This window comes from Notamacropus eugenii, chromosome 1, assembly GCF_028372415.1.
Source record: "Notamacropus eugenii isolate mMacEug1 chromosome 1, mMacEug1.pri_v2, whole genome shotgun sequence".
Lineage (NCBI taxonomy): Eukaryota > Metazoa > Chordata > Mammalia > Diprotodontia > Macropodidae > Notamacropus > Notamacropus eugenii.
This window is the reverse complement of record NC_092872.1, coordinates 350,169,107-350,745,822: the sequence shown is the minus strand read 5'-3', so window position 1 is coordinate 350,745,822 and position 576,716 is coordinate 350,169,107. Positions and strand designations below refer to the sequence as shown.

General features: G+C 38.7%; 3 protein-coding genes, 1 long non-coding RNA gene and 2 pseudogenes across 5 annotated transcripts; 3 read left to right on the top strand and 3 right to left on the bottom strand.

Annotated features, from left to right (window-relative positions):
• The first annotated feature begins 18,253 nt into the window (after positions 1 to 18,253).
• On the top strand, positions 18,254 to 180,950 carry TRAF3 (TNF receptor associated factor 3). Its single transcript, XM_072630161.1, has 12 exons — positions 18,254 to 18,370; positions 102,014 to 102,135; positions 135,411 to 135,669; positions 144,176 to 144,227; positions 147,739 to 147,843; positions 151,791 to 151,958; positions 156,709 to 156,789; positions 161,321 to 161,395; positions 163,424 to 163,516; positions 170,982 to 171,122; positions 177,551 to 177,725; positions 179,159 to 180,950. Exons 3-12 carry the CDS (start codon positions 135,428 to 135,430, stop codon positions 179,728 to 179,730), a joined length of 1,704 nt encoding a protein of 567 aa, XP_072486262.1. The 5' UTR covers positions 18,254 to 18,370; positions 102,014 to 102,135; positions 135,411 to 135,427; the 3' UTR covers positions 179,731 to 180,950.
• Positions 180,951 to 218,514: 37,564 nt separating this feature from the next.
• On the top strand, positions 218,515 to 311,004 carry AMN (amnion associated transmembrane protein). 2 transcript variants are annotated; one of them, XM_072630159.1, is made up of 12 exons: positions 218,515 to 218,631; positions 234,022 to 234,140; positions 235,523 to 235,567; positions 294,431 to 294,518; positions 295,834 to 296,054; positions 297,185 to 297,322; positions 298,338 to 298,446; positions 299,497 to 299,579; positions 300,995 to 301,202; positions 304,117 to 304,297; positions 309,079 to 309,211; positions 310,110 to 311,004. In XM_072630159.1, the coding sequence occupies exons 1-12, from the start codon at positions 218,583 to 218,585 to the stop codon at positions 310,194 to 310,196; spliced, it is 1,461 nt and encodes a 486-aa protein (XP_072486260.1). In that variant the 5' UTR covers positions 218,515 to 218,582; the 3' UTR covers positions 310,197 to 311,004. The 2 variants fall into 2 exon arrangements, with proteins under 2 accessions (XP_072486260.1, XP_072486261.1); XM_072630160.1 differs by lacking the exons at positions 218,515 to 218,631; positions 234,022 to 234,140; positions 235,523 to 235,567 and adding an exon at positions 292,653 to 292,727.
• A 3,980-nt stretch (positions 311,005 to 314,984) lies between these two features.
• On the bottom strand, positions 314,985 to 469,790 carry CDC42BPB (CDC42 binding protein kinase beta). Its single transcript, XM_072630158.1, has 37 exons — positions 469,273 to 469,790; positions 437,568 to 437,659; positions 416,482 to 416,565; positions 413,239 to 413,334; positions 399,271 to 399,419; positions 394,999 to 395,092; positions 390,588 to 390,788; positions 385,879 to 386,127; positions 381,493 to 381,572; positions 378,169 to 378,335; positions 377,929 to 378,048; positions 372,709 to 372,842; positions 370,538 to 370,780; positions 368,959 to 369,069; positions 367,336 to 367,580; positions 367,059 to 367,164; positions 366,570 to 366,694; positions 361,627 to 361,732; positions 359,830 to 359,978; positions 358,156 to 358,250; positions 357,992 to 358,071; positions 352,576 to 352,665; positions 352,099 to 352,176; positions 348,898 to 349,003; positions 348,240 to 348,376; positions 347,111 to 347,250; positions 344,801 to 344,882; positions 343,102 to 343,318; positions 340,343 to 340,405; positions 335,077 to 335,673; positions 322,344 to 322,441; positions 322,170 to 322,254; positions 321,827 to 321,944; positions 321,612 to 321,729; positions 319,218 to 319,323; positions 318,583 to 318,653; positions 314,985 to 316,675 (listed from the first exon to the last, which is right to left on the bottom strand). The coding sequence occupies exons 1-37, from the start codon at positions 469,445 to 469,447 to the stop codon at positions 316,544 to 316,546; spliced, it is 5,139 nt and encodes a 1,712-aa protein (XP_072486259.1). The 5' UTR covers positions 469,448 to 469,790; the 3' UTR covers positions 314,985 to 316,543.
• Positions 400,417 to 401,228, bottom strand: LOC140518219 (large ribosomal subunit protein uL18-like; annotated as a pseudogene).
• A 6,911-nt stretch (positions 469,791 to 476,701) lies between the features above and the next one.
• Positions 476,702 to 513,538, bottom strand: LOC140517584 (trafficking protein particle complex subunit 3 pseudogene; annotated as a pseudogene).
• Positions 513,539 to 563,457: 49,919 nt separating this feature from the next.
• Positions 563,458 to 571,885, top strand: LOC140518216 (uncharacterized). The gene is made up of 3 exons (XR_011971866.1): positions 563,458 to 563,592; positions 570,527 to 570,774; positions 570,936 to 571,885. It is a non-coding gene; the product is annotated as an uncharacterized lncRNA (long non-coding RNA).
• Positions 571,886 to 576,716: the final 4,831 nt, after the last annotated feature.

Genomic DNA, 576,716 nt, shown 5'->3' with positions numbered 1-576,716 from the left:
TAATGGAGAATGAAGAAAGTGGAGTAAAAAATTATATTCACAATAACCATAGCAGTAAAAATAACTGCCACACAAAATGCCAACAAATCTAAGGCCAAATACATACAACATTGGTACTAAGTTATTAAAGTTAAAGCACATATCCATCCTTACTGTTGGTAAATGGTAAAAGACTAAAGTGGAAAGTGGAAAAATGAATGAATGAATGGGAAATCATTTATTAAGCACTTCTTATGCACCAAATATTATGATAAACACAGGGAATAGAAAATATAATAAATAGAAAAAGTAAGATTATCTCTGCTTTCAAGGAGAGCACACTCTAATTGGGAAAGGAAGATAACACACATAAGAAAGTTCAACTGCAGGGCACATGGAAAGATCCAAAAATTCTAAAGGTACAGCGCCAAGTCAGATGGCAAGATCCTGGGATCCATAGGCTATATCAACAAGTCAAATGTCAGTGCCTTACCATTTGACCTGATTCAGCACTTCCAAAGGGTGTTGTCTGTTATAGGTGGTGACTCTGAGTTTATCTACGTGGTGTGAGTAGCCATGTCACTCTTCCTTCCTGCCTGCCCCATAAGGTCTGGTTGGTGTGTGGGGTGAGGGAAATGCAAAAGAGAAGGGCAAACCCCATGTACTATTACTCAGAATCATTCTACGAACTTGTTTCACCTAATTGTCTGCAGTTTGTAGTCTGTGGGAGACCTATATGGTTTTTTTGGATACATCCATTGGGCCAAAACAAAAATTAGCAAATCTAAGAAAATGAACAATGGAAAAAAATGAGTAAAAATAAAATGTGAAAGCAGAATCCTGTCAGAAAGCCCATATATGGAAAAATGCTTCTTCTAAAACCTTTTGGCCACTGAGGAAGGGCCTTGATACCTGATTGGTTAAACGTGTTCTTATAGGAAGAAATAATTTATCACTATGAGGATGCTGCTACATTTTATTCTTTTAGGATCTCAACTCCCTTCATCGCTCAGATTGCTTCTACTGTACTCATGAGGATTACCATGGTTTCTAATACATGGGACCTACAAACAGGGCCTCTGTATCCATGTTCATTTTTCTTGGCTACCAATATACATTAAACTCTTAGTTGATCAGGGTCATGACTTATCTCTATCTAGTGGTAAATAACTTGATGTTTGTGTAAACAACACAAACTTCTATCCTCCTCCGACCTTCTCTTGTCCTCATGGTCCCAAAATGCAGTCCTAAGACTATATATAGTTCACAGATTCTTACTAGTATGCTTCTCATTAGCAATCAGCCAAAACACATAATTAGTTCTTAGCAAAGGCATTTACAAAGATGGCATAGTAAGAATGGTAGCTACCATAAACCTGTCACACAATTTCCTACACATCTATGGAAAGAGAGAGCAAAAACTTAAGTACAGAGGTCTTAAGACACCCAAGAAGTGAAGACGTCTGACCAAAGGAACTCCAGTACTAGAGGACCTAGAAATCCTTCCTCTCTTGTATAATCATTATAAAGCTACATCTTCATAACAGCATTTCTGCTGGGTGGATTGATCAGCTGGACTCCCAGAATCTGCTTCTTTCTAAAACATGACTCTAAATTGCCAAGGCTAGTTCTCTCTCTTGTCTTTGTTTCCGTCTCTCTGTGTCTGTCTCTGTCTCTGTCTCTTTCTCTCTCTCTCTCTCCCACCTTCTCATCTGCCAAAGGCCTCAGTATTAGAAACTGCTTCTTCCCTTGAACAATTGCTTCTACAGGAGAATGTGTCTCTGCTCCCTGTTATACTTTGATGTCTCCTACTGGTAATGTAATTCTGTTTCAAAGCAAGCAAGGCCAATAGGTGGTGGGGGAGAAGGGGAGAGAGAACTTTCCTCTTCACTTATGAGTAATTCCCTCTTAGGGTATGTGTTGCTCCTCTGCTTCTGGCTCTAGACTTGGACTCACCTATCCTAAAACTCAGAAGCTCACTCATCTAGTGCTTTGAAAGTTCTGCAAAAGCAGGTCTAATGAGGTTGCTTCTTTTGATTCACCCAGAAAAGCAATGGAGGCATCCTTAAACTCCTGGGGAATAACCTCCTCTTGTCACATAACTTGGAAGATTTCTGTATGAGCATTGGACCCCTGCCTTATAAATTTCTGCTGGAATAGAATCAGCACCAGGCACTTTGCCGCAGGAGAGAAGCCTGATGGAATTCAAAGTCTTTTCTTCAGTTGGAAGTTAGCTAGAGAGAAACTGACTAGAGAGGGTCAATGGCTTCAGAACTGCTGGATGATGGTCTGTTGAGAACACTATGGAAATGTTCAGCTCATCTCTCCAAGATCATGTCTTAGTCACTCTAGTCACATATGGCTCCATCAGCCCTGAGTAGTTGAGATGCCTCAAAGGTCTTTCACCCATAAAGAGGTTTCAGGTGGACACCAAAGGTGGAAAGCAGCCCTGAAAAGGGCTTGTCAGCCCTCACTCTTATCAGAGGTACTAGTCTTCCCTGAAGAGCCATATTCCCCATTCCACTCCCCTAAAATTTGCAGTAATAGCCTACTTTAAGGCTAAGAACTCCAATTTGTAGTTTCAATAACAAACATCACTGTCAGAAAAGAACTTCTGGTAGGCATCAGTTTTCTCGCACAAAACTTCCCTCCGGCCATCTTGGCTAGTGTCTGGGGATAACACATAGAGGTTGCTAGCATTAATAAAAATCAGCTCCGGCGTATGTATTAAGTAACTTGCCAAGTCCTTGAAGATCTCCTTTACATTTCTCATCCTAGAAACCTTCAAATGTGCAATGGGATCCAGTATGGTTTGCTCCTGCAGTCCTTTCTGCGTCTAGCTCCTTTCAGTCTTATATCCATTAGTATGGTCTTGATGACCTCACTAACTTCAATAATTCTCCACAGTGACTTAATAGTTTTCCCCAAATCTTTGATCATAGCCACCTAGAAATATTTTTATTTTCTGATGATTCTTGTGCTTGTGACCAGATGACCATGACTTCTATTTTATTAGGGTCAGTATATTTACCTCCCTGTTGACACAACCTGAGTAGAATTGATTCTGATTTAATATCCCCAAGTCTTCCACAACCTCTCTCTCAAATGATTAAATCCAGATAAACCAACATCTAGTTCATATTCATGGGAGGGAGCATTGTGTAAAATCATCAATAAAATGTTAATAAGAATACTTGTAGTATTTACCTTGTGGGATTGTCATAAAGATCAAATGATATAATGTGTACAAAGTACTTTACCAGTCTCAAAGCTAAACAAATACAAGCAATGATGATTATGATGATGGCATCACTTACCACCTTATCTACTAAGGCTAAAAATCCATTAAGGCTAAAAAATATTAGGCCCATAGAAATCCCTTGGGGCGTGTGCTCAGATTGGTAAGATACCTGCTGACAGATAAAGGCTGCCTTCTCCTCTTTCTTTACCAGGGGTACCTCCTATACAGGTCCCAAACTTATAATCACTGACTACCCAAATAAAATCCAGGCATTCTGAACCTAGGATATGCCTTGTTCAATCTGCTTATAGAGCACCAGTACAGGAGTCAGGAGGACCTGAGTTCAAATCTCACTTCAGACACTTGACACTCACTAGCTGTGTGACCTTAGGCAAGTCACTTAACCCCAGTTGCCTCATTCTGGGCCATCTCCAGTCATCCTGATGAATATCTGGTCACTGGATTCAGATGGTTCTGGAGGAGAAGTGAGGCTGGTGACCTGCACAGCTCTCCTTCGCTCAAAACAAAGTCAAGTGCAAGTCATGTCATCATTTCTGTGATGGCATGGTCTCCTTCGGCAACAAAGGATGAAACACACACATACACACACACACACACACACACACACACACACACTCTTTAGTTCTCTTATTCAAGATTTAATAATCTTCAAACATCTTCATCTTCCTGGTCTTATTTTATATTAGTCATGAGGCCTACAGCCCATGATATTCTATGATGTTGCCACTGATTTCAGGTGAATCTCGAAAATCTCAAGGATCATAAGAGTCATCTTGAAAAGATCTTGGTCTTTAAAAATATTTTACTTTTCCTCCCAATTACACGTAAAGACAATTTTTAACATTCATTTAAAAATTTTTTGAGTTCCAAATTTACTGCCTCTCTCTCTCATTCCCCCCAAAAACCAGTAAGCAATTTATTATAGGTTATATATGTACAATTATGTAAAACATATTTCCATATTAGTTATGCTGTGAAGGAAAAAACAGACCAAAAGAAAAAAAACACACAAAATAAAGGAAAGTGAAAAATAGTATGCTTCAATCTGCACTCAGAATCCATCGATTTTTTATCTGGAAGTGAATAGCATTTTTCATCATAGATCCTTTGGAATTGTCTTGGATCGTTGTATTGATGAGAATAGCTAAGTCATTCACAGCTGATCACCATACAATATTGCTGCTACTGTGTATCATGTTTTCCTCATTCTGCTCACTTCACTTTGCATTAGTTATTGTAAGTTTTCACAGGTTTTTCTGAAATCAGCCTGCTCATCATTTATTATAGTACAACAGCATTCCATCACAATTGTACACCATTGTTGGACCATCCCATTGATGGACATCCCCTTCATTTCCAATTCTTGGCCACCACAAAAAGAGCTGCTATAAATATTTTTGTTTACATAGTTCCTATTCCTTTTTTAAAAATCTCTTTTGGGTAGAAACCTAGGGATGGTATTGCTGGATCAAAGGGCATGCATAGTTTTACTATACTTTGGAAAGAGTTCCAAATCGCTCTCCAGAATGGTTAGATCATTTCACAATTCCACCAACAGTGCATTACTATCCTATTTTACTATATTCCCTCAGATATTTATCCTTCCCCTTTTCTATTAATCTCATGGTGTGACATGGTATTTCAGAGTTGTTTTTATTTGCATTTCTCTGTAATCAATAGCGATTTAGAACATTTTTTTTGTGTGTGTGACTATAAAGGGCTTTGATTTCTTTGTCTGAAAAAAAATATGAACTGCCTGTTCATATCTTTTGATTATTTATCAGTTGGGGAATGACATATTCCTATAAATTTGACTCCATTGAGAAATAAGGCCTTTATCAGAAACACTATAAAAATTGTTTCCCAGCTCTCTGCTTTCTTTCTAATCTTTGTTGCATTGATTTTATTTGTGTAACCCCTTTTTAATTTAATATATTCACAATTCTCTATTTTACATCTAGTAATACTTTTTTTAAAAGTAAAACTATTGTTTTGTCATAAATTCTTCCCTTCTCCATAGATCTGACAGGTAAACTATTCCTTGCTCTCCTAATTGCTTATGCTGTTACCCTTTGTATTTAAATCACATACCCATTTTGACTTTATCTTGGTTATCCTGACCTTCTTGATGAATTTCTTGGTCAGAAGATCCTTCCATTTCTTATCCATAAGCATATCCTATGGGTTACAAAGGAATCCAATTATATTGAAATATATTTCATATGTTGTATTGAAACAGATATGTATAATTTTCAAAAGATTTTTTTTTAAAAGTTCAAAGATCTCCCCAGGTTAGGAACCTCTCCTCCTCCTTGAGGTTTCAGCTGGACAAATTTGATTTTCATTTGATCCCACTTCCCCATAACCATCCAAGCTCTGTCTTTCAGTACCAAACTTCCAGAAAGAATAATCTATATTAGCATCCTCCACATACTCAGTAAGCACCTAATTCTCAATACCTTGGAATTTTCATTTCTTGCTCACTGTAGTCAAGACAAAATCAAACTTGTCCAAACCTAACTCAGGGTAGAGCAGGGGATCTTAACCTCTAGGTCTGCAAACTGTTTTTTATTGAAGTTTTAAAATTTTATTATTTCTTTCTTTTTAGCATTCTTTTAAAATCTTGAGTTCCAAATTTTATCTCTCTCTCCTACCTTCTGCCACCCATTTGAGAACACAAGCAAAATCATATCAATTAATTACATAGGTGAAATCCTGCTAAGAAAATTTTCATATTAGCCATATCACAAGACAGGCCAAAAAAAAATTAAGTGAGAAATTATACTTCAGAGTTAAGCAATTTTTGCTGTAAAAGTGGAGAGCATTTTCCACCATGAATCATTTAGAATTATCTTGTATCACTGTATTGATCAGAGTAGCCAAGTCTTTTACAGTTGATCATCATTACAACATCACTGTTACTATACATAATGATCTCCCAGTTCTTCTCACTTTGCTTTGCATCAGTTCATATAGTTCTTGCCATGTTTTTTCTCCTGAACCCTTCCACCTCAATAATTTCTCATAGCCAATTGTCCTCCATCACAATCATATGTCACAACTTGTTCAGTCATTCCCCAACTAATGAGCATTGCCTCAATTTCCAGTTCTTTGCCATCATAAAAAGTTGCTATAAATATTTTTGTACATATAGGTCCTTCTCCTTTCTCTTTGATTTCTTTGGGGTATAGACCTAGTAGTGGTATTGCTGGGTCAAAGGTTGTGCACATTTTGATAGCCCTTTGGACATAGTTCCAAATTGTTCTTCAGAATGGTTGGACCAGTTCACAACTCCACCAACAGTTTATTAGTGTACCTATTTTTTCCTCATCCTATGAACTTGCTTTAAAAGACATTTTGATCATTGTAATTCTATATCATTGGTTTCCATTGCAACCCTATGTATTTTATTTTATGCATTTAAAAATACCACTCTGAGAACAGGTTTCACCAGACTGCCAAAGGGGTCTGTGACACACAAAAGGTTTTAAAAGATTGGGGTGGTTTTTTGAGGCAGATGAAAGCATTTATTAAATGTTAAAAGCAGTTTAAGATGCCAACAGTGATAAGGAGAAACAGTTAAGCATTTAAAACTTGACAGTCTAAAGTTTAAAAACCCAATATTAAAAATACTTAAACATCCTTTTTGCTGATTTGTTATGTGGCAGCTTTCTTGTATGGTCCTTTTGGAGACTGGAGGGCCTCTGGAAGATTACGCTCTACATCTGATTCTTCAGTTCTCATAGCTTTATTTATCACTCTTGGAAAAGAGTCTTTCTAGGGTGTCACTCTAGAAAATTCAGGGCATAATCTGAGGGTGCCATGTTTTTGTTTTGTTCTTTTCCAATAAGGTCAAACCCTTATTTTTAACAAATTAATTAATTAATAGTTTTCAACACTCACCTTTATAAGATTTTGAATTCTAAATTTCCCCCCTTCCTTCCTCCCCAAGAAAGCATACAATCTGATATAGGCTACCCATGTACAATCACATTAAACATTTTTTTCCATTAGTCATGTTGTGAAAGAAGAATCAGAACAAAAGGAAAATATCATGAGAAAGAAAAAACAAAAAACAACAAAAGAAAGAGAAAATAGTATGCTTTGATCTGCATTCAGACTCCATAGCTCTTTCTCTGGATGTGGATAGCATTTTCCAACATTAATATCTTGAAATTGTCTTAGATCCTTGCATTGCTGAGGAGAGCTAAGTCTAACAAAGTCAGTCATCACACAATGTTGCTGTTACTGTGTACAGTGTTCTCCTTGTTCTGCTCACTCCACTCATGATCAGTTCATGCAAGTCTCTCCAGGTTTTTCTAAAGTCCACCTGTTCACCATTTCTTATGGAACAATAGTATTCCTTTACATTCATATACCATAATTTGTTCAGCCATTCCCCAATTGATAGGTATCCCCTCAATTTCCAATTTTTGGCCACCACAAAAAGAGCTGCTATAAATATTTTTTGTACATATAGGTCCTTTCTTCATTTTTATGATCTCTTTGGATTGCAGAACCTAGTAATGGTATTCCTGGATCAAAGGGGATGCACAATTTTTCAGCCCTTTGGGAATAGTTCCAAATTGCTCTCAAAAATGGTTTGATCATTTTACAACTCCACCAATAAGGCATTAGTGTACCAATTTTTCCACATCTTCTCCAACATTTATCATTTTCCTGTTTTGTCATATTAGTTAATCTGATAAATGTAATGTGGTACCTCAATTGTTTTAATTTGCTTTTCTCTAATTAAGAGTGATTTAGAGCATTTCTTCATGTGACTATAGGTAGCTTTAATTTCTTCATCTAAAAACTGCCTGTTCATATACTTTGATCATTTATCAGTTGGAGGATGACTTGGATTCTTAACTCAGTTCTCTTTATATTTTAGAAATGAGACCTTTATCAGAGGCACTGGCTGTAAAAATCATTTCTCAGCTTCCTGCTTCCTTTATAATCTTGGTTGCATTGACTTTGTGCAAAAAGCTTTTAATTTATTGTAATCAAAATTATCCATTTTGCATTTCATAATGTCCTCTATCTCTGGTTCAGTCATAAATTCTTCCCCTCTCCATAGATCTGATAGGTTAACTATTCCTTGCTCTCCTAATTTGCTTATGGTTTCACCCTTCATATCTAAATCATATACCCATTTTGACCTTATCTTGGTATATGGTATAAGATGTTGGTCTATGCCTAGTTTCTGCCATACTATTTTCTAGTTTTCCCAACAGTTTTTGTCAAATAGTGAGTTCTTATCCCAGAAGTTAGAGTTTTGGTGTTTATCAAACAGTAGGTTACTATAGTCATTGACTACTATGTCTTGTATACCTAACTGCTGATCCATGAGGGTCCCATGTTGTTCCAACTTCTGTGTTCACCATCAACACTACACTCTGTAGACAATCTGGTATTGCGTCTAACTTGATGCCTGATGTGCTCTGCTGAGGTACTTTGAACTAGATGGAGGAGGGTTTAACAGAGGGAGAACTTTAGAAGATACTGAACTGGCAACTAGAGATTCTGAGGTGAAAGTTCTTGCCTCCCCCTGCCCCTTTCAAGTACATGATAGGGGCATATAATAACTGTATAAATAGGTATAATATATGGAAATAGAGGAAGGGCTCCCTAACAATGATGGGAATCAGGGAAAACAATGGAACATTTAGCACAAGACAAGGACTCCAAAAAGGTAGAAAAATCAGGAAGTAGTACATTCTAGACATGAGAGTGGCTTGAGAAAATGAGCAGAGGTAAAAGATGAAGTGGTTAGTTCAGGAAAGAGTCAAATCTTGTGGGAATATAGAGTTCATGGAAGGAAACAATATGAAATAAGTTTGGAAAAGTACTTCAGAGCAAGTTAGTGAAGGGCTTTTAAATGCCAGATTTAGGAGTTTGTGTTTTACCTTATGGGCAGTAGGGAGCCATTAAAGGATTTTGAGCAAGAGAGCAACAGTCAGGCCTATGCCTAAGGAAGATGATTTTGGAGAGGAAAGACTAGAACAGGAACAGCAATGAGGGCTTATTTTCGAAGTCTAAATGAGAAACAGGCAGTGCCTAACAAAATTTGAATAGTGCCTAGGTGCATGGAGAGTAGGAGATGGATGTGAGAGATTTTGTGGAGTTGGTGATTGATTGGACGTGTAGAGGGGAAGGAGAGAAAACAGCCCAGGATCACCCCAAAGTTACAAATGACTCTAGGAGAATAGCAGTGCTCTCAACAGAAATAGGCAGATTGAGCCCACAGAAAGGCTTAGGAATAAGAGAATGAGTTCTGGTTTTTTTGGTATAACTCATTGACATCCAGGAGAAGATATATACAGCATGTAGAGAGACGGAGACAGAGAGAGACAGACAGAGAAAGAGACAGAGAGACAGAGAGATTTGGAGCTATTTTCAGGGAGAGTATACTCGAACTCATGGGAGTAGAGAGCATTGAGGGAGACAAAGCAAGTAGAGAATGTGACCAGAAGGGGATCCAAGGGGAAGAGATTGAGCATGATACAGTACAGCAATAGGCAATGAGGAGGAGCTGACTGGCAGAAAGAGGAGCAGGAGAGATCACAGAAGCCAACGGAGGACAGAAGGTACAAGTGGAGGGGGTGGTGGTGATACAGGATTAAAATTTGTAGAGAGTAAAGGAGGAAAAAGATTGAGTAAAAGTTTTGACAGTAGAGATTATTGATAGCCTTAAAGAGAGCAGTGGGATTGAAGTGAGATTGTTTGTGTTTGTCCTTCATTGCCGAAGTAGACTATGCCATCAGAGAAATGATGACATGACTTGCACTTGACTTTGTTTTGAGCGAGGGAGAGCTGTGCAGGTCACCAGCCTCACTTCTCCTCCAGAGTCATCTGAATCCAGTGACCAGATATTCATCAAGATGACTGGAGATGACCCAGGATGAGGCAATTGGGGTTAAGTGACTTGCCCAAGGTCACACAGCTAGTGAGTGTCAAGTGTCTGAGGTGAGATCTGAATTCAGGTCCTCCTGACTCCTGCACTGGTGCTCTATCCACTGCACCACCTAGCTGCCCTGAAGTGAGATTACAAGGAAGAGAGAATTGAATGGGTGCTGATTATGTGGAAGCTAATAATGTAGATTATTCTTCCTGGGAGTTAGTCAGCAAAAGATATACCTAGGGTGGGGTGGAGGGAGAAGGGGTCAAGTGAAAAATTTTAAAGCATGTGACAGACTAAACATATTTTTAGGTTTCAGGGAAGGGGTCAATGGATAGGGAGAGAATAAGGAAGAAAAAGAGGGAGAAAGAACGGTAACCAGGGCAAGTTCCTACAGGAGAAACTTTAGAAAGATTGTCAAGGTTTGAACATGTAAGGGGGACCTGGAAAACTCTGAGCGTCCTATAATATAAGCATCCTGATATGTGTGGTCCTTCTTACTCAGAGTTCAGAGACTGTAGGAGTACCTCAGATTTTCATCAGATTTTCTTTGCTGAATGACTGGAAGAATTATTACTGAAGATCTTTTGACCCCTACAACAGGATAATTCATATCTTTAATTCTCTGTCAGTTATAAAGTCTGCTAAATCAGACCCAGGAGCAAATAAATAGTGAGATAAGAATTAATTTCTCAGGGTACTGGGGGTTCCTCTTGTCTCTGGCTCCAAAAGCCCATTTCCTAGCAACTAACCAGCGGACTTAGGCTTCTGGAAGACCAATGGCAAATTCTTCTCAAGTACTTCAAGTATGCACAAGCCCTTTTTTTGTGGGAGGAGGGCAGGGTGGGTACAGACAGAGCGTCCATACTACCTGGTCCCTTCAGCTGTACTTTTTCAGTACCCTTTCTGAAACAGATATCCTCAACCTTAAACCTGTGTCTCCTTGTTCCTCAAAGAAGAGTGACTGTGAATAATATTCCAACAGATGGTAGGATTGTCAGACTCCTTTGGTGAGGTTTATATGTTGTGTTGTGGCCTCTGTTTCAGTCTCAGTGGTCCATACCTTAGGATCCTGTGAGAACTCCTGAGATCATTTTGTGGCCTCTTTGTCCATATGCTCTCTCCCTGATCAATCTAATCAGTTCCCAGTAGCTGGAGGGCTGTTCTTACTGAAGTTATAGTTGTCACAATGGGTTCATCATATAGAGTCCTCCTGAATTACAATCAACAGCTTCTTTGCCTTGGATAACAGCTCTTTGCACTATGACTTTTCTACAAAGCTGGAGATGTCTGGGAGCTTAATGTAAATATCCTCTGAAATTTCAGGGCCATCAAATTATCTTTCCAACATTCACAAACATTTGAGAGGGTATTTCATCTTTAAGGTGGGTAGTTGGGTCAAAGGTTGGTTCCCCTAAAATTCTCTAACAATTGCTTATGTTTCTCTGCATCTGGTGCCTGATATGCTTACAGCATCTCTGTATGTCCCAACTACTGTGTGAAGGCTTTTTCTCTAGGTAAAGTTACACTTTCCTGATGAGAATAATTGTGATGGTACATAGTAGGTTGCTTTAGGCTTGACAACCTATCTAATGGTCTAGGTCCCTAACTTTGGTGACATCAGGTTGCTGGTTAAAGAGGAAGATGTTACACTATCCTCACATTTTTTTCAGTTTACACAGATGGAGCCTTTATTTTTATCAATCAGCAAACATTAATGATGGCTTAATTAATTATGGTTAATTATTAATTATTAGTAGTATAATAACAATTATTACTAATTAATTATGGTTAATTATTAATTAATAATGGTTGTAGACTCTCCATAGCCATGTTCTTCATATTTTCCACAGTCCATCCTTCCTCTATGAGGAAACTCATTCTGCTTGGAAAGTACTAGCCAGAAATTGAACTTCTGGCACCCAATCTTCAAGTACCCTCTTTTATAGATATATCCCCAGTAGAGGATACCTTCTTTGAGGGAAGGGATTATTTCATTTTCGTTTTTGTGTTTCCAGCACCTAGCATAGTGTCTTATACATAGTAGGCTCATCATTTGCATCACATTTCCTGACTATGGGTGTGTCCCCCATGCTTCTGTCCTGGGTTTCTTTTTTTCTCTTCCTATGCTCTCTTGGTAATTTAATGATTTCCCCTCTATTTCCATGCAGATGACTACCAAATCTATCTATCTATCTATCTATCTATCTATCTATCTATCTATCTATCTGTCTGTCTGTCTGTCTGTCTGTCTGTCTGTCTGTCTGTCTGTCTCTGTCTGTCCGTCTATCTATCTATTTATCTATCTATCTATCTATCTATCTATCTATCTATCTATCTATCTATCCTCTAATTCCACTTTCTCCCTTGAGTTTGTCCTGGATCACTAATGCACATTTCAAACAGGATGTCCTAGAGACATCTTAAGTTTAACATATCTAAAACTGAATTCATTATCTTTTTTCCTAAATTCTCCCTTCTTCTAAACTTCTCTATTTGTATTGAAGGTACCACCATCCTTCTAAGTGTGTCAGGTTTGTAATTTCAGAATTATTCTTGATACCTCACTCTCCCTCAATCTACAATTGATAAATCTTTCCATTTTTATCGTGACCCCTTCTCTTTATTCATACTACCTTAGTTCAGGCTTTCATCACCTCTCACCCAGATTACTGCAACAGCCTCCTGATTCGTCTCTCAGTCTCAAAACTCTCATGCCTCCAGTCCAGCCTACACACTTCTGCCAAAGTAATTTTCCTTATTGTTGTGTTGTTGTTGTGTTTGTCCTTCATTCTTGAAGACCATCATGACATCAAGATGATGATGTGACTTGCAATTGACTTTGAGTGAAGGAGGGCTGTGCAAGGTCACCAACCTCATTTTCTTCCCCTGAGCCATCTGGATTCAGTGGTCTGATATTCATCAGGATGACTGGAGATGACCCAGGATGTAATGTGAGACCCAGGCCCTTTCTGGTTAAGGTCTTATCTCATTCTCACTTTGAGTGAGATACACTCATTCAATGAATAGGCTTCTTTAAGTAGTTGCTTAAGGGATGGCCCTTTTAATAAAAAAAAAAAAATTAAACTGAGAGGAGGTGGGGACTTGTTGTCTGCAAGTCATGTTATCATCTTGATGTCATGATCCTCTTTGAGAAAGAAGGACAAATACAACCCGTGTATGAGTAGCAACCCTCCTCCTCCTCCTCCTCCATTCCACCCCTCAAAGCTGCCTTTTCTCCTCTGGGTTTACTGGTTACATCTTTTGCTCAAAGATCAAGCCTCAAACCCAATTCATTCTGGAGCTCATAGACTGAACAACAAGACTTTTCCTTAAGCGCATATTTGACTATGTGACTTCCCTAATCAACTAACCCCAGTGGTTTCTTATTACCTCTAGGATAAAATATAAATTCCTTTATTTAGCTTTGAAAGCTTTACACAACAAGACACCACACTGTCTTTCCACTTTCGATGGATGTTATTCTCCCTCCTGCCATCTGTGATCTAGCCAAACTGTTCTTCTGCCTGTTCCTCACACACAAAACTCCATTTCCCAATTCTGTGTCTTTGCATTGGTAACTCCCCATTCTTGGAATGTATTCCCTCCTTACTTCCACCTCCCAGAGTACCTATCTTCCTTTTAGAGGATAGCTTATGCACCACCTTCTGCAGGAATTCTTTTTGGATCTTCTCAATTACTAGTGCTCTCTCTCTCTCCAACTACTTTGTATTTGACTACTTTGTGTATATTCATATTTATTAATTTTATATTTATGCTGCACAGCATATACACATTTCAATATGTACTTATCTCTCAATCTGGAATGCATCATCATTGCAAGAAAGGATGGCTCTTTTTTTCTACTTGTGTCCCTAGCTCACAGTGCCTGGCACATAGTAGGCACAGAAAAAACATTTGTTTTATTGATTGATTTACTTGATTGATTGATAGCTTAATATTTTTTGAATTGAATTCCTTTATGGACCTGTGATCACTCCATAGTTTCTGGCAGTTCAGCCTAAGTAGCACTTACATTGTCCTCTCTCTGTCCTTTCTCTGGAATGCCTTTCCCAGTATTTAACTCCTAAAGAATCCAAACTAGTTGTAAGGACCTTTTGTGGTGCTTTTGTCCCACTCCACAGACACTTTCCTTTCTACCATAGGTAGCTACTGTGACACAGCTGATAAAAGACACAGATTCAAATCTTGCCTCAGATACTGTGTGACCTTGAGCAAACCACTTAATCTTTGTCTGCCTCAGTTTCCTCCTCTGTAAAATGGGATAATAATAGCACTTACCTGGCAAGCTTTTTTTTTGAGGATAAAATAAGATCATACTTCTAAAGTGCTTTGAAAAAAATGCTATATAAATGCCAGCCATTACTATTATTATTCCCCAAATTAAAATTGATCCATAGCTATCACTGTACATTAGCCTTCTAGAAAATGTGCAGACACAGTAGTCCTTTACCCCCATATGCACACAATAATGCACAATGGTACCATTTTCCTTAGGCTTATGTCTTTGTTGTTTGCTCACATGAGTGATGGCAGAACATCTGCCAAACTGGACAACCCCCCTCAAATGTAACCTGTATATCAGTGATGTTCTGCTTCTGACATGATTAGAGAGCTTCTCACAAAAATCTCTCTGGTTTGTGACCTTCTCCACTCATCACACACACACATACACATACACACACACACAGATAAAGGAAATCCTGGGAATATTAGTGTCTGGTTTATGATAGTATCTGATATTTCACTAAAAAAAAAAATCTGTCAAGTCCCCAATCAGAGAAAATCTGGTGACATCGTATCTGGCTTATTTTGCTCTTAGAAAAATAGGCCTCAGTAAGGTACTCAGCCTAATAAGTCATCTAATATAAGGAAGCTTGTATTTTGTACAACAAACATAATTGTTTCCAAAGATAGTCAAGAAAGCTCTCCCATCTTCCCCATGGACAGAACTTGGGAATACTAGAGTCTACCTTTCCTCTCACTTTCTTGGAACCCATACTGTCCACATGACTCACAGTGGTAAGGCCTAAAGATAAGGTCAGGTTATTTCTCAGTTCAGATGGTTCCCTTTAACACAAAAAGCTTGCTTGGATCAGCAAATCGCAACAGTGGTGCATGTTTGAGGCAGCTATCCAAGTACTTAAAGGTCTTTTCACATTTCTCATCCAACTGATCTCCAAAAGATGCCAAGAAGGTCTCGTCCAGGGTTTATTTTGGCCCTTCTGTTTATGGTTCTTCTCAGTCATACATATCTACGTGTGAAATCATTGAGAATCTTTGCAGCGATGACAGGGCTCTTCATAAATTTCTCACCATAGCCACTAAACCCCAGAAATGGCTTCACTTCCTGATAATTCTTCCACTATGGCCAGGTAATGAGAACTTCTGTCCTCTTAGGGTCAGTGTTCATTCTGAGTCCGTGGCCATGGTCTGTGCCTGCCAGGCTCCCTGTCAGGTCACTCTTCCTTGATATTCTGTCTTCCCTTGCCTCCCTCTCTCCCCCCTGTTTCTTTTCTCTGCTTTGCTTCTTTCTCCTCCCAGGATCTTTAGATGGGCTGGGGCTGTAGATACATAGTATCCTGCTTGCACTTGTTCTTCCTCATCGGTAGTCTGTAGGTGTACTCGCTTTCCCTCTGCATCTCTGTCTGGCTTCGTTCCTTGATGCACCCTGCTTCCCTACAGGATCCGCATGGATGTGCCGGCCTCTCTAGGTCTAGGTTCCCTTTTCCTCCTGGGAGCCCCTGTGTTCTCTCATCTAGAAGCAGTCCCCTTTTCACTCCTCACTGTCCCATGGACCGGGGAAGAGGGGCTCACCTGCATGTATACTACACCAGGGGTGGAGGTGGAAACCAAAACTAGAGACTGAAAATAGTCAGCAGCAACAACAGCCAGTAACCCATTTCTCATGAGTCAGCTTCTGGGACTTCTCCCCCCCTTCCCCTAGCTGCACAGCCAGGCAGAGGTTTTTGGTGCCTCTGCAGGCTCCTGCGAAGTGACAGCCTGGTTGGTTAGGTTCCACCTGCACCCCCACTCCCCATCCCAGCACCCCTCCCCCTTTCACTTTAGAGCAGAGTGATGTCATTCACTTCCCACTCTGTGGAAAAATCTCAGGCTGTGGAGCCCGCGAGCATGCCTTTTTGACCTGGGAAGGAAGGGGCAGAAGAGAGCACGCGTGCCCATTTCCAGCCCTACCGCCTTAGCCCGGGCTGGGCACCTCGATAAACGTATTTGTTGGATTGTAAATAAATGTTTGGATGGGAGAGGGATACAAAGGGCTGGGTCGGTGGGGCCCAGAGGCACAAGCGAGGGGTCACGGGCTGGGAGTGGGGCGGCGTGGGGCATTTTAAATCCGGCTGCGGAAGAAAGGGGCTGGACCGTGGCCGCGGGGCCGGGAGCGAGACGCGCCGGCGGCAGGCTTAATTCAGGGGCTGGCCCCTCCACGGGCCCCCCCACCGTGCCCTAGCCTGGCCCCGGGGCAGCCAAGGCCGGCCCAGCCGGGAGTCTAAATCCAGGACCGCCGGGGCAGTCCCCTCGCCGGGCCCGGCGCTTCCCGCCCCGCCGCCTGTTGCTAAGGGCCGGGCTGGCGCCAGGCGGGAGGCCTTAGCAACTGAGGCTGGCCCGGGCTCCGGGGACGCGGCGCGCGCGCGGGGGAAGGGGCGGGGGGCGGCCCCGACACATCGGCCCTCTTCTCATAGACATGAAAGAGAGGAAGGGGGTGTATGAACAGTGGAGAGTGTGTGTGTGAAGGGGACGCGGCCACATTACCCCCCTCGTGGACACAGGGCCCCTTTTCATAGACACGCAGGCTGAGTCTAGGAGGAAGGAAGGGGGCTTGCGCAGCGAAAAGTTGTGTGTGTGCGTGTGTGTGCGTGTGTGGACACAGGCCCTCTTTTCATACAACACACGACTGAGAGCGCCGAGGAAGGGGGCGCATGAAGTTCTGCGAAGGCTGTGTGTGTGTGTGTAATGTGTAGTATGTGTGGGAAGTGGGAAGCAGGAGCAGCCGAATTACTCGCCGTATGGTTCTTAGGCCCCGCTTCCATAGGCACAGACAGGGGAAGGGGGCTTCTGCAGAGAAAAAGGAGCAATTAACCCCTTCGTGGACATAGATTCGCTTCTCATGGACGTACCGTATGGCTGCGTCCGTGAACAAGGAAGGGGGTTTGAGACAAGAAAAAGTGACTCTGTGTGTGTGTGGGCGCGCGTACTTGTGTGCATGCATTTTACCCTTTCCTTTATTTACATAAAGCTGTGTCCGAGATGGTGGTAGTGAGAAGGAAAAAGGGCTGTGTTGTTTTACGTGCTGTTAAATGGCATTAACCTCCCCACCATTGCGGATCGCTGGGGAGGGCGAGCTTTCTCCCTTACAGACATACATCTGTCGGAAGGAGCGTGTGAAGAGAAAATGGAGGGTTATATGCACAGGACGAAGAGAGAGAAGGGTAATAGGTATAAAGAAGAAAAGAAATTGATGCGTGTGTGCTTAGATACTGCGGGGAGACAGACCACTCCCCCCTTCCGTGCCGACAGCAGCCGCTGCGGGGGCGGGGCCAGCGAGCATCAGGTGCAGTGGGCGGGGCCAGACGAGTAGGCGGAGCCGCGGCGCAGTGGGCGGGGCTTGGCTCGGGCTGTGACAGCCGCGGGTGCCGCCGCCTCCAGTGCAGGGCCAGAGCAAGGGGATTTCCAGCGCTGGGAGAGGAAGTGCGGTGTGTGTGTGTGAGTGAGTGAGTGAGTGAGTGAGTGAGCGAGTGAGTGAGTGAGTGAGTGTGTGTGTGTGTGTGAGTGTATGCATGTATGTATGTGTGTGTGTGTTTGTGTGAGGGATTACAGCACAGAAGGGACTTTCCAACCCCAGCGGCGGCGGCGGCGGCGGCGGCGGCGGCTCCAGCCCCAGCTCTTCCCCCCCTCCCCACCACCTCGCACCCCTCCCCCCAGCCCCTTCCCCCCCCCGCTCCCTCCTTTTCCTCCTCTCCACCGGGACAGAAGCCTCCTCCTCCTCTCCCCCCCCTCAACTTGGCCCTGCTGCTTCTCCCCCTCCCCCCTGTCCTTCCCCCACCCCTCCCACGCAGCCCAGCCCACCCGCCTGCGAGATGGGGCTGAAGGGGGAGGAGGAGGGCGCGGAAGGGGGAGCAGGACCCACTTGGCTCCCCTAAACGACCCGTGGCTTTGAGGAGCCCCGGCCGGTGCACATCAATCAGTCTTGGGTAAGGGGGAAAAGCGGGAGAGAGGGGAGGACGAGGGGGAGGGGGGACCCCGAGAAAGTGGAGGGGGGTTGGCTGGAGTGCTCTTCCACGTTGCCTTGCTCCGCTGAAGGGAGGGGGGTGGGCGTGTGGAGGGAGGGGGAGGCGGGGCAGCCACCTTTCCCTGGTGTGGTCGGGCACTTGCTTCTGCAGCTCTTTCAGACTCCCTCCCTCCCTCTCCTTCCCTCCTCCCCCTCCCCCAAGCTGTGCCCTTGCTGCTCTCTTCAGCTTCTCGCTTCGAGACCGTGGCTGCTCCTGATCCTTCTCAGACCCTCATCTCCTGCCTCGCTGCTGCCGCCGCTGCTGCCGCGCTGGCAGAGCCTGCTTCTGGAGGCTCGGGCTTCAGCCCCTCTTGCCCGCCCTGCCTGCCCTGCTGCTGCCCTGGCAGAGCTCGGGCTTCTCCGTGGGGCGACGTTACGGCCGCGGGCCCCCCGAGCGATCGGCATTTCCCTGGTGCCGGAGCTGCTGCTGCTGCAGGCGGGATGGATCAGTAAGTATGACCCTGGCCCAGGACTCCGCGGGCAGTTAGTTGTGTGCGTGTGTGTGTGCGTGTGTGTGTGCGTGTGTGTGTGTGTGTCTTGCCTTACTTTGCTGTTACATTGGGTAGAAACCTCTGTCCATCTCAGTATTTCCTAACGTAGCTGGAACCGAGCGGGTCATGGGGCTTTCAAAAACGCATCGACCACCTCTTCCTCTGCTCTTCTCTTCCTCCTGGAGACGAAAAACGCCTTCGTCTAAGTTTGAAAAACTTTTTAGGGGAGAGATGGTATTCCTTGGGAAATGTCTTGGGGTTAAGGCACTCTTTATGCCTGTTTTTCTCTTAAACCATTTGCTCTTAGCTCCTCAGAGGCAGGAGACTTACACTAAAGAATGCAGTCTAATGTGATCTGGATTTTCCCCTCATGGAAAATCCGCAGAATGTTTCGGTCTGGACGATTGCACCTGGTCAATACAGAGGGATTTTTTTTTTTTGTCATCAGCTTTCCAGAAAATGTGGATTCCAGGGCCTTATTGTATGTGATTTTCTTTTCTCTCTGTCTCTCTTTAAATCAGTGTTCTGTATACTGAGAGGGATAAAATTATGCAGCCCCGAAAAAGAGATCCTCCATTCAAAGCATTTAAATTCATGAATGTACTTACCCTGGTTGAGTTTAGGGTTTTTTTTAAGCCATTATTTTAAAGTTTATACTGAGTCATTCCTCTGCAGATGAACCTCTGACTGATTCATAATCAGAAAACTGCAGTGGCCTGTAAGGTAGAAAAGTACTGTAATACAGTTATAGATAGCTTGCAAAATTTTATCTTCAGTTGATATTAATGAAATCCCCCAAAGCAATGATGATCACAGTTATTCCTACTACTTCATTTCCAGCTCCATCTTGAGGTGCCAAGCTGTTGCTTACATATTAATGAAACTCATAGCCCCTTATGGGATGTCTAGTTGATGTTTAGACCTTTGGAAGAATTTGCACTGCTTAAAATTATCTCAAATTCGTTTTTTAAAAGGAGTACCAAATGACTGAGGACAGAGTCCCAAGGACATGCTTAGGAATCCAAGATAGCTTCAAATGATTAATGGTCAGCCAAAGGGGAAATTGTGTTGAAATGTTTACATTCACCTTAGAATGAATTTACAGCCAGAAATGGAGTGCGTTCTATTTTGGTAGGCATTATAAGAAAGCAGGATTTAGCACATTGTATGTTTTTCTTAATTTGCATTCACAGCATACAACTGAAGAGGAGCCATTATTTTTCAACATATGCTGTGAATACATATTAGGAGTAAAACCTTGGAAGAGGCTGATTTCTGTAATCTTGGTTTTGGCAATGATTTAATTGTTTTGTGGAGAAATGATTGTATGTACCCACATGCTATTTTAAAAATCCACTTATTTTGTACTTGGAATCTTTAAAAAATATTCTTATTTTAAAAGCCTTTATCAGGTATAGGGAGCAATTGATAAAATAGTATAAAGCCATTCTTGATTTAAATGAATGAAAAAAAACTTAAAGGAAAATACTTGCCTTGTCATGTTCTGCTTATAAAAATCTCCTTAAGAATTTAAATGTGAATTAAAATACACACCCAAAGCCTTGCCATTCCTAGACAAACAAAATAAACCAAACTCATGCCAAAACAGGAAAATTTTATGGCCAAATTGGAAACCCCTGAGAGTAGGGGCTTATTATGGAAATACTGACAGACTTTGAATTTTAGCATCACTAGTTAAAATCAAACCTTATCAGGGTTGTGGTTTACAATGTAAGGCATCTCACTGAAGAGTAATCTGTTCCAGCTGTCATATCCTATAATATAGGAAACCAGATAGCAGCCAGAAAGAATTCCAGCATAGTGATGGTGTTTTTTAAGCATACATAGGACATTTTTTCTGTGATAGGAAAGACCAATTTATTTTATTTGTATGTCTTCCAGTTCCCTAATAAGAGTCTTGATCAGGGAGAGGATTATAAAGACATTCCATGGAAATAGACAATAGCAGGGATCAATGGTTAGTTAATCCCACCAAAATAACCTTATTATTGTCCATGTCTTTAAATGACGGATTTTAACTGAGACAATTAAGGAACTGCAGCTTATTCTCTCAGCTTTCCTCCTTCCCTCCTCCACTCCCCGCCTTTCTCACAGACATAATTATAACACTATTTCATTACTGATACTGACCTCTATTTGTTAGACAGATTTCATAAATGGGAACATTATATTACAGATTTTTTTTGAATCCCTGTGAGAAATCTGAAATCACTCTTGTGAAAAAAATTTTGTAGTATGTATTGGGGTACTATTAGGACAGATATACTCATAAATTGAAATGTGAATAGGTATTAATCATTACTTTAAAGAAAGGCTTTTTTCTTTCAAACAGTATTTTTATATTAGAAAATTCTTTGAGAGATTGAACTGTTACTGTGTTGCAAGTCTGAGTTAGACCAAAGAAAGGAAATTGTGTTAAAGTTGTTCATCTCTATTTTCCCATCTTGATATAACAAGAACAGTATGTGATCCAGCCTATCAGATATTATGCAATAGGTGAAATTTTATTGCATTGGTCAGTTTAAGAACTATTATCTCAGAAGCAGTATTGTCATGCTTGAAGACTATGTCTTGTTTCTCTAGAAGCAAGATTGCTGTTGGTCCTTTAAAAAAAGTTTAATAATGTCTTTTGTTTTTGCATCAGTCATTTCCCAGTAAATCTCCTCCTCACATCACTGCTGTGAAATGATTTGTATAAAAAAAGAAAAAAAGTTAAATCAGCCAACAGTGATCAAGTCTTATCAGTGACAGGTGATAAATATATGCAACATTCTGTATCCTTAGTTGTCTTTCCCCAAACCCACCCCACCCCTTATCAAAAGGAGGGAGTTATGTTTCATAATCTGTACTATGGGACAAATGTTGGTCATTATAATTATTCAAAATTTGGCTTTGTTTTAGTGTTCTTTTCATTGATATTACTGTAGTCACAGTATACATTGTTCTGGCTTTGCTTTACGTCACTGTAGCGGTTCTCATGTGTCTTCTTATATTTTCACAAGTTCCTCATATTTATTGTTTATGACACAACTATTCCATTCTATTAAATTCATAGGCTACAATTTGTTCTTAATCAGTGGACACCCATTTTGTTTGCAGTTATTTGCTATGCAAAAAGTACTGTGACAGATATTCTGGTATATACAAGGCCTTTCTGTTCTTGACCTCTTTGGGGATATCTATGCAGTATTGGGATCTGTAGGTCACAAGGGTATTAGCAGTTTATTTTTTGGAGGCAGTTGGAGTTAAGTGACTTGCCTAGGGTCACATAGCTTGTGAGGTTAGATTTGAATTCAGGTCCTTCTGACTCTGGGCCGATACTTTAGCCACTTTGGCACCCAGCTGCCCCAGTATTAACAGTTTAGTGACTCTTCTAAGATTTCAAACCTAAAATGATTGACCTAAGTTACAACTCCTCCAACAATGGATTAGTTTGCCTGTTTTCTTACCACCTCCCCAAGATATTTTTGTATTTCATCATCTTTGCCAATCTGATATGAAGCAGAACCTAAGAATTGTTTTCATTTGCATTTCTCATATAGTATGAGTGATTTAGAGCATTTTTATATGTTTGTTGATAGTTTGCAAATCTTCTTTTAAAAGCTATTTTTTCATAACTTTGACCAGTTGTCTACTGAAGATTGGCTTTTGGTCTTACGTATTTATGTCCTGTGTGTTACGAATATCAGAGATGTTTAATTCAGAGATTTCCCCAATTCCAGTTTCTCTTCTTTATCTAGCTGCATTGATTTTGTTCATGCAAAAAAAAAAACCTTTAAATTTTATATAATATAAATTGTCTGCTTTGTCTTTTAGATAAAATAAGATTTAAAAAGGTAAAATGGACAGTATTTATGCATAAAATTTTTTGGTGGGGATCCAAGAATACCTTACATTTTTAAAATGTCTGTCTTATGGTGTTAAAATACTTTGGATCTGAATACAAAGAAACACTAGAAAGAAAATGTAAAATAGGATGAATTAAAGGAGAAGAAATAGAACTCACTGACAAAGATGATGCCTGAAAATGAAGCTACAGAAAAAAAAAGATTAAGCAAAGTAGAGATATAGTGGCAAGGAATTTGGAGGGTAGGGGTGAAACAGAAAGGCAGTATACAAACAGGAAGAAATTTAGTGTTGTCCTGATTCTTGTTAGTTTTGTTTAGATCTTTAATCACTGTAAGAACCTTCATCTTTGTGAACTCTTTCCAGCAGTGCAGATAAGCAAGCAACTCAACTAGTGTTAGGGTTGTTGGGGCACTGAGCTATTAAGTGACAGGCCTATGGTCACACATCTAGTTTGTCAGAGGTAGGATCTGAATGGACTGTGATCCTGGTCCTTTATTATTTATGGTATATGGCCTCTCCTTATAGAGTAGACAAAATAAGAAAACATTTTGTCTAAACAGAGGTTTGGATTCAAATTAGCTGGAAATATAATAGCAAACAAATAGAAAAGGAAGAAAAAACCCATACAAATATATTTGTGCTATTAAGGTATCTTTTAATTTATACAGTTGCTCAAAAAATACTTTTCTCATTGTTTAAAAAATACTTATTGAAAATCTATGTAATATATATTGTGTGGATGTGTGTGTGTGTGTGTGTGTGTGTGTTTGTGTGTGTGTGTTGGTGTTTGTGTGAGTGATGCATAGGAAATAGAAGATAGGATCATAAAAGATAAAATGCTTTTTCTGGAAAACTCCATTTCTCTATGCAGATGACCTGGTATGGGACAAAGAGGTGGTGCAATGTTACTATTGCAGATCAAATTTTATTACATTAAATTCCAAAGAATTGTCTTCCCTTTTTTTGGTGTAAATTTTCTGTTAATTGGGCCCTGGCCTCTGAAATGGACCTAGGTGAAGTTTGGGGAGGTCTCTCACAGAGTCTCTTTGTATCGTGACCCTACCTAGGGAAATCCTGGCCCAGTCAGTATCTCGGTCCTTTTGTTTTCCCAGAAAGGGCCCTTAGCTCCCCTTCAAGCACTCAGGTTAATGAGACATTGAATTTAGGACAGGTTTTACTTAACCCAACAAAAACACAAAAAATTTGTACCTGAGCCTCTTCTTATCCATCAGATAAACTCTTCTCCCTCTTTGCTCAGGCAAACCTCTCTTCTTGTGGATTTGAACTTCCCTTGGGCCCTATACAGTCCAAATGGTACCCATGAAAAGAACTGATTCCATTTGTTCTTCTTTGCATGTAGTCTTCCCTGCTATGCTGGTTTCTCTGGTACTTACAAGAGCAAAGTGGCTTTTGGATTTGCTCTTTTCCTTTGTGCCTTTTTTGATGCTTCGGCATTGTTATATGGTGCTGGCTTTCTAGTGAACGTGGTTTCTTGTAGGGGCTACAGGTATGTGCAGATCTCTTGCCAGTTTCTCTGTACAGTTCCATGTTTCCTCTTTGTATATGTGTGTCCTGGACAGCTCCTGTGAAAAACATTGAGAGTGCGTGGAATGAGAATGCAAGGCTTTCTATTGACCTGAACAAGGCAAATAGATGTGTCAGTTATATTGGTACTGAATGTTGCTTGAAATTATGATAGAGACATTCTTATACCACTTTGTTTACAAAGTGCATACACTATATTGGTAAACCTTTATAACAACCCTATGAGGTCAATAGTGCAAGTTGAAGAGAAAACTAAAGTTCAGAAGATTTTAATGACTTACCCAAAGTCACGCAGTAGGGGAAGGGAATAAGCCTTTATTAAGTACTTGTTATGTGCCAGGTGCTGTGCTAAGCAATTTACAGATATTATCTATTTCATCTTCACAGCAACTTGGGGGTAGGTGTTATTATTATCACCAGTTTAGAATTGAGGAAACTGAGGCAAAAAGATTAAAATGACTTGCCCAAGGTCACATAGCTAGTAAGTGTCTGAGGCAAGATCTGAGCTCAGGTCTCCATGCATAGCACTCTATTTATTGTACCCTCTCAGCTGCTTCAGTAGAGAGGCAGTATTTTTTTTTAACTATATTTTAATGCCCACTATGTATATTTGCCATAAGTGGAGCATTGTCTGAGTCTTGGAAACCTTTTTGTCATCCATGGACTCTTACCATAACACAGTGCTCTGCTATGTGGGATTTTACCTAAGGTCCCATTTTGGACTCAAGGTTTATTAGTGGAAGTGTGAAAAAGTCATCAAACATTCACTGATCCCCTAGTAATGTGCTAGGTTCTGTGGGAAGAATGGAAGAGGTCCTGACTTCTAGGAGTGACAGTAATATACAGACATGAAGAAACTAAAAGAAATAAAACATTGTATTCTGGAAAACTTGTTACCCTTGATCTTGGTCAAAAGGTTGAGAAACTATTCTCTAGAAAATTTTCTAGCAGTTCTATACAGATGACAGTACTTAAGTGTTTCAAGGGACTGTGTGGGTATTCCCTTCACTGATAAAGATTGCAGTCCCTCTATAACTAATTTTCAAAAGTTGCTAAGCCTGAAAAACTCTTCGTTCTGTGGCCAATTGGGTAACGAGCTCCTCCAAACTTAGCTATTTTGGTTCGCAGCCAACAGGCCTACTAGGCCCATGTTTAAAGCCTTTCCAGCATGGTAGGACCTGCCAGCGCTTGTACTATGCTGGCATAGCCTTTGAGAACCCAAGGACACCTCCCTGTCACATTGAGGCATCAGAGGCAGATGATGACATGAGACAGCATTTCATAAACTGCTGGACTATGTGGTATATACTATAAATGCAAAAGTAATTCAAAAAAGGAAAAGCTCATTGGGGGCTAGGATTATTCATGGAAGGATTCATGGATAAATTGAAACTCAAAGCAGGCTTTGATGCAAGTACAGAATTAGAATTATCAGTAGGGCAGAGAATCAGGGAGTAGCAGTAGAAGCAAATATTTTCACCTATATATGGTTCCTTGTTATGGGAACATGAAGAGTATATCATATTGTATATTTTGCCTTAATACCTATTTTTTTTTTATAAAATAGTATTTGACCTGTGAAGATATGTAATGCCAAGCTACTTTTTATGGTTAATTAATATGCTGCCTTATGGTTATGAAAGTGACAATAACAATAACAATGGAGATTTTTCTACTACATTTAAATGGAATGGTAGGTGTTTTTCATTCATTATCTCATTAGAAATACAGTCTAGTTGTGCCAGAAAATGAAGGTAGCATTTCAATCTGGCACTCCTACTTATTTATGACTTTGGCTTCATTAATTCCAACCACTTAAAACTACTTGATTATTGCTGACTCTTAAATATAAAAATTCAAGATGAATACATTTTCATACTGTTTTTAATTATTTTCAAAGATCTTGGTTTCATCAGTGTGGTACCTGATGGGGTTCATGACTTGGCCACATTTCACTAGTTACTGACAGTGAATATTGCCTGTTAACCAGCCGTCTTCAGATGTAGCTAGGAAATAAAGTCCTTTCTAATTTGTTAGAACTCTCAGAATTTTATTCAACCAGCATTGTATTAAACATCTTCTATGTAAGAGGCAACTGATAGTACAGTGGATAGAGTATCCAGCCTAGAGTCAAGAAGACCTTAGTTCAAATACTGCTTCAGATACTTCCTAGCTTTGTGACCCTGGGAAAGTCACTTCACTCTGTTTGCCTTTGTTTTCTCGTCTGAAGGAAATGGCAAACCATTTCAGTATCTTTGCCAAGAACACCCCAAATGGGGTCATAAAAAGGCAGACACGACTGAACAACATGATGTACAAGGCACTGAACTAGGCCTGTAACTTTTGAGAATGCAGTGTTGCTTTTATATTAGAAAGACTTTAGTGATATGTTTTAAAAAATTCTAGAGTTTATTCCATGCTAGCTTTTAGAGTTTTTTGGTTTTTATTGTTTAAGGGAATTACTGGATGATTACTTTCTCCATATATTAGTGGAAGTCGTAGTCGCACCTTCTCCTGGTGCTCAGCCTAATGGAAGGTATGAGATTCTTTATGCTCACCTAGTTTAAATACTGATTCCATGTCAGGAGGTAAATTGATTACAGTTATAATGTAGAAAAAAAGATAAATCAACTAAGATGATGAACTTAATGTGACCTGTAGAGCAATAGTAGTCTACAGGTAAGGGTTTCATCAATATACAAAAAATAATTCAGTGGAGATTTTTAGACATTAAATTTTTAAAATAAAAGGTTGTTATAGGTTAAAATGAAATTTTGCTGGAAGATCTAGTGTGAGGGTGTGAATGCAAGTTAAAAGAGTAGCCTGTAGGGGATGCTACTTTGGAACCCCTGTGAGTATATACTCATAAGCCCCAGTCCCCTTGCATTTTTCATTGTCGGTAGACACAATTAACTCATGGAGAAGAAATTTGCTAAGATGCCATAGTAATCTTGCTAACTAACATAGTAGCTAGGAAGTATTTCCCCCTAGAAACATACCCTGCTACAAACATACGTAGCCTTCATGGAAAGAGTAGGAGCACACACATAGAGAACATATAAGGCCACAGCTCATCACTCATGGTGCTTCAGGGCCTTCTCTTCATGGAGTCCTCATGGAGCTCCCTTGGGAGCTGGGTAAATTGCTCAGCTGAGTTTCTTGGGTCTGCTCATCTCAATAGCTGGCTGTCTTCTCTATTACCAGGGTGCTTCTTTCTTGAACATGCTTTCTCCCTTTATTGACTGCCTCCATGTCTGTGTCTGTGTGGAGTGTGTTTCTCCCTTGCACCTCAAACTTTCTAAAACTAACAAACTCTTGAACTGCTAGATGGAGTATCTTTCTCAGAGGTAGTTATTGCTATGACTATTTGGGGGGATAAGGAAGAGAGATAATTCTCCACCCCTCAGCCTTGATTCCCCCAGACTGAAGCTCTGCCCCATGATTATTTAAAATTCTGCTCTTCCAAGTGAGATAGAGCCTTTTTTAATTTCAGGGCATAGGGGCATCTTTACAGTTAATTTAATACCTTTCTAACTCTCATGATTGAATTCTAAAGGCTTTCTGGGCTGAGGGTTGATCAAAGTAAAGTACAAGTTAATAATTTTTCTTTGATGGGTGGTACTGCCTGCTGGGAGGGTCAGGAAAGGATTTAGGCAGAAAGTACATTTGAACTGACCTTTAAGGAAACTAGGTTTTCTAAGAGGCAGAGATGAAGAGGTAGTACCTTCTAGGTGTGGGGATAGAGGCATGGAGTGAGGTGGAGGGAGAAGTAGTAAGAAGACCAATTTAACTGGCTCTGGAGTGTGTGAAGGGGAATAATATATAATAAAGTTAGAAAGGTAGGTTGGAACCAGATTGTGATGGGCTTTAGATACTGGACAGAGGAGTTTATGTTTGATTCTAGAGGGAATCTAGAGCCATTAAATTGACATGGATTGACATAATCATACTGTAGGAAAAACACTTTGGCAGCTGTGTGGAGGGAGGATGGATTGGAGAAAGGAGAGACTTGAGGCAGAGAGACCCATTAGACTAGGCAGAAGTCCTGGTAAGAGGTGATGAGCAGAAAGGTGGCCATGTAAATAGAAAGAAAGGGAATGGATGAGAGAAATGTGCAAGTAGAGTCCAATAGAAGTCCAATAACATCTTATAGGTAGTAAGACAACTGGGACTCACTTCATGTTAAGTGACTTGCTTAAGGTCACATGGCAAATTAGTAGCAGAATTGGGGCTAAACTTAGGTCTTCTGATTTGGGGATCAGTTGTACCTCATTTTCAAATACAGTTTTCATTTATTCACTAGATTTACTAATTGTATAATAGTCCTCCATTCTACCTCGCCTCCCTGAGCCCCATTTTATTTGATAGTTATTTTGTACATCTTTAACTTTTTCATTTGGAATCTCTTGCTTTCCTTATATTTCAATTTGTTTTCCTAAATGTAATCAGCAACAACATTCCAGTCCTTTTACAAATTTAATTAACATGCATTCACCTCCCTATTGTGGGTGTTGCTCTGTCCATCTGTGTTCGTCCTTTTTTTGCGAAGAAGACCATGATGTCAGAGAAATTATGACATGACACGCACTTGACTTTGTTTTGAGTGAGGGAGGGCTGTGCAAGGTCACCAGCCTCACATTTCCTTCCTGAGCCATCTAGATCCATTGATCAGATATTCCTCAGGATGACTGGAGAAGGCCCAGGATGCAGTGGGTTTAATGAGTAAAAGAAAAAAATAAGTAAATCAAACTGGAAGGGAAAGAGCAACAGTTACTGTTGATAATCACTTTGAAGCCAGGAGGGTCCAGAAAAGAGACATTAAGTGGAGTTTGGGTGGGGACCTATTGTTGTGCAGTGTATGGGCTTCTGAGTACACTGGGTTTATACCAAACTAAACAACTTTTTTCTTCACCCTGATTTATGTTTGAACCAGTTGCCTAGGTATTTAGTCATGATGTTGCACTTCAGATTTTTAAATTATTTTGCAAACACTAATTTGTTAGTGGGGAGTAAATCCCTCAGGCCTGTTCACTGGGTAGAGAGAATTTTTGTGCCTTCATCTTTGCATTTCATTATAACTACTGAGTACTTAAGAGAATATGAGTTAATGAGGGGAAAAGCCCCTTTTCCAAATTAGCAGAGGAATAATGTTGGTTATTTTGGAAAAAGACTGAAAATGATCCTGGGAAAGTCTTTCAACATAGCATGGTCTTTGTTACTCTGTTAAACAATTGCTACATTCTTTTTTGTGCCAGTAGGTTGTTTTTTTCTTTTTGGGGGGCAGAGGATGAGGGTCTTCTTTCCCTCTACTAGTCTATAAGCTCCTTGAGTGCAAAGACTACAATAGCAGCTAGTACTTATATAGATAGGGCTTTAAGGTTTATAAAACACTTTGCAAATGTTATCTCATTTTATCCTCTAAGCAATCCTGAGAGGTAGATGATGATCTTCATTTTACAGATGAGGAAATTGAGGCAAAGGTTAAGTGACTTGCCCAGGGTCACATAGCTAGTAAGAGTCTGGGGCAGGATTTGAACTCTGGTCGTCCTGACTCCAGGCCCAATACTTTATCCCCTGCACCCAATAAACTCATCTTTATATCACCCAGCAGAGCCTAGTACAGTGCCTTCCTTGCACATGGCAATAATAACTCATTTCTTTAGTGCTCTGAAATTTACAAAGCACTTTCTTTATAGTAACTCTTTAATGTAGAGAGGGTAAGTATTATTCTGAGGGCAGCTAGGTAGCACAGTGGATAAAGTGTCAGGCCTGGAGCCAGCCTCACCTTCTGGAGTTCAAGTGTGGCCTCAGAAACTTACAAGCTGTGTGATCCTGGGCAAGTCACTTCACATTGTTGCCTCAGTTTCCTCATCTGTAATATGAGCTGGAGAAGGAAATGGCAAACCACTTCAGTATCTTTGCCAAGAAAACCCCTAAAGAATAAATAAATAATAATAAAGAATTGGAAACAATTCAACAACAACAAGAAGTATATTCCTATGTTCAGGTTAAGAAACAGCTTCAGAGAAATGGCACAGAGCTCTTAAATTTCAAAACTGAAATTTGAACCAAGATTTCTCCTGACTCCTCTTAAATCTCCCCTCTTCCAAGCTTTCCTATTTCTGTTACAGTCACCCCTCCTATTTTCCCAGTCACTCAGATAAATAACCTTCAAGTCATCTTAGACCCTTCTGTCTCTCTTGTTCCCCTCATATTTAGTCATATTGGATATTCTAGCTCTGCAGTATTTTTGGTTACCTCTTTACCCTTGTAACCATCATTTCAGTTCAGACTCTCATCACCCCTTATCTCTGATATTGTAATAGCTTCCTGATTGGTCTTCCTGTCCCTAGTCTCTATCCTTTCCAACAGATCTTCTGTGCAGCTGTCAAATAATCTTCCTAAGACACAGGTCTGGGCATGTGGCTCTTTATTGCCTTTGGGATGACATACCAGCTCCTCAGTATGGCATTTAAGGCTCTCTACAATCTGAGTCCAACCTACCTTTCCAATTTTATTTCAAATTATTCTCCTTTATCCTTCTGTGTTCTGGACAAAATGTATTTAGAGCTCTTGATGTTCCATTTCCTTGGAATGTACTTTTCCTTATTTGTGTCTTTCAGAAGGCTTATTCACCTACAAGTCTCAATTTGGATGCTACCTCTTCTAGAACCCTTTCCTTATCTCTATAGTTAGTGCTCTCCACCCTCTAATTACCTTGTATGTATGTATTTATCTGTTCACTTTACTCTACAGTATGCTCTTTGAGGAAGAAACTAATTTTTTACATTACTAAGGTCTAGATTTCGTAGTGTTTTGGGGCCATGTTAGTGAACCTTTGTACTTAAATGTTCATTTGAATTGAGCACAGAGTCATGTTAACTCTGGCTAAGTTCAGTGTGACTTGATGTATAAGCTTCAGTTTCCTATAACTGTAACCAAAAAGGGAGCTAAATGTATTGGAAGTAAAGATGAATGACAGCTCAGTATTCCCTAATTTTATGATTTACTAGGCAGCTGTAATATAATTTTTCCTAAAATAAGTCTTCATGCGTGAATTGAAGAAAAAAAAAGGTGGTTTTTTAGGCGATGAGAGATGCTTCAAGGAATATGGGGTAGCTTTGAAAACTGCACGTAAGCGGAAATGGAAGAATTGATTTAAATGAGTCTAATTGGGAAATTGTTCAGAACAAAGTTAAAAGTATTTAGAAATTAAAATTCTTGTATCTTTATAATAATTTACATTTGTATAGTTTTAGGGTTTGTAAAATGCTTTCTTCATAAAAATCCTGTGAGGGCATTTCATTTCAAAAAAGATTTTCTGTGTATAATTTACTTTATCTCAATTCAAATCCAAATTATAAATTCTTTCGCCTTGAATATTATCCCAAATATTAATACAACTTTGGGCAAGTCACTTAACCTTTCAGTGGCTCAGGTAACTCCAGTTCTCAAAATTGCAGGACAATTGCCAATTTGCTTTGATAGAAGGAATTTCCTCACTGGGAATTCCCTAAACCATTGAAGTCACATGTCTTGACTAGAAAAAATTCCTACAGCTTTAATTGATTGTATAGTGTACCTTATTTTTATCTCTTAATTCAGTGCTGCTTTTCTTAGACATTTTAGAAGCTCTTTCCATTAGTTTAACTCCCATCATTCTTTGATGTTGTAGAGGATTATTCTGATCGGGATTATTGTAATATGTAAATTAGGAGCATATGTAGGAGGAGGCAATATAGATTCCTTACCTGGGTCACCACAGCCAAGTGGACCTTGGAACTCCTTTTGTTCCCTAGTTGCTACTGGAGATTTCCCTCCTTTTCATCGTTCCCACTTCCATTCCCCTTGTCATTGTTAGCCCCACCATTGACTGGAATCTCAGCTTTTTTTTTTCCTAGCAATCCAAGTGCTTGTTGAGTTTGCATTGGTGTGTGTGTGTGTGTGTGTGTGTGTGTGTGTGTGTTGAATGAAGGGAAACAGGAGAAAGAAACTTATACAAGCTTTTTGATGTTGGATAAATCACTTCTCTAGGCTTTAATTTGTATATATATAAAATAAAGAGTATTGTACTACGTAATTCCAAAGGTGTCTTCTAGTTTTAATATACTTGGATTCTGTGATTCTAAGATAAACCTTCTCTAACGACTGTATTCATAATGCCCCATCCTCAGGTCTCATTTCTTTTCCTTATAACTATCCCTATTTCCCTCTTCCTTGAAGAAGCCAAGACACATAACTTAAGAGTTGGGAGGGTCACGATGCTTACTGTTTTGGGGATAGAGGGTAAATAAGAATTCTCTGTAATCTTCTGTTCTTTCTCCTGTGGAGATTTTGTCTTTGCCCTTGACTCCCAGATCTACATGTCTAGTTCTAATCTCAGTTCTGAGCTCTCCAGGGCTACATTCCCAGATGCTTGATAAATAGTTATACTTACCTCACAATCAGCATGTCCAAAATTGAATTACTCATTTTCCCTCCAAAACCTACATCTTTTCTCAACTTGCTCTGTTTCTCTATTGACCACTATCTTCCCAGTCACTCATATTCCAAAATGTGGAGTTACTGACTCTTCCCTCTTCCTTATCCTCCACAACTAGTCAGTTGCTAAATTTGGTCAATTCTTTTTCAGTAATATCTTTTACTTTCTTCCCTTCCTATCTACTCTCATGCTACCCTAACTCAGGACATCTTGCTAGAACTATTGTAATAGCTTCTTAACTGGTCTCCCAGTCTTCAATATCATTCCTCTCCGATCCACTCTTCTGGTAGTTGACAAAATCATCTTCCTGATGCACAGATCTGACATAATGACCCCATATTAAAAAACCTTAAATGGTTCTTTATTGCCTTTAGGATAAAATACAAATCCTACAAATACTCCCTCATTGGAGTGTAAGCACTTTAAGGACAAGGGCTATTTTCTTCTTCTTCTTCTTTCTTTTTTTCCTCCTCCTCCTTTTTCTTCTTCTTCATCCCAGCATAGAACATTTTAATCCCAGCACAGGATCTTGCCTTTACCTTGGTGGAGGTGGTTCTTAACTTTTTTGTGTTGTGACTCCCTTTGATAGTCTAGTAAAGCCTCTGCACCTCTTTTGAGAAAACTGTTTTGTTGTTGACCACATTCATGATTATAGGAAATTTAAAGTTTCAGTAAGAGGTTAGTGAAAAATAAAAATGTAATTTATTTTTCCCATCTAAAATGGGATGGGAACCCCCTGAAATCTAACCTTTCGGAGGTTAGAAACTCCTTTATTAGTGGATCTATGATATTATCAGTTGTTGAGATTCCTTCCATTAGTGCAGATTGCAACCCATCTAGGCCTTTTCATTGGTATTCTTGTTCATGTTCTTTTGTGAATCCAATACATCAGATACACCCAACATATAGTAAGCTCTCATCTAGGTCTTTTTAACTTTTGTGGAGCTAGTGGAATGTTTAGGTTGCCTATCTATTATCCTTTACTCTTGCCTCACAACCAATCCATCTATGTTTCTACACACATATTTTCTTGTTGGTATCCCTTATGTCAAAATGTGTACATTATTGAAAATATACTATTTTTTACTTGTACCCACTATGAATCTTTTCATCACTCTTTGGCTTACCTGCAACTTTGACAATATCTTCAAGAAAAACGTTTGTATTAAACAAGGTATGTCTTGTGTCAGGGAGCAGCTTGGGATCCTTTAAAGCACTATGCTTTTTCCCAAATGCAATTCATTCCATGTTTGTGGCCTTTGTTTTGTACCCAGTTCATTGTCCATTTGCAGTACCTGTCCCAGTATCAGTATGTACTGATAGACTGGCCCTTTGATTTTGTGTGGGGACAATAGATATTTTTATCCACTTAGCTTTTCCTATATGGATGGATGAGTTGATTTTGAATTATTTTGAATTATCATGGATGCCATTGAGAAGGAATTGTAATGCCATGGGGCTTGATGCAATTAGCATATCAGCTGCAGTGGGAGCATCTGGAGGACCTCACCATCTATCTGTCCTTTCTTCATTTGGACTCTGTGTTGCACTTCCTCCATGAGAGTAGTGAATGGGCGTTGCCTCACTTTAAGTCTTGGCCTAAAAGGCCAAGGTCTCCCATTGCATCCTGGGCCATCTCCAGTCATCCTTATGAATATCTGGTCACTGGACCCAGATGGCTCTGGAGGAGAAGTGAGGCTGGTGACCTACACAGCCCTCCCTCACTCAAAACAAAGTCAAGTGCAAGTCAAGTCATCATTTCTCTGAGGTCATGATCCTCTTCCAACCTGAAGGACGAACACAACAACAACAACAAATATCTTTGGCAACTTACATCTCATTTTGTGCTTCACTTAAGAATAACCGGAGGGTGGTGGGTCAGGGTTATTTTTGTGGTTGTAATTATCCAGGGATTTTGCCTGGTTTTAGCATTTGTATGAAAAGTTTTTTGTTGAAGGAGAGTCTTTAAGGCTGTACTTTGCTCTACTAAGTTAAATGCCTATTTGTAATCAACAAATAAGCATGACCAAGTTTTGCATTCTTTTCACCTTTTAGTTCGTTGTGTGACAGAAAATAATTTGTGAAAGTCTTCCTGTGTCTTCATATTTTCACTAACTTTGACATGTTTAGATAGTTTTCATGAAGTTAATGTAAGGATGAGAAAGTAGGCACATTGTCCTGTACGTACCCTCAATTGCCTTTCTGAGGGGAGATAATAATAATGTAATAGAGAGCTAGCTTCAGAGACAGGAAGACCTAGTAAGTCCTGTTTCACTCCCTGGGGAAGTTGCTCAACCTCTTAGGGCTTCCATGTGACACTAAAACTAAACCTTAGGGAAATTGCTACTCCGTGTTGATAGATGTTCTTCATACCACTGAAATCACAGGTCTAGGGAAAAAAATACTGTCTGTAATGTTTTCCATTCTTGTGATACTGTCTCTTAACTGAGATATTTTGTAAAACAATCCATCAACAATTTCAAGGTTGTGCCATCTACTTCCATAGTGATTAGAATGGAGCAGTGGAAAAGCATCAGAAGATGTTAAAAATAATGCTTTTAAAGCATCTATAAATATTAACCTAACTATAAGTATTATAAATGTTAGACCTTTGGCCAATGATGAAAGAATTAACATATTATTAGAAGAATTAAGCCAATTAATATTGCTGTTCTTTCTGTAAGTAAAGTCAGAATATATAAGGAAGTTAGACCTAAAAGGAAGAATGATTCATGAATTCTCTTTGAAAAGGCAAACAAAAAGAAGTTGTGCAGTTGATTTCATTTTGCACCCATGGACTGGAAAATGTTCTGTGGGATTTAGTCATCTTCTCTTTGAGTGCCCACGATGAGGATAAGGAAAAGGATCTCCATGAAGATAATTGAAGCTCATTTATAAGTCATCATTTTTAAAATTAAATTACTTTATTTGTTTTCAGCGTTCAACAATCACTTCCAAATGTCTTAGATTTTTTTCTCCTCCCTCCCCTTTATTCTCCCCTCCCTCCCCACTCCCTCCCTGAGATGATAAGCCATCATTTTTGTAGCTGGTAAAGAGGTAGAGAAATTTTACAAAGAACTCAGAATTCTAGTTAATATGTGTCATAGTATTAGGTCATTTTTAATATAAAAGTGGGCATATGGAATGATGTTGAGTTTTGAGGAGAAAAAAACTGGCCAAATGCCAAAAACCCAAAGTCAAAGACTATTCAGAAACCTTGTGCCTATATGACATGAACACTTTCTCTAGGAAGAGAGTACAAATCCACAAGTGTGAAATATCAGTTGTAGCCCATCAATCTTATATTTTGTAGACTTCCATTTTTAGCCCATCTTAGAGCTTCTAGATTCTGGTTTGGGGGTTAATGAGGTTAGAAAATTCAACTAGATCGTTTATACCTACAGTCTCTGTTTTTTATATGCTTGCTCATGTTGACATACAAAATCAGTTCAATGGCCTCTTTTGGTAATGACTGATATCACCAAATCAACACCATCTGTTCTGAAGACAGTTAATGCCTGCACCCTTGACCTTGAATCTGCTAATCACTTGTCTTTATCTGCAGACCTCACTGATACTCTGCTTGGACTCATTCACCAATGGTTCATATATTCTCACTCCCTCTGATTGTCCCAGTTCCAGCAGCCTATTCTGCCATTTCTATCTATCTTAACCCAATTGAAAAGTAAAAAAAAACATAAGAAAAATGTCCTCTAGTATGACTGGAGAGTTACAAATTTGGGTGCCCTCAACAGAAACAGGAAACTTTGGCAGAGCAGTGGTTTTAGGGGGATAGATGATGAATTCAGATTTGGGTATATTGAAATTCATTAGAATTTCTGGGTAGGGAAGTCCAGCAAGGCCTTGGAGATGTGGGAATAGTGTTCAGAAGGGCCATTAGGGATAAATACATAAGTTTGAAAGTCTTCTAAAAGAACATAATTGAACTCAGGGGAATAGATGAACTTTCTTAGGGAGAAAGTTTAGAGAAAGAAAAAGAGAAAGCCTATAGGTCAGAGCTTCGCAGGGCATTCATATTTGGTGAGGATGAGGGAGGGAGGGAGGGGATAGATAGAGGAACCATCAAAGGAGAAGGAAATGAGCAGTCTGACTGGTAGGTGAACCAGAAGAGGACAGTGTTACAGGAGACAGTATCCAGGAAGGAGGATGAAAAGATGAAATGGTATTAAGAGATGCAGTGAGATCAAGGAGGAGGAGGAACGAGAAAAGATTATTAATTTATGGAGGTAAGAGTTCTCAGGTAACCTTTGAGTGATCATTCTAAAATATATGTTAGTATCTCCTCAAATAATAATTTCACAATTTGCTTCCCTCATATACATGTCTACCTCCCAAATTGAAGTTTGATTTTTGAACCATTCATCATAGTAGTGGTCTCTTTACTAAATATTTATTTCCTTCGAATGCCAAGCTATGAGGTTCATAGGTCTTGTCTTTTTCTCACACTTACATTGTGGTTGTCTGAGACAACTTGGCTTCCAGCATGTTATGTCTAGGAATTTGTCAGTTTCAAAGAAAAAAAAGACTTATGACCCTGGATCTCTGTGGGTCACTCCATCCCAAGAGAACTGAATAAATTTTAACCATCATTATTGGAGGCCTCCCAGTATTATTTGATAGAATTCAGTGACTGAGAGTTGTGCTTGGAGAACTTTGGCTCCTTTAACATGTTCTTGAATTCTTGTCTTTTTGTTGGTTTGTTTCAGTTATCAATTTCAGTTTTTCTCAAATTGTACTACCATTATTACTCTGATAATTCTGCTCTTTGTATTTTTATGTTTTTTGCCCTTGGTTCCTTTTTGGTTTTCCTCATCTACCACATAGGGTTGTTGTTAAGGAAAGTGCTTTGTAAAGGCAAACCCAATGTAAATCTGTGGTTCCTTAATTTTTGATATGATTGGTTTTCTGCCTCAGATACCTGTGGTATTCCTGATTTTTAAATCAAATGAACAAATGTATAGATACCTAATCAATTTAAGGCCTTGTGGATATGTAAATATAGAAGATCTGCTTTCAGTCTTCATTGAACTTATATTGATTACCCACACCTAGAAACTTCATGATGTTGAGCAGGTCCCTTCAGTTTCCTCATTTATAAAATGGTTATAATAATACTTATTCTAGTTACTTTATAGGTGTTTTGTGGTATTGATACTGTATAAATTTTAAACTTTATAGGCAGCTGTTTTTAAAGAAACAAGACAAACCTGTTAAGTTTAAATGTACATGTATTCATGTATGTGATATATACATCATCTATCATCTATCTATCTGTCTATCTATCTATCTCTCTAACCCAAACATAGACTCAAAGGCAACATAAGAACCCAGGTTCTAACTTGAGAGAAAATAGATAGTATATACAGCTGCATACTGAGCTACTCAAATCAGTTGCTAAGTCTTAATTGTTTTTACCTCCACAACATCTTTCATGTAACCATCATCCACTCCTAGTTTAGGCTTTTAACCTTTGAAGTAACTTGCATCTGATTCTTAATTGGTCTTCCTGTTTCTAGTATGTCCCCTATACAGTTGTCATAATAATCTTCTTAAAGTATAGGTCTGACCTTTCCTCAAAAACTTTCACTTTCTGTTATTAAGTACACTCAGGATGGCCTGCTAGCACAGGTTCTTTGGTCTGCTTTGCTAAAGGAAAGCAGCTTCTCAGGGGTCAACAATCTTACTTTAATTAGAAAGAAGTAAGTACAAGCAAAGAAATTAGCACAGAGATTCAATAGACTGTTACTGTCTGAAAAAAATAATACAACCACCTGGGGCAGCTAGGTGGTGCAGTGGAAAGAGCACCAGTGCAGGAGTCAGGAGGACCTGAGTTCAAATCTCACCTCAGACACTTGACACTCACTAGATGTGTGACATTGGGCAAGTCACTTAACCCAATTGCCTCATCCTGGGTCATCTCCAGTCATCCTGATGAATATCTGGTCACTGGATTCAGATGGCTCTGGAGGAGAAGTGAAGCTGGTGACCTGCACAGCCCTCCATCACACACAACAAAGTCAAGTGCCAGTCATGTCATTATTTCTCTGATGGCATGGTCTTCTTCGGCAATGAAGGATGAATACAGACAGACTATCTATCTGTCATCTATCTATGTTAGAGAATTGGCCTTTGAGTGAGGAAGACCTGGGCTCAAGTACTGTCTCTGGTTATGTGACCATGGACAAGTCATTTAATATCTCAGAACCTTAGGCAACTCTGTAAGACTCTTTAAGTTATAACAATGAGTTGTTGATCTGCATTGGTAAAGACAGTTTACTCTTTAAGAGTTGCTAAAGCCTCACTAGTGAAATCACAATTCTGCACCAAAGATGCAATGTAAGTAGTAGCTTTTCAACTTTCAGCTTGTATTGTCATCAGATTTTCTTTAATGAACTCATGGTGTCAATTTTCTTTTCATCCTGTGAGACTCTTGTCTATGTCCTCCCATAAATTCTCCGTAAGAGTTCTAACCAATATGGTAGAGGCCTTCCTATAGGTCTTTTAACATTGTAGTTAAAGTTGTACCAGGGTAGCACTCAGATTGTATGTTAGCCCATGTTCTTGTGACATTACTGGTTTTCTTTTTCTGATCACAATGATCATTTTTATCATCTGGATCAGAGGTGTCACACATGGTCAGCTGGGGAACTAGATTAAATAGAACAGAATATAGATAATGTTAATTGCAGTTTTCTAAGTCAGCAGAGATCCTTATATACAATTTAATAACTTATTTCTATTTGAGTTTGGCAGCATGGATCTGGATCCTATATAATATATATACATATATACATATAGTACGTGTACGCACATATGAATTTTTTTAAAAAATTTATCTTTTACATCCCCCCTGCCCACTCCATTTAGAGTCATCCCTTAAAACAAAGATTTAAAAAAAAAAAAAAAAGAGGAAAAAACCAAAGTGATTAAGTAAAACTAACCAACACATTAGCAAAATCTGATGTTATGTGTAGTATTCTGTACCTATAGTCTCCCACTTCTACAAAGGAGAGAGAGAGTGGTACATTCTTCTGTCTCTTCTTTAGCACCAACCTTGCTCATTATAGTTACATAACCTTCAGTTTTGATTGTTTTATTGTTGTTCTTTCAATATACATTGTTGTAGTTGTTAACATATGTTGTTTTCCTGGTTTTGCTTACATTACTTTACATCATTTCCTGTCTTCTTGTCCTCTGTAATCTTGATTTTCATCATTTATTATCTATCATCGTTGTTCAGTAATATTCCATTACATTTAAGTACCCTAATTTGTTTCATCATTCAACAGTTAATGGCCATATATTTCGTTTCTAATTTTTTGCTACTACAGAAAGTGCTTCTATAAATATTTTGGCCTATATGAGACCTTTCTTTCTGTCATAGACCTCTTTAAGGTAAATGCCACAGCAGGATCTCTGGCTCAAAGAATACAGGCATTTTAATCACTTTCTCAGTGTAATGTCATACTGCTTTACACAACGTTTAGACCAGTTCACAATGCCACTAAAGGTGTGTACATCTTTACTGATTTTTCCACAACTCTTCCAGTATCAACAATTCCCACATTTTATCATTTTTCCTAATTTGTTGCATGTGAGGTGAAGTCTCAGAATTGTTTTGATTTTCATTTCTCTTATTATTAATGATTCCAAACAATGTTTCATATGGTTATTAACAGCCATAATAATTGTTAATAATTTGCAATTCATTGAGAGCTGTTTGTTCATATCTGTTGGGGAATGAATCTTGGCTTTAAGTATTTTAGTTCTCTATTTTTCTATCTGTCTGTCTGTCCATCTATCTATCTATCTACCTGTTCTTCCTGTCTTGGATACATATGTGTGTATCCCTTTTCAGAGATAATTAATTCAATTTTTTTTTTTTTTGGCTTTGGCTCCTTTTCTTATCCTAGTTGATTGATTTTGTACATGAAAAATCTTTTTAGTCAGAGAGTCAATTAACATTCATTAAGTGCTTTCTATGTTCCAGGCACTGTGCTAAGCAATGAGGATACAAAGAAAGGCAAAAGATTGTTCCTGTTCTTGAGGAGCTCAGACTGCAAACAACAATGTATAAACAAACTGTGTGTGGGATAAATAGGAAATAATCAACAGAGGGATGGCATTAACATTAAGTGGGATCAAGGAAAGGATTCCTGTAGAAGGTGGGATTTTAGCTGGGACTTGAAGGTTGCCAGGGAATCTAGGAGGCGGAGTTAAGAAGAGATAGCCAGCCATGGAGGATAGCCAGTGAAAATGCCAGACATTGGGAGATGGAGTATGTTTTCTAGAAAGTGTCACTGGATTAAAGAGTATGTGGTAGGGATAAGGTAAGTATAAGGTGTAAGAAACTAGAAAAGTTGTGGAACTGGGGATAGGTTATAAGAGACTTTGAATTCCAAGCAGAGGATTTTATGTTTGATCCTGAAGGTCATAAAGGAGCCATTGGAGTTACTGAGTACAGGGTGACATGCTGGGACTTGTGCTTTAAGAAAGCCACTTAAATGGCTGAATGGAGATAATTGGGAGTGGGGAGAGACTTGTGGCAGGGAGATCCACCAGCAAGCTGTTGCAGTAGTTCAGGCATGAGGGAATGATGGCCTGCACCAACATGGTGACAGTGTGAGAGGAGAGAAGGAGACATAAGAGAGAGATGTTGCAAAGGTAAAATTGACAGGCTTTGGCAACAATTTTGACTTTATGTAATCAGAATTATCCATTTTGTTTTTTGTGATTGCTTCTGTCCTTTTTGTTCTGCCCTCCAGCCATAGCTGTGAGACGTATCTAATCTGGGCCTTTTCTGATTTTTTCGTGCTGTAACCTTTAATGTTCAGGTTACATACTGAATGATATCTTTTATGCCATTCCGTGCACGCGCATCATCATTAGTAATGTGCTGCAGCACACAATGTCTCTCTGTTACCCTTTAGGGAACTCATAATTTTGGCTTTTCAGGGACTCTGTTATTCTCAGATTCATAGTTATCATTGCCAGAATATTGGTATTAAAAGGATGGTTTTTATTTTAAGGAGCATCTTGTGGATGTTGTAAGGGCTACACAATTTTTAGGGCTATAGATTTAGAGCTAGGAGGGTCCTCATGGCATCTAGTCTAATCCTTTTACTTTATATATGGGGAAACTGAGGTCCAGAGATGCTGACTAATTTCCCCAATATCACATAGTTAAAAAGTATCTGAGGTATGAGTGATTCTGAGGTCCTCTGACTGCAGATCCATAAATAGGAGTACCTCACCACCCATAGGAAATTTCATTTCTATTTGAATTCTTTATTGGACATATTCCCTGACAATGATGAACATCTTTGACCAGCACAAATCTTTATTTTATGGCTTGTTTGACTGATATCGATAATCAAAGTATCTCTGAACAAGTTTGTCTCTGTTTTTGCATCTAAAGAAAACTTGTATGATTTTTAACATATGCCTTGGAGACATGGCTAGATTTCACTTTACCAAATCAAATGCCATTTTATTGTCAACAGGAAATAATCACAGTGAAATTTTGTATGCTCTGCATGTTTCAATCAGTTGAGTAACTGTGAAGATGTGGTCTGATGCAGAATATAGTGTGTGAAAGCCTGCCTGTTCCCTTTTCATATTTTCTTCAAGGTTACCCTAAATATATATGTAGATCTTTATTGTAAAGATCTTCTAGATGTAGATCAGTAGTTATTGATGTCTTCATCGTAGTCTTTTTGGATAGTAATACCATTTATAATTATTTCCAATAGTTTGAAATCTTTCAGATTTTTTGAATTTTAGTATATTTTATTTTTTCCTAATTGCATATAAAAACAATTTTTAACCTTTGTTTTTCACAATTTTGAGTTCCAAATTTTCTCCCACCCTTCCTACCCCCTCCAATCATTGAGAAGGCAAGCAATTTGATAAAGGTTATATGTACAGTCATGTAATACATATTTCCATATTAGTCATATGAAGTCTTTCAGATTTCTTGAGAATCAGCCTTATCAAAACCTTGTCACCTCTAGAGTGGATTTCCTATATATGTATACTTGGTCTGGCCCAGCTGTTTTCCAGGCATCATATTCTTTAGTGCCATTTCTAATTCCTATTTAACTTTTGGGGACAATTTTGTTATAGTCTACATATGGCATTTGCACTGTCATAAGTAAGACTATGTGTAGATCTCTTTCAGTTTGATGTTTGTTGTCCTAGTTTCCTCTTTAAATGTGGGGATGGTCTGATTTGGGTTTCATGCCAAGCGTTCTGCAAACTCTTTTTTTCCTACTCTACTGCTTTTGTTCATTTATAAGGCAATATTACTCCTAATCTTCTACTTTCTTCCTCCATACATTTTAGTAAATGAGTTAGCATTCTAAATTGTTGTTGCCCTTGTCTTCCACCTCTCTCCCTTTGGTGAGGAGAGGAAATGTGTGCTGCCTGGGGCGGTTTTGGGGCTCTTTTGTTTTCCTTGTTAGGGTAATTGCTTTGTATTGGTTAAACTTCTGTAGGAAATTGTGCTAGTCAGTGTCACTGGTTTTTTTTTTTCCTTTAGCCAGTCCTCATTTAAAAAAAAATAGGTCAGGTTGAAGCTGTTGTGATTGTATGCCATATCATCTTCTCATAGCCTTTTTTCCCTTCTTCTGGTCTTTTCTGTAACAAGTGGATAGGTGGGTTAAATAGGCAGTTGATTCAGTCAGTCAGCATACATTTATTAAGCACCTGCTATCTGTCAGGCATCATAATAAGTGCTGAGGATCCCAAGAAAGATCAAAACAAAACAAAACAAAAAAAAAACTAGACCCCACTCTCAAGGAGCACACAATCTAATGGGGAAGACAACATGCAAATAATTATGTACAAATGATACTGATGTTGTTCAGTCATTTCAGTTGTGTCTGATTCTTTGTGACCCTATTTGGGGTTTTCTTGACAACAAGATATTGGAGTGGTTTGACATTTCTCTTTCTAGCTCATTTTACAGATGAGGAAACTGAAGCAAACAAGGTTATTTGATTTGCCCAGAGGCACATGCTAGTAAATAGCTGAGGCTAGATTTGAATTCAGGGAGATGAGTCTTCTTGACTCTAGGTCCAGGAATCTATCTACTATGCCACCTGGCTGCCCAGAAATGATACATCCAAGATAAGTTGAAGATAATCAACAGAAGGAAGGCACTAGCGTTAAAAAGGAGAATCAGGAAAGGCTTCTTGTAGAAGTTGGCATACTAGCTGGGACTTCAATGAGGCAGAGATGAGGAGAGAGAATTCCAGGCGAACAGTTCAGACCTGGAGTGTCGTGTTTGAGGAGTAGCAAGGAGGACAGTGTCCCTGGATCACAGAGTATATGGGGGGGACATGGGATAGTAGGACAGAAGGGAGTAAGATGTAAGAAAATTGAAGGGAGTAAGATATTAGAAAACTGGAAAGGTCACATTATGAAAGCCTTTGAATACGAAACAGATGCTTTTATATTGTTACTAGAGGTGGTAGGGAACTCTTGGAATTTATGGATTTGGAGGTGGTATAAGTAACTAGGCAGTGTCAATGTTTTTTCCTCCAGCCAGTCCTATTTTTTCAATAGGTCAGGTGGGAGCTGTTGTAATTGCACATCACATCATCTTCCCATAGCCTTTCTTCTGAGTTGTTGATGATTTTGATATTTTCTCTGACAAGATATTGGGTGACTGCATAGGCAACTGATTCAGAAATGAATTCCATACTGGAAGCCTATTGTTTCCTGTTCAGATACAGTTAATTTCATTTTTGTGATGTTCAGTGCTCACCATCTTGTTTGGTGCTCACTATTTGACTCTTCTTGTAGAAAGTGTTTACAAATATAGGCATAGGGCTTATATAAAATCTATAAAGCCTCTTAATCTAGAAACTTATTTTCCAACTTTTTAAAAAAACATTCTTTCCTGTGCACACCCGTTCATTGAAGTTTCTGAATGTTAAAAGTATATATTGATTTAGTTTGAAATATCTTATTAAGTTATTTGTAGAATTTCTCCACCCCCTACAAATTTTAGCACATAAGCTACAGTTGTATTTTTTATTTTTATTTTTATGGATATCTTAAGTTCTACAAGGTAAGATAGCCAAGAGTCCCATGAAATGATTATTTTTGTGGCTCTTGAGTTGGATTAAACCAACTCCTTTATTTGTCTCTTCAAGAACTTGTAAATCATTTTTCCATTTTGTTCTGCCTTCTTTATATCTTTTGGCATTGAAATATGTTAGAAAGAGTGCTGAACCTTGGAGACAGTTTGCTTAGGTTTGCTTTCCACCCCTGTCATCCTACCACCTGCATAGCCTGGTCAAATCACTTAACCTGTCCGAGCTCTCATTTCCTTATCTGTAAAATGGGATAATAATGACTGTAATGCCTACATTGCAGGAATATCCTTAAGGATCAAATGAGATAATGTGTGTAGAGCACTTTGCAAACCTTATGAGACACTATAAATAAATCACCCATTATTATTCATTTGCATTGAAATAGTCAATATTGGTAATAGTTTAATTCCTCAGTAGTATATTTGCTAATGGTCATTAAGATAGAGATCTTTCATTTAAATACCCACGGTGAATATTTATAGCTGGTTTAAAATATGTGTAACGTTTATATACTCTACCCCTTTTCTAACTTTTTACCTTTCATTATTATGGAAATGAAAGGAAGCCTCACAGGACTGAGGATCTTTCATTTTTCTTTGTTTTGTTAATTAGCACAGTCAAAAAATTCATCATCTACTGGCCCCTCTACAGATGATGAGTGCCTTCATATTGAGCTAGGGTATTCTTTGAATAGCAGGCCCAGCCTTTGACTGGGCTGTGATCAAAACCTTTCCAGCATGATCGAATCTGTCAGAGCTTGTACTGCATTGGCATAATCACTGTCCTACATGAGATTAATGCTAAATGAGTTCAAAGGAGAGAGAGAGAAATCACTTTGGGTTGGAATGTTAGGGAAGGATTTATGGAAGAGGTGGCAATTTGCAGTGCTTACAATCAGGAATTTTAGAGCTAGAAGGAAACCTTTGAGGTCATGTAGTTTAATCATTTTATTTTGCAGATGAGAAAACTGAGACTCAGAGAGGGAAATGACTTGCCCCAGGCACCTGGCAAGACTATTATATTTTGTAAAAGGAATGGTTTAAAAGTTTGAAGGAGTAACCTGTTAAAGCAAAATATACTCATAATGGGGAAGTGGAGACTTTTTATTTGCAACTTGGGTCATTTCTATAATTGCAAAGCATGTTTTATCTATTTAGAGATACCACCAGTCAATAAACAAACATCAGTTGGCACTTAGTTTGTGCCAGGTACTGTGTATTTTACATAATGAGGATACAAAGAAAAAGCAAAAATAGTTCTACCTCAAGGATCTTATGTTTTAATGGGAGAGACGTGAGATAGATAGAGAACAGACCAGGAAGCTTTAGAGGGGAAGGCCCTCACAGGTAGAGAGACTGGGAGAAGGCTTTTGCAGAAGGTGGTATTTGAGTTGAGTCTTTAAGGAAGTTAGGGAGTCTAAGGAGGGAGACCATTCCAGGCCTGGGAGATAGTCAGTGCAAGGAAACAAAAATGAGAAAGAGTCATGTGTTAGGAATAATGTATAGGCCATTATAGTTGGATTATTGGTTGAGTAGAGGGAAGTAATAGGTAAAAAGACTGGAAAGATAGGAAGTCTTAAAGAACTTTAAAGCCAAATGGTAGAGTTTATATCTGATTGTAGAAATAATAGGACATGACTAGAGTGGTACTATGGTATAATATGTCAGACCCATGCTTTAGAAGATAACTTTAGAAACTGTGGGGATGATGGATTGGAGATAGGGAGACTTTTGGCAGGGAGTACAATTAGAAGGCTATTGTACTATTCCAGGTGAAGGGTGATGACAGACTGAACTAAAGTGATGGCTGTGTGGATGGAGGGAAGGGACTATATGAGAAATTGTGGTAAAGTAGAAATGAGGATATTGATATAGTTTGATTTCTCTGGTTGTATGTCTGCTGGTTGGACAAAGATCTCACATTTAAATAGTTATAGTTAGTAATTATAGGTAACCAAAAATATGTGGTGCTGGTTGTTATTGGTATCACAAAGATACTGTCAGTGAGCCTGCAGAAGCTGAGCTTACATCTTAATTTATTGTTCGGTCATTTCAGTCATGTCTGACTCTTCATTTGAGGTTTTCTTGGCAAAGTTACTAGAATGGTTTGACATTTCCTTCTGTAGCTCATTTTACAGATGAGGAAACTGAAGCAAACAGTTAATTGTTTGCCCATGGTCACACAGCTAATAAGTGTCTGAACATTTGAACTTATGAAGAGGAGTCTTTCTGACTCCCCAGCACTCTCTCCACTGTACTATCTAGCTGTCCCAAAATATGTGGTACTGTGGCAAAAGTCCTAAGAGAGATTCTTTCCTTTTTCTGTGACTTTCTCCTTAGTTTAGAGAAGTCATGTAGAGAATTTTTGTTATTGTGTTGATTATTGTGCCAACTGCAGAAAAACTATAGAGTTGTACTTCCCCTTGCTATTCAGGGAAAATAGAGAAAACTGCTGCTATTTTTTTTTATTATGTGCATTCATTTAAGCACCCTGAGTATTCTAGTGCAGTTATTACTAATCAATAAAACATCAGGCATTAATTAAGCATCTATCATGTGCCAGACACTGTGCTAGGTGATAAAAAAAACAAAGATAAAAATGAAAGTCCTTGACCTCAAGAAGCTTATATACATAAGATATGTCTCTCAGCTTCAGTTTCCTTATTCATAAAATGGGGAATGATAATAATATCTGTGAGTTTCAAATGCTATGATGTATGTAAACACACTTTGCAGACTTTCAGCAAGTTGCTTAATCTTTGTCTGTCTGTTTCCTACTTTATCAAATGAAGATAATAGTAACACCTCCCTCACAAGTGGTAGTGAAGATAAATGAGATCACATTTGTAAAGAACTTTGCAAAACTTATGTATGTACAACGTATATATGTAGCTAGTGTTATTATTAAATGTCAGTTGACATTATTGTGGTATGTTACGATGTTCCTCTATGTAGGATCTATGGAAAGACATAGATAGGAATTGTATAGAATGAGAATGGTTGTAATCCTTACTAATGGGCCCAGATCATAGAAACATATCAAAATTTCAACATGATCATAGCATTTAGAGCTGTACAAGACCTTTGAGATCATCTAGTTCAAGTTCCTCTCTTTTATGATGAGAAAACTCAGAAATTGAGTTGCTTTATCACTGAGAGGGTACAACCAGAGAACTTGAAAGATACTAGGATTCTCTGTAATTAATTATTTTGTGTGTCTACCTGCTGCATGTGTGTTAACTTCAACACTTCAAAAGATTTAGGCTTCCATTAGATTAGGTACTCTTTCTACCTCTACAGATTACAGTCCTTCTATACCACCAAAGATTGCTTCATGGTTTTCTATGACCAAACAAATTAATCACTTATTGAGCTAATTTCTGGTGATGAAATTTGTTTTGAATACTTACTTGGTTAATAATCAGTCACACTCATAATAGATGAAGTGTGGTATAATAGAAAGAGCACTAGATTTGCAGTTAGGGACTGTGAATTTGACTACTGGCTGCCAGTAATGACCTTGTGCAAGTCACTTCATCTTTTTAGTTCCCTGATCTATAAAATGAGATTGGATTACGTCAGGGGTTCTTAAAACTTTTTGGTGTTGTAGATGCCTTTGGCAGTCTGGTGAAGGATGTGGACTTTTTCTCGGTATAATTGAAATAAAGATATAACTTTTTTTTGTCCAAGTTCCTGGACTCCTTTAAATGAATCCTAGGTTAAGGACTCTGAATTAGGTGATTTCTAAGGTCACTTTGAGCTTGGAAAGTGGATAATGATGATTTATTATAATTTGTAAAGTACCCATCCTGTGAGTTAGATACTTTCATTTTATAATTGTATTCCAGGAATTTAGGTTGGCTTGTGCCAGTGTACAGAGTTGGGGGAAGATGGCTTATCAAGTCAAGGGAATAGTTAGTAGGCCAAATGGTGAGAATGTAGAATGGGCAAATGGGAGTAATATAAAATAAGACTTAAAAAAGTGATTGAAGCTGGATTATGGATTGTCATAATCTTAAATGCCAGGCTAATAAGGAGTTTGTATTTTATCCTAGAGACAATTGGGAGACATTGAAGGCTTTTGAGCAGGGGAATGACATGATTGAATTTGTGCCTTAGGAAGATTATTTTGGCAACTATGTGGTGGATAGATTTGGAGAGGAGACTGAAATCTGGGAGACCAATTAGGAGGCCATTATAATCATCCAGGTGAGTGGTGGTAAAGGTCTAAACTAGGGTTCTGCTAATGTCAGTGGGGAGTGGGGATGGATTTGTGGAAAAAGAATTGACATTCCTTGGTGTATGTTGAATTCCCAGAATGATTATCCCAGGCTCTGTAAGTCCACATCCATTGAATAGCTCATGAGGCCCATTTTTTTTTTTTTTAATCAATGAGAGGAAACATTTAGTTCAAAGAAAGGCATATGATAAAATAAAATAATAAGATAATCTGTGATGAAAAATTCCTTCCATAAATATAGCATACCTTTTCCCACAATTATATACATATTACTAGTAATAATGAACATGAAAGGGACTGTGTATGAGGGCTCCAAATGTGGAAAATATGCATAGAAGGACATTTTGCACCTTTGATATGGCCAGGATCCATGATGTCTTGTGGTGATATCATCATATCACTCTCACTATGCTTATTCTTTGATGAACATAGTATATCTGCTGGGTGTAGTTCTCTAATAAGCACTTCTGGGCTCTTAGTGCTTCTTTGCTCATCTCTTTAAGGTTAGTCTCAATCTGCTAACTATGGCTAAAATCTCATGCTAACAGCCACTACACACAGCTAACAAAAGTTAGAGTGTTTCCAAGCTAAAGTCTTTCCTTTTTCACCCCTAGACTAGACTGGAAATCAAAACTTCCTGTCACAGATAATTATGTGTTTTGGCGTTAAGAAAGTTTAACACACTTCTTAGACTTCCTTTGGCTTAGCTTCAAATTACTTTGAGGTATAACAAAAGATAGTCTAAGGATACTATATAAGGGTAATACTATATAAGTATACTATATAAGGATATTTATCCACGTAGCCTAAAATCCTGTCTTTGTTATGCATATCTGTGTGTTGCAGTTTTGAATGCTTTGATGCTGTATTTATGGCTTATAAACAGTCTTGGTAAAGTTATGATATCATGTTAAAACATGTATTATCTTTGATATTTTCATTCAGAAGTCACTACAAGTTTTTCAAGTATGTTTTCCAACAGTCTGTTTTGTTTTCTTTCTTGCTTATCTTCTTTATTATGATATTCCTACAATTATACTATGGGGTTTTTTTTGCATTTTAACTTTTCCTCTAAGAACTTAGATACATGCCGTTTTGTACATAGATGTTTAATAGAGTATTGTTTCTTTGTGGTTTCTTATTGTGTTATCTGAAGTGATGATTATAACAGCTACTTTTTTTAATTGTCTGAAGCCTAGTAAATTTTGTTTGAATCTAATTCAATAAGTATTTCTTAAGTATCGGCTATGTACAGATAACTTTTAGGTGCTGTGGTGGCTATAAAAACAAACCAAAAAAACCAAATCTTTCTCTGAAGTTACATCAGCTTTCATTTTCATACAAGAAATGTATGTAATATAAATAAATAGAAAAAAGCACAAACTCAACAGTTACAACTTTAACTGTGAATGGAGCAAATTAAATAAGAAAAACAAAATTAATAAAATAATGAGGATAAAATCCAATAAAATAATACATACAAATCCCAACAATTTACTGTATATAAGAAACACAATTGTTGCCCTTCTTAATCCATTCACATTTAAGGTTATAATTATTGTTTGTTTTCCTTCATTTTTTTCTTCTTCCCTTGAGAAAGCATGGTCCTATAGACCTTCTCCCTTTCCTCCTGTTACCTTGTCTTAGCCCACATTCCTTGAATTGACTTGTAATATCATTCTCTCTTTCTTATATGTATTTTTACCCTACTTATTCTCTGCCAAGATGAGTAGAATTTACAAACTTGCTCTTCTCCTTCCCTCCCCACCATTTGATGCTTTTAATTTCAGCAATACTCAGTTGTGTAATCCCTTTTGTAAGAAGAATTAATTTGCTTCATCCTTTTTCATAATCCTTTCCTCTTCTAGGCTACTCTGGAGTCCATTTTTCTATTTATTTGTGTTGCATTTACTTCATATTCTTTTATCTTTCAATGCTCCTTACATAAAATAGAGCTTTTAGAAGGTAAATTTCTTCTAACCATCCAGTCTGTTAGTTTGATTGTGATTTTAGATGCTATACATCTTCTCCTTTCCTATTTCTTTTTAATTTTTTTCAAAAACATTTGTGTTATTCTTCTAAGGAGTCACTTTTAGAAATATTAATTTATGAATGAGACATTATAGCTGAAATCAATTTGCATTTTAGGAGGATTTATATCATGTGAAAATTTTTCTTTTCTTGTAATTTTTAAGTTTTACTTCAAGTGTTTTTAACATTTTATTTTGAGGTTGTGGGGCTGAGATAAACTTTCACTGCATCATCCTTCTGGAAGAGGACAGTGCTGTGGTTGAATTGGTTAAGTTTAGGGTCAAGACTGTGAGGGGAGGAAACTGGTGTCAGAGTAGGGGTTCTGACGTGGGAGCATAGTGAGGGGTATGGTTTGGAAAAAGAAGGTTTAAGAAGAGTGGGGTTAGAAAAGGAGATTGTGATCAGAGAGGAGAATTTCAAAGTTCAAAATCATGGAGGCAGAATTCCTTTGGGTATCTGAGATGATGTAGATTTATAAATCATAAAGAGTTCAGGAAGCTGATGAACTGGGACACTCAGGGTATTTGAAGAGACTTTATTGTTGTTCATCCTTCATTCTCAAACAGGACCAGTGACATCATATGAGGTCATGACTTGTATGTGAATTGGATTTAAGCTGTCAGCCTCACTCTCTCTTCCAGAGTCATCAGAGTCCAGTGGCATACAAAAGTCAGGAGGACTTATGATGGCCCAGAATGCAATGGATGACTTTGGCTGTTCTAAATGAAGTTCTTTCCCAGGTCTCAATTTGTCTGAGACAGTGCCCATTTAATAACTAAGGGCTGGGTAAGAATTGAGACAAGAGATGGCCTCGCTTACTATCACAAAAATAACAGAGAGGGAAAGACCCTCAGAATTTCTGGCCAGAACAGAAAGTAATTCCTATTTACACACACTCCAAGCCATCAAAACCTAAACTGTGAGCAACAGAGGCTTGGGCCATTTAGTGAAAGCCAGAGTGATGTGGTTTGTCTTAGTAGTCTTAGTCAAATAGCTCTGTTGGAATTACAGTGGATTTTTAAAAAGCCTGCTTTTTTCAGAGCTATATTTCAAGAAATCATAAATGAAAGATGCACGGGAAGAAAAAAATGATTCCGGTTTTTAAAAATAGAACAAATAAATAAATAAAATTGAGGAGGAAGAGGAAGTAGAAGAGAAAAAGAAGAAAAAAAGAAGAAGAGAAAGAAGAAAGAAACAACTAATTTTACTGATCGGGGGGGAGGGCATAGGGAGGAAAAAGACTTATGAGTCAGTGACCTCCACAACTTCTGTGATCTTGGCCAAATCACTTACCCTTCCATATCTGTAAAGTGATGGGAATCTACTAGAGGATTCCTATGGTCCCTATGGTCCCTGCCACCTTAGGTCCTATAATCTTTTGAATGAGGGTAACCTGCAGTTTGGAAGAGGACAGCAACAAAGATCTTGCCAAGGGTTATATCAAAACAAAAGGCATACTTCAAATGAGGAAAGTATGCTGATGATAGGGATATCTAGAAGTGTCAGTCAGTAAACATTTATCAAGCTCCTGTTATGTGCCAGGCACTGGGCTAAGCACTTGGGATGTAAAGAAAGCTAAAAGACAGTCCCTGCTGTTAAGGAGCTCTTGGTCCAATGGGAGAAATAACATGCAGACAACCATGAGCAAACAAGATATGTACAAGATAAATTGGAGAGAATCAGCAGAAAGGGAAAAGTTTCCTATGTAGAAAGTAGAATTTTAGCTAGACCTTAAAGGAAGCCAGGGGGTGCAGATGATGCTGAAGAGGATTCCATGTGGAGCATTAATAAATGCTAGTTGACTTGACTGGCTTGGACTTCGCAAAGAGATGAAGTGAAAAAAACTGAAACTTAAAAGAGTTTTGTTATTTAAAGGATGGGTGGTCTGAAATGGTGGCTCCTGTCATTTAAAGTTTGTATTGGTTCATTTTGTAGATAATGGCATACTTTTTTGATTGACACATAGTTAAAGCATCTTGATTAAAACCACTCCAGTAAGCTTTAAGATTCTACCCCTGGATCTCTTCTGTTGAAGTTGATTAAGGATTCATGACTTTCCCTTTGGTTTGGGGATTAGAATACAGATAAGCTTAGAACACTATCAAAATTATTGAAGTTGAAATCACAGTTTGTTTTTTCAGATTGATATTGGGCACTCTCTATATTGGGAGTTCTTAATCTTTCTTTGTGTCATAGACCCTTTCTCAGAGTATTGTTTTAAAGTACACAAAATAAAATGCATAAGATTATGAAGGAAATCAATTAAATTGAACTATAGTTACCATTTTTTAAAAAAAAGTTCACCCTAGGTTAAGAACTCCTGTTCTATAATATGAATTAATATGCTATAGATAAAGTTAAACTGATGAAAATTGGTTCTTCTTGCTGGAACACACTCTTCCATACTTGGAATATATACACTTAAAACCCTTAACAGTTAACACTTAAAAGTTCAAGATATCATGTGGGTCTACATCTATAGAAGCTTCGTTCATGAGCTTTGATCCAAAAGAGCATGACAGAGATAGCCCTAATAGCTGAAGACTTAAGCTGGCAAACATTCCCAGAGGGAGCAGTGCAATAGCATCACCTGAAAAAGGCCCTTTAACAGAGTCATGAGTTGCCCCTTGGCATTTACAACCTGGCTACCCAGGTTCCCTCTGTATCTATGACATATGTGTTCATTCTTCCTACTAATGATATGTGTATCTATGGGAAAATTTGCCCCAGGTTTATAGGAGAACTTTTTTATGGGCATTTTTCTTACTATGGCATTTCATTTAATGTCTTTGATATGAACTAATTCTGTCTTCTAGATATTTAAAGGAATATCAGAACGGGAACAAGTTAGATGTCAAGGGGTAACTCATGACTGTTATAAGGCTGCTGGTGTTTTCAGGGATGTCATTGCCCTGCCTCCTCTGGGAATGTTTGCCAAGAGTGATCTAGTGAAGGCTGTTCTCTTCCAACTTCTGGCTTTAGCTCAAGTCTTTGGCTATAGGGTTATCTCTGTTGCATTATTTTGGTTCAAAAGCAAAAGATTTTTTTTTTTAAAGAAAAAAGTTGTCAGAACTGGCAACAATGTAGATGCCCATTGATTGAACTACTGCTCAACAAATTGTGGTACCTGATTGTAATGGAATATTACTAGGCAATAAGAAGCAGTGAATATAAACATTTCAGAGAAGCATGGGAAGATTTATGTGAACTGATATAGACTGAAGTAGACAGAACCAGAGAAACCATATACATGACTTCAACTACATAAATGTGACCAAAAAGAACAAAGAAACCTCAAACTAAATGCAGTTAAATTGTAATGACAAAGTTTTTCCCTGAAAAAGAGAGGAAAAAATTCACTTCCCCCCTTTCTTTGCAGAGGTGAGGGATTATGGGTATGAGGCATGATGCAAACTTTCAAACTCAATTGAAAGTTTTGCTCAACATTCTTTTTTTTGCTTCTTTCAAGGAATAACTTGTTGAAGAGGGGAGGGAAAATGTATTTGGAAATGAAGGTGATGTAAAAACAAAAATATCAATTACAAGAATAGCCAAACTATTGCTCTAGCTATGTGCCAGCAAAAACCTTACTTATGGAAAAACGACCTTCTTGGCTTTTCTTCCCTTAACAAAATGAATTGCTTTGTTATCCTGGAGTCTTGGCTATGCAACATCTCATTTCATCAACAGGACCTTTCTTAGCCCTGAAACCCCCAGTTCTTTAGAGCAGCATAGGGATTCTCCTAGCTAAGCAACTCAGGCCCAGTTCTTCCTGATCACTGAATTTAGGATGACCTCACCCTATCACATGGTGAACATTGCTCACATCTTCTGATTTTAATTTCTGAAGCCAAGCTGTAAGCCATGAATAGGCTCTTTACCCAATAACTAGCAAACAGGTCTGGGCTTAGCTCTTCTCTTTTTTCCAGTCCTAAACCTCTTCTGTTCTTCCATATAAGTAAGTGAGTAAGGAAAAAAGCCTGGACAGAGCTAAACCCAGGAAATAAAATTATCCTCTCCCTGCCTAGCAACATTCTTAGCCTTTCATAGGCATTTATGGTCAGCCAAAGGAAATGAGGTTCTGGGCTTAGCTTTACATAAAAACACTGTTCTCACGGGCCTGGCAATAGAATATATGTTATTTGTTTGAAGACCAGCTTACATTCTTAGTTCAGAGATGTTCATTATCAGGTAATGGCATTTTTGGCTGCAGCACAAAAACTACAGCATAGAGAAGGGACTGTCTTTATTAGAGGAGGCAGTATTACACAGTTGAAATGCCACTGATCTATGAAATCATCTCCTCTGAGAATTGGGGTGGACTTTAACTCACCTTTGGTCTAGGTTGTCCCTGAAAAGTAATGAATATAATATCCCTGAGAAGAAATTCTCTAGCCTCTACTTGAAGATGTCAAATGATGGGGAGACTGTTACATCCTAAAGCAATTCATTCCACGTTTGCACAACTCTAATTGTTAGGAAGTTTTTCCTTCAATTGAGCTGAAAATTTCACTGCAGCTTCTACCTTTTGCTCCTGTGGCTACCTTTTCAGGACCCGAAGAGTAAGTGTAATCTCTCTTCCACATAATGAGTGGTAATGTGGTGTAGTGGAGAGAGTACTGATTTTGAAGTTTGAGGACCTAGCTTTGGATCCTGGCTCTGCTGCTTATTTTACTATACCTTGGGCAAGTCACTTCATTTCTTTGAGTGTTTTTTTTTTGTATGTTTCTTTTGTCTGGAAAATGTAGGTTGGGGGAGGAACTACGTTAGATGATCTTTAAAGCCCCTGATAACTCAAAATCCTATGATCTTGTGATCCTTTTAAATACTTGAGGACAGCTATCATGTCTCTACTAAGTCTTCTCTTCTAGGCAAAATATTCTCAGTTTCTTCAGCTTTATTGTCCCATATTGTAGTTTTGAATATTCTTAGCATTTTGACTGCCTTTTGCTAAACTCTTTCATGCTTGTCATTTTATCCCTTCTTAAATATGGAGCTCCAAATATGTTCTGACAAGGGCAAAGGACTGCAAAACAACCACTGTCACAAAATTCTGTGGACACTATATTTTCCGTTAATGTAACCTAAGATCATATTGACTTTTTTGGCCATCATGTCCCATTATTCAATCAGTTGTTCAATAAACATTTATTAAGTGCCTACTGTATGCCAGAGACTGTACTTAAGCACATTGTTGACTCATAAGATGTGAAGTAGTGCCTTGAATTTATGATATTTGCATGATTGTAAGTTGGACCCATTCATTTTGGAGATCTGTTCCTAATCATACTCATTAGAGTATCTTTTTACATTCTCCATTTTCTAGTAGGCATAATTTTTTTAGTTCTCTTTTTGGTACATTAATGATGACTATTACCAATTGTTATTTAGGCAAATGGCCAAATATTCCTGGGGAACGTGATTTCCTTTACATTTACAGCTTTTGAAGAGGAGAAAAACTGCTCACCTGTCCATTATTTCAAAAAGTATACTAGTAGATGATTCACAGTGACCCACCTACCTTCCCACAGAGTTGGGGTTTTTGCTTAGGGGATTTTTCAGTCAGTTATTTTTTCCTCATCTTTTGTATATTAAAAGGATGAAGGCAGTAGTGTTTGGGGGAACCAGTAACCATGCTTTCAGGGGAGTTGTATAGCCTTTGAGCTGGGTGCATTAGTTCAGTTCCACCTTGGTTTCCTGTAGTTGCAAGAGAGTCATACATGGATTTAATCAGCATACTTTGCCCTCTCATTTCTTTTTTGCTAAGAAAAAAAGTTAATCTTATAATACAATGTAATGTAGCAGCATTTAAGTGGCACAATATGTTAATGTATTAAGCACTAAGGAAGATACAAAGTTTAGATAATCTTGTATGCATGATGACTTGGAATTAAAATAATGTGATCCAGTATGTAAATTGGTTCTGGGGGAAAATAAAATATGGGACTCTTGGTCTGTTTGTAGTGTTTTATGGCAAGGATTTAAAATACACATGTACATGTAAAATAATATGTGTGTGTGTATACACACACACACACACACACACACACACACACGTCTGAGGACCAGCTTACATTCTTAGTTCAGAGTTTTCATTATCAGGTAATGGCATTTTTGACCGCAGCACAAAGATCATCTATTACAGAATAGAGAGGACATATATATTTCTTTGAGGAGTTTCTCAAATAAGTTAGGGATAACAATAACTAGCATTTATATGGCACTTTAAGGTTTTATTCTCACAATTGCCCTGGTAGGAAGATGTTATGATTAACCCCATTTTATGGATGGGGAAACTGAAACAGACAGGTTAGATGACTTGTCCAGACAAGGTTATATAACCAGGAAGTATCCGAACCAGAATTTGAACTTATGTCTTCCTGGCAATGGATCCAGTGCTCTGCACCACCTTGCTACCTTTAGACCTGTGATTTCATTTGTATAGGGAACTCATAGGTAAGGAAACTCCCTCGACTAATAGAGGTTGGCACTTTTTCTACAATTCTTAGTCTCAGAGAGTTGCACAGAGCACTGAGATCATAAACAAATTGCAACTTTTTCTAATGAAGGTCATGTCACTTTCCCACTGTCTCAAACAGATAAGAACTTTGACCTTTATAAAAACAGACTAGAAGTTTCACTGTTGTGGCGTCAGTAAGAGAAATCAGCCTTTTTCTCTATAAAGGTACTAATATTTGTAGTTGAAATGATTTTTGATCTGAAAGCCTAAATCACATGTGGGGAACCTGCAGCCTTAAAGTCACATGTGGCCCTCTAGGTCCTCAAGTGTGGCCCTTTGACTGAATCCAAACTTCACAGAACAAATCCCCTCGATGAAAGGATTTGTTCTGTAAAACTTGGACTCAGTCCAAAGGCCACATCCACGGATCTAGAAGGCTACAAATTGCTCACCCTGGCTTAAACCATTCCAATTAGAGGAACATAGCACTTTAGCATTCTCCAAAACTATTTAGGTCATCTTTCATTGCATTCATAGGTATTCAGCTATACCAAACTTTTAAAATTAAAATTAAACAAAATAAATAAATAAATGAAATGAAATTAAAATTAAATTTAAAATTAAAATTAAAATGACTTTATACAACTTAACTGTTAGACACTAATTTGACTTTTCTGGAGAGGCTCTCCTAGTGGAAATATCTAGTGGTCGCATATAGTTCCATTTGTAGCCACATTGTCTCATAGGAAACATATCCCTTCCCTCAAAAGAGTTACTTTTTTTGTTTTTCATGTGAATTAACTCAGAAGGTGGTATAGTATAATGGAAAGAGCATTGGATTGGGAGGACACCAGGACCACGCAGCCAGTACACCAGAGGGAGGGTTCAAATCCAGGTCTTCTGCTTTTGAAGCTGGCTCTCCAGCCACTGTGCCAGGTTGGCTCAGTTTCTCAAATAAAGGAAATTAAAGATGCTTAGCCTCTCCTGAAGTCCTCCTCTAGTGCTATATTGTTGTGTGGAGGTGACCTTTAGTTCTTGGGGACTATGAGAGCACAACATAAACTCCAGCTAGCAGAAAGGGCTTCAGGTATAGTTCTGGTGGCAAAATCTTTTATAGCCTCACCAAATTTGGAAATGTTCATCACCAGCAAGTTGGCTCTTAGGTTAAAAAATGCTGTTTTTCTGAGGAAATTATGGGTTTTTTCAAGTACATAAGAAAGATATATAGAAATCGAAGAGCTGGAAGCCAGAGGTTATCAAGGGTAACACTTTGATTTTTTTATGGGAGGAAACTGAGGCTTTGAATAATAAATGGCTCAGTCACAAGGCTAACTGTGAGAACTGGGACTCAAATTTATGGCTTCTGTTTGCAACCTGGTGCTGTTTTGACCATATCACACTAGGAACCTTTTACACTAGAGGATCACAGACAGTCTTCTGGGTTGTGGTGTTCAGAAGATTCATAAATATGAAATATCCTCGTATGACATTAAGCTGTCTTCATGACACATCAGTTGACTCATCAGGATTCTGCACTACAAAGGATGAATTATTTCTTACATACTTTAGAAAATAATGAAACAATTATTATTAGTTAATAGAAATCCAAATTGAGTAAACTATACATTTTTTCTCAGACTAGTTATCTTTCATTGCAGAGTAAGAACAGTGGTAATTACAACCCTCCATAACCTGCTCCTTTCATCTTTTCAATCTTATTCTCCTCTTCTACTCCCCCCCCCCCCCCCATACTTCCTACCATGTACTCTGTGATCCAGTTGACACTGGTCTCTTTGTTGTTCCTCAAACAAGACACTCCATCTCCAGACTCTGATCATTTTCACGGGCTGTTCCCCATCCCTAGAATGCTCTCCTTCTTCATCTTGGCCTTCTGACTTCCTTGGCTTCCTTCAAATCATGGTTAAAATCCCTTATTCTAAAGGAGGCCTCCCCGATTTCTCTTAATTCTAATGCCTTCTTTCTGTTGCTTATTTCTGATTTATCCTGTATATATCTTATTTGTTCATCGTTGTTTACTTGTTGCCTCCCCTGTTAAGGCTGAGCTCCTTGAGAGCAGGGTCTGTCTTTTAACCTTCTTGGTATCCTTAGTTGCTCTGCAGAGTGCTTGGCACGTAGTAGGCCCTTAATAAATGTTTGGTGACTGACTGAAATGCTTTAGAATGCAAAAGTAATAAATTCTAAGCAAATGAAGTTCAGCATACATTGATGATGTATGTGGTCATCATCATCATTATTCTTCTCCTCCTCCTCCTCATAATAATCAGCAAACAGTCCCCACTGAAGTTACCTTATGGTAGAAGGGACATCTTCCACATGACACCTCTTAATGAGGAATTAAGATAAGTTCCTAGAGACAGAAATATTCTTTCCAACTCAATGATTGAGTATTAACTGTTTAAACTTCCTGCTATGGAGCTACAGTCCTGGGGAAAGAAATAAAACCCCTTGTTCACATACAAGTAGACCTCGTAATAATAATAAATCCACATTTGTATAGCCTTTTATGGTTATTTCATCACAGCAGCCATATGAGGCAGGGAGTGCAGGTATTTTTATGTCTGTTTTACAGATGAGGAAATTGAGGGTTAGAGTGTTATAGATATCATGCTTTCAGGGCAGCAATATAGCTTGGTCTTGAACCAGGTCTCCCTCAAGTCCTATGCTCTTTCTGTTACTGTACCATCTCCCAAGTTAATTCACATATAAAGCAGAAAAGGTAGCAGTATTTTAAGGGAAGTTATATATTTCTTATGAGAAAATGTGGTTGTAAACGGAACTATGTATGACCACTAGTCATTTCCACTAGGAGAGCCTCTCCAGGGAAGTCAAATTAATGTCTAACTGTTCAATTATGTAAAATCATTTTAATTTTAAAAGTTTAAGTAGAACTGAATACCTATGAATTCAGTGAAGGAGGCCTAATAGTTTTGGAGAATGCTAACGTACTGTGTTCCTCTAATTGGAATGGGGTTAGGCTTTCAGATCAAACATCATTTCAACTATCAATATTAGTACCTTTATGGAGAAAAAGACTGATTTCTCTTACTGACACTATAACAACAGTGAAACTGATAGTCTGTTTTTGTAAAGGTCAGAGTTCTTATCACTTGAAAACATTATCAAGGTGGCAGGACCTTCCTTCATTAGAAAATGTCCTACTTGGCTCTTGATTCTGTCGGATTTGACCAAATAGTATGAAGCACATGTTGCATACTAATAGTTGGTTTTGTACCCCTAATAACAGATACCTTTAGAGAGAGATCTTTTGATCAACATTATTCTTAGGGATGCAGAAAAACACAGGGAGATCTGGTCCAGAGATAAAGCAATTTCAAATACAGAAAATGTTGAATTAGATGCTAGAAATTAGTATGACCAGGTCGTTATGGGACCTAGCATTTTCAGCATGGCATATAGTCTGTTTGGCACAATTATAAATGAAACTACAAAAAGTATACTTAATTTTTTCTTGTTGTGCTTATTTGCATTTCTGTAGTTACAGTAACTTGGAAGTCACTTCTTGCCCTAGACAGCATTGTTGGTGACAGTAGGAATCAATCTGGAGACTCCTTAGGTTTCTTATTTCTATCAAAGCTCAAGTACTGGTTTCCTTCAGTGGATGTGAATGAAAGCATGTGCTTCCAGAAAGGATTTTTTCCCTAGGCCTCATCTTTGCATTTATTTCACACTCTCATATATCATACTTACTTGTCTTTTCTCTCCACTCCTGTCCCAGTTGAGAGCTAGGTCTGGCTTATATTTGTCTTTCAGGAGCTGAGTGCAGGGCCTTGAACATAGTAGGTACCTAATAAATACTTGTTGAATTGAAATTATATTTGAGAGGTTCTGACCAGGGAAGGAAGGGGAGAGAGATTGTGGAGTTTACTGACTGCAAGAGTTTCTGTTTATCTTGAATACAGTCAAGGAAGTACCCTGGCCACATGTAGATGTTTAGAGATCTTTCTTAGTTCTTCCTCAGTATTAATTTCCATCCTCAGGAATGCAAACCCAGAAATATATTTCCTTCTTTCCCTTCTTTTCACTTCCTGTGGAGTTACTTATTAGAAGTTAAACAACTTGCATTTACATAGTACGATAGAGTTTTACAAAGTGTTTTACTAAGAGCTCCTGAACGTAGGTATTTCTAGGATAGTTATTCCTCATTTAAAATTTTAACTTTTTACTGATATCTTTTGTTTTTACATCACCCACATTTCTGGATATATTCCTCCTCTTTAGCTCATCCAGCAAGCTATCCCTTGTAACAAAGAATAAAAAAGAAAAAAAACTTTAGTAAAACTCACTAGCACATCAGCTGAATATGTGATAGTACATGCAGTGTTACAGACCCATAGTCCCCCCACTTTTGCAAAGAAGTATCCCCAATTTTTTCCATGAGATTTTTGTTTATTAAGCCTTTCCCAAGAAACCAGAAATGACCAAGTTTTCTAAAGTAGTGATGGTAAGATCCCAGTGAAAGTAAAGCCAGACCCTGGAATTTCCTGTTGTTAGGTGGTTGGTAGTCAAGGAATGGGGAGAGACTAGGAAAGGTTTTTGATCTCAGAAATGTTGGTACTTTCCAAGGTCTACCTTATATCTGGTAATCTCAGAATGTTCCACAAGCATTCCACATCTTTTCAAACCATTGTTAGATACATGTATTGTTATTACAGTTTTAAAAAGTTATAAAGTTATTAACTGACTTTCTTAAGGTCAGTAGTAGTTACTTGTTGATTAGAATTTAAATTTCTTCCCTGTTTGGAGGAGGTGGACTAATTAATGGGAAGAGCTTAATGAGAGAATATCAAAGTTCAGATTCTGGCTTTACCATCTACTTTTTCTCCAACCACAGTCATGTCATTTCTGGGTTTTAGTTCACTCGTCTGTAAAATGAGGATAATGTACAGCTCACTTTTTTGTGAGGAAAGTGCTGTATAAACCATAAAGCACCCTGTATGTGTTTTTCTTATTTACTCCTTCATTCTTTTTTTTTTCTTTTTCTGCTCTTTATATTTGATTATCTTCAAGGAAAAATAAATAACCATCAGGATCTTGTTATGTAACTTTAAAGGTGAAAATGAAATACTTTATTGAATTTTTTTTTGTTGAAAGTGCTGTTGTTGGTTTTTGTCTGAACTATCAATATTATTGGATTTCCTACTTATCCGCACATGGATTCTTAAAACTTTAAGCCAGATTCCTAATTTCCATCTGAGATCATCCCCATTCATTCACTGTATATTAATAATGATGTTCTATATTAGGTACTCTGCACAATAACAACATGTGGTCCTTATATCAAGGGAGAGAACAAATGCTATGTAATAATTATAATATAAAATAGAATATGAGTATATAAGAAATGTACAAATAAGGTGCCATGCCAATTCATTCTTAGTTAGAGAGGTGGGTAATCAGGGAATATTTCCTTGAATAGGTAGCACTTGAACTGGGTTGTAAAGGATTGATAGGATTTCAAAAACATGTTATTCAGGTGTGAAAAACTAGAATGCCGAGTATTCTCAGGATTTCTAACGCCATGCTGAACCCATATGGTTCATGTTTCTGGTTGGAAAGTTACTGCCTTTTGTGGAATACCCTGGTTTCTTCCATCCCTAATTAAACTTTTTAGAATAAGCTTGGTGGGGTTCAGTTCATTGTATGAAATAGAGACTATAGCGAGTGGGTTGAGGGTTGCCATGTCTGAATTGCAAGAGGAAGTGGCAACAGTGGGACACTATTTATTCCCTTCCTTTGTCTCTGGTAGTGGGTGGTGAAGGGAAGCAAGAAATGAGAGGCATGCTGTGGAGAGGGGGTATTTAGCAAGCCTTCTAAGACTCAGGGCCAACAATATCTACAAGAATTATCTCCTGTTTCTGATATTTTGTCTTTCTGTTCCCTTCCATGGCTATAGTTTATCAAAAGTAGATTATATTGTACATACTAGTACATAAGCTAAGAGGGCCTTAGTTGTTTGAGAATTGAATTGTGACATGAAAGACAACAACTCCCAATAGATTTAGTTGACTGCTTTGAGATTTTCCACCAATGCCTTATTGTAACATTGAGGTGACCCTAGGTTCTCCAGGGATATGTGCCAGTAGAATGTAAGTTTGGACAGCTCCTCTTAACCTGGCTTCATGGTCCAGAACTGTGATCTAAGAATAGATATTTTCTGTCTGTTAAGAGGAACTTAGTGCTAGAAGGTTGGCTACCAGGTTACTATTTTTTTTTTAAACCACAGCAACTGATGAAATCTCCTAAGGCAGGCAGTGATTTGGATGTATCTTGGTGAGGTAGGTAGTACTAGTATTCACATGAGTGAAATTTTGTGTCCCTGAAGTTTTTGAAATGTTTTAAGATTTTTACATTCTGTATAATTTTATCATTTTAAATTAATTTAAACTTGATTTGATTTTCAGATTTACATTCTCTGACTTATACCTAATAATAGCTAACATTTTTATAGTACTTACTGTGTGCCAGGCTGTATGCTAAGTACTATTCAATTATTATTTCAATTAATCTTCACAATAACTCTGGGAGGTAGGTGCTGTTATTATCCCCATTTTACAGATGAGGAAACTAAGGCAAAGAGAGGTTAAGTGACTTGCCCAGGGTCATACAGCTAAATAAGTGTCTGAGACTGGATTTGAACACAGGTCTTTCCAGCTCCAGGCTTGACACTCTATTGTGCCATCTAGCTACCCTTACCTTTTACTACTTCCCTTTACACCTTTCCCTTCTTCTCTTTTCTCCCTTCCTCTACCACTGAAAAAAAACCCCAAAACGAAACTCGTTATAAACATGTACAATCAAATAAAACAAATTCCTGCATTGACCATGTCTCCCCCCTCCCCCAAAACACACACACACGTATGTAGATATATGTGTGTGTGTATGTGTGTGTGTACATCTCAATCTGTTCCCTGAGTCCATCACCTTTTTTATCAGGAGGTATATGGCATGTTTCATCATGAATGAAAATCCTCTGCAATTGTGGTTTCTCATTGTATTGATCAGAATTCCTACATCTTTCAAAGTAATTTATCTTTTCAGTGTTGCTATTTTTATGTCAATTGTTCTCCTGGCTCTGCTCACTTCATTCTGCCTTAGTTATGCACAATTTTATTATAATGTGTTTTAGATGAAGATCCAAATGAAGATCCTCTACTATTCCACCAAATGTGTTTGTTTTGAGATGGCACAAAGATAAAACAACTAAACTGTTTTAAAATTTTCCATTCTATAGGAAAATCCATCTTTTATTACACAGCGATTGCCCAAATATTTGTGTCTTTGTGGAATTTAACATTTTTAAAAGGTTTGAGAAATATTGAGTTAGCACTGAAGATGTCACTACACATTATTTATGCCATTTTAAAAATTGTACTTTTCTCTGGTCTTTGATAGATTATGGAATTTCAGAGCTGGAAGTGATTTCAGTGAAGCATGAATCCCCTTTGCAACATGTCCCATAAAAATGGGTCATTCAGCCTTCACATAAAGACCCCTAATGATGGCAAACTCACTAGGGAGCTAGGTTGGTCTAGAATTAGGAATCCCTGAGTTCAAATCTAGCCTCAGATACTAGCAGTGTGATCCTAGGTAAGTCACTGAACCTTGTCTCTTTCAGTTTCCTCAACTATTAAAATGGGGATAATAATAGCGCCTTTCTTCTAGGTGCTGAGAGGATCAAGTGAGGTAGTACTTGTAAGTGTAGAGTATGTGGCACATAGGAGATGATTGTTCAGTCAGTGCCTGTGCCATTCTTCTCTGCCCCCACTGTCACCTCCAGAGGCTAGGCCTCTTCACTTTGTGATCATTCTGTCAAGCTTTTGAAGTCAAAATTTGTCTTTCTGCAGCTCCCATCAGTTGCTCCTACTTCTGTAGCCTGAGGCCAAAAAAAGAAGTCTCATCCTTCTTCCACATAATGGTTCCTTATATATTGTACAATATTGATCATATGCTTGCTAAGTCTTCTTTTCTCTGGGCAAACCATCCCTAGTTCCTCCAAACAATGGTATTTTAAAAAATATTTTTATCAAGTCTCTCTCTTTTTTTAATATCACCATCTTTTCCTTCAGTTCTTTCCCTAGCCCCTTCCAGAGAACCATCCCATAGGTATTATAGTTGATAAAGCACTGAGCCTGACTTTAGAAAGGCCTGAGGCCAAATTCAGCTTCAGACAACTTGCTAGCTGCTTGAACTTGGGTACGTTACTTAACCTCTGTATGCATCAGTTCCTTTAAATGTAAAATGGAAATGATAAGAGCACTTACCTCCCAGGGTTGTTGTGAGAATCAAATAGAATAATATTTGTAAAGCACTTAACATAGCACACGTGTAGATGCTTAATAAATGTTCCTTTCCTTTCTTCCATAAAACAAATATTTTTCCAAAGACAAAAAAGGAAAAAAAAAAGAGGATAACATCAGCTTTGAAAAAAGTTGGAAAATATGTGCAATGTGTACCACACTTGTGGACCTCTAACTTCTCCAAAGAAGTAGCATAGAGGTGCCTTCTCATAACTTTTTTTAATTAAATTTTTTTATTTTCAATCAACACAGACATGCCCTGTCTTCCTACCACCACACCATACCCCCCACATGAGAGTGAAAGAAAAAGAAAACCATTATTACAACCAGGTACTGACAGTTCTCACTTTACGTAAATTCACATTACACAAATTCCACTTTATGTAAAAATTCTGAAAGATCCACATTCCAAAAAACCTTTTATGTTAGCTTTTTTGTACAGTACTATGTTCTTCCTCTCTCTTTGCTCCCACTCCTCAATTTGGTATACTGTGGCCTCCCTGTTCCCTACTCTGCCCCAAAACAAAACCCCTCTAAGCCAAAGCAGAAGATGGGATATGTGGATAGGCCCCACCACCATTGATTGCTGTTGCCATAGGATGAGGGGCTTGGCTTGAGCCCTCCAAGAGAGGGGACATTTGCCCTATTCCACCCACCTGCCTCTGTGTCTGCCTCTGCCATGTCTGTTTTCCATCTATCTGTTCTTGGTATCATGTGTCTGTCCCAAGCCCCTGTGTGTCACCTGTCCTGTCTTGTCTATGCCTATGTCTGCCCCCCCATGTTCTTTCTTTCAGTTCTGACCATGCCCTTATGTGGCTGCCCTGGGCCCCTGCATTCTCCTCCCCTGCCCTTGCTTCTCTGTCCCCAGCCCCCATGTGTCTTCAAACTGTGTGCCAGCTCCCTTCCTTTACAGCCATGGTCCCCTTCCTGCTTCCTTACCTCCTTCCATTCCCCACACCCACAAGCATATTCACACTTTGTAAAAACCGTTGCTTTAACAGAGGTCTGCAGAACAGCCCACTTACATAAAGTGAGAACCATCTGTATACAGTTGTCAAGCAAACAAATTTTTGCATTGGCTGTGTCTAAAAGAAAAAAAGTGTACATACATATACCTCTTTTTATGTCTCATTCTGCATTCTGAGTCTTTCACCTCTCTATCAGGAAGTGGGTTGCATCTGTCATCGTTAGTCTTTTGAATTGTGTTTGGTAGTTACACTGATCAGAGTTTCTGTGTCTTTCAAAGTTGTTCATCTTAAAGATATTGTTGTCATTGTACAAACTGTTCTGGTTCTGTTCACTTCACTTTGTGTCAGTTCATACACATCTTTCCAGGTTTCTCTGAAACTATCCTTTTCAAAATTTCTTCTAGCACACTAGGATTCCATCACATTTATTTGCCATAACTTGTTTAGCCATTCCTTAGTTGATTGGCACCCCCTCAGATTCCTATTCTTTGCCACCTCAAAAAGAGCTCTTTAGCTAGTTTGTTTTGCTTAGAACCAATTTCCCCCTTAATCTGATCTCCCTCTAATTCCCTCTTTTGTTTTCTTCTCTTTCCCTGTTGAATGAAATGTATTTTTGTACCCAGCTCTGTGTGTGCATTGTTCCTTCCATTGACCAATTTAGATGAACATGAGTTACAACCTATAATAATAACAATAGTAACTGACATTTAATAGACTTTTGAAGTTTGGGACATTTTACACACATCTAATTTGTGCTTCACAACAGCCCTATTAGGTAAATGCTATAGATATGATTGTACTTGTTTTAAAACTACTCAACCAACTTGAGTGGTTCTCTATTGCCTCTAGAATAAAATATAAACTCCTCTAATTAGCTTTCAAACCCCTGTAGAACTTGGCCCCAGTCTTCCCAGCCTCATTAGATATCACCTCCCTTCCCCTGCCCACCAACTCTGTGATCTGGCCATTCGTCACTCACAACGTTGCATCTCTGGTCATCATGCCTTTGCCCTGGCCAACCTATATGCTTAGGAAGCACCCTTCCCATACCTTTACCTCATAGAGGCCTTCTCTTATTTTAAAATGCGGCTTACATATTACCTTCTACATAAATTCTTTCCTAAAACCCAAACTTCAAACTGTTAGTTCCCTCTCTCCCCGACTACCTTGCATTTAACTACTATTTGTGTATATGTGTGTGTGTATAAAACATACATATATGCATGTATAAGTATTAACTTTATATTTATGCTGTATATATCTTCGTATATACTTTTTGTTTCCCCCATTAGAATATAATTTTATTGCAAATATTGATTATTTCACTCTTTGTACTTGCACAGTACCTGGCATGTACTGGCAGGTGCCTAATAACTACATGTTGATCAACTGAATCATTGCATTCGCTTTCTTCATTTCCAGCGTAATCTCATTGACTCCTCAAATCCATTCACACTCCCTGGTCATTTTCACAGGGATTGTGTTATCTAATCCTGTACTTGTTCAATTAACTTTTTGGATATAAGCATAGTTCTTAACATTTTTTCCTATTAATAGTATTAGTGTACAAGATGAAATTTAAGTGTAGAATATGTGTAGGGATAATGTTAAGTTTTATTGAAGAGCTCAGTTTGTGTTTCTTTAACTTAATATTGTGTGTCTGGGTTTCATTTCAGTTAAACTTGGTAGGAGACATTTGGTGTCAGATTTAATGACTTTTGCTTGGCATCATTTCAAGCATGTTTTCAGTTCTCTGAATTCTTAAGAAATTATGTATCATCCAAAATACTTAGGGACATGGGCTGTTGCACAGAACTCAGTAATATAAATTGGTATCTGCAAATATTCAGTTGCTTTAAAATATGTTCTAGGAATTTGTAAATCAGATATGGTATTAGCAGAACCAGGTTATTAAAATCTGTGACTTCTGCAAATGCCTTACATATATTAACATTTGAAAAGAGAATTCTAATGTTTTGGGTTGAAATCAATTGAATTGTGAAAAATATCTTAATAAGTGCATTATATATACATGAAGTTTAAAATAAATTTGATTTTAAAAATAAGAATAGATTATGTACTTGTTAAGTAGAAAGCTTACACTTGCATTTTGTCATCCATTTTATATATATATATATATATATATATATATATATATATAGGTATATATATGTTATGTAAGCTGGTTATATAATAAATGTATAGCTTTATCATACAAATGGTTTAAAGCATTTTACAAAAGAATGAGTAATTTAAAAGCTATATACAGAAAAGCTTTGTGAAGGATTTTAATTATTTATAATGGCCTATCTGGGATTTTAAATAAAGTAAAGCTAATAGGAAAATTATGAATGGGAAAAATTCTTTAATAATTTCCATTGTCATTTATTTCATAGTAAAGCATAGTGGGATGCATCCTTTAATACTTTAGGTGATGTTGACACAATTTTTTGGGGGGGGGTACTTTTTCACCATGGTAGTCATCACAATAACCAAAATAATCTATTTCAGTTTTCACTGTCATTTGGGAAGATCTCTACAAAGTAACTAAATGCCATTTCAAAACCAGATTTTCAATTGCTTGGATTGTCAATGTTCATCTTTTCTTTATTCAGGAAAAGGTTCATTTGCCAACCTAAGTACTTTAAGTACAGTAGCTGAAAAGGAATTATATAAGCTAAACTGAAAATATGTGTACAAATGAAGTAGTTTCTTTTCTTGGTTTGGTGTCAGGTTAAAAGAAACACCTTCCTCTCTGTAATTCCTGGTAATTTAACAAGAACATGTTGAACTTTTTGTTCAGTATAAATTTTCCCATTATGTAAAACACCTTGCATTTAGTTGACTCATTGTAAACCGTCAATAGACATCATTTTCTTCCTTCAGAAAACAGAGATATAAACTGTTTTGATAGAGCTTTTAATCAGTTATAATGTTAGGAGGTTACTAAGTTGGTTATTAAAAAGTTTGGGTTCTTCCCCCCTGCCATTTGGATTGATTGAAACTTCCAGTTCAAAACTGCCAAAGGTGACAAAAGAGAGAAATAAGAAAATTGGAGGGACTCTGAGAAAATAGGCACATTAGTACACCACGAAGCTGTGATTTGGTTTAGCCATTCTGGAAAGCAGTTTGGAACTATGCCCCAAAAGTTAGTAAATTGTGCCATAACTTTTGTCCCAGCAATACCACTACTAGGCCTGTACCCCCAAAGAGATCAAAGAAAGTGGAAAAGAACCTCTATGTACAAAAATATTTCTAGCAGTTGTTTTTGTAGTAGCCAACTTAGAACTTAAGAGACTGTCTTCCTATTGGGAAATGGCTAAACACATTAAGAGATGTGAATGTAATGGAATTTTATTATATCATAAGAAATTATTAATAATAGTACAATAATAATAACAACAGCATTTGTGTATTGCTTTTAGTTTTGTAAAGTGCTTTTGACATAAGTTGTTATATTTTATTTTTATAACAACAGCAACAACTCTGGGAGGTAGGTACCATTATTTATCCCCATTATCCTTAGGATTACATAGCCAGTAAGTATGAGGCAAGATTCAAGTTCTTGTCTTGACTCCAAGCCCAGCTTGGATGTGCTATACCATGAGCTGATAAAAAAGACTATTTCAGAGGAAACTGGGAAGATCTCTGAACTGATGCAGAGTGAAGTGAGTAAAACTAAGAGAGTGATTTATACAGTGACAATAACATTGTATAGAAAAACAACTTTGAAAGAGATCAGAACTGTGATCAATGCAAAGACAAACCATGATCTAGAAGACTGAATATGAAACATACCACTCCCCTTCTGTCGAAGAGGTGATAAATTTCAAATGTAGAGAGACATTTTGGGATATGCCCACTATGGAAATTTGTTATCTTGGAGCATGTTTATGATGAGAGTTTGATTTTTTGTTTTGTTTAGGGTGAGGGGAGCAGTGAGAGGTATAGATTATAAATGCATGTAAAATAAATAAATTTTTAAATTAAAAGAAAAGAAAAAGGAAGTTTCCAGTTGAGATTGACAGGAGAATGAAGTGACCTCTGCTGTTGAATTTGTAGTTTTTCTTAATGATATTTTAGTTGGAATTTAGATTATATATTTTATGGGAAATCGTTCTGTATTTTAAAATTTTATATTCAATAAAGAGCTGCATTCTTATCTTTCTATCACCAAATGAGATAAAATTTGTAAAAAAACAAACAAACAAATTTGACTGCTTAGTCCAATGCCTAGGATATATTAGGTGATAGAACATGCTTATTATCTTCCCCTTCTTCTCCCTTCAGAACTTTTAACCTCAAGGTTTATTACAGTTGATACCTAGGACTTAGCACAGTTAGATTATTAAGTGCTTATTGTGTTCTAGCCACTGAAACCTTGGCTGGACATATTTGGTCTTCAGTAAATACTTTTATGATACAGTATAATTCAATTTTACTTGTTTGTTTCATGTTAGGAAAAACCAAACACAAGCAAAGCGACTGTATCACCTTAATAAGTCCCTTCACTTCTCTTGGCTCAAGTTTCTCTACCTGAAAAAACAGTGAATTAGATTAGATGGTTGCAAATTCTCTTCTTTCTGTCAAATACTATGATTTTCATGATATATGTGTATGTATGTGTGTATATATGTGTATATATGCACAAAGAATATACACATATATTTTGTTTTATATCACCTCTAGTTTCCACTGCATGCCTTCCTAAAGAAGCATTCCTTATAAAAAGGAAAACAGGGAAGAAAAATGTTCTGTAAATCTCACCAAAATTATCTGAAAGGTGTCCTACATAGTACTCCATACTCATGGCACCACATCTCTGCAAAGATACATGAGAAAGGGTTCATGTAATTTCTCGGAGCCCAGGCTTGTTCATTATAATTCTGTAGTATTCAGTTTTCTTGTTGTCCTTTTTCTGCTCTTCTTTCTGTTTAAATTGTTGTTGTTGTTGAGTCTATTGTTTTCCTGCTTCTGCCTACTTTGTATCAGTTCATTAAGTCTTTCCATGCTTCTCCGCATTCATCATATTCATCATTTCCTACAGCACAATAAGATTCCATTATATTCATGTATCACAATTTATTTAGCCATTTCTCTGGCTGATTAGCATCTTCTTTGTTTTCAGTTCTTTGCTAGCACAAAAGTGCTATTTCTCATATCACATATAAATATGTACATATATGTATATATGTGTGTATATCTTTGATCCCTTTGGGATGTGTGCTTAATAGTGGAATCACTTATTGACTTTTCTCACATTCACAGCTCCACTAACAGTGTTGTTGTGCTTGTCTTCCTCGAGCACCCCAGACATTGACTATTTTCATTTTTTGTCATCTTTTCCAACGAACATGAAGTGAAACCTCAGAGTTGTTTTAATTGTATATACATGCATATAATTATATATTTAATCATATCACATTTTTGAGCTAGAAGGGACCCTGGAGATCATGTAGTTGAACTCTGTTGTTTTACAGGGAAAAATATGGAGGTTTAGAGAGGGAAGTTACCTCACCATAGCCATACAGTTCATGTGTGCCCAGGTTCCTAGTTCTAATTGGATGTGATTGTCAATATAATAATGAGATCCCTCTCTAAGGAAATTGGTCACAAGAGCAAGAGCAGCAAAGGACTGAGGGATTTTGCTTCTAGAAACTATGGAGAAGAGGGAGAATTTTTCAGTGGCTTGCATAGAGTAGGCTTACACTGCCAAGTTAGTATGATATATGCTTAAAATGTAGACTGGTCTCCTTCCTACAAGAGAAGATAAAAGTTACTATTGCTTTAATCAGCTCCTCAGTGAATATAAAATGTCCCTGTAAAAGAAAATATGGAAGTCTTTAATATAAGAACAATAAAAATGGTGTAGATGGAAAACCTGACCTACTTTAGGAGTTTGGATGGTGGCAGAAGGTCAGTTAGTCAATTGCAAATCTAATCAAAAGAACCTCAAGCTGAACAGGAAGGTAGAGAAAAGGGAAAATTGCTTATGTATAGTTATCCACAGTAGCTACAGTGTAGAAAGAATAACAGTAGCCCAGCAATTCACAGTAGAAAAAATCCAAGCATTTGTTAAGGGCCTAGTTGCTAGGTACTGTGCTAGACACAGATGCAAAGACAAAAACATGGAAGTCTTTGCTCTAAAGGAATTTATATTCTACTGGGGGAGACCACATGTGCATGTATAAGTATATGGAGAACAAATATATGTAGGATAAATGCTAAGTGAAAGTTAATTAAATAGAAGCAAGTTACAGAATCTCAGTAGTATCAGGAAGGACATCTTGGAGAAGTTGGTACTTGAGAAATGTTAGGGACTGTGTGAGGCAGAATTGAGAAGGGAGAACATCCATGGAGGAGGAAACTAATGTTGTCACTACCTTATACTACAAACCACCTGGATATAAAAATATGTTTTTGAAACATTACAAGCATGGTATGGATACATGACGTAGTAATACTAGGAGACTTCATTTATCTGGACATCTGCTGAGATTCTCTTCTAAAAGGAAAGCAAAGAAAGTTTTCTTAACTTAAAATTTAATAATAATTTCATCTTTCAGAAGGTAGAGGAACCAACAAGCAGAACTTCTGTTCTGGATATGATTCTTACCAACAAAGAAGTCATGGAAATAATAGCAGTGTTGGAGGAAATTGACCATTCTTTCTTCAGATTTGTGATAGAAAAGTGGGAAGCATCCCGAATTTCAGGAGAGCACATTCTTACCTTTTTTTCCCCTTACTTGGATGTCCACTTTTCCTAGTCTCCTTTGCTCTTTCATCATCCACGTCATTCCTACTACTGTGGGTCTAACTCAAAGCTCTAACCTGGGCTCTCTTCTTTTTTCTTTCTATAGTCTTTCATTTGATATCATCATCAAGTCCCTTGCACTCAATTACCTCTTTGCAGATGTCTCCCAAATCTGTATATTCAGCCTTCTGAGCTTCCATTCTGCTTCATCTTATGCCTATTGGACAATTCAAATCACATGTCTCATATGCATCTCAAACTCGACATTTCCAAAACAGAGCTCACCTATTCCCCAAATATTCCCTTCTTTTGAATCTATATGTAGCTGTCAAAGCTACTCACCCAGGTTGAAAATCTCTGTCGTCCTTAGCTTCTCATTAGCATATTTAATCAGTTGCCAAATATTTTTTCCTATGTCCATAATATCTCAGTGACTTTTGGGAGTCAGATTCTAGGGTTACCGATGGTAATACCACCTGGATGGGCAGATCTGATATTGTATTTCTATGAATGATTAATATAATGGCACACTGCATCTTTGTAGGCTTAAGGAAGACAATGTATAAGTCAAATTGAACTCCTTGTATTCCTGATGTACCCCAACTATCACATGATGCAGTGCAAGCTTTGCATACCATGACTAACGTCTAGAAAAATACTGCATTTAGGTGAAATAAGACTGCAGGAAATATAGTTAATTCCATAAGAAAAACATTTATGTAGTTGGTAGCATAACCCAGCAAGCTGACTAAACTCAATGAATTACTAATTTGGAATATTATTTACCACCCAAATATTAAAATAGGGTTTTTATAATGCTGTAGTGGGGCTGGTTATAATGTATTGTAAAACTTGTTGATAACGTCTTTCTCCAAAACTTCATTCTGGCATGGAGGTGAACCTAGCAATAGACTGTGTTGTCCAAGGACCAGCCTTACTTAGTGTGTATAGTTACATAGCCAGAAGCTTAGTTCTAGGAATTTTTCAGTCATAGAAATCTACAAAGATTGTCTCTTAATTCATAAGAGGGATTGTGATCCGTATCTCACATTGTTGAAGCCTTAAATTTTTAAACTATTGTGAACTGATGTTATTAAAGGCAGCATTATGTGGGGTATAGCTGTGGATCATACTAGTGCATGTGTAATTGTTTTCAGCAGGACCTAATAGTTGCAAAATAATAAATTCTATGAAATCCATCCTTCAGCCAGCCTTTGTAATTTCTACAATTTAGAAATGTCAGCAAACTATTTGCAATGTTCTTTAAGCTCCTTTCCCCCTTATTTAATCTTTGTATTTTAAAAAGCAGTTTTCTATAACTTAATACTTGGCTCTTAAATGTGCCTGATTTCTGGGCTTTGTAGCCTTAAAAAAGACTGCAATGCAGTCATTGGTAAAGATCCCTATTAATATGGAAACTGTCTATGATAATTTTTTTCTCTCTCTTCACAATTGTTGACTGATGCGTGTCATTTGGAATGGGGATAAGGGTGATAATCTTCAAGACCCAGCTGTTTAGTTCTGGTCAGCTACAAGTAGTATGAATATGTCCTGCAGTAGATGTTTTAAAGTTTGTGGTGCATTGGGCTCCTTTAGAATTTGAAATTGAAGATGTCTTTTGCAGTTTGTGCATAATAACCTTGTTTTCATCTCTGTGTTCAGATGGTTGAAGATAAGAAGGTAAGGGACTTTTTATTATGCATAATTTTTAATATTTATGAAAGCCCCTAGATCTATCAAATGATATGGTATGTGGTAGATTTCTAATGAATTTTACATGAAAACTTACTTCTTCATGACAATTCTGAAGTGTAAAGAGATACTTTGTTTAATTTTGACCAATGTAATTTTTAAACATAGGTAGAGGGTAAAAGAATTTACTTTATTTAGAGAAGATATAGTTGGTCTTTAGAATTGGATATAAGGAAATAACATTTTTCATTTTATCACTTCAGAAAAGATACATTTTTATGAATCTGATAAGCAGTATTTTATTTCATTGCTCCATAAACCATATAATCAGTGCCAAAGTTAGATTTCCTTTGATTTTATTTTGCCTTCTAGTCTTGTGCTTTAAGCAGTGTAGTGGTATTTTCTCATTAGTGGGAGAGAATCTGACAGTAGTACCACATGCTGTTACTACTTGTTTATCTAAGTAAAAGGACAAAAGTCATTACTTGGATTTATTTTCTTCTGACTTACTGACAGAAACCTACAGTAAATATATTAAAGAGGGTAATTTATATGTATTTATGTCAAGAAATATAATGTTAAGGTTCCCATGGTAACTAACTGTATTTGGCAGAACTTGTCCATGTGCTCTAAACCTTCTGGCATTTTAAATGGAATTTTCCAGATGAAAGCCTACATTTGTGATTAGTAACAAATCCAGTTCCTTGTTTGAGACACATCTACATTGTCTATTTACTAGACATTGTCCATTCAGTTTGACTGTTCACAATGTTTATTTATCAGAGATTGTCCCTTTGGTTTGCCTGGTTCTGTCTACGTGTAAGTCATTTATAGAGAGGATGAGCTTAGGGGGTCATTTTCAAGCATTTGAGTCTGAGGAATCTTTCTGCATTGTGTTTTGTGTTCTGCAAGCCTTACTCATGGTGTAGTATTAGCATCATGGATCCCAGAGCTAGGAGGAACCATAGAAGTCAAATCCCTCATTTTACAGATAAGTAAACTGTGACCCAAAGAAATGAAATGATTTGCTTAGATAAGAAAGCTAGCAAGCATCAGTGACAGGTCTTGTTCTAACCTCCCTTGACACCTAGTTAGTTGTTCATTCTATTTGACCGTGTCTCCTCCCTACAATCTGATAGCTCCTTACCTTTCCAGCCTTATTAGCTCACATCTCTCTCTAACATACTTTTTATGTCCTATCCCTACTGTAGCACTTACCATCCATTTTATATATATCCTTCACCTCCCTTTCTCCATACCTTTATTCTTGCTGTTCCGAATGCTTTCAGTGCCCTTCCCACAACCTCCATCTGTTGGAACCCTACTCAACCTTTAAAGCCTAGCTCAAATGCCACCTTTCCTGACACCCTCTCTCTTACCTCCTAGGTTAATAATGACAATTCCTCCTGTACTTCACTTGCTATATTTACCCCTTTCTTACTATGAATTTTGGATTGGTTGTTTGTGTATTTCATATTTTCTTCTTAAACCATAAGATTAATAAATAAGGCTGTGACTTTTAAAATCTTTTCACATCCACAGTGCTGTGGAACCTAGCCTGCATTTCTTGTTTCAGGGATCTGTAGAAACACCCTGTAGGTGAATCTTGAGGTTCTTTGCAATTTGGAAATCATTGTGTCAAGGTGTTAGCATAATGAATGAAAAAGAGCCCCCTTTTCCCCCTGTTCAGTGGAAGGGTCGTGATAAAGAATATGCTTGTTACATCCCTGCTATATTCATAATGACCACATACACAGACCATATACACTAGCATTTATTAAGCTCCTACTCTGTGCCAGCTACTGTGCTAAGCACTAGTAATACAAGGAAATGTTTAAAAAAAAATGAATCCTTCCTCTTAAGAAGTTCACAGTCTAATGGGAGGGATGACATGCAAATAGTTATGTTCAAATAAGATAACATACAGGCCAAATTGGAAGCAGTCTCAGAGAGAGGGCCAAAGGCTTCTTGTAGAAGGTGGGACTTTAGCGGAGACTTGAAGGAAACCAGGAAATGGCACTGAGGAGGAAGGGCTTTCTAAGTATGTGTCACAACCAGAGAAAATACTTGGAGTCAGCAGGTAGTGTCTTGTGTGAAGAGTAGTAGGGAGGCCCGTGTCACAAGATCACAGAGTAGTACATGAAAGGGCATAAGGCATCAGAAGACTAGAAAGGTAAATAGGGTGTAGGTTAGCCCTTAAAAATCAAACAGTAAATTTTATATTTGTTCCTGGAGATAATAGGGAGCTAATGGATTTTATTGAATGGGAAAGGGAATGATATGTTCAGACCTGCATTTTAGGAAGATTAATTTGATAGTTGAGTAGAGAATGGATTGGAGTGGGGAGAGACTGTGGCAGGGAAATTACTCAGCAGGCTACTGCAACAGCCCAGATGTGAGGTGATGAAGGCCTGGATTAGGTTGTGGCAGGGTTAGAGGAAAGAAGGGCACATATACCAGAAATATTAAGAAAGCAGAACCAACAGAGGTTGATGTTGGTTGGATATGGGGAGAGTGAGAGGATAAGGATGACAGCTAGGTTGTGAACCTGAGCTACTGAGAGGAGAGTGGTACCTTCTGCAGTAATAGGGAAGTTAGGAAGAGGGGAAGATTAGGAGGGAAGAAGGAAAAAGGAAAAGAATTTTGTTGTTGAGTTGTTTCAGTCATGTCCAACTCTTAGTGACCCCATTTGGGCTTTTCCTGGCAAAGAATGGTTTGCCATTTCCTTGTCCAGTTCATTTTACAGGCGAAGAACTAAGGGAAATAGGGTTGAATGATTTGCTCAGGGTCACAATTTACAGATATCTCATTTGATTGCTGTAAGGAGGGTACAATTATTATTTATCTTCATTTTACATGAGGATAATAATAGGAAACTGAGACAAATAGAGGTTAAGTGACTTGCCCAGGGTCACATAGCTAGTAAGTATCTGAGGCCAGATTTGAGTCCAAGTCTTCCTGACTCCAGGCATATCTACTGCACCAGTTTAGTTTTGGACATAATTGAGTTTAAGATGTCTTCAGAACATCCAGTTCAAGTTATTTGATAAGCAGTTAGAGATGTGAGAATGGAGATCAGCAAAAAGGATAGAGCTGGACAAGTAGATCTGAGAGATCAGCTTCAAGATGTTAATTGAAATCATTGGGAACTGGTGAGATCCCTAAGTGAAATAGGATAGAGAGAGGGGGGAAGAGCTGAGACGGCATCCTTGACCATCCTGTCTAGTAATGGCTGTTTCTTTACTAATACAACTTAATACCCTGATTCTTGAAGGGAAGTTGGAATACTCTAGGTTATTTTTTAAAATTTATTTTTATTGATAGCTTTTGGTTTTTCTATTATAGTTTCTCATAGTATCCCTTCCCTTTCTACTTTCAGATTGTCATCCCTTGTAACAAATAGCAATTTTTTTAAAGACTAAAAAAAGAAAAAAGAAAAAGAAGCAGAAAAGATTAGTACAACCAATCAATACACTGAAAAGATCTGAAAATATATGCAGTAGGCAGCACTTGTGGGCCTCCAATATTCACAAAGGGTGTGTTAGGAGCATCCTCTTATATCTCTTCTTTCAGTTCATTCTTGCTCTTGAAAATGTAGCAGCATTCTCGATTGATTGATTGTGTGTGTTCTTTCCATTTACTTTGTGGTAGTCATTATGCTGCATCAGTTCACATAGTTCTTCCTATGCTTCTCTGTATTCATCACATTCATAATTTCTAGCAGCATAATACTATTCCATTACATTCATATATACCACCATTGGCATAGCCATTGGCCAGTCAGTGGTTATCTATTATATTTCTAATTCTTTGCTATCACAGAAAGTGCTGCTCTAAATGTTTTGAGGTATATAGAGGCTTTCTTCTTATCAGTGGCTTCCTTGGATGAAGTAATGGAATCTCGGGGTCAAAAGGGTATGGACATTTTGGTCACTTTGTTTACATAATTCAAATTACTTTCCAAAATGTTTGTATCAGTTCACAGCTCCACCCACAATATCTCACTGTTCCTGTCTTCCTGTAATCTCCCCAGCATTCACTATTGCCATTTTTTAGCATCTTTACCATTCTGTAGGATGTGAAGTGAAGCCTCAGAGATTTTTGGTTTTGTTTTTATTTGTGTTTCTCTTATTAGTGATTTAGAGTATTCTTTCTTGTGGTTATAAATACTTTGCAATTCTTTTAAAACTATTCATATCCTTTGATCATTTATCTATTGAGAATATTAGTCTTATGTTTATTTATTAATTGTTTGCTTGTCTTAGACACCAAACTCTTAGCAGAGTCAAAGTCAGTAAGCATTTATTAAGTGCCTGCTGTATGCCAGGGACTGTGCAAAGTGATGAGGATATAAAGAAAGTCATAAGACAGTTGCTGCCTTCAAAGAGCTCACAATCTAATGGGGAGAATCAACACATAAAAAGAAGCTGAAAAAGGTGAGGCAGTAAAGTATGTAGCCAGCCTAGGAAATGATCTGAGAAGATGTGAGTTAACAGAGTTGATTTCACTTCCCTTATTCTAGGTGCATTAACTTTGTGCAGAAGTTTTTCAGTTTTATGTAATAAGTTATTCATTTCATCTGTTGTAATTACTTCTATCCCTTGTTTGATTAAGAATATATCCCCTACTCATAGTTTTGAGAAGTATGTAATTGGTTTCTCTTTTAATTTTTTTGTTGTATGATTGTTAATATTAAATTGTGTCCATTTAGAATGTATTATGAAACATAGTGTAAGATATTAGCCTAAGCTTAATCTCTGCCAGACTAGTTTTCTTAGCAGGTATGTATTTGTGTGTGCGTGTGCGTGTGTGTGTGTGTGTGTGTATCTGTCTGTTTCTGTTTTTCTGTCTGTATTTATTCTTTTATTTATTTTTACCAAATGAGAAGATTTTTCCTAATCAATTTGTGTTCTTTGTTTAATAGAATACGTTACTGAATTCTATTGTTTAATTCTCCCTTGTTTAACCTGTTGAGTGGATATAGCTTTCTGGTTTTTAGCCCGTACCAGATAGTTTTTTTGACTTTTGCTTTATGATTTAGTTTGAGGTTTGGAAATGCTATTTGCTATTGAAAGAGCAAATTAAACTTTCATAGTATTTTATTATATTGGCATGACCCAGCCATGAGCACTTAATGTTTCTATTTAAGCTGTTCTTTATTTCTTTAAGGAACACTTTGTAGTTGAATCTTTAGAAGTCTTTTGTGTGCTTTGGTAGATTGACCTCCAGATGTCATATTGTGGTATCTGGAAGGGGATTTCCATTTCTATTATTATCTCTTGGATTTTGTTGTTATTATGTAGAAATGCTGTTAATTTTTGAGGGTTTATTTTGTAGCCTACAGCATTGATAGTTATTTTTTAACATTTATTTATAGTTTTTAATATTCACTTTCATAAGATTTTGAATTTTAAACTTTTTCACCATCTTTCTACTTCTCCCTTCCCAAGATGGTAGTACAATCTGATATAGGCTGTACATGTATGATCATATTTTTAATTTATTTATTTTTAGTTTTCAACATTTACTTCCACAAGATTTTGAGTTCTAAATTTTCTCCCCCTCCTTCTCTCCACCCTCCCTACAACACCATGCAATCTGATATAGGCTCTACATATAGATTCATACTAAACATATTTTCACATTAGTCATATTGTAAAGAAGAATTAGAACCAATAGGAGGAACCACATGAAAGATGAAACAAAACACACAGAAAAATAGAGAGCAAATAGTATGCTTCAATCTGCATTCAGACTCCTTAGTTCTTTTTCTGGATGTGGATAGCATTTTCCATCATGAGTCTTTTGAAGTTGTCTTAGAACCTTGCATTGCTGAGAAAGAGCTAAGTCTATCAAAGTTAGTCATTGCACAATATTGCTGTTACTGTGCATGTACTATCATATTAGACATATTTCCACATTAGTCATGTTGTAAAGAAGAATTAAAACAAAAGGGAAAAACCATGAGAAACACCTCCTCTCCCTCCCCCCAAATAGTGTATTTCGATCTGCATTCAGACTCCGTAGTTTTTTCTCTGGATGTGAATACCATTTTCCATCATAAGTCTTTTGGAATTATCTTAGATCATTGCATTGCTAAGAAGAGCTAAGTCTATCAAAGTTGCTCTTTGCACAATGTTGCTGTTACTCTGTACAATGTTTTCCTCCATCAGTTCATGCAGGTCTTTCCAGGTTTTTCTGAAGTCTAATGCTCATCCTTTTTTTATGGAATAATAATATTCTATTACATTTATGTACCACAGTTTGTTCAGCCATTCCCCAATTGATGAGTGTCTCCTCAGTTTCCAATTCTTGGCCACCACAGAAGGAGCTGCTATGAATATTTTTGTACATATGGGTCCTTTACCCTTTTTTATGATCAAAGGGTATACACAGTTTTATAGTCCTTTGGGCATAGTTTCAAACTGCTCTCCAAACATTGATGAAATTATTAGTTGTCCCAATTAGTATCTTTGCTAATTTACTGTGATTTTCCAAGCATGTCATCATATCATCAGCAGATGAGATAGTTTTTAATCTCCTCTTTACCTATCTCTATGCCTTTAATTTCTTTCTCTTGTCTTATTGCTGTTGCTAGCATTTCTAGAACTGTTTAAAATAATAGTAGGGAGAGTATAAATACTTGTTTATTAGAAAAGGTTCTAGTAATATATCCTCATCACATATGATGCTAGTTTTTGATTTTAAGTAGATGCTTTTTATAAGGTTAAAAATAGTTCCTCTTTGCCTATACTTTGCAGGGTCTGGGTTTGTTTTTTTAACATAAATTAATGTTGTACTTCATCAAAGACTTTCATTTCATTTTTCTAGATAATCATATGGCTTGGAATGTTTTGGTTTTTAATATGATTCATTATATTACTGTTTTCCTAATTTTGAACCTTCTTGCGCCCCCAGGATATAATCCAATCTGGTTATAATGAATGATTTCATGAATAAATTGCAGCAGTCTGTTTGACAAGATTTTGTTTAAGATTTTTGAATCAATATTAAGTAATTATACTGGAATATAGTTCTTCATTTTTTTTGTTTTTTATTTTTAATGTTCTACAATCACTACCATAAAACTTAGATTTTTCTCCCCCCCCCTTCCATTACCCCCTTCCCTCTCCAAGACAGCATGCAATTCTATACAGGATCTACACATGCATTCCTATTGAATACATTTTCACTATAGTCATGCTGTGTAGGCAAACTAAAATAAATGGGAGAAATCATGTAAGAAACCAAAACATAATACACACACACACACACACACACACACACACACACACATACACACAAAAATGATCTGCTACATTCTGCGATTAAATTCCATAGTTCTTTCTCTGAATGTGGAAGGCATTTTGGCTTAGAAGACCATTGGGAGTTTTTTTTTTTATGTCCTTGAATTTTTATGAAGATCCAAGTCTACCAGAAAAAACTCTCACACACTGTGGTCAATGCTGTGCACAAAGTTCTCCTGGTTCTGCTCCTTTCGCTCAGCATCAGATCATATAACTCCAGGCCTCTCTGAAATCTTCCTGTTCATCATTTCTTATAGCACAAGAGTATTCCAGTACATTCATATACCATAATTTATGCAGCCATTTCCCAATTGATGGGTATCCCCTTGATTTCCAGTTTGTGGCTGCTACAAGGAGTGCTGCTATAAATATTTTTATACATGTGGAGCCCTTTCCCATTTTTATGATCTCTTGGGGATACAGTCCTAGAAGCGATATCGCAGGGTCAAAGGGTATGCACATTTTTGTAGCCCTTTGGGCATAGTTCCAAACTGCTCTCCAGAATGGTTGGATGAGCTCACAGCTCCACCAACAATGAATTAGTGTTCCAACTCTCCCACATCCTCTCCAATATTTATCATTTTCCTGTTCTGTCATGTTTACCAATCTAATAGGTGTGATGTGGTACCTCAGAGTTATTTTGATTTGCATCTCTCTAGTCAAAAGTGATTTAGAGCATTTTTTCATATGATTATAGATATCTTTAATTTCTTCCTCTGAAAATTGCCTATTCATATCCTTTGACCATTTATCAATTGGGGAATGACTTGTACTGTTGTACATTTGACTCAGTTCTCTATGTATTCTAGAAGTGAGGACTTTATCCCCGAGATTAGCTGTAAAAATTCTTTCCCAATTTACTATATCCCTCTGAATTTTGGTTGCATTGGGTTTGGTTGTGCAAAAACTTTTCAGTTTAATGTAATCAAAATTATCTATCTTACACTTCATAATGCTTTCTGTCTCTTCTTTAGTCAAAAATTCTTCCCTTCTCCATAAATCTAATAAATACACTATTCCTTGCTCCTTCAGTTTGTCCATGGTATCAGTCTTTATACATTGATTGTGTACCCATTTGGACTTTATTCTTGTGTACAGTGTCAAGCATGGGTCTATGCCTAGTTTCTACCACACTGTTATCCAGTTTTCCGAGCAATTTTTGTCGAACAGTGAGTTCTTATCCCAGAAGCTGGGATCCTTGGGTTTATCAAACAGGAGGTTGCTGTGTTCCTTGCCTACTGTGTCTTGAGTACCTAGCCTATTCCACTTGTCTGCCCTTCTGTTTCTTAGCCAGTATCAAGTGGTTTTGATAATTGCTGCTTTATAATACAATTTGAAATCTTTTTTTTCTGGCTTAAGTGTTAGCACTATATTTGTCTCATAAAAAGGTTCTTATTGGTTCCTTTCTTTTTCTCAATTTATGAAAATAATTTATGATACTAATTATTCTTTAAAGGTTTACTAGAATTTCCATGTGAATTCATCAGGACCAGTAGTTGTTTGTTTGTTTGTTTTTTTTACCTTGGTAGTTCCTTTATGGCTAATTCTATTTTCTTTTCTGAGGTTTAATTATTTAAGATCTCTATTAGATGATGTCAGTTAAAGTATTTTATGTTTTTGAAAGTGTTCCTCTCTTTCTTGTGTTCTCAGTTTTGTTAGTATATAACTATATTATAACAGTTCTGATTTTTCTTTATATTTCCTCAGGTTTTGTGATTTTGCCTTGCTATTTTGTGGATTTGATTTTCTATCCTCTTCTTTTTAATAAGATTATCTAAAGATTTATCAATTTTATTAGTCTTTTCAAAGAACCAGCTTTTAGTTTTATTTATTATTCCTGTAGATTGTTTTTTTTTCACCATTACTCTCTAATTTTTAGTACCTTTTCTTTTGTGCATATTTTAGGTTTGTATTTGGTTGGCTTTCTTTTTTTTTTTTAAATGCATATTTAGTTCATGAATCCTCTTTATTATGCTTATAGATATAAGATTTTCCCAGCTTTAGCTACATTTCAGAAATTTTGGTATGTTGTGCTTCATTATTGGTTTTTTTCCACATAACTATTTAATATCCTATTATTCTAGTCATTATTTAGGATTTCAGTGTTAATTTTCCATTTGGGTCTGCCTTTGTTTGTGATCCCTAATAGATCACATTTTTATTGCATTATATGTAAAGTGTATATTTTCTATTTTGGCTTTTACATTTATTTGAAATGTCTCTGTGCCCTAATATATAGTCAATTTTTGTAAAAGTTTACTCTTAAGTCTTTTAGCTCCAGTTTCTCCAGCAGTTTGTTCAGTTCTATATTTTTACTTTTGTTAGACTTATCAAAAACTGAGAGAAACATTGAAATCTCTTGTCACTATTATTACTCTTTATATAGTCTTATACTTGGTTATGGGCAGCTAGATGGTATAGTGGATAGAGTATTGGGCTTGAAGTCAGAAAGACTCATCTTCATGAGTTCAAATCCAGTCTCTTTACTAGCTGTGTGATCCTGGACAAGTCACTTAACCCTAGTTCTCACCTGTAAAATTAGCTAGAAAAGGAAATGGCAAACCATTTCAGTGTCTTTGCCAAGAAAGCTCCAAGATGGGGTCGCACAGAGTGAGACATGACTGAACACAATAACACCAAAAAGCCCAGTTAATGTTTCTATTATGAAGTTAATGCTAAGGTATCCAAATATACACATGTATGTGTAAGGCCTATATATTAAGTATTTATTTTTGGTTATTTATCTGTGGTTCCTTTCAGTATCATGTAGTTACACCCTTTTTTATGTTTTGAAATATTTGTTTTTTGCTTTGTCTGAGAGCATAAATGCAACTTCTGTATAGTATTTTTTTTAGCCCTTCATTTTTATTCTATGTTTTTATTTTTTAAGCTTTTATTTTCTTATCTAATATGTTACTCTATTTGGTTTTATTGGATTGTTTAATCCATTCACATTTAAAGTTATGAGTTAGGTTTATATTTTCCTCCATTTATCTCTAATACTGTTGTGTTTTTCCAAGTTATGATTTTTCCCCTCTTCCACTATAAATACAGGGCTATGTCTTTTAAGTTATTTCAACTTAATCTTTTCAAAGACAACCTTCTTCCCAGCTGCTTTCTTTACTTTGCTTTCAAGACTCTTACCTGCCCCACCTCATCAATTTGTTAACCCTTTTCCTGGTTTTAGAGTTTTGCTTATGGTTCCTTTTTCTTTCTTGCTTTTATCTGATTATTTTATTTCTCTTCCCTCCTTTTTTCCCGTTAGTTGAAGAATCAAGTGCAATTCCCCTTTTTCTCTTCTCCTTTCCTTTTCTTTATTTTTTTCTAGAGAGGATTTCTTTTACTCTCTTCATTATTTTCCCTTTCTTTCTGTCTAGACTTCTATTCTTTGATTCATGACTTTTAAACTAGTTAGACCTTCTTTATTCTCTGATTTCCTCATGGAATCAAAGCTTTTGAGGCATCTTTTTTTGAATTCTGTCTTCTAAACAATTTCTGTTACTGCCATACAGAACTTGCTCCCTGGTCCTCTGTTTTCTGTTGTGCCTCACTTTAAAAAAATATCAATTCCTGCAGCAAACTGCTGCAGAAACTATATTGGGGCAAGGCAGAAGTCTTCCTGTGTCCCTGATTGTGCCATTTATTGACCTTTGCCTCTCCTTGGTCATTTTTTTCTCCATTTACCTCAAAACTGTCTTTGCTGGGTCCAGGCCTTCCCACTTTTCTGAGAGTCAGATTGCTGAAACTGGGGCTCAAATTTACATCTTTTGGTTCCAAGTCCAGTACTCTTTATATTATATCACACTGGCTTCCATTTCCATAGGTGACCAAGTAGAAATAGTTGCCTTTTGAATGTCAAAGAAAATATAAATCTTATTCTCCAAGTTAAAAGAATGTAATAGATTTAAATCAGAATGAATTAGATATGAAGAAATGGCAAAATAAGAGATTGTTGGCAGGTTGGTCTTTAGGGGGTGCCACTGAACACTTATGTAGATTGTGGCTTCATCTGGTCTTTCAGATGAAGCTGTATATTATTTATAACAATAAAAACTTGTTTACATAATGCTTTATAAAATATCTTTTTCATGATAACTCTGAGAGGCAGGTAATTCCTGAAACATCTATTAAGTGCTTACGCTATCTATACAAAGAAGGAACCCAAGGTAGGCCCTGCTTGAGTTTATATTCTACTGAAAGAATACAACGTGACCACAGACAAATAGCTATAATGTAATTTAAAGCGAGAGAGAGCACTAACATCTTCCTTCCTTCTCACTTCATGTCACTTAGAATCTTTCCTAAAATCTTTTACTTTGGTCTTATCTCTACTGAACATCTGGCCCTACCCCTTGCCAATGCACAACTGTCTTTGTCCCATTTCCTCCCATCTTCTCCAGAAGTTTATCAATCCTCTATCACCCTCACTACCTTCCTACCTCTTGGCTTCCTCCCTGTGACCTACAAACATACCCATAGTAAAAACATAAACAGTTCTTGATTTGACCATCCCCACTATCAGACAGTATCTCTTCAGCTAACCTCCTGGAGAAGGCCATCAACCCTAGGTGGATCCCTTCCTTTCACTCACTTCTAAACCCTCTGTAACCCTTTCAGTCTTATTCAACTGATACTGCCCTCTCCAAAATTGCTAATGATTAATCTTCACTCTTTTTTGTTCTCTCCTCAACCTTTGAAACTGTTAATCACCACATTCTCCTGGATACACTCTCTTCTCTAGGTTTTCATGATATTGTTCTCCCCTGTTTTAACTGCTTCTTGTCTCTCTCGCTTGTTGGATCTTCATCCATATCATGGCCACTAATTGTGGGTATCCCTTCAGCCTCTGTCTTGGGCTCTCTTTCTTCTTTATCTTGCTGCCTTGGAGATCTCACCAACTTCCATCAGTTCAATTATTGTCTTTATGAAGATGATTCCCAAGTATAAATCTCCAACACTGTTCTCAATTCCTGAATTACATTGCCATATCACCTGGCTTCAACATACTTTTTGTCTTTTGGATGTCTTATAGTCATCACACACTGAATGTGTTCAGAATAAAACTCACTGTCTTTCTCCGCAAACCTTCCTCTCCCCAAATTTCCTGTTGTTGTGGAGGTTATCACCATCCTTACTTACCCATGTTTATATCCTCAGTCATATTTGATTCCTCACTTGCTCTCACTCCATGTATCTAATCTGTTATCAAATCTTATTGTTTCTACCTTTACATCTTTTGTATACATTTCGTTCTCCTCATTCCCATGGCCACCATTAGAATATAAGATCCTTGAAGAGAGGAAAATTGTTTTTATCTTTCTGTGTATCCTCCATGTTTAGCACAGTGCCTGGCTCATAATAAGTGTTTACTATGTGCTGTTGATTGATTGATCAGGAAAGGAATTGGGACTTTATGAAATTGGGACATTTAGGCCTAGTCATAAAGATAAGAATTCCAAGAAGAGGTAAGAAGTTAATGTGTTCTAGGCATGGAGGAGAGGCTGTGATGGGTACTACTATGAAACATACAGAAAGCTAGGATGGTCTTAGATCATGGAGAGTTTTAGATGCTATGCTAAGAATTTATTTTTCTAGAAATAATAGGAGTCATGGAAGACTTTTGACCAAGACAGTGATATGGTCAGATTATTAGTAAGATTATTTTAGCAGCTGTGTGGAGAATTGTTCTAGTAGCTCAGGTGAGGCAGTGCTGATATGAATAACTGACATTTTATATAGTGCTTTTAATTTGCAAAGCAATTTATATATATTAACTTGTTTGAGCCTCACAACAATTCTGTGAGGTGAGTGCTAGAAGTATCCCCATTTTACAGTTGAGAAAATTAAGTTAGAGAGGGATCAAGTGACTTGCTCTTGGTTGTTTTTAAGTATCAGAGTGGAATTTGAATCTGAATCTTTCTAACTCCGTATCTGCTATTTTATACTGTCATTTGAGTGGAGAGAAGATGGATGTGAGAGATCTTATGGAGGTAGAATTAGCAAGACGTGGCAATGTGAATATTAATCCCCACTTTGCCAACAAAGAAACTGAGGCTCGGGGCAGGAAGGGACTTGCCTGCAGTCCAGGTCTTCTGACCCTAGTTCTAGCATTCTTTTCTACATAGTAAGCCAGTCAGTCCTAAGGTTACTTCCCAGTTGTGGGTTCTATCTATAGTAAGCATTTTGCTGGTGCTTCACATAGTATGTGCATGTCTAAAACAGATTTTCATATGGGGAAGGGGAAATCAATTTAATACTTTTCTATAAATAGTTTTCCAGGTTATTTAGCTTCTTCCTGTATCATTGAGTATCAGTATCCAAACACAATAAGAAAACATTCTTAGCTACTTTATTTTGTGCTTTGGTAACTTTATTTTAAAAATTATCTGTTATAGACTTTTTATTAAATCATTAGTTTGATTTCTTCAAATGTGTCATCAGTGGAATGTTTTACATTTAAAATATTGATTAGGATTTGGGATTTCCTTTGGTACCTTCACAGATTTGATGTTGCCTCTCAATTTAAATTTGCTGAGCGAATCTAACTGATTCATAACCAATTCAAGTGAAACCGTCATGCCAAATCAAAGGGCTTATTTGGAAGACCTTTTAACAGGAATTTCAGCATGATTCTATTAAAGCAAGAAATAGTGTGGAAGATTTTTGTTTAGGAGGATAACATGGTCAGAGAGCTCTTTGGCAGCTGTGTGAAGCATTGATTGGAGAAGAAATTGGAAATACAGAAATCCAATTACAGTAGTTCAGGAGAGGTCATAATGATAATAATCACTGCCATTTATAGTGCTTTAATGTTCACAAAATATTTTACATACATTATCTCTTTTTAGCTTCTCAATAACTATGAGTTATTTAGATCTATTTGTGAAAGTATTACTGGACCTCATAATCTCAGTAGTGGGAGGAGAAAATTTTATATGTAAATAATTAAATTTATGCCTGGGGGATTATTCAGCACTCTGGTTATGGATGGTTGGCTGTAATTTAAAAAATTAATATATATCAAGCCATTGAGGCAACAAGAAAACCTATTTGAAAGTTAATCTCATCACTACATTCTAGTTTCAAAACAGGGTTCCAACATGGTGATTTTTGTCTTTTCTGTTTTCAAATTCATTTGGGGATCACAGTTTTAAAATTTCATTCAATCTAATTCACCATATATGTATTACGTACATAGGCAGGGCCCTGGCAATACATACACATATAAACACACACACACATGCATATATATTTATATTGTATATACTTACACACACATATATTGTATGTATTTATATGAACATCTTTCTCTCTATCAGTCTCTCTCTCTCTGTCCATCTGTAGCTAAGAACTTGCTTTCCAGGAGTTTACTGTCTAATAATGAAAGGAAAGACAGGTTCTCAAATAACAAAGGAAGACCAAGCTTTGAAGAACTGGAGAAGTGAGAGATCTTTTTCATAAACATGCAAATTAATCTTAATGGACTACCAAATTTGAGGAGTTAGAAATTAAAAATTCAGGAAATCAAGTGAATTTTTAAATATCACATGGAAAAAATGTTGTTGCTTTTGGGCAATTTGGAGGCATGCATTTGTTCTTATTTAATTACTTTCACTGATAATAGTTTGAAATACATGCAGGTGCTGTTAAGTCTTTGATTTTCCCATTGCTAAAATAAAGAAAATGTTTTTGAAGTAACAGGAAAAAAACAAAAAAGGAGAGAAGTTATTACCAAATGATTCATTGACTTATGTAGCTATATAGGCAAGTCACTTAACCTCTTGGTGGCCTCAGTTTCCTCTTCTCTAAAATTTCTGAAAGAATTGGAATTAATCACCTATGAAGTCTCCTCTGACTTGGAAATTGGGAAACATTTCTAATATTTCAGTAGCAATTCGGATTGTATAGCATAAATTATTTTTAAAATAACCAAATTATAAGCTAATAATGTATAATTGTGAAAGAATAAAAAGAAACTTTCTCATTTTTACTTAAAACCATCGTATTTCAGACCTAGGAGGACCTTTAGAGGTCATCTAGCTCACATCTGTCATTTCGTTTTTTCTTTTTTAAAAAATCCTTATTGATGTACTTTGTTGGAACACATTAGTGATATGCCCCATTTCGCTAACATTGGGACTTTTAAGAGTTCGACAAAGCCGTTTACTATATTGATTTCAAATGACAACACATTCTACTTTTAGCTTTACCCTTTGTTAACAGAAAGGAGGGAGGTATATTTTAACTTTGATCATCTGGAACCAAAACTCATTTTTTACATTTGGCCTAAATCATGTTTTCTTTTAGTGTTGCCTTCATTTACATGAATCTCTGTATATGTAGTCTTGGTTCTACTTTCTTGGTCTTTATCAGTTCATGTAAATCTTGTGTTTCTCTGAATTTGTTAATTATTTCTTATGACATGGCCATTCACCAAACATTGGATTACAGATTTTTGCTATTTCAGAATATGCCACTATGAATATTTTGTCATGTGTGGAACTTTTCTTTCTGTCATTAATCTCCTTCAAGTATAAACCCAGTACTGGGTTTATTGGCTTGAGTAGCATAAACAGCTTCTCACAGTAGCATTTTTCACGTAATTCTAAATTTGTTATCCAGAAAGGTTGTACCAATTCATAGCTCTAATAATAGTGCCTCTAATGTTGACTGTTTCCGTCTTTTATCAACCTCTTTGGCATTTGATTGTGTTTAAAGTGGAACTTCTGCTATTTTCATTTACATTTCAGTCAGTTAATAAGCATTTAACTTTTTACTATGTGCTTGACACATATTCTGACATGGATAATACAATGAGAAAAAGTCTTCACGCTAAGTAGCTCACCTTTTAATTGCAGAGACAATATGCAAACAACTATGTATACGTACAATATTTACATATATTCATATAAAAGTGCAAATTAGGAGGTTATTCTGGAGAGAAGAAAGACATTAGCAGTAGAGAGGACTTGAAAGGTCTCTTGAAGAATTTGCTGGATTTGAGCAGAGTATTGAGAGAAGCTAGGGAAGCCAGGAGGATGGAGAGCATTTTAGGCATAGAGGTTGGCCACTGAAAAAACTTGGATTTGGGAGACCCAGAGTATTGAGGAAACAGCCAAAAGGCCAGTGAATATCAAAAGGACCAGTGTCACTGAATCATAAAATGTGTGAGAAGATTGGATAGGTAGGAATGGACCAGGTTGTGAAGGGCTTTTAAAAGAAAGCAGAGGATTTTATATTGATCCTGGAACTTATTAAGGAAGGGAAGGAAGGATGATGATATGATCAGACCTGTGCTTTAGTTGCTTTGGCAGCTGAGTGGAAGATAAACTGGTGTGTGGAGGGCTTTTGAGGCAGGGAGATCAACCCAGGAGTCTTTTGTTCAGGAGTGAAGTGATAGGACCCTGAACCAGGGTGGTGACAGTGTGAATGGAGAGAAGGAAAATGTATGAGAGACCGTAGAAGGTAGAAGTGATGAGATTTGCCAATGGATTGGACATATGAACCAAGTGGCAGGTGAGGATGAGAAGATGATACCTACATTGCAAGCCTGGGTGACTGAGAGGATGGTGGTGCCCTGTACAATAATAGTAAAGTTGGGAATATGGGAAGTTTTGGAGTGGGGGTGAGGGGAAAGAATGAATACCCATAGGACATTCAGTTGGAGATATCTAAGGAGCAGTTAATGATATGAAACTGGAGCTCAGGAGAGGGGCCAGAGCTCCATAGGGAATTCTCTGTCTGTCCTGTATATAGCTTCCTTTGTATGTATTTGTCTGCATATTGTCTCCTCCTTTAAATTGTAAGCTCTTTGAAGGAAGGGACTGTCTTTTGCCTTTTTTTGTATCTTCAATGCTTAGCACAGTGCCTGGCACATAGTTGGCACTTAGTAAATGTTTGCTGATTGATCGATCTGGGAATCATCTTTCTAAAGATGATAATTGAACTTATGAAAGTTGATCAGATCAACAAGGGAGCTAATAATGGAGAGGAAAAGGGTGGCCAGGATAGAGAACAGTGGGATACCCATAGTTAGTAGGCATGACCTGGATGAAAATCTAATGAAAGGAGCAGAACAGATGTAGAAAGAAAACCAGGAGAGAATCAGTGTCATGAAAACCTGGAGAGAAGAAAGTATCCAAGAGAAGATGGTGATCAACAATTTCAAAGGCTACAGAGAGGTCAAAAGGTATGAGGACTGAGAAAAAAGCCACTGGATTTGATAGCTAAGGTATCACTAGTGCTTTGGAGAAGGCAGTTCAAATTGAATGATGGAAGTTGGAAGTTTTATTACAGATAGTTTAGAATCAAGTCAAAGGAAAGGGAGTAGAGGTTAGCCATTTTAACAGTTTTCTCAAGGACTTACTGGTGATTTGCAGTTCTGTGACTTCAGATCCTATGCTCTTCAGGTTATGCTTGTTCAAATTGCCGTGGATATGCCTGAAATATTTTTCAACAATTTTCTAGAACTTGAATGATTTATTAACATTTTCATTGAAATGCTATAGTTAATTTTGTTTTGTCAATTTTAGGCCTCTCCCATATAAGATGTAATTTAAAATATAAAGTTTCTTCAGTAAGTCTAATACTGTTGCAAATTGAATTCTGTGAAGGAAAATAGCACCCTAAACTCCAAAGTGGAATGTTATTATAAACAAGGGGAAATTTAGTTTATAGTAACAGGGTGGGGCATGATAGATAATTTTTAAGATGCCTCTATAAATGCACAGATTTTTAAGGACAAAAAAATTATGTGCTCCATGCTCATAATATTTATTTGATAAATCAAGTTCCTTGTTTTATAGTAAAAGTTCCTATTCTCCTGTATCCCAGAGAGATCAGAAAAAAGATAAATGACCTACATGTACAAAAATATTTATAACAGCTCTTTTGTGGTGGCAAAGAATTGGAAATTGAGCAAATGCCCATCAATTGGGGAATGACTGAACAATTTGAAGAATTTGAATGTAATGGAATACTTACTGTGCTATAAGAAATAACGGACAGGAAGATTTCAGAAAAACCTGGAAAGACTTAAATGAATTGATGCTGAGTAAAGTCAACAGAGCCAAGAGAATATTGTATACAGTGACAGCAACATTGTGTGACTGTTACCTATGATAGACAGCTCTTCTCAGCAATACAATGATCCAAGATAATTCCAAGAGACCTATGATGGAAAATGCTAACCGCATCCTGAGAAAGAACTATGGAGTCTGAATGCATATCAAAGTATACTATTTTCACTTTTTTGTTGTTTTCTTTTTTTCTTTCTTGTGGTTTTTACCTTTTGCTCTGATTCTTCTTTCACAACATGACTAATGTGGAAATATGTTTAACATGATTCTACACGTATACCTATATCAGATTGCTTGCTGTCTTGAGGAGGGGGAAGGGGAAGGAGAGAGGAAAAAAAATTTGGAACTCAACATTTTTCAAAAATTAATGTTAAACTATATTTACATGTAATTGAAAAAAATACTGTTAATGGGGGAAAGTTCATATTCTCTGGTCAACAGTCATACAATGGGTGCAATTTGTTTGTATTTTTAAAATGCATTTTTTACTAATCATCTTTTCTTTTGACATACCCTAAATTTACTATTTTCCCTCCTCCTACCTCTTCTTGGTAGGGCTTTTCTATACAACAAATATATTTTAAAAATTTTTTTTAATTTAAGTTTTCAACATTCATTTCCACAAAATTTTTATTTCCAAATTTTCTCCCCATCTCTCCCCTCCCCCCACCCCAAAACTCCGAGTATTCTAATTACCCCTATCACCAATCAGCCCTCCCTTCTAACATCCTTCCTTTCCCTTATCCACATCTTCTCTTTTGTCCTGTAGGGCAAGATAAGTTTCTATACCCCATTACCTGTATTTCTTATTTCCCAGTTGTATGCAATAACAGTACTCAACAGTTGTTCCTAAAACTTTGAGTTCCATCTTCTCTTCCTTCCTCCCTCCCCACCCATCCCCATTGGGAAGGCAAACAATTCAATATAGGCCATGTATGTGTAGTTTTGCAAATGACTTCCATAATAGTCATGTTGTGCAATACTAACTATATTTCCCTCCATCCTATCCTGCCCCCCATTTCTTGTATTCTCTCTTTTGACCTTGTCCCTCCTCAAGAGTGTTGACTTCTAATTGCTCCCTCCTCCCATTACCCTCCCTTCCATCACCCCCCCCCACCCTGATTATCCCCCTCTTCCCCACTTTCCTGTATTGTAAGATAGGTTTTCATACCAAAATGAGTGTGCATTTTATTCCTTCCTTTAGTCAAATGTGATGAGAATAAACTTCATGTTTTCTCTCTCACCTTCCTCCTTTTTCCCTCCACTGAAAAGTCTTTTACTTGCCTCTTTTATGAGAGATAATTTGCCCCATTCCATTTCTCTCTTTCTCCTCCCAATATATTCCTCTCTCACCCCTTAATTTCATTTTTTTAGATATGATCCCATCCCATTCAACTCACCCTGTGCTCTCTATCTATCTCTCACTTAGTGTGTGTGTATGTGTGTGTGTGTGTGTGTATGTATGTATGTAATCCCACCAACTACTCGATACTGAAAAAAGTTTCAAGAGTTACAAATAATGTCTTTCCATGTAGGAATGTAAACAGTTCAACTTTAGTAAGTCCCTTATGATTTCTCTTTCCTGTTTACCTTTTCATGCTTCTCTTGATTCTTGTGTTTGAAAATCAAATTTTCTTTTCAGCTCTGATCTTTTCATCAAGAATGCTTCAAAATCCTCTATTTCATTGAAAGACCATTTTTTCCCCTGAAGTATTATATTCAGTTTTTCTGGGTAGGTGATTCTTGGTTTTAGTCCTAGTTCCTTTGACTTCTAGAATATCATATTCCACTCCCTTTGATCCCTTAATGTTGAAGCTGCTAAATCTTGTGTTATCCTGATTGTGTTTCTACAATACTCAAATTGTTTCTTTCTAGCTGCTTGCAATATTTTCTCCTTGACCTGGGAACTCTGGAATTTGGTTATAATGTTCCTAGGAGTTTCTCTTTTTGGATCTCTTTCAGGAGGTGATCCGTGGATTCTTTCAATATTTATTTTACCCCCTGGTTCTAGAATATCAGGGCAAGTTTTCTTGATAATTTCATGAAAGATGATGTCTAGGCTCTTTTTTTGGTCATGGCTTTCAGGTAGTCCCATGATTTTTAAATCGTTTCTCCTGGATCTGTTCTGCAGGTCAGCTGTTTTTCCAATGAGATATTTCACATTATCTTCCATTTTTTCATTCTTTTGGTTTTGTTTTGTGATTTCTTGGTTTCTCATAAAGTCATTAGCCTCCATCTGTTCCATTCTAACTTTTAAAAAACTATTTTCTTCAGTGAGCTTTTGAACTTCCTTTTCCATTTAGCTAATTCTGCTTTTTAAACCATTCTTCTCCTCATTGGCTTTTTGAACCTCTTGCCAATTGACTTAGCCTATTTTTAAAGGTGTTATTTTCTTCAGCATTTTTTGGGGTCTCCTTTAGCAAGTTGTTGACCCGCTTTTCATGATTTTTTTGCATCTCTCTCATTTCTCTTCCCAATTTTTCCTCCACCTCCCTTACTTGATTTTCAAAATCCTTTTTGAGTTCATCCATGACCTGAGACCACTGAATATTTATTTTGGATGTTTGAGATACAGAAGCCTTGACTTTTATTCTGTCCCTGATGGAAAGGATGGGAGAAGATATCTGTTCACCAAAAAAGTAACCTTCTATAGTCTTTTTTTCCCCCTTTTTTGGGCATTTTTCCAACCAGTTACTTGACTTTTGGGAACTTTGTCAAGAGCAGGGTATACTCTGGGGATCTATAAGATCTCAGTTTCTCCAAGGTGGCACAATCAAGCGTGTCCACCAGTCTGGGAGCAAGCAAAGATTTTTGTGCCCAGCATCTTAGGAGCGTTTTCTCTTCACAACCACCTGGTCTCCAGTTCAGCCAAGCCAGCACTGGGGCCTGAGATTCAGATAAGCTGCAGGGGCAGGGCCACCATTCAGTGTGAGATAAAGATCAGCTGCTGTAGGGCCTTTACCCAGGGCTGAAGTAAGAATCAGTTGCTCAGTGCCCCCAGGGGTTTTACGATCCAACAATGGATGCAGGCTGCTATAGGGGCTGCTGTGGGAACTGCTGCTGCCCACCTGGCCAGTGCCTGAGGCCAGAACTATGAGAAGGCCACTTTCCCTTCTTGGCCAGCTAAAAAAACCCTGTCACTGACCTTTGGCGCCTTTGGGTTGAGGGACCCACGAACCACTGCCACTGTGACTAGGGACTCCACACCTGCGGCCTGCTCTCCTCCCACAGACCTGCCAAGTGGCCAAGGCTGGGCTGGGCTGGGCTCCGCTCTACGTCTGATGCGACAGACGTTTCTGTTGGCCTTTCAAGTCACCCTGGGCTGGAAATCTCCTCCACTCCATTGCTCTTCACCTCTGCTGCTCTAGAATTTGTTGAGAGCTTTTCTTTCCAAGTAGTTTATAGGCTGTGTAGGAAGAGCTAGTATATGTATGTCTTTCTACTCCGCCATCTTGGCTCCACCCCCAACAAATACATTTTTAAGAGGGAGAAAGGGGGAAAAAACTGCAGAATTGATCAATACATTAAAAAAAATCTGGCAATGTATGCGGTGTTCCACTCTCATGGAACTCTTACCTTTGCAAAGGAATAGGGGGAGGTATTTCCTCAGACGCATTCTTTCCGTTCATGCTTGTTTTTTCTGATTTTGCAAATGGAGTTTTACTGTTTTGTGGTTGTTCTTTCCATCCGCATTGTTGTAATTATTGTGTATATTGTTTTCTTATTCTGCTTAGTTTACTGTGCCTCGGTTTATGTAAACTTCCCTTGCTTCTCTCTATTCTTCATATTTGTCATTTCTCGCATACGGTTATATTCCATTTAATTCATGGACTACAAATTGTTTAGCTATTCCCCAACTTTGTTTTTATTTTTTGCTAGCTCAAAAGTGATGCTATAAAGATTTTGATATATATGAGGATTTTCTTTTTATCAGTGGCCTCCTTGTGATATATACTTAGTTGTAGAATATCCAAGTCAAAGGTACGGACATTTTAGTTACTATTTACATAGTTCTAAATTGTTTTCATTGTCTATTTAGCAAAATGTAGTTTCCCTGATTATCTCTTTTAATTAAATATGTTTTTGCTTTTACTTTGTCTGATATTATTATTGCTGCCCCAGCTTTTTTTTTATAACTTTAGCTGAAGCATGATAGAGTCTCCTCAACCTCTCTATCTCTGTATCAAATGTATTTCTTATAAACACCGTCTTGTAGGATTCTGATTTTTAATCCACTCTGCTATCTGCTTCTTTTTTATGGGTGAATTCATCCCATTCACATTCACAGTTATGATTACTGTTTATTTCCCTCTACTTTTTTCGGTTTATCCTTCTCTTTCTTCCCCCTGTACCTCCTCCATCACCTTCTCCAATTTGCCCTCCTTTCTATCAGCCCTGCCCCTTGTTCTTCTTTCCTACTTCCCTGTAGAATAAGATAGATTTCTATACCTAAATGAGTGTGTATATTATTCCCTCTTTAAGCAAATTCTGAGGAGAGTAAGGTTCAAGCTGCCTGCCCCCCCATCTTCCCAGCAACTGTAAAAGTTCTTTCATGCCTCTGTTATGTGAGAGAATTTATCCCATTCTCTCTCTCCCTTCCTCCTTCTACCAGTGTATCCCTTTTTTTCTCACTCCTTAATTTTATTTTTTTGGATATCATCCCATCATAGTCCACTCACACCCATGCCCTCTATCTATATATATGCCTTCTACCTGTCCTAATAAAGAAAAAGTTCTTAGGAGTTCCAACTATCATTATCCCATGTAGGATGTAAATAGTTTAACCTCATTGAATCCCTTATGATTTCTCTTTCCTGTTTACCTTTATACGGTTCTCTTGAATCTTGTATTTGAAAGTCAGATTTTCTATTCAGCTCCGGTCTTTTCATCAGGAATGCTTGAAACTTCTCGATTTCATTAAATGTCCCTATTTCCTCCTGAAGGGTTGTACTCAGTTTTGATGGGTAGGTGATTCTTGGTTGTAATCCTAGCTCCTTTGCCCTCTGGCCTTCTGATCCTTTAATGTAGAAGCTGCTAAACCTTGTGCTATGCTGACTGTGGCTACATGATATTTAAATTGTTTCTTTCTGACGCTTATAATATTTTCTTCTTGACCTTGGAGCTCTGAAATTTGGCTATAATATTTCTGGGAGTTTTCATTTTGAATCTCTTTCAAGAAGTGATTGATGGACTCTTTCAATTTCTATTTTACCCTTTGGTTCTAGGCTAGTAGGACAATTTTCCTTAATAATTTCTTGAAATATGATGTCTAGGCTATTTTTTTAATCGTGGTTTTCAGGTAGTCCAATAATTCAAATTATCTCATCTCAATCTATTATCCAGGTCATTTGCTTTTATGATGAAATATTTCACATTTTCTTCTATTTTTCATTCTTTTGATTTTTTTGTTGTTTCTTGGTATCTCATAGAGTCATTAGTTTTTACTTGTCTAATTCTAATTTTTATTACATTTATTATTATACTTATTATTATTTTCTTCAGTGAGCTTTTGTACCTCCTTTTCCATTTGACCAATTCTACTTTTTAAGGAATTATTCTCTTCAGTGGATTTTTGTGTCTCTTTTAACATTTGACCTATTCTGTTTTTTAAGGTGTTATTTTCTTTAGTATTTTTTGTGCCTCCTTTATTAAGCTGTTGACTCTTTCTTGCATCACTTTCAGTTCTTTTCCCCGGTTTTCCTCTGTCTCTCTTATTTGATTTTTAAAATTCTTTTTGAACTTCTACAGCCTGAAACCAATTCACATTTTTCTTTGAGATTTTGCATATAGCTGCTTTTATCTCATTGTCTTCTTCTGAGTTTGTGTTTTTATCTTCCATGTCACCATACAACCTTCCTATGCTCAGGTCTTTTTTGAGGTTTGCTCGTTTTTCCAGCCTTTTTCTTGACTTTTAACTTGAAATCATAGTTGATCTCTGCTCCTGAGGTAGGGGGGGGTTGTCCTAAGCTTCAAGTTTTTAGTGCTGCTGTCTTCAGAGCTAGTTCTGGGGATCTGTAAGTTTTAATTCTTCCAAGGTAGTATCAAGTACCAAGGAGAGGTGTGGTCAGTGTTTCCTGGTCTGTGCTCTGATCTATGAGGACCACAACCACTTTTCTGCACCCTGGACCTGTGAACAGGATTCCTGTATTCCTGAGGCTGCACACTCTAATGTGCTAATGCTCCTCTCCCTCCTTACCCTGGGAATGTGACCCAGAACTGCATATAGGCAATGTGACAGAGTCCTTTACCCAGTGCCAACAAAGGGTCTCTTTTTATCTCCTGACCCCCTTACCTTCTGTGGTCTGAGACCTCCAGAAGGTACCACTGCAACTGATTTAGTTAGTTACTCCTAAGGCCTGCTTCTGGTTCTCTGGGGCCCAGCCTGCTTGGGACTGCCCTCCACTCTCACCATAGGAACAATACATTACATTTTTGCACAGCCTCTGTAACACTTACTATTCTCATCTTTTGTCATCTTTGCCAATTTTCTCTTCGTAGTGATTTAGAACATTTTTTCATGTGGTTGTTGCTGGATTACAATTTTTCTTTTGAGAACTGTTTATATTCTTTAACCACTTATCTGTATCTATTGGGAAATTATTTGTAGTTATTTTATTTATATGTTTGTGTGTGTGTGTGTGTTAGCTGTCTGTATATCTTGGATAATAAACCCATTTCTGAGAAATTTTGCACAAATGATTTTTTCTCATTTTATGATATATTATTCTAGATGCTTTAATTTTGTTCATGGGGACGTCTTTTCAATTTCATATAATCCATATTCTCAGTTTTATCTTTTGTAATTGCATCTATCTCCTTGTTTGGTTAAGAAAGTATTTCCTACCCCCTGCTGTGAAAGGTATATGATCTACTTCTCTGCTAATTTTTCATGGTATGAATTTTCATATTCAGATCATGTACCCATTTCAAGTTTGTTATCGAATATGGTATAAGATATTGATTTAAACCTAATTTTTTTCCAGACTGCTCTCTAGTTCTCCCCCTAGAGTTCTTATCAAATAGGGAGTCTTTCCTCAATAATTTATTTGGGGGGAGAGGAGTTATTGAGTTTCATTATTTCTGATTCTCCAGTGATTGCAGTTTCAAAGACAAAGAATTATAATTTTCAGACTTTGCCTAGATATGCACACATATCTTGTCCTGTCTTGGATATGTGCTGTTTATTCTTTTGTGGTGATAAGGGTGAGCTCATTATGCTTCCCAAGTGCTTTACTACCAACTTTATTATTAGTTGAGGTGGGAAGATGGGAGTACTTACAAAATGAGCTGGCTAATTTCAGTAGACTATGACCCTGCAAACTCAGGAAATGAAATTTCTTTGTTGATTTGCTTTTAATTGAACTAATGTGCTCAGAGAGCTAGATACCTACTTTTACCAATCAATAAATTGACTTGGTAGCAGTTATTGCAGCTGACTCTTTTTAAAATTATGAGACATAATATAAAAAGGTCATTTGTGCCCCAGCTGTAACCCTTGCATTTTGTAATGCAGTCTGGTTGTCTCTTAACAAACAAATAGGGCTGTTAATTGTGTATGATAACAAATACTTTTAGGATAACATTTCATGTGAAAATTAAGTTGGTTTCCCCTCATAAAATGAGAGGGTTGAGCTAGATGTTCTCTTGGGCACCTTTCTGCTCTCGGATTCATTCTCTTTTCTTGATCATTGTCAGGGAGTGGAATCATAGTATCACAGAGTTACAGTTGAAAGGAACTTTAAAGATCATCTAATTCTAGTAGGACTAATGTATACATGACCTGTCCAAGGTCACAGAGGGTAGTCAGTGGAAGAGCTGAGATTCAAGTGCAGTTCCGCTGCTATCACCAAATCTAGTTTCTTTCTGCTGTACTGCACTGTCTCATAGTATGGGAGTAAAAAGTGATTGGACTGAACACCAGAGGACCTGAGTTTGAATGGTGACTACTGCCTATTCCCTGTGTAACTTTTGAGCTGGTTACTTAGCTTCTTCATGTATCATTTTTCTTCATCTATAAAATGAGGGGCTTATATCATCTCCAAAATCCCTTCAGCTTAAGTCTAACTAACTGTTACGATACTGTGAAGGATTATGTGATTCTAGGTTTCCATTTATGAAAATTCATTTTATATGGTCTTAAAACTTTTCAGACAAGACACTAATACGAAATTTACTTGCTTTTTAGCTAAGGGACAACCTCGCACTGTTTGAAGAAAGATAAACTTGAAACTGCTTCACTGAAAACCTTTACTGAAGTCTTACTCCCTGTTCAGGCTTTGCTATCTCTTGCCTGCATATGACTTACAGGTATGTCAATAGGAAACTTTCAGTTACATCATATACTGATATTACTAATTTGCTTTACTTAGAAGTAAAAATGCAGTTATCTCAAAATTGTATTTTTTAATTTTCAGTTTCAGAAACTTCAAGAAGTTTTTGAGTGCTTACTATATATTATTTCTGTTTCTTTTTTTATTTTTAATTTTATATTCTTTTTATAGAGTTACAGCTGGAAGTAACTTTATAGGTCATCTAGATCTGCCCCTTCAGTTTACCAATGAGGAAACTGGGCCTGGAGATGTTAAGGGAATTAATTACAAAGGATCACCTAAGTCATAAGTGACTGAGTTGGGATTCTAATCCAGGACCTTTGGATTCAAATCCAGTTGTTGTTCCATTACATTACCTTTGGGAATGTTGTTTTGTTTAGATAGTATACACCAAAAATGCAATGATATTTCAAGTTCATCTTACTAAAGCCAGTAGTGGTTCCTTTTTTCCCTTCTCACCCATAACAAGATATGAATAGCCTTTGCATGTATCTTTCCTACAGGATCAGACCACTTATTGAAACAGGCAGAAAAATTACATGAAGATTAAGAAATGCTTTAGGAGCATACTGAGTCCTTTAGTTTACTGAAATGTTTGTTTCTTAATATAGTCCCTCCAAGAGTTTGAAAAGTAAAATTATCATTCTTTAGACATTCTAGTTAGCATTGCAGTATGCAGAACATTTCATTGCAATTTGGAAACACTGTTATAAACCCTAAGTCAGTACACATTTAATTTCTATTCTTGTTTGTTAAGAGGCACTTTGTACCTGAAATAAAGGATTTAAGTATCATATTTGAATATTTAGGTGAATGTATAATAGTTTTAAAATAATAAAATTATGCCTTTGAATCTAAAATCGGGTTATATGCAAAAAAATATATACTTGCATTTCACGTATTGGAAAAATTGCATGTGTAAAGAAAACAAATTTTTAAAAATCTTTAAACAGAAGGTTGTATACATTTAGTCATCAGGTTTTGCTTTTTGAATTGGAAGGGATCACTCACTTGCTACCTCTTCCTTGAAACATTCCCTGGTTGCCTTTGCCATGCTAGTAGCCATGATTTCTCTTTCCTGACATTTCTCAGACATTTCTCTCTGATCTCTCCTATAATTTAGTCATTTTCTAACTTTTATTGTATTATTTATGTACATTTCTATTTTACTTAGTCTCTGCCAGCAAAAAGCTAACAATGTATAATTTTTTTCCTCTCATTTTTGTGTCCTCTCCATCAAGGACAGTCTCATACACAAAACAGATATTTAATATATGCTTACCAAATTAAATTAAACTTTGGCATTTATAGATGAGGAAATTGAGGCCCAGAGATACTATATGAGTTTCCTAAGCTGCGCAGTTGAACCAGGACTAGAAACTAGGTCTGATAATATTTCAGTATTCTTTCTACTGCTATGATTACAAAGATTAATCCTGGAAATTACAGCATTTCTAACTTCATAAAATAAATTCTTTTAAAAATGGTATAAAGTAAAATTCTCCAGTTTTCCCATTTTGTTTTCATGAAACACTTTGAGGCAGCTCAGTGGATAGAGCACTTGACCTGAAGTCAGGAAGACCTGAATTCAAATTTGGCCTCAGACACTCACTTGCAGTATGGCCTTGAGAAAGTCACTCAATCTCTGTTTGCCTTAATCTACTGGAGAAGGAAATGGCAAACCACTTCAGCATCTTCACCAAGAAAACCCCATATGAGATTATGAAGAGTTGGACACAACTGAACAGCAGTAACAAATATTTTGGTGCCTCTGACATTTACTTGTCAGAGTGACCTTGTGTGACCTTGGGCTGATTCCTTAACCTTCTTTAGTCTCTTTCCTCCCCTGTGAATTGAAAGAGTTGAACTAGATGGCCTCTGGGTCCTTCTTGCAGCTCTAAATCTCTGATTTTGGGATCCTGTGAAGTACTGGGAAGAATCAGTAGTAGAGCAGAAAGCTCCCAGGGTGCTGTCCAGCTTCTGATAGGCAGGGGAATTCCCTGAATGAACCCAGACAGGTCGAGTAAACCTCCGTTACCTCTTCTGGACAGCGTCAGGGTTGAATTCAATAAACATTGATCGATGCCACGATCTTTGAAGTCTGTCTTTTAGAAAATAATGGTGGAGAGTGTTATTTTTTCAAGTACAGGTTAGCTTGGATGACCCCTGAAGTCCATATCACATCTGCTGTCATTGATTTGAACTTGCCTTTCCCTTCTAGGAAAGCCATAAGCTCACAGGTTTAGAGCCGGATGGGACCTTGGAGGCCATCCAATTCAACTCTCTCATTTTACGGGAAAGGCAAGGAAGCCCGGAGACATCAAATGATTTGTTCAGAGTCATACAGGAAGCAAGTGGCTGAGCCACAGCTTGACTCTGGGTACTCAGATGGCACATTCCTTACCTTTTCACTTTATCCCTCCAAGCTGTTTTCTTTCCTTCCTTCTTACCTAGATAAGTGAGTGTGCTATTTGATTATCAACTTCTTGTGAGCAAAAATTATGCTTATTCTTTCCTTCCTTCCTTCCTTCCTTCCTTCCTGCCTGCCTGCCTGCCTGCCCCTGCCTTCCTTCCTTCCTTCCTTCCTTCCTTCCTTCCTTCCTTCCTTCCTTCCTTCCTTCCTGCCTGCCTGCCTGCCTGCCTGCCTGCCTGCCTGCCTTCCTGCCTTCTTTCCTGCCTTCCTTCCTGCCTTCCTGCCTTCACATCATCTGATATAGTGTTATGCCCATAGAATGGGCTCAATCGATGTTACATAATAAGTAAAGACATGAATGAATGAAGTCTTTTTAATAGTCCTAAATTTATAAATCAAAAGCTTATTGGATATATTCTGAGCCACATGTCTGCTTTTGTTTTTCTGAAAATTAAAAATATCTATATTTATATCTGTATCTATCTATGCACATATTATAGTTAAGTTTTTGTCTATTGTCTTTTAATTGAATGAGGAATATTTGTTGTTGTTTACTGTTTCAAGATAAAGCACTGGGTGGTTTAAAGGGTTTTTGTAGGGGGGCATGGCAAAGTGGAGAACACACTAAATTGAGGATCCAAAGACTGAATTTGAATTGTAGCTCTGCCATTTATTAACAATTCCATTTGAATCATAACCAACTGAGACCCAGTTTCATAGATTCTTAGAATCTCAGAAGTGGATGATATGATGATTTACCTAGAGAATCCCAGAGATTCAAGTAAAAAATTACTTGAATTAATAAACAACTTTGGCAAAGTTGCAGGTTACAAAATAAACCCACACAAATCTTCTGCGTTCCTATATATTAGCAACAAAGTCCAACAGCAAGAGATAGAAAGAGAAATCCCATTTAAAGCTAGGGTAGACAGTATAAAATACTTAGGAGTCTACCTGCCAAAACAAACCCAGGGATTATATGAACACAATTACAAGACACTTTTTGCACAAATAAAGTCAGATTTAAGTAAGTGGAAAAACATTAGTTGCTCATGGGTAGGCCGTGCTAATATAATAAAAATGACAATTCTACCTAAATTAATATACTTATTTAGTGCCATACCAATTAAACTATCAGACAATTATTTTCTAGAGCTGGATAAAATAATATCAAAATTCATTTGGAAAAACAAAAGGTCCAGAATATCAAAGGGACTAATGAAAAGAAATGCTTGGGAAGGTGGCCTAGCGCTACCAGACCTCAAACTGTACTATAAAGCAGCAATTATCAAAACCACTTGGTATTGGCTAAGAAACAGAGAGGTAGACAAGTGGAATAGACTTGGCACTCAAGATGCAGTAGGCAAGGAATATAGCAACCTTCTGTTTGATAAACCCAAGGACCCCAGCTTCTGGGATAAGAACTCATTGTTTGACAAAAATTGCTTGGAAAACTGGATAACAGTGTGGTGGAAATTAGGCATAGACCCATACCTGACACTGTACACAAGAATAAAGTCCAAATGGGTACATGATTTAGGTATAAAGATTGATACCATGAATAAACTGGAGAAGCAAGGAATAGTGTATTTATCAGATCTATGGAGAAGGGAAGAATTCTTTACTAAAGGAGAGATAGAAAGCGTTATGAAATGCAAAATGGATAACTTTGATTACATTAAACTGAGAAGTTTTTGCACAACCAAACCCAATGCAACCAAAATCCGGAGGGATGTAGTAAATTGGGAAAGAATTTTTACAGCTAAGCTCGGGGATAAAGGCCTCATTTCTAGAATATATAGAGAACTGACTCATATGTATAATCATAGAAGTCATTCCCCAATTGATAAATGGTCAAAGGATATGAACAGGCAATTTTCAGAGGAAGAAATTAAAGATATCTATAATCATATGAAAAAATGCTCTAAATCACTATTGATTAGAGAGATGCAAATCAAAACAACTCTGAGGTACCACATCACACCTATAAGATTGGCAAACATGATAGAACAAGAAAATGATAAATGCTGGAGGGTATGTGGGAGAGTTGGAACACTAATTCATTGTTGGTGGAGCTGCGAGCGCATCCAACCATTCTGGAGAGCAATTTGGAACTATGCCCAAAGGGCTACAAAAATGTGCATACCCTTTGACCCAGCAATATCACTACTAGGACTATATCCCCAAGAGATCATAAAAATGGGAAAGGGTCCCACATGTACAAAAATATTTATAGCAGCACTCTATGTAGTTGCCAAAAACTGGAAGTCAAGGGGATGTCCATCAATTGGGGAATGGCTGAATAAATTATGGTATATGAATGTAATGGAGTACTATTGTGCCATAAGAAATGATGAACAAGAAGACTTCAGAGAGGCCTGGAAGGACTTATGTGACCTGATGCTGAGTGAAAGGAGCAGAACCAGGAGAACTTTGTGCACAGCATTGACCACAGTGTGTGAGAGTTTTTTCTGGTAGACTTGGAATTTTGTAATAACGCAAGAACTTCTTATAAAAAAAAAAAAATCCCAAAGGTGGTTCTCAAGGCAAAATGCCTTCCACACTCAGAGAAAGAAATATGGAAGTCATTCACAAAATGTAGCAGATCATGTTTGTGTATGTGTTTGTGTATCATGTTTTGATTTGTTATATGATTTCTTTCATTTATTTTAGTCTGACTACATAGCATGACTATAGTGAAAATATACTCAATAGGAAAGTATATGTAGAACCTATACAGAATTGTATGCAGTCGTGGGGAGGGAGGGAGGTAGTGGGGGGTAGGTGTGGGGGGGATAAAATCTCAATTGTATGGCAGTGATTGTTAAACATTAAAAAATAATAAAAAAAAACTTTAAATATTAAAAAAAAAAAGAATCTCAGAAGTGGAAGGAATTTTAGAGATCATCTAGTTCAACCCCTTCAAAACAGAATGCCTCTCTATAATATCCCTCACAAATGATCTTCCACCATCCACTTGAAGCCCTACGGTAACTGGTATCTCTTTATGTCCCAGGCAATTCATTCCATTTTTGAACGACCATAACTTGGGGAAAATTTTTGTATATAAAACTGAAAGCTGCATCTTTTTAATTCTTTGTATTCACTGAATCTAGTCATATCCTTTTAGGTCGAGTAGATCACCCTAATCCCTCTTCCTCATGAGCATCCTTCAAATATTTGAGAACAACAGCTATTTCCACCCTTAGCTTTCATGGAAATGATAATAGTGTTTACCTTCCAGAGTTGTGAGAACTGAACAAGATAAAGTAAGAAAAGTTCTTTTTAATTGTGAAGTACTGTGCACATGCAAGCTCTTGTCCCATTTTGTTGATATTTGGTTAAAAAAAGTCTGACTGCTTCCATTTGCACCATCTAGAGGTTCCTTTTCAGTAGAATATCAAGAATGATTGTGAATCAACTCTCTAATTTATTCCTATAAATGTGGTTTTCCACACTGAGACTTTTTTTAAGGTGGGGGAACACCTGTATAATTATGCTTCCTCCTCCTGTTTATTCCTGTCCTTTAGCCACTTTACAGCCCCATTGGCCTCTCTGAGTCTGCATTTCTAAATACAGTCACAGCAGCAAGGAAGCATGTTCAGTAGAGCTTTTGTGTGGACAGCAGCATTTGTTTTGTTTATCTGATTGTTCCCTTTTTTGGTTTTCCCCGGGATTTCCAGTTCTTGGAACGTCCTTTGGTCAGCAGACACACTTTTATTTTCGGTTTCTAATTTCCAGCCAAGTTGCATATTGAGGTAAAGTACAAAAATATTTCTTAGCTTTGTCTGTCATATCTTGGCAACAGGAGGTAAACATGTCTATGAAATATTTAGTCAGTGGGGGATATATTTATGACTTTCATCTTTATGTTTTTTTCATTAAATGTTTCCTAGTGTCATGCATTCTCTGGGCTCACTCTCCTAATTCTCCCTTGCACTGGGAGGGTGGGTCCCCCAAAGCAGAGCTGGCTGCCTTTCCCTTCAGAGATCTAGGAGTAACCCTGAGCTTGGATTTTCTTTTTCTAGTAATATTACTCATAAATCCCTACTGGTGTGCTTCCCCCATTAATTATCAGTTGCTATCAATTAAGGCAGACTTAATTAGCTACTAGAAGTGGGTATTTACTGTAGTGGCATAGTAAGAGCAGTTGGTATAAAACACTCCCCCAAACTCTCTCACAGGTACATGGAGAGTCTATGAGAAAGTGGGCTCAAACTTAGTGAACGCATGTAGTAGCAAAGCTGGGAGTCCCTTTTTTCCACTCATGGAGGCTTTGTGAAGTTCCACTTAGATACATGGTATAACTTTCTACTGGTTTGCTTGTAGAGTCCTGTAGGTGCCTTTCCTTGGTAAGTATAATCTGTCTTTAACTTCAGTCATTAGAGGTTCTGGGGACATTGCTGAGATGCCCTTGGGAAGTCCACAATCTCACTACTTTTTGAGGTTCACAAGGTTGTCCTCTAGAAAAGCAGGAGAAGGAGTCAGATTTTTTATCCCCCATCCCAAACAGCTCCTTCCTGTAGGTTGATTTGCCACTGGAGAATGCTGGGTTACAAATGAATATGCTCTTTTATTCCAAATCCATAGAATATGACTAAGTCTTCTCAATAAATCCCAATACACTTCTTATACTGTCATTTCATTTCTTCCATCAGTTTCCACTCCTTCCAAATTGATTAAGGACTTTTCACGCCGAGTTTAATGCTCGTGATTGATTCAATATAAGTGTTCCCACTTTATAAAGGTTTCAGGGCTAGAGTATTTTTTTAGTTACTTTAAATGGGGTGGGAAGAATTGAGTCAGTCCTTCCCACTCCCCAACATTAGTCTTAATCACATAATGCATCCTTCCTGTACTTATGTTCTCAGTAGTTTCTTGGTAAATACAGGTATCCTCAAATTACAGAGGTTGATACTGTCAACAGTATTCAGGAAACATTTATTAAGAACTATTACGTGCAGAAAACACTGTTCTTGGGCAGTAGGAGAGATTTAAGGTATAGGCGATGTAGTGCTTGACATGATCTAATATAGAGTAAAGACATATATTCACAATTTACTCGACCCAAGAGGAAGAACTAGGAGCAGTTGGTAGAAGTTATAGAGAGACAGATTTTGATTTAATATAAGAAAAAACTTTCTAACAATCATAGCTGTCCTAATGTGAAATGGAATGTCTTATGAATCGATGAGTTCCTTATCTTTGGAGGTATTCAAGTGGTTGGATGACCACTGATTTGAGGTGTTGGGGAGGAACATTTTACTCTAGTATAACCTTTAAAGTTTCTTCCAGCTCTAAGATTTTATGCATAAATGACTTATTATAGTATGAAATAATATATCACGAGTATAAAAAAAGGGGCAGAAACAAAATAATATATGGAGAGGAGTATTAGGAGTAGTTATGTGGAAAGTAAAATTCAATAAAACTACTTTCCTGTATGATCTGATAATAAAATTTGCTATATATTCTTTTGGTGGAATACATTGATTTTAGGAGTAATAACCTCCCACTTAAAATGTAATGAAATTAAAATAAATAGTTTCATTTTATACTACTACTACTAGTAATAATACTTAAATGATCTGTGAACTCACTGTTGAGAATCTCTTCTTTGGTGTATGTTGCAATATATCCATTTATTTTCATCCTGTGCTGTTCTTTTCCATACCTTTCCATAAATCCAAATTTGGAAATGATGAAGGCCTTCTTGGTCTTTTAATATGCAATTAAATACCAATGTAGCATTTGGGCTGCTCTCATAGCCTTCATTTTTGCTACAAAGCTGGTCCAACTCCTTTTCTAACCATATATTTCATGAATAATATCCCCTTTGCAATCAAGTCATTGTTGATAATGGTGCTGCGATATGTTTAAAAACACCATGCGCCTTTCACTTGCCCTTTCAGTTGTCTATAAGTCTTTGAACTCTTTGATTTCTTAAACCTGAACCTTATTTTCCAACTTATTTTTCAGTGTCTTCTCTTATGTCCTTCCTTAATATTGATGTCATTGACTATCAGTGCTTATGATAACTAAGTTTTATAGTAACACAAAATAAATTGCAAAGATTGTGAAAAGGAAAGATTGTGAAAAGGAAAATACCAGAAATTATATTGGGTCCCAATAATCACATTAGCCATTACAACTGTGAATATCACCTTATCTGTAGGGGTAGAAGTGAATGTTTACATATATTTCTAGTCTCATACTTCTCCTGTCATCAAGCAGGATCCCTTCAGCTAGTATGACTTGATAGAAGACATCTGTGAAGTGAAGTGATGGTTAGAAACCATGACTGGTACTCAGATGGTTTGTTATGTTCTATGCTTGACTATTCCTAGTCTCGACAGGCTAGTAATGTGACAATAAACAAGGAGTTCTGCTTTTCTGAGCCTCATTTTCCACATCTGTGAAATGGGGATAGTAATATACTTCCCCATGAAGTTGTTGGGAGAATCAGATGATGCAATGTCTAAAAAACCATAAAAATTATATAACGTGAGTTCTATTTATTCATAAGTCATCCTGGGCCTGATTTCCTCATTAAAAATAAATGTGCTTTCATATAATGATTGGAAAATTCTACGCTGGTTAGCATAGGTTTGAATTTAAGGGGTTTATTATAGCTCTCTGAAATGGATCCACCAAATTATATTGTTAAATTCTGATATTTAAGTATCTTAAAGTAATCTTTCTCCATCTTATTTAAAACTCATGACTTAATTTGCATATATTATATTAATAAAATATACAGATTTCATCATTTCAGTAATTTATACCAGAAGATATCATAAATCAAGGAAACCTAGAATTTTGGTGAAAGAATTTTGCCAATCTTAAACCCTTATTCTCAGTCAACCAAGCAAAAACTTAACTCATTATTAAATTTTGAAATTTTGCCGTATGTTTCAGTTATGTTTAGATGAAACCTTTTGGGAGGCTTCAGTAGCATAGGCCTAGCTGACTAACTGCCACTCTTGGCTACCAATTAACATTTTGTTGTGTGCCCACACAAAGCCAGCTTTGAATGAATCATGGTTTGCAATTTACATGAAGGCTACATGATCAGATATTTCCACAGGTCAGAATTTAGAACCACACGTGGCTTAGGAAAATTTTGTATGCTAGCATCATAACTTCTGCTCAATCTTCATTCGTTTAAGAGAATCGCAAAAAATTAGAAGGGTAGTCCATATTATCTTTACATCTATAACAAATATGTATGCCCACCACAACAGTGGCTGGAGATTGGTGGTATTTGGTTGTGAAGGAAAACTATTCTCTCTTGAATTACCTTTACAGTGAATCAGGGAATGACTGAGCTCTAGTGGAATGACCAAAGGCAGTTAGAAAAAAAAATTTTTGGAAGTCATCTTAATTTCTCCCTTACTCCCTATTGACTCTGTTTAATTAAAGATGCCATCCCCCAAAGCTGTTTTACATTGCCTCCTAATTCTTTATTGTTCTCTATTATTAATTTTTATATTGAAACAGTTATTAAACTATGTGTATGACTTTACAATTGAACTTGGACAAACAAAATTACCTGACTTCAGAGTCCAGTGACTAAATAGAAGAATGCATAAGAAGTTTTTCTAGACTTATCAGTGTAATACCTACTGAATATCTACAAGATATTTTAAAACTCACCATTCCTTCAACTGTGATTGAAAAATAGGTTCTTCTATCAGGTATTATTTTTCCTGAACGTCCTTCTGAGATCCTTATTTTCTGTTGGCTAGGAATTCCAACTGGGCACATCTTGGACTAATTTCTTGGACATATTTATCTCAATGATTGTTTCTCTTTTTATGACTTTACACCAGTTATTAGATTGATGCACTATTATACTATGTAGTTTTTTGAATCTTTGAAAGAGATTTAAAACCCATTTTTTCCCTGTTTCTTAGTTGGTTACAATGCCTCTTCCTGGGTGTGTTGTTTTCTTTTTTTCCCCAAATTTATTAATTTATTTGTTTTCAATTTTCAACAATCACTTCCATAAGTTCCAAATTTTCTCCCTCTCCCTGTCCAAAATGGCATGCAATCTTATATGGGCTCTATGCATACATTCCTATCAAACACATTTTTACATTTGTCATGTTGCATAGAAGAATTAAAACGAATGGGAGAAACCAAAACAAAACACAAGAGAAAATAGTACGCTTCATTCTGTGTTCCACTTCCATAATTCTTTCTCTGGATGTGGATGGCATTTTTGTATCAGGAGTCCTTATTGCAGTGAAGGGCTGTCTTTCAAAACCAGTCCTTGTACACTGTAGCTGTTACTGTGTATAATGTTCTCCTGGTTCTGCTCATTTCACTCAGCTTAAGTTCATATAAGTCTTTCCAGGTTTTTCTGAAGTCCTCCTGTTTGTCATTTCTTTTAGCACAATAGTATTCCATTTCATTCATATACCACAACTTGTTCAGCCATTCCCCAATTGATGGGCATCCCCTTGATTTCCAGTTCTTGGCCACCACAAAAAGAGCTGCTATAAATATTTTTGTACATGTGGGGCCTTTTCCTATTTGTATGATCTCTTTGGGATACAGTCCTAGAAGTAGTTGTGTGTGTGTGTGTGTGTGTGTGTGTGTGTGTTCATCCTTTGTTGCTGAAGAAGACCATGCCATCAGAGAAATAATGACATGATTTGCACTTGACTTTGTTTTGAGTGAGGGAGGGCTGTGCAGATCTCCAGCCTTACTTCTCCTCCAGAGCCATCTGGATCCAGTGACCAAATATTCATCAGGATGACTGGAGATGACCCAGGATATTGCTGGGTCAAAGGGTAGGCACATCTTTATAGCTCTTTGTGCATAGTTCCAAATTCTGTGTCAGTCTTTTCAAAAGCATACTTAAATAAGGATTTTTCTTTGGGCTGATAAGATGGAGCTTATGTCCTTTTTTGAAACTAAAAAGCAAAAACAAACCAGTACATATATATGCTTTGTATCACTGTTTTTCATGTTTGTATAGTATCTCTTCCCCCTCCCCGTAATTTAATTAGGGCAGAGTTCTATGAACACAAATATGGGGGGAGAGGGGAGAGGGAGAGAATGAAAATGAGAATTCCTGCCCACAAGGAGCTTATATTCTAATGGGGGATGATTACACATAAAAAGAATCTGAAAAGCATTATTCCTTTCTGGACTCTGCTCCTGACTCTCCTGACTGCTTTCTCCCCCATCTCCCTTCTTTCCCTCAACTCCACCTTCCCAACTTTTTCAACTTCCTTTTATGTGTTGTCTTCTTCCATTATGATGTAAGCTCCTTAAAGTCTGTATTTGCATTTGTATTCCCAGCACTTTGTACAGTACTTGGAACAAAGGAATAAATGTCCTTTAACTTGAGGGCACTACCACCATGCCAGTCCCCAAAGTTCGCTACCTGGGATTCATTCTTGACCCTTCTGTCTCCTTAATCCTCATATCCAAAGAGCTGCCAAATTCTGTTGGTCCTCCCTCCATAACATCTCTGTCATCTTACTCCTTCTCCCTTTTCACACAGTCCTTACCCTAATTCAGATCTTCATGGCCTTGGCTATACCTCCTAATTTATCTTCCTACCCACAGGCTTTTCCCTCTTCAGTTCCATCTGCCACATAGCTACCAAATTGATATTCCTAAAGGAAAGATCTGACCATGTTACCTCCTATCCAAAAATTCCTAGGGTAACATGCTTAAATCCTTCCACGTGCTGACTTTTTTCCAGTCATGCTCGTTATTATCCCCTTTCATGCATTCTTCATTATAGTCAAAAGCCTACCAGCTGACATTCCATCTTCATGTCTTTAAACAAATGGTTCCCCATGTTGATACATACACCTCTACCTTGTAGATTCTCTAGGACCCTTCAAAAGAAGTTGCCACCTCCTAGATGAATTTTTTTTCCCCTAACTTCCCCGCCCCCCAACCTTGCTCAAGTATTAGCATTCTTATATATACTTTGTATTTATGTTTACTTATGGACATGTAGTATCCCTCCCCCAACAATGGAATATATGCTTCTTAAGGGAAGGGACTCTTTTATTTTTGACTTTGTATCCTCAGTGCTAGCTAGCATAGTGCCTTACACGTAAATATATGTTTAATAATAGGTGCTTAAAATATTAGTTGAATTATCTAAGCTTTGTATTCCCTCCAGCACTTACCATAGTGCTGGAGACTTGATAAATCCTTATGTATTTGCATTTTCCCCTTTTTTGTTTATTTTCTTAAATGAACATATTAGTTATTTTTAACATGTCCTTTTTTTAAAATTTTGAGTTCCAAATTCTCTCCCCCCTTCTTAATGGTCCCCTACTCATTGAGAAGGCCAGAAGTATTATGTTAATTATACATGTGAAATCATGCAAAACATATTTTTATATCAGCCATGTTACCACAAAAAGGCAAGAAAAATAAAATGAAAACACTGTGTTCCAGTCTGCCCTCAGACTCCATCTCTACCTCATCATCTGCCTTTCTCTAGAGGTAGATAGCATTTTTCATCAATAAATCCTCCAGAATTGTCTTGGATTATTTTGCTAATGAGAATTGATCAGTCATTCACAGTTGGTCATCATGCAGTATTGCTGTTACTATGTATAATACTCTTCTGGTTTTGCTCACTTCATTTTGCATCAATTTATATGTCTTCCCAGGTTTTTCTGAAAACATCTTGCTTATCATTTCTTATAGCACAAATGAACATTCCATCACAATCATATACCAACATTTGTTCAGCCATTCCCTAATTGATGGGCATCTCCTCGATTTCCAACTTTTGCCACCACAAAATAAGTTGCTATAAATATTTTTGTACACATAGGTTCCTCTTCATTTTACTTTGATCTCATTGGGATACAGACCTTTGCTGGGTCAAAAACTATGCACAATTTTATAGCCCTTTGGGCATCATTCCAAATTGTTCTCCAGAATGGTTGGATCAGTTTATGACTCCACCAGCAGTGCATTAGGGTACCAATTTTTTCACATCCCCTCTTCATGTTGACCAATCTGATAGATATTAGGTGGTACCTCAGAGTTGTTTTAATTTGCATTTCTTAAATCAGTAGAGATTTGGAACACTTTTTTCATGACTTGTTCACTAGTTTCAGTTGTGTCTGGCTCTTTGTGACCTCATTTGGGGTGTTCTTGACAAAGGTACTAGAGCAGTTTGCTATTTTCTTCTCCAGCTCATTTTACAGATCAGGAAATGGAGGCAAACAAGGTTAAGGGAAGTGTAGGGGTCACATAGCTAGTTAATCTCTGAGGCCAGATTTGAACTCAGGAAAATGAGTCTCCCTGGTTCCAACTTCAGAGCTCTATCCTCCATGCCATCTAAGCTGTAGATATAGCTATATGTAGACTATAGATAGCTTTGATTTCTTCTCTTGAAAACTGCCTATTCATATCCTTTAACCATTTGTCAACTGGGGAATGACTCATATTTTTATAAATTTGACTCAGTTCCCTGTGTATTTGAGAATGAGATCTTTTTGTTAGAGAAACTTGTTGCAATTTTTTTTTTACCACTTTCTTGCTTTCCTTCTAATCTTGGCTGCCCAATGGTTTTGTTTGTACAAAACCTTTCCAATTTCATGTAATCACAATTAACCATTTTACTTCTTGTGATCCTTTCTAGCTCTTGTTTGTTTACAAATTCTTCCCTTATCCTTATATCTGGCAAGTTAAATTTTCTATGCTCCCTTAATTTGCTTGTGATATCATCCTTTTTGTCTAAATCATGTAACCATCCATTTTGACCATATCTTGGTACAGTATGAGATGTTAATCTATAACTAGTTTCTGCCAAACTGCTTTCCAGTTTTCCCAGAAGTTTTTGTCAAGTAGTGAGTTCTTATCCCAAAAAGCTTGGATCTTTGAGTTTATTAATCACTACTGTGTATTGTATACCTAATCTATTCCACTGATCTACCATTAGATTTCTTAGCTAGTACAAGACTGTTTTCTAGATTACCACTTTGTAAAAAAAATTTTTGAAATCTGGTGCTGCTAGACTGCTTTCCGTCACATTTTTATCATTGATTCGCTTGATATCCTTGACCTTTTGTTCTTCCAGATGAATTTTGTTACTATTTTTTCTAGTTCTATGAAATAATTTTTGGTAGTTTGATTGGCATGGCACTGAATAAGTAAATTAATTTAGGTAGAATTGCCATTTTTATTATATTGGCTCAGTATACCCATGAAAAATTAATATTTCTCCAATTGTTTAGAATTTTCTTTAGTTGTGTGAAAAGTATTTTTCAATTTTGTTCATATAGTTCCTGGGTTTATTTTATTGGTAGACTCCCAAGTATTTTATATTGTCTACAGTTGTTCTCTTTCTATTTCTTGATGCTGGGCTTTGTTGGTAATATATAGAAATGTTGATGATTTATGTGGGTTTATTTTATATCTTGCAACTTTCCTAAGGTTCTTAATTGTTTCAAATAATTTTTAGTTGATCCACTAGGATTTTCTAAGTATACCATCACATCATCTGCAAAGAGTGATTGTTTTGTTTCCTCGTTGCTTATTCTAATTCCTTCGATTTCTTTTTTCTTCTCTTATTGCTATAGTTCATTTCTAGTTCAGTATTGAATAATAGTGGTGATTAGGAGTATCCTTGCTTCACTTCTGATTGTATTAGGAAGACTTCTAGCTTATCCTCATAACAGATGATGCTTATAGGTGATCAATACTACTCATCATTTTAAGAAAAGCTCCATTTATTTCTGTGCTTTTATCAAAAGCTTTTTCTGTATCTTTTGAGATAATCCTGATTTTGTTATTTTTGTAATTGATTTAGTCCATTATGCTGATAGTGCTCTTAACATTGAAACAGCCCTGCATTTTTGGTATAAATTCTACCTGGTCATAATATATGATCTTTGTAATGTATTGCTGTGATCTTCTTGCTTGCTTTTTATTTAAAATTTTTACATCAATATTCATTAAGGAAATTGGTCTATGGTTTTCTTTCTCTGTTTTTACCCTTCCTGGTTTAGGTATCAATCAGAACCATATTCGTGTCATAAAAGGAATTTGGTAGAACTTGTTTTTCCAAATAGTTTATATACTATTGGAATTAATTGTTCATTCAAAGTTTGGTAGAATTGGGAATCCATCTGGCCCTGGAGATTTTCTCCTGGGGAACTCACTGATGACTTGTTCAATTTCTTTTTCTAAGATAGGCTTAAGGCTTATTTAAATATTCTGTTTCCTAATCAAATTTTTAATGAAGAACTGCTCTAGTGTCCAATCAGGAAGCATGTATTAAGCACTCACTATGCACCAGGCTCTATGCTAAGCACTGAGAATACAAACAAAAACAAAAAAAGTTCCTACTCTCAAGAAGCTCACAATCTAATAGGGGAGACAACGTGCAAACAGCTACATACAAACAAGTTATAAACAGGACAAACTGGAGACAGCCAATCGAAGGAAGGCCACTAGCATTAGGAGGCATTGAGAAAGGCTTCTTTTAGAAGATTTGATTTTAACTGGGACTTGAAGGAAGTCAGAGAAGTCAGAAGGTATAGATGAGGTGGAAGAGAATTCTAGAAAAGAGAGACAGCCAGTAAAAATGCCAACAGTCTGGAAAAACAGCAAAGGGGCCAATGTCATGATGTACTTCACAGAGGATGTGGAGAGAAGTAAAGTGTAAGAATATTGGGAAGGTAGGAAAGGATCATGTTATAGAGGACTTTAAATGACAAGCCAAGGATTTTCTTTTTGATCCTGGAAGTAACAGGGAATCAATGGAATTTATTGAAAGGAAGAAGAGGGGTGTGATATGTTCTGATCTGCACTTTAGGAAGGTTAATTTGATAGCTTAGTGGAAGACAGATTAGTGAAAGAAAATGACTTGAAGCAAGGAGATCAGCCAAAGGTTACTGCAATTGTCCAGGTGTGAAGTGATTAGGGCCTGTACCAGGGTGGTGGCAATATCTGAGGAAAGATGTTAAAAAGGTGAGAGAGGATGACAGCTAGATTGTGAGCCTGAGTACTGAGAGGATAGTGGTACCTTCTGCAGTCATAGGGAAGTTAGGAAAAGGAGAGGGTTGGGGAAGGGAGAAAGATAATGAGTTCAGTTTGTTAAACATGTTGAGTTTAGATGTCTACAGGGCCTCCAGTTCTAAATATCTAATGGGCAATTAGAATTGAGAGACTAGAAGTCACCAGAGAGGTTAGGGCTAACTAGTAGATCCTAATGTCATTGGCATAAAGATGAGAATTGAAACTATGGGAGCTGATGAGATCCTTAAGTGAAGTTGTTGTTGTGTTCATCCTTCGTTTTCAAAGAAGTTTGTGACATCAGAAGAAAGATGACATGCCTTGCACTTGACTTTGTATTGAGTGAGGGAGTGCTGTGCAAGGTCACCAGCCTCACTTCTCCTCTAGAGTCATCTGGATCCAGTGACCAGATATTTATCAGGATGTCTGGAGATGGCCTGGGTTTCAATGGGAGACCTTGGCCTTTTAGGCCCAAGGCCTATTCAGGTACTCACATAGAGTGAGGTAAGACCCATTCAGTGAATAGGCCTCTTTAAGAAGTAATCAAGGAATGGCCCCTTTAATGAGAAAAAGAAAAAAATAACTAAGTCAAGCTGGGAGGGAAAGAGCAACGGTTACTATTCATAATTACTGTAACAGGAAGGTCTAGCCATTAAATGGACCTTGGGCAGGGATCTCTTGTTGTCCAATCTATGGGCTTCAGAGTGCACTGGGTCTAAGGTTTTGGGAAAGATGAGGGAAGGAAGGAAGGCAGGAAGGAAGGAATCTAACCAGTAAACCCCAAGTTAACTGGGCATCCTCTGGCCATCCAAAAGAGAAGGAAGGGGAGAGGGAAACAGAAGGGAGAGGATGAACTGAGTTCCCCAGATTGGGTTTGTCCTTCATTTTCAAAGAAGACCATGACATCAGAGGAATGATGACATGACTTGCGCTTGACTTTGTTTTGAGTGAGGGAGGTAGTATAGAAGTGAAGTAGTATAGAGAGAAAAGAGAAGAGGTCCCAGGACAGAGCCTTGTAGGGAGACCCCTGGTTAGTGAGCAGAGGAGACAGGAGTGGTCATACAGGTAGGAGGAGAATCAGGGCAGAGCAGTGTCATGAAAACTTAGAGCAAAGAGAATATCAAAGAAAAGAGAATGATGAACAGAATCAGAGGTTGGAGAGAAGTCAAAAGGTTGAGGATTGGGAAAACAGAGGATTTTTTATTTGATCCTGCAGGCAGTAGGAGCCCCTAGAGTTGATTGAATAGTGAGGTGACCTGTTCAGATCAGACCTGCACTTTAGGAACATTAATTTGGCAACTGAGTCAAGGATGGCCTAGAGTACAGAGAGGCTTGAGGCAGGAGATCAATCGAAACTGCAGTAGTCCAGTTATGAGGTGAAGAAGTCCTTTGCTAAGGTGGCAGTGTCAGAGGAGAGAATACAAGACATGTTCAGAGAAAGGGAAAGGTAGAATAAACAGCACCTGAGGATGGAATGGATGGGGTAGAGGGGAGTGAGAATGAGGATTTGAAGATGATACTTAAGTTGCAAGCCTGAGTGACTAAGAAGATCGTGGTACCCTCCACAGTAATAGGGAAATTAGGAAGAAAGATATTTGTCTAAGATAGAAGTATTGATTAACTAGTTCAAGGGGCTTGTCCATTTTCCTCCATACCTTACATACCTAGAATATTTGTACAAAAACATTTTTATTCGTTTGGTTTTTGCTATATCAATCCTTGTATTGATAACACTCTTTTAAGTGGTTGTGATTTTATTAAAGAATCTCTCTAATGCCTTGTGTCAGCACAATATTATCAACAAATATAAACATCTGGAAGACACCACCATACATAAGGAATCCCTCTTCCATTTGAACCATACACTAAATAGTCTCCATGATAGTAGTGAATGCTTTAATGAATATGCAATTCTGTTTAATTTTTCTTTAACATTACTACACAGATGGGATCATTGAACAAAGTTATCCTTTGTTATATATCTGTCAAGGAATCTTGTTTGATGATACTATATTATTGGAAACACCTTGTTGGAGGGTCATAGATTTAAGAGAACCCCTTTTTCCCATATAGATAAATTTTAAAAATCAGTTTATTAATAAACATTTATTAAATAAGCCTACTTTGTCAGGAACTATGCTTTTTAGTCAATCAAGTGAATAGGAAAATGTGATCTGCTATAGAAAATAATTTACAGATGATTTCATTGTCCTCATTTTCATCAAAGATACCTTCAAGATGTCTATAGGACATTTTTTATGAGAAAGTACTGGACATGGTGAACAACAAGAAAATTTTTAAGGCTTTATCTTTGTTGCTGTTCACTTGTTTCAGTCATGTCCAGCTTTTCATGGCCCCACTTGGGGGTTTTCTTGGCATAGATACTGAAGTGTTTTGCCATTTCCTTCTCTTGCGCATTTTATAGATGAGGAAGCTGAGGCAAACAAGGTTAAGTGACTTGCGCAGGGTCACACAGCTAGTGAGTGTCTGAGGCAGGATTTGAATTCAGATCTTCTGAACTCCTGTCCTGGTGCTCTATCAACTGCATCTCCTAGTTGCTCCTAGCTTGAACCTGAGGTATTCAAAACAAGTTATTGATACCCTTAGAATATGAAATGGACATATACATATATATATAAATATATAGAAATAGAAATATGAAATGGATAAAAAGATAAGAGAAGACATCAGCAACTACTGAACTATGTGATTACATTTTCATATTGATGTCATAGTGTATTTAAAACATTTTTTGGTGCTTGCCATATTCAGTACTTTCCAACTTTTTTTCTGAAAAAAATAGTCATGATATATAGATATGGCAGCACAAGATGAGCAATGTCCAATTAAACACTATTTCTTGTTGCGCTGATTTCTTTTCTTTTTTTTCTTTCTTTTCTTCTTTTTTTTTTTTTTTGTCTCTTCAGGGAGAACCTGTGAGCTCTTTTATTTAGCTACAACTTCCTTGTGGATTTGGAATCAAAGGATTTGACTTTGAAGCTTTGCTTTTCTATTTAATTCTTATTTAACATCAGGCAGGTATTCTGGATCTCAGTTTCTTCATTTGTAAAATGAAGCTGTTATATTAAATGGTCTCTAAAGTCTCTTCTATCTCTAAATATATGGTTTTTCTGGTTTTATTTTTAGCAAGGGTATCATGATTGATATGGTTCATTTCCTCCAGTAATATAGTATGTCAGTTTCTTGATTATTGAAGGAGGATCTCATATTTTGTATGCCAAGTTAATGTTATTGGTCAGAAAACTGTGATTCTTAGCACCTTCTGCCTCCTTTTCCACCATTCTACTTTCAGTAAAGAAACGAGACCTGCATAGGACTGGGAGACATTTTATATTTTCCTTTGTTTTATGCATTGCCTTGGCAGTTCATCACCACAAGCCAGCTTTCAGATGCTAAGCCTCTTTGTACTTAACTAGACCTGTCTTCAGCATATTTGGTTTGTCACAGGATTGTACTCAAAACCTTTTTTAGCTTGGTGGACCTTACCAAAACTTCCGTTCTATAGGCAGTCACAGCCTTAGAGAACTCAGGCTCATTTCTTTGTCATTTTGTAGCATCATAGTAGAATTGTTGTGGTGGTATCTGTACTTGCCAATATATTGTTGAAAAAATAAATTCGGGAATATACTAAAGAGATCTATTGCAAAATAGCTAAAGTAATAGATACACCTCAACAAATCTCTTTCATGGCATCTAAATTAATTATCTATTGAGTATTTCATGTTTTGTACATGTTTTTCTCCTGCTCTCAAGGTGAAGTCGTTTTGTAATTTATCTCAACCTGTAATTTAGCTAGAAATTAGAATCAGAACATAAATGTTTGTTGAATTCACCTTAGACTGTTTTAAATTTAGGATGTTAGGGTATATTTTCTCTATAATCTTCTTTCCTAATATAGTAAATGCAAAGATAAAAATCTCACAGTAAGAAGATTTTTAGGATTCTTGATAAAACTCAAACAATGCTTCTTTTCTTTTTACAAATTTGCCTACCCTGGTGCCTTTTTGCTTTTCTAGGGTTTGCCTTTATTTGAACAAGTTAGGTCCTCTGTTGTAGTCAGCCAAAAGATATGGTTTTATTATTGGCCTCTATTTAAATTTTGGACATTCTTATTACTTAGCAAACTATCCTTGGAAGATTATTTTTATGAGGAATATATGCCTATTTGAGATAGTTATCTGTCCATTTGCTTTTCTTGTATGAGTGCAATATTGCATCTTGAAATGATTTTGTGATTGGGTGAGAATTAATTTCTATTTTGGCTTCAAATGTGCCAGATTCTTTTCATCAGCATTACCCATAAGGTATTCTAAAAACATTAAAAGGCAATATACATTTCCCAGGCAATGAAGCCTTGGAACTCATCCACCGTCAAGGCAACACAGCTTTGTTGGGCTGGGCAAATGACAGCAGGATTTCTAACCAGCTGCTATGCAATGTATGAAGTACTGTTACTGCTTAAAAGAAATATTCTTAAAATGCTCCTAATTATCACACAGCCTTTTCCCTTCCTCCCCTTTCCTTAAGAATTTCTACCTAGCTAAAAACTTAGGTCAGGAATAAGGAGTGCAAAATTGTGAAGGGAGATCTCATCATGGAGTTATGAAAACTCTTGTGGCTCTCTTGTGGATAATCTACAGAGATGATCATGCATCTATTTTATATTTACCAAATAAGTCTTAGGGAACTTTGTAGCTAGTCTTTTTTTTTTTTTTTTCTGGCTGCTTGCAGTATTTTCTCCTTGACTTGGGTACTCTGGAATTTGGCTACAATATTCCTAAGAATTTTCCTCTTGGAATCTCTTTCAGGAGGTAAATGGTAGATTCTTTCAATGTCTATTTTCCCTTTTGGTTCTAGAATATCAGGGCAGTTTTCCTTGATAATTTCTTAAAAGATGATGTCAAGGCTCTTTTTTCACCATGGCTTTCAGATAATCCAATTATTTTAAAATTTTCTTTCCTAGATCTGTTTTCCAGGTCATTTATTTTGCTAATGAGATATTTCACGTTGCCTTCTATTTTTTCATTCTTTTGAATTTGTTTTTAATTTCTTGATTTCTCGGAAAGTCATTAGTTTCCATTTGCTGCATTCTAATTTTTAAGGAATTATTTTCTTCAGTGAGCTTTTGGACCTCCTTTTCCATTTGGCCAATTCTACTTTTTAAGGCATTCTTCTCCTCATTGACTTTTTGTATCTCTTTTGTCATTTGGGCTAGTCTATTTTTTAAGGTGTTATTTTCGTCAGCCTTTTTCAGGGGTCTCCTTTAGCAAGCTGTTGACTCGTTTTTCATGATTTTCTTGCATCACTCTCATTTCTCTTCCTAATTTTTCCTCTACTTCTCTTACTTGATTTTCAAAATCCTTTTTGAGCTCTACCATGGCTTGACACTAATATGTGACATGGCTTGACATTCATATTTTTCTTGGAGGCTGGATGTAGGAGCTTTGACTTTATTGTTTTCTTCTGGTTGTATGTTTTGATCTTCCTTGTCACCAAAGTATGATTCTATAGTGTGATTTTTTTTCCACTCCTTGCTTATTTTCACAGCCACTTAGTTGATTTATTAACTTTTTATTAAAGTAGTCTCTGCTTCCAGTGTGGAGGGTGTACTGTTCCAAGCTTCAAGGGTTTTGTGCGGCTGTTTTCAGAGATATTTCTAGAGACCTGTAAATTTTCACTTCTTCCAAGGTTGTATGATCAAAGGAGAGGTACTCCTCTTCTGGTCTGTGCTCTGGTCTGTGAGTGACCTCAAGCACTCTTTTCTGCCCTGGAACTGTGGGGAGGATTACTTCTCTACAACCACAGCACTCCTTCTCACCCCAGGACCACCACCCAGGCATGCAACCCAGATCCAAGCAAGACAAAGTGAGAAAACCCTGCCTCTGTGACAGCAAAGAGATCCCTGCAATCCCCTTTTTGATCCTCCCATTGTCTATGGGCCAGGAGCTCTGGAAGCAGCCACCCCTGCTGCTGCTGCTGTCACCACCTGGGGGTTAGGACCAGACCATGCTCATCTCTCACCCAGGTCCAACCTTCTAAATTGTCTTTGGTGTTTGTGGGTTAAGAAATCAGAAACCTGCCACAGCTGCCAGTGATTCAGTGCTCTGAGACCTGCTGTGGCTAGTATGTGCTGGCACAGCCCATGCTGGACTGCACTCTTCTCTGAGCCTGCTGCAACAGACCTTTCCTGTCAACTTTTCAGGTTGTCTTGGGCTGGAAATTTGTTTCACTCAGTCATTTCGTGGGTTCTGCTGCTCTAGAATTTGTTTAAAGTCATTTTTTACAGGTATTTGGAAGGGTTTGGGGGAGAGTTCAAGCAAGTCCCTGCTTTTACTCCACCATCTTGATTCCACCATTTTGGCTCCACCCTGCTAGTCTTCTTCATATGACCGTTAATGAACCTGAGGGAAAACTAATCACTTATTACTGACATGGCAGTAAAATAGATTCATTTCTCACTGAAAAGGGAAACTATTGTCCCCTGTGACCACCATGGGGTAAAGAACTATGTATTTTATTTGTTCTCATAATACTTGGCTTACTTTGGTTGTCTGGCTAGGTTGTGGTGATGGTGTGCTGCTTGGCTCTGCTGTTAAGCCAGGTTGTCACTAGCTGTGGCCACCATTATTGTATGGATCAAGCTATTTCTCCTCACTTACTCCTTGGCTCCTCCCCTCTGTCTTGACTTTCCCTCCAGCCATGTCCTCAGCTCCTCCAGTCTAAAGGAGTAATTTTCCTTTCAAATCAGGCCTTGGGAAATAATGGGGAGAAAGTGGCTAACACTCCATCTCCTGCTCTAGCGAAGTAATTGTAGTCTTCCTCAGTCAAAATTTTTATTTGTTGCCTAAAAAGAATAGTTCCAAATGAAGTCTTCTTTCCTTGTTCTGGGAGGCTGTAAAAAGTTAATCAATAATTCTTTTTCTTCATTTCTGAACCCCTACCCTGAAAGTTTCTGGGGCAAAATATATTCCAGTTGTAAAATCTATTTCTCTTCCTTCCTTGATGGTCCTTTATTGTCTCCCTTTGTGTATTTGTGTAGTGATACACATAAGTGAGCAGTGCAATGATTAACTATGTTTATCATTTCAAACTGACTTCATAGACAAAGTAAGAAGGAATATAAATAAAATTTTAGGGAGTAGAGAGAAGTTTTGGGAATAGATACATACTTTCCCAGGAAGGATAGAGAGGTAAAAGGGAACAGGAGAAAGGTAGGAGCCACAGTTTTGAATCTGCCCTCAGGACAGTTTCAACAAAGCAGCATCTGCCTAGACATGCCTCTTGTCTCCATGGTTAGGTACTGGTGACCTCCTCGCTGCAGCCTCTCTCTTTCTGTGTCTCTCTGTCTCTGTCTATGTCTCTCTCTCTTTCTCCTTCTCCTCTCTCCTTTTCCTGTCCCTGTCCCTCTTCCTCTCCGTTTCCTTCTCTCTCCCATTACTTGTTCAGCTTCACAGACTTCAGCTGGCCTTTGAGTCCCATCAGCTCACTTACACAAAGTCTCCAGGTTAGAGCAAATTTCTCAGGGGAGTCAAGGAGTTAGAAGCTTGTATGACTTCTGGCTGAAGCAGAAGGGCTCCATCTCTAGTGTCCCAGTCTTCTTTTTCATAATGAGTCCTTATTTCTACAAATGGGCCATGATCTCATCAGTATGGGCACTCTCTGCAGCCCCTCCTTGTATTAATAGATAGCCTTCATGATAGAAGGGAAAGGAGGGCATTCCAGGCATGAGGAACAGCCTCTTCTAAGGCAGAGAGATTGAAAGCAGAATACCATTTGGCTAGAATGAAGTTTGAGAAGGCAAATAGCATCAGTAAGCCTGAAAAAGTAGACTGGAGCCGGATTGTTATTTATGCCTCACCTATTTCCAAAAGTGATTTGAGGGAGCATTCCTTACTCATAATTAACTAGATGCCAAACTGGTAGAATCATAGAACTTTTAGATCCTGAAGAGCCCCTAGAGTTCATTCAGCCCATCCTTTCTCATCGTAGAGATGAGAAAACCAAGGCCAACAAAAGGGAAATACCTTGTCCGAGGTCAGACAGCTAGCATGGCAGAATCAGTATTGGAACCTGAGTCTCCCCATTTCCAGTCCATGTTGCTTCCCACTACACAATGTCAAGTCTTCATCAGTAGCTAGGATTTTGTTCTTCATCATCCAATGAGCCTTTCTTATCAAATGATATTTTCTAAATAGCCATAGATGACTAGACACTGTGTTGGATAATGAACATGCTAAAATTTTAGCTGAAATCTTAAATAAAGAAGTCAGATGCTTGCATTTGATTAAAATGAAGCTTTGTCTATTCCTATAAAAATAAGTAATATTAAATTGTGTTAATAAAAGGAATTCATATTTCTTTTTTTAATTTATTTTTAGTTTTCAATTTCCGTAAGTTTTAAATTTTCTCCCCTTCCTTCCTTCCTCCCTCCCCAGGATGGCATGCAATGTGATATAAGCCCTATCCATACATTCCTGTTAAACATATTTTCACATTAGAAGAATTCGAATAAATAGGAGGAACTATGAGAATGAAAACAAAACAAAAAAAGAAAATAGTCTGCTTTGCTCTGCGTTCAGACTCCATAGTGCTTTCTCTGGACGTGGATGGCACTTTCCATCATAAGTCCTTTGGAATTGTTTTAGGTCCTTGCATTGCTGCGAAGGGCTAAGTATGTCAAAGTCAGTCACTGCACATTGTGGCTGTTACTGTGTACAATGTTCTCCTGGCTCTGCTCACTCCACTCAGTTCATAGAAGTCTTAATAGTTCATATTTCTATCACAGAGGGATGGCTACCCTGCTGCTTCAAGGCTACATGTGGCCCTCTAGGTCCTCAAGTGCATCCCTTTAACTGAATCCAAACTGTTTGTGGTCTTGAGGACATGTTCTCCACCCCTGCATAGCATTTTGTGGTTTATAATCAATCAGCAAGCATTAATTAAGCACTACTATGTGCCAAGCATTGTGCTAAATATTTTCTTCACAACAGTGATGCTTTAAGGTAGATAGCATAAATTTTATTCTCTTTATTTTAAAGGTGGAGGTTGTGATTTGCTTTTGATAATATAATTTTCTAGAAAGTGTCAGAACTAGGCTTTGAACCTACATTTCCTGACTCCAAGTCCAGAACATTTTAAACTATGGTATATTCCTTTTCCTAAGAAATGCCATTAAACACTTCTGTCACCTTTGCTAGATTATATCTTTCCAATCTTTTAAGACAATTCCTGATTCTCTTGTTCCAGGAAGTCTTCCTTTAGATAGCAAAGAAAGTATTGATTAGTTTATTTCTACTTTCTACATATTGACACTTGCAAAAGGTAGAAATGATGAGATTTGGCACCAAATTGCATATGTGAGTCAAAGTGAGGAATCAAAGATCATTAATGATAGTAATAGTTGGCATTTAAGGTTTGCAAAGCACTATATATGTGTGTGTGTGTGTGTGTGTGTGTGTGTGTGTGTGTGTGTGTATACTGTAGCATTTGATTCTTACATCAACCCTGTAGCTTCTATTATTGTTCCAATATTTTTCTTGAGAATATTTTTCTTTTAAGGAAACTGAGAGTTAGGTGACTTTTCCAGGGTCATATAGCTAGTAAGTATCTGGGGTAGGATTCAAATTCAGGTCTTCCTGACTCTTAGTCCAGCTCTATATTTACTACCCCACCTAGTTCCCCTTCAGTGATAATGCTGCAGTTGTGAACCTGAGTGACAGGAAAGATGGTGGTGCCTTAAAACTGAAACAGAGAAGTTCTGAAGGTATGCAAGGTTTGCAGGGTAAGGTAATGAGTTCAATTTTGAAAATGTTGAGGTTGAGATGCCTACAGGGCATCCAGTTCAAAATATCCAACAGAGAATTTGATGTTATGCTATCAGACCTCAGGAGGATTAGAACTAGATATATGGATTTGGGAGTCATCTGTATAATTAAACTCATGGGAACTGATGATGTCATAAGTGATATAACATACACAGAGAGAAGAGAAGAGAGGGCGAGGACAGAGCCTGGCGGGACAACAGTAGTGAGGCAGTTTGATATAGTTGATGAACCAGCAAAGGAGACTGAGAAAAAAAACAGGCAGATAAAAGCACTGAAAGAGGGCAGTGTTATGAAAATTCAGTGAATAGAGGCTATTCTATAGGGAGAAGACGGTCAGCAGTATCAAATGCAAGGAAAGGCCAGAAGGATGAGGATTAAGGAAAAGCCATCAGATTTGGCAATTAAGAATCAATTGCTAAATGAAGAAATCATTAGTAACTTGGGAGGGAGCCATGTTGCAGTTGAGTGATGAGGATGGAAATAATCTTGCAGAGGGTTCAGAAGTGAGAGGAGAGAAATAGAGACAATAAAAATGGACAGCATTTTCAAGGAATTTAGCTGTTAAGTGGAGGAGAGATAAAGGATAATTATCGTGAGCGGGTGGGACTGTTTGTAGGACACTGAGGAGAAATAAAGTAGATGGAGACTGGAGATTAGAAAGTGAATGATAGTGAGAATTTGAGAGGAGATCAATCAATCAGTAAATATTCATTAAGTGCCTACTCTGTGCCAGGCTCTATGTTCAGTACTGGGATAGGTTCAAGGGTATATTTGTGTGTGTGTGCATTGACCATTTGAGGAGAAGGATCACCTCTCCATTAGACACTGGACTAAAATTGAGGGATGGTGTTAGGGATTTTGAAATATAGAGGAGTTGATGGCATATGGTTTCAATTTTCTCAGTAAAGAGGGATTAGGGAGAAAATTAAATCGGAGGAGAGAAGCTATTTGAAGCAGCCTCGATGGAGAGTATGATAGAGAAGCAGTTAGTGAGGAGTACAACAATTGTTTTGCTGTAATGGGGGCCCAGTTGAGATCTGATACCATGATGTTGAAGTTGACTCATTTGGTTCAGTTGCATGATTTCTCTCAGCTATGTTCAGCAATAGGAGTAGGAGTAGAGGAGATAGATGATGAAAGTAGTCTATGATTGGGGTTTGACAAGGTGTGGGCATTGATAGGATGGGGAGCAAGGAATTTGAGAATGGAAGACAATATAGAATTGAACTGATTAAGTCAGATCAAAGGTGATGGTCTGGAAGAGTACTTGAGGATAGAAGGTCTGGAGGTCCTGGTGAGGACAAAGAATAAGTTTAGGAGGGATGATGGATAGTGAGAGATGGAATGATAGGAGGCTATGGTCTGTGATAAAGAGATTTAGAGATCTTTTGACCACTGAAGTTAAACACTTGTGAGTAAGGGTGTGACTGAGGAACTATAGAGAAATAGGTCATGGGAGTTGAAAAGACTGCGGAATCAGGAGGTGAAGATGTTTCAGAGAACATCAGTATGTGTGTAGAAATTGTCTAGTATAAGGGTAGGAGTTGAGGTGGAGAGGGATACTATGAGCCAGGTACTGAACTCCTTCAGAAAGGCATTTCTACCACCACAATAAGTCTCATATCTCTTCACTTTTCTGTGCTCACATAGCCATCACCTTAGTTGAGGCCCTTGTCACTTTGTCTATAATAGCTTCCTAATTGTTCTCCTGACCACGAGTCTTTCCCTTCTCCTTCTCTATCCTCCACACAGCTGCCAAAGTGATTTTCCTAAAAAGCAGGTATGACTATGTCATTCCCCTATTCAGTAAACTCCGATGGATTCCTATTACCTGTAGTACCAAATTGAAGCTTCTCTTTTAAAGTGTTTCAGAGTCTGATTCCAACCTACTTTTCTAGCCTTATACATTATTCTCCTTCCCATACACTACAATCTAGCCAAATTGATATTCTTCTTGCACCTTACAGATAATTTCTATTCCTGCAACTTTGCACTGGCTGTTCCCCATGCCTAGAATTCATTCCTCACTTCCATCATTTAAAACCCCTTGTTTCCTTTCTGTTGAAGTGATACCTACCCCATGAGTCCTTGCCTTATTACCCACAGTTGTTAGTGTCCTAACTCCAAAAAACTTACATATATTTATGTATGTGTTGCCTCTAACATAAATTACTTGAGGGTAGGGCCTGTTTGAGTTTTATCTTGCTATCCCCAGTATTCAACCTGGCATATAGTAGCTGCTAAATAAATGCTTATTGATTGATTTTTTTCGAGGACATTGCAAAGATTATTTCTTTATGGTGCTCCTTAGAGATTAAACTAAGAGACCGCTCAAATCCCAGCAGAATCTGTGATTCACTTAACTTGCAGTAGGAATGAACAGTTTGCACTTTTATTAGTGCGAAGCGATTTATGTGTATTGTCAACTCTAATTATTTGGTTGTAACAAATTTTTCTACCTTCATTGTTCATTAGTGCCAATCAACATGTTGATAATTAAATGCTGTTTTTGAACTTCCACAGTGTGTGAATTTTTCATCTTTAATTTTCATGCAAGGACATAAGGTCAGTTATTATTTTTTCTTAATGACCTAAGGTCTGTCTTAAACTAATTAAATACAAATAGGACTTCTAATGAATGGATTTGTCAGTTCTCCCCTGCTAGGGACCTTAGTCACTATTTCATCTCTAGCAAGTGTATAGATGTGTGTGTATGTACGTTGTTTTGCCCCATGTTATAGTATCTGATATTTATCTAGACCATTTTTTATTATTCCATTAACAAATTTTTATCGCACGTCCTTGCAGTCCTGCCAGTATAGTATCTGCTTACTTAAATATTTGACTTGTGATCTCATCAATTTCAGCATTATCTTCAACAGTACAGATTGCAAATGCCTGCTCATCTTGGGCATCTTGCATCAGTATTGTACCAAAAGTGCTGTGAGGAATCACTTAATGTGGTTTATGAGACTGAAAATTGATTTTAACATTAGTTTAAGGGAAATATAAATCTTAAAAGATAAACCTACTACATTATATGATTTCTATATAAATGATGGTAAGCTATTCATGCCATGGCTTCCCTATGCTTGTCTGACTTATCAAAAGTTATTCCTTCTTATGGTCTTCCATATTATCTCTTCATAATCCTTTGTGAACACTAAAATGAATTGGCAGTTCATATATCCAGCACAGTATGTTGAATTATCCCACTGTTTAGGTAGCCATGGATTGGATGATTTATGTTATTTTGGAAGAGATTGATGACTTTTAAAAGTACAATTCTCTTGGTGGGGCAACAAGAATAAAGACAGGGCAAAGGGGGAAGAAAAAAGGAACTTTCTCCTACATTTCTGTTCTAGTTCCTCATAGCATTCCTGTCTATCTCATTATCTCTCAAACTGAACTCATCTTCCTCCCCTTAAAACCTGTTTATCCTTTTAACTACACTATTTCTGTTAATTAACAAGACACACCATCCCTCAGCTCCAGGCATTTTCTCTGGCTGTCCCCCATGCCTGGAATGCTCTCCCTCTTCATCTCTGCCTCCTTACTTCCCTGACTTCCTTTAAGTCCTAACTAAAATCCCATCATCTTCAGGAAACCTTTCCCAACCCTTTTAATTCTAGTGACTTCCCTCTTTTAATTATTTCCTATTTCTGCTATAGGAAGAATATAGCTTATTTGTACAATTTTTTTTTCTTGTATCTCCTCATTAGATTGAAGAGTTCTCAAGAGCAGAGGCTGTTGTTTTTTGTTTTTTTTTTTTTAGTCCCCAGCACTTAACACTGTGTTTGGCACTTAGTAGTTGCATAAATATTTATTGACTGATAGACTACTGATTATAGTACCCTCCTACAAGTCATTCAGGCTTGAAATGAGTCTTCTCTATTCCCTTCAGTTAATCTATTAGCCCCTGTTTGATTCTATTTCCACAATGTCTCTTCTTTTTAATCCCACCGTAGTCATGGTTTTACCTGAACAGTTGTAAACTTACCTCCCTGTCTCTAGTTCCTTCCCAGGCTTCCTCTATCTTCTGACAGTCAGGAAGACCTGACTCCTTCTGGCCATTCTTCCCAGTACTAGTTGCACATTTTTTCATGCCTCTTATTGGAGAAAAAGTTGGTGCACTCCTTACACTCCACTAGATCAGTTCCAGATCCTTTTTCTCTCACTGCCCTTCAACAACCTCTTCTCTGAGGTTCACTATATCTAAATATTTCCCCAATCCAGATCTTGGCTGTTATTTACCAACTTTCCCCCACCCCAAGTCATTCTCCCTTCTTTTTCAAGGAGTTTAGTACCTGTTTCATAGTTTTCCTCTCTACCCTTCTATACTAGGGACCTTCAACATGCATGTTGATTTTTCCTCAAGCACCCACATTTACCTATTTCTACCCTAGTGACTTGGTGTGGGAATGACTTCTTTTGCTGAAGTAGGGCATTGGACTTTTTCATCACCGCTCTTAGTGAGAGATAAAGGAGGACAAGGTGGGAAACACTGGTCTGAGGCCTCATCCCTTAGTGTGGATCTCAGAAAACATGATCCTCTTTCTCCAAGGGCTGTCCTGAGAGGAAACTAAGACAGAATTGAAGTGACTTTCCCATAGTCATACTGAGGTCTTTCTTACTCCAGACCCAGCACTGCATTTACTATATCACTTTGCTCTCTTAAATACTTTGATTCTTTGTCCTGCCACCATATGTGGGGTTGCACAAGCACAGCCCTGGATAACTCCCACCACCTACTTTATACTTACATGCTGCTGAACTGTGAACATTATACAACTGTCCACTGTTGGACTAGGTTTATTTATAAATAATTATTTATATTATGTAACATTAACTGGGGCCTTATTGTGGCAAAACAGTCCTTTTAACTCTTTCCTGATTCTTTGTCACACTCTCCACAACATCTGTTTGAAACCTTTTATTATATCCTCCAACTTCTCATACGATCTCTTCCCCAAGCCTCTCGGCAAAGGGCCTTTACTGAGAACGTAGAGGCTATTTGCCATGAGCTCTATCTTCTCTACCTCTCAAAACCCCTTTATCATCCCTTTATTGTTTCCTTTATTCCAGTCTCCGATGAAGTGGCCTTTCTCCTTGCCACCTTTATCATGTGCCCTTCTTTCTCTTTCACCAGGTTACCCCCGCAGCCATCCTTTTTAACCTTTAATCTTTCCCTTTCTACTGGCTTCTTCCTTGCTTAACTACAAAAAATGCCCAGATCTCAATATCTTTTCAAAACCTTTATTTGACCTTACTGTTCCTTGAAGTTGTCATTCTGTATCTGTCCTTCCTTTCATTGTCAAAATCCTTCAAAAAGTTTTCTGCTCCCATTGCTTCACTTCCTCTCCTATCACTCCTCAATCTTTTGTAAGCCTGTTTCTTACCTTGTTATTCAAACTCTTCTCTCCAGAGTAATCACTGAATTCTTAATTTCCAAATCTGGGAGTCTTTTCTCAGTCTTCATCCTTATTGAACTCTCTACAGCCTTGATACAATTTACCACTTTCTTCTTCTGGATTCTCTGTCTTATCTGAATTTTTGAGACACTTCTTTCTCTTTATGCTTCTACCTGTCTAACTGTTGCTTGTCCTTTGTTCATTGATCTTCCATATTGTGTATCCTCATTGCATATCACAGGGCCTTGTCCTGATCTTTCTGTTCCACTCCTGGAGTCTCACATGAATTCAATTAGCATCTCTGTATGGAAGGTTCCCAAATATACATCCAGGCCTCATTCTTCTTCAGGGTTCTCATCTTGTGCCACCATCTCTTAGTAGACATTTCAAACTAGATGTCCTGTAGGTATCTCAGACTTGGCATGGTCCAAACACAATTTAATTCTCTTTCCCTATAAACCTACCCTTCTTTTCAAATTCCCTGCTATTTCTGCTAAGGGCACCAACTTCTTTCCAGTCACCTAAGGTGACTGAACCTTGAAGTCATCTTCAACTCCTCTCTCTCTCTCTCTCTCTCTCTCTCTCTCTCTCTCTCTCTCTCTCTCTCTCATATCTCATCAGTTGTTGATTCTACCATCATAACATCTTTCACTTCCATCCCCTTCTCTCTACTCACGTAATCACCACCCTGATTCAAGCCATCATTATTTCACCTAGACTATTACAGCGGATTCCTAATTCATTTCCCTGCCTCAAATCTCTCCTTTTACCAATCTGTTTTTCACACAGTTGCCAAAATGATACTCCTAAAGCACAGATCTGACCACCTTACTCTCTTGCTCAGTAGGCTCCAATGGCTTTCTGTTACCTCCAGGATCAAATCCCTTCTTTTAGCATTGTAATGGTAAGGGAATTTGAAGATCTTCCCTTAATAGGTCCAGATGACCTGCTTTGTGCCTTGGCCCAGCCCACAGCCTGAGTCACATGGAGCCCATGGTAAAAGGAGATTGCTGAATAGGTGGAACAGAAAAGGTGGAACACGAAGAGAGAATGAGGTAGAGTTGGGAGAGAGAGGAGGGAGAGCAGAGCAGAACAGTTCGAGTGAGTGAGAGAGGGAGTGATTTTGCCTAAGGGAGCTTGTTTGTGGGAAGGTTTGATGGAGGGAAGGCTTGGGGATGGCTGTGCTCCCTTTATTGGTAACATGTACAGACGTCATTGTTACCATGATGGAATTGGCTTTCTGGTATCTGAATATTTTGGTTTCATCTTTGAGGAAGAGAATTTATGTTTGTGAATATACCCTGGAAATACTCATGCATATCCATAGCGGCTGCTAACATCATGTAGTAGAAAGATTTCCAGGCTAGGAGTCTGGAGAGATCTGGGTTCAAATCTTGCCTTTTAATATTGACATGACAAGTAATCCTCTCTCTGCTATTTGGTTTCTTCTGCAAAATGGAGATCATAGTATCCATGAAATTAGGTGTCGTACCTCCTAGAGGATTCCTCTTTCTGATGTTCATGTTAATGCTTCACTTATTCATTGTATAATTTTCTTTTTCATCTGCAGAATTTTTCTCTTCTAAAATGGATTCCAGTAAAAAGATGGACCCCCCTGCTCCATTGCAAACTGTACAACAAAAGGCAAATCCTGATCGTGGTGCTGGAGTATCGATATATGTCCCAGAACAAGGGGGATACAAGGAAAAGTTTGTGAAGCCTGTGGAAGACAAATATAAGTGTGAAAAGTGTCACCTCATTTTATGTAACCCAAAGCAGACAGAATGTGGTCACCGATTCTGTGAAACCTGCATGCATGTCTTGTTGAGGTATGTGTTTCTGGTTGGCAACAAAAATATTTTGGACTAGATGTTTTTGAGGTAAAAATTTTTCAGTTTCAATCTTTACATACATGATTTTTTCAGTTTCAACTTGTACAGACACACACAAACACACACACACACACACACACACACAGATTCTGTGCGATCAAATTCTCAGAGCCTGCTCCTGGGATTTTTTAGGGGAAAAAAAACGATTAAAATATGGAGGACAACTCTTTGCATGATTGAAGATGAGACAAAGTTGTCGGTTTTTTAACAGAAAAGGAAAAATTTTTATTGAATCTTTTAATTGGGATCTTCTTGTCTGTGATGTATCATTGATGAGTGTCATCAGTGATAGGTCATTGATGAAAGTAACTAGCCTATTTATGAGGTTAGCTTTTGAAATATGAATGGAATAGCTTCATTTTTTCTGAGAATGTAATGTGTGTAGTGATACAGATGAGCTCACATAGAGATCGTTTATTCTTGAGACATCATTTTTATCTTTGTAAAAGGCATTTGGCTCTTTTTATAGCTATTACAGCTATTGCTACATTACATATGCCTATATATGCACACACATATAACAAATATTTGCATAAATATATATGTGTATTATAGCCATTTATATGTGTGTGTATACATGCTAATTACAGCTATTAACATTGTATGATAAGCTATATATCCAACTCATCTTTGCTGTGTTGGTGGTGCTACAGACCAGCAGTATTGGCAGTCTGCCAAGCCTAGAGGCCTGTATTGGGCTACCCGAGTCTTTCTTACCTGTCCAGGTCTTCGGCTGGCCACGCCAGATGCACGTATGAGAGAAAGGACGTTCCAGAGTCAAACAGGGGTTGAGCTTTATTACAGGGTTTCGGTTACAAGTGCAGGGGGGTCTTCTTTCTTAGGACGAAGAGGGGGAGATTTCCTAAGAAGGCTAAGCTTAAGGGATTGGAAGTAGAAGTACAAGCGGGGAGAGAGGGGGAGGGGAGAGAGGAAAGAAAAGAAGCGGAGCCCTACTTTTCTCTTTGGCTCCACACGTGCTAAGAGAGCTTTTAGGCTTCCTCAATCCTACTTAATCTTCAGCCACACAGTTTGCATCTCAATACCGTGCTGTTAGGTAACTAGGTGTGCTCCAATCCGGGACGACCTCGAGGGCAGGGAGACTCCACCCATCAGGTATCTCCCGGGGAGAGGCGGAAATACCCGAGCTAGCCGAGCTCGGTCTGACCTTCTCGAACCCCCGCTGTTCATGGAGGGCCTCGTAAGACTCTAAGATTTAGAAGTCCCACTTTTACCTGCCCGAGACTGTCCACACGGAATTGAGCTTCCAGTCCCAACAGCAGTCACTCTTGTTTGCCCTCCAGTTAGTGATCTGGGCTGCTCTTTCCCTTTTGGGTGTGACTTTCTAGTCACCCTCTTTGCCCTTCCCCCTCTGAAGGAAAAGTTTTCCTTTAAAAACTAGGCTCCTCAGTGTCAGCACACCTATTTAACCAGCCATAGTCATACTTCTGACTCATTTGCTTTAGAAATCCAGGTACCCTCTCTGTACTGGGAAGTGGTAAAAATGAATCACTAACTCTTTCTCACTTAACTGAAGTTCCTAGCCAGAGATTGCATTCTGACAAGATACCACAAATTTTAACTCTATTTTTTTCCTTTCCCAGGGATTCCCTAATTGCTGCCCTACATTTGAATAATAAAGTACACAAAATCACAGATGTTGCACAGTTTTTATCATATATAGTGGCTTAACACAAAAAAGTAAATATTTAAACACAGAAGGATAAAACCATTTAAGAAAAGGAATTAAGTCTCCCATGGTCCAGGGAAAATATCAGACTTAAACCCTCTCAAGAGAAAGGAAATGAGAGAAGACAAAATAAGAAATTTAAAAATCATGTACAGTCTGCAGCCTGATTGGATTTCAGAAATTCTAGATCAACCCTAGAACTCACATCTACTTGGGCCCTGCTCCCAGACCACTTTGCCTTTCCTAGTGCTCTCTGTGTACTTGATGAGCAAGATGAGTTGCTATGAACTTATCCAAGTCAGATCTTTCCACAAGGTCAAGGCAAAACTCCTGGGAGAAGGAACTAGATTGCTGGGAGATCTCTTCCTAAAGCCAGCAAGCATCTTTCTCTAGCTTGCTAATCTAACCTTCTGGATTCTGAAGTAGGTGTGGCCAAGACCACTAAGTCTCAGAACAAAGAGGCCACAAGGAGAACTATGTGAAGGCTGTGGAGGACAAATATAAATGTGAAAGAGTTACTTATCTATATTTTCAGTATGGCTACGTGGGAATAGAGATGAAAGGTGTAGGGAAAAGAGAAAAAATTATCTTCTAAATATGTTATTCAGATTTACTGTTATGTTTGAATTTTCTATGAGTAAAAGAATCAGAACCTGTCACACATAGCCAAGAAAATCACAGATATATTTTAGAAATCCTTCATTACCAAAAAATGGTAATGCACTATATGTATGAAATGACATACTCACACATATATTCTATTGGAAAATTTTCTTAGTCTCTACCATGACATCTCATTTCTTGATTTTTAACTGTAATTTTTCTATAAATCTTTATTAAAATTCTTGTTAATAGCAATCTGTCATTCTTTGAATACTTACATGTATCTAATTGATGTTCCCTCCCTTGCTACAGATTGAATGCCTTCTTGTCCTATACAACTCTTATTTATGTCTTCCATCTATAAACATGCTGGAATCTTAGCTCTTCTAATATTATGTAGGAAACACTGGGTTGACAGTTTATTATCTCTCACTTTTGCTACTTGAGCAGCCAAACTCTTTTTTTCTGATAATGCATCCCCTGCATGATAAAAAGGCAGCATAAAAGATTCACTGGTAATATGTGCTATTAAATGCATCATATGTCTCGCCATTGTCTTTTAGAGCACCTGAAATTTTGATGCTTCTAAAATTGTGGCATTACATGATTCGTGGATATATAGAACCACTTGAAGAATAATAATGTTTTGTTTCAGGGGGCATCTTGGTATCCTTGAAAACACCACATTATTTTCCAAATACAATCCAGCCTGTTTTCTTTCTCTTTATCCTATTCAGTGCTGGGCCTAGTTTGTCATCCATCTTCAGTGTCTGCCCAAAATCTCTGTGTTGATGGACCAGCCCATCCAACTGTAAGGCCATATAGAACATGGCCTTAGTAATAGGCACTCTCATCCATTTGCTTTTTCTTATATGGATTGTTATATTGAATTCTTAAATAGTTGTGACCCTTATTTGGGAAACTCTGTAGTAGTATTGTGGGGTTTGATGTGATACAAACCCATCTTCCACTTACACTTGGTACATTCACTAAGACAAAAGTGAATGCCTTTAGTGAGCATACATTGGTCTCCATATTTTAGGCTTCATTTAAATATCAGAAGACTGTTGAACAAAATCATCTTTCTTGTTGTCAGTGAGTCTTATGTGAGCTTAACAGAATCATGGAAACCCCTTTGTTGGAGCAGTGTCTTTAAGATCATATTTAGTTTTATTGACTCAGATGCTTTTTTGTAATAAACAATAAGAACAGTGAGATCTTATATTCTTTGAACTTTTTATTGGTTGAGTAGCTGTAAAGATGTAGTCTGCTGTAGAAAATCATTGGTAAAAGCCTTCCTGTTTCCTTCTCACATCTTCATTAAGGATACCCTCAAAATATATGTAGATTATTCTCATAGATTTTATAAATATGAGAAAGTAGGCCTGTATGTAGGTGATTAGCTATTGGTGCCTTCTCAAATTTTAAATACCTTTTTTGTTCATAAAATAATGAGTGATTTTAGTAATTCTCTTTTCTTTCAGATATTCAGATAATCACACTCCAAATTATGTTATCTCCAACACATATTTCTTTGGTCTATACTTGATTTGTCTTGTCCAGTCATTCTTCCTGTTTTGCCTTTTTAATGCCATTTCCACTTCCTTAATTGGCAAATTAAGCTGTTAAAATTGAGCTGTTAAAATATAATGGTTTTTATGCAGTTATGGATAAAAAAAATTTGTTATAGAAATGATGACAGATCTCTTCCATTTTTTGTCTATTTGTTGTCTCCCTTTCATTTGGGTCTTATGCCAAGGTTTCTGCAAGTTTGTTTTTCCCCATGTTACATCTTGCTTCTTTAGATGGTAGATCAGTTGACAAGTATTTATTGAGTGCTTACTATGTGCCAGGCATTGTTTTAAATATTAAGGATACAAAAAAGGGGCAGAAATACGGTCCTTGCTATCGAGGAGCTTATGTTCTAATGGGAGAGACAAGATGCAAAAAAAATTATGTGTACAAAATATTTTAGTGTAAGTGGAAAGTAATTTCATAGGGAAGGCACTAGCATGGGGGCAGGGAGGAAGAAGAGAATAGAGGAGAGAAGAGACAGGGAAAGTCCTCCTTTAAAAAGTGAGATTTGAGCTGAGTCCTGAAGGAAGTCAAGAGGTGTAGGTAAGAAAGGAGAGCATTTTGAGCATCGGAGGATAGCCAGTGAAAAAGCAAGGTACAGAGTTAGGAGATGAAATATCATGTATGAAGAACAGTAAGAAACTGGCATGATTGTATTATGAAGTATGTGGAATAAAATAAAAGACTGGAAAGGTAGGAAGAAATTAGATTGTAAATGGCCTTAGAAGCCAAGCAGAGAATTTTATATTTTATTCTGGAAGTAGTAGGTAACCAATAGAGTTTATTTTGGAGGAGGTAACATGGTCAGATCTGTGCTTTAGGAAAGTCACTTTAGCACCTTAGTGGAGAATGGACTGGAGTGAAGAGAAACTTGAGTCAGGAAGAATAATTGTAATAATCAAGGTGTGTAGTGATGAAGAACTGCACCACAGTAGTGGCAGTGTGAATGTGGAGAAAGGGAAAGTATAAGATTTTATGAATGTAGAATTGGCAAGACTTGAGAAAAGATTGGATATGTGAGATGACTGACTGCAAGTGAAAACTGGAGAATGACACCAAGGTTTTGAGTCTGGATGTCTTAGAGGATAGAATGGTTGTGTTCTCAACAGTGAAAGGAAAATTCAGAAGCTGGGAGAGTTTGGGGAGAAAGATCATGAGGTCTGTGTTGGGCTTGCTGAGTTTGAGACATCTATAGGATATTTGGGTTGGGATGTCTAAAAAGTCATGCTGGGCCTAGAGGTCATGCTACCCCAAATCCTTAACTGTCTTCCACAAGATATTACAAATTTGTGTTGATTTGACTCTGTCTTTCTAATTCACAGAGGGATAAAGTGTTTGCTAACAATTTTTGGACTCAGCATTTTTATTGTGATGATTACTGAGACTAAACTAATGAGAAAATGATGCTCATAGAGGCAGCTAGTTGCAGTGTATAGAGAGCTGGTTTCAAAGTCAGGAAAGTCTGGGTTCAGGTACCATCCCTGACCCATACTCATTGGCTGTGTGACCCTAGAAAAGTCATTTTAACCTCGCATTGCCCCAGGCAACTCTCTAAACCATTTTAAAAATGGTTGAAGTGCCATTGGCTTTTCTTTTATATATTTTACTTTCTTTGCTATCAACAGCTCATTTGAATAAGTCAGGTTAGAGCTATGTAATAGTATATCATATCCTCTCATCTTTATTCTTTTTTCTGTTTTTGTGTTGATTTTGATCTTTGCTTTGACATGTCAGTACACATAGCACATGACTAATTCAGAAATGACTGCACATCAATTACCTGTAATTTCCTGTCTGTTAAGTTTTAAGTCAGTTTCATTTTTTTGTAATGATCTTTGGTGATGTCCTTGTCCATCACCTTCTGACTTTTTTGAAGGAAGTATTTAGTATATACATAAACTTCTGTGTAGTCTGCAAGGCCATAGCTTCTGTTGTCTCTTAATCTTAACCAACATTATCCAACACTTTTTACCATCTTTCCTTCTGTCCACATTGAAGCTATTTCTGCTTACGTTTTGCTTAGATATAAAATTAAAAGGTTGCATTCAATAGCCTTTAGTGTCTCCACCACCTTGAGATTTGTGATATTATAATCACATGAAACAATGTGACATTTCCCAATACTTTGGAGTACATGTTGAAACTAATTCTTCCAACTCCTCTATTTTCCTCTCCAAACAAAAGCTGTAAACTGTCTTTCAAGCTCCAACTTTCTTATATCATGAATGTCAGTATCAATATGCTGTTCTTCCAGCAGTATGTTAGTCATTGTTATTTGACAAGGATCTCATGTTTAGAGTTAAATTAATATTTCTAGATGGTCTAAGAACTGTGTGATTCCTAGCACCTTCTGTCTCCTTTTTCATAACTATATCACTGTCACTATGGAAGTATAAGGATACAGCCCAGTGCTGAAGACCATTTTTTAAATTTAATTTTTGTTTCATGGGTCACCAAAGCTGAAGAATTCAGCACTTAGTGATCAACATACTGGACATAAATTTTGTAGTACTTTACCTTATTTGTGCTTGGTTCAGTTTATTCCTAGGCCGCCTAGCCTTGCCTGCTTGAGAGAATTTACTAGAGCTCCTGATCTGTTAGTACAGCCCTCAAGAACACAAGAGTACCTCCACTGCCATGTTTAAGTACTGGAACAGGACTTTTGTGAAGAAAGGAAACCTTTAGGAAAAGAGGAAAAATATCTTGTCATGAAGATTTCTTTTTAAAAGATCACTTGAAAATCATTAGGGTCTAATATGTCAAATCTACTGACTCTCCTTACTGTTCAGAAGTATCTCTTAGGCTTGTGGGCTTTGAGCTTTATAACTAACTGGGCAGGAGTAGTTACAGAGAGTGTGGTATGGTGTGTTATCAGGAAATGCAATGTTTACTAAATGAATATTCAGTAAGAAAGATAGATACATGGTAGTAAAGCAAAGAAAGTACTGGTACTATGTACCAGGCACTGTCCTATGGTGGAAGGCAGTACATAAAGAGAAACTTACAGGGGTAGATGGATACTTACACAACAGAATAGCATTGAGATGCCTGGGAAGTATTGTAGAAGCCCAGTTCTGAGTAAGTAAAGGTGAAAGCTCACCTATCAGAGTCTGGCTTCCAAAAGGTAGTGATTATCTAAGGTTCTTGTTTGGAGTGAGGGAGTGTGATGATGGTGGTAGCATCATGGTGTAGAGATGGCCAGGAAGTGATGGTCCAACTGGTTAAATAAAGGAGATAAACTCTTAAGAAAAAGTACAAACTAGGCTATGTTTTCTCTCTAGTCTTTCTTTCACCAACCCTGATGGCCCTCTTTTTCTGTCTGTTGTTTGGTGGCACAGAAAATTAATGAGGAGAGACTTTAGAGATCAACTAGTCCACATATTCATTTTGTAGAGAAAGAAACTCTCCCCAACTAAAGAGCATCACAGTTTTGGTAGTACCAGTGCTAAATTTTCATACTTCATTCCACAAATATTCATGTGAGAAGCATTGTGCTGGACTCTGAAGAGGAGCCCAAGATCAGTAAGACTTGATCTCTCTCTCTCTCTTAATGAATTTATAGCTAATCTAATAGAGAGATAAGTTATATCAGTGAGAAAAAAACAAAATAAAATGTAATAAGCATAAGAGAAATACAAACAGAATGCTTTGAGAGCATTTTTGGAGAGGGAAGGCTCTAATTTCTGAATGGGAGAGTTGGGGAAAATATTCTAGAGAAGGTAGCGTTTGACCTGACCCTTCAAGGATGGGTGGGATTTCAGCAGGTAGAAATTATATTGGAGAACTGCATTTCAGGCTTAGGGAATGACAAGGGCAGAGTTATGGAGATAGGAAAATATGAACACATTCAGAGTATTCTAATTTCTCTCCAGTGCAAAATGGGAGATAAGGCTGTAAGATTGTGGCAGGCTTCAATACCAGGCTATGTTTTAAAATGTTACTACATAGGCACTTAGGGAGTCATTAGAACTTTTTGAGAAGAGGAGTGATGTGATAAACTGTGAATCAGGAAAATCAACCTGAAAACAGTAAGATATTATTTTTAAAATGTGAGTTGCATTGGGTTTTTAAAAAATTATATAATAAAGAAAATAGCCATCAGATACAATGTTAAAAAAAAATTTTAAGTAAGGGTAACTTATAAGATGAGATGATGCTGGTACCTGGAGACCTAAATTCCCTTTCAGAGGTATTTAGTTGTGATTTCTATAAGCAAATGTACTTTGATCAGTGTTGAAGGGACTCATACAAAGTACCTGGGAGCTGAAGTGAATTCTTATTTTTAAAGTTTGCAAACTTTTTTTAAATTAATTTTTTTTTTCTACATTATCTCCTCCTCAGCATGGTATCTCATTTTATTCCCAGTTCACCTCACAGTGGACTGAAGTGAGGCTTGCGGTAGAAGCAAGACACATTGGACAATTAAAATTAAGCATAATGATTTTCATTAAGTGGTATCAGTTTGAAGATTGTTGTGTCCTAAAATATTTGTTACATTTTAAAAAGTAAGTAAAACTTCGAATTTTTAAGAATGGTTTGTTGTGCTACTATGTAATTAATCTGTGTGTTTTTCCCCAGTGCTCCAAGTCCAAAATGTACAGCATGTCAAGAAAACATCATTAAAGATAAGGTATTTCAAAGTTCTTTACAATTACTTTGTGAAAATATTTTTTATAATTTAGTTATAATTTTTAAATGGAATCTGTATGAAAAGAAATTTTAAAAGGTGAAAAAAAGGTAATCTTTTTTTACATATGTTTGATGCCATCTTATTTTTTAATTTTGCCACACTGTTTTGGTTAATCTTATTTATTAGTTTAAATTAACACCCCTCCCATTCAAATCCTAAATCAAATCATTAGGTATAGATGAAATTTCACAATATGTTAGATCTTAAAAGAACCTTAGAGTCAGACTATCTCATTTTTCAGAATTAATTTGTCCATGGTCCCATATCTAATAAACAACAGAGTAGGGTCTCAAAACCACATTTTTTTGACCTCTTGACCAATATTCTTTCCACCATAGTGTAATATAAGCTCCTTGAGGGCAGGCATTGTTTGATTTATAGTTGGAAGGGAGCTTAGAGATCAGCGAGTCCTACCTCCTCTTTCATGCAGGAATCCTAACACCCTCAAAACAGTCATTCAGCCTCTGTTTCAATACTTCTAGTGATATGGTGAATTTGAAATGATTCATTATATAATTCCAAATATATCAGTAAAAAATACATGCAGTCTTTAACATTTTGAATGAAGAAAAATTGATCAAGCCTTTAGAATGTTGTGATCATCAAAAAATAATAGTATAATTATATTCAGGGCTAGAGGGGCATAGGAGGGAGTGGCAAGAAAGGGAATGTTCTGTATATGAAGTTTTTAAAACTTAAAGAACAAACTTACCTGCGAGAAAAGCAAACCCAGATGAATTTGTGTAATGTAAGCATTGTTATTGTTGTTATATTATGGGTTCTAATACTATCTCAGCATAGAGAGAGAGATTTTTTTGTTAGTAATATACTAGTTATGCCTCCTCCCTGAATTGTGCCCATGCAACTGTAGACCTAAAGACCAAGGGATTCTAATGCTATATCTCTCAGTCTGCCTTTGTCCTTGTCTGTAAAGTGAAGGGGTTGAACTCCATGTATGCCTTTCAACTCCCAAATTCAATTATTCTAATGACAGTCATAATAAACGTAATGACTGACTTTTCAGTAACACTTCAAAGGTTGATCCTTACAAAAAATCTCTTATAGTCCCAGTGCTATTTAGCTTCTTTTTACAGTTGATGAAACTGAGACATATAGAGGTATAGTGTCTTGTCCATAGGCATAGCTAGCAAGTGCCGGAGGCTGAATTATAAGCTATTTCTTCCCGTCTTCCAAGTCCAGCCATTTATCTACTGTGCTGCCTTTGTAAGATCAATTTTTTTTTCCAATAAAGAGCCTGATATGACTCGAGACTTAGAGAATCTGATAAAATAAAGGTAAAATTATTTTCTTTGTATTTTTGAAGTATCTGCCGTGATGATTTTAGTACCTTAAGTTCATGACATTTTTAAGCCGTATTTACGAAAGACCTTTATTTGGTTCTGAATTTCTTTATTTTTAATAATTGACATCAATTTATTCCATTTCTTTCCCAATGAAGTTGAAAAGAAAATTAAAGTTTCATGTTTATTTTTCAGTTATCACAGGATCTTCTTTAGTAGACATTAAATTAAAACTTTTCGTAACAAAAATGTTACAGATGATGTCATTTAGAAAGCAAGACTATTTCCCAGTGAATAGCAGGGCCTTACACATAGTAAATACTCAGTAAATATTTGTTGAATTGAGTTGAATTCATAGTATGTTAAGTGCTAAAGAATGTTAACTATGGTTAAAAACAAAAGAAAGATAGGAACATTTTCTTTTCTAAGATAAAACTCCATTTTATTGTCAGATTAAACAGTCTTTGCAGTAAATATTTTTGAACATTTATAATCATGAGCTTTTTCAGAAAGAATGAATTGTCATGAGCAACTTAATCTTAGTACTGCAATATAACACTAAAAATAATAATCACATTTTCATATTTACAAAGTGCTGACCTCATAATTACCCTTAAAGGGGGAGGTAATATAAGTATTATTTCTATTTAATTGGTAAGGAATCTGAGGCTCAGGAAAAATAAACAATGAGAGATACAACTAGTAAGTTTGGAGCTCGGACTTCTACTCATAGCTTCAGAGACCACTATTCTTTTTCTTTTTAAATTAACTCATTTTTGGTTTTCAACATTCACTTCCACAAGAGTTTGAGTTCTAAATTTTCTCCCCATCTCCCCTCTCCCCCACCCCAAGACATCATACATTCTGATTATCTTTTGCCCCAATTTGCTCTCCCTTCTATTACCTTCTCCTCGTTTCTTATCTCCTTCCCCTCTATTTTCTTGTAGGACAAGGTAGATTTCTATACCCCATTACCTGTATGTCTTATTTCCTAGTTACATGTAAAAACAATTTTTCACATTTGTTTTTAAAACTGAGTTCCACATTCTCTCCCTTCCTTCCTCCCCACCCACCCTCACTGAGAAGGCAATGTGTAGTCATGCAGAGCACTTCCATAATAGTCTTGTTGTGAAAGACTAACTATATTTCCCTCCATCCTGTCCTGCCCCTCATTTATCTTATTCTCTCCTACCTCCAAAGTGTTTGCTTCTGATTACCCCCTCCTCCCAAGACCACTTTCTTTCCATTAAGTTGTTCTTGTTGTCATCATTGTTGTTCCACTTTTAGGTTGCTTATTACTTTTATTTACCTTTGGGGTATGGAATTTGTTCTTCCACTTGCTCATTGTGTGAAAGAGAATTTGTTTATGATGCTTCTGTTAGGAACTGTCACCAACACCCACCCAAAACTAATGTGTACTGTTAGGCTTTTTATATTTATGAAAAATATGCTATAGCTAATTTTACTAAAGTTTTTTTTTTTTAGTAAGTCAGCTCAGTGTAAGGAAGAATTTATATATCTTTAGAATTATTCAGCTATAAAACTGATTACTTTGTCAGGTTATACAAGGCCCTTAAACAGCAGCTAGATAGTCACTTCGCCAGGAATATTGTAAAAGAGAATCATTCATTCGCTGAGTCGGGTATTGAACTAAATGAAACTTTCCAGTTCTGAGATTCTGTATAAGATTCTATTCCATCTGGTTTTTTAATTTTGTTTTTTTACAATGAAGCCTATCTCTACATACCTTATTAGTTCTTTGTTCCTGAAAATATGGTTATCTGTTTAACTACATATTTGAAAAAGTTCAGCAATGTATGCATATTATACTTGTACCCTTTAGCTAGGTAATATCATCTGAAAAGTCAATCATGTTGACATTTTAAATAGCTTACCACTACCTATGACCAGCTTTCCTTTAGTGCCATCTAATAAATTTTGTTATGATTAGATTATTTTAATTGTGTTTCATAGCAGAAATAGTTCCTTTACGTTGCACAAAAATATCTAGATGATTCTTAACTCTCTCTCTGTTGTTGTCCACTTCAAAGTTTGTTTATAATTTCATTAAAAGCTTTTTGCTTTATTTGATGTTTGATGTTTTCTTCAAGTGATGCTAATCCTCTGAAATAAGTGCCTTTCAATTTCAGGTATTTAAGGATAATTGCTGTAAGAGAGAAATTCTGGCTCTTCAAATATATTGCAGAAATGAAAGTAGAGGATGCACAGAACAATTAACCCTGGGACATTTGCTGGTGAGCATTGAACCACCATTATTAAGGTTACATTAAGAAGTTGAATTCCTTAACATTGACACCATTTTCCAGTTTGAATAGCCTAAATCTTCTGGAACATAAATATGCCTCTGACTCCAAAATTCCAGGTTCACACAGGGCTGACCTAAGAAGGTCCTATTCTCTTTTTGGTTCATTATGCTCCTACCCAGAGTTTACTCTGGAAAATTGCCAATGTAGCTTGCTCAGGTTTTCACATCTATGGGTAAAAGGTAATGCTCATAAAAGCACTGAAGGTAACAAAATGCAATAGGCATATAGGACTCACTGGAGTCCATAAAATCTATGTAGAAAAAACATAAAGCATTATTAGTGCACTATTCTTTTCAGTGAGAGAACATTCCAACATTCTAGTGAATCCCTTGCTTTCTCATCCAGTCCTACATAGTTTTCCCAACTGGCAATCCTACCTATCATATAGATTCCTCCAGAAGATAATCTTTGGAGGTGCTAGACTAGAAGACCACATTCCCAGACTCTGAAACACTCGTGTTAATAGTTGGAGGTGACAGGTCCTGATCACTTCTCCCCTGTCTGCACCAGTGGCCTCACTTCTTTTGCTGTTGTTCCACATACAGGATCCATGTGGGTAATCCTCTTCTTTTTCCATGAACTGTGCTGTTCAGGAAATCCCCCACCCCCTTCGCCTCCTCCAGAAGGTCTGATCACTGAATTCTCAAACTTGGGGTTATCCTTAAGGCAACTCCCAAGGCTGGTTCTGCCCAAGAAATTTCCTTTCTCTGACTAAAAGGATCCATTGTAAGATTAGGCCTTCTAGGAAATCAAAATCCTTCTTCCTCTACATAGAAGGTTGGGGTTCAGAAACGTTGCTCCCTCTTAAGCCAAGTGGGCAACTGGTTGTCTACTTAAGCCATACTTCTTCAGGAACTATTATTGCCCAAATTGCTGCCATCTCTTTAGCTGGTAAAGTCTGTTTTCAGGCCTCTGGACTCTAATCTGTTCTCAAAAAAGGAAACAGAAAGAGAAGAGGTGGCCAAGAATTTGAGATCCCAGAAACTCTCCTCTTAGTCCACTTGGACAGAAGTACAATTTGCCAAGTGCTTCTTCCTCAGAGGCACCGTTAACTGTTAACTTCTAACTCTGTCACAGGCAGCACTCTAAAAGAAAAACACAATAAGAAATGGTGAAAAAGGACTGAGCAGGTCTATCATCTCACCTTTATAGACCAGAACAAAAGAATGCCACTTCCCCTTTCACGAGAAGCCCAGCCAATTAAATGATGAAAAACCAATCAATCACGATCTTTGTTTTCTTCCCATGGTGCCAGTTACCAGTAGGTATGTCCATTCTCTAGAGGGAGCTAGGTATGCTCATCATATTGGGAATTCTTGTCATCAACTGTGCCTTATATAAGACCGTATTTATACTGACCTATCAAAAACAAAACCAAAATGTGAAAGTCAGGGTGGCTTTCATTTGAAATGCTGTTTCCTGTGACATGAGTGCCCAAACTAGAGTCACCCAGCACCCTGAATCTAAGAGGCTTCAGTGACACTGTTGACAAGCACTGCAGTGACACAGTAATGGGCCACATTTACATGGTGATTGGCAGCTTACAAAATATTTTCCTTGTTGCACTCTTGCCCTCTAGGGCAATAGTGTATCTCATCCTAGTTTTGCAGGGAAATGAAATGAAGTGAAGTGATTTGTTCCAGGTCTGCTACCTCCAAGAACAGTGTCTTTGTTACCACCCCATACTACCCCTAAAGTAGTTTATTTGATGTATAAATTATATGGTCATAGTTTAGCTTTTCTTTCCTTCCGCCATTCCCCCCCAATTTGTTTATTTTTTAAAGTATATGTTCTTTGCCAAAAAAAAAAAGTATATATTATTTCTCCTTCCCATTGTTTCCTGTAACAACCAGGACCCCAACATGCATAGGAGGGCCTGCTGTAGATCTGCTTTTCTAAAAGGAAAGCAACTTTTGAGGGGTCAACAATCACTTTAATCAAGCATGTATATTATTCACTTAGTTCAGGGGGAAAAGCACCCTGAACTTCAGAGAAAATACAGAGAAATAAAATCCAACAGATAGGGCTTCCAACTGTCTAACCATAAGCAATACATATATCACACATCAACAGACAGATCCAACTGTCTGACCATACGTATATAGTTACCAGAGAGAGAAGCCCCAACATCTAGGTTTTCAAAGCAGGTAGGAGGGCAGGATTCTTTAGCAGCTTCCCAGTGTCTCATTTGGCCAAACAAACAGTTCTAGTCAGGAAGCCCAAAAGTAAAACCTCACCTCAGAGTATTTATAGACTTTTCAGAGTCAGAGAGCATCACAACTCTCATGACCCAGTGCCTCATTAGAAATTAACAAAAGGTGTGGGCCTTCCAACAACAACAAAAAATCTCTCCTAAGCAAGTTTCCCTTAATGGACAGGCCCATTAATGGGTAGGGAAGAGCTTTAACTCTCGTTAGCATTACACTTCCCTCAATCTGTATTGAATAATACCAAAAAAAAAAAAGAAGGGAAAAAACCCTCATAACCAATAAGTGTAGTCTAGCAAAACAAATTCTCACATTGGCCATGTCTAAAAACATTTTAATCCTTCACCTGTCTGGCAGGGAGGTAGATGGTATGCTTTGTCTTTAGTCCTCTGTGCTATTGGTTTGCCAGTGCATTGGAAAGAGTTATAAAGTTTTTTCAAAGTTGGTTTTCTGGGGTTTTTTTGGGTCTATGTTATGCTAGCTCTCCTCTATCAGTTCATAGAGGTTTCCCCAATTTACTCTGAAACTGCCCATTTTGTTATTTTATACGGCATAATATTCCATCGCATTCATACGCAATAATTTTCTTAACCGTTCCCCAACTGCTGGGAACCCCTTTAGCTCCCAGTTTTTGACTCCTGTAAAAATAAGCAACTATAAATATTTTTGTATGTATAAATACTTTTCCTTTTTCTTTGATCTCTTTACATGATGGGCTTGGTAATGGTATAGCCTGGTCAAAGGGCATGAAGTTTAATAACTTTCTGAGCAGAATTCCAAATTAACTTTTATTTTCAAAGAAATATTGAACAAATTTTAAATTTCATAAAAATTTTCAGTTTTGAAATGCCTAGAAAGAAGTCTACATTGTTGTATTCACATGACTTCTTTATAGAATCTATTTTCAATGACAGCTATAGAATGTTAGAGCTTACCCAGTTTAATCCCCTCCTTTTCAGATGTGGAAACTGAAGTCTATTCCTAAAAGGCTTCATGAAAATGCTATTTATTTAATTTTTCATTAATCATAAAACTAATTCCATATCTCTTAAGATGTGTTTCTCAAGCTAATTTGGCAATTTGTTGATCGAAATGTACTTGCAGAATCTCTGAACTTTGGCTTGAGGGGTATAGGTATATGTTATACCTTCAGAATAAAGGGAGATTTGGAATATTTGAAGGCAAAAAAGTTTGAAGTAATCTTATTTGTGTCCTAAAAATGTCACTTAAAGTATTGTTATTAATATATAATTTCATATTAAATTTTTAGAGGAAGAAAATGTAACTACTCTAGAAGTGTTCTCACAGAACTCCCATTTATGTTGTATGGACAACTAAGGTTCCATCAAACACAGGCTGGGAAATTCTGCCTTAAAATTATTTAAACTGGAATATAGTGCCTGAGATCTATAGCTTCCCACCCCAGAAGGTTGCCTGGGATGTTGCCTGCATAGTTCTTCAGGCACAATTTAGCAAATTGTGTCTCAAATACAACATGGAACTCTGTTCAATCTGTTATTCTTTGCAACTGTACACAGATGTAATGGTGAGTATAGAAATGTCAGATAGCTACATATTTAAGGCTAGAGCCAGTACTCATTTTGTTTGCCACATTTCATATTGAATGGACTGTCAAAGAGCAAGGATTGTTTATCCTTTGTCTTATAGGTACATTTAAAAAGTGATTGCCAATTTGAAGAACTTCCATGTGTCCGTGCTGACTGCAAAGAAAAAATCCTTCGAAAAGATTTACCAGGCCACGTAGAAAAGTCATGTAAATACCGAGAAGCAACATGTCAGTACTGTAAAAGTCAAGTTCCCATGATTACACTGCAGGTGAAATTTTTTCCTATTTCAATTACTCATACCTTCTGTGCAATTCAGATTTTTTTTCTGCATCAAAGAGATTTTCTCACTATTCTTTTCTAAAAACAATAGTTATAATAACATTTGCATTTCTGCAGTTCTTTAATGTTTCAAAAGGACCTTTCCCACAACAGTCATGTGAGGGAGGTGAGTAGCGCAAGGCAAGATAAGGCGAAGACTCACCAGTCTGAGCCAGGAGTCATGATATCTCTTTTCTAGTATTGAAAAATGGTCATGTGAAGAAGGAGTGAGACTTGTTTCGTTTGATCCCCAGGAGCTAAATAAGGAGCAATGGGTAGAAGGTGCAAGGAGGCCATTTAGGTTTGATGTCAGGAAAAACAATTAGAGACATCCAGAAATGGCATAGGATGTCTTGGGAAGGAGAGGTGGAGTCCCCATCCCATGAGCTCTCTAGGGAGAAGCTCTGTGACCACTCAGTGGGTACATTATAGTGGAAATTCTTTTTCAGGTGTGAATTGGACTAGATGAAATCCCTTCCAGTGCTTAAATTCTGTGATTCTATAATGACGTATTTTTAGGCACTCATGACAGAAGTTTTCTAAGACAAACTTCGAATCTTTTGTAAAGTCTTTTCTCTAGAAATGATAACCACCACAACAGTGATGATACCAGCACTTTGTAGTTATGTAGATAATGCTTTATGGTAAAAAAAATGTTCATGTGGATTGTGTCAGCTGCCTTCAGTAACCCTGTGTTAGAGTAGTTCACAAGCAGTGACTCTACATCCAGTGCTTTAGCCTTTCCACTGTGCTACTTCTAGCTGGAGTGATCACTTCTTAGAGAAGATTTCCTTAGAGATTTTAAACTTGTTTAAAAAAAAGAACTAGGTAAACATGATCCTTGGGTCATTTGGATTTCCTTTGGGCTACATTTTTGGTATGCCAAGAAATTAGCTATTGGTATTCTGTTTGGATCGAGGGTCTATATGGTGTGGTGTGAAAGGAGTCTCAGACTCAGGATCCTGGCCTTGAATTCCAGTTCTGATAAATTTATTATTGGGGTGACTTTGGGTGACTCATTATCCTTTTCTGAGCTTCAGTTTTGTCATCTATAAAATATAATAAATATAAAGTAATATTTACAGTATTTACTTTGCATGTTTGTAAACTCTAAAGCACTATGTCAGTGTGACCTGTCATTATATAATGGACACTGAAGTAGGGCATAATTGTAATATCAAAACTCTAGAGAACTTTTAAGTCATTCAAGGGCTCAGACTTCCTCTGTATTTCAACTACAGTTCTAATATTATATGTTGCTGATTCATTTAAATCTTTATTCCAAACTGTACAATTTTATCATAATTTAGAGTGGCACCAAAAAGGAAAAAAAAAGTCCTTTCTTCCTCAGTAATCTAATCCAGAGATTATTGAGCAATTGTTAACAGTTAAGGAATAAGGACTACCTGAGATTTTTGGTGGATGTAATGGAGCTAAGTTCAAGTGTCTCCATGTTGATTGTTGGTTTATGGGACAGAGGAGGGAAGAAGCCCCATTTTAAACCTAGGTCTAAAATATTTGATCTTTCTGAGTCCTTAAGGCTTTTCTTTATGAACACAAGAATCATGAAATGGAGCTTAGATATCACCTAGCCCAACCCTCTCATTTTACAAAGGAAACTGAGGCCCAGAGAAATCAAATGATTTGCCCATGGTTACAAAAAGTAGTAATTAACAGACTGAAGATTTCAGCTTTCCTCCTCTGATTCTCAGTCTCATATTCCTTCCAACTGACCATACACAGGCCAGGTGGGTCCTGTGACCTGGGATAGTAGCATCAGTGTTGCCCCCTGGGGATCTTGGGAATTGTCATAATGAATTTTTGTGTCCAGGTCTTTCTTTGACTCCATACCCTGGCCACAAGAGGTGATCATCTTTTACGAAAGAAACTTATTCATTTTTCAGCAGCTCAGAGTTTTTCAACAACTGCAGAATTAAAATATTTTATTTTAGGTTTGTAGAAGATCATTAATTTATTTGGGAGGAGTTATTTTCTTAGTAATATCTACATAGAGGAATTGAATCATTAATAAATAAGAATAGTACCAGTAGATTATGTCTGTAGTAAATGATCTACTATCATTTGTTAGAAATATCTTAATGATGTCATAGTTAAACCTATCGGAAGTATTACATTTTGGTTTTTTAAATTCACTTCCAAATGAGTTGAATAATACTATGATTATTTCTTCATCATGACCTTGAGCTGTATATTTTGGGAAAGTTTCAGAGGTTCACTTACATTATTTAGCACGGACAGTATTAAAACTGTGCTATATAAAAATTATAAATAAATAAATAGGCTATTTATAATCTTTATGTTTTTCTGATGACATTTTAAGGAGGTTTGTTCATAGATTCACGCTTACTATATTTGGAATTCAGGAAATTGTTCATTGGTCTATTGATTATTTTATTAAAACACAATATGGGAGAAGATTTATCATTGAGTTCTTTGAATTTTGACATTATGTTTCCATTTGAGGTTTCTAAATATTAATTGAAAGATAATTCCTATTACTAGAGTCTTCTTCTGGTGCCTCATCATGGCATGGAGTTGACCCTGGATTTTTGGAGGCTGTACTAGAAGGATAGAAAGCTCTGTCAGGTCTGATGAAGCTAGAACTTCCTACCTCCTAGACTCCAATTCTTAGAATCCATTGCTTCCCCAGAGATAGCTCTAGTACTACTTCCTCCAGGAAACCTTTCCTGGTCTTGTCAGCTGTTATGTACTAGCACCTCTAAGGTTACCTTCCTTGTACTCTGTATTTATCTTGTATGTTCTGGTTTTTATATGTTGCTACCCCCATTAGAATGTCAGTACCTTTAAAGCAGAAATGTTTGGGGGTTGGGTTTTTTTTTTTTGCTTTTTCTTTATCTCCCCAATGCTTTGTACCTGGCACAAAATAAGTACTTAATAAATGCTTATTGATTTATTGAGTATAGGCCCAATGACAGACTGCATCTTTTATATGAATATCAGCCAAGCTAATTTTAGAAGCCTCATCATCAGATGATCAGCCATCAAGGAGGGAACCAACATTTTTAGCCATAGAAACTCATGAAGACCATCGAAGCCCTAGGGGGGTTTATTGTCATCTACACTGGTGGAAGGGACCAGTGAAACCATGGATTCTTGGAGTACTAGAGCAGTATAGGGATATGTTCAAATATACAAACCCATCATTTTATAAATAAAATGACTACAGTTGACTTGTAAAGGCAATTGATTATTTGAATTCTGAGTAAATGAGGATTTTTGTGTTTTTGTTGGGGTGAAGTAGTTTCCCCTTATGTTCTATAAAGAAACAACTAATTTCTTGAAAGTTTGCTTATCCAATGTCAGAGATTATTCTAGGACACTTAGATCTTTCTTAGTTCATTTAGTCTAACATTGTGAAAGATTTCAGATGATAAAGATCCTTTTAGAAAGAGATTTTCTGAAAACCTCTGGTAAATAAAATCTGAGTTAATAAATTTCAAATTAATATGTTCAAATAGATCTGTGATGACATCTGTTTGTGAGTTCCCTGCAGTAGTGAAGATCACAACCTATCCATGGCTACCCTTCCTGTTTGACTCTTTCCCACGTTCTTCCACAAATGGATTGTTATAGCCAGTTCACCCAACATGCTGGAGTCCTTACTCATTTTCTCCTTACGTTGTAAGGGATCCATGGTATCTCTCTTACTCTGACCTGTCATCCCTTGCTTTTACCACATGGCCAAAATGATATGATTGTATCTTTTGCAAGTGTTCCGTTTTTCATGTATGTATTTTCCCATTCATCCTAGCCTTCACACAAGTTCCCATTAACAATATTTTGTTGTATCTTCTAAGACAATGTCTAGTTTTTGATTTGTTTGTTTTTTGTTTGGTTAGTTTTTTTAAATCACTCAACCATTTTCAAATAATAACTATTACATAAATATAACATTTATATTAAATTGCATTTCTTACATAAATAGAAGTTTTTAAAATTAATTTGTTTTCAGTTTTCTGCAATCACTTCCATAAGTCTTAGATTTTTCTCCCCCTCCCTGAGACAGCGTGCAATCTTATATGGATTCTACACATAGATTCTTATGAAACACATTTTCACATTTAATCATGTTGCATAGAAGAATTAAAATGAATGGAAGAAACGAAGAGAAAAAACAAACCAAACATAATACAAGAGAAAATATTCTGCTTCCAGAGTTCTGTCTCTGGATGTGGATGTCATTTTGCCTCAAGAGTCTTGGCAATGTTTGGGAATGTTTTAGGATCTTGCATTGCTGTGAAGGGCTAGATCTACCAGAAACAGTCATCACACACTGTGGCTGTTACTGTGTGTAATAATCTCCTGGTTCTGCTTGTTTCACTTGGTATCAGTTCATATAAGTCTTTCGAGGCCTCTCTGAAGTCTTCCTGCTCATCATTTCTTATAGCACAGTGGTATTCCATTACATTCATATACCACAACTTGTTCAGCCATTCCCCAGCTGATGGGCATCCCCTCAATTTCCAGTTCTTGGTCACCACAAAGGGAGCTGCTATAAATATTTTTGTACATGTGGGACCTTTTCCCAATAAATAAAAGTTTTTATTGGAATGATTGTAATAGGAAGTTTATTTTCTTTTGGTTAAAAATTCTTGGCTAGTTGGTAGGTATAGACTGTTTTTAACAAGTTCACAGTAATTTTCTTTTCTTTTCTTTAGAAACATGAAGATACAGACTGTCCATGTGTTGTTGTCTCATGCCCACATAAATGTAGTGTTCAGACACTTTTGAGGAGTGAGGTAAGATGTTTCTACCAATTGTTTAATGTAAATAGCTGCTTATTTAGTATTACTAGATTTAGAAGTTTAGATTATGAGATCTTTTTAGCTTTTTGCAAAATTCATTTGCCTTTTAATCTATGAAGTATTTAAAATTGATTGAACATTACAGTGGGGGGAGATGTATTTTGGTAACTTTAAAAAATGGTTTTGCAAATTTTTTTTTTCCTTTGAGTAGGGGAAAAGTAGACTTGTGTTAATTTGCCTCTGTGTAATTCATTGCACAAGCCTTTTAAAAGTAAATTTGTAATAGGTGCATCTTTTCCATTGCTTCATCTGTATCATTTCATCAGAGACAATGAATAAAATTTGATGACACTGTTAAAAACTGGATTTTTTACCCCAAGATTGTCAGTAGCATAGGAAAGCATCTAGGATCTGAAGAGTCTAGACTTACAACACTAATTTCATAAAGATTTTTATGCATGAAAACTATGAATTCTGTCAGAAGATGGAATGTCATTCGATTAAAAAATAAAATAAAAAACCAAAGTTTCTAATTTAATATTTTCTAGAAGATACTCAAAAACAGCAACCTGGATGATTAAAGACCTTGAGGGCACAATGTTCTAGTAGATGACCTTAGATGGGGCCTAAGAAACCTGTCTTCTCTTCCTTGATGCTCTACTAACAAACTGTGTGACTTAGTCAAGTTGCAGCATCTCTGGGCTCAATTTCTTCCTTTTTAAAAAGAGTAATTTGGACTATTTCTGAGATTCCTACTAGTTCTGACACTATATTTGAAGATCCCTTCTAGCTCTAGCTTTGTAAGACCCTTTCTGGTTTCTATAGGAAAGGTTATTTTCTTTTAGTTAAAAATTCTAGAGTTTCTTCTCTATGACCCCATAAATAGTGAGAATAGAGAAATGAGGGAAGATGGTAAATATGTAGAAGGCTGAAAGTACCAAAAGAAGACATAGTTATGATTATTTTAGGTACAACTCAGGGAAAAAGTGACACTTTAAAAATTAAATAATATCAGTGGCATTATATATGCACATGTGTGTATGTATTATGTATCTTTATGTAATTTTGTAGAATTGTTCTATAGGATTATGTTGAGAATATAAAGTAGCATAGTAACATTAGAAGGTCATTTTCATTTAGACTTTTTATTGAGCAGGATACACAGTTACACTAGACAGAGGAGCACCATAGATTCATGGAATGTTAGAGCTGGAAGGCAGTATTAATCAAACCCTTTCATTTTACAGACAAGGAAACCGAGGCTCAGAGAGGTTAGGCAGCAAATGCTAGAGATGGGCTTCAAACCCAGGGTGCCCCTCAGGTCCATTGCTTGTTCCGCTGTCTCACGCTGCCTCCTGCCTCAGCTCCCATGCAGAGCCAGCACTCACAACCTGAGTCTCTTGGCACCAGAGTCCCAGTAGTGTTCTCTTGTACAGCTGGCTTCACTTTGTCATTATGTTTCAGAGGAAGCCATTGCAGGATAACAAATGTTAGAGGAATAGCACAGATGTTTTATCGATGGTACATGAGATGAATATATATTTTTAGGATATTTCATTTTAATGAGATCAGAGTAATCTTGGATAAAATTTCCAGTACCTTTTTCATTCTTGCATAAAGTAGATCACTAGCTGCCAATCAGGGAGAAATCTAACTTTCTGTTGCCAATCCTAAGGTTTAGCAAGCATTTTCCTCACAGCTATCATGTAGGGCAAGTAGTAAAAGTATAATTATCCCCACTTCACTGATGATAAAACAGAGTGGAGTGCTTTGCCAGGGCATTAGTGGAAGTGGTGTTACACTCACTTCTGAGTAAGGTTCGTGGCTGTATGTGTAGGTTGAAGAAGTCCCATGAAAGCTGCAGTATTTCAAAATGTCTCTCACAGAGGCCTGAAATCCCATCACTGGAGATTGATTCCTTTGACTTCAGAGACCTTTTGGACGCAGCATTGTCTGTTAAAATATAAATATCCCTCAGTCAGCACCTAAGCAGAGATTAGTTTCTAGCAGATTTATTTCTGGTATCTAGATAGTTGAGAGAGAAAAAGTCTGTGTCAGAATGAGACACAGTACACGTTGTGAAGCTGGTACATACAAGCTCATGGGAATTCAGTCATCAGAGGAGCTGAAAGGACATCAGAGACTCATTGCCCTGATTGCTCGCCATACCTTGAATCTCTGATATTGTCTCTTGTTATTAGGACAGCAGACCAGCTGGACCATGGGTCTTTTATGTATATAACAGTCTGTATTCATTCCACATAGTTTCTAGTCTGAGAAAAATGCATCTAAATTATCAGGTTTTTTTAGGACATGGGTGAATCAATTCCCACATTAAAGTAACTGTAAACATAAAACATAATATAACATTTCTTCAAGGGCATTTTTTTTTTTTACTCACTGTTATTGGACATAGTAGGAAAATCAGCCTCCATCTTGTCTCAGCCTGTTTTAATTTTTTTCTTAAGACCTCAGTTCTCCATTTAGTTTAAATTTCTGATAATACGATCTGGACTTTTTTGTTAAAAATCCATTAGTATTAATGAATGGTGGTTACATGGAGGCTATATTTTATTTCTCTAATTTCCCCTCAACCATCATTGAAGAAACTCCTGCTGAGTCAGTGGAGCTCTGCAGGGTTCTGAGAAGAATGATCAGGTGGCACATTCTGTTCAAAGGACGATCTTGCCAACAGAAAATCAACACTCACTAGCTTAACATATTTGTCCTTATATTAGGACCATCAGAGGTGGGGGCAGAAATGGGAGGTGCCAAAGGAAGAAATAATTATGATTATTTTAGGTCCCACTCAGGGACAAAATGCCACTTAAGAATGAAAATACACATAAAAATATACTTTGATAATAAATAAAAGTGTGTGATTATGCCATAGAGTTATATTAAAGAAGTATAATAATTTAACATTGTAAAGATTAGGATGATTGTTCAGATACATTTTTCTCATAAACTGCTGATTGTTCTTATAGCAGCATTAAATGTATGTCATAATCTATTCATTCGTATAGTACAGTATTTTGTTGCTACCATTATCCATCTGTTTTCTCATTCCAAAAAATGTTGCTTATGTAAAATGAGATTAGTAGCCATTTTTTCTTATACTGTATGTAGTTCATGGATACTTAAGGGAAACCATGTCTAAGTTATATTAGTTGATTCTTACCAAAGTGTTATTTTGTGCTGACTCGGTACCCTTTAAAAAAAAAAAGTTGTTTCAGCAATGATCGTTGTAAAAGTGATCTCTGGACGGGTCCATGACAATTGTGGTCTATTCTAAAATTATTAAGGGACAAGATAGGAGGGAAGAGTCAACAGATAAGTTATAAATTCTCTCATAATTCCATCATAAATGAATGATGCCATAAAGGAAGATGCCTTTATTTGAAATGCCATCATATAAAGGATGGACTGTCTATGTACTAGGGAAACCAGGAGTTGGTTCTAGAAAATAAATCTGTACTTGTTAATATATATGTAAAGCTATGAGATTAGTTAAGATTCTTCAGCTATGCTGAGCAGGAAGGAAAAAAACAAACAAAATCTTCCCTTCATTCTTTTATTGCACTTTTGTGTACCATTGTCCCTGATTTGATGTGTAATTATTTTTCATGTGATCCTGAAATGTACTCCTTGAATTTTCTGATGTCAATTTTTATATTTAAGGAAGTTATTCTTGGTCATTAAGATTTATGCATAGCAAAATTAATAACCTGTACCTTTAAAATATTATCATTGTAATCATTTGTGCAGGAAATAAAATAACTTGATTTTATATTTAAAGAACATTTCAATCAAACCAGGGCTTTTGCCTAAAGATGAGTTTTCCTCTCCCAATTCATATGAATTTTCACTACAATTTAGTTTTTGAAATATTGGCAATAATGAGATCCACATTAAAAAAAATAAACAACCCACCTCTGGGTTTCTTTTTAAGATTAAATGTCAAACAGTCATTTTAAGGCTACATTTGGGAAGAAATCAATGTTCTCAAAAGAGGAAAAACTCATCTCTAATGATCCTATGATTAATGGTACATTGTGTACGCTTGCCTTGAAAATATTTTTCATTTTCTGTTCTCGTGTATTGTATATGAGATGTGTGATCCAATTGCATCCTAAAATACTGTATGAGATTTCTGTGTTTTCATGCAATTTTCATCTCTAGTCCATAAATGTTCATTTTGGGTTTTTGTTTTTATTTTTGTTTTTGTTTTTAAATTCTGGCATTGCAGATGGCTTGTCACATTTTGAACAATTTGTTCTAAAGAAACTGCAATTTAAAAAAAATAATTATATTAAATGTATTTCTGTATATTAGTGTATGTGTGTATACATGTGGATATACTGTATATTGCTGCATATGAGTCTAGCAAGCAGATAATATACACACTTGTATATTTAGAAACACCATTCTTAATAATACAACCCAGATGATCTGTGCCCTTAATATGTTTGAGCATTATCATGCAAACGTTTGTACCAAAACTCACATTTTTTTCCTGTTGCAGTTGAATGCACATTTGTCAGAATGTATTAATGCCCCAAGTACCTGTAGTTTTAAGCGTTATGGCTGCACTTTTCAGGTCAGTATATAATGATTATATTTCTCAATTGCTGAAAGTCTGCAATAAGAGAAACTTATATTGACATTTTAATATGCAAGTTCTGGACTCCTCTAGTCTTTATAAGGAAACAAAAACATATAGTTGTATGAATGAGTTAAGTTGTATGCAGCAGGTCTCGGTGTCTGCTCTTTATTCCTGTGATGTCTTGAGGCATCAGATTTGGGGAGGTAGAAGTTGTCTTTCCATTTATAACTTCTACAATAAAAACAACTTTTGCTGTCTCTTCAAAAATAAAAGAACTAATATTATATTTGGGGATTTTGTAGAGAGTCTGTGACAGGAGTTTTAACTTATTTGAAAAGAAACATTGAACCTATATGGACGTTTCTAGTTTTTGCAGCATCTGTAATATTTCTGTAGAGTGATGCATGGAAAACTCTAGGTCACAAACATACATAGATATATGTCGAAAAATGGAATGTTCACATATATGTGTACTTACTCAGATTTCAACATAACTAATCTAGATGTAGGGTTAGTTTGGATTTCCACACTTCCCATTTCCATAATGCTTTAAGATTTATAAAGCACTTTCTTCACAACAGTCGCATGGAAGTAAGTAGTAGAGGAATGATGATCCCGTTTTCTGTCTAAGGTGCTTGAGACTCAAGAGATGAGAAGTGTTCAGCCTGGGGTCATACAAGTACTGAGTCTGTTCCTAGCCAGGATTTGAATCCATCACTCTTTCCCTAACACCACATTTCCTCTGAGATTAAGTAACATGTAGGACAGTTACTAATGAGCACATGCATATACACACACACACACACACACACACACACACACACACTGTACTAGTATGATAAGAGCATACTATGTTATTGCTGCATATGTAATGTGAGAAACCTGTTTCTTATTTTTGTTTTTGTTTTTTTAATTATGTCTGAGATGGCCAGCAAATTTTGATTGAGTTTTCATTTAAATATGTATCTTGATGTTCTAAAACTGGGAGAAGGGAAAATATATCTTAAATAAGATACTTTCCACCTAATTGTAATATACCACAAATAAATTCTACTTTAGTATAATAGAAATCTTAATATTTTATTAGTCAAAAATTTTAAACTTATCTATTTTAGAATTATGTTTTTTCTATAATAATGCTGACCCTTAACCACTGTTATGTCTTACGTACTATCATTCATTTTGTGTACATATATATGTTTGTATATATCTAAATGTATATCGACATATATATCTAAATATTCTATATACAGAGTATATGTTTTGGAGATCATTGGCGTTTTTCTAGCGGCTTCTTAAATTTTGAATCTTAAAACAATATAGACTTTCATACAAATTCATTTCTTAAGCAAGTGAATTACTATCACCTGTGTTCAGAAGAAACTATAAGTTGGTCTACATCTTATGTACTCTGTATATTATATACGTTTGTATGTAACCTTTATAATTACCAAAATCTTTAGGCTGTGTGGGAGCAGCAAATGTTGATTTTTTTGGGATGAACAAATGATTGTTTCCTCTTGGTAGGTTAGTTACAGTACACCGTCTAATTTGGTCCAGATTAGACTTGAGTTCCAACATCCTACTGTGGCAGTATCTAATTATAACTGCAATGTACCTTTTATATTATCAATAAAAAAATAATAATTTTTGTAAAAAGCTGATTTTAAAATGTCCATTCCTATGAAGTAGATTATAAATTAATTATTTCAAAAGAAAGTTCTCTCTTTTGAGGATGGGGAGAAAATTAGTCCAAATTTACATTTAAGGTAAAACATTTTTATTTTTTAATTCCCCTCACTATTCTCCTGTGTATTTAAAACATGTCAATTACCTCAGTTAGCTAATATTTGTCATTAAAATCTATTCTCCTGATTTCAATGTTTCTTATTAACTTTATTTGATCAGATTTCACTCCATTCAGATTTACTGTTGGTTTTATAGCTTTTGTACTACATTCTTTCTGTATGTTTTTAAAACAGTAAATTTGATTTAAATGTTTTATATTCTTTATTCTCGTAGGGAACAAATCAGCAAATTAAGACCCATGAGGCCAGCTCAGCAGTACAACATGTTAATTTACTGAAAGAATGGAGTAATTCTCTAGAGAAAAAGGTACAGCCATACATCTTTTACCGATATTGTTAAATTTAAATAATTGGGGAAAATGGAGAACAAAACCTTTTTTAAGGAGCTTTTTGGATGAGTGAAACAGTATCATAAGATTGTTAAAAGAAAAAAATTCCATGACTGATCTTGAGCCTCATTCATGAGTGTCTGTGGTTGATGGTGTGGGCTTTTTGTTTTGTTTTGTTTTTTAATTGACAAGCAAAATATGTAGTCGGTTCACCTCACTGGCTGTCACAATTGAATATTTTAACATTTATGTAGTCAGAGTGACTAACACAGAATTGTCTTCTTTGGTCCTTTGACCTTCATGCAAGAAAGACAGCTAGGAAAAGTGGTTCAGTATTTACAGCTTTTCACTCTGATCAAGACAATAATCCAAGACAATTCCAAAAGACCCATGGTGAATAATTCTATGAACTCTGAGTGCATACTGGAGCATACTTTTAAAAAACTTTTTTATTTTTATTATTTTATTTTGTTTGTGTTTTCTTTTGCAGTGTGACTAATATGGAAATATGTTTTGCATGACCTCACATGTAATCAAAATCAGATTGTTTGCCTTCTCAAGGAGAGGGGAGAAAGGGAGAGAATTTAGAACTCAATTTTAAAAAATTATTAATATTTTGTATGTGTAATTGGGAAATATTTAATGAAATAAATAAAAATAATTAATTTTTAAGAAGAAACAAAACCAAAAAAAAAAAGTATTTGCAGCTTTTCTATGGGCTTTTTAGAACTGAGGAGTCCCAAGAAGAATCTTAGGAGAGCTATTTGTCCTGAGCAGATTGACTTCTCTCCTCCCCACTCCTTATTTTGTTCTTATTTTCGAAGACATCTTTGTTTTCTCCTGCTCTAAAACTCTTTGGCATCCTAATGTCCATTTTGATGCCTCCTGTGTTGTGTTTCCTGGAGGGATTCCTAAATTTCTGTTATAAAAATCTGCTACCCTCCAAGGCTTTCTAGAAAAAGAATCATTTAAGATGACAGCATTTAGAGTTATAGAGGTCTTTAGAGATCACTTGATCTAATATCTCCCTTCATTTTATAAATGAGGAAAGTGAGTCCCAGGCAGGGTATTACAGAATCCCCAAGCTGTGTTTTATTTGTCAAAATAGAATCTCTAGCTTCACTTTGAGTTTTTATTTTCTGTCAGCTTTGAGGTTTGAAGGCTACCTCAAGCAGTTTTGAAGGGAAATCCTTAAAGGAAAGGTATTGGAGGAAGCCCAGGATTTTAAACCAAAACATTTTCATTCCACTTAAAACAAGACACCTTTTTATTTCAAATAATATCTTTTTAAATTGCCAAGTAATCTTCTTGAAGAGCAAAATAAAGATGTATTAACCTTCTCAAAAGTGTTGTTTTTATATGCATTCAGAATTGTAACCAAAAAACAGCAAAATTCAACCGAGGTACCAGGTTCCTCTTGCTGTTTTTTGTGAGCATGTACTAGATTGCTTTCAGAACTTGTTAGGAATAGAAACTCAGATACACAGTGTATTCCCTCACAGTAACCCCATGAGATAAGTAATGCAAATTATTCCTATTTTACAGAGAAGGAAACTGAGCCTCAGAGAGGCTGACTTACCCAGAGAAATCACAGCAAGTAAATGCCAAAGCCAGTACTCCAGCTCAAGATTTCAGACTCCCCTCTATACTACATCACTACTTGCTTTGTCATAATCTGATCTTTTCTCTGAATGTTGTACAGACATGTACCCTTATTTTCACTTTCTTTTCTTATCATATGCATAAGATTAAGGGTCACTTACATCTATAACTATTCTAGTATATTTTCTATCCTAACACTGAGTCAAGATTGTGCAGTTTTCATTTTGCCACCCTGATGTCTCCTGAGAGATAGTTTGCTGTAATCTTTGTACCTCAGCAGAAGTGATCAATCAGATAGAGGCTGTGGTGCTAGTTTCACTTTTTCAGTTAATCTAGTTCAACCTCTGCATAATATTTTTAAAAACTGTCTACTTTTCTCCTCACAACACTTGATCCAGTTTTCAAAGCTTTATAGCTGTGAAAGGCACTATTTCCAAGGCTTCTTCCAAGGGCTGCTTGAATAAACTTGCAGGAGCATTTTTTTCTTTGGAGGATTATCATCATTGTTAATTTCCTCACTTCCTGCTTTGTAGTCTTTTTCCAGTTGAGAATGAATGGTTTGAATCACTGGAAATCCCAGGACATACCAATTACCAGAACAGCTAGCCACACATCACATGGTTTATTACATTCTCTTAGAGAGAGGTGGCAAGAATAATTTGTTTTTACTTTGTGAATAGACTTTTAATGTAATTAAAATATTACTAGCTCTGGCAAGACAGAGGTCTGAAGATTACAAATGAGAACTAAAGTTTAATATATCAGCTCAATAAACATGAAAGTCTTATAATTGTTCGAGGATATTGTATAGCTGATTTTTTCATATCTGTAGAGAGATATGAATGTGTGCTGATGCCAAGCTTGTTCATTCCAGATGTGGCTCTAAAAATGAAGTAGTAGGATTGTTATTAGTGAAGCTGCATAGTCAGCATTTCCAAAAATAAATGGAAGACGACACATATAGAAATGAAGATCTTATTGTCTTAGAGTGTCTGTCAGTTTCTTATTGTACAGTTCTCAGATCAGAATTTATGGATGACTTCATCCTTGATTTGGGAAATTAATCAAAAAGCATTTATTAAACACCTACTATGTGCCAGGTACTATACTAGGTCCTGAGGATGCAAATACAAATAAAATAAAACAATCTGTACTCTCAAAAAACTATACTCTTATCAGAGAAAGCCATGTGTACATCCAGAATTATATGCAGAATAAATACAGAAGAAATACAAGGTCATGGGAGGGAGGGCACTAGCCATTAGAGAGAGCAGGAAAAGCCTTGGGTAGAAGGCAGGATTTGAGCAGCATCTTCTAAGGGTTGAGGGATTCTCTGAAGTAGAAGTGAGGCAGAAAGTCTATTGTGGGTGTGGGAAGTGACCAGTACAAAAACTTGGAGGTGGGAGATGGAGTACCTGCCATGTGAGAGAAATAGAGAAAAGGACAATTTGACTGAATTATACAGTTCAGGAAGGGGAGAAATATAGATTAAGACTGGAAAGATAGGTTGAGGCCAGCTCATGAAAGGCTTTAAAAGCCAGACATCTAGTTTGTTAAACATATAAATTCTAAATATAGCAGTATATTAAGCACCTCCAAAAACTAAACATCCTTTCAGGAAAGTGTATAAAGTTGCAGGAGTAATATACACTTTTAATACTATGTTATTTCCAAGAAGTTAAGTTTTATGGAAATTATTATGGAAGAAAAACAGCTCATCTTTTCTTAAATCTCATTCTAAAATATAGGGCTTATTATTTTAAAAAGATGTAAAGTCAAATAGAAATATGGGATGCTTATATCACAGGGTCGTAGAATTTAGAATTGGGAGGAACTTTAAAGAAGCAGTGTATTTGATGTACAACTTTTTCTCTTTTATTTTTTTTTTTAACTTTTTCTCTTTTAGAAAACATAAGATCTTGAGTGGGAATTGTGAGCTGTGATCTCTGGGTACAGGTGTTTCCAGTTTTCACTTTAGAATTGACTGTACTTCTTAGGCTATATCAACCATGTACACACTTCCACAAAACTGAAAACAGTAAATTATTCTAAATAAGACTGCTATAGGAACATTTAGTTCTAAAAGTATGATTGTGTAAGTAAGAGTTGTCTCCAAACTGAGTATTTCCACCAGCCTGAACTGTTTTTTGGTTCTAAGTATCTTGTACATTGTAGCAAAAATTCAGTGTGTCATATGATGTTACTTGGGTATAAAGCAATGATAAGCCTGCCTTCTTCTTTTTGATGGACTTGAGAAAAAAGCAGTATTGCTTATTGTTGGCAGCTGAAAGACAGATGGATTTTAAATGTTCTTTTTACAGTTAAAAAGCAGAACTTTGCTCTGTTGTTTGGTACGTTTGGTACTGAGAAAAAACTGAAGCCATTCACCAGGAGTTGCTTCTTCTCCCTTTTCTTTTCATCTCAGAACTTCTTCACATCATCCCCTATTCCTGTCTTCTTTCCCACAGCCTCTGATAATGAGGTGACCCTTATCCTTTCCGTGACCAGCCCTTCTACATGTGCCCTTGAGCCCACATTTTCCTGCCTTTTACAACAAACCACTCTCTCTAATCTTCGATTTTTCCCTAACTACTGGTTCCTTCCCTATTGCATTTGAGCATGCCCAAGTCTCCATCCTTAAAAACTTTCACTAGACTCTTACCATCCCTTCAAAAGCTATTGTTAATCTATACCTTTCTTCCCTTTCTCAGAAAAACTTCAACAGCTTTATATTCATTGCTCCCACGTACTCTCCTGTCACATCCCTCAACCCTTTACAATTTGGCTTCCCACCTCATCACTCAACTGAAACTGTTCTCTCTCCCAAGTTACCAGTGATCTCTTAATTACCAAAGCTGATGGTCTTTTCTTCATCTTCTTTCTCTCACTCTCCATGTTTGACCACTCTCTCCTGAGTCCTCTTCTTCCTAAGCTTTTCATTCTGACCATTCCTTCTCAGTTTGCTTTGCTTAGATCATAATTCATATCATGTACCCTAACCATAAGTTTTTTCCAGGGCTCTTCTTTTTCTGTACATTTTTTCTGTATATTTTTTTCTTTTGTGTGTGTGTGAGACCTCATCAGCTCCCATGGGTTTGGTTTCATTATCATAACTTTGCAGATCACTCATAGATTTATTTATCCAGCTTTAGTCTCTTCCTTGAGCCTCATTTCCAAAATACCAAATAACCTTTGAACATTTCAAATTAGATGTCTTGAAAACATCTTCCTCACCATGACCAAACCATCTCATTATCATTCTCCTAAAACCACCCCACTTTCTGTCAAAGGTACCACTAATCTTCTAGTCTCAGGTTTGTAACCTTGGCGTGATTCCCAGCTACTCACTCTCACCCAAATTTCCAGTCAGGTGCCAAAATTTGTTTCTACTTCAAAATCCCATCTGACCCCTTCTTTCTACTCACATAGCCATCATCTGAGTTTAGACCCTCTCTCATCACCTCTTGTCTAGACTTTGGTTTTTCCTTGCTTAGATTACTATTCTAATCTCTCTCCTTGTTTCAAGTCTCTCCCCAGTCAGATTCAAAGCTACTAAAATGATTTTCCTTAAGCACAGCTCAAACTGTGTCAGTCCCCTACTCCTTAAGCCCCAGAGGTTCCATATTACCTCCAGGATCAAATATAAACCTCCATTTAGCTTTTAAAGCCCTTCACAGCCAATCTTTCCAGCCTCCTTTTACATGCTTCCCCTCCTGAGCTCTGATCTAGACAGACTGGCTGCCTCTGTCTGTGTTCCTCACACTTTGTGTCTTTGGCACTAGTCCTCCCCTATCTCTGGTATGCACTGATCTTCTCACCTCTGCCTCTAAGAATCTCTGTTCCTTTAAGATGCATGTAGGCACCCTTTCTGCATGAAACATTTCCAGATCCTCTCGATGGCTATGTCCTCCTTCCCTAAGTACCTTAAATTTAACTACCATTTTTTATTTGTATTTACTCTCTCCCCTAAAGAAAGGTAATGAGCTTTTTCAGTAGTCAGTCCAGGCACTGTTAAGCACTGGAGATACATATACAAATAAAAACAGTCTCTGACCTCAAGGAGCCTATGTTAAATTAAAGGAGAAAAGACAGAACAGAAATGGAAGCTGAAAGAGTAGGGGAGTAGAAGTATCTGGTGTTAGGGGTGGGGGGGTGATGGAGAGTTTCAGAGAAGTCCAAAAGCAGTGTAGCTGGTGGGAAAGGAAGGCATTCTAGAGAGATGGTATCATATTATACCTCATCTTTGTCTCCAGAGCACCCAACACAGTGTTTGACATAGAACTGGCACTTAGTAAATACTGATTAATTGGGCGATTCTCCTGTGAAGACTAGGCCCTTCAGAAGAGGTGAGGTTAGGGCTCCCCCCCTAGGAAAGATCTTTTAAATTGTCAATGCCAAAGAGCATTGTCCCTGTGAATGCAACAAAGATTACATCTTGCAGGAATGAAAATTCATTCACTAGGGATAGTGGACTTAGAAATTTGAGAAACTAGAAAAACTTTAGTAACAAGAAATTATATAATATAAATTCTTTTGGGTATATTGAGAAAACATGTTTTGCCCATGAGAAATTATATATTTGTAATTCTGCACAAAAATGTTAGTTTTTTCAAATAAAAAGAAATGCCAAATTTAGCTATTTGCCTTGGGTTAGTGAATGGTATTTGTGTATACTCCTATACTATACTGTGTGAAAAGAAAAATATCGAGGAGAGGCACTGCCCACTCTAGCTAATGCCATTTTATTCACATAAGAGCAGCATACCTTAGTGGACAGTGCTAGGCATAGACTAAAGAGGATTCTCCCTCTTACAGGTAGTTGCTTGCTGTGTGACTCTGGGCTAGTTGCTTAACTTCTCTGTGCTTTGGGCAGTTCTTTAGAATTTATCTACCAGTTCATAGAAACTGTGTGATTGAATGACACTGATAAAATCACAAATCCTCCCCAGTGTTTCTGAATAGCTATTATCCTAGTGACTTTAGAGAACTGTTTTGTGTAGCTGTTCTTGTGGACCTGTTTTAAGCATAAGCTGTCAATAAAAGAGTAGCATGACAAGATCTGGAACTTAAATAGAGGAAAAATAAGTAATGCTTTCTGTATGGTGACAGCTCCCTTACATAGACCCTTGGTTTTTTAGAATTTTTTCTGATGAATTTCATGTTAACATTTTCAGAAATACATATTGCATATTATAAATGCATATTATATGGGTCCAAAATAGCTCACCTTCAGCTTCTGTAGGGAAAGACCTCCCAAGAGCCTACCCTAAACAACTAGTAGAATAATAGGTATTTTCTGACCAAAAAGAAGATTGAAGTAATTTGAATGTAATGTTATTATACATATCCTTTCTCTGGCCAGCCTGGGAATTCTTGGAATCCATTTTTATTTTCCCTGATCTAGTAGGACTGATCATACTTTGTTAGGCTTTTTGAATTCCACTGGCACCATTTTATTTTTGACAGATTGGAGACAGATTCTCTCCTTCCTCTGATCTTGTAGGAGGAGTAGCTTTATTACAAAAAATTCGTTTTCACAGCATTATGATTGAGAGACGATATATAGAATAGTAGGTAGAAAGCTGACCTTGGAGTCAAGAAGCCCAACCAAGTCCCTCCTTGATACATACTGGCTATTTGACCCTGGGAATCTCACATAATCTCTCATTGCCCTAGCAAATTCTCTACAGCTTTTAAGTTAAAGATCAACTGCTGGTCTGAATCAGTAGACAGAGTAATGAAATAATAGGTCCTAATTCCTCATCCCCTTTTAATTATTTGATATTGTTTGATAGTATATAGTCATGTATTGGTGAATTAATTGTAGCATTTTCTTTCCAGGTTTCTTTGCTACAGAATGAAAGTGTAGAAAAAAATAAGAGTATACAAAGTTTACACAATCAGATATGTAGCTTTGAAATAGAAATTGAAAGACAAAAAGAAATGCTCCGCAATAATGAATCCAAAATACTTCATTTACAGGTAAGCATTATTAAAAATCTACTAGGTTAAGGCAAAAATTGCATGCTATATTTTCTGCTTTAGGACTTTTCCAGTGTAGTAATAAAATTAAAACTAATTTTTATTTCATTTTAAACAATAATAGTATTTTATATAATCTTATGTATGTTTCTCTGACACATTTAATGATACTTATGATTGTTATTTCCTGCAAGGTTATTAGAAATAAATGTTAAACAATTAATATATATTATTTAATTAGTATTACTTTTACATAGCCAAACTAAACTCTTAGAGTTTTTCTCTTTCCACTTCACTGGTTCCCCAAGCATCAGTCGAGTTTTCCATGATGCTACGTTCATTAATAATCATTACACACATACTCACTGATGCACACCTAAACGCACACTAAAGGCACACCTGGAATTTCCCAATATCTGAGGTATCCTGTGCCCCAGAGCTATTGCATGAAACTGAAACTCCCTCTGTTCTCCTCCTTGAGTCCCCTTCACCTGAGGCTTTACCGCGTGCCCTATGTAGCTGTTCCCAGGCCCCAAGGGTCTTGAGCCAGTGGAAACTACACTGCAAGGGAAGCTATGAATGTTCATTAATTTCATGAAACAGAGTGGTGATGTGCTTTCCATTTCAATAGTTTTACAGCATGATTTGAAGTCAAGAGTCAAGAGGAAATACGGTTTGTGATTAGCACAGCCATGGGAACTGGGAGGTTGAGTTTCAGTGCCTAATTTTACCGTTGCCATGTTTCTTGGTCAAACTACTGAACTTTGATGCCTTTGTTCTATTGTTTATTTAATGAAAGTACTAAGGAGTCCTATATAAATTAAACTCAATTCAATTTAACAAATAGTTATCAGATATTCACTTTGTGCAATATTATTATACTAGGTGCTAGAGACAGAGAAATGAGACCAGACATAGTCATTCCCTTCAAAAAACTGAAAAGTTGTGGGGTATGGGAGAGAGGGGTAGGAATGAAATAATTATACCAATTCAATTCGGCAAGCATTGATTTAGTCCTTACTATGTATAAGGCACAATGCTAGATGCTGCGTGAACAGTGCACACAGAACAAACAACAATCTGTGTCCTCAATCAGTTTATATTCTTCTGGCGATGGGAGGGATACAACATGTAAGTGTGAATATACATTTTGTTCCACATGATTTCCCTCCAGAAACTCCTTGTGAAGGCACTGCCACTGACCAATGGAGATCACCAGCTGTTTTACACCTTACAGTCTTAGACAATTTCCTTAGCAGCACTGAGAGATTAAGTATTAGCCCAGCATTGTTAAAGTTATTTGTCTCACCTTAGAGGGTCAGAGGCAAGACTTGGCTCCATGTCTTCCTAAGTCTGAGACTGCCTCTCTCCCCATCACATCCCTGTGCCTGTCATGTAGAGAGAAGTAAATACAAGGGACCATGAGAAGGGTATAAAGCACATCTGATAACTCAGGACATCCTATTGCTCATTCCTTGTTCCCCCTGTTTACTTCTCCCTCTCTGAATCCCTTGTTTCCTCCAAAGTTCATCTCAGGTGCTGCCACTTCCAAGAGTCCTGTCCTGACTTATTAGTGCTCCTCCGTCCTCCTCCCACAGCTTCTCAAAAGTATTGATCATTTATTTTGTATAGATTTTCTATTGACTTCTCTGCATCCATGTTGTTCCTCCAGGACTCAAGATGTTTAAGGTCAAGAATTCATTCTTGTCTTTGTATCCTCGTCAAAAAGTATGGCACCTGGAGCATATTAGGCACCCATTAAGTTTTCATTGAGCATGTGTTCTTCAAGTTATCTACCCAACAAGTGGCCACTTCTCCAATATGTTTTGTTTGCATAGATATATCATCGTAAGGTCATAAAAGTAGATCCAAAAGGGACCTTCAAAATCTTCTGTTTAAAGCCCCTTATTTTGCAGATATAGAAAATGAGGTCCTACAAGTAGTAAGTACATGACCACACTCTGAAAGTGTTTCAAAGACCATAGATATTTAACCTGTAGATCAAAGTTATTATTGGTATACACCCCTCCTGAATATTATATGGATGCAAGTCTAGATGATATGTTTTCTTAAATATGAAACATTTAGTAGTCTCAGTGGTGCATATTCATCATAGTTTTTGGAGATGCTCATCCTCCCATTTTAAATATTGGACTAGGAAGAACATTAGTTCTGAAATCAGCCTTCCTGAAATGTGTAGCATATAACTACTTCAGAAAAGAGAGAATTCTGTATATTATTAGAAAGCTTCTTTCAATTACAGGCATGAAGTAATATTTATTACAGCTAAAATGTCTATGGTTCTTTAAGTTTTACAACATGCTTCCTTCCCTCATAAGGAGTAGGTAGTTAAGGCATTATGGCCATTTTACAGATGAATAAAATGAAACTGAGAGAGGTCAAGGTCATGTGATCAGAATATAATTTCTTCATCACATCTAAAAATCACTGGGAAAAAAAGATCCTGGAGTTAGGGGACTGACAGGAACACAGATTTACATGCTATTGAGTTGGATTAAAATTAATTTTAGATGTATTCTATGCAAGTATATATATGAATATATCTCAAACTCATAAAGACTTGAATTCATTTTAAGCTATGTCTCCTACCTCACTCTACTCAAAATGTGTCATTTATCTATAGCATTCATTTGAAGGTTACCAGTTATTAGAACATTGAGATGTGTCAACCAGTTAGATGACAGAATGACTCATGATATTGATTATTTGACACTACTTGGGAAATAAATGTTTAAATGAAGATGAATTTGTATGGGGTGTTGATTGTTTATAAGTTTACTTCTTCACACCCACGTAACAGAAATTCTTCTTGAGATATGCTGTAGGAGATGCCTTGCCTTCAGGGGTAAAATCATGTTTGTGACTTATATGTAGAAAGCATCAGTTGCCATCTTCCACTCAAATTATTTCATGTATACAAGTTAAAAGGCCCATTTAAAAATAAACATTTTCCTCCTTTGCTGTGCCTGGAAACTACTCTTACGTCTCCTACTCTTAAGTGGTTTCCAGATGCAGCTTGGGCCTTTTCATCATCTATGAGTTGCATAGAGGTGGTAGTTTGTGTTACTAGTGTCTACACAGAACAGAATTGATGTACATGTTTATATCCTGTTCCATACATAATATTACACAGATCTGCTCCATTTAATCTTTCTTGGAAGTACACTTAAATCTCATTCACCCAAATTCTTCTAAGTAAACATTTGTGATATCTCATATAGAGAGTAATGGTAAACATCAGCTATCCTTCACATTTGTATCATACTTGGCAGTTTTCAAAACCCCTTCTCATGAATTATCTTATTTGATTTAATCCTCTCAGCATTCTGATAGGGGAGGCAGGCCATATTACAAATGAGAAAACTGAAACGCAAGGTAAAGTGACTTCCCCAAATTCATGTGCCTGGTAAGGGATAGGGCAAGGACCAAGGCTTCGGTCTCTTGTTCAGTTTTTTGTCCTGTAAATTAGATATAAATAGATTTAATTCAGAACTCAAATGCTTGAATAAATTTTATTGACTAAGCTTATGAACTCTGATTTCTATTAGCTTACCTGATTTTACTTTAATTAACTAATCAATCAGCAATTTTAATTGTGTCTACTATTGTCGGGCAATGAGCTCGGTATGGAAGATACAAAAGACAGTCCCTTTCCTCATTACATTTACTGGGGGAATATAATATGCTTATTAGTATTCATTTGTACTCTAGTTTATAGTATTGTTATATTTAAAAGTAGTCAGATTCTTTTTAAAAACATATTTTTCTCTACCTCCAAAAGAATTCCTTCCTTCAGTTCACACGCATACATACACACATACACAGGCATACAGAGGCACACATTGGAGTCTTTACTGTGCATTGTACTTGTTTGAAAGTAAAATAATCATATCCACATAAGAAATTATATACTTTTGAGAAATTATTGTTAATTTTTTAAAATATGCAAGTAACTGTTCTTTCTTGGAAAGAAGAAAAAGAGGAAGGCATTTTAGACCAGGTAACTAAGTAAAAGATGTATTCTCTTCATAGTTTCCTTTTAATTGTTAACAACATGCTGTAGGTACTGAAACTTAAATGTTTAAAAATAAATTTCTAAAAGGAGAAGTAGAGATAGTGGGGACCAATAGGGTTATCCCCTTAGATGCAATGAATGTTGGACTGCCCCTTGGAGGTAATTTATCACTCTCACAATGTGACTTAAATCTAAATTACCTTGGGTTGTCTTGATCTTTCAAACATGCAAATTTTTTTTAGAAGCAAAAAACCCCTTTAGGTTTCTGAGAATGGTCACAAACTGGTGCATGTCACTGTTAGAACAGACAAGAGTCCAGAAAAATCTGGCAATACAATGACTTTTGTCACCCAAATGACTACATTATTCCTGTTATTATTTTATTATCGTTCACATGAAATCTACTACGGATTCTGTGGGTGAAATTTCTATCAAATCAATTGAATTGAGATGCCGTGGTCATTGGACGAGTTATTTCACCTCTTTACCCCTCAGTTTCCTCTTCTGATAATAAAGGTTTAGACTAAATAATATTTAAAACTCTTTCCAGTACCAACATTGTGTGTGGGATATGAAAAGATTCCCAAGCTGAAGGTCAAGATTGAGAATGTGAAAGAAATGGATGCAGTTTTACAAATATATATATATATATAAAACAGAAAATTGATAACTTAAACCAAATATTAGAAAAAGAAACTCAACAGGCCATTTATGAGCTGGCAGGTTGGTGGCTCAGTGGATAGAGCAAGGAACTTGGAGTTAGGAGGACCTGAGTTTGAATCATGTGCCTGACATGTTCTAACTGTGTGACCCTGAGCAAGTCACCTAATCTCTCTTACCTTTAGTTTTCCTTAGCTATAAAATGTCAATAATAGCACCTGCCCCGTAAGGTTGTTGTCATATGAGTTTATATGTATATATACATAGGTAGAGGTATTTATGTAACACTCTTCAAACCTTAAAGGCTATGTAAATAATGCTAGAAATGGTAACTATACTAATGTTTTAACACTGAAGTGGATCTGTGCTCTCATCCATGGAGACAGTGATGCAAATTACAGCCCATCCTCCACCTGTGTGACTTTTATCCATGTCTTTCTATCAATTTTTCCTATATGGTCCACCTAATATACTTCCTCTAGAGCTTTTGATACCGGGTAGATACCAGTGGAGTACAAGGGTAGTCCATATGTTCTCCTCTGCTCATCATCTGACTGTGGCCTCCCTTCTTTCCCCATCACATATTTCTCTGATGATATCCTTTATGCCACTTATTTTGTACAATTCTTCTTCACTAGTATTGTTTTGCAGCCTCCAGGCACCTCTCCATGGTCCTGTAGATGACTCTTAACTCTAATTCTTCCAAAATGGGCATTCCCTGACTTTTAGCCAAACAGCATCACCAGAAGAATATTGAGGGTAAAGATGGAAGAGGAGACTTGGAGTTATTAAAAGTCATGCAGTTTCTCAAATGCAATCCAGGTTGCTTTCCTCCTCCAGTTCACTTCTAGGCACAGTTTATTGTCTATAAAGATACATGTGTGGATGGACCAGGTCCGTGGGTTGTCCATACAATCACTATGGGGAGCCCTGCTTCCATTTGAACTCTTGTGTTAGATATCCTCTTTGATGGTGGCAAATACCTTTGACCAGCATGTGAATCTAGAATCAGAGAGTCATCAAGAAAATTTTCTCTGTTGTTACATAGTTCAAGGAATTCTATATGATTTTGATACTAGCATAGGAAACACTTATTGCCAGGAGACTTTAAGGTCACATTTTACTCAGAAAAGGGGTGTGTGTGTGTGTGTGTGTGTGTGTGTGTGTGTGTGTGTGTGTGTGTGTGTGTGTGTGTGTGTGTGTGTGTACATATACAGTGGAATCTTATATTTTCTATAACTTTCAGAAAATTATGTGACTGTAAGTATGTAGTCTGTTGGAAAATGTTCACAAAAGTCTGCTTGTTCCCTTCTTGCTCTCATCAAGGATGTTTTTGATGTGTGTGTATAGAATTATGTTGGTTATCGACTCTGGTTTGGTTGTGAAGAGGTCCATTTCTCTGCCCTTATCTTTCAGACTCTGGATGGTAACTGCAATTGTGATTTTTTAGTGGGAAAGAAATCTCAGGAAAGTAGTATATTCAACCACAACCCCTACTGCCAAAAAAAAAAAAAACAACAACAAACCCCTCAGTTTTCTGTATGGCATTGAAACTAGGGATTGAAGTTTCTGTAGATTTCAGAAAATTTAGGTTATTTTTACTTGAGTTTCTGATCATCCTTGACCTTATGAGTGTAGTTATATTATTTTTAATGTTCTTGTGTTTCACATGTAATGCATTTTCAAATATTTCTAATTGGTTTTGCTTTTTCATCTTCTTTGTATTGAAAAGCGAGTGATTGATAGTCAGGCTGAGAAGCTAAAAGAACTGGACAAAGAGATACGTCCCTTCCGACAAAACTGGGAGGAGGCTGACAGCATGAAAAGCAGTGTGGAATCCCTTCAGAGTCGAGTCACAGAACTGGAAAGTGTGGATAAAACTGCAGGACAAGCAGCACGAAATACAGGTGAGGAAAGGACAGGAAAAATGGAAACAGTTTTACCATCTCCTTGAGACAAAAAAACAGCTGAAATCCCTGCATCCTATTGAACATATTCTCTTCAAGGGGAAATTGTCCTATAGGCTCTTCAGTTATCACAAGGAAAGGTAGATATGTGAAAACCATTTGTATGTGGCAAACTTCTCAGATAATATCAGTGCCTCATATACCATATTTAATTCTCATGTGAAAGAAAAAGCCTTGGTGTGGCAAGGGTGACAGAGAACCAGAATACATTCATATTACAAGTGCAGTGCACGTATCTAGGAGCCCAGCTGCGTTATGGTTTCTAGGTAATCCATCATTTTGACATGAATTCAGTAGCACCTCTATCTACAGATAAAATAATGGATTTAGAGCTATCATTTAGTCCAAACCCCTCATCTTACATACTGAGGCTGAAAAAGTTAAATGATTTGACCCTGGTCACACAGATCCAAGTCCAAATTCAAAGCTCCTTCCCCTGTACTGTGGTGCCTTTCAGTGTCCCCCACAGGCAGTCGAAAATATGAATTGAGATCTTGGAGAAAAGATCTAGAATGGAGATATGTATTCATATAGAACTAATATTTTTGGCCTTGGAAGAGAATTTACTTAATGTTGACCAAGGTGGGAAATCCATCCGCATGTAGACAGCATTCCTTTCTGGATCTGCTGGATGGTTTCATAAGCTGCTGTGACCAAAAAGTGTATCCCCTTGTCGCTAACCTTCTCCACATTTAGCGGTGCTAGTTCTAGGCCTGTCCTCACAGCCTTCCCAGTTTAGTGGCCAGAATAGTGCTATCATTATTGTCATTTTCTTGATACTATTATTATTTTGCTATTATGAATGTGATAGAGCCCAGCTGAGAACCTGACAGAGCTTTATAGGCAGTGCTTAGACTTAACGTTTTGCTCTGAAGATCTGTGCACAGTCATATGATGATCACAAAGTGACGTTAGCTGCAGTAGAAGATTTTGTTTAGAAGCACAAGAGTAATGAAAAAGAAAGTTTTAGAATATTGTAAACATAATAGGAATTGGACAAAGGATTTAGTGAAGGGTATGGAGAAGAATATGCAGATATGAACCATGTGGAATGAAATGGCTCTTCTTGGCAGTTGACTAAATGCTGTAGAGTGAAAAGGCAGAGTTGTGAGAGAGTACCTACCATTAGTTCAAGGGTTTGGAGGGCAAGTGTGATGGGAAAATTATTATGGAAGCAATACATATTTCATCTTATCCATCCCTCACTTCATCGCCACCAAATCTCACAGTACTGGTCTGTCTTAGATAAAGACTTTTTCATTTTAAGGAGCAGATTTCAGCTAATGTGTGTGGGCATGAGCTGTGTTAATCTTGCAGTGCTGATATTTCAGAGTAGCTTAGTACTTCTCCTTCTTTCCCTTACTCTCTTTTAGGCTTGCTTGAGACACAGTTAAGCAGACATGACCAGATGCTAAGTGTTCATGATATTCGACTGGCTGACATGGACCTCCGTTTCCAAGTCCTAGAAACCGCCAGCTACAATGGGGTGTTAATCTGGAAAATCCGAGATTATAAACGAAGGAAGCAAGAAGCTGTTATGGGGAAGACCTTGTCGCTGTATAGCCAGCCTTTCTATACTGGTTACTTCGGCTATAAGATGTGTGCTAGGGTTTACCTTAATGGGGATGGGATGGGAAAAGGAACTCACTTGTCTTTGTTTTTTGTCATAATGCGTGGAGAATATGATGCTTTGCTTCCTTGGCCCTTTAAGCAAAAAGTGACTCTCATGCTAATGGATCAGGGATCTTCTCGACGTCATTTAGGAGATGCTTTCAAACCTGACCCAAACAGCAGTAGTTTCAAGAAACCTACCGGAGAGATGAACATTGCATCTGGTTGCCCTGTCTTTGTGGCCCAAACTGTTCTAGAAAATGGGACGTATATTAAAGATGATACTATTTTTATTAAAGTCATAGTGGATACGTCGGATCTGCCAGACCCCTGACAAGTAAATGGGGAAATGGATTTAAGCAACAGGTAACCCCACTTAGGGGTTTTGAACCAGTCTGTCTTCAATGAGGTCCTAAGCTCAGAAGAGGACCTTGTGGAATGGAAGGAAGCGTCTGAAGGCATAATTGCATAGGGTCCAATGGTGAAGTAGCAACACATTAAGAAATCATACCTTGGTATATTTTCTAATAGAACTAGCAACACTTCAACTCTGAAGAATTATTTATCCTTCAATGGGATAAATATTACTGTCAGAGGGTTTTAATTTTAATTTTTAAAGATCTAGTTAATTGAGGTAGAAAGACATATATGCTAAGCAAAAAAAACAAACAAAACAGATATGATTTTTCTTCCTTAAACTAGAACACCAAAAAATTCACACGTGGGGATAGCTGGTTATGTCAGCATGTTAAGTAAAAGAAGAATGATGAAATCATAATGCAGTTCTGATATATTCATTCAAAACAAAGCAAAGTGCAATCTTGTTTCAAATACAGTATGTTGTCTATTTTGAAGGCCTCGCCTGGTCTCTGTTGTAATAATTTGTTTGTCAGAAGACCCTGAAGTACTCAGTCTCTAAATTCAGAATCATTTTTTGATTTAAAGTTTTATTGATAATTATTAACACAAACGTCTTATTTTAAAATGTTGATAGACTGATATTTCTTGGAAGAAAATGTAAAATTTCAAACACTGGTTATCACTTGTGATAGGAAAGAAAATATTCAATCTGTTGTTATTTCTCGTTAGAAATGTAAACCTACAATATATGTCGTAGTTAATGACACTACTTCAAAATTATTAAGAAAGAAAAATTGCTCATGGATGCCGTGCATCATTCTCAGATTTATAATTGTTTTCACCCTAAAATAGGGCATTTGTTGAACTCTGAAGTTCTAAACAAAAATCCTGTAGGTTTTTAAAGCTCTGCCCCATGTGTACAAATGATCTCTCTATTACTGATGACACAAATATTAAATCTCCAAGATGCTTGGTGTTCTGGGGGGTGGGAAAGGTGAATCAGGCAGAAGGTGATCACTTTAGATATGTTTATTCATTCTGTCACAATTGCTGCATTTTGTTAAAGATCTCAGAAAGAGAAGTCTTTACATTAAGATGGTGGCATAATGTACATGTGCCTTAGATGTGACATGCTGCTTCTATACCATAGATTTGTACTCAGTTAAATTAGAGAAAAATGATAGCTTAACCAGACTTTTCTGTTGTCATCTGTGGACTTTATCCATATGAGGGCCCCTCAATGATTTCCTAGAAGTGCTGACAAGAAGCCAAATTACCCCTTTGGCCTCTGGGAGCTTCCAATGCTTGATTGTCGTGGATTCCAAATCTTCAGGCCCCAGCAGTTTTCCCACACTGCTCCCATGGAGCTTGGACTTAGGGCTTTGATCCCATCCCCAAGGCTAATGTGGAGTGGAAAGTTATATCCTCTTCCATGCCCTGCATTGGAAGAGGAAAGCACAGGTGACTAAATGGACTCATCTGGGCTTTCTCAAAGTGTAAATTGCATCTCCCCTTAGGGATGGCTTGTTGAGGCAGACTCACAGACATCCCTCTCATCCATCTCTTTTCTAGGGAAATGCTACATAGGCTTCTATTGGCACAGCCTAAGCTTTCCCAGAAGGCTTTTTCTCAAACCCTGTTTACCTTCTTCTCTTAATGGTCTGACTGTGATTAGGAGTCTGATGACCTATCTCCTGTCTTTTACCTTTTACTATGCACCATGTTCTATGGGTGCTTCTTAACATCGATGGGTGCTAAACTTTGATGGGTGCTTCTTAGGCAAAACCAATGTGTATGAACTACCGCATCTGTGCCACGTTCAAGAGAAATTTGCACCCCCACTATTGGCCAGTTGGGTGGTGCTCCTCAGACTGCCTGCCTCTTGGGCTCTTTCTACAATCTGTAGCATGGGGACAGTTGGATTCATGCCTCTGTAGTTCACCTTGTCTCTGGTGCTATTGTCTGTCATGGGTGTGCCTTCACATACAGTGCCTGCAGGAAGGACTTTCCAATTACACACAGTAATTCAACACATACCATAAGTATTCAGTGCATACCATAAGTGGTCTTCATTGGTTTTCCAAGCACCTGTTCCAGTACAACCTATTGTTTAAGTAGCACAAACCCTCCATTTCTTGTTTCTTAACTTCCTTTCCCTTTTATTCATCACCATGATGTTCCTTTCAGGGGTGGGGAGGGGGGGGGATACAAGTTAGTGCCATCACGTAAGACCTAATTTGAGTCATATGTTTCTATCACTACTCATTGAGGAAGGACTTCCTGCAGAAGACCGACAGCTGCAGTATTTTACAGGCAGCCCACCTAAAACCACTGTTACCTCGAAGGTATGCCCTGGGCGTGCCCTGGGTCTTGTTTCAGGTGTGTGTTCTCCTAAGAGGCTTTTGGATGCAGGCAGCCTGGCAGTTCTCCTAGCGGGCCTTGGCTCTCTTTACTGAGGCCACGGTCACCAATAGAGACTGCTCCCAAGGACTTTTTTTTCCAACACAGAAAACCACATATGATTGTCTGAAATTTTAAAAGAAATTTTCAAAAACATTTGTGGCCTTGCAAAGAAATCCCCTCCCTAGATTGAATCCTAGTTTGAGTTGGGGATTACCTCGAAGCATTACATTGAAGCATCCATTCCCTTTATGGTAGGACTTCTCCAAATAGACTTCCCAGACTAAAACTATTGATTGAATAAGGTAGAAATTTTTTCCCTTGGCTTTCCAATATATGAAGCCCATAGTATTTAATTTCAGTAAAACTGTGAAATTCATCAAGAGCAAGGAGGTGCTGTTATGTCTTATAGTCTTTTAGTAATTAGGTTAATATTTATTGGAACTATTTTTTCAATGTACCTTTTGGATTTTCTCTCTCTCAAATACACCAAACTTGTCAGAAAGCTTTTGAGTCTCTTACATACTCTATAGTATTTTCAGTTTTGCTACCAATACTAGTTGGCATAACTAGAATCTCTTCAAAAAAATTATTTTTCTGTTTGTACTAGTGTTCCCAAATAGCCAGATGCTGTTCGTTCCCATGAGGCAATGGTCTGCACTAGTATAGTGGGAGAACTAAATCCCCCAACATTTTCAAAAGGCCTCAGGCTACTAGGAGTTGAATGCTTCTACGTGTTAGATGCTCTGTGTGTATGTGCACCTTCTTTACTATTACTGAGTGACAAATTTTCAACATCACAAAACTGCTCCAGTAATTAAAAACAAAGTATTTGTGCATGAATTAGTCTACTTAATTTCTCTGATAAATTGCATAATGGAAATAAGAACTTCTTCCTGCCTCTATAACCACTTCTGCAGTTTCTCCCCCCCATCTCTCTCTTTCTCTCCCTCTCTCTCTCTCTCTCTCTCTTTCTCTTCATGCAGTTGACAGTGATGAGGCAGGGAGCATCTTTATGTTGGAACTATGCTGGAAAAATCACTCACTGTGGACAATTTCATATGACCTATCCCTCATTCGATAGGAATTGTAGCGCTGTCAACCATCTTTAAATCCTCTCATTGCTGGCATGACTTTTCATACTCAGTGGATTGGGACTTTTATATGTATTGTTGGCCCACTCTTCCATACCAGCAGGTCTTGTTATCTAATTTGTGTGTGTAACAGAGAAACAGAAAATGTATCTAATATGTAGTAATGCAACTTCAATGCCTAATACTCACCTGTAATTTGTAAAGATTTACAACCCAAAGAAGATCTGAACCAGGTTCTCTTCTAAGCTGGCAGGTTTGGAAGGTACAACTTTTGCCTGGGATGTGACTGAAAAGTCTTTCAGAAAGACATGGAAGAGCTTTGTGTCCTTTAGGGTTTAAAGTTTTGAATAATATGAATGTTGGGGTGTCATTTTATTTAGTCATCAGCTGGGAAGTCGTACTGTCGTTGACCATAGTTTGAGACATCTAAAGCTAAAAAGCCAGCTTCTGGGCTGGATACAATGAGATCAAATTAATGCTTTTTAACTAAAAAAAATTCCCATGTTCATCCATATGACTGATAGAGTACTAAAATAAATTCTTGTAAATTAATAAAATTGAGCTAAAGGTGTCAAATAAGAAAGTGACAGTACTCTCCCAGATGTTGAGATTCAATGGCACTCTCATAGTTTTAATGCCTTGATAAATGTTAACTATGCAAGCAAAGTAGGCCAAGAAGAGGTCTTCTACTTTAATGGCTAACGTTCATGACCTCAGTCTAGTTAATAGTCCATCCTCAGGATAGATGCCCTGTGATTGACTCTTCTTTAGAAACATGGAGTGTAGAAATCTGAGACTATGAAAAACACCTCTCTGAGGCCCGTGTCTCCATATACCAGATCAACCGGTTGAAAAGTCAGTCAAACAGTTATGTAGGAACTATTTTTGATCATCCTGTATAGTGGAGTGTAAAGAATATTGGACCGGAAATGAAAAGACCCGGATCTGCCCTTTGCTGGCTGTGAGACTGGCAAATCTCTTCCTCTCTCTGGACTAGAGTTTTCTTATCTATTAAGTGAGGAAGGCTGGACTAGGGTCTCTTCTAGCTCTAACATTTTGTGATTTTACTAAACTGACTTGGATGATTCTGTCATTAACACCACTTACCAAACTGACTAGTTTTTTGACTGAATTGGCCAAATCATCTGATGATTGACATTGTGAAAACACAAGCCAAATGAATATTTTTAGAGAAGATACAAGCACCTGATAATAATGTCAAGGAAACCATTAGGCAGTATCTACTTTTGGCTTTTCGCTGTCCACATAGGAAAACCTAGGAAGGGAAAAAGCACTGATCTGCCTTGTTTCTAATCTCTAAGGCTTCTCCCCAATCTAAGTCACAGAGTGGTGGCCAGTTATTGGGGTTACCACTCATGCAGCTCAGTGAGATAAGAGCTATAAACACACTGAGACTTTGGTCCACTTCTTCTTCTTGAAAGAGTACTGAACACAGCCAACCTAACTGCATTGAGACATGTTCACAACAGTGAGATTAACAATTATATCCTTTAACAGGCTAAGGTGTACATATTCGAGGAGCCCTTGCTTCTCGCCCCCATTTTCCCTTGGCATATTAGGAAGTGAAACTGAAAAAGGAACCACAAGGAGTGCTGCTTCCTCCTGATTGTGGTTCCTGGCTTATCCTTAGGTAGAATTCCCTGGCAGAGTGATTCATCCACACAGGTGGCTCATTAAGTCAGTGAAAGCAAGAATTAAGAGCATTTTCAATTCTGACACTGGGGCTTTTAAATTGAACTCTTGCCTGTTTAAAATACATCTCATTGCTTGGATAACATCTGTACTTCAAAGGACCTGTGATTTCATCAGTGTGGGTGCTGCTACTACTGAGGCAGATCAGAACCTTTCCAGCTGTCAATGCTGTCTCATGAGTTGCTGTGGCTGGGGAAAAAAAACCAAAAAATAAATCTTCCTCACCTGGTAGTCAATCTTCTGATGATGAAACTCTCTGAACTTAACTAGTCTGGTCTTCAAATGACAGACACACAGTCTCATACTTGGTCTGTTCTCTAAGCCTTTCCAGCTTGGTATTTCCTACCAGAGTTTGGCATTTGGCATAACTTTTGAGAACTGAGTGACCTCCATGTCACAACCAGGCATCAAAGTGGGGTTCTAATGGAGGTAGGTGAAGCATTAAAATGTTGAAAAGGGCTGAACTATAGCTGTAAAACAATATTTTTTTAACATGTAGTCCAGAGCTTTTAGTCTTTAGATTATCAGGGGGAGGAAAATTCAGGGAACTCACTTAAAACGTGTAGCAGTTACGAGATGAATGTGGGATCTGTTCTCCAAATCTCTTATTTCTTGACCCACGATTGTAGTTTTTGTCTTCCATTTCAAAAGCTGTAACATCTTGCGTGCAGTTTTCTCCAGAGTAGGGTTAATTTGTTAGGGTTTAAGCCAGGTGAATTTCAGTTGAGAGTTTGATCTTTGGAAATATTGAATATGCTGGCTATGTCACTATTGTTGGTCATGATGGCAACATTCATCTCTAGTCATTTATTACGCATCTGCACTCTGCAAGACACTGTGCTAGATATTAGGGATACAAACATGGATGTGACGTAGATGTTCCCAAGGAGTTTAGAGTCTAATGGAGAAGAAAGACAAGTTCACAAATAACTGTTATACAAAGAAGAGTTAGATGTATGCAAAGGAAGGTTGTAAGCACAGAGAAATTTGAGTTGGAGAGTTCACTGTAGAAAAGAAGGATGTCTGGGAATGTTTCTGGGAGGAAATAGTATCTCTGAGAATTTGTCTTTTTCTGAGACTGTAAGCTCATTTGGGGTTACAGCTCTGTCCTGGTCATTGTTCTATGTCTCATAACTCCTTAGTACAGTGCCTTGCACGTAGTGAGCACTGAATAAATATTTATTGAATTTTAAAAAGGTCTTTGTCATACATTATTATACCACCAGATTTTTAAAGGATTTTTTAAATGTCATAAAGTAAAGAAAAAAGAAGCATCAGAACAATAATAAATTGAGGCTCTTATTAAGATCAGTAAAGTCCAACAAGAATTTCTGGGTAACTTTTCTCCTGCATTGAATGTGATATGACTTGAACTTCAGTACAGAATTGAAAAGGCAGATTCTCCAACTATGACCTGCACCTTTGGCAGAGAGTTGCCCAATCTGGTTTGGGAGAGCAACAGGATTGGTTCAAATATCCATAATTGCTGAGGTACCATGCAGCTCGTTTTATCTCCTTCATTGCTGCTATATTGGAGTATATTGTTTTCACTGTCTCGGTGGGAAAAAAAAGAGATTAAACTTCAGAATTTCTTTAATTGTGGCATCAGACTCCAAGAATTAGCAGTGGTTGATATCAGATCTTGTTGATTGATTGATCTTATTCCCCTTGGACAAGTAGGATAACCTTTAACAACAAATGAAGTGACTTTCAATTGGAAAACATAAAAATGGACATTATTTCCAAGGACTTCTGTAAGAAATATCTGTGGAAAAAACATCAGTGACAAAGAACCATATGTAAATCAATGTAAAAAATTGTGTAACATTTTTGGAATTGCATTGACTTCACCAATGGTACACTTGTTGTGTTCAGTTCTATTATCCAAAAACAAAGACCAAAGAAGGCCAATCTCATTTGACTGTGTATTTTTAATCTGCCTGTTTTAAAGAAGATCATATGTAGTAACCATTAGCTATAAGGATACTTTTTTGGCAGTACAAGTGATCTGGTAACCCGTGGTTTATGTACTGTGTTTCTCTGCTCTTCTAGGTTTAAAAACAAACAAACAAACAAACAACAACAACGAAAGAGACAATATAATTTATTGCTCAGCAATAACCATGTTGTTAGTAGCCACTAACAACATGTCTTAATTTTCCAACAGCATTATTATGTTTTGTATTTCTGTTTATTGTATATTGTGTGTGGTTTTTATTTGGTATTTATTTGTGTTTTGAGGTCTTGCAATGTCTTTTGTGTTTTTAATGCTAAGTAAAGTGTGTAAGAGTATAGAATGCAAAACTTCAAAATGCTAAATTGTCTGTTATTAGAGAAAAAATAAATCTAAATAAGGAATTCTCACTTTTTGTATAAAAACATCCCAGAAATGTAAATGAGCCAATGTCTTGGAGTTTGTTGTTTGGAGTACAATGCTCATGGAAGAACAGCTTTTCAACTATGAGTGAGCCTAGTGGCTCCTAAGGCAACTTTCCCCAAATCAGACTGTGTATTCCTGGGCTCTCCTAGGGAGGCTAGCTCTCTGCTTTAGAAATCCTAGCTGTTGGTATTGCATTCATAAATTAGCAGTTCAGTCAGATGATTCCCACACACATAGAAGCCTAGAGTCTTCCACTGTCTTCTTACGCTTGGGACTGGATCTTAAAATTTTGACTCTTTTATGAAATGTTTTTCTTCCAAAAAGTTTAAGAAGCTAATAATGTTCATGCCATCCTTATGAGATCACTAAAAGCATTTTGAAGACATAACCAACACCATGCGTCAGCCTCCCAAACCAGACTGACCAGTGGGAGTCATTACCCTGAAAGGAATAGTCATCCTCGTTATTTACCTCTTACAACTTCAGTTTATAGCAATAGAAAGAATTAAATCTTGAAATGAATACGTGAAATTGAGGCCTCCTAAAGAAAAGAATATGAATAATAATTAAATTTTCCTTTCTCTGTATCGTGGATATTTTCAAATATGTATAGCTCTTTAACATCATAAAGTACTTTTCCATCAGTCACATCATTTGATCTCCATATACTGTGAGTGAGACAAGGCAGGGGATTTTGTCTCAATTTACAGAGGGAAAAAGGACAGAGTTGTCATGTTCTTCACCCACGGTCATACAGCCTAGAGAGGGATAGAGTTAGGACCTGGTTCTCATTCAGGACTCTTTCTAAGGCACCATACTAATAAACCCGACTCTAAGAATTTATATTCTTCCCTTTCCTTAGACTTAAAAAAAGATTTTCCAAAATCATTTAGTCCTATATAAAAGGAAATGGTAGAAAACAAGTCGGGGGTGGGGGGAGCCAAGAAACATAATATCTTTGTGCGAATGCATGAAGCCCAAGTCTAAAGAGCCACTAAAAATCAATAGCAGTAGGGCCTTTGGTAATAATGGATCGAAGCTGTACTAAGTATGATTCTTCCAAGCATATAAAAGTCTATAAAAAGTTTAAAGACACAAGCAATCTTAGAAAAACATCCAAGTGACAGCAATCTATCTCAGTATATTTCTTGTCACAGCCTCTTAGTGCTGGGAGAAATCCTTGTTCAATCTCTGTTCCTCTATGTAGGAATCTCTACAGAATTTGGGGGAAGAAGTGTGTGGGAGGAGAGCTGCTGCTCTAGCACTGCTCTAACAGTCCCAAATTCAGCCGTCTCTGTCATTGGACAGCTCTAGTACTCAGGAAGAATTTGTTTACATTGTGTCAAAACTTTTCTGCTTGTGATTTCCACTTGTTAATATTTCTCCCCACTTGAGTAGAGCTTAACATGTCTCTCCCTCCCATGACAGCCGTTGAGATACAAAGAAAAAGTAAAAACAGTCTGCCAACAAAGTTTATTTTCTAATGTGGGAGATAAGCTGTACATATATAGGTGTATATAAACTATATGTATATATACATGTAATATGTATATATACATACAAACATACACACACACACACACACACACAAAGGTAGTCTTAGAGGGGGGGACACCTGAGCTGAGTTTTGGAGGAAGCTCAAAATTCCAAGAAGGGGAGATGAGAGGGGAGAGCATTCCAGAGGGGTTAGCCAGTCCAAAGGCTTTGCAATGAGGGAAAATGGAGCATCCTGTTCAAGGAATATAGCAAGTGGAGGGAAACATAAGAAGAGACCAGGTTGTGACAAGTTTTTAAACTGCCAAGCAGGAGTTTTTATGTGATTACAGAGGTAATAGGAAGTCAATGGAGTTTATTAAGGGATCAGACCTGAACTTTAGGAAAATCATCTGTGTGAAGGATGAATTGGAATAGGAAGAGACTTGAGACAGTAGGACCAAATAATCTATTGCAAAAACCTAGGTGAAGGTGATGAGGACATACGTCCTCTTGGATGGAGAGAAAGGACACATCAGATCTGATTACTGATTCCACGTAGGGTTTGGTCTGAGGTTATAAAGTTAAGTTTCTGAAAGGATGGTGGTACTCTTGACAGTACTAAAGTTTAGAAGGCGTGGGTGGGGGATAGAAGTTGTTTTGGACACAAGGAATTTGAGATGCCTGTGGCGCATCTAGAAAGAGAATATCCACTCCATGATGTGGTACTGATGCTCAGGATAGAGACTGGTTTCATATAAATAGATCTGGGAATCATCAGCATAGATAATGGACTCTTAGATGCCGATGAGATCACAAAGTGAGAGAATACACAGAGAACAAAGAAGAGGGGGCAGCACAGAACTTTAGGGAACACTCACAGCTAGTGGGCATGATATAGATTAAGGTTCAACAAAGGAGATTGTGAGAGTGATCAGATAAGAGCAAAACCAAGAAAGAAAAGTGACATGAAAATTCAGAGGAAAGAATACCCAAGAGGAGGGGATGGTCAATAGCATCAAATGTTACAGAGAGGTCAAGAAGAGTGAGGATTGTGAAAAGGACACTAGATTTGGTAATTAAAAGATCACGGTAACTTTGGAGAGAGCAGTTTCAGCTGAGTAACAAAAATGGATTTTTCAAGGAAATTAGCTGAGAAGGGGAAGAGAGATAGGATGCTAAGCAGGAATGGTAGAAGCTTGTGAGAGGTTTTGTTTTTTAAAGGACAAGAGAGACAGGAATGTTTGTAGACAGTATAGATAGGAGATATATAAGGATACAAGTACCAAATGGCAGAAAAAGCCCAAATTAAGCTATGGGCCAGAGATAAATTTAAAAACAGCAAATCTAAAGGGGACAATATGGTAGAAACAGAATGTGATCATAAGATCATACAGTTACCTTGCCTGGTAAAGAGGCTAGGCAGTTATTAACAATCCCATCTTATAGGTGGTCCACAGTCTACCAGAGACATGAGACATGGATGGGTGAAAATTAAATGCAAAGCAGGATTTGATCAGTACATAAGAGAGATGCAAATGAAGCGCTTTGGTTCAATTCTGCAAGCAACAATTAGATGCCTACAGTATACAAAGTAATGTGCTTAGCCTTGAGTATACAAAGGTGCAAAACAAAATAGGCTGCGTGTGCCCTCGGGGAACACACATTAACGGGAAGACTAGGATGTGAGCAATATAGCGAATAATGTGAGAAGGGAAAAGAAGTATCTGAACAAAACGTAATGAAGCTATGAGGAAAGAGACTGAGGTAGGGGAGAGAGAGAGGAGACAGGGAGCTCCATGGAGCTAAGCCTTAAAGGAAGGACATTTCAACAGGTGGTCAGTCAATCGGTCAATAAGCATTTATTAAATGCCTGCTATGTGCCAGTCACCATCCTAAGTGCTGGGGGATACAAAGAATGGCACAAAAAAAGAGTCCCCGCTCCCAGAGAGCTGATGATCTAATGGAGGAGACAACATAAAAATGATTGTGTACAAACAAGATATGTCCAGGATTAATTGGAAATAATCAAAAGAGGGAAGGCACTAGGATTAAGGAGGATCAGGAAAGGCTTCCTGTAGAAGGTAAGACTTTAGCTGGCACTTGAAGAAAGACAAAGTAACCAAAAGGAGATAAGGAGAAAGCATTCTAGTCATGAGGAACAGCCAGTAAAAATGCCTAGCAGTCTGGAAATGGAGTGTCTTGTTCAAAAAGCAGCAAGCAGGGCAAGTGACTGACTCTAAGGCTACATGGCGGTGGGGTTAAGGTGTAAGAAGACTGAAAAGGTTGAGGAATGTCAGGTTTTAAAGGGCTTTGAGTGCTAAACCTAGGATTTTATATTTAATCCTGGAGGCATTAGGGAGCCAATGTGGCTTATTGAAGGGGGGTGGAGTGATTTTCCCATAGAACTGGGAAAATCATTTTGGGAAAAGACTGGAATGGGGAGAGATTTATGGCAGGGAAACCAACCAGCAGGTGGTGGCAATAGTCCATTTGAGAGGTGATAGGGTGGTGGCAGTATGTGTGTGTGTGTTTGTCCTTCGTTGACGAAGAAGACCATGCCTTCAGAGAAATGATGACATGACTTGCACTTGACTTTGTTTTGAGTGAGGGAGGGCTGTGCAGGTCACCAACCTCAGTTCTCCTCCAGAGCCATCTGAATCCAGTGACCAGATATTCATCAGAATGACTGGAGATGACCCAGGATGAGGCAATTAGGGTTAAGTGATTTGCCCAAGGTCACACAGCTAGTGAGTGTCAAGTATCTGACGTGAGATTTGAACTCAGGTCCTCCTGACTCCTGCACTGGTGCTCTATCCACCGCACCACTTAGCTGCCCTGGTGGCAGTATAAGAGAAGGGGGGATTATTCAAAAGATGTCACAAAGGTAAAATTGACATACTTTGGCAACAGATTGGCCATAGATAGGGGCAAGGGGCAGAGAGAGAGGAGTCAAGATGACACCTAGGTTTCAAGCCCAGATGACTAGGACAATGGTCATACCCTTAATAGGAAAGTCTGGGAAATGGGAGGGTTTGGAGGGAAAGATAATGCATTCAGTTTTGGTCATGCTGCATCTAAGATGTCTCTTGGACATCCAATTTGAGATATTTAATAGACAGTTGTGTTAAGAGACTGGAGGTCAGAAGAAAGGTTGAGGCAGGTCAAGTAGATCTTTGGGTTATTTACCATAGAAATGATCATTGAAGCCATGGGAACCAATCCCTGAGCAAGAGCATGACAAATGTGCTTCAGACCAGTGGGAGAAGTCAGTGGCTAAGGTATCCAGTGCCTACCTGCTATCTAGGTCATGGAAGAGCCCTCAAGTGGAAGTTGCTTCAGAGCAGATCCAGACAATGAGAAGTGAATGTATTGACCTGAGACAGAATCACTAGAAGCTACCCTGATCTATGAGACCCAAATCCCTTGGTAACGATTCCCCACCAACTCCATCTTTGGGTACACTTGTGCAGAAGAATAAGTGAAGAAACTGAGATTTTTTTATCTGCATAGAAAGAATAGTTTTCTGGTTGCTGAAGTGTTTGAAAGCCAATGTTAATTTCATTCTCCCTGAAGTTAAAGCCCACTTCACCTACTTGTGAATGAGTAATCTTTTCAAGTCATGTGAAGTTGGGAAAGATTAGAATCTCAGTGGGATGGTGTCCAAGCAATGAGAAATTCTGAATCATTATAGTAAAACATAGTCCGAGGCACTGAAAAGAAAGCTTAGCTGTTGCAAGACCAAGGCAGGTCCTGCCCACACATGTGCAAAAGGGTTTAGACTGAGCATCCAGGTTCTATTCATGGCTGTGAATTACTCTATCTTGTAGCTCAGGGCTTGGAACAGCATGTGATCATTTACCCAGATACAACCTCCTAAGTAGCTATTTCAGCAAAACTGGAAATTAAGCCATGTTTATTCAGTCATGTCTGACTCTTCATAACCCCATTTGGGGTTTTCTTGGCAAAGATACTGGAATAGTCTACCATTTCCTTCTCTAGTTGATTTTACAGATGAGGAAACTGAGGCAGTGTTGGACTTTTTTTGGTTTTTTTTTTACCAAGGGGCATTCAACTAGTAAGTATCTGAGGCCATATTTGAACTCAGGATGATGAATCTTCCTCACTCCAGGAATGGTGCTTCATCCACTACAATACTATAACCTATGGGATAGAAACCTTTCATTGGTTCCCTGTCTTTTTCACTTTCAGTAAACCTTCTTATACTTCAATTCAATATAAAAGGAAATAAATTTTAGAGTTTACTATGCATATGGATGTAAAAAAAAATTAAAAAAGGACATTAATCTAACTGAGAACACAACATTTTTAGTATCATAAAGTTATTCAGTATTTATCAGAACATAGCCAAATAGTGGCACCCTTATTCCAGCTCTTATCAACCAACAGTTTTACTGTCTGTAGTTTTTAGAAGTGATCCTGGCCAGTCCTATTCAGCTCACAGTTTGTGTCTTGCTTTGAATTTGATTGAGAACAGGACTGAGAATCCTCCTTCACATCGATAAGTTGTTATAAATGGAAGTGAGGCCTTGTGAGCAGGTTTAGCAAGAATGGGACACACTTCTCTAAGGACATACCAAAGTATTTGTAACTTCAGGGACTTCAGGAAATCATTCAGAGTTGCTGATTATTATAGAGTATCTGATTATATAGATATATATTGCATTTATATAGATATATATTACAGAGTATCTGATTATGTAGCAGTCAGTGAACCCATCTTTCCCTTTTCTCATTATTGCTTTTTCTTTCCTAGATCAAAACAAAAAGGATTTCATGTCCAAGTCTCATTCATTTGGTTTTGTCCAGTAGGAAATTCCTTCAGTGGTCTTGAACTTTTTCAGAGCAACTGTAACTTGCCATCCTCTCCCACCCCATCTTTACCTTGTCATCATTTTCTCTCCACTCCACAAATTTTTTTCACCACTGCTAATTCTTTGGAATAATTTAATAGAAATATCATTCAATGGAATAATAGTTATTCAACAAATAGTCTCCTTATCTCCTTGGTAATCTGGGAATTCCTGGGGTACAAATACCCCAGGCTAAGAACCCATTGTCCTGATACATAAGTGAGGCTCAACTGAATCCAAATGGAATCAAGTGTGAGGCTGAGCTTTGAATCATGCCAAGGACTAGGGGATTAGGTCCCTTGCACCTTCATGCAGGAGAGTATCAGTGAGATTATTACAATTTTGTACAATGAATCAGTTTGATAAACTGTTTGAGGTCCAACATTTGATGTACAAAGGGAAATGTAGATTATTTCACGTAGTAAATAAAATTCTCTCAAATAGCTGAGGAGGGACCATCCCCTCAGATCACCATACTCCATGTTGAGTATGTACAGAACACAGAAAGAAGATATGTATTTCTCAGGATTTAGTAAGATACTATAGATTATATATCAAGAAACAAGGTACAAAGAATAACTTCTTCCTAGGAATGACATCCAAATGGAAAAAAACCAGCTTATCCCAGGGGAACAATCACCAGATTCAGACTCAAAGGTCCTAGATTTGAATCTTATCTTTGCCACTTTCTACCTGGGGTGACTTTGGGAAAGTTCTTTACTCTCTCTGGGCCTCTGTTTCCTATAAAATGTAAAATCGGTATAACCTGGGCTCAAGTCCATTTAAGTAAGATTCTCCTCATTGGTGGAGATTGATAACTAGATGCTATGAGCCTGAGCTTGTGGAGGAAGGGAGAAAAGCTATCTTGGCTCCAGATCAACCAAGAGGGAGAATCCCCATCTTACCCAAGGGGAAATTCATGGAAATCTCTGGTGTAGTAAGCTGGAGACAGAGACCTGATTGAGGTGCCAGCTCCTCTACATGTTGACTTCCTGGAGTCTTTCTCTCCCTATAGGGACCTTTCCCCGGAAAGAACCTGGAACAGTTCGTGTCTTATCTTGAAGTCAGACTCCTTCAGAGTGTTTGCCTTACCAAGTTACTTAAACTTTCCCAGCAGTAGGGGAGGAGAATTGATCTTAGCAGATGAGGGTACATCACTTAACTACTTGCCTTGATTCATGAGACCCTGAAAGGACCATTGTCCTTCTTGGGGAAGGGGGGTGAGATGGACAAATTCCAGGAGCCTGGTCTAGAGGCCTTGATTGGGAATTGGGAGAACTTGTTTCTAGTCCTTTTCTGATATTCACTTTGAGCCATTGTTTTCTTACCTGTAATGTGTGTGTTGGGGAGTGGGAGGATGTGGAATGGAGGGCTGTGAACAAATTGCTCTCTAAGGTTTCTTCCAGCTCTAACATTCTGTGAGTCTATGAGACTTCTGGTATCTGATCATTTATCTCAGGATCAATTTCAGTAAGAGTTGAATGAGCCGTCTTTGATCTTGGCCAAGCCACTCCCCCTCTCTGGAGCCTCAGTTTCTTTCTTTGTTAAATAAAGGAGTTGAACTAGCTAATCCCTAAACTGCTTTCCAGCTCCAATTTTCTGTTTTGAGAGTTGGGTGTGTTTGTTCTTGTTTGTTTGTTTTGATAGGAAAGAGAGGTGGAATGGGCTGATGGTAGGGTTCATGTCATGCCCCCTTTCATCATCCTCCCACAAGGCATCTAGCTGTTATAATAATGACCACTTCATTCCTCCTCCTAGTAATCAGGCTTCTTGGATGTCCTATGTGAATAGGACTGACCTTAGCAGCTAGTTCTCCAGAATAACTATTTTAAATTGTTGCTGTTGCTGTTTGACCTTATTCTCAAAGAGAACCATGAGATCAGGAAGGTGAAGTCATGACTTGCAAGTGAATTGAATTTAAGTGAGGGAGGGATGTGGAAAGTCACCAGACTCATTTTCTCCTCTGGAGCCATCTGGGTCCAGTCACCAGATACAGATCAAGATGACTGGAGATGGTTGCCATGACTATCTAAATAGAAGCTACAAATGACTCAATGCCTCTGGGAGTTAGGGGTCAGCCTCCCTGTCAATGGCCTCGTGATATCTCACTGCCCTCACAGGGTGGTGTCTTTGACTTCCCCCTGATCCCAGCTGAGGGTGCTTCTCCCAAGTGCAGCCATTCTTAGTTATGGCTCTATCTAGGCCACTTATAGACAACCATCAAAGTTAGAGTCTGTGATCTTTCCATATTGCTGCCTCCTTCTGCATTCTGGGCTGCCTGTCCAGGCACAGGCTGGCCTAGGGATGCAACAGCTGTTGGTCTGGCCACCCCTACTGCTCCTGATTCTACACACCCATCCATCTAACTCTTGTGGTAAGTCAGGCTCTGGAGTCATCTCCGGGAGGAATACTGGTACAGTTGAATGACATGGAACTTGGACATTTCTGTTTGAGGCTTAACTCTGACATTTACCATGTGCTGCTTATGAACAAGTCACTTTGCCTGTGGGCCTTGGTTTCCCCTTCTGTAAAATGAGAATGCTAATGTGGAAAATACCTACCTTACAGGGTTGCAAGGAAAACTGCTTTTAAGTTTTAAATAACTACAAAAATGGGAGATGTTGCCATGAATATTAAGACCCCTGAGAGACAATGTTGTGTAGTAGGTAGAAGGCTTTGGAGTCAGAATCACCAAGGTTCTAGCCTTGCCTCTGACATCTCATGTTTATGGGACTTGTCAGATCACTTACTCTCTAAGAGCCCCACGCAGTTCTCTAAGATTGTAAGATGAACAACAGTTGGCTATCTGCAATGGTAAAGGGAGTTTCCACCTTTGGAATTACCCATGCCAATGAAATTGCAGGTCTGATTAAAAACAAAAACAAAAAACGAGGACCTTTAGGACAGAGGTTGTTACCGCAGGAGTTCTCTATTCTCCATTCCACTCAAGCTGCTGAAATTTCTACTGCCCACTCCTCACCTCCACCTCAGGCAGGCAAGCCCGGAAAGGAGGCAAGTCTCAGATTGGTGATATTTTCTTCCATTAAGGTAGAAGAAACTGAACAAAAGAAGGCAGAACGCTGGGAAAAGATCCTTCCAGCTCTGACGTTCCAGGGTCTATATTGAAGCAGATCATTATAGACATCATGGCATATGAGGAAGGACAATGGATTTGGAACTGGGGAATTTGGGTTCAAGCCCTGATTCTGTTCTATTTACATGTATGACCTTGGATAAGGAATTTTTCCTTTTTTGTCCTAAACATCTCCCTCTGTAAAGTGAGGAAGTTAGACTAGGGGAGCTCTAAGGTCCTTTCTAATTCTTCTGACAGGCAGTGTGGCTGAGTGGATAAAGGGCTGACCTCAGAGGCTGAAACACCAGGTTTCAGCCTGGTCCTGCCTCTGGCATATATTGGTCATGTGACAGTGGGTAAGTCACTTATCCTCTCAGTATCCTCAAGCAACTCTCTAAGAACAGAAGTTACAGAGAAGGTGTTGATCTGTCTTCATTGGGGAAGGGGGTTGCATACTGGAAACAGTTAAAGACTGATGAAATCAAGAGTCAGACAAGAACAAAATTCTTAGAATTCTGAGATTTGATAACTATGACCCCATGTTGTGACTGAGACAACAAACAAGTTCGTGAAACTTTGACGATTGAGTGGGTTCTACGGATTCTGGCAGATTCCAAATGTCCACTGTTTTTAATTCAGCAAGTATTTATTAAGAGCCTCCTGTGCACAAGGCATCTTCTTTCTACATAGTTATGTCAACAGAGAGCCACTGAAGAGGACTGATGTGTAAAATCTCTAGCAGTTCTGTATTTCCTACTGAGTAAAATCCATATTTCTCAGGCTAGTATTCACGGTTTCCCACAATCTAGTACTGCACTATCCAGCCTCATCTCTTTCATGAACCATTGTACTTCCATCAAACTACGCTATTCTCCAACCTGGACTTTTCTACCTCCTTGCCTTTGCTCACTTACCCTATACTTTAAATGCCCTCCTTTCTCTGGCTGTCCCTTTTGAGTTCCTGTCCATGTAAAATGTCACCTCCTTCAGGAAGTCTTCCCTGATCACCATTGACAAGCTCCAGCGAATGAGCTTTTCTCTGTCAGGTCTCCCCCGGCCCTTGTTTATGTTCTTCTTGCATGCTTAGAACTGAGTATTTGTCTTAATAATAGCCAGCATTTATATATAGCGCTTTAAGGTTTGTGAGGCGTCTTACAAATAATTTCTCATTTGATCCTCCCAATAACCCTGTGAGGCAGATGCTATCAGTAGCCCCATTTGACATCTGAAGAAACCGAGGCTCACAGTGTTGAAGTGACACTTTCAGGGTCACATAACTAGTGTCGGAGGCTAGATCTGAACTCAGGCTTTCCTGACTCCAGGCCCAGTGCTCTAGCCACTGCATCACCTAGCTGTCTTTTATAGTAGGTCCAGTGTTTCCTATCCCCCGGCAGATTATAAATTGAAGGCAGGAACTGTGTCTCATGGCTCTGGAATCAGGAAATCTCATCTCTTGTACTTGCGTCCTTGTGTGACCTTGGGCAAGTCACTTTTGTTGTTATTTCAGTTGTTTGACTCTTTGGGACCTCATTTGGGGTTTTCTTGGCAAAGATGTTGGAGTGGTTTCCGATTTCCTTCTCCAGCTCATTTTACAGTTGGGGAAACTGAGGCAAACAGGGTGAAGCGACTTGCCCAGGGTCACACAGCTGGTAAATGTCTGAGGCCATTTTTTAACTCAGGAAGATGAGTCTTCCTGACTCCAGGCCCAGAACTCTGTGCACTATTGCGCCACCTAGCGGCCCCACAAGTCACTTTTAACTCCACAATTTAAGGACTAGATGTCCCCTGAGTTCCCTTCCATCTCTAAATCAATGATTCTATAATATGCATGCAGGGGACATGTAATAACTATTGATTTGAATGAAAACAGGTCCACTTACTTTCCACCCCCCACTTTGAGGACAGAACAATAGGAAACAGGTTGAAGCAATAGAACAAGGCAGTAGCTGAACTACACTGAGCGAGAGCTATTGGTTCTAGCAGGGTGGGTAAGTCGTCAAGGAGTGTGAGGAATCAGTCTCCTTTTTTAGGTCTATAAGGAAAGAGCCTTCTCAGTCTACCCAAAGGCAGGGGCATGAACCAGAAGATCTCATCAGCACTGCCTCAGTGTCAAGAGCTGGCTTCTGTTCTGTCTAGAACTGTTTGGCCTCTTAGGACCCCCTTTCTTGAAATTCAGGCTATAAAAGTGACTGGGTAAAATAAAAAGGCATCTGTTTGAGGGACAAAAATAAATCCTCTATTAATTCAGCTTCCTAGTTGCATCTTAACAGGTCCCTTGGCACTGAGATAGTGAGAGCCAGGGAAAGAGAGAGAATGAGAGAGAAGAGAGAGACAGAGACAGAGACCGACAGAGACAGAGACAGACAAAGAAAGAGAGACAGAGAGGAGGGAAAGAGAGAAAGAAAGGAGGAGAGGGAGAGAGGAGAAAGGGAGACAGAGATAGAGGGAGACAGAGAGAAAGAGAGATAGCAGAGAGACAGAGAAAGAGAGAAAGAAAAAGAGAGCGAGAAGACAGAGAGAAGAGAGAGAGAGAGAGAAGGAAGAGGATGGGGTGGGGGAGGGAGACAGAGACAGAGAGAGAATGAAAATGAAAGCAGGAGAGACAGAGGGAAAACAAAGGAAGTAGAGAGGGGAAGAGAGACAGAGACAGAAAGAAAGAGAGAAACTGAGGGAGATAGATTGTCAGAGGCAGACAGAGCTGGTGTCTAGTACTCTTCTGTTGGTACAGCACAGAGCACAGGTCCTTCCCCTGGGCCTAGGGCCACCAGGAAGAGCCCCCTCAGGAAACCTTTTACTTGGGATGTTCCCAAGGCCAGTGGCTCCAGGATTTTAAAATCTAACAGCCTCCCAAAGGATGGAGTAATTAGTATCCCAGCTGCTGCTCTCTGACTCTGATGGGCTAACTTCTGTCAACACATAGGCAGGGGTAGAGGTGGAGGGAGGGGAAATGGGGGAGTTCTTTCAAAGGGACAGGACTATTTGTTCTTCCTTTCCCCTTCCAGAGATAGGATCATAGGACCAGACTACTTTGAGCTATAAGAGGTATGGGGATTATTTAGGACAACCCCATATTTTGGGGGGGGGGGGAAGAGGAGAAAATGGAAGCCCAGGAAGGGGCTTTTATGTCCCCAAGATCGCACAAGGAATACCTGAACAGAACTAGGGGAAGACCAGGTAGCTCTAGCAAGCATGTACTACTGAGCTGCCTGTCGATTTCTGATGCAAGACCAGTCAAGCATTCTTATACAATGTCCCTACTATCCCCTTCTGACTCTTTTCATGCCCAATCTAGGCTTATAGGGCAAAGGGTTTTAAGATGGTGAACACCTCATGGTTTATTCAGCATGAGACTCGTATGTGTACTGGGGACATTGGGTTCCAGGGATTTTGGCCTTTCTCTTTCAGATCATTTCCCTTAATGTGCAACTGCCTGAGCCCCCAGTCAAAGAGCTCACTCTGGAGTGTTGACTTGGATTGTATAAGGACAAACCCCACTACTTTAAAGCTGCTTCCCTCCTGAGGTTTTTCTTCCTCAGTTTCATCTCACTGCTAGCATTCAAGTCAGAAAGCAGATTTAACAAAGATTTAAATGATTATCCAGATTTTTAATATAGGAATTCTACACTGTCACTACCACCAATTCCAATTTATGTAATCCCAGAAGACCCAGATATATCAATGCAATCAATCAATCAACGAAAAGTATAATCTAGGGATTAAGGAATTTTCCCACAAACCTCACCATAATGTGTGAATAAGTCACTAATCAGTTTGAGAGGATTATAGGTTTTTAACTACTGGACAAAGGCAGATGACTCCACAAAGGAAGCATCTAGTGACTGACTAAAAGAATTAGGCATGCCTCTGAACCTACATTTTGAAATGGCGGGTGATCAAGGGATAGAAGACTTCAAGTTCAGGAATTAAAGATTCCAGAGTTTTAGCCAGGCTCCTGAGAGAGAATCACTCTTGGGGAAGGAGATGGTCTATTCTCTCTCTCTCTCTCTCTCTCTCTCTCTCTCTCTCTCTCTCTCTCTCTCTCTCTCTCTCTCTTTCTCTTTCTCTCTCGCTCTTGCTCTTTCTTGATGTCTTTTGCTTTCTCTCTTGCTTTCTCCCCATTCCTCTCCCTATTGGCCATGTCATCAGAGAAACTGGGCCAATAGAAGACCATGCATTCATTTGAGATCAGAGAAAATGGACCCTTGGGAGGCAACTCATTCAGCCGGAAGATGGATGGAAACATGTCAAGGAAAAATAGTCTCAGAAAGACCCAAAGAGGGAGGTAGCTTCAAGGAGTATGACCCCATGTACTAGAGAAAAATACTCATTGAGATCTCAAGAAAAGACTTTTGGTGCCATATGTATGAGTTATCACCTTGTTACCTATGTTCTCTACATGTCTCATCAGTCATTTACTCAATAGACATTTATGAACTCAGTATGTGCCTCAGGAAAGTAAAAATAGGTCCCTGCTTTCATGGAACTCACATTGAAATGAGACAGATATCATCCAAAATGGGAAGTAATTCTAAAAGGAAGGGATTTGGAATAAAGACGACACCACCATTGGATTCTAAGCTTTCAGCCAAGTCTTCACATGGATCCTGTGCATATTCATTGGAGAGTGTACCCCCAGGCAGGTTCTTGGGGGAGAATGCTTGTATCAATTGTTTTTACTTTACCATATTAGTAAATACTTTTGTTGATTATGTCTACTGGTTGATTGTTAATAAGAATTACATAGATAGGGGCTCTGAGAGACAGTACTAGTACTAGTTACACCTAGAACCCTCAGAGTAGGGTTCTTTCTTCATTAGCCCTCTCAGGTTCAGGGGCAAAAATCAGCAGTGTGGGTAGCTTGGCCTTGGGAGGAAGATAGGGAAGAGGGAGAGGGTAGAGGGCAGTAGAAAGTGATGAAAGGAAAGAAAGAAAGAGACAGAGAGAGAGATTTTACAGGGATTTGGAAAGAGAAACTTTTGGGTAATTGTTTTCTACTTTGCTAAATGTAAAAAAACAATGAAATATTTAAAAATCTTATGCAAGATTTTACTTCCTGTTGACCTCAGTCACCTCCTCTTTTGCCTCAGTCCCTCTTCGTGACTCTTTTGATGACAGCATCTGGTAAGAGACTGCGTAGTAAGGAAAGAAACCTTGGAGACTTCTCCCCTCTGAAGCCATGTGACCCCTGAGAAATGGACCTTGGTCTTCAGACTTTTTATTTATTCTTTCCATTCAAAATGAAGGGAATGGAGTTCAAATGGTCATCAGGAGAGAGTTCCAGCCAATGCCACGTCAGTCCCCTGAGCAGCCAGGAGTGATATCTGGGTGTGACTTTTGTGACCTTAGGGCAGCAGAAACAGACACATCCAGTAGTCATGTAGCATCTGAACATGAGTTTGGTGGAAGACATAGGAATTAAGCAAAGCTTTGAGTCTACTCTCCCAAGACTGAAAAGGAATGATTAAGTTTTAAAAGTAGTGGAAGTTTCCTCAGGAAGCACTCTGAAAAGAGAGAGTATACCCTCGATGTGTGTATGGGGGTGGGGTGGGGGGGTAGTATTCATGCTTTGTTTCTGTTATATCTCTAAAGTAAATATTCCTTTGAAAAAGCTAATTGACATTAAGTGGTTAAATGGACCTGGGGTGCCAGTCACAAGCTCCTAACGATGGGGGAACAGAATAGGAGCTTGAGCAGATGATGGTAGAGAAAAGATATCCCAGCCCCTCAGAGTTACCCCTAGGAATACTAAGAGATAGATGGAGGAGCCTGGCTCTTGAAGAAGACGTCAAAGCATACACACTACACTCAGCACCCAAACACTGTCACTGTATGGGAGATCATGGTGGGCAGCAACATGGACCAGATCTACATCAGGGTGAATTATATGCAGCACAACCTCAGGGGCCTCATGGAGACAACGAAGCAGCCCTTCCTGCCTGAAGCAGTGAGCTGTCATGTGATCTGTCAATGGCATAACCAGCTTGGGGAGGAGGGGTGTCATTTATCGCTCAGGCACCATTTTGGACCCCAGCTGCTTGTGAGTGGTGTATTCTTCCTTTCTCCAGCTCTCTACTGTTTGTAATCTCTTCTCGGCCTGCCAGTGAATACCTGACCCAGTTTGACGGAAATCTAGCGTCATGATCTAGAATACACCCTAAATTACCAAAAATACAGTTTTTTCTTCTCTCCAATTCTTTTTTTCCCATTTTCCCCATATTTGTTAGTTTTATTTTTTTCTTTAAAGGCCCTCGATAATTTGCCTTAATTGTGGCACCAAGTTTTTTTCTTGAAGGTCTTTTTGTTTTCAGTTTTCAATTTATTTATTTTTAGTTTTCAACATTCACTTCCATAAGTTTTAAATTTTCTCCGCCTCCCTCCCCAAGACAGTATGCAATCTGAGATGGGCTCTATACATACATTCCTATTAAACACATTTTCACATTAGTCGTGTTGCCTCTCTCCAGTTCCTTAAGCCCCCATTTACCATGGGCTGGATTCATGTCAATCACCCCTTCTCCCAACTCATAGGATTCAACAATTCACTGTTAATGACTGTAATTCACTCACATGATCAGATAACACACAAAACTCAAGTGACAGTAAAAGGAGGTTTCCCATAGGAAACTGCAAGATCATTGCAAGTTGGGTTGGTTCCGCTTTCCCTTCACCCTTCCTCCCAGTCAGGCTAAAAGGGAGAACGAAAAGGAACAATTGAGTAAGCTTTAAAACTAGTGGAAGGTTCTTAGCAAGTACTCTGAGAAAACAGTGGGGAAAGACACTATGAATGCAGTTTCACCTGATCTTAGCACTACAACAGTCACTATTTTTATTCCAACCTGGTCCACACTTCGTGGCTGGGCTCCACTCTCTTCAAATTGGTTCCTTTTCCTTGGAGCAGCTCTCATTCCATGCCCGGCTTCACAGAGCAATCTTGTTCATCACTCTGCTTTGCCCTTCTCATGCCTGCTTAAGGCAGCATTGGGCTGCTTGTGAGGAATCCAAGATGGTGCTCATTTGCCTTTTTCACTTTTTCCTGTCTAGATCCCAAGACCATGAAATCTTTGGGTTGAAGTCCCTCTAAGGCCTAAAGAAATGGAAACTCCAAGGCTCTGGGAAATGTATTTCAGCACCTATTTCCTAGATTACCCACACCCCTCTATAGCCCCTTTATCCTGGTCCCTCCTGGGAAGGTTTAGACCCCATGATTATATTTATAATATGTTGCAGCTCATATCCACCCATTTTGTGCACTTCCATTTCCCTATCACTGATCTTCCATTTAAATTTTTCAGAGACTTTGGAATTCTATAACTCACTTGTACAGTATCCCAAAGAAAAGCGGTATTAAAAAGATGAGTTTTTGTTCCAGGGAGAAGGTTGAATCATTAAATCACTGTAATTTCCTAAAGGCAGTTCATCCTGCTCTCTTCCACATGCTCAGTTCATTATCCATTTACAGTGTCTGTCCCAGATAAATGTACACACGGACAGGCTCGATTGCATAATTATATATCTAATTTAGAAGGCTTTGCAGTGCTCTAGGGCTTGATGTAATCCACATGATTTGTTCTTGTTCAAACGTTTCAATCATATTCAACTCTTCATGACCTTGTTTGGGGTTTTCTTGGCAAAGATACTGGAGTGGTTTGCCATTTCCTTCTCCAGCTCATTTTACAGATGAGGAAACTGAGGCAAACAAGGTTAAGTGATAGTAAGTGTCTGGGACCAAATCTGAACCCAGCTTTTCCTGACTGCAGACCCAGCAGTCCACTGTGCCACCAAGCTGCCCAATCCACATGAGATCATCCACAAACAGGAGCAACTGGAATATCTCACCATCTGTAGGGAGGGGATCCCTCTTCCACTTGGACTTTATGCTGGATTTCCTCCTTGATAGTGACAGACACTTTTGGCAAGGACATATCCATGTGTGTTATGTTTCAATTGATATTAATAATAAGAGAGCTGTTAAACAAAATGATCTCTATTGTAACAACTTTCAAGATATCTTGTATGATCTTGACATATGACCTTGTTAGAAGAGAGCCTCTCAAGCAGCATTTTGTTCTGTTGAATCAAATGCTTTTTTAAAAAAATAGTCAACAAAGAGTAAAGCACTGGGAGATCTTGTATTCTCCACCCTTTCCAGTGAATTGTGTTATTTTAAAGATATGGCCAACTCTGGAACATCACTGGCAAAAGTCTCTCTGTTTCCTTCTAGTACCCTCATCAAGAATGCCTCTAGAAGAAAGTGAATTCAATAACCCAGTGTTTGATAAGCCCAAGAACATAGATTATTTGGGAAAGAATTTTCAATTTGAAAAAAATTTCTGGTCAAACTGGGAAACAGATGGTAGAAATTAAGTTTCAACTACCATTTTATACCACAATAATACAAACAGCTGAAAGTGAACATCAGACCTAAATATTAAAGGTCATAGCATTAAAAAAAATTAGAGTAGCATCAGCTCATGTACCTTTTGCATTTATGGCTAACGGGAGAATTATTAACCAAACAGGAGATAAAGATGATCATAAGAGATAAAACAGATTATTTGAACTACATGATATTTAAAAGGTTTTGTACAATGAAAATTAAGGTGGCTCAAATAAGAAAGGAAACAGTTAATTGGGGGAAAAAAAATCTTTGCATCAAATATCTCTGACAAGGGTTTAATATCCGAAATATATAGGGGACTAACACAAACATATAAAATCAAAAGCTATTGTCCAATGGATAATCAGTCAAAGAATATAAAGAAACAGTTCTCAAAAGAATTGGAAACCATTAAAAAACAAATGAAAGATTGCTTCAAATCAATAAGAAAAAATGCAAATCCAAACAACTTTGAGGTTTCACCTCACATTCAGCAAGTCAACAAAATGAGAATAATCAATGTTAAAGTGATGGTGGAAAGGCAGGCATCCTAATTCACTATTCATGGAGCTGTGACTTGCTCCAACCATTCTGGAAAGTAATATGGAATTATCCAAAGAAAGTGATTAAAGATGTTCATATTCTTTGACCTACTACTAGGCATATACTTCAAGGAACTCAGTGATTTTTAAAAAAAAAACTCTATATGCACCAAAATATTTATAGCAGTATTTAGCAATTTTTGTTGCAGCAAAGACATAAAGTAGATGCCTATTGGTTTTTGAATAGCTAAGCAAATTTGATACACTTATATAATATATGACTTTGCTATTAGAAATTATACACATGATAAATACAGAGAACCATGGGAAGATGTTTGAAATGAAGCAAAAAGAAATTAGTAGAACCAGGACAATAGACAATGGAAAGAATAATAACTAAGCATCTGAAATTGAATGCTATGAAATTATAATAACGAAGTGATCCCAAAGAAGAGAAATGAAATTTCATCTTCTTTCATTTTTTTGCATAGATAAGAGGCTATGATCAAAGAATACTGTATATATTGGTCTACTTGGTTCACATGCTGGTTAGTTTTGCTGAACTTTAAAAAAAAAATCTTTTCTAAGACGGCAGAGTAACAGCTGCCCCCAAGCCCAGTCAAATCCTGTAAAAAATGGCTCTAAACAAATTCTAGAGCTGCAGAACACACAAAATGGCAGGGTGAAGCAAATGTCCAGCCCAAGAGAGCTGGATACAATTCAAGTATTGTTAAATACAATCAGGATAATACAAGATCTAGCAGCTTCTACATTAAGGGATCAAAGGGCTTGGAATATGATATTCCAGAAGTCAAAGGAGCTAGGATTAAAACCAAGAATCACCTACCCAGCAAAACTGAGTATAAAAAAAGAGAAAAAATGGTCATTCAATGAAATAGAAGATTTTTGAGCATTCTTTAATAGCTGAATAGAAAATTTGACTTTCAAACACAAGAATCAAGAGAAGCATGAAAAGGTAAACAAGAAAGAGAAATTATAAGAAACTTACTAAAGTTGAACTGTTTACGTTTCTACATGGAAAGATCATATTTGTAACTCTTGAGACTTTTCTCAGTATTTGGGCAGTTGGAGGGATTATATACATATAGACAGAGGGCACAAGGTGAGTTGAATAAGAAGGGACAATATCTAAAAAAATAAAATTAAGGGGTGAGAGAGGAATATATTGGGAGGAGAAAGGGAGAAATGGAATGGAGCAAATTATTTCTCATAAAGGAGGCAAGAAAAAACTTTTTCAGTGGAGGGGAAAAGGGGGAGGTGAGAGGTAAAAAGTGAAGCTTACTCTCTTCACATTTGACTTAAGGAGGGAATAACATGCGTACTCAATTTGGTACAAAAATCTATCTTACTCCACAGGAAAGTAGGGGAGAAGGGAATAAGTGGGGTGGGGGGGATGATAGAAGGGAGGGAAAATGGGAGGGGGTAATTAGAAGTAAACACTTTTGGGGAAGGATAAGGTCAAAAGAGAAAATAGAATAAATGGGGGGCAGGATAGGATGGAGGGAAATGTAGTTAGTCTTTCACAACATGACTTTTATGGAAGTCTTTTGTATAACTATGTATGTATAACCTATATTGAATTGCTTGCCTTCTCAGTAGGGATGGGTGGAGGGAAAGGAAGGGAGAAAAGTTGGAACTCAAAGTTTTAAAAATGAATGTTAAAAATTGTTTTTACATGTAACTGGGAAATAAGAAATACAGGTAATGGGGTATAGAAATCTATCTTGCCCTACAAGAAAATAAAGGAGATGGGAATAAGGGAGGGGAGGGGTGTGATAGAAGGAAGGGCAAATAGGGGGAAGGGGTAATCAGAATGCATGGTATCTTGAGGTGGGGGAGGGGAAAGATGGGGAGAAAATTTGGAGCTCAAAATCTTGTGGAAATGATGTTGAAAACTAAAAATAAATAAATAAAATTTAAAAATAATGATAAATAAATAAAAATCTTTTCTTATTCTTTGTTATAACAAATGGATTTCTGGGAGAGGAAGGACAAGACATATTGGGAAATCTAGGTGATATAAAAACAAGATACAAAAAAATTTTGCTGCCTTTATTTTATTTTAATTTTTTAAACTTACAAACAAAATTTTATTTGATGTTGTCATGCCATCATAAGCTCTAACATGGACCAAAAAAAACTTTCACAAAATGGAAACCTGGTCAAACAGATCAAAGTCATGTGAGACTAGGATACCTGCTGTCCTTTCTGCTACTGGAATTTGTACCAAGGATGAGAGGATGAGTTTACAACCTAGTAATTGAAAAATTAAGCCCAAGAGCATTAGTCAGCTGGGAGGACCTTGCTCTGTGTCCTAACGTGCTTGGCACTTGGAACAAAGACTGTTCTACTGGGAATAGAAAGCTCTTCTAGACAAGATGTTGGAAAAGGACACACTAACCACTCTGCAAAGGAAAAAAAGAAGAGAAGAGTTATGGGGTAGATTGTGGGGAAGGAAGAAGGACTGTTGTTGATCCTAAGACAAGGGTTGATGCTTTTCTGAAAGAGCTATAAAATAGACTCTGGCATTTTGAACTGAAAACAAACAAATGTAAAATTTTTTTGTCATATGGGATGGATCTCTAAGAATGGAGAGGGAGAGATACAGGGAAGGGAGAGATATGGGGGTAATTTAGGTGATGTAAAAACAAAAAGATAGCAATAATTTTAAAAAATTTAAACAAAAGGATATGACTCTTTGATCCAGCAATGCCACTACTAGGTATCCCAAAGAGATCATTAAAAAATAGGAGAAGGACCCTCATGTACCAAATTATTTATAGCAACTCTTTTTGTGGTGGTCAAGAATTAAAAATTGAGGGGATGCCCATCAGTTAGAGAATGGCTGAACAAGTTGTGATATATGAACATAATGGAATACTATTGTGCTATAAGAAATGATCAGCAGGAGGACTTCAGAAAAACCTGGAAAGACTTGTATGAACTGATGCTGAATGAAGTGAGCAGAACCAGATGCAGCTCTAATGGATGCTCCTAGGCATCAGCAACAGCATCACTGTGCAATGATTACCTAGGAAAGGCTTAGCTCTTCTCAGCAATACAATGATCCAAGACAATTCCAACAGAGTCATGATAGGAAAGGCTAACCACATGCAGAGAAAAAGCTATGGAGTCTGTATGCAGATTGAAGCATACTATTTTTACCTTTAAAAAATTTTTTTGTTTATTTTTTCTTTCTCGTGGTTTTCCCCTTCTATTTTGATTCTACTTTCACAACACAACTGATGTGGAAATATGTTTAACATGATTGTACATGTATAATCTAGATCAGATTGCTTGCTGCCTTGGGGAAGAGGGAGGAGAAGGGAGAAAAATTTGGAACTCAAAGCATACTATTTTCATTTTCTTTGGGTTTTTTTATGTTTTTTCCCTTTTGTTCCATTTCTTCTTTCACAACATGACTGATGTGGAAATATATTTAACATGATTGGACATGAAATAACCTATATCAGATTATGCACCATCTTGGAACAGGAGGAGAGGGAGAAAAATTTGGAACTCAAAAATTTTATAAAAAATGAACGCTGAAATCTATCTTTACATGTAATTGGAAAAAAATAAAATACTATTTGCATAAGAAAGAACATGGAATAACCTCCTCTCCTCCTAACCAAGACTTTCAACTGAAGCAAAAAGCTGGGGACAGAGGGAAGTTCCATAACCACATTTAGGTTTTATGCCTAATGGGCATCATGCCTGGAAGCATCCATTGGAGCTGCATCTGGCAGGGATGACTGGCCAGTGGGACAGTGTAATAGAATGCCTGGCAGACATTCACATTTATGTTTCTTGTACATATATAGTTATTTGGTTGTAGTCTCCCTGATCAGAATGTGAGTTCCTTGAGAACAACCATGTTATTACCTTTCTTTATATCCTCAATAGAACCACACCTGGCACATAGTAAACACCCAGAAAATTCTTTTTGACTGACTGAAACTTGCCACAGATAGGTGTGAATTTCCCTTCCCCATGAATGCCCTGACCAAATATACATATTCCCTGACACATGTCATAGTTGCATGCCATGGACACGTAGCCCTTCATAAGCGGTCCTTGTGTGTGTCCATTCGCCCTACTGATGGTGCATATACTAGTGAGTAAGTATGTAAAACGTTTATGGGGGAAAGGTTTTATTGCTACTTTCCTTACTCTGCTATTTCATTAAATGCCTTTGCTTAGGGCTAATTGTGTTCTTTGGTTCACTATTAAGGTAAAGGCAACTAGTCAGGGAATGGCCCTTTTAATGAGCAAAAGGGAAAAATAACTAAATCAAACTGGGAGGGAAAGAGAAACTGTTACTATTGATAATCACTCTAAGCCAGTCATTAAGTGAAGCTATGGGCCTTCCCTCACTCAAAACAAAGTCAAGTGCAAGTCATGTCATCATTTCTCTGAGGTCATGGTCTTCTTCAAAGACAAAGGACAAACACAGCAACAACAGCACAGGCAGCTAAGTGGTACAGTGGATAGAGTGTTGGGCTTGGAGTCAGGAATTCAAATTCAGCTTCAGACACTTACTAGCTGTGTGACCCTGGGCAAAATCCCTTAACCTGTTTGTTTCACTTTCCTCATTTGTAAAATGAGCTAGAGAAAGAAATGGTAAACCACTCCAGCATCTTTGCCAAGAAAGCCCGAAATGGGTCACAAAGAGTTGGGCACAATTGTAAAACGACTTAACGGTAACAACAGAATTAAAGGTAAATACATTGGTGGTTACTTGTGACCTTTGATTTAGGTGGACGCAGATCCACAGCCTTCTCTGAGATAGCAGAGTTAGGGATTATCCCCAAGAGCTAGTGAATATAACATTGCCTCTCTATTTGCTTTCTGTCAGTGATATCCTTGCAGGAGACTTTCATCTCCACTTCCCTGTCCCCTTTGCTTCTCCAAGGGAAAGAGTTGTGCGTCACTGTTCTATTTTTCAGCAATAAGCACTCTTGCCTCGTCCCTGTGGCCTTCACCCAAGAAGATGTCCCATAACTAGTCAAAGCTAGGTTTTCCCAGAGGTATTTTGAAGTTCAAATGAAATAATGGATGTAAAGCCCTCAGCAAACTCTAAATACAAGCTATATAAATGCCAGATTATGGTTATTATCAGCCCACAGTCACCGGGCCCCCAGTGTGGTGATGCCTTCATTCCCTGAGTCTGCTACCGCTCTCCTGCTGAGCTCAAGCAACACTGATAGGGAGTGTGCTAGTAAATGCTTAACAAGGCTCTTTGGAGGGAAAAAAAGTAGACACACATACTTTCAAGTTTAATTTGCCTTATTACCACTTTCTTAAGTCTAGGCAATCAGCAAAACAATAAAAAGTCCTGATTTGTAGCAATTGGTACTTCTGAGCTGGAGAAGGAAGTGGCCAACCACTCCAGCATCTTTGCCAAGAAAACCCCAAATGAGGTCATGAAGAGTCAGACATGACTAATCAACTACACAACAATAAGAACAACAATTTCTGAGGTGTCAGGGCTCACGCTGCACATTTAATAGTGAGCCCTCCTGTAGAGTTGGCTCTAGCACACTGGATTTTCCTTAGATCATTTTTTGCAGCTCTGAGTTGGTTCTCAAAGTGACTTCCTCTTTGTAGCAATGAATCACAGATCTATTGCTTCTGGTCTTACTCAAGGTTCTCATCTCCTGATGACATATCCTGCCTTCACAAATTCATTCCTGTTTGATCTCATCCCCTTTCTTGTGACTTACTGCTCCACTCTCTATTTGTCTTTACAGACATATCTCAGAGATGTGGCTGGGTTCTAGGCCACCATAATAAAGTGAATATCTCAATAAAGTCACACTTTTTTTGGGGGGGTTTCCCAGTGCACATAAAAGTTATGTTTACACTATACTGTAGTCTATTAAGTATGCAATAGTATTGGGTCAAAAAAATGTACATACCTTAATTTAAAAATACTTCAAAAAAAATGCTATCTGAGCCTTCATGATGTCTTAATCTTTTTTTCTGGAGCAGATAGATGACACAGTGGATAGAGTGCTGGCCCAGAGTCAGGAAAATCCATCTTCCCAAGTTCAAATCTGGCCTCAGATTCTTACTAGCTGTGATCCTGGGCAGGTCACTTAACCCTGTTTGCCCCAGTTTCCTTATCTGTAAAATGAACTGAAAGAGGAAATGGTAAACCATTCTAGTATCTTTTCCAAGAAAACCCAAAATAGGATCATGAAGAGTCGGACATGACTGAACAACAAATCTTTTTGCAGATGGAAGGTCTTGCCTCAGTGTTGCTGACTGCTGACTGATCAGGGTGGTGGTTGCTGAAGGTTGGCATGGCCATCGCGATTTCTTAAAACAAGACAACAATGAAATTTGCCACATGAGTTGACTCTTCCTTTCACTTGAACACTTAGAGGCCATTGTAGTGTTATTAATTGGCCTAATTTCAATATTGTTGTGTCTCAGAGAATAAGGGCACCCAAACAAAGGGAGAGAGACTGAACAGCTAGTCAGTGGAATAGTTAGAGCACCCACATTTATTAAGTTCGCCATTCTATATGAGCACAGTTCATGGCATCCCAATAGTATATTATAATAGTAACATCAAAGATCACTAATGACAGATCACCAGAACAGATACAATGATCATGAAAATGTTTGGAACATTGCAAGAATTACCAAAATGTGACATAGAGAAGGGATGTGAGACATGCTGTCGGGAAAATGGCACTCAGAGACTTGTTCTACTCAGGGTTGCCACAGACTTGCAATTTGTAAAAAATCAATATCTGCTAAGTGCAATAAAGCAAAATACAATAAGACAAATATAGTCAAATGTCCACAGATGCTGAGAAGTCAGATGGCTTTTCCCCTTTTCTCGGAATGGTACACTGGATTAGCTTAGCCTATCTTACCTTGGTGTACTGCCACAAACTTCCTTCCTATGCAAACATATACATTCACCGTGTCATTTCTGGCTCTTCGGTCTTTAGAGTGCTAAATTCCAAAAACTGTTCTGCTTATACCTTTTGGTTTCCCTCCCTTAACTCAAGCATGTGCGGATGCTATAGATGCATGACTGATCTAAGATTCCCATGAGTCTTCCCTATGGGTCCCTTCCTGAGAACATTCTTAATTTAGATCTATACTTTTCCAGGAGTACAGAAGAGCCAGTACCATACACAGTAAAGTGCAGAGGCCTAGCAACATCTTTTACATCTTTCTCTTGATAGTTAGGACTGGTCCAACAAGCACTTTCCCTCCAGAATTATCTCTAATTTATTCTAGAGCCTTCAGAAACTCTCCCTTTGAGTAATGAAATTTTGACTGTACACAATAGCTTCTCATGCTCAGTAGAAGACCTACTGGCCTGTTTCCAAGTACTCTTGGGAAGTTCTTATCCTATCAGGAGTTTTTAAATAGTCTACCTCTTCAAGTAATTTATAGAATACAGATCAAGTGTTTTCTGTCTTCTCATATAGCTTAGTGAGTACTTCATGTCTCCCCTAAGTATTTAAAACATTTTGCAGAATTCTCTCAATAGCCTTATTGCACTACTTTAATTGGCGGGCCCTTGATGAAGCTCTGGGTAATATTTCTTGCACACCAGGGGTCTAAGGATACAACATCCACAGTGCCACGTCAGCTTCCACTTAATGAACACTATAACACAGCAGGTATCAGGCCTAAAGCACATAATCAGTCATATACACTGAGACAAACCTAAGTCTAGGAGGCAAGGTCAGTCCTCCTATTGACTGATCACGTTCCTGACTTTTCATATGCATACAATATCAAAGCATAAAGGGACTTTAAGCTCGCCTTACTTCAAAGTCCTACTTGTGGAGCCCTAATGACCCATTAGGGAGAGTTAGCTAGTTGACACATGGATAGAGTGCCAGACCTGAATTCAAATTCTGATTTCAAATCCAGCCTCAGACACTTACTAGCTATGTGACCCTGGGCAAGTCACTTCACCTTGTTTGCCTCAATTTCCTCATCTGCAAAATGAGCTGGAGAAGGAAATGGATAACCCCTCCAGTACCTCTGCCAAAAAAACCCAAACAGGGTCACAGTCAGACATACCTGAAACAACTGTACAACAATGACTCATTAAATGATGTCTCTTGCTGTAATAGTCACCCAGAAAGTCTTAGAATTGTGAAGTGGGGAACATTGCTAAAGACCCAGAGTTTTGTAGTCTCCCATCCTTGGAAGAAATGGAATTATCCTATGCAGTGGTTTGGATTTGGGTAGGGTTAAGCCAGCTTGGAGAGTCATTTAAATTGTAACTGCCTCCAATCTCTCCCTTTTTACAGACTAGTTCAAAAACTTACCAGGCTGGTATAACCCTACCCAGTCCAAACCACACCATATTATATGTGTAGTTCCATCTACTCCTGGGCTAGGACAAGACTATAAAGTTCAGGATTGTTTTCTTGTTTTCATTTGTTTAGCAATTTAACCTTCTCAACAAGGCAACCAGTCTAAGATTGGTCTAGATGAATGTTATATTGCCTTTGAACACGATATAACCGGTTCCTTTCTTTGCCTCTCCAAGGAGGGCTGGCCTTCTATTTAACCACAACTTGTTTTGTCTTCTGGTTTCATTTATCACAAAATTGTCAGGATGATGTGATTCAATTCCTCTGGCAGTATGTCACTCCTTGGTCCTTGGCCAAGGATCTCATGTGTAGCTTACCAACAACTCTACTTCCATATATGTCTGCAGCTTTGATGGCTCTAGACTCTCATTCAAAAATCTGTACTATTTAAAATTCTCTCTCCCTCTCCCTCTCCCTCTCTCCCCTTCTATCTTTTTCTTTCTATCTGTTTATTCCTCCTTCCCTCCATCCCTCCATCTACTTTTCTTTTTCCTTCTCTCCCTTTCTCTGTCTGTCTGTTCCTCCCTCCCTCTCTGTGTTTCCCTCTCTCCCTCTCCTTCTCCCCCCCTCTTTCTGTTTCTGTTTCTGTTTATTCCTCCCTCCATCCCTTCATCTACTTTCCTTTTTCCCTCTCCCTTTCTCTCTGTCTGTCTCCCTTTGTCTCCATCTGTCTGTTCCTCCCTTGGTCTCTCCCCTTCTTCCTGCCCTGGAGGGCTTTTCTTGAAGTATATCTGCAAGCCAATCAAATCCCTTACGGCAGGTACTCAGCATTCTCCCAGAGGATCAGGAGTCATGTCTCTCTCCTGCTATGCAGCATATAGCACAAGGCTGGTTTTCAGGGCAACTTCCAAAGGGATTTTACATATACAATAACAACAACCTTGTAAAGAAAAACAGAATTTGAAAAGATTAAGGGCTCTGATAAATGAAATAGGTAATCATGATTCCAGAATACCAATGGGGACAAGTAGACCAGAATGAGTCATATTGGGGGCCATGGCCAATGCAGGCTTATATTTTGATTGACCATGAAATTTTGTTACAAAGGCTTTTTTTTCTTTTTCTTTTCATTTGAAAGGAAGGAAGAAGGAGAGGAGTATTAGGGATAGTTTTCCCCTACTTTACCAAAAAAAAGAGAAGAAAACATAAGGAGAGCTAGAAGAGATTACAGATAAGTAGGATAATTTTGAAAGTTACATTTTGGATTTATTATATGCTTGAAAAGCAAACTTTACATAATAGAGGTTTGCAGTTGCATTATAATCCTCTCCTATTCTATAGTGCATATGAAAATATTCCTTTTGTTTGATGTTTGTTAAACTCAGGATAAAAAAAAATTACATGAAAAAATTTTTGAAGTTTAATACTCCAGGTGATGAGAGGCTCACTCACCATATTACATTGCATCCCTTTTGTCGTCAAGAACAACCTTGTTTTCTTCTATTGAGCCTAAATCTATACCCAGGTAGCTTAATATTAGCAATAATTCTATTTTGCATTTACATGCAGCCTACTGCATGCCAGGAACTGTGTCAAGCTTCAGAAATATTATTTCATTTGGTTCTTGCAATAATCCAGGGAGGTAAGGGCTATTGTGATTCAAATTTTCAGTTGAGGAAACTGAGGCAGACATAAGTTAAGTGACTTACTTGCCAAGAGTCACACATCTAACAACTATCTCAGCTCTTCCTGACTCTAAGCCTCCATGCTATCTACCACATTATCTAGTTGCTTCTAATTTTCATTCATCGCTCTTAATTCTACTTTCCTGAGTCTCACAGAGTAAATCTGATTCCCCTTCCACCTAGAATCTCCGACCTGAAGGGAATGTCAGAGGCATCTGGTCCAAACTCCACTCAAACAGGAATGATCTTGATAGCATCTGACAAGTGTTCATTGGGCTTTTGATGAAAAATTGTTCCTAAGCTTAAGGTCGATAGCTTTGAATGTTTAGCACAAAAAAGCAGAATTTCACATTAGACCATTACAATTATAATAAACTATATCATGATTTAATCTTAGAATTTTAAGAGCCCAAGGAGACCTTAGAGATGGTCTAGTCTGGCCCTCTGCGTTATGTGAATGATGACTCTAAGATAGGAACCTAGATGGGCTAAAAGCCCCCCAGTCAGTCAAAATTGTTTCCTTCAATTTTACATTCTGAGAAGAGCTACCAAAGAATCAGAGAGAACAGTAAGAACGTATTTTTAAGCTCTGTTCCTACAGTCTTTAGCAGCTCTATTCAGTGGGAATTGAGGTGCTCAGAGAATGCCTAAATCACAGAACTGTTTCTTTCCACTGCTTTCTTAAAGACTCAACCTTCAATTAGCACTGCTAATTCAGAAGATCACATCCTTGCTTAGCCCTGGAAGGGACCTCAGGGAGATCATCTCGTCCAACCCCCTCATTTAACAAATAAGAAAACTGAACCCCTGAGAAGTTAAGCGATTTATCCCAGGTCACACAGGTAGTAAGTAATAAGAGGAGCTTTTGTATCCAGGTTGTCTGACTCCAAAGTCACTGTTTACTTCCAACTCTCCCTGGAGAGGCAGGAAGGGGAGACAAACACAGTCTAACACAGGCAATGCTCAGAATGGCCTCTTTTTAATTATAAAGCAGTTCCGCCTACATAGGTCTGGGCTGACTGAATTTATCAGGCTGGGGAGATGTAATGCCCCTTCCCACATTTTCAGCTTGTCAAGCATTTCTGCGTTGTGTCTGGTTTCAGCAAATAAGTTCTCCCACTACTTTCATTAGCTGCTACATTTTGAATTGGGATCTTGACTGTTTTTGTATCACCTTTTCCTTTTCAGGCCAAATTAACCTACTCATTTAGGATTACTACTAATAGTAAATTCATACGTAAGCTACTTTTTGGTTTACAAAGCACTTTCCCCACAACAACCCTCCTATTAGATAGATATTACAGGAATTATCGTTATTTTATAAATAAGGACCCCTGACTCTCTTTCACCTCTCTGTATTGAATCTGTCACCAAGGCTTGTTGATATTACCAGTATAAAATCTCATGGTGAAGCCCCCTTCTCTCCTCTAATAATACTCTGAGTTCAAATCTGGCCTCAGTCGCTCACAAGCTGTGTGACCTTGGGTAAGTCACTTCACCCTGTTTGCTTCTGTTTCCTTATCTGTAAAACGAACTGGAGAAGGAAAAAGCAAACCACTCCGGTATCTCTGCCAAGAAAACCCCAAATGGGGTCACAAAGCATCAGATACACTGAGCACCAATCATCATCAGGAGGTAAGCGAGGTAGAGAAAAGACTGAGATAGAGGAAAGGCCTTCAACTTGAACCAGGACACCTGGGTTCTAAGCCTGTCTCTGCCACTAACTGATTGTATGACTCTGGGCAAATCCCCTGTCTGCGGGCCTCCTTTTTCTCTTCTCTTAAATGATGGTGTTTGGTATTTAGTAATGACAGTACACATTTCTATAGCACTCTGAAGTTTCCAGAGCACTTTCCTCATGATTTGTGAAGTAATGCAAGTATTATAGTCCCATTTCCCAGATGAGAACACCAAAGCTCCCAGAGGAAAGTAACTTGTCTAAGCTCCTGTAGGTAGTAAGTAGCAGGACTGGGATTTGAACCCTGGTTTCCTGACACCAAATCCAGTATTTTTTCTACCACACTTTGGCCAAACAACGAGCCATATAATCAAAGATTCATGTGTGTGAGGAGTAAATAGTACTAATTACTGTTGCCTGGTTGGCAAAATAATGAGGACTGGTTCAGAGAATGGATGTGAACGTTCTCTATAAATGCAAGGGGTTGTTGGTACTGCTGCTAACGTAACTGTTCTTTTGGAACTTTGGGCCTGAGCTGGGATTTCAGACATAGTTGGGTGGTATGGTAGCTAGAGCACTTTGCCTGAGGTCAGGAAGACTTCAGTTCAAATCCTACCTTAGACACTTTTTACCTGTGTGACCCCAGGGCAAATCATTTCATCTCTGTGGGCCTCAATTTTCTCATCTGTAAAACGGAGATAATACCACTTCCCTCCCAGAGCTGTTGTGAAGGTCAAATGAGATAATATATGTAAAGTGTTTCACAAACCTTAAAGCACCATGCAAATGTGTTAATTATTATCCTCATCTTCATTACCATTTCATCAATGGAGTGAGCCTCCAGTGAGGAATTTAGGGTCTTTGGCACCTACTCTGGAACTTATGGCCTCAGAGAGTGTTGTAGAAGCACCAGAGGTCAAGAGATTTAAGGTCTCAGAGACAGTTAATAGAAGAAGCAGCATTTGAATTCAGGTCTTTCCACCTCCCAGGTCTTCCTTCTGGGCAGGAGCCAAGATAGACTCAGTGGGAATGAGGGTAGAAGGAGGTAGTTCTCCTAGCTGGGGTGAGGCATGGACTTGTCAATGTGTAACTGGCTGAGAATCTCCTCAAGGTGTTCCCTGGGTCAGATCACATGGGCCAGAGAAACCAGAGAAGTCCAAAGTCTGAGAAGGCTCACAGGAGCAGGAAACAGCCTCTGGTACCTGAGAGGTGGGCAATGGAAGGCTGGCATCTCCCCGTCATTCTTCTCTGCCTCCTGTTCTGCGGTAGGTTGATTGGGCTGGGACTCAGAAAACATGAGATTAAAGGCCAGAAGGCTCTGGGTCTGGGCAGAATTTCCTAAATGCAAGAGATGGGGGCTGGGAGGACTGAGCTGGGTTATGGAGGTTGGAGTCACACAGCTGCAAATAATTTGATGAGGGTGGTGGATGAGCTGCATGGAAGAAAGCTATAGACCTCCCAGATTAGAGACATGCTAGGTTTTCAAATAAGGCTAATGATAACTCCCATTCCTATAGTATTTTAAGGTATATAAAGTATTTTTCTCTTGATCCCTGTGACACAGTGACAAGATTACTAGTCTCAGAGTCAGGGAACATGGGTTCAAATTCTGGATCTGTAGTTGTATGACCTTAGACAAGTCTCCTCCTGCCACTGAGATTCACTTTCCTCATCTGTACAATAGGGGGAGTAGGAAAAATGGGGAAGAGGTTTAGACCAGGGGTGGGGAACCTGGGGTCTTGAGGGCATGTGTGGTCCTGTAGGTCCTTAAGTGTGGCCCTTTGAATCCAAACTTCACAGAAAAGAACTAAAGCCCTGGTTTAGACCATGCAGTTCAATTCACCCCACAATTTATTAAGCAGAGTCCTTATCCTCCAGGAGCAAGGAAGACATAAGATGAACACAGATAAGCAAATACAAAGTACACGAAAAGTAATTTCAAGAGAGGGAGAGAGAAAGTAGGCCTAACATCGTATACCATATACCAAGATAGGCAACATGACTTAGACTTAAAAGGTGACACCATAAACAAATCAGAGGAGCAAGGAATAAAATACCTGTTAGATTTAATGATAAAGAAAGGTTTCAAGATAAAAGGGATCACAAAAGGTAAAATGGACAAGCGTGGGCACATAACATAAGAAGTTTTTGTACAAACAAAACCAATGTGGCTAACATTAGAAGAGAAGGAGGTAAATGGGGAAAAAAATCTTTTCAGCAAGTTTCTCTAATAAAGATCTCATTTCTGTGATATAGATAAGGAGCTCACTCAAATTTATGAGAATGGGAGTCATTTTTTGATTAGTAAAATCAAAGACTATGAATGGCAGTTTTCAAAAAAAGAAAACCAAGCTATCAATAGCCACATGAAAGAAAATATATTCTAAATCACTAATAAATAAAGAAATGATGACTAAAACAACAAATTGTAAAAAACAAACAATTGAAAGACTCAAATCATGATGAAACACATTTCCCAGGTCTTGACAGAAAGGAGGGGGACTAATTGAGACATTTTTTTGGATGTAGTTAATGCAGGAATTTGTTTTGCTTGACTGTAGGTGTTTGTAACAGAGGAATTGTTTTTCTTTCTTTCTCTATTGTGGGAGAGGTGGAAGGGAGAGAAGGTGAATTTGCACTAATTTTTAAAAGTGAATTTTTGAAAGTCAATTTGGAAAGGATGAAAGACTTGCCATGTAGCACTGAGGATTCAGCTGTGGTTAAGTAATATAACTTTATAGTGAACCCAGTTGCATGACTTTTTCCAGGAGCACTTAGTAGCCCATGAATGGGAACAGAGAAAGCAGATGGTGAGAGTGGTACAGGGTTGGAGGCTGCCTAGAGCGGGGTTAGTAAGACTGGTGTGGGGGAGGGATTCAAGGAGAGCTTGTAGTGGAGAGTTGAACTAGTTAAACAAAGTGAAGGAATTGAGATTAGAGAAAAGGTAATGGGCTGGGAATAAAGGGCAGAACGGAGAGACTAGAGGTCATGGTGAAGATAAAGAATTGGGTTAGGAGGAGTTAGAGGGAGAGATTTAAAGATAGGCGTTTTTGGTCAGAGAGGAAATTTTGAGTTCTGGTCTACAGAGAGGGAAGAATTACAGGTTCTCTATCTGTACTGTGGTTGTATTAATATGGAGGACTTTGGATTTTAGGAGGCTGATGAACTGAAAATCCAGGATGTTCAAGGGGATATGAATTTGTATGTTGAAGTGCCCAAGGTGGCAGGTAATGAACTCTTTGAGAAAGTAAAGAGAGTGAGTAGGTGACTGGGACAAAGAATTGGACCAGGTGACAAATGTGGATCAAGTGAAATTCAAATTAATAAATGAATGCAATTGTAAAAGCATTAATTAAATGCTTACTGTGTGCCAGGCATTGTACGAAGCCCTGGGGATACAAATGCAAACATGAAGTACAGAATATAATCCCTCAAGGAGCCTATATTCTAATAAGGAAGGGAGAGGTGCCCAGAGAGGGATAGTCAGAGGAAGGGAAGTCCGAGGGAACACAGATTGGAGTCATAAGGCAATTGATTGACACTTCCTTTCCAGAAATGGCTGTTAACATGATTACTATTCTCAGAGACAGAGCCGAAAAGGGAAGGAGGGATGCATACCAACAGCTTGGCACGAAGATGGTGTGGTAGGTCTGGGAACTATTCAAGAGCCCAGACTTCCAGGAAAGGGAGCTTTGAACTCTTCAAAGGAAGAGAAATTGCCAAAAAATAAAGACCAAACAACAGTCTGGAAGTGGGACTGAGGAACAAAAAATGTGTCTCACTTCTCTTCCCAGCCTAGTACTTCAGGGGTGTGTAGGAAGGAGTACTAAAGATGATGGTTCAAAGTGTGGTGTCTTATGGGGAGAACCAGGTTTTCATTAGTGCAAAGAGATGGATAATGTGAAGAGACTGAAAGGTAAACATTAATAGGAGGGCAAAGGAGAATATGAACTATGGAAGACTGGGGCCGATCGGGATGGGGAGAGGAATGAGAAGACATGCAGAAATAAAAGGAAGAGAGGATTTTCACCTCAGCTGATGTTCCAGGAATGAGAAGAGGGGAACGGAGCAGGGACTACCAGCGCCACATGGGGGAATGACCAGCTGAGTCTCCAACCCTCCATATGCCCATGATATCTGAGTATCAGAAGTCCAGGTTCTGAGATCCCAGGAGGAAAACAAGACAGAGATGAAAGGAAAGACAGAGCCTCAGGGGCTGGACTGAAATCCCATTCCAGGAGCTACTCTGCATTTGTTCCAATATCTGAGTCCCTGGGAAAGTAACCCACCCCTCTCACCACCTTGTACCTTTAGTATGCTAAGGTTCAGATCTGCGATGGCTTTGATCGATGGATGAAGTAAACCTTATTGGAAAAGGAGTCGCTGTGACAAAGGTATATCTTTAACACAGGTTCGCTGCTGCCCAAGGACCCAATGGCTGAGGTGTGAAACGGCTTAAAGGCCCCTTCACACATGATCTTTGGGCCTCTTCTACATATTTTCACAGTTAGAGAGAACTTCAACTTCTACATGAGAAGGAATCTTCACTATAACTTTCTGACAAGTGACTAGACTGCTTCTGCTTGATAATTTCTATTTTGAAAAGCTTACTACCTCACCAAGACAGCTCATTATACTTTTGGACAACTCTACTGATTAGAAAATTTTTTTTAGGTATCTCTTGTTGAAGCTAAATAGTGCAGTGGATAGAGTTCTGGGCCTAGAGTCAGGAAGACCTGAGGGCAAATACAACCTTAGATACCTATAGCTGTGGAACCCTGGACAAGTCACTTGACCTGTCTGTTTCAGTTTCCTCCATTGTAACATGAGATTGTAGTTGTAAGAATCAAATGAGATAATACTTGTAAGGCACTTAGTACACATAGTAGGTGTTTAACTCAGGCTTCTTCCCCTTCTCTCTTTTGTCTCCTTCCTGACAGAATGAGCCTGAGTATACTCTGAAGACCTGGTTGTCTATCTTGTTACCCCCATGCGGATAATATAGGCCCTTCAGTATTTGATACCTCCCCAGGGTCTGATCACCAACTCACTTTACAAGGATCTGAATTCACAAGGCTTTAAGGAAAACAAAGTGCTCAGGTCATAGTCCCTAGAAAATGACAATACCTGCTTCAATCACTTATCAAAGAAGTAGAAGTATCAAAGTATAGAAGTATCAAAATCATACCCTGCAGCTACAGCCACCTAAACTCTTAAGTAGAGCCAACCATCGGGATATGTTTGGCAAAATAATAAAAATACAATGCAACATAGATAGTATTAATTTGTGGTTTTCTAAGTCAAGACGCAGCCTACAGGGATGCAGGTTTCTAATTGAGTTGAACACCACCGACTTACAGTTGGCTGCTTCTGTGGCACACATACCCCACCCCTTCACTTCCCCCCTCCCCAGTAGTCCTCAGCTGATATATGTCACTGGTGGCTGGCTCTCATCCCAGCCTCCACTGTCCTGTTTTTCAAGGGCTGTGGCTCATACCTCCTGCAATTCTTCTCATCTCCCAGAAGATGGCAGTCATTCCCCTTCCTAGGAGACTAGCTCTTTGGCTTCAGAATCCCATGGTCGTTGATTTGTATCATAGTTCAAAAACTGTTCCAGGTATCATTTCTAAAGACATTTCTCTTTAAATTTTTAAAAATTCAATTGATTTTTTTTCTTATAGCACCTTCATTTCTGAATAAATCACTACCCAGTGAATCATTGTAACAAAAATGTTAAATGGGTAGTTTGAGGGTAGACACGTTTCAAACCCAGTCACTCAATTCTGCCAAGAAGGGAGGGAAGCACATTTTTCTCATCCCAAGCTTGATCGTCATAATTCCATAGTGTTCAGTTGAATTTGGGTTATTCTAGTTTACATTACTATGCTCGTTATTTACATTATTTTCCTGGTTCTGCTCACTTTACTCTGCATCCATTCATATAAATCTTCCCATGCTTCTCTGAATTTCTGAAAGGTTTTTTTTTCATACCAAGATGTCCCACATCTAAACCCCACCCCACCCCCAGTTCTGAGTTCAGGGTTAATTCTTGGAGTCTGATGTCCTCTCTCCAGCACCTAACTGGTCCATATCCAGCCTACACCAGCACCTTCTAGAAGCACAGAAAAACATTCCAATATTTCTCCCTCGTTGCTTCTCAGCCTATTGCAACTCCCTCTGGGGTATCTGGGCAAGGGGGAGCAAGGAGGAGGCTATTCAGATGACCTGAGGTTGCTTCCCCAAACAGCTAGGAGGAACAGAGCCATGAGCCTTTGGGGGTGGCAGAGAGTAAGCTTCCTCATTAGATCAGTTGGAACACTGAGTCAGAAGTGAAAAAATACTTATACAATGTTCATGTTATGTAGGTGTCTTTGACAAGAGTTACATTTGTTAAAATTATTAAGAACCTCTTGAAAGCCTTCAGGAGGTTGTGAAATGGAAAAAAAATTGAGAGAACTGGGCTAGACCTTTAAAGACCTGGCTTGGAGTCTTAATTTTGTCTCTGACCTGCTGTTTGACTGGGCAAGTTACTAAATCTCTCTGTGAAATTTTCTGCTCTTATTACTTTTCAAGGTTTCTATAAGAATAAAATGAACCTAAGTAGATGTGAAGTCACTTTGTGACCTGTGTATTGCAATAGCCTCCTATCGGGTCTCCCTACCTCCATTCTCCCTCCTCTTTAATAAATCCTCCACATAGCTGGCAACACAGTATTTCTTAAAGCATAGGTCTGACCATGTCACTCACCCTCTCAATAAACTTCAGTGGCTCTCTGTTACCTATAATCTCAAACACAAGCCCCTCTGTTAGGTACTTAAAGTTCTTCTCCACCTTTAACACACATTAATCCTCTTCATATACTCTTTGGTCCAGATAAACTGTCTTTCTTGTTCCTTATACACAACATTCAAAATCTGGTCTCTGGGCTTTTGCTCATGCTGTCGCCCATGTCTGGAATGCACTCCCTTCTCAACTCCCCCTCTTGGGATCCCTGGTTTCCTTCAAAATTCAGTTCAAGTGTCAGGTCTTTCTCGATTCTTCCTTTACCCCCTCAAATTTTTGTTATTATCCAGTCATTTTCAGTCATATCCAACTCTTTGAGACCCCTTTTGGGGTTTTCTTGCAGAGATACCAGAGTGGTTTACTATTTCCTTCTCCAGTTCATTTTACAGATGAGGAAATTGAGGTAAACAGTGTTAAGAGACTTGCCCAGAGTTATACAGGTACTAAGTGTCTGCGGCTAAATTTGAACTCAAATCTTTCTGCTTCCAGGCCCAGCGCTTTATTCACTGCACCACCTAGCTGACCTTCCCCTCAAATGACTTTGTTTCTATTTTGCATATACTTTTATCTGTACATGCTGTCTCCTGGATAGAGCAGGGATTGGTTCTTTTGTCCTTGTATCCCCAGTGACTAATATAGTGCCTGGCACATAGTAGGTACTTAATAAATGCTTGTGATTGCTTGACTGACCTTGGGAAAGTTGCTCCTATTCCTTGATGGCAGGTTATCTGTAAAACAAAAGATTTAAGCTAGAATAGTAGGCTAGATCTCCTTAGTTATGACTTTCTCTGTTGTCTGATCTTAAGGCCTTTTTTAGTTTTACTTTGAGCTTGCCTGTCCCCCTATTTTAGCACAGACATCCTGCCCTCTAGAATTCTCACTGCAGAATTCATTAAGTTGTCCCTCGCCTGTTCAGAGATAGGAGGAGGAAATGGAATGAGGGGAGCAGAGGTGTATGTGCTGCGAAAATACAGGGCCAAGAGTCAGAAAGTCTGGCTTTGATTGAAGTCCCATCTCTGCCAATAACTAGCCGGGTGACTCTGTGGGCCTTAGCTTCTGAGTCTCCAAGGTCCTTTCCGGCTGTAAATTCAATGATCCCATAACTTCATGGTCTTAAGGTTCCTCCCCATGCTGACATTTGGGAGCTTTTGCTCTCCACCTTTGGTCCACATTACTGTACCCTGGTTCCTTTCCAAGAGCATGAACTGAGGCAGGGATTGGGGTGAGGGATACAAGATGCCAGCTGGGTAAAGGTTTGAGTTGCAAAAGAGGTGAAGAGTCTTTGCTGAAATGAAGCTGAGACCATGTCTGCTGCTGCAGCAACTCTGAACCTCTATGTTTGCATTTAGCTGTTTATTGAAGCAGGAAATGATTCCTGAAGCGAGACTCCAACTTCTCTTGTTACATATGCATGTGTGAGGCTGGACCTAGCATCATCTTTCTTGGTGGCAGAGCTGGGAGAGGGGTTGGTGCAAATCACTGAAGGATGGCTGGGGGGTGGGGCGGAGAGGATGAGGAAGAAACAAGGAAAGGAAAAAGGAAAAGGAGGAGGGAAGGAGGGAGATGGAGGGAGGGGCAGGCAGCAGGCCAGACCCTCGGATGGAATTCATATCCTGTGGGGTCCTGGAAAGTCTCTTCCTACCTCTCCCATTTTGGACTTCCTCCCCTCCCCCCACCGGATGGTGAAGTGGGGAGAGCAGGAAACGTTTCGAAACAGCAGGGCTGGGTGGGTGGGATTTGAACTTATGTTCCACTGAGAACTTTTCTATTTATGTCAAGGATTTACAGTTTTGGCAGCTACATCAGGTGAGTGGGGGAATGGAGGAGATAACACTCCTAATAGCAATTAGAGTAGCTGGTATTTATATGGCACTTGAAAGTTTACGAAATTCTTGAATATTTTAATGATTTACAAATAAATTATTAACCATTTTGTCCTCCCAATAACCCCGGGAGATAGGTTCTATTATTATCCCTATTTTACAGATGAGGGAAATGAGGCAGACAGCTCTTGCTCAGAGTCACACAGTATTTTTCTGAAGCTGGATCGGCGACCTCAAAGGACGTTTAGTTCTATCCCTTCATTTTACAGAAGAGGACTGGAAACCCAGGGAGATTAAATCCCAATTAGCCCAAGGTCTCAGAGGTGAGATTTGGACCCAGATGCTCTGACTTCAGAAACATTGCTTTTTCCCTTGTATCACTCTGCCACTTAACTTGGAGTCAAGAGACTTGGGTTTAAATTTTGGCTCTAAAACTTATTAGCTATGCGATCATAAGCCGGACATCTCATAGCTCTGGGACTCAGTTTCCTCATCTATGAAATGGGAATAATAACATGACTCATTTGCTGAATCACATTAAGGAAAACCTTAAAGAGCAAATAGAAATGTGAGCTTTGATTCTCATTATTCATTTGTCCCTGGAACCCTCTCTAGGAGGATTTGGAAGCCAAAAAGAAAAAAAAAATACAAAAACACATTTTACTCAACTGATAGTTCACCCTTCCCACTCATCTCCTGGAATGCATAGCTCATGCATCACGTGGAAAGAAATTCAGCCCTGCTTTCAGTTATCTGGGTCTCCTGGCTCCTCCTTCCTTGTCTAGTGGCAAGAGTGGCTGATGGAGTGTTAGGAGACCTTAGTTCAAGACCTCCTCTCCAATTAACTCTCTGTAGAACCCTTCCTTCCCTCTGAGCTTTTTTTAGTTCACTCCTTTATAGAAAGAAGGGGCTGTTGTGATGGAAAAAGGACTAGATTAGGAGTCAAAGCACTTGGGGTTCCAGGTCTGCCTCTGGGACTTACTATCTGTGTGACTTTAGGCAAGAAACCCTCTTTGAATTTTAGGTTTCTTCTCTGGAAAATAAGAGGGTTGAATGAGATCACTGGTATCTAACTCAAATTGAGACTAGGTCACTGGTATGCACAAAAGGATCCCTGTGAACTGAATAGTGACTTGGTTTTAAAATATAATGCATGTAACAAATGTAATATATCATGTATATAATGTATAATACACTAAATATAGTATATATGATGTACATGTGCTATATAATGTATACCATATAATAATATAACATAATCTGTAATATACATGTATGTAATTACATATAATATGTAATATACATGATGGTATATTTATTATATATAATTATGTATAATATGTAATAACTATATAAATGTAATAATATAATGTATACAGTGTATAATATAGTATACAATATCACATTGTATTTTTACTTATTTTGGTTAAATATTTGTACTTTTCATGCTGGGGGAGGAGGGGACAGTGTGTTTGATATTTCTGAACTAGCTGATCATTAAGATCCTCTCTAGCACTAAATTCTAAAATTCTATGGTCTCTAAGGTTTCTTTCAACTCTGACATTCTTTGTTTTCTCCTTTCCAACTTTGGGCCATGTATTTGCTCACTAACAAGAAGTGAAGATTAGGAGTGCTGAGTGGGGGGAGCAGGATAAGAAGTCAGTCAGGGAAGGTGGGAGGCAAAAGATATAGAAGTGTTTGGCAGAAGGAAGTTCTTGGATTCCTAGTGGCTCTTACTTTCCTTATCAGGGCAGGTAGCTATAATGGGGTGTGTGTGTGTGTGTGTGTGTGTGTGTACACACCTATATCTATCCTAGGTGTCACATGTCCTGGGACATCCAGTCCCCCCCTCCCCTCCCCTCCTGGCTCACTTTCCCCAACCTGCCCTCAAGTTGGCAGGTCTAGGTTTCTTTTGTTTTCTTGTGGAGCTCACATGGGAGGGAGGGTCAGCCATGGCCATGGTCACACTTCTGCTATTCAAGTCTCTTAGGATCATAGTGGGTCTTACTACTCACCCCTGTAGCGCCTGAGTCCCCACTAGTATGTTTCCCATTGACACAAAATCAGTTGTTTGAATTAATTCTTTTTTTTTAAAAAAACTTAATGTCTTCTATTTCTTCATAATTATTCCCAGCATTCTTCCCCGTCCCCCTCCCAGAAAGCTAGACCATATAAGAAATACTATTTTTTTAAAGAGGAAAAAATAAGCACAACTGATTGATAGACTGAAAAAGTCCTCAAACGTGTGTGATGTAGATCTATTGACCTCCACCTACACACTGTAGAGTGTTTATTTATCTCTCTTCATTCAGAACCTCATTGACTCTTAAACATGAAATGTTTAAAATGGAGAAAGCAAATGCAAAAATAACCATAACATTCAAAAGAAAGAAATATCGGAAATAATCATAAAATTTACTAGAAAGAAGGCAAAATCATGAATAAAATTAACATAGCAGCCTACCTATAAACCTGGATCATATTCTTCTATGTATACAGTGTCTACGAGGGACATTGGGTGGCACACACAAAAATCTAGCAGGGAGGCACATGAACAGGAATGGGACATTCCTGTGTCTGAAACAACCCATGACTTGAGACAACAGGCCTAGATGCCCTTGTTCTCTTTAGAAAACAGTATGTACGTGTCATCTGCTGGGCAAAAATGCTTCTCTGCCCTCTGCTCTCCTTGTGGACCTCCCAGTTCTCCTGCTGGACGTCATTATTCTGCCGTTACCATGCCACTGAAGCTCTTTTAGCGCACACCCACCCTCTTGGCAAGGTGCTGGGAAAGTGTTGTGTTCTTTTGGCAAAATGCATCAGCATCACTCAAAATAGCTACACAACCTATCTTTCCTCTTCTTCTTCCCCCTCTCAAGCTTATAGAAGGCAATAAAGAACACCACAGGCATCCATGAGAGGTTTCCCCCCTTATCAGGCTTTAGATGGTGCTACAGGGCAATGAGCCCAGATAGCTCTTCAAAAAGCAAAGAATTCTGCTTTCTATTCATCAGATTCTAGCAGCTGTAACCTATCTGGCTTCAGTCAGTTCTCTCAATTGAGTTTACCCTTTTTGCATCCAGTCAGCTCTTGGCAAAGCAGTGCCTCTATTCTGTTATAACACAACACCCAGATTAGCTACAGAGGCTATCTGTAAACTCAGCTCCTAGCAACTTCTGTAAGTAGCTTTTTCCATTGCTTTTTGTGTCTTCTGTCCTGATTCCTTCTTGTATGACAGGTAAATACACAGGAGGGCTGCTAGCACAGGTTCATTCTTGATCTGGTCAGGTAGGAAGACAGCTTCAGGGGGGTTAATAATCTTACTTTATTCTAGTCTATTCTCAAAGGGGTTGCTGATAATGGGAACACCAACTCCTAAAGCATTCCCTAATCATCCTTCTCTCAGGGGCCGGTGTGAAGGGGGAGAAGCTACCCCTACATCTCACTGGGGTCAATGGAGACAGATGCAACATATGCCTCGTCCTAAATCCCCTCAAGGTGGAACCAGTTGAGGCAAACACAGATTTTCCCCAATCCTTTATGGGGGCTGATCAAGGCAAGCACAGCATTCCAGCTTGTGCATTCAACCCTAAGGGTTCCCCACTCACTCACCAACAGCCACTTGCTGTATAGGGCAACAGACAAAGAGGACATCTTGCTATACAGATAGGCTCACAAGTTTACATCATCTCACTGTTCTATCTCACTGTACAGTCACAGTGTATATTTACAATTTAAGCACAAATAAATATTATTTATCATTACGTAATGCAGCTCCAGGGTGGTGGAGATGTTAATAAGTCATGAACCTGGGAAACAGAGATTGTTATGGCCATAGATCCTGGGAAACTAAACTCTAAGGAAGACTAACAAAAATCCACCTTACACACATTAAAATCCATCTTCTGTTCTCAGTTTTCTCTCCTGATTCTATCCTCATCTGGCCATTTATCCCTTCCTACCTACTAGCCTTCCTTCCTACCAACCTACCTCTTCTAATGCCTCAAATAAAGGCCTCATAAGCAGCAAATCATCTCTAACTTATGTAAAACTCAAAAAATATATTTTTCTTTCAGGATAGCCCCAGTACTCATAAAATCACCCCATGTTCCCCATATTCAATTCATAGTTGATGAGCTATGTCCTTCAAAACTAAAACCAGTCATAAGTGAAAGAATTGATAAACCACAATGCATTGCAGCTATCGTTAGCTGAGCCAGAGCTCTGCCTTCAGACAAATTCTCTCAGCACGTTTATCTGAGGAACATTTTATCTCTGTGCTCAGAACAGTTTGTGTCCTCAAGAATTTATATCTGAGGGACTGTTTCTTCTCAGGTTGGTTTTATCAGCATTCTTTACAGACATCACAAATTTTTTTTTCACCTCTTTTGATGTCCACATACAAAAGGGATAGTATCCTCTCTCTCTCTCTCTCTCTTTCTCTCTCTCTCTCTCTCTCTCTCTCTCATATAGCTCTATTTTATGCATCTCTATTTTCCTATCTGGGACAGTTCAGTGGTACAGTGTATAGAGTACCAGTACTGTAAGTTCTGGCTTACAGTCAGAAAGATTCACCTTCTTGAGTTCAAATCTGATTTCAGACACTTACTGGCTGTGTGACCCTGGGCAATACTTAACCCTGTTTGCCTCAGTTTCTTCATCTGGAAAATGAGCTGGAGAAGGAAATAGCAAACCGCTTCAGCATTTTTGCCAAGAAAACCCCAAATGAGGTCATGAAGAGTCAGATACAACTGAAAAATGACAACACCAGCATCTCTCCATCTATATGTAACCTATCTATACACAGCTTATCTATATAGCTTTATATAACCTAGTGCTCTATATATTTATCATCTATACCCATATGTGTATGTATATAAACATATAAATACATGTAAATATAAATAAGTGTGTCCACATGCCCAACTCTTGGTCTGGAATTATGACTTTGGTTGAATCGTCATATCTATAAGCCTGTACTGAACACCTACTGGGAGCTCAGTCTCAGGGCTTCTGTCTCCAAAAAGTTGGATAGGAGTACAACATTCACACCTTCTATATGTCCATGAATCCAACAGTGGGGTTACTCCCTTCCCCAGTGCTGGTCACCACCTTTCCACAACTTTTTGTCATTCATTGTGATTCTTGCCATGCCCTCTCATAAATCTTACATAAAGATCCATGCAACAGGTGGGAAGCCTTTCTCTGGGGCTTATTAATACATTGTGGAAACGCATAGATGAGAAATTGGAAATGAGATAGGAAAGATGTTAACATGTATGATTGTACTTAATTTTGTGCTGGATCAATTATTTCACTGGTAAAAGAAATGTCTAGTGAGAAAATTCTTTCCACTAATTCATATTGACAGCTGGTTTATGTATTCATTTTATAGAGGTGCTTGGGACACTAAGAGATTGAGTGATTTGGGTTGGATTACCAGCTTGGGTCAGGGAAGGAACCTGAGCCCAGGACTTCCTGGTTCTGAAATCAGTTTCTCAATTTAGATCAATGGAACAAGCCCAAAATAGACAGATTATAAGCTCCTGAAGGGAGAGGACTGTTACATTTTTGTCTCTATATACCTAGCATAGCACAAGCATTTAATAAAAGCTTGTTGATGCATAACAAAAACTCACTTATGGATCATTTTAAAATTTACTTACTTCTTTCCTTATCTTACTGTGAGGTAGGCTGGGCTCAGTGTTCCCATTTCACAGATGATGAAACCATGGATCAAAGATAATAAGAGAACACTAGTTCTTAGAACACTTTACTACCTAATGCAATTCCCCCTCACATCTATGTTATCTCATTTGGAATATGAAGTACCTTGTCTGTGGTCACACAACTGATAAGTATCAGAGCCAAGATTTTGAACCCAAGTTTCCTGACTTCTGATCCTATACCCTTTCCATTACCCCATGTCCTTGCTTTGGTCTGTCTTCAGGCAGAAGTTGGATGGTCCTGTGCTAGGGAGAACATTCTTCTTTTCTTGTGAGTTTGGACCGAGATGGTCCCCTTAAGGTCGCTCTTAACTCTGAGATCCTGTGATTCCACCTGGAGGCTATAGGAATTCAGTAGAGGGAGAGATCTCTGTTGTCCATGGCCAAGTGGCCAGGTCATCTCTGCAAGGCTGGTATGAGTCCTCAGAAACATCCTAAACAAGCTATGCCCCTTCTCCCACTTTCCCAACTGCCCTGGGCAACACTGACTAGTCTGGTAACTCCCTTACTATGGTGTGATCGCCTTGAGGGGAAGATCCATGTCTTATTCAACTTTCTATTTACTTCAGATGGGGCTTTATATAAAGGAAATATTTATCCAAGGAAATTGAATTTAGATCACAGGTCAAAGAGCCTACAATTTAAAGCTGGAAGAGTCCTTAGGGACCATGTATTCCAACCTCCTGATTTTGCAAAGGAGAAAATTGAGACCCAGGGAGGGGAAATGGGATATTTGTTGAATTTAATTTAATTTGTCAAACTTCCCTGTTCCTGCCTCTCCCCTCAGGCTAGATGAGCTCAGTTTGTGTTCTCCTCAGGGAGACTCCCCCACAGTCCTGGTTCAAGTTCACTGAACTCAATGAGCTTCCTTGAGATCAACACACACCCCCATCCATCCGCCCACAGCTCCCCAGACTCCACAAAGCCTCTGATTCTGTTTTGGTTTCCAAGAGAGACAGGAGACTAAAAGAAAGAACATGGGCTGCTGGTTGCCTTGCATGAGGAAATCCCAGGGATGAGGTTTTTATGTGGGCATAAATAAAAACAGAATGTGCCTCCTGCAAGCCTCAGAGAGCTTCTGATTAACAGGATAATGTTGTCAATAGCAGTAACAACAGAGTTTTCTATAACATTTCATGGTTTAGAAAATGAAGCCTCTGTCTGGTGAAGGAGCTCGTGAAATTTACCCTTTGTTCCTGTCTCACAAAAAGTCAAATGAGCCTCTGAGAGCTAGTAGCTTGATTCCGGTCACACAGCTAGAAAGTGTTGAATATGGGGACTTGGCCTCTGGTCCATGGCTCTTTCCCTTATGTCAAGCTGTTGAATTTAGAGGGTCGATTTCTCTATGGCCTAGCAGCTGATCTGCAGCAGCTACAACTTCCTGCCTGCCTGCCTGCAGGGTGGGTAGAACTCAGCCCTTCCCAGGGGTCTTTGCTTCTTCTCAGGCCAAGAGCAATGGCAGAACCTGTCCATGCCATACAGCTGCATTCTGTATGTGCCTGTATGTCCCTAATATTCCCAGGAGGCCTTTGATTAATCTTGGCCCTTGCCTGTTTAGAGGGAATGCACCGGGTTTTAGAGAAAGGAGTTAGATGGATTCATCTAGATAAATGAGAAGGGTAGGGTGATTTACCTCCCAGCACCATGAAAAGGGTACTAGATGGTTTTATATGATCCTGAAGAGAAGGGAGATGACTTTATTCACCCATTCACCCACCCTTGACCCTTGTCTCTCTTTCCCAATCCACTTCTCATAAAGTCAAGCGGAGACTGGAAACTTGGAAGGGCTGCTAAAAGACACCTGGGTTTGTAGGATTTAGAGCTAGAAAGGGATCACCTAGCCCAACCCCCTCAGTTACAAGTGAGAAAATCAAACCCTGGAAAGTTGAAGTCATTGCCTGAGGTCACATGGGCAGGAAGTGATAGAGCTAAGGCTTGAATCTCTTGGTTTCAAATACAATCATCTGGTTTCTGGTTCTGGTTTTTCCTTTACTGTGTGACCTTGGGCAAAAATCTCTTTCCTCTTCTGACCTTCAGTTATTAAGGTCCAGCCCTGATACTCTATGGTCTGTGATTCTACAGCTCCTCTCAGGTCTAATATTCCCAAGTTCTAGAAATTTCCTTGAATTGTTACAAAAATAATTTATGTCAAATACTAGGATGTACTTCTTTGGTGGTATATGGGAGGGTCCTGGAAATTAGATCTAGGAGCACCCACTGAAAAGGGATAGAGGTGTAGAGAAAAAAGCCTTCCCTGTCTGGCTTCTCAAGTTCCACTCAATCTTTCATTTTCCCCTTTTCTTCTTTCCTCAATTACTGGCAGAGGTTTCTGTTGCTGTGTATAAGCAGTGGATTCCACGCACCAATTTTGAAGATGCTTCCAACTGGGACAAAAATCGAACTCCAAGTGAGACTGACATTGTCTTGTTTGACAGCAACAAGGTACTCTCTATTTCCTGGAATCTTCCTTGTGATTGTTTAAAGAGAACAAGACAGAGAAGTGAGATGGATTCATCAACTAGATAAATGAAAGGAATGGGATAGTTGACCTCCAAGCACCATGAAAAGGATACTAGATGGTTTTATATGGTCCTGAAGAGAAGTCAGATGACTTTATTCAGCCATCTTTGACCCTTGTTCCTCTCTCCCAATTCACTCCTCTCAGTCATAAAGTCAGGAGGACACTGGAAATTTGGAGGGACTGTTAAAAGAGATGGGGATATCTAATTTGGAGAAGAAAAAAGAGAGGGGTGATTCTTGTCTTCTAGAGCAATCATGGGTATGAGGGATTAGACTAGTTTTACTTAAAGACAGAAGGCAAAACTGATCATGGAAGGAGCACTGGATTTGGAGTCAGATAACCTGAGTTCAAATCCTGTTTTTGTCACTTTTTAGCCATATGACCTCAGACAAATCAGTTTACTTCTCTCATGTCTACTTCCCTTATCTATAAAATGAGTGGATTGGATTCGATGACCTCTAAAGTCCCATCCAGTTCTGGGAAACTGCCTCTGCTTCTTTACCTCCCTCTCATTTGTCAGTCCCTTGCAATCTGCTTCTGACTTCACCACTCTACCAAGTTTCCTTTCTCAAAGGTTATCAAAGGTCATGTAACTGCTAAATCCACAGTCTTCTCTAAATCCTCATTCTATTTGACCTCTCTGAGGCTTTTGATATTGTCCATCAGTTAAACTGGGTTTAATTGACCAGGCATTTTATAAGCACCTACTAGTTAGAGGTTGTCTAAATTTGTGAGCAAAACCTGTGATTCTACCACATGACAGGGAGGTAGACTTTGGCTTAATATGAGATGGAGAAAAAAGCTTAATTAGAATCAGTGCTGTCCAATTAGGAATTTTCTTCTTGAGGATGGAATGGGGTTTCCATCACTGGGGGTCTTCAAACAGAGGCTGGACGGCCACTTGTTGGGAATGTTATAGAGGGGATTCCTGCTTAGGGATAGATTGGACCAGATGACAATTCTGATATCATCTTTCTTTATAACCATGAAGTCTAACTTGTTTTACCCCTTAGACATATTATTCACTTGTTTCAGTCATGTCCAACTCTTCATTACCCCATTTGGGGTTTTCTTGTCCAAATTACTGGAGTGGTTTGCCATTTCCTTCTCTAGCTCATTTTACAGATGAGGAAACTGAGGCAAACAAGGTTAAGTGATTTGCCCGGGGTCACTGGGCTAGGAAATATCTTAGGTCAGATTTGAGTCAGGAGACTCCAGGAGACTCCAGGCTGGGTACTCTATCCATTGAGCCCCTTAGCTCCCCATGATACTAACCTTTTAAACTTTTCATTTCTTCCCTCAGATGGTCTCTGTATATGTTGGGAGCACTCATGTTCTCACAGGCGCAGTAAGTATTGCATTTTTCTAGGGCTGCCCAGTGCACCCTCTCCTGGGCTAATGTGATGCTGGTGGAATGGGCTGGGGGAAGTTGCTCAGCTGAGACTCCAGCTAGGTGCACCCTCAGGACTCAGAGGGAGTTGGAACCTGGTTTCTGAAATGGATTCTGATCTCTCTCTCTCTCCCCCCCCCTCTGTCTTTCTGTCTCTCTCTCTGTCTCTCTCCCTCCCTTCCTTCTTCCCTCCCTCCCTCCCTCCCTCTCTCTCTCTCTCTCTCTCCCTCTCCTCTGAACTTCTATCACACTGAGCATTTCTTCTGAGAAACAATAATGTGTCGAGGAGGACGCACTGCATTTGATGTCATAGGGTCGCGGATTTAAAACTGAAAAGAACCTTCAGGACCTTTGAGCTGAGCCCCTTCATTTATGAATAAAGGAACTGAGGCTCAGAGGAATTAAGTGACTTTCCCAGGTCACGCAGGGGCGAGCAGTAAAGCCAGCTACTCTGACTCTCAATACAATACTTTCCAATATCTCATGCTGCCAGAGACCATTCTGACATTATCTGTGTGACTTTGGGTTTGAACTACATAAGCCTCTGTTTCTTCATCTATGAAATGGGCATAATGATTATACTTAGTAATAATAATGAGAATACTTACATTTCTTTTCTCACAGAGTTGTTGTGTTGAAAAGAAAAAGTTCAAAGGGCTATAGAAATGTGTTGCCAATGTGCCAACCACTGTGCTAAATACTTTACAAATATTATCTCATTTAATCCTCACAACAACCATGGGAGGGAGGTGCTATTATTATCCCCATTTTACAGTTAAGGAAACTGGGGCAGACAGAAGCAGTCGAATGACTTGTCCAGGATGTCACAGCTAGAACATGCCTGATTTGAACTCAGGTCTTTCTGACTCCAGGCCCAGTAATCTTTCTATTGCACCACCTAGTTACTTCCCCACCGTATGTTCTCACTTAGCCACCTTGCTAAGGATGGCCAGGACTTGTCCTGGACTGATTCCCTGCTGGTGGAGGGGCAGGGAGACCGCTCAGCCAGGACTTCAGCTGATGAGATTTGATGAGACAGCCTTGAAGGTCACTTCCAGCTCTAAATCTATGAGCCAGGATCCTTGACAGGATAAGAAATGGGTATGGATTGCTATAAGACAAACATGAACACTAGCTGAGCCTCAAAGCAGAGAACCAGCAGCCATGGAAGCTGAGGGATGAGCGTTCTAGCTCATCACACAGCGTGTGAGACAGATGGAATGATGTGATTAGCAGCTAAGAGATGGATGGGGATGGAATTGTCCAGAAGCTGATAAATCATCCAGTCTGGCTAGAATTTAGAGTGTGAAGGAGAACACTGGAAAACAATTCTCTTACCACTTTCATGGCTCTGTGACTTCGCAGATGTTGGCACTTGTACCAGAGTGTAGCTTGCAGCTCATCCACACCTTTCACCCCAAGCTCTTATCTCTGCTCTCCCACACATCCTTCCCAGGGTGTCTACCCAGCCTTCCACCATCAACATGCTTCAACTGGTTTGCTTGAGCAAAACATCCTCAATAGATTTTTAAATCCTTTTGAACAGACATCCCCAACTGGTTTTTAAATTTATCATTAATGGTATTTATTTGTTGTCCAATCAAATTTCATAATATTCAATAATCAATCAATATTTATTGGCATGTAACACTGATATTTATGTACATTATATTATGTTCATTTTATATTATGCACATTTTATTTATAGTGTTATATGCATTACATTATGCCAGGCCTAGAGGCCTGTGTGGGCTACCCCAGTCTTTCTTACCTCACCTCCCGAGGTCTTCGGCTGGCCAAAACCGGATGCACATATGAGAGAAAGGACATTCCAGAGTCGAACAAGGGTTGAGCTTTATTTCAGGGTCTAGTTACAAGTGCAGGGGGGTCTTCCTTAGGAGGAAGAGGGGGAGATTTCCTAAGGAGGCTAGGATCTTAAGGGCTTGGAAATAGAAGTACAAGCGGGGAGAGAGGGGGAGGGGAGAGAGAAGAGAAGAGAGAAGCGGAGCCTACTGTCCTCTTGGCTCCACACGTGCTAAGAGAGCTTTCAGGCTTCCTCAATCCTACTTAACCTTCAGCCGCACAGTTTGCATCTCAATACCGTGCTGTTAGGTAACTAGGTGTGCTCCAATCCGGGACGACCTCGAGGGCAGGGAGACTCCACCCATCACGTATCTCCCGGGGAGAGGCGGAAATACCCGAGCTAGCCGAGCTAGCTCAGTCTGACCTTCTCGAATCCCCGCTGTCCATGGAGGGCCTCGTAAGACTCTAAGATTTAGAAGTCCCACTTTTACCCGCCTGAGACCATCCACACGGATTTGAGCTTCCAATCCCAACATATCCCCTTCTTTGTTTTGCGCGGAGCGCACCTGGCTCTAGAGCAAACAGTGGCTGGAGGCTGAGTGGATTAGGAAGGCCTTTAGCATATGAGTACCCTACAACAAGACTTCATTCACACAGAAATCTTCAGCTAGCACAACTGACAAAGGGAGGCATCAAATAAAACAAAGATGAAACTAAATGGCTGAGTTACAACAGGGGAAGTGCAATCAACTAATCCCAAAGCATATTTTAAGAGAAGCAGGTGGTGTAGGCGCCTTACACGTCACAACCCCCCTTAATCTTGCAAATGGATCTATACAGGTGGAAAATTGGTCACCTCCTCCCCCCCCAAGTGTCCTAGGTTTGTGATATCAAAGTCCTCCTTCAGCCGGTGGATAGAGATGCCTAGATGGGAAGCTGTCAGCAGCAGTGTCTGCGGTTGTGATGAGTGCTGCCTCCTCTCTGGGCAGCAAGGTTAAAGCTGTCAGCAGCAGGCTCAGGTGGTGTATGATCCTTCTCCGGGGTCTCCGGGCTCTCCGGGGTCTCCGCCTCCTGCGTCTCCGTCGTCTCCGACCTCGGTTTCCACTTATGGATCCTTCTAATGGGAATCCACGCATCACCTTTTTCTGTGGAGACACAAACATACCCTGGACCCCATATTAGTATCTTATACGGACCTTTCCATTTCCCTGAGGCCATATCCTTTACCATGGCCCATGTGTCTTTATATCCAGCCTGGGTATTACTTTCCTTGCGGGGTTGTCTTGGAAAAGTCACAAAATGTCTCATAGCTGGAGTAGTATGTGAATTTCTTGAGATATGCAAAAAATTGTGCGTATACACAGCTGTATCAAGCTCTGATTGTGTTAGGCGACCTTTTCCCCTTCTTTGTTTAGCGAGGATCGCCTTCAAGGTGAGATTGGCCCTTTCCACTATGGCCTGGCCTTGTGGATTGTAGGGGATTCCTGTAACATGTCGAATCCCTAGATCGCGGAGGAAGTGTGTAAGGGTTTGAGAAGTATAGGCAGAGCCGTTATCTGTCTTTATTTCTAAGGGTAAGCCTGAAACAGAAAAACAGTGCCAAAGATGTTGAATTACTTTAGCACTTGATTCACCTGGCTGTAAAGTCACCATAAGGAATCCGGACCATGTGTCAACTGTCACATGTATGCACTGGCCCTTAAGATGGGTGACATCCATTTGCCAAATTTCATTGGGTGCCAAGCCACGAGGATTGACACCCTGGTCTAGAGATGGGTGGAATGGGATACATTGGAGACAGCTCTTAACAATTTTTCTGGCCTGTTCCTGAGTTATCCCATATAATTTGCAGAGGGCTTCTGTGGCTAGGTGGAACCTATCATGAGCCTTTTGGGCCCTTTCTTGTGGTTCCACAGTGTGCCCTACCAGTTATAGTGAATTGTCTGCTATTTGATTTCCTTCAAAAATTGGTCCTGTGCCATTTGTATGTGAGTGCACATGTAAAACATAAAAAGGGTGTGTTCTGTTATTAATGGTGGTCAATAGCCGCTCACACTGTGAAAAAATATTGGACCGATAATCTACAATAGAGTCCTCAATCCGTGAAATTAATAAAGATGCATACTGACTATCAGTGATAATATTAATGGGTATGTCACCATATATTTGGAGAGCTTGGATTATAGCTTCCAATTCGTTCTGTTGAGTACAGGTGTAGGGTGTGTTAACTATATATATCTCTTGGGAGGCCGAATTATAAATAGATGCCTTTGATGTTTCGTGGCATCTGTAAAAATGTTAGGCCCTTCTACTGGGTTTGGTGAGTACCTTTTCACTGGTTCTGGGGCCCACTGTAATAATTCTTTGAATAGGAAAGTCGAATTTGGTTTCATCTGGGCCCAGTGGAGTATAGTGGCCCAAGAAACATGATTCTGAGCTAACTCTTCTACATCCTTAGTGGTGAGTGTAGCATAAAGAATTGGCTGTTTTTGGTATATGTGGGTGGCTCTTCTTACTGCCTCTAGTGCTAACCATCCTAGAAATTCCCACTTGTTTAGTAAACTGCTTCCTGTTTTACTTAAATATACCCACTCTAGGGGCTTCTCTTTTTGGTGTATGACGGCATAGGGAGGTGTGGTGGAGATAATAGATACCTCCAGATCTCCTCCTGGATCCCACCGAAATGTGGTGGACTCTAAAAATTGTTTTTTTATTGCCTCTATGGCCTTGGCTGCTTCAGGAGTCAATGTTCATGGGGAATTTAAAGCAGAGTCTCCTGTCAATAGTGAATATAAAGGTTGCATGAGAGGTAAAGGTATAGGCACCTTTGATCTTATCCATTGGATAGCTCCTACTAGTTTCTGAGCATCATTGAGTGTTTGGATCTTTATATCCCATTTTTGGGGTTCCGGCCAAATGATGGTGCCCTGTATCTGATATCCCAAATATTTGTAATTGGGTCCTCTCTGTATCTTTTCAGGAGCAATAACTAATCCTAGTCCTAAAAGGTTCCTTTCTACTGCTTGGAAACACTTCTCCAGTTCCTTGAGCTGAGGTGCAGCTATAAGGATGTCATCCATATAATGGATGATTTTGCATTGGTATTGCTGTCTGGGGCTTTCTAAGGCTTGATTAACATACCACTGGCAGATGGTGGGGCTGCAACTCATACCTTGGGGCAATACCTTCCACTGATACCTCTTTGCAGGTCCTTCGTTATTGGGGTGAGGTATTGTAAAAGCAAACCGAGGACAATCTACTTTGTTTAAAGGAATGGAAAAAAAACAATCCTGAATGTCAATGATTATAAGTGACCAACCCTCCGGGATGGCATTAGGAGAAGGGAGACCTGGTTGCAGGGCTCCCATAGGCATGAGAGACTGATTTACCTTCCTTAGATCTGTAAGGAACCTGAATTTCACAGATTTTTTCTTTATAACAAACACAGGAGCATTCCAGGGTGACTTTGATGGTTCTATATTTCCTTTTTCTAATTGCTCCTTAACCAATAGTTGTAGTGCCTGGAGTTTTTCTGGAGTCAGGGGCCATTGCTCCACCCAAATCGGGGTGTCTGACTTCCAATTCAAGGGTGGGGACTCCAGAGCAACAGCAATGGCCCTTACTAAAAATTTGATAACCTCATCCCGAGGCGGCTCATAATGTCTCTGCCCCAGATGTTAAAGCTAAGTCCTGGAATCACCAACGGCCATACGGTCCCTTGGTGATCCTCTGCCTCCCACTTTACTGGGTGCATTGTCTCTAAGGTATTTTGGCACCCTCCTATTCCCCACACTGGTCTCTGGCTTTCTTTAAGCTTCCAGTGCCGGGGTACTAAGCGACCGCTAAGGCAGGTCCTATCCGCTCCAGTATGGAGCGTGCTATAAGGAGGCGCAGAGGGAAGTATATGCTCTCCTGCCTCGCCTATCCCATCCGCTAGATGGAGCTCCGAACCTATTTTTTCTTTATGCTCCTTAACTTTCCGCTTACCAAGGTCCTCCCCTCCCCTCTCTCCGCTTCCACTCTCTTTCCAATCCCGCCCTGGCCTCTCCGGCCCTTCCAGCAGGCTTTTAATTACACCGAATATCAGGAAATCTAAATCCTCCAGCTCCCCAGGGTATTGTTGCTCATGAGCAGTCATTTGCTCTCCGACCGCTCCCCATTTTTCTCTTGATATTCCTGCCTGCTTGAGCCAAGGAGAAACTTTCCAAATCCTTTTACAAAATTCTCGGAGGTCATCTAACTCTATTGTGACCCCCGCCTTCCTGCATTCCCTGTGAAGTTTCTCAGCCCAGACCTCCTGTTCCTCTGGCTTTATTACTGGCAATAGATTCCCCATCTCCGCCCTTTTCCCAGGGGTTTGGGAAGCTTCTCTCCACTTTCTCTCCTTCCGAATCTAGGATTCGGGACTCTCTTCTTTCACAGCCCCTTCTGGGTGTACCCCAAAAGCACCCAGGATTATCTGCGCTCCCAGTCCCTGTTCGGGCGCCAACTGCCAGGCCTAGAGGCCTGTGTGGGCTACCCCAGTCTTTCTTACCTCACCTCCGAGGTCTTCGGTTGGCCAAAACCGGATGCACATATGAGAGAAAGGACGTTCCAGAGTCGAACAAGGGTTGAGCTTTATTTCAGGGTCTAGTTACAAGTGCAGGGGGGTCTTCCTTAGGAGGAAGAGGGGGAGATTTCCTAAGGAGGCTAGGATCTTAAGGGCTTGGAAATAGAAGTACAAGCGGGGAGAGAGGGGGAGGGGAGAGAGAAGAGAAGAGAGAAGCGGAGCCTACTGTCCTCTTGGCTCCACACGTGCTAAGAGAGCTTTCAGGCTTCCTCAATCCTACTTAACCTTCAGCCGCACAGTTTGCATCTCAATACCGTGCTGTTAGGTAACTAGGTGTGCTCCAATCCGGGACAATCTCGAGGGCAGGGAGACTCCACCCATCACGTATCTCCCGGGGAGAGGCGGAAATACCCGAGCTAGCCGAGCTAGCTCAGTCTGACCTTCTCGAATCCCCGCTGTCCATGGAGGGCCTCGTAAGACTCTAAGATTTAGAAGTCCCACTTTTACCCGCCCAAGACCATCCACACGGATTTGAGCTTCCAATCCCAACAACATTATATATTATATTTTTGTAAATATCATGTACTTGTATTTATGTACATTATATTTATATTATATTTATGTACATCATATTACGTACTGATATTCTGTACATCATAAAACTTGCACAAAAAATAGAAATTAAAAAAGAAAGAGATAATATTGAATGATATTTGTTCCTAGAGTGAACAGGGAGCAGCTAGAGCTTATTGAGTAGGACAGTGATCTATGTGGCCAGACCTGCACTTTAGGAAAATCCTTTTGACAGCTAGATGGAGGGTGAATTGGAAAGAGGAGAGCTTAGAGGCAGGGAGACCAACTAGGAAGCTATTGTGATGATCCAGGTGAGGGGTGATGAGTTCCTGAACTAGGGTAGAGGCTGTGTGAGGAGAGAAAAGGGAACAGAGGAGAGTGTGGAAATAAAAAGCACAAGATTTGGTGACTGATTATGTAGGGTAAAGGAGAGTAAGAATTGAGAAAAATGTTGAAGTTGTGAAACTGAGTGCCTAGAAGGATCCCTTAGCAATAATAGGAAAGTTTGAAAGAGGGTAAATTTGGAGGAAAAGATAATATTAAGAGTTGAGTCTGGGATCTAATGTAGCTGTCTGTGATCATTCAATCTGTGCAGCTCACTTTAACCTATCCAAAATCAAAAGAGGGGAGGGTGGCTTTTCCTCACTGGTCACTGTCCCAAAATGTCAACCCCACCTTTGGGCGCGGGCCCAGCTATCACAGCTATGAGGTGATCTGGGGAGCACGGAATGGGTTCATTGGCCGGGAGAGTGTTGAATTTTTCCAGTGATAACTATGCAGTTTCTGCTGTGGGTGCCTGGGCAGAGGATAAGTTATAATTACCATGAGAGGGCAATGCTTAGCTCAGAAGGGAAAGACCTCTAAGGGTCCATTCAATTCTGGGAAACTGCCTATTTCCTCCCCTCCCTCTGCTTCTGACATCACTGCTCTACTGATATTGTTCTATCAAAGATCGATCAACCCCTAGCTTCTTTCAAAACATGCTTATGTGCCATCTCTCAGCAGAGACCTTTCCTTAACCTCCCTTCCTTTCCCCTCCTAGTTGTTAAAGCTCTCTCCTTCATGAAATTACTTTGTGTAACCTTATGCTTTCTGTTTACTTACTTGTGTATACGTCATATCCCTTTGGTAGAATGGGTTCCTGCTCTTTGAGGGTAGGAATGACTTCAGTTTTGTCTCTGTATGACCTACTCATAGTAAGTGCTTAAGAAATGGGAAGAAGATAGGAATATTTCTTCATCTATGAAATGGGAAGAATGAATGGAAGAATATTGGAGAATAAGGGGAGGTTTGATCTCATTGGAGACAAACCCTGTCCTAGGCTATCTGGGGAGGGTGGATCTTGCCACCCTCTGATTAGTTGATCACATACTCTACTATTGTGCTAGATCACTTGATAATGTATGGACACCACTGGTTATTCCTTGATTTCAGTGCATGACTACTCAAACTTCTTTTCCCATCATGCATCTTTCTGATGTCAATATTTATGCATGCTTCTCCTACACAATTCTTTATTAGTATCGTGTGGCAGCCTGCTCTCACCCACCATGCAGTCTCCATTGCCCTTGGGTTGGCCTACAATATTCACTATTCAGTCGCTGTAGTAATTCCTGATTCACAGCCATAGAGCATCACCGGAAGAATATTAATGTTAAAAAAAATCAACCTGAAGCTTAGGCCATGAAAAACGCTGTACAATTTCCTCAAAGCAGATCATGCTTCTTTTCTCCTCCTATTCAATCCTGGGCCAAGCCCCTAACTGCATATATTAGTCTGGACAATAACTATCCTTTATCCACTTAGTTTTTCCCATGGAGATAGTTAGACCTAACTTTTCTGAGGGATGATGAATCTTATCTAGGATGCTCTATGCTGGTCTAGGGATTGGTGCAATTGGAGAGATGTCATCTATCAACTGGAACATTTAGAGAATGTATGGTTTCTCATAGGCAGTCCTCTTCAATTTGGACTCTTCATTGAACCTATATGAGAACAAAAAAGCATGTTTGCAAAACAAACATTTCATTGTTTTGTGCCTCACTTTTAATCAGAGGGTCATTGAACAAATTTCCCTTTTAGTCCTTTCAAGGAACTTTGTGCAATTTTGATCTATGTATAGGAGACACTTTGTTGGAAGAGAGACTTTGAGGCATTAAAGTGGTGTTTTTCTCTGGTAAACTGAATGTTCAAACATTAAGGACAACAGAATCATGTATAATCTACATCTTTCAGTCACGTATATGTTACTGTATAGATGTAATCTCCTGGAGATTCATTTCCAAAAGCTGCCCATTCCCTTCTTGTATCCCCATCAAGAATGCCCTGATCATACTGTAGATGCTGCATACGGAAGATGCTGCAGACACATATAAGGTTCACTTACCTTCATGGTGGGTTCTTTTGCAAATGCTCATCATGAGCACTGCATTCCAAAGACAACCAAGTGTTCCATGAAATTGTGTTTCTTCTTCAGTGATCCACTTTCCTTTGCCCAAGGGATTCCCCATGTCTAGAATGCACCTCCTTCTCATGTCCACCTTATAAAAACCCCAGCTTCCTTCAAAGCATAGCTCCTGTACCACCACCTAGCAGTGGCCTTTCCTTATCTTCCCCTTCCCCCAGTTGTTAAAACTCTCTCCTTCGAGAACGTACTTTGTATAACCTTGTCCTTTGTGTTTTACTTACTAGTGCATATGTCATATGCCTCCAGTAGAAGGTAAGCTCCTTGAGGGCAGGAATAATTTAATTTTTGTCTCTGTACAGTGCCTTGTACCTCGTAGGTGCTTAAGAAATGCCTGGTGAATTGAACCCAGTTTAATTGGTGGACAGTGTCCAAAGCCTCAGAGAAGTCAAATAGGATGAGCTCTGAGAAAAGATCATGGAATTAGTGGTTAAAAGGCCTTTGATAACCTCTGGGAGAGAAGTCTTAAAGTGATGATATCAGAAGCAGATGTCAAGGGAATGAGAAATGAGAGGGAGGTAAGGAAACAAAGGCAGTCCAGGACGCAACATTTTCTAGGTGTTTATGACAGGGAAGGGAAATATATGACAATATCTTGAAAGGATAAGAGGGTCAAATAAAAAAACAAAGGTTTTTAAGAATGGGAGAGACCGGACATTCTATAAGCAGCAACACCAATAAGAATGAAGATGAAATAAGGATAAGGAAAAGAGGCAGGTTTCTGGAAGAGACTGGAGGGAATGGTCTCAAGGGCACAAATAAAGGGGTTGGTCCTGCCATGGAAAAGGGCCACCTCTTTCTAAGAGATGGAAGGAAAGAAGAGAATTGCCTCTTTTTGTATCCCCAGAACCGTGCCAGGCACATAGTAGGTGCTTAATAAATACTTATCAACTAACTGACTAAGAATGGAGTGGCTGATGTGTGAAATAGGTAGAAGAGAAAGGCAATGTTTTCTCAGTTAAAGAGGAAATTCCCAAGCTGAGAGGGAACATGAAGGGAATGGTCTAGGGGGCTTGAGGACAGAGGAGGAGGCTTGAAGTTGCCATTTTAAATAATGCGGTAAAGAGTCATTTAGGGGAAAAGAAGCTTGGTCTGTAATAGTGAGGGCCAAATTGAAAGTAGAAAACAAATCTGTAATCTGCTGCACACCATGGGTGGTATGAGTCCTGAAAATTTTCAAATTGTTTTCTTTTACATTATTATGATCATAGCATTAATTATCCTCCTCATTCTGCTCAATTCACTGTGCATAGGTTCATGCAAGTCTTCCCAGGATTCTCAATAATATTCCATTATATTCCCATACCATGATTTACTCAGCTATTCCCTACGCTCCCTTTCTCCTTCCTCCCAGACTAAACCTTAGCCCTCCAGCTGTCCCAGGGGGTTCCAGTCCTCTCACTCTGGGTAGAGAGGAGGAGAAGTTCCCATTTCAGTGTTTAGGGAATGTCATTAAGAAGAGAGGCCTAAAGGGGAATTCTCCCTTAGACTTTCCTGATGAGATGAGGTTCTGAGTTCTTGGAATATCTCATTACTTATGATGGAGCTCCAAAGGATCCCTGCTCTGACTTAGGAGAAAGTCCCATTATCTTGAAGACTCAGGGACATGTTTGACATGGTCCATCCTGGCCCTTGCCCCTCCCTCTTCCCTTGAAATAAATGAAGGGCTCCAGATAGACCAGTGAATCAAACAGGTGTGGACCATGAAAAACTATTAAATCTAGCCCTCAAGCCCACCTGGAGCTCTGAGGATGATAGAAGAGAAGAGATCAATCCTAGATGCTTCCCAGACCTGACCCATATCCTGTGGCATAGGGTGAACAATAAAGTCTCTTAAGTCTTGCGGAGGTCTCAACATCAGGCCACATGGACCTTGGCAGGAGCACATGGAAACCCAGCTATACTGCTCTGCCATGTTGAGATCTCCCCTTGTTTTCATTCTCCCTCCTGTCAACATGTTCAGTTCTGTAGTCACAGTATGAAGTTTGATTTAAGGAACATCAGTCCAGAGGCTAGAGGCTACTACTTCAGCATAGAAAAAAGAAGCTGGTGTTCTTATCAGAGTTAGTGGAAGCAATCATGACCATCCTACTCCATAGCTTAATTCTCTTGCCCAGAATGTGATCATACTAGTTTCCCTTCAAAGGTTCGTCCTTTCTCCTTCTACTCTTTGGGACTGGGGTGTATGACCTGGGGAAAATCAGTTCACTTCTGCTGGTCATTCTCTTTGATAGTCGTTAAGCATTTGCCCATATATTTAAAACATCTGTTGTTAGCCAATTTTCTTAGTGTTAATTATTCTGTACAATTAAGTTTGCACCACATATCTCCAATCTCCTGAGACCATAACTCTCCTCCTACTGATCCTCTAGCCCATTTCAATTCAATTTAATAAACATGTATTAAGTACCTACTCTGTACAAGAGAAAGAAATCTAGCCAGTAAAACCCAAGTTAACTGGGCATCATCTGGTCATCCAAATTTACCTTTCTTTGGAGAGGAGAAGGAAGGGGAGGGGGAGACAGACAGGAGAGGAGGAGCTGAGTTGCTCAACTAGCTGGGTCCAATTTCAGGTAAATTTGGATATATAAGAAATGACAAGCAGGATGATTTCAAAAAAACCTGGAAAGATTTACACGAACTGATACAAAGGGAAGTGAGCAGAACCAGGAGAACATTGTACACTGTAAACAACTATTGTACAATGAAGAACTGTGAATGACAGCTATTCTCTGCAATGCAGTGATCCAAGACAGTCCCAAAGGACTCATATGAAAAATGCTATTTGCCTCCAGAGAAAGAACTGATGTTTTATCTGAATACAGACTGAAACATACCACTTTTTCTCTTTCTTTCTTTCTCTCTCTATCTTTCTCCCTTCATTTTTTCTGAGTCTTCTTGCACAAAATGACTAATATAAAAATGTTTTACATGATTGCACATGTATAACCTATATCAGATTGCTCACCACCTCAGAGGTGGGGGGAGATAGGGAAAGAGGGAGGGATAGAACTTGAAACTCAAAACTTTTAAAAAAATAACAATGTTTATAATTGTTTTTACATGTAATTGGGGAGAAAAAATAAAATATTATTTACAAAAGAATCTATGGGCATAAATAAATAAATACAAGATCATTTGAGAAGGAAGAAAGCATTTGCAAATATTAACAATGGAGACCAGTTGGGAAAGGTCACTAACTAGAGATTCTCCAAGGTAGAGGTGAGGAGAGAGGGTATTCAAGGCAAGGGAGCAACTTGTGTAAAGGCAAAGAAATAGAACATTGTGTAAAGGGAACAACAAGTAGGCCAATTTGGCAGAGAGATTTGAAGGGGATTAACACGCTGAAAAAAATAGATTAGAGCAACATTGAGAAAGTTTTTAAATGTCAGAAAGAGGAGTTTGCATCATATCCAAAGGCAATAGGGAGAAGCTGAAAGTTCTTGAGCTGGAGAGTGACATGGTCAGACCTGCACTTTAAGAATATCAATTTTGAAAAAAAAAATAATAAAAATTTAAAAAAGGGAATATCAATTGGAAGGATGGCTTATAATGGGGAAAGTCTAAAGACAAGAAGACCTACTAAGAAGCCACTGCAATAGTTCAGGTGAGATATAGCAAACTGAGCTAGGGTGGTGCCTGTGTGAGAGAAGAAGACACAGAAATTAGAGGTGATGGAAGCAGAATTGAGAGGACTTGGCCATTGATTCGAAATGGGGGAAGAGGGAGAAGGAAGCCCCAAGAATCATGTAACTGATTAGAAAGAGGATGATCCCCTCAACAGAAATAAGGAAGGGGTATAAAATGAAAAGTCTAGAAAGGCAGGTGTAAGCTAGATTGTGGAGGACTTTAAATGCCATGCTCAAGTCTCTATTTTATTCTAGAGCAGGATTTGTAACGTGTGTGTATATGTGTGTGTGTGTGTGTGTGTGTGTGTGTGTGTGTGTGTGTGTGTGTGTGTGTGAGAGAGAGAGAGAGAGAGAGAGAGAGAGAGAGAGAGAGAGAGAGAGACTCCCTTTTGCAGTCTGGTGAAGTATATGCACCTCTTCTCAGAATAATGATATTAAACACATAAAATAAAACACACAGGGTGACAAAGGAAACTAATTACTATGAAATAGTTATTTTAAATATTTTTTAATGAGTTCATGGATCTCTGGTGAAGAACATCTGTCCTAGAAGCAATAACAAACTGTTGGATATTTTTAAGAGGAGGAGTGACATTCATGGTCAGGTCTGCACCTTAGGAAGATGATTTTGTGATTGTGTGGACGATACAATGGAGTTTAGGGCAGCTAGGTGGTGCAGTGGATAGAGCACCAATGCAGATGTCAGGAGGACCTGAGTTCAAATCTCACCTCACATACTTGACACTCACCAACTGTGTGACCTTGGGCAAGTCACTTAACCCCAATTGCCTGATCCTGGGTCATCTCCACTCATCCTGATGAATATATGGTCACTGGATTCAGATGGCTCTGGAGGAGAAGTGAGGCTGGTGACTTGCACAGCTCTCCCTCACTCAAAATAAAGTCAAGCGGAAGTCATGTCATTATTTCTCTGATGGCATGGTCTTCTTTGGCAACGAAGGATGAACACACACAATGGAGTTTAGAAGGAAAGAGATCACATGGGAAGCTATTATTATAGTTCAGGTCTTGAGAATCTAACTCAGGTGTAGGGAACCTGTAGCCTGGAAGCCACAAATAAGAGGATTTGTTCTGTGAAGTTTGGATTCAAAGGGCCACACTTGAGGATTGATAATCATTTAATATCACTTTTGGACTTTGATAAGGGCCAGAGCCTGAATTGATCAATCAGAAGAAGAGGCTGGACCTAGCAATCTCTTTGTTATCTGAAGAAAACTCAGAGAATCCCTCTTCTTATGTTAACAAGGCCAGATGGGGCTGACTTAGCATACTTTATGAGACCCTTAACCCAAGACACTATCTTGAATATTGGGATTTTTTCTATACAGTAATATTTTGTGGACATATACTATGTTATGGCATGATAATGGTAAAGAAAACACAGATATCCTGGGTCATAATTTCAATTGAAACTTTGTCAACTTTCATCTTATTGTATTTACAACCTATTCAATTAAGAAAATTCCTTTCTCATGGTATAGTTAAACACATATAGAGACCATAAATCTGAGGGACACGGACATCCTTGGATTGTCCTAAAATAGATTTAGGCCTGGTCATTCTTGTATCTAACAGAGGTTTCCTTCTGGCTCCATGATCATGTAACTGCTAGCTTTAAGGGAAGAAACAATGCATTTAGCCTGTATGCCTTTTTTAACCAAATTTTCAGGTCGACAGGATCTAGTGAGCTACATGTGGCCTCCATTTGGATTCAGTCAGAAGACTGCACTTAAGGACCTAGAGGACCACATGTGACCTTCAGGCCACAGGTTCCCCACTCCTGGTCTAAACCAAAAGAGTGGCCATGTTAAGCAAGAGAAAGGGACAGATGTGGACGATGTTGTGGAGATAGAATCAACATGACCTGAAAACTGATTGAGCTTAGAAGGTGAGAAGAAGTGAAATCCCAAGATATCAGGTTAGGAATCTAGGATAGAAATAAAGAAGTTTGGAGGGAGTGTAGGTTAGGGGAGAGAGGGGCAGGAAACAATGAGTTTTGTTTCAGACTTTCTGGGAATGAAATGTTGATGTGACATTGAATTCATCTGGAGATACCTATTGCAGGCAATTGGAGATGTGATTAAATTTAAGAGTTTATGGATAGATATTAAAGTTGGGTGTAGACCATGGCTGGATACACAGGTTTCTCATTTAGATATGGTCACTGAAGGGGTATGGACGGAGAGAAGAGAGGAGGACCAGGGCCAGGGCCCAGCACTTGTTATTCTCTTGGCTTCCCCTTCTCTCTTCAGTCTCTGCCAAGATGGAATACCAGCCTTGGACATCTTCTCTTCTTGAGATCTTCCAATGCAGAGCAGGGGTGGAATTTTCAAATGTCCATCTCACAGGAACATTTCCTTCTACTTTATAAGTAGTGACTTATCTTCACAGCCAGGATGACCTTGGAGGTCCCATTCCTTGACTCCAGACTTCAGCTAGTACAGGTATCTTTGGGTAGGGGGGGGGAATAAATCATTAGCCCACACTGGCCATCACCCAACCTGAATGCCTCCCCCCACCACTAATTTGAGTTCAGTGCTTTCCAGACACACCCATTTTCTTTCTTCAGCTGTAATAGCTTGCTTAGGACCACTCTTCCTACAGAGAGGCATGCCTCACCTCACCTGGATTGTCACATAATTGGAGAGAAAAAATAAAATATTATTCAAAAAAGAATATATGGGCATAAATAAATACAAGATCATTTGAGAAGGAAGAAAACATTTGCAATTGTTTACAATGGAGGCCAGTCAGGGAAGGCCACAAGTAGAAAAAGAGAACTGAATTGTTTTGAAGGAAGCTAGAGATTCTACAAGGTAGAGGTGAGGGCCTAGAATTGGTTAGGGCCTCTGCCATTTGGCTGTGCCTGGCTCCTGAAGAACGACCAGAAGAGACCCTTTCACCATACCCCTGGACTCCTCATGCCACAGGCAGGGCTCCTCCATCAGACACCAGGGAACATTGAGTGGAAAAGAACACAGCAGTGCAGACAAGCAGGTGCAGTATTGCAGGAATACAGCTGCAGGCAGCTGTTAGTTGAGTAGCCAAAATGTTCCTGGGCAGAGTTAAAAGCATCCAGGCAAACCTCGAGCTAGTGATCTCTGAGTGTGGTTTGGCTTGGCCCTGAGATTGGCCACCTGGCATGTTTTTGGCGCAGTTGTTGCATGATTGAAGTAGAAGTGGGTTTATCTGTAACAGAGAGAGTCTGTTTGTGTGAGAGAGAGATGAGAGAGAGAGAGAGAGAGAGAGAGAGAGAGAGAGAGAGAGAGAGAGAGAGAGAGAAGCCAATGGAGACAAGGGGGAAGGGGGAACTGAGAGGAGAGGGAGGGGGAGAGACACAGAGAGAGAAGAGACAGAGGGGCAATGGGGAGAGAGACACACAAAGAGGAAGGGAGGAGGGGAGAGAGAGGGATTAGTTAGTGACTCAGCTAAGGGAAATCTAACTGGCGCTGAATCACTGTGCTTGTGAAAGGAAGAGGGTGCCTGGAAGCAAGAGGGGTGTGGTTGGTGGGGAACCTGCTGAAAGTCCCTGAGTAGGAACCCTGTGCCCAAATCTGTGGAAGCCAGGGGAGATTAGGTTTAAGGTTTGACTCTGTAGTCAGGTGTCTCTAGTGAGCCTGAGAGATTAGGAACAAGCCTTGGGTCCTAATGCCCCTCCTATGCATCCTTTCTATTTGGAAAACAAGGGCTAAACAGCCAGTATTGCAGATTCTTAACTTGGGTTTCTTGGGATTCTTAACCATGGCTCAAGGGGTTTATGGATAGATTTAAAGGGGACCTTGAACTTGGATGGAAAAATGACATCCTGAGTTCAATATAATTGGTTTCCTTGATAATCCTATGAATTTAAGGGATCTATAGGTTTCAGGAGACTGCCAAAGAGGTCGGTCTCTGTCTCTCTCTAAGCATCCTTGAGGTTAGTCAGATCTAGGCTTACTTCATTGACCTGAATGAATATTTTCTTACATCTCCGAAGTTGGAGCAGGGAAAGAAAACCTCGAGGGTTTTCTAGATGGGGGGACTTTAAACCTGTTTGGAAACTGGGCATGAAATTAAGAGCTGTAAGAGTGTCAGCTGGTTCCATAGCAGCCTCCCTCTGGTTGGTTGCTCCCTGCCCTTCCCTGCTAGGTGACTGTAGGTCCCCCCACCAGAAGAAAAGCCAGTACAGGTGGGCCCAGTACAACCACACTATGGAAGCCTCGGTCTCTGGGTAGTATTTTTTATTTGCTCACTTCTAGGGCTCCTCTGCCTTCCTAAGGTCTCCTTTCCAGAGTCCTGATGACAGCCTGTTTGTTCCAGGTTAGCTGATCAGGGATGTGCATCAATCAATCAACAAGTATTTATTAGGCACATCCTATGTGTCAGGCATCATGTTAAGCTCTGGGGATACAAAGAAAACACAAAACAGCCCCTGTCCTCAAAGATCTCATATTCTAATTCTGTCAGCAAATGCACATAGACATCTACAAGATAGAGAGTGTATGGATGGGGCCCTTAGAAGGGAAGTTTACTAGGAGATGGGGGAGGGCAAGAAAAGGCCACCCAAAAGGTGGAATTTGAGTTGAGTTCTGATGGAAGCCAGAGAATTCTAAGAGGTAAAAATAAGTAAAATAAAGATAAAGCAGGCATTCCAGGTGTGGGGGGGCAGTGAACAAGCACTTACTCAGCACTTACTGCATGCCAGTTACTGTACTTCAGGCTGGGAGGTACAAAGACAAAAAATTGTTGCTGTCTTCAAGGAACACCCAGGCTAATGGAGGACAAAACGTGTGTGCGCATGCTCAAGCAAGATCTATAGAGAGTAGATGAGAGAAGATCTCCGAGTGGAAGCCACCAGCAACTGTGGGGTAGGACAGGCTGGGAAAGGTCTGGCACGTAAGCTGAGACTTGAGCTGAGTTTTGAAGGAGGCTGGGGAAATCAAGATGTAGAGGTCAGGCGTCAGAGCATTCCAAGCATTGGGGACAGGTATGTAAAGGCATAGAGATGAGAGCAGGAACATGGTTTGTGAGGAGCTGGATGGTAGACTGTGTAGAGGGGAGTCATGCTTAAAAAGACTAGAAAGATGCCAGCCAGATGAATGTATATTTAAATCTAAGATAACAAGGAACCATTGAGTAGAGGGTATGTATGACAGAGTCAGCGTGGGCTTTAGGAAAATCACTATAGTATCTGTGGAGGATGGGTTTTAGTAGGGGAAGATCTGAGACAAGGAGATCAGCTAGAAGCCTGTGCTGGACTAGTGTCCAGGTAGGAAAATAAACTAAAGTGGTGGCAACATGAATGGAGAGAAAAGGATGTCTATCTATCTATCTATCTACCTATCTACCTATCTACCTGTCTGTCTATCTATCTAGGTTGTCTGTCTATCTGTCTGTCTGTCTATCTATGGAAACAGCTCGCCCAAGGGCTGTTAGTAGTGGATAATGCCAATGTGTGTATGCTTATGTGTGTATGTGGTGAAGATAAAAATAACAAGATATAGCAATTTGTTGACCTTGTAGGGTGAGGAAGACCGAAGAGCCCAGGGTGGCACTGAGGGTGTAAACCCAGGGGACTGAAGGCTAGGCTACGGTGTGTCCAATACTAATGCACCTCTTAGAGGTGTGCTTCTGTAGGTGGGGCTGTAGATTACTCTGTCATAGGTGTGTGACCAGTTAATCACTAAAAAAGATGTGTCACATCCCATCCTCGTTGCTATTGAAAATCTTGGGTCTTGTCTTCAAAAACAACCACACCTTCCCTTCACTCATCCCCCTTTACAACTCTCCCCTCTTTGCCATACCTTGCCTTTGAAGCTCCCAATGTTCCCCTTTTGAACTGAGTGTCAGTCCCAAAATGCAATTATACCAAAACCTGATCCAGGCCCCCAAAGCTGTAGCTGTGCAGATATCATTAGGAAAATCCCACATCCCCCACCCCTAGCACACTCACTAGGGAAAAAAATTACTGCTAAGGATGCAAAATAAAAACAAATAAACTTGGAAGCCGCACAGTGCCTTAGAGGATGGCAACTTTGAGTTTCAGAACTCACTTGATAGCCAGACTCAATAGCTATTAATAGTTGAATGTCATTGTGACAAAAAGTCTCCAGTGGAGTGCTTCAGGTCTCTTTGCTTGGCCCTGTGTTGAGATTCTTATCAATGATTTGGATAAAGGCATAGATGCCATGCATACCAAATTGGCAGATGACATAAAACTAGGAGGGATGCTAATGCACTGAATGATAAGATCCAAAAGGATGCTGGAAGCCTAGAACATTGGGCTTAATCAAATAATACGGAATTCAATAGGAATAAATGTAAAGTCTCATAGTTGTGTTAAAAAAAATTAACTTTATAAGGTGAGAGAGGCATGGCTAGATAGTAGTTGTCCTGATATCCTGAGGATATTAGTGAATTTCAAGCTCAGTGTGATGTGACAGCCAAAAGGTTAGTATGATCTTGGGCCTCAGTAAGAGGGGAACCGTTTCCAGGATTAGGGAGAGGAGAGTACCATCGTACACTACACTCATCATATTTCTTCTGGAGTATTGTGTCCAGTTCTGGGTGCAATAATTGAAAAAAAAATTAATAAGCTAGAGAATGTCCAGAGGAGGGCACCATAGGTGGTAAAAGGCCTGGGGTCCATGTCATACAAGGATAAGTTGAAGGAACAGGGAGTATTCAGCCTGAAAAAGAGATCTGAGGGCAACAATAGCTGTCTTCAAGTATCTGAAAAGCTTTTGTGTGGAGGGAAGATTAGATTTGTTCTGTTTGACCCTTGCGGAATAAAACCAAAAAGAATAAACGGAAATCACAAAGAGGCCAATGTAGGCTGATATCTCGAACATTTTTCTAAGAATTGGGGTATCCAAAAATGGAAAGGCCTGCCTTGGGAGGTGGTGAGTCATTCTCTGTTCTTAATAATCTTCAAAGAAAGATTGGCTGACTACTTGGCAGATATATTAGAGTGGGGATCCCTTTCAGGCTGTTGAGGTCCCTCCAATTCTCAAATTCTGTGACTCTAGATTATCATCCACTTCATGGCGTCAGGGCTCACCTATCATCCATCAGCTCCCAGTTGGTAATATTAGCCAAGCAAAGGTTCTAGGTTCCCAATCATAGGATGCCTTGCTAAATGGACCTTTCAATCATTAAGCCCCATTTCATATAACATGTGTAACAGAACTTCCTCCTTCTAGCTCAAGATGTCTCTCAGTTATTGAAATTCTTTTTTTTAAAAATCTAACAAAGAATACCTTCCTGTTGTAGCACTGAATTAGAATTACCTGTGTTCTACTTAAGATGGGTGTGTTCCATAACCACTAGAAAACCCTACCTTAATCTGCTAATTCCTCAACAATGGGACTCCTCTCCTCCATCAAAGGAATTACTTAATCCAAAGGCACACCCTATCACAGTCTACCAATAGTGAAGATCAACTTTGCCAGGACTTGAGAATGTGTGGTTCTGGCTCTTAAAAACCAGTTCATTTTTGGCCTGGAAAGCCTTTTCTCATTGCTTCTGGAACACGTGTAGAGAAAGAATGGTAGGTTCAGCATTGGCAACAGTTCTGCCACTTCTGGGGCATTGAGGGAGCAATTGAACAAAATCAATTCATCCTCATCTCCTCTGTTTTTCTTATTTAGCTCCCTTAATGACCTTTGATGATGTTAGAGACATATTTCTTCTCCCTCTGATTGAGGGAGTTACTTGTATGGAAGGTACCTGCTGTCTCACCAGCTAGACAAGCATCCCCTAATATTATGAAACGTGCTTACCCATCCGTGGATTCCTGGCATCAAACTATGCAAGATATTTAAGATGTTACAATATGCAAGATGTTTAAGATATTTGTACTGATGGACAAACTTCATCTAACTTTTTATCATAGTCTGGACAACAGACATTCTTCATCCACTTGGTTTTCCTGTATGGATAGTAGGCTAAATATTTTTGTGACTCTATGGGTCTCATTGAGGAAGCTTGGAAATCCACCCTAGCCCACCCCTGCCCCAACTTCAGGCAAATCCAAACAAGAAGGAAATAGACGAATCCAGAGGACCTTGACATCTGTGGTAACGAAGTTCCATTTCAATTCTATCTGTGTTGAACATTCTCTAGGTCGATGACAAATACCCATACTTCCTGTCTTAGGCATAATTTATGGTAAATAATGAGGTCATTCAGTGAAGTTGTCTCTATTGTTATATCTTTCAAGGAATCTTGTATGATTTTTGACAGATGTATCAAAAATACTTTGCCAAAAGAGAGCATTTAAGATGGAATTTAATTCGCAGTGAAGGGATGCTTTTTTATATAGCCAACAAACAATAAGTATAATAGCATCTAGTATTCTCTACTGATATTTCAGCATTTCTACTACAGACACTTGTTTCTTTGCAGCCAGATGGTATAATGAATAGACTCTGGAGTTAGTCCTGGGGTCTTCCAGTCTAAATCCTACCTCAGATACCTATTATCTGTGTGACCCTGGGTAAGTTGCATAACCTTTTCATCTTCTATTTCTTCACCTATAAAATAAATTTAAAAGTATTCACTAAGTGCTTACTATATGCTCAGCACTGGGAATATAAATATAAGAAAGCAAGGCAGTCTTTGACTTCAAGGAACTTACATTCTTTGCTTCTCCCCTCTCTCCCCTTTAATCTTCCATTTAGTGTTAGGGTGTTTTGCTTGTGGCTTCCCTCTTTACTCACTATTTGATGAATTTGTACATTAAATTATTCAATTCTTCTTTATCCATATCAGATAAGAATGAGGTTAATCTAATACCCACTCCTGTATTTGTGTCCTCAGAGATCCCAGTTATGAGAAATATCAACTTTCTCCCTCCTGTCTTTACTATCATATCCCACCTTTTGCCTTCCCTTCTCTTTTCACTTTTCAAATCCTCAGAACATAATCAATTCATCCTCATCTCCTCTGTTTTTCTTATTTAACTCCCTTAATGACCTTTGATGATATTAAGATTTGAAGGGACACATTTCTTCTCCCTCTAATTGAATATTAGCACTATGCCATCATATCGCTTCTTCTAAGTTTTCCAATAAATTTACCTTTCTGTGTTTCTCTGGACTCCTGTGTTTATATTTCAAAATTTCTACACAGCCTTTTTCATTAAAAGTATTTGAAATTCCTCTATTCCATTAAAGATCCATTTTTTCCCCTGTATGATTATACTCAACTTTGCAAGGTAAGTTATAATTATCCTTACATTATAGGTCTATCTCTCTTGTCTTTTGGAATATTGTATTCCAAGATTTCTTCTCATTTCTGATAGAAGCTGTTAAGTCTTGTGTGATCCTGAATGTGATTCTTTGGTATTTAACTGTTTTGTTTTGGATGCTTGCAATATTTTTTTCTTTGTTGTGGGAGCTCTGGATTTTAGCTATGACATCCCTGAAACTTTTCCTTTTGGGATTCATTTCAGGAGGTGATTGGTAATTTCATTCTCTTTAACCTTCTGGTTATAATAGATCTAGACAGTTTTCATGTATGATTTCTTAAACTATAGTGTCTTTAATTTTCTAAAATCATGGTTTTCAGGGACTCCAGTACTTTCTAAATTCTCTTTCTTTGACCTGTTTTCCAGGCCACTTATTTTTGAGATCGGTTGTCTTATATTCTTTTCAATTTTTTCAGCAATTTTGATATTGTTCTAATATTTCTTGCTATCTCATTGAATCACTAGTATTTATTTGTTTTATGCTAGTTTTCAAGGAATCCATTTCTTGGGTAAATTTTACTACTTTCTCTTTTAAACAATTTATTCTCCTTCCATTTCTTCAGAACTTTTCTTTCTCTTGCTCTCTTTTTATTTTTTGGGGGGGAGGGAATCTCTTGCTTCACATCTTCTAGGCATTTATGTAGTCTTTGTAGGAAATCTTTTTTTTCCCTTTGAGGCTCTGCTTGTAGTTGTTACATAGTTATTCAACCTCTTCTTTTGGGGAATCTCTATTTCTACATTTCTTTCCTTCTCTCTATCTCTCTTTCTTTCTCTCCCTTTCTCTCTCTCTTTGTCTCTTTCCCTTTCTCTCTCTCTCTTTCTCCCTTTCTTTCTTCTGTAAACTTAGTTCACTCTGAAACCCATAGATTGGACCACAATAGATCCCTACCCAAGCTCTACTTAATGGCTGTTTTGGGGGCCCTCCTGGCTTAGAGGGCATCATCAATGGTAACTGTTTCTCTTTGGAAAGGCAACTCTAAGGGTCTTTCCCTCCCAGCTTGATTTTTTTCTAATTAAAGGGACCATCCCTTGACTATTTCTTAAAGAGGCCTATTTACTGAATGGGCATTACCTCACTCTAAGTGAGTACCTGAAAAGACTTTAGCCTAAAAGGGCCAGGGTCTCCCATGGCGTCCTGGGCCATCTCCAGTCATCCTGATGAATATCTGGTCACTGGAACCAGATGGCTCAGGAGGAGAAAGTGAGGCTGGTGACCTGCATTGCCCTCCCTCACTCAAATGAAAGTCAACTGCAAGTCATGTCATGGTACTCCTCGAAAATGAAGGACAAACACAATATCTACATTAAATTTTTGTACTTGTGTTTTCTTTGATTTACTTCTCCCTCTAGCTTTTGTTTGTGAATTGGGGCTTTGTGCCAGGGTCCAGCCCTGCCCTCTAATGTACTTTAAGGTGAAATGGTTAGTCCTGATTGGTTTCTCTTTGTCACCTGGGTTTCAATCACCTGCCCCCCTCTTTGGAGTTCAGAACACTGAATTTTTAGGACCCTTGATTGTATCTCAGAGCAGAGGATTAGGGACTTCAGATAATTGCCTGAGCTTCAGTTGTCCCAGTCTCCAGAACAACAATATCCTGCTTTCACTGTCTTACTATACTGGGCATGTTAGTCACTAAGTGCTACTTGTTGCCCTTCCATACGGTTCTAAGATCCCACCCCAGGGCTTTCTCAAGGGAGCCCTTTACTCTTGTTCCCTCTGGACACAGAGCCTTGAAGGCCATGCATGCCCCACCTCTGGTTGTGCTGGGCATGTGTTGTCACTGGATTTTCTGGTAGGAGTGGAGAGCCTACCCTTTAGCAGGACATATGGGCTTCTGGATGACTTTTTGTGCAATTCTGGGTTCAAAGAAGTCACTTCGCTCTAAATTCTCATTGGATTTCTTGATCATTATTTGATCCAGTGCAAACTTCAGGGTTTTCTTAGAGCATGTGAGAGTTTTGTGGTCTGCTTCCTGTTCAGGCAGTCATCTTGGTCAATGATCTTATATTCTAATAGGGGAAGATAATACATAAAGGGGAGCCAGAGTTAGAAAGGATGGGGGGGGGGGGTGTGTGGAAGTATACATGGTGGCATCTCTTGGAAATGACCTGGTTCTGGGAAATATGAAGAGAAAGCTTACTTGTCAGAGCCCTAGGAGCAGAGTCTGACTTCCAGCGAAAAATAGTAGCACCTGCCTTACAGGGTTGTTATAAGGATCAAATGAAAGGATTTATGTAAAGCACTTGTAAACTTCATAAGTGTTTTATCATTATCATCACCAACATCACAAGGAAATGGTTTTGTTTGTTTTTTTGTAACACACCCTGTTCATCCCTATCTCTCTCCTTCTGTTTTTCCTGGTAGAGGGAATAAGGATGTCATTATAGATTTTTACAACTGTTTCTATAAACCAGAGATTGAACCCAAAAATCACCTTACCCATAAAGCTCACCAAAGATACTGCTTTTTCTCAAGGGGATTTGGCCTAGAGGCCTCTTAAGATCTGTTCCATATTTAAGAGTCTAGTTAGGGTTTGTCACAAATTCAGCTCTGCTCTACTCTCCTCATTGGACAAAAGCCACCCTTTCTTCAAAGCTACCCTGACAAGCCTTTTCACCCTTTTGACTGAGGGAGGAGTTAGAGTAAAATTCTGAGTGAGAAATGTGAATAAGGATGGGCCAACAAGTGTGGACACTAGGAAATTATTTTGTGTAAGGTCTGTAGGGATAGGGAGAATGGGATTTAGGGTAAGGCAGAGGTGTTTGTCTCCTGCCTATATAGCTTGTCAGACTGTGTGGCCCTGAGTCCTTGCACCAATCCTCCATGGAACAACAGGAATATTTTGAGAACCGTATTAATGTGATCCTGAAAGAGTCAATATTTGATTGGCATAGATCTGAGCCCCCACTGGTCTTTTCACAGGAGAAGAGGGCATTGGAGAGAAACCTATGTGATCCAGAGACTGGATATGATTGTAATTAGGAAGAGTTTATAAAATTCTTTTCAGTGGGGTCACATCACAGGAGTATTTCATATGGCATTCAAGTTAATAACTGCATATTGATTAATAACTCAGTTGAATTGGGTTGAATTGAAACAAGTTAAAAATTAGTATGGCACATTAGAAATAATACTCTGTTTGGATTCTGGAGACCTGGGTTTGAACTATAGCATTGCCACTCATAGCCTGCAAGGTGCTCAGGGGATAGAACACTGGACCTGGAGTCAGGAAGACCTGAGTCTTCAAAGGGCCTCCATCACTTATTAGTTGTGTAACCTTGGGCATGCCACTTAATCTCTGTTTGCCTTGATCCACTGGAAAAGGAAATGGCAAAGCACTCTAGTATCTTTGCCAAGAAAACTCTATGGACAGAACTGGTGTGCTATGGTCCATGGGGTCACAAAGAATGAGACGCAACTGAACAACAAAACAACACTGCCACTCACTGAACTCCCAGCCCCTGCTTGAGACCCAGTTTCTTTATTTGAAAAATGAGGGGGTTGAACTACAGATGATTTCAATGCCACTGACCTTATATCCCCTCATTCTTTATCCCTGTAGAATTCGGGGTCTACCTGAAATATATGCACGAATGGATCAATCAATCAATCGACAAACATTTATTAAGCCCCTACTATGTGCCAAGTACTGTACTAAGTTCCAAGGATACCAAAAAAATGCAAAAGACTGTCCTTACCCTCAAGGAGCTTATACTCTAATGTCACACCATTGAAGAATGCTTTGTAACTCTAAACCAACAAATCTTCTTCATACTCATTTTCTGTCTAGTCCAAATCCTATATTGTACAGCCACCCAACAAGAGGGTCCCATTCCTACCATCATTCTCGGTAGAATACAAATGTGCTTGAATATTCTTACAAAGAGAGATTAAGGTAGAGTGAGGAAAGAAGGAGCCTTTACCTCTCCCCCCTTTCATGAGATGTGACTATAGCTTCAGATTCTTCAGGCTCCAACAGCCTGAATGTCTCGTCCTCAGAACCTCGGGAAGCAGAATTTGCTATTTCTATAGACAATCACTGTTCTGTTCAAAGTAATATTTCTGACAGAAACTCTTTAGGTTGACTGAAAAACAAGCCAGGCTTCATCCTTCTTAAGCAGTTTCAATGTAGCAATTTCTTTTTGAGTGTTTTTTTAAAGTTCTTTTGTAGCAAGTTGATGGTTCCTCTCAGGATCTAGCTATTTCTTTTTATTCGCAATGGGAACATTTTGATTTCTTGTAAATGTATATTTTCCCTCTTTCTTACTTTCCTGTTTCTTCCTCAGCAGAGCTATCCCACACGAGCTATTCTGTATGGTTTGCATTCTCTCTAATATCCTCTGAACAACAAAGTTTTTCAGCAAAACTCTCTCCTGCTGCTTGAATTCTTGATAACAAATCTGGGCCTCCTATCGTTACCTGTTTCATGATACTGGTTCCTTGGACACCAGGTTCCTCTGAATCAAGTGATAACGCTCCTTTCCAGTGTAATCGGCATCTTTATGACCAACTAGTTACACATTTGTAACAGAAAACAGTCCTCCTTGCCTGATTATTTCTTGGTGTTCTGTTATCAAGTTGTTTCTAAATAAATGATAGAGAGGTCATTTTTACCACTGCCTTACAGGATGACATTTATCCTCAGGTGCATCTTTGATTTTGTTGCCAACCCAGTCTTGCATTCCTTTTTTCAGTGATTTTAATGATACTTTAATGAAATTCATTGATATTCATTTTTCAGTGATTCATTCCTCACTCATATATCCATCCAGGTCACGGTCATAACCAAAGATCAATACAAAAAAAAAAGTCAATAAATATTTATTAAATACCTACTATGTGCAAGGCACTGGGTTAAGCACTGGGGATACAAAAAGAGGCAAGGAGCATACAATCAAAAATGCTATCTCTGCTACTTTTCTTGTACTGTGCTGAAAGGGATTTTATTGTGATCTCTGTTCACTTGGTCTCTCATATTCACCAGTAGGTTGGTTCTGTCTCTTTTGTACTTGAAACAGATCCTCTGGGATCTTTGGACCTTGACTCTGTATCCACAGTGTGACTTCCTTGCCTTCTCCATGGCTCAGACACATGAAGATGCCCTTGAGCTAGGTGAGGTTGAGTCTTCCCAGGGCAAGTGTCCCAGGGCAGTTTTATAATCTCATTCCATCCTACATACTGTGGCTATTGACTTTTCAGAATATGACAGAGGCTGGCACAGATCAATACCAACTGGATGCTTCTCTTTTCTCTGCATTGTGTCATGCTTTCATTCCAGGATAACTCCATCTCCTTCATCTCACCAGCCAATTTCCCGAATCCTTATTGGTCTCTGTGGCAATTTCTTTTATAGAGCATCCACATGAAGTACAAATCAAGTGGATGCTTCCCCTTTCTCCCATAATACCAGATCTTCTCTCTAGTCTTTGAAAACAGTTTTGCCATATGAGTCTTAACTGGATATCCTTCCAAAACCCCATGCAAGTTCAAAAGCTAACTGACCCCCCAACCCCAGCATCCCATTCTGCTAACCATCATTTCTAACTCAAGCTCTGTGGCGATTTTTACCTTGTTGCCCCAGACAAGGACATGATAATTTTCCCACATGCGTGCGCACGCACACACACGGACACACACACACACACACGGGTGCATTCATGCTAGAGAACTTCCTAAATTGGTCTCAGTATGACCCTCTGTAACGATCTATCTAATTTTAGCCTCACTCACAGGCATTGCATGCCTAATACAAATCTGTAAAGCTAGCCCTTTTTGACCTCAGCCTGGGAGAAGCTATCTCTTTCTGCCCTAGAGGACCAGTTCTAAGGAATATGTCTCTTCCTGACTTCAGAACTCCCTTCAGACTCCTTCTGCCCCCACCCCAGTAAAGCCTCTTATCTCACAACCACCATCCTCAGGAGGTGTATAGATCAGTTTTCTAGTGTATATGTTATTTTTTCATGATAACATAGATGAAGTAATTCACAGAGTATTATCTGAGGAGTCTTCCCAGCCCTGACCTTGCTATGGATTTCTTTCCAGTCTCTCAGTTCTTTGACCTTTCTTTGAAATGTCCCTCTCTTGCAGGTGGTATGATACTACGTCATGCTGGTAGGCTGGGTTGCTAGGAGGTTGTTACTCTTTCAAACTCTATCCTCAGGGGTGACTTTGCCTCTATCTAGTCACTCCCTCAAATTCTCTCCTTTGAGGGAAGTGGATCTATTCACACCAAACCCATGAAACAATGGGCAAGAGTGGGGCAATAGTCCTGCCTACCATTGCTGGATTGCTGGTCACAGCTTCTTAACTGATGACTTCTTCACTGTCCAGAGCATGTGCTCTTAACATTTTTCTGTCACGGGCCCCTTGGTAGTCTGACAAACCTTACAGACTCCTCGGAATAATTTCCTAAAAATTCCTAGTTGAAGGAAATGCTAAATTTCAGTTAGATATTAATGAAAATAAAGATATAATTTTTCACTTTTATTTTATCCCTGAAATCTATCCACAAACGCCTTGTATATCTGTGGAACCCAAAGTTAAAAACTTCAGATCTGGAAAGAGTGTGTGTCATTCTCTGTATCTTCCCTCCCTGCCTTGCTTTCCCCTCTTCTGGAAAACCGTGAATATGAAGCAATAATTCTCTTTGCTCCCAAGCTGCAGTCAGCAAAAATAGCACTTGACCAGAATACTGGGTTTAAATCTTTTTCTCTCTCTTCCTTCTGGATACTGCACTATTTTCTCTTTCTGCTGCACTTGTACAAAGATACACGGAGGCAGGTAAAGCAATGTTTAATGGTGTGTATCATAAAAGTTGACATCAAAGATAGGTGAATTGGAAAGATTAATAAATTCTTAAGAGATGGAGGTAAGGTCCAAAGAGATGGACACACAGCCACATACGTCCACTCAAGAAGTTAAAATAGTTCCATCAATTCAGTCTTGCTCTGTCTCTCTCCAGAATTATCTGCCATCCCAGAATTCACTTCTCCCAGCTCTTGGCCTCTCTTGATCTTTGGTGCAGACGCTCAGCATAACTGCCTGGCTTGGAAGCTTCCTAAATCAGGGCTTTCTCACTCTCCTACTTCCATGCACCTGACTTTCCTGGTCCAAGCACGGTCACTTATCATGAGAAGGGCTACCTTTTTGGTCAAAGCATTCTTGGCAGTGCCAAAAGAATGCTACCCTTATAATGTCTTTCACCTTTTTGAGTCTACTCCTAAAATTAGGAAACCCCTTGCCCTGTGAGTTTTTAGTTCAAAGAAGTCATAATACAATATAAGCATGTAAACCTCCAGTTTTTTGAAGTAGTAGAAATACAAAAATGATCTATTTAATGCTAAACTAGTCATGAAATATACACTATGTAGAGTAATAAAAATGAAATATTAGTTTATGAACTTCATATGTACAGGCAGATGAATGTCATTAATCTCATGTTTGTCAGTAGCACTGTCAGGGACTTAGCATTTGTTATTATAATGAATTTATAATGAACGAGAAAATGCTTATGGGAAAGAAAAAATTCAATAACACCAAATGAGACACCATATGTAACAGGATCCTAGGTCTGATACCTCCATAGCCTACATGGGGTGGCTTATTCCTCTCTTTCCTTAGCTCATTTTCCTTGTTCATTCTCTCATCCTGAGTTCTAAGGTAATTGAGAAGGATGTTTTGAATTTATTTAAATCTCAACTTTTCCTAGTAATTAATCGTCTCTAAGCACACTTCGTTAAATGGTATTTATACTACTGATATAATATTCACATTTATTAGTTTTACACATAATTTAATAACTCTCTTGTCCCATAAACATTTGCTTCTCTCTGCCTCTCTCTCTAGATACACACACACACACACACACACACACTCCCTTAATCTCATCTGCTAGCCTTAAATACACAACGAAGTTACTGGTTATACTATTTATTAACAGGGTGAACAAAAACAATTGCTTTTAAAGGCATAAATAGTTATTTACAATACCATGAGAAGGATCGTAGCTAAAGTTACCTTTAGTCATCACTATAACCAATAACTTCTCATTTCTGGAAACATAATTCCACCATTTGTTTCTCTCAGGATATCCATTTAAGTCTCTTTTCAATAATTCTTTTCATGTTACTTCACAAGAGAAATTAAAATAGCTCTCAGGAAAGATGTTCTCTTTATTTTCTTTCTTTCAGATGTTGTTGAGTCTCTTTCCAATTACGAAAGTTTAACTCTCCATAATGACACTTAATGTCAATCTCTCAAGATTCTATAGCATTTTTAAAAAATACAATATCAGAATCTATAATCTCTATGGGGGAAGCTACTGAAGCTGGCTCTGCATATGATTTTAAAGTCTGTCTGTGTATGGGCTGCTGAAGCTTTTGGACTGGGGCTGCAGGCCTGACAAACTAGTATTCATGCAACGGAGGGTCACTGCCCAGTGATGTGAGCCCCAGAAATGAGCCATATAGTGAAGGAGAGTTTCTTATATTCCAATCTAGTTTAACAGTTAGTCTCCCCAGAATCCTAGAATATTTGAGTTAAAAAGGAACCTTATAGTCATCAGAATCAAGAACTTGGATGAATGGTAAGAATAGCTAATGTTTAAGTAATGCTTTAAATTTTGCTAAATTCTTTTACATGCAAAGAAATAATAAGTATGCTTATCAAATTTGCAGATAGGCAGTTACAAGTGAGCTATTATTGGGCACCTACTGCATGCCAAGCACTATGCCAGGTACTGGTGACATAAACACAAAAAATGGGAGACAACTAGTGTACTCAGGGAGCTTATATTCTACACAAAGTTGGGAGGAATAGCTAGATTCTTAGTTGGTGGGGTTAGGAATATCTTGATAGACTAGAGTGAAGGATTGAATCTGATAAGATGAAATTTAATAGGAAGAAATGAAAAGTTCTACACTTGGGTTAAAGAAATCAACTGCACAAAGCCAAGATGTGGGAGGCAAGACCTTAAGGTCTGTGTGAAAAAGATCAGGGATTTTTTGGGAGGTGGGGAACAGGGACCACAAGCTCTGTTGGGGCAGCATAGCATTGTGGACAGAGGACTGGCGATCAAGGAGACCTATCTTTGAAATGTGCTAGCTATAGGACTGTGAAACTTCTCAGTTCCCTGAGATTAAGTTAAAGATGAGTTGTCAGTCTGTATCAGCAGAGACAGTTTTCACACAAATTCCTGTACAGGTGTAGACCCCTCCAAGAAACAAACAAATGAAACCAAAACTCCAGTGTTATTTGGAAACCAAAAAAACAATAACATGATTTTAAGTTATTAAAATGATAGTTATAGAGAGCTAGAGTGGAGGGGAACTTCTTGGTCATCTAGTTCAATCCCTTCATTTCTGATGATGAAACTGAGACCCAGAGAGGATAAGTGACTTGTCCAGGGTCACACAAGTAGCAAGTAATATTACCAAGGTTTGAACACACATGCTGTCAATCCTGTGGGTCTCTCCCCTGGTGAGGCCATATCTGGAGCATATAGTTCTATTCTGGGGGCCATGTTTTAGAAACAACAAATTGGACTGAATACAGAGGAGGGTGACTAGGGTAAGTAACCAAGTCTAGAAGACCATGATGATTAGTGGAAGTAAGTAGGTATGTAACAAAGATACAGGAGGGAAGGATGCTGGTAACTGTGTTCAAAAGTTAAGAGCTGTCACAAGGAAGAGATCTTAGAATTGATGGGTTTAACCCCAGGGAACATACAGCTTGGCACAATGGGTGGGAATGGAAGGGAAGCTGATTTCGCCTCATTTGGGTTGTCTCAGCGGGTATTGAATTTCCCATTAGTGAAGGATTTTAAGGACAGCATGGCTGGCCATGGATCTATGTTGAGAACCTTTCCCAGGCACAATGATCTCACATAGGGCCTGAGCTTTGGATTCTTTTCTGATTTTTCTTGTGGAAAACACTAGAAGGTCACAAGCTTGTTCGCCTATCTAATCCAGCCAGGTTTTTTCATCATGGTTCAATGACTTATACTACTAGAAGATGACACCAAGATGCATAGTACAGCTCAACTGCTCACCATATATGCTCATATGCAGTCTCCCCAACAGACTGCTGGAACTTGATCTCAGGTCCTGCTTTTGGTCTCAAGTGACTCCGTCCCTCTTTTATAAACTCAGTCCTATCCATTCCACTCTCTGCTTCTTGAAATATCCTCCACACAATTCCTACCATTATGCCTCTTGGGAATACAAGTGGCCAAGCTAGGCTGATGCTTCTGGAATGTTATTGGCTGCAGCAAACCCCAGCAGTATGCCCCACTGCCCCCCAAGAACAACTGTATACACTTTTACTAACATTTTCAGTCTTTAACATCTAGGAATATTGTGGAGGGGAATACCATTTAAGTTGTGTTAGGCTAGATTAGTTCTGCAGTCTTTTCTAGGTTGGGTTAGATTAGTTCTGGAGTCTTTTCCAACTCTGAGATTCTGTCACTGTGAATATCAGAGCAGGTAAAGAACTTAGATAGCATCTGGGTTATTTCTTCATTTTACGCATAATATTAATGCTACTGCCTTCTCTCTGTTGATTTATCCTGTGTGCGTGTGTGTGTATATGTATATATATATATTGTATTTACTTGGGGGAAGTTTTATTTGAGAAAGGAGAATAAAACAAACAGGACCAGAAAAAATGGGGCAGCTAGGTGGCACAGGGGAAAGAGTGTTTGACCTGGAGTCAGGAAGATTCATCTTCCTGAGTTCAAACCCAGTCTCAGCCACAGTTACCAGTTGGGTGACCCTGGGCAAGTCACTTAATCCTGTCTGCTTCAGTTCTTCATCTGTAAAATGAACTGGAGAAGGAAATGACAAACCACTTCAGTATCTCTGCCAGGGAAACCCCAAATGGGGCCATGAAGAGTTCGCCATCACAGAAAAACAACAAAATACTTAGGATTACAATGGAAACCAATCATTTAAAAACAGGGTAGTAGAGACCTTAGAAAACATCTGAATTTCTTCATTTTACAGATGATATTAATGCTAATGTCTTCCCTGTTGATTTATTCTGTATATGCCTTATTTGTATTTACTTCTTTGTATAGTATCACTCCCATCATTCTGAAAGCATCTTAAAAGCAAAGACTTTTTTCTTTTCTTTCTCTCCCCAGAACTTAACACAGTTACCCAGCTAATAGGCACTTAAATACTATTGACCTGACCTCATGCTAAAAGAATCACTTAACTCACAAACCAGTAAATGACAGAAATAAGCTTTAACACAAGTTTTCTGATTTCTATTCCCACGTTCTTTCTACTAAGGAGTGCACTTTAGGGTCACTATCCCGGAGACAGGCTGACACATTTCCTCTTCAGGTTACTAGGGTTACCCTTGAGGTGTTGGGGTATCTCTATTCTGTTGTCATTGGCTCAAGCCCCAATTTCAGGTTTGTTTTTCCTCTGTTAGTCACCAGTGACTAGCACCTCAGTTCTATTTAACCAATTAGTATCAATTAATTTTTACAAAGGGATATTTTATTCCAAAATTTAACCAGAATAGACATACAAACTTTTCTCCCCTACACCTCAGTGACACACTCTCCCCTATATCGCCTCAGTCTATGGGGAAGACTGGGTTCAAACTTAATGCTTTCTACATAGCATTGATTCTTCCAAATTCACATTATTGTAGCATTATTGCCAGGTAAGTCCTAAATCTCACCTGAGTCCTGAAGGTCAGTCACTCTACAGGACAATGATGCTGGGTCAGCTACAAAATTCTTCATGACTACAAAATTCAGGCCCCATACTCTTGGACTTCCAGACTCTAGGCAGTTTGTTTCCCTGACTTTTGAAACTAAAAAAAAAGTCATAGCCTCTAGATTAATTTCCTTCCCTTAAAATGTAAGAACAACCTCTAAGGCAAAGTTGGTCTCAGAGGGAGAAGACTCCAGGCCTGTCACCTAAAGCATTGTCTCTTACCAGATACAGTCCAATAGGAAGAAGTCAGCTAAAGAGATGAGGTTAAAACCAAGATTAAAAAGGCACCTCAGTTCTGCCTCCTCAGCCACAGCCAATCACAAGACTCCTGTTCAACACATAGTTAGCAGCCTGGAATCAGTTAAGAATGCACCAAAATCTCTAAGACAGTTCATTAGACCGTCCATTACGATTCTCCTAGAAATAGAGTCCCTAGCCTCTTCTGAATCAGGAATTTCATTGATGGCACTCTGAGCCTGCTCATAGGGCCTGGGATTATTGATAAGGGCCACATTATATGTGGTCATTCCCCCATTAAGCTGGCCCAGTCTTCCCTTTTTTCATTCCTTTTCTGCTGAGATTGATGCTGAGAGGTGATGTCAGGAACTGTGTTCAAATCCTGTCTCTGACACTTACTATGTTTGAAAGGTATATAGATACAGTTGTGATTAATAAAATGCAAATCCATTAAAAATATTACTATATTCATAGTAACTTTTGGTGATAATTTTCTCAATCAATAGGTAAATAGCAATGATACACTAATGAGAGAGGTAGTATGATACAATGGAAAATGTATGGAACATAAGTCATAGGAGTAGCTCCCAGTGAGTTTGAATACTGACTCTCACCCTTACTACTTGTATGACTTTGGGCAAACCATTTAACATATCTGGACCTTAATTTCTTCATCTGTAAAAATAAGGGGTTGGACAAAGTGATTTCTAAGGTCTCTATGATCTAAGTTCTTATGATCCTGTGATCCTATGTAGAAATAATCGATGAATAACCATCTATTAAATACCTATTATATGCCAGACACTGTAGCAGGCACCAGAGGAAGGAAGGAAGGAAGGAAGGAAGGAAGGAAGGAAGGAAGGGAGGGAGGAAGGAAGGAAGGAAGGAAGGAAGGAAGGAAGGAAGGAAGGAAGGAAGGAAGGAAGGAAGGAAGGAAGAGAAAGAATCCCTACCTTTAAAAACCTTTCATTCTATCATGGGAGACAGAGCACATGTGTTTAAAGACTCTATACAAAATAAAAACAAGATAAAGAGAGGCAGCAGAGAGAGTGGATAACTACTCTTAAAGCCAGGAAGACTTGGATTCAAGTCCTGCCTGTACCAAATATGGTCTATATAACCCTGAGCAACTTAACTTCTCAGTGCTTTGGAGAATTCTCTAAGACCAAGTTGCAGAGAAGGTAACTGTATAGTGTGTTCTAAAAGCATAGCTTATGCTATTAAAGCTAATTTCTACCTGTTTGGGTAGAAAAAGTTTCTTCACCTAGAATTTCTGTTTATCAGTGAAATCACAGATCCACCCTCTATCCCTACATGTTTTTTAGTCATTTCAGTCATGTCTGACTCTTTGTGACCCCTTTTGGGAATTTTCATGGCAAAGATACTGGAGTAGTTTGCCTTTTCCTTCTCTAGTTCATTTTATAGATCAGGGTTAAGTGACTTACCTGGGGTCACACAGTTAGTAAGTGTCTGAGGCTGTATTTGAACTTGGGTCTTTGTGATTCCAGACCCAACACTGTATTCAGTGCAAGACAGTTAAATACAAGATAATGGGAGGGGGGAAGAGGAGGAGCAACTAGCAGCTGAGAGCATCAGGAATAGTTTAGTGGAGAAGGCAGGGTAGGAGAAGGGGTTGACCTGCTTGTCTTGAAGGAAGTGAAAGATTCTATGAAAAGATAAAGGAGGAGTGCAGACCAGGAGAGTGTATCACCAAGGCAATATTCACAGCACTGGTGGTGACCTTGAATATGCTGGCATAGTTCTCAATCACAAAGCATAGTAGACTCTCCATATAGAAGGCGGAAGAAAAACATTTATTCAGACACCAGAAAGTCAAATCCAAAAACCAGAAAGCAAACTCCATCATAGTAGCCAAGAAGTCAATATACATTAGCACTTCAGGGGACAAAACCATTCCCAAGCCTCCCCTTCTCTCCCCTACCTGCTGCCTTCCCACAAATGAACAATCATGAGACTAGCTGTCAGCTCTCATTCTCTCTCTCTCTCTCTCTCTCTCTCTCTCTCTCTCTCTCTCTCTCTCTCTCTCTCTCTCTCTCTCCCCCCTGTCTTTCTCTCTCTCCCCCTACCTTAACTGCTCTCATTTCCACTCAATTCTGTTCCACCCTTCCTGTTCCACCCATTCAGCAAGTTCTTCCTACCACATGTGACTTAGGCTTCCATGTGATTTAAGCAGGTCTTGTGGGCCTATTAATGAATGGAAAAGATCTTCCCATTTAAATTACCATTACATTTGGCCCCAAGATCTTTGATATTCATTACATAGGTTGGCAGGGCAATTGGTATCAACAGAACTTTAGCAGGGATAACAGAGAATAAGCATGTAAAACAGTATCGTAAGCAACTGGTGTCAACAGAATTTTACAACAATATAACAGGGATCACACAAAATAAGCACATAAAACAATATCTTAGGTACTTGAGCACAAGTACCCCATCGTTCCCCCCTTGAATGAATGGGGCCCAAAATCTTGGGATAAGGGGCAAAGGTCTCTTCTTCCATAACTACCTCCTACTGAGAGTGGATGTAGAGCTGTCCCTCCACAAGAGGTTCTCTTCAAGGAGTCAGTTCTTTACCTGGCATTGGGAGTTTGGTCGACACCACGTCCAGGGTGGCACATCACCGTTGTGGACAAGGGTTGACATCTGGCTTAAGCAATCGGGCATCTGCAAGTGGAGGTTATTAAGCTGGCAGAAAACAAATCTAGCAAACAAGTTTAACAGACAAAAAGGCAAAAAGAAACAAGGAGACAACAACCAGAAGCAAGGTAGATATAGGGTCAGATTTGTTTCTGGAGTCAATGAACCCACTTTCATAGCCTCATTCACAGCAGAATATATGAATTAAGGGTACAATTTGGTAATCATCTTCTCCTGAAGAAACAATAGTTACAGTATTATCTTTCCTGTGTGTTATAATTTCTTCAACTTTTGGAACATCCTCTGACTTCCATTTTACCCATATGTTAGCTCCTAATTTTATTCTATCAGTAGAACCCAATTCTTCAGTTCCTCTGCTAGTTATTTTGGAAGGAGGGTCAGTTTCCACAAAGGATATTGTTTCACAAGGAATAATAATCATTTGAATTATTCTATCATTTTTACAAAAGTGTATGAGTTCTTCACTTAAATTTTGGAAAGTCACAATAATTTCTCCTTGTTGACTAGAATCTATCACTCCAGTCAATACATGTATTCCTTGAACTGCTAATCCAGATTTAGGTAATATCTGTAGAAAATGATTTTTGGGGATTCTCATACATATTCCAGTAGATATTTTTCTTATTCTTTTCTATCCACCGTAAAGTCCTCTAAAGAATGTAAATCATATTCTGCTGAACCAGGTATCCCTGGATATGGTGCTGGGACATCTGGTCTCACAGTCCAATATGCAATATTTGGGATTTTATGTGTTTGTGTTTTTCTAATTTGCAAATTTGGGGTCATCATTATGGCTGGAGGTATACTTCGTCCTAATGGTTTATTATTCAAATTATGCAAAGCAGTGAACAAATTATCTTTCCAATGTTGATAAGAATTATTAGAACTTAACTTTCTTTACTGTTCTTTCAATAATTCATTTCATTCTTTCAATTAACCCAGATCCTTGTGAATAATGCGGAATGTGATATATCCATTCTATATTGTTTAATACACAATATTTCTTCATTTCATTACCTTGGAAATGTGACCCATTGTCACTTTGGATTTGCATTGGGCTTCCATAACATAGATTTATTATATCTGGAGTTTTACAGGTTTTTTTCTGGATCATATTCTTGGTGGACAAGCCACTAGTATGCCTGGATATGTGTCAACACAAGTACATATAAATTTGCATCCTTTAGCATGGGGTAAGGGTCCAATATAATCTATTTGGCAAATTTGGCCTGATAATTTTCTCCTTTCTATCTCCATTTACTACCCGAGAAATAGTTTGTTCCTTTTCCAACGGATATATATAACATTCCTCTGCTACTTGTTTTAACTATGCATGAGAGATACTAATACCTTAGTCTTATGCCCACTGCTATATGGCCTGGACCCCTAAATGGCCAGTCATTTGATGGACCCATTTTGCTAGTACTGGATCATCACTTGGTGTCAGAGTAGGGACAATATGTTGAGTAGCAATTCTTGCTAGTTGATCAAGGTGCACATTGTACTCACATTCTAGCGTGGTGAGGGTCACATGAGCATCTACATGAAAAACTGATAAATTAATAACCAAACACACATCCCATACATCTTCCCATAATTTTTTGCCCCAGACTTGTTTGCCATGAATTTTCCAATTTTGATTTTTCCACCTGGGCATCCATATAGCTGACTCATCTATCACCCTTGAATCAGTGAATATATGACACTGTCTTCTTTGTTCTGTTTTGATAACTTGATGTACTTCCATAAATTCAGCGTATAAATGTAAAATATCTATCCCAGTGTTTGCCAAAGTCTGCCTAGTATGTGGGTTATAGGCTATTGCTTCCCAATGTCTTTTGTGGCCCAAATATTTTGCTATTCCATAAGTAAACCATGCATGTCTCTTTTCTTCTTCAGTTAATCCATCATATCCCTCATTCTATTTTACTAAAGACTGTACCAACTGCTGTTTTGCTTCAGGGAGCGTATCATTTTCCTCATATATATGTTTGCTATAGATTCATGTAAAGCAGAAACTCTACTTTTACCTACTTTAGATCTATTTTGAAAAAAACCATTTACATTTAATTATTCTCTTGAGCATATCCAATTCTGTGAGAACCTGGGGTACTCATTACCCAGGTCATAATCAGAATTCCAGGCCTTAATATTACCTCATGGCCCAAAGTCAGTTGTTCAGTCTCTATCAAAGCCCAATACGCAACTAATATTGAATTCCAGATGAAGGGAGTTTCCTAGACCAAAATCCTAAGGGTACATTTTGGCTTTGTTGTTTTTGCCATAAACTCCAGTTTGCACGTTCATCCTTTACAGTCACTTGTAATTCCACCAAGCCAGTTTGCATAGGTCATAAATCTAGGGCCAATTGTGTAGCAATCTTTGCTTCTTCAAAAGCTTTACTATGCTCAAATGCCCAATCAAATTCATATTTTTCCTAATAATTTTATATAAAGGTTTCAAAATTTGTCCTACATGTGATATGTGATGTTGCCAATATCCAAATAATCCTATAAACTTTTGGGGTCTCTTTCTTATTGGTGAGGATAGGAAAATCTTGAATCTTTTGTCAGGCTTGCAGGAGAATCTCTCACAGCCACTTATTCCATTGTATACCCCAAACTTTTATAGTTTGATCTGGCCCTTGAATCTTTGCAGGGTTAATTTCCCACCCTTTCCTTTTTATATGCTCAATTAAAAACATCAAACTCTTTTCCACTTCTTTTACATTTTTTCCCTGTATCATAATATCATCTATGTAGTGGGTAAGTTGTACACCAGGTAGCTCTAATTCATCTAAATGTTCAGCCACAATCCTATGACAAATAGTGGGGCTATGCAGATATCCTTGTGGCAGGTGTGCAAAAATATATTATCAGCCCTGGCAAGTGAAAACAAATTGGTCCCATTATTTAGAATCTATTGGAATTATAAAGAAAGCATTGACTAAATCAATAACTGCTTACCAAGTCCTATCATATTTCTGGATCCTTTCTATTAAGGTAACAGTATCTAGAACAGCAAGGGAGAAGTCGCCTCTCTCAATTGTCTATAATTCACTGTCATTTTCCATGTTCCATCTGACTTTTGTACTGACCAGACAGAATTATTCCATCGAATGGTTGTAGGAACTAACACTCCTGCCTCAACATATTCCTTTATAGTATTAGTAATTTCATCTTTCCTACCTGGAACATGATACTGCTTTAAAGTAATTACTTTAGAAGGTTCAGGTAAAGTGATTGGGTCCATTTTTATTTTATCCACAAAAACTATATTAATTCCTATCTTTCTTACTGCAAATTGATATCTCCCCTCAGGTAAATTTAGAGTCTTACTTATCAATATATCTATTATAATGATGTAGGGGCAGCTAGGTGGTGCAGTGGATAGAGCACCAGTGCAGGAGTCAGGAAGACCCGAGTTCAAATCTTACATCAGACACTCACTAGCTGTGTGACCTTGGGCAAATCACTTAACCCCAATTGCCTCATCCTGGGTCATCTCCAGTCATCCTGATGAATATCTGGTCACTGGATTCAGATGGCTCTGGAGGAGAAGTGAGGCTGATGACCTGCACAGCCCTCCCTCACTCAAAACAAAATCAAGTGCAAGTCATGTCATTATTTTTCTGAAGGCATGGTCTTCTTCAGCAATGAAGACTGATCATACCCACACACGCACACACACACACGCACACACACAAACACAATGATGTATTCAGGAATGGGTACAATTGCCACAGTATATTCTTTCTTAGGTAATTGTCTAATTTTCATCATTAATTTGACTTAGCTGGCTGATATTTCAGCTCCTCCCAGCCCTGTGATGGTGATAGGAGTTCCATGTTTAAACTTATCAGCATTTCTGTATATAAGACCTCTGCCCCAGTGTCTATTAATGCCCTAGTTACAATATTTGATCCATTTTTTCCAATATATGGTCAAACTGATATGGGTTCCGTAATCCTGTCTGTGTATTTCTTTAATCTGAGCTGGGACTCAGCCAATTTCCTATTCTCCCTGAAGGTGTGACGAACTTGGATACAATGTTTCAGGAGGATCTGTAGGGGCAGGTCTTACTTCTCTATTTTGTCTAGTATCAAGCCCCTTTTCTCAGTATATTCTGTATAGTTCATTAGTTGGAATACTATCTATGCTTCCAAAACCTACCCCCGCTCTCAATAGAGCAGTAATAACTTCTTTCCTTGTCAGTCTATCCTGACTTTGAATCCTCTGGCTATTTACTTTTCTCTCTTGAGGAAATTTATCTTTCTCCTAGTCCCCAAGTTACCTAACTGTGAAATCTTGTCCAGCAACTCTGAAAGAGGGTTCCCTATTTCCCCAGTTGTTAGAGTTAAAATTAGGTGCTTGTAAGTAGGAGGAGCTGTCTTCACTATTATATTCCTATGGGAAACAGCAAAGGGGGTATCATAGTATGCATCTGTATTTCCAGTTATTATGGAAGTCTTCATTACCTCTTCCTTTAACTTTCTTATACAATCCCTAAGTGAATACCAGGGTCTGTCTCCACTAGGCCACTTAGGATACTGCTTATTGCATCCTTCTGCAGCCCAAGCTGACAAATCAGTCATATTATTACATTCTTGCATATTATAATCTCTAAAGGCTTGCTGTACAAAAGGATTCTGACTGATACCTAGAAATTTCAAACAATCCACACCATCTATCGATACTCCTCCAGCTCCTTCATCACTGATTCTCATCATCCAAGATATTAATGATTCTCCCATTCTTCTGTGAACTGACTCAAAATATCTGTGACCTCCTGAGTAAAATCCTCAATTATCTCCCTTAACACTGTTTTCTCTGCTTGATCCTCTTGCTTTTGCCTTAATATAGGGCAAGCTTAGGCCTTATAAGTCTCCCTCTGCGACATTGTTTCATTTTCTTACTCTGACTTAGTTGCATTTTCCAACCATGTACTCTCCTGGTAGTCATTATCATGGCAACTAGGCTGGGTCAGTACAAAGATCATATGCGCACTTCTTTTGCCAGCCTTTTGCTTCTTCTTAGCTAAATAAACAACCTTTCATTCTACAGGAGAGTCCCCAGCCTGCTCTTTTGAAAGAGTACTTAAACACTGAGAATTCCCCTGCAAACTAGGTAACTCTTTTTCCATCTGCATTTTTTCCTTCAACAGCTTGTCTCTGCTTTCACACATAATACAGTAACCTATTAATAAAATCCAACCTCTCTTACATACCCCTGTCAGCTCTTTCTTTGGTCTTATTGGTATTCCTTGCAAACACCTTTCCAAGTGTCTAGGTTCCCCCTCCTGTAACCTCACTTCCAAGTTTTCATAGGGTTCAGTGCTTTTAGCCCATTCTCTTGTTAGGAAGGAATACTATAAATCTTCCCATCCTGGGATATCCATTTCTTTCTCTAAATTCTTTATGCCTCCAAACAGAGATTTTATATCCTGTGATCCTGTTCATGATGCCAAATGTATTGCCAAGGCAATATTCATAGCACTGATGGTGACTATTAGTATGCCAATATAATTCTCAATCACAAAGTATAACCAATTCTCCATATAGAAGGCAGAAGAAAAATATTTATTCAGACACAAGAAAGTCAAATCCCAGAACCAGAAAACTAAATCTATCATAGCAACCAAGAAGTCAATACAGGTCATCAATACAGGGGTCCCCGCCCCCCCCCCCCCCGCCCCCGGTCCTTCCTTCAAACAAATGTTCAGGAGCCTAGCTGTGTGCTTGCCTGTGTCCCCTCTCTGCTCATTCACTTCCTCTCAGTTCTGCTCCACTCTTCCTGTTCCACCCATTCAGCAAGTTCTTCCCATCACATGTGACTTAGGCTTCTGTGTGATTTAAGGAGATCATATGGACCTATTAATGAATGAGGAAGATCTTCCCATTTAAATTGCCATAACAGAGGGTCATCAGTGCAAAGGCAGGGAAAGAAGTTGATGATGGCACGTGTGAGGAGCAGAGAGATCAATTTGGCTGCGCTGGAGAGTTAGAAATGGGGAGTGTGCTCTATAATGAATCTGGAAAGATAGGTTGTGGAAGGGCTTTAAAAACTAAACAGAGGCTAGATTTTTATCCCAGAACCAATACTACTAGAGTTTGTTATAGGAGTGACATGGCAAGAACTTCACTTAAGGAAAATCCCTTCATCAGCTAAGTGGAGGATAGAAGGGAATGGGGAGAGATGAAGCCATGATGAAGTGTGGGGTGAGGGAGGGTGAGGAGATGAAGATAATATGAAAGTTATAAAACTGGGGGAATGGAAGAATGGTGATACTTTTGATAATAAATAAAGACATTTGGTGAAGTAGGTTTTGGGGGAAAGGCACTGAGTTCAGTTTTGGACATGTTCAGTCCGAGTTGTCTCTGGGACAGGCAGCTAGTGGTTTGGGACTTAAACTCAGGAGAGACTGTGATTAGATGTATAGTCCTGTGGGTGATTTGCATAGAGAAAATAATTAAATCCTGGGAGCTGGTGTGTGTGTGTGTGTGTGTGTGTGTGTACGTACGTGCGTGTGTGTGTATGTGTGAGAGAGAGACAGATAGACAGACAGAGACAGAGTAACAAAGAGAGACAGAGACAGAAAGAATCAGAGGCAGAGACACAGAGACAGAGAAAGAAATAGAAACAGAGACACAGAGAAAGAAATAGAGACAGAGACACAGAGAAAGAGAGACAGAGACAGTGAGAGACAAAGAGAAAGACAGAGAATGGGGAGAGACAGAGAAAGAAATAGAGACAGACAGAGGGAGACATATATAGAGAGAAATAGCTTTCTAGTACAGAGAATTGAAGAGACTGCTGTTAGCTGTTAAAAGCCCTCAAAGGAACTAATGGCATGGCAGCTGCCCCCAGTCTCACTGTACCTTCCTCTTCCAACCAAGGGACCAGTGAACCTTAATGATGAATGATCATTGATAGAAACTCAACAAAATACATAGAGAAGATGGAAGTAGGGGCAGGTAACAGGTGACATTGGAAACATGACATAGTTTTATACAAATAGTATTAAGATCACTAAAGCTCAGAATCAGTTGATAGAACATACAAATGCCTTTTTTTTAAAGCTGCATCAAGGAAAAGAGCAGTAACAAAGAAAGATGAAGTTGTTGGTGAGAAAAGATGGAACACTGATAACAGGAGGCTGAAGACAGAGCTGCTTAATTCTCACTTTGTGTTTGCCAATAGGGGTGGTAAAAGATGAAAAGAAATGACTAATAGGGAGTTGATGCCCAAGATAATTAAGAAAGAAATAAGAAAGAGTGTAGGTTTCCTTAATGAGTGTGTCACCAGACTGAATCCTAGCAGACTTTCTTAGGGAACCCAGAAGTTAAGTGACTTACCCAGGATCACATAGCTAGAGATGGGACTTGAACCCAGGTCTTTCCTGGCTCCATCTGTCTATCCACTACTTCCTACTGAAATTTCATAGGAAAAAAATGCAAGATCTTATGCTTGTGTTAAAAAAATCAACTTCCCAAGTAAAAGATGGAGGAGGTGTTGATAGGACATTTGAAAAAGGTCTGGAAGTTTTAGATGGAGCAAGGGATTTGGAATCAGGAAGACTTAAGCACAAATCCTACTCAGACATTGACTAGTTGTGACCCTGGGCAAATCACTAAACCTGTTGGTGACTTAATTTCCTCATCTTTAAAATGGGGATAATAATAGCACCTTCATCATTGGGTTGTTGTAAGGATCAATTAAGTTAACATATGTAAAGCACTTTGTAAACCTTAAAATGCCAAATAATGCTAGCTATTATTATTGAGCAGCTAGATGGTGCAGTGGATAGAGTCCTAGGCCTGAAGTCAGGAGGATCTGAGTTCAAATCTAGCCTCAGATATTTACTAGTTGTGTGACCCTAGGTAAGTTGCTTAACCCCATTTATCTGTTTCTTCATCTGTAAAACAAGCTGGAGAAGGAAATGACAAACTGCTCCAGTACCTTTGCCAAGAAAACCCCCAATGGGAGCACAAAGGGATCATACATGGCTGAAAAAAACTACTGAACAGCAACAAGCTCAATGCTTTAATAGCATAATATGGCAGCCAAAAAAGCAGTCTTAGATTATATTATAAGAAGCATACCAATCAATTGGTAAGTATTTCTTAACTACCTTCTATACCTCAGGCACTGTTTTAGACACCAAGGAAGACAAAACAAAGAGTCCCTGCCTTCTTTACATGGTATTGGGGAAAGCAACATGTACATGTATAATTATATACAAAATACATATAGTGCAAAGTAACTTCAAGGGGAGGCACTGGCAGCTGGGGATTAAGAAAGACCCATTGTAGGAGGTGGATGGTGAACTGGATTTTGAGGGATACATTCTAAGAAACAGAGGCAGATCTAGGAGTAGCATCTAGGAGCAGGGAGCAGAGTATCACTGATTTCGGTCAGACATGTTAAGTATTCTATTATTTTTGAGCACCATGGTTCAGAAGGGATATTGATAAGGCAGAGAGCTTCCAAGGAGGGCAATAGTATTATGAAGGTGAGTAAAGAAGACTGTCTTCAAGTATTTGAAATGTTCTTTTACGGAAGAGGGAACAACTTTTTTTGTTGAAAAAAAGGGCAGAATTAAGAGCAATGGGTACAAATGGGAAATTTGATGTGAGGAAAAATTGTTCAGCAATTAGAGCTGTTCAAAAGCGGAATGAGCTCAGGGGCATGTAAATGCTTAACAACCAGCTCTTCAGCATGAAAGGAAAAGAAAAATGCAACACACTTTTAAAGCATCGACATTTTCACATTACTTTCTCCAAAACAATAAATCAAGTACTGATTTGTGCATTTGCAGATTTGTGATGCTAATGCTCATGCTGAAAATTTGGTGGCTCTCAAGGGTGGGTAAGAATCAGCTCCAGCATGTCACTCAGGGAGAGCATGTCATCCCTAGAGGGGAATATACATTATGAAATTTCTTTTTTTAATTTTAATTTTTCTCAATTACATGTAAACAAAAAAATTTAACATTATGCTGAGTTTCAAATTCTCTCCTCTTCCCTTCCTTGAGAAGGCAAATAATTTGATATCAATTACATATGTGTAGTCATGCAAAATATTTCCTTATTAGCCACATCACAAAAGAAAACACAGACCAAAAAACCCCCAAGAATAATAAAGTTTAGAAAGTATGTTTTAGTCTTCATTCTGACACCATTCATTTCTTCTGTAGAAGTAGATGGTGGGTTTTCATCATAAGTGCTTAGGAATTATCTTGGATCATTGTGTTGCTGAGAATAATTAAGTCATTCACAGTTGATCATCCTTACAATATTGTTGTGTACAATGTTCTTCTCGTGCTGTTCCCAGTTCATTTAAGTATTCGGAGGTTTTTCTGAAAGCATCCTGTTCATTGTTTCTTATAGCACAATAGTATTCCATCACAATCAAATACCACAATTTGTACAGCCATTCCTCAACTGATGGGCATCCCTTCGATTTCCAATTCTTTGCCACCACACACAAAAAAAAGAGCTGCTGAAATGATTTTGTACATATAGGTCCTTTTCATTTTTCTTCAATCTCTTTGGGATACAGACCTAGTAGTGGTTTTGCTTGGTCAAAAGGTATGCACAGTTTTATAGATCTTTGGACACAGTTCCACATTGCTCTCCAGAATGGTTAGATCAGTTTACAACTCTAATTTTTCTACTTCCCCTCCAACATTTGTAATTTTCCTTTTCTGTCATGTTAGCCAATCTAATAGGTATGCGGTGGTATCTCAGAGTAAGCAACTTCTTTTACAAAAATTAATAGCACCTTTTACTTTTTGCATCTTTATCATTTCCAGCAATAAGCAATGTCAAACTCCTACCAAGATCAAATCCTCCCTAGTAAATAAGACAAAATAGTTAAACAAAGCTCAGTAACCACTTCTGGTATATTCAGCTTTCTACTCCTGCAGGCATCTGCTTCTCTATCAAGAGGAGGCATTTTTCATGATCTATTCTCTTAAATACCAAGAGATAGGTGCTCAACCCCATCTTTAACCTCGTTGTCACTAGGATCATGAGATCATTCAGTAAGACCCAGTCATTTTACAGATGAGAAAACAGGCTTAGAGAGATGAGGTGACCTGCTCAAAGCCACATAGGTTAATAAATACTTGAGCTGGGCTTTAAACTCAGGGTTTTTATTTGTTTTTGTTTTTCATTCCAAACTTAGTGTCCCATTAGACTATACTGTCCTTATGAGATAGCGACTGTTTTGGTTTTGCCTTTGCATGCTAGCATCTAGGACAGTGCCTTGCCACATAGTCATTTTTAATAAATTAGTTGAAATGGCTTGAGTTTTCTATTACTTGACTCTCCCTTCTCAATCACAGGATGTCAAATCAGCTACTTCACTCCATTTATTACATAGATAAGGAAAATTGGGGCCCAAAGGAAGAGACATTAACTGTCCAAGTCATATGGCAAAGGATTGGAAGAGTAGGGACTAGGTGTCCTGATTTCCAAGACCAGTATTCTTGCCAATACACCAGGCAAAATGTCTTTTCTTGACTTTGGAGGATTAGCTTACTTGAGTCCAGGAGGAATGTTTCAGCTTCTTAGTTATTTTTTTACATTTTTTAGCATTCTTTTGTCTTTCAATTTTTCTCCTTCCTCCCAGCCCCTCCATCACTCATTAAAAAAGCAAACATTATAATACCCATTATACATGGGAAGTCATGCAAAACATTTCTGTATTAGCCTTGGTACCCAAAAAAAAGGAGGATAAAAAAATAAAGTGAAAAACAGTTTGCTCAATCTGCATTCAGAGTTCATCAGGTCTCTCTTCTGGGAATGGAGAGCATTTCTCATCATGCATCCTTCAGAATTGTCTTATATCATTATATTGATCAGAGTATCTAAGTCTTTCACAGATGATCATTGTTACAATGTTTCTGTTACTGTGTACAATGTTCTCCTGGTTCTGTCCACTTCACTCAGCATCAGTTCATATAAGTCTCAGGAGGAATGTTCGTTGAGAAGATTATTCCTGACTGGAGACCAGGGATAGAGGAAAGGGCTTCTTGGGAACCTTTGTGGTACAGTGGAAAGAACTCTGGAGTCAGTGGCTTGGTTTCTAATCACACCCCTACTTATTAAATCCTTGTTTAGACAAGTCATTTAATTTCTCTGGGTCTCAGTTTCCTCATTTTAACATTGAGGGCAATTGGATTCGGCAGCCTCTCAACAATCTTCACATTCTACATCTAATGATTGCTGTTCTGAGGCTTCTGGATGAGTTTCTTCCACGAGAAATTACTTCTTTAAAAGGCCAGAATGAATATTATTCCACTCTCAGGGATCCTCTATAATTAATCGGCTTTTTCTTACAGCTGAACAAACCCTGGGAGGGCCTTGCATTAGCAAAGCTCATAGTGTTCACTGGGTCTACGGGCCTTGTATAGCTGTTTTTGTTTATCGTTCCATGATAAAACTGGACACATATTCCCAAGGTCCTGTTTTATTTCCAAGGGCACAGAAGATCTTTGAATGGCCTCTTAGGGATACAGTGAAGAATTAATCATAAATTATTTCTCTCTCTCTTGGATGATTAAAAAATGTGCTACTCTCCCCACTCCTCTTTCCTTCCACCCAGACCCTTCTTCCAAATGATCCTCTGAGGAACTGATTCAGAATAAAGCAATCAGTCAATAAGCATTTATTCTATGATTTCTATGTGACAGTCACTGTTCTAAGTACAAGGCATACAAAGAAAGAAAACAACAGGGCCTGCCCTCAAGACATTTGTAGTCTAATGGGAGAAAATCTGTAAATAACTAGGTCCGTATAAGATCTATATAGATGGAAGGCAACCTGAGATGGGAAAATGCTAGCAGCTAGGGAAGACCAGAAAACACCTCCAGTAGAAGACATTGAGCTGAGTCTTGAAGGAAACCAGGGAAATGAGGAAGAGGTAAGGAGGGAGAGCGTGAAGAGACAGAGGAGATGGGGGGTCCTGCATAGAAAACAGCAAAGAAGGTCAGCGGTATTATCATTCACTTGTGTCCAATTCTTTGTGACCCTGTGGACCATAGCATGCCAATACTGTCCATGGGGTTTTCTTGGCAATGGTTCTGGTATGGTTTGTCATTTCCTTCTCCAGTGGATTAAGGGAAACGGAGGTTAAGTGACTTACCCAAGGTCACACAGCTAGCAACGTCTCAGGCCAGATTTGAACTTTAATCTTCCTGACTCCAGGTCCAGGGCTCTATGCACTAAGTCACCTAGCTGCCTAAGGTCAGTGTAACTGGATCATGAAGTTCATGAAAGGAAATAAGTGTAAGAAGGCTAGAATGGTAGGAAGGGGTAAGATAATAAAGGGCTTTAAATGCCAAACATAGTGCTTCATGTTTTATTCTGGAGGTAATAGGGAGCCATTGGAGTTTATTGAGTGGTGAAGTAGCATGGTCAGGTCCACATTTTAGAAAAATGACTTCAATAGCTATGTGGAGGATGAATTAGAGAGGGAAGAGTTTGGAGGCAGATAGACCAGTTAGGAGGCAATTGCAATAGTCCAGATGAGAGGGTCCTGAATCGGGGTGGAGGCTGTGTGAGAGGAGAAAAGGGGACATATGAGAGGTGTTGTAAAGGTAGAAACAGTAAAATCTAGCAACTGATTGGCTATGTGGAGTGAGTGAGAGTGAGGAATCAGATGGCTCAGAGAGATTGGGAACTGAGGTAACTGGAAAGACAGTGGTGCTCTTCATGGTACTAGTGAGGTTCAAAGGAGGAGGGGACAGCTTACAGCTGGCCCTGCAACTAACTTGTTCTAGGACCTTGGACAAATCACTTCTGCTATTTGACTCTCAGTTTCCTTATCTGTATAATGGGAATGATAATCTCTTTCCCTGTTTCTCTTCTTGAGGCTCCTAAGAGCTTTTTAAACAGTAGGTGCATAATAAATGTTGGAAGGAATTACTCCATTAACAAGCACTTATTAAATGACTATCATGTGCCTATCAGGCACTGTGCTAGACATATGGAAAACTTACAAAAAGTCAACAGTCCCTGTCCTCAAGGATTTTATAACTTATTGAAGGAATTCTTAACTTTTTTGGTGACATAATAATAGCAAGCGTTTATATAGCCCTTTATGATGGTAAAGTACTTTAACAGATATTACCTCACTTAATCCTCACAGCCACCGTCCAAGCTAGGTGATTTTTTTATCTCTATTTTACAGCTGAGAAAATTGGACCCTACAGAGCTTAAGTGATTTGGCCAAGCTCACACAGCTAGTAAGTGTCTGAAGCCAGACTTGATCTCAGATCTTCCCAATTCTGGGCACCAGTATTCTCTCCATCATGCCTCATGGACCCCTTTGACAGTCTAATGAAACCTATAGACCCCTTCTCAGAGAAATGTTTGAAACAAAATGCATAGGCTTAAGGAGGGGACAAATTTTATTAAACTGGTGATCTAAAGTAATTTTTCAAAATAAGTCAATCGATTCCAGATTAAGAACCATGAATTCTATGAGAATAGGGAAGTATCACCAGCACTTGCTGACTCCCAATTCAGCACCCTGTCTCCTCTGTTTTACTGCTTTACTAATCCTAGTTTTTATTAATAATGGCAATAATCATCATTGGTATTATTGTTCCCATGGTGGTTATTGGATTCCTAGGACATCTTAGAAGAGTCTTATGAGCCTCTGGGACCCTTCGTGGAGCAGCAAAGTCGCTAAAGATCCAGACAAATTCCTGCTTCTCCTGTTTATCTCATCTTTGGTGACTCATTACTATCCACAGGCCACCCTGTGCCCTCAGCAGGACTCAAAATAACGCCTGATCGGGAGCATTGGTTGGTATTTTAGAGGAGGAAGTCAGATCTTGACCCACAGGAGTGAAGCCCTAATGGTGGAATTTCTGGAACTTGGACAAACTTGTGGAGAAGGCATTAGGACCATTTTAGGCCTCATGTCCTCCTTAGAAGGGTACTTGCTTACGCTGTTGACACTGGCCCAAGAATGGGAGGGCAGGAGGGCAGATGAGAGAACTAAATAGAGTAGAAGAATCTAAGAATTTGAGCACTGGAAGGCACTCAACTGACCAACTAGTCCAACCCATATCCAAAAGTGATACCCACTAGAATCTAGCCAGCAACCTCTGCTTGAAAAAGTCCAAGGAGAGGGAAGCTGCAAACTCTCCAGGAAGCTTATGCTTCTTTGGGGTAGGGCTCCGAGCAGGGCTCTGGGGATGGATGCTGGGCCCAGCCTCTCTGTGGGTAGGTGGGAGGCAGAAAGGATTGCAGTGCCTGGGAAGGGAGGTGACTGTGCTCCCTCCACAGGTTCCCTCTTCCAACGGGAGACAGTTACTATGGTAACCTCAGAAAAGGCAGCAGGAAACTCCTGGAGGAAAAGGAGGTTGAGGATGGGGGATGGGAAGAAAATCGAGGGTCATGATGGAGGGGGCAGGGGTCTGTACGGGAAGGAAGGCATCTGAAAGCCTTCTTCACCTACCTGAGGCATGTCTGAGTGGGTGGCAAATGGGAAAGGGCTCCATAAGGTAGGACAGGCAGAAACAGAGAGGGAGAGACAGAGACAAAGAGAGACAGAAAGAGAGACGGACACAAAGAGAGAGAGGAAAGGGGAAAGGGGGGGGGAGGGGCAGACAGGTAGAGCCAGAGACAGGAAGCAACATCCCAACAGACACAGACATACAGACAAAGAGAGTAAGTGAAATAGAAACAAGAGGAACGGGCAGGAACACATTAATAGGCGGACAGATGAGAGAGAGAACCCATCAAAGACACAGACAAACAACAGGCACAAAGGGCAAGAGACTGAGAGAGTGGGCAGACGGAAAACAATATTGGGGGAGGGGAGAAGAGGAACTGGGGAGGAAAAGAGATAAGACAGAGAAAGAGGGAGCAAAGGAGTTCAGAGAGTTGTATAGGGACGTTAGGCTGGGGAGAAATGAATGAGTATAGATAGCCAGACAAACAGGCGGGTATACTGTACATGTACATAGACTGCCTCCACAGGGTCACAGAGTCCCAAGCCCCGACTGGGGAGGGGAGGGCTGGAGTCTTCCCCTCCCCTCTGGTGCAGTTCCTTCCTGCAGGAGAGAATGCGCCTTTAGGACCCTGGCTGACTTGCCTTAGGTTGGACTCCTTCCCACAATCCTGGCCACTGCGGGTACAGGGTGAGATGTTGAAGCTGCAGAGAAATCCAGTGCTGGGGATGGGGGGAGGTGCATAGCGGTGCCGGGATGTCCACCTCCCCCCATATTACCACGTGATTGCAGGGCTCCCATAGCCCATGGCCCAGGTCAGGTAGGGAGGGTTTCTCTGGAGACATCCAAATGAGTGAGAAGCCCACAGCTGCAGGGAGTGTGGGAGGGGGATCACTCCCTTAGGAAGAGAGGCTGGTCCAGCATCTGCAGGGACCCTGCAATCAGGAGCCTCCCGAACTATTTAATGGTGCCCTGGGACAGACAGCTGATCATTCAGTCTGTCTGTTCCACCTCTCTGTCTACCTGCCTAATGTTTAATCTATCAGTCAATCAACTTGCATTTATTAAATGCCTACTATGTACCTGTCACTGTGATAGGTGCTAGTGATGCAAAGACAATGAAGGAAATAGTCCCTTCCCTCTAGAGGCTTGACTTTATGTAGGGTGAGAAAAAGCTTATACAGATAAACACACGCAAATATACAGAGCTGGAGGGAGCAGGAAAAGCTTTCTTGAGGATCTGATCCTTGAACTAAACTTTGAAGGAAACTAGAGATTCTAAGAGATAGAAGTGAGGATGCAAACAGAGCAAATGTGGCAGGCAGGAAATGGAGCGTCACATGTGGAGAACAGCAAGAGAGCCGGTTTGACTGGGTTGGAGAGTGCATGAAAGGGACTTAGGAATAGCACAAAGAAAGATGGAGCCAGGTTGGGAAGGGCCTTCAATGCCAAACAGGAATTTGATCCTAGAGGTAACAGAGACCCAGTGGATTTTATTGAACCAGGGGAGTGACTTCGTCAGTCATGTGCTTTAGGAACATCATTTACCAATCTGATATTAATAACAATTTCTATTTAAGATCTGGACCCTTTATGTTTTAAAATGGCAGCTGGGTGGCACAGTGCTGGAGTCAGGAAGACTCATGTTCCCAAGTTCAAATCTGGCCTCAGACACTTACCAGCTCTTGTGATCGTGGGCAAGTCATTTCACCCAGTTTGTCTCATTTTCCTCTTCTATAAGATGAGCTGAAGAAGGAAATGGCAAACCACTGCAGTATCTTTCTCAAGAAAACCCCAAATAGGATCACAAAGAATCAGACTGAAATGACTAAACAACAATAACAAATGGTTTTAAATGCATGCTGTACTGGGCACCTCCAAAATTGCAACAAAACTGGAAGCCAACAACTTGAATGAACTTTTGAAAGATTTATGGGAGGATATGAACAAGAGGGGAACAGCCGACAAGACATGGGTAGGTTGGGGTCTTTATTGTTGGAGAGAATTCCTATATGGATGAAATCATAGATATGGCGAAGTATTTCAGGTTTACAAAGCTTTTTCCTCACAGTAACTCCCTAAGTAAGGAAGTGGAAGGTTAATTTCCATTGTATGGATTGGAAAACAGAATCTCAGGCAAGGAAATGTTTGAGCCAAGACTGAAACTCTGAGTTTTTGACTCTGAAAGCTTCCAGTGCTTGAGATCAGGACGGTCTGATTTAATCTTTGCAAGGAGCTGAGTAAATTTCCATTAGGTAATCATGCTTGTTTGTGACTCAGAAGATCTGAGTCTGCTTCCCCAAGAGCCTCTGATGCTAGTTATGTGGCCCTAGGCAAGTCACTTTGCTTCCCTTGGCCTTGTTTTCCTCATCTGTAAAATAGGGGTAATCATACTTGCACAACCTAGCTCACAGGTTACTTATGAAGATGCTTTTCATCCCTTAAGCTCTATAGAAGTGTGTTCTATCATTATTATTCCCCGTAGGACCTTGCATATCTATCTACATATATGTGCATGTGTGTATATATATATATACATGTACACATACATAATAATTTATTTTTAATTTTCAACACTCACTTCCATGAGATTTTGAGTTCCTAAATTTTCTCCCTGTTCCTGTTCCTCCTAGGCTATACATGTACATTCATATTAAACATATTTTTCACATTAGTCATGATGTAAAAAAGAATTGAAACTAATGAGAACCACGAGAAAGAAAAAAAACAAGAGAAAAGGAGAGTAAATAGTCTGCTTCCCTTTGCATTCAGACTTCAGAGTTCTTTCTCTGGATGTGGACAGCATTTTCCATCATGAGTCTTTTGAAGTTGTCTTAGGTCCTTGCATTGATGAGAAGAGCAAAGTCTATCAAAGTCAGTCATAGCACAACATGGTTATAACTGTGTACAATGTTCTCCTGGTTCTGCTCATTTCACTCAGTATCAGCTCATGTAAGTCTTTCCAGGCTTTTCTGAAGTCTGCCTGCTCATCATTTCTTATAGCACAATAGGATTCCATTACCTTCGTATGCCACAACTTGTTCAGCCATTCCCCAGTTCATGGACATCCCCTCAATTTCCAATTCTTTGCCATCACAAAAAGAGCTGCTATTATTTCTGTACATGTGGGTCCTTTTCCCATTTTTATAATTTCTTTGGGCTACAGACTTAGAAGAGGTATTGCTGGGTCAAAGGGTATGCACATTTTTGTAGCCCTTTGGGCATAGTTCCAAATTGCTCTCCAGAATGGTTGGATTAATTCACAACTCCACCAATAATGCATTAGTGTTCCAACTCTCCCATATCTTCTCCAGCATTTATCATTTTCCTGTTTTATCATGTTAACCAATTTGATAGGACCTTGCATATATTAAAGCTTAATAATTGCTCGCTTGTTAAATTGGAGGACGTTGGCTTGAGAGTCAGAGGATATAGGTTCAAATCCTGGCTCTGCCCCTTAGATCTGTACTGTCTTGGACAAATTACTTCACTTTCTTGTGCCTCAGTTTCCTCATCTGTAAAATTATGAGTTTGGACTCAGTGGCTTCTGAGGTTCCTTCCAGTTCTGGATGTATGGTCCATCTTTAACCTAACTCCTCCCAATTCCTCTTTGGCCAGCACTAAAAACAGTACCTGGCACATAGTAGGCATTTAAGAAATGTTTGTTGATTTGTTGCCTTAGTCACAAGCATCTTAGGGTTCTGCTCTGCCATATTCCTGCATGTGTGTGTGTATTTATCAGAGCCCCAGCCCCAAACTGGCCCATAGGCAGGAAACCTGACCTTGTGTCTTGGCTCTGTCACTGTCTCTCTGCAACTTTAGATAAGTCCCTTCCCCTCTCCACATCGCAGATTCTTCGTCCATAAAACGAAGGGTTTGGACAAGATGATCTCTAAGTGATTGCTTCCAGTTCTAAATCCTATAATCTGGTGATCTTCTGGGTAAAGGAATTTAGCGACCATTCTGGATTTGCTCCTGCATGGAAGGTGATTTAGCTGACTGCTGCCATCTGCTGACCAGAGCCCTTCTTGCACCTTTTAGAATGCAAAGGAAGAAAGCTTGGCTTCCAGCTGCAGACAGAACCCTTAGACGTCATCCCAGGCATCCCCTTGCCTTCAGAAGTGTCTCACCTCTGCTCTCAACACCAGTCCCTCCAGCTTCCTGTTTTGATTCCCTTTACCCCTCAATATTCAGGAAGTTCTTCCTTAGGTCTCCCTGCAACTATGGATGAATGTCAGGAATGGTGGGAGGGTGATAGAGCCTTCACCCTGCACTTGGCCAAGGGAACATTCTGGTTCATGTCAAGGAAAATCCTTCAGTGACCATCCCACATTCCCCCAAACCCTGGCTTATTCATGTTTCATAGAAATATAACCAGTTGCATGAGTCAGCCTCATGTCTGCAGAAAAAATATTATGATTCCTTTCGTACTTCCTTATGTTTTAAAGGAGGACCCCACAATGATAATGACAGGTTCCATTTCCATGGAACTTTGACGTTTAAGGAGCATTTTTCTGACAAGTGATGAAACAGCCCAGTTGAGGCAGGTCGTCCAAAGATTATTATTTTTTATTATTTATATTATTATTATGATTTCATAAATGAGGAAACTTGCACTCAGAAGATTGAAATGAATTGCTCAAGATCACAAAGCTAGTAAGTACTGTCTGTGAAACAAATTCCAGGGCTCCTGACTCTAGCTCTCTTTCAGCTGATACCACAAAGCTCTTATAATATAATACATAATATATAGTATAAAATAGTACTCATATAATAATATCTAACTTATTTAGCACAATATTCCAGGCACTTTTTTAATTAAGTGCTTTACAATTATTATATCATTTGATCCTTACAACAACCCTGGGAGATAGGTGCTGTTATTATCTCCAATTTACAGATGGGGAAACTGAGGCAAATAGGTTAAGTGACTTGCCCAAGGTCACACAGTAAGCATCAGAGGTTGGATTTGAGCTCAGATCTTCCAGATTCTAAGCCTAGCACTCTATCCACTATACCACCAGCTGCTATACCAAGGAAAACTCACACAACCTCTCAGTACCCCAAGGAACTTCCACCTATTGCCCCTCATTCTGACCTCTGGAGCCAGGCAAAATAAATCTAATCTCTCCTCTCAAAAAAAGAAAATGAGTTAGAATGGTGTAGCCTGTCCCTGATGGAGCCATGTTGACTTTCAGAGATTGTGATTTACTTTTTTAAAATACTAAAATACTAACCATAGTTTTCCAAGAATCGAAAGCTCATAACTTCCTAACTCTTCCCTTTCTTTGAAAATCTCTCTCTAGTTCTATGGGCTGAGTTTTTTTTCTGGAGTTTTTCTAAGGTCATTAACAGTAGCCCAGCAATCCCATCAGCCTGATCTTTAAGTGTCCTGTGACTACAGTTTGTTAGGTCTGATGACTTGAACTCACTCAGAGAAGCACTTCGGTGCACTGTTACTATCTCACTTATCTTGGATTCTGAGACCTTGTTAATCATTTTTGTCCTATCTTTCCCAATCTGAAGACCATTTTCCTTGTAAAGAAACGTACCTCGATGAACCTGTGATCTCACCATCACTGATGTCTGCTTTGTCGCTCTTCCCTCCCAACCAGAACACCTGAGGAGCAGCCTGGAAGGACCTAAACCACTGAACTACCCCTGGGTCTTTATGTCCTCATTTTATGTCCATCACCAAGCTCATACCCTCTCCCACTTCTGAGAATTGTGATAAACTCGTGAGTGTGATTACCTCTGGAAAGAATGTTAATGGATTTCTCTGCTGTCCCCCTCACCATCTTTGTGACTTCCTAGACAATAATTCCCTTCCCCCTGATTACCACAGGAAGTGAACCGAAAGTAGTCATGTTCCAAAATGCAAAGTGAAGCCTTCCAGTACTCTTGTCCAGAAGTTGACTCATGAAATATCCACATGGCAGATTGCATCAGACAAAACTTGCTGCATGTATTTTTAAGGGCTGGACCAGTCTCCCATTCCATAAGCCAATCAGCATGCAAAATTGACACCAAATAAATAAAAGGTGATTGAAGGAGAGGAATAGAAGCTGGAGGAGAGGGGAGATTTCAGGAAAGAACTCATATAGAAAATGGCATTTGAGTCAAGCTTTGAATGAATTTTAAGAGAGGGAGGTAAAGATGGGACATATCTCAGGAATAGGGAACAGCCATGCCAATATGGGAAATAGAATAGTGTGTGAAGGAAAAGCAAGAAGGCAAGATTGGTTGAATCAGAGAGTGTACGAAGGGAAATAACATATAAATAAAACTGGTTGGAAAGGTAGAACAAAGAAGAGACCTTAGAGAACATCTGGTCCAATCTTCCTTCCCTTCTCCCATTTGCTTTTTCTTTTTTACAGAGAAGTCAAACTGAGGCCCAGGAAGGAGAAATTATTTGCCCAATAACATACAATGATTCAGGAACAAAGCCAGGAATACAACTCAAGTCTTTCAATTCCTATTCCCCCTACATTACTTGTCTCCCTTATGCATTCAAAAAAATATTGTTTTATATTGTTTTCCCAATAACAACTTCCTTGCCCTATAACAAAGTATTATAATTAGGCAAAACAAAATGACACATTGATCATGTCTGACAATGTCTACCTCATTTCAAACCTGTAACCTATCACTTGTCTGAGAGGAAGGAAATCAATTTTTTCCATTGGACCTCTGCAACTGAGTTGGTCAGTTCATTGGATTGATCTCTGATTTTTTTTGTATTGTTTTTCACATTTTTGAAGTCCTCATGTATGTTGTTCTTTTGGTTCTACTTACTTTATTCTGCATCCGTTCATATAAATCTTCCCATGTTTCTCTGGATTCCCCCATCTGTTTTCTCAGGGAACAAGAGTATTTTATTAAATTTCCATACTATAATTTATTTGGCCATTCTACAGTTGATGAGCGCCCACTTGGTTTCTAGATTTTTGCTGTCACAGAGGGTGCTGCATTGAATATTTTGGTCTATGTGGGATCTTTTTATCTTTCACCTCTTTAGAGAGTATGTACCTCCCTAGTGGAATTGCAGGGTCAAAGGATATGAAGAGTTCTGAGATTTTTCTTAAATAATTTCAAATTCTTTTCTAGAAAGGTTGGACCAAGTGACAGCTCCATCAACAGTATATCAGTGTACTGACCTTCCCATAGCCCCTCCAGCATTCATTGTTCCAATCCTTTATCATCTTTTTCAATTTGCCAAGTGTGAGGTGAAACCTCAGAGATATTTCAATTTCCATTTCTCTTATCAAATGGGATAATATGACAAAAAGTTTAAAAAGCCAAAAAAAGGAAAAATATGTAAAGCATGTTGTAAGTCTTACAGTGGTGTATAAATTCTGTCTATATTATTATTACAGATTTGGAGTATTTGAAATATGGTTGTTGGTCATTTGCGTTTCTTTTCCCTTCTTGTTTCTTCCAGCACCTCCCTCTAGATGGAGAGTTTATCTTGGCTCCTGGTGCTGGCTTCGCTGCATATGATGGCGCCTCTGATCCCAGTTCAGATTCAGGTGGTACATAACATGGCTTGCTCAGAATGGGCAACAGCCCTTCAGGGTGAGCTCTTTCTTCCTAGAGAATGCAGGGGTACCCCCAGGGCAAGGCTATATTTCCTCCATCAGACTCCTTGCTCCTTGAAGGTGGGATATTGTCCCTACGTTTTGTTTCTTCCTCCTATAATACCTAGAATAGGGATCATGAAATTGTTTTGAGTGTCTCAGTCTCTGCCCCTTTACTCAGCCTGTCCCCCATGCCTGGAATGCTCTACTTCCTCAATTCCACTTTTGAGAATCTCTAGTATCCTTCAAAGTTCACATCAAGCACTACCTTGTATGTGAAGATTTTCCTTTTATTTTTGTTTTAATGTTTTTGTAACTTTTATTGAAATCATTTTTACATTATTTTTACATCATAAAACTCCCTCCTCCCTCTCCCAGAGTCATCCCTTATAATAAAAAAGAGATAGGGGGAGGAAAAGTTAAGTAAAACTAACCAACACATTAACCCAGTCCAATATCATGTGCAGTTTTCTTTACCCATAGTCCCCCATGTCTGCAAAAGTAGGGGAGGTGCATTCTCATAACTCTTCTTTAGGGGAAACTTTGTCATAATTTAGTTTTTATTTTTGTTGTTACTTTTTAAAAAAACTTACATTGTGTGATCACTGTGTTTTCCTGATATACTTTGCGTCAGTTCATATAAGTCTTCAGGTGCTTCTCTGTATTTGTAGTCTTACAGCACAGTAATATGTCATATTCATATGCTATATGAAGTCTCAATGGGTGATTATCTGCCTTGTTACCAGTTCTTTGTTAGAAAAAGTGCTACTACAGAGATTCTGGGAGTATTTCTGTGTATATGAGGCCTTTCTTTTTGTCTTTAGTCACTTTTTTTTTTTTTTTTTTAGCATAAATACAAATGGAATTCCACAGTGTTTGGAACAATTCATAGCTCCATCAACAGTATCAGTATGCCTATATTCGTGCCCCCAACTGCTACTACCTTCTTCTCCTACCTTCCTCAAATTAGCTAGTATTCATTTTATATACTTATAGATTTGTTGAATATTGCCTTTGCCGATATGATGTAACCTCCTTGAGGGCAGGAATGGCTTCTTTTTTGTTTTTGAACCACCAGAGTCCAGTATAGCACTTTGCATGCAGTATGTACTTAGTAACTGCTTGTTGGTTGACTGATTGATAGTGGTCCTTAGGACTATTGACAGACTTGTTTAGTACTTTGAGTGGCAAGATAACACCCATGTCTCAATCTCAGGGCCTCTGGCTTGGCCCTCATTGGCAATACTGCCTTTGATTTCTTTCTTAGATCACAACATCCACTTCCTAAATGCTGATCGGTATAGCTGGTATGATCCCAGCTTGTGGCATACAGACCTACAAAAGAATGACCACCTATTCTCTGTGGATACTGAACGTATCCCCTGTCGCCAGGATGATGTCATCTTCCCACCAGAAACCTCCTTCCGTGTAGACCTGGGGGCTGGTGGCCGGACCATCAGCCTCCATAGTATATCCATCCTGGGCCAGGTGAGTAGGGTTGAGACCTTGTGTAGCATATTGTACAAACCAGGAATCTGAATCTGTTTCCCTTCCCTAGGTGGGGAGAATTTTAGCTATCCTCCCCCATCTGAAGATCATGGAGAATGCATCCTTTACTAGGATAATATAAAAAAGTAGTGTGGAGCAGTGGAAAGAATCCTAAATTGGTAGTCAGGGGATAAAGACTTCCTGATACCCTGATACCTTTGACTAGCATGACCTCTTATTAGCATCCCTTGTTAATGGGAAGTATAATTTTTTTCCAAACTGGAAAGAGAGATTATAAGATAATGGGAGGAGGATATTGCATTGAGAGAAGAGGAGAGGAAGGGAAGTCTGGGAACTTTTGAGCTCCTGAAAGGGGAAAGGGGGCCTAGAAATACAGACATGCACCCTCATCAGTGACCAGTTAATCGCAAGTGAAGCTTATTGCCACACTGAACTGAATATAATCAAGAGCCTTGTTTGGTTCACTGGCCCACTTAAGGATCTCCTTGGATAGGAATTTTGCTACTATTGGGACCTGGTGAATTTATCCTCTTTCCACTTTCTCTTTCTCCCCTAACTCAAACTGCCTGGCAAACTATTATCTCAGTAATTGCCTACTCCTTTAAATAGTGTTCATTTTGATCAAGTGTTTATTCTAAAAGAGAAGATCATGCAATAGGGATAGAAAAAAGGGAGCCAATCCATGGACCAATAACGCTAAAATTAATTAAAAGCCTATACCAAGTCAGAGTCTGACTGTCTGTCTCTGTCTTTCTCTCTGTGTCCATCTGTCTCTCTTTCTGTCTCCATCTCTCTATGTTTCTCTCTGTCTCTCTATGTATGTCTGTCTCTCTCTCCAGCTCTCTTCCCCACCTCTCTCACCCTGCTTCCCCCTCTCTTTCTCTGTTTCTATCCTTCTCTCTGTCTTCTTCTCTCTGTTTCTGTGTCTTTAGTTGTCTATCTCTCCTTTTTTCCTCCACCAGAAGGGGTTTCGCTAGCTACATGGCTTTAAACAAGTACCTCCATTCACTCCTCTGGGCTTCTATTTCTCTAGTTGTCAAAGGGATTATTAATATTATTATTATTTACAGTAATTCTGGGTTTGGGGGGGGTGGGTCTTTGCCCTACAGAAGTTCAATACGGATCAGGAGCTGGCTGCCTATCTGGCCAGCAGCACTGGGAAGTTACAGTTCCATGGAGCTGGTTCTCTGAGGCTGGCCCCTTACCCCTGTGAGGACCCTTCGGGCTGTGAATGTGGGAATGATGAGGTGAGCCCTGGAGCCCCCTACACCTCCCATCTCAGTGTGAAGCTGAAAAAGGAACTTAGAAATTATTTAGTTCAGAAAGAACAAGAACATGATACACAAAACTGAATGCTGTATAATTATAATAGTCCTGCTTGGCCCTGGAAAAACACTGAGAAAATGCACCTTTCCCTTCATTGTAGATGTGAGAGACTAAGGGTAGGGAATAGATGGTGTATACTGTCAGAAAAGTTCAATGTATTGTTTGGTTTTGATGAACCAAAATGGAGTAGGTGAAGGGATAAATCTGGAAAGGTAGGTTGAAGGCTAATTAAGAAAGATCTGCAATGCAGTGGGGAGTCCCTGATTGATCCTTGAGCCAAGAAGTAGCATAGTCAGATCTATGTCTTGGGAAGATGACTCAGAGGATACATACATGACGGTATGGCTTGGGGAGACCTGGTGTGGGGGCATTATAGCTATCCAAATGGGAAGTGAGAAGAAATGGGCCTGGAAGAGAATGACAGTTAAAAAAGGAAGGAAAGAACAAAGGAAAGAAGGAAGAAAGGAAGGAAGAAAGGAAGGAAGGAAGGAAGGAAGGAAGGAAGGAAGGAAGGAAGGAAGGAAGGAAGGAAAGAAGGAATAACATCTAAGAATGCCTTCTCACATTGCTCAAATCCTCTCCAACCCCCATGTGACTTGAAATTCTTCTTGTCCTCCAAGGTTTAGCCCAGGCTCCATTTCCTTTGTGAAACTCTCCCTAATTCCCCCAGCTGGACAGATCCCTCCCTCCTCTGAATGCTCACACACTTTGTCCCACTCTCATGACTTTGATCACACTCTGAATTATTATTTCATGGTTTTACTCATCCCACTCTTGTCCCCCCTCCTCCTGGACTAGGTTGTGAACTGCCTGGAGGCTCAAGGTCAAGGACCTTATGTACCCTCCGTGTACCCTCACCCACTCACCCACATCCACAAGCAAAGGCATGAGGGATTCTGGGTGTTTGCTGACTGTACTTGATGGATGCCGTTCCAGGTGGAGGCTTGGATCTGTGCCTCTCTGCTCCAGACCTCTGGTGGTCGCTGCCCCAAATCTGCCTGCCAAAATGCCCTGAAGCCTGTGGGCCAGTGCTGTGAGATCTGTGGTAAGCAGGAGCCCCTGAGATGGGGTAGGTAAGGATAGCTCTTCTAGAGCCAGAGGAAGGATATTTGCTTTCAAAGACAGAATTAACCTAAGAGAATTTATTCCACACTCACTGTTCTGTAGGCACTGTGCTAAGCAGTAGGGATATTCTTGTTTTTCAATCCTTTAGTCACGTCCAACTTTTTGTGTCCCCATGAACGTTAGCCCACCAGGCCACTATCTCTCAAAGTTTGTCCCAGGTCATGTTTGTGGTTTCTATGACACTCTGTAGCCATCTTTCTCCTTTTGCCTTCAACCTTTCCCAACATCAGGGTTTTTTCCAGTGAGTCTGGTCTTCTCATTATGTGACCAAAGTATTCAAGCTTCAGCTTTAGTATTTGACCTTTCAGTGAATAGCCTGAATTAATTTATGTAAGTATTAACTAATTTGACCTCCTAGCTGTCCAAGGGATTCTCAAAAGTCTTCTCCAGCACCACAATTAAAAAACATCAATTCTGCCTCACTCAGCTTTCCTTAAAGTCCAACTCTCACAGTCATACGTTGCTAGTGGAAAACCCATGGTTTTGACTGTGCAGACCTTTGTCAGCAAGGTGATGTCTCTGCTTTTTAGTATACTCTCTAGATATAGCGTTCCTATACAGAACAATAAGGGATTTGTTTTGTGAAGTTTGGATTCAGTCAAAGGGCCACACTTGAGGAACTAGAGGGTCACCTGTGGTCTCAAGGCCGCCGCTTCCGCACCCCTGATAGTCCAATTCCCTCATCATGCAAATGAAGACTTTGAGACTCTGTGAGGGGAAGTCCATAATCTCGTAGCTAATCGAGGACCAGAGCAGGCGCAAGACCCCAGGACTCCTGACATTCAGCCGAGGACCCTTTGATCCCTTCAAGAGCAGCCTTAGCTCTTACACATGCCCTGCAATTTCTAGAAACCTGTCATGGGGAGAGCTGGGGGGCAGGCACACAGTCATGGGTTGGTTAGTGGGTAAATCCCTGTGGGCTCCCCAGAGGAGGAGGAGTCCACAATTTTCCTCTTTCCCTGTTCCTCAGGAGCCATGCTCTTCCTCAAGTACACCCAAGCCTTTGATCTCAACCAGTACAAGCAGAGGCTGCTACATACCTTCCTGGAACTGGTAGTGTGAATTTGGGGGTGAAGTGGGGCTGAGGGAGGGAGGGAAGCCTGCCAGGCCCCAGGCCTCTTTCCCTAGGCTCTTCCATACTGTCCCAGGAGTCTTTCAGATTCCTCTGAACTGAGATGTTTAGGGAAAGTTGAGATCCAGCCTCTGAGTACATTTCAGAAGAAAGGTCAGGATCTCCCATCCCTCCTCTCCTCTCCCCTCAGTCATCTGCCTTAGTTCATCATTCCTGAAATTCATTCCGGGAGGACTGGCCTCCCTTCCAGCTTGGGGGAAACTTCCTCCCTCCCTCCCAGCACTCCATACCTTCTCTGTCCACCACCTCTTCTCCCTTTCTCCTTTTATGTCTCCTTCTCTCCTACACTTTTCTCCTCTCTTTGTCCTCTCCAGGCAGCTAGGTGGTGCAGTGAATAGAGCCCTGGGCCTAGATTTAGGAGGACCTGAGTTCAAATCCCCCTTCAGACACTTACTGTGACCTTAGTCAAGTTACTTAAACTCTGTCTCATTCAGTTTTTTCAGTTGTAAAATGGAGAAATAAAAACACATCTTCCAGGGTTGTGTATAGCACACAGCACAGTGCCTAGCATATCTATTGTTCAATCATCCAGTCATGTCCTCCTCTTCATGGCTCCATGGATCATAGCATGCCAATGCTGGGTTTTTTTGGCCAAGATGTTGGAGTGGTTTGCCATTTCCTTCTCCAGTGGATTAAGGCAAACAGAAGTGAAGTGACTTGCCCAAGGTCACACAACTAGTGTGAGTGTCTGAGGCTGGATTTGAACCTACGACTTCCTGACTCTAGGCCCAGTACTTCAGCCATTGAGTCATTTCGCTGCCTCCAACCTAGCATACAGTAGGTGCTTAATAAATGCCTGTCTCCTTCCTCTTTCCTCATTCCTGCTTCCCTTCAACGAGACTATGAGGAAAGAGTGGTCAGAGATTACTGTTCACATGTTGCTGACTCCTTCCAGCCTCTGCTCCCTGGGGAGCCTTTGGAGAGAGAGGATCAAGTTTTCTGGGTTCCAGCCTGAGGGCTGAGGCTCAGGCTGGGATTCTTTACCATGTCCTCCTCTAACCCTCACTGAGAGTGTCCATGCAGAAAGTCCAATGGCCTACTTCAACAAAAGAGGACATCCTATCCACCTCAGGCCACATCATTAGGCTGCCCCCTTCACTACCAAACTTACTGCCTCTGTTCCCCCAAGCTGAACCTACCCTCCTTCAGGACCTCCTCTTCTCCCCATACTTTCAGTCTGACTCTATGCTCCCCATTTTGCCCCTTCCCTTAGGGACCAGTATAGCCACACCCCACCCAGGCCCTCAAGTTCCCCACAGCCTAGTCACCCTCTTGGAGGATGAACTGTCCACCCTACTCCGCCCCAGACCTTAGGCTCACCCCATGCCATCCTCAGCCCCAGGCTTCAGGGGTGCGCATGGCCATCTCAAAAGTACGCAGGGAGTCCGCTCTGCGAGGGTCAGGGCATACAGTGCGTGGAAAACGACAGGCTGAGACCGTGACACAGATCCAGCTGGTGCTGACCGATGATGGAGCCGGGCCTGAGGCAGGAAGGGCAGCTGCAGATGTGGCCCGGATCATCCTCACTGAGGTGGTTGAGCAAGGTATGGTCCCCACTGTGCTCCCTCACTGCGCCCTGCCCCAATCAGGCTCCTCAAAGAGACTCGGCCCTGTCCTGCTGGGTCCAGAGGAAGACCAAGCAGGGGCATCAGGCAGTCTCTCTTAGCACTGACTTTCCCAACTCATACCTCCATTTCAGCAGCCCCACTAATCCTTCCTCCACCAGGAAGCCTTCTTTGTGATCCTTCACAATGGGGCGAGGGGTTCTTTACAGTTTCCAAAGCACTTTCCTAATCACTGGGCTGTCATAGCATGCCTCAGAGAAAGATAAGATAGGTGCTTTAATCTCCATTTCATGGAGGAGGAAACTGAGACTCAGAGCAGAAAAGTGACATAAAGTATCATATAAAATGACAAGTAATACCTGCTTGTCTGGAGTTACCTAGATTCAGGTCAGCTTCCTTGGGCACCAGCTCCTAGAATTAGAGCCAGTCTCCTGGGAGACTGCCTTCAGGCACAGAGCTTTCACTTTTTACCTTGTTATAAACCTTCTTTGACCATTATGACCTCAGTCAGGAACCTTGACTTTCCTGGCCTCAACCTCTGAGCCTTCTGGGCTTCCTGGGTTCAAAGATATACCCTGTCCCCCTTCCCCCAGTTACAGGGAGCTAAGTGGTGCAATGGATAGAGTGTTGGATCTAAAATTGGAAAGACCTTAGTTCTAATTCTGCCTTAGACTCTGGGTGATCTTAGGCAAGTCACTTGAATGTTCTGGGCCTCAGTTTCATCATCTGTAAAATGAGGGATAATACCATCACCATTCTCACAGGGTTGTTATGCGGGTCAAATGAGATCAGTTTGTCATTTAAAGCACTTTGCAAACCTTACAACCTGATATAAAAGCTAGCTATTAATGACCATTTCCCTCCTGTGCTATGATCCATTCCTCTTTGTCTTGATGGACCATAGATCTGGAGGTGGATGGGATGTAGAGGTCATCCAGCTCAGCCCCCTCATTTATCACTGTAACACCCCTGGAAGTAGGTTCTATTATTATTTTCATTTTATAAACGAGGAACCTAAGGTGAGTCTGAGGAGGTTGATGAGATTTCCCAGGGAGAGAGTGCATAGAGAAGAAGAGAACCCAGAAGGGAGCCTGGGGGTGGGGGTGGGGGTGTCACCCACTCTTAGAGGGGTAAGGTGGGAATGACGATCCCAGGAAAGAGACTGGAGGGGGCTAGCTGAATGAGAGAACTAGGACACCCCAAAAGATAAAGGAGGAGAGCATCCAGGGAGAGGAAATGGTCGTTAGTGGCCAGTGCTCAGAGGACAAGAAGGCTGAAGACTGAGAAAAGGCCATTAAGAGATTTGGTGGTAGCCTTAGAGATCTGTTTTAGAAGTCAAGAATTTGAGAAATGAATGGATAATGACAAAGCAATGGGAGTTACAGTGACTGGAAGATGGGACTGAAAATGGACCTTGGGACTGTTAGCATCTTTTTTCCAAAACCTTGGAAGATCAAAGGGAGTAGCCCAGATTGGAGGCAAAACAGACTAAGGGACTGTGTACTGAAGAAACCTCAGAGGTAGTTATGGCAAGAGACCCTTCTATCAATGTCATGGGCTATGTTTCCAATTAGTGATATAGTGACAGGCCAGTGGGAGATGGCTTTGGTGGGTGGCATATATATACATACACATGTGTGAGCGTGTGTATGTGTGTGTGTGTGTGTGTGTGTGTGTGTGTTTTAGGGGCTAATAAATATGTATCAACTAATTGATTGATTGGCCCTCTCTCCTCTTTCCCCGCCCATCTACAATTCAACTATTCAGTGACAGGGATGAGCAGCTTGATTTTTTTTTTCTTTTTTTCTAATTAAAGGGGCCATCCCTTGACTCACTTCTTAAAGAGGCTTATTCACTAAATGGGTGTTGCCTCACTCTAAGTGAGTACCTAAAAAGGCCTTAGCCTAAAAGGGCCAGGGTTTCCCATTGTATCCTTGGCAATCTCCAGTCATCCTGATGAATATCTGGCCACTAGACCCAGGTGGCTCAGGAGAAGAAAGTGAGGCTGGTGACCTTGCACATCCCTCCCTCACTCAGATCAAAGTCAACTGCAAGTCATGTCATCATCTTGATATCATGGTCCTCTTTGAGAACGAAGGACAAACATTACAGATAGGTGGGAACACTGGTCTCTACACATGGAGAGAGCTTTGAGCAGCTTTCTAAGTATACAGAATGACCTCTTCAGCTCTAGATTCATGAGGCACCACAGTCTTCAAACAGCTGCTCATTCTAGAACACAGAATGTTCTAGCTAAAAGAATCTTAAGAGTAAGAGGATGTAGAATGTTAGAGTTAGAAGCAGTCATGAAAGGGAGGAAAATAGGGGGAGGTGTCTACCAGAGAAGAATGTCCCTCTATCAGCCTTGCAACAGGACAGTTCCCTAGAAACCAAGGCACAAACCTCTGCTGTTTCCTCTCCAAACAGAAGAAAATCCCTACCAGACATAGGAGCCATAATGCTCAGAGGTCATCCTGGCTCTTTGGCGATCTCTCTTGCTGTTAGTCAGGAAAGATTTCCTGGATGAAGAGGCTGGTTGTATTTGTCCTTCATTCTCGAAGAGGACCATGACATCAAGATGATGACATGACTTCTAGTTGACTTTCATTTGAGTGAGGAAGGGCTGTACAAGGTCACCAGCCTCACTTCTCCTGAGACACCTGGGTCCAGTGGCCTGGTATTCATCAGGATGACTGGAGATGGCCTAGGATGCAATGGGAGACCCTGACCATTTTAGATGAAGGTCTTATCAGATTCTCACTTTGAGTGAGATACGCCCGTTCAATGAATAGGACTCTTTAAGTAGTTACTCAAGGGATGGTTCCTTTTAATAAAAGAAAAAAATAACCAAAAAAAATCATTTGATATGTCCTATTTCTTCTCTCCTTTTCAGGGGCAGCATTTGGAGTCCTGCAGGGTGATGTGGAGTACTCAGGCATCAGTGGCTCCACAGCTGGGTTGAGTGGAACCATACTGACCTCAGGGCTGGTGACTGGCATCGCTATTGCCTTGGTCCTAGGGATGATGGTTCTGCTTGGGGGTCTTCTGCTCCTTCTCTGGACTAGACGGTTCAGGTAAGGGGCTGTCTCCTCACCCATATTAGTCTGTCTTAAGGCTTTTCTATGTTGTGGAAGGATATAGGAAGAAGTAAGAACCAGGATCCTGCCCTCGAAGAACTCATAGTCTAAAAGGGTTGGAGGATAAACAGACCCTGGGTTCTGTCTTAAGGAAGTTCACAGTCTAAAAAGAGACAGACCTACCTTACAGAAACATTTAAGTATCATATGAAACATGATGAAATTTTATGTACCAATATCAGGGCTGTAGGGACTCTAAGAAGTTGGAGGTCCCTGAGGACTGAGCTACAGGGAGAAACTTGAAAGTCATGTAAGTTTGGAATGGGCAGAAAGAAAGGGGCAGGGCATTTGAGACCAGAAAAACAATGGAACATGGAGTGGGTCTGGTGTGTCCTGGAGATGAAGAGACCAGTTTGGTTGAAACAGAAGAAGTATGTGTGAGAGTGAGCCTCCAAAGATGAGGCAGGAAAGGTAAATTCATCCAACTGTGGAGGGTTCTCAGTGTCTGACTAGAAAAATTGTATTTCACCCTATAAGCCAGTAGGCTCTGTCCATTTTGAGTACCAGCACTCCTCTTTATTAATGTCAAGAAACATCATGGATGCTATCACATAGAAAAATAGTCAGTACCTGCTCTCAGGGAACTTATATTCAACTGGCAAAGGGGGAATCTTGTATGTAGTAGGCAATGGGGTACAACTGTTGGATTGAACACAAACAGATAAGTAGATTCACAATAATTTGAGGATGGATGGTGTACTAAATAATAATATAAGGACAGTATCTTAGGCTGAAGTCTTTGGTCTCATCTAGATGGGAAACCCTTATCTGTTTTCTTAACTATCAATTCTGAGATAATTCCCTCAAATAAATCTGACTTTCCCCCTTACCAAAGGGATAACCACTCTTTTAGGGGGACATAGGATAGAAAATTCAGGGGGAAACTCTTTTCTTTCTGAAGAAAGAATTAGGGGGGGAGAGAGATTGGACAACAGGAAGACAGAAAGTCCCCCATAGCAAGTGGTCTTTCATTTGAGCCTTGAAGAAAGCTAGAGATATGAGGAGAGAGTTCATTTGAGGCATGGGATATAACCTGTGCAAATGCACAAAGGAGATAGAAATTTGGGGACCATCAAGGAGGCAGGTTCGGCTGAGGCTTTGAATGTCTGAAATGATTATCATGTAACACCAAGGGCCCAGTTGAGACTAGATGACATCGATTTGTAATTGACCTTGTCAGCATGACAGTGGTAATACAAAAGAGGTAGAAGATGATGGGGGTTTGGAACAGTGGGAGCCACAGGAGGATGAAAGGGCAAGGGATTTCAGAAGAGAGGACAGTTTACCCTAGAACTGGTTAGGAAAGTGAGCCCAATCAATGAGAAGAATTTATTAAATGCATATATCATTCACTTAGTTCAGGAGAAAAATTTAGCACCCTGAACTTCAGAGAAAATTCAAAGAAACAAAGATCAGACAACAGACAGGGCTTCCAATTGTCTGACAAATTAACAGATAGATCCAACTGTCTAACCATACATACGTAGTCACCAGAGAGAGAAGCACCAACATCTGGATTTTCAAAGCTGGAGGGCTCCTTCATGGCTGCCCAGAGTCTCATCTGGACAAACAAATACTTTCAAAGAGTAAGCCCCAAATTAAAACCCGCACCTCAGAATATTTATACACTTTTCAGAGCCAGAGGGCATTACAACCCTTGAGAACCAGTGCCTCATTAACAAAACATGTGGGTTTTCCTACAAATCTCCCATAATCAAACTGCCCTTAATGGGCAGGCCCATTAATGGGTAGGGAAGATCTTTAATTTCATTAGCATTACAGCTATGAGGACTGGGAAATGGACTGGGGAGCAAGGAAGAAGATTCTGTTAAGTCAGAGGGAGAGATGATAGAGAGTTGTACTATTGGCATAGGACCGCAGAGCCGTCTTAGGTAGAAGACCTCAGAGGTCTTCTGGTATAGGGCTTCTCAAACTTTTTCCACCTGTGACCCCTTTTTCCGTTGGTTGGCATTGCCTGAGGACACATGCAGTGCAAAGTGCATGTGCTTTGTGTTCAGAACCAATGCTGCAGTGGCATAGGCAAGCGCTGCCAGAACTACCTCAGATTCATTATGCATTTGATTTTTAATCAAGTTTTGGTCATTACATGTTCAGAAACCTTTTACTGCTGCCAGAATTTTTGTGATCCCCCATGGGGTCGTGACCCACAGCTTAAGATACACTGATTTTCTAGGGCAATTCTCCTTCCCCCCCACTTTTTTTAACAGATGAAGAAAATGAGACCCAAATAGATTGTTACTTGCCCAACGTCAAGGTGGATTCAAATTCTAAAATCAGTGTTCTTCCATTGCGCCACACTGCTACCCTATTGATTAAGAAAATAAACGACAAAGTTACTACGAATTTGATTATACTTTTAAATGGTATTTTTCTAATCATGTTAGCATCTCCATATATTTGAAAAAATAGTCATGTAATCTATGTTTGAGACATTCTTTCAGTTTTCAGGAGGTATACTTGCTTATTTATAGAGTGGAAGAAAATTCTATATTCAGTGTTTTAGATGCAACCTACCGGAAGCAATTTTGTTAACTTAGATTAGACTAATTCTAAACATTTCTGCTTAGAGAGATGTCCAAATACTGGCCGAGTTATTCCCCATTTTTCTTCCCCTCATTGCCAGTGCCTTTGAAAAAAACTCTCACATAAGCCCTGTTGGAATTACAATTTCTAGTCTCAAACAATAGACATAACTCCAGTTAGGACTTAGCAAAGGGTCAAAGCTGAGTAAAAGTCTCAGAACAGTAGTCATTTTCAATGTCTTCATGCTGGGCATGGTGGCTCATGCCTGGGGAGGTTGAGGCTGGAGTAAGGTTGGAGGTAGGTATTTGATCTGGCTCAGGTCACACCACAGAGCAAATAAAAAGCTTGGGGACAGCTTTTGGGCTGATCAGCTTGAGTTTGGACCCATCAGTAACCTTTGCATGTCCCACCTAGGCAAGATTGGAATGGCTAGTCTTTAAAAAAAATTTAGAATGTCTGCACTCCCCAGAGAATCATTCTCCTCAAATTGTTGATCTCCTCTTTGAACCCTCTTTTTAAATGGTGGAAGGTGACTGTTAGTCAAAGAACTCAAGAGATACTTCCATTAACTGAAGCCACAAAGACTTCTTTCTTCTCTTACTCTGATCATTACTCCAATTGGGTCAAAGCATAAAAAAAAAAAAAAGAAGAGACTCTTCAGAGGATCAATCAAGGGTCTCTTGCCCTTGTACAATCACCTTCACCCTTAATTCTTTCAGGGAGAAAGGAGTTTCCCCCTGAATTTTCTACCCAAATTTCTCAAAGAAAGTGATTAAATTTTTAGAAAGTGTGTGTGTAGGAACCAGATTTAGTTGAGGGGATTATCTTGGAACTGATAGTTAAGAAAGACTGGTAAGGATGTCTTATCTAGGTAAGACCAAGGGCTTCAGATTAAATCACTGTTCTTCTATTAATCTAGAACATGTAACCTAAAGAGGGAAGGATGGGCAGGGCTCAGTATGCTCCTGCAATGTATTCTTAGACCCCGTGCATTGCTCCATGACCTCCCAGGAGTCCTTGGTCCACCGACTTACCTACTTACTACCTACTACTTACCTACCACAGGCTTACAAAATCATTGTTCTAGGTAACAGGGAGCCACTGAAGGTTTTTGAGCAGTAGAGTAACATAACCAGTCATACATTAGGAAGGTGGCTGGCAGCATGTTCAGCATGGAGGAAGGTTGGATTGGGGGAAGCCATTTTTCCGTAATGGCTCCAGTGGGTTTGGGATGATCAGAAGGCACATCAAAAGTTAAATGACTTGACCAAGGTCACCCAGTAGTGATGGTGATGAGGGGAGCCATGGGAGTGAACTTGCTGAAAGACACCACTCTAGGTCTTAAAATAAGCTGCAAATAGCAATAATGTCCAAGTCCAAGTACTTGTACTTGGAAACAGTGAGGATAAGGCAGAGAGACTCAAGGGAAATGAAACATTTCCTTTCCCACCCAATTCACATGAATAAAAGGCGTGTTTTACAGTTTACAAGCACTTTCCCATCTAGGTACAGTGATTTCTCAGTTTGAGGTAGCTAGGTGGGGCAGTGGATAGAATGCTGGACCTGGAGTCAAGGAGACCTGAGTTCAAATCCTGCCTCAGACACTAGCTATGTGATCCTGGGCAGTCACTTAACTGCTCTTATCCTCAGTTTCCACATCTATGGAATGGAGACAATAATAGCCCCTTTCATAGGGTGAGGATGAAATGAGATAACATATGTAATTTATTTTGCAAAGTTTGAAGCACTAAGCAAATGTGTTCTCTTCCCACTGTATCCATCTTTGCATCCCCAAAGAATGAAAGGTGGAAAGGGCAGAGGATTTTGAGATGATAGGACCTGGGTTTGGATCATGGCTCTTTCCCTTATAATCAGAGGAATGTTGGAGTTGATCCTTCCCTTTCAGGACCTCAATTTCCTCATCTGTAAAATGAGAGGTATTCAGCTAGGTGAGACTTTTCACCTCTCCCAGCTACTGATTCTCTAATTATCTGTATCTTACAAAAGGGGAAACTGAGGTTCAGAGAAGGGAAAGGCCTGCCCACAATCACAGAGCTGGCGTCAACATCTCTGGTGTCCCTGCTGCTTATTGCTGGAGGAGATTGAGGTGGGAAGGGAGGTTGTGTGGGCCCCTCTTTTTCAAGGTTCACCTGACATTCCCCTTCTTGACCTAGGCCCCTGCTGATCCCCACTCTGTGGCAGAGATCGGAACCTTCATCAGATCAAGGGAACCAAAGCTTTGACAACCCCATTTTTGGTGATCCAGCTCCTCCCTCTGTCCTGGATCCTGACCCTGATGTGAAAGTGGTGAGCAGATGTTTCCACAGTGAATTACAGGGTCACATAATTTCAAGGAACAAGAGATCAGATGCTGAAGGATGCACAGCTTGGGGGAGACCCAGAGATTATTGGTGGTCAGATTTGGGAGGAAGTCACAGGTCATCACATAGCTGGGAGAGTCAAACTTGAGAGTCATTGGGAGTTAGCCCTGGAAATAATTGGTGGTCCCTCCCAGGTCTGCCTCCCTTCTCCTTGGCCCTGGGCCCCATATCAGTGTTTGAGGGAGAGATGGGATTTTGGAGAGACGTGTTCTGGTCTTTGGCAGGAAACCATTCTCCTTTAGGCCATTCTCATTTCCCTTCACCCAAAACTTTCAGGGTAAAGGTTGGAGGTGGGAGGAGATGGTTCTGCCCCAATTTCATGGAAGATCTCTCTGGCCACAAGGCTGGGGTCATGGAGGTCATGGTGTCTGGCCCAGAATTCTGGTTTCTGAACAGCTAGGAAGGAAGTGAGGTTGTCCTCAGGGCCCTGGGGGAGGGGGTGGGTTGGAGAGGAAAGACAGAGATATCAGAGCCATGATGGTACTGAATTCCTCTGTGGTCCACGGCACCCAGGGATTTTTCCACCCCTCTCCAGCCCCTGTTTTCTCTGTCTGGGAGGGCGGGTGTTCCTTTCTCTGACTCTGTATGTCTGTCTCTCCATTTATTTCTCTGTGTCTCTGGGATTGCCTCTTTTTTGCTTCTCCATGTCTCTCTCCATGACTGTTATCTTTCTACATGACTGTGTCTTACTCTTTCTGTACCTCCCTCTGGCTTTCTCTCCATGTCCCAGCCCTCCCCTCCTCCTCCCCCCCTTCCTCTCTCTCTGCCTCTCCCTGTCTTGGTGTCTTTTCATCTCTGCCTCTCTTGGTCTCTCTTCCCCTTAGGTTTTGGAAGATGCCTTCTCTCCGATGACCTCCACCAGGACTAGTGGCAGCCACTTCACTAACCCCTTATTTGAAACAGACATCTAAGGCCCTCGGCCCTGGGCTCAGTGAGGCCCCGGGAGCCTGGCCTGTGTGAGGAGGAGGGAACTACCTGAACGATGGCAGCTCTTTTCTGTCTCTTGCCTTGTCTCCACCGTGAAACCTGGCTCAGGGATCTCCCCACCCCCAGCCTGACCACCGAGTTTCTCCGAATGGATAGATGGATGAGCAGGCTGCCTCCCATGATGATGAGCAGCTTCTGAACCACCTCTCATTCCTCTTTCCCCAGCATGGGGCACCATTCATGCACTTTCCTACCAGGGCGTACCACAAAGCATGCTTGCAATTAAAGTCAGACCTTCCAGCTTTCAGATCAAGCCATCCAGCCTTCTGCGGATCCAGCGTTCCTTGAATTGCTAGGCAATGCCCCTGATTACCCCTCACCTCCATGTAGTAGACAGCTATTCATTTCTTCCCCACAGGAATTACTTCTTTCTTTCTTTCAACCCTACAGTCCCTCGACCGAATACTGAGAGACTTGAATTCAAGTTCTGACACTGTGTAACTTTATGCAAATCTCTTCCTTTCTCTGCACCTCAGTTTCCCCTCTCTGCAAAATGATCTTTGTTTCCCTTTAGTTGTGATGATGGCTCGGAGTTCCCAGGGAAGAAATTAGAACAAGGGAGTGTGACGCACCCTTCAAACAGGGGAAAGGGAAGGAATAGGGAAAGGGAAGTCTGCCTGTGGGTTCCCTGCAGACAGATGGTGGGGCAGTCCTAGCCTTGCCATAACCTGGGGAAGGGCTAGAGAAAGAACCAGAGCTGGCCTTCTTTAATAAAAGATGTCTGACTGGCAACATGCTTCGATCTTTTCTGAACACTGAGGGAGAGTAGCTGGAGGGCTAAGTCACTTCTCCCTGGTTCTTTTCTACCAAACTGGTGGTCACAGAAATAACAGCAGAACTTTAGAGAAGTCATGATATCCCCAGAGAGTAGGCTGCTTCCAGCAGTTCAAATTGTGTACTGGAGAATGCATTGGATTCAGAGTGAGAAAGACCTGTGTTGTAATCCTATTTCAAATACTTATTAGCTGTGACCTTGGAAAAGTCACTTACCTCTTTGTCTCAGTTTCCTCATCTATAATGAGGCAGAGGGTGTTTTTCCGAACTTCTGAAGTTTATTCCAACTCTAAATGGAAAAGATCATTTGTTGTTCAGTCATATCCAGTTCTTTATGACCCCATTTAAGGTATTCTTGGTAAAGATATTGAATTTCCATTTGCCATTTCCTTCTCCAGCTCATTTTACAGATGAAAAAACTGAAGCAGACAGGGTCAAGTGACTTGCTCAGGGTCATGCAGTTAGTGTCTTGGGTCAAATTTAAAATCAGTAAGGAGTCCTCCTGACTCCAGGCCCTGCACTCTATCCACTGTGCCCCCGACCTACCCCATCATAAGATTATAGATTTAGAGTTGGAATAAACTTCAGAAGTGATGGGAAGTCTGTATACTTTTTAACATTTCCTTGAATTTCCCTTGGTCAAGGAGAAAAATAAGTCATTTATTAAGCAATTACTATGTGCTGGGCTCTTTTCAGGTGCTGAGGTTAAGAAAGATAAGAACTTACTTTGCCCTCAATGAGCTAATATTCTGATAACATACAATGCGCAAATCACTACGTATATACAGTGTAAATGGAAAGTCATGAGAAGAGAAAGCATTAGCAGTTTGAAGAAGCCAGGAGGAGGTCCTGAAGAAGGTGGGGGGGACAAAATTGAGTCACAAGTGGGAGGCTAATGAAGTATGTCCATTCTGGACACCTCTCCAAAATGGAGGCCCCAGAAGGAGCTCACCAAAAAGAGAAGCGGCCTATAGCAGAGTGAGTGGATTTTACTAGGAGTATAATGTAATGGGATTTGGCACTTACTCAGACCACCTAAAATGAAGGCACTCATATGGGAGATGCCAAAGACCTTCTTCTGGGAGACCAAAGAACTGGCTCATGTGGTCACACTGTATTGGCTCACCATGTGGTTAGAAGAAGCCCCTTTGCATTCATTATCTACGTAGATGGAACTGGTTGTGCCTTCAACTCTATGACTGGGGCAGTTTCCCTCTTCTTGACTGGTCCAGGGGCAAAGGATTCATCCTCCCACGTCAAGTGGCACCATGGGGGCCACTTCTCCCTCCCCTCAGGTGATGTGGCCTGAGAAATGAGTTTTGATATGTGTCCTTTTCAGTTCTAGGTTCAGGGAGTGGACTCCCTGCCCCAGAGAGTCATGGGGACATCGGAGGTCAGATAATGAAAGTAGCCTAGCAGGGAAGCCCTGGCAAATCAGGGTCCTGGACACAAGGCCAGTGGAGGGGTTGGATTTGAATGTGGCACAACTAATATTGTTCCAATTTAGCCACTGAGACTGTCTTTACAAAAGGATATTTACTTCAAAGGGATAATAGCAAGTTATTTTTAAGCTATTAAAACTTAAAATTACACCAAAACTTTTTACTACAACTCCATTTCGCCATAATTAGCCAGACCCAGACCCACTACAGCATGGCCATAGTAGTTTTGCATCTTTTCTCCCCTTTCTCTTTTGTGGTTGTTCAGTCATTTTTCAGTTATGTCCAACTTTACAGGAAACCATTTGGTTTTTCTCAGCAACGATACTGGATTTACCATTTCTTTTGCCAGTTCATTTTACAGATGAGTAAAGGCAAGTAGGCAAGTAGGATTAAGTGACTTGCCTAGGGTCACACAGCCAGTGTCTGAGGCTATATTTGAACTCATGAAGATGATCTTTCTGATTCCAGGTCTGGCTCTCATGCACTGTGCCCCTTTAACATTGCCTTATGACAACCTTCCACGACTGCTGTTATTACCTTGACTAAAACACCTTTCTGGGGTTACTTCCCTTATATATTGTTTTGTTAATATGCAAACTGCAGGAGTGGTCTTGATTTTTCTTATTTGTATTTCCAACACATCACATCCTAAGTGCCTAAAAGTACATTTTCATTCATTAATTCATTCACTCTGGCTCAGCTTTGGAAATTCAATTAAGGCTTAGGTTAAAAGGCTTTAGGGCCCCTTAGTCTGAGCCTAGGTATGAGGGACATGTTATTTTCATGTTAATGCAGACTTATGTGGCCAAAATAGTCATTCCCTGTTGCCCAGTGTGGTAGCAATAGATTTCTTCACTGCGCTATGCTCATACCTAGACAAGACACAGATCTTGCAAGAAACCTTTCCAGAGTTCATCCTTTTGGCTCAGTCATTTACATATAATGATGAAACATCAGAAGGGTAGTTTTCTTCTACCTGCACATCAGATGGCCTTTCTCTTGTGTGTTTTTCAAAGAAATTTATTCATTCTAATGCGGGACACAACATAGGTAGGGGAATAGTGGCTAGGGAAGTGTTTTGGTCTGGCAACCCACAGGAATGAGTGGAGTCACTTGAATGGATATGCTTCCAGAAACACTGGTAGCATTGATTAAATTACTATTCTGAGTCAAAAATGAAAAGCCTGGGGTAGCTAAATGGTGCAGTAAACAGAGCATCAGCTCTGGAGTCAGGAGGACCCAAATTCAAATTTGGCCTCAGAAACTGGACACTTCCTAGTTGTGTGACCTGAGGCAAGTCACTTAACCCCAAGTGCCTCACCTCTCCCCTCCAAAAACAAAAAAATGAAAAGCAGGGGCCAAGGAACCTGGTAGGGTGAAGTGTGGCTGGGAATCTGGGCCTGGCTGGAGTGGACTCCCTGCAATCAGGACAGTCCAGACCTAGGGTGGTGCTCCAAAGCTGAGTAGCTTGGTTGCTCTAGGGGATGGTTTCGGACATTCCACTTAAAAGGGTATAGTTACAGCACCCTTTTTCTGAATGTTCTCTGTAGCCTAGTGAAGACTACAAATCCCTTCTTAGAATAATGTTTTTAAAGACATAAAATACATAGTACAAGAAAGGAAATCAATTGTATTCAAATAGTTCTCAACTCCATGGACCCCAGGGACTCAGCACAGTCTTCCCCCCATCTACCACCAGCTGCTCTGCTTTTAGTTCTTGGGAATCACCCCAGCACTCACAGCCTGCCTCACGCTGATGCTTCATGTTTGTTCACCTTCTACCAAGTGGTCTAGAGGTGGGCATCTTTGTTGGTAGAAGATAACAAAACCATGGATCCCTGGAGTACATCTGAAGTGTCCGTAAACCTTAAAGTGTGTTAGAAACCAAAGGCAGGACTTCTCTTTTTTAGGAGACACTGGTAAGAGGGATGAATTTCCTGCTATTGTCAAAAACCAAAAGCCTCTAACAATTTATCTACGATTCTAAAGCTGCTTAACTTTCCACCACAGTCAAATCTCCCAGCTCCTGAACAGGAGACTACCAGGTTCATCTTCTACCAAATATTTTCTTCTAAAATAAGCAGCCAGGCACTTCTTTACAAAGTAATGAAGAATGAATCTTCCCAGTTCTCTGAGATGGGATTTTTTTTTTTTGCTATCTTCAGTATGGAATAGTGACCTTGAAGTAATATAACCTAAAGTTTGGTTCCTCGCTTTCTTTGGAAAAACAAAAATCTCAAAATATCAGTTTCTTTATCATCAAAATGGGGATAACAGTATTTGCACTATTTACCTCAAAGAATTCTTATAAGAAAAATACTTCTAAAACCTTAATTTTTTACAGAAATATGAACTACTGTTCCAGATGCAGACCAGAATTTCTTGCAGGGTTCATTAGGTAACTCACATATGACACACCTTGCAAACAGTACGGGCATAGTAAGACTCTATTTAGAGTTCATGCAGTAGATTTCTATGTCAAGACAGACCACTATGAACTTTAAAACCTCCCTCTTCTGCTTTATTGACAAGTAAATTGTTCAAAAATGTTCTCACAGTTCAATAATTACAAAGACTCAGACTTACATTAAAAAAGTAAAAACCAGATTCCCCCCCACCCCCCAAAGCAGTAGTGTCCAGCTCCAAAGGAGCCCCTTTATGGAGAATCTGAGGAGAGAGCCAGTACTGTCTGTCAGACACTTAAATGTTACAGGACTAAATGTGGACTAACACTCAGTTTCAACTAAAAACAAGTGCACATCATTAACAGTGTTTTGGGGGGGAAACCATTGGTGTCGCATTATTAGCCAACCAAATCTTCAATAAGTGACATCCAACTGTCATATTGGGGCAAAAGGCACACTAATGGGTCAATGAAAAACTGGACATGCCAGCCATGGGATTAATTACAAGCGTTTAATGAGATGAGGTCACAAATATGGTCACTAAATGGAGAATATAAGTGTGAGATTAAATAGCCACACAAAACACCACCACTGCACATGGGCCATAGGAAGTCTTTAGGAGGGTGCTGTGCGTTTTTCTACATGATCAATACTTATTTAGTAATCATGGGGTCTCCATGCAGGTGAAGGATGATGAATGAGAAGAGCTGCTCTCTTATCTGACCCTTGTAAGGAACCAAGAACACAGATGGTTCATCTATGGGTATTCGCGTCCACACATTCACAAACACATATGCATATGTGTATTAGAGAGTGCTACTGCTCCAAAAAAAGGAAATGAGAAATAAAGGATACAATTTTTCACAACAGTATTTCTGATGTTTTAAAAGTCCTGATCAGTGCCATAACTGAGGATGCAATAAAAAGCAGTTAGTGGGGTAAAAAAGGGGAAGGGGGAGATATTACTGGTAACAGTCCTATATACATGACTAAAAAGTTGGTAGAAAGATGTTTCTGCAGCTGAATACATAATGGCTAAATGAGTCGGAAGGCCACAAATTAACCTCAGCTTTCTTTTGACTTCATGATTCTAGTGATGCTGGGAACAATGTACAGTTTCCTATTATTTCCCTAAAGTTTTAGGAAAGAGTTACAGGAAAAAGGGAAAAGTATATTTATCTGAGGATGTAACAGGTCCTTTGTGTGTATTTCCTATGCAAAGGTTCATACTCTGTCTAAAAGGATATCCGGCTAATGAGACGTTACATCATTCTATAGAAAAATAATGTTGTCAATACTGTTTAGCATCCACACTACCAGTATTTTCCTCTCTATTTCTTTCTTGGCAGAAGAGATTATTTATTGGTTTTCTTTAATGCTTACATGTAACAGATTTATATCACAGCTGTGCAGAAATGAATACATCTTAACTATCGCAACTGCCCAACGTTGCAAAAAAAAAAAGTGATTATTATTGTAATAATAATTTGTTTTCATTTCCATTTTCTTATCTACAATCTGGATATTTATTTTCTTGTGCAACACTAGAGACTCTCAGTCTTGGCATTCATGTGACACGCTTGCTCCGTTTGTTTCTGAATATGTGGTGCAGTGCTGGGAATGTAAAGCTGAAGACTGGAGGCTGGAGTGTTAGGCATCACAGGTTGATTGGTCTAGTCCATCGAGTGTAAGCTGATTTCTGTGTGGAGAATTGGGGCTGGGGGGACCACTTGGATTGGAGCTATTCGATGGAGTAGAGTGTTTGGTGGAATCAGAATCCGGCTGTTAAAAGAAGAAATGATAATGAATACTCCCAAAGACAATCTTCCATATTTTTATATATACAATGCCTTTTGCCAAAGAATTTCCAACTTTAGATCTCCAATTCTAGGCTAAATGGTGAACTTTGAACTTTACTTATCTAGCAAAGAGGAATAGGAACCCAGACCTATTATGTGAACAACAGGACCCCAAAAACTGAAAAGGCAGAAAGTTTAAGCTCTGGCCCTGCTGCTCCAGCAGTGGGGAGCTGTGATCTCGAGGCCACCTGTGTCCTTCTAGGTCCTCGGGTGTGGCCTTCTGCCTGAGTCCAAGTTTTACAGAACAAAACCTTTTATTTAAGGGGATTTGTCCTGTGAAGTTTGGATTCAGTCAAAGGGCCACACTTGAGGATCTAGAAGGCCACAGGTCCCTCCACCCCGGCTTCCATGGAAGGTAACTGTGGGAACATTATACCCTAAGGGACTGCAGGATTATGAGTTGAGGAAAAAGTCCTGCAGATCATATAATCCAAATCCTTCATGTTATAGGTATGGAAACTGTTCTGGGGAGCTGGGGCGAAGTCTAGTTTTATCCTTTCAAAACCAATGCTTTTTTTTTTTGAGCTTACTTATTAGCTTTGGGGAGCTCACACCAAGTTGGAGGAATGTTTAGAATTACTGGAGTGAATAAGATGCCTGAGGGCAACCTTATGCACAAAAGTGCAGGGTGCTGGATATGAAGTCAGATCCAGATCCCTGAGCTGCTGCTAACTACCTCTGTGACCTGGAGATGACTCAATCTTTCTGGGTCTTTGTTTCCTCCTCTGAAAAATGAAGGATTGAATTAGATGGTACTTAAGGTCCATCCAGCTCAGAATCCATGGTTTCATGATCTCTAACCAGCCCTAAGATCATATAATTAGTCACTGAAAACAAATGGCTAAGTTCACACAGTTCAATGACTAACAGGGTGGAAGAGGGGGGAGTCTGCTTGCAGGTACCAAAATGAAAAAAATAATCACTATTTTGTTATTATTTTGCATCAAAATTTTTCCCCCGTGAAGGCAGGTAGGATTCATGGCCATAGATTCCATCCATCTCTCCTTTCCTCCCTCAATAATCAGAAACCTGGAAAATACTGAGAAATTTACTCCATAAGTACCTGTGACAAGCAACCCAGGCAGAATGAATGATGTGCTCACTATTCCTCATCAGTTTAGTAAACTCAGTGCTTCAAGGCTCACACCCCTTTCTCTTCAAAAGAGACACAGAATCTGAGCAGCAACGGCCCCAACTAATCTGAATACAAAAGCCACTGCTTGGAGACTTGACTTAAAACTCCCAGTGCCCTAAGCAGCTCTCTAAGGCTGAAAGTTACAGAACAGTTATCAGCCTACACTGGTAGAAGGGATTTCTTCCCTGGAAATTCCCCAGACCAACGAAAGCACAGGTCTAGAATGTTACAGAGTATTAATGCCCTGTAAAAAGTGGGAAGGTTTATATGAAGTAGAAACAAAAGAACAGACATACTTACTATAACCATGTACAAGACAAACATTAAACAGAAACACAATCTGTATTACAACACATTTAACAACTTTGTTTCTATCTTGTTAAAAATTAATATACACAGCTTCTATTTCTTTTAATCAGTAACCAGTAAGAGTATGGTTACGCATACATTCATTTCTTGTACAGTTTTGTCACATTTGCTTTTATTTCTGCTTTTCTCTGTTATTGTTCATATTTGAATGAGCGTAGCTGAAAATTAACACTGATCAAAATATTAACCTCCCTGCTATTACTTTGGGAAGGGGGTGGGTGTGGGTGAATAAATTTTTTGCTTATGACCCAAGTGCCTTTCTTTTTAAGGAGCAGCATTTACGTAGTACTTTTGGAAAAGTTTTGGTTTGACAAGGCAATTTTTACCTCTTTGTCAAAATCCTGGTCAGGATCAGACATACTTCTTAGAGGTATGGTCACTCCCAGTTCACCTCCACCTATAGGAAAACAAAGGTTTACAACTGAAGCAAAAATTTAAACATCATATTAAGTCCTTTGTATTTCCCTTGCCCCTTTTCTCCCACAGTGCTCACAGACATGACAGGTAGTGCACAAGTGATCTTTATTTACACAAGTCACATTTATTAAGTGCTTTATAAGTCCACAAACATGCCATCCAATCTCTAAGCTCTGGGCATTTTCTCTGGCTGGTGCTCATGCCTGGAATCATCTCTGCCTCCTGGCTTCCTTCTACAGGAAGCCTTTCCCAGACCCCTCGATTTGAGCACCTTCCCTCTGTGAGTGTTTCCTATCTGTCCTGTCTATAGTATATATTGACTTGCTTGTCGTTTTCCCCATCACACTTCAAGATCACTGAGGGCAGGGACTGTCTCTTGTCTCTCTGTATGATGCCCAGCACATAGTAAACACTTAATAAATGTTTACTAATTGACTGACTCCTGTGCAATGCACTGTTGGAGATACAAAGGTATCTGGTTTCTGACCTCAGGGAATTAAGTCTAGTAGAAAATTCCTAAGATTATTTGGATTGCAATTTGTACCTGAAGAGGGCCATGAAACGTAGGTCTTACTTCTTGATTGTGGTTGCCGGGAGAGGTTGGCGGGGGAAGGGCCAGCCTTTTCTTCTTGTGAGGAAGGCAGTACGCTCTATATTCAAAAATGCAACATTAAAACATATGTACAACCAGACGCCCACACCACAGTCATTATGGCCTGTTTTAACGAAATAAGCATTGTGGGTCAGGGACAATAGATGACGTAAAGATCAATCTGGGAAAACGTTTAAGGTTGACTTTGCTAGGCAAACACATAATTTCTAAGCCCCACAAAACACTGGAAGATGATGTTTGCAGCAGAAGAGGCTAAAGTAAATTTTAGAACACTGCGTAAGTATGCAGTCAGCACCACCAGTGAGTGGTCAGCCACCTCGAAGAGTTGTCACAAGGAAAGCACCACACAGACGGAAGCCAGTCATTTGTACCCACCCAGTCTATGTGTCTCCTGTTCACGTCCTCCCATTAATCTTCCACAAGGGGTTCATCCAGAATGATGGAGCCCCTCCTATGCCTCCTAATAGCATATGGACAGTAATGGAACACACAGGTTAGCTCTTGATCTCACTAGGTCGATAACTGATGGACACAGCATATAACTAGCATCTTAATTACAGAAGAAGAGTGTGCTTTTTATTAAAAGTAAAAGGATACGCCATTATCCTCTCCTGTTATTCAGGACTCAACACTTGGCACATATTTTATTTTACAAGTAAAAGTCAAGAGCTGAGAATCTAAGAGTACAGATGTCCTGAACAAACTGGCTAGCAACAGCACAAGGCTGTCTATACTAGCTTCCACTTCTTCATCTACAAACTGGCGCTCAATCACTTTCATTCTGGCTTCTAAGCCCATCAACTGACAGAAGCTACTCTCTTAATTGCTAACTATAACACCTTTCTCAGTCCTCGTCCTTCTTTATGTCCATTATAGGTTTTGGTATTTCCCCTCTAAAGAAAGTAAACTCCTTAAGGCCAAATGATTTCATTTTTTTAATCTTTATGTTCCTGTCACCAAGTTAAAATTTTTCACTGACCTGGATCCCCCCCACCCCCCTCCCTACCCTTCTAGATAATCTCTTTCCCTTTGGCTTCTGTGATGCTGCTTTCTCCTTGTTTTCTCTCTATCATTCTCACCACTTTTTCAGCTTCTTTTTCTGAATCCTTAAATTATCTCATATCTACCTATCTATTTATATGCTGTATGCTGCAGGAAAGTAAGTTCCTTGAAGGCTAGGATACTCTAACAAGTTCTATCTCTCTAGTGTCTACAGAGCGGAGTGGTATATTGGCAGAGTCAGCCTCCGAATTGAGAAGGCCAAGAATCAAATGCAGCCTCTGCCCCATCCTGGCTTTGTGAGCTGGGCAAATCACTCAGCCTCTCAGTCCTCAAACAATTCTCTTAAGAATTTAGGGTCTAAAGCAGCTGTTCCTCTGTATTGGTGGAAGGAGCTTCCTGACCAATAGTTCCCCTACACCAATGAAATCACAGGTTTGGATGCCCCCACCCCCTCATCCTCCAAAACCCCCATACCAGTGCCTGGCCAAGCACCACACACACAGAAGGAATTTAGTAAATACTTGGGTTGAATAGTTTTCTTCCTCATTATTACTGAGACACACATTTTAAGGCTTTACATTTTTCACAGTGCTTTCCTCAGAACAATGCTGCAAGTGGGCAGTTTGAGTACTTTTCTCTCAGCTCTAAAGCAAAGGGGCTGGGCCTGGGAGGCAATGGGACCTATCAGGGCCTCATGGCTATTGAGGAGGAGAAACAGAACTTGCAGCCAAGTTAATGGGTCCCAGCCCATGACCTGCCTCCTCTCATATAGCTCCAAGCCTGAAAAAGAGCCCAGGGTGCATCACTTGATTCTTAAGTGTTAATGTGTTAATAATTGTTCCTACTCTGGCAAGGGAAATAGAAGAGAGGCTGGAAAAAGGAAGCAGAGGGATGCCTGAAGCTGAAAAACAGTGATAATTCTGGATAAAGATTTTGGCAGAGTAAGTTTATGTGATAGGTGTGCTTAAAGTTTGTTGGAGGTGGTACTGGAACAGACTGCTGCAAAGAGGAGTGGGAAGGAAATGAATTCTGTTACTTTCATCAAGTACGAAAAGCAGGGAGAAAGACAAGTATGGGTAAAATGCTTCTAAGGCAGCTAGCAGTGTGGACTGGGTTATCTTGGCAGATGCAGCTTTTCATTTTTCAGCCAGGTCCCCTTTTCCTTGAAGGGAAGGCTTTCTCAGAAGCCTTATGCATAGCTTCCTCTGGCAAATGTTGGTCAGAAAAGCAGACACTGCCAAGTGCAGAGATATTATATTTTGTGGATGTCAACTCCATTCCCATGCCTCACCCCTGTTTACTGGGTAAATTTATTTAATTTACCAGAGGGAGATCCATGAGCACTTGCATTCCATCTCCTGGTCCCATATGAGCAACGTGGTTAAAATTGGTTGGGTTTGATATCATCTTTGATCTCAGTTCTGGGTCTCTAAGCATCTCTCTGGGGAAATGAAAACATTGGGAAATTCATTCATATGCAAAAATACTCTTGGCTGTTGCTATTAACCTAACCAAGCTCTAAGTGATTAAACTCTTACCGCCTCTGCTGTAATCTCTCTTCCTCAGGAACCTTAAAGACAAATCGCTTCTTACTTCTGGTCCGAAGCATTTGTTTTTTGCTGTTATCAGAAGTTTCTGGAACACTGAGTACAGCTCCTACATGAATAACAAATAATGCACAGTAATTGTGGCTGTAGCTCATGTATTTGAAATATCACTTATTCTCAGAAACATCAGCACAGCAGGGGTACAGAGCACAACTGTGAAGCACATGGATTTGTTGAATCTAGGTAAACGAAAAGACTGTTTGCTTATGGTGTGTAGTAATATAGAAATCTATTGAACAGAAAAATATTCTAAGCTTGTTCCTTCCTTGCCTACCTGAAAACTTGTTCTTGAAGTATATTAACCGTGGAGGTTCCCAGTTAAGGAGATTAAGTGTTCCTTCCATGTTAAGTGGTCTGACCTGATTTGGAACAAAAAAGTAATTTTGATTATAATGTATAATTTGTAGAGTTCATGTTACAACAAATGACAAGGAATGGATTCCCTTACCTTCCTCAGGCCAATAGTCTGAACCCATTCCATAGTATGAACATCAAAAACATCAACTCCATATTCACTGTATACTGTGATGTAAGAAGAACTACAACCTAGTATAAGCAGAACAAAAACAAGTGAAAAATTTAGATATTGTTAAAACCTGACTAACTTTATAAAAGTGAATGGTAAAGGGTTATGTGTGTGAACTGTGAGGCTTTCAAAAGCTACAGGGATGGCACTTCTACATCCAATCTGAAAAGCATTACTGCTGTTTTTTTCAATTTTAAATGACTAAAATTCAAAACTGGCTCCATTTGAAGTAGCAGGCTATCAAAATTGTTATTGTAGATGTTTCCTTTTAAGTTCAAAAAAAGCATGTTACAAATGCTTAAATGCTCAGTTTCTTTGTAACTAAAGAAAAGTTGAACACATTTGAGGAAACATGATAATTTTATTTCCTTCAGAAATATTAATACAAAAGGCTCTTGGTATTTTAAACTCACAATATGGAATCTGGGTGGGTTCTGAAAGCATAAACTTATTAACAATATAGAAAATTAACTGGCAACAGTAAGATGACTTGGGAGGAGCAGTAGTACATAATATGGGAGAGAATCACCTACTTCAGAAGCAATATTTGAATTAATAAACATTCTCTCCTTTATTCTGTAAACAGGTCTCTGAAGGCAACCTTACTAGTTTAATGTGAATACGTTTGAAAGCAGCAAAAGTGACTTTCATTAAACACAGTTCTTGTATTTCAGAGAGATCTTTCCTCTAGGACAAAAGTGTAGAGGAAAAGCAGTAGACAAGGAATCACAAGTCCAGGACTGTAGTGTTGACTTTGCCACAAAATAGTTTTGTGACCTTCAGCAAGTTCTTTCCCCTTTCTTGAGTTTCAGTTTCCCCTTCTATAAAATAAAGGGGAGGATGACAGACTAGATCTCTAAAGACTCACAGTTTCTGACATTCTGTGATTCTAAGACACCAAATGCTTAATATTTCACTGTGTAACACTGCAGAAGAGCTACACAGAAGTAAATTATTATTTAATAATGCAAAGTATTAAACCTAGACCTAGTCTGCATCTGAAAAAATGAAAAAGGTCACACACACATACACACACACACACACACACACACACTCTCTCTCTCTCTCTCTCTCTCTCTCTCTCTCTCTATTAGGATCAAGCCTTTTCTAAAAAAAAAGAAGCAAGCAGTGGAAAAAGCATTAACCTAGGAGACAGAAATGAGAGTCCTGTTTCTGCCATGAGCTACCTGAAATTGGGGCAGTTCTTTTATCTCTTTGGGCCTCAAGGTTCCTTCACTGTAAAACAGCTAGAATTTTTATAGCACTTTTATGTTTAAAAAGTGCTTGACAAATATTATTTTATAATTTCTAAATCCTCTTCCGGCTCATTACTTTATGGTAATTTTGAAAGCCAATTTAAAATGTCTTTCTAATCATCTATACCTAAGGTGAAGTACAGTTTGTTGGTAGATACACTGAGCACTGGCAGTAGCATTACTCTGAAAATGTTTAGTGCTGGGAAATGCTGCAAATACTTGTGAATGTTGTGCAGTTTTAACTTTCAGTCTCAGTATTTCTTCTTCACCTTGAATTAAAAATTCACTTCTGTTATATTGCAACAGGATAGGTACCACTACCTTCTGCAGAATCTGTAGCAACTGTAGGAACAAAATCCTTTCCAATGAATATTTTAAAAAAATCAAAATGTAATGTGGTTAAGTGAAAGATGGCTTAGGTTAGTTGCAAAAGTTCAAAAGTAATATCTGTTTACGCCTTTCAAAGAGGGGGATATAGATCAAAACTCCTGAAGCTGTCCATTCCACTTTTGCAGAGTTCCATAACTGTTAGGGTATTTTTCCTTATGTCAAACCTAACATTGCTTCTTTTCAGATTGGCATTGGTTCCAGAGTGCAGAAATGGGAAAAAACAGAACGTCTCATTTTTTTCCTATATAACTACCCTTCCCTTTCAAATGCTTGAAAACAACTATTACTCCAGTCTCTAGCCCTACCACACTACCCTTCAATGAAAAAAAACAAATACAACATTTCTCTCCTCCAGGCTAAAACAGTCTGAGTTCTTTCAACAGATCTTCATATGCCATGGACTGAAGGACATTCACCATCCTTGCTACCTTTATCTGAATGCTCTCCTGATGATCAACATCCTTTGTAAATCGTGATGTCAAGGGATATACACAATATTCTAGCTATGGACTATTAGAGAAAATGATTGACTTCTTATTCCTGGAAGCTCTGACTTTAAATGTGGTCCAAGATTCCATTAGCTTTCTGGGAGACTGTCATATTGCACTGTTGGCTCTTATTTAGTACACTAAAACCCTCATTTTTTCCCAGACCCACTTGTTTAACCTTGCCTCTCTAATCTGGACCTGTAGAATTTATTTCTTGTTCCCAAGTTCAAGACTTACACATATTCCCTATTAAATTTCATCTTATCAGATTCATCCCAATCTTCTAGATCTCTTCAGATCCCAACTTTCTCACCTAGTAAGTTGGCTGTGGCCCTCCTAGCTTTGTGCCAATACTTTTACTGAAGTTATAACAAAGAATGTAGTACCAAGCATGGATCCCTCCACTGAAAATCTTTCAAGCTAACATCAAACCATTTCAACCAGTTCTAAAAATTCAACTAGTAGTACTTTCAGGTAGCCCATATCTCTCCACCTTTTCCACTAGAATACTATATGGCATTTTAAAATACAGCATTCCCCAATCACCTATTTTAGTGTACCTGTCAAAAAGAGAAATTATTTTAGACCTAGCATGCAGGACCTGTTCTTAAGCACCACTTTCATTTCCAGATGTTCACTAACCATATCTTAAATAATTAAGTCTAGATTTACCAAGAATCAAAGACAAAATCTTTGCCTTTTACAGACTCCATTCTCTTCCCTTTTTTGAAAACTGGGAAATTTGTCCTTCCTTCAAACATGTAGTAACTTTCCTGTTCTTTACAATCTTTCAAATATTATTAGCTAAGCAAAAGGATGGAATAGTGAACCAAGATGGCAGAGTAGAGCAATCACTATAGCTAAGCTCTCCCAACCTTCTCCTCCAAACAACTTTAAATTAATGCCTCGAATCAAATTCTGCAAGCCCAGCCTAAGATAGGAGATCAGAAGGACAGAGGGGTGGGGTGGGGACTGATCTGGAGCACATGTGGTGACCATACCAGCTGTAGGCCTTGGAAATGGTAACAGCAGCAGCTTCAGGAGCTCTTGACCCTAAGACAGTAGGGGGTGATTGGACAACTGGTAAGAAAGAAATTGCAAGGAAGCCCTGTACTAGCACTAATCACTTCTGGCAACTCCACTGCCCACACCCACTTCTAGGTCACAGTTCCAGAACAAGAGGAGTGGTTTCAGTCACAAAGGGTCAGGGGCCTTTCCCAGGTAAGTTCAGATCAGGAAAGCATCACCAGATCACCACCTTGGAAACACTGAAAAAACTTCCAAACTCCCAGAACTAGTTCTGAAAACAGCAGTGCAAAAAAGCCTGAAGATCAGGACATTGGCCTGTACCCCCACACTCACCCTGGGAATAGATCCCAATTTTAACAAAAGTCAAGAAATAGGCTGAAAAAAAATAAGCAAACAAACAAACAAAAAAAAACCTGACCATAAAAAGCCACGAGGTGAGAGGGAATATCAAGATCTAGAAGATGACAATGATGTCAAAACAGCTACAAGCAAAGTCTCAAAGACAAATGTGAGTCGGGACAAAAGTCCAACAAGAATCCCTAGAAGAGCTAAAGAAAAGATTTTAAAAATCAAATAAGAGTGGTAGAGGAAAAGTTGGGAAACAAAATTAGAGCAACAAAATTATGAAAAGCGAGAAACAGTTTGATTAAAAGAGGCACCAGAAAATAACACCTTAAAAAAAATACAATTAGCCAAATGGTAAAAATGGTACAAAATCTCACCAAAGAAAAGTCAAATGGAATGGTAATCAATCACTCCACGGGACATCAAGAGTCAAAGTCAAAAGAATAGAAGAAAGTATAAAATATCTTACTGGAAAAATAGATTGAGAGATAAGTTAAGAATTATGGTACTACCTGAAAGCCATGATCAAAGAAAGAACCTAGATATCATTGTAAAAGAAAACTGTCCCAAAATCCTAGAATGAGAGGGTTTACTGATCACCTCCTGAAAGAGATCCCAAAATGAAAACTCCAGGAATATCAGCCAAATTCCAGAGCTCCCAGGTTAGAGAGAAAATACCTCAAGTAGCTAGAAAGAAACCATTCAAATACCCATGGACCCACAGTCTGGATCACAGAAGATTTAGCAGTGTCCACATTAAAGGAGCAGAGGGCTTGCAATATGATATTCTGGAAGGTGAAGGAGCTAGGATTACAACCAAGAATGATTTACCCAGCAAAACTAAGTATAATCTTTCAGGGTGAAAAATGGACATTTCATGAAACAGAGGATATTCAAGCATTCCTGAAGAAAAGATTAGAGATGAAGAGAAAATCTGACTTTCAAATACAAAACTCAAGAAAAGCATAAAAAAGTAAACATGAAAGAGAATCATGAAGGACTCAATAAGATTAAACTGTTTACATTCCTATACTGGGAAGGCAATACATCTAACTCCTAAGAATTCCATCATTATTAGAGCAGTTCGAAGTATTCTACATAGAAAGGACATGTGAGTGAATTATGTTGCGATGATCTAAAAAAAAAAAAAAAAAAAAAGGATGGGTAAAAAAGAAAAATGTGCTAGGAAATGGGAGAAGGAAGAGAAAGAATGTAGGAAGTTGTCTCACATAAAAGAGACACTCAAGGAAGTGAGTCATAATGGAGGGGAAAATGGTTGGGAGGTGGGCAATACCTGAACATAATTTCCTCTGATTTGGTTCAAAGAGGGAAGAAAAAAAATAAATGTACATAAGTATATGTATATATGTACTTCTCTCTGTCTCTCAAATTGGTTCAGAAATGTATCTTACCTGCCAGGGAAGTAGGAAGATAATGAGACAAGCAGGGCCCGGGAGAAAGAGAAGGAACATTAAGGATGCAGTGACCAGAAGCAAAACAGAATTTTGAAGAGGGACAGTGTAAAATGAGAGAAGAATAAACAGAAGAAAATAGGAGGGAGAGACATGTACAGTGAGTATTTGTGACTATGAATGGGATAGCAGAATCCAACAATACACTGTTTACAAGAAACACAACTGAAACTGAAAGACACACACAGAGTTAAAATAAGGGGCTAGAACAGAATCTATTATGCTTGAGCAGAAGTAAAAAAAAAAAAAAAAGACTAGTGTAGCAATTATGATTTCAGAAAAGCAGAAGTAAAAATAGACCTAATGAAAAGAGATAACCAGGAAAACTATACCTTACTAAAAGTACCATAGACAATGAGGTAATACCATTATTAAACAAATATCCACCAAATGGCGCAGCATCCAAATTTTTTAAAGAAAAATTAGTTACAGGAGGAAATAGACTAGTAGGGGACCTCAACTTTCCCCCTCTCATAGACAGATAAATCTAACCATAAAATAAATAAGAAATACATTAAGGAGATGAATAGAATTTTAGAAAAGTTAGATATGATAGACATTTAGAGAAAACTGAATGACAATAAAAACTAGTTTAATTTTTTTCTCAGTTGTATGTAGCACTTTCACAAAAATTGACTATGTATTTTAGGGCATGAAAATCTCACAACTAAATGCAGAAAGTGAGAAATATTAAATGCACCCTCTTCAGATCATGATGCAATAATATAAAAAATTGCATGCCATGAAAGCATAAATTAAAAATTGACTGAAAACTATGAGTGGGTCAAAAACCAAATCAGAGAAACAAATCAATAATTTTATCAGAGATGAGACAACAATAACACAACATACCAAAACTTGGGTGACGCAGTCAAAGCAGAACTTACGGGACAATTTATCTCTCTAAATGCATTCATCAATAAAAGAAAGAACAGATCAATGAATTGGGCATGTAGCTAAAAAAAAGAACACTGGAAAATGAACAAATTAAAATCCCCAATTAAATACTAAAATGAAAATTCTGGAAAATCAAAGGAGATTAATAAAATCTAAAGTAAAAAAAAAACCACTGAACTAAATTTTTAAAAAAACCAATGAAATAAAACAAGGAACTGGTTTTATGGAGAAAAAAATAATGAAATAGATAAATCCCTGGTTAGTTTGATTAAAAAAAGAAAAAAGTAAATTACCGGTATCAAAAATGAAAAGGCAAACACATTATCAAAAAAGATGAAATTAAAGCGATTATTAGACAAACCCAATTATCTACCAATAAATCTGACAGTCTAAGTGAAACGGACAAATATCTACAAAAATATAAACTGCCCACATTAAAAGAAAATAGAATATTTAAATAATCCTATCTTAGAAAAAGAATTGAACAAGCCATCAATGAGATCCCTAAGAAAAAATCCCCAGGACCAGATGGATTTACAGGTGAATTCTATCAATGTTTTGAACCAATTACTCCCACTATTACATAAACTATTTGAAAAAAACAAATGCTCTAAATCACTACTGATTAGAGAGATGCATATTAAAACTCTGAGATACCACTCCACACCTGTCAGGTTGGCTTACATGACAAAAACGGTAAATGATAAATGTTGGAGATGTGAACAAATAGGGACACTCTGAACTGCTGAAAGACTTCTCAGCTGGTCCAACCACCTTGGAGAACAATTTAGAACTATGTCAAAAAGGGGTATAAAACTGTGCACACACTTTGACTAAGCAATACTACTACTAGGTCTATATCCCAAAGAGATCAAAGAAAAAGGAAAAGGACGCTCACGTGTGCATGCACACATGCACACACACACACACACACACGTAACAGCTCTTTCTGTGGTGCCAAAAACTGGAAATCGAGGAGATTCTCATCAGTCTATCAATAAAAGAATGGCTGAACAAGTTATGGTGTGTGATTGTGATGGAGTAAATAAATGCTAAAGACATGATGAGCAGGATGCTTTCAGAAAAAGTCTGGGGAGATTTAACATGAATTGATGCAAAGTTTAGTGAGCAGAACCAGAACACTGTACAAAGTTACAGCAATACTGTACAATGATCAACTGTGAATGACTTAACTATTCTCAGCAACACAATGTTTGGAAGGACCCATGATGAAAAACACTATCCACCTCCATAGAAAAAACTGCTGGCATCTGAACATAGATTGAAACATACTTTTAAACTTTATTTTAATTGCTTTTTTTTTAAAATAGGTTTTGCAAGACTTCATATTTATAACTGATATACTGCTCACCTTCTCAATGGGTGGGGAAGGGATGGGAGAGTGGGAGAGAATTTGGAACTCAAAATTTTAAAAAGTAATATTAACAATAAATAAAAAGAATTAAGTGGAAAAAAATAAAAGATTAGATAGAAACTCCTGAAAATAAGAAAAACCTATGGGCCAGCACATTGGTCCCTCCATAGGCAAACTATTTTCCTAGCCAAGTCTGGCTTTCTATTCCATAGAAGTGACTTGTGCTGGAGGTTCCTATTTCTAATGACAGAAGTCCGTATTAATGCTTTTCTGAGGTCTAGAGGCAGAGTTTTCCCAAATTTATATGGCCTATCACTCCCTTCTCTTCTCCCCACAAAATTACTCAGCTTCCCCTAGGGTTAGATTAAACCTTATTTTTATTCAATGCCCCACAACTGCACCTGAGGCTACTAGGTATTGCCCACTTTGGGAACCTATGGTTTAAGAGTAGTAATAATAGCTGCATTTGGTGTCTTTCTGTTCATTAGATGTTTTAAACATTTATTTGGTCCCCCTAAAAATCCTGTGACATACACTTTACAAGTATGATTGTTTTTACTTTACAGATAATCAGCAGATGAAAGGATAAAGTGACTTGCCCAGAGTCACTTAGGTCATAAATGAAATCAAGGCTACAAACCCCTTTCACTACTATTAGACTGTGCTGTCCCTGCAGATATTTTAAGGGCATCACTTTAGCACTGTTTTCAAGGGATATATTTTCCTTTAGTCCTCCAGTGTTTATTAAAATGTATCTAGGATCTTTATGTTGCACAATGTAGTAGAAAGCTAGAAAGGTTCACAAAAAGCTAGAAAAAGATTGGTGGGTTTAGAACATTTGGGTCATTTCGGACCCTTCCTAGGCCCCTGATACTTAGAAAACCCAGCATTGAACTCACGGACCATGCCTCAAACACTGAACTTTGCTACGTGTACCATTTAAGCTCTTCAGAATCCAATGACTCATTCACTTTGTATCCTTCCCCTCCACACACAACATTCTAACCAAACTGTCCTCACGGCTGTTTCCTCATCCTTGCATGTGACTGCCCATGTCCATTGTCCCTTCTAAGCCTGAAATACACGTTACCCCTCCTTACTTATATCTCTAAGAATACTTAGCCTCCTTCTAGGCTAAATTCAAGTATCATTTCCTATGTGAAGCCTCAGGTATTAGTTCCTTCTTTTTTCTAAAGTTATTTTACATACACTTATTTGTATTGATGTTATAAAAAGAAGTATGAAACAGTGGACAGAAAGCTGACCTGAGAGTTAAGAAGACCTAGGTTCTACCCCTGTTGCTGACACATACTAGCTGTGTGACTCTGGGCAAGTCACTTAACCTCTGGAATACCCCAGAAGGCTCTCTAAAACTAATTAGAGAGCTGGTCAAAGAAAAAATATACATGCTGCAACCCCCAAGTAGACTATGAATTCTATTAGGGCAAGGACTGTTTTGTTTTTGTCTTTGTAGTTCCTGACCTAAGTGTGAATCCAGGTCTTCTTAACTCTGAGATCAACTTTCTATCTATTGTGCCATAGTGCTTTGCATAATACTCATACAGATAAATAATTACAAAATAACTTTAGGAAAAAAATGGCACTAACACATGAAGGCATCGGGGAGTCTTTACATAGGAAATGATATCTGAGTTTAGCCTTGAAGAAACTAAACATTCTTAGGGGTGGAATTGGAGGGTGGGGATACTATATATTCTAGCACAGTGTCTTCCATATAGCAGGTGTTTAAAAAATGTGTGCTGAATTGAAGTGAATGAAAATTCACATTGAAATGAAAACTGAAATTTACAAAGTCAATGGAGAAGGACAGTGAAGAGAGAATAGGTAAGAGAATTATTGATACCGTTAAGGTAAATATTTTCTTTGTCTTACAAAAGACCAAGTTCCATGCTTATGTTTATGCATAATTTTGTGGCTTCAAACTTTTCTAACACAAGAATACGTATAAATCACAATGATTTTTTATTGGACCTGTGCCTTCATTGGTACAGAGGACTTCTAACGAAGAAATTCCCTGTACTAATGCAAACTGGCACTTGATCTGATAATTATCTTACAACTGTCTAGGGCACCGAGAGGTTAAATAGTTTGCTTGGGATAACACGTGTCAGGACACTTGCATTCAGGTCTCCCTGACTCCAAGATTGCCTCTCTATCTGCTACATTATGTCTTAATGACTGTAAAATAAAATATCTAATTTCTGTATTTAATTACCTCTGTCATGGAGAGCGCTAACCTTGATAATATTAGATATGTGATAACATTAGATAAAAAAGATATCTAGGAAACCTTACTACTGGGGTCATGGGTCAGCAATGCTTCTATCAGCAGGAAGGAACAGGCTCTGGCCTGCATCTGGATTATCTTTATAATCCAAAGGAAATAACAAATATATAGTTGTTTATAAGGTAATGAAGAACATTCCACCAGATTGCACTTTGATGGCAACATGCAAAAATTAATGAAAACTAGTTACTACTTTTGTTGGAAGGGTCCCATCCTTTGGTACTGCACAGTTGGTATTTTATCAATATCAATATTTTATCAGTATTTTGTCAATAAAACTAGCAATGAAACATCAGAGATTCCAACGTTAAGCAATTAAAATAAACTAAAAATGTCCTTTAATTTTTATAGCTATGTCCTCTATCAGCTGGTGTCAATCTGCTCGGTCAGAGGAAGTCCTCATTAGGAGATACCAGTATCATTTAAATCACCAAACCCATTTTTAATAAAGTTGTCTTGCAGCTAATTTAATTGAATGTCTATGGGCAGAGCTTCTATTTTCTATGTATTTAGATGACCCAATTTTAAATTTAAACTAAATTTAAATTTTAAGTTTAACATCAGGATGTTCTGACATCCTTCATTATCTATAATTATCTGTCTTCACTTCTGGCTTAAACTCACACTCTGGAGCTGTCCACCTCCTCATGAGTCATTCTGCCTGTCTGCACTCTCCCAACCTCTGCTTTCGTGCCCCCTTCAAGTGGAATCTAAGCTTCTTCAGGGTAGGGACTGCTTTCTTTGTTTCTGTCTTTCTAGCACTTAGTACAGCACTTGGCACAAAGCATCTAATAAATGTCCCAATTATTAAACTATTTGAAATTTTGTATAAACAGAGAAGGATGGACAAGGAAATTTCCCCAAGGTAATTCACTTATTATCATTTCTACCATTAGTTTTCACTGGTTCCAAGTTTGTAACAATTCCCCAAATGCTGTACTCTTCACCAACCCTGTTACTTCTGTATATTAGCCATCTGATATGGTTGATTTTCTAACCATTTTTTCTAAACTGAAATCCAATTTTTTTGAACACAAACATCAAAAAAAAAACAGCCTTAAAGTGAAACTTTGGCTTTCTAAATACTAGAAGAAAACTATAACTTTTCAAAGGGTATAAAGAGCTTTTCTTTGACCATCAAAAGTACTCTGCCTACTTTTTACTATTCTATTTCACAAAATTTGGGTGCAGGAGGGGGCCTCAGTGGCTATTTGGTTCAACTCACGCCTGAAAGTTAACCTTCTCTAACATACTGACAAGGAATCATTCAGCCTCAGCTTGCAGATCACCTCCGATGAATGCAGTTCATTCCACTTTTGGCCATCAAGCTTAAACTGGCCTGTTTGCAACGTTCACCAATTGCTCCTAGTTATGCCTTTGGGGTCAAACAGAAGTTTCATCCATCTTGTGCAGCCCTTCAAACATTTGAAGATAGCTATCGTGTCCTTCCCGTATCTTTTCTTCAGGCTAAACATCCCTAGAACGTGGATTCAAGGTTTTTAACTATCCTGGTTGCTTTCATCTAGACACTCTCCAGCTAATCGAGTCTTTCTCAAACTAAACGTAAGACTCCAGGAAGACTCATCTCAATCATTAGCAATTCTTTTTTCAAGATACTAAACACCAGGTAATTCATGTGATATGAAGCAATGAAAAGAATATGGTGCATGAAGGCAGAAGCCCTGTGTTTGAATCCTCATATCCTAGGCAAAGGGACATCAATGATTTGAGCTCATCTCATCTGAAAAATCAGATGTTCAGATGACTTCTAACGGTCCCTTTCCAACTATAAGTCCTATGAGCCTTTTAAGCCAGTTCTTCTGTCTAATGCCACAAATGAAAATTACCAGGTTCTCCGCCTCAAATGCCACTTTCTGCCAGGAGGCACTTCCAAGTGCCCTCTAGATAACCTCACATCCATTGTTTGTATCCTGTATACACCTATTTATGTTGTCTTGCCCAAAAGAGCAGGGAACATTTTTGTTCTTTTCTCCTCTTGTTAAGAAATCTCCATTCCTTAGCACGGTGCCTGGCACAGAATAAGCACTTAATAAATGCTTCTTCGTTAACTGAGCTGGCAGAAGAGATACAATGATGGAAGGGAACCATGCTTGGAGCAGAATATGAGGAGCACTTTGTAAATAACACATATAATGAGCTATTCTTATGAATACCAACATTAAATTGTTCTCTAAACGTCTTTCTGAAAAAGCTGTTTCTATAGACAAGAAGGCTGAGCAGAAAGACTTGTTCTAGGTGGGGCAGAAATTCCGGGATCAACTTGTAGTAGTCTACTTTAAGCAATAAACAGCAGGGCAGGTTAGGACCACCTGTGCTGCTTACTGTCTCTGAAACTAGTCTACAACACTTAGAAGCTAACTGACTTGCCTAGGGTTCCCAAAACAGCACATATTAAAGACCGGCCTTGAAGCTAGGCCTTCCTGGTTCCAAGCTTGGCTCTTCATTCATGTGACCATGCTGCTGTGCTCTGAGTTCCAGATTTCACTGCTGTACCTCATCTACAGTCTCATTCTGGAACATCTATCAGCCCCTCCTGCCTGCTCACCTGGGAACAGCCCTTTTGTTTTATCAGTCTCTTTCTCCCACCAGTGACTTCTTTTGGGGGGAGGTGTGCATGTATGCAAGAAGGGTCTCCATTTTGTAGAGGGGAAAAGGCTGATCAACTTTCATTCTCCTTTTGAGTTTCTGGAATTCAATACCAGACAAACCCCAGCACCCAGTATCTCCCCATCTACCATTCCCCGCTCCCCACCTCTTTCCAGTTTTCTTTTGCTTTTGTGTTGACTTCTTACATTAGGTTGTAAGCTCCTTGAGGCAAGGGTCTTTGTTTTCACTTCTATTTGTAAAGCTTAAAACAGTGCCTAGAATATTGTAAATGCTTGAAAAATGCCTCTACACCACACTTTTATCATCTGATTCTTCTAGTATGGGAAAATGGAATTAGGTCTACTGTAAATTCTTAGCTACCTTAACTGTGAAAATTAGAAGATAAATCAAAGCAAAAGAGAACACATGCTGATTTTTGATGGGAAAAGCAGCAACAGGGATATGGCAACAGAAAAACATATACATACTACAGGCAACAGGAGTTGCAGGCCACATTAGCTCCTGCATGCGTGACCTCCGACCTTGTGAATCCACGTATAATCCCATATGGCTGAAGCAAAGCAGGTATTCCTCATTACTGAGTTCCACAGCACAAAGGGCATCAAAAGACTGCTGTGAGAGGAACGTAAGCGAGGGATCATTAGGATTTACCAGGTTTAGAGACTGTCCATCTCCCTGGATGTTCAACAGAGAAAACCCAGAAGGGTAGCCAACACAGAGCCTGTCCTTGAACACTGTCATCCATTGTACATTTCCTGGAGCCACAATCTCATTGAATTTTTTGTGGAAAGGTTTAGTTCTATGAATTTCATAACAAAGAATCAGTCGTTTCACAGCCACAAACAAACAAGTTGAAGAGCTCTTCTTTAGTGTGGCAACTACTATAAGCTGGCAGCCTTTAGTTTCCGGAAGTTTGATGTCAAAATTGCCTTCCGAACCATCAAGACAGGACCATGGATACAGATGAACATGATGGTTCCTGCCACAGAGGAGGATGATAATTTTCTCTTTGGGAGCAAGTTCAATCTGGTACACCTTCTTACAATCAGCAGCTCGAACAATCACTATAAAGAGGGTGCAAGAGAGAAATTTCAGTAAATAAAGGATTATGAAAATTTAAATAATTTTCTGTTAAGAAAGGTAATTTTCTGTCAACTTTGTAGGTGATGTAATGGGATAAATTCTAGCCTTTCTGAGTGGAGAGTATGAGGAAGAATAAAGAACAATGGATTTGGAGTCAGGGACCATGGGCTCAAATCTTGACTCTGCTACTTCCTACTTCTGTAACTCTGGGCAAATCACTTCCCCTTTCTAGGCCTCTTTATTCATTGTAAGATGAAGGGTAGGAGTAAAGGATGCATTACTGAGCTTCAAAACATTATATAAACTTCAGTCTATTCACAATTTAATCTCCTAAAATGTACAATCCACAAAATAACATACAAGATTGAAAATGCAACCTTACATTTACTAGTTCAACATTTGTTAAAAGAATGGGTGGAACTCATATAAGATTGTATGCCATCTTAGGGAGGGAGGGGAAAGGGAGGGGGAGAAAATTTAAGACTTATGGAAGTGACTGTTGAAAACTGAAAACAAATAAATTAATTAAATTTAAAAAAAAGAATGGGTGTATGCTTTCTAAGTATCAATGTTATTCAACAGTTTTATTTAAATTTTGCTTATTTTAAAACTGCCTTCAAAAGTGCAGTAATTGCATATGTTGCCCTTTTATTTCAGCTCTGTTCACTCTACATCACTTCATAAGGGACTTTCCATATTTTACCATCTATTCCTGAATCACTAAGTACACGGTTTCCATTTTTTTTTTTGTTATGAATAGTGCTGCTAAAAACATTTATCTACAGAGAAGTCTTTTCTTATTGTCAATAACCTCCTTGATGTATAAATTTAATAACAGGATCACAGAGTCAAAGACTATGAAGAATTTTGCAACTTTTCTTGCATAATTCCAAACCTTTTCTTTTTTGAAAATACAATTAAAAAAAAAAATCAGGTTTGCATTTTTTCCCTTCCACCTTTCCCCTACCCCTATTAAGGAAGCAAGAAGCGCTGCACCTGTTACAAAGATGTACAGTCAAGCAAAGTAAATTCCTGCATTCATCATCTCTCCCCACCCTTTCACCTAACCCCCCTGAAATATGGCTCACCATTCTAAATCCATGTCCTTTCTATCAGGAGGTAGGCAACATATTTCATTATGAGTCCTCTGGAATTATAATGGGTTAACTATTTTGATCACAATTCCTAAATCTTTTCAATTCTTAGTTTTTATAATATTGTCACTGTATAATTTTTTCTCTCAGTCCACTTCACTTTTCATCAGTTTATACAAGTCTTCCTTGGTTTATCTGAAACCCACCTCCTTCATAATTTCTTAAAGAATAATGGCATTTCATCACATTCCTATACCATAACTTGTTCAGCTATTAAATAAATGATGGGTATGCCCTAAGCTTCTGATTCCTTGCCACCACAAAAACAGCTTTTATAAATATTTTCATACATATGAGTCCTTTTCATTTTCCTTTGAGGTATAGGACTAGTATTAGTATCACTGGGTAAAAGGGTATGCAAAGTTTAACGGCTATTTGGACATATTTCCAAACTACTTTCCAAAATAACTGGATCACTTCAGTTTCACCAACAATGCACTAATATATGTTTTCCCACTGCTCCTTCAACATTGGTCATTTTCTCTGGGAACATCACCAGTTTGATAGATATAAGGTGGTACTAAAGATTGGTTTTAATTTGAATTTCTCTAATTATTAGTGATTTGGATCATTTTTTCATATGGCAATAAGACAGTCTGGTATCTTCATTGCAAAGTGACTGATCATATCTTTTGACCATTTTTCAATTGGAAAATGGTTATTTTTATAAATCTGAATCAGTTCCCTATATATCTCAGAAATAAGACTTTTATCAGAGAAACTTAAAGCAAAGATTTTTTCCCCCTTTAGCTGATTTTTCTTCTAAATTTAGCTGAAGTGGTTTTGCCAATTTTTTTTCAAGAGAGTTGTATCAATTCACAATTCTATTATCAGTATATTATATATATATAAGCATATAAAAATAGGCATATAACAGTATGCATATTTTTCTGCATCCCTATCAACATGGAACTTTTCCATCATGTTCTGTTTTGAATAATCTGATGGTATGAGGTAATAACTCAGTTGTTTTAATTTATATTTACCATATGTAATCAAATTATTGTTGATAATGTCTATCTTTTTTTTTTTTAGAACAATTTGTTCATATCCTTTGGCTATATATCTATTAGATAAAGGCTCTTAGCCTTAATAGAACTGTGTCAATTTCCTATATATAGGTTTTGGACTATTAGGTGCAAAACTTTTTTCCCTTCTCTCATTCTAGATGCGTTTATATTATTTATGGAAAGTCTTAGTGGTCATGTAAATAACAATCTACTTTGATTTGATGACATCCTCTATATTGTGGCTGGTTATACATTCATTCTCTTATCCAGTTTTAAGAAATATAAACCTTTCATTTTCCTCTAATTTTGAATGGCATAACTTTAAAAAGTATTTAACTCAGTCATATGGAATTTACTGTGGTATTTGGTAAAAGGTACTAGCACTAATCTAAAGCTATTTTCTGTTGAGCTGCTATTTAGTTTGCCCAGTAGTTCCTATCAACAGAGACTTCTTTCCCTAGTACTTTGTGTTAGTGGGTTTATGGAAGACTACGTGGATGCATAGGTTTCTTGCTAGGTGCTTATATTTTTATTTAGTACCAGATAGTTTTGACGAGTAAATCCGAGGTTTGATAATAGCAAACTCATCCTTCTATTTCCCTAGATACTCTTGAACTTTTGTTTTACCATATCTAATTCTAATAAGTATCCCCTTGGTAATCTAATTGACATAGCATTGAATCCTTTGCTTTACTTAGGTTGAACTGTCATACTAGTCATAGCTTAACCACTTCACTTGTGTAAGGCTTTGTTTATTTTTACAAAAACTTAATTTAGAGTTGCGTTTATATAAGTCCTGTGTATCTTGTCTTTGTAGGTTAACTCCCAGGTAATTAATATAACATTTTTTGTCACTCTGATGAAATAATTTATCTTTACTTTTTTTTCATGGATTCTCTATAGTTTCTACATAAACCATAGGAAAGTTACAGATAAAGAATTGTCTCCTTTTAATATTTATACCTTTAACTTTTTTTTGGTATTATTGCTAAAGCTAGGATATCTAGTACTATATTTAAAAATTATAATGGTGAAAATGGACATTGTTGTTTCATTCCTGTTCTCATCAGGAAAGCTACTTCACACAAAAAAAATTCTGGGTTTCAGACAAATGCTTTTGATTATTAAAGAACAGTTCTTTTTCACTCCTTAACAGTATTTTTAAAAATCTGTATGCCGCTTTCCATACCCATAGTTCTCCACCTTTCTAAGGAGGAATCTTGTCATGTCTTCTTGAGTCCAAGCTTGATCAGCATAATTTCAAAACATCCACTAAGAACAACATATTTATTTCATATTTCCTTGGTTTTCCCTTATTAGGGTGAAAGAATAGATTGCGATTAGGAGATATTCTAATTGGCTCTGAATGAATTTAAGTTGAAAAGAATGAATAAATGAACTCCAATCAGGTGAGCCTAGTGGGGGCAGTTTCTGGAATAGAATTCATGCAGTTTCCAACCACTTGCCCAAAGGATGCAAATCTACTGTCGAGTGGGCTTGTCAATGTCATTTTCAAATAACTCCATAATTTAAAAAAATTCATCAGTAGAGTGTGTGTTCTAAATAAGAACATGAGCCACCAGTAGGACAGATCAAAACACAGAGTTTTGTAACCATTCTAGAGTTTGGTCACCACCAAAGGTCACTCTAAGCAAGAGAATATCCTCATTGGCTTAACCACCAATAGGCTGACAAAACAATCTGAGGCTAGCCAATAATCAGTTTGACAGGCTGTTGGGAATGAAAGATGGAAGCCCACACTTATCAGTTCTGAAAAAAAATTCTATATTCCTTCTAGGGGTGTGACTATAGATAATCCTGTCATTCTTAGAGATAACATCTTTTAGTTTAATTGTGCGCCACACCCACTACACCCAAAGTGCACAACAGAAAAAGAAAATTTACTTTGAGAAAGTTTCCAGATTATGATATTGAATAGGACAGTACCATAAAAAGCAATTGCATAATTCTGATGAGGTGAGGTTTTTGCCTTGGTTGGCTGAGAACCAGGCCTCCACACCACTTCCCACTCCTTTCTACCATCCTTCTTCATAGGCTGTCTCTCCGCATTAGAATGTAAGCTCTCTGTCTAGCTTGCATTTATTTGTACCACACTGGAAGCACAATGCTTGGCACTTTGCAGTGCTTAAAAGCTCTTCTATCTACGAAGGTCGTTTCTAAATCACCTGTGTCTGTGTGTGTATGTATGTATGTATGCATGTACATATACACATACACATATATATAGTTTCCATGTTGGCACATTTTGGGGGGCACATTTCAAGTTGGGGTTAAAAAGAATTCTTGGCTAGTGAGATAACAAGACTACTCACATGGAGTTAGGAGAAACTTCACCTTTTTCCTCTTCTGATTTTATTTGTAATTTACTTTTAGGCAATCAGCTGAACGATGGTGTATTTTACACTGAAGTAGCTAGACTGGAAATACATTGCTATGGTACCCAAACCCAAATCACAGTAACTTACCATCACGAGTTAACTCTATTACATACAATCCTTCTTCTAAACCAATGGCTATCCTATCTCGATCTGTATCAAAAAAAAAAGAAAAAGGGTAAGAAGGATAAGAGAAGAATAGTTAATACTATTTATTACAAAAAGTCCTATATTCTAACATTTATGGTCAAATTCCTTATAGAATATATAATCTTAAGAGACAGAGGGGACCTTAAAATCATCTAGTCTTCAAATCATATAAGTAAATCACTTAATATATTACAGACCAACAGTCATTTAGAACTTGATCAAACATGTTCATTGACAAGAAACCCACTATGTAATGATTCAATCTGTTTCATATTTAGGACAGTATAGAGAACTTTTCATAAATGTTTTCTTATACTGAGCTGCAATGTGTCTCCTTGTAACTTTCATCCATTTCTCCCAGTTCTGCTCTTTGAAATCAAGCAGAATGAACCTAATCCCTCTTTAAATAATAGCTCTACACATTTGAAGACAACTAAGTTGACTCATTCCACAAAAATGCTTCTTTTCTAGTCTACATATCCCTAGTTCAGTCAACCTTTTCTCATATGACAGTTGCTCAATTATATCCTCAGCATGGTTTGTCATTTCCTAAGCATGTCCCTATCAAAATAAAATACCCATAAATGAAATCAAAGTGCCAGATGTGGTCTTAACGGGGCAGAGGATAGTGGACTTTTTTCTTGCAGACAAATAATATTTTAGATATTTTAGCATCCTTACTATTTTCTCATGCCATGCTTACAGTCCATGAAAACATCCAAGTTTTTCTCATATAGCCTGCTAGATAGCTATAATGCAATTTATCTTTATTAAGTCTGAACTTGTTAAAAGTGGTCCATTATGTTAAAACTGCTTAAATCTTTTTGGAATAGTCTGCCATAAATTGTGTTAGGTATCCTCTCTTATATTACTATTATGAACTTGATGCCACCTCAGTTTGATAATCAAGGCTCTCATAAAAATTTTGAAGAGAACTGTAACACTGGAAACCTCTTTCCAGGTTAACATCAATTCAATAATCAATACCATTTAGTTAAGTATAATACCCACTCATGTTTTTCTACTTTGATCCACAATGATATTTTTGGAGACAAATGCCTAGCTGAAACTTCCAGATACTATGTCTACAATTCTAGTCCTATTTAAGCTTGGGATAATCATTTCACTAGGTCATTCCCCCTGTAGCCATCAACTGAGAGGAAAAATATTCATGGAAAAGGGGCCTACCTTCCTTACCACCACCAGCAACAACTGCTAGCCAACTACCACCAATAGGGAGATAAGCTCAAGAGCTATGGAAATGGCAGAACCTCTCAGACCACAGGTTCTGTTTTCAGTCTACCTCTGAAAGTCATCATCTGGGGAAATAACTCCTGCGTAGGAAAGGTCACCATCCCCACTAACTTGGTAATCAATGTGCCAAGTAAGCCAGGCAAGTCAAACCACTAGCACCACCATCACCACATTGATTACTATCTCCCCCAAAGGAGAGAGAGATTATTCTCCCCTCTCCTCTCTATATCACAGTCCAGCGGAGACAACCCAGGGCCCTGAACCTATAAACCTTGGAAACAGCAATGTTTCCAGAACATTGCTGGTAGCTATCATCCTAGAAAGCAACCCTTGTGGAGATGCAGTCTGACAAATACCTCTGTAGGTGCTACATTCTCAGCTAATGAAGACACAGAAAAGAAAGTTTCTTGCCACTGAAGTCCTTGGCACCGTCAAACGATTCTCTATCAGAAATTGACATGATTTTATCAGTAGAAGTGACATTAAAGAAGAACTGCCATCTGTTTTGCTCCTGTACCCTAAGGAACATGGGACCTTTCTATTAACTTATAGCTGAAAGTTCCATAGGTGTTGTTTCCCCTATTAGAATATGAGTTCCTAGAGAGCAGGAATTATATTTGTATCCAAATAGCACTTAGCACAGTAAAATCACTTAATATATGTTTTTTTCATCCATTTATTCATTCATTCACCTCTCTGGAATTTTTTCCTGGTGTGTAAAATGTAAGAGTTGAACTAGATTATAATAATGACATTTACATAGCACTTTATATATACTTTCCTGTTTAAGCTTCACAACAATCCTGTAAAGTAGTTATGAGGCAGAATGGTGCAAGTGGAAAAGCACTGGATTTCTAAGAAGAGGATTTGGGTAAAAATTCTAGGTCTGTAAGTTACTGTGTGGCCCTGAGAAAATACTACTCTCTCTGGGCTTCAGTTTCTTCATTTGTAAAATGTAAAGATGAGACAAGATGTCACTTAAGATCTCTTCAGATCCTGATCTATGCAGGGAGATACAGATACACACTACTAATTCCATTTTACAAAAAAGGAAAATGACGTCTAAGGAGGTTACATGACCTGCTCATGGTACCACAGCCAGTAAGTGTTAGAGGCAGTATTTGAATGCAGGGATTCAGTACTGTATACATGATGTCAGGCTATTCCTTCCAGCTCTAAATTCCATAATACACACATCAATTCATTGGTACTCAGATATTTATCAGTGTAGAAAAGATATGAGAATGGCATTTAAATCAGTTTAATAAGCATATCAGAAGGTTTAAACAAGGAAGCTCTAACCTTACACGATTTCAATTTGCAAGCACGCAGCTTTCGTATCTGGAGAAGAAATATTTTAAGCATATGAGCACTGATTAGAACATCAGGTTTTCTAATGACAGGGAGAACGCACTTCTTTAAACTGCAGCTTCCAAGGTACATACCTACTATTGCAGCTGTTAACATGGTTTTAATAAGAGGCAATGTGCTGTCATAGGCTTCCTGTGGAATGTGTACAACTTGATTTTTAAGTCTGTTTTTATGCAGAATAGACTGTAGTCCTTCTAGGATCCCAACCCATTTCCTCTTCTCATTTTCATTCTCTGTTAGAATTAGCAGTGAACTGGTCTTAGCAGGTGAGCCTAAGAGAGAAGCTGTCACCTTAATAATATAAAATAAACAAAACACAAACATAAGACAAACAAAAATAGACCAAGTACACGCAGCTATACCCCAATAATACAAAGCAATTTAACTATTCAGAGAAAGAAATACAGTACATATGTGCAGAAGCAGAAAATTTAGTTCTTTGCAAAGGTGCTTTCTGAAGAATGCCGTAGTCTAATCTTGGGGTTCAATTTTTTTTTGATTCAGTCTTCTCTCCTCTAACTGCCAAGCAACTTTAGGTCACATGCTGAATTTTTAAAGCTCCTTTTTCCACAAACTTTCCTACTCAGTTCTTTCATTAAATACTAAATGGGAAACACAACAACAAAGAGGGTTTTATATAGTCCTGTTAGTTTATTAAATGTAAACTTCTAGTTAGTTTAGCTCTCACCAAAACCACAGTTTCTCAAAGTATATTTTGGAAATGTTTACTTGGCCTGCAGTAGTAATTAAAGCAGTGTCTGAGGGGAATAATTTCTCAAATAGAACCATTTCATTTTAATACAAATTACATTAGAGATGCTATGAGATTTTCCCTAAGTTTTCATTAATGAAGCCTGAAAAACTATTTGCTATAACTTTTTAATCATATATGATTGCAATTCTCTCTCTATTATATACACTGGAGATCTCTGAAGAGAAAAATATTATTTTGTCCAATATTGCTGAAAAGTTTGTTAGTTTCCCATTCAACACAGTATTTCACTGTAATGTTTCTCAGTGTTAACATTAAAAAATAAAAAGGCATGCCATTAAAGAAAAAGGTAAATGTGGAATGTTCGACTTCACCATTTAATATTTCTGCTCCAACTTAAAGATTATTGTAAACACTAAAAAAAGGAAACTGAAGCCACATATTGTCACATGACATGCCCCCTTATAAATAACAGCATAGTATTTCCTTCAGAGTTAAATACACTGCTAAACCAGGTTTTTAAAAAGTGGTATAGCAAAGAGGGAGACAGAAGAAAAGTTTTAGGTGCACTAAGAAAAGGAACAGGACCAATAAAGAAAGAAAAACAAGAGGGATGTTTCAGATGAAAGGAGATGGAGGGAAGAAGTCATACAAAGAGTGGCACTCCTGTGTGAAGAGAGAATGATGATAAAGGTAGATGGCAGGGATGCTGGAAAATGAGATGGACATATTCAAGGAAGGTGGAGTGAGACAGCAACATATCAAATATTAGATTACTTTTATCCCTGTATCATATCACTATCAGCAATAAAAGGTTTAAATAGTCAAAACACAAAGGAAGCAAGCTATCAAATTTCTAAATCTGAAATTTCAGATATATACGTATGTGTATATATACATATATATGTTGAAACATCTTTGGATATAGTTCTGGGAAACCTTAAAAATTTATATTTAACTCTGAATGATGGTCATTATAAACACTTTACCATCTTTAAAACTATGAAAGCACAAGCTTTAAAAAGCTTTCTTAAATACAGAAGAAATAAGAAAAGTCATACCCTAAATATACATGGAATATCTCGGCGGGTGGCATGTATAACATCTGATGCTAAGACACAGCTCACAGAAAACTCTTCATCTCTGGTAAGAAACAAAATAACAGGACAATAAAACTCGGTAGGAAAACGGAAGGAAACAGTATGCTAATACACTTTTATTTTCCTTGACATTTCCAGCTGTAAATGATTTGTTCATTTTATGAATGTTTTCTACAAAAACAAGACGCAGCTTTTATTTTCTTTCTTCATTTTTTTTTTTTTGATCTGGGTCTATGACTTCATTGTATTACAGAGTTTCTGGTAAGAAAACTCCCTTATAGCAATGAAACCGGCAAGTACAATCCAATTTATAGTATCAGGGCAAGGATGCTCAAATTTTTTGGCTGTGGGACCCCTTTAACTCTTAAAAATTTCTGAGGACCCCCCTCCAAGTTTTTGTTTATGTGAGTTATATCTATTGATATTTACTATATTTGAAATTAAACATCTTAGTTAATATTATGAAAATAGTTTTGATCTTGCAGATGCTCTCAAAGTGTCTCAGGATCCCTGGACCATGCTTTGAAAACTGCGCTATTAGAGAGTTGCCTGGGCACTGAGAGGTTAAGGAGCATGATCACACAGCCTATTAGAGGGAGGACTTCATTGAACTTAGGTTGTCCTAATTTCAAGGCAAATTCTTCATACATTAAAACTCTGTAATGTATAATGCAATGTTCCTCTCTGTCTGGGATGATGCAAAACAGGTAAAAGGAGTGAACAAGATGAAAAAAAAATACCAATTTCCATCTTAAGGAGAAATGAAATGGTTCTGTATTAACTCCATATGAAAGGTCAGAGAGGAACTTGAAATTGTGTGTGTGGGGGGGGGGATGATGAGATGGGGATAATCACTTTTAGCTACAGAAGGAGACTGAAGAAGACCTTGTGGAAGAAGTGACACCTGAACCAGGTCATCAAGTCGGGGGGAGGTTTCAAAAGTGGGTGGGTGATGTCTTTGTACTATTTTTTAACTGTAATACTTAAAACATCATTCAGACTACACTTGGCTGAAATCAGGCCACCATTTCAAAGAAAGGACCAATTTCCATTAATTATGAAATAAACTGAAACTAAAAGAGTTAAATACTAGGCCTACTGCTTTGAAAACAACAAACTGATTTTAGGAAAGGGGAACATGTCTGAATTTTTATACAGCAAAATGTCTTCACACATAAAGTATGATCAAAACGCTACTACTGGTGAACAGGGACAAACATTTTACAACTGGCTCATACAATGCTCAACATACACAAGTGCAAATTTACATTAAATGCTTACAAAGGCATATATTAAAATTTCCTAATAAACTTATATAGGAGAAAACATTACCATAATGTGTGGGAGGCATTTTATCCATTTCATGGAAAGATCCAGAAGAACTGAATCAAAGATGGCTAAAGAAGCTTAGATTCTGAGCAGGTTTGAATAAAGTAAAAGCAAATAATGAATCTGATAATAACAGACTAGATTAATTACTTTCCCTGATCTTATCCTGCTCTCTTTTTCATCCATCCATTTTTTTGGTCATGCTATCTGCCATATCTGCAACACTTCCATCTTTGCCCACCAATATTCTCCAGCCTCCAAGGTTGAGCTCAGATACTTTCACCTCCATGAAGCCTTTTTTGATGAACCCAGCTAAAGACAGGGAGACAGGGTTCCCTTCCTGAACCTCATAGACCCCACTCTTTAATATTTCCCATATATTTACTCATATTTTAACTTTCAGCATATTATTGATACACATGGCTCATAATGCAATGACACTATAAAGCTCCTCAAGGCCAGGAGCTGGATTCCTCTCTGAATGCCAAGTACACATTTGCTTAAAAAGTAGATACTAAGTTTTCTCTGTGTGCTTAATTCCAGGAAAACTGAAAATACTAGGTCAGAACAAGACAATGGATATTATCAGGTCAGATTCTATATTTCCTGGGAATAACATTTAAGTACACAACTGGTTTTTCCAACTTTTCTACTCTGCAAGAAAGGTAACTAGACTCAAATGCACCATATGCAGACACAAATACTTTTTGGGCATTGTTTATTTTGAGACAGTTAAGTACCTTACATTAAATGTCTATTTGTCTAATTTTTCAAAGCAGAGAAATTAATATTTTATGTGTTAGCTAAATTTAACTGCCTTCTAGAATACAATGATCAAGGTATAACTGAGGTCACAGTAACAATGACATAAAACAACACACTCTCATGAATAAAAATGAAAACAAAATTAATAAACCAAGTCAGTATTTGTCACAAACCAACCTGAGATCTAAGACCTGACTTGCAACAACACCAGGCTGGGTGGATTTTCCTTCAGGCAAATCATATAAAAACAGTTTACAGTCACAGACAATTGCATATGCTCTCTGCCATCCTTTCTTCACCCCTGTAGGCTTTGGAATCTGCAAAGAAATAAATTCTACTATTTTTTAGAAAGCTATTTTAAAATTGAAATTAGTTTAATATTGATCAGAAAATATAATACACTTGATTTCTCACTTCTAAACCAAGAGAGTTAGTGAATCATGCATTGTGAATGACTTGGGAAAAATTATGGCATTCTATCCCTTATCCCAAGCTTTCTAGTTATAAACACCCAGGTTACTTCTTTCTGGGATTTTTTTCCCCAGAACTTTGTGAAAAGAAGTGCTGCCCTAGACGTGTTCAGTTCAGGTTTGAAAAAATGTATTCTGATGACCTGACCTCACCAACATATCAGAGTTGCTATTTATTAAAGAAATTCAGAACCAACTTGGCTATAAACAACTGTAACCATTTTCCATTAAAGCTCTAATCTAATGTCTCATTTTGGCACTGAGGTAACCTGGATTCTAAAAGGTACTGTAGTGGAACAAAAACTCTGGTGACCTCTACTAAGCTGCAAAGACTACAATTATGGACCTGGTAACAGACCATATGATGGGCACCTGAGAATGACAGTCTGGTAATTAATCAAATGATGAGAAGGCTGGGTACCATGTAAACTTTTATTCTTTTTTTTTGGTCATAGAAAGTCAAGACTGTCTATGAAGATTTGGAAGCACTGGAATTTTCAGTACTGGTAGTAGTACTCACATTGTGAAGCCAAAATATTCTCAACTACATTTTGGCAGATGAGATAGATTAATAATAGTTCACATTTGTATAATCCTTTGTACCTACAAAGTGCTACATGTACAATACATTATTTTATTCAATCTTCACAACGACCTTGAGAGAGATAATGTATTATTATCTTTCTTTTAAATATAAGGATCCTAAGTCCCCAAAAGGCTTAGTGATATAATCAAGATCACAAAGCTGTTAGGTAGAAGAATTTAGATTAGAATCCAAATGCATGACATTACTGCAGCCCAGGGCTTTTCCTATCTCTCTGCTGCCCCAGTCTTACCTTGACATAACCTTTGTAAGCAGTTCCAATCCCTCTCTGTACATCTACTCCAAGAGGCCTTTTTGATTGCTCAGGAGGAATTGGACAAACCTGAGGCGCACTGTCTTTGCATGAAACATGGCATGAGAAGGAACACACTGGAAAAAATAAAAGTCATTATAAATTATGCTGTAAAAAGAAATCACTATGTATAATTATAGGGAAGACAATTTAAAGACAAAGAGCTAGCACTAAGAAAGGGAAGCAAAGTTTAATAGTCACTAAAAGAGGTTGTACATGAAAGTTCAGAAGTTTATTTGTTAAAATTTCTGCAATCACACTTCTCAATTAAGAAATATATGCTTACAGTGATAAGACTGAACTGTTATGTGCTTATAAGTTACCAATATATACATTTAAAGTAGAGGTCATTTTTATACTCCTCTCAACTCTCTGTCAAGGACGGACAGAGATGCAGGTGCATATAAAAGGTGGCACCAAGAAGAAAGTAGATAACAAATGTTACAATGGTGCTATGTTGGGCAGTTTCGTACAACAAGGGTTGGTGTGGTTGACCTTAAAATTCTTGAAGCAATTACTTATCACTGAGTTGACTAATGCTTCAAGTATAGATTTCAATAATTAAATCTCAAAAACAATTTATATTTGAATTACTTACCCTCACAAGCATAGCCTTGTCGAATTAATCCAACCATAAGGGAAGTGCAGTGGCTACACTGCGTAGGACTTGAAAAGGATTTGACACTGAACTGGTGAGCTTTAGGCTGAAAGAGAAATTAAAAAAAGTGAAAAAAAAAAAAAAGAGACTGATCAATTTCCTAATAAAACTAAAACTCAAGACATGACTAGCACAAACTAGGCACAGACCAAGATAAGGTCAAAACAGGCACATGATTCAGACATAAAGGGTGATATCATAAGCAAATTAGGGGAACATAGAAAAAAACTGCCTGTCAGATCTGTAGATAAGAGTTTATGACCAAACAAGAGAAAGAGAGGATCATGGGAAGTAAAATAGAGAATTCTGATAATATTTGATTAAGGAGGTTTAATACAAACAAAACAAGTACAGTCAAAATTCAGGAAACCAGAAAAAAAAATTTTACAGCAAGTTTCTCTGAGAAGGGCTCATTTTTCTCTTTTACATACATACATGTACTTACTGAGAGGAGTAAAAAGAGGTTAGTTAGAACTTCAAAAAAAAATAACAGTTTTGAGACCTTTTCAAAGCCTCATCATTGAGGAATGGCTCTTATTTTTATAACTGTTTACATTCAACATAGAAAGATACTTGTAACTCATGAGACTTTTCTTAGTATTAGGGTAGTTGGAAAGAATATATATAAACAGAGAGGACAGGGTGAGTTGAATATGAAGGAATATCTCAAAACTAAAATTAAGGAGTGAGAAAGGAATGAATTGGGAGAAGGAGAAAGGGAGAGACAAGAAAAAGCTTTTATAGTGGAGGCGAAGAGGAGGGAGGTGAGAGGAAATGAGTGAATCTTACTCTCATCAGATTTGGCCTGAGGAGGGAATAGCATACACACTCAATTGGGTGTGGAAATCTATCTTACAATACAGGAAAGTGAGGAGGGGGGATAGAAGGAAGGCTGGAATGGAGGAGGGGGTAATCAGAAGCAAATACTTTTGAGGAGGGACAGGATCAAAGGAGAGAACAGAATAAATGGGAGTCAGGATAGGTTGAAGGGAAATATAGTTCGTCTTTCACAACATGACTATTATGGAAGTGTTTTGCATGACTATACAGCTATAACCTATATCAAATTGCTTGCCTTCTCAATGAGGGTGGGTGGGAAGGGAGGAAGGGAGAGAATCTGGAACTCAACGTTTAAAAATGAATGTTAAAAATTGTTTTTACACGTTACTGGGAAATAAGATACACAGGCAATGGGGTATAGAATTCTATCTTATTCTACAGGAAAATAGAAAGGGAAGGAAATAAGAGAAGGAGGGAGAGACACATGGGAGGGCAATTTGGGGGAAGGGATAATCAGAATGCATGCAGTCTTGGAATGGGGAGAGGAGAGAGATGGAGAGAAAATTTAGAACTCAAAATCTTGTGGAAGTGAATGTTGACAACTAAAAATGCAAAATTAAGTGAGCATAACCAAGGGAAAATTGTACACAGTAATATTATAATGATGATCAACTGTGAAAGACTGTGCTACACAGATCCACAACAATTCCAAAGGATCCATGATGAAAAATGCTATCCAACTCAAGAGAGACAACTGATGAACTCTGAGCACAGAATGAAGCTTATTTTTTTTTTCCATTTTTAATGGGTATCATATTTCTTTCTTTGCCATCTCAAAGGGTGGAAAGGGATTGGAGGGAGGAAGAGGATTTGAAACTCAAAAAAATTTTTAAGTGAATAAAATAAATAAAGGAAAGTTTGATAGAATAAAAATAAAAGTCAAGAGTTGAAATAAGTTAAAATATAAGAGTTGAAATATAACCTTAATTCCAGTTCCAAAACCCTAACTAGTCTGACACAGAAACGAGTTTCTTCTCTCCCTTTCTTAATTAATTCAATTAACGATCAGGTATTTTTAAAAATTACCTAAATTAATAATAACAGGTACACATATCATTTTGAAGTTTGCAAAGCACTTTCACAGCTGTTATCTGATTTGTTGTCATGAAAGGACTACATTTATTATCCCCATTTTACAGGCCAGAAAGGGAACTGAGGCTCCCAGAAGTTCAGTGATGTACCTGTGCTGCCAGAGGTACTCTCTGAGGCCTCTCCTGACTCCCTGTCTAGCATTCTTTTGGCTGTACTTAGAACATCTGGCATAAAGAATTTTATTACAGAACGAGACCTGATGAAGGCTTTTGGCAATAACGGGAAGAGCACTGACCCTGACGCCCACACTAGTCACTGAGGATTTCTTTAATCAGACCACACTCAGATACACTAGGGGTGGCAGCCCCTCTATCTCTGCTGCCAACATTTCCTTCCTGGATTCTGGGTTCCTTAATTTTCCCAAGCTTCCCTGGTTTAGGTGAGGATAAAGGTTTTCACTGACATTTGATCTGGGGTGGAGGGGGTGGGGGGGAGCAAGGGAAAGTAGTTTAGGATTCTGGTCCCTCCTGTCAGCCTTCCTACACAGGATGTTTCTTTACAAGAATCCACATTCCTTCGAATTACCTGCTGTGTTTTGTTTATTGTTTTGGAGGGGGAGTGTGTTCTAATACCAGCCACAGAACTTATGAGAGGACTGGGATCTTACAGATAATCTTGACCAATGGTGTCAAATTCAAATAGAAATGTATCCCTGTGGGGTACATATTGATAACTTAGGAAACCTCAAATTAACATTATCTCTGGTGGGTTTTGTTAAATATTTACCAATTATATTTCAATCTAGCTTCATGACACCAAGTTTGACACCTGTGATCTAATAATAACAGTCACTATTTACTTAGTGCTTACTTGCACTGTGCTATAAGCCTCTACAAATATTACCTTATCTGATCTTCACAACAAACCTGGAAGGTATGTGTTATTATTATTCCCATTTTACAATTGAGGAAACTAAGGCAAAATAGAGGTTAAGTGACTTGCCCAAGATCACAGAATTAATGTCTCAGGTTGCATTTTAACTCAGGTCTTCCTGACTGCAGGCCCATGGCTCTTATCCACTGTGCCACCTTCCTTACTTTACAAATGGGGAAACTGGGGAAGTTCTTCCTGCTTCTTTAAATTTTCCTAGGGCATTTTTTAAAATTTCTCCTTTGTTTCTTAGATGTGTACATGCTATACACTCCCCAGTAGAAAAACCATCCTATCCAATCATTTTCTAAAATTAAGGTCTTAAATAAGATTTCCTACCTTTGGTACAGCTAGAGAAAGAGACTGGATGGTGGGGGAAGAAACAGCAGGTCCCCTCTGCTGAGGACGGGTTGTTTCCTATAATATAAGAGTTAAAATTGTTTTTTCAATATTTCCTTTAATTTCCTACACTGAATAGTGTTTATTTTTTTTTTATAATTACACTTCTGATTTATTATTTTAACAAAAATACTCAAAGCCAAGTCCACAAACAATTAAAGTAAAAATAAAGCATATTAACATACTTCTTAAACAGCCCAAAAAGAGGTTCTACAAACTGTCTATAAAGCAAAGAACCAAAGCTACAAAGAAAAACACTTAATATTATAATGTGTTTCCTTACATGATGGACAGCATCTACAAATAAATATTAATAGATTATTAATAATCATATTAATAATTAGTATTATGTCCTAATAGAGGATAAAAAGGACTCAGATTTTGAATCTCTTAGCAGAATAAGGTCAGCAGACTTACTTCTTGCTGTTCTGTGTTTATGGAAACTGAAGTGGATGGTGAAACTTCTGGTTTGGGAACTTGGGTTTCTTGATCACCAGTTGAGCTAGTCTGTGAAAAATAAAAAAGGAATAGGAATGATAATTAGGAATTTCTGAACTCCTAAATTCCTAAATCATATACTGTTAAGTAACATGGGTACTGATGAGGCTTTGAAAAGGTCTCAAAACTGTTACTTTTTTTAAAGTTCTAACTAACCTCTTTTTACTCCTCTCAGCATGTACATGTATGTATGTAAAAGTTTGGCTTTTTTAAATCAACTACAAACCCCTCAGCTATTGTAAATTAACTAGATTTCACAGTCTCTGAAATAATGTGATGATGTGTTTACAAATAATAATAAAAAAAAAATCACTGTACTTAGTGGTATATTTCTGTACCTCTTACTACAGAAGAGGCAGAGGCTGGTGGCTCACTTGAGTTGGGGAGTTCTGGGCTGCAGTCAGGTTAAAGTTGATCTGATATCACTAAGTTAAACACTGATATGGTGAGCTCCTGGGGGAGAGGTGTAATGATTTAAGTCAGAAATAGAACAGGTTTTAAGCCTGTGTGATACTCAGCAGTGGGTCAGGCCTGTGAATTGCTACTAGGCATAAAAAGGTAAATTCTGTCTTTAAAAAACAAAACAAAGTAAAATATAATATGAAGATAAGTATTTTAAATATGCAAAGCTCTTTTTAATCTCTTGTTCCTATAACCTGTCTTCTGCAGAAGACACCCCTCCCTCCACAAGCTGTGAATTCCTTCCCTCTGAGATTACCTTCCATTTACACTATACCCTATACCATTATAACCCCTATATGAGAAACAACCAGTGAAAAGACAAGAGTTGGAAGATGGAGTGTCATATATATGAGAAATCACAAGGCAGTGGATCATATTACACAAGGGTGAGTAAAATGTAAGACTAGGTAGGGACTTATGTGTGCTTAGTTTTATAATTAAAAAATGCAAAGTATCTGACCTTTATAATCTGACCTGCTTTATCATCCTCATATATATTTAAAGAGTTTCTTAAACTGGATAAGAAACTAAATGGCTCCTCTACATATTCATAATCATCTGACTGCACCCATAGGGAGTTTGCCTTGCTCCCTGGTCTTTTTATTCTGGCTTGTTAACTTCAGTAGGTTCCTCATAGAGCCAGAATTTCTGCCCTGAAAAATGAGTAAGGCTGTTTTATCTTAATAGAAAGCCTAGTCAGAGGTTTATGAATATGTTTACATTGTAGAAGAGTCATTTAGTTTCTTATCCAATTTAAGGCACTCTCTAAATGAATTCAGCAAGATTAGTTGTAATTGTGTGAAGATTCCAACCATTTAAAACTTATTTTAATAAGTATTACTAAAGTTAAGATGCCATTACTAAAACATTAATATTTATTCAGATTAGTGTCTATTACTAGCACAAGAATAGTATACTAGTTTCAAAACTATGGTACGAAAACCCAGAGTGGGATATCTACACCAATACATGGCTGGACTCTGTGAAATACAAGAGGAATGTAGTGAATGTTGAATCTAGCATTATTAAATGTTACTGACTCGTTACAATTAATCAGGTTAATGGTATAAGGAACCAAATTCAGATAGGAAGGTAGACCATACAAGCAACACTCAAACACAATTATATATCTATATCTATCTACAAATCTTTAACACTATTTAAAAATGTTGAAAAATTTAGAAAATAACTTCTAGATTGTTTGCTAATTGCAAAAGCTAAAAATGGTAATTTTGTCCTATGAAAACATGACAAGTGAATTAGAGAACTTTATCTTGCCTGCATATCCAAAGTAAACTAATTTTATTTCAAAGTTTTTCATGAAATCCTAACAAAAGTATTGTCTTTAGTTAAATTTGGTTAAGTTTGGTTAAGTTTATTAATTTAGTTGAGTTTTGTTAAATTTAAATAAATTATATAAATTAATATATTTGAAGAAAATTCACTAGTTTAATGGTGCCATCTTAACTAAGATGGAAAGCACAAACTATTGGCAAAAACATACTTCTTCCCAAAAGGTTAACAGAGATGTTGATGAAGAAGAAACAGAAACTTCGGCTGTAATGGACAGGAAGGCTAAAAATGATCATTTTTCTACTCAATTAAAAAACATTCATTAAAAAACATTCATTAAAGGTATTAGTAATAAACTGAACAATTCTCAGTTTTTGTGGCAAGTATTTACCTAGCTGGCCAGCAAATTTAAAAACTTGCTTAAACTCTGGGGGCTGTTTCAAATATAAAGGCTTTGTTTAAAAAAAAAAAATGAATTTTTCTTCTGCTGAACTACATATGTACAAAAAGCAGGAAAAGAAGGAAGGAAATATTAGAAGGGAGATCCTGGGCTGGGAGGTGAAAGTCTGATGTTTGGTTACATACAATTTGTGATTTTGCTTTATATAGAGGACACTGATCATACAAAGAACTTGGTTTGTACCTACTATATACTTCTGTATTACTTTGCTATTCTATATGTCATCTCCTTCTGTCAGATTATAGACACCACACTGGCAGGGACAAAAATGTTATCTAATCTTGGTATCATCTACTGCTTCAGAGTCTAGGATAGCACTCTGGACAGAATAGGTACTTAGTAAATGTTTATTCAACCGATGCAAGAGCATTTCATTCTCATGCCTAACCTGTCTCTCAGATTCCCAAGTGTTACCAGTTGTTGATCCAGATGCTAATCCTTCCTCAAATTACTGTTTTCATATTTATCAGTTTTTTGGTTGTATCTTCTTAGTAGATATAAGTTCCTGGAGGTCAAATATTTCTTTTGTTTTCTCTTTGTATCTCCAGTGTCTAGTACAGTACTTTGAATACTGGGATCACTTAAAATAAATGGTTTTTGAACTGGATTAGGCTAGAAGATCAACAAGTACAAAACACTCATTTAAAAACTTCCTAATCAGTCAGTCAACAAGCATTTATTAAGCACTTACTATTCGTCAGGCACTGTGCAAGGCCCTGGAGATACAAAGAAAGGCAAAAACATAGTCCTTGCCTTTAGAGAGCTCATATTCTAATGGGGGACACAACATGCAAACAACTACACATAAATGACATAGAAGTACACACAAAAGTCTCCAACTTGGCCTTTTTGCTAGCTGTCCTACAAAACCTACAAAACCTCTTCCTCCTCACCTGTTTCCTGGCTTCCCTGACTTCCTTCAATACTCAGTTCAAACTCATCTTCTGCAGGAGACACCCCTTCCCCATAATCACTTTGACAGCTAAGTGGAGGACAGACTACAGCAAGGCAGGGAAACCTACTGTAACAGAACAGGCAAGAATTGAGGAGAGCTTGAATGAGGGTCCTGGGTATGTGAGAAGAGAAAACACAATGGGAATGTTGCGAAGATAAGAATTACAAGACTTGGCAATAAACTGGATATGCAGATATGTGCCTGTGGATGAGGAGTCAAGATTAACACTTAGGTTTTAAGCCTGGGTGACTAGAGGGATGCCCTAGTAGTAGGGACTTTTGGAAGAGAGGACGGTTTGAGGGGGAAATTACAAGTACTGTTATTGTTAAGGGTAAGATATCAATGGTATATTCTGTTCAAAATAACAAAAAAGCAGTTGGTGATGAGACTGCAGGTCAGGAGAGAGGATATGTAGATCTGAGAATCATCTAGGAGATGATAATTGATCCTATGGGAGCTGGTAAAATCACAAAGTGAGAGGATATAAAAGGAGAAAAGAAATGGAACCAGAACATAAAACTTGGGACTTTACCTATGGTAGAGATTTAAGATCTAGCAAAGAAAACTGAAGAGCAGACAGATATGTGGGGAAAAAATCAGGAGAAAGGGCTATTATGATAACCTGAGAGATTTTTACTTTTTAATGTATTCTCCATTAATTCTGGAGGAAAGCTGCTTTTCTTTCTTATCTACCATTAATATACCTAAACAAACTGTTGACAATTTGAAAAGCTTAATTGCTGGCAATTCTCTTCTCTGTTCCTCTATCAAAGGAGTGTTTGTGATTAGTGAAATGAATGGAAAAACATATACAATTCACTAAGTAGTAAGGTTTACAACAGAACTAGTAGTCTTGGTTACTTATTATTATTATATACTTATAATATAATACTTATAAATTATTATGAAATAATTTATTATTTCATAATAAACTGTAGACTTTTTTCAGGGAATATGGATGGGGAAGAACTACTATCATTTGGAAAATTTCAAATGAAAGGGATTTGAAAAATAGTTACCCAGATGTGTAACCAGAATGATACTGAACATTAAAAAACTAGTTAAAGACTGTCTCTCACCCCCCACCTCATAATGAAATTTATTTCCACCCCTAAAACTTCTGGGATTGTTCATGCCTACTTATTTGTTTGTTTTTGTGAGGCAATCGGGGCTAAGTGACTTGCCCACAGTCACACAGCTAGTAAGTGTCAAGTGTCTGAGGTCGGATTTGAGCTCAGATCCTCCTCACTCCAAAGCCAGTGCTCTATCTACTTTGCCACCTAGCTACCCCATGGCTACTTATTCTTAAGAGTTCACTTTGATTGTTTTGGATAAAGATGGACTGAAAAAATGTGCCACCCCACATACCCATTTGGGATTTACAACATATAAAGTGAGGAAGCATGATTCATGTCAGCATTTAACAGATGCTTCCTCTGAGGTTATGCAGTCCAGTAACCTTGGAAAGTTTGTTCTGAATCGCTCATATTATAAATAAATTTACTGAAAAACTTGTCCGAAGGAAGGGGAGGCTTCTCAATTACACACTCATAATGATAAAGCAATTTTACAATATCAATAAGGAAAGTCTAGTTAGAACTTATTTTCTTACTTTCTCTCCCTATTTCAATCTTAATTATATTACCACCTACAATGTTTTGATCTTAATTTCATCAATGAAACCTGACTGTGTGGTCATATAGAAAGAGCTGTTTTCTGCATCTCGGGAAGTTAGCACAGTGTAATGTATAAATAGTTAGCTATATATGTATTATATAAAAAACATTTGTTGAATAAATTAAAATGGCAACATAGCTCAAGTAAGGCAAAATGTTGCTAGCCTGGAAGCATAAAGTCAAATTCATAGACAGCCAGTCAGTCTCTGAGACAAGCAAGCATTCTTTGAATCTGTGAATCTGTTATTGTTTACTTTGGGAGAGTTCATCTCTGGAAAGATTTCAACCATTTCTGAAATAAAGTTTATAAATATACCATCACAGGTTAATTCCAAGCTCAGAACACACTTGTGATGTTTCATCAGATGTTGGTTTATTATATTTTTTTTCCAAGGATAGCTTTTGGATATTTGATCACATGATTTCAACTTATTAAAAATGAACAAGTCACATATCTCTGCAATCACATCATTTAGCTTATATACTTACCCTAAATGTCAGATCATGTGCAAGAGGTGAAGTGTTGAAATACTCAAAAATTGATTCTTGAAAATCTGGAAGTTTGAGGCCTGAAAGAAAAAGGCAATTAATAAATTTAAAGTTAAGATAAAACATTATTTGAAAATAATTTATTAGAAACTTTTATCATTTACCTGTGTCTGCTTTAAATTTCTCTTCCATCTTTTTCCTCAAATTCTCCATTTCTTCTAATAATTCTCTATTTTTTGCTTCAGATTCCTTTAGTTTACTAAAATATTAAATGTAATTAATTTAGTATTATGGGAAAAAGACATTTTATATTTTATGTTGAGATTTAATTGATGGGTCTGCAGATTTAGAACCATAGTATAATGTGAATTAATATCTATTTCATAAAGAAACTCAAATATGCTTTAAAATTATAAACATTTACACAGAACTTTTACTAGATTCATTATAATTCCCAAGTTGTTAATTACTACGAAATTTTCTATCACAGAATTCTATGTAATCATTTTAGCATTATTAGTCTCATTTTTTAGCTGGGGAAAAAGACAATGTAAACCCAAGTTAAAGAGACATGCCAGCAATGTTATGACTTGGTAATTCCAAGTTAATTCTCAGCTTTTTCTACCAATGAATGCTATATCATCTTAAATTAAACATTAAGACTTCAGTCATTAAGACTCTTAATAGGAACAAGTGGTAGACTTTGTCAAAGAAGAAAACTTCATTCCTTTCCCAAGATCTGACATTCACACAAGAGTTTCAATTCCTTCAGGGTTTTGTAGTAAAAGTTTGTGGAAGGCACAGAAATATTCTTTCCTCCCCAGGTAAAGATGACAAACATCAGCATGCACATAAGCAACAAGTACCCAAAAGGCAGCTGCCGTTGGAACTCATGACAGAAGGAGAAATCAGTATCTTTTGTTAAGGGAATTGTTTTGGGGACAGAAGGTAAAGAAAAATAGTTTTCTGAAAAAATTCTCTTATTAGTAGCTGATAAGAACATTTTAGACTGAAGTGATGAGGCAGTAAGTCACCAATGCTCACTACCTGCAGAGTGCTGCTGTATTAAGTCTTATGAGGATTCAAAATGAGTAATGAAGAGGGTCTTAGTCAAGTCATGGTCACAGCATCTCAGGGCTAGAAGGGACTTCAAAGATCATCTAGTCCAATTCATACATGAACAAGAATTCCCTCTCTACCTACCTAACCACTGGTCACCCAGTCTTTGCATGATGACATTCGAAAGTAAGCACTGGTTAAGCAACTATTATGTGACAGGCACTGGACTACCTGCTGGGAATTCAAAGTGAGGAAAAAAAGTGAGCAGCTGCTCATAGATGAATTAGGCAGTCCATTTCTGCCTGGCAGGTTGGTCATAAAGGCCTTTAAAAAAAAAATTTACAAGCTAGAACAATGATGCTTTCTATCACCATAACGAAAACTAATACAAATGTATAGAAAAAAACTTTATAATTAATTTTCCAAACAGATCAATAACTTTAAATCTATATTTTAAGTTAAGCAAAAGGAAAATAATAAACAGATGAAATAAAAGGTATAAAGAAGCTAGATATAAAAGAAATGGGAATGGTGTGGATTTCTAGGGTGATCTGTGAATAACTTCATGGAAAAAAATTATAGCTGCCTTTAACTCAGATTTTATATATATATGTATGTATGTATGTGTGTGTGTGTGTGTATAAAATGTGTATAATTTTGCTGCACAAGCAAATATGGGTAACAAATTTTTCCTTACTTTAAAATGTCAAGACTACAAAAGGTTTTTAAATTGAAATAAAACGCAGAAAAACGGGGCAATCAATATTAACTTTTAATACCTTTCGAAGGCTAGATTTGTTTCTTTGACTTTCCTTAGCTCTTCCTGAATGAGCTGTTTGGCACGTATCTCTGCATCAAGAGCAGACTGTAACTCCAGCCGTGCAGACATATCTAATTTTTGACTACGACGCACTTTCCAAAGTGGATCCTGTGGAAATGAGTTAATTAATATTAGATAATAACTGAAAAAGCAGCCTTTTATTTGATGAACATATTAACACTAATGTGGCTTAGATTTTCAATTTATACATTTAATTTCATATGTATTTCAGAATTCAAAGGTAGGAAAGGAAATTTTACTTATTTTAAATCTTAACTAAATAAAAATGTTTAGAGAAAATACTTAAGCCTTCATGGAAATATAAGGTTTATTATATCATAATATTATATATTATAAATAATAAAGGTAACGACAATATTATAATATTATAAATTAATAATAAAGGTAACAATAACTAGCATTTATATAGAACTTGAAGGTTTGCAAAGCATTTAACAAATATTATCTTATTTTACCCTCATAACAAAAAGGGAGATAGTGCTACTGTTATGCAATGCTAAAAAAGTATATCCATATTACTTTGCAAAATGGTAGGGTCACTTCACAGCTCCACCAATAGCACATTAAAGTGTCTGTTTTCCCATGGTCCCTCCAGCATTTGTCATTTTCCTTTGTCAATTTAGCTAATCTAATGTGAAGTGATCAAGTAATTTTAACTCGCATTTCTCTTAATTATTGGTGACTAATGTTGCATATGACTACAAATTTCTTCCTTTGAAAACTGCCTTGAACAGGCAATTTTTAAAAAGGATCACAAATTATCAATAGCCATGTAAAAAAGGAATTAAGAACTGAAAATTAAAGCAACTCTGAGGAAAAGGCTATTTTGAAGAGGAAATAATGATTTCAGTTTGGTTTTAAAAGTACATAAAGTTCAGAGGTAAAGTTCAACTTTGTTAGAATGAGTGAAATTGCAGCCAATGTTGGAATTAACAATAGCTTAACTAGCATTTAAATAGCACTTAACAAATATAATCAATTTTGATATAATACTTGTTTTGAAAATGCCAATTTGATACATTAAGGAACATTTTGTGCACAGCTCAAATTTTGAGTTGTCTTGGTCAAGATAAGGTGCCATATTTATGGTCTATATTATGGGGCAGGAGTTGTAGTCAGAGGAGGGCTGTTCTGCACTACCCTGATCCCCGGCTCCTAGCCAGGGCCCAACCCCTAGTTGAGGCACAACCCCACTTCTGCCATGGCCTATGGTGTTCCTCCCTCTTAGTGCCTGTCCAATTCGCTCCAGACTCTGCTAATTCCAGGCTCCTGGAAACCCAGACACAGACCCAGAAACAGACCAAGACTGCAGTATTTATGTATGTATTAATCATTTAACATGTATAAAACAGAGATAACATTTTTTATTTGGTCCCTATCTTTTCTGGATGTGCCACTGACGAAGTTTTTGAGCACTGTACTGCCAATCTCATTTTCCCCATAAACCCTGTGGTTTTTATTTTGGAAATTTGCTTTCCGGGAACTCATATGATGAGTTTTAACAGAAATGACTACTCATTTTAACCTTACAAGTACTCAAAGAGGGAGGTGATGTTATGATCCCCATTTTAAAGATGAGGAAAATGAGACAGGAAGAGGTTCAGTGATTTGTCCAGGGTCATGGAGCTCGCAACTGCCTGAGGCTAGATTTCTAGGACCAGAACTCTTTCCATGTACCACCGAGCTATCTCAATTGCAAAGGAAGACAATCAAAAATAATGAACTAATAGCTTACCAGTGTCCTTGATCCTAAACTAGAGCTTCTTAATGATTCAAGTTCTTCTGTCATCTTGGAAGCTAAGGCCTGAAGATATCCACGGGCATCCTTTTCATCACTTACCCTGGTAGGACAGTATAACACAGATTTAGTTATTTTATAACAGTATACATATCACTAATACTGACATTCAAACAATTGTTAAAAAGGAAGAATATTTCCTCCCTCTAATGTTTGAGACAAAGTCACCTCAACTTTTACAGTTACAGTAACAGCCAAAACATATTAACAGCAGGTGAGTATAACAACAAATGTTCATTAACTAATACAGTGGAAATTTCTGAGAAGCTTATAAGGATTCACAGTCCTCCAGTAATCATTCCTATATGCAAAATATCAGATATATGTCAACTCTATTTTTCATATAGGAACTCAAAATAAAGCTAGGACTAGAATACTAAAAATAATTTTATTCAAGACTATAACTTAAACAGGGCAGCTAGGTGGCATAGTAGATAAAGCACTGCGCCTGGAATCAGGAAGTCTCCCCTTCCTGAGTTCAAATATGGCCTCACATACTTATTAGCTATGTGACCTATAGCAAGTCCCTTTGCTCTGTTTGCCTCAGTTTCCTCATCTGTAAAATGAGCTGGAGAAGGAAATGGCAAACTATTCCAGTATATTTTACCAAGAAAATCCAAATGAGGGTCACAAAGTCAGACACGTCTGAAATGACTGAACCAATAACTTAAATAGCTAAAGAGAAAATGTGCTATGGCCTTTCACAACAACAACCAAAAATCAAACCCTTGGTGTTATGAAAGATGGAATTAAATAAACTTAGATGTAAAAGCTAAAGTAAATCAATGAAAAATGGTAGAAAAGGTTCTGAATGTGGAGTCAAAGGGTGTTCAAATATTAGCTTTCTTACTTCCTGCTTGTTTTGACTATGGACAAGTTACCATCTCTCTCAGTCTCCTCATTTATAAAAAAAGTAAATAATTTATAAGATCCCTTCCAATTCCTATACTTCTTATAATAGCATAACTTTTCTGACAACTCTCCTATGCTCTGTGGAAATTCTGCTCTAGCCCCCCAAAAAAGTCCTATAATCCTGAACATTATGTCTGTTCATTCCCTTGCCCTTACTCTCATACAAATGAAGGGCGAAATGTTATACAATTTGCTCCATGTCTCTGTTTCCATATTCATTCTTAAGGGAACTGAGGGGATTAGTAGGCAAGTAGTTAACTGAGTAAACCACTCTTGACTCCTCCTTGTGACTCAATTCTGGAGCTAGCTCAGTTCCCTTTCTATTCAACTATGGGTCTAGTCCAACTTCTGTCTGGTGAGAAAACTTTATTCAATTATGACAACTGGGAGAAAACCTTATTGCATTGGTTGAATCTAGCTCTGCATGGCTGGGAAACTGGACCACCCCTGCTATTCAGAGACTTTTAACCAAGCACCTAGGTTAGTTATGCTGACCGGAAACTCGGTCACAAATCCAAAGACATCAGTTCCAAATCCAAAACATCCAAAAACATGGAGTTTTCACACAATCGTACATCTCAAGCAATCTATGGGTCTTATCTGAAAACTGGCCCTATACTAACCAATCATTTATTGTTTCCATGTTCCCCAGACTGTTTACAGACACTTAGGAGGCCATCTTTTTTTCCCCTGAATTCAGGAAATTGCACCTGTTCACTCTCCCCTCCCAACTTAGAAAGTCTCTAATCTTTCTTCTGATTAGAAATCAGGTTATCTAATGTTGTATTGTTTTCTTTTAACTAACCAGCCTTAATTGATTGTTTTCAATATAGAAAAATCTGTCTCCTCCTGCATTCAGGGTCCAGGTCTAAGTTGGAGGTCTGGTCCCACTTTGTTAATCAACTGGCATGCATTGCTTAATAAATTAATACGCTGAAAACATTGAACCCTTAGTCATTTCATCTTTCACCTACCACATTCTTTAACACTATTTCTAAGTAACCTTTTTTTTCCTTTGAAGTACATGCAAACTATTCATACCACTCTTTCCTTATCTATGCTGACATATATCCCAACTTTCTTTACAGATTTAGTATCTTGATACACAGTCTTCTTCTCTACCCCAACTTGCCTCAAAGCCTTCAACCATTCCTTCTCTATGCCAATTGCACACTGTCATGTTGACACATAAGCTCCCAGTTTTTTAGCACTTCTAAAGTTCTGAAATTTGAAATTCCATATCTCATATTTCATATTCCGTATCTCCCACTCCATTATTTACATTAACCTATTGTTTGTTCTCAATATCACTTCTGGTCCCTTAACCTAGTTCTTTTCTCCCATTTGTCTCCATACCCAGTGCCTTGAATTTATGACTTTCTTTTTTAATGATTCGCTGGTCACAAATACAAAATCTGTTACTCCCTTTACTGTCTTCCCCTCTTCCTATTCCCAGACTACTAATGACCAATGAAGAATCATAAAATTGAGGTGATTTCACCAACTATAATTTTATGTTGCCTAACTTCAGTGGAACCAATGTTGATGTCTCAGTCTTAATCTACTCTTACTGATTCCCTATTTCATTAGCCAGTGATTGTGCAGAATCTTTTCTTCACTGCTCTAGAGACCAACCACAGTTCTACCTCCAATATTTACAACAGCTTTCTACTTCACTAAGAAGATATCCTATGGGAGTTCTCTCAACTCCCATTTTCCAAACTTCAACTCCCTCCCTCCCTCCCTCTCTCTCTCTCTCTGTCTCTCTTTGTTTTCTCTCTCTCTCCCTCTGTTTCTCTCTCTGGTGTTTTCTTCTCATCTGCCTATAGACATGGTCCTTGCAGCCTTTGCTGATGGCAACTCCTTCAAAAGTGTTCTTCCTTGGCTTCAGAAAAGCCACATTTTTCTGGCTCTCCTCTTACTGCTTCTCTTTTTCTGTCCTCTTCAATGATTCCTTAGCACAGATGTTCTTCCAAGTTCTATTTTGAGGCCCCTTTCTTTTCTTTCTCTATCCCTTATCCAATGAAAAATCTCATTCACGTAACTTTTGTGTAATCATTGACCCTTCTGTCTCCTTCATATCGCATATCTAATTCATTGCTAAGAATTGTTGTTTTTACACTCCTAATTTTTTTCCCATCCATTCCTGCCTCACTAACCTAACTACTTACACAAGGTCCTCATTACCACCTATTGAGATTATCACAGATTCCAAAAGGATCTCTCCACATGATTCTCTCCCCTCCATTTTACAGCATTTTTCATACAACTGTTTCACTAATCACATATATCTAGTCATGTCAAAATACTCCTCAAAACCATACCACCTAACGGATAAAACTCATTCCTTTGAATTACATTCAAGAACTTAAACAAACAACCTGGTACCATTTTACTTGCCTATCTTTTCCCATATGGTTTCCTACATCTAGAACTCAAATCTGCTTACAGAATTCCAATCCAATCTAATTCAACAAACATTTAGTAAGCAACTATTATATGCTTAAGTATTGTAGTAGCCACTTGGGATACAATGAAAAACAAAAACAAAATGAAAAATTTCTACCCTAAGCCAGACTCAGATACCACTTCTGTAAAAATACCTTCCCTCATATTCCCAGTCAATAATGACTTTTTCATCCCTGGACTTATCATAGCACTTAGTCTGTACCTCCCTTTATGTACCTATTATGTGTTAGTCTATAATAAATACTTTCCATGTACAAGATGAAAGGCAACATGGGACAGTGGATAAAGCATAGGTCTTGAATCCAGGAAGATCTGAGTTCAAGTCCTATCTTTATCACGTCCTGAGTTCCCAATAAACAAAGAAATCACAGCTTTAGTCCTTATCCCTATATGTACTGAGTACTGAAGACTTGAAGACAAATGAAATTGTCTTTGTCCTTAGGGAATTTACATTCTATGAGGAAGACAACATGTACACATAGAATAATATGCAAAATAAATAAAAGTTAATTTTGATGAAAAAGCAATTGAAGGAATCAAAAAGCTTCATGTAGAACTAAGCTGAAGGGAATTAGGAAATCTAAAAGTGGAAAGTGAAGAGGGGTTATATTCCAAGTACAGGGGATAGTAAATCAAAGGCATAGAGTTAAATAGTATAGTGTATGGGCAACAAGCAAACCCAATTTGTAATGCAAAACAAACCTGGGGAAAAAAATGTGTTGGAACAAGGAGGCCAGGGACAATGTCTTCTCCAAGCTTTCTATTTCATCGACAATTTAGCACAATGCTTTGCACAAAGCCTACTTTAGCAGATCTTTCCTGAATTGAACCCTTTAGAGAAGGCTGTACAAGTACTATTGTCCCTATTTTTCAGAGGAGGAAACTAAGGCACCAAGAGATAAAATGACTTGCCCACTGCCTTTATTCTTCTTTCAGCTCTGCTCTAGACTTTCTAGATTTCAAATCCATGCCTGAACTGCTGACTTATTCTGGAATTCCCCCCAGTATCTGGGATCTCTTCACTTTGAAACATCCAACCACCCTGTGGCCTTCTCAACCTGGAATATCCCTCTGTCAGTTTGTTTTGTTTCTTCCAACAATGGATTCCTCCTGGGACTTCCAAGGCAGAGGTCCAGGTCAGCCGGCCTTCATATCCCTCCAGGCTTTGTTCTTTATTATCTAGATTTCAAAACTTTCAATCCTTCCCCCTTCTCTCCACCTCTGCTGTTTTTCCCCGTCAGAATATAAGCTCCATGAGGGCAGACTATCTTTCTGCTTCTATTTGTATCCCCAGAGCTTACCACCTAGCACATAATAAAAGAGTACTCGTTTCCTTCCTTCCCTCCACTGTCCCATGGCTAGTAAGGGTTAGAGGTGAGACTGAATCCCAAAACTAGTGACTCCAATTCCAGTGCTCATATTCATCAAGATAATTTTTATTATTTTTTTAATGTTTGCACGTTGTTTAGATCTCTAGGGGATCTTGAGTTCGCACATACCACTGAATAATTTCTGCAATCTGAGCTTCCCAGTGGGCAACAGAATCCTTCTTAGCTGCCAGATCTTGAAGTTCATCTTCTAGTTGCCTGTTTTGAGCTGTTAGTTTATCCACAAATGCACAAAGCTGAAATGAAATTATTTTTACTATAGAATCAATCAATTGACGTGATCTGAACATTGGCTCAGTACTAACAAGATGGCTTTTTCTGCAACTATTGAACTAAAATTTAAAATAATTCTTTCCTTAATTTTCACTATTAAAATTTCTCAAATAATGACAATGTTTATTTTCTAATTCAAGGTTGAATGTTTTAATTGGCTGAATTCTTTTTAAGTTACGCCAGAACAGTTCCTCATAGATTGAAAATGTCCCCTTTAAAAGGTTCACTTGATTCTAAAAATTAGTACCATTAAAACAATAACAAACTTCAAATATATTAGAAGACTAAAACATTCATGAAAAGTAATCATTATAAATCTTTAATTACCCTTTCAGTTTCGGTTGTTAATTTCTTGTTCTCTTCAAACAGCATTGCTCTTTCTCGCTCATATTTATCCTTTACTGTCCCTACTGCCTCCTCCATCTCATTATGCCTAAGAAGGCAAAGAAAGGAAAATATGAAAAAGCTTAGAATTTCAATGTCAATGAATGTATCCACCTTTTTTTAGTAAACCACAGCATTTTCCACAACAAATAAGTCAATGTTATTCAGGGTCAACACAGTGCATTGTAGGCACGTTTCTTAAATCAACACAAAAACTTACCTTTCCCGTTTTGACTTTTCCAATTTATCTTTTAACATTAAGATCTCTTTCTGAAGTGCTAACTGATGGCTTTCTGAATCATGCACTTCCTTTTTCACATTTTTCACTTCTAGGACATGGGAGGCCTCTCGCCTGACCAATTCCTCTTCATAAAACAAAACTTTCTTTTCAAGTTCAGATTTTATTTTGGAAATTTCTTGCTGATGTTCTAAAGTAACACCTGATCCACGAACTCCTTGCTTTACCTGGAGACAATGGTTTAAACATCAGAAAATAAAAAAGCAGCTGCATGATATAGCAGAAAGAGGGCTAGAATTAGGTGACATGTGGTTTCAAGTTTCACTTCTGATACTTACTAGTTATGTAACATACAAGTGATCACAAGTAAGTCTCAAACTCTCAGAGACTCATTTTCTTTTGTGAGACTTTCTTTGCAAAATGGTGATAAGGCAGTGACTATTGTTCCCCTCACCATCTGCTAGTAGTTCCAGTTTGTTATTCCCCAAATTCATTTAAAGTTTTGTCTTTTCCAAACCAAAATATTCCTCCTGGGCTACCATTCTCCTATGTGTGTTTTCTTCCCCATACAATATAATGTCCTTGGGGACAGGGACTATCTTGCTTTTCATGGTTGTATCCCCAAAGCTTAGCACAAGGCCAAGCTCAAATGAAGTACTTCAATGCTTTTCTATTTATTCAAATGAAATAATGTATACCTTAAAGCATGATATAAATGTCAGTTACAGTGATGATATAAATTTAAATGTCAGTCCTCAAGCACAATTTTATAAAGGTGTTTCTCTCCAGGAGAAAATTTTTTCTTATTTTAACGGACTCTGAAGCACTCTTAGTCCTGTGCTGTGTTATATGACCACTGGGATTCTATAGCATGGGCTCTAAATTGTTTTTCTAAGTATCTTTGCACTGAATTGCTCATTCGTTCTCATGTGGTCCTCCATCAGCATACAGCTAGGAGTAAATTCATACTTCAGGTAAGGTATTATATTAGATGACCTATGAGATCATTTTAAACTCTAAGATTCTACAAGTTTAAGGGTAAAGTCTGTGGCTATGTAATTGTTTTCCCTGAATGTAAAACTAAAACAGCTCTTACAGATATCAAATCTTCCCCTCTGACCTCAGTCTCACACTCTCACCAACTTAAACTACCTAGTGCACACAATCTAATAGCCAATCACTTCTTCCTAGCCCTCCACCATAGTAGTGATGATCAGGCTAGCCTCTCCTTCCTTTCCAAGGCCTGCATATTTAGGATAACATTGCATTAGCATTAAACTTAATAAACAGTTTAATATAAACTAAATTTAAAATGTTCTGATAGCACATTAAAGCAACAATTAGAAAATATAATTTTATATAAAAATATGAATTAAAAGGATTATAAACAGATAGTTTATATCCTGTGTAACAAGAGGAAATTAAGTGAAGGCAAGGACCGTATCTTCTATTTCTTCGTATCTTCCAAAGCACCTATCTACCACACCTGCTTTGTGGATCCCTGCATATGCACTTCTGTGTCTTGACTTTTATGCAGCCTACAAGGGCAGATATGGTTACTGACTTTATATTGTTCTTATTTCTATTTAAAAACAGCCACCATACCTTAAGGGCCTCCAGTTCACTCTCCACTTGCTTAGAGAAGCTCTCACTGTGCTCACGAAGCTTGCGTTCCTTTGACGCTTCTGCGATTGCATCTTCAAGTCGAGATTCCAGCTAACGAAAAAAAAAGAAACGACATTTACGATAAAGAAATGTGTATTACACCAACTCATTCTCTCTTCCAAGGGAAACCAGAGACACTAAAAGCCTGAAGATCATTCGACTTCCTACTTTAGACTATAGACAAAGACTATGGATACTCTGTGACCTACAAAAAACGGCTTATCTGAAGTAAAACAAAGATTCCAATTTAAGTCGATTTATATCTGAAGAATAAGTTTCTATGGAAAAATGACAAATAAGGAAAACAACAATCTGCTCTATAGAACACTGATTCTTAACTGAATGTTAAAGGTACAAGACAGCAGATAATTCTCCAACGTTCATTAGATTACAATAAAAATGTATGAATGTGAAGTAAATGAGCTTTTGAGAAAAATATCGAGACATAAAATCATTTAAAAGAAAATCTAAGTGAATTTCACAAAAAGATCACAATGTTTGGTTGGGAATGACACTAAACAAAAATTAAAATGATTTGCAAATATGCTACAATTCAGCATGACAAAGATAAAATAATTCACTTTGAACCATAAGACTTATCTCAAAAGAAATAGATAAGCACCAACTATTATCTTCATATTTACAGCAATGTAGAATATCAATAGTAACCAAATGGCAGGAACATAATTTACTATTTCTTGTTTTCTCCATCTTCCTTTTATACAACTTTGACATACTTTACTGGCAAGTTAAGTATTTTTGCTACATACTGAAGTATGTTCCACTTCCTTAAATTTTTTTAAAAGGCGTTATGATATAGTGTAAAAAACACTGGACTGGAAACCAAGAAATATGAAGTCTAGCCTTGGCTCTACCATGAATTTACTATGAGATTTTGGGCGAGTTATATTCCCTTCTCTGGACCTCAATTTCTTCAGCTGAGCAGTATTGTGGTACATGGAAAGGGCATTATGAACTTAGAATACAAAGAGTTGGGTTTGAATCCTGTCTCCGCAACAAACTAGCTATGGGACCACAGAGCTGGTCAGCTCAACTTTCTACTTCCTCATCAAAAGGGCTGGGCTAGAAATAATCTCTAAAGTTCTTTCTAAAATGAACTTTTTGAGATTCTGTGAAAACTATGAAATTGAAATAAACTCTAAAGTCCCTTTCCAACTCTAATCTCCCTGATTTTGTAACTGAATGTTAAAAAAAATTAGTATAAGAACCACTGTAATAAGAGCTTCAAAACAGAAAATTATGATGAAAGCTATGTGTTCTCTCTCTCTCTCTTTATATATGTGTGTGTGTGTGTGTGTGTGTGTGTGTGTGTGTGTGTACACACACACACACACACATTTTACTTTGGCAAACCAACATGTTAGGCTTCAAATAAAATTTAAGACACTATTTAAAAAACTATGTATGCATTCCATTTTTTAAAAACGTTTTGAGAATACACTGATTTACCAAGGCTGATTAGAGACAATATATTCTATTTAAACATATGCCATGCTACCTCCTTTCTGGCTTTCTCAGATTTACGGATTTCTTGTCTCATTGAGTCAATTTTCTGCATGATTACTTCCACCTCCTCTTCTTTGTCACGAAAATGTCGAGATATCTTCTGCTTTTGTGACCGGAGGTCTGCCATCCGCTCGTTGAGCTCGGAAAACTCCTGCATGGCCAACTTTCTCTGTTGATGAGCATCTTTGAGTTCTTTGGTTTGAGATTTTAATCTTTCTGAAGCTTCAAACAGTTGCTAAAAGAAAAGAATATACAACATTTACAAAATCTCTCTAAATTGCAGAAAAGTGCCAACTTGTCCCAACTCCTCTTCACTCATACCACCAGCCTAATTCAAATCTTCATCACCTCTCTATTAGAATCCTGCAATAGCTTCCATACTGATCTCTGTGCTTCCAGTATCTCCTTTTTCCAATCTGTCCTCCACTAAACTGTTCAAGTGATATTTCTAAAGCACATATCTGAACCAGTCATTCCCCTGCTCGAAGCTCCAGTGCTTCCTAATGCCTCTAGGAACAAATACAAACTAGTATGTTTAACACTTAAAGCCCTTCCTTACCTTGATCCAGTCGTTCTTTTCAGAATTATTACAAATTACTTCCCTTCATGCTCTCTACAATCCAGGCAACTGGGCTACTTGCTGTTCTGAACATAGGACATTTCATCTCTTGTCTCTGTGGTTTTGTACAGGGAGACTTTACTGATGTGCCTGGAATACACATCCTCCTCATCTCTACCTCTTAGAATTACTAGCCTTCCTTTAAAGATCAACTCAAGTGACACCTATAATACGAGGCCTTTCTTGAGCTTCACATCTAGTAATGCCTATTCCCCCAATGTAAATCCCTTGTATTTATATGCATATGGTTACACGTGCACATGTTGTATCCCACAGTGGAATAAAAATATCTTAAGTGCAAAAGCTGTTTCTTCATTGTTCTTATACTTCTAAGTACCTGGCACATAGTAGTCACTTAATAAATCCTTGACTGACTGATAAGGAAGAAAGTCACAAGACAGTCATAGGGAAAGTCATAAGGAAATAGGAAGGATCAAGGGTCAATGAAATGTCATGTGCATTAGACCTTTAACTGAATAAAGATGCAAAACTTATATCATCAAATAAGAACATTACTTCAAAATTAAATTTGATTAGAATTTTATGGGTAAAAAAATAAGTATCTTTTATGTTTCAAAGGGAAAAAAAAGATGGAATTCTTTTCTTTTTCATAAGGAGCTTCAACCACTAAAATTTCTATAAAAGTCTGCCAAAACATTCAACATTTATCATACTATGGAATAATTTAAAATTAATGGTGCAATTAAACAATCACCCATAACAGCAGTGTCAAGCTCAAATAGAAATAGATCTCTGCAACTCACATATTAACTTAGAAAACCACAAATTAACATTATTTATACTGTATTGCATTTTTGTTAATTTTGTTAAACATTTCTCAATAATATTTTAATCTGGCTTCCTCTGCGGGAAATTTGGTTGGGGCCTAAGGACCATGAGTTTGACACATTTGACCTATAAGGTACATGATCTATCATAATTACAATGACAAAACAACTGAATAATGTAGTTAAAGTAAAATCAAATTTAACAGATAACTTCTCATATAAGTTTATTTCTACAATGAAGACAAATTCACAAGAATAAGTAAGATAGAGTCAGGTTTCATGTAACAAATGTGGGCAAAACCAAGTCATAGCTCTGCATAAACCTTAAAGTTCCAATATAGCCATGGGATAAAGTTTAAATGCTAAAGGATATTTTCATCTTCCCTACTAGAACTTACAAATGAAGCCTACCCACAGTAGCAACATACTACTTTAAAATAACTACTGAGCTATAAGACAGCATGATATAGATAGACAGACAGACAGATGCAAAGAGAAAGCATGGTATAGGGAAGATACATCCACCTCTGACACTTGCTATGTGACCCTGAGAAAGTCACTTAATCTCTATGTGCCTTTGAACAACTCTAGAATTTAACTCCAAAGTCATATATAAGTTGTCTTGAATTGGTGGAAAATAATACTAATTCTGGAATTGCCCATGTTGATGAAAGCACAGATCCTTTGAGAATCACTTTTCAAATGGGTTTAGAATGGGTTTGTGCCTCCTCCCCTAAGAGGTAGAAGCCTGGCTACCTTCTGCATATCCTCCTTTTCTTGTCGCAGCACTCGGAGCTGCTTTTCTAGAGCCTTCAGTCTGTGTGTGGAATCTTCATGTTCCTGGCGAAGTGTCACTGCATCCTCAAGTCGTCGCTCCAGCCTATTGGAATCTACACAAAAGTTAAAATCAATTTTGTGTTCCTTTAGATAGACTGAACAATGTGTATGTACCCATTCATAAATACACATGAGTATCTACACAGTACATGTAAATCTATATTCAAATGTTATTTATAATAAATTTTATAATCTTATTAGTCCCCTATCCCCAATCATCTTTATTAGATTTACGAGGTTGAAACCTTGCTCTTAGCCTAAATTTTTCAGACTAGAAAGGCTGCTGGCATGTCAGTCGTGTTCTAAATAAACAGAAAGGTGCAGGGCCATCCCCAGTCCTCCTGATCTATATCTGGTCACTGGACCCAGATGGCTCTGCAGGAGAAAGTGAGGCTCGTGACTGTACAGCCCTCCCTCACTTAAATCGTCTCCCTGATGCAATGGCCCTCTCAAACAACAACAAAATAGAAAGGTATATAAATGCAAATAAGTAACCTTAACTAAAAGCATCAATTAAAAACAAAGACTTCTTATATCAGAATAACCATGTGGAAATTCACATGTCCATTCTTTTGTGTCTAAACTGGCCTAATAAAATATTGAAAATATATGCAAAGTATTCTTTGCCCTGTCTGAATAGTGCATATTATCAGAATATCTACTGAGTTCCTACTACCTGTCCTGGGCTCAGAATAGGGTGGGGGAGGTAGCAGAAAACACACTTTGATAAAGGCTGAGAGAAAAAAAACAACAGTTTGCAGAAAAATGATTTAGACTAACATCTTATTATCATGTTAAATTTCAAATGGATAAGCAATCAAATATACAAAGTTACAACATAAAAATTTAGAAGATACTGGAAGTCTGTATCTTTTACAACTGCAATCAGGGAAAAAATTCACATTTGGACAAAGAACAGAAGAGATTATAAAAGACAAACAATTTTGATTTTAAAGCTTATAGACAATCAATGCAGCTAAAAGAAAGAAGATATGATTAACTGAAAAAAAAAAAACTCTATCATATAACTGAGAAAAGTCTGCCATCCAAAATCTATAAATAATTGACAAAATTTTATAAGCCAGACAACTCATTGCCTAATAGATATATGGTCAGAAAGGTAGGAACATTTTCCAAAATAAGTAAAAAACAATTCGCAATCATATTTTAAAAAACATTATAAATCAATAACAATCAAGGAAATGTAAATTAAAACTCATTCCTATCAAAATGATAAAGCTTGTGAAAGATAGAAAAAGTCAATGTTGAAAAGGCTATAGGAAGACAAACCACATAATTCACAATGTGAATTGGTCCAAATGTTCTAGAAAACAAATTAGAATTATGTGAGAAAAGTTACTGAACTGCTCATAATTTCAGAGTCATGAATTTTACTCCTTGGTTTACACTCCGAGAAAATAATTATAAACCACCAAAAATTTAAGTGTCTGACATGTGCCAGGCACTGCTCTATACATCCAGGATACAAAGATAAAAATGAAACCAGTACCAGATGTTAAGGAACACAATTTAGTGGAGGAAGACAACACGTAGGTATATGCAAAATACATACAAGATAATTGGGTGAGGGGTAGGAGGGGAAGGAAGAAGACACTAGCAGGTAGGGGGATTTAGGAAAGATGTGGGGGATACTAACTGACTATTATCTGGATCTGGATAAGGTGACATAATAGGATGAAGTAAACCTCAAAAGAAGAGGGGTCTATGAAGTGATAGGGAAGCTACTCCCTAGCGGAATTGAAAGTGAATAGCAATAAACATGCCTACCCCTCTTACTCGTCCAGTCTGTCTAGCAATATGAGAAAAGATGTTACTTCCAGTAGTAGACAAAGTGACCAGGAATTCAGTTATCATAAGAGGGAAAGCAAATTTCCTGTTACTGCAAAGAGATGGATGGAGGGTCAAAGAAAGAAGTCCAAAAGGAAAGACAGTTTGTTAAAAATAGAATATGGCTTTTATAGATCACAAAGGAAGGGAAGGGTAGAGCTGAACAGAGATCTGGGGGGTGGGAGGGGAAACAAGGCTGACAAAAATGCATATGAGGAAATAGGGCTGATCAACAATGGAAAAGAGTTTAGGATCTAGGCTGACTATTACTTAGAATCAAAACAATGGTTATTAGTGGATCCATCAATATCCAGGATACTAGATCAGGAGCTCTTAACGTGAAATCTATGAACTTGTATGTTGCTGTTCTTAAAATTTTGATAACTGTATTTCAATAATTGGTTTCTTTTTTGATCCTATATATTTTACTAAGTCCTAAGCTAGCCAGAGTAAGGGAAGATTATAGTGAGGCTTGAATCACTCACTCGGGGCAACTTGGCCCCAGATGGAGTGACAACATTGAGTAGATTAACTTCCTTTGGAATAGGAGGAAGGAAAATGAGGGATGTAAGGATGAGAAGGGTCTCTTGAGGAAACCTCCAGATCAAAAGACAGATGATTTCCTGACTCCCATTTCAATGTGCCATTTGACAGATAAAGTCAAATTTCAGAGACATTAAAAAGAGTTCCTAATTTAGTCCAGGGTTATTTAAGTTAGGTATAGACAAATTTTTTTTCTTTCTGAACTCTTTTACACACTACTAATGATCAATCTTTTTTTTTTCTCTAGTCACTACAAAGTAGGCAGGCTGATTCCAAATGGCCTTTCTTCAAACTTTTAACTAGGTAGTTTTTGGCTTCTATTTTCTTTGTAGTTTTAATGCTGCTAGGTGAGACTTGAGTTGGGCCAAACACATTTTGCCCTAGATAAAAAAGATGCAATGGTGTAATGGAAAGAACACTGGATCTGGAATCAGAAGACCATGATTTGAATACTGTTCCTGATTGTGCTAGACAACCTCTCTGGTCTCTTCCAGATCTAAATCTATAGTGCTATGATCCCTATGTAAGTACATTTTCAACTTGCACAAAGACAACTACAATTTACATAATGAACACTGCTAATCAGGCATTGGTAGTTGTGAAAGATTATGTAAAAACCCAAAAGGCAAATAAGAAGTATCAAACACCGTCAGTTGGTCAACTAGCATTTATTAAGTACCTACATCTAAACCAGACACTGTGCTAAGTGCTGGGGATAGAAAGAAAGGCAAAAAACCAACAGTTCTTCCTCTCAGTCTAATTAGGAAGACAATATGCCAACAATTAAGTACAAACAAAATAGAGACATTAAAAACTAGTGATAGCCTTCAAGAGAGTGCATTAAGATTAAGGAGAATGGGGAACAACTACCTGCAAAAGGTAGGACTTGAGCTGACTTGAAGGAAACCAGGGAACAGAGGAGGTGAATATAAGGAAGAATATACCATGCATGACAGACAGCCAGGAAAAAGCTTGGGAGTAGGTAGTGAAGTGCTTTATTTGAAGAACATTAAGAAGGCTAATGTCACTGGATCCTACAGTATGTGGAGGGAATAAGATGTAAGACCACAAAGATAGGAAAGAAGGCAAAGTTATGAAAACAATTTGATCCTGAAGATAATAGGAAGTCACTGGAACTTACTGAATTGGAGGGAAGGAGGAGGAAATGTGCATGTGATATGGTCACCTCTGCACTGTAGGAAGATTAATTTGATAGCTGAGTGGAATGGGGAAAGATCTGAAGAAGGGAGACTAACCAGTAGACTATTACAGTAGTCATGAGGTAATGAGAGTCTGAACTGGAGGCTAATACATAAGCAAAACATAGGATCAAGGGCAGTTGGGTGGTACAGTGGACAGAATGCTAGACTGGAGTCAGGAAAATTCATTTTCCTGAGTTGAGATCTGGCCTCAGTCATTTCCTCAGCAGTAACAGGGAACTTGGGAAGACAGGAAAGTTTAGGGGTGAGTAGCTAACAAGATCAGTTTTAGCCACACTTGAGTTTAAGATATCTATAGGACATTCAATTCAAGATGTCTAATAGACAAGACTTGCTAATGAGAAAGACAAGATTAGAGGTCAGAAGTTATGGCTGGACAAGGAGATCTAAAAGTCATCTGTATAGAGATGACAACTGAAACCATGGAAACTAATGAGATTACCAAATGAATTAGTACAGAGTGAGAAGAGAGAGAGCCCAGCATAGCGGATGAAGACGCAGCAAAGGAGACAGATAAAGAAAGGTCAAAAGGATAGGAGAGAACAAGGACAGAGCAGTCAAGACAGAGTCAAGACAGAGAGGCTAAGAAAGATAAGGATTGAGAAAAGTTTCTAAGTCTTTCTAATTTTCTCTGAAATCATATTCATCATTTCTTTTGGTACAGTAAAGCCCCACTACATTCATGTACTACAATTTGTTTAGTCATTCCCAAATGGATGGGCATCAATTTTATTTTCAACTTTTTGATACAAAGAGTGCTGCTATAAATATTGTGGTTATCTATGGGACTTTTCCTTATAACTTTGGTCTCCTTTGGGTATATGGCAGTGATGTCAGTCACTATGTTAGCATCGATTCAAAATTTCTTTCCAGAACGAATGAGACAATTTACAGCTCCAGTAACAATCATAAATATACCTAACTTTCCAGAATTCCTTCAACTTTGTGTATTTCAATTTTTATCATCTTTGCCAGTTTAATAAGTGAGATGTGAAATCTCAGAGTTGTTTTGATTTGCATTTCACATATTATTAATGACTTATAGCAATTTTTTATATGGTTGCTGAGAGTTTGTGATTCTTCTTCTGAGAAATGTCTTTATATTCTTTGATCTGTTGCTGGGAAACAGTTCCTGGCCATTTGGGGGTGGGGGGGGGAGAGGGAGAGGGAGAGGGAGAGGGAGAGGGAGAGGGAGAGGGAGAGGGAGAGGGAGAGGGAGAGAGAGAGAGGGAGAGAGAGAGAGAGAGAGAGAGAGAGAGAGAGAGAGAGAGAGAGAGTGTGTGTGTGTGTGTGTACACTAGGGTAGTTTTTGGGAAGTCAATTTTTCTTTCCCAAGCCTACAATTAACTGTATTTTATTACAACCAAAGAGTATTTCGATCTAACAACAAATACCACCCAAATTCAAATAATTGAGAATATTTTTCATTTGATTTTTTAAATCGAGAATTCAGTCAATTTGGAGAGATTAACACTTGACTCTCCAATATAGAAACTGAAGTGCTACACATTAAAATCAAAACACATACCTGCTATTTTATTCTTTAGCCGTTCAATTTCCTCATTCAATTTTTTGATTTCTTTATCTCTGTTTGAGTTTCCTGTAGAGCGAGCTGAACTATGAAAGGACTGTACAGTTTGTGTGGATTCTTTAGAGAATGAGAATAAGAAAAATGTTAGAATGAACTTAAGTTTTGGCTCATTTGGAAATAAATCACAAAAGCTACTTTGCCACAGGATGCTGACTACAAATCATTTCCACAACTGACCTTGTAACTTTCTGCTCAATTCCAGCTTTTCTTGCTCTAGTCTTCGTATTCTTCTTTCATATGCTTCAATTTGCAGGCTGTTCTCTAGATCCCGCTGCACATCCTCATCTTTGGTGATAGCATTAGATTGCATTACACTTTTTAGGCAGCCTCGATCAGAAAAACAGCTGCAAACCAAAGAGAAAAGTTTTTAAAAATCTAACAAATACAAAGTGCATTTTTTTTTTTGCATTTTAAGAATTGGAAAACAAAATTACTTTCAAAAACATTTTTACAAGTCTTTACTGTTGGCTATGGAGCCAAAAACATGATTGTTGTTGTAGTTGTTTTAAATTGTTGATTATTAGAAACCTAACAGTAGAATGAAAGGCAAGCAACTGGCAAAATTTCTTAGAATGGGACTTCAATAACCTGGGCACATATGAATTTCATTTGTACTAGTTTAGAATTGCAAAGGTAAAAACTTTTTTCCCCTCAAGTTTAATTTGAATAAAAAAAATTTCATGGCATTCACCATCAGGGTTAGTAGCTTGAAATGCTAAATTTGATGTTATTTACTCAATAACAGCATGGTCAACAAATATTTTTTTAAGTATCTACTGTGAGACTAGGTTTATAAACAAACACAGTTCATGTAAGTTATGGTACCTGCCCTCAAGGATCTAGTAAGTCTATCAGTTAAAGTGATAAAATAGACACAAATAACTATAATGCTCTAACCTATTTGAGTAAATTCAATTGAACAAACCTCTCTTAAACACCTATCATTTGCTCTTGCATTGTGCTAGGCACTGGGAATGCAAAGACAAGAATAACAGTGCTGGCCTTTATGGAGCTGACATTCGTTCTCCTGAAGGGAAAAGAGAATGGTATTTGCAATATATATACAGAAGAAGATAATAATTTGGGCAGAGAGGGATCATTAACTTTAGCAGGAGAGATGGGCCAGAGATTAGAGAAGGCATCATCAAAAAATATCCCTAAATTCAATCTTAAAAGAAGATAAGGATTCTGAGACCTAGAGATAAGTAAGGAGTAAAATACAGGCATGAGGAATGATCTACGGGAATATACGCTGGGAAATATCTTAGGTGCAAGGCTATTTCCATTTTATCTTAGAAGTAATGGGAAGTTACTCAAGGTTTTTCACTAGGGAAGTAGTCAGAGCTATCCCTGCAAAGATTTGTTTTGGCAGCTGTGTGAAGAATGGATTAGAGAGAGAATAGGAATTTTAGGAGACTTTTGGTAGTCCAGGAAAAGGTGATGAGGCAATGAACTACAGTGGTAGTCCCTGTGAATGGATGCTGTAGAGACAGATGAATGGAACACCTGACAAGGATTTAGTTTTTATGAACTTGAGTGACAGGAATGAAAGCGTTAACTTGAATAGAAACATTTAAATTTGGAAAAAGGGTGGACTCCAGTTTCATGTTATATATGCTGACTCTGGGATTTCTAAAGAAGATCCAGAAGAATATACACAGCAAGCAGATGATGATACAGAACGAGTTCAGAAGAGAGACTGGGGTTACACACACACACACGCGCACACACATGCGTGCACACCGTAGTCATCTGCATAGAGATGATACTTCAACCTATGAGAAAAGATAAAATTACCAATAAGATGGAGAAAGAAGAGGGAGAAGAAATAAGATTGGGACACACTGATGCTAACATGACAGGAAATAATCAACATGAAAGAATGCAAGGGAAGAAAAGGATAATCAAGAGTGTTAAAATTTCATAAAATTCAAGGATTATTAAGGCTGAGAAAAAAAATCACTTGATTTAATAGTTAAGAGATCAGGTAACCTTGGAGACAGCAATTTCAGTCCAATTCTGGAAAGCACATTACAGAGTTACAAAATAAAGTGGTAGGGGAAGTAAAGGCAACAGCATTTAAGTTGTAGTTTAGAAAAGAAAAGGAGGGGATTCTAGGCACAGGAATCAACCTAAGTGAAGGCACAAAGATCTGAGAAACCAATGCATGTTCAAGAGGCAGAAAGTTGTCCAATCTGGCTAGTGTACAGTATATATGGAAAAGAAATACCTGATACACTGCTAGAAAGGTTAAAAGAGCACCAGAATGTGGAAGGCCTTAAAAATGGAGGAATTGTTCAAAATGGTCGAACAATTGACATGGCCAGATCAATGTGACAGAAAGACCATTTTGAAAGCAGAATGAAGGTCAGGTTGACAGGAAAGAGTATAAAGAAAAGACACTGTACTGAGAATCCAAGTTCTGCCTCTGATACTAATTTTCTACAGAAATGTAGCAAAAGCACCATCTCTGTGGGTTTTGAGGTAATGTGTCTGAATTAGATGATCTTCTAAGGGTCTCTTCTTGTTCTAAGATTCTATGGTAAACAGTTAATATGACTACTGATTATGTAACTTTTTAAACTACATAGTTCAGAGAGACATTATGAATTTCCTTGTTTTATTAACCATCATGGTTCAGGAAGGGTACATATCTAAGTCAGACTTATGAGCTATTTACACAATAGCTTAAAAAGGCTTGGCAAGACAAGTACTATGTTTAGTCAGTAATATATGGAGATTGAAGCTCAAATGGAGCTCTCCAAGGTACAAGAATCTAAGAATGTCTACAAAGACTAGTATACTCCGGAGTTCTAGTCAATTTTCTCCAGGGAGCAAAGTGCTCTAACTTGGACATAAGATCTCCCTCAAGATTGCTGCCCCATACCACAGCAGGTTTTCTACATTCCTCAATGGAAGATCTTTTCCTGGCAACAGTTGTTCCATAAACTGAAGGCATCAAGAACTGACTGTCAGTCAGTGTCTTACATGGCCTTATGCACTGTGGAAAACTATTTTTCTTCCTAACACTCAACTTCTCTTTCAAGACACCTTTTTATTTTAAAATGTGAGAAGGAAGATCTAGGGCAGTAGAGTCTTGTGAAGATTCTCCTTCTTAATAGTACCCAACAGAAATGCAATCTATAGTTCAATTCTTATAGATGGTTTTGAATCAAATAAAACTTTCGAAGATCTTGTTCTGATCATTTTATTTTTTATTCTGGCACATGAAATTTAACAACTGAAAGGTTTTTAACAATATTACTAGGAAATAGGAATTTGAGGGACTAATTCTTACTGTAGAGACTTTGAAGGACTGTCTCTTAAGATCTAAAATCTAGTGTTCCGCTTCCATCATTGATAGAATCACTGACTCTTATTACATTAACAAATAGCATTAATACTAACACCTTACAATTCATAACCATTCAATAAAATAACCATTTATTTAATTCCAAATTACTAATCTGTTAGTAATTTAAGTAATAAATCAAGACATACCTTTCGGTTGTAAATGTAAAACCAATGAATGGCAAATGTAAACCAGAGAAGCCAGTATGAGAGCCAGGAGGTACTATTTCCTGCAAAAAAAAAAAAAAACAAACCACACAACCACATATTAAAAAAATAATGTTCAAACAAAACAAGAAAAAAACAAACACAATGTATGAGGGGGAGAAGAGTTGTGTATCTGAAGAAATGCATAACTTTTTTCAATAATTTTGAGATGTTCAGATGAGGAATAAAAAGACTTTCTAGGACATAACAACAGGGCAATTCAATCATTGGATATCTCTACTTGGCTCACAGGACTTCAAGTGGAAAGGATCTTAAGAGTTTATCTCATCTAATTCCTTCATTTTATAGATAAGGAAGCTATGACAGCTAAGTAGCAAGGTAGAGTAGTTACTCTAGTAACTTAGAGCTAGGAAGAACTGAGTTCAAATCCAAATTCAGACACTTATTAGCTATGTGATTCTGGACAAGTAATTTGATCTCTAGCTGCCTCACTTTCCTCATCTGTAAAGTGGGGATAAAAATAAGTCCTATTCCCAAGGCTGTTGTGAAGAGCAAGTGGGATACATGTAAGTCACTTTATAAGCTTTAAAATGCTATATAAGTGTTAGCTATTAATGTTATTCTTAAGGCCGAGAGGGGGAAGTCACGTGGCCACAATCACAAGGGAATAAAGATCACACTCTCTGATTAATAATAGGTCATATGAAATAATACCACAATTTGATAAGTGTAAAAAATAAATTTATGATGATTTACATGACTGCTTATTTTTGTAAAAATATATGTTGTAAGACATCTGCAATTAATTCTAAACACATGCTGTGTTTTGCATAAGCAGCTCTGAAAACTTCAGTGTGTGTGTGTGTGTGTGTGTGTGTGTGTGTGTGTGTGTGTGTGGTGTACCATTCCTAGTTAAATACGTGTCACTTAGAGAGTGAGCCAGTAAGGAAATGTCAACTAGTCAAGAGGCATTTACTTATTATGTAAGTGCTTAATATAGTGTTCTAAGTGCTAAAATGTGTGAGTGTTAAAGATAAGGTGGAAGATAAAAGCCTAAGTTCTCATCAAACATTAAACTGAATAATTAAGTTGAATTCATAATCATAAATATAAGCTAGCTTAAGAGATAAAGGAATATTTTAACCTAAAATTAGGTAAATTACAAATCTGGAGTGGTTAAAAAACATGGGATTTGGTCCACTTGAATTCTATTATTTATTTTAGGGGTAATATAGTAGATTCTTTAAACTTTAGTAAAGAGAGGGATAACAGAGAAATCAAATCTCACAATGTAAAATACTTCTTTATAGTCTCAGAAAAACAGTACCAGTATTAGTCATATTTTTGCTCTTTTCTATGATGTGGACATTTCCATTACTATTGAACTCAGTACTTAAAATTAACTAAAATACACAACTAAAATTGGAAGAGAACAAATTTATATAAATTAAGGAAATGGGGCTGAGCATTCTCACTAGATGGGGCAGACTTTTAGACAAATAACCAATCTTTTTACTGAACCACAAAAAAAGGACTCTGTCACATTTTTCTAAAGAGTATCTGTCACTCCTTGAAGGTAGTAGAAAGAGGTACTGGATTTGGAGTCGGAGGAACTGGATTCAAATCTTGGTGTCATTTGCTTTCTATGTGACTTTAGGTGACTTGAGTAACCTACAGCTCAGCTTCCTCATCTGTAAAACAGAGGTTGGACCAGACGATTTCTAAAGCTCATTCTAGTTATAAATCTAAGATCCTATGATCTTAAAATAATAATAAAAAAAATAGAATGCCATAAGACCAAAAAATAAACAGCACATTAAGTACTTAAGGGAGTAGAATTGCTTTTTAGAAGAATTACTTTTGGGAAATCATGTTCATTTAACTAAACTTTACTCCTAAAATGTCATTTGTTTTGGGCTGGGAATAGGGGTATATGAGAGCAGAATGATTTGCTCTATTATGGAAAAAACATCATCATATAAGCTGTAAAATCCAATGAACCAAATTAAACTTACCATATAAAACAGCCCATCGGACCACAGTAAAAAAAAATCATAGAACCAAAACCCAAATACATGTCTCTGAAAATCAATGATAACAATCAATCTATAGGGGATTATTTTATGTTTCTTGGCTTTTTCTTATAAATGCGAAACATATTCCATACACTGCAAATACAGTAAATGTGAAAGGCTAGGAAGTTGCATTAGACTGTCCTGTTTGTTGACTAAGAGAAAGAGCATTAGATCAGAAACCAGAACTAGGTGCTATAATGACTGACTTTTATAGTGCTTGACAATTTATAAAGCATTTTCTGTGGGTGAAATGTAGGCATCTTTCTATCTCTCCCAAATACATTTTTACCAGCCCTTGTTTGCCAATAACATACACGGCCATTCCTATATTACAATTTGTGGTCCAAAAAAATCAAAACTCATTCCCAGTTCCCAACTTCTTAACCAACTGTTCATTTCCCAAAACTGCCTTCCTTTTTTGAACTCCTCACAACCAGTAAACACAGAAAGAGAAGTTTAAGTCTTCTTCCTCTCTAATCTTCTAGAACATTTTTCTCTTTTGCATTTTCTGATGATCACTCTTTTCTCAGTCTCTTTTGTTGGATCATCACCTCATTACCATGAATGTTTCCTGGGGAAGTGAGTTAGGCTCTTTCTCCCTTTTTCCTCTGCGATTTCATGTGTATTCATGGATTCAAATATTATCTCTACAGAAACATATGTGTTTGTGTATACATATGTGAATATGTAAAGCATATGTGTATATGTGAATATACATACATATATGTACAATATATATCTGTACTATGTATGTATGAATAGATATGTACAGCCCTAATGTCTCTCCTATACTCCAGTTCTGCACCATCACTTTCCCGCAGGCATCTCCTCCTGGATTTTCCCCCTGAATCTCAAACTCAGCATCTTCAAAACAGGATCAATTAGTTTTCCCACCAAAACTCACATTAACCCACAAATCATTATTTCTATGGAGTATACTAGCTCCTTCCCAAATTCATAATCTCTGAATCACCCTTGACTTTTCTCTTTATTTCCTACATCCCATCAGCTGTCAACCTTGTCCATTCTACCCCTCCATCTCTCACATCAGTGCCCTTCTTTACTATTATATGGCCTACACTCTTGTTTAAGACCCAAACATGCTTCACCTGTAGTAGCCTCTGAGTGGATCTGTTTCCAATCTCTTCTTTCTTTGACCTATTTTCTATAAGGTTCCAAAATATTTTGGTAAGGTATAGGTCTTCTTATTCCTCTGCTCAAAAACCCTGAACTCCCATTTTCTCTAGGATAAAGAAACTTCTCAGCAAAGCATTTAAGGTCTTCCATGTTAACCAAGATACTTTCCTATCCTTATACCACAAGACTAACCTTCACAAACTCTACATGCCAGCCAAAGGAGGGTATTTGCTCTTCTCCAAACTTAACATTCCATTTCCTGTCTCCATGAATTTTCATTGCTACCCTTGTATCTGGAATGCATGTTCTTCTCATGTCTACTACTAGAATTCTTGTTTTCCATCAAGATTAGACTCAGGAGCTAAGACTTTAGTTTAACACCATTCCTGATTCCTCTGTATTGAAGCTTTCTTCCTCCCCAATTTCCTTTTTACCATACTTATTTGTACACGTTATATCCCTCACCAACACTCAATTAAAACATGAGCTCCCTGAAGGCAAGGACTTTGATGCCATCTCGGTATCCTCAAAACGTAGTATAGTACCTTGCTCATGGTAGTCTCTTTATAAATATTTGTGAAATTGAATTGACACTATTTTTACAGGGCTGTGTCACATTTATGTAGTCACTCTTATCTATCCTTGATGATATCTTCTGCAACTTTAAAAAAATTTAGGTTTGTCCATAATGTAACTTCTGATAAAATTTAAACAGGACCTTCAAATCTATTAAGTGCTTTCCTCAAAACAAGCCTGGAAAGCAAAGCAGTCATCCACAATCTAATGATAAAGAAATGGGACAAATAGGGTTAAGTAATTTGTGTAAAGTAACATAGCTCTCAAGTGGTGGAGCAGGAACATGTATATACACATAAAATTACTTTGAAAAGGAAAATGCATACAAATAGAAAATCTTACATTTGTATAGATAATAAAACATAGAAGAATTTCAGACTAGTTACAATGCAAAATACAACTGAGAGTCTTAGACCAAGACATCAGAGAAAGTACAAAGGCCAAATTGCCAAAACTTCAAAAGTCACAACATTTATCTTTGGAAATCAATTGCTAAAAAAATAAACGGGGAATAAAATGGCATATATTTCTCATGTGAAGGTTATACTAATAATCAATAAAGCAGTGCTTTTACGCTTACCGGATTTCTTAACACATCATCATCTACATCAAAATTTGATGTGTCTGAAGGACTGCTAACATCTGGAATATAAGGCGCTTCAAGATTTCGTATATCTTCCCAATTTATTCCTTCAAAAAATGCATGCCTTTTGAAATCTTCTATTCCATTCTGTCCTAGTCGGCGCTCTCTACTACAGATGAGTCTTTGAATGAGGTCTTTTGCCTCTTCAGATACATCTGTGACATGAGAAGGAAACTGAAATCGCTCCTACAAAAAAGATTAAGTTCAACATTTATTCAGATATACGCAGACACATATACTGAAAGGAATGCCAAATTTATGAAAAACTAAGTAGTAGACAACAATAATCAAAATGGAAGCTGTAGTTCAAAAGAGTCCAAAAGTCATTTTGGAATGGTAACTAAATATCAGCCCAGACTAATAAAATTTTAAAACCAGAAAGACAAAGAAGGGAATTTTCAGACTTACTTAAGTTTGGCTATCTAATTGGAAAAATGTAATCTGTTGTATTCGAGGTCAGGTAGAAAAGTATCACTTAAAATTAATATATATCCTTTCTGTTTTACATCTACTGAGACACCTTCTTATGTGTCTGAATTTTCTCTGAAATGCCATATCATGGGAAGTTAAGTCATTTTAGGATGAGGATAGCGATAGGTTATAACAAACAGTTCTTTTGTTTTTTATTTGTAGGAGATGGAAAAATATTGTTGTCACAAGATGATGTTCGTATTTGAAAGGTATGGGCTTTCTGAAAATAAAGGAGAAATCAAAACGCAAGATGGGAGGAAAAGAAGAGGTAAAAGAAAGGCTGAAAAGGGGGAAAAGAAAGGACAAGAACTTTACTATTTAACTTGCCTTTTCCATTTGTGAGAACCTATTTCTAGATTTAAATCTTAGAGTCTGAATCTAACACAAAGGCTAAGTATAGTATGGAAGTCAATTTTTGTATAGCTGCTTCTTAAGTATAATCTGGCATGTGTTATCTCAATAGAGTCTAGGAGACCCAAAAGGGACACTCAGAGACCACAAAATTACCTGGAGTTAGAAGGAGTTAAGTAACAAGAAAAAGTATACAGGAAACAGTTCCTGATTGTACTGAGCTAAAATACTCCAAAAATGAAAATATTAATCTAATGATATAATATAATGATATGTCAAATATTAGATAATTTACTTTTTATTAGCAAAAAAAAAAAAATAATAAAGAGTAGACATTATCTGTTTGGACGTTTACTGCACCTTAGAAGACACAGAAAACTTTCTATAGATTAACTTGGGATTACTTAAATTTAGCACTCTACATCCTGAAACTTTTAAGAAACCACATTCTTTGTAGCATTTCCATTTTCTTGTGCCCATTGTGCCTTTTGTACAAAGAAGGTAAAGATCAATTACTCAACTTATTAAAGTTTTAAAAAAGAAAAGAAATTCTAAAGGACAAAGAAATCCTCTGACCCTGGCTCCTCTTTCCCTCTTCCTAAAGCAGTCCCAGCTCTAGAACAGGAGCTGGATGTATTTTTCAATAAGGGGTAAGGAAGCTATTTTTGAAAATTTTGCCCTTTTTGAGGGGGTGAGGGGAAGAAAAAGGGGGATGCAAAGTAAAAGGGAGAAATAAAAGGACCCAGAGTTAACCTTACCTAGACTTTATGAGTACTCAATTTAATACCTTAAAAATCGTTGCTCTATTCAAACATATCATGTAACAATTAACAAAGGTGGAGAATAGCTGATTTAAATGATAGTCATAGCCAAACACTTCTCAGAAAAAGGTGACTTGACTAAAAGTGCAAGTTGGTAACTAAAACACTGATCTGTAACTTAAACTTTTAACAATTTGCAATAATTTTCCATCATATATTTTTTGCCATTGAGAATAGCTACTTATACTTCTCCTACTTGCTACAAAAATGAAAAGAATATGAAAAAAGACTCAGGTTTTGCTCTCTAGGCCCAAAACTTTAAAAATGCAACATTCCAAAAGTGATTTCAGAGAGCATTTCAGAGCAAAATACACATCATGGAACCAGCATTTTAATCATTTGTGGATTTTCAATTCTAAATCCGAGGCATTATTAAAAGTAGTTTGACAAGTTTTTTGTCATACTACAAGATAATCTCTAGGTTCATTAAACTTCATTGTGGGAATGCTTTGAATTTTTTTTGCTATTGAAATTATTAGGTATATAGTACTATTTAAAGGTCAACTATCTTTAAAATTTACATAATTTACAAGTCCAGTTTTTCATGAATTATACTAAAATTATGAAAACTGTTTTCCCAATTATATTTATTTCAAAATATTTTAGATCAAGTGTTTCTAATAGCATCAATATGGAATATAGTAAAATTTTTAACATCAATTCAATCACTCAAAAGATAAAAGCATAAACTTTTCACTTTACTGTTCAAATCAATAGTTCAATTGAGAGGTTAGCTGATATTTGTGATAAGCAATCTGATTAGAAATGAAATTTTCAAACATTAACCATTGCCAATATATACCATTTTAAAAAAAAATCAAACACAATCATAAAATTTACTTCTCTTACAACTGAAAATATCATATATCCAAATTTCTCAAAAACAATGTCTATTAGTGTCATATACAGCAAATAAGTTTACTTCAAGAAAAACTTGAGTAAACAACTTTAAAATGTGATAATTATATACAACTGCTCCTAAAAAAAATGTGTAAAGTGAATAGTTGTATTTATTTATTTATTCATATCTCTCCATTGTCTTTCCTTATAATTTTGAGATCCTTCTCGCTGTAAAAATAACTACTGATATTACACTTAAAAAACCAAATACAGTGACTTCAAAGGTACACTGTCAAAGCTTCTAAATGTATTTTGCAGTTCCACCTAACTCCACCCTAAAATAAGACGGATAATTGATCCTCATTATATTTGCATACTCATTAAATACTATACTAAAATTTTAAAAAATTAAATATTAAAGTATAAAATAATTCCACTTCAATATGTAATCTGATTTTATGGAACTTGGATGTTTAAAGAGTCGCAGTAGCTATGACACTTTTAAGTATTTTAAATTCTAAATTGTACTGAGAAATCTCTATTTTACATGAAGGTCAGATAACGCAAATCTTAATGAGTTGAAGCTCTAACAATAAATGGTTTACTGTCCTTTAAGTGCAGAAACTGGGTAATTTTATTAATTTTCCTCAATATGTTTGCTGACAAGCTGGTAACAAAGGGGTTCTTAAGTGTGTGTTCATCCTTCATTGGCAAAGAAGACCGTGCCATCAGAGAAATAATGACATGACTTGCACTTGACTTTGTTTTGAGCGAGGGAGGGCTGTGCAGGTCACCAGCCTCACTTCCGCTCTAGAGTCATCTGAATCAAGTGACCAGATATATTCATCAGGATGACTGGAAATGACCCAGGATGAGGTAATTGGGGTTAAGTGACTTGCCCAAGGTCACACAGCTAGTGAGTGTCAAGTGTGTGAGGTGAGATTTGAACTCAGGTCCTCTTGACTCCTGCACTGGTGCTCTATCCACTGCACCACCAAAATGACACTTTGCTTACTACCTGTTGCACAAGAAAGTCTCAAAACCATTCATTTCAAGACAGCGTACCCAGGGTACTATTTGAAACTGGACATCTTTCTCAACTGAGAGCATCATTCCAGTCAAGCTGAAGAAAACCTAATAACTCAAGAAAATACATTAAAAAGCTATACAAATTGTGGTGATAGAGATATAGACAGAAAAATTAAGTCATATTTCCCTAGCCTATTTAAAAATACAATCTTATGAATAAATATTTTGAAACAACTTTTTACCTACATCAAATATCTTCAATTAGATGTTAATAAGTTAATCATTACCTAGGCCAAGGGTAATCCTCACCTCCACCAAATTTATGTCGTTATCCCAGTGTGTAAATGAGGATGACTACACCTTTCATAGACAGATGTCTTTCCGAGCCCTGGCTCTTTCACCTTATGAAAACTGACCATGCCTCTCCTGGTGGCATCTACATTAATGAATGTCAATCTGTTGACCAAGGTTGGCTGCTGACCACTTCAACTCCTGAATACTCTCTTTTCTGGATTTTCCTGACACAGCTGTCATGGTTCCATATCTACCTGACTAGCTCTTTTCAGTGTCCTTTGCTGGCTCATCATCTATATTATACTCCTAAATGTGAATGTTCCCCAAGACTCAGTCCTGGACTCCTTTCTCTTCTTTCCTGACATCAGCAAACACAACTCTTCATGACTCCAGGGAACACACAGCAGGGCATCTCTGAGGATGTTTTTGCATCATTCCTCAGTCTAAATGCTTTAGCAGAACGTAAAATGAGCAATGAAAGACACCAAATGAAATTGGTCATTGCCATGTTTTAATTTTGTATGTATTTAAATGTACATGTATAGAGTGATACTGACCAATAAAACAGAGCAAATGGAACACCAGGAATTTGAAACAATTAGCATGTTATTCTTAAATTCCCTAACTTTGGTCCAAAGAGGATTTGGCCTAATAACTGGCATATAAAGTACTCTACAGATCAAGTCAGGATAAGAAAGCTCTTCATTCCAATTAACATATACTTGGCAAATCAGATCACTAAAATTTTCAAAAGGACTACTGATACAGGTGAAATAACATTATTTTACACATACAAAGGAACAAATACTATACTACTTATTTAGAAATACCATTTCTTACTTCATGATTCATGATCTTTCCATAGGTTTCCACTAATGATTCTGCATAAAAAGGTGTTTCACCATATAGCATTTCATACATGCAGACACCTAGAGACCACCAATCACATTCTGGACCATATTTTCCCATTCCATCCTCCATTGCTTGCAGAATCTCAGGTGAAATGTAGTCAGGTGTACCCACTGCCACAGAAGATTGGACCTTAGGGAAAGAAAACAAAAGATTTTAAACCTTAGAAATCCACTAATTGCTCAGTATTTCTGGTCATTTAAGCTTCTCTGAGGAGGTTCACTTTTCTTACCTCTAAAACTGGAATGATAAAATGTACACTATATTCCTTACAGTTATTTTGAGGAATAATACCTTATAAGCCATAAAGCATTAAAGAAACGTAAGCTATTATTAATTCTTCCAATAAAATTTTGCTACTTTTTTTTTTTTACAAAGAATAATAACTATAAAAGAAAAAAGGAACAGTCATGGAAGAAAGTTAAGCTAATGATCATATTCTGAAAGTCTAGTATGAATAAGCAAAGTTCAATTCAAGAGATTATTTTTAAATAGCCAAATTATGTTTATCCACCTCAATATTTTAAAAACTTTAAAATATAATATTAAATATAGATTCCAATTATAGCTATCTTCAAACATTTGAAAGTTTATTTGTTTTGCTTGATTCCAAAGTGCAAAACTAGGAACAATGGTTAGAAGTTTTATTTCCTATTAGTAAGTTCTCCCTTTTCCCTCCTCCCCAAAGAAGCTCTTAATAATCAACACAGTCCAAAAGTATAATGTGGTTTTCTCAGGACATTATGAGTTCCCACAACTTAAGGCTTGCAGTGGAGATAATAACGACTTAGGTCAACAGTAGAAGGAGGCCCTAGAGGGGTAAGTGCTGCATGAGATGACTTGTGAATACCCTTTACACTCTGTAATCTATGATTCTCAGAGGTGCCTTAAGTGGAGGAAGAAATATGTCTACATCACTACAAAAGAGGACATGGCCATACTGATCTTCCACACTACCCCAGTTGCTATGTTACAAATTTTAATTTAAGGCAAATCTTAGATTTTGCTTGCTGAAGTAACAGAGTATCTCAACATAAGAGGATTCATCCAAAGCAATCAGTCCCCAAGACATGTACTTCAAGTACATTATAAAAAAGGCTGTGAATACATTGAAAAATCTCTAGTTGCATTAGAGTACTCTTTTTCACTGACATACGGCAACATTTCTACCCTTTAGTAGAAAACCTTCATTGCCATGGCCAAATAATTTCATCACTTGGCTGACCTGAAATGTATAGCAAGACATGTAACGTTAACACGCAGTTCTACAAACTTTATCTCTAAGTTTTACTATCTTGAAAAGATTTATTACAAAGCAAATTGGTAAAAGAAAATTCTTTAGTTCATTACTTCTCAAAAATATGACTGATGACCAATGGTTCCTTAATTATAATAAGTTTTAATTAGATGGTCATGAGAAAAAAAATTATGCCATGCAGAGTTCAGTTTAATTATATGTCTCTAATGTTAATAAGATGTATTTTATGATATTCAATTATCATTATGTTGCACAGTAAGAAGGTTTAAACTGTAAGTAATTTTTGTAGATTACAATTAGCATCACCTCTATAAAACCAAATAAAGTATTTCTGAGATCTGCTTGAAGTGTGGGGACAGTAGATGGAGCAAGAAACTGCTCTGAGGATTTCTGAAAAGCCTGAAATCTATATCTCAGAGTAAGATTCAGGGAGCTAAGACTCCTAACATTTTTTTTTTGGCAGGTAACACCTGTGGCCTAAGTGTTTGGAGGCTACACACTGTTATATCCAGTCTTAGGAATTGGAGGGAAGAAAAGAAAGGAAGCTACCATTGTTCTACTTGTCTTTCCCTTACCAGTTTCCTATCTCAAAACTTAAACCAAGACTGCCCGGATTTGATCTTACACAGATAATGAAGGATGATGGTACTGCCTCATCTTAATGCCAGATGCCCCCGGGGACCAATGCCTGTCTTATTTGAAAAAGCATGAGACTGGGAAGCTTGAGTTTGACTCCAGTTCTATCAGTAACTAGAGGTGTGAATTTGGCCAAGTTATTTAATCTCTATGAGTCTCAGTTGTATGAAGTGTCAGAATGGGGATAGCAAATTAGACAATGAGCTTTTATTAAGTACTTACTACATGTCAGGATAACACATATATCAATATTATTTTAAAAATTAAATAAAAATGTATGAAATATTTTGAAATTATAAAATAAACATGATATTACAGAGGCAGCAGTAGGGTTCAAATCCTAGCTTTGCTAATCAGTAATTGTGTGAATGTGAACAAGTAATTCTCTCTCTCTCTTGTTTTGCACTAGACGATCCACCTGGTGCTTAATACTAGGACCTATGATGTATAATTTGGAACCATGTCTACCTGTCAGCTCCCAGGACTTTTGTAAAGCATTAGCTGCAAGCAAACCTGAGAATCAGGAAGTCCAGCTCCTTTAGGTCTCCTTGGTTTGGGGCCCATTATGGGATAAGAGAGATTAATCACTCATACCTCTGTAACTAAAAAATATTACACAAAATGTGTTTTAAAAAAATCAGACAGTATGGTACAATAGGAAAAAAGTGCCCGACATAGAGCCAGGAAGGTCTTAAATTCAAAGCTTACCCTTGAAAGTTGTTAGTAATGTGCCTGGGGTAAGCTTTACCTTCTTCATTTGTCAATAGGGATAGTGGTAACTGCAGTACTTATTTTACAGAATTGTTATGTGGATCCAATGAGCGTGTAAATGTGCTTGGAAAATACTGAAAGGTTGCATGAATGTCATCATTTTAAACTAGTCTGAATTAAACTGAATCAGACTGATTTCCTACCTGAGATACAATGGGGGAATAGGAACCTTGACTGGGAGAGCAAAGAAATCAAAAGTAATTTTGGAACTTAAGTCAGTTAGCCAATAAACATTTGTTCAGTTCGTAGTGCATCAGGTACCATGTTCTGTGCTAGGCCCTGAGAGAGGCCAGGCCTGGGGAGGGCTCTGGACAACCACCGGAGGCCAAGGTGGGACTCAGACCCGAGTGTGCTGTAGCAGAGAGGATGCTGGACTCAGAGTTAGGAAGACCACCTCCAGTACTTTCTAGGGATGTGATTGTGGGCAAGTCACTTCACCTCCTTGGGCCCCAGTTTCTTAATATATAAAAAGAAATGGGTGGACTAGCTGCTAAGTGATTTGTCCATGCCAATGTCTCAGGACATTGAATCCAGACCTTCCTGACTCTGAGGCCAGCTCTCTACCCACTATGCTACACTGCCTCTAATCATAACAAGAACAATTACTTCAACAATCAGATATAGTAAAATTGTGTGTGCAGTATGTCAAAGTATCTTCTAGCTTTATCTAAACTAAGCTTTCCTACTTTTTTCATGATACACGAATTTTATCAGGCAAGAATGAGCTGGTTAAAGGATTAAGTTCTGTTTAACAATAATGACCTAAATTTTTAGCTGTGACTCAAGATGACATCAAATAAAGAGAAAATATCCTAGAGAAATTACTAACATCATCAACTGATAATTCAGTTAAGCATTAAAAAATTTCCACATGAAAATATGATTTTGGGGCAAAAACAGAATACTATTTACTAATAACAGATTTTGAACCTACCTCTTCCTGACCGCAGGCCTGGTACTCTATCCGCTGCACTACCTAGTAACGAATGTTGCCTGTCATCTCTAGGTTAAAATGACTTGCCTTGGCCCTCAGTCAATACGTATCAGAGGCATGGCTTGAACCCAGGCCATCCTGGCTCTGAGATCAGCTCTCTATTCGTTACACCACATCTTCTTTTAAATTATTACTACTTTTTCTATATTTCAAAGATCTGTAATCTCTGTCACTGTGTGTATACTACTCCTACTAACACAAACTGCAACCTTTCTATCTTAGTGTATAGTCTTCATGAGTCACTTTAACTAAAGAGATTATTATCCATAAACCAATATGGTCATGAGACTATAAACTTTATAGTTAAATTGGTCCACAAGTGACAGAATATAGTTGGTTTTTTTAAATTAAGCTACTTATTAAGAAACTCTAAATAAGTAATTACAACTAAATAAGTTACTGAAAAATAAAAATATTTAATATAGTTTTGTAGTATCAAGATATTTTTTATTTAAGGACGTTGTATGAATATTATGAGATATCTAATCTAACAGTGTTCCCAGTAAGCATTACCTTTTCAATTACTGGAGTTTTAAGAAAATATTCTGGTCAGGTGCTAGTACTAAGTAAAATGTTCATTTCTGATCACACTGATAATATATTTCCTCAAAAAATAGTTATTTACACTGCAAAATTTAAAACCAAGAAAAAACCCAAAGTGGGAAAACCCCCAAACTACATACAGTTCCATCATCATTCATCTTCAAACATGATCCAAAGTCTGCCAAGCGAATGTGACCATTCATATCCAAAAGAACATTGTCAGGTTTAATATCTCTGTCAGTTAAAAAAAAAAAAAGGTGAATGAATTCAATCCAATATAAACAACATTAGGTCAAAGTCCTATTTTAGCGTAAGATTTGTTGAGAGAATGCTAATGTTATTTAGTGAATAGTTATAATATGATAGTTATTATGATTCAAAGAAAAGTGTTTCAGGACAATATAAAGTTAATTTGGTGTTTTGCTTTAACCAGTCACATTAAGAGAGAACACAAAAGAATTATGCAATATTCCACATTTTACCTATTAAGGTAAAACTTCCAACCTTACAAAATAATAATAGCTAGCATATCTATATTACAAAAAAATAGCATTATCTATTTTACAAAAATTAATTCATTTTGTCCTCACAACAATTCCGGGAGATTGATGCTACTATTTTCCTTATTTTCTAGATGATGAAATTTAGGTAGGCAGAGGTTAAAGTGACTTGCCAGAGTCACTCAGTGAGTAAATATCTGAGGACAAGGTCTTCCAGACAACAGGCCTGCTACTCTATCCGCTATTCCACCTGGCATTGAACACTAGATTCCAGTGACTTGTCCAGCTAGGCTCACACAGAGGCAGGATGTATCAGAGGCAGGATTTGAAACCAAGTCATCCAGGTTCTGAGATCAGCTATTTACTACACCACACTGACCCTCTTATTCTTTCAAGCAAGAAGAAAATCTGAATTTATTAATATTTATTTGAGCAAAGTAACTCCACACACAAATAGGATTTTCCCTAACAATACTCGTGTTTACACTATTCTGCAAAACATATTCCAATGGTTTTTCCTTTAAAAAAAGGAGGGGGATGTCAGAACAATTGTACAAAGTAAATTTTATTTCCTAAATGATTTTTTCCCAAAGGTTTTCCTCACCTTTAAAAAAAAATTAGCATAACATATCAACTCACATTTTAAAGATGTACAGCTTCTATCCATAAGGCACAAGACAACATAACTAGATTATAAAAAGAACATGTGCTGAGTGTGATGGTATCTCCTGTTATAAAACACTACCAAGGGATATTAACATGAAATCACACTAACTAGGTCCACTATGTATTTATTATCTGATCTCCCTGGGCCTTCACTGCCAACATTCTATGACTCCCCTAATCACTTCATTATATTACTCTCTATAGTAACTGTTCCAAACCTCACCTTTCCTCTAGTCTCCCATGTACTCTCCCACCCCATTTTCTAAAGGTGTGGACTTCAGGACGTTTGCATAGTTTCCCGTACTCATCTGACATCACTCAAGACATCTTCCCTTACTGTTTCCATTTCAGTTTCAGATGAAGAGGTGGTCCTCCTTTCCAGGGCAAACTCTACTACATTAATCCCTGACCCCATCCTCTCATATTTTTTCCCAGTAAACTGTACCCAGTATCATCTCCACATTCTTGTATCTTCAATCTCTTCCTAGATGGAAGTTTCTCTTCTACCTACAAATATGTCCATGTCTTTTCTATCCTTAAAAAAACCCTCATGTAATCTTACCCTCCCCATTAGCTCTCATCCTGTATCTCTCCAGCCCTTTTCAGCTAAACTCCTTCAGAGTTTACATCCTATACTTAGTTCCCCTACTTCCTTTTCTCTTACTCTCTTTTAAAACCTGTCAAATCTGGGTTGCAAATTCATCATTCAGCTGATACTGCTCTCCAAAGTTATTAATGATTTAATTGTAAAATCTAATTACTTTTCCCCAACTCTCATCTCCCATTTCAGAGCCTTCTCATTTGCTCTCTTCAATAGCTGCAATGCTCTTCTCACCTCTGGTTTCCTTCAAGACTCAGTTCCAATCCCACCTTCTGCAGGAGGCTTCTCCTAGTCAGCACCCCTCCCCCCGAGCTGCTAACCTTCCATCTATTCTATATACCCCTTGTATTTAACTAGTTCCTTACATGTTGTCTTCCCCCTTATTAGAATGTGAGCTCCTTAAGGGCATGACCTGTTTTTGCCCTTTTTTGTCTCCCCAGCACTTAGCACAGTGCTTGGCACAAAATAAGTGTTTAAGAAATGCCTATTGTTTTTTTAGACTGCCATCTTGTATATTGCACTTCTGCACTGGTCACTCCTAACCCTCCCTCACCACCTCTCAACTTCTTCAAGGTTCAGCTCAGTGTTCCTGATTTCCATAGTCCATGGTACAATCTCACGCCTCAAATTATCTTGTATTTACTTTACTGGGGGATACAGTGTATCCCCCAGTGTTCCTTGAGGTCAGAGGCTTTTTCTTTGTTGTCTTCATTTTATCTACTACACCAAATACAGTGTACACAGTAAACACTTAATAAATGCTTGTTGACTTAAATTATTGAGTAGACTCTGCTTTGTGTATCTTTACCAAAGTAGCTTCTTTTACCCTCAGGGAAATGGAGAAATGGTTTAGGATGATTACACAAAGACCATCTTACTGGGATCCTCAGTGTCCTGTTTCGTTATTCCTGTTGTTCCATGTGTAGATAAAGCCATGCTGAAATAAAATGAGCCAATCTGGGCTACAGCCCTTAATAATATGTTGCTGATACTCAATCATATGGTTCATTTCCTTCTGCTCTTAGCAATATGATTTCTGAAGTAAGATAGATATTGACACTAAAATCTCAACCTGTTGGTCTTTATAAACTTAACATTTTTATGTTAAGATGTACAAGGTATTAGGCTGAGGAATCTGATGTTTTCAGAGATAATTAGGAAAATACACACTCTCCTCACATATCTCTTCCTCCCCTCCTGGCTCAGAATGCTGGCTCCTCACTGAGACAGTGACAATAAAGAACACTGCTTCTCCCTTTTCCATTTTGAATGGGACAGAGTGATTTATAGATGAGGAACAGGAATGGATGGGTTGTGGTCTACAACACAGATTTCCTAACATTTTCTTTCTCACCAAACCCCAAATTTTTCAAAGATCTCTATTATTATCAAGGGCACTACCATCCCTCCAAGTCAGTCTGGCTTACAACTTTGGTGTTATCTTCAACTATTTACTCATATATCCTGTGCCTCACATATCCAATGAGTCACCAAATTCCTTCATTTTTACCTCTACATCTCTCCTACATATTTCCTTCTGTCTATGCACATAATCAGCCCCTGGTTCAGGCCATCATAATTTTTTACTCTTCATCACTTCCTATTTGAATTACTGCAAGAGACTGAAATGGTCTTCCTTGTCTCAGTTCTCTCTCCTCTCTGATCCATATTCCACAAAGCCGCTAAAATGATTTTCCTAAACCTTAGGACTCATCCAGTCACTTCTCTAATCAATAAACAAACTCCAGTTGTCCCCTACTGACACTGGAATCAAATATTAATTTATCTTTACCACTTCATTTTAAAATTTATATTTGTAATGTACATAATTATTAGTACAGAAGTAATGCATATAATTTATAAGTAAGTTTATTTATATACACACAGACATAAAGACATATTGGGGGTACATGCTTAAAAATCTTTTACTGACAGAAGCATATGATCAAAAAAGTATGGAGATCACTGCTTTCAGACAAGCCTATCTGATAATTAAGGTCAAATTGTTCTACAGAGTGAGAAAATAAAATGGATGATTTCTGGAGGTACTTTCTTATCTTAATTTTTTTTTTGTGTCATGGATCCTTGTGGTACTCTGGTAAAACCTATCTCTTCTTGGAATAATGTGCTGCTTTTATAAAAAAAAATACAGTTGAAATACTAGATGAGTTAGAGATTAATGAAAATAAAGATAACATATTTTTTCCTATCCAAATTCACAAACCCTGTGAAATCTATCCACAGATCTCCTTAGACTCCAGATTAAGAATCATTGTTCTAGATTGATACTTGGTATTCTAAGTATTCAAAGGAGGTGTTCTGACACATTGCTTACACAGTCAATGAATTTGTAATTAATCTGACAAAGGTGCAGAAGTAAAAGCACTGGATTTGGAGTTTAAGCCTTGGCTCAAATCCTGGCTCTATCACTTAGCACCCTGGCAGTAGTCATTAACCTCTTGGAGGTTCAGTTTCCTTATCTGGAGAGCTAAATAGCCTATCTTGAAGACTTATATGAGAGAAGCATTCTACACATTCTAAAGTCCTCCAGAAATATTAGCTATTATTACCTGTAAAATTGGAAGATTGGCTTAGATCTCTAAGCTCCCTTCTAATTATAAAAAAGGCTGATCCTATGATCCTACCTGTGTACGTAATGTAGCTGATGAATGGAGTGTATGGCCAGCACCATTTCACCAATGTAAAATCTTGCCATATCTTCAGGAAGTTTGTCTTCAAACTTACTGAGGAGTGTCAGTAAATCACCACCAACATAGTAGTCCATTACCAAGTACTACAAATAAAGGAGGAAAAGAGGAAGGTGAATATTTGGTCATTACTGGTAACAACAAATATGACAAAAGCTAAATTCTTACTGTTGATCAGAAGAGAAAAGACTGCTTGAGGAAAGAGCATATTGTAAGAAGCATGAAATTAGTCATCTATGAGTTATAATTGTTTTTTCCCCTTTAGATAATCTAATGCCATAAAACATTTTATTCTAATTTCCTTCTTAATTATTTATAATCACCAGAAAACTGGCAAACAAGGTGATAAAGAGAATCAAGCTTTTTAAAGTACCAAAAGAAACCAGAATCATACCTTTGGTAATGCTACACTAGTGAGAAACCTTGCAAGCAAAACATGAAAAAAGATCATAAGTTCCAAGACTTAAACACAGTTCTGGCTTTATGTAAATGGACCATTCCACAGACTGCTAGGTAAAGTGATTTTTATGGAATGCTAATTTGCCCTCAGATGTGGGAAAGGGAAGAGAAAATGGGGCCAGCACATGATTCAAGGACATGTGGGGGTCAATCCAGGGACAAAGAAGTAAGAAAAGGAAGAGAAATAGGTGGGGCAGGAGACAGCCACATGGGGCTGGGGGGGAGGGGTGGGAGGAAGGGTTGAGGGGGCCTGGTCAGAAGGAAAGGAAAAACACATGGGGGGCAGGGAATGCTAGGGTACTTGGTGGCAAGTGGGCACAAAGACACAGACAAGAGAGGAAAAGAAACATGGGGGAGTGGTGGAAGAGGGAGGAGACAGACAGTATCCTAGTGCAAATGGATAGGAGACAGGCACACAGGCACTGGGTGCAGCAGGACAAAGGTCTCCTCTCTTGGTGCCCAGAGGTCTCAAGTGAAATCCCCAATCTGGCAGAGGTGGCAGTCTCTCTGCACACACATTCATTCTTTTGCTTTTATTTGGAGGGTTATTTTTCAGAGTTTTTATTTGGGGAAGGGTGGGAGCTGTGGAGCACCAAGCTGAGGGGGCAGGAGCAGAGAGAGAGCATGGTACTATAAAGCTTTGTTGTGGTGGTTCACTAAGTTTATTGTCTTAATCTGAAAATCTTCATAGAAAATCACAGATTTTGATGTTTTAGCTATCAGCTGCACATTCCTAGGCTCTAAGGAAACTCGCCTTCTGAGCAACTCAGTCTTTCTTCTGAGCAATAGACATTTTGGGGCAGTTTCATTTTTTTTAATCTTTCCTCTTGGATTTCTTTTCATACTCTGGGTTCTCCTGTATACCAGCATGGGATTTCTTATACATCTCAAACATCCCAGGAGTCATACAGTTCTTTATGTACTATGAGAATTTTTTTCTAATTATTTTCATCTTCTTCCATGAGGTAACACATATAATCTGCAACATTTTGACCCAGATGTACTTATGATGTACTTCTGCATGGAACTGTCTGCTTTCTGAATCATACTCAGGGAAGTGTCTGGTATTGTGAGGAAGACAGACCACTACCCACAGGTCTCTTAAGGGCCCAAAAGCTTTTGTTTCTAGGAACAGTTCTGAAAAGACTTACATCCAGGTAGCATGTAAAAACACCAGGCTGACCATCAATGCTTTTCACATTATACTCATCACCTGACCTTCATACATCTTGTCCATGCCAAATTTGTCAAGAAATCTGAGAGACTATATACAATAAGCTGCAGCATAACTTGCCAGGCCACATTCACACCATGTTCTGGCAACTCAGAAGCATAAGCTGCACAGTCATATCCTCTTCTACATGAGCATAAACAATCTGCTAGATGTTGGTGACTCAGACTATCATCCCATATTTCGGCATGTTACACTTGTTTCGATCCTTGACTGCCCAACGTTTCTGTGCAGGATGATCTGCAGAATTTCACTCGATGCCTCTTGTGGCAGGCCTTATTTTTTGGAATGTGGATTCCTTTTAGAATTATTTGTTTAAAGTCTCTAAATCTGCATAGTATGTATGTGAATACAAGGACAAGCCGTAACACCAGAAATGGTTAAATCTAAAAGAGTGAAGACTCACTGAAAAAGTTTATCACCTTAACAAGGCTATGTTAGACCACTAGTTGGTCTTACTATAAAGTATGTTTTGGTAATTTTAAAAAATCTCATGAGACTGAAATGAAATTTGTTTTTCTAAAGAGGTTTTGCTTTCTCTCCCAATTTCTTTCACTGAGTGTTAGTAGTAAGAGTGTATGAGGAAAAAAGCAAGCCTTTTAAAACACTAGTACATTCAATTCATACAAGATAAACAGATCTTACACTCTATGGAAGGTGTTCATTCTTAAGGAAATTTGATTTGTTAACATATTAGAATATTTTTTTTAGCATGGTCTATTAACAGGTTCACCATTTAATTAAATAAACATTATTGTCTACTATGTGCATGTGTGCTAAAATTATCCTCTGTAGCACTTCATGGTATAAGGGTTTAGAAAGTTATATCAGTAGAACATAAGCTCCAGCAGGTCTTATCAAGTCAGAAATACCTAACGTAAAGATTTCACTGCCAGTCTATGAAAGCTTAAGAATCAGACTGAAATGTTAACTGTTAAATTTAACAAAATAAATAAAAATACAATAAAACATAATATGTGGTGTTCTAAGTCAATAGGTGGACTGCAGGATTCCTACGTACGTTTAGTAGCTATTTTGAGCTTGACACCACTAACCTAGAACACTCCTTTATCTTTATGCTGCATATTTTCACATGTGCTTGCCTTCCTCAATAGAACATAACTCATTAGGGGCTGAGACTGTTTCATTCTTTGTATTCCCCAATACCACAGTGCATGGTATATAGTAGGCACTCAATTAATACTTACTGAAGGACTGACTGATTGATTAATTGAAGGTATGGACATGCATTGCTAAAAATTTCCTTACCTGCAAGTTCCCTTAAAGTCTAGGATCCAGACCAATGAAATCACAGGCCCAATTATATTCCCATCATTAAAAAAAAAAGTTTATCTCGAAAGTTAAAATTTATTTTCCAAAAATATGATATTTCAATGGACCTTGTCTGGGAACCATCCTCTCTACAAAACAGCTTAACTGCTGCATGTTGTTCATGCTAGTACTCTTCTCTAAAAGCCTATATAATGTTCCTCCTCACACTGAGGAGGAACTCTTCTTCTGGCTTTCCTCCTTTACCAAATGACCTAATAAATTTCTTTATAAAACTATTAATAATAATAAAATACTGAAGAACAGAAGTTTCTAGGTAGTCTGTAAGTTTATGGACTCTTTCTTAAATCCTCACCAATACATTTCCACATGTTTATCATCATCCTTTCCTGAACCTTCCCAAGCTACTGAGTATCAAGATGTACATGCTGATTTAGTTCAGAAGATCTTATCTTTTTTATCTTTATAGTCTACTTTTTTATCTTCATAAGTCACCTATAAGGTGGTCTATTTACTTACTTTTATCATGAGTGAAGAAATGACCATGGGTTTCATAAAATTATGTTTCCTATTACCTCTGGGTACATGATGAAAAAAATTACACCAACACCTTTGTCTCTCCAAAGAGAATCTGTGAGCTCCTTTCATTTCACTGAAATTTTCTCTTCACCTGATTTCATTCATGTATTCTAATAGTTATTACATAAAGATCACATATTGAGTACAAATGCTAAAATTAATATTTGGAGATAGTCTAAACTTGTCTTTAACCCAAACTTTAGCAACTTCCACCCCCTTACCTCTTTTAATGTGGAAAAGAGTAAAATCTATATTTTTAATCTGTTTCATTTGCCATAATCAAATAATTCATTCCTAACCAAACTATACTTCCAATGATGATATTCCCCATATTTTCTTAGGCAAAAGACAGTCCTTTCCCTAGATTGCACCTGAAAATCTTTCCAATTTATTAGACCCTGCCAAACTTGCTGTTTGGAAATAAGACCTTCAATATAACTGTGAAATATTTTAAAATATATTATTTACCCTACTGCCTGTTCTCTAATGCTAACCTTTACATAAAAGTTCCTTCCCTGCATTGTTGGTGGAGTTGTGAACTGATCCAAATGTTCTGGAAAGCAATACCCAAAGGACTATAAAAATGTGCAAAATCTTTTGACCCAGCAATACCACTTCTAGGTCTATATCCTAAAGAGATCATACAAATGGGAAAAGGACCCCATATAGCAGCTCTTTTTTTGTGGTGGCAAAAAACTGGAAACTGAGAGGATGTCCATCAATTGAGGAACGGCTGAAGAAGTTGTGGCATATGAAAGTAATGGAATACTACTGTGCTATAAAAAAATGATGAGCAGACAGATTTCAGAAAAAGTCAAAAAGACTTGAATGAACTGAGGCTGAATGAAGGTGAGCAGAATCAGGACAATATTGTACACAGTAACAGCTACAATGTGCAACGGCTAACTTTGACAGACTTATCTTTTCTCAGCAATGCAAGGATCTAAGACAACTCCAAAGAATTCATGATGGAAAATGCTGTCCACATCCAGAAAAAAAAACTATTGAGTCTGAATGCAAATTGAGCTCTTTTTTTTTCTTTTTTGGTTTGTTTCTTCTTTCTCATGGTTTCTCCCATTAGTTCTAACGCCTCTTTACAACACGACTAATATGGAAATAGGTTCAATATTATTGTATATGTACAGCCTATTATCAAATTTCACACCATCTTGGGGTAGGGGGAGGGGAGAGATGGATAGAAAATCTGGAACTCAAAATCTTATGAAAGTGAAGGTTGAAAACTAAAAATAAATAAATTTTAAAAAGAGTTCCTTCCCTTCCTTTATTTCCATTTGTTTACAACACCAAACTCCCCCATTCTATAAAGTAAATTGAAAAACTACTGAAAAGCCACAGTAGTGGGTGTTTTAATAATGTAAAAAGAAACATTTGAAGGTTGGACCAAACCTAATACTTTAAACCTTGGAGGAAACCAGCCACTTATTCAATTCCGCCTTCGTCCTACTTTCAAAGTTAATATGCTATTTCGCACATTTAATTTTAAAAACAGTAATACTAATATAAATTATTACGACATCTTACTTAGTCAGCAGGGGGAGGGGGAGGGAGGAGAACGAGGGTTATAAGCTGTTAAAAAAGCAGGGAAAACCTTGAGGATTAATCTAGTTCAACTTACTCAAATATGCAGAACAGTAAACTGAAAAAAAGATTGGGGAAATGATTTGCTTAGGATTAAACAATCAGCCACATGTCTAGGCCTAAAATATACATCTCTTGATTCCCAATACATTGCTTTTCCCACTACATCATAATTCCTTCATATTATTTCTACTTACTATTTACTAGGCACCTAGGAAATAATATAAATGGTAATAAATTTAGATATAACCAACACTTGCTATATAAGCTAGTATTGCCACCACAGATAAAATGCACTACTGTGTGTTTTCATGAATATGTGTGCTTTCACATAACAATATTATCTCTGTGATCCTCTTAACAACCCTGTGAAATAGGTGCTATTAATAACACAATTTTAAACATGGCAAAATACAGCAGGAAAGACAAGAGGAAAAATCTTTCATACTATTCCCTCTACTGACCAACATGATTTTAGCAGCAGCCCCCTGCCTCTAACAAGAAAACAGAAGTTCTGGTACCTAAGAAATGAGAGAGGAAGTGTTTTAGATTGGTTTCAGTCATTAAAATAAAGTGGAGAATATAATATACCAATTCATCACACTTAAAGCACTGTATACAGCAGAGTTCTCAGTTTTTCTCATTATCAATGACATGAAAAAATGTGACTGAGGAACTTCTGAATCTGATGGCTGAACTCTAGGAAACAAACTACAATGGTGTCAAATAGTTCAATGCCAAAAACTGATATGATTTCTTCAGAGAAAATGACAACAAAGAAGCAAAAACCTCTGCTTTGCTGCTGCACCCTAAAGATGAAACTTCTCCATCAGACTTGCAGCTGAAAACTTCTACATATGTTGTCTTCCCCATTAGGATGAGCTACTTGAGAGCACATATTGTATCCCTAGCACTTAGTTAAACAGTATTTTGCATGCAGTAATCACTTAATAAACGCTTAAAGTCTCTCACTCCTCCAGTCTACCCCACACACTGCAGTCCAAGTGTTCCATAAGAGCAGATCTGATCATGTCACCTTCTTACTCAGTCACTCCCCTATGCTCCATCAGGTAGCTAGATGGAGCAGAAGATAAAAGTGGTAGGTCTGGAGTCAAGGAAGACCTTAATTTAAATTCTGCTTCAGACTATAGCATGTCTCTGTTCGCCTCAGTCTCTCAGCTGTAAAATTAGGTTTATAACAGCTACTACTTCACAATATTACTGTGAGGATCAAATGAGATCCTACTATGCACTCAGCATATTAGTGGCACATTGTGAGCACTATATAACTCCCTTCCTTTCTTCCCCCTCTCCTCATCAATCCCACTGACTTTCTATTGCCTGGAGGGTCAAACATAAATTCTTCAGTTTAGATTTTAAAACCCTTAACAATTGATCTCAACTGCAATGGACATTACACTCCAGCCCTCACTCTGTGATCTAGCCTGATGGATCACATGGAACTGTCCTTCTCTGTATTCCTCACATAAAACAGTTCAATTCCCATTTCCGTGCCTTTATACACTAGCTGTAATACATGCCTGTAATATATTCCTTCTGTCTAATCTCTATCTGCAAGAGTTCCAAAAAAACACCTGGAATAATTAACAACTTTAGCAAAGTTGCAGGATATAAAAGAAACTCACATAAATCTTCAGCATTTCTATACGTTACTAACAAAGCCAGGCAGCAAGAGATAGAAAGAGAAATACCATTTAAAGTAACTGTAGACAATATAATACATTTGAGTATAACTGCTAAGACAAACCCAGTAACTATATGAACACAATTACAAAATATTTTTCATATAAATAAGTCAAATCTAAACAACTGTAAAAATATCAATTGCTCAAGGGTAGGCCAAGCTAACATAATAAAAATGACAACCTTACCTAAATTAATTTACTTATTTAGTACTATACTAGTTGACTGCAACTACAAAAAATTATTTTACGGAGCTAGAAAAAATAGTAACAAAATTCACCCAAAAGAATAAAAGGTCCAGAATATCAAGGGAACTAATGAAAAGAAATGCAAAGGAAGGTGGCCTAGCCATAGCAGATCAAAAAATTGCATTATAAAGCAGCCATCATCAAAACTACTTGGTAGTGACTGGTCAGTGGAATAGGTTAGTTACACAAGACACAGTAGTCAATGACTATAGTAATCTACTCTTTGATAAACCCAAAGACTCCAGCTTCTGGGATAAAAAAACAAAAACTGCCAGGAAAATTGGCAAAAACTAGGTATAGACTAATATTTTACACCATAAACCATAATAAGGTCAAAATGGGTACACAATTTAGATATAAAGGGTGAAACTACAAGGAAATTGGGAGAGCAAGGAATAGTAAACCTGTCAGATCTATGGAGAAGGGAAGAAATTTATAACTATAAAAGATATAGAGAATCTATATTATGAATTATGAAATCTATATTGTGAAAATGCAAAATGGATAATTTTGATTACATTAAATTAAAAAGGTTTTTCACAAACAAAGCCAAGGCAACCAAGATTAGAATGGAAGCAGAAAGCTAAGAAACAAATAAAGGCCTCATTTCTAAAATATATAGAGAAATGAGTCAAATCTATAAGAATACAAGTCATTCCCCAACTGATAAATGGTCAAAGGATATGAACAGGCAATTATCAGATGAAGAAATCAAAGTTATCTATAGTCATATGAAAAAATGTTCTAAATCAGTACTGATTAGAGAAACGCTAATTAAAACAACTCTGAGGTACAATATCTATCAGACTGGCTAACATGATAAATTTTGGAGAAGACTGGGAAAATTGGAACACTAGTGCATTGTTGGTGGAGTTTTGATCTGATTCAACCATTCTGGAGGACAATTTGGAACTATGCCCAAAGGGCTATGAAAATGTGCATATCTTTTGATCCAGCAACACCACTACTAGGTCTGTATCCCAAAGATATCATAAAAAATGGAAAAAGACCCACATGTACAAAGATATTTATAGCAGCTTTTTTTTGTGGTGGCAAAGAATTAGAAACTGAGAGGATGCCCATCAGTTGGGGAATAGATAAACAATTTGTATATGAATGTAATGGAATACTGTTGTTCCATAAGAAAAGGTGAACAGGCGGACATCAGAAAACCCTGGAAAGACAGGAACTGATGCTGAGTGAAGTGAGCAGAACCAGATCACTGTACACAGTAACAGCCTAACTGTGCAATGTCTGACTTTGTCAGACTTAACTCATCTGAGCAATGCAATGATCTAGGACAAATCCAAAAGAATCATGATGGGAAATGCTGTCCATACCTAGAGAAAGAATTACAGAATCTGAATGCAGATCGAAGCAGACTATTTCTCTCTCTCTCTCTCTCTCTCTCTTTTTTGTTTTTCTCATGGTATTTCCTTTTGTTCTGATTCTTTTTCACAACACGACTAAAGTGGAAATATGTTTCATATGATCATACATGTATAGCCTATATCAAGCTAAATGCTGTCTTGGGGAGCAGGGTGTGGAGGGAGGAAGGAAAAACTTAGAATTCAAAATCTTATAAAAGCAAATGTTGAAAACTAAAAAACTTTTATAAGAAGAAAAAAAGATTCAGCTCAAGAGCCATCTTTTACATGAAAGCCTTTCCAGATCTTCCCAACTACTAGTACTCTCCCTCCCAAATTGCCCTGTTTTTTAAATAAAATTTTGATGTTCTAGCTTTACTTTGCTAAATTCCCCTCGAATCCTCTCCCTTTCCCCTCCCAGAGAGTCATCCTTTATAAAAGAACTTTTTGAAAAGAAGAAAAAAAAAGAAAAATGTTCAGCAAAACCAATCAGTATGTTGAAAATAATTGACATTATACAATGTCCCTTCCATACCCTCTTTGCCCTCCACCTCTGCAAGAGCTGCAGTTTTTGGGGTCAAGCTTGCTCTTTATAATTTTTCAACATTCATATTCAGGGTAAATGGAAAGAACAAACTATCTTACGTGTACCTACTTTGTATATATGAACTTCTACAATACACATTTTTATATATACTAGTTGTCTTGATCATCAGAATGAATTAGAGCAGAAACTGTTCTATTTTTTTGTACTGATGTCCCCAGCACCTAGCACAGTGCCTGGCACATATTAAGACACAACAAATGTTTGTTAGAAGAAGTAACAAGAAGTGATATTTTAGACTTGATTCTAAGTAACAAGGAAAAAAACTTGCTGAAGGAGAAATAACTGGAACTTTGGATTGAAACTGGGGAGAATCTTACTTAGCTCCAATAATAAAAATTCTAAAAATGAAATAATTCATAATAAAAAAGGAAAGATAGGCATAGTCTGACAGGCACCTTAGATTTTTAAAAATAAACTTTACTGACAAGTTGTTTTGATATCACCTCACCTGGATTAATTACCCATTTTCCTCCTCATCCCTATTCCAGAGAGTATTTGATTTTTTAAAGGAAAAAAAAGGTGGCGGGGGGGTGGGGGACAACAAGACCAAAATTCTGTCAAACCAATTAAGACATGAAAAAAAATCTGATGATATATTTGTATTATTCCACACCCATAAAGTCCAGGCAAAAGAGCAAGAGGAGGTGTTTCTCTTGTCTTTTCTTTGGGGCTGAGTTTGTACTTTATAATTTAAAAAATGAAATTAATTATTTTATGATTGTTCTTTCTATTTATATTGTTGTAGTTGTTTTAAATACACAGAGTGCTCCAAAAGTCTTGAGTTCAGTTTTAAGCTTCAGTAACTTAAAGTTGATAGTTTAACAGCTATTAAAGCTTAAAACTGCACTAAGACTTCTGGGACACCTGTATTATTTTCCTGGTTCTACTTATTTCATTTTGCATCAGTTCATTTAAGTCTTTTTATGCTTCTCTGCATTCATAATGCTCATTATTTCTTATAGTACAATAATATTCCGTAACCAAGTAATACAATTTGTTTAGTCATTCCAATTGATGAGTATCTACTTTGTTTCTAGTTCTTTGCTACCACCAAGAGGCACTTTAAATTTTAAAAGAATGGTTTTCAAAGCCTTTGAGAAAGGATAGAGAGAACCCTAAGACCTAAAATTCTAGAGAGAAAGACAGCCCAAGAAAGCATAATCTAAAAACAATCTGGGTAAGGATGAAAAAAGGTTTTAAAAATACACGTAGTACAAAAGATGAAAGTAAAGTTAAGAAATACAAAAGTGGAACATCCTGTAAAAATAGTATAAGAAGCACAAAAGCAGCTGGAACTGACCAGGAAAATAATAAAACAACAAAAAGGCTGGATGGTAGTTGTGATTTTTTTGTAAAAAGAAAAAGGATTTATTGCATGCTGTTCAATTTGGACTGGGCAAAGATAACGGACAAAGAAAAAGACTGATTGAATGAAACTGGGGAAGAAGACTTGTGGAGGCTATTACCAAGACGTACCCCTAGGAAACTCATTTCTTCTCTTTGAGCTAAGACATAGCAGGAAAATCTCTAGATTTGGAGTTTTCATCAGACATGGATTCAAGGTTACTACTTAAGTGATCTTGGGCAAGTCACTTCATCTGTATAGTCCTGAATTTTCTCATTTACAAAATGAGATGGTGGAGCTAGATGACCTTTTAAAGTCATCTAATTCAGCTCTAAATCTATGATTTTATTTTACAATATCTATCTCTTTAATTATCTAAAGGGTTATCAAATGGAAATGGGATTGATTAGACTTATTCTGCTTGGTCCCTGAGGGCAGACTAAGAAGCCAGGCAGGGAAGCTACACATTGACAGATTTCACCTCTCTTGCTGAATACTTCTCTGAATGGTCTACAAATAATGGATACCCCCAGGTGCAGGTAAGTGGTATATTGGATAGAGCACTGGCCCTGGACTCAAGAGGACTCAAGTGTCAGCCTCAGATACTTGACATTTACGAGCTGTGTGACCCTTGCTAAGTCACTTAACCCCAACTGCCTCACAAAAAAGTAAATTAATAAATAAATAGAAAAAAAATGGATACCCCTGAAACTGGTGTGAGGCAAGATTAGATGTGTGAGAGGTTAGAGCTTTTTGAACTTAAACTTTCTGATGTCAGGATCCCTTTATACCACTAAAAATTTCTGAGAACCCCCAAAATCTCATTTACGTGAGTTAGAATTATATCTCTCAATATTTACCATATTAGAAATTAAAAACTAAGAAATCTAAAAACTACTAATTCATTTGAAAATAGCAATAACTATCATGTGCTAATATAACATATTTTTATGAAAAAGAATATTTTGCAAAAGAAAATTTTTAATGAGAAAAATCATATATTTTTGCAAACCTAATGTCTGTGAGCTTAACAGAAGTCATATTTGCTTCTGCATTCAAGCCAGTACAATGTTGTTTTGGTTGAAGTATATGACTAAAATCTGATTTCACATAGATATGTAGTTGGAAAAAGAAGGAAATATTATTATGAACATTATTTTGACCTCAAGGATCCCTCTGAAAGTGCATCAGGGACCCTCAGTGATCTGTGGACCACACTCTGAAAACCACCACTGGCAAGAGTGAAAAGCAGTACTGGATTTATACCCCTAATGCTCACTAGCTATACGACAAGAGGCAAGCTGCTAATCACCAGTTTTCTTATCTGTAAAATGGGAACAACAGTATCTATCAGTTTTAACTGCCTAACATGATGGTTGTAAGGATCACTTGGGCAGGACTAATGGGTTTCTTGGCTTGTGATATAACAGGCAAAAAGATATCAACTTAGCCTAAATAGGATACTGGAAACTTCTCGCTTGATAGGTTCAATTCACAGAAGACTTCAGTTGTGCACACACCAGAGAAAGAGCATGAGAGAAGGGAGGAGATAGCAGACAGGAAGAGCAGTATACCTAGTGTATATGTACCTTATTAGGAGAAGAAAGCCTGAAAAACAACAAAGTATCAGCTATTATTACTATTATTGGGCTTGGTCTTTTAAACATGTTTCTAAAGGATCAGAAGAGCACACTGTTAAATCTTCAAGTTTGTAGCAAACTTGGGGAAAAAACTAGAACAGAAACCAAAGTTATGAGGATAAACAATTAAAATTATACTTACAAAATGATGTTCAGATGTGACCCAAGAAAGGAAGGCAAGAATCTTTTTTAGATTATTTCCTTAATAAATAATCTCAATGTGCTATATACACATTATCAGCAGAATACTGAATATGAAAACTAGGAAGCTTCCCCTATGATCCCATTCCACTGACCATGTTTTACCTTTACCATTCCCTCCCTTTAGGTTCTTGACTCAATATAGTTAGCCCTTTTAACAATGGCTGCCCACTGCTCATAGGATAACATATAATTTTGTTCTGCTGAATCTAAGGCCCTTCATAGTCTGGCTCTAACCAACATTTTCAAATTATTTCACTTTATTCTTCTCTTCATGTCACAGGATCACAGACTGAAAGCTAGAAATGACTGTTGTGCTCATCTACTCCTGACCCTACATTTTATAGTTGAGGACTCCAAGGCTCAGAAGGTAAAATGTCTTGCTTCCAAGATCAGATACTTTAGGAAGTACTAAGTAGCAGAGTCACAATATGAACCCAGGTTCTAATTCCAAATCCATTACTCCCCACTGAATCATGCTGCCTCAGTGTATTCTATGTTTCAGCCAAATAAAGTTACTGTTCCCTGATCTGATCCCTGATCTGATCTTGTCCACGCCTGCCTCTATTAGTTTAGGCTGTCATCCACACCTGGGCCATATTCCCTCCATTTCTCCATCACTAACATCTTTAATACCCACCTCTTCTTAATTCTTAATCTCTTATCTTCCTTCTCAAATTTTTATAGCAATTTAGAACCTTGACTTTCCATTATAATATTCTACCTTTATATCATATTTATTTTTGTATGGGTATTTTATCTCTACTGAAATGAAAGCTTTCTTAAATGGCAGTATCATTTCTCATCTCTCTGTATTGCCAAAATTTTAGCTGAGCTGAATTTGCAAAAGTCATTATCCAAAACTAAAATTCAGTCTGTTTCAGTTCCTTAGTGCAGCAAAATATTAAGTAAAAATAAAAAGCTAGTAAAATGTAGAAATAAAAATTATATAATACTAAAGGTGGAAGGGAGGTTAAAAGCCAACAGAATACAACCCCAGTACAAAGAGCTTCTATAACAACTGTGGACAATAGGACTTATTGATTAAATCTAAACGATTAAGTTCTGAAATCTAAAAATGCTAGGTATCACAAAATGATAAATTCTCTCAAAGCAGACACCAGTTCACATGTATAATTCATTTGTAGAGACAGAAAATATTTTAAAATACCGAAGTCAATATTTTGTTGTTCGGTCAGTTCAGTCATGTCTGACTCTTCGAGACCGTCATTTTCTTCTCCAGCTCATTTCACAAATGAGGACGTGAGGCAAACAGGGAGAAGTGACTCGCCCAAGGTCATACAACTAGTAAGCATCTAAGGCAGGATTTGAACTCATGAAAATGAGTCTTGGTGATTCCAAGCCAGTGCTCTATCCACTATGCAACCTAGCTGTCCTGAAGTCAATACGTAATGTCTAAATACAGTTAAATAAAATTCCTGGAAATTCCAAGATAATAAAATACTGTCATCTTGGTAAATTAAAATAATGCAATCATACTTTGTGATGTTTACGTTTACACTGTCTCCCAATTACCTCATTAAAGCTAGATTATTTTCTTAGTAGTTATAGAAAGGAGTCAAGAAAACTAAAAGAAATACTATCTAAAGCTATTTATTGGTTTTCCAAACTTACCAGGTAGTTTTCATCTTGAAAGGCATAATGTAACGTTGTGATCCACTGACAATCACCATTCACCAATACATCTCTCTCTTCTCTAAAACAGGCAGTCTGCAAATAAGGGAAAGAAAACTGAGTTGACATGGAGTCTAAAAAAAAAAAAAAACCAGCCTATATTTCTATTAGGATGCAGTCTATCTTAAATGCAATAAAACCATTCAAAAAACAAGTTTTGAGAGATAAGATCAAGAGCTCTTTTATGTACGATGTTATATTATGTGATTTTTTTTCAAATGTCATTCATAAGCCTCATCTTGATTTCTCAAACACCATCATTCTTTCAGTCATAGGTTTGAGATCTCTTGAAGAAACCTTTCATTTCTTTTTCTCCCTGACTACCATAAACTTCCTGTCTGTCTTCAATGTCAATGATAACAATTCTTTGGGATCAGTTATCTGATCACTTCAGAAATTATGCAAATCACAGGCTTGTCAAAGTCTGGATGACGTGGAGCTGAGAAGAAAAGCTTACATACTAGAATACAGAGTGAAAATGATAAATTTCATAGGCTAGACAATGGGAAAAATATAGTTAAGATAAAATTTAATGGTACAAAATAAAAAGTTCTACACAAGTTTTTACTCCATTTCACAAGTATAAGATGTGGAAGGTATGGCCAGACTACAGTCCATGTGAAAAAAATTGGGGGATTTTAGTGAGCTTTGAGTAAACAGTGAGACATTAAAAAACTAGTGCTATCTAAGAAAAAGAGAAACTTTAGCTGCCATACCTTTAGCAAGTTACTGATGCAGAAAATTGGGAATGTGATGAAGGAAAGGATATTGACAACTATTAATAATTTTGCATAGAAATTTAAGCCATGAAAAACAACTACCACAATAAGGAAGCCAAAAGAACCTAAAAACTGCCCTAGTCAGCAAACACAATGTATTTGTCAAACAGAGATACAAGATAGCCAAGGGCAATAGCAATTCAGAATATAAACTTATTTGTAAAAGTTTATGGAGAAGGAAAATAGCAAAGGGATAAACCAATTTAAAGAAAATTTGACAAGAGGCCAACCTAAACAAAGTAATCTGAAGGATTATTTATTTAAGGATTATTATTTATTTAAGGATAAAACTGAGAGAATAACGAACAGATGAAAGATGGAAAAGATCAATAAACATTTTTAAAAATACTTCTTGCCATCAAAGAAAAGTAGTTACCACATTTACACTCTAATATTACTATCACAAGTATCTGTATAAAGAAGGTAAAAATTACACTACAAGAAACAATAACGTGAAAAAATAAGACTAGACAAAGCACAGACAATTGAGAGTGTTGAGAGACTCATTCTAGAGGCATGAAAAAAAATTCTCAAAAAAAATTATTACTAATCTTCAAAGCAACCAAGAAAATAAACCAATAAGGCATTTATTAAGCCTTCACTATGTGCAAAACACTGGGGAAACAAAAGGAAAAATAAGGCAATCTCTGCTCTCAAGGAGTTTGAAATCAAACAGTGAAAGACATTTAAATAATTTAAAATTTTAAATACATTTAAGTTTCAGTTGCAAATCATATGGCAAGATCCCCTGGTCCATAGGGTACAGGGACAAAAGCAGAGAGCAATGCATTTATTTTTAGGCCACTTCTATTCACAAAACTGTATGTTTCTGATTTTGAACCATCTGACAATGCCAAGGACTTTAGTAAAAAACAAACAAACAAACAAACAAAAAAACAACCTTTCTTTCCTGGGTCTTCATTAACTGGAGGTGCTGAAGAAGTAATTTCAAGAGCAAGGCACTAGCTACTGGGGAGCCCAGGAAAGGTTTTCTTCTCAAGGTGAAATATGATATGAATTTTGAAGCAAGTAAGAGAACTTAAGAGGGACAGTTGGAGGGACAGAGAATTCCAGGCATGAGGCTCAGAAGGTCCAGAGGAAAAAAGCCAGGGGATGGTAGGTACATCATGTTCAAGGAATAGCAAGCATTCTAGTGGAAAGTAAGGGAAAGACAAGATGTCATCACAACTGGAATTTATTAGAGATCTACCACATGCAAAGCGCTAAGGATACAAAGTTGGATTTGATACAGATGCTACTTTCAAGAAAGAACAGAGTATAATAGAAAGAATGCTGGTCTTGAAGAGAGGAAAGATCAGGATTCAAATTCTAGTTCTAACATTTTACCTCACTGAGTCGTTTGTAAAATGGGGGTTATACCTGTACTACTTATTCCAGCAGTTGTGGTAGGGAAAACGCCTTCAAAATCTTAAAGTCTCCATCTATAAATATGTATTACTCTCATTATAATCTAATGGGGGGAGAAGGATGTACATAACTATAGCAGAATGGAGGATAAGGTAAGTACAAAGAACTGAGATATCTGAGGAAAAAGAAACCATTTTTAAGGTGCAGGGGTCAGAGAAGGCTTCTTGGAAAATGTGCCCTGAACCTTGAAACCACAGACTTCAAGATAACCAGGTTGAAACAGTAGAGATGGGTGAACAGTACTTCGATTAAAAGGAATCAATAAATCAGGAATAGTAACAGTTGTGGAGAGGAAGACAATTGAGATGAAGTCCGACCCATGTTTAGGTTGAAGCTATGCCAGGAAAATGATACTGAGCTCTCTTTTAGGCATGGGAGGGGGCAAGAGACCTTCTGAGTACTGAGGAAGCACGGGCAGAATGGAGGAATGTGGAAAAGGCTTAGCTCAGACCCTGTGAGAAGTATGGTATGGAATAAGCACAACACAAACAAAAGGGTTTGCTGAGCAGTAGTGAGGCTTCCTATGTAGTTTTATTTAGAATTTGAATTATTTCCTTCAAAATTGACTCTAGGATTGATATGATATAAATCCAACTGCAAAATAATGATGTTGCAATACACAGAGGAAAAAAGAAAATTTTCCTCATGTATGCAGCTTTCAAATTCAAGTCCTGGCTTCCATGTTAATTAATTCATTTTGCTTATGAACTAGAAATGTAACAAAAATATGAAGCCTCCATGAAATTTTAACTTGTCTTTACAGTAATCTCAAATATGGCCAATATAATTCAAAGTAAAATTTAAGTCAGATTGAATACACTATAAAGCTGAGAATGAAAGATTCCCAAAAGGGCAGAGTTCCTCTTTTCCTGAAAGAATCAAAAGGCAACATGTGTGGTTAAATCGCAAAACGCTTCACTTAGATATTCTCTAATGCTACATTTAAAATACTTTCTGTTGGACATGTAATTCTTACTTCTGCTCTTTTCAGCATTTCCCACTTATTTAGAATCTTCATTGCATAAATGCGTTCAGTGTTCTTCATTTTAACCACAGCAACCTGGAAAATAAATGTTGGTTAACAAAAATTAATTTAAGAAGGAATTAAAAGTATGAATGTTTTATTATAAGGAAAATAAAACTTTGATTTTCTTTCTGAACTCTTGGGGAAGAAAGTATCCTAGAGAGATGAAGGTTTTATTTTTATCAATTTAGAATAGAAAATACTTTTTAAAAACAGATAAAATACTTTCCTGACTTCTCAGAGTACATTGAGCTTACCATGATTTTATCAATCATTACACTGTATTACAATAAAATACACAGTGATGCTCTCAGAGCCTATGGATATACATGGAACTGTTTACCTTTATACTAAAAGACCCCAGAACGCTGTGCTTTGGGAGATGTCATACCTGTTTTAAAGTGTTTATCTTCTTCAACATTAGGTCAGCCTTTTGTAATCCCTTAACTTTTTGAACTGCTTTTTTAAAAATCTGATATGGGTACAGAAATAAAATAACTAAGACCACTGTAGCTATGTGCAAAGTAAGGATGAAAAGGTTTTGAACACATAATCTAGGAATTAGAAGTATACGAATTTTATAAGATCTGGGTTTTTTCTTTTTTGCTAAATCTTTGGAGGTGGAGGTTTCTTTTTCCTTTTCTTTCTTGATTCTTGGCCCTCTTCTAGAAAAATAAGGTATTATTACACCAAAACTACAGTTTACTATCCAAACACTATAACTTATGATCTATAGGAATTATAGTCAATCATTTTTTCAAGGAAAAAAATATATTGAATACGTCATGTTTGATCATCACACACTATTTCCACATACAACATTCACAATGATCTTGACAGAACATATGGGGGAAAAAATTTCCTATCCACATAAAATAATTTGCAGCATATAAAGGAGGCACATGTTGTCTAATGGGTGGAGAACTGAAATCCGCAGTTATACTCTGCTTAATACTCTGTTTAATGAACCACATCTCTACATTGTATAATAACTTACAAAACAGACAATTTTTAGAAAAAGATTTTTGGGTGTTTATATCATGTTTATTTATATCAAGCATTTCCTCTGTCAAAGAACTTAATTCAGAACCCAGTCACACATGTTTCAAAGTGAAAGAATGTTTATCAGGCCACAAATTAAACATTTCAGTAAAATAAGGATGTTGCAAATCATGGTAGAATTTATTATTTATAAATCCTTAATAAATGAAAACTATACTTAAAATTTAATTACAACCAATATGATCCTGAGGATTCCCCTTAACCCCCAATTTCAGAAAATGGAAAGAAATACGATCTTCAAAAATAACTGTTGTTATTGTTCAGCTGTTTCAGTAATGTCCAGCACTTTGTGATCCCATTCTTGGCAAAGACACTGGAATGTCTGCCATTTCCTTCTCCAGTTCATCTTACAGATGAGGAAACTGAGGCAAACATGATTAAGTGACTTGCCCAGGGTCACACAGCTAGTAAGTGTCTGAAGCCACATTTGAACTCAGGAAGAACAAATCTTCCTGACTCCAAGTCCAGCTCTCTATTCACTCTATCACCTTCAAAAATATAATGTTATGAAATCAAATGTTTTAAAGGAGCTCCAAAAAGATCAAGAAGAAATGTTTCTCAGATCGTTAATTTTATAATTTCCTCTCAAAATGTAACTTTTTAAGCCTTACTGATTCCAAACTTCTCTTTTTAAAAAGCTACTCATGGAGAAACTGCAAAGCTTTTTTTGACTATCTCTGAAATGATTTGCCTTAAAAAAAAACCAACTTATTACATATACCCTGCTTTATCCCCAACACACTTTTACAAATTAATTCTTTAACTTTTGTAGTATAACTACTCAACACAAATATATACTCACCAGCATGCTAGCACAAATAAGCTGGGGCAACTCTCTACTGGTACAATTATGGTTGTCTTCTCTGTAAAGTGATCCTAAAGCATTTCAAGTTCTCTGTCTTTCAAAATTAAACTTCCAGAATTGAAGGATTAAAAATGAATACACTTCTAGGAATTACTGAGCCACAATATCAAGATATTTTAACAAACTTAGACTAAATAAAAAAAGTATTTCTTAAAATTCCATACCAAATTGGGAAAGTGGCCCATTTATCTCATTTTGTTTCTGGCAATAAACAGGGTTAAAACTGTGGCCCCAAGAGAAGTTCAGCAAAAAGCTTCCCCTCTTTACAACTTCCTTTATTATATAGCCTGGAAGTCCATGACTTGGAGAAGAAATGAGCACCTAGGAAAGAGTCTGACAGGAGCTCTCAATGACTCTGTCTTCAAAGCCCTAAACATTTTGACTTTCCCTATAATGACACTGTGACTGTTATCTACAAATTTAACTCAACTATTCTTAAAGCTGTTTGGTGTTTTTTGCTGTACAACCTTTTGGGTTACTGAGTTCCACATGTTTAGATCCTGTTACATAAATGAGTACGAAACATGCATAAACGTATATGTTCTATACACGTGAAGGTATCTATCTACGTACCAACGTATGACACGATTCAGAATAATCTACACACAAACCTAAGACACAGTCAAATGTCATATTTTAGATCCTGGCTTTGGTGATGGGCCATTATCTATAAGTTACATACTATTTAGTTGTGGGAAACGAAGTTGAACTTAGGGAGGAAGAGCAACAGATGTTGGTACCAAAGAAGAGACCAGGGTTGTCTTGGAAAGGCAAGGGTCTATGGTAATAAGGTTTAGGAAAAGAAACAGTCAGATTTGTCAGAAAAATGAGCTTATGTAGTTAAGAAAAAAATTTCCCTCTTTTAAAAAAAATCTTTTTTTCCCCCTCTTCCTTCTCAGAGGCTTTCCCCCCCATTCCCTTATTATTTCTCTTCTCAATACTCCCTGTTCATACTTTAAAATAAGTTGACTCAAGTTTGTGTCTGAAAAAAAAATCCACTAAATTCAGTTTCTTTTTTATCTATATGTAGGTCTGCTTTTATCCCCCCATAAGTCAGTAACCCTTGAGGGATAAAAGCTTTCTGTTTTAGCCCATATCAATTCAGTTCTGATCTGAGATAGGCCCACATGGCAGACTAGATTTAATAACCAAGATCAGTAAATCTGGGCTCACCATACAACAAGCCTAAAATCATGTTCAGTCCATTACAGTCCTAAAAGGCATCCTCTCAGGAAACTATAATAAAAGCCATGAACTGACATACAATTGGATACATTCTTGACCAGACTCTAAAATTTACGCTTATAGTACAATTTAGACTCATGGTGGTAGTACTGGAAGAAGGGTAAGAAGACGAAAGGAATTGTCCAGAATAAAAAGGATAGTTCACACTCACATAGTGTGCTGTGGTTTTTAAAAGATACTTAAATATTCTGTGACAATGAGCCTAGAGTTTGAGCAAGGTCTAGTTTTGAAAAGACTGAAAAGATGTTAAAAATATTCTATGGCATTAAGGTACTAGGTACATCTATTAGAATATATTCAATTAATTCTTTTTTGTAAGAGAATAAAAGGAAATACTCATATTTCCTTATACTATTTTCTTCTTATACTAACAATGAACTGATATATTAACAATTGGGGTACTTTTAGCTGGTAAGTCAAGCTGGAGAGAGCACAATGAAATATGAACTTCCAGTGCCAAATCAAATTTGGACAGCTGCCTCACATTTAGCACAGAAAACCAGTTCTCCTTTGAGAGGCAGCACAGTAAAGAGAAAAGATATTAAACCTGGAAGATCTAAGTTTAAGTCCTAAGCTCTCTGAGTGTCAACTTCTTTAACTGTAAAATGGGAATAATAATAATACACATACCACCTGTATCACAGAGCCATCATAAAGATGCAATAAAATAATGTATATAAAAGCATTATTATGCAAGCTGTTATTTAAAACAACAGTAAATTCTCTGACAAAGATTTGATACGCAAGACATAGGGAATGAACACAAATATATATGACAGCAGTTCAAAGAAGTCCAAACATCATTCCCCAAAAGATAAGTGGACAAAGGATAGGAACAAACAGTTCTCAAAAGAATTGTAAACTATTAACAACTATATGAATGACTACTCCAGATCACTAGTAAGAGAAATATAAGCTAAGGCAGCTCTAAGTTTCACCTCATACCCTAAGCTAACTGGAAAAAAAAATGATAAAAGACAGAAATAGTGCATGTTGGAGGGGTTGTGGGAAAAATCAGGCACACTACTAATAAACTGTTGGTGAAGCAGTAAATTAAGCCAACCATTTTGGAAAGCAATTTGAAATTATGCTGAGAAATTAACTAAACTCTGATACCCTTTGACCCCAAAATCCCACCTTTAAGAAGGTAAATCCTGGAGGTCAGTGATTAAAAAGTCCTGTATAAACCAAAATAGCAGTACTAGTTGAAGACGCAAAGAAGTGGAAAGAAAATAGATGCTGATTGACTGGGAAATGACTAAACAAACTGGTCTGTGAATGTAATGGAGAATGAAAAATACAGAGCATGAGAAATACACAAACTGATACAAAGTAAAATAAGTGGAACAAGGAAACAATAATAACAACAAAACAAATCTAAATAGAAAAAACAAAACAAATAAAACTAAAGGCTATAAAATTATTATCAAGTTTAACCCCAAAGGAGAGATATGAAAATGTACCTCCTTCCATCCTTGGAGTGTCTATGGATGTAAAAGACCACATATAATGTTAGATTTGGTTACTGTGTTAGTGAGTTTTGCTGAATTGATGGGGTTTGTTTGTTTGTTTACCGGCCTTTTCTTTTTTTTTTTTTTGGCCTATTTTGTTCTTTGTTAGAAGGGTTGACCCTCTAAGAGGAATAAATTGGGAAACAGACATCAAAAGATATCAAAATCTTTTTTTAAAGGAGGATATGCAGACATGAAAGGATAACTTCAATACCATGCCACTTTTTAAAATGTGTTTTGCTTCTTGTTGCTATGTCACCTGCATTTTCAAAATTATCTCTCTGCAGGTTCTCTCATATAACAAAGACTGAAAAACATGGAGGAAAAGCAGATCAGCAAAACCCACACATACAACTACGTCTGAGGGAATATGGAATATTCTGTATCCATAGTCCCCAATCTCTACAATGAAGAAAGGTATATTTTGTCAACTGTTTTCTCCATTTACATTGTTATAAATTGTGTATATGTGTATATGTATATATGCATATGTATGTATTTTTGCTCACATCACTCTTCATCAATTCATAAGACTTCCCATGTTTTTTCTGACTTCTTCATATTCATCATTTCTTAAAGTCCATCAGTGTTACAGCTGTGTTCTACTCCTTGTTTAGCCATTATCTAATTGATGGGCATATACATTCCCCCAATCATCAATGTCAAATGCTATGAATATCCTGGTCTACTGACAATCTTTCTGTCTTTAACTCCCTTTCAGTTCATGCTAAGCAGAAAGATCTATGAGTCAAGGTTATTGACATTTTAGTCACTTTTGGGGGGGGGGGATGGAAATTCCAAAATGCTTTCCAGATCTGTTGGACAAATTTATAGCTCCACCAGCAGTATATTAATTAGCACACTTCCTATAGCTCCTCCAGCACTAGCTCCATCTTTTGGTTATCTTTACCAACTTGCTGGGTGTGAAGGAATGTTTAAAACCTCTTTGGTAAAACTGAAAATATTAAGAAATAGAAAAATAAGAAATAGAAATAAGAAAAAATTCTTGGAAAAAACCCTGGGAGGGGGGCGGAGCCAAGATGGCGGAGTAGAAAGACGCACATACACATAGCTCTGAACCCACAACCCATAGAATGGCTACAGGGAAGTAACTCACGGCGAATTCCGCACCCAGAGGCCACGGAACATTGGAGCGAGGGAGATTTCTGTTCCAGAGAGACCTGCAAACCTCTCGCGGGGGGGTCCTTCGCGCTGCGGACTGGGCGCCGGGACTGGGAGCTGAGTGCAGCCCTGCCGCGGCCGCGGCACCGAGAGGAAAAGATCCGAGCAGGCTTCACAGACAGGATCTCCAGGGGCCACGCGGGTCCCTCCACCCACAGAGGGATCTGCAAACCTCTCGCAAAAGGTCCTTCGCACTGCAGACACAAAGCCCAGCCCAGACCTGCTGCGGCCACGGCTGTGGCACCGAGAGAAACAGATCCGAGCAGGCTTCAGGGACGGGATCTCCAGCGGCCGCACAAGTCCCTCCACCCACAGGTGACAGGGGTGGGTGAGAGAGTCTCTTTGGCAGGTCGAGAGGGGAGTGGGGTGCCCCCATAATTCAGGCCCCCCCCCCCCGGAGGTAGAAGCTGAGAGGCGGCTGCAGACAGGGGCTCCCCAAGCGGGCGGGAGCCTGAATCCATTGCGGAAGGTCTGTGCATAAACCCCCTGAGGGAACTGAGCCTGAGAGGTGGCCCTGCCCCGACCTCAGCACCAGAACATAATCTCATACTGAATAGCAGCCCTGCCCCCGCCAAAAGCCCTGAGGCTGGAAGCAGCATTTGAATCTCAGACCACAAACACGGGCTGGGAAGATCAGGTGAGGTGGGTGTGAGGAAAATATTCAGAGGTCAAGTCACTGGCTGGGAAAATGCCCAGAAAAGGGAAAAGAAATAAGACTATAGAAGGTTACTTTCTTGGCGAACAGGCATTTCCTCCCTTCCTTTCTGATGAGGAAGAACAATGCTTACCATCAGGCAAAGACACAGAAATCAAGGCTTCTGTGTCCCAGCCCACCCAATGGGCTCAGGCCATGGAAGAGCTCAAAAAGAATTTTGAAAATCAAGTTAGAGAGGTGGAGGAAAAGCTGGGAAGAGAAATGAGAGACATGAAGTCAAAGCATGAACAGCAGATCAGCTCCCTGCTAAGGGAGACCCAAAAAAATGTTGAAGAAATTAACACCTTGGAAAACTAGCCTAACTCAATTGGCAAAAGAGGTTCAAAAAGCCAATGAGGAGAAGAATGCTTTCAAAAGCAGAATTAGCCAAATGGAAAAGGAGATTCAAAAGCTCACTGAAGAAAATAGTTCTTTCAAAATTAGAATGGCACAAATGGAGGCTAATGACTTTATGCAAAACCAAGAAATCACAGAACAAAGAGAGAAGAATGGAAAAATGGAAGATAATGTGAAATATCTCATTGGAAAAACAACAGACCTGGAAAATAGATCCAGGAGAGACAATTTAAAAATTATGGGACTACCTGAAAGCCATGATCAAAAGAAGAGCCTAGACATCATCTTTCATGAAATTATCAAGGAAAACTGCCCTGAGATTCTAGAACCAGAGGGCAAAATAAATATTCAAGGAATCCACAGAACACCGCCTGAAAGAGATCCAAAAAGAGAAACTCCTAGGAACATTGTGGCCAAATTCCAGAGTTCCCAGGTCAAGGAGAAAATACTGCAGGCAGCTAGAAAGAAACAATTCAAGTATTGTGGAAATACAATCAGGATAACACAAGATCTAGCAGCCTCTACATTAAGGGATCGAAGGGCATGGAACAGTATATTCCAGAAGTCAAAGGAACTAGGACTAAAACCAAGAATCACCTACCCAGCAAAACTGACTATAATACTTCAGGGGAAAAATTGGTCTTTCAATGAAATAGAGGATTTTCAAGTATTCTTGATGAAAAGACCAGAGCTGAAAAGAAAATTTGACTTTCAAACACAAGAATGAAGAGAACCATGAAAAGGTGAACAGCAAAGTGAAGTCATAAGGGACTTACTAAAGCTGAACTGTTTACATTCCTACATGGAAAGACAATATTTGTAACTCTTGAAACATTTCAGTATCTGGGTACTGGGTGGGATTACACATGCACACACGCTCACATACATAGAGACAGAGTGCACAGAGTGAATTGAATAGGATGGGATCATATCTTTAAAACAAAATGAAATCAAGCAGTGAGAGAGAAATATATTGGGAAGAGAAAGGGAGAAATTGAATGGGGCAAATTATCTCTCATAAAAGAGGCAATCAAAAGACTCATTAGTGGAGGGATAAAGAGGGGAGGTGAGAGAAAAACATGAAGTCTACTCTCATCACATTCCACTAAAGAAAAGAATAAAGTGCACACTCATTTTGGTAGGAAAACCTATCTCACAATACAGGAAAGTGGGGGATAAGGGGACAAGCAGGGTGGGGGGGATGATAGAAGGGAGGGCATGAGGAGGAGAGTGCAATTCGAGGTCGACACTCATGGGGAGGGATAGGATCAAAAGAGAATAGAAGTAATGGGGGACAGGATAGGATGGAGGGAAATATAGTTAGTCCTATACAACACAACTATTATGGAAGTCATTTGCAAAACTACACAGATATGGCCTATATTGAATTGCTTGCCTTCCAAAGGGAAGGGGTGGGGAGGGAGGGAGGAAGAGAAGTTGGAACTCAAAGTGTTAGGATCAACTGTCGAGTAATGTTCTTGCCACTAGGAAATAAGAAAAACAGGTAAAGGGGTATAGAAAGCTATCTGCCCCTACAGGACAAAAGAGAAGATGGAGACAAGGGCAGAGAGGGATGATAGAAGAGAGAGCAGATTGGTCATAGGGGCAATTAGAATGCTTGGTGTTTGGGGGGGGAGGGGATAAAAGGGGAGAAAATTTGTAACCCAAAATTTTGTGAAAATGAATGTTAAAAGTTAAATAAATAAATTTAATAATTAAAAAAAAAGAAAAAAAGAAAAAACCCTGGGAAAGGTGGGGGACAAGAGAGGACAAAAGGAAAAAAAGGTCTTTCATTAGGTGAATTAAGGGTGGTAACCAGAAATTCAACAAAAAATATCTCTAGTGTAGACATGGAGAAAGGAAACCAGCATTTGAGCTTACTATGGTGCTAGATACTTGGCTAATCAAACACAAACATAGTCTCCAGAATTTAAAGACTTTACATTCTAACACGCAAAAACAACATAAAGAATCCAATGGGGCAGATGGGGGTGGAGTGTTGGAGGGTATATGGGAATCGGGTGAATAGTTTTGAAGTCCTGTGACAAGGCCAGTAGAGGAAGGAGGGAAGACCGGTCTGGGTTACTCCACAAAATGGAAGCTCCAGGAGGAACTCACCAATGAGAATGCCTTATAAAAGGATATACTAAGGTGAGCAGGCCACAAGATGCTATTCCAGTACAAGGGAATAGTATGAAGGCAAGTTTCAAAATGAGCCAGCAGTAGAGGAAGCAAAGTTTTGAAATTCAATTAAGATAAGATCATTTTTCCACCCCTAAAGTTAACAGGATATTAACCTAAGGGCAATCTCCACTCTGTCTCCAGAAGGGAGATTAGACCCATAGGAACCCACAGGAAGATGCAACCCATAGGAAGTACTTTCTTTCACTCACCAAGCTACTCTCAACACTTCTAATTTAATTTAAATTGTCAATACAGATCTCTGGGAAGAAACACATTGATTCCTCAAGGAAAATAGTCTACCCAGAACTGTATTATTACACAACGTAATTTTTTCCCCTTGAGATTATGGTAAAATGTTACTTAAAACTGTAAGAAGCAGCACCATGTTGCAGGGCATGGGGAAATATGTCAGTTTGGACATCTCTTTCTCCAAGCCAGAAATAGCTTGGTTATAGATTAATGGTGAATAAAACTTTCTAGAAGACTTATGTCTAAACACAGTACAGCATTGGTATTAATATTTTTTCTTCAATAAGAGAAAACTCGGAATTGCCCTGATTTGCATGTTATCATTGTTAGTGATTTAATGCAATCTTTCACATGAATTTTTTGCAATTTTTTCCAGAATCATTTGTTCATAACATTTCACCATGTATCCTCAAGGAAGTGGCTTTTAGGCTTACAAATTTTAATTCCCTATAGACACAGGATATCAGAACCATATCAGAAATACTTAACGAAATATTTTCTCCAATTAATAGTCACTCATCTTATCCTAGCTGCACTGTGTTTGTGTAAAAGCTTTCCAATTTCATGATCAATTTTATGTTTTCTTCTATGTCTTTAATTAAGAATTTTCTTCTAAGCTTTAGTTGTGAAAGGTGTCTGATTTCACTCTTCTATTTTTTTTAATAGTGTGACCTTTAGCTTTAAAAAATCCCTATACACCTTTAGCTTATTGTAGCATATGATGTAAGATACTTATTTTATGGTTACTGCTCTTGAATTTTCCTAAGTTCTTGTCCAATAAGTAGTTTCATTAGATCATTGTGAATGCATCTGAGTTTTGCTTATCTAGTGTTTTCCCCCAATCCATTTTCCATTTTTAAAACTAGTATAAAATGGCTTTCACAATTACTGCTTTATAATATGAAGTTTAGAACTTTTTTACATTACTTTCCTTGAGATTCTAGACTTTTTATTCAACTGATATGAGTAAATCTGTAAATTCAGGTACCATTATATTGATTATATTTGCTAGGTCCACCCATGAGAAATGATTACTTGTACAATTATTTATCATTCTTTATTTTCTTTAAAGAGTACTTTATAATATTTTTATAATAAAGTCTTGAGATTCTTAGCAACTGACTCCCAAATATTTACGCATTTTAAATTGGATTTCCCTACTTTGCTCCTGGATTTTTAAAATCTCTGTATGGAAATGCTGACTACTTCTGCAGATTTACTTTGTGTCCTGCTACAGAATTTACTTATTTCTTCATTAGTTTCTTTGATAATTCTTCAGAATTTGATAAACAGAACATCACATTATGTGCAAAGAAGGATAATTTCACCTCTTCTATGCCAAATGTTTAGGCCATTAATTCACCTTGCTGTTTTTCCTAACATTTCTATAACTATGTCAAGTATTGTTTTATTCCTAAACTTAATGGGAAAGATTCTAGTTTTCTCCTTAGCAAATAATTCTAGCTTTTAGAAATACACTGTTATCAGCAAATTGGCCCTTCTATATATTTATCTCAAGATTTTTGCATAAGATTTCGGTTTTTGCCATACATGTGGTTTTCAGGGGGTTTTTCTGCATCTACTCATGTAATCTCATGGGTTAGAGGTGGTTTGGCATTTAATATAATATATTACCTTACATGTTTTCCTAATGTTCAACCATCCTTAGTATTAATCCAATCTGTTCACAGTGAATCATTGTTTTGGACAGATTATTGTAGTCTTTTTTTGCTAGAATTTTATTTAAAACTACTGCACTCATCACTAGTTATAATGAACTAGAATTCAGTTTCTTTGTTTTATCCCTCCCTAGTTTGTATAACAAGATAATATTTGTCCTATAAATGAATTCTAGTAGAATGTTTTCCTTCTCAATTTGGGAATAACTAATGTGGCAGAGATAATATTCCTGAAACATTTGATAGAATTCATCTGTAAAGCCATCAAGATGAGAAGTTTTATCTCTGTTAGTTCCTTTGTGGCATGTTTAATTTCTTTTTTTAAGGTGGGGTTAAGATCTGTATTCGTGAACTATTAATTTGGGTATTTTATATTCTTTGTAGGTATTCCTTCATTTGGGCAGGTAGGTGGCACAGTAGATAGAGCACTGGGGTTGGAATCAGGAAGTCTCACATTCATGGGTCCATATCCTGCCACAGACACCTAGTAATTAACTGTGTGACCCCAGCAGGAATTTAACCCTGTTTACTTCAGTTCCTTATCTGTAAAATGAACTGGAGAAGGAAACGGCAAACACTTTAGTATCTTTGCCAAAAAACCCAGAAAATGGGGTAAGGAAGTGTCAGACACAACTGAAAAAAAAAAAACATCTTTTACTTCTTTTAAATTTTCAGTGGCTAGTAGATTTTAGTAATTATAAAAAAAATTCTTCTGTTGGGACTTCATCTCTTTATATTTAGTTAATTTCCTTCCCCCCCCCCCTTTTTTTTGGTGGAGAGAGGGAGGAACATCTAAAGCCTTACCAATAATTTTTTTAAAAACCAGTTTTCAGCAGAGAACTGGGAAAGAATTTTTGCAACTAGTGTCTGTGATAAAGGCCTCATTTCTAAAATATATAAGAACTGAGTCAAATGTACAAGAATACAAGTCATTCCCCAACTGACAAATGGTCAAAGGATATGAACAGGGAATTTTCAGAGGAAGAAACTAAAGTTATCTATAACCGTATGGAAAAATGCTCTAAATCACTATTGATTAGAGATGCAAATCAAAATAACTCTGAGGTACCACATCACACCTATCAGATTGGCTAACATGACAAAACAGGAAGATGATTAATTGTTGGAGACGATGTGGGAGAGCTGAACACTAATTCATTGTTGGTGGAGCTGTGAGCTGATTCAACCATTCTGGACAGCAATTTGGAACTATGCCCAAAGGGCCACAAAAATGTGCATACCCTTTGACCCAGCAATATCACTTCTAGGACTGTATCCCCAAGAGATCATAAAAATGGGAAAGGGTCCCATATATCCAAAAATATTTATAGCAGCTCTCTTTGTGGTGGCCAAAAACTGGAAACCAAGGGGATGCCCGTAAGTTGGGAAATGGCTGAATAAATTATAGTATATGAATGTAATAGAATACTATTGTGTTATTAGAAATGATGAACAGGAAGACTTCGGCGAGGCCTGGAAAGACTTATATGAACTGATGCTGAGCAAAAGGAGCAGAACCAGGAGAACTTTGTACACAGCAACAATCACAGTGTGCAAAGAATTTTTTTCGTAGACTCAGTACTTCATTGCAATGCAAAGATTTAAAAAATTCATAATGGCATGGAATTCAATCGCAGAATGAAGCAGATCATTTTCTTTTGTATTATGTTTTGGTTTGTTTTATGCTTTCTCTCATTCATTTTTATTCTTCTATGCAACAAAACTAAGGTGAAAACATATTTAATAGGGGAATGTATGTGTAGAACCCACATAAAATTGTATGCCGTCTCAAGGAGGAAGGAGGGGAAAGCAGGGGAAAAAATCTAAGACATATGGAAGTGATTGTAGAACACTGAAAACAAATAAAATAATAAAAAAAAAATAACACAAAAATAAAAAACCAGCTTTCAGAAATATAACTTCTGTAGTTTTCTCCTTTTCCTTTGATTCCTCTGATTTTCAAGAATTCCCCCTCTGTTTACTTTGGATTTCACTTTTCTATTTTTTTAAACAATACATGCCATTAATGCTCTTTATTTTGTAAATGTTACATTTTCAGAGACAGTATTTTTCCTCTGACAAACAGCTTTAGCTGTATCCCAGAAATTTCATTATATTGTCTTACTGTTTTTCGCTTTTACATGAGCATTTTATTTATGATTTATTCTTTGGTTCATTCATTATTCATGATGTCATTATTAAGTCTCCATTTAGTTATGTCTCTAGTACAATTTTTGTCTCACGAACTTTAAAGGACTGCCTTTAATATTACTGCTTTTTTACATTTATTTACAATTTTCTGTAACCATACACATGAAATCTTTGGAAAGGTAGCATGTGACAATGAGAAACATGGATTTAATATTCCAGGTCAGAAGAAATCTAAGTTCTTTAGCTCTAAGTTCTCCAGTTAGCCTCTAATATTGATTCTGTATGTTTTGAGATGTGTACCCCTTATACAACAAACTGCTGATTTACACATTCTGTCTCAATTTTGTTTTCATGAAACTGTATTTTAACCCATTTACATTTAGGGTTATGACTGTTAGGCTTCCCTTTTCCTACTTTTACTTACTTTCCACGGACTGCCACATCCGTCTTCTTTTAAGTAGACATTTTGCCCCTAGGTGGTACATAATGTAAATTTTGTTTATGCTCAGTCAATAAGTAGTTATTAAATGCCTAATATGTACTAGGCAGTGTTGCTAAGCTCTAGGGATATAAAAAGAGGCAAAAGACAGGAGCTCACAATCTAATCAGAGAGACAATAAGTAAACAAAAAGGTACAAACAGGTTAATATGCAGAATAGGAAATAATTAAAAGAGGGAAGGCACTAGGATTAAGAGGGATTGGGAAAAGGCTTCCTGTAAAATCCTGTAGGGTTTTAGCTGGAACTTAAAGAAAGCCAGAGTAGCCACAAGGCAGAGATGAGGAAGGAGAGGAGAACATGCAGAATGTTGCATGCAGGGGCAACCAGAGAAAATGTCTTGAGCTGAAAGATGCAGCTTCTTGTTCATGGGACAGTAAGGAGGCCAGTGTCATTGGATCAAATAGTACTATGTAAGTTACAGACACATTGTACAGATAACTAACTTTGATACACTTGGCTCCTCTCAGCAATGCAAGGTTCTAAGACAACTCCAAAAGGCTCATAACGGAAAATGCTATCCATATCCAGAGAAAGAACTATGGCATCTCAGTGCAGATCAAAGCATACTATTTGTTCTCCCTCTTTTTTGTTTTTTGTTTCTTGTTTCTCATGGTTCACTCCATTGGTTATAATTCTTCTTAGCAACAAGACTAATGTGAAAATTTAATGTGAATGTTAATTAATGTTTAATGTGAATGTATACATAGAGCCTATATCACACTGCATGCCATCTTGGGAAGGGGGCAAGAAGAGGGAGAAAATGTGCAACTCAAAAGCTTATGGAACTGAATGCTGTAAACTAAAAATAAATAAAATTTTTTTAAAAAGAGAGTATTTCGTAAGAAAGTAGGGTAAGGGGAGGGGGCATAAGGTTATGAAGAACTCTGAACATCAGAGGATTTTGTATTTGATCACAGAGGTAAAAGAAATACTGGGTTCACTGAGTATGAGAATGACATGCTTGGACCAGTATGCTTTATACCACCACTTTAGGAAAACTACTTTGTTTTTTTTTTAAATTTATTTAACTTTTAATATTCATTTTCACAAAATTTTGGGTTCCACATTTTCTCCCCTTTTGTCCCCTCCCCCCACCCCAAAACACCAAGCGTTCTAATTGCCCCTGTCTGCCAATCTGCCCTCCCTCCCTCCCCACCCCTTCCCTTTGGAAGGCAAGCAATTCAATATAGGCCAGATCTGTGTAGTTTTGCAAATGACTTCCACAATAGTAGTGTTGTGTAAGAACTAATTATATTTCCCTCCATCCTATCCTGTCCCCCATTACTTCTGTTCTCTCTTTTGATCCTGACCCTCCCCATGAGTGTTGACCTCAAATTGCTCCCTCCTCCCCATGCCCTCCCTTCCATCATCCCCCCCACACTGCTTATCCCCTTATCCCCCACTTTCCTGTATTGTAAGATAGGTTTTCATACCAAAATGAGTGTGCATTTTATTCCTTCCTTTAGTGGAATGTGATGAGAGTAAACTTCATGTTTTTCTCTCACCTCCCCTCTTTTTCCCTTCACTAAAAAGTCTTTTGCTTGCCTCTTTTATGAGAGATAATTTGCCCCATTCCATTTCTCCCTTTCTCCTCCCAATATATTTCTCTCTCACTGCTTGATTTCATTTTTTTTTTAAGATATGATCCCCTCCTCTTCAGTTCACTCTGTGCACTCTGTCTCTATGTGTGTACATGTGTGTGTGCATGTGTGTGTGTGTTATCTCACCCTGTACCCAGATGCTGAATAGTTTCAAGAGTTACAAATATTGTCTTTCCATGTAGGAATGTAAACAGTTCAACTTTTGTAAAGTCCCTTATGACTTCTCTTTGCTATTTACTTTTTCATGCTTCTCTTCATTCTTGTGTTTGAAAGTGAAATTTTCTTTTCAGCTCTGGTCGTTTCATCAAGAATGCTTGAAAGTCCTCTATTTCATTGAAAGACCAATTTTTCCCCTGAAGTATTATATTCAGTTTTGCTGGGTAGGTGATTCTTGGATTTAGTCCTAGTTCCTTTGACTTCTGGAATATCCTATTCCACGCCCTTAGATCCCTTAATGTGGAAGCTGCTAGATCTTGTGTTATCCTGATTGCATTTCCACAATACTTGAATTGTTTCTTTCTAGCTGCTTGCAATATTTTCTCCTTGATCTGGGAACTCTGGAATTTGGCCACAATGTTCCTAGGAGTTTCTCTTTTTGGATCTCTTACAGGCGGTGATCTGTGGATTCCTTGAATACTTATTTTGCCCTCTGGTTCTAGAATCTCAGGGCAGTTTTCCTTGATAATTTCATGAAAGATGATGTCTAGGCTCTTTTTTTGATCCTGGCTTTCAGGTAGGCCCATAATTTTTAAATTGTCTCTCCTGGATCTATTTTTCAGGTCAGTTGTTTTTCCAATGAGATATTTCACATGATCTTCCATTTTTTCATTCTTTTGGTTTTGTTTTGTGATTTCTTGGTTTCTCATAAAGTCATTAGCCTCCACCTGTTCCATTCTAATTTTGAAAGAATTATTTTCTTCAGTGAGCTTTTGAATCTCCTTTTCCATCTGGCTAATTCTGCTTTTGAAAGCATTCTTCTCCTCACTGGCTTCTTGAACCTCCTTTGCCAATTGAGTTAGCCTATTTTTCAGGGTGTTATTTTCTTCAGCATGTTTTTGGGTCTCCTTTAGCAGGGTGCTGATCTGTTGTTCAAACTTTGCTTGCAAGTCTTTTATTACTCTTCCCAGTTTTTCCTCTACCTCTCTACTATGATTTTGAAAATTGTTTGGGCTCTTTAAGACCTTTTCCCAGAACTGATCCCATTGAGTGGGCTGGGATGTAGAAGCACTGACTTCCGTGTCTTCCCCTGATGGTGAGCACCACTCTTCCTCATCAGAAGGGAGGGGAGGAGAAACCTGCTCACCAAGAAAGTAACCCTCAATAGTCTTGGTTTTTTTCCCTTTTCTGGGCATTCTCCCCAGCCAGTGACTTGAGCTCTGAATATTCTCCTCACACCCACCTCGCCTCCAGATCCTCCCAGCCCACGCTTGGGGTCTGAGAATCAAATGCTGCTTCCCAGCCTCAGTGCTTTGGGTGGGGGCAGGGCTGCTATTCAGTGTGAGATTAAGTTCAGGTGCTCAGGTAGGGGCAGGGCCGCCTCACAGGCTCAGTTCCCTCAGGGGGTTTATGCAGAGACCTTCAACAATGGATCCAGGCTCCTGCCTGCTTGAGGAGCCCTGGTCTGCTCCCGCCTCTGCTGTTGCCTCCCAAGGGGGCCTGAGTTATGGGGGCAACCCACTCCCCTCTCGACCCGCCAAAGAGACTCTCTCACCGACCCCTGTCACCTGTGGGTGGAGGGACCCGTGTGGCCGCTGGAGATTCCATCCCTGAAGCCCGCTCGGATCTTTTCCTCTCGGTGCCGCGGCTGTGGCAGGGCTGTACTCAGCTCCCAGTCCCGGCACCCAGTCCATGGAGCGAAGGACCTTTTGTGAGAGGTTTGCAGGTCTCTCTGGAACAGAAATCTCCCTCACTCCAATGTTCTGTGGCCTCTGGGTGCAGAATTCGCCGTGAGTTACTTTTTTGTAGATGTTCTATGGGTTGTGGATTCAGAGCTATGTGTATGTGCGTCTTTCTACTCCACCATCTTGGCTCCGCCCCCAGGAAAATTACTTTGATGCTATTCTCATAGACACTAATTCTCTCCTTTATACTTGTCCTATTCTAAATCCATCGACTTTACTCAAATATTTGTAAATTCTCTTAATCTGTACAGGTTCACCACGACCCTTCTCTTTCCCTGCCCAGCTAAAGCATGTGATTCAAAATCTTCCCCTTCCTCCCCTCCTAGTATAACCTTATTTTTCAGCATCCATTTCCAAATTTTCCTTTTCCTTTCTCTTCCCTTCTAACTGATTCTGAATTCTGTCCTCTAATTCATATACCCTCACTAGTACCTTCTTTATTCTGTGTCCCTCATGAAGGAGTTTCTGGAGTGCTTACTTTTCTATTCAATTTCCCTACCTCTGCATTTGTCAATCTTAACACAATCCTTATTCTGCTGTGCATCACTCAAAAAATTACTTCATTTATGATATATTTTTAAAAACAAGTTTCACATAATAGTGAGACAATTTCATATACAATCCTCCTTTCTGTTTTATACTCTATATGAAAATGTTCAACTTTTTTTTTTTTTGGTTCTTGTGAAATTCAGGGGGGGAAATTTATTCATGAAGGAAGCAATGTCAAATAGAAGCTGTATCACGCAGTAGAAGTTACTGTGTCCTACCAAATCATGAGGCCTAGACCCACTTCTCCCTTAGACCACAATCATTTATCATTCCTAATGCCAGGGTGTAACTCTGGCTCTATTCCCTTCTACTGCTCTGGGGAGTCAAACATCTCTCCTACGGTAAAATACACTACTGGAAGATTTCATCTTTTTTCCAAGAGAGCAGTCTCCTAAGGAACAAATTCCCATCAGATGAAACTAACACATGGTCCATCCCTTACCAAAGACATACACTGCCCCCTCCAACCCCATCTCCCCATAGGATTCTATCTGTAGTATCCTTTCTAATATTTTTCCCTCAGAAAAGTTCCTCATGTCTACTGCTGTTTATCCTCTTTGAGAACACCTACCACTTCTGTTGAGACTAAAAAAATTACTATCCCTTTGTTTTCACTTAGAGGAGGTGAAGGGAAGAATAACTATTTAGCTCATCACAATCTCCACCTCTACCTATTAGTACAAAAGACACTGATTCACTTATAGAGAATCAAAAGATTTATTTCATAGAGTATTAATTCAGTCTTTCTTGCTTCTCTTCTTTTAATTAAGTCTCCCTAACATCTTTAACCTCCTAGATTCTTTGTCTTATGACGATACCTCTTCATTTTTTGTTTATTCTTCAACTTTTTTTGTTTTAAAATAGTAACATTAGATGATTGATTTCATTAAATAGTCTTTTCCTGATAATTATACTTTATTTACCTTCCTTGTTTCTGTTCTTTGTGGAGTTGAAGGTCACGTATTCTGTCCACCTCAGTTTACTTGGTTTATTTTGAGGTAATTTCTTAAATAAATTTATTGTTAAAGGTTCATCTTTTTTCATTGATGACTAGGGTCAGCATGGTAGAATACATTATTTTGGGTTGCATTTTAAGCTTTTTTAATATTTCATCCTTTCTGAGGAGTAATCCTTGGCTATTCAAACTGGTGTACACCATACATGTTAAAGTTTTTCTCCAAATTTTTATTCTTGAAATTTTTAACATTTATTACTACCTACAATTATGAGGATTTTCTCTGGCAGTAACCTGCAGGTCTAAACAATCAAAGCCACATTGTCTGTATTCAAAAGTTCTAGGGAGTTTTCATGTTTTTTTTCCTTCAAGTGAAAATCTTCTGAGAGATTTATATTATTTCCATCATTCTGCCTACAAGGTCAGTCTTCATGGTTTGTACAGCATTCATGTGTTCTTTTTTAAAACTATCTTTTGCTGATTGTTTTCCATTTATATATCTTTTATTCTCTCTCAGAGCTATTCACTTGTCTTTCAAATTATTCTTTGTTTCTTACTATTTCTCAGTGATCTCTAGGGTGTTTGCAGAAGTCTTCTTTTGATCAAGGAATTTTGGGACATTTTCTTTTAAAGTAAACTACTGGTTCATAGTGTTCTGGCTTATCTTTACATTTTGCTCCTTTTTCCCTTACGTTTCCATGAAAACAGCTTATCTGCTTTAAGTTAAGGTTTTATTTGGGTGTTTTGCCTTGGCTATTTAGTCTTTCAGACTCTCATTTTACCAACTGCTTGTTTATGGTTTACTTCTTCATTCACTGGTGTACTCCTGCAGAGACCTTCTAAACTATGTACATATTCCTCATCCTCCTTGTGTTTTGAGGGGCTGTGAGGACCTGTTCAAAGAACTAGTCTTGTGTGCATTATCCGTTAGCTCTCCTTCAAGCATGAAAACTCTTTTCTCCTCTCTGGTTTTGCCTTTGTTTTCTACCTCCAACTCCGAATGTTCTCCCTTTTCTTTAGATATGTGGGAAAAGTCAGTGTCTACTGCTTCTTATGGGGCAAGGGTTTTCCGGATGAATTACTATTAGAAGGGGGAAGGAGGACACAGAGAGAACTCATTACTCCAGGTATGTGTAGTGAGTTGGTGAGGAACTGAGAAGAATCTCTATGTATTAAATTCTCCAATGTTATTTAATGAGTTTTTTGTTTTTTACCTTGAGCACTGTTCCTGCCTTATCTGATGGAATGAACTTATGCTATTCTATATCTGAAGCACAATTTCTTATCCTGAAGGTTACTATGTTGCAGAAGTTTTGAGGGGATTTGACTAGATGAGTTCTAAGATGTTTTCCAACTCCTGTGATCCTTAATCATAACTTCTCTGAAACTCAATTCAACAAGCATCTATTAAGTGCTTATTAAATGCAAGGTATTACTCTAGGAAGTAAGGATACAAAGACAAAAATAAACAGCACTAATCCTCAAGTAGTTGGCATTCTACCAAATACATTCATTTGATACATATTCTGCTTTCTAACTAGCTGTCATCACAAAATTTATTTTTATATTTATTTTGTATAAATTATACAATATATAGTGCAGTGTACTGTCAGTGAAATGAAGACAACTACAAATTAGCAAAATGTTTTATTGCTTAAAAATCCTAGTATAACAGAGATGAAAAGTTCTCCAGATTAATTAGGGTTAGACAGCACTAAATCTATTAGTACAAAATAATTATTACTTAAAGATTTGGGGAAAAGTTGTCTTTTCATACATTCCCTAGTCATCAGGCAGACATAGCACTGTTATTTTTCTAGTCTTTACTCTACCGTTTAGCTATCCCCAACTGAAAACCTAACCATGACCTGTTTCCTGAGTTAGTAGTTTTGTAAAGACAATATTACTATTCAAGTTCCAATTACTGTATCAAATAGGGCAGTTAGGTGGTACAGTGGATAGAGCATCAGAGCAGGAGTCAGGAGGACCCGAGTTCAAATCTCACCTCAGACACTTGACACTCACTAGCTGTGTGACCTTGGACAAATCACTTAACCCCAACTGCCTCATCCTGGGTCATCTCCAGTCATCCTGATGAATATCTGGTCACTGGATTCAGATGGCTCTGGAGGAGAAGTGAGGCTGGTGACCTGCACAGCCCTCCCTCACTCAAAACAAGGTCAAGTGCAAGTCTTGTCATCATATCTCTGAGGGCATGGTCTTCTTCAGCAATGAAGGACAAACACACACTGTATCAAATCTATTTCCCCCCCACCAAGGGGAAAAAACCCAAATGGAGATACTTAATTTTAAAAACACTGAACTTTAACTTTAAAATTAAATTTTACCTTACCTCACCAAATGCACCTCTTCCAATTACTTTAATTATTTCAAAGTCATCTCGATGAAGCTGCATTTCCTTCACCAGTTGTGTAAATGGCTTTGCTACAAATAAAAATGCAAAATTAAAGCTTAAACCAGCATGTCTGAAAATAATAACTCTACGTAAAAAAAGTTTGGCTGATTACAACAATTAGTTTTTATTTATTTAGCACTGTGGGGGGAAAACATTTATAAATATATCAATTTCCAAGTTGTTATTTAGCTGAAACAGCCCCATAGTACCTCTATGTAGAAAAAGATCCCCAAACCTTTTTATTTATCCAATAAAAGATAAAATCTACTACAATAAGGATAGATCGTTTATTGTAATAGAATCTAGTTTGAATTACTGTTAAGATGAGATGCCATACAGTGTTCCTTCTGTAGTCAAGTGTATGACAAATACATGAAAGGACTAGCTAGTAGCTGTCCTTCAACAATGATGCTCTCAAAGGATGAATAAGGATGGTTAATGATTAAAAAGAGAAGCCCTCCAAAACATCAAAATACGTAAAACATACAAAATACATAATACATAAAATACAATACTTTTTGTAGTAAAAGGCAAGAAACAAAGTGGATGCTTAATCTACTTGGCTTTAACCTTACATGAGGAAATTAAGGCTGGCATAGTGGACAGAATGATGAAAGTGGAAACAGGCGTTTAAAAATCCTCCTTCAGACACTAGCTGTATAACCCAGAGCAAGTCATTTAATCTGTCTGTGCTTCTGTTTCCTCATCATAGGGGTTAGGTGGCCTCTAATATTCCTTCTGTCTCTAAGTGTAGAATTCAATCATTCTAGAACATTCCAAGCTTACACAGATAGTAAAAGTACTGAAAAGGGTTTCATTATACCACCTGTCTCAACAGAATCTCATCACTATTCTACTAGTGAGTGTTAACAGTTTACAAAGTTATAAAGTGATAATTGTATAATAGTTACTGGTCAAGTAAACTGACCAGTATATGGAGGTTTTATCCACAAAATGGTAAAAAGAAGGCTGGGAGTCCAAGGGTTTCTCCTCTGGTAGATACAAGCCAGATTTCTGTTTCCAAACAAACAAGGGGCCAAATGCAAAAGAAAATTCACTGACTTCACTAACATTCACTCCATGTGAATGACAAAAGATGTCATGTGGTACCTTGTGGTACCTTGGACAAGACATTTAAGCTCTCTAGGCCTCAATTTTCTCACAAGAGGTCAGACAAAATGATTCACAAAGTCTTTTCGGGCTCTAAATTCTGTGATCAGTATCCCAAGGCACCAAAAGGCCGCATTAAGTTCACAGAAGGTCACTTGGGCTCTTTGAATATATATCCCCAGTACCCAGCACAGAACCTGGTCAGGCCCTGAATAAATGTTTGTTCACTGATTGATTGGTTGGTTGAATACCTAATAGGTCTGCTGGTACAGAGGAAGGAGGTGAGTAAAAGTAAATAAAGAGGCACAAGAGTGAGGGGGAAAGAGAAGAATGGGGGGTATAAAGATAAGGGACAGATAAATTAGAATGAAGACAATATAGATATAAAAGAAATCAACAGAGAAAATGTAAGAGACATAGGAACAGTGGCTTTGAAGAGGGGGGAAAAAAATCAATCCACCCACAGGGTTTCTATTTTTCTTATTTAACTTCCTTACTACCCTTTGAAGAAATTAACTGTTCTGACTAGACACTTGTTTCTTTTCTCCCTAATATATTTTGTTGGAATATATTAGCATATTCTAATAGGGTTACATCATTACGTAGCTCCATCCACCTGATGAAATAAATTCACTGCAGGTTTTTCTCACCTCTTCTGTTAATATTTCAAAGTTCCTACTCAACTTTGGTCTTTTCATTAGAAATGCTTGAAAGTTCTCTACGCCATTAAAAACCCATTCTCTCCCCTCCCCCCCATAGGATGATGCTCAGCTTTGCAAGGTAAGTTATTCTTGGGTATAAGACTGTCTTATTTTGCCTTTTGGAATATTGTCCTCCAAGATCTCTTATTTATGGCAGAAACTGATAGGTCTCCTGTAATCTTGATTATGGTTCTTGCAACTAGGTCTTTCTGAATGTATCTTTTCCTTTGGGACTTTCCCTTTTGTGGTTTCTTTCAGAAAACAATCAGTGAATTCTTTCCTATTACTGTTTAGGGTACCATCATCACCAGTCTAAGTATTTTCCTTTACTCCTCATTCTCTCACCCCCATAACCAACCTGTTGCTGATTCCTATCAATATCTCTTGAATAAATTACCGTCTTTCTGACACTATCACTATCCTGGTGCAGAGGACCATATCAAGTCATACCTAAAGTATTACAAAAGCCTTCTAGTTGGTCTCCCTGCCTCAAGTCTTTCCTCACTCCAGTCCATCCTCCATTCAGTTGTCAAATTAATCATCCTAAAGCTCAGGTCTGATCAAGTCATGCTCTCTTTCCCCAATTTAACAAATTCAAGTAGTGTCCTATAATTTCCAGAATTAAATAGTCTTCTGTTTGACATTTAAAGCCCTTCATCACCTGGCTCCTTCCTACCTTTCCAAACTTCTTACATATTATAAACCACTTCCCCTCTCTCCTCTACATACAGTAACACTGACCTTCTGTTCTTTAAACAAGACACTAATATCTAGGCATTTTCATTGGCTGTCCCCATGACAGAAATTCTCTCCCTCTTCCTCTCCACCTTTCTTTCCTTCTTCAAATCCCAGGTAAAATTCCACCTTCTACAAAAATTCTTTCCAATCTCCTTAATGCTGGTGCCTTTCCTTTATGATTATCTGCAGTTTATCCTGTATATGTCTTGTTTGCAACATTTGTTTTTATTACACTGTGAGCTCCTTGAGGGCAGGAACTTCTTTTTGCCTTTCTTTTTACCTCCCCACTCCCAGCTTAATACAGTAGGAATTAATACAGTAGATGAACAGTAGGAACCTAATAAGCATTTGTCAACTTTCTAACTTCACTCTTCCCTCTGATTCTAATAGAGACAATTTTCATTTATGTTTTCTGAAAATAGTGTCCAGGACTTTTTTTCCCCTATGGTTGTCAGGGAGTCCAGCGATTTTTTGAAAAAATTTATCTCCTGGACCAACATTATCTCCTTGACCAACATTCCAGGATAGTTGTTTTTGCTATCACATATCACAATGTTTTGATTTTGTTGTAATATCTCTTGCTGTCTCAGAGAGTCACTGATTTAATCTAGTTTTCAGGGGCTTTTGTTACATGGATACAGTTTACCACTACCTCTTGTAAGCTATTTATTCTCCAATTCTTTCATCAAGAAAGAATTTTTATTTCATCTCTTATTTCATTTATTTGAAGAATTTACACAGTCCTTGTGGAAAGTCAATTTTTTTTCCTTAGTCTCTACATGCAATTTTTACAGTTACTTACTCCTTTAGAAATCTTTAGATTTGCAATAATTTTTTGTAGTGGTCAGTGTTTTCTTTGATATTCTCATCTTTAGCTCCTACACTGGGCTTTTGTGCCAGAATCAGACTCTATCCCTTGTTGCAGTATTTCAAGTAGAAAATTCAGACCTGCTTGGTGACTCTCTCTAATTCACCTGAGTTTCCTACAATGAACTATACCTTTCAGTGTTAGGTCACCAGATCTTCTTGGTTCAAAACTGGATCTTCAAGTGCCTTTCTGACATCCTGGAGAAAAGATACCTCAGAGCCCCTTCAACTTGGCCTATCCTAATCTTAGGTCTGTGCTGTGCTCTTTACTTCCTACTGTGGCTCCTAAGCATTCAAGGTACCCACTCTGGGGCTTTCTGACCACCCTTCAATTTTCTTGGAAGAACCTTATGCTCTTACTGACTTAGAAGACAGTCTTACAGGTTACATATCTTTCCTGCTCTTTTTTAGTCATGGTGGGAGGCTACCTTGTGGGCTAGTATGACTTTGTTTTCCCCTTCATACAGTTCAGGGACTAGCAGCTAACTTTTTATGCAGGTCTTCAGTGGAAAAAGTCACTTATAGTTTCTCACTGAATTTTTTGACTATTAGTCTAGTGTGAATTTCAGAGTTTTGCTGGAGCCAGAAGGAGTTGAGTGGTCTACCTAGATAGATGTACTAAATGATGCATTGGATAAAGTGCTGGGCCTGGTGTTAGAACCCCTAGCATTCTACAAATCTCAGCTCAAATTCCACCTCTTACATAAGGACTTTTCTGACTCTGGACCCATGTTAGCACCTCCTCTTCATAGATCTAGTATTTATTTTGTATATATTTATATATGTACATGCCCTGCTTCTGACACCTTGACACACAGTGGCTGCAGGTCACTTATTAACCTCTCAGTGCTCCCCAAACAACCTTCTAAGATTATAAATTTCAAGTCAGGTACCAATCAGTATGGGTAGAGAAAAATCCTCAATAGAAGTTCCAAGCACAATTGACATCTTGTATCTGGCAAAACTGAATATAAGTTCCTTGAAAACAAGAGCTGTGCTGTTTTGTTTTTGTCTTTGTACCCTCAAAGCCTAGTACAGTGCCTGGCAGAGCAGACTTAATAAGTACTCGTTACACTTCCATAATGAAGGAACTATGATTTTGTCAATATATACCTTAGCAGATGAGATGATCTTTATGTGCTGCTATGGCAGAAAAATTCACCATCCTGTGACTAATATGGTAATAGGCCTCCCCAAACTTAGCCTGACTAACACACAGAGGACAAAAATCGAGTCTGTTGAGAGGGACTTCAGAAAGCCAAGACGGCAGTAGGGTTAGCAGTAAATTACTACATATCTCCCATAATCACCACCAACTGACCAACCAACCATAAAACAGCATCCCAGAACAAATCCTGGAACAATGGAGCCAGAAGAGAGAAGGGGAAGGATGGTCTTTTAGCCCAGGTGACTTGGAGGATCACCAAGAAAGGTTGATCTCACTCAGGTAAAAGGGGAGCGTATTTTAGGACAGGAAACACCCCAGCAAGCCCCACCTCAGCAAACTAGTGGGAGATCCTAAGCCTCAGTGCTCAGTTTGCAAGATCAACAAAGCAACAGGTAAACAACCAGGGTCTGCAGCTACTAGCACAAGAAGCCAGAGACAGTGCTGTGTTCCTTCCACTCTGGGAGCAAAATTCAAGTTCAAAGGAAAGAAAAAAGGCCCCCAAAAGGGGGAAGGGATGAGTGGAAAACAACAAAGAATCTGACCATAGAAAGTTATTATGGTGACAGGGAAGACCAAGACATAAACTCAGAAGAGGACAATAATGTCAAAACACATATGGGCAAAATCCCAACAAAATATGGGAAGTCATCCCAAGCCCAGAAAGAACTCATGAAAGAGCTCAAAAAGGAGCTTAATAATCATATAAGAGAGATAGAAGAAAAATGGGGGAAAGAAATGAGAGCAGGACAAGAGAATTATGAAAAAAGACCAACAGCTTGGAAAACTATTTAAAAAGCAGAATCGACCAGATGGAAAAGGAGGTACAAAAATTCACTGAAGAAAACAATTCCTTAAAGAGTATAATTGGCCAAATGGAAAAGTACAAAAGCTAATTTAGGAAAACAACACCTTAAAAAGATAAAATTGGGAAAGTGGAAGCTAATGACTCTAAGACATCATGAATTAATCAAATTTAAAAGCATGAAAAAATGGAAGAAAATGCAAAATACCTCATGGGAAAAACAAATGGCCTGGAAAATAGATCCAGGAAAGATAACATCAGAATCACTGAAAACCTGAAAGCCACAATCAAAAGATGAACTGAACAGCATCTTTCAAGAAATTATCAAGGAAAACTGCCCGGATGTCCTGTAACTAGAGGGCAGAAAACGCACTGAAAGAATCCACCAAATCACCTCAGGACAGAGACCACAAAATAAAAACCCCAAGGAACATTATAGCCAAATTTCAGAACTATCAGGTGAAGAAAAAATTACTGCAAATGAGCAGAAAGAAAATAATTCAAATATTGGGGAGTCACAATCAGTATCACACAGGACCTGGCAGCTGCAACATTAAAGGATCAGAGGTCATGGAACATGATACTCCCTGAGGGCAAAGCAACTAGGACTACAACCAAGAATCACTTACCTGGAAAAATTAAGCACAATAACATCAAGGGGGAAAAATGGTCATTCAATGAAATAGAAGGCTTTCAATCCTTCATAAGGAGAAGACCAAAACTAAATAAAAAATCTGACTTCCAATATCAAGACCCAAGAGAGGCATAAACAGCAAAAAAGGGAAAACAGAAAGGATTTAATAGAGCTAATTGTTTACATACCTATATGGGAAGATGATACTTGTAACCGTTAAAAATTATATCACTAACAGTACAGATAAAAGGAATAAACATAGAGGGTATGGGTATAAACTCCATTTAGGAATGAAATTAAAAAATAAGGGATGAGAAAGAGGAGTAAAATGGGTACAGAAGAGAGAGGTAGGATGGAGTAAATTATCTCAAATAAAGAGGCTAGAAAGACCTATTACAGTAGAGGGAAAGATGGGGGCGAGGCAACAACTTGAACCTTAATCTCAACAGTACTGGCTCAAAAAGGAATAGTATGCACAATCAGATGAAGATAGAAATCTATTTCACACGACAGGGAAATAGAAGGTGAGGAGATTAAGTAAAGGTGAGGTGAGGACGGATAGAAAGGAGGGCATATCAGGGGAGGTGGTAGATAGAAGCAAAACATTAGTGAAGTGGGAAAAGAGGAGAGGACAAACAGGAGGAAGAATAAGATGAAGGGAAATACACAGAGAGTAATCATAACAGTGAATGTGAATGGGATGAACTCTCCCATAAAACAGAAGCAGAGAGCAGAGTCGATCAAAAACCAGTATCCTACAACAGGCTGCTTACCAGAAACACATGTGAAGCAGAGAGACACACACAGAGTAAAGGAAAACCTAGAAAGACTTGTACAAACTGATGCAAAGTGAAATGAGCAGAACCAGGAAAACACTGTATATTGTATCAGCAACCTCTCGTGATGATCAGCTATGAATGACTCAGTTTTTCTCAGCAACACAATGATCCAAGATTAGTACAAAGGACTCATGAAGGAAAATGCTATCTACACGCAGATAAAGAACTGATGGCCTCTGAATGCAGATCAAAATATATTTTTTTACTTTATTCTAATGGTTTTTTTTTTTTACTTTTGATCTGTCTCTCCTTCCACAACTGTGATGAATATGGAAATATGTTTTACATGATAGCATATATAAACTATATCAAACTTTCAGAAGGAAGGGGAGGGAGAAAAATTTAGAATTCAAGATCTTATAAAAATGAATGCAAAACATGTCCTTGTATTTGTAATTGTGGGGGGGGGGGAATAAAATACTATTTAAAGTAACAATAGAAAAAAAATAGTCTGCTGCCTGGCCAGATTGTTAAGATTTGCCAAAACTTGGAATCCGCTAGCATACCTCTTAAGTGAGCCCAGTCACCTTTGTACACCACAACAAAATAACCATAAAGGCCTTTTAATGAATTCCAAAAGGATAGTTCAATAAAACATTAACATTAGTAATATTTACTTTCCTTTTATGAAAATTTAAATAGTTTGACTTTTTTATACATATAAAAATTATGTTGTTTTCATGCTTAACAATCTCTAGAAAGTTGGCTGTCCTTTTCCACCATTCTGAAGTTGAAGCTTAGAAAGCATTATTTTTACATGCAGTTCCCACATGGCTTCACTTTAAAGACATAGCCACACCAGAAAAATAGTAGTATCCCTTTTAGATAAAGAAGAACAAACTATACTTGGACTTAAACCTCAAAATCAGTTAAAAATTTCAACGAAGTGCATTTCGGAAGAGCAAATAAGAATTATGAATACAATGTATAAAAAAATGGTACTCAAAGTATTTCTCACTGATACCAATTCCAAAGTACCTATTTTAAGTGCTTTGAGATAAAAGCAAAAGAGATAAACCCTAAACACTATCTTAAGCTTTCTATAATGGTTGCAGGTTACTTTATTTTGTTTTTAAATGAACCAGATCTATAATTTCATCACTGCATACAAGTCCCAGAGTGAAAATCCCTCTAGCAGTGTTGATCAACAACTCATTTGTAGCTTACAATCTTAAAGAGCAGGCTGAGATAAGTGACTTGACCACAGTTGCACTGTTGTTATGTAGCAGAATTTGAACCCTGACCTTCCAGACTGAAGTACTCTCTAACCATTATGCTATGCATCCTAAGACTTTGTGAGAAAAATAATTTGTATTAACATTTAGTGAGGATACACAATAACATTTCTTTTTTTATTTAGTCTGACAATGTTTGATACACAATAACATTTTTTTATTCGGTCACTGACAACGTCATGTTTCAGATTATAAGGTATTTGAAGGCAAAATTAGTACTTTTAACTTACTCTTTAGTATTTATAGTAGAAATATGCACATTAAGATATTAAATTATAAATAATGTGATATTCAAATAGATCTTCATTCAAACAAATGGTGAAGTTTTTTTTCTAATTATTCATCACAAAGCCAACAGTATCTGGAGCAGGTGGAACAATATAGCAAATATACTAAACTCGGAGTCCAGAGACTGGAATTACACTATCAGTTGCAATGTTTACTGGCTCTATGACCTGGGGGTGGGGGTGGGGAAAAGTGACTTAATTCTGAACTACAATTTCTTCATCAATAAAATAGGGTTAAAAACAAAATATATTACAAGAAATTTTCTGGATAAAACAAAAAATTACAGAAAAGTAAATTATAAAGTATAATAGATATGAATTGTTATGATACCTATATTAATTCTTATCTTTCAGGGATATAAGGAAGAGAGTGTTAAGTAAAATAGAAACAGTTCTGGCTCTGCAATCAAAGGACCTAGGGTCAAATCCTTTCACTGGTACTACCTACGCTAAGCAAAAGTCTGAGTCCTCAGATTTCTCATTTGCAAAATGAGACTGGACTAGACAGCTTCCGTTGTCCATTTCGGCTCCAGACTTACCATTCAGTAATTTAAATAGGTACTTATCAGCCTGCCTCTGTATAAAACCCTCAAGTTTTTATAAATTAATCATCCTCAAACCCTAGCCTTTTATGGGCTGTTCATGGCAAAATGAAAGATAATTAGTAAATAACAAAGAATTGTTCTAACTGAAAGAATACACTATAAAAGGAGCTAAATATTTGCAGAACTTTCCCCTTTCTAATAACAAAATGCATTAATCTTAAGACTGAATGAATGGACAGATGAATGAATGAAGAAACATTCATTAAGTACTTACATGATGTGACTTGCAAGCACTAAGTCATTAGGGATACAAATAAAAAAAACAAAGGCAGTTCCTGTCCTCAAAGAGGGGAAGCAACATACAACATATGCAATGTTTCATAACTATATTCTTCCACCTTCATAATGAGGAGAGGGAGGTACATTTTCTCAACTAATCTCCAATACCAAGCTTTTTGGCCATAAGAATTTAAAACAGCAGAAGTTGTGAAAGAGAATGACAGAGGTAAAACTCAAAAATAGATATAGAAGCAGCACTGGAAAAACACGAATTCTATACAAATGGATGCAGAGACTTGAGGATCATACCACTCCCCCCAAAAAAATTAATGAAAAGCCTAAATATTACATCACAGGAAAAAAAATAAAACTGCCTTAAGTATTGAAAATAGTAGTGAATGACTGGATAACCAAATCACTAAACAAAGAAACCACAAGCTTCAACCACCAAGTAATATGCTGACTAAAAGTTTAGAATACCAATGTCAAATCACACATTTTGTAAGAAGCCAAGTGAAAGGTCTTCAAGGAAAAAAAATTCGGATAGGTGAGAAGTATTCTTTACATGTGAAAAAGAAACTTAAAAATTGGAATACGATACTCTAAAAAACAAATGAGATCAAGACGCAACTCTGACCAAAGATTGCAAATTTGAGTCTATTATCCATGAAAACATAGAAATTCTCAAGAAAAGGAATCATCTAAATCATTCTTCCAAAAGAAACCGGAAGTGAGGTGGTTATTTGGCATGCAAACATTTCACACAGAGAAACAAAAACAAAACAAAAAGTATAAATAAGAAAAAGAAAGAAAGAAAACCCTGCTGAATAATGAGAACAATTAATGATTCTAAGTAGGAGAGGACTGCTGTTTGGGGGAGGGGGGAAAAGGGGTTAGGAGGCAGTGTTTGTTTTTAATTCTTACAAGGGCCAAAGGAAAAAAGATTATCTATGGGCAAACATATCTAAGGAGGTTAAAGACTTTAGGGGAACAAGAGAATCAGAAGGACTACTTATTTCTTCCTCCACCCCATTTCACATGAAGAGGCATCCCTTATCTTCAATAAAGTTAACCCCTCTATATGAATCAAGTGATTCTGAGTAATCTAGCAGATTGCCCCCTCTGTCATACCCACTTTTTTTATCTTCAATTGCTCTCTGCCTACTAGTTGTTTCCTACTACCTACAAACATGTCCATGTCTCTCTTCTACCCTCAAAAAACCCTCACTTGGTACGTCCATTCCCACTAGCTATTGTTCCTATATCTCTCCTTTATGTTACTAAACTCCTTGAAAAGCTTGTCTAAGGGTTCCACTTCCTTTCTTCTCAATCTCTTTTTAACTCTGACATTTAACCCTGTTCAACTGAAACTGCTCTCTCCAAAGTTAGCAATGATTTCTTAATTGCCAACATTATAATGGTCTTTGCTCAAACCTCATCTTTCCTGACCTCTTTGCATCCTCTGACAACGTCGATCACTGTCTTCTTGATACTCTAAGATGAATATCAAGTTTTTGTGACAGTTTGCTCCTAGTTTTTCTCCTGTCTGACCACTCCTCAATCTTCTTTACTGGATTTACAACTAGATCATATCCATTAATTGTAGGTGCTCTCCAAGGCTTTATCAAGGGCCCTCTTCACTCTCTGTGCTATTACAGTTAGTGATGGCATCACTCCCATGGTTTCAATTATCTCTACGCAGATGTTTCTCAAATCTATTTGCCCTGCCCTAACTTTTCTCCTGACCTCCAGCCATGAATCTCCAATTGCCTATAGGACATCTCAAACTGGATATCTCATAGACATCTTAAACTCTATCTTAAACTCAACATGTCCAAAACTGAACACATTATCTTTCCCCTAAAACAGTCTTTCTAACTTCCCTACTATTGTCATACTACCCTCTCAGGCAGTCAACAAGCATTTATTAAAGTTAACTATGTGCCAAGCACTGAATTAAGCACTGAGAATACAAATACAAGGAGAAAAAAAATAGTCCCTGCCCTCAAGGAACTTATATGAGGGAAAATAACACAAAAAGAAGTGGAAAAGCAGAAGGTAGGGGATGAAGGTACCAGACACAACAGCATGGTAAAGAACTCTAGAGTGCAACCTTTTAAGAACTGAAGTTGTGGCTGGCCTGGACACCCTTTTTAAATGGGGTTCTAGGAAGTGTCATTCATTCAGAGGGAAAGACAAGGGGGCAAAAGATCCTTCATAAGAGTGAATTCCAGAGCTGCAGTGCACTTTCAGAATGAAGAGGATTTAGGGGTGTGGTAAAGAAGTCTGGAATGCAGCCTGGTGAGAAATGAAGTCACCAATCACCCAGTCTCACAACCTGGACATCATCCGCAATTCAACTTCTCTTATTCTCCCCTCCTCCCATAACCAATCAATCAGTTGTCAAGTCCTATGATTTCTTGTAACATCTCTCATATATGTGTCTTTCTCTCCTCTGACACTGCCACTACCCTACTGTAGACCTTCATCATCTTATTCCTGACCTATTACAATACCCGGTGGTTGGTTTCCCTGCCTCAAATCTCTTCTCATTTCAGTTCATTCTCTACTCAGCTGTCAAGTTATTCTTTCTAAAGCACAATCCTTACCCCACCCCATCCTACCCCATTCAATAAATTCCAGTGGCTCCAGGGTCAAATACAAAATCTTCTGGCTGTTAAAGACCTTCATGATATGATCCTTTCCCATCTTTCCAATCTTCTTACACTTTATTCCCCTTACATGTACTCTGTGATCTGGTGACACTGGCTTCCTTGCTGTTCTTCACACAAAATATTCATCTCTGTTACAAGACAGTTTCACCGGCTGTCCTCCACACCTAGAACTCTCTCCCTCCTGGTTTCTTTGGCTCCCTTCAAATCTCAATTAAAGTCACACCTTCTGCAAAAAGCCTTTCCTGGTCCTCCTTAATCTCAGTGCCGTCCCTCTGTTGATAACCTCCAATTTATCATATATATATGTATATGTGTATGTGTATGCATATGTATTATATACATATATATATATATCCTGTTTATATATAACTGTTTATATGCTGTCTCCTCCACTTCTGAGAGCAAAGATTAGTTTTTGCTTTTCTTTAAATCCCCAGAGATTATGTCTACAGTGCCTGGCACATGGTAGATGCTTAAATAAATCCTTGTTAAGAACTAAATTAACATTAAGAACTTAAAAAAGAAGCAACCTGTGGAGACAGTCAAAAATGCACCAATGCCTCTTAGAGGTGAGGAAGAAATGATCTCTTTCATCCTTTGACCTGCCCAGGGAGTGGGGTGGAGGTCTGGAGGAGGGTGGACATAGGAGAAATGGTTAACAGCAGTGAAGAGAAAAAAAACTGGGAAGAGGGTTTTATTATATGAAATTGTGGATTTTTGCAGACACAGTATTGTGAAACTAGAATAAGAGAAATTATTAAATAGGATTTTTTTTTTTTTTTGCAAATTATCTCTGGTAAGAGTGATAAACAAAACACATAGGAATTGACATAGACATAACACAGATACAGAAGATCAAAAGCCCTTGTCAAATAGATATGGAACCAAAGGATATGAAGAAATATTCCAAATGAATTGCAAACTACCAACATATCAAAGATTACTCTAAATTACTAATAATTGATATAGAGCAGAATAAACAGAACCAGAATAAAGTACACAAGGCTATAATAATATAATTTGAAAACAAAAAGTTCAGAGTCAGATTAACTGTTATGACCAATTTCTGTAGAGAGCTCAGTAGAAAGCTGCCGATGAAACACGCTTCCCTTTCAAAATAAAAAAGGTGGTGGGATGTGACAGAGATGAATGCAGTATATATGATCAGATGAAGTCACTGGTCACCATGTATATTTTACCTAAAAGTTTTCCTTTGTTACAAAAGAGGGAGGGAGGCAAATAGTTAAAGAACAATGATTTTGATATAAAAACTAGGAACAATAATAATTTTTAAAAAATTCTTAGTGAAAGCAAAATTTGAATAGGGTTGATATGATCTGCAAGGTATCAAAGGGATAGAGAAAAGGTGATAAGATTTGAAGGGAGGCATCAGAATGACATAAGTAACTGCTTTGCTTTCTTAGTTAGAACCATTAAAAGGGTCCATCAAAGAACAGGTTTTGAGCAGATGAACAAAAATTTAAGGTCTGGGATGAGAAGAGGTTAAATTCTAATCATATACTGAAATACATTTTTAAAAATTTAAAAGATAAAGGGAAGAAAGATTTTATTATATCATAAATGTTAAATAAGGAACATGAAGGGAGACTGAATAATCCCACAGTAAAACACTCTTACTTAGTAAAGAAGAGGAGTAAAAGGTGAAAATACTAACAATTCTACAGAGCAAACAAAACAGGACTGTGCATCTGGTGTGTATACACAAAGCCTAGGAAAAGAACACTTTCTAATGCCATGGGTACATCTGAGTAATTTATATGTGACTGTGTAACTGAAACTGGACTAAAGTAAAGTTGCTCTGAGCCAGATATGATGCAGGGCAGTTGAATGATTCAGGATTGGGAATGGACCAGAAGAAAACTTGTAGGCCATCTTAATATTTAGCCAGAAGAAGTTTACATAATTAGTCAGTAATTCACACAAATTAAGAGGTTTCTCTGTGCAAGATACTGTGCTAAGCGCTGAAGTTACAAAGAAAGTCAAACACACAGCCGCTACCCTCAAGGAACTGACAGAAAAGATTTCTGCTAAGAATACAACACAACATCCTTGTCTCCACATTTGTAGGTATGATGCAACCCCCTGAGTAGTGTGTGTCAAGACTGAGGAGTCCCCAGTTCCTCTCGCACTGGGTTTGTGTACTTAGACAACTAGGATACTGCATCAACAGTTCAAGCCTTAGTCCCTTGGACAAGTTAAGTCTCAAAGGTAGTTCAACTGCCTGTTAGGAGAAAACTAGCCACCTCTACAGTATGCCTTACAGAGAAGGTAAATTATACGTATATACGAGAAAATTTTAGCAAAATTGTAATATTGAATATTAGGCAAAATAATTCCCCTATAAAAAAGGAAAAAAGTCAAAGAACTGAAAAAAGTAAAAACCCAACAATATATGTACCCCTAAACATGACAAAGACAAAAGGACAGCTGCAAGTTTAAGATGGAAAAAAAAATTGTCACCTGACTCTAGAAGTTGAAAACATGAATACAAGCAAAGCAGAATTCAAATTAGAAAGCACTAGGAGAGGTAAGTTTGGAGAATAATTCCTGGTTAAAGGAATCACTGACAGTGTGAGTGAGAACAAAAAAGTTAACCAAAGATCAAAATGGTAGAAAAATCTAACCTTAAGAGTACCACTAAAGGACTTGGTGGGATTAGACCCTTTACTGGAATAAAACTCAGGAATGATATACTTTACTCAAGAAGAAGAAAACAAGTTTAAAAAAAAAAAAAAGGAAGGTGGGCAGTATTGTATATTAAGACAACATATTCGTATGAAGAAATTCTGGAAATCAGAGGCAAGAAACATAATGGAAAGTATCTGGATGAAGATCAATGAAAGTAAGAAATGGTTAACTAGCAGCACATTTCTCTGATAAAGGTTTCATATCCAAGACACAGGGAATTGAATCTCCAACAGATAAATGGTCAACAGATATGAACAGGCAATTTTCAAAAGAAGGAGGAACAGAAGCCATCAATAACCGTATGAAAAAATGCTTCAAATCATTGTAACGAGAACAATACAAATTAAAGAATTTTGTTGTTATTCCTCACACCTATCAGATACACAAAGATGGCAAAAGAGAAAAATGGCCATTATTAGAAGGATTGTGATAGAACAGGCACACTAACACACTGTTGGTGGGGATATGAATTGGTCCAGTCATTCTAGAAAGCAATTTGGAACTGTGACCAAAAGTTCACTCAACTGTGCATACCCTTTAATTCAGTAATACCACAATTAAGCCAGATGTCAAGTCTTGTTGATTCTACTTCTATAATATGGTTTCCATCTGTCTTCTTTTTTGCATTCATAGGCCTGCCTTCTCTTCTTTGCCCTCCAATTTAGACCATCATATTTTGCTTGGACTATTACAATAGCCTACTAATTGGTTTACTGCCTTTCCGTCTCTCCCCTCTCCAGTACATCACGTATTTTGCCCAAAATGACATTCCTAAGGCACAGGTCACTCAACTGCTCAACAAGTCCCAGTGCCTTCTTCACGCCTCTAAAGGAAATTATAAATTCTGTTTGACTTTTTAAAGCCCCTCAAAATCAGGTTCCAATCTACCTTTCCAGCTTTACAACAACAGACATGCTCTCCTTACTAGTCCATGTTCCAAAGTGGACTGATGACTGTTCCCTATTAATGGCATTCTACCTTCCATTTCTGTGTCTTTTCAAAGGTTGTTCCCCCATGTCTCTAACATACTCCCAATTCACCTCTTCCTGAGAAAATACCTAGCTTTCCTAGCTTAGTGTGTGCCACCTCATACAGGAAACCTATCTTGAACTCTCCAGCTGCTAGAGCTCTCCTCCTATGAGAATTTTCCATGTACATGCTGTTTCTTTACAACAGAATGTATGTTCATTGAGGGCAAGGACATTTTAATTTTTGTCTTTGTAGCTCCTGTGCCTGGCACAAAGTGCTTTAAAAAAATGCTTGTTGAATTGCATCAAAAGTTGGAGGAAAGCGGTGAATAGGAAAAAAAAAACATCATTTTTGTCATTTATTTTAAAATTTTAGATATTCCTATTTTCCTTTGAAATCATTTTTTTTTTGGTTAAGAAAGTAACAAAAATATTTGAGTCTGCTTCTAAGTTCTTACACCAATAAGAGCTCAGGTTTATATAGTGCTAAAGCATTTTACAGAGGGCTTTGCTTGCAACCACCCTGGGATGTAGGAAGTATAAACACTATTACTAAAGTAATTTTAAATTAAGTATCACACCAGTAATTTCCTTTAAAATATTACAAATTGTAAACCTGCCAAGTGTGAATTCTTACCCCCACCCCTGAGATTACATAAATGAACTTTCCTCCCCCAAGTTTATATAAATTATATTCTTACTCCTGTTATCAAGTAAAGGTATTCAAATGCCCAAATGAGAACATAAGAAAATGTATTCCATGAATTATACCCATATAAGATCACTGAATGAATATCAATGTTGGGAAAAAAATAGATTTTTGTCTGAGGAAGATGTTTGGGGGGGGATCATAAAAATACTGTGCAGTGATAAAAAGTGTCTGGCACAAAATAAGTAGCTGCATTCCTTCTTCTATTCAGTTCTAGGTCTACCTAATACTCATCTGCAATCACTTTTCATTCTCCTCTGGGTGCTCCAACTCTCCCCTCAGCCATGTCTTCTCCAGGACAAACATGCTCCCATAGTTCCCACATGACACAGACTCAAGATCCTTCACCATCCTTGCTGTCCTTCTTTAAACAATCTTCAGCTTATCAAAGTTCTCTTTAAACTGTGACACCCAGAATCCCACAGTATTCCAGATATAGTCCTAAGTCAAAAAGGTTGTTCTGAGAGAAATGTTGCAGAAAACACAAGATACCTTATTATTATAAAGCCCTAATATTATAACCCAAATTACTGAGAACAAGTTTTAGAAATTAAATTTTACTGAACACAAAATTTCAAAATTAATAATAGTTTCAAGTCAACAAGTAAAAGTTATCTACATCTACATATGGAAAATTCACCACAAAAAATAAATCAGCCTTGACATTCTTACATTACAAATTTATGGAAAAGAACAAGACTTTTCACATTAATGAAAGAGAAAAGCCTAAAAAAATTCTCACATTAGGATATAAACTATTTGTATAATTACCATTTTGTTTCAAAAGTCTCAAAACCAAGAGACTTAAAAGGTCTTTTAAATAAAAAGATTAAACTCTTTCTTAAATGAAGCTGAAGGTTTTTAATCATTGCCAGGACAATGAGGCAATGTAAATCAGCTACTTGCTTTGAAAAGTTTATTTCCACCAAATAAAAAAGAATGTTTATTTCACTGATTTTACTGCCAGCATTCCTTCTGGATAGTAAAAGTTTTGTGAACTGATAAACTTTTGTACCTATTGCAATGTTGGCATGACTAACAGCATTAGTACTCAGCAAACACACATGAATTATGAATCTAATAATGACAGAGTAAAACCTCATAAAACACCAATAAAATGCTGCAAAATACTGTAAGAAAAAGGAGATCAAGAACAGAACTCAAGAGACCTGGGTTTTAGTTCAGGTTTTGCCAATAAATAGCTATGAATTCTAAGTCACTTTGCCTCTTGGATTCATGTTTCCTCAATGTAAAATAAGGTGGCTGAACTAGACTATTTCTCAATTCTCCTCTAGTTCTGACATTCTGTGTTCTATGGTTCTAAATCTAAGCTTAGAAAACAACTCCCAGGCAGGTGGTAAGATTATTACAATCACTTATCTCCAGGAAAAAATATTTTTTAAAAAATAAACTATCAATAATTTTGTGAGATGTAATAAGATAATAAATGTTACGGTTTATCAAAACTGTCAGTACTCCTATCCCCCCAAAAAAATTGTTACTGGAAGGGAATCAGATAACACAGGAAAAGGGAAGCACTACACACTATGAAACAATAATTTAAGCCAAAATACATAAAAATCAATAACTATTTTAATATTCAAAACTGGAATGCCATATTTTTTAGGTTAAAATGCTTTTAGGAAAAACTACACAAAATAGATTTGATTTAAGATATGTAATGAAAATTCATATACTGTAGCCTTTCTCTAAATTCCTCAATTCAGTCAATTAATACACATTTAGTAAGCCCTAACTATGTGTCACTAGGCTAAGCATTGGGGATACAAAGACAAAACATGGTCCTTGCCCTCCAGAAGTTCACATCCTAACTAAAGAGACAATATGCAGACAACCTCGTACATACAAGCTATATACAATGCAAATGGAAAGTTATCTCAGAGGAAAGGCACAAAGGCTGAAAAGCAGAAAAGACTTCCTGCAGAAGGTGAGATCGCTGAACCGTGAAGGAAGTGAGGAAACAGAGGTAAGAGAAAGCATCCCAGGCATGGGGGGGGGGAGGGGCGGTGTACCACTGAAAAAGCAGACAATAGATGGAATGAAGAGCGTTAAGGGTCATATTTGAGGAACGGAAAGTACTCCAGTGTCAATCAAGTATGTGAGAATAAGGTGTAGGAAGACTAGAGAGGTTAATAAGGGGTCAAATTGTGAAGAACTCTAATAGACAATCAGAGAAGTTTATACTTGACCCTGGGAGTGAGTGGAAATCACCGAAGTTTACAGAGTAAGGACATGATATGGTCATAACTGCAGTCTAGGAAAATCACACTTCACCTGTGTGAAGTTTGGATTGTAATGAGCAAGGCAGAGGCAGAGACACTGTAATACAGGTAGGAAGTGAAAAGGACCTGAGCCAGAAGACAGTTGTGTGAGTGGAGAGAAGGAAACACAAGAGAAGGTAATGTGAAAACAAAATCTGACAACAGATCAGGTACATTGGATGAGTACAAGTGAGGAGTACAGGAAGCACCAAAGTTAGAAGCCTGGGTGACTGGAGGATGGCAGTGCCCTAAGTAGTAACAGGGGAGCTGGGAAGAAAGGAAGGTTAGTTTGAGGGCAAAAGACAAGGAGTTGTTTTAGACATGCTGAGTTTGAGATATTTATGCAACATTCAGGTCAAGATGTCCAAGAGGAAGACAGAGATGTATAACTGTGACTCAGCAGGGAGAAGAGGGCTAGCTATATAAATATGGGGGATCATCTGCATAGAAATGATAACTGAATCCATGGAAGCTAAGGAGAACACCAAGGAAGAGAGAGTATAGGGTCAAAAGAGAAAGGAGCCCAGGACAGAACTTTGGGGGCCACCCACAGGCAGATATAGAAAAGGGGACTGTGAAGAAAAGGATGGATAAGAGGAGAATCAAGAGAGCAGTGTCATGAAAACCCAGAAGGAAACTGTGATTAAATGCTGCACAGTTCAAAAAAGATAAGAAAAAAAGGCCATCAGATTTGGCAATGAAGAGATAATTGGTAACTTTGGAGAGGGCAATTTCAATTGAATGATGAGGTTATAAACCATATTGGAAAAGAATTTTTGAGAGGAAAGGAAGTCAAAAAAATTGAGCCTAAAAGCATAAACAGCTTTCTCAAGGCAGTTAGCCATGAAGGATAATAGGGAGAAAGAATGATAGCTACTGGATATTGTTGGATCAAGTGAGAGTTTTTTAAAGGATAAAGGAAACACAATCATATTTGTAGAAAGCAGGGAAGCAGACAGTAGAAAGGGAGATCTGGGAAGATTCTAACTGCCAATAAAGAGCTGGCTGTGATTTGAATATCAATTATCCCTCCATAAACTACAATAAATCCCTAGACAAACGAGAAACTACTCCAAAAATAAATATCTACTGATGAATTTTTAAAGGAAGTCAACTCTAGTGAACCAGTAAAAATCATTAGTAAACTCTGATTGATCAGACTATTCACTCAACAAATATTTTTTTAGCAAAAACTGTTAAGGATATAAAGAAAGCTTTAAAAAACTATCTATGCCCATAACAAGCTTACAGTTACAATTTCATTTGCAGCTATAAAAATAACACTTTCTACATTTGGGATAATCTATTTTAAACTGAGAAATTATCATTTAAAATGGCAAAAATCTTCCTCTATCTTTTTTGGTCTTTGTATGAACTAGAAGAAAAAGAATGAGTTCACCACACAATCTAATTTAAATTTCTGTAGAACATCAACCATAAAAATGGCAACTATCTGGGAAAAATTACCCAAGGAACCCAGGCTTATCTTAGGTAAATGTACAAATGTATATTTCTTTTTCTAACATGATCTAATTAGTATTAAATTCACATTTCACAAGCCTTCTATATCTTAGAAGACTGTTTTCATGGGTTATAACTTTACACAGTTCCTTCCTTCCATGTAATAAGTGCTTAATAAATGTGTGCTGAATTTAATTGGACAAAAAACAAATTTAAAAAATTCCTATCTCCTGAATGCCAATCTTCTGGTGGTGTCCTACTACAGCAGAGCAAAAATATACCCTAAATATCCATGGGTGATTACATTAATGGTGGATCACTTCCACTGGTTTCACAGTTCTCAAATAGGAATCTGAGAAGGTAAAAGCTAAGAGGGACCTTATAGATCATCTAGTTCAACCCTTGTTTTTTAGAGACAAAGAAACTGAGGCCCGGAAAGTAAAGGTAATTACCTACAGGTACGAGAGCTGGGCATTGACAAATCTGTATTTCAATTTTCAAGATAGACCACACATTTTCAAATCAGTCACCTTGACAAAACAAGTCAATTTTAGAGTTTGTTTCCCAAGGTCAACAGTCTTAAATGTCTACTTCAATTAAACTACAGTGAATCAACAAATAAATCTTTTGGGTTTTTCTGATGAAGTTAAAAATTTTAAAATAAATCATTGCTTTTAAACATATACCCTCTAAATATAAAATTTATGTATCTTAAGTAGTGACATGTTTAGGGACTTTCAAAAAAGAACACACTTTAGAGCAACATATACTCAAGACTAGTCTTTCCAACTATTGATGTAAATCCATCTTGATTTGAAATGAATAGAGAAATTTATTTTCAATGAGTATTTTCATACTACAGGATGAAAATGCAATACAGTGCTAAATTAATAAATGTATGGATGCCTTTAAAAGTTAGTTCAATCCCCCAAAGTCTGCTGTTCCCTTCTTCTGATAAGCATACGTTTACCTTATAATTTCACTTCTGCTATTTGTTAGAAAAATGAATTGGAGATATTTCTTATTCTGTTGGCAAGACTTTCAAAGGGATCAAAGGATGATAGATGAAGAGTCAGAAAGGACCTCAGAGGTTAATTACTCTAATCCTCTCATTTTACAAATGAGCAAATTGACTCATGGAGGTTAAGTGACTGGACAAAGGTCACACAAGACACTACAAGTAGGAGGAGAAAATTGGAGCCCAAGTCTTCTGAATCCAAAGTCACTTATCCTAACACTTTAGCACTCCTATTAATATAGCACTTTGTACTCATCACATTTTCATATTTTACCTAAATGATTTAATTCTTATTAAACTTTGTTTATTTTGGCTATAGTCATAAGATTAAAGGCTAGAAGTAACTTTAGAGACCATCAATTCCAGATCTCTTATTATATAGATGAGGAAACTGATTAATGTCATATGCAAGATCAAATATGAAATAAAATAAGGATTCAAATTCAAAGTAATCAGAATTCTCTGCAAATAATGACAGCATTTCACCACAGAAGAGTTTACTACTTTTCATTGCAAATATCTGACATTTCATCAAAATGTCTAGATCTAGGAATATAATCACCATCTCTATAGGAAGATGTATTCCAAACTCCAAACAACCAACTTGCAATCAAAGTTTTAGAACACAGCCATTTGTAAATGGGGTTTGGCTTTGTTTTCATTTTTACTTGAGCAAGACAGCAGTATTAGAATAAGGGCTTCTGAAGGAGAAAGCATACATTTAGATCAAAAAAATCATGTAGTTTTAAGCAAACAAAACACATTACTTTCTCCTATCTCATATTTAAATAATCAAGTAACAAACATTTATTAAGCGCTTACCATGTGCCAGACACTGTGCTAACAGGTAGGGATATAAAGAAAAAGGACATAGAGCCCCTGCCGGCTTTCATGGTATAGTGAAGTTCTATAAAAACTGAAAATGAGGAGGAATAGGTTAGTGCAGTCCCTCACTAGGGGAGACTAGGAGAGGCAGAGCACTTCCTGGAGGATGTGAGAGTTTAACTAAATCATTAAGAACAAGCAGAATGTATAAATAATAAGACAAGAAGACATGGAATCACAGAAAGTTAGAAGTAGCCTTAGAGAGTTCTAATCAAACTCCCTCATTTTATAGTTGAGGAATGTATCACAAGGAGGGACAATAGCACAGAAAAAGACATGGAAGAGGAATAAACATGCCTGCCATATGAGTAAGAAAAACTGCTTATATATAAAAGAATTTGTGGTAAAGACAGAAAAAGATAAATTTGCCAAAAAGCAAAATAGGGTTCTGTTATGGAGAGTCTTGAAAGCTGGGTTGAGGATTTTAGAATTTACACCACAGGCCAGTGTTTTTCAAATTAAGTACCACAGTCTCTGGGGAAAATTTTTTAATGGCAAATGAGAAAACACAGCAACCTTTAGCTGCTTTGCCATCTGCACTGGGTCCATACAATTTATGTGTTCAGTCAATGTAGACTAGTAATAATTGATCATGTGACTAAAAAGTTCAATTCAAGATCAACAAGGAGCCATCATTGAGTACTCCCAATCTGGCCCACAATTTATCAGTTTGTCACAGTAGAGTTACAAAATAAGTGCCTTTTTTATTCTTAAGTTTTGTTTGGTTTTTACCATAATTTTTTTTGTATCAACATCCACGATAGATCAATAGGTAAAATACGTAAGGTAAAATAGGTAAGTTTGAAGAGATCAGGGAAAAAAATAAATAACCAAGAATCTGACAATGAAATAAACATCCAATAACCTAATCTGGTAACAAATTCCATTACAGAAGATACATAAATATGACACTAACAATCTCTGATCCAATTTTATTTCTAATATTCCTAACATAACGGGGCTAGTTGCCAAATCAAAAAAAAACCTATGAGACAAAGGGACATTTTGCTAACAAAACACAACAAATTTAATTTTAAAATTATCACATTTTTCAGCAAAATTTTGAGCAGAAAAAACCCTAAATATCAGTTGGTTTACATAAAAAGGTAAAAAATTGTTCACATACCACAGTGTGACTGTTTCTAACTATAAAATATTTATTGATAGCAATCATTTTCCTCTCCTTAATTTGCTTGCAACATCGTTAGATTAAAAACAAAACTGATCTGAAAATAGAATTTTTAAAATTCAGGATTACATTATATGATATAAATAATAGTACGCATTTTTAGAATCATTTAAGAATATTTATTTCAAGAGTTCCACCAAAGTTATATTTAAAGTGAAGGGGTCTGCCACACTGCTGAAGGAAATAGGGAACCCACTGAGAATTTTTAATAAGATTAATGATGTGATTAAGGACAACATGTACTGCTCATTTTAACACTTTAACTATTTGTGATTTTGTTGGTATGGGTATTTTCTTTAATAAACTCAACTTTGTAGGCAAGTTTTCAAAAGTTTAGGGGTAAAAACATTCATTATGAGCCTCTGAATTCAGTTGATTCTCAGACAAAAGATACATAGTTGATTACTGTTCAATTCATGTATGGATTTAGAAAGGACCTTAGAGGCCATCAAGTCCAACCCTTAATTTTTCAATTGAGAAAACAGAAGTTCAAGTTATTTACCCAAATCACACAGCTATAATGTCTGAAGCAATATTTGAACTTAAAACCTTCTTAACTCCAAGACCAGTGTTCTTATGGCATCTTACCTACTCAAAAACCCATTCCAGTTTAAGAAAACAGTTCTAACTTGTTTTCTGCTGGCATAACCATGAAGAATTCAGAGAAATCCATCTCAATGCTATGAAAAGACAATGGAACAGAGACTTAATAGAGGGACAAAAAGCAGCACTTGAAGAGGTATGGAAGTTAGACTAGAGGCAGGGAAGCCAGCTAACAGACTTAAAGCTCTTTCTATTACTGCACAACGTGGACCAGAGTGATGGCAACGAGAATGATGAGTATAAGATGATGCAAAAAAAGAGGATATTTCAAGGCAGAAGTCAAACTAGGAAAGTAGTTTACAGTTTTTCATGAGAGAAGTGAATGAATATTTGTCTAGGTACCACAGAAATATTTTCAAGACCTAAAGGCACTCTCCTTGCTGTCTGAAACCAAGCAGTAAGATCAAATGACCTTTTGAGATCCTTTTTAGCTCCAGATGCTTTTAGTTCCAGATGCTTTTAGCTCCATGATGCTACAGATCTACAATGATTTGTTAGGTTTTTATTACTAGTCTATTCTCTCCCCATAAATAAACTTCATGCAAAAGACACCAACATGGCCAAGATGAGATAATCCAATTATTTTTCTGGGCATGCTTAATTCATCCTTTGCTAATAAAGGGGAAATATCCAAAGTTCTCTCTTGTAAAATCCTGTCACTTCACAAAATTTTTATTTAAAAATGATTTGTAACCTGTTACCTAAAGGTCAATAAAAACCAACCAGAAAACTGATGAATATATTGTACAGATCAAGTTGTGAAATACAAAGCAATGTCAGTCTTCTACAGAAAAAACACAGAAATGACATACAGACTCCCGATTTCAAATCCAGCATTCTTGCCATTGCACCAAACTACTTCCCTAGGAATTGTCTAAGAGACTGATAATGTCCACACACAGGACATTTACTAACCAACTTGCTATCTTTTTTTAAAAAGGGAAGGAGGGAGTTAGGGAAGAGGAAGGGAGGAAGGGAGGAAGGGAGGAAGGAAGAAAGGAAGGAAGGAAGGAAGGAAGGAAGGAAGGAAGGAAGGAAGGAAGGAAGGAAGGAAGGAAGGAAGGAAGGAAGACTAATGTTAAATTACAAAGAACAAGCTTGGTTCCAAGTAACAGACATCACTCTTCTAAATCCATCCTCATTTTTCAACTGAAACTGCCCTCTCCAAAGTTAACAATTACCTCTTCACTGCCAAATCTTAATAGCCTTTTCTCAATCTTTCTTGAACCATGTGTACAGCATTTGATGACTATCCAGACTACATTTCACTCTCTGGGTTTTCATTTAACTGCTCTCTCCTGGTTTTCCTCCTATCCATCCTGTTCCTTCATAGTCTCTTTTACTGCATCTTCATCTCTACTACCTGTGAGTATACTCCAAGACTCTATCCTAGGCCCCTTTCTCTTTTGACTCTATACTCTTACACATCTCTTCAGCTTCCATGGATTCAATAATCATCTCTATGCTGATGATTCCCAGATCTATATACCCAGTCCTGGTCTCTTGGATGAACTACAATCATGTTATCTCCAACTGATTTTTGGACATCTTGAACTGGGTACTGTGTAAATATGTCAGAAACTCAACCTGTCCAAAACAGATTTCCTTGTTTTTTGCCCCAAAACTTTTCCTTCTTCCAAACTTCCCTATCACTAGTGAGGGAACTACTCTCCTCCCAGACATACAGACTTATAACCTCAGTGCTATTCTGTACTCTTCACTTCCACTCACCCCACAAATCCAAACTTTTGACAGATCTTATATAGTTTAAACCTTCATAAAATCATTTCATATATATCCCCTTCTTTCTATACAATTCTAGTTCAGACATTCCATCTTTCATGCCTGGACTACTAAAATACTCTTTTGGTTAAAGGTTCTGCCTCAAGTCTCTTCCCACTCCAATCCATCTTCCACTCAGCTGGCAAGGTGACTTTTCTAATGCAATTCTTTCCTCAATCACTAAATTCCAGTGGCTCCCTCTTACCTGCAGGGCCAAGTATAAACTTTTCTCTGAGGCATTTAAAGCTCTTCATCATACCACTCTTTTCCATCTTTCTGGCCTCCTTATGTATTCTACAATGCTTAAGTTCAGTTCCTCAAGCATCACTCCTTTTCTTGACTCCTTGCTTTCCACTGGCTATCTCTCATTCATGGAATGCTCTGTCCCCTTCAATTCTGCCTCTTAGTGTCTTTGAATCACCTCAAATTGTATTTTCTGCAAGAGACCTTTCCTGGTTCTCCAATTACTATCTTTCCCTTTCAGATTACTTTCATCTAAGCTGCATGTATCTTTTATATACCTAAACATTTACAGGTAAAGGAGTAGAAAGAGAACTGGGCCTGGAGTCAGAAGGATCTGAGGTCAAATTCAGACTGAGACAATTACTAGGTGTGACCCTTAACCTGTCTGACTTCCTCAGCTCTAAAATGGAGATCACAGTGTGATCATACTACATACATCACCTACCTCACAGGACTGTTATGTGGACAAAATGAGATTATTATTGATAAAGCACTTAGTAGAGGGCCTGGTGCATGCACAGTAAATGCTCAATAAATGCTCACTTCCTTTCCCATTAAGATGTACACTTTTTTGAGATTACCAACTGGTTTTTACTGGGGTGGGTTTTTTTTTTTGCCTTTCTTTGTATCACCAACACTAAGCATATTGCTTGGCATGTCTGAGGTATTTAATAAATGCTTACTGATTGACACTTCCTCCTCATTTTGCAGAGGTCAGAGTTCATGGAGGTGGAATATTACATGCAGAATCATAATCATTCAATGATTCTGATCAGTTTTGCCAATTATTTTTTTCTTTTTAAGAAATTTGCTATAAGAGACTGGTCAATGGGAGAGGAGAAGAGAAGAGATCCAGAGGGAAATGTAGGCAATATAAAAAAACCAAAAATACTAATAAAAAATTCTTTAAAAAGAAAAAAAGTAAAGATGGAAGCAAGAGTGGCAAGTAATGTTGGATGAACAAAGTCAGAAGCACCAAAGATCAGGAGATAAGGCTACAAAGGAAAGCTTCATACAATAAAAAAATTTCTTTTCTTTTAAAAAAAGTTATACAAAAGAAAAGAGAATTTAAAAAAGAAATGGGACCTATGCTCAGTTGGATGGGCTACAGAGAGAAGAATGAAAGACAGATTTGCATCTGTTTTCTATGCTAAGGAGAATGAACTTTGGATCTCATAGATCCAAAATGGTTAATAGTCTTAGATTATACGGTCTCTACCTCCCAAATCTGAAATTCTGTGATGAAAGGCTTGTTTTTTAAATTATAAATTTTATAAAAATAATTTAAAAGAAATTCACAAGACAATATTTTTATTTGAAGACATCCTTTCAAAAAAAGAAAATTAATTTAACTACATTTTGAAGAGAAACTTAAAGACAAATAAGGAGAAACCATTGTCCTTCCAATACAACCTCCATGACAATCAGAAGTCAAAAATACCTCTTTTATGATTTAAACTTCCTTTGTCTACTTTCAAATTTCCGAAAAAAAGTAATTTCTCAGAAAAATTTAGGCTGAATTTGTATGTTAATTTCAAAGGAAGTTTGATTCAATAACTTCCAGCATTCTGACTTTGGAGTCAGTAAAGATTACTACAAATCACATTTTCGTTATTCTGTTCCTCAGAGGGGCAAGACATAAACTTTAAGCCTCATTTTCTTGATTTGTGAAATAGGGGGAAAATACTTGTACTATGTAAAGCTTACGATTATAATGAAGGAAGCATTTCTTAAGCCTTAAAACACTCTATAAGTGTGAATTAGTATTACAATTAGAATTAGGTTATTATTATTATCCCAACTAGATTCTTTTAGTTTATCCTGGATACTTTAGTTAGCTTCCTTTTGCTAATAAAGCTTGACCTTCTTCCTAGGGTTGAACTATGTGTCTAGAATAGTTCTCAAACACATAATCCAAACTGCGGTCCAAATTTACTAGCCACATTTTGCCTCACTAATTCAGGACAAGCACACATAACAATCCTTGTACGTAACATCAAAATCATAAAGAACTGTGATCATGCTAACCCTCCTCACTGCAGTGAGCACAAAGGGAGTGCTACCATTGCAGGCAAAACTGGAACCAAATGAAATCTAACAAGTGCTCTCCCTTTTCCTAAGTGAAAGTGATTTCACAGAGAAGCTAGAAATTCCCAAAAATATTTCCCAAATAAAACAAAATTCAATCTAAAAATTGTGCCATGATCTCCAAAAATATTATGGCTGACATAGAATTATGAACGGATGTATGATGGGCATAAGTAGGCTGCAGCATGTTGTCAACCATGATTTCTAAACAAACTATCACAATAGGTATGCATTAAGGAAATGACCAACTGCCTACCAGTCATTTAAAAACAGCCAAATTTCAGGCACCTCAGACTCAACATGCCCAAAACAGAAACCATTACCCTTCTCTGAAAACCCAAACCTCTTGTTGAGGCATTAGCATCCTTCCAGTCATCCTCTCACTCTCTTTTACTCCCAATTTACAGCCAATTAATTGATGTCTCATCAACTGTATCCTCCATAATCTACCTAGCTGCTAGATTCTAGTATTTAACTACTTCTCTCCACTCACATAGATACAACCCTATTTTAAGGTCCTCATCACATCTCACTTGGTCTACTACTTCAAGAACCTAATTGGTCTTCCTGCCTTTAAGTCCCTCATCTCTCCAAATCTCCCAGTTACCAATGATTTTCCTAAAACTCAGGTATGACCATGGCATTCCCCTTATTCAATAAACTCCAATAACACTCTATTACTTCTGGGATCAACTACCAACTCCTCTGTTTTGCATTTAAAACACATTCTTCACCCTCCTTATTTTCACCTCCTGAATTTCTACTTTTCTTCAAAGTTCACCTCACATGGAACTTTCTCTGATGTGCTTATATGTACTGTATACAGTACATATATTTGTCTCTTCTTAGCCACATCTTTTCCCTCCCTCTATAAAATGAAAGATCTTTCAGGAAAGGGACTGTTTCATTCTTGTTTTTATATTCCCAGTACTTAACAGTGCCTAGAATCTGTAATGCTTAATATAAGCTTATCAAATGACTGATTGAAATTAGATGGACATTATTAATGCAGTGGTACCTGCAAAATGTTAAAAAGATTAAAAGAAAGGCCTCCAGTGCACTGGGCGGATCCATTATGGAAGATTTATGGGAGGTCATGACAAAGAAGGCTTATATATGGTTACAATAAGTACTTGGAGGAAGTTAACTACATCAATGAGGTCATAGATCTACTGAAGAAATATGCATATATAACTACAAGATTTTAGTACAGAACAAACATGGTAACAAAGACTAAAATTTTATCTACATCCCTTTCCAATTTTGGAAAAGTGTGAAGTTCTTTGGAATGAAGATGCTACATAAATCCAAAATGTTTTACTATACTTTGTCCCTAACGATAACTTATACAAAGTTACATAATTACATGAAGACCCCTACTATAATGTATAATGATTATACCATTAAGAGTTAAAATTTACCAATTTCAGTATCACACATTTAACAGTTTTGTTTTCCTATTCAAGTCCACTTACAATTTACAGTGACGAGTCACAAATGAGCTACAGAGAGCTGGAACCTAAATTATTTGTCAGTTCAACTGCACAATGAATACCAATATAAAAGTTACCCAATCTTAAGAATGACGACCATACAGCTATCAGGTTGCTCATTCTACTAAACCTAACAGATCAATTCTATATCATCCAACAACTGATGCCTTACTCTCATCCCTTAACTTGTAATCTTGTCCTGGCCTTTCAAAATCAAGTGGTTGATAAAGGAAGAATGGAAGCCACAGTATTTAGAAAATAAGTAAATATAAAGCCTCAAACCATCCCTTTTAAAAGCAGATGTAACATTGGTTAATAATTCAATTGTACATTGTACTATTGACCCTGAAAAGGGGATCAAAGGAAATGAAACCAATTCGTTAATATCGCATGTAACAAAGAATGGTGGCACCCAAAGAAATTGAACAGAACCAGCAACTTTTTCAGTGCATCATTTTCTCGTTGATTTTCCGTGATCTTAACATTTTACCAAGGAGAAGAAAAATTGTCTCAAAATAATTCAACATTTAAAAAAAAAATTTGGTTACCCAAAAGTGGGTTTGTTTTTTTTCAATGTAGCATAAATAGCTTAAGTCTTTAATCAAGAATACAATAATTCACATTTACTGAGTTCCAATGATTATAAATACTTGGCAGAACCTAATCAGTGATATCTGAAATAAGAAGACAAGTATTGAGAACCTATGAGATTTTCACAAGGTACTGACCTAAAGAATGTGGAACTTAAAATAAGGTGCAATCTAAATCTGTAATTCCATGATTTGGGATATTTTTACTCTGCCTTCCTACTGCTTTGTATGGAAGAACACCAAAGCCCTTACACTAGGTAATCTACAGGGATAAGAATGGAGTTTGAGAACTCCCAGATGAAGAAATTCCCTCTGTCAATGCAGGTTAGTACCTTCTCTTAGAGTTGCCTAGAACAGAAAGGTGATTTGCCCAGGGTCAGCAGACAGTATCAAAGGACAAAACTCAAACCTGGGTCCTCCTCCCTGGAGTTCAGTACTATGCCCACTACACCAGGCTGCCTTTTAGGTAGAAAAGGGTTTAATCACCTAACATGCAAAGTTCTACCTACTATTTCACAAGAACTGCTTTTTTAAAGTTTTTTTTAATTTGTTCAGACTTTTCTCCTAATAGATCTTTAGAGATATTTATTCAAGCATCATTTGGAGGACTGCCTAAAGCACGATGAGCCTCTACCAACAGGAAAGGGAGAAAAAGTCTATTGTCCCACAGTTTGGATTTCCGGCTACCTCCAAATAATATCATCACAAACACATCGCCATCACGTTGAAAATAATCTCATCGGCAAAGATATTAGTGGACATAAAAATGCAACACCTCTGGAGTTGGTATTGGAAAGACAACACTGAAAAATCATCTGAACAGTGGTCATGGAGGTGTCCCTAGCCTTTGACAGATCAACAGATGCTAGGCCCCAAGTAACAGGAAATTGGGAAGGGAGGAGTGGGACAGAAACCAGAAGTGGATAATAGGGTAGAAGGGCAAAGTCTAGGTCTACCTTCTACCTTCCCCTCCCTTCCACACATTCCTCTCCCCCTCTCTCAGCACTTAATGTGTGTTACACATCCTAGAATGCAGCTTATGGACTCCTCTCATGGGCAGTGCACCAGAGACCAAGGGTTAAGTTTGGCTGCCAAAGGGGTGGGGGTGGTGAGGAGCGGATATCCCAGCGAGCTCGGCAGGATATGATATCCTAGGGGCTGATCTAGGAAGCTGTACATAGTGAGTGCTATTAGGGGAATCAGGGACATGGCAGGAGATGCAGCCCTCCAAGAGGGAACGGGGGAAAGAGAGTGAAGGCCAAGGAGGTCTGGAGTGGATCGGGAGCAGAGAATTAAAAGGAAAAAATGGGGATCTAAGGTGCAAGATAAGAGGCAGGAGAGTGGGAAAAAGGGGGCAAAGAGAAGGAAGGAAGGAGGGAAAGAAGGAAAGAGGAAGGGAGGGAGGGAGGAAAGAAGGAAGGGAGGGAGGGAGGAAGGAAGGGAGGGAGGAAGAAAGGGAAGGAAGAAGGGAGGGAAGAGGGGGGGAAGGAAGGAGGGAGGGAAGAAGGGAGGGAGGAAGGAAGGAAGAGAGGAAGGGAGGAAGGAAGAGAAGGAGGAAGGAAGGGAGGAAGGAAGGAAGGGAGGAAGGAAAGGAGGGAACGAGGAAGGGAGGAAGGGAAGGAGGGAGGGAGGGAAGGAGGGAGGACGGAAGGAGGTGGAGGAGGGAGGCCCGGGGGAGGAAGGGGACGCCAGGACAAGCGCACAAGGGGAGGGCGCGGCGCGGGGGGGCCGCTCGCACTCACCCCACTCGAGGAACTCGGCCACATACTTGTCCCTGCGCAGGGCCGACTGGCTGCACTCGGTGTAGAGGCAGATGAGCACGTCCAGCAGGGCCTCCACGCTCAGCGAGCTCTCGTTGCGCCACGGCCCGTCCAGGAGCAGCTGCTCCAGCTTCTTGAGCCGCACCTTGGCCGACATGATGCCCGCACGCCCTCGCTCGCTCAGGACGCGGCGCGCGGGGCGGCCTCGGCTCCGCCGCCTGCAAGGCCGGCCAGGCGGAGGCCGCCGCTATCCGCGGCCCGGAGTTAGGGCGAGCCCCCCGGCGATGGAGGGACTGGGCAGCGAGGAGTCCCGGAGCGGGCAACGGCGCGGGGGCGGCGGCGGCCGCTCCCGACTAAGCCGACATCTTCCGGGGCTCCTCCCGAGAAGCGAAGGGTTTGGGGCCCCTGGCCCCTCGGGGCCATGAGCCGGCGCCCTCCCCCAGGCCGCCCCTTGCCCAGCTCAGCCGCGACGCTCCTCACGCACACACACAAGCACACACACAACCAACCCCGCGCCCTCAGCGCGCGCAGCCGCCGTCTCTCCCACGCACGCGCACCCCGCCCGGCCTCCGGCCTCCGGTGGCGGTGGGTTCCGGAGATTCGGGCGATGCGTCCCCGTCCGTCCGTCCGCCCGCCCGCCAGTCGCCTCAGCACCCGAAGCTGCCCGCCTCCTTCCCCGCCCCCCCTTCACCCTGAGCCGGGTGCGTGAGCCAGGCCGGATCGCGGCGCAAGCTCCCAGCCAGCCTGCCAGCCGACCAATCCCGGGGCCGGCCGCCGCCCCCCTCCTCCCCGCCCCGCCCCGCCCGGCCCCTCCCGGCCCCTCCGCGACGCTGACCTCACCGCGCAATTCCTCCCCTCCCTACTTTTCCTCCCTCTGCTCCCGTCCTTTTTCGCCTTTGCGCACCCAGGACGGGGTCTTCGCCGCTTGCCGTAGGCCGGGAGACAGGGAAGGGAGGGGGGAAGGGAGAGGAAGGAGGGTGGGCGAGGCTCCCTGGACTTTCCTGCCCGGAGCTCCGCTCTTCCCACCCCCATCCCAGCCCCCCCATTCCCCTCCACCCCGCGTGCCCGCTGTCGGCTCCCGGGCGTGGCGGTGGTGGAAGTGGGCTGGGGCGCGCACGGGACTCCCCTGGGCTAGGTCCGTGATTGCGCTGACCGCGCGTGGGAGCCGAGGAAACGGGAGGAGGGCGGCGGCCCCGGCCCCGCCGCTCGGCCTGGCTCGGCCACCCCGCAGTCCCCCCTCCGTCCTTGAATGGTGCTTGACGGGCGCGAACGAATTCCCGGGAGGGCTCCGGCAGAGGGGCCCCGAGCGGGAAGGGCCCGTCGTGGGCGCTGGGGGACACCCAGGCTTGTAGGGGACAGGGGGCGAGGGACGAGCTATAAAATGCCCCCCCCGGGGCGCGTCCTGTGTCCGGGTGCGGCGGGCCAGCGTGGCCCCCGCTATCGGAGCGGCGCGGAGGGCAGGGCAGCGCCGCTGGCTCCCGATAAGTGGGCACATTCCTCCTCTGGGCGAGTCCGGGGTCACCTGCAGGCCGGCGGCTCCCTAGGGACGACCTCTGGGTCCGCCCTGGAAGCCCGCCGGACTCAGGACTGTTGGGTGTAGGACAGGCCTTCGGTGCCCGGAGACGATCCAGGCCGTGACAAAGTCATTGTACCGCCGTGTAGGGAGAGGGAGGGCGGGGGTACACATGTAGCATGTAATGTGTGTCTATGTAACTGGTTATGTACGGACACAAAATGCACGGTGTGTGTATGTATGTACGTGCATACATACATTCCACCATGGAGACGTGAATATGTGTGTATTAAATGCACGTATGTGTGTATGCACACATCACATGCGCACACAGAAGCATCCTTTCACTATGGAGATGAGGTGAGTGTGTACATATATATAAAACATACATACGTACACAGGGTCATTGTCCTCCATGGGTAGGTGGGTTTGCATACACATACAAATATATATACTTTTTTACAACTATTGTGTGTATTGTGTGTGTGTGTGTACATATTACAACTGTAGTATAGATACGGATTGTTGATTTTGTATTGGGAGAGAACCAAGTGACATCACCTTACACTGAGTCAGCGTACAGTGTGTCCAGCTGTGGCTGATCAAACTGATAGAAGCTCTGAAGACTCTGCCACAGGTAGGGCACAGCCAGCCCCTATCAGCATTACATGCACCTACCCCCATGGTGTAACAGTGATTCTGCTTGTGTGTACATGTATATATGTTCACACATGTATAGCAACTGTAGTGTTTATATAATATACAAACACATACCTCCATGGTAGAGCAATGATTCTGTCCAAATCCCATCTACACACGTGTATTTTTCTTCTAGGCATTCAAATTCAACAAACATTTTGTTTTGCTCTGTACTGTGTAGAGAGCACTGGAAAGTTTGCATTTGACTAAGACCTTTCCATCATTGACCTCACGGTGTAATAGGAGCAGTGTAACAAGCACATAAGTAAGAATATGGAAGTAATATGTGGTAAGTGCTTGAACCAAAGAAATAAAGTTCTCTGAGTCCCAAAAAGGAAAAGGCCTTTATTTAAGTTGTTTTGTGACCCATCCTTCTGAAATACCAAGGAAATGTTAGGGAGTTTGGTTGGGCTGATTCTGGGGAGAAATAGACTGTAGTCTAAGTAAAGTGGTAGACTAGGAGTCACTGGTACATTAGATGGAATCTAATAAAATGAAATATTTTAGAATAAATGTATGCTTTGGTTAAAAAAAATCAATTTCATAAGTACACTATGGAGAAAGACATGGTTAGCTAGCAATGATGAAAAATCTAGAGGTTTTAATGGACAGCACACTCAGTAGGTGTCAGCAGTGTGGTGCAACATCCAAGAAAGCTTAAGCAGTCTTAGTCTATGTTGACAGAGTCATAGCTTCCAAGAATAAAGATCCCTCTACACCAAGGTCAGATCACATTTGGAGTATTATCTTTAAGGACATTGATCAGTCATGAAAGGCATTGGGTTCTTGTCATGTAAGAATTAGTTGAAATAACTGGGGTTATGTAGCTTGGAGAATAGAAGGCTAAAGAAGGACAGAGCTGTCAAGTATTTGAAGGGTTGTCCTGTGGAAGAGGGATTAGATGTATTATTCTCTTTGGTCTCAAAGGAAAAGAACCAAGAAGAGTGGGCAGAAGCTGAAAAGGGGAAAATTTACGTTTTTTATTAGGAAAAAACTTCCTAATAATTAGAGCTGTCCAGAAAGGCATTGGGCTTTCTCTGGAGTCTTAAAACGGAGGTTGACTCACCTACCTCTCTGATACATTTTCATGGGTATGTGTTGGACTTCAAGTGTGCGTTGGATTCAGTGGCATGGATCTTAACCCTAGAATTGTGTGATTCTGGTCCTCACCAGTCCTAGTGACAGTACCAAGCAGAGTATTTGTAAAGCATGTGTTACAAAAAGGAAGTAACATTTAATATCAGATTGCATACAATCTAATAATCATTGCAAACTATTTGATTACAAATTCCTTGAGAGCTAAGAATGTCTTTAATCATCGCTGATACCTGGCACAGACATATCATAGTCAGCATTTAAATGTATGTTGAAAGACCTAAAGATACCACCTACACAATAAAAATAACAGCATTTATATAGAGCTTTGCCAAGTACTTTGCATATATTATCTCTTATCCTCACAGCTACCGTGTAGATTAAGTGCTATTGTTATCCCTATTTTACTGATGGGGAAACAGACTAACAAAGGTTAAATGATTTGCCTTGGCTCACAGGGCTATTATGTGTCTGAGGCTAGTTCTAAACCCAGATGTTTCTGACTCCAGGTCCAGTGTTTCATCAGCTACACCACCTAATATCTACCCAACTCTTCTCTTCCCACTGAATACCCTATTTACACCTACATAGACTATTTCAGGAACTCCTGAATAGGTGTTCCTATTTCCACTCCCCTCCAATTCACTCTTCATACAATCACATTCTTTATGTGTAGATTTATTGTGTCACTCATCTGTTCAAAAAATGCCAGTGTCTTCTTTCTACAAAATAAAGTTGAAAATTTGCTCCCATTCAAGGTCCTCTAAAATTTGTCACCACCCTATTCTTCCAAGCCTTAATTCATGGTATTCCTTTCCACCCACTCCACTTAACCTTCAACTGCTGAATGGGTCTTGCCTCAAACAAACTGAGACCTGGGAAAGACCTTGGCCAAGGTCTCCCACAGCATCAGGGACCCTCACCAATCATCCTCATCTAGGTCTTGCCACTGGACTTGGATGACTCCAGAGGAGAGAGTGGGGCTGAGGGCTTTGCACAGAGCTGCAAGTCAAGACCTCCCCCTCCTAATGTCATTGGTTCACTTCAAGAATGAAGGACAAACAACTTCACACAAACTATACTATTCCTTGCTCTCTAGAAAACATGAAGCAGCAGCCCATCTTTATGTTTCTTTGTCTCTTCCGTTACCAGTGCTTGGCATGTGCACCTCTCTTGTATTGAATTCCTACTCTTCCTTTAAAAACTGACTCAGATTTTACCCCTGAAGCCAGAGCTGTAACTAGGGCAGTGTGATGAGAGCTTTTCACCTAGGTGCTGCAATTGACAGTATTTAAACAATTGCTGTTTTTCAGGAGTATTAAAACAACCAGCACCTAGTTAGCAAGAAAAATAAAATAGTAATCCACCAGTTGGTGCTTCTCCCCCCAGGATGGCTTCATCCGATTAAATGTCTTTACCTCCCCCATAGTAACTTCTCTAGCAGCCACCTCTTACCACTTTGGGGAGCTACTGTGACTTCCACATCTTGCCCAGGGAGTGTTTTGTGCAGCCAGCCCCAAGTGCCAGAATTGATTGTTGCTTTCCATGACCACACTCATTCTCCCCTCCCACATAAGTGATAATAAACTTTGTTTAGCATCTAACATCTTTATGCTGCATTATTGTGTACTGTAGTTATGTAAATGTGTTATTCCCCCACTAAACCAAAAACTCCTACAGAACCAAGACCATTTATATCTCTCCCCATGCCTAGTGTAGGCTGTATACAAAGTGGGTGCTTAGTAGATGTTAATTCAGTTGAATTTATTTTTTTAAAGTACTAAATTTGAGGCAGTGTAATATAGTAAAAGTAGACTAGACATCTCAGACACTGTGTGACCTTGGGCAATTCCATTTGCCTCAGTTTCCTCATCTGTAAAATGAGCTGGAGAAGGAAATGGCAAACCACTTTTGTATCTTTGCCAAGAAAACTCCAAATGGGGTCACAGAGTCAGACACGACTGAAAACAACAGTAGCAAACTAACAGACCGCTAGAAGTGAGTAGAATATGATCTTGGTTATGTCATTTCCCCAACATCTCCAAAAGGAGATAATTAATAATCCTTATCTTGAACACTTACTGGGACTCATATTCAAATACATTAATGTGAAAGTTTTTGTAAACTATTAAATGCTATACAATTGAACAGTATTGCATTTTTTTAAAGAAACCAGTACTGGTTTTTCCTATCTCTCCTTTATTTTTAGTACTCCTGCCTCTGTATTCTGCCTTCTTTTAATTTTCTTTATTGCCTTAATTTATCTACACTATTTGCAGTTCTAAGATTGGAGAAGCTGTGAATGGAGTTCAGTTCATAGTGGAGAAAGGAATTCAGCAGCCCCTGTATGACAATTGGAATATCTGTAGCTTAATAAAAACAGGTAATTCACTTGTCAGCTAATTAGGAGCCTCATGATTCCCAGGCTGGCAGTCTGTGTCCCTTAAAAGATTATTCTCTGCTTGTGCCTTCCTGAGCCTCAAACCCTCCTGAGAGATAGGTGGTGGGGTTGCTGCTTTTTGTTCTTGCGCCTGAGAGGGTCTCAGAGCTAAAAGGACCTCTAAGATCATTGAGGCCAACCCCTGATTTTACAGTTATGGAAACTGGTTCAGAGATGTGACTTTTTTCAGGGTTACATAGTGAATAGCCAAGCCAAGACTCAACCTAGATCTTCTAACTCTAAATCCAGCACTCCTTTAATTACTCTTAAGATGCCACTAAAGTGACCTGGAGTCACTTTAGTGGCTAGAGATAGTCTCTCTTGAACTTTGTTCCTGCTTTGTAGGCTCTTGTTTTCTCTTTCTTTCCTTTTCTTTTTAATTTTTTGAGACTCTATTTCCTTGTCTCATCTAGGCTGGAAGTATAGTGGACACTAAAAGACCTCTGACTGACACAGGAGCTTTGACCAGCTCTGTTTCTGATCTAAGCTGGTTTACCTTTACTTAGGCAGCCTGGCAGCTTTTACTCTAAGGAACTCACCATCTTAGTACTTAGTACTGGGGCATATGGGGTGTTCAGGGAGCACTAGCACCTCTGGTATAAGGGCTTGCCAAATCCTCATCCACCTTTGGTGTCCAACCAGTCACCCACCTCTCACCTGTGGCTCTAAGAAGTCACTGCATGCACAGCAGCCAAACCCCAGTAAACTATCTCAGCAGCACACTAAACCAGGCTGAGGAGTAGCGGACAAGCCTCAAACCCATCAGTGAGTTAGACAGATGTCTACCCCATGTGAAGATACCTTCTTCCATACCCCTACCCCCCATGAGAACAATTTGTTGCAACAACCATGAAGGCAGCTAAAGCAGGCACCGTGGAGAACTTGGAGCTTGGTTAGACATTAAAGACAGCAAGGTCATCCACTGCATCCCAGGTTATTGCCAGTCATCCTGACTTTTGTCTTGTTACTGGACTTTGATGACTCTGGAAGAGAGAGTGAGGATGACTACCTTGTGCGACTCTGCCTCACTTAAATCCAATTCACTCAATAGCCAAGACATCACCCCCTGATGTCATTGGTCCTCTTCAGAGATGATGAATGGACAACAGTACTTTTTGCCAAGACAGTACTTAATCAATTTTGCCTACTATAGCAGTTTCTAGGGTCAATGATCCACCAGCCTCAGCCTCCTTTGGTAGTAGAGGTTACAGGCACATACCACCATTCCCAGCCCATAGAGGCCTTTAAGTTAGAATGTATTTATGTTGTCCTTTCTTCTTTGGGGCAAAATAAGTACCCGTATTAAATATCCCATATTAAGGCTCCCAAAATAAACTATATGGAGATATATACACACTAGAGCTAAGATATATACTACTATGTAAAGACAGTGAAATTTTTAAAGATGAGCCTGTGGAGTTAATTGGATCTATCAAATCAAATTAATTAAGCATTATGTGCCAGGCACTGTTAGTAAACTTGAGGTACCCCCCCCAAAAAAGGTAAAAACAAATTTTTAAAAAAATATCACAAATCTTTTATTAGAAGGGAATATGGAAACAAAATTAGAAGAATATATAACATCTTTAAAAAGTCACTGAGTTCTCTAAGGTGGGAACACTTTGACCTTACAAGTGCAGGGGAGGGTTGAGAATTAGCAAATGCCCTAGCTGGTCATCTCCATTGCCCCCAGAATGATTGTTCTTCTCTATTTGGGATTTCAATCCACTTGATGAGCCTCATCCTGATTTCTGTCACCCCATCTCATTTCAGCATGTCTTGAGCAAACTTCACACCCACCGCCCTCTGGCCCATCTCCAGGGCTCCCCTCAGCACCCCACTCAAAAGAGGAATAAATGAAGAATGAGTGGTTTTCAGGAAGCTCCACAAAATCAACCATGGGGTTGTTTTCCAACATCAGAGAGAATTTGTCACTAGCAAGGCTCCAAATGGCAATGCCCAGGTACATTTTAAATGTGGTTGTGGCAATGAAATCACTGTTTTCCAAATCAGGGCACCTGCCAACCTTTGACCAAGCCAGGAGATCTTTAATCAATCAGACACCAATATCAGAGATGATTTTGTCCAGTTGTTTGTTCATGTCTTCATCATTTTCATAGTCCTTGCAAAGCTGAGTGACCAGAGCTAGATCACAGCAAAAAGCTGAAAACACATTTTCTTGCTCTCAGTGCCTCAGTTTGGTTGGCTTGCCTCAGTTTGGTTGGATTGCCTCAATATGGTGCAGCTGCTCCCTGCTTCAGAACTATTCCCTCTTGCCTCTATCCCTTATCCTTTCCCTCCCCCTACCTCCCAATCCTGCTGTGGCTCAACATCAGCTCCACAGCCTGAAACTTAAAAAAAAAAAAACAATATAACTCAATTAAAGAAATTATTAAATGCCTCATGTGCAAGGCACTATACTCAACAACAGGAACGCACTGGACAACACCAAATCTCTACCCTTGAGTTTACATTCTACTACTGGGAAAAGGAGAGATACAAACAACATGAATACAGATAAGTAAATACAAAATATTTACAAATGAATTAATTTGGAGTCTAGCAACTGGGAAGATGAGGAAAAGACTTATATAAGATGTTGCATGTGAGCTGAGCCTTTAAGAGAATTAAGGATTCTAAGAGGCAAAGGTGAGGAGGATGAACATCCCAAGCAGAAGGATAAGGCATAGAAGCAGGAAATGTAACACCCTGTACTGGTAACAGCAAATAGACCAGTTGGGAATGAGACATAAAAGTACATAAAAAGGAATGGGATATACACATGAAAAAAAAGGGGGACCTGGAGTCAGAGTACAGAGGTTTACATGCCAAACAAAAGAGTTTGTATTTTCTCCTGTTCTAGAATATTCTGTGATCTCATACACAAAGACTACAGAACACCAGAATTAAATAAAATATATCCTCTGAGTTTATTCTTTAAAAAAAACCAAAATGTAAGGAGTTCAAATTTTAATGGAATAAACAACGTATAACTAGATACATATAAAATATATGCAAAGTTGATGGGAAGTAATCTCAGAATGGAAAGCTTCCTGTAGAATATGAGATTTGAGTTGACACAAGGGAAGGCAGAAAGACTAAGAAGTGAAGGAGTGTTTCTTCTTGGCACAGAGAGGGTGGCCAACACAAAAGCACTAAGTCTAGAAAAGGGAACAGCAAACACCTGCATCCATAGACTGTGGAGGAGAGGAGAATAAAGTGTAAAAAAACCTGGAAAGGAAGCACAGAGTGTAGCCCAGCACAGGCCGCACTGCTCAGCAGGGACAGGACCCAGTATAGGCTTCAGGGAGCCTCTGGCAGCAGCAGTTCCCAGATTGCTCAACCCACAAATGCCACAGACAGTTTCAAATATCACTGGGAGGGCTCCTTCACCAAGGAGAGGGGAGCACGATCTGGACCACCAGCAGCAGCCACTGCAGTGGCAGTTTCCATTTTTGGAGCCCTCTGCCTAGAGCCCCTGGGGGAATTGAGCTGCTGATCTGAATCTCAGCCCTGAGCTCAGCCCTGAGGTGAGGAGGAACGCTGGTATGGTGGAGCTGGAGGAGATTGTGGTGAGGGAATTCTAATTGCAGATTCTGGGCAGAAAAGTTTTTGGTTATTCCCAAATCAGTGTGCAGACCAGGAGAGGAGTAAACTCCTCTCCCTTGATTGTTCCACCTTGGAGGAACTGAGAACTTACAGGTCCCCAGCATATACCCTCCCCTTGACAAAGAACTCAAAAGTCAAGTAACTGACTGGGAAAATGCCCTAAAAAGGGAAAAAGAATAAGACAATAGAAGGCTACTTTCTTGATGAGCAGGTATTTTCTTCTGTTCTTTCAGAAGAGGAAGAACAATTTAGGTCTTCAGAGGAAGACCTAAAAGTCAAGGCTTCTGCATGCAAAACCTCCAAAATAAATATGCAGTGGTCTCAGGTCATGGAAAAACTCAAAAAGGATTTTGAAAATCAAGTGAGAGAGGTGGAGGAAAAATTGGGAAGAGAAATGAGAGTGATGCAAGAAAATCATGAAAAGCAAGTCAACAGTTTGCTAAAGGAGACTCAAAAAATACTGAAGAAATTAATACCTTAAAAATAGACTAACCCAAATGGCAAAAGAGGCCCAAAAAGCCAATGAGGAGAAGAATGCTTTAAAGACCAGGACTAGCCAAATAGAAAAGGAGGAGCTCACTGAAGAAAATAGTTCTTTAAAAAATTAGAATAGAGCAGAGGGAAGCTAATGTCTTTATGAGAAACCAAGAAATTACAAAACAAAACCAAAAGAATGAAAAAATGGAAGACAATGTGAAATATCTCATTGGAAAAACAACTGACCTAGAAATTAGATCCAGGAGAGACAATTTAAAAATTATAGGACTACCTGAAAAACATGATGAAAAAAAGAGCCTAGACATTATCTTTCCTGAAATTATCAAGAAAAGCTGCCCTGATATTCTAGAGCCAGAGGGAAAAATCAATATTGAAAGAATCCACCAATCACCTCCTGAAAGAGATCCAAAAAGAGAAACTCCTAAGAATATTGTAGCCAAATTCCAGAGTTCCCAGGTCAAGGAGAAAATATTGCAAGCAGCTAGAAAGAAACAATTTGAGTATTGTAGAAATACAATCAGGATAACACAGGATCTGGCAGCTTCTACAGTAAGGGATTGAAGGACTTGGAATAGGATATTCCAGAAGTCAAGGGAACTAGGATTAAAACCAAGAATCACCTACCCAGCAAAACTGAGTATAATACTTCAGGGGAAAAAATGGTCATTCAATGATATAGAGGACTCTCAAGCATACTTGATGAAAAGACCAGAACTGAATAGAGAATTTGACTTTCAAACACAAGAATCAAGAGAAGCAAGAAAAGGCAAACAGGAAAGAGAAATCATAAAGAAGTTTCTGAAGTTGAACTGTTTACATTCCTACATGGAAAGATAATATTTGTAACTCTTGGACTTTTCTCAGTATTTGGGTAGTTGGAAGGATTATACACACACACTTAGACACACACACATATATATACATAGACAGAGAGTACAGGTTGAGTTGAATCAGAAGAGATGATATTCAAAAAAAATTAAATGAAGGGGTGAGAGAGGAAAATATTGGGAGGAGAAAGGGAGAAATGAAATGGGGCAGACTATCACTCATAAAAGAGATAAGAAAATTTTTTTTCAATGGAGGAGAAAAGGGAGGAAGTGAGAGGGGAAAAGTGAAGCGTACTCTCTTCACATATGGCATAAGGAGGGAGTAACATGCTCACTAAATTTGGTATGAAAATCTATCTTATACTACAGGAAAGTAGGGGAGAAGGGAACAAGTAAGGTGAGAGGGATAATAGAAGGGAGGGCAAATGGGAGAAGGGAATAATTAGAAGTAAATACTTATGGGGAGGGACAAGGTCAAAAGAGAGAATAGAAGAAATGGGGGGCAGGATAGAATGGAAGGAAATGTAGTTAGTCTTACAAAACATGACTATTATGAGGTATTTTGCAAAACCACACATATATAGCCTATATTGAATTTCTTGCCTTCTCTTTGGGGATGGGTGGGGAGGGAGGAAGGGAGAGAAGTTGGAATTCAAAGTATTAGGAATGAATGCTGAGAATTGTTTTTGCATACATCTGGGAAATAAGAAATATAGGTAATGGTGTATAGAACTCTATCTTGCCCTACAAGAAAAGAGAGAAGATGGGGATAAGGGAAAAAAGAGGTGTGATAGAGCATAGTGAGGGAAGGAGTATCAGAATGCAAGGTGTTATGGGGTGAGGGGAGGGGAGAGATGGGGAGAAAATTTGGAACTCAAAATTTTGTGGAAATGAATGCTGTAAACTAAAAATAAATAAATAAGCATTTTAAAAAAAAACCTGGAAAATTGGAGAAGGAGCAAGGTTAGGGACAGCTTTAAATGCCATGCAAATGACTATGTTTGATCCTAGAAGTAATAAGGAGTCCCTGGATTTTATTGAATGGGGGAAGGGTAGTGGTAGTGTGCCATGGTTCAACATGACCTGTATTTTACAAAAATCACCTTGGCAACTAAATGGAGGATGGATAAAAGTGGGGAGAAACGAGTCAGGGACAACAATTATAAGGCTTTTACAGTATGAGAGGTGATAAGGGAAAGAAGGTGACATATCATGAAGGAGAAAGAATAAAATTTGACAACAGATTGGATATATGACGTGAGAGCTGAAAAGGATTACACCAAGTCTGCAAACATGGGTGACTGAGAGAATGGTAGTGCCCTCCACGATAAATGGGAAGTTTCAAAGAAGGCAGGATTTAGGAAACAAGATAGAGTTCTGTCATGAATCTGTTGAGTTTAAGTTGCCTATGAGACATGATGCCCAAAAGACAGCTGATAATAAAAGACTAGCTCAGGCTCAGATTCAATCCAGCTCAGACTCTGTCTAGCTGAGATTATATCTGGCCCGCGTTACAAATGCTTAGGCTCCTTAAGAGGCAACCCAATTTGGCAAATCTTTAATAAACTTTGTTTTCTTTGACTTTAAAAAAAAAAAGTCTTTTTAAAGTTCTTCCATGAATTTTTTTGGGGGGGGGGGGCAAGTAGCCATTTGATATTATTCTTTGGAGTAGAAGAAGATTTCTTTGTTTCAGTGTCCTCCATTAAAGATAAGCCCATCTTTTCTATTCCCATAGTAACTCTCTGTGGTTGGATTCTTTCTACTTTACAAGTGCATTTTTTTATCGTAATAACTATATTGTAATAATAATTTTATTTCCCGGGGTATGGGGATGGTGCCTCTGTTCTCTGATTCTCTTCAGTTCTTCCCTCTGATCAAGACCTAGCCTCCTGTAAGTGACCACAGCCAGCTGAGTCCCTGACCCACTGCATCTGCACTCACTGGGGATGGTGGGCTGAGTCCTTCTTGCCCCTACTACTCTCCACAGCACAACTGGATCTGGCATTCCTTGTCAGCAGAGGTTCCCCAAATCTTCACCAGGTTGATGCCAGTTCTGCTTTAATCAGTACAAGTTACTGTCTAATAAGTGGTTTACCAGGGTTTACAGAATAACTGGTATCTATCAGCAAATATATTATTGAAACACTTAAAGCATTCAAAATACAAAATAATGTTGAGTCTCAAAAATCATGTGAGGTAGGTGGAGAATCAGCTGCAAGCATTCATAAAAATCTTACTATATGCCAGGTACTATGATATCTTGCTTCTTGTCATCCTAGATTGGACCTGACTAACTGAGAAATAAGTCTCAATTATGATAATGGGCAAAATCAAGGTTCTGTACCTGTGTCATTGTCTACAACCTCTTCGAATTCCAGCTTATGAGTTCTAAAGCTTTTTGAAAACAAGATACAGCTCTTTGAGAGAAGAAGTCACTTTCTACCACCATCCCTGATTGACAGATCCTGCTTCCATAACTAGATCCACTTAGCCATGATCCAGACAAGGATCCCTATGGAGTAGATGGTGACTATCTCTGCCATTCCTACTACCAACCACTGACCAACTGCTCCCCAAAGGCAGACAATGCTTAAGAACCCTGGGAATATTAGCAAACTTTAGGCCATCAGTCCTACTCCTTGCAGAACTCTCAACCATTGTTCAGGTAGCACAGTGGATGGGGAGCATTGCTGGGCTTGGAGTGAGGAAGATTCATCTTCAGATATTCAAAGCTGGCCTTGGACACTTACTAGCTATGCACCACTAGGCAAGTCACTTAACCCTGTTTATCTCAGTTTCTCCTCTGTAAAATGAGTGAGAGAAGGAAATGGCAAACCATTGTAATATCTTTGCCAAGAAAACCCCAAATGGGGTCATGAAGAGTTGGACATGACTGAAACTACTGAACAACAAAGAGTTGCATGCCCAATTCATTGATCTGCTCTTCATTTTATTAAGAATTTATTTTGGGTGCTATTCTATAACTGTTTGGAGGTGAATGTGGGAAAGTTCAGGCAATTTTCTGCTACTCTGCCATCTTAGATCCTGAAACTATTATCTCCATTTTACAAATGAGGAAACTGGGGAAGGCAGAGGTTAAGTGTCACATAGCCAGACATGTATGTGTATCATAAAAAAGTGTTTTCTTCCTTAAAGAAGAGACATATCCACCTGTTCCCTGAGAGACTCATACCTGATCATCTTCTACTTCTGAAGTCCATTCTTCTTTCATACTAGTCAAGATGGTAAGATGAACCAAAATGAAAGGCCAAAGCAAGGCTATTACTGTCTACTATGAGTCTAGAAGTACACAGTAGGCAAAAAAAGTTGTTTAGTATAATTGAATAATTCAAAAAATAAAATTCTTCTGCCTGAAAAAAAAAAAAGACTAGCTCAGTAGAGTGACTAACACTTGACAACAGTATAAATCTAGAAAGCATATCTGCATACGGATAATTAAGCCCATGAGAGTTGATGTAAAATCATGAATTAGTTAAGATTCCCAAGTCTCAGACTCTCTTCTAAGTTCTGTCCTGAAATTCCAGTTGCTGCTAAACCTGTATATCCTGCCAGCATACTCCACACATACTCAGCTAAACTCATCCCCCCAAAACAACAACTGCTTCTGACTTGGCTGTTTCTGTTGATGGTACCACTATCCTCCCAGTCAAATAGGCTTGAAATCTGAGTTATGTCTGACTCTTCCTTCTTTTCACCCCATACAGGATTCAAGCAGTCACCTAATTCTCCTTCACATTGTTTCGAAATCCTTCCCCTTCTCTCCATCCCTCCAGGTACTTGCTGCCCTTCCTCAGGTACTTAATCACCTACCGTATTATAATAGTTTCCTAAGAAGCATTTCCACTTCCTTTCTCTCTCTTCTCCTATCTGTGCTTCATATTCTGTCAGATTGATCCTCTTAAAGTAAGCTCTGTCAGAAGACCTGAGTTTAAATCCTAACTCAGATGCCTGCTAGCCTTGTGACCCTGGGCAAATCCCTTTACCTCTCTGAACCCCTGAATACAATGAAGATAATAATGCTTGTACAGTAATGCCTTCTTCATAATGCTGTTGCGAGGGAAAGTCTACATACACTTTAAATTATTATTTCTAGAATTATTTCTAAAAAATGAACCAAAGTAAGCTCTAATTTTGTCATTGCCCTACTCAAAATCCTTTAGGGGCAACCCATTTCTCCCAAGACAAAATTCTTCATTCTGCAGGTGGCTCTGGTATCCGAGGACTTCAGTTCAAATCCAGTGTAATACTTAGTACTGTGTGACTTTAGATCAGTCACTTAATACTAGGTCTCAGTTGCAAAGTGAGGAGTTTGGATTAAATGTACTATGAAGTCCCCACCATCTCTTAATCTGTGATCATATAATCAGATCAAAATTTACTTTTCCAGTCTCCTATTTCCCTTCATACACGCTAAATGCCCACCAAATTGACCAGCTCCTATATCTTTGCATTTGTTCTCCACCTAGACTGCTCTCTGTGGTCCACCCTCCATAACTGGTAATAAAAGTTTCATCTGGTTCACCTCTTCTTACAAAAGGGGGAGACTGGGAGAGAGGGAAAGACTTGCCCAAAGTAAAACCACCCAGGTCCCATTACTATGAATCTAATGTTCTTTATATAATATTATGACTAGTATCAAATGACTCCGAAAGACTGACAAGATACATGAGATTGACTCTTAACCCTTCATGGTAGATATAGAGCAACTGAGTTGATGGCACCGAATGAAAACCCACGTGAATAACTCCTAGGGAATCACTGCAAAGGATTTCCTTCTGCTACATTAGCTTCCTTACCCCTGTTACAAAGATTATTATAGGAAGAATCATAAGCTTTCTTAAATTAAGGTGAAAAATTCTACATGAAGAGAGATCCTATCAAGAGTAGTGTGGGGATTCATGGTAAACAAACAGGTTCCCATTCCCATCAAATGGTCTGTAAACTTCAACACTTGTTCCCTCTATAGACAAACTGGCATTTCAAGTTCTAGTCAGATTCTAGGCCCTGGGCTGCCTTGGTTTTGGCTTCACCTCAGGGCCTTTCCTTACTAAGGAAGGGGAGTGTGATTGTGATTGTGAAAGCTAATAGCAAAGGTGCTGCTCTAATGGCTTTCGGAAAATCCACTAACCTCGCACTTTGGGAAGATTAAAGGAATTTAAGAAATAGAACACAGTGGTCAGATCAAGATAAGAGTAACCTCTTAGCAAGGCACCTGCCTGGCTGGCCTCTTTTGGGTCCCATGGAGCCTGCATAGAAGTGCTTTCAAAATACCCTGTTCAATCTCACTTGGGATTGAAAAGGTAGCAGGGAATGATGCACAAGCAGTTCAGTTAAGCAGACTTTAGTAAGTACCTACTATGTGCACGTGTTCTGGGGGAGGAGGGATGTGACATAAACATTAAATGCCAGTTAGTTTCTTGTCCTCATGGAATTTAGCATCTCTAACAAGCAACGCTACATGACAGGTGCAATAAAAAAGTACAAGACAAAATGTCATGTGACATCTGAAGAAGAATCAACAGGGGCATGAGGGAAGGCCTCCTGGCGGAGGTAACATTTAAGTTGGTCTTTAAAGGCAAAAGTAGGCAAAACGTTCCAGGCACAGAGAATAATGAGGTCACAGGAAATTACAACATTTAAGTTGTTGGGGGTGGGGGCTGAGGGTGGGGGCAGACAGCAAGGAGACTGGAAGTCCTCTTGTTTGCCTGGAGGTTACTTTGAGCATAGAGAAGTAAAACATGATAAGACTGGAAAGGAAGGATGGTTCCAGACTGTGAATATCTGGAATGCCAGGCAAGTAATTTTTTTTTTCAAAAAGAGAAGCAATTGCCAGCTTTATGGACAAGGAAAATTATCCTGGCACTTGTAAAGGATGGCAAGTAGAATGGCAGTGGGAAAACCCATTAGGAGGCTCTTTTAATAGTCCAGGTGAGTGATAAGGAAGACCTTTCCTGGAGTGGAAATAGGAAAGGAGGGTACCGATAGGAAGAGCTATTTCAGGGGTAGAATTGATAGGACATGGTAACTGAATGGATATGACTCCTCATCATCTCCAGGATTAAATATAAAATCTGACATTTGAAGTCCTTCATAACCTGCCTTTCTCCAGTGTTTTTACAGCTTACACCCTCCCCACTACTACACACTCTGTGAGCTAGTAACACTGGCCTCCTTGATGTTTCTGGAGTAAGACATCTCTTAACTCTGGGCATTTTCTCTGATTGTCCCCCATACCTGGAATGCTCTCCTTCCTAATCTGCCTCCTGGCTTTCCTATTTCCTTTTCAGATCCCTGCTAAAATCCTACCTTCTACAGGAAATCTTTCCTGAAAATGCTTAATTCTAATGCCTTTTCTTTTAGGTTATCCCCAATTTATCCTGTATAGGGTTTGTTTGTACACAGTTGTTTGCATTTTGTCTTCCTCATTAGACTCTAAGCTCCTTTAGAGCAAGGACTATCTATTATCTTTCTTTATATCCCCCATGCTTAACACAGTGCCTGGTATATATTTGCATACCATCATATATTGTATAAATATATATTTATAAATATTAATATATTAAATAAATATATTAGATATAGAAATACAATATAAATAATATTATGTAAATATATATTTATAAATATATATGGCATAAATCTTTATTGACTGACTGAGGGAAGGAGGAATCAAATGCCAATTTTTCAAATATGGGTGACAGTGACTAGTGGTGCCACTGTTAGAAACCACAAAGTCAGAGGTAAGAACAGATTTAGGGATGATAAGCTTTGTCCTGGTCATGCTGAGCTTGAAGTAATGGTAAGACATTCAGGTAGAGACATGGTAAGTTATTAGGGATTTGAGACATGCTTGGGAAGAGGTCATCTGAACTCTGAAACCAAGTCATACATAATAAGGTGGAAGGTGAAGTCACTTGAGTAAATGATCTTGCTAAAGGAGAGACTAAATACAAAAGGGTTAAGAAGAGACTTTGGAAGAATACACACTTTAAGGGACTAGAAATAGGATGAGGAACCCACAGAGATAAAGAGTAGACATGAGGTAGGAGAACCAGAAATAAGAAAAAAATCAAGCTTGCTTTCATTCCCTCATAATATGTAAGGCTTTCTCTCACCCATCTCATTGAATCACCATGCCAACCATTTGAGGGAGGCAGGACAGCAGCTTCTTTTTTTAGGGTTAGGAAAACTAAGATCCGTAGTAGAAGTGAATTGCTGAATAAAGGTCACACACTGCAAGTAATAAGCGGCAGTCAGTTCTGGACCAAAGGTCTTTTGACGCCAAGGCCAACGTTCTTTCTGCTGCTTTGCACTTCCTCTCCATGTAATAGCGTTTTTGCTAGCTGTTTATTAACAGTGGAGACCAAACACCTTGCCATTGGGAGAAAATTATTTATATTTTTAAATTCTAGTTTTCTAATCTGAAGAAGGCTGTAAACTGGGCATGAAACAATGACGTGGATGACATGACTGTATTGCTATAGCCATATCCCCAAACCAGGTCTGGTTCCCCAGAAAATCAGCTAGCTACTTCTGTCTTTAGGGTTCTAGGTGTATCCCTGAGGGACTGAAATTTTTACCACTGTCATACCTAAGCTCCCAAATTTTCCCCATCAATAACCAACTAACTTCTGTAAAAGGAATTTGCTATAAAGGTATAGCAAGTTATGAAACATTCCCTCCCCTAGAGTCTGGGGTGTGCCTTCCCATAAACATATTCTGAGTCAATGAGAGGAGTGGACACTGATTTAAAGAACAATGATAATGTAGCATATGTATAGAAAGTATGTGTTGAAAGGCTACCAAGATCAGAAGTCCTTATGCAGGGCATGGATGACATCAGCAATTGATGAATCACTCTGCTGCTTAGCTGCTCACCCCATCTGGTTCCTCACACAGCATGGCATCTCTGCTAGATGTCTACCAGGGCATGGCATTGCTGCTGGCCCCAGGCTCCTTCTCAACTGAGCCAGGCTGTTTTATTGCTCTTGGTACTCCGACCTCCACCACCCACCCCAACCCTTCCCTTCTGTTCATGTGGTGAGAAAGGCAAGATGTCAACTGTCATCCTGCATTTGTTTACAGAGCCCCAGCCAGGGTACCTGCATATAAATCCCATCACCTTATCAGGGAAACAAACAGAAAAGAGACATGGGGGCCACATGCTCACTGCTGCCACTGGTCAGGTGGGACCCAGAACTGGTGTCCTTCCGCCACCTAGCTCTTAGAAAGGCAGTTCATAGTAAGCCTGCCTCCTTAAATGCTGCAAAAGAAATGCTAGCTTTCCCTTGAATGACGAAGAAGTGGGTTCAAAATTCACCTTCTTGATTAACTACATTGATCAAATTAAATAATTACCAAAAATAATTATGTCACCCTTACCCCCCAGGGCATACATATACATGTCATCACCCCATTTTTGTGAGCGCTGCTTTAATGTTTGCAAATAATTTTTTCTGCTTTCCTTCCCTCCACCTTTGATTTCCTCATCACCCACAAGTGATAAAGAATTCTGAAATTCCTTCATCAAACTGTAACTCTCCCTATGACTCACTCATTCTAAAAGAATTCCTTATCTTTGCCATGACCTCCAATACCTCCACCCCTCAGTACATTCCTAGGCCATCACTATTACTCTGATTTCAATTTTCATCTCTCCCAGTCTTGATCCTTTGGGTAACCAGTCCAAATTTACACTGTCCTTTACTCTTGAATTTGTGTACCCTTGTGTTACTGCCACTGATACCTTACCAAGCACCAGCTCTGGCTCACCATCTGCCTACTGACAAGTTACTGAATGGTCCTGAAAGGTACACAACTGTGCTTGAGTATGTCTACTATAAATTTGTCTAAAATGGGATCTCAGTGCTGGAAAACAATTATTTTAATCTCATCCAATTGATTTTCTATTGAGCTTCCCACAGCAGTTTTTCTAAATATCTCTTCTCTCAAGCATCCCATACCAACTCGTCCACCCCCCACTCCCCATTCTTGTCAGAGAATCTCATCTCTTAATAGAGATCTGGTGCTCTCAGGTTCCTCTTCTTTCCTCCTCTTTATCTCAGAACTATTTGATATCATCTCCTCTTTTCTCTTAGCACTGGAGGAAGCCATACAACGTTGCTGACTGAGGCTATATAAATTTATGGTACCTGATAACATCTGGGTTCCCACTCCATCTACTCTTATTGAATCTCTTTTGTCATACTTTCACAACTGTTACGAGACTCCTCTCCTCAAGTCTCACACAGCACCCTCTCTCCTCATCCCCTCAACAGAGTACCTTAACTCATAGTTTGAGAAAATAAAAACCATTCCCAGTAGGTTTCCTTTCCTCCCTTATTCTACATGGCAAAACCCCTAGTCACCTAGGATCACTTCTTCACTCCAGTATAAGATGAGGAAGTAGTCCTTCCTTGGCCAAGGCCAATACATTCCCTCTTGTCTCCTCCACAAAATTTCTCTTAAATCATCCCTGTTCTAATTTTTAATTTCCCTTACCTGCTACCTAAAAACATATCCAAGTTTCTCCCACCTTTCAAAACAAGACAAAAGCTCTTTTTACTTGGTCTTATCCACCCTTCAGTTCAGTCAGCTTTTGTGTTAGCAGCAGACCCCCTGCCTTGTGAATCTCAACTGGAATAGAATCAGCACCAGGTGCTTTGCCATGTGAGAGGCACTTAATGGCATTCAAAACCTCTTCTTCATTTGGAAGTTCACTAGAGAGGCACTGACTTCAACCTGAGGTATCCAGTCAATGGCTTCAGCATTGATTACTGACAATCTGTTGAGGACACTATGGAAGTGTTCAGCCCGTCTCTCCAGGAGCATGTCCTTATCACTAATCAATGTCTGGCACCTCCTCAGACTCCTTTGCTTATTCATTATCCATATCCTTCCATTTAACTGAGAATGTACCCTGGAGTTCTACCAGATTTCTCTTTTCTATCTATACTCCCTGTCTCAAGGATCTCGTCATCTCCCTTGGGTTTTGTTTTCATGTCTATATAGATGACTCCCAGATCTACATATCCAATCCCACTCTCTAATGAGTTCCCTTCCCTCATCACCGACTATTAGATATTTTTAAATGGATTTCCATAGACATTTAAAACTCAGGATGGCCCGAAGCTTTGCCACCTGATCTCTCCACTCAGCACTTAATTATTTCTATTGATACTCCTATTTAACCAGTTTTGGAATCTGAAAATCATCCCTGACTCTTCCTATTCCCTTATCTCCCCTCCCCTATATCCAATCAGTAGCCACAACATGCCAATTCTACCTTCACAAAATCTCACATCCATCCTCTCTCACACAAGTCTCCACTCTAGTTTAAAACTTCATAATTTACCACCTGGACTATTGGAATAGCCTCCTAATTGTTCTCCCTCCATCTCATCTCTCCCCTCTCTAATCCTCCTTCCATTTCACTGCCAAACTGATGTCCTTAAAATACAGCTCTGGTCATGTCACTCCCTTGTTCATAATCTTGACTCTCCATTTTCTCTTACATGAAATCCAAAATTATTAGCATATCACTCAAAGCCATCCAACAATCTCCTTTCCACTTGCCTTTTGTAAAAGGTTCAGAACCTCAAGTCACAAAACAAGAATGATAGAGTCTTCTACAAAAATAGGGAAGTTTGGAAGAGGAGAAGTGGAGTTTGGGGGAGAACCCATGGGTTCTATGTCGAACATTTTAAGTTTGAGAATTGTCCTTTAAAAGATCCTCTTGGGAGCCATGCATTTATTTCCATAATATTACCATTGCTAATAACATTTCTGGACTTCTCTTTGGGAATTGTCTACAGAGATAAATGACTAGCCACACAAGAAAATCTTCTTCATTGCTTTATAGTCTTGTCTTATTTTTGTCCCTGACCTACATTCCCTAACCTGACATTTGGTCTTACATACCAGCCTTAGCTCCTAGGATAGACATAGGGATTATAGTAGTTAAAAATGGAAGAGATCTTAGAAATAATGTAGTTCAAAACCCTCATTTAACAGAGAAAAAAACTAAGTCTCATAGAGTTTGTGAATTGCCCAAGTGAATTTATCCTCTTCAGGTCATCCAGATGAAGAGGGATTAGACTTGTTCTGCTTGGTCCCAGAAGTCAGAACAAGAAGCAATTCGTGGAAGTTGTTGCTGTTGTTATGTTGGTGGTGGTGGTTTTTCAAGCTTTTTTAGTCATGTCTGACTCTTTGTGACCCCATGTAGGGTTTTATTGGCAAGGATACTGGAATGCTTTGTCATTTCCTTCTCTAGCATGGAAGTTACAGGGAGGTATTAATCAATTCCCTATAAGGGAAATCTTTCTATGAAATCAGAACTGTCCAGGAATTGGAAGACTTCCCTTGTTAAGTAGCTTTCTCTCACTGAACTTCAAGCGGAGATTGAATGATCATTTATATGATATGGTAAATATTTTATTAAGTGCTTACTCTGTATCAGGCACTGCGCAAAGTGCCGGGAGTACAAAGAAAAAAACAATCCTTGTCCTCAAGGAGCTTACAGTCTAATGGGGGAAAATAATATACAAAAGAAAGTTGAAAAGGGAGGTTAGAGGTGCCAGAGGGTACCTGGCAAGGGGGCATAATGAAGATGATGGTGAAATCAAAACCAAGTTGAACACCCGGTGGAAAATGAACAGATGGCTGAGATTTTGATTCCCCTATAAAGCTATGGGAGGCCTTTTTTGCTCTGTCCTCCAGCCCTCCAATCAGAGAGGCAAAAGCAACCAAGGTAAAAATAAGATTAACTATCAAAGCTGAAGGAATCTCCATGATGCTGAGTTCCCTGCTGATGGATTTATCTAGTGGTGAGTTTATCCTGAACAGGGCATGATGAAGATGTTGATAGACTTGAAACCAAGCAGAGCATCTGGTGCAAATGAGTACTGAGTAACAATTATTGGGACTACTCAGGAAAGGGATTCCTGGAGCATGTTCTGGGAAGGATCCTTGCTCAAATTCAAGTACAGAAGCCTCTGAAGTCTCTTTCAGTCATGAGTATCTGTGATTTTATGATGAAGGCTACAGCCCTGCGTGTCTCACTGGGAGGGGAGAGGCGGGGAAATATGTGTATTCAGTGACTTAGTCAAAGACAAAATAAGTGAAGTTACAGGGAGAAATCTGGCTACAGATCATGTAGGGGAGGTGAGGAGGCCATTGGCTACATAAAAATAAAACCAAATCTCTAAGGATACAGAATTGCTACCACTGTAGCAAAAGTGTATTTTTGTACACTTTTGAAGTGTATTCTGTTGAAGACTGCTGAAGATTGTACTGAACGTGCTCAAAGGGATATAATGTAGCTTCTAAAGCAAAGCCACAAGGTCTCCAGAAAAGTGAAAGAAGCTTCCTACCCCCCTCTATGCTGACTGAAATCTTAATCATCCTGCCTGACTATGTGTTGTAATAGAAGAAGGGTGAATGGAAGAGCATAAGCATATATTCATATGTGTATGCATGTATATGTATATGTATGTGTATGTATATATGTGTATGTGTATATACATACTTTAAATTTTTATTTGTTTATTTATATGAGCAGTGTCTGCTATGTGCCAGGCACTGTGCTAAGTGTTTTTATAACTATTATCTTATGAAATTTGTCAGGAAAAACTTATGTTCAAACCCTGACTCTGTCACTTACTAGCTATATGACCCTGAGAAAGTTATTTTTACATCTCTGACCCTTAGTTTCCTCATTTGTTAGGGAAAAAAATATGGTGGGTGTGAGGAAAGTATTTTGTAAACCTGTAAACATAATAGAAATATTAACTCCTATCAATGCTCATTTAAAAAAACATTGCTATTTTTAGTTTTCAGCATTCACTTTTATAAGATTTTGAGTCCTAAATTTTCTCCCGCCCTCCCTTTTCCCCTCCCCAAGATAGTATGCATTCTGATATAGGGTATACATGTACAATCATATTAAACATTATTAATGCCCATTTTAAATAGCCTTTTCTATATAAATCCCACATTCAAGATGAAATTCTCTCTCCCTGATTTTAACCCCCATAGAATTTTACCTGTTCCTGTTGCTTGACTTATATACATTCTGGTTTGTATAACTGCAGGCATTTGAGGACAGGTACTAGGTCTTATTCAAAGAATTAGAGAACCATAGATATGTAGAACTGGAAGGAACCATACAATAACCAAATATATATTGTCAGGGCTGGAAGGGACCTTAGAGTCACAGACCAATTAGAACTAGAAAGGTCCTTAGAACATAAAATTCCAGAGTTGAATGAAAACTAAAAAAAAGAACATAGAATGTTAGAGCTTCAAAATTCCTCCCTACTTTGAATTTCATGAGTTTACATTTGAACTTCAAATGCTAGATTATTTTTTAACTTGATCAGTCAGCATAAGGAAAAATCATGGATAACTGAGTCCTCAAATAGTACTTCTTGAATATGAAGAAGAAGAAAAATGTTCTTTGGCTGTAAAATAATCTGGCAAGCAGCTCCACCTCTAAAATGGGGGGGGGGGAGGGAATCATAACATACTTAGGCACATCTCTGTTGCTGGTATGAAACATGTACACATGCAATCTGCCTTTCCTGACTTAAAAATATTTAGCAAAAATGTCAACTAAGGATTACTCACTGAAGTAGTGATGCTATTGTAAAAACAGATATTTCTTAAACAAAGGAATTAATTTTCATCAATCATTTATTTTATCTAATATATACTAGAGAATGAGCTTACATTTTTAAGGGGAAATGTACACATATGTACATCTGTATGTGTATCTATCTCTGTCTATGTACGTATGTACAAATATGGACAGAACAAATAAAAGGAGAATAAATGCTAGTTTGCTAGTGAGGGCAATAATTATTGGAGGTATTAGGGCAAGCTTCTTGTAGAAGGTGGTGATTGAGCTGCATCTCAAAGGATGAGAGGTATTTCTCTGAGGTGGAGGGGAGAAGGGAGTGTACTTCAGGTATGTGAAATAACCAGTGCAAAGGCACAGAGATGGATGTTGTGTGTAAGAAACAGAAGGGGGGGAAGCTGGTTTTATTTCAAAAGCTGATGGGGGCAGGGGAGTGGTATAATATGCAATGAGGCCAAACTTCAAGCCCCAGTCAAGCTTCTTTAGCATCTCTTTAAAATGAATTAGCAATTATTTTAACATCTGGAGCAATCCCTCCCCAACCTACACATAAATTCTGCCAAACAAGAATATTCTAGATTTAAAGTGCTCTGTAGAATTACATCCACTCAAACATAGCTCATGAGCTCCTACCAATAAGTTTACATTTCTTTTTTATTTCCATTTTTTAAAGTGTGAATTAAATTTGGCAAAATAGCAACATTTCTTCACTTTTCTCTACTAACACATCCACCATCCAGTTCAGGACTTTATCACCTCTCAGTTAGACCTTATAAATGTACTCTTCCCCCCATGCCCAATTAATAATATTTTATTTTTCCAATTACATATAAAGATAGTTTTCAGCATTCACTTTTATAAGTTTTTTCTCCTTTTTTTCTCCCTCCCTTCCCTCTCCCCTTCCCAAGATGGCAAATAATCTGATATAGGCTAATATGTTTACTTTTCTAGTAAGGCAGAAAATACCAGTCAAAGCAAAGTAATTTAATGAAATAGGATAGCAAGAAAAAGCAACAATTTCTATCCATAAGCCTGTGTACACTTTCCCATAGATGCATATACTAACAATGAAGAGAATTCCATGTGTAGGAAATATGTAGCCAGTGTGTACTCATAAAGAAGGACATATGTGGAGGAGAAATTCATACCTGCAATGCTTTAAGACTGCTGCTTATTATCTGGTGATGATATCACACTGCTTCAGCTGAGCTCTTTGCATCTCTCTCTCTCTCTCTCTCTCTCTCTCTCTCTCTCTCTCTCTCTCTCTCTCTCTCTCTCTCTCTCTCTGTATAAGAATGTCCAAACTGGGAGTTATCCTTTGCTGTTCCATGTGGCTGCTACTCCATGTTACTTTGCTGGTTCTCTGATATGTACAGATTGTTTCTAGGCATAGCTTCACTGAACATGAAGTTTTGCACCTTCTGCCTGCTTTAGCTTAGTTGTTTTGCCTATAAGAGCCTATTTCTCTAAGCCCTGGCTAAAATAAGTGTTTTCCCTCCAGAAGAAGGTTTCTAGGAGCTCTTTCTTTGGAAAAAACCAGTAGCATACCATCTATCCCAATCACTCAAGAAAAATACTGCAATTCTGCTTGTCTAATTTTTTTAAACTGTATTTTCTGGTCACCACAAGCTATGTCTCTATCAGAGGCCTCATTTTGACTTAGGGTCAGAAAGTCCAAGTAGCTCCCTGCTTAACTCCCAATTTATAAACTGTTTCTAGGCAGCACCCATTTAAAGACTATCCTCCCAGCAAACTACCAAGGGCTCCTAGGGTTCAGGGATTCCGCGGTTTCTCAACTCACAAATTTCTTGGTCTCCCATTCACATGAATAGATGGGGAAAAAGAGTCATAGAAAGGAAAGATAAGAATCCTAGTGTATTGGGTCATTATTCTCCTATCTAGCTTCACTTCTAGCCTTTCAAATGCTTATGTGACCCTGGAACCTTTGGGGTTTGAGCTTTTCTTATTCTGTTACATACAAGAAAAGTAACATGGTGGAGGAGACAGAACATTTGCCTTGGAGTTAGAAGAACCGATTCTAGTCCCAGTTAATGGTGTTTAGCAGCTGGTCAGCTCTCAACCTCTCTCAGCTTGTTTCCTTATCTATAAAATAAGAATAATAATAATAGGCTTTCTACCTCACATGACTACTGTAAGGAAATTATGTCATAAGCTGCTATAGAAATGAGAAGTATTTTATTAATATGTGGTCTCCAGGGATCCTAAAGTGTAAGCCTGCAAAAAAAGAGGGAAGAAATAATGAAGAGAAAAGGATGATAAATACATGTGATGGAGAGAGGTACAAAATGTCTCCCAGTTGTTTCAGGTACCTATGTTACTGGTAACTGTCTAGACTTCAGCAGGTCCAAGAGCAAGAAATAAACATGCTCAGATATAAAATTATTACCTGCAACTTATTTTAGTAAAAGGGTGGTCAAAATAATCACTCAACAAACATTTATTAAACAGCTACTAGTGCCAGAAACAGTACAAAAACATAACACTCCCTGCCCTAAAGGACTTGACATTCTATGACAGGAAACAATGAGTATGCATATAGGCAATTACACAGTTACATACAAGGTAAATACAAATTAATTTCCTATGGTGGATGGGGTAGGAATGAAAGGACAGTATGGAAATATTATCTTCAGGCAACAGGAAAAGCCTCATGTAGGAGACAGCACTTGAGTTAAATTTTAAAAAGGAGAAAGTAAGAAAGGAGTGCATTCCAGGCATGGGGAGGTGAGGGGTTGGGGTAGAGGGAGGACAGTCACTTATACAAAGGCACAAAAGGGGGGAAATGGGATGTTGTATGCAAGAAAGGACAAATAAGTTAATCTGACTGGACTACAGTGTGTGAAAAGGATAAAAATGTATATTTAGGTTTTACATTTAAGTATTAATTATAACTTAATTAATTAATTATAATTTATATTTATAATAAAGCCACACTGTGAAGGGTTTTGAATGCCAAATGGGTTTGCATATTATCCAGAAGCCTTGAGAATTTTCTGAGCAGGGGAATGATGTAATCAGACTGGTGCTTGGAGAGAAAAGGGACCTGAGACAGCAATCTTAATTAAAACAACAGGCTGCCTTCACACATATCATTGATCACATTCTTGAGAATGGTGATTTAACTTGAAACTATGTACATGAAATTGCTTTACTCTAGATACAATTAGGTTGGTATCCAACCAAAGGACTATACCACCCAACTTTTAAAAGATGTAGTACACAGAGGTCCTTCTACCATTAAATCGTATGATTTGATTATAACATTAAACAAAGAACATTAGGTGGGTCCAGAGGGTCTAGGTCATTTATCTTCTCCCTCTTCACTACAGAGTATCTCTCACCTCTCTCACCATATAAACAATGACTAGATTTGGCCCTGGGGGGATCTGGCCTTCTAGAGAGAAGCTCAAGTTTTCTTTCTTGTACTCTTTCTACCTGCATCCAAGATCTCCAGAGAAAATCACGTAAAGCTTATATTGGGATGTTGTCTGGAGTCTCCCCCAAAATGGGGCATACTCAATGGCTATATATCAGGTAAGGACAATTTATTTCCTCTATATAGAAGATATTCAGAAGTATGTAATAACAAAGACAATCAAACAGCAGCATATACGTATACCTACCATTACATTCGTCCAAGAAATAAATATTTTATTTTTTCTTTTTTTTCTTTTTTTTTTTAATTTATTTAACTTTTAATATTCATTTTCACAAAATTTTGGGTTCCACATTTTCTCCCCTTTTGTCCCCTCCCCCCACCCCAAAACACCAAGCGTTCTAATTGCCCCTGTCTGACAATCTGCCCTCCCTCCCTCCCCACCCCTTCCCTTTGGAAGGCAAGCAATTCAATATAGGCCAGATCTGTGTAGTTTTGCAAATGACTTCCACAATAGTAGTGTTGTGTAAGAACTAATTATATTTCCCTCCATCCTATCCTGTCCCCCATTACTTCTGTTCTCTCTTTTGATCCTGTCCCTCCCCATGAGTGTTGACCTCAAATTGCTCCCTCCTCCCCATGCCCTCCCTTCCATCATCCCCCCCACCCTGCTTATCCCCTTATCCCCCACTTTCCTGTATTGTAAGATAGGTTTTCATACCAAAATGAGTGTGCATTTTATTCCTTCCTTTAGTGGAATGTGATGAGAGTAAACTTCATGTTTTTCTCTCACCTCCCCTCTTTTTCCCTTCACTAAAAAGTCTTTTGCTTGCCTCTTTTATGAGAGATAATTTGCCCCATTCCATTTCTCCCTTTCTCCTCCCAATATATTTCTCTCTCACTGCTTGATTTCATTTTTTTTTTAAGATATGATCCCCTCCTCTTCAGTTCACTCTGTGCACTCTGTCTCTATGTGTGTACATGTGTGTGTGCATGTGTGTGTGTGTTATCTCACCCTGTACCCAGATGCTGAATAGTTTCAAGAGTTACAAATATTGTCTTTCCATGTAGGAATGTAAACAGTTCAACTTTTGTAAAGTCCCTTATGACTTCTCTTTGCTATTTACTTTTTCATGCTTCTCTTCATTCTTGTGTTTGAAAGTGAAATTTTCTTTTCAGCTCTGGTCGTTTCATCAAGAATGCTTGAAAGTCCTCTATTTCATTGAAAGACCAATTTTTCCCCTGAAGTATTATATTCAGTTTTGCTGGGTAGGTGATTCTTGGATTTAGTCCTAGTTCCTTTGACTTCTGGAATATCCTATTCCACGCCCTTAGATCCCTTAATGTGGAAGCTGCTAGATCTTGTGTTATCCTGATTGTATTTCCACGATACTTGAATTGTTTCTTTCTAGCTGCTTGCAATATTTTCTCCTTGATCTGGGAACTCTGGAATTTGGCCACAATGTTCCTAGGAGTTTCTCTTTTTGGATCTCTTACAGGCGGTGATCTGTGGATTCCTTGAATACTTATTTTGCCCTCTGGTTCTAGAATCTCAGGGCAGTTTTCCTTGATAATTTCATGAAAGATGATGTCTAGGCTCTTTTTTTGATCCTGGCTTTCAGGTAGGCCCATAATTTTTAAATTGTCTCTCCTGGATCTATTTTCCAGGTCAGTTGTTTTTCCAATGAGATATTTCACATTATCTTCCATTTTTTCATTCTTTTGGTTTTGTTTTGTGATTTCTTGGTTTCTCATAAAGTCATTAGCTTCCATCTGTTCCATTCTAATTTTGAAAGAATTATTTTCTTCAGTGAGCTTTTGAATCTCCTTTTCCATCTGGCTAATTCTGCTTTTGAAAGCATTCTTCTCCTCACTGGCTTCTTGAACCTCCTTTGCCAATTGAGTTAGCCTATTTTTCAGGGTGTTATTTTCTTCAGCATGTTTTTGGGTCTCCTTTAGCAGAGTGCTGATCTGTTGTTCAAACTTTGCTTGCAAGTCTTTTATTACTCTTCCCAATTTTTCCTCTACCTCTCTATCATGATTTTGAAAATTGTTTGGGCTCTTTAAGACCTTTTCCCAGAACTGATCCCATTGAGTGGGCTGGGATGTAGAAGCACTGACTTCCGTGTCTTCCCCTGATGGTGAGCACCGCTCTTCCTCATCAGAAGGGAGGGGAGGAGAAACCTGCTCACCAAGAAAGTAACCCTCAATAGTCTTGGTTTTTTTCCCTTTTCTGGGCATTCTCCCCAGCCAGTGACTTGAGCTCTGAATATTCTCCTCACACCCACCTCGCCTCCAGATCCTCCCAGCCCACGCTTGGGGTCTGAGAATCAAATGCTGCTTCCCAGCCTCAGTGCTTTGGGCGGGGGCAGGGCTGCTATTCAGTGTGAGATTAAGTTCAGGTGCTCAGGTAGGGGCAGGGCCGCCTCACAGGCTCAGTTCCCTCAGGGGGTTTATGCAGAGACCTTCAACAATGGATCCAGGCTCCTGCCTGCTTGAGGAGCCCTGGTCTGCTCCCGCCTCTGCTGTTGCCTCCCAAGGGGGCCTGAGTTATGGGGGCAACCCACTCCCCTCTTGACCCGCCAAAGAGACTCTCTCACCGACCCCTGTCACCTGTGGGTGGAGGGACCCGTGTGGCCGCTGGAGATTCCATCCCTGAAGCCCGCTCGGATCTTTTCCTCTCGGTGCCGCGGCTGCGGCAGGGCTGTACTCAGCTCCCAGTCCCGGTGCCCAGTCCATGGCGCGAAGGACCTTTTGTGAGAGGTTTGCAGGTCTCTCTGGAACAGAAATCTCCTTCGCTCCACTGTTCTGTGGCCTCTGGGTGCAGAATTCGCCATGAGTTACTTCTTTGTAGATATTCTATGGGTTGTGGGTTCGGAGCTATGTGTATGTGTGTATTTCTACTCCGCCATCTTGGCTCCGCCCCCAAAATAAATATTTTAAACACCAAAACAAGAGACATTTTGTGGGGGTCCTGAGTTGACATTTTACCTTCCCCTCACTTTTGTATTATCTAAACCTTTCTTTCTAGGTCTGTTTTCTGCTTTGATCAAAAGCTGAATTTATCCTCCTGTGGTCATCATCTCCAAGAAGTGCTAGAGTAGCTCTCAAGGGCTCCTCCTGAAGTAAATCTAGTACTCCTGAGGACCCCACAGCTCCTAAACATTTGAACTCATGAGATTGCTCCTGAAACCTGAAACATCCATCTCAGGGTCACTGCTTCCCTAGACTCAGAAAAGAAACACAAAATCAGATCAGGCAGTCAGGGACCCAAGGCCCAGACTCAGCTTGCCTATCTGAGTCCTTACTTCATCATGTATTTAGTCATAGCCACTGAGTTGCTGGGGTGGAGTAAAGGGCAAGCTTTCCCTCCTCCACTTCCCCAGGGATAGAGGCTTAAAGAATTCTGACACACTAAGCAACTGGGAAAAGAGTCAGAGGGTGGAGACTTTCATTTCCTTTAAGATCCACCGAGTGAGCTGCTCTTCCTAATTTAATAGTCAATCTTTGATGAACCCTTCCCCTCCCTTCAGTCTACTGAGGAACCACCCAGGATTTGCTGCATCATCCCAGAATGACAAGCCTTACAGAGTTGAGCCACATATTTCCTTGAAGTAGGCAGAGTGAAAACAACACTCCATGGGGTGTGCCCTACCCAGAACACATTAGGTGGGGGGAGAGACAGCATAGAGGTACTGTTTACCTCCTATTACTCTGTGAAAAGGATCTTAGAACACAGTAAGTCAGGCATAGGCATGCACTGCCTAGGTGTGTGGAGGGGGTGGGGTGGGGTATTCTTTTGAGCGAACTTTATTCAATCTAGCTTCTTTTCCCCTAAAGGAAGAGGAAGGGTCAGTGGCAAGGCTTATCTCAGGATGTACCAGCAAACCTGGGTGCACCCAACCTATTTCTCTTAAAAGCTATGATGTCAGAGCTGGAAGACATTTGAGAGATCATCTAGTTGAGTACGTTCCTTTTGGAAAGAAACAGGTCCACCATCATCCAGTCATTTAATGGCAAAGCCGATATTAGAACCCAAATCCAGGGCTTGTTCTACCTCCTCTGAAGTACTATTCTGCCTGCCTTTTTGTGTATATCTGACCATCACACGCACACACACACACACACACACACACACACACACACACACACACACACACACAGAGTAAACTCTAGTGGCTCCCTGTTACCTTCAGGATCAAACATAAAACCCTTTGTTTGGCATTCAAAGTCCTTTATAACCTGGACCCCACCTTTCCTTCTCACACCTTACACTCACAATCTGCTGACACTAGTCTCCTTTCTATTTTTCACACAAAACATTCCATTTTGTGACTCTGGGCATTTTCCCAGACTGCCCTCCAGACCTGAAATGCTCCCCCTCCTTCTCTCTGCTTCCTGGCTTCCCAGGCTTCCTTCACTTATTCCAATCCCCCTTAATTCCAGTCTTCCTTTTGTCGATTACTTCTAATTGATCCTGTATCTAGCCTATCTGTACACAGTTGTTTTTTTTTTTTTTGCATATTATCAACCCCATTAGACTTAGTTCCAGGAAGGCAGACACCTTTTTACCTTTCCTTATTTCCCCAGCTCTTAGTATTATTCCTCGTACATAGGAGATCTGTAATAAATGTTTATCCACTGATTTACTGCACAGTATGTGAATTCAAACTGTAAGACTGCCTACTGAGTGTCGTATGTTTGCTTGAGATATATACACTTCACAAAAGTTATGCCATATGCCACACAAACGTCGCATTTGATTAAACAGGTAATCACAGGATTGCATTTGGTGCTTGTGGTCATTGTTACATGTGCTATTGATTATGTGCTGTGTTATGTTCATCATACACAATAATTCTAATTGTATATAATCCTAGCATGATTAGCCAAATGGTCCCCTGACTCCCAGTCCAAAGCTCTTTCCTCTCTGCCATGCCACAGCTGCATCTGTCTTCCCGATGGCACCAGAAATAAGATTTGTACATAGTAAGCACTCAGAAAATATGCAACTAATTATATGAAGTATATACAACATGACAGAAATAACCTTATGGCTAACAGGAACTTCAGTAGGTAGATTAGTAGGGCATAGTTTCTAGGACCAAGCCCAGCTGATCCCAGCAGGCTTCCTGAAGGAGGTATCTCCAGAAATTCAACTCATTCATTTTATAAGTGAGGAAACTGAGATTCATAAAGGAAAAGTGCCTTGAGCAAGGTCATACAACTAGTAAGGAGCAGGAGCTGGGATCTGAACCCTGGTTTTCTGACTTTATATTCAGTGTTATTTCCACTGGTAAATGTTTAACAACCGGCTCTCTTGGAGAGGATGGGATATACACACAACATACTTTTAAGTTGAATAGCATTTTCTCCATCCCTTTCTTAAGTTGAGTGACCCCTGGCTCTAGGCAATCAAAAATAATAACAAATTAAGCCCTGATTTGTAGTTTGCCCAGTTTTCTAGATGTAAATGCTCACACTGAAATTTAAAAATTGACCCCATCAAGTAGGCTTGAGCTGGTTCCAGCACACCTTTGACTATACCAAATTTACACATATGGTGAAGTACCTATTACCATTAGCAGCATAGCTAGGACTAAAGCCTCTGCTTCCTAAATTCCCTTCCAGTTCACATTCCACCACAGGATGACAGGCAAAAATGCTTACTTAGAGGGAGATTGATTGCATGATACATTTATTACCTTCTACTGACAGCTACATGGGAAAATATGTTGACAGGCAATATCTATTTATGGTTCCTCCCTTTCAAAGTCTGGTCTTTTCACCAGAGCTAGAGGGCCATGGGAGAAGCATTTCATGCTAATATACATGCTGAGAGCTAACAGACAGCAATGATTTTCTTAAAAAACTCCTTTGCTCCTCTGTCTTAGAGTGAGAAAATAGAAAATTGTATCCTAGCCAAGGGGCCACATCATCCACTTGCCATTTTTAAGTGGTCGGTAAATCACCTGTTGAGAGCTGGTACCTTATTGCTACTTCTAGCATTTCATTTCATCTAGGTTTACAGGAAACATTTGGAAAAGGAGCAATGAGATTGGAACATTCTTTCTCTTTTGTATTTAAGATAGCCTGGGATAACAAACAGGGAAAAACATTAAAGTTCTGTTAATGTTTCAGTGGGGTTCATTGAATGCCACAGTTTAAAGAATATGACAATATTAGAATCAAAAGACTAAAATCATCTAGTATAATCCTTTACTTTTACAGAAGCAGGAACTGAGACCAAGAGAGGGGAATGGACTTTCCCATTTGTGTATCAAATTGGCATTAGAATCAGGATCACAGAACATAGAATGTCAGAGTTGGAGGGAACCTCAGGGACCATACAGGGGTCAGTGCATACCTGAATAGCAATTTCTTCCACAATATGTCTGACAAGTGGCCATTCAGACTTTTCTTGAGGATCTCCAGTGAAAGGAATCCCATCCCTCCAAGGTAACTCATTCCACTTTCGCATAGCTAAGACACTTAGGAACTTTTTCATTATATCAAATCTAAATGTACCTCTTTGGGACTTATGCATTTTACTTCAAGTTCTTCTTTCCTCTGGGAATAAGTGGATTAAAATTCAGGTATCTTAATGCCTAGGTCATTGAAAAAGTAGCTGCAACTCATTAATACAGTTATTCCCTCCAAAGATATAGATTGCAACTCATCTGTGTTTCTCTTGTCATTCCACAGGTTTGGCATAGAGAGTTTATCCAACACGCTGCCAATGGACCATAACAGACTGCTCATTGGTTGTCTGTGGTAGGGGAAATAGTACTTGCCTCTGTAAGCACAGGACTTGGGTTCAAATCCCTGTGTGACCTTGAGCAAGTTACTCAGTTTCAGTTTCCTCATCTGTAAAATGAGGAGGTTGGATTAGATGACCTTGAAGTCCTTTCCAACTCTAGATTTCAAATGTGATCCTCTGATTCACTTTCCAAATTCCCCACTTCCTTGTGTCTGTCTGTCTTCCAGAGAAAGCCCTGAGGACACGAATTGGTTGGCTAAACTGTTGAAATAGTGACCCATAATTAGAGCAATCATTCCACATACAACTTGTATCCATCCTTTAAGTGTTAGTGCAAGTGTTAGCTTTTCCAGGAACTGTTCTCTGCTCCTCTCAAATGCCTAGTCCTCATCCCAATTCTGCCACTAGCTCCCTATGTAACTTTGGGCAAATCATTAACCCCACCTGGACCTTGGTTCCTCTGTTTATAAAAACAAGGGGTTTATACAAGATTCGGTTCAGTTCAACAAACATTGATCAAGCACTTGCCATGTGTAAGCTCTGACCATTCAGTATACAGTGCCTTTAGGTAAACTTTTAAATTTTATTGGAGTTTAAATAGTTTCTACTCTTACCTTTCTTGGACAGGACCCTTCAGAAGAATGAACGAATAAATACCAAAAATGTTTAAGTTCTTATTAAGAACCAAGCACTGTGTAAAATTCTGAGTTTACAAATAGAGAAGAGGGAGACAAACTCTGGGTTCATGGAGCTCACATTCTAAATGGGGGAGAAAACACACATATGGGAGTTCAGATGCAAATCAGACAGAACAACCTTTCTAGCCCTTTCCAACTGTAAATCCTAAGACCTCTAGTAAGACAGAAGTCAAGTCAACAATCATGTATCAAGTGCCTACTATGTGCCAGGATTGTGCCAGCCACTGAGGATAAAAAGAAAGGAAAAAACCACTCCCTTCTCTAAAAGAGCTCTCAGTCTATTGGGCAAGACAACATGCAAACAACTCTAATACAAGCAATATATAGACCGGACAAATTAGAGATGATCTCAAATGGAAGGCATTATTAGTGTTAAGGAGAGGCCGGGAAAAGAGCTCTTGCAAAGGGTGGGATGTTTAGCTTGGATCTGAAGAAAGTCAGGGAAGCCAGGAGGCAGAAGGGAGAGGGAGAGCATTATAGGCATGAAAGTCAGTGGGTAAAGACATGGAGTGTCTTATTTAGGGAATAATAATGAGGCTGTGCCACTAGATTGTATGCAGAGATGAATAAGGGGCAAGAACTCTGGAAAGGTAGGAAGGGGGCAGTTTATATCAATCTTTAAAAGCCAGGGGCAGCCAATGGATAGAGCACTGGCCCTGGAGTCAGGAGGAATGGAGTTTAAATCCCTGCCTCACACACCTCTTCAAGAACAAAGGACAAACAACTAGATATGTGACCCTGGGCAAGTCACTCAACCCTGATTGCATTCCTCTTGGCCCTTCCCAAAAATAAAAAGCCAAATATAGGATTTTCTTTGATCCTGGAGGCAATAGGGAGTCCCAGGAGCTTATCCAATGGGGAGGAATCAGACTTGTGCTTTAGGAAGATCAATTTCCTAGCCTAGTGGGATGATGGACTGGATTGTGGAAAGATTTGAGAATATCTAGATATCTAAAACTATGTTATATGTAAATATTAATATATGAATAATTTATATATGTAAATATATAAAGAGTCACTTAATTCATCCACCTGTCCAATCTTTCCTTCTCTAATTCATTCCACATACAATGCCAGCGTCATTTTCATATGCACAAGTGTGATCATCACTTCTTCATTCAAAAACCTTCAGTAGATCTGTATTGCCCACAAGATTAAGTCCAAACTCCTCCACCTGGTGTTCAAGGCCCTAATCAATCTGCCTCCAACCAGATTGTCACATCATCATCTGGCATCTCAGGAGTCCCTCTTCCCAGTCCCATGCACTCTTGATGTTGTTGTGTTTGTCCTTCATTCTTGAAGGGGACCATGACATCAAGATGATGACATGACTTGCAGTTGACTTTGATTAGAGTGAGAGAGGGTTGTGCAAGGTCACCAAACTCACTTTCTTCTCCTGACCCATCTGTGTTCAGTGGCATGATATTCATCAGGATGGCTGGAGATGGCCCAGGATGCAATGGGAGGCCCTGGCCCTTTCAGGCTAAGGTAGTATCACATTCTCACTTTGAGTGAAATACACCCATTCAATGAATAGGCTTCTTTAAGTAGTTGCTCAAGGGATGGCCCCTTTAATAAAAAAAAAAAATCAAACTGGGAGGAGAAGATTCTCAGAGTTGCTGAGTAAAAAAGAAACAATTAGTATTTAGTATTTAATTTAAATACTAATAGAAAAATAAAGTTATCCCTAGGAGAAAAGTAGGGGTTGGCACATTCAATGCCAAGAGTGCCAGCTAGATGGTGCATCCTGTAGAGTTCTGGATTGGGAATCAAGAAGATCTAAGTCCAAACCTAGCTTCATATACTCACCAGGTGTGATCCTGGGGAAGTCTCTTGACCTGAACTGTGATAAGTTGTTGTGAGGATTAAATGAGAGAATGGAGAGTGCCTGATGTGTATGTACTAGGTGCCTAAGAAACCCTTATTTCCATCCTTCCTCAGTTACACTGGGAAAATACCTTGCTGTCTGTTTTAGTTACCTAACCTACAAAAGGGGTCCATAGTGGTTCTGCCATTTAATAGCAACCTCAGTGATCCTGGGTAAGTAATTTTTTCCTCTTTGTGACATGAAGATGTTGCCTGACGACTTCAAACTGGAAATTGGGTGGTGGAGAGGAGGGACGACAAAGGTGAGATAACCAGACTGCAAGTGCTTACCCTTACTTGGGTATGATTTAGATTTTTCCCATTTCCAAGCTCTTGCTCACTTTGTTTCATCCACTTAAAATGCATAATCACTATTTATATACAAGTATGTATATGCATACATTTGTCTATACATACACATATATGTGAGGCAATTATTGTTAAATGACTTGGCCAGAGTCACATGACTAGTAAGTATCTGAGGCCAAATTTTAACTCAGGCCTTCCTGACTCCAGGCTCAGTGCTCAATCCATGGTGCCACCTAGCTGTCCCTCTTCACTATCTGTTGAACTCTTTCACGTCTTTCAGAGCCCAACTCAAATGCTACCTTTTCCATGAAGTCTACCCTGACTTCACTAATTAAAAAAAAGGTTCTTCAGACCTTGCATAGCACTTCATGTGTACCTCTGATAGAAACAGTTTAAGGACAAGTTGCCATCCCACAGTTTTTCTTGTGTGTTTAATGTTCTTTAGATTATTGCACAGGTGGATGAAATGATTTTTTCATTTTTGTCTGTTTTTTCATAACTGAATAGGAGCATTGACTTATAATCTCATTTTCAGCGAGACTCAATGAAAATGTCTTTGGGACAGTTCCAGCATCAGACAAAATGGCAGGGATGACATGTACCTCCTCTTGTACCCATAAAGTTTTAATTTCTCCCCCTAGGTCTCTATATTTTAAAAGCTTTTCATTTCCATAATTTAAAAATTATGAGTGCTTTTTTATGGAAATATCTATTTAAAACATCGTTCTTAATTTTTATGGATCAGTGTTATGTTTGGGAAGGTAATGGGAACAGTTTTATATGTAATGTTGATCTCATTCCAATACAGTTTATCTGATGAATTCTCAAAGGCTTGTGGGAGGGTAGCATTTGTAGTATAGGGATTTGTCATGTGTTAGATTATAAAACATGCTGAGTTTCTGGTGTATAATTTTAGCCACTAGATACTTTCTTCTAAGTATCTGGTAGAAACCAGACTAAATTTTTGCAACCTGCAGTGATATGTTCCACAGTTTGTACCACTTCATTTTAAGATCCGGATTAATTAATAAGTCTAGGCTCTTTAAGGATAAACTTTCTGTAATTTCTAGTGGCAGTGACCTGATCCTAAATCACTATCATAAACCCCTTCTTTTCTGTAAATGAGTCTGCATTACTTAATCATTCCTTCAATACTTCTTTGTTAACAGCTGATTGACTTTATTTGAGTACCACCCATGCAACACCTTTGATTTCCTTTCATGGATCTTAGCTGTTTCATCCTCTCTGTATGGAATTAAGCTTCTTTTGGCTACTCTTGGCAAACCCAGAGGGAAAATGTGTTGTCATTCTTTAGAATTGCTTTGTGAAGTGAGATCTTTTTGTTCTGAAAGTATTCCTGTAAATTTTTAAACCTGTTTATTGTGTATTGTTAGAACATCTGTCAACCCTCTTCTTCATTTTTGACAAGGAAGTGTTCATCTTTCTAGAACTGCTTAGAGGCATTAAGCCCTGTGTCTCCTTAACATTACGCATATTTTTGTTTGGACACTTTCTATGTCTTTCGTAACTCATTTTTACCATGCCAAAGGTATATGTTAAGACTACCTTTGTATAGGCATCGATTGCCTTGTGTTGTTCTCCTTAAGTTTTGACTTCAGGATGCTGGTTAATCTCTTAATAGACAGAACTTCCACTTTCTTCCTAACAGCTTTATGCTTGATGTATCTTGTCTGGAGAAGCGTGAGCTATTTATAAATATTGCTTTCAGTCTTTGGTTCAATTTCATCTCTATATTCAAGTTCAAAGTTTTTAGTCTCTGTTCTTACTTGGCACCCATTAAGAATTTTCTACTTATTCAGTCCAAATGGCATTTTGATATTGTTGGAGATGGTATCCACAAAAAGTAGCTGTTTTATGTGAGTTTCACTGGGGCCATAAACTTACAGATATCCATGTGCATCAAGTGATTAATATGATCTTTCCTTGACTTGAAAGTCATATTCAGTCCTATTCAGGAGTACTGATAGTGAATTTAAAACTAAGTAGAATCATAATAAGCTTAAACTCTCACCCTGGAAAATGGTACATTTTTTATCAACTATTCTTACCACTATTGTATTGCTGACATACTTGAAACAGAGGACAGTGTTCTATACAGACATCAAATTCGCTACCTTGGATCTATATGTTTGTAGTACATAATAATTACTGTTTGATTATTTCAGACTTTTTGTGACTCCACTTTGGGTATTCTTGGCAAAGATAGTGGAAGCTAGGAATTCAAATTAGGAACTGAGGCAAACAGGGTCAAGTGACTTGCCCAGGATCCCATAGCTGGTAAATGTTTGAGGCCACATTTGAACTCAGGTCTTCCTGACTCCAGGTCCAGTATCCACTGCTCCACATAATTACTTGCCTGGAACATAGTAGGTGTTTCATAAATGCTTTTTTCCTTTTCTCTTTCCCCTTCCCCATGGGAATGTGGACTGTAATTATTTCTGTTATGCATCCCTGCTCCAAGCATAGGAGTTTTGTTGCTAGACACTTTTGCTTATGTAAGGCAAGAATTCAGGCACAGAGAATGGAATATAATGACCTTGCTCTCTTTCTTAGGATTTGTGTTTGTTTTGGATTTATTTGCATGACAAGAGGGGGACTGATTGTAATAACTTAGAACCACACAGGCCTTTGCAGTTTGTTAGAAGACAACTCTCCAATTTTTTGAGAGTTGTTGAGAGGAACTATGCCTTAACAATCATGAAGCTGTGGATACTCTTTGACCCAGCAATACCACAACTAGGTCTATGCCCTAAAGAACTCAAAGAAAGAAGAAAAGTTCTCATATGGACAAAAATATTTATTGCAGCACTTTTTGTGGGAGAACTAGAAACTAAGATAGTGGGGGCAGGTAGTGAGGGGTATGGGAGAACCATCATTTGGGAAATAGCTGAACCAATTATGGTTTCTAAATGTAATGGAATAGTGTTATGCCATAAAAAAACTGACCAAAAGTGTGTTTTCAAAGAAACCTGGAAAGACTTCTGTGAGTAAAGTGAGTAGACTTGTGAACTCTGATCAGCACAATGATGAACCTTGATTCCAGAGAACCAATGACAAAGGAGGCTGCTTGCCTCCTGACTGAGAAGTAATGAGCTAAATATGTAGAATGAGAAAACATTCTCTGGCATGGCCAATATGAGAGTTTATTGTGTTAGACTATGCATATTATATATTGTTACAAAGGGTTTGTCTTTGTTTTTTGCTTTGTTTGGAGGGAAGAGTAGAGGGGGTTGAGAATGATAGAAAATATTTTTTCATTGAAAAAATTTTAATTTAAAAAAGAGAACATGATTGGGAGTGAAAGGGAACTTTGTTTTTTTAAATGTTTTATTTTTTCCCAATTACATATTAAAAGCATTTTTAACATTTATTTTTTTAAAATTTGAGTTGCAAATTCTCTCCCTCATCCTCATTGAGAAGGCAAGCAACTTGATATAGATTTGATATAGACTATGAAGTCATCCAGAACATATTTCCATATTAGTCACATTGTAAAAGAAAACCAAGGGATCCCTCTCCCCTTCAAATAAGACCCAAGAAAAATGAAGTTAAAAAAAAGTATGCGCTGATCTGTATTCAGACTCTATCAGTTCTTTCTCTGGAGGTGGATAGTATTTTTCATCATGAGTCTTTCAAAATTGTCTTAGATCATTGTATTGCTGAGAATAGCTAAGTTATTCACAATTGATCAAAGTAAAATACTGCTGTTGTGGTATAGAATGATCTCCTGGTTCTGCTCATTTCACTCTGCATCAGTTCATGTAAGTCTTCCCAGGTTTCTTCTGAAAGCACCCTACTCATCATTTCTTATAGCACAACAGTATTCTATCACAATCATATACCACAACTTGTTCAGCCATTCCCCAATTGATGGGCGTCCCCTCAATTTCTAATTCTTTGCCACAGCAAAAAGAGCTGCTATAAATATTTTTGTACATATAGATCCTTTTCCCTTTTTAAAGAAATTTCTCTGGGATACAGACCTAGTAGTGGTATTGCTGGGTCAAAGAGTATGTGCACAGTTTTATAGCCTAAAAGGAAACTTTCTAAGCCTAAGTCATATAGGGACTTGGAGCAGAGACTTTGTCCCTGGAGAAAATGAGTGAAGAAAATATACAATCATAGCCTTGAGGTACTGGTCTACCTGTTGTTGTTTGCAGTTGGTTGGGTCTCAGAGAGAAGTATTTTAGTTGCTATAACCTAGCAGATGGGGACCAAATGTCCAGTCTGTATCCTCAAGAAATGAAGCTGAGAAGCTGGTAACTGAGAGAAAATTAGAAACTATGACACCCACAGATAATGCCCTGAGCAACAGAGAGTGGGCCCAGTGGAGCAATGTGGCATCATTGCAGAAGATATCAGTAGCTTTGAAACACTGGAGGCTTGAGTTGCCATTCCACATGGGTATCTTGGTGACTTGTGTTTTCTGTGTATGTGCCCTGGTCACATGTCTGTCCCTTGAAATGTGTCCTCTGGCCACATGTGGTTTCTTCATGTTTGCTCATCCTGCATTATGCCTAAGCATGTCCACTCTTCCCATTGATGGTATATGGGAAACTATGTCACAGCTGCAGGGGGTGAATATGCTATTGCTATTTTTTTTACTTACTATTTCATTAAATGCTTTTGTTTTGTACTAGACAAGTCCTTTGTATGACTAGTAAAAATAAATGCATTGGTGATGGTTTTTAATTATATTGATGATTTTTTATTCACATTGGTGAGGGTTTTTAATCTATTATTTTAAGTGAATTTACATCTGCAAGGATACTTTGATGCTAAAGGGCTTTTTCGAGGAGAGTGCATGCAAGAAGAGGGCAGCTAGGTGGAACCATAGTGCTTACAGTTCTGGGTCAGGACACTGGAAGACTCATCTCCTTAAGTTCAAATCCAGCCTCAGACTAGCCATGAGATCCTGGGCAAGTCACTTAACCCTGTTTGTCTTAGTTCATCATCTGTAAAATGAGCTGGAGAAGGAAACAGCAAACCACTCCAACATCTTTGACAAGAAAACCCTAAATGGAGTCACAAAGAGTCAGACACAACTGAAAGGATTGAGCAGTCACATATGTAAGAGGAGACACTGCAAGTACTATAATATTATCAATAACAATAACAAAATTTATTTTGTAGCAACAGCAATAGTATAAGTAATAATAGTACTTCTGTACTGCAAGGATCCATGATTTTATGCAGACATTCCCCCACCAATACAGTTTGGAACTTCATTATTCTTTGGTAGATAGTTTCTTGAGTTCTATAGCCCAGTTTACCATCTGGTCACCAGTTCATTGGAAAAAATCTTTCTGATCCTCAAAGGTTGGGCTATATGCCTCTTACTTGATGGGTGCTAGATGGTAGATATGTTCTGACAGAGCTTCTGCTCCTCTGATAAACTAAGGGTTACCTTTACACCATGATGAGGAAGCAAAAGAGGATTTTAGTAAAGGATATTTTGATAATAATTCACGGTAGAATGCTGCTTCCAGACTGTTAAAGCAATTTCCTTTGATATAGGTAATACAAGTGTAATTGTCCCATTTTGCAAATGAGAAGGCTCCAAAAAGTGGGTCAAACCTGGAACTCAAAACCATTTCTCCTGATTCCAAGTCTAGGATTCCTTGTACCACATTGTGTTGGAAAGGAAGCAGGACTAGATTGTCTCACTACTCCTTTCCAACTTTGAAGTCTGTCAGGTTTGACTTTGACACAGCATCTCATCTTTCTGTATCTCTCCCATGTCTCTTTCCCACCTCTAGTGGTTCTTCCCACATCCCCCTTAGGTACGGGACAGGGAGGTTCCAGCTTTCCACTTTGTAGTTGTGTAGCCTTTTATAAGTCACCAGCCTTAATTTTTTCATCTGTAAAAGGGAGCACGATCCTTCTTTCCCTCCTTACTTCACAAAGTTGTTACAGGGTAATCACATGAAGTAAAGGCTGTAACTGCCTTTTATGAATTCTAAATGTTCTACAGATGTGAGGAATAATGTTGATAATGAGGATACTCTTTTCTCCCTCACTTCTAATAAAACCTACTCTCAAGAAGGATCCTGGTACATACTATCAAGTACTATATTTAGGCTGATTATGTGTATCAGTCAACCGAAAACTTAAGATCCTTGGAGCAGTATCATAAAAGCTAAGATAAGAAGTCACGAGACCAGGGGACTAGGCTTTCCTCTGACACTGGCAAGTCACTTCTCTCTAGCCTCAGTTTTCCCCCATAAAATGAGGGTTTGAACAAGATACATTTTAAGGTACCTTCTGGCCCTGTGTTTGCCTATACTACAAAAGATAAAGGACATTCCACCCGTCTATGATTCTGTGTCAGTCATATTTGGCTTCATTCTAGCGCAACTGAGAAACATTTTATTAGTACAAAGGTTTATGACTTTTTTTGTAGAATGGACTCCTTTGGCAGTCTGAGGCAAGCCTTCTCAAAATGAGATTTTTAAATGCATAAAAAATATGTACAATTGCAAAGGAAACTAATTGTATTAAAATAAAGATATAATTTCCCCCCTATTCCTCTCCCCCACATCTATCCATGAACTCTTTGGGGTCCACGGATCCAAGGTTTTGAATCACCTCTTTAGTGTCTATTGAGCCCTAAGCTTTGTGGTTCCTCTCCCAGGGGCTGTTGTGCTTTAAGTCTGAGCTCTCACAACAGAATGAAAGGCTTGGTGCCTGCCCTCCCAGTGCCCCTGAAATTCTACTCCAAAGGTGGCCACCTAATTCTACCTACAGTTCAGGCCAGCCCCACCCCAGTACCTGTGTTGGCTGGAATTTGCCTCTCTGCTAGGCATCTGTCCTTGGCTACCTTCCGACACAAGAGTTTTGTAACCTTGATAGCTGGCATCACCAGACTCTGGTGAGAGCCAGCTTCGGGCACCTGCCAGCTCAGCAGAGTGGGGATTCTAACTTGAGACGTTTCTTCTCAAGGTAGTATCTCCAATGACTGGTAATCATGCTAAAGGCATCTTTGAGACAGAGCCCACTATTTCTAACACAGCAAAGATTTATGACAATGATTTCTGTGTGCCCCTGTCACACTTTGAGGGAGTGTAGAGTGATAGAAAAAGCACTAATTGGCCATCAGGATAATCTCATTTTTTCTGTTAACTGTGTGACATGTGACAACTCAGTTGTCCTTTATGAGCCTCTCTTTCTTATCTGAAAAATAAGAGGTTTGGACTAGATGATTTTTAAATATTCTAGCTCTGATTTTCTGGCTTTCATGATTTTCAGGTCCCTTTTAGCTCTAACACTCCATTGTGTTCTAGACTTTAAGTGCCTTCCCACCTTTGATATATAAAACCCTTCCAGCTCTGAAATTCTAATTTCTTTGATCCTTCATAGCAGTCCTTGCATAACTAAGTGCTCAGGGTTGCTGCTCACGTCCTGTGGTTGTTTATTAATCCAGTCCCACAGGTTTTATTCTGTAAACCTTCCTCCTTGTTCTGTTTTCATGGTTAGAGAGGTGGAGCTGTGAAGATTTCCCCAGAAGGCAACAAGGCACCTGCTTAATTGGTTTTACTAATGGGAGGAGAGATTAAGTATTATCCACAAGCCAGAGTCCTGGCTGCTCAGCCCCTTTAGGGGAGATAAGAGAATTTGACTCTATATATTCCATTTATCAAAAGGCAGCACCAGGGCCTGATCAATTTTGATTTAGATTTGATGGCATGGATTCTTTCCATTCCACCAAGTTGGTTAAATTCATGCTGATTGGGTTTCAGGAGGATACTGATCCAATTAATGATGATAATGATAATGATGATGACAATGACGATGAAGATAGTCAGTGTTTATTAGATATTTATAATTTACAAAGCATAGAAGAGATGCCATGGTGTGGTAGAACACTGGTCTTGGAATTGGAAAACGTGTTTGAATGCTAGACCTTTTATTTACTGATGTTGTAATTCTAGGCAAATTACTTAACCTCTCTGAGTTTTGCTTTCCTCAGTTTATTTCCATCCCAACAGTTATTAAGTGACTAATATGCACTGTGCTAAGTGGTTACAAAGATTTTTTAAAATGGCACCCTCCAGAGGGCAGAGCCAACATGGTAGAGTAGAAAGACGCACATACTCTAGCTCTTCCCTCACAGCCTATAAAATACCTGTAAAGAATGACTCTCAACAAATTCTAGAGCAGCAGAAGGCACAGAACTATGGAGTGAAGGAGATTTCCAGCCCAGGGTGACCTGGAGGGTCAACAGGAAAGGTCTGTCACACTGGATACAGAGCAGAGTGTAGCCCAGCCTTGGTTGTGGCACCGGGAGGAACAGGACCAGAACAGGCCTCAGGGTAGAATGCCCAGCAGCAGTGGAGGTTCACAGATCCCTCAACCCACAGGGGATAAAGGCAGCTTCAAAGGTCAATGAGAGGGCTTTTTCTGCTGGGAGAGTAGGGAGCAGGGTCCCACCCTAGTTCTGGCCCCAGGTGGCAGAGGCAGCAGCAGCAGAAGTAGCAGGAGACAGTGTCCACTGTTGGAGCCCTCAGCTTAAAGCCCCTGGAGGAATTGAGTAGCTGATCTTAATCTCACACTGAGTGCTGGTGTGGCTGAACTGGAGGCAGTTGTGGAGAGGTAATTCTACTACTCTCAGATTCTGGCAGAAAAGTTTCTGGTTGCTTCCAGACCAGTGTGCAGATTTGATTGCACCACCTTGGAGGAACTGAGATCTTGCAGGTCCCCAGAGTATACCCTACTCTTGACAAAGGACCCAAAAATCAAGTAACTGGTTGGGAAAATGCCCTAAACAGGGGGAAAAAAATAAGACTATAGAAGGTTACTTTCTTGGTGAACAGGTATATTCCTCTCATCCTTTCAGATGAGGAAGAACAATGCTTACCATCAGGGAAAGACATAAAAGTCAAGGCTTCTGCATCCAAAATAAATATGCAATGGTCTCAGGCCATGAAAGAGCTCAAAAAGGATTTTGAAACTCAAGTAAGAGAGGTGGAGGAAAAATTGGGAAAAGAAATGAGAACAATGCAAGAAAATCATGAAAAGCGAGTCAACACCTTGCTAAAGGAGAGTCAAAAAAATGCTAAAGAAAATAACACCTTTAAAAATGGGATACCTCAATTGGCAAAAGAGGTTCAAAAAGCCAATGAGGAGAAGAATGCTTTAAAAAGGAGAATTAGCCAAATGAAAAAGGAGGTTCAAAAACTCACTGAAGAAAATAGTTCTTTAAAAATTAGAATGGAGCTGATGGAAGTTAATGACTTTATGAGAAACCAAGAAATTACAAAACAAAGCCAAAAGAATGAAAAAATGGAAGATAATGTGAAATATCTCATTGGAAAAACAACTGACCTAGAAATTAGATCCAGGAGAAACAATTTAAAAATTACAGGACTACCTGAAAACTATGATTAAAAAAAAGAGCCTAGACATCATCTTTACTGAAATTATCAAGAAAAACTGCCCTGATATCTAGAACCAGAGGGCAAAATCAATATTGAAAGAATCCTCTAATCACTTCCTGAAAGAGATCCAAAAAGAGAAACTCCTAGGAATATTGTAGCCAAATTCCAGTGTTCCCAGGTCAAGGAGAAAATATTGCAAGCATCTAGAAAGAAATAATTTGAGCATTGTGGAAATACAATCAGGATAACACAGGATCTGGCAGCTTTTACAGTAAGGGATTGAAGGGCTTGGAATATGATATTCCAGAAGTCAAAGGAACTTGGATTAAAACCAAGAATCACCTACCCAACAAAACTGAGTATAATACTTCAGGGGAAAACAATGGTCATTCAATGAATAGAGGACTTTCAAACATTCTTGATGAAAAGACCAGAACTGAAAAGAAAATTTGACTTTCAAACACAAGAATCAAGAGAAGTATGAAAAGGTAAACAGGAAAGAAAAATCATAAGAGACTTACTAAAGTTGAACTGTTTATATTCCTACATGGAAAGATAATATTTGTAACTCTTGAAACTTTTCTCAGTATCTGGGTAGTTGGTGGGAGTATACACACACACACACACACACACACACACACACACACACACACATATATATAGAGAGAGAGACAGAGATCACAGGATGAATTGAATAGGAAGGAATCATATCTAAAAAAATAAAATTAAGGGGTGAGAGAGGAATATATTGGGAGGAGAAAAGGAGAAATGGAATGGGGCAAATTATCTCTAATAAAAGAAGCAAGAAAAACCTTTTTCAATGGAGGGGAAAAGGGAGGAGGTGAGAGGGAATAAATGAAACTTACTCTCATCACATTTGGCTCAAGGAAGAAATAACAGGTACACTCAATTTGGTATGAAAACCTATCTTACACTACAGGAAAGTAGGGGAGAAGGGGACAAACAGGGTGGGGGTAATGATAGAAGGGAAGGCAAATGGGAGGAGGGAGCAATTAGAAGTAAACACTCTTGGGGAAGGACAAGGTCAAAAGAGAGAATAGAAGAAATGGGGGTCAGGATAGAATGAAGGGAAATATAGCTAGTCTTACACAACATAACTATTATGGAAGTCATTTGCAAAACTACACATACATAGACTATATTGAATTGCTTGCCTTCTCAGTGGGGATGGGTGGGGAGCGAGAAAGGAAGAGAAGCTGGAACCCAAAGTTTTAGGAATAAATGTTGAGAATTGTTTTTGCGTACAACTGGGAAATAAGAAATACAGGTAATGGGGTATAAAAATTTATCTTGTCCTACAGGACAAAAGAGAAGATGGGGATAAGGGAAGGAAGGGGTGCTAGAAGAGGGGTGCTAGAAGGGAGGCCAGAATGGTGGAAGGGGTAATCAGAATGCTCAGCGTTTTGGGCTGGGGGGAGGGGAGGGATGGGGAGAAAATTAGGAACTCAATTTTATGGAAATAAATGTTGAAAACTTAAAACAAATAAATAATTTTTAAAAATGGCACCCTTCTTGCCTTCAAGGAGTTTATATTCTGCATTTTACTTGAACTTTCCATTTCATGGAAGAAGCTGTAAAAAAAAAGTAAATCACTAAACAGATTTGAGTTATTAGGTGTAACACGACTTCTGGGATCACTTCCCCAACCCTCACTGCTGCTGGCAGGTTAGATTTCCAAATAGACATTTGTTACTACTTTCAGGGTTCTTGGCATAACCCTATGAATGGACAGCTATCATCTCAACACTAGCTCTTGAGCTCTAAACTCTGAGTTATTCCCTACAACCATGCAATTGAAGGGACTTTGTGTATTTTCTTACTCTGGAGGGTCCTTACAAAGTTTGCTGTGAGATATGATGTCAGTAATGAATGAATCACTCTGAAGCTCATCTAGCCCCACTCCTCACAGGGCTGTTGTCTTGACTGGACAAATTTACTCCAGATTTTGGGTTGAACTGGGCAGATTGCTCAGTTGCTGGACATGACTGCTGCTAGGCCAGGCTGGGCAAGTCCTTTGTCACCAGACAGCTGCTTTCAGATTTGCTTCAGGTCAATACTTTCAGGAGGTAGAACTGTTCTGGCTTCACGGTTAGAGAGGTGGAGCTGTGAAGATTTCCCCAGAGGGCAATAAGTCACCTGTCTGATTGGACTTAGTAGTAGGAGGAGGGACTCTGTTTGTATTAGCCACCTGCCAGAGCCTAGACAGCTCAGCCCCTTTAGGGGAAATAAGAGAATTTGACCTTGTATTTTCCACTCATTGGAAAGCAGCATACCAGAGCAACATGCTGAATAGGTTGATTTGCTAATCTCCTTTGGGTTTGCTCTCTGATAGGCAGCAGCAGTATTTTCAGTATTTCTTTGACTTCTCCACCATGTCCACAGTAAACTCATTGAAGAACCAATTAGCCTTGATATTCACACCTCATCAGTACCCTCTGATCCTCTGACAGAAGGATGGAGCCATGAACTTCTCAACCTCCACTTCAGGAGGGGAGACAAGAAGACATCTCTTCATTTCCCACCTTCTCCACCAAGTCCTCTACTCTGTATACCTTCCCTATACCCTTGCCACCTACTTCTCAGCTTTCTTTCATGTGTATCTTCTCTCATCAAATTGCAAACTCCTTGAGAACAGGGACTGTCTTTCATTGTTTAATCCATATTTAACATAGTGCCTCGCACATAGTAGACATTTCATAAATGTTTATTGACTATTACTGACTATTATACTACCTATCAGCCACTGGTTCAACCAGATAGAGCTATATTTTCTTCAGTTAGAGTGCTATGTGTCCTCAACTAGGAAAACTACATGTACCTCAAGGTTAGCAAAGCCTTTTCTTAACTCAAAAAAGTTATTTCCAAGTAGAAGGTGGGGAAAGGTTTATCCTCTCCTCTACTACAATTCTCCCAGTTCAGGGCCAGTTCCCTCAATCAGGGACTCTCCCTTGGCTCATGGTGATTAGTTTAGATTCAGCCAGTTGTCTTTCCCAGACTCCTTTTGGGGCTGTATGTAGATAAGTATCTAGGGACAAAGGTTTAAAGGCAGTTTGTGACCCTTTGCAAGTTCAATGTCTTTGCTGGCTTTTTCATACATAGTTTCATATTTAACCTCAGCTCCCCTTTCTAAGATATGAAATGTTTATTTTTTCATCTGATGACCCTCCCCTTTACATTTCAGTGTCTTTGACTTTTTAAACCCCCAGACCTTCTAGCTTTGCTCAGGTCTTACTGGGTAAACTATGTATAATAAAAACTACCATTTATAGGGTGCTTCCAAATTTGTAAAGCACTTTAGATAAATTATATTATTTGATCCCCCTTAGCCACCCTGAGAGATCGGCAAGGTATTGTCCCCATTTTATCATCTTAAGAGGTCAGTACTAGGGTTATTGTCCCCATTTCATTACCTTCAGAATAATTTGCTGTACTTCCATGGTTTCCAGGAGATTGTTGACTGGAGAGTAGATGGGGCTCCAATTGTATATACCAGGGCATGTGTCCCACAGACTGCATATAGGCCCACAACATTGCCAAGTAAAGTAGCCCCAAACAGATTAAAATGTAATAGGGAAATATTTAACAAAATATATAAAACACAATAAAACATGGATAATATTACATTTTAAAACTAAGTCAACAAGTGACTCATGGGGATTCTTATGTACAGTTTAGCAGCCCTTATTTTTATATGAGTCTGATCCCACTGAGCAGGTAGTACAGCTATAGAATGCTATTTTGTGCCCCAGGTGCTCAGTATAGGACACTACGCATAATAAGTGCTGAATAATGTTTATCAATGATAGTACTGATAGTGATAATGATGATGACCAACTAACCCCTTCAAACCCCACAGGAGACTGTAATTTGTTTATTTTAATTTTTAAAATTATATGAATTTGAAAAACACCAATAAATATGAACATTCCTTGACATAAAGGACAGAAAAAGAGGATTGTATTTGACACCATAAAATTCTATTATGTAGAACTTAGGATTTTCAAAAAAGTAAATATTAAGTTTATCTCAGTAGTTCCAATGCTGCCCAGTTTGTGCCCCTTCTGAATTTTCCTTGGTTTTCTTCTGTGGTTTTTTGTTCATTTGTTTCACTGTCACTACTCCTCTCATTGAAGGACAAGGAAACTGATTAATGCAGTGATAAACCTTGAGTCTGGATGCCTGAAGATGAAACATGCCATCCACAGAGAGGTAATGAACTTAAAATGCAGAATGAGACACATTTTTGGACATGGGCAATGTGAAGTTTTGTTTCGTTAGACTACACAAATTTGTTATGGGGATTTTCTTTTTTAAAAATATTCAATTGTACACAGTAACAGTAATATTGGAACAATGCTCAACTGTGAAAATTTAGCTACTCTGACCAAGACAATTTCAAACAAGTTATGATAAAAAAAAATTATCCACCTTCAGAGAAAGAACTGATGGAATCCGAATGCAGATTGAGGCGTATTTTTTCACTTTCTTTATTTTGCCATTGTTGTTATTGTTGTTTGGGGGCAACCTGTCTAACATGGAAATATATTTTGCATGATTTCACATGTATAATTGATATTACCTTTTTTGCCTTCTCAACGGGTGGGAGAGGGATTAAAGGAAGGGAGAGAACTCAGAACTCAAAATTTAAAAAAAATAATGTTTAAAAAATAAATTTGAAATGGGAAAAAAAAGTGTTCAATTGGGGAGAAATGGGGCCAGAAGTAACAAATTCATATAAAAATAAATATGCATTTGTTTTTTAAAAAAGAATTTTATGTCCCATTCTGCACCTCTAGTCTATCACCTCTCTGCCAAGAGTTAAGAAAAATGATAGTCTTCTGGAGTTATGTTTAATTATGGTTCATGGTTATCAAGTTTTTCCCAATTGTTTTCCTTTCACATACTTTGCTCTCTCAGTTCTGTTCTGTGTTATTTCATGCAAATCCTCCCAAGTTTCTCTGAGTCTGTCTCTTTGCCTCTTGTGACCCAGTAATATTCTATTATATTTGCGGTAGAAACAATATCACAAGCCCTTAACTCATGTAGTCTATGCTAGTTTTTTCTTAAAAGGCCCCAGACCAATTCCCATTCGGTCTTTGTTTGGGCCCTGATTGGCTCAGAAGGCATGTAAATAATAATTATTTCTGTTTTGACCAGAAATCCTGGGTCGTCCCCTCATAGATCTATTCTTTTTTTTAAAGAAGCCATTTTTTTTGTCTCATTTCTTATTAGGCCTTAGTCACTGAATACTCTCTGCTTCAGTCAAACTGAGATCTGTTAAAGACCTTAGCCTGAAAAAGCCAAGGTCCCCCACTGCATCTTGGGCCATCTCCAGTTGATCTGATCCATATCTGGCCACTGCACCCAGATGACCCTGGAGGAAAAAGTGAGGCTGGTGACTGCACAGCCCTTTCTCACTTAAATCCAACTCACTTGCACATAATGGCATCACCTCTGTGATGTCATGGTCCTCTTCTAGAATGAAGGATGAACACCAAGAAAGCAGCAAGCAACCTTAAAAGGCTTCGAGACCATTCTCTAGACTGAATTGCCTCAAGGGACTCAGGCTCAGGCCCAACTTCCTGGTGATCTAATTATGAAAAGTCAGAGCAACAAGAGGTCACAGCTTAGGCAACATGGGAGCTGGGAAGCTACACCCATTTCAATCAATGTTGCATTCTTACTGAATATTCTTTTCCTGTACAACTAGGTGAACTAGTCTACTAACTACCAACTTCTAGGTCGAATATAAGTGACTCATTTCATACAGATTTCACTACACTTTGCATCTTCTGCTTTACCTGATTTCAACTCCACAGATCAAGATGACCCAGCTCAGGTTAAGCCACCTCCCTCAGCCTTTTCTCTCCTCTGGTTGGAGGGCCAGAAGGTGGAGTGGTAAACTTTCAATGCTTTCCTTTTTAGAGGACAGAAACTGGACTTTTTGACTTCCTCTGCCTCCAAGCCTGCTGTCTACTCCATGTAATCCTGAGGAATATCTGGTCACTGGATCCAGATGGCTCTGGAGGAAAAAGTGAGGCTGGTGACCTGCCCAGCCCTCCCTCACTCAAAACAAAGTCAAGTGCAAGTCATGTCATCGTTTCTCTGATGGCATGGCCTTCTTTGGCAATGAAGGACGAACACAACTCCATGCAACAAGGTACCCTCTGGTCTTCCCCCAAATCCCCAATTTTCCTGCCTCTTTGTGTGTTTGCTGTCTTTCGACTCCTTGAGGGCAGGGATCAGTTACAACTCCTGACATGGTATAAGCCCAGGCTTGATACATTTTTTGTTGTTTTGTTTCAGTCATGTCCAACTCTTTCCGACCCCACTTGGAGTTTTCTTGGCAAAGGTACAGGAGTGATTTGCCATTTCTTTCTCCCAGCTCATTTTACAGATGAGGAAACTGAGACAAACAGGGTGAGGTGACTTGCCAAGGATTACACAGCTCAAAAGTGTCTGAAGTCAGATTTGAACTCAGGGAAAGAAGTCTTCCTGACCTCCATTCTATTACTCTACCCACAGTGCCACCTAGCTGTCTGGCAAACAGTAGCTACTTTAAAAATGTTTATTGGATTAGATTGGATATCCAACATAAACCACCAGACTGGCCAGAGGGAGTCTTGGCCACTGCCTCCTCCTCCTCCTCTTAGCTAACACTTATATAGTAGTTGGTATGAACCAAGCACTGTGCTAAGTATTTTGTAATTATTATCTTATTTGATCTTCACAACAACTCTGGGAGAGGGGGGTGTAAGTGCTGTCATTATCTCCATCTTACAGATGAGGAAACTTGACATTCACTAATCACTATTTATTCAGCCTTTCACCAACTAACTATCCACTTTGTGTCGAATTCTTGGCTTCAAATATATATCTTATATCATATTATTATTATATTATATATAAATCTTTTCCTTCTTTCTTTGATCTTTTTGGAGTATCCAGAGTCATCTCCAGTGGTCCTGATCTATACCTTGCTACTGAGCCCAGTGACTCTGGAGAAGAAAGTGAGGTTGGTGACTTTACACAGCCCTGCCTCACTTAAGTCCAATTCACTTGCAAGTCAAGACATCCCCACCACACTGGTCCTCACTGAGAACAAAGGATAGACAATAACTCTGATCTTTTGAGGGATAACCCTAGGAACGTTATTGTTGTGTGACAGGTGACTTGGGGGCTATAGTTTCAAATTGTTTTTCAGAAGGTTTGGATCAAGTCACATCTCCATTGGGGAATTAATGTCTGTTCTCTCGTGGCCTCTCCAATAATTGTCATTTTCCTTTTTTTCTCATCTTTGCTAGTCATATGACTGTAAAATGGAACCACAGAGTTGTTTTCATTTGCATTTATCTTACTATTAGTGATTTAGAACATTTAAAAATATATAATTATTGATGGATCAACTTTCTTCTTTTAAGAACAGAATGTGCAGATTATTTAATCTTTTGGGGTAATGGCTATTGCTCTTACACATTTAAATCAATCCTTATATGTCTTGTATATCAGACCTTTTCCCAAGAAAGTTTGACATAAAGATTTTTCTCACAGGTAACTGTTTCCCTTCTGCTAATAGGATTGATTTTTGTTTGTGCAAAAAGTTCCAATTTTGTGGAATCAAAATTGTCCATTTTGTCTTCCATTTCTCTGGTGGAGAATGATTACCTTTTTCATAGTTGTAAAAGGTATCCCCTTCCATGATCTTCTAATTTATTTATATTACCTTATTTCTAGATCTTATCTAGATTATGTACGTTTTTAAAATTTATTGAAGTGTATGGTGTGAGTCTCTATTGACTGAATACAGTAGTAGGATTTTGAAGGTACACTTTTCTCTTCTTCACTTATCAAAATGTAAGCACTTCATCATTGTTTAGCCCCTTCCAATTGCTTTAAAATATTCACCTTTCTAGATTGCTATTGGCTGCCATGTTAGCATTCAAAGTATCTAGTCAGTTTTGTTCTTTTTATCAAGAACAATTGAAAATCTTCTATTAAATATAAATTAATTATATAATATCTCAATCAATTAATTATTACTCAGCAAATCAATGCATTTCATTTAATTAATATTGCACTAATTAATTATTGGTTAATAAGATAATATATTAAATAGATTTTCCCCTTCTAGGATTATACCTGTTTTTAAAGATAAGCTATTCTTGGTTGTGAGCCTTTGTCCATATTCTTTTGGAATATTAGATTCCAAGTGGTTTTTTTCCTCCTCCTTTTTACTAGTTAAAGCATAGTCATGTGATCCTGACTGTGGCTCCTTGGTATTTGAACTTTTTCTGGGTGCTGGTGGTATTTTCCTTTGCCTTGAACACTCTGGATTTTAGCTTTGACATTCCCAAGTGATTAGCAAAATTTTTTTTCTATTTTTATCATGTCCTCTGGTCCTAATAGATCAGTGGAATTTTCTCTTATGATTTCCTGAAATGTTATTGAGGGTTATTTTGTTATGTATTTCCAGGGAGTAATAATTCTTAAAATATTAAACCTATTTTCCAGGTCAGTTGTTTTTGATAGTAGGTATTTTGCTTTTTATTCAGTTTTTTCATACTTTTGACTTCGTTCTAATAATGCTGTAAAATTAAAAATAATAGAAAAAATAATAATTTTTGTTACCTCATACAGTCATTGACATGGTGCTAAGCACTGGGAGTGCAAATACAAAGAATGAAACAATCCTTATTCTCAAAGAACTTAATAAAACAATGAAGAAATACTCTAGGATAAGTGAAGCACAATAGGCAAACCCAGATAAAAGAAAGATGACTTCACAATAAGAACAAGAAATTCTTCAGGAACAATAACAAGACAAAACAAAACAAAAAATCCCCAAACCTGTGGCCTGGAAATAGGAATTATAAGAATGCTTGGAAGAAATGAAGCCAGAGATTTGTTGTTTTAAATGAAATTTGAATTGAAATAATTCTAACTTTCACTGAGACTTGTCTCCCTTTGGATGATATTGCATAGTTATCCTTTTAAGAAATGGATGAACTTTTAATGAGTCAGGATTTTTCCTCATTCCCTGGTGATGACTGGGGAAACAGAATATTCCTTGCTCCAGTCGCCACATTTAGACTCTCCCGCTACCATCATCATCTGTAACCTTTCCTCTTTGAGTAATGCAGGTTTGTCACCCAGTCCAGGCTCTGGTAGCTGTGTTTTACTGATCTCTAAGACATTTTCCATTTTGGGGGGTCAGTGGCTCACTATCTTCTCCACAGCAAGCCCTTTCTTCCCATAGGGGACTTCAACATAATGTTCCCTCAAATACCTTAACTTCTCAGCTTCTCTATTGATTCAGTTTCCATGACCTACTCCTTCACTCCATCTCAGTCATGCACTAGGATAGTCATACCCCTGATCTTGCCATCATTCACAAATGTTCCACCTTTATGTTTAAGAACCCTTAACTTTTTCATCTTATCATAAATTTGTATTTTTCTGTGTTTCCTTATGCTATATTCCTCTAGAATCTATTGTTAGTCTACATCATATCCTCCATTCCCTCAATTAATCAAGCCACTACCCCTGCTCCTATGCACTCTCTTTACTTATCAATATCAAACCTTTAGCTAACTAGTTTAATTCTACATCATCCTCTGCTCTCTAATCCCTCATTTCCTTCTGCTAACACTGATCACACTTTACTTCACCCTTGAATTAATCCCACTATCTTTTTCCTTTATTCCTCTGTATGTTTGTCTGAAATAATGACATGAATTGCACTTGACTTTGTTTTGAGTGAGGGAGGGCTGTTCAGGTCACCAGCCTCACTTCTCCTCCAGAGCCATCTGAATCCAGTGACCAGACATTCATCAGGATGAGGCAATTGGGGTTAAGTGACTTGCCCAAGGTCACACAACTAGTGAGTGTCAAGTTCTGAGGGGAGATTTCAACTCAGGTCCTCCATGAAATAATATCCATCAATTGTGGGGGTCTCTATCCTAGACCCTCTTGTCTCTCCATTCTCTCACCTGTGGTTTTCATCAGTTCCCAAGGATTCAATGAACACCTTTATGTAGATGATCCCCAGATCTCTTTATTCACCTTTAGTTTCTCTCCTGAGCTCTAGTCCAGCATTACCATCTGTTGACCCAACATTTTGAGCTACATGTCACAGAGACATCTCAAACCCAAGATGTCCAAAGCAGAGCTCATTATCATTTCCCCCAGAACTATCCATCTTCCAAACTTCCCTATCATTGTAAACCATTCTCCCAGTTACCCTGGTTTATAACCTTGATCATTCTCCACTCCTCTTTTGCTCACCCCACATATCCAATTATTTGCCAAATCTTTTAATTATTTTATCTACAACATTTCTCTGGTAAGTTTTCCACTCATAGAGTAAGCACCCTAGTCTAGGCCCTCATCATCTCTCACCTGGACTACTGCTAATTAGATTCTCTGCCTTAACATTTTGTGTATTTCAATACATCTTCCACAGAACTGACAAAGTGATTTTCCCACAGTGTAGATCTGATTTCAGGAAACTCCAGTGGCTCCCTGTTTTCCTTCAATCAAATAAAAATTCTTCTGATCAGCATGTAAAGCTCTCTACAAACCTTCTACTTCCTACCTTTCCAGTTTTAAAACACATTACCCACCCCAGGCACTCTGAGATCCAGCTATACCGACTTACTTGTTCTTTCTCAAACATGACACTCCATCTCTGATCTCTATGCCTTTGTACTGGCTGTTCCCATGACTGAAATGTTATCCTCCAACTCTTAGGACTCCTGGCTTCCTTCAAGACTCACTTCAAGCATGACCTGTTCTAAGAGGCTTTTTCTGATTCCTTTAGCTGTTAATGCCTTACCCTCTAAGGCTGCCTTCTGTCTCTTTATTTTGTATGTACAGATTTATGCATATGCCACATACCTCATTAGACAGTAAACTCCTTGAAGGCAGGAACTAATTTTGCTTTTTTTTTTGTATTCGAGTCCTTAGCACAGTGCCTGGTACATGTTTTAATAAATGCTTGTTGATTGATTTCTTGATCAAGGAGGAAAAAACCAGGGGGCAAGCATCTAGGAAGATGAAGGACCTTGATATCATTCCATTGCAATGAGGATGCTCTGGGCTCAGGCTCTTCCAGACTTGGGTTGATACTTCTCCCCTGGGCGCTGAAGTGAGGGCCCTGTTGAGGTTAGCTGGCATAATGTGCAGTGGATCCAGCCAGCAATTTTGGGTTTAAGGACATCTCTCTATTACCATCACCTTGAGCCCCCACTAGCTGTGTCCTCCACTATGTGCCAGTGATTAGCACTGAGGTTCATTGAACCACTTAATATCAATGACTTTTTACAAAGGGATATTTACTATGAGGATGTAATGAGAATAAGAGAATAAATATTTTCCCTCAACACCTCAGCGATGTGGTTCCTCTATACCACCTTGGTCTGAGAAGAGAGGACTTACTCTCTAGTTTCTACATAGCATTGGTGTCACCAAGTTCATATTCAGCTCTAGCATGATTGCCAGGAGAGTCCTTATTTCAACTATGGCTAGACTGGATTCCAGAAGGTCTCCACGAGGCCTCCTCAAGGCATCGATTTTGGGTTAGTCACAAAACATAGTATATGCTCCCACTCATAGATTCCCTGAACTTAGATGTCTCCTAGAGGAGTTGTTCTGCTAATCTTTTAAAACTCACAAGTTTGGAACCTCTAGAATAATCTCCTTCACCTCAGATAAAAGAAGAAATGGTGAGGCACAGGATCAAGGAATGTTTCCTCAGGGCCATATGTTGACCTCTACAGTGTTATTTTTCATGAGATGTTGTCACAAGAGTCAAAGCAAGAAAGAAAACCTACATAGAGAGGAGACAGACAGACAGACAGACAGGCTGAGACAGAGAGAGACAGAGAGACAGAGAGACAGAGACAGAGAGACAGAGAGAGAGAAAGAGAGAACACTGAGGCTAACTGAAGCTTTTTCAAGGCAACCCTGATGCTGGTTCTGAAACAGCAGCCACCCAAAGAGGCTACCATTTTTCATGTGGTTAGCAGACCAGAACCAATGACAGAAGGCCTATGCATGCTGAAGTCTTTCCAAGGCACTTGGAGCAGATGTCAACATGGTGGTCTCAGAAGCAGGCTCCCCAGCCACTTCCATGTGGGGAATTGGTATCAGCTGCATATGCAGATGGACTCTGTTCTTGCACCTGTCCCCTACTGTATTATATTAGGATTGGCTTAGCCAGGTGAACACTTAGGCTAGAGCATGATGTCTGCCATGAAAACAATAATGACCCACATTTATATAGCGCTTAGAATGTGTTAAGCACTTTACTATCTTATCTGATCTCACAACAACCCTAGGAGGTAGGCATTATTATTATCCTCATTTCACTGATGAGGAAACCGAGGCAAACAGAAGTTAAGTGACTTGTCCAGGGCCTCCCAGCTAGTAGGTACCTAAGGCCAGATTTGAACTCAGGTTTTCCTGACTCCAGGCTCAGTGCTCTATCCACTGTACCACAGACTGTTAGTGGCCCAGGGATGAGACTTGTTCTGCTTGGTACCATAGGGTAGACCTAGGGACAATGGGTACAAGTTTCAAAGCTGCAGATTTAGGCGTAAGGTAAGGAAAACCCTCCTTACGATGAGATCTATCCAAAAGGAGGATGGGCTGCTCTCAGGATATAGTGGGTTCCTTCTTCCTGGATGTCATGAAACAAAGGAAGAAAGGAAAGAAAGAAGTATTAAGTGCCTACTATGTGCCAGGCATTGGGCTAAGTGCTTTACAGTTATTGTTTCATTTAATCTTCACAACAATAGGTATTATTATCCTCATTTTACAGATGAGGAAACTGAGGCAAACAGAAGTTAAGTGACTTGCCCAAGGTCACACAGCTAGTAAGTCTCTGAAGCGAGATTTGAATTCGAGCCTTCCTGACTCCAGACCTAGTGCTCTATCTCCTGTGCCACCTAGTAGCCTGAAAGGGCTGAATGGTCACTTATGGGGTATATCGTGGTGGAGATTTCTACTCCAGTGGTCACTGAAGTTTTTGTAATCCTTGAATGTAAACTTCTTAAGGGCAGGGTTTTTGTACCCTTGTATCTACCATGGTGCCTTAAATAGTACGCAGTAGGTTCTTAACAAACTTTTTAACAAATTAATTTAGTTGTTAAAAATGGAGCCCAAGAGAAAGATGAATTTTTCTGACTTTACATCTCTGTCAAGGTCAACTCTGTCTGGGGGAGACTCATGGAGGTGCTTAAAGCTGAGACTTCCATAGCTGCCTTACACTTCAGGTGAAAATTTCCTTCTGAACCATGGGTCACTGTAGTCACTCATCCCCTCCATTCCCTTCCTGTAGTCTCATCCCCTCTCCCCTCTCTCCCTTCCTCCCTCTCCTCCTTCTTTTCCTTTTCTCCCTCTCCCCCCTCTTCCTTCCCTGCTGTCCTCCTTTCCTGGGTCCACACTGCTGCCCCTTATTCACTAGTTCTCTATGTTCCCACTGCTTCCGTAGGCCACTACCCTAAATCATGGGCAGAATATTTAGCAGTAAAAGGTGCCCCTAAGCCCTTTTAATGATCTCTAAAGATCATTCAATCCAACCCAGGGGAGCAATCCCTGTGGAAACAGGGTCCTACCATCATCTACCTCAATCAATACTAAACGCTAATTAGCTGTCATCAATAGGAAAGGAAGCCCCCAAAACCCCAGGAAGAGTCGTGCCTTCTTCCCCAGAACTTCAGCTCCACTTCCAGCATCCCTCCTGTAGCTGGCATCCAAAGAGCAACCATCAGGGGAATATAACCTGGAGACTGTTTCTGCAGGTGCAGTCACAGATACCAAACCTGGAAAAGAAGGTTCTTGCAATTGAAGTCCTTGGTCTTGACAAAAAGTTCCAAAGTCCTGACAAATGGTCTAACATTGGGAAGACATATATTTTTAAGAATTAAAGAAATTTAAAAAATTAAAATTTAAGAATTGAAATCCTAATAAAGAAGATACTTTACCATTTTCCTGCTGTGTATAAAGGACTTCAGGCCTTTTCTCTCTTACCTGTAGCTGAAAGCTCTGAAATATATTGTCTCCTTCTCCTAGAAAGAGAGCTCCTGGAGAGTAGGGACTGTCTTGATTATCTATTTCTATTCTGAGCACTGTTGTTGTCTGTTCTGTTTGTCCTTCGTTGCCAAAGAAGTCCATGCCATCACAGAAACGATGACATGCTTTGCACTTGACTTTGTTTTGAGTGAGGGAGGGCTGTGCAGGTCACCAGCCTCACTTCTCCTGCAGAGCCATCTGGATCCAGTGACCAGACATTCATCAGGATGACTGGAGATGACCCAGGATGCAATGGGAGACCTGGGCCCCTTAGGCCAAGACCTATTCAGGTATTCCTAGCACTATACATTTATTCTAAACTCTTCTTTTTACAAATGAGGAAACTGAGGCTAAAAGAAAGGAAGTGATTTGTTTAGGGCCTGTAAAAGTAGTACGACCCCAGCTGGGCTTCAGTTCTAGTTCCTCTAACTCAAATTTTTGTGTTGTTTTCTCCCTCTGTATAATGAACAGCTTTTCATTTCCCAGTTTCTTACCTTTTCCTCACTCAATATTTTCACTGACCTTAATCCATGGACTTCTCCCTAGTCTCACAAATTTAGTGTCAGGTATAGACTAGCTGAGACACTCTCTTAGGTCCTTTGCTCTCTGAGACTCTGCAGTGCTTTCTGAATCTAAGCTTGAAACAAGGGCAGGTTAGGTCCTCCGTGATGTGATTTGAATTTTGAGTGCTGAGACATTGCCTCAGTTACAACAGACCACATAGGCAGAAAGGCAACCTCAGAGTGCCCCCTGGTGGCCTAAGGAAGGATAGAGATTTTGGTTGCAATGTTTTGTTTTGTTTTTTAAATTTCATGAAACCTGCAGAAAAGGTCAAATCCTGGTAAACAGCCATCTTTCATCTTCCCAGAGAACCCTGAGGTCTCCACTGCCCACACCAGGACTTTCCTCCTTTGGTAAATGGCTCTGGAGGAGAAGTGAGGCTGGTGAGCTGCACAGCCCTCCTTCACTTAAAACAAAGTCAAGTGCAAGTCAGGTCATCATTTCTCTGATGGCATGATGCTCTTCAGCAGTGAAGGATGAACACGAATAAATAACTCACCCTGTTCTCTACCATACTAATTCATTTCTATATCTCTTAAAGGTTTACAAAGCATAAAGGTGTTTCCTCACAACACTGATATGAGGTAAGAATTGCAAATATTCTCTACTTTTTACAGTTGAGGAAACTGAGGCTCAGAGATGGTAAGTAATTTGTCATTGAATCACATATCTAATAAGTATCAGAGCCAAGCCAAGCTTTGAATTCAGTTCTTCAGAATCCAAGGACCACACTTTTTCTATAACTCCACACTGTATCCTTTCTAAGATAGCACAAAACCTGTCTGAAACTGCCCATAGCTAATTAATGTCACTGGATCATATATTTTACAGAATCTCAGATTTGAAAGGGAACTCACAGGCCACTAACCTCAACTTATATCTGAACATGAAGTTCCTCTCTAACATACCCAACATATTAGTCATTTAGCTCTAAGAAGAAGGAATTGTTTCTGGGCCCAAGGGGCCAAGACACTTACCCTTTCCCTTCTCTAAAGGAATCCTCTGCTCTAGAACAGTGTATGTTATCTAAAATACCTTAAATTTTAGGGGAGCCCAGCACCCAATGAGAAAAAGACTGGGCTCGCTTTTCTAATACTTATAGACTATTTAAACCCTGAATTACTCTGAACTATCCAAGTACCTTAGGAACACACTTTTTTTTCACTTTTATGTTAAAGTGGGGAGTGTGTGTGTGTGTGTGTATGTGTGTATGTATGTATGTGAATCAAAGGAGTAGAGTGTACTCTGTAGATTAGATGTGGGACAGGCATTCATTTCCTACACACAAAAGATATGCCAAAATACACAAAAATGCACATTTGGCAGAAAAACTTAAATAAGATTCAATAATTTAACTTATAGCAACTGTTACACTCTCTTAGAAGGCTGATATTTAAACTTCAGCAGAACATAAAGCCAATTGTGAGACTGCCAAATAGGTAGTGGCATGTCTGCTAATGAAACAGTCATCTGTAGGCCCATCTTTTCCAAGAGTGTTCAAATACTTGCCCAGGAATTCTCCCTGGGCCGTCAATCAGTTCCAACCAAAAGGAACCAGGACCTCCAGACCTCTTGAATACATAAAGTCATCTCTAAGTTCAGACATATCTGTATGTCAGTAAGGACCCTGACATACACAGGAGGGCCTGCTATCATGGGTTCTTAGACCTGCATTTCTAAAAGGCAAGCAACTTTTGAAGGGTCAGCAATAACTTAAGTCAGGCACATATATCAGCACTTAGTTCAGGGGAAAAAGTCAGTACCCTGAACTTCAGAGAAAATACAGAGAAATAAAAACCAACAGATAGGGCTTCCAACTGTCTAACCATAAGTAATACATATATCACAGATCAACAGACAGATACAACTGTCTGACCACGTATATATAGTTACCAGAGAGAGAAGCACCAATATCTGGGTTTTCAAAGCCTGGGGGCTCTTTAGTGGCTGCCTAGAGTCTCATCTGGTCAAACACTTCTAATGAGGAAACTCCAGAATAAAACCTCACCTCAGAGTATTTATATACTTTTCAGAGTCAGAGGGTATCACAACCCCTGAGAACCAGTGCATTAGGGGGCCTCCCCTAATCAAGCTTCCCTTAATGGGCAGGCCCATCAATGGGTAAGGAAGATCTTTAATTCTCTAATTAACATTACAATCTGCTTCAGAATTTACCCAAGATCAGGAAAGAACAAATACATGTAATGATAAGCATGTATAGTATACTTGACTGATACAGCACAAGCACATAGTAGGCACTTAATAAGTATTGAGTGATTGAAAGCCCCCATGAAAAAAGTTGGGAAGCCTGCTTCTGGAAAGACATGATGATGAGTAATTAAAGGATTCTGCTCCCCTATTTGGAACATGTACAGACATTACATAGCTCTGGTCAGCTAACCATAAGCCTTTCGAATTTAATTATGGAGCCAGAACAGGACCACATTCGAAAGGTATTGAAGCAAGTCTCTTCTCCTTCCCTGGTGGCATTTGAGGAAAGACACCATCTCTGGATGATGAGATACCTCCTTGTCAGAGGCCAACATATGGCCTATAAATATGAGCCATTGTTATTTGTCTCTTTACATTTACTCTTTCCTGCTTGAGGTGAAGGAGTATTGGAGACTGCTATGACCTTGCGAGCTTTGAAAGGAGAATGGAGAGCTACCAGAGGTTTGAAAGTGAGAGTCTATATCAGATTGGGTAATCAGCCAATTGGCCCAATATCTGAGCCCCAAGGCCTTTGGGACCCAGCCCACCTGAGTATCTTCATCCAGAAGTTATAGGGCCTTTGCAAATAACCTTGTTTAGGCTACAGAGAAAGAACTTTAATTTCAACCTTGCTCTTCCCTTAAATGAAGAAGATAGCCTAGGGGAGAGTAGGCTTCTCATTACTGGGGAAAGGGATTGTTTAGACTTCTCTGCTATATCTTCACAACAAAGATCCTTTTGTAAAATCTAGTTAATGTTAATTGATTAAATGGAATGGGGGCACTAATCACTGATGGTTTACAGACTGGGAAATATACCAACCAGAATGGGTGTTCAAGCTGATAGCACTAGACAATAATCCCTCCAATCACTTGAGGGTGCTTTTATACCCTAGTGGGAGAACTATAGGGACCTTGCTCTGAGAGGAGTCTGAAGTCTACTTTTATGCAAAAGAAGTAGGACAAAATCTAATCTTAGGCTTGCCTAGGTAGGCTCATGTGCTTTCTCAGTCACGTGCTTATAGCTTTGATTGTGCCCAGTTTAAACTTTATTATATACTCTTGACCAGAAGACAGCTAATGGAGAGTAACACATTTAACTCCCAAGGTGGCCTATTTTGGATAGTTGTAATTGTTAGAAAGTTTTTTGTGTGTGTGTGTGTGTGTGTGTGTGTGTGTGTGTGTGTGTGTGTGTGTGTGTATGTGTGTATTTTAAAATTAGAACCTTTTTGTAATTAGTAAGCCAGTTTAGCAATGGAACCTTCAGTGGGCCCTCAAAGAAATCAGGTATCTCAAAAGGCAACAGAGGAAGAATTGCTAGACCAGAAAAGGAAAGGGAAGTCTGGTAAGAAAACAAAGGACTCAAAGACATGGTAGGTGGGTAGGTAGCAAGGGAAAAAAAATAAAATATTGCAGGCTAGCAGAGGAACAAGAGGTATAGAATGCCAGTCCATTAAGATATCAGAGGCAGCTAGATAATACAGTGGATAAACTGCTGGTCCTGGAGTCAGGAAGACCTGAGTTCAAATGTGGCTTCAGATACTTAGGACATTGGGCAAATGACAACTTCTGTTTGCTTCAGTTTCTTTAGCTGTAAAAAGGGGATAATTACAACACCTACATCTCAGAGTTGTGAAGAACAAAAGAGATAATATTTGTAAAGTACTTAGCACATAGTAGGTGCTATACTAAGTCAATTTTATCTAAGCATAGATCTGACCAGGTCACCTTCCTGGTCAACAAACTCCAGTGGCTCCTTGTTATTTCCAGGATCAAATATAAAGTCCTTTGGCATTTAAAGCTCTTCACAACCTGGGCCCCTTCTTACATTTCTAATTTCCTGTTACTTTACTCTCCTCCATCCATTCCACAATCGAGCTATAGTGGCCCACGTGCAGTTCTTTGAACATCACATTCCATCTCCCCTCTCTCTTTCTTTGCACTAGCTGTCTGTTCCCCATGCCCCCAAAACTTTCCCTTTTTACCTCCACTTCTTAGAATTTCTGGCTCATTTCAAGACTCAGGTCAAATCCTACCTTGTGCCAGGCCCTTTTCTGGTCCCACCCAACTCCCTGCTGCTAGAACCTACCAAACCTTCCTCTTTAAGATTACCATCCTTCAACTTTATATGGAGAATAGGGACTTGGAGCATGCCTAGATCTCCTAACCTAGAGGCCTCCTACTCCTGAGAGGGTACACCCTGTACTCTACTACCACATAGGTGGGAACAGACTCTTTGGATGACTGCATAGCCTGAATGGACTGTGTCTTTAAAACTGTCAGACTAGGACAGTCTCTCTCTTTTTTACACACTTTTTCCTGCTCTCTCCAGATAGAGAAAATGACACAGTTCATCCACAGTATGGATTCCATTAACTGAACCAGTAAGTAAAGGATTATTTCCCCCCTTTTCTCTTTTTAGGCCTAGTGGCTTGGCATGTTTCTTTTTTTTTAACTTTTTTTCCTTAAATATTCCCCAAGTACATATGTCATTTCTTTTAATGATCATTTTTAAAAAATTCTCCAAATTCCCTCTTTTACTCCTCCCCCTCTCCTTGGGAAGGCAAGAAATTTGATATAGGTTATACATGTGAAGTCATACAAAATATATTTCTATATTAGGATGCAAAAGAAAGCACAAACAAAATAAAACAATAAAAATAAAGTAAAAAACAGTATGTTTTAATCTGCATTCAGGATTCATCGTTCTCTTTTAGGAGATAACATAGCATTTTTCATTACAGGTCATTATCTTAACCTGAATAGCTAAGTTTTTCATAGTTGATCATTATTACAATATTGGTGTTACTGTCTACAGTGTTGTCCTGGTCCTTCTAACTTTGCTTTGCATGATTTCATATAAGTCCTTCCAGGTTTTTCTGAAACCATTCTGCTTATTATTTCTTGTAGCATAATAGTATCCCATCACAATCATATGCCATAGCTTGTCCTGAAACTCTCCAGTTGATGAGTATCCCCTTGATTTCTAATTCTTTGCCACCACAAAAAGAGCTGCAGTAAATATTTTTATACAAATAGATCCTCTTCCCTTTCTTTGATGTCTTTGAAATACAGACCTAGTACTGGTATTGCTGGGTCGAAGGGGAAGCACAGGCTTTCCCTGTTAATTAATTAATTAATTAAGATTTAGTTTTCAACATTCATTTTTATAAGATTTTGAGTTCTAAATTTTTTCCCCTCCCCAAGATGACATGCACTTTGATATAGGCTATAAATGTACAATTATATTACACATATTTCCACATTAGTCATGTTGTGAAAGAAGAATGAGAAAAAAGGGGAAAACCATAAGAAAGAAAAAAGTATGTTTCTATCTGCATTCAGACTCCATAGTTCTTTCTCTGCATGTGGATAGCATTTTCTAGGATGAGTCTTTTGGAATTGTTTTAGATCCTTGCATTGCTGAGATGAGCTAAGTCTATCAAAGTTGGTCATGGTACAATTTTGCTGTTACTGTTTACAGCATTCTCCTGGTTCTGCTCACTTCACTCAGCATTAGTTCATTCAAGTCTTTGCAAGTTTTTTGGAACTCCACCTGCTCATCATTTCTTATGGAACAATAGTATTCCATTCCTTTCATGTACCACAGCTTGTTCAGCCATTTTCCAATTGATGGGCATCCCCTGCATTTCCAACTCTTTGCCACCATAATTTGTCATTTGAATGAATTGACTAGCCCATTGGAGTTGCACTCTCTGCAATAAGAGTTTGAATGTTTGTCAGTTTAGTTCAAGAAAGGACCTTAGTGTTCAATGAAAAGTGTGGGAAAGAAGAGGTATTAGACTGACTACCAAACTGAAGGTCTACAGAGCCATTGTACCGACCTCATTGATGTATTCCCGAGAAACCTGGACAATCTATCAATGCCATGCCAGGAAACTGAATAGCTTCCATTTGAATTGTCATAAAAAAAATTCTGAAGATCACCTTGAAAGGATAAGGTAATGGACAAGGTTTTGAAGTATTCCATTATATTTTCTGCAAATATTGATAGCTTTTTCTTGTCTTATTGCTATAGCTAGAATTTCTAGTGTAATATTAAATAATAGTGGTGATAATGGACATCTTGCTTCATTTCTAATCTTATTTGAAAGGCTTCAAGTTTATCTGCATTATAAATCATGCTTGCTCTTGGTTATTGATAAATATTGCTTATCATTTTAAGAGAAGCTCCATTGATTCCTATGCTTTCTGGTATTTTTTAATAGGAATGAGTATTATGTTTTGTCAAAGACTTTTTCTGCAACTATTGATACTGAGGTTTTTGTTATTGATACAATCAATCATGCTGATAATTTTCCTAATATTGAGCTATCCCTGAATTCCTGGTATAAATCCCACTTGGTCATAATGTATGTTCTTTGTGATATATGGGCAATATATATATATATATATATATATATATATATATATATATATTATGTATGTGTGTATATATATATATATATATATATATATATATATATAGCTCCTTGCTAATATTTATTTAAATTTTTTTTGCATTGCTATTCATTAAAGAAACTGGTCTATAGTTTTCTTTCTCTGTTTCTGTTCTACCTGGTTTAGGTGTCAAAATCTTATTTGTGTCATGAAAGGAATTTGGTAGAACTCCTTTACCTATTTTTAAAAATAGTTCATATAGTATTGCAATTAATTGTTTCTTAAAGGTTTGGTAGAATTCACTTGTAAATCCATCTAGTCCTAAGGATTATTTTTCTTAGGGAGCTCATTGATGGCTTGTTCAATTTCTTTTTATAAGACAGGGTTATATAAGTATTCTATTTCCTGTTCTGTTAATCTGGGCACTTTATATTTTTGTAAATATTCATCCATTTCACTTAAGATTATCAGTTTTAGTGGCATATAATTGGGCAAATAACTCCTAATTACTGCTTTAATTTCATCTTCATTGGTGGTACATTCTCCTTTTTCATTTTTTATAATAGTAATTTGTTTTTTTTTTTAATCAAATTAACCAGTGGTTTATCTATTTTATTGCATTTCCCCATAAAACCAGTTCCTAGTTTTACTTATTAGTTCAATTTTTTAAACTTTCAATTTTATTAATCTCTCCTTTGATTTTTAGGAACTCCATTTTAGGGTTTAATTGGTTATTTTTAACTTGCTCTTTTTCTTTTTCTTTTTTAGTTGCATAGTGAATTCATTGATTTGCTCTTTCTTTCTTTTATTGACATACACATTTAGAGAAAAAAATTTTCTCCTAAGTACTGCTTTGGCTGCATCCCACTAATTTTGTCTCTTTGTCATTCTCTTTAATAAAATTTTTGGTTATTTCTATGATTTATTCTTTTTCCCATTCATTCTTTAGAATTAGACTGTTTAATTTCTAATTTACTTTTCATCTGTGCTTCCTTTATTGGATGTAATTTTTCTTGCATTATGGTCTGAAAAGGGTATTTCTACCTTACTGCATTTGATTGTGAGGTTATTGAAACCTAATGCTTGGTCAATTGTTTTTGAAGGTGTCATGTAAAGTTGAGAAACAGATTTGGATATGCTTTTTTCTATTCCCATCTAGTTTTCTTCAGAGGTGTATCATATATAACATTTCTAAGATTCTACTCATCTCCTTGACTTCTTTCTTATTTATTTTGTGATTACATGTATATCTATCTATGAGAGGGAAATGTTGAGGTCCTCCACTATTCATATACCATTCATATACCATAATTTATTCAGCCATTCCCCAATTGATGGGCATCCCCTTGACTTTCAGTTTTTGGCAACTACAAAGAGTGCTGCTATAAATATTTTTGTACTTGTGGGACCTTTTCCCATTTTTATGATCTCTTGCGGATACAGTCCTAGAAGTGATGTTGCTGGGTCAAAGGGTATGCACATTTTTGCAACACTTTGGGCATAGTTCCAAACCGCTCTCCAGAATGGTTGGATGAGCTCACAGCTCCACCAATAATGAATTAGTGTTCCAACTCTCCCACATCCTCTCCAGCATTTACCATTTTCTTGTTGTCATGTTTGCCAATCTTATAGGTGTGATGTGGTACCTCAGAGTTGTTTTGATTTGCATCTCTCTAATCAATAGTGATTTAGAGCATTTTTTCATATGACTATAGATATCTTTAATTTCTTCCTCTGAAAATTGCCTGTTCATATCCTTTGACCATTTATCAATTGGGGAATGACTTGTATACATGGTATACATTTGAGTCAGTTCTCTATCTGTTCTATAAATGAGGCCTTTATCCCTGAGTTTAGCCGTAAAAATTCTTTCCCAATTTACTACATCCCTCCAAATTTTGGTTGCATTCGGTTTGGTTGTGCAAAAACTTTTCAGTTTAATGTAATCAAAATTATCCATCTTGCGTTTCATAATGCTTTCTATCTCTTCTTTAGTAAAAAATTCTTCCCTTCTCCATAAATCTGATAAATACACTATTCTTTGCTCCTCCAGTTTGTTCATGGTATCAATCTTTATACCTAAATCATGTACCCATTTGGACTTTATTCTTGTGTAGAGTGTCAGGCATGGGTCTATGTCTAGTTTCCACCACACTGTTATCCAGTTTTCCCAGCAAATTTTGTCGAACAGTGAGTTCTTATCCCAGAAGCTGGGGTCCTTGGGTTTATGAAACAGGAGGTTGCTATATTCCTTGCCTACTGTGTCTTGAGTGCCAAGTCTATTCCGCTTGTCTACCCCTCTGTTTCTTAGCCAATACCAACTGGTTTTGATAATTGTTGCTTTATAGTACAATTTGAGGCCTGGTAGCGCTAAACCACCTTCCCAAGCATTTTTTTTCATTAGTCCCTTTGATATTCTAGACCTTTTGTTCTTCCAAATGAACTTTGATATTATTTTATCCAGCTCTAGAAAGTAATTATCTGATAGTTTAATTGGTATGGCACTAAATAAGTAAATTAATTTAGTTAGAATTGTCATTTTTATTATATTAGCTCGGCCTACCCATGAACTGATGTTTTTCCACTTACTTAAATCTGACTTTATTTGTGCAAAAAGTGTCTTCTAATTGTGTTCATATAATCCCTGGGTTTGTTTTGGCAGGTAAACTCCCAAGTATTTTATAGTGTCTACCCTAGCTTTAAATGAGATTTCTCTTTCTGTCTCTTGCTGTTGGACTTTGTTGCTAATATATAGGAATGCAGAAGATTTGTGCAGGTTTATTTTGTATCCTGTAACTTTGCCAAAGTTGTTTATTATTTCAAGTAGTTTTTTACTTGAATCTCTGGGATTCTCTAAGTATATCATCATATCATCTGCAAAGGGTGATAACTTAGTTTCTTCATTGGTTATTCTTATTCCTTCAATTTCTTTATCTTGTCTAATTGCTACAGCTAACATTTCTAGTACCATACTGAATAATAGTGGTGATAATGGACATCCTTGTCTCACCCCTGATCTTATTGGAAATGCATCTAGCTTATCCCCATTGCATATAATGCTTGCTGAAGGTTTTAGATAGATACTGCTTATTATTTTATGGAAAGTTCCCTTTATTCCTATTTTCTCCAGTGTTTTTAGTAGGAATGGGTATTGTATTTTGTCAAAAGCTTTTTCTGCATCTATTGAGATAATCATGTGGTTTTTGTTAGCTTTGTTGTTGATGTGATTGATAATGCTAATAGTTTTCCTAATATTGAACCAGCCCTGCATTCCTGGTATGAATCCTATCTGATCATAATATATTAATCGCGTGATAAGATGCTGTATTCGTTTTGCTAAAATCTTATTTAAAATTTTTGCATCTATGTTCATTAGGGAAATTGGTCTATAATTTTCTTTCTCTGTTTTGTCTCTTCCTGGTTTGGGTATCAAAACCATATTTGTATCATAGAAAGAATTTGGGAGGACTCCTTCCCCAATTTCCAAAAATAGTCTGTATAGTATTGGAATTAACTGTTCTTTAAATGTTTGATAGAATTCACTTGTGAATCCATCTGGCCCTGGAGATTTTTTCCTAGGGAGTTCATTGATGGCTTGTTCAATTTCTTTTTCTGAGATGGAGTTGTTTAAGTATTTAACTTCTTCTTCTGTTAATCTGAGCAATTTGTATTTTTTAAAATACTCATTCATCTCATTTAGATTATCGAATTTGTGAGCGTAAAGTTGGGCAAAGTATTTTCTAATTATTGCTTTAATTTCCTCCTCATTGGAGGTGAGTTCACCCCTTTCATTTTTAATATTAGTAATTTGATTTTCTTCTTTCTTTTTTAAAATCAAATTGACCAAAGGTTTATTAATTTTATTAGTTTTTTCATAAAACCAACTATTGGTTTTATTTATTAATTCAATAGTTTTCTTAATTTCAATTTTATTAATCTCTCCTTTGGTTTTCAGTATTTCTAATTTGGTATTTACTTGGGGATTTTCAATTTGTTCTTTTTCTAGCTTTTTCAGCTGCATGCCCAAGTCATTGATCTCCTCTTTCTCTATTTTATTTATGTAGGCATTCAAAGATATAAGACTTCCCCTAAGAACTGCTTTTGCAGTATCCCATAAGATTTGGTAGATTGTCTCATTATTGTCATTCTCTTGAATGAAGTTGTTGATTGTTTCTATGATTTCTTCTTTAACCCACTCCTTCTTTAGGATTAGATTATTTAGTTTCCAATTGATTTTTGGTTTGTCTTTCCATGGACTTTTATTAGATATAATTTTTCTTGCATTATGATCTGAGAAGGAGGCATTGATTATCTCTGCCTTTCTGCACTGGATTGTGAGATTTTTATGTCCTGGTACATGGTCAATTTTTGTAAATGTTCCATGTACCACTGAGAAAAATGTATATTCCTTTCTATTCCCATTCAATTTTCTCCAAAGATCTATCATATCTACCTTATCCAGAGTTTTATTTACCTCCTTAACCTCTTTCTTGTTTATTTTGAGATTAGATTTACCGAGTTCAGAGAGGGGGAGGTTGAGGTTCCCCACTAGTATAGTTTTGCTGTCAATTTCTTCCTTCAACTCTCCCAACCTCTCCTCTAAGAATTTGGATGCTATACCACTTGGAGCATACATGTTTAGTAGTGATGTTGCTTCATTGTCTATGGTGCCTTTTAGCAGGATATAGTTTCCATCCTTATCTCTTTTGATTAGATCTATTTCTTCTTCTGCTTTGTCTGATATTAGGATTGCTACTCCTGTCTTTCTTATATCAGCTGAAGCACAATAAATTCTGCTCCACCCTTTGACCTTTATCCTATGCGTATCCCCTCATTTCAAATGTGTTTCTTGTAAGCAGCATATTGTTGGATTATAGCTTTTAATCCATTCTGCTATCCATCTCTGTTTTATGGGAGAATTCGTTCCATTCACATTCACAGTCATGATTACAATCTGTGTATTTCCCTCCATCCTCTTTCCTACCATTTGTGCTTTTAGCTCTCCCATCTCCCTTCCCCTCCTCAGTCGTATTCACTTCTCACCACCTCCTCCTGCAGCCTTCCCTTCCTTCTTTTAGCCCCCCTCCCTTTTACTCCCCTTTACTCTTATTGTTTCTTCCCTCCCTTTTAGCCTCCCTCCCGTTTCTTTCCCCTTCCCCTCCTACTGCCCATAGAGCTAGTTAGGATTATCTACTTAAGTTTATTGTTCCCTCCTTTAAACAAATCAGATGAGAGTACCTCTCAAACAATGCTCATCTCCCTCCCCTCTTTCCCTCTACTATAATTTTGTACTTTTTCCTGTGATGTAATTTGCCATTTTCTGCTTCCTCCTTTTCACACCTCCTGTTACAATCTCTTCTCATACTTAAATCATATTTTTAACATGACATCATTTACTTTATATCTGTTCCCTCTATGTATATCCCTTTTATATTTCATAATAGCTGCACAATTCTCAAGATTAACAAGTATCATCTTCCCTTATAGGGAGGTAAACAGTTTGCCCTAATTGAGTAATCAGGTTTTTTTTTCCTCCCCTGTTTACCTTTTTATGATTCTCTTGAGACCTGCATTTGAAGATCAAATTGTCTATTGAGTTCTGGCATTCTGGTCAGGAAGCTCTGGAAATCCCTTACTTCATTGAATGACCATCTCCTTGCCCGAAATGTTAAGCTGAACTTTGCTGGGTAGTTGATTCTTGGTTGTAGTCCCAACTCCTTTGCCTTACGGAATATTGGATTCCAATTCCTTCGATCTTTTAATGTAGAAGCTGCAAGGTCCTGTGTGATCCTGACTGTAACTCTTTGATATTTAAATTGTTTCTTTCTGGCTGCCTGTAGTATTTTCTCCTTCACTTGATAGTTCTGGAATTTGGCAACGATATTTCTGGGGGTTTTGAGTTTGGGATCCCTTTCGGGAGGGGAACAGTGGATTCTTTCGATGACTATTTTGCCCTGAGTCTAGTACTTCTGGGCAGTTTTCCTTGATGATTTCCTGGAAGATATTGTCCAGACTCTTTTCTCCATCATGGGTTTCTGGCAGGCCAATAATTCTTAAATTTTCTCTCCTGGATCTATTTTCCAGGTCAGTTGTTTTTCCAATTAGATATTTTACATTTTCTTCTATCTTTTCATTCTTTAGATTTTGTTTGACTGATTCTTGCTATCTCATTGAGTCATTAGTTTCTACTTACCCAGTTTTAATCTTTACCAAATTGTTTTCTTCAGTTAACTTTTGCATCTCCTTTTCCATCTGTCCAATTTTTCTTTTTAAGGAGCTATTTTCTCCAGTTAATTTTTGTGTTTCCTTTTCCATTTGATCAATTTTCCCAGTTAGGTTTTGTGCTTCCTTTTCCATTTGACCAACTGCTCCTTTTAGGGAGTTATTTTCTCCAGTTAATTTTTGAACTTCCTTTTACATTTGTTCAATTTTCCTTTTCAAAGAGATGTTCTCATCAGTGAATTCTTTTTTCATAATTTTATAATCATTGGCCAGCTTATCTTCTATTTCCTTCTTCATTTGTTCCAGGAGAGCTGCTTGTGCTTACTTGCAGTTCATAGTCCCTTCTGAAGTTTCAGATGGAAGTACAGTCTCAGCTCTGACCTCTTTGGTGTTTATGTTTTGGTCCTTATTCCCATAGAAAGATTCTATGGTTTTTTCACTCTTCTGCTTTTTCTTGTTCATGATGTTGATTGGGTGTTGTGGCTTCTGGTTCTTTCAGTCAGAAGCTACAGAACCTTGTGCTAAGCTGATGTGTGAAAAAGCTAAAACCAGGTTTTTGTTTTGTGTTTCCCTGATCAACCCTGGGGTTAGCTTGTTAAGTGTGGGGGAGGAGTGGTCTGGTCACAGGAGATCTTCTCAGCTGAACTGAGACAAAGGCAAGCTCAGGGGATGGTGATCCCAGCTTCCCTATTGTCTTCCTGTTTCCCCTGGAGTGCTGAGGCACGCCTAGAAGCTAGTGCAAGTTCCCACCCCTCCTGGGGCTCCTCTCCTTGTGCTGAGGCTTGCCTGGGTCCTAGTGCAAGTTTTCTCTGCCCTGGGTCCTCTGTCCTTCCAGTTTGCCTCCGCCACAGTAGGAGGAATCCCCCAGGAGGAATCCCCCTTAGCTATTTTCCCTAGCCTCAGGTGTTAAGAGACTATGGCCCCTTCTGCTGTTCCCGCTGATCCAGGATTTTTCTGGGGAAATATTTTATGGTTCTTTCACGGTCATCAAGGGGGGAGGAGAGAGCATTTACTGATCCTGGCTCCTGGAAGTTCAAGTAGGTGACTTGCCGAAGTTTAATCTTCAGGCTGAAGGTCTCAGGAGCTGCTACGCTGATATCTGGTGCTCAGTGGCTCTCACTGACTTGGTTCAGCTTGTCTCTGGCCCTCAGTGCCGCTCCACCAGTTCCACCTGCCGCTCTCAGGTTTCTCAGGTCCCTTTTGCTCTGCTGCGCTGACCGCGCTGTGCTGGGCACTGGGGGCTCACCCCCGTGGAACTGATTCTTCCCATGGACCTTCCAGTCTAACCTGGGCTCCAAATCCATCACAGTCTGTCTCCCACTGGATTCCACACCTCCAAACTTTGGTCAGATTCTCCTTTCAGAGGTATCCGAAGGAGTTTGCCCAAGAGCTTGGGTGAGTCATTGCTCTCACTCCGCCATCTTGGTTCTACCCACCCTGTCTATTTCCTCTTGTAATTAATTTAACTTTTCCTTTAAGAATTTGGATGCTATACCATTTGGTATAGAAATGTTTAGTATTGATATCACTTCATCATCTATGGGATGTTTCTCTTTATGTTCTCTTTTGTTTGTCTTTGTTTCAGGTGCAGGCAACAATTCCCAACAGACCTTGGAGTTTGAGCCATGGTGACCTTGGTTCCAGGACTGCAGGCAGGATGCTTAAGCTGGTCAGTCCAGCTAGGAAGTTCTGAGAAGCCCGGATGCCTGAGACTCAAGCCCAAGTAGGAGTTTGGACTTAGAACTGGGACCATGGAATTATAGGAACTGAGCTAAACTAAACTCAGCCCAAAGATTAAACTTCAGCAAGTCACCTACTTGAACTTCCAGGAGCCAGGATCAGTAAATGCTCTCTCCTCCCCCCTTGATGACCGTGAAAGAACCATAAAATATTTCCCCAGAAAAATCCTGGATCAGCGGGAACAGCAGAAGGGGCCATAGTCTCTTAACACCTGAGGCTAGGGAAAATAGCTAAGGGGGATTCCTCCTGGGGGATTCCTCCTACTGTGGCGGAGGCAAACTGGAAGGACAGAGGACCCAGGGCAGAGAAAACTTGCACTAGGACCCAGGCAAGCCTCAGCACAAGGAGAGGAGCCCCAGGAGGGGTGGGAACTTGCACTAGCTTCTAGGCGTGCCTCAGCACTCCAGGGGAAACAGGAAGACAATAGGGAAGCTGGGATCACCATCCCCTGAGCTTGCCTTTGTCTCAGTTCAGCTGAGAAGATCTCCTGTGACCAGACCACTCCTCCCCCACACTTAACAAGCTAACCCCAGGGTTGATCAGGGAAACACAAAACAAAAACCTGGTTTTAGCTTTTTCACACATCAGCTTAGCACAAGGTTCTGTAGCTTCTGACTGAAAGAACCAGAAGCCACAACACCCAATCAACATCATGAACAAGAAAAAGCAGAAGAGTGAAAAAACCAAAGAATGTTAATAGTTCTGCAACATTTGGAACTAGATGAAAATATAAATGGGAAATATTTAACAGAATAAGTAAAAATACAATAAAACATAAATGACATCACATTTTAAATCTAAGTCAATATGTAGCCAGCAGGGATCCTTATGTATGATTTAGTGGCCTGTTTCTATTTGAGTTTGACATCATTCAAATAGAAAAGGGTCATTAAACTTCAGATGAGAATCCCTGCCAGCTGCATATTAACCTAGAAAAATCCCATATTTACATGATCTATGTTCTATTGTAGATTTGTTTTGTGAAATATTTCCCAATTACATTTTAATCTGGTTTGAGCCACACTCTGGAATGTGTTGCTAGCTTGCGTTGATTTTTGAACACCTCTGCTCTAGAGAAAAGGAAGAACTTATAGACCAGAAAGTGAACCAGATTACTAGATAGTAGATTACCAATAGCAGACTACCAGAGAAACCAGAAATTTGGTGGGTCAGTAGGACTTGGAGAGATTTGGTAAGCCAACACAGGAGAAACACATCTCCTAAGCCAGAAGAGAATTGAGACTTATGGGAAGCCAGCAGAGGGCACTATAAGCAAGCCAGTGTTGGACAGGCTGTATTTGTGGAGTAAATATGAATCCCACTAGACTCTCAAAGCCTGAGATTTCATCTTCTCCTGGTAAGGTACTGACCTCTCTTCCCCTGTGATATATTTGGTGAATCTATAGCTGGTCATTCTTCTCTGAGAGAGTCACAGAATCACAGATTAGTTGAATTGGAAGGGACCACATGGAAGAATTACAGAACACAGAATGTTAGCCAGGGAAGAGTCATAGAAATGTAGCATTCTACAGAGGGAAATAACCGTACAGACCAAAGACCATAAAATATCAGAGCTAGAAGCAGCCTTTCTAAAAATACAACATGAGGGTTAAAAGAGATATTAGAAATTATCTAGTCCATTTTTTTGTATTTATTTAATATTTAATTTTTTGGTATTTTTATTTATTTAGCCTTTAATTTTTTTCCCAGTTACATGTAAACACAATTTAAAAAATGTTTTTAAAACTTTGAGGTCCAAATTCTCTCCCCTCCTCCCTTCCCATCCACCCTCATTGAGAAGGCAAGCAGTTCCACATAGGTTATATATATAGTCATGTAAAACATATCCATAATAGTCATGTTGTGAAAGAAAGCATAGATTAAAAAAACTCTAGAAAAATAAAGTGAAAGGGAAAAACCCCCCAAAATTGTTTTAATCTGTATCCAGACACCATCAGTTCTTTCTCTGGGAATGGAGAGCATTTTTCATCCTAAGTCCTTCAGAGTTGTCATGGCTCATTGTATTGCTGAGAATAGATAAATCATTCACAGATGATCATCCTACAATATTGCTGTTACTTTGTACCCATTACATTTCACTTTGCATCTCATGTAAGTCTTCCCAGGTTGTTTTTGTTTTTTGCTTCAAAAATGTTTTTTCAGTTACTATTGCTACCTGTATTTCCCTCCATCCTATTTCCCCTACCCCCGTTTATCCTATTCTCTCTCTCCTTTCACCGTGTCCCTCAAGTGTTTTGCTTCTTATTACCCCTTTCCCCCAACCTGCCCTTCCTTCCATCACCACCTGCCTTCTCTTATCTTCTTCCTCTTCTATTTTCCTGTAGGGCAAGATAGATTTCTATACCCCATTGCCTGTGTATCTTATTTCCTAGTTACATGTAAAAACAATTTTTAACATTAGTTTTCAAAACTTTGAATTCCAAATTCTCTCCCTCCCCAACCCCCCTCACTGAGAAGCAAACAACTTGATATAGGTTATGGTGTAGTCAAGCAAAACATTTCCCTAACAGTCATGTTGAAAAAGACTGACTAAATTTCCCTCAATCCTCTCCTGCTCTTCCCCCATTTATTCTATTCTCTCCTTTCACCATGACCATCCTCAAGTGTTTGCTTCTGATTACCTCCTCCCCCAGTCTGTTCTACCTTCTATCACAACTCCCCCCTCCTTATTCCCTTCCCCCCTACTTTCCTGTAGGGTAAGACAGATTTCCTACCCAATTGAGTGTGGATGTTATTCCCTCCATAAGTCAAATCTGGTGAGAGTAAGGTTCACTCCCTCCCCTCCCTTTCCGCCTCTTCCCCTCCACTGTAAAAGCCTTTTCTTGACTGTTTTATGTGAGATAATTTTCCCTTTCTCCTTTTCCCAGTACATTCCTTTCTCACCCCCAATGCCCTTATTTTAAAGGTGATAAAACTGAGGTTCAGAGAATGAAAATTACTAATTTGGTATTTCATAAAGGCAAGGGTATAATGGTAAGTGCTTAACAATTGGCATTCTGAAAAAATTGTACTCAGGAGACATCTTAAAGTTTATTCTTCATTATTAACATTTTCTCCATTGTTTTCTTAAGTCTAAACAATCAACAAAATAATAAGTCAAGTCTTGGTTTGTAGTATTTACTGATTTCCAAGGAATAAAAACACTGTGTATTTAACAATCAGATTTCCTGAGGCTCCAGCATACTATGGCTTAAGGGCTGGGGCATCTAGGTGGTGCAGTGGATAGAACACCAGTGCAGGAGTCAGGAGGACCTGAGTTCAAATCCCACCTTAGAAACCTGACACTCGCTAGCTGTGTGACCTTGGGCAAGTCACTTACCCCCAACTGCCTCATCCTGGGTCATCTCCAGTCATCCTGATGAATATCTGGTCGCTGGATTCAGATAGCTCTGGAGGAGAAGTGAGGCTGGTGACCTGCACAGCCCTCCCTCACTCAAAACAAAGTCAAGTGCAAGTCACGTCATTATTTCTCTGCTGGCATGGTCTTCTTTGGCAATGAAGGACGAACACACTCTCTCCAAAAGGAGAGTATTTATAGCTTTTTAGTTCCCTGGGATGGGAATTGATGTGGTGACAGTATCCTGTGTCTGGTGAAAGGATTGATGAGGGGGATGGGAGTCTGGTATTAGAGGGACCAGGGTTTGTGGCAAAGGAGAGGAACTAGAATTTGACCTTCCACCTTCCTGAGGTAACATAAGGACTATGGACCCAAACAGAGGAGCTGGGGCAGTGGGAGGAGTACAAAAGGGAAAGACTATGGGCTGCTCTAAGTTCATTTTCACCTGGATTTCTATATTGAACTGACTTCTTGATTTCTATCAATTTTCTCTCTTGCTCCTTGGCATGGGAACCTCTGAACTGAACCCTTAATACTTTGAGGCTGTAGCATCCTGAGAAAGAGTCCTGAACCTCTGTTGTAGCTCCAGTTCTGACTCTGATTCTCTATATAACTCTGAACATGCTGCCCCTTTCCTACTTTAAGGCTCAGTCTCCTCATTTGCAAAATAAAATGATGGAACTGGTTGACTTGTAAAGTCTGTCATGGCCTCTCAGTCTACACAGAAGACCAGGCAGAAGACAGGAGGGATTTGTTTAGAGAAATCACATGATGTTGTACAATGCACCTAGGATTTAACAGCCTGGAGACCTAGGTTTGCTTCCTGGCTTTGGTAACTTCCTAGCTGTGAGACCTTGGGCAAGTCACTTTCTCTCTTTAAGCCTCAGTGTCCTCAATTTTAAACTGGCTGTATTGCAGTCCTGTATTTCCTACTTCACATTCCTATTGTGAGGGGAGTGCTTTGTGAATGTAAAGCACACTAGAAATGTGAGCTCTCCTGTTCCTTAAACCATGATGGCTTCTTGCCAGAGATCATCCAGACTGTCACTCCTCCCATTTTACAGAGAAGGAAACTGAGGCTTAATGAGGTTGAATAGTTTCCCAAAACCACATAGTAGAAGATTCAAATCCAGAGTTCTTTCTACACTATGCCAACTTCTTTATTTGAGGGAGGGGGGACAAAAGGTCCTATGAAATCAAATCCATGCACAAAATCCCAACTGTGACTCATTTTGCCTTCTCCCCTGATCCCTCCCCCACCAGTGGAGACCTACAGTACAACATGCCTTTGGGAGAGAGACTGTGGGACCAGAAGTTCAGTCAGCATCTGCAGGGCAGACATGGGGAGAGTCCTGCTGACTGGGCTGGGTTGGGCTCATGAATTCTCAGAGAACTTCTTCAGAATGAAGGGGTTAGGGCAGGGGTGAGGAACCTGCTGCCTCAAGGCCACATGTGGCCCTCTAGGTCCTCAAGTGTGGCTCTTTGATTGAATCCAAACTTCATAGAATAAATCCCCTTAATAAAATGATATGTTTTGTCAAACTTTGACTCAAGTCAAAAGGCCACCCCCAAGGACCTTGAAGGCCACATATGGCCTCAGGGCTGAAGGTTCCCCACTCCGGGTTAGGGGATGTTTTAGGATGTCCAAAGTGGAGGCAATCTCAGAATTTCCAGGGGGTCTGTGTCAAGAGACAGGGTACTATACTGGCCAAAAGGGGCCACGGTCCCAGTGTGACTTTACATTTGAGGAACTCCCAAACCCCATTTTGCATTATGTAAGATTGAGCCTGTGATTTCAATGGTTTAGGGAACTCTAGGAGTCTTTAGAGAGTGCCCAGAGCAACAACAGATTAAGTGACTTGTCCAGGGTCACACTTGTCCAGTGGGTGTCAGATGCAGCACTGAATGCAGTGCCATATTACCTCTAATTTACATTAAATATGGCATCATAAATCATGATTCCTCATTGAAAGGGGCCCCTTGGGACCAGGGTGTCCCAGGACACTATTTTTAATCTACCCTGGACTGTGTACCAGCCTCTTGCTAAGGTAGGGGGGCAAAGGTAAAGGCCTCCTCCTGAGATGTCAGACAGAATGAATGTAGCTGATAAGGGGAAGATGAAAGAAATGTAGGCCATTAACCTTAGCATGCAGAATGCTAGAGCTGGCATTTATATAGCATTCTAGAGTTTAAAAAGTGCTTTGCAAACATTTTATCATTTATTCTTGCAACAGCTCCTTGAGGGAGGCAGGGGCTCTAGGACTGGCATTTCCCTAATACAGCTTCTTTCCCTCTACCCAGGTTCATGGTGTGAAAAAGACCAGAGAATACCAGCATGCGGATTTAAGCCTGGCTAGTGAAGACCCCTCAATGAAAAGCCCACGTTCCCACTTAAAAGGCTGATCAAGGGAAGTGGGCAGCAGAAAGGTTAATGTTACATAAAGCTATTGTCTGGGATGTTGTGTTTTTCCTTCTCCAATACATGCTCTCCAGCATGGTGTTTCTACATTGAAGATCTGACCATGTTATTTTCCTGCTCAAAAAGCTTAAGTATTTCCACACTACTCAGTGTAAAATATAAACTATTTAATTTAGCAGTGAAAGCTTTTCATAGTCTGATTCCCATTTGTCTTTTCAAGTTCATTCATTAAACTTTATTAAGTGCCTACTATGTGTCAGGTACTGTGCTAAGCATTGGGGAAATAAAGAAACAAATGACACTCCCTGCCCTCAAGGAGCTTCTAATCTATTGGGAGACATAACATGCAAACAGATATATATATATATATATACATATATATATATATATACATACACACACATATATACATATATATGTATGTATATAAAGCATATATGTGTGCATATGTATATATGTGTGTATGTGTGTGTGTGTGTGTGTGTGTGTGTGTGTATAAAGCAAGGTATATAAATTGTGTTTGTCCTTCCTTCTGGAAGAGGACCATGATATCAAGATGATGACATGACTTGCACTTGACTTTGATTTGAACGAGGGAGAACTATGCAAGGTCACCAGCCTTACTTTCTCCTCCACAGCCATCTGGGTCCAATGGCTTGATATTCATCAGGATGACTAGAGATGGCCCAGGATGCGATATGGGACCTTGGCCATTTTAGGCTAAGATCTTATCAGAGTCTCACTTTGAGTGAGATACACCCATTCAATGAATAGGCCTCTTTAAGTAGTACTCAAGGGATGGCCCATTTTAAGAAAAGGAAAAAATAACAACAACAAAAATTAAACTGGGAGGGGAAGACTCTCAGGGTTCCTGCGTAAAAGAGAAATAGTTACTATTTAATAATTACATCCACTCTGTGCTAAATAGAAAAAATGTGCTAAACAGAAGATAATTAAGAGGGAAAACACTGGAATTAAGAAGGGTTAGCTAAGGCTTCCTGTAAGAGGACTTAAAGGAAGCTAGGTGGTGTTGTATATAAGAGTGCCAGTTCTGGAGTCAGGAAGACCTGAGTTCAAATCTAGCCTCAGAACTTATTAGCATGTGTAACCCTGGCCAAGTGACTTAACCCTATTTGCCTCAGTTTCCAAATCTGTAAAATGATCTGAAAAATGAAATGGCAAACCTCTACAGTACCTTTGCCAGGAAAATTCCAAATGGGATTACAAAGAGCCAGACATGTCTGAAAAACAAGTGAACAACAAAGAAAGCCAGAAATGTCAGTTGTCAGGGCAGAGAAGGGGCAGCATTCTAGGCATGGTGATAGCTAGAGAAGAATGCCCAGAACTGAGAGATAGAGTATCTAATTATCTATTAGTCCTGATACTCTGTGATCCTGCCAAACTGGCTTGCTTGTTTTTTTCCTGTACACACTACTCTAATTCCTACCTTCACATCTTGGCACAAGCTGTTCCTAATGCCTGGCAGGCTCTGATTCTTACCTCTGCCTCTTGGACTCCTCTTCCCCTTCAAGGTTCAACTCAAGGCCTATATTCTTCAAGAAGTTATTATCCCGGGGGCGGAGCCAAGATGGCGGAGTAGAAAGACGCAAATACACATAGCTCCGAACCCACAACCCATAGAACATTTGTATAAAGTAACTCACGGCGAATTCTGGAGCAGTGAGGCCACAGAATAGTGGAGCGAAGGAGATTTCTGTTCCAGAGGGACCTGCAAACCTCTCGCAAAAGGTCCGTCACGCTGCAGACGCAGAGCCCAGCCCAGATGTGCCGCGGCCACGGCCGCAGCACCAAGAGGAACAGATCCGAGCAGGCTTCAGGGACGTGATCTCCAGCGGCCGCACAAGTCCCTCCACCCACAGGTGACAGGGGTTGGTGAGAGAGTCTCTTTGGCGGGTCAAGAGGGGAGTGGGGTGCCCCCATGGCTCGGGCCCCCTCGGGAGACAGAAGCTGAGGGGCGGAGGCAGACCGTGGCTCCCCAAGCAGGCAGGAGCCTGGATCCATTGTTGAAGGTCTGTGCATAAACCCCCTGAGGGAACTGAGCCTGAGAGGCAGCCCTGCCCCGACCTGAGCGTCTGAACTTAATCTCACACTGAATAGCAGCCCTGCCCCCGCCCAAAGCCCTGAGGCTGGAAGCAGCATTTGAATCTCAGACCCCAAATGCTGGCTGGGAGGATCAGGAGGCGAGGTGGGTGTGAGGAGAATATTCAGAGGTCAAGTCACTGGCTGGGAAAATGCCCAAAAAAGGGAAAAGAAATAAGATTATAGAAGGTTACTTTCTTGGTGAACAGGCATTTCCTCCCTTCCTTTCTGATGAGGAAGAACAATGCTTACCATCAGGCAAAGACACAGAAATCAAGGCTTCTGTGTCCCAGCCCACCCAATGGGCTCAGGCCATGGAAGAGCTCAAAAAGAATTTTGAAAATCAAGTTAGAGAATTGGAGGAAAAGCTGGGAAGAGAAATGAGAGACATGAAGTCAAAGCATGAACAGCAAATCAGCTGCCTGCTAAAGGAGACCCAAAAAAATGTTGAAGAAAATAACATCTTGAAAACTAGCCTAACTCAATTGGCAAAAGAGGTTCAAAAAGCCAATGAGGAGAAGAATGCTTTCAAAAGCAGAATTAGCCAAAAGGAAAAGGAGATTCAAAAGCTCACTGAAGAAAATAGTTCTTTCAAAATTAGAATGGCACAGATGGAGGCTAAGGACTTTATGAGAAAGCATAGAAAGAAGATAATGTGAAATATCTCATTGGAAAAACAACTGACCTGGAAAATAGATCTAGGAGAGACAATTTAAAAATTATGGGACTACCTGAAAGCCATGATCAAAAAAAGAGCCTAGACATCATCTTTCATGAAATTATCAAGGAAAACTGACCTAATATTCTAGAACCAGAGGGCAAAATATATATTCAAGGAATCCACAGAACACCACCTGAAAGAGATCCAAAAAGAGAAACTCCTAGGAACATTGTGGCCAAATTCCAGAGTTCCCTGGTCAAGGAGAAAATATTGCAAGCAGCTAGAAAGAAACAATTCAAGTATCGTGGAAATACAATCAGGATAACACAAGATCTAGCAGCCTCTACATTAAGGGATCGAAGGGCATGGAATAGGATATTCCAGAAGTCAAAGGAACTAGGACTAAAACCAAGAATCACCTACCCAGCAAAACTGAGTATAATACTTCAGGGGAAAAATTGGTCTTTCAATGAAATAGAGGATTTTCAAGCATTCTTGATGAAAAGACCAGAGCTAAAAAGAAAATTTGACTTTCAAACACAAGAATGAAGAGAACCATGAAAAGGTGAACAGCAAAGAGAAGTCACAAGGGACTTACTAAAGTTGAACTGTTTACATTCCTACATGGAAAGACAATATTTGTAACTCTTGAAACTATTCAGTATCTGGGTACTGGGTGGGATTACACACACACACATGCACACACGCACACACGCATAGAGACAGAGTGCACAGAGTGAATTGAAGAGGATGGGATCATATCTTTAAAAAAATGAAATCAAGCAGTGAGAAAGAAATATATTGGGAGGAGAAAGGGAGAAATGGAATGGGGCAAATTATCTCTCATAAAAGAGGCAAGCAAAAGACTCATTAGTGGAGGGATAAAGAGGGGAGGTGAGAGAAAAACATGAAGTCTACTCTCATCACATTCCACTAAAGAAAAGAATAAAATGCACACTCATTTTGGTATGAAAACCTATCTTACAATACAGGAAAGTGGGGGATAAGGGGATAAGCAGGGTGGGGGGGATGATAGAAGGGAGGGCATGGGGAGGAGGGTGCAATTTGAGGTCGACACTCATGGGGAGGGATAGGATCAAAAGAGAACAGAAGTAATGGGGGACAGGATAGGATGGAGGGAAATATAGTTTTATACAACACAACTATTATGGAAGTCATTTGCAAAACTACACAGATTTGGCCTATATTGAATTGCTTGCCTTCCAAAGGGAAGGGGTGGAGAGGGAGGGAGGTAAAGAAGTTGGAACTCAAAGTATTAGGATCAACTGTCGAGTAATGTTCTTGCCACTAGGAAATAATACAGGTAAAGAGGTATAGAAAGCTATCTGGCCCTACAGGACAAAAGAGAAGATGGAGACAAGGGCAGAGAGGGATGATAGAAGAGAGAGCAGATTGGTCATAGGGGCAATTAGAATGCTTGGGGTTTGGGGGGGAGGGGAAAAAAGGGGAGAAAATTTGTAACCCAAAATTTTGTGAAAATGAATGTTAAAAGTTAAATAAATAAATTTAAAAAAAAAAGAAGTTATTATCCCACTTTTACTACGAAATCTGTTATATATTTATATTGTACATATCCTGTTGGTGCTTGTCTGGGAACACATTGTATCCCTCAAGTAGAATCGAAGTTCCTTGAGGGTAGGGTCTGTCATATTTTTGTACTAGTATGTACTTAATAAATGCTGGCCACCGATGTGTGCAAAACAACTCTGTTGTCTCCTAATTAGATTCAAACATCCCTATGAAATTGTTGTCTCATATCAACATTGCTTAAATGAGTAGGTGCAAAGGAGTTTGTTTCTACTTGATAAGTCTGGATATCCTCTTGGAGTTACTGAGGTTAATCAGTTAAGGATCTTGTGGATCAGAGTCACCCCATTGAACTGGGTCTATAAAAGAGGACAGGAATATCTTAAAGTAGTCAATTGGAGGAGAGAGACAGAGGGAATGTGTGTGTGTGTGTGTGTGTGTGTGTGTGTGTGTATGTGTGTGTATGTGTAAGTGAGATTGGGGGGAGAGAGACACAGAGAGAGAGAAAGAGAGAAAGGGAGAGAGGGGAGAAAGAGAGAGAGAGAGAGGAGAGGGAGAGAGAGAAGGAGAGAGAGAGAAAGAGGAGAGAGGGAGAGAGAGAGAGAGGAAGAGAAAGAGAGAGGGAGGGAGAGAGAGAGCTAAGCACAGAGACCTGGGATCCTGAGGCAGGGTAAGCTGAAGCTTGACTTTCCAAACAGTTCTCACAAGGAGGTGATATTCATCATCAGTTTTCAGGCCCTTAGCCCAAGAGACAGTAGCCTCAAAGTAGGAAATCACAAGATAAAATGGTGGGAATTCCTGATTTTTAACCTTCTAGAGTAGTACTAAGAACCTTTGCAACAAGGAGTAATTATATGACCTCCGAGGAAAACTTGGACTTTCTAAGATAAAATAATAATGATAACAATGGTGGCAGTGGTGATGATGATGGTGTCATTCAGATAGTTCAGTGGGAAGGATTTCCTCTTGTAGCCCCAATGGGATATCCACAGCAGCTGCTATGAATATGTATGCATATCTCCAGGGTAAATCTGCAAAACATAATAAACTCTCTTTCTCAAAGGCAAAACCAAAATATTTACTTGAGACATCATTTGAATACAAGGAGGTAAGATTGAACAGGACACATCACCAGTCCAGGGAGCCTAACATATTAAACCTTCTGTCACAAAAACAAGTTCTCCTAGACAAATTCCTCCCTCCGCTCACTCACAGCTTGCTTCTCTCTCTCTGCTCTGCCTTCTCTCACCCTCTGCTCTTTCTCTTTCTCTCTTCCTTCCTTGGGCAAGCTCTTCCCAGTCTGAGCTCCATGTGACCATAGGCTCCATGTGTTAGGCCTATTAATGGGTGGGGAAGATCTTCCTATTTTATTAACAGTATGCCTCTCTAATATCCCCAAGTATGTTTGTCTTTTGAGAGTCATGGAATCCAATTCCTTAGGAGTTATACTAGAATACTGGAAGCCTGTAAAGGTAGATCGGGGTCAAAAGCAGAATTGTCTGTTGTTACGGGTTCCTTTGATTCCTTTGTGTTTTGAGCAGTTAAAACAAAGACTATCCTGTACCTGATATTGTTGGTTTGAGTACTTTTAACAAGGGAACTAGAGTCCTTTTTCCCCCATCTATGAAGACCTAGATACAACCCATGTAAAAACATGGAATATAAAGCTCTGGGATGGGTCACACCAACAAGGAGAAATTGGTTGCTAAAATAGAAATGACAAGAAATTTGAGGAAGGTGGAGGTGGGAAGAAATAACCACTCCATCTTAAAAAAGAGAAGATGAGGGCAAGGAAAAGACTTATCTATCCTTATTGGAAGGAAAGCAAATTTCAAAAAAATTAGGGAAAGGACATTTAATATTCCATGGCTCAAAATTCTATAGAAGTCAATTTACAAAGTATGGGAAGCTCTTAAATTTTGTGCATTAAAGGTGGGCCTTCATTAATCATCCCACCCCACTTAAAAGTAATTACTTTTGTTAGGTAGGAACACTTCTTGATCAAATTATTCAATCAGAACAGAGTTTATAGACCTCTTTGAATCAAAGTCATTATGTAAGAGACTTGATCACAGGCCCGAGAAATGTGCATAAACAAGAGGGCCTATCTCAGATCCAGAGAGACAATCCAAGACCCTGGGAATGGAGAGGATGGAGTGGTGTCATAGAGCTGATCCAGAATAAACTGGCAACCCAAAGACAACCAGGAACATGAGAAGTATAAGGTAGGGAGTGGCTGTAGAGAGAGGAGACATGAAGGAGCTCCATTGTCTACAAGGGCATCTCAGAAAATTTGGACTGATGCCACCAATGGTATCCATCTACTCAAGGACTGAAGCAAGTTCCAAGAAAAAAGTTCTGCTCTTCCAACTTTCCCTTCTGGTACCTGAATGTTAACAGACACTGCAATATAATCTGTTTCATGATCCAAAAGTTTATGGCAACCAAAATTTTGCCTCAACCACAAAGAGGCCAGGGATATGTGTGTATATATATATATATATATATATATATATATATATATATATATATATATATATATATATATATATATATTATATATATACACACACACACATACACGTATACATGAATGACAGATTTTAATGAAAAATTAGGTAGGGAGCCCAACTTCTGCCTAAATGTTAAAAATTTTCTCAACTGGGAGCTCAGAGCAGTTGTGATTATACTAATGACTTTTTGCGGAAAATAAACTCCCTTGAGCTGCAGAAGAGAAACCTGAGTGATTCCCCTAAGTTTGTTGTTGTTTAATAGTTTTCAGATGTGTCTCTTTGTGACGCCATTTGGGGTTTTTCTTGGCAAAGATACTGAGTGGTTTGCCACTTCCTTCTTCAGCTCATTTTACAGACGAGGAAACTGAAACAAACAAGGTTAAGTGATTTGCCCATGGTCACAAAGTTAGTGTCTGAGGCCAGACTTGAACTCAGGAACAGAAATCTTCCTGACTCCAGGCCCTGTCTCTATGCACGATGCCAACTAGTTGTCCACAAGCTTAAAACAAGCTAATTATTGTAGCAGAATGTTACAGACACCATCCTGAGCATTTTAAGATGAAAAAAGAATTGAGAGGCAGTACAGTATAGTGGATAGTCGTGTTATCCTTTGAGCAAGATGCTATAGCTCAAATCCAGTCTGAGATACTTTATAACTGTTATCATTTAACTTCCCAGAGCCTCAGTTCCCTCATGTGTAAAATGAGAATACATCCATACATCCAGAATATGAAGTCAGATGGGCAATCCCCAAAGCTAGTAGTATATTGGTACATAAAACTTAGAAAGACACCATACAGGGCAATGAGCTGGGCCTAGGACTGAAAAGAGAAAGTAGTAAGCTGAGCTGTCTTTGGGAAACTGTTAAGTGTGTTTAGTGATCCCAAGAAACGAAGGCCCTTATAAAAAACATGACTAATCTTTTTTTCTTAAGTTCTATTTATTATTTTTGTGTAAAACATAATTTTTGCTCTATTTTTCCTCCCTTCTACCAAAGTAAGCTTTCTTTTGTAACAAAGAAAAATGATGAAGCAGACCAATACTGTCTCCACTGGACAGCACTGTTGTTTCCCACTTCCCACAGTGAGATATTTCTTACAATTATTACAATTTCTGGAGTTATTACAATTTCTTAGCATCTGGTTTTATTTTACTTTTCTTTTTGTTTACATTACAAGAGTTTAAAAGTTTGGTGATGCAATATGGAGATAAAACATAGAATACTATGGTTTCCAGGGAAGGCTGGAAGTCATGCAAAGGGCAATGAAAAGACACATGAAGGGTGTAAAGGTTACCAAAGAATTGTGTTGGTGAAACATCCTAAAAGATGCTTACCAACATGATGTTAACCAAAATGAGCAAGTGGGTGAGAACAAAAGAAAGGGATTACTGGATTCATGGAGCCTTTGTGCTCCATTGTTACACACATACTGTCAAGAGTTCTGGAGGCAGCCACACAGCATGTCAAGTGGTCTCCTTATGGATGATTTACAGGACATGGTCTACAGTTGCAAGGATCAGAAGGTGTGGATGGGTTTGCAATTTGTACTGCTGGAATTCCATAAACATAAATTCTTATATTATTGTCTAAAAGGACAGATACAAATCCACAGGGAATGGCCTTTTAAAAAAAGTCAGGTACCTGTTCTTTTGTGGGACAGGCAGAAGTGGGTAGGCTGCCAGGGCAGCAGCAGAAGGGAGGGATGGGTCCAGATCCAGAGATATCTATCCAGAGTTCCACCCTGGAGGATGTCCATCCTTCCTCCCTGCCTTTTTCCTTCCTGCCCATCTCTACCAGCTGCTCAGTGGGCGTGGTGTGAGCAGAGCTCCCTTGGGAGGACCCCAGGGGGGCTGGGTCTGGCCTCTGACAAAAGAGCCACTAGAGGAGGCAATAACTTCTGGGCCAGAGGCAGGGTCTAATCACCTCAACTAAAAACTCAGAATTGATGGTGCTGATATGTGCTCGCACAGGACAATGGTTGCTACTCAGCTAGACAATGGGAGTCCCTTGATATATATCCCCATGGTATCTGCTTCAAAGTATATAATGCTGGACGGTACCTCACTCTCCTCCTAACACTAGGAACCTAAAATGACTGCTGGCATCCAGGAGATGTGTACAGCCCACCTGGGCTGATTCCTGTTGAATCCCAAGAACAGAGACTTTGACCAGAGCCTTTCATGATCCCCAGCTCCTTGCTGTCCTCAGGTTTGAAAGTCACCACCAGGAGAGGACAAAGGGAGCCCTCCCTCCTGAATACCACCCCCTGGTCAATACAGGAGAGACTTTGACTTGTCCCTAGCTTTGTTTGCCTTTTTCAGATTCCTGCCATCTCCAAGCACTCTCTTGCCAAGTAGGGAATGTGTGGAAGGTGGCAAAGACTATGACCTCCTGGATCTCTCCCCCTTATGAGAACAGCATGGTAAAGAGGACTTGGTTCCTTGGCAGCTCTCCCTCTCTATTCCTGACTTGCCCTGCTTCGCCTAAGGTGTTCTTTGGTCTGCTGTACATTGCCCCTGCATTGTCAGTGCCAGGTCAGGATGGAGGGGGCCTGACCCACTCAATCTTGCCTCTTGTTGAGAGAAGCAGAACCCAATTCACTGGGTTGCCCTGAATAGACTCTTTGGGGGTGAGGGGTATGCCACCACAAGGACTGACCTAGAGGTGCAAGGCAAGGCTCCCTCATGCCCTCAAAACATAGGCCACAGCCTGTTCATCCTCATACTCAATGGACCCCTAATGTATGCTAGCAGGTTGATGGTATCAGGACTCTCCCTCCCCCTCTGCAACTCTGACTGTAGCTTGTGCACCCCAGAATCATGAAAAGGATGTGACCCTTGACCTTTAAAGACATATATAAAAAGCTTGCCTCTTTTTCTCCTTGGGTTGCTCTCACAGAATCAACTCCATGGCTCTGGGCCTAGAGGGACATTTTGGGTGAGGCAGATGTTGACATCCTGAGCTCTGGATATGGAAACATCCTGCCCTCTGAGAAGGCTAATAATGATGGTAAGGAATGGTGTATCCCTCCCCAGACTGTTTCCACCTGTGGACAGGCTGCTCCCTAGAGGCACAACTATACCTTTCTGACAGTTCCCCGTGAGCCTAGGCCAGGTGGACTCCACTGGAAGAAGTGGAGGCCTCTGGGGAAGTTCATCATGTGTACAGGCTGTGACATCCAATGAAGATGCCTGAGGTTCCTGACTGGCAGCAGGACACACTTATGGGAAGACATGATCCACTGGAATCCTCATAAGGAATGACTCCTATGAACCACGCATGACAATGAAACATGCAAATAAAGCATTCCTTCCTAAAGAAGGAGAAATTCCCATTATTGGGGTGGACAGGTATATGTGCCCCCAAAAAGGACTCTGTGGTTCTATGACCTGCAAACTATGTCATATGTAGAAGGGGCCTGCCCTCTGGCAAGAGAAGGGACAGTGGAGGTCAGAACTCCTGGGTCAGAGGCAGGGCCCAGTCACCTTCTGAACTAGAAACTCAGAATTGATGGAGTTGTCACATGCACGTACAGGACATTGGCCATGACCTAGATAGACAATGAGGTCTTGACCAACAACCTCATGATGTCTGCTTCAAAGTACATAATGTTGGACAGTACCTCCCTCTCCCCTAACACTGAGAACCTGAAGTCACTGCTGGCATTCAAGAGCTGAGGATGGGCCCACGCCTAGGCTCATTTCCTTGGACCTTATCCTGTATTTATCTTGACCTTTGACCAGGAACATCTGTGATCAGTCCTCACCAGATCCTTGTAGTCTCCAGGATGTCTGTTTGAAAGTAGTTAAGAGTATGGACATTTGTTCCATCCCCTCTCTACCAGGAAAGGACAGAGGGATCCCATTCTCCTGTATCCTTCCCCATTTGATTGGGCATTTAGTGGCTTCTCCAGGCACCTGAAGGCCTCTGCTAGGAAAACTGGAACTGTTTCCTGTAAAAGATACTTTTACACATGGGTAATTTTCAATTCAACACACATGTAAGCTATTACGATTTCTCACGTCTTTTGTGAAAAATCTCCAAAACTGTTCTCCAAAGATGATTCCTGCTGTGTGAATGAATTTTGCTGAGATCATTAAAGGATACAAGGGTCATGGTTGTGGTCCACTGTGACACTGGGACCTTGGCTCTAACTTCATGAGGTCAGCTTCAGAGTCAAAGATATATCTAGACCACAAACACGCTCCTGGGATCATAAAGATGAGAAGGACAGAAGGCAATGTTGCATGTATCCTCCAAACATCAAGGAACTGAACACCTGCTCACATGTCTCATTACTACCTTTTGCGCCATCCAGGTGCCTGGAAAGAGAGAATATGACACTGGATCTTTAGAAAGAAGATTATCCTGAGTATTGGTGCTGACCCAAACTGTGGCCACTGGCTGGTGACCATGGCTAGATTCTAAACATCAACCTGTGGCCTTCCAACATCAGGGCAATAGTAATAAAGAATGGGGGGGGCGGCACAAAGCAGGCTACAGTTGAAAAGACAATGACTTCCTGGATCCCAAGAAGCACAACTAAGTGTTTGTGACAGGTCTCCCTGGACCTAGGACAGGGTGGGTGGGCTCCTTCGGAAGAGGCTGGGGCAGCTTCTGAAGAGTCCATCTTCTGTACAGGCTGTACCAGCTACTGCAGATGACTGAAGTTCTGCTTAGAAGTCAGATGCCCTTATGGAAAGATGCCTTCCACTGGAATTCTCATGACGAATCACTATGAACCATTCAGGAAAATGAAGCATGCAAGTAAAGCATCCCTCCCTTAAAAAAAAAAAAAAGATAATGTCAGGAATACCAGATTTTAGAATGAGCCGAAAGGATTTTAAAAAAATTATCTAACCAGTCATATGAAAAAAATGCTTTAAACTGCTAATAATTAGAGAAATGCAAATTAAAGCGACTTGGAGGTTCAATCTCGTACCTATGAGACTGGAGAAATGGACAAAACAGGAAAATGACAAAGGATGGAGGGGCTATGAGAACAGGACACTGGGGCACTGGGAGTGGAAGCTCTGAATCAGCCTAGTCATTCTGGAAAGCAATCTGAACAACGCCCAGGAAGGTATCAAACTCTGCCTGTCCTCGGACTCAGTCATGCCACCACTAGGTCTATACCCTCAAAAAAAAAAAAAAAAGAGGAAAGGATCTATACAAAATTTGTTCAAATATACATATATATACATATACATACTACAAAAAAAAGCCCTTCTTTTTGTGGCAGCTAAAACTTGGAAACTGAGGGGCTCTGCTAACAGCCTGTGCTGTGTGAATGTAACGGAATATTCCTTTGCCCGTAAGACAGGAGGAAATGGAAAGAGCTCTGTGAGCGGGTGCAGAGCGGAGGGAGGAGGAGGAGGGGGAGGGGAAGGGGGAGGAGGAGGGGGGAGGGGGAGGGGGAGGAGGAGGGGGAGGAGGAGGGGGAGGGGGAGGAGGGGAGGGGGAGGGGGAGGGGGGAGGGGGAGGGGGAGGAGGGGGAGGGGGAGGGGGAGGAGGAGGGGGGAGGAGGGGGAGGAGGAGGGGGAGCACGAGCACCGGCTGTACCGGCCCGCGGGCCCAGGGTTCCAGCGGCCACCGAAGGTGCGAAGGCTGTTCTCCACATTTTCCGCTCGCTGCCTGAAATCCTCTGGCCGGCCAGAGGTTGGGCAGGCCTGATTTATACAAAGATACCATCGTGGAGAGAAACGACGGTGGGAGATTTTAAAACTCTGAATAGCACAGTGATAAATTAAGATGCAGGAAGATGAAGAAACACGTCACCTCCTACAGGGCCGGGCGGGGGAGGGGGACGGCCGGGGGGGGGGGGGAGGTGGGGGAGAGGGGAGGGGGGGAGGACGGCCCCCGGGGGGAGGGGGGGGAGGACGGCCACCCGGGACCCGCAGGAGGGGAGAGGAGGAAAGAGAAAAGGCCCGAGAAAAGGAGACACAACGAGAGAAACGGGGGAGAGGGGCGCGAGGGGCCCAGGAGAGACAGACAGACAGACAGACACGCACAGAACAGCCCCTCCCAATTACACGGGAGCTTCAGCCTTCTGTGGGGAGCTCCGGGCTCAAGTCGGGGACTGTCGGGGGAGGGGAGGAAGCGGGGGAGAAGTCTCACCTTGCTACCTTGTTCATGGTCTCTGAGTCTTGGCCTGGTGAGATAACTTCACCTTCTTTTCCTCTTGAATATAATTCTTATTTGGGGGAATTTCGAGAATTCCTGAGGACTGGAGAAAATGGCTGGTCTAGTCTGCCATCTTGTTGGTCATGTGACCTGTGCCTAAGCGCGTTCCCTTCCGCCCTTCTCTCTACCAACTGTCTCTCCCCCCTCCCCCACTCTCCGCGTCTCTTCCCCTCCCTCCTTCCCTCTCTGTCTCTCCCCCCTCCCCCACTCTCCGTGTCTCTTCCCCTCCCTCCTTCCCTCTCTGTCTCTCCCCCCCTCCCCCACTCTCCGCGTCTCTTCCCCTCCCTCCTTCCCTCTCTGTCTCTCCCCCTCCCCCACTCTCCTTGGCTCTCCATGTTTCCCCTTTACCTCTCTCTCCTCCTCCCTCCCCCCTCTCCTTCCGTTTCTCTGTCTTTCTCTTTCTCCCTCCCCTCTTCCCTTCTGATTTCTTTGTGTTATTAAGAGCCTTGAGCTTGGTTGAAAGACACCTTTACACCCCTGCACATGATGGGGTGCTCAGGCCCCAGCCCTGTAAGAAATTGGGAGGCTTCCAGAGACATGATCTTAGGGCTGGGGCCTGAGCACTCCATCACACAGAACCTGGTACCCTCATTTTGCAAGCCCAGAAATCCAGAGATTATGGTTGTTATGGCAACACAATAGTAGCAGATATTCATGACAACTTCCATATTCCATTTTCTGAGGTTTATTTTTAATCCAGGTAATGTCTAAGTGTCTAAGGGCCTCAGACCTTTGGGACTGATGGGGACTGATCTGGCCTGGGATCTTTACAAAGGATTCTGGCCTATTTTGGGAATTCACATGCCTCTCCACCTTTTCTCCCTCCTCTTCTCACATGGCCAGACAGGAGGAAGGGAGAGGAGCTTTGCAAAGGTGGGCTAGGAAAGTGGCCTTTCCAGATAGTCCAGGATGGAAGTGCTGAAGGATCAGAGCCCAAGCCTAAGCTGGGTGGTTATGATGAAATGGTGCTCTGGAGTTAGAGTCAGAGAATGTGGGTTCACATTCTGGCTCTGCCCCTTATTATCTGTACATTTAGCTGTTCTGGGTCTCAGGTCCCCCACCTTTCAATTGATGATGCTAGAGTAGTTTAATCTCTGAGGCCTCTAATGATTGTATAATCTTATATACAGATAGGATATGTATATGTTTATGTATGCATCTACATAGACAAAGTGCTGGAGGACCTGAGTTCAAATCCAGCCTCAGACTCTGGACAAGTCACTTAAGCTTGTTTGCCTCAGTTTCCTCCTCTGTAAAATGCCAGACCACTCCAGTATCTTTGTTAAGATAACCCCCCAAAAAGAGTTCATGAAGGGGTGGACACAACTGAAAAGGACTGAACAACAACATAGGTGGGATGTGTAATCATGGGCACTGTCCTCAGAGCTTTGAGTACTAAGGGAACCCTTTGCTGGGGAATCTGGAAGATGACAGGGGCAGAATGGTATTGATGGGACAAGGGGATGGAAATATGCACACGCACATATGATCCACAGGAAGGAGTTTGCATTGAGGATCTTCTTTTCCATTCTTATCTGAAGGGCACAAAAGGAAAGAAGGATAAAAGGGAAGGAAGACCCCTCATACCCAATCGGTGTCAATTGATCTTTGCAAAGTGTCTTATCTCTTTCTATTTTTCAGACAGTGCTCATATGGGTGACTATAATAGCCTCCTAATTTGTCTCCCGGCTTCCATGATTACTTTTCTCCAACCCTTATTCCACATAGTGACATTCTACAATGCAAGTCTGATCGAGTTACTTCCCTGCTCAAGAAGCTCCAATGACTCCCACTTGCACCAAGTCCTTCCCAGTATAGCCCAAAACCTACCCTTTCCATGTTTTTTATACATTATTTGCTTTCATTCACTCTTCATTCCAGGCAAGTCCAGTGATGACATTTTCCATCTATAACATTCTACCATCTGTCTTTTGTCTTTTTTTCACAGGTTGTCATCCATGCCCAGAACACCCAACCTCTTTACTTCTGTCTTATAGAAATTTAACTTCTTTCAAAGCTCTGCTCAGATGTCAACTTCAGGAAACCTGTTCTAATCTCCCCGCTTGATAGTGCAAATATATAATTTGTATTTAATTTTCTCTGTACATGCTGTTTTTCCCTGCCCTTTCTCAACTTTCCCCTGTCAAGGTCTTTAAAGGTAGGGACTATTTTGTTATTGTCTTTATAACCCCTGCATCTAGCATAGTGCTTAATACTAAGTTCTTAACAAATGCTCATTAGATGAATATTTCATAGAAGGTTACCAGCTTTTCAATCTTCTCCACCTGGATTCTGTCATTTGTATAGACCACAATTGGGACCACAGGAGTGGAAAGGAGCTGAAAGGATTTTTTTTTTAAACTCTAGGTCACATAAGAATTTAGATTGAAACAGCCCAGCAGCAGGAGAGAAGGATCTCAAAAGACAAATGCTTCAGGGCTTGTCTAGTTACCATGCTGGGTGCTGCTCTGGGCCTCTTCTGTGCTTTTCAGAGCTAAGCCCCAGCAGCTGCTGTTGTCACTCAGTGAAGGGACCAGAGGTTGACCAGCAAGGCCCCCAATAGTGTGGACACCCATTAGAGAGCAGCATGGTAGTGGTATCAGAAGACACTGGAAGCTCAGCCCCATAGGAGGCAGGAGCTGTCCAAGTCCTGTGGTTATTTCTCCTCTCTCACTGACAGTGTATGGTAAACTGTGAAGATTGTAACTGATATGGGAGAAGGGACAGAATCTTTTTTGTCACTAATTGCTAAGGTGTTTGATTAAATCTCTTTTGCTTTGAACTATGCCTTCTGCTTTGTGCAATAAGAGAAGACACCTCAATAGGGGCTTGTGAGATATGCTTTTAAGTAGATGCTGATGCACAAAGTACCACAAACCATGTAGGGGAGCCCTAAAGATGAGAAAAGGATCTCACAGATTTGTAGATGCATACATAAACATATACATATGCAAATACTTCTATATATCAACACATATGCTCTTATCCATCATCAAGAAGTTATTAAGTGTCTACTACATATGTTCCAGGTGTAAGTGACGAGGATACAAATATGAGTAATGAAACATGCTGGGGATGGAAGCTCGATTCCATGTGGACAGTCTCGGGTGGGTAAAGGTGGGAACTTCTAAATCTTAGAGTTCTCATGAGGCCCCCACGAAACACCAGGGAATCGAGGAGTGAGACCGAGCAATCTCGTGTATTTCCGCCTCTTCCCGTGAGAAACGTGATGGGAGGAGCATCCCCCTCGAGACTGTCCCGGATCTGGGCACACCTATTGTTATCTAACAGGCACGGTATTCAGGTGCAAACTATGCGGCCGGAGAGCTTAATTGGGGTCAGGAAAGCCTGAAGGCGCTCTTAGCGCGGGAGGGGCGCGGACAGGACAGAAGGCTCTGTTTTTCCTCTCTCCGCTCTCCCCTCCCCCTCTCTCCCCACTTACACTTCTGCTTCCAATCTCTTATTGTAAGATCTTTGCCTCCTTGGGAGATTCCTCGCTCCCTCCTAAGGAAGAATTCCCCCTGCACTTGTAACCAGGACCCTGAATAAAAGCCTAACCCTTGTTCGACTCCGTAAAGTCTCTTCTCTCATACGTTTATCCAGTTTGGCCAGCCGAAGACCTGCGATACAGGTAAGGTAAGACTCGGGTAGCCCTCAGGCCTCTAGGCCTGGCAGAAACAGTCATTACTTTCAATGAGATTACAAATGAAGAAGACACCTAGGCACAAACACTCACTGAATTTCACTATCACCCTCTAAAATCTGTCAGTTTCAGGGATATCCCTTGTCCCCTGGGAAGCAGAAAATGGGCATTGGGGCCAGTAAATAGATGCTTGGAGAGGTGCATACCAATATTCAATATTTAATATCAGGAAAAATGGAATATCCCTGAAAGAAGAGATGATGTACTTCATAGAGGAAAGAAGAGAAAGTATGTGAAAAGGACAGAAAATGGGGAAATGTGACATAGAAGAAAAATTATAAGTAAACTTCAAGTTAATAGGTGTGAAACTCTCCCTGTGAAAGGGAGACCTGGAACATCTCAGGTAGATGTTCTAAGGACTGACAATTTGGTTGTGCCATTGGGTGAGAGGTTATCCAATTATAGTCAGAGAAAGAAGTCACAAATAGTGATTGGTGGCTCCTTGATGAGGGATATTGTGCTAGCTATTTGTCAATCTGACAGTGACAAGAGAGGGGTCTACCTTCTTCCTAGGCTGTGTATCTGGAATAAGGCAGAGATCCTCTCAACACTCATCAATCCTGGTTATTCACATGGGGATAAATTGTACCACCAGAAAGGATCTTGAAAAAATTGCTAAGACCTCTGATGACTTGGGCAACAACGTGGTGATGTTAGGGGCACAGTCTTTGTTTGTCATCGTTGTGATTTTGAAGGCAGAGGATACAGAAAAAAAGGCTTTGTGTTAATTGACTAAGATGATGATTGACAATTCTTTTGGAGCCATGACAGTGCTCCATAGGAATGTATAGGAATAATTAGGCTCTTAACCAGGGATGGAGTAAAATAAAACATTTACCTCGTGTTTTAGATTTTATCACGATGGCTTTAGTTTAAAAGGAGAAAGGGAAGGAGAAACCAGATTACATAGACCTACCAAGGGAGATACTAAGAATAACAAATACACTGTAGAACTATCCCGACGTAAATAGGGGAAGACAATTCAACACACACACGATTGTAATCCAAGTTTCAAAGCTCAATTGCCTGACTCTCCTCACTAGTGCTCCCACCTGTGTGAGGGGCAGAGTTGGAGAAAACTATATCCTAGTCTTCTGACTTTCAGATTTTGGAGAAAAAGCACTCAGGTCCAAACTCTCTTCAGGACTCTAAAGGGAAATAAAGATTGGAAAGCTGATATGTAGAGAAGTTAGTCCTTTGATTATGACTATTCTCAATTTACTACACTACAGACTTTGGGGGAATTTCCCCTTGGCTGAGATCTGGGACTCTCTTGGTTGAGCTGAATTATCTTGCAATGGAAGAATTCCTTCACTCTGCATTTTGTCTGGTTTATATTTCCTCGATTTGATTTATGTTTGCTATAATATCGGATAAATGAGCTTATTTACTATTTGCTATGTTGTGCTCATTGTGAAACTGACATTTCTTTGGAAAGCAATCAGTCCTTGGATATACAGCTTGGGGAATTCCTTCCCTGTTAAGGGATAGGGAGGAGGAGTTCAACTTGAACATAAAGAATTATTTCCCCTAGACTAAGAATATTTAAGGGGAGAATGTGGAAAGATATAATTCTAGCCTGATATCCTTTCTCTGAGGAGAACAGCCCTAGTCTCAACATCCTGCTCCCCTCCTGGCAGAAACCAATCTTGGAGAAGGGTGAATTCAGGAGACTCCAGAAATGTGTAGTTACGCCTTCCCGTGAGCCACATCTAGACACTTCAGTGAGGGCTTGGTTGTAAAGGGCTAAAAAAGATGTGTTTCTATTTAATCCTAGAGACAAGTGTTAGGGAGAGCCACTGGAGCTGAATAAGTAGGGGAGTGACATGGTCAAATCTGCACTTAAGAAAAGTTTCTTTAGCAGCAGTGTGTAGAATGGTCTGAAGTGGGGAAAGACTTCAGGAAGGGAGACTAATAGGAAGCTTTGAAGTAACCTAAGTAGGAGGTGATGAGCTCTTGGACTAAGGTTGGTGGTTGGGGGAGTCATGAGAAAGGGTCAGATGTAAGAGATGTTGTAAAGGGAGAAACAGCAAGATTTGGTGACTGATTGGACAAGTGGGATGAGGGAGACTGAAGAGTCATGGGTAATGTTGAGATTGTGAATCAGGGAGATTTGAAAGATGATAGTACCTTTGATAGCAGTAGAGAAATTTGGAAGAAGAGAGAGTTGGGGGCAATGGCAGAGATAATGAGTTCAGTTTTGGACATAGTGAGTTTGAGAATTTTCCAGGACATCTAATTTGAAATCAATTAATAGATAATTGATGAAGTGGGACTGATTGTATAGACCCGCTGAGAGATGACAATTAAACTCATTGTAAAGTCACAAGCAAAAATGATTCCTTGAAGAGGAAAACTGTTTATGTAGCTATCCAAGAAATTTAATGGTGAATTTAAATTTTTAAAAGGCTAGTATGGTAGGTACCTACTCTATGCCAAACACTGCCAAGTATTTTGCAAATATGTTTTCCTTTGTTCCACAACAGACCTGGACAGTTGGTCCAATTATTATCCCCATTTTATAGGTAAGGAAACTGAGCCAAAGAGAGGTTAAGTGACTTGTCCTGTGTCTCACAACTCGTAAGTATCTGAGATTGAATTTGAACTCAGGTCTTCCTGACTCCAGATCCAGTGTTCTATGCACTGCGCCATCTGGCTACTTAGGTATAGGACTGTTGTTTAGTATAGATGGGATGATAACAGATGATGGTGAGAAGGCAGAACTATTTAACTCCTATTTTGCTTCTTTCAAGAAGAATGATCTTTGAACCAAGAAGGAAAGAACAGAGAACTTAAATCAAAGACAAATGGGGAGATGGCAAGAGAACACTTAGCTGACTTTGATGAGTTCAAGTCCTGGGGCGACAGATGAAACACACTCCAAGCCACTTAAACAACTGAAAGATGTGACTGAAGAACTGCTTTTTGTGATTGAAAGATTTTGGGGAACTGGAAAGGTGTCACAGAACTAGGAGGGCAAATGATCTGATTCCCAAAAGGGGAAGTGAGTAGTAAAATTTATAACTATAGTATTCTTAATCAAAGGGATGGTATGTGAGCATTTGGAAAAGGAATTATTGTTTGTTCTTCATTTTTGAAGAGGACCAATGGGGACTTAAGTGAGGCAGAGTTGCATAAAGTCATCAACCTCTCTCTTTCTTCCAGAGTCATCAAAGTCCAGTGGCAAGAGAAAAGTCAAGATGACTTGTGATAGCCTGGGATGTAGTGGATGACCTTGGTGTCTTCATGGTCATTGAAACAACTTGTTCTCATCTGTCCATTCTGTTGGGGGATATCTTCACATCCTTGGGGTAGACATTTCCCTAACTCACCAATGGATTTGAGGCTAAATTTTGTGTATTGAGCTTCCCTGTCATCACAATAGTTTTATGGTCAGGTTCTTTGTCTGTTGTTTTCTCACTTTTTTTCAGCCCATTTCTTCAGTTTAGTTCCATTACTATCACTGGACATTGGGCTGCTCCTGCTGTTACCCCTGCCATAGCTCACAACTATGGAGCTCTTCCATATCACACTCCTAGTCAGCTCTCAACCTAGTGTCCACAGAACTCTTTGTCTTCCTAAGCTGCCCTTGGCTGGAAAAATGACTCATTGTGACTTTTTCTTGGCTTTCCCTTCATAACATAGCCATATATCACATCCATCCCCCCAACCTTTTCATTCTTTTTACAACCTTACTCCCTAATTTGTATCTTTCAATCCCATGACACTGGCTCCCTGGATGTTCTACAAATAAGAGACTCCATCTCTTAACTCAGGGAATTCTTTCTGGCTGTCCTCCATCTAGAATATTCTCTCTCTCCTCTCTCAAACTACTAACATCCCTGACTTCCTTTCCCAATTAAAAGTCCACCTTCTAAAGGAAGTCTTCCCCAATGCTTCTTAATTCCAATGCCTTCTCTCTGTTAATTATTTTCTGTTTATCTTGTATATAACTTGCTTTGTATATATTTATTGCATGTTGTCTCCCTTGTTAGACTGTAAGTTTCTTGAGGACAAGAGACTGTCTCTTGCCTCTTCTTGTATCCCCAGAAGTTAGTGCAGTGCCTGGCACACAGTAAGTATTTAATAAATATTTATTGATTTTCTGCTCAGAATTTGATTTGGCATGCTTTGTAAAGTTGTCATAGAGAGGATGCATCAGGAGGGCTCAGCAAAAATGTTGGCTTTACACCACCATCTTGGCCTTGCACCCCTCAAGTCCTCAGCAAAACATTTGACCAAGTCTCTTCTATCCTTACAGAGAAGTTGGAGCAATATGGATTTTGGACTGGTTGGATGGCTGAACCCAAATTATAATTATTAATGCCTCAATATCAATTTGAGAAGTTTCTAGTGTAGCACACCAAGGATTGACTGTCTCTGGCCCTGTACTGTTCAAAAATTTTTATTAATCTTTTAGATAATGCTATCATAGAGGCATGTTTGGGAAATTTGAAGTTGATACAAAGTTGGGAAGTACCTAACTTCAGAATAATAATCTCAAAAGATCTCATCAGACAAATAAAAGCCCAAATATATAAATATGAATTTTTAAAATTAATTTGTTTTCAGTTTTCCTTTTTTTTGTTTTCAATTTTCAACAATCACTTTCATAAGTCTTAAGTTTTCTCCCCCCTCCTTCGCTGAGACAGCATGCAATCTTATATAGATCTACACATACATTCTTATTAAACACATTTTCACATTAGTCATGTTGCATAGAAGAATTAAAATGAATGGGAGAAACTATGAGAAAAAACAAACCAAATCAAAACATAACACAAGAGAAAATAGTCAGCTTTATTCTGCATTCTGATTCCATAGTTCTTTCTTTGGATGTGGATGGCATTTTGGCTCAAGAGTCCTTTGGGAATGTTTTAGGTCCTTGCATTGCTGTGAAGGGCTAAGTCTATCAGAAACAGTCCTTGCACACTGTGACTATTACCATGTACAATGTTCTCCTGGTTCTGCTCATTTCACTCAGCATCAGTTGATATAAGTCCTTCCAGGCCTCTCTGAAGTCTAAAGATGAAATTTAATAGGAATAAATTTAAATCTTGATACTTTGTTTCAAAAATCGGCTTCATAAGCATGGGATGAGGCCAACTCATTTATACAATAGTTCCTGGGAAAAGTACCTGGAGTTTTTATTGGATTGTAAACTAGAAAAGTGGTACAGTAGATAATTCAATGGGCCTGAAGTCAGGAAGATCTGAGTTCAAATTCCACCTCAGATACTCACTAGCTGTGTGATCCTGGGCGAGTCACTTGACCGCTCTCTATCTCAGTTTCCTCATCTGTGAAATGAGAATAATAGCATTTGAAATATCTTTAAAGTCTCTTTTTCCGGCTGCCTTAATTGAATTTGCCCTTGATGGCAGAACTAGCTCCAATTCTAAGAGGGTTAACAGAACCCCTACGGGAACTGAGAAAACAACCCATTTGTTTGACACTATGAGATGATGTCTGGCAAAGGGACCATCACTTGAAGGGAGTAGGGATTTTAGATCTAATAATCCTTTCCACTGATCCGAACTCATAAAATCCCTGAGCTGGAAGAGGCCTTAGGAGTTAGCCACTCCATTTACAAATAGAAACTTACCCATAGAGGGGAAGGCAGTTGCTCCCCAATGTTACCCATACCAGGATGAGAACCCAAGGCTGTAGGAAGAGAGAATGGTGGGAAAAAGAAGCCAGGAGGGTTGGTGATTAAGCACTGAGCTTCTTGCAGATCAGGACTGTTTCATTTTGTTTTGTGCATGACCTAAGCTTATCAGAGTATTTGACACAGAGTGTTCATGAATGTTTTTTGACCTAAGCACCAAATGGAAGCTTCTTGGGTACTTCAGTCCTATTGAATAAACAGGGACATAGTTTAGTTGCCCTTCAAAACTGTTTTCCCTTGGAATCCTTTACTTATTTCAAGTCTCAGGGCAAGTGTCACCTATGAGAAACTTTTCCCAGTCCTCCATTTATTAGCACTTCTGCCTACCTCAAATCATTCATATATGGAAACTGTTGTATCTTCCAGTTGAATGTTAACTCTGGGAAAGAAGTGATCTTTTTTTTCCCTTTTAAATCTTTTCATCCTGAGCACTTAGCAAGTGCTTAATAAAGTGATGCAGTGTTTAAGCATTGCTATACTTCCAAACTTTCCAGCCCTTTCCTTTCTTCTAGAATATAAGGAGGTGATAGGATTACTGAAAGATCACCAGCACAGAGCAATCATAATGCTTGAAGCTCTCAAGAACATCCATAGCCTTCCCCCACTCCTTCTCAGGTTGATAGGAAGGAAAAGGAACCACTCCTGTAGTAGCCCTGCTCATGATGCCCTGTGCCCAAAGCCACCAAGCACAGCTCTCCCCAGAGACAAAAATCGGGAGACATCTAAGCCCATGATTTTGATAAATTGTGTTGGACAAAAGTTTACCTTAGGTTTTCAGTACAGCTCACTCTGCTAATCTCTACTGCTGGAGTTGGAAGCAAGCAGTAGCAACCAGATCACAGCTCTATCTCTCTATAATATTATTCCTTTGAACTTGGTCTTAGGGCCCATCTAAGGCTTCTAAGATACCCATTTACTCTGTGAGGTTCCTGTATAAAACCACTGAAACGCCTACACCATCAATTCATTTCCCAAACACACTCTTCTCATTCAACAGTCTTCCTCTGACATACAACTAGGATCAGGGGGTTAAAGGGACCATAGAAGGCATTAAGTCCAACTCCCTTATTTTACAGATAAACTGAAGCACAGAGAAGTTAAACATCTGTTAAGTATCTGAGGCAGGATTTGAACCAGGACTTCCTGTCTAGTGCCTTGTTCAAGAATCCACATTGCCTCCTTTCAAGACCATTAGATTCCTTTCCAGAAAATTCCTTTCTGAATCTATCATTATTCCTAGTCCAGTTTCTCAGCCTCCAACTTGACTAACACCAGCTCTGAGGTTCCTTTCTGCCATACCTAAATCCTCCCAAGCAATTCTATACAACTATTCCCTTTGCAGCCCCCTTCTACTTTTCTCCTTATATTGTTTGAAGGTGCAGATATGCATATGAGTATGGGCCTCAATTTCCCCATCTACATAATGAAGGCATTAGACTAGATGATCGCTAAGGCTTCTTTTAGCTCTCACTTTGACTTCAGTTCTTGGCCTCCCCTTGACAAAGCCTATTCATACTATCTTCCATGTTAGAATGGACTCCCTTTTCCATCCTCTGTGTTCACCTAAAGTCTTTCTCCAAAGTCAAGCTCAGGTTCTACTTCCTCCACAAGCCTTGGTAAGAGGCTCACTGGATTTAGAACTATGTGGAATCTTCCCTGCTGCCCAGCTGAAAGTGGTCTCTTCCTCCTCAAATTTCTCATAGCACTTAGTCTGGACCTCCTCTTTGTGCCAATCTCTTCCCTTTTGTTCTAGTTACTTGGGTATTTGTCTTTCCACACTATATTATAAAATCTTTGAGGGGAGAGTCTATGTTTCTCTCTTTGTATCCCTAACATTCAGTATAGGGGCCTATACATAATTGGGGCTTAGTAAATATTTGCTGAATTTGAATTTTGAATTTGAAGGCTTCTACTCTGTGGCAGAACTGAGGGTAAAAGCCAATTCTCTTGACTCTCAGTTCACTGTTCTATCTATGGCCTGAGAGAAGAAGAGAGAGAGAGAGAGAGAGACAGACAGACAGACAGACAGACAAAGAGAGACACAAGAAAGAGAGAGACAGACAAAGAGAGACACAAGAGAGACAGACAGAGATACACATATAGAGAGACAGAGACAAAGAGAGAGACAAAGAGAGACAGAGATAGTAGAGAGATCTATGCTTGTCTTTTCCAGTCTTGTCTCCCCCAAGCACAGGAACAAAATCAAGAATAAAAATATGTTTCCAGTCAAACTGTGACTCTGTGGTTCAGTCCTGGCGCTGAATTGAGAAAGAACCTGTTCCCCAGGGAGTCCCAGAAACTACCCTTGACCTTTGGCTGCCCCAGGCCTCTGGATAAGTCACAAGCAGCTTATATCTTGGACACTAAGCTGAGCGACTCACCAAGTCCCCAAAGCCCCATATCGTAGTGCTTTGGGTCTGAGGCCATTAGAAGAGCTATGGAGACCTCACAGTCAATTAGAAAGCTTTAATCAGAATCTCATGGGGGTGGACTGTGGGGCACAGCATTATGTTTGAGGCTAAGTTTAGAGAAAAACCCATCATTAGATTCCAGAGAAGAGGCAATCCACCCAAAGCAAAGTCCTATTGGGTTCAGACTGACATTCTAGAGAAGGTCTAGAGCAAGGGTGAGGAACTGTGGAGTCAGGGCCACATGTGGCCTTCTAGGTCCTTGGTGAGGCTTTTGGACTGAGTCCAAGTTTTACAGAACAAATCCTTTCATTAAGGGGATTTGTTCTGTGGGTTTGGAATTCAGTCAAAGGGCACTTGAGGGCCTTGGAGGGCTGCGTGTAGCCTCAAGGCCAAATATTCCTCATCCTTGGCCTAGAGGAAGAAGTGGAGCATGATTGCAAACATGTGAGCTCTGGAATTGAAATGCCTGGGTTTGAGTACTGGCCCTGGCTCTCACTTGCTATGTGATCTTCAGTAGTAACTGCTCCTCTTTGGGACTGATCCCCCATGTGGGAATAAACACAGTTGAATTCCTTATGAGGTGGTTGGAACAAGAGGTTTTGATAAACCTTAAAATGCCATTGAAAAGTCAGTTATTATTATTAGAAAAGGCAACTTTGATAGGGAAAGGACTAGAGACCATGACATAAAAGGGTCAGGTAAAGGGATCGGGAATACGTTTAGCCTGGAGAAGAAAAGACTTAGGGGAAACATGAAAGCTAGCTAGTTATTTTAAGAGTATCATGGGAGAGAGGGATTGATTAGATATTCATCATAATCCCGGGGTAAAGAGCTAGGTCACATAGGAAGAAATAATAGAGGTTCAATCAT

What these genes read in the sequence shown, in the direction of transcription:
- CDC42BPB (XM_072630158.1), bottom strand. Translation starts at nt 469,447, where the DNA reads ATGTCGGCCAAGGTGCGGCTCAAGAAGCTGGAGCAGCTGCTCCTGGAC. An exon ending in GAAGAGGTGCATTTGGTGAG is followed by an intron (nt 416,566 to 437,567) that starts GTAAGGTAAAAT and finishes TTTATTTTCCAG; the next exon opens with GTTGCTGTGGTTAAAATGAA. An exon ending in CTTCAAGAACAAGTTTTCAG is followed by an intron (nt 321,945 to 322,169) that starts GTAGGCAAGGAA and finishes TTATTCATGTAG; the next exon opens with GAGCTGTACTCAGTGTTCCA.
- AMN (XM_072630159.1), top strand. Translation starts at nt 218,583, where the DNA reads ATGGAAGGCTGGCATCTCCCCGTCATTCTTCTCTGCCTCCTGTTCTGC. An exon ending in TCTCTGCCTCCTGTTCTGCG is followed by an intron (nt 218,632 to 234,021) that starts GTAGGTTGATTG and finishes AATTACTGGCAG; the next exon opens with AGGTTTCTGTTGCTGTGTAT. An exon ending in GTGAATGTGGGAATGATGAG is followed by an intron (nt 297,323 to 298,337) that starts GTGAGCCCTGGA and finishes ATGCCGTTCCAG; the next exon opens with GTGGAGGCTTGGATCTGTGC.
- TRAF3 (XM_072630161.1), top strand. Translation starts at nt 135,428, where the DNA reads ATGGATTCCAGTAAAAAGATGGACCCCCCTGCTCCATTGCAAACTGTA. An exon ending in GTTATGGCTGCACTTTTCAG is followed by an intron (nt 161,396 to 163,423) that starts GTCAGTATATAA and finishes TTATTCTCGTAG; the next exon opens with GGAACAAATCAGCAAATTAA. An exon ending in CCAAAATACTTCATTTACAG is followed by an intron (nt 171,123 to 177,550) that starts GTAAGCATTATT and finishes TGTATTGAAAAG; the next exon opens with CGAGTGATTGATAGTCAGGC.